Genomic DNA, 500,533 nt, shown 5'->3' with positions numbered 1-500,533 from the left:
GCGCGTTTGCAACTTCTGCCTTCCCGCCCTTCCCTCCTGCCACTCCACACCTGGATCCGCCGGCTTTCCGTAGCTTGCTCTTTCGAGTCTGCTCCGTAGGGGCGCTCGGAGCAACTAGATCTCGATCGCTCGATCTGAGTACCGGGGGCTGACCCAAAGCATTCTCCTCATATATAAGGATATCTTTGTACTTAACGAAGTATTTTCCAATTTGTTGGGTATTTTTTTTAGCATTTTTAAATTCAACAAATATTTATTGAGCGCCTACTGTGTGTCAGGAATGTTCCAGACATTGGACATACAGCAATTTTTTTTAATGCGAACAAAATCTCAACTCCCTGTCCTCGTGGAGCATACACGTGCCTCTCACGTGGACCAGAAGTTACTTTTGGGCTCTGGCTCTCTCACCAACCGTGAACTAGAAGAGAGCCCAGTCTTTTCTGGGTTTTAAAAATGTAACATAGCTTTCTGTTATCGACTCCAAGGAAGCCAAGGTGCAACTTTCCTTCATCCCGGTTCATCCCATACCAGGTGCCTGGGCCTCCCCGCCCAAGTTTGACCCCAACAAGATCAAAGTCCTGTACCTCAGGTGCACCGGTTGGAAAGTCAGTGCCACCTCTGCCATGACCCCCAAGATCTACTTTCTCGGTCTGTTTCCTAAAAAGGATGTGATGAAACTGACCATTCACAAAAGATAGGCTCAGATTGAGGTGGTACCTTCTACCTTCGCCCTGATCGTCAAAACCCTTAGGGAACCACCCAAAGACAGAAAGAAGCAGAAAAACATTAGCACAGTGGAAATAACAGTTTTGATGAGATTGTCAACATTGCCCAACAGATGTGGCACTGATCTTTAGCCAGAGAACTCTGGAACTATTAAAGAGATTCTTTTATGCAGATAAAATTATACTGACAGAACTGAAAAGAGAAATAGATACATCTACAATTATAGTTGGAGATTTCTCTTTCAGGAATTGACAGAAAAAGTTAACCCTCAGGCTTAGAGAGGCCCACACCATCAGCAAGGTGTCCAGAGGCAAGAGCAATCCAAGGAAGAAGGAGGTGCAGCCCTAGGAAGCAGGTTAGAGCCCAGTTGGACCAGGAATTCCAGGGTCCCAGGTACTTTGAATATGGTCTAGCAGGTGCTCAGTGGGATTTTTGGGCTTATTCCTTGGACTTGAGAGACTGAGTATTGAAAGACAGAGTATAGACAAATAGACAATGAGCAGAAAACTGACCCATTATCAGCAGTACTCAGACATAATATTTATCTTATTATTTTTGTTTGTTTGTTTGTTAAATGATTCTTTATTGAAATATTTTCCTTTGTGGTTCTTAACTAGCTGGGCATTCTACTGCACTACTGTTAATGTCACCTATGATGTCATGAGGGTGGTAGCCATCAACAGTGTAGCCCACAGACTGGGCAGTCCCATAATCTCTTTAATGGTTCCAGAGAGTTCTCTGGCTAAAGATCAGTGAGTGCCACATCTGTTGGGCAATGTTGGCAATCTCATCAAAATTGTTATTTCCACTGTGCTAATGTTTTTCTGCTTCTTTCTGTCTTTGGGTGGTTCCTTAAGGGGGTTGATGATCAGGACGAAAGTAGAAGGTACTGCCTCAGTCTGAGTCTGTCTTTTCTGAATGATCAGTTTCATCAGAATTCTTAGATCCTCCCAGTCACTGGTGACCTTAGGGATGTCATCACCAACGTTTTTAGGAGACAGACCCAGGAAGAAGCAGATCTTGGGGGTCAGGGCAAAGGTGGCACTGACTTCCAACCAACGCACCTCAGGTACCGGAGTTTGATCTTGTTAGATCCAACTTGGGCAGCGAGGCCCAGGCAGCTAATGTCAGATGAACCCAGATGTAGGACAACTGAAGAAAGTTGCACCTTGTCCCTCCAACCTGGAAGCCAAAAGAAGCTCTGCTTTTCTTTTAATTTCAACTTTTTATTGAAGTATAATATGCATATAGAAAAGTAAGGGTATTCTGGCTAAACTTTCACAAATTGAACCAACCTGTGAAGCTAGCACTTTGCTCAAGAAACTGAACATTACCAGCATCCAGAAGCATCTTATGTGCTCCCTTCCTCCCTCAGCAAATATACCACAATTTACATAACCTAATGCTTTAGTTTGGTAGGCTGCTGAAAGCAGATAACATAAAATGAGTTGGCTTTTAACAATGGGAATTTATTAGCTTACAAGCTTATAGTTTTGAGAGCATGAAAATGTCCAAATCAAGGCATCAGCAAGGTGATGCTTTCTTCCTGAAGACTGGATGCCAGTGATTGGATTCTTCTACCACGTAGCAAGGGAGATGGTGGTGTCTGCTAGCTTTTCCCTTCTCTTCTGGGTTTCATTGCTTTCAGCTTCTTGATTCCATGGGTTTCTCTCTTTGTATTCATCCCATTTATAAAGGACTCCAGTAAGAGGATTAAGACTCACCATGGACCATGCCTTAACTCAAGTAACCTCATCAAAAAGTTCTACTTACAATAGATTTATACCCACAGGAATGGATTAGCTTTAAGAACATGCTTTTCTGTGGTACTACAGTTCCAAACCATCACACCTAATATATATATTTTTAATATTTTTATTATAAACAATGAACAAGCATACAGACATTCTTGACATACGAACATTCTCGTCATGGTTACAATGAATGGCTCACAATATCATCACATAGGTGTGTATTCATCACCATGATCATTTGTTTTGAACATTTGCATCTCTTCAGCAAAAGAAAGAAAAAAGGAAAAACTCATACACGCCATACTCCTTACCACTTCCTTTCATTGACAGGCATTTGAGTTTAAAAAAAAAAGACAAAAAAATAAAACAAAACTGCAATCTGTTTCTCCCTTTCATGTTCCTGTTTTTCTAGGGTCTGCTCCCTACCTACATTGATATCAACCTGAGCTCAGGAGGGTAAATGCCCTGTCCTACCTTCTCTGGTTGCTTGTGTAGCTGAAAAATGGTCTTTTCTCTTTTTCTCTCAATGGCTAAATCTTTGCTAATGTTTTTTTCTGTAGGAACTGCTGGACCTAATCCCTGATCCCCATTCTTCTTCCCACCTCCCCGCAATCAATAGCCCCAGGAATCCTTACTTACCCTTGACACATATTCACAGCAATGGCTCTCAGACATCCAAACTTCTCTGGAGCAAAAGCTGTGGAGGCTATGCTTTCTGAGACAGGGTAGCCTACTTCTCTGAGAACCGGATTCTTTCAGAGTCCCTTTGACATTGGAATGAGAAGGATCCAGAGATTTCTGTGTGAGTATGGCCGCAGGTTGCAGGAGGAATGCACAGAGCATGACTAGAGGCCGGTGGACAGAGACTCATGGGGATTGGGCATCTTAGCAGAAGCAATGTGAATAAAACCACTGATAAGTAGCTGCTCTACTTTCTCAAGGACAAAAACTGAAATCCCTACAAGAAAGAAGGGAAGGAGGAAGGGATGACTCCTGAAGTCCAAGGAGGCTAAGTTTTAAGCTGGAAATGGCTGAGGTTACCATGAATTGGCAAATTTAAGTTTCATGTCATCAGAAAAATGGAAGCTTGTGATCCAAGTAAAATATGAGGTTACTCATAATAATAATATACTAGCCAACATTCATTGAGTGTTTGCTAGATAAAATAATGGCTTGTTGTGGAAGGAGGGGAAGAGGAAAGAAAGAAAGAAGAAAATAATAAAAGAAGGGAATGAAAAAAAGGCAAGAGAGAAAGAAAAAGAAAGGACTCCAGATTGGGAGTAAAGGGAACCAGGTGGGAGTCCTGACTCTATAACAGCCCTGTAACTTGAGGCAAATTTCATAATCCCTCTGAGCTTCCGTTGGCTTGCACATGTTTGGGAGGACGAATAAGTTATTTGTAAACTACAACATGCTCTGAAATCATAAGAGATTAAAGGACCTGATGATAGATGGATTTATAGATAGGTATCCATAAACCAAGGTGTGAGTGCCTGAAAGACACAACTAGGTATCACTCACTTCTGTATCTCCAGCACCTAGCCCCATGCCCAGCACATAGAATATTACCAATAAATGTTTGTTGAGTGAAAGAACCAATGAAAGAATCAAATTTGACTAATGAATGAAGGATTGCATGTGAAAGACAGGGAAGTGTCAGGTGACAAGTTACTACATGTCAGTAGACATGACACAGCTAAGGACTGAACTTAACAATGTTTAATTCCTTATCTGTTAAATGCAACACTTCTTGTTAGCAAGGAAGAATACTTTGCATGTATGTATATTTATGATTACACAATCATTTATTCATTCATTCAATAAGTGTCTATTGAGTGCCAGGCACTCATAAGTGCCAGACACTTATGCCTAAGTCCTAGACATACAGTGATGTCCATTTAAACTGTTTATTTCACAAAGGCCTCCTAATGTATGCCAATATTTATAGCAACATTATTTACAATAGCCCAAAGGCATAAACAACCCATGTCCATCAACAGATGAATGGATAAATAAAATGTGCTATATACGTACAAAGGAATATTATTCAGCTGTAAAAGGAATAGGAAATTCTGATACATGCTGTCATTCTTCCAAACACACCGATGATGTCACTGGGGAAAGGAGAGTCAGTTGGAACTCGCTATCTGACAGTTATGGGAGGAGCTGTGGCTGGGAAGAAGGTACCCAGGAGCCACCTTGGGGCCCTTACCCTAACACAGTCAACATCATGTCCAGTCCTGTGTGCCAGAGACCTGGGACATCTTTATGACTGACCGAGTGATCGGAGATGGAGGACAACATTCCACAGTTGATGACCCCCATGTCCGTGAAAGCCATCATCTCAAGGATTGAGGCTGCCCAGCTAACTCGGGCTCAGAAGGTAGCCACTGAAATGAGGGAGGCACCTTTGCTTTGGGGTCTGATGTAAGGGGCTGGGGAATGAACCTGGATTTGGGCAAGATTCCAGTTCTGGGTCCTCAGGGATCCTGGGATGCTCGGCTCCCTGGGTTTGCAGATAGATTAATATGAAATATCCACCTCTTAGTCTTGGCTTCTCCAGACTGAGCTGGAATCAAACTGCCACCACCCCAGCTCTTCCATGAAGCAGGGCTGGGACCCAGAAGTGAGTAGACCACAGAGAAGGGGCAAGGATTCAGGGAAGGAAGCAGGAAGCTCCAGGATAATTCTGAGACATGTAGCAGTTGTTCTTAAGAGGAAAGGAGGAAGGGCCCTTAGTTCTTGGTTTGGGAAATGCTCTTGACAACCTGTCTGGAATCCCCAGGGTTAGCCCTGGAAGCTCACAGGGCCCAGAGGAATGATCAGAGGCTCCAATCATCTTGTACATGAGCCTCTACTGCATTTTTTATTTGAGCCTCTGATCATGAGGGTTTCTCAGAGCTTCATTTTTCTAATCTTCTGTTGCCTTTGGATCTTTGTAAAGAGAGATGTCCAGAAGTGCTCAGTAAGCCCTGAAATTCTGAATACATGTTTGCTGCAGATTTTTTTTGTATCTCTCCCTTCCTAACCTGATTTAATAATAAAAATGATAATATTAGCTAGCATTCGTGCTGTGTGCCAGGCCTTGTTCTAAGCATTTTACAAATACTAATTTATCTCATCCTTACAAAACCCTGTGATGTAGGCACTATAATGAGCTCCACTTAACAAGTAAGAAATGACTTTCTAAGGTCACACCACTAGCACTCTGGATCCAGAGTTCAGACCCCTAAACACTACAATCTGCTACCTCCCATATAGGATATTTCTACCCAGCTGTCCGACATCTTGGACAATGTCAATTGTGTCATCAACCATTTCCAGGAAGAATTAGGATATGACTTAAAAGAAAAGGCAAAATCTCACCAGACAGAGCAGAAGAACAAGAAGAGGTTCATCTTGCTGGAGAAAATTGCCTCCTTCTCCAAAGATGTTAAGACTAAAGAGAAGCAGCTGTATGAAATTCTCCACTGGCTGGGTGACTGGGGTGAGTTTGCAGACTGGGTGCAGTCTTGAGGGTGGGTGCCTTCCTCCCCAAATGCTGGTCTCAGCTTGCCTAGTCTCCTTCCTCCCCAAATGCTGGTCTCAGCTTGCCTAGTCTCTTCAGCATTCACTAAGAGGGGAATTTGGGGTGCAGGAAGCATGGGACACACCACAACGTCTCTCTGCCAGGGAAACATTCCACCACATGTTTCACAAGATATCATCTCCACTCCTCAGAGGAAGCATACATATTGTCCAAAATAATACATAGTGACACTGGCCACATAAATGATGAAGTCTAAGTTATGGGTCTGTTAAGACATTTTATTTTCTTTAGCAAGATAAAAACTAAATTTAAAACCACAATAGCTTATCTCAGGAATACATGGGTTGTTCAACATAAAATCATCAATGTAATATACCATATTACTAGAACAAAGGGAAAAAGAACATAATTATCTCAATTGACGAAATGGCATTTGACAAAATCCAGCACCCTTTCTCAATAAAGAACACTCAGAAAACTAGGAATACATGGGAACTTCCTCAATATGTTAAAGGGCATGTAAGAAAACTCACAAAACTCACATACTCAAGAGTAATAACTCTTCCCCAAAACCAGTGTTCTAGTTTGCTAGCTGCCGGAATGCAATATACCAGAATCAGAATGGCCTTTTAAAGGGGGAATTTAATAAGTTGCTAGTTAACAGTTCTAAGGCTGAGAAAATGTCCAATTAAAACAAGTCTATAGAAATGTCCAGTCAAAGGCATCCAGGGAAAGATACCTTGGTTCAAGAAGGCCGATGAAGTTCAGGGTTTCTCTCTCAAGTGAGAAGGCACATGGCAAACACAGTCAGGGCTTCTCTCTCGGCTGGAAGGGCACGTGGCGAACATGGTGTCATGTGCTAGCTTTCTCTCCTGGCTTCCAGTTTCATGCAGCTCCCCGGGAGGCATTTTCCTTCTTCATCTCCAAAGGTCGCTGGCTTGTGGACTCTGCTTCGTGGTGCTGCAGCATTCTCTGCTCTCTCTGAATCTCCCATTCTCCAAAAATGTTTCCTGTTTTATAGGACTCCAATAAACCAATCAAGACCCACCCAAATGGGTGGAGACATGTCATCACCTAATCCAGTTTAACAACCACTCTTGACTAAATCACATCATCCAGGGAGATGATCTGATTACAGTTTCAAACATACAGTATTGAATAGGGATTATTCTACCTTTATGAAATGGGATTTTGATTAAAACATGGCTTTTCTAGGGGGCATACCTCCTTTTAAACCAGCATAACCAGGAACAAGATACGGATGCCCACTTTTACCATTGCTATTCAACACTGTACTGGAAGTTCTAGCCAAAGTAATTAGGCAAAAACAGAAAAGAAATACAGGCAACCAAATAGGAAAGGAAGAAGTAAAACTATCTCTATTTGCAGATTCATGATCCTATATATAGAAAATACCAAAGAATCCACAAGAAAGCTAATAAATTCAGAATGTGGCAGGGTACGAGATCAACACATAAACTCAGTTGTGTTTCTGTATACCAGCAATGAACAATGTGAAAAAGAAATCAAGAAAATGATTCCATTTACAACAGCATCTAAAAGAATAAAATATCCAGGAATAAATCTAACCAAGGATGTAAAAGACTTGTACCCTGAAAACTATAAAACATTGCTGAAAGAAATTAGAGAAAGCCTAAATAAATATCCATATTCATGGATTGGAAGACTTAATATTGTTAAGATAGCTTATTGATTTTTGACAAGGCTGCTAAGTCCACTCAAAGGAACTTTCGAACAGTCTCTTCAACAAATGGTGCTGGGAAAACTGGATACCTAAACACAAAAGGATGAAATTGAACTCCTATGTCATACCATATATAAAACTTAACTAAAAATGAATCAATGACCTAAAAAATAAAAACTAAAACCATCAAAATCCTGGAAGAAAACATAGGGAAACAACTTCAGGACTTGTATTAGGCAATGGATCCTGAGACTTTATACCAAAAGCATAGCAACAAAAGGAAAAATATACAAATTGGACTTAATCAAAATTTAAAACTTTGGGGCATCAAAGACATTATTAAGAAAGTGAAAAGACTGCACACAAAATGGGAGGAAATATTTGGAAACCACATAACAGGCATATATTGTTTTTACTGCACTTTGCTTTATTGTGTTTTGCAAACATTGTACTTTTTACAAATTGAAGGTTTGTGGCAACCCTGAATCTAGCAAGTCTATTGGCACCATTTTTCCAAAAGCATGTGCTGTGCTCACTTCCTGTTTCTGTCACATTTTGGTAAGTTTTGCAATATTTCATCCTTTTTCATTATTATTATATCCTTTACGGTGATCTATGATCTGTCTGTTTGGACTACAAACTGTACCCTTACAAGACAGTGAAGTTAATTGATAAATGTTATGTGTGTTTTGACTGCTCCACCGACCAGCTGTCCCCAATCTCGCTTTCTCTTCTTGGGCCTTCTAATTTCCTAAGATACAACAATATTGAAATTAGGGCAATTAATAACCCTACAGTGGCCCAAGTGTTCAAGAGAAAGGAAGAGTCCTACATCTCTACATGAAATCAAAAGCTGGATACAATTAAGCTTAGTGAGGAAGGCATGCTGAAAGCCGATATAGGCTGAAGGCGAGGCCCCTTGTGCTGGTTAGCCAAGTTAGCTTATCTGTAATCTGTTATTTTTCTCTTTGGAGCAATGAAAGTTGTCTAAAATTGAGAGTGATGGTGATTATACAACTGTTTAACAAACAATGCAATATACCAGAATGCGATATACCAGAAATGGAACAGCTTTCGAAAAGGGAATTTATTAAATTGCAAGTTTACAGTTCTAAGGAAGTGAAAGTGTCCAAATTAAGGCATCCAGACAAAGATACCTTAATTCCAAAGAATGGGCCAATGAAGTTTGGGATTTCTCTCTCAGCTGGAAAGGCAATGGCGACATCTGCTGGCTTTCTCTCCTCATTTTATTAGCCTTCCCCAAGGGTGTTTTTCCTTCTGCATTTCTAATGATCTCTGGTTGGGTGGACTCTGTTGGCATTGTTGGCTCTGTTGGCGCAAAACTTTTTCCAGTAAGCAGCCCCACCTTGAACATAGCTAATGTTCAACATCATTAGCTGTCAAGGAAATGCAAACAAAACCATGATCCCACCCAGCAATACTGAATGAGGATTCAAAGCATGGCTTTTCTGGTGTACATACTAGCTTCAAACCAGCACAACAACTAAATGATGATATTGTGCTATCCGAATATATTTCAACAAAATGTGCAGATTCAAAATAAATAATAAATTAATTTTAAAAAGAATGGTCATGATTCATGGGTGAAATCAAAATATCAACATGAACATGAGTGTGAAAAACTGTTTATTCCAGCCCTCGTGTATGACTTTGACGGGTTCAAGACTTCAGTGGAGGAAATAACTATAGATGGGTTGTAAATAGCAAAGAAACTAGGATTAGAAGTGGAGCCTGAAGATGTGACTGAACTGATGCAATCTCATAATAAAACTTTAATCAATGAGATACTGCTTCTTATGAATGAGCAAAGAAAGTGGTTTCTTGAGATGGAATCTACTCCCGATGAACATACAATGATTACTGTTGAGATAACAACAAAGAATTTAGAATATTAGTTGACAGAGCAGCAGCAAGGTTTGAGAGGATTGACTCCAATTTTGAAAAAAGTTGTATTGTGGGTGAAACACTATCAAACAGCATCACATGCTACAGAGAAATCTTTCAATGAAAGGAAGAGTCAATCAATGTTGCAAACTTCATTGTATCTTATTTTGAGAAACTGCCACAGCCACTCCAACTTTCCTTCAGCAGCCATGACCCTGATTGACATCGGGGCAAAACCCTGTACAAGCAAAAAGAGTCTCTGAAGGCTCAGATGACGGTTAGTTATTTTTAGCAATACAGTATTTTTATTTTTAAATTAAGGAATGTACTTTTTTTAGACATAATACTATTGCACTATGTGCAATATACAGACTTAATAGACTGCATAATGTTTATTTGCACTTGGGAAACCAAAAAATTTGTTTGACTTGCTTTATTGTGATGGTCTGGAACTGAGTCCACAATATCTCTGAGGTATGCCAGTATCTGATAATGGTTTAATATCCAGAATATGTAAAGAGCTCCTACAACAAAAAGATAAAGAACCTAATTAAAAAGTAGGAAAGGACTTGAATAGACATTTCTCCAAAGAAGATATACAAATGGCCCTCAAGCACATGAAAAGATGTTCAAAATCATTAGCTCTCAGGGAAACGCAAACAAAACCATGATGAGATACCACTCCAAATCCACTAGGATGGCTATTATAAAAAAGGGGGGGTTACAGTGTTGAGGGGGCTTCAGAGAAACAGGAACACATAAGTGCGAATGTAAAATGGTACAGCTGCTCCTCAAAAAGTTAAAAATATAATTACCATATGACCCAGCAATCCCACTTCTAGAACTTAGAAAGCAGAGATATTTGTATACCGATATTCATAGAAGTATTGTTTACAATAGCCAAAAGGTGGAAACAACCCAAGTGTCCATGACCAGATGAATGGATAAACAAAATGTGGTATATTCACTCAATGGAATATTATTCAGCTGTAAAAAGGAATGAAAGTTGATGAACTGTGAAGACATCACATGAAGTGAAAGAAGCCAATACAAAACAAAAATATTGCATTATTCCACTTGCATGAAATATCTAGAATAAGAAAATTCATAGAATCAGAAAGTAGATTACCAGGAGCTAGGAAGGATGTGAGGAAATGGGGGAATTAGTGCATAATAGGTACAGAGTTTCTATTTGATGAAAAAGTTTTGGTAATAGACAGTGGTGTGGGTAGCATAGCATTGTTAATACTATTAATGTCAATGGATTGTATGCTTGGGAGTGGTAGGGATGGTAAGTTTTATGTTGTATATATGTTACGACAATTAAAAGAGAGGGAGAAACTGAAAATGTAGAGCTGGAGTTCCAGTAGCAATGTTTCTTGAAGATGAATGCATAATGATATAGCTTTCACAATGCAACTGTGTGATTGTGAAAACCTTGTGTCTGATGCTCCTTTTATCTACCTTATCAACAAACGAGTAAACATATGGAATAAAAATAAATAATAGGGGAAACAAATGTTAAAATAAATTTAGTAGAGTGAAATGCTAGTGATCAATGAAAGGGAGGGGTAAGGGGTATAGTATGTATGAATTTTTTTGTTTTTTTCTTTCTTTTTCTGAATTGATCCAAATGTTCTAAGAAATGATCATGATGATGAATATGCAACTATGTGATGATATTGTGAATTACTGATTACATATGTAGAACAGAATGATATGTTAAGAATGTTTGTGTTGTTATATTTTTAAAAAATTAAAAAATTAATTTAAAAATCTGATGATAAAAATAAAGAGAGGGAGAGAGAGAGACTAAAGAGACAATGACATCTAAATGTAATACATGATCCTGGACTAGATCTAATAATGGAGGAAAAAGCCCAAAAGGACATTATTCAGAAAAATGAAAAAAATTGGAATATAAACTGTAAGCTTTTTTATCAATATAGTTCTTTTTAAAAAATATTTTAATTGAGAAATCTTCACACCATACAGTCCATCCATAGTATAAAATCAATGGCTCACAATATCATCACATAGTTGTATATTCATCACCATGGTCATTTTTAAAACATTTACATGACTCCAGAAAAAGAAAAAAGAAAAAATTCATACATCTCATACCCCTTACTCCTTTCTCTCATTGACCACTAGTATTTCCATCTACCCCAATTTTTTTTTACCCCATATCTCCTCTATTATTTATTTCTTTTTTTATCCTTATTTTTTTACTCATCTGTCCATACCCTGGATAAAAGATTCATCAGATACAAGTTTTCATAATCACAGTCACATTGTAAAAGCTATATAGTCATACAATCATCTTCAAGAATCAAGACTACTGGAATACAGTTCAACAACCTCAGGTACTTCCTTCTAGCCACTCCAATACACCATAAACTAAAAGGGGATATCTCTATAATGCATAAGAATAACCTCCAGGATAACCTCTTGACTCTGTTTGAAATCTCTCAGCCACTGACACTTTATTTTGTCTCATTTCTCTCTCGCCTGTTGGTCAAGAAGGCTTTCTCAAGACCATGATGCTGGGTTCTAGCTCATCCTGGAAGTCCTGTCCCATGCTGTCAGGGAGATTTACACCCCTTGGAGTAATGACCCACATAGCAGTGAGGGCAGTGAGTTCACCTGCAGAGGTGGCTTAGAGAGAAGGGCCACATCTGAGCAACAGAAAAGATTCTCTGGGGATGATTCTTAGGAATAATATAAGTAGGTTTCGCTTCTTCTTTGCAAGAACCCCAAGACTGAGGGTTCAGCCTAATGAGTTGGTTGTCCCCACTGCTTGCGAGAGTATCAGGAATTCCCCAGATGGAGAAGTTTGCTATTTCCTCCCATCTCCCCAGTCCCCCAAGGGGACTTTGCAAAACTTTTTTTATTCTCTGACCAAATTACTCCAGGATATATCGGTGTATCACATTAACCTGTACAAACCGACATCAATATAGTTGTAAAACTTGGTAACTATGTTTAATGTGGTTGCATTAGTGAAATGTACAATGGAAATATTAAGTGTTAAAGAAGCACAATATACAACCTACTCTCAAATGTTAGTATAGATGGATGGATGGTGGATAGATAGATAGATAGATTGATTGATTGATAGATAGCTATAGAAAGAATGATGGAACAAATGTGGCAAAATGTAAAAAGTTGGTAAATCTGGGTATCTGTGTATGGAGTATTTGGAGTTCTCTGTACTTTTTATGTATTATTTTTTGCAACTTTCCTGTAAATTTGAAATTACCTCGAAATAAAAAGTTAAAAGTTTTGGTAATGGATGGTAGTTCAATATTGTGAACGTAATATCACTGAATTTTACACATGAAAGTGGCTAAAATGGGAAATTTTTTGTTGTATATGTTACCAGAATAAATTAAAAAAAAAAACTAGCTATTTCAACATGACAAGCAAACTCACCGTCCCCCTCTCTATATGGGACCTGACTCCCAGGGGTGTGGACCTTCCTGGCAACGTGGGACAGAAATCCTAGAATGAGCTGGGACTCAGCACCAAGGGATTAAGAAAACCTTCTCGACCAGAAGGGGGAAGAGAGAAATGAGGCAAAATAAAGTGTCATTGGCTGAGAGATTCCAAACAGAGTTGACAGGTTATCCTGGAGGTTATTCTTATACATTAAATAGATATCACCTTTTCAGTTAAGGCATAACAGAGAGGCTGGAGGGAAGTGCCTGAAATGTAGAGCTGTGTTCCAGTAGCCATGTTTCTTGAAGATGATTGTATAATGATATAGCTTTCACAGTGTGACTGTGTGATTGTGAAAACCTTGTGTCTAATGCTTCTTTTATCTACCTTATGAACAGATAAGTAAAACATATGGATTAAAAATAAATAAATAATGGGGGAACAAATGTTAAAATAAATCTAGTAGATTGAAATACTAGTGATCAATGAAAGGGAGGGGTAAGGGGTATGGTATGTATTGATTTTTTTCTGTTTTCTTTTTATTTGTTTTTCTGAATTGATGCAAATGTTCCAAGAAATGATCATGATAATGAATATACAACTATGTGATAAAAAAGAATGTTCATAGTGTATGTTGATTGGTTTTATTAATAAAAATTTACAAATAAAACCAGCTATTTTACAGAGGAATCTAAGGGTAATATATCAAAGCACTGAATGTCCATTACTGCCTGGGTCCTGGGCCAAACTGAACTGATGCCAGCTGTGATCAACTGGACACTCATATAGGTATGGACCAACAGCATACAGCCCTGGAGCCATATGGTACCTTCCACCTGATATATCAGCATCATTCCATCACTGGGCTTCAGCAGCTGTGATATGTGGAGGGTGCTGCAATATTGGAGGAATATGGTATAGGCTGTGCCCCTACAACTCTCCCACTCTCACTGCACTGTCCCTGGGGACCTCACAGTTTAGTGGTCCCTTGGAGGCCCCAGGAACCAAGCAGGGCTATTTACTCCAGTTAATTCATTTAATTGTCCAGATTTATCCTAGGCAACGGGGATAGAGCAACAAGACAGACATGTCTCTGCCCTTATAGGATAACAATATTATTTAATGTCTAGTGTGTATTTTCTACCCGGTAGGCCTCACTTTAATCATTTCAAATACATTTTCAAATGTATTATCTCATTTACTCTTCGCCCAACCCTTTTACAGGCAAGGAAATTGAGGCTCAGGGGAATAGACGTCTTGCCCAACATCACACAGCGAGTAAGAGGTGAAACCAATCCGATCTCAAAGTCTGCTGGGGTAACTCCTGTGCTATAGGGCTGCTTGGGACTCCCTAAAGGACAGATTATTCTCAGCCTGCGCCCCCAACTCCTTCTCCAGGTGACAGTCTGAACTTTGAGATCAAGAACAGGAAGAGTGAGAAGGAAGAGGAAGCTCTAGATGAATGGATCGAGGTGATGGAGAAAGTGCTGCCTCTCTCCCTCATTGCCACCAAGGGAGGTATCGAGTCTCTCATTTCCCTTTGCTCCACTCTCATTGAAGAACAAAAGAAAAGGGCACTAAGTAGGTTCCAAGAGCTTCTGGGAGGGGGCTATGTGGGTGGATGGATGCTATTCTCAGGGGAAGAAGTCACACACTGATATTTATGGGGGTCTTTCAGACCCTATTCCACTACAAAAGCTTTATCTGAGAAGGATGAGCAGTGGTGAAGGGGTGGGGTATTGAAACCAAGCTGAGCAGTGAGCAGCTCTGTGCTCTCCTTTAGAGTTGGAGGTTGGAGTCATGTACTAGAATTTATAGCTAGAACCTGAAGAATATTCTTTCCTCACTTTAAAACCTAGCCACAGCACTAAAGTCTGGCAACGCTCAGCTGGATGCCCTTCTAGAGCCTTTCCAGATTTGGTTGCTCCAGAGTTGGTCAGTCAACAACAAGGCTCAATCTTGGAACTTTACTCCTATTAGCCCTAGAAGGCATCTAAGATTATCTAACTCCTACATTTTGCAGAGGAGAAAGTTGAAGCTCAAAGAAGAGGAAGGACTACAAAGAAAGCTATGACAAGGCCAAGCTCTGTGGTTTTCTAGCTTCTTAATCTTTTTCGTGCTACTCAAGAGCATGGGCTTCACCCTTAGACAGACCCAGGTTTGATTACCATCTCTGTCAATTTTTGGTTGTGTGACTTTGGGCAAGTTACTTCATCTTTCTGAGCCTCAGTTTCCTCATATATAAAATAAGGAAGATACTGCCACTCTTTGACACAAACACCATGCCTAGAACATGTTTAGGGCTCATAAACAGTAGCTAATAGCAGCATTTTATCACTCTGATTCTCACTGGCCAGATTTATTAGCAGTTAAGCAAGGTCAAGTGGGAGAGGGAGAGGGAGAGGGGGAGAGGCAGGGAAAGGTGGATGAGGAGACAATTTCTCCTACAATCCTTACCACAGTATGTCATGAAATATAGTTATTTGTATCCTTGACTTATTTCCTTGCTAGATTACAAACTCCTGGAGAGCAAAGGCTGCGTCTTGTTCATTTATTTTAGGGGCATGTATTGAGCACCTACTAGGTACCTGGTACTGTGATTGATTTAATTAAGTCCTATACAGTAGATGCTATGATTATCCCCATTTTTTTGTATGAAGAAACTGAGACACTTAAAGATCAGGAAACCCGTCAAAGACAAATGGAAAGGAAGGGATTCAAACCCAAGTTATCTGACTTCCAAGTCCAAGCTCTTAATTAACTGCTAAGCCCTGTGACCTCTCTGACAATACTAGCTAGATACTAGTTTGTCTTCAATGCCACTTAATTTCCTTATTTCATTTATCCACTCATTCAAAGTTAGCCACTCTTTTTTTTCTTCCAGTGATGTTCATTGAATGGGAAAATGGATGGATGCTCTGAGATAAGCACTCCACCAGCTTACTATATACACATAATAGGTCCACAGGGGTACAAATATGACCAAGATCCAGAGCTAAAATCTATGAATGGTTGTGAATACAGCATGCACATTCCATGTTTATATCCATTTTCCTGGGGAGAGAGTTCACTGCTTTTATCAGATTAACAAAGGAACTCATAACCCTCCAAAATGGAAAAGCATAACAAAAAAAAAAACTTATTTTTTAAAAACACATGAACAGTTATAGGGCCACACAATAAGTTATCTACACACATAATGGAAAGGGAAAGGGAAGTTTCCCAAGGGATTGGAATCTGTCAGGTGGGCTTCTGGAGTTTCGACAGTTGGCAATAGGGAGCCAAACATAAATGTTGAGGTTGGGAGGAGGCATGATCAGAAAAACAATATACTCCAGAATAGAAGGATCAGGAGTATGCTGAAATAAATTGAACTAGATTGACTAGTCCCAGTCCCCTCCAGGCCCTGCTAGTGCCGCGGAGCTGGCAGAGTCTGAGCGTTAGGCTTTGGACTCGCTCTGGGCCTGGCAGATATCGCTCCTGATCACCTTCCCCGGCCTCACATACAGCTCCTGCTCCTCATTCTTACCAAATCTCTAAGAGGGTTGGATGGGAATTTGGGCCAAGCAGGGTCTGGAGAATCCATATAATCCTTGAGACCCATGAAAGCTTGTTGCCTGTGTTCTTTCTACTTCACCCAGCGTCCAAGCGCACATTCTGGCAAGGCTGGCAGGAAAAGAGCCCACAAAAATCTCCACCCTACCCTCAGCCATTGAGCCCAGAGGAGATGCTCCAGGACAAGAATACCACCTGCACGAGGGTTTCCGAGGTGAAGTCCATGCTTCAGGAGCTCCTGGACTCCACCATGTTCAACCAGGGAGAGATCAGAGCCATCAGATACATGTCTGCTGTGTTGGAGAACCTCAATGAAGCCTTGATCCTCCAGCACAAGGAGAACAGGATCCTTGAGACCAAATACAGGTACATGAAAATAGAGATGACTAAAGAGCTCAGCAACCAGAGGTTGTACTTCCAGAAGTCCCTCCAAGCCCTCGAGAGCAAAAGAGATGCGCTCTCAAAGCAGGTAGAAATTCTAGGAAGAAAGTACCATGAACTTCTCCTTATAAAGCATGCCTTAGAGTTCCAGCTGAAAAAGGCTCAGAGTGCTAGAGGTCAAGCCAAAACTTCTGTTGACTACTCAGGCCCCCCTGAGAAAGAGGAGAAAGAGATGCTTTCAAAGAAAGAAACAGTCATGGAGGAAACACAACAGGAGCCCAAGAGGGAGAAGTTGTTTTCACCACATTCCCCAAGTCCCAGGACCACAGCCTGGGACAGCAGCGATACATCTTCAGCATATCAGTCACTTTCCACTATGGCCACACATTCGAGGATCGCAGATGTATACAGAAGCAAGGATGTTGAAAGTCTTAAACCTGTGTTGCCACCCTCGGGGGATTACAGGTTTCCTAAGAAATGGGAAAAAGCTGTGACAGAAAGTCCAGGCCACAAAGATGCAGAACAGGAGTACTTCTTCCAGGAAGAAGCCCAGGAGAAGGAAGGATTCCAAATTAATTTAAGGAAACAGCCAATGACAGAGAGCCCCAGTAAGGTATCCTTGGAGGGTAGGGTGGATCACTGGGAGGAAGAACTCAGCTGGCAAAAGCGGAAAGAGCAGTGGCTGGGAGAGGAGGAGATGTGGCTACAGCGGCAGAAGCAGTGGGCCCTACTGGAGCAGGAGCACCTGGAGAAGCTGCAGCAGTGGGAGATGGAGGAGGAGTGGAGGGAGCAGAAACAGAGACATGTCCAGCCAGAAAAGGAGCAAGGGAGCTCAAGGGGGGAGGCGGAGCCGTCAAGCAAGGATATAGAGAGGATGATCTTCATGACCACCAGACGATGGAGGGATTCGGAGAAATCAGAGCCATTGTTGGTGCCTCCTCCAAGCCGGGTCCAGTCTGCCCGCCAAGTCAGGAGGTCATACTTGCCCAGGTCCCCTAGTATCCAGCAGCCCACCCCAGTAAGCCAGAGGACCATGAGTGCTGCCGAGTCTACTATGAAAACTCGGACCCTCCGAGTTCCCACAAAGCCCAAGAAATCAGCTTCCTTTCCTGTCACTGGAATATCCATCCAAAGGATGACCTGGCCCTGTCTGCAGACATCCCAAGTGGCTCGTAAGGAGAAGGTATACCAGATGGACCTGGAGGCCCAGAGGAAGAATCTGCAGCTCCTGAGTGAGAAAGCTGAACTGGGGCTACCCCACTACCTGCACAGTAAGGCTTTGGAGCTCACTACCACCACCATGGAGCTGAGCACACTCAGGCTGCAGTACCTATGCCATAAGTACATCACCTATAGACGCTTCCAGAGCCTACGGTAAGGTTAGCACCCACCTGGCACCCACCCATACCAACCGCAATATTTGGACAGACTGAAACCCAATGGAAGAGTAGCAAGGGGCAAGGGGGGATTAGGACAATCACCCCCAGTCTTGGACAAGGGTATCCTGAGGGAGGGGTCAAGAAAAGATGCCTGGCCTCTAAGCCTTGAGCAACACTTGGGGGTGTGGGTGGTAGGGCACATATGTATTGACCTCCTTATGGTGGGCTTTTCTACTAAGCTTACTTCCCTATTTCTTCTCCTCTTCCTATCACCCTGTCCATAACCCCACCTAACATACTCCCTCCATTTTGCTTTACTTTCTCTTCCTGTTCCCAGCCCAGCCCCAAGCCTCTCACCTAATACTGCCTCCCACTTCTCTGCTTCCTATTTTCCCCAGCTCTCATCAACCTCCATTTCTCTTATTGCTCCTAGGAATTACAGAAAACACAGTTATCCCTCCTCTCCCCAAGTTAACAGACTTAGGCAGAGGAGAAGGCCTCTTCACCTACTAAATCACTTCTCTCTTCCTAGACAAGAAGTGATCAACCACATACAAATCATGCAAGAAACTAGGGCTATTTACAAGGCCCAGAAATTGTATATCTTCTTGGAAAACATTGATGGCCAACAGAAGAACAGTCTGCAGGCCTGGACCAATAAGCAGAAGGACCTGGAGGAGAAGCGCCGGGAGTGCCTAAGCAGCATGGTGACCATGTTCCCTAAGGTGAGCCTCCCTACCTGCCACTTCCTTGAGGTGTCAGCAAAAAAAGCACAGTCAGTCTGGATGGGGCCAGGAAATGATCCTCCAGGATATGGGATGTGATGGAGGGCCAGAGGCAGGGAAGAGAAGAGGGGGAAGCCTCTAAACCACAAGTGAAGGCAGGAGATGACCTGTGTATAAAGAAAGGCAATTCCACAATCTATATATATGGGGAGAGCCTGAGAGAAGGACACTTCAAAAAGAGCTATGGAAGAAAAGGTCCTCTGGAGGTATGGGAGGTAGTAGGCTCCTGTAGTCCTGAATTTGTCCAGGGATTCCTCCTTCCTGTACTTATGTGTACCCTGTTCCTATCAGTTCTGATTGCTTTCCAGGTTTAGTGGACAGCTGCCATCTTGGGACTGACCTTCACCCTCATGCTGGGAACTTGCTTTGTTTCTTTCCTGAGTCAGCTTCCCTGTTTTCTGGATTTTAGGTCTTTCTTGATTTACTTCCTTGGTTTGGTGGAACATCTCCTCTAGTTAATTCCTGATAAAGGGTGCATGAGAAGTAAAATCACTGGCCCAGGTTGCCTGAAAATTTTATTTAATAGCTACCCTCACTGTTTTATAAAAAATTTTATTGTGGTAACATATATACAACATAAAATTTCCCATTTAAACCACTTTCAAGTAAACAATTCAGTGATGTTAACTACATTCACAACATCATGCCATCGTCATTGCCGTCCATTACCAAAACTTTTTCATCACTCCAAACAGAAACTGTACCCATTAAGCATTAAATCTCCACTCCCCTTCCCCACACCCTAGCAACCTGTAATCTACTTTCATGACTCTATGAATTTGAATATTGCAGTATTTCATATAAGTTAAGTTATACAATATTTTTCCTTTTGTTTCTGCCTTATTTTACTCAACATGATGTCTTCAAGGTTCATTCATATAGTGGCATTAGGCTGCCAGAAGGACTTTAGCCAGAATGTTTCTCCCAACACAATTTTATATCACATTATACAAGTCCTGATAATTTGAAGATATCTTGACTTTTTGAATTGGTTCTGAGGTGAGAGGAACAATATGATAATTATTTAAAGTGGCTGTGAGGGGTACCCTAGCTTCTTGCCCATAGCCAGGGCTGGGCTGGATGAAAGGATACACAGAACACTCCAGGCACAACCTGGTGTCATGCCAGCAACCAGGAGAATGCTCTCATGGGTTCTTCCCAGGATCCCTGGGTTTCTCATTGGAAGGATTCCCTGGACTTTACCCTCTCTGCTTAGCCATGAGCCAGGCATGGATAGCAACAGTCAGGCGATGCCTCCTCCTGCCCTAGAGAGGGGATAACCTGCTGTCTCTCTGATGCCACTCTGCTTGTCCCTTTAGCTCCGACTGGAGTGGAATGTCCATCTGCACACCCCTGTGGTCACCTCCCCAAAGCCAAGGAAAAGGAAGTCACCCCCAGCTTTACTCCGGTGCATCCACTCCAGAGGCCCTTCTGGCAAGCAACCCATGGAGCATTTTGCATCCAAGCATCGGGAACATGTGTCCCCGTGGATGGCCCGGTAGGTGTGGGGAAGTCAAGAGAACAGCTAGTTGGAGGGGTGAGCTGTCAGAGGGCAGGGGACAGTAGTGGCCAGACTGGGGAGGCTAGCAGCTCATGGAGGGCACAGACACACAAAGCTTGCAAGGCACCTGTTTTCTCAGCTGCCCTGCCCAGCTCTGGCCCACTTACCCAGAGGATAATGTAGTGTGTGTGTGGTGGAACTTGGGTTTCAGGGGCTAGCCCAGCCAGGTAGGTTGCAAACGATGCAACTGAAAGACTCTGTGGACCCACAGCTGAGAATTTACAACCATTTCTACCCTGAACATCCATCTGACATCTGCCATTGGTCCATCCATATAAACAAGCCTGATCTTTCCCATTATGTGACCCTCAAGTTTAAAAAGAGATGTGAGCCTTTGGGCAGCCGAGGAGACTCAAGTCTGAACCCACTCTATTGTGGCATGGATGTGCCTACAAGCCCAGGAGCTGGCCTGGCTGCCTCTCCCAGCAGCTTCTCAGCCAGAGGAGTCCTAGAGGAGTGAGACTTAAAGTTGAAGGGAGAAAAAAAGGAAGGCAGTGATAAAATATCTTTGAGAAGGGAAGATATTTGGGCCTTGCGATTCTGGAGAGCCTGTTGCTTCTCATTCTTTCTTTCTTGTTTAACTCTTTTGTCTCTTTTACCGCTCTTCCCATCCTTCAGCCAACAGGGAAACCAGATGGAGGTCATCTGGAAGACAGACGTGGCCTCTTCCAGTCACCCAATAGAAAAGAAGACCCCCACTAGCCTTCCCTGGGACCAGCAAGGGGTGTACCCAGATGTCCCCCGGCTGTTGGCGTTGGATGTACATTCCTCCTACCACAAAAGCTTGAAATCCCTCAAGGCCCGGTAAGGTGCAAGGCTGGATGGCTGGATAGATAATCTGGATTTGGGGTACCTTCCCATGAAGGACAGGGGCTGGAGTATACACTGTCCCTGTTCAAGGCCCAAGAGATCTCTTTCCAAATGTTAATAATGACCTTATTTATTGTACCCCATCAACAGAGAGATGCTTATATGTGTCATCCAATCATTGGACGTCAGTTTGGGTCACCATGCCTGCACCTTGTTTGTTCTCCCAAAGGACTTTACAATCTCTGAAGATCACTATAGAAGCTGCTCCTTCACGCTTATTCCTTGGGCTGCATGTGAATTGCTAAAGAGTTGTGACTTGCCCTAAACCTGTGGGTTGCTCTTGGGGAGAGCTAGGTGTAGGAATAGAGAGAATGGGACCATGAATGGATGATCAATTCCAGGCTTGGGTCTGGGCTATATTTGGAGGTTTCCTTTCCTTTCTGCCTTCAAGAACTGCCCCTGAGAAGAGTAGCTCAGGAGACAGAGGCAGGATTTACTGGGCCAAGTTTTTCTTGATAGAAAAGGCTCAGCTCTCCTTTGCCTTTTTTGGCTTGAAGATGTCACTACTGAACACAGAAGTCTCTTTCACAGAATCTTTCGAAATCACCAATCCCATCTTCCTCTTGTGGCCCTGGCCCTACTCCAGTCAAATTCTCTGACACCAAGAGGACACTGATGCCTGCCAGGCTAGACCAACAAGAACCAAGGGCTTTCAGATGCTGGTGCTGCCTCCATCCTCCAGATGACACTTCTGTAAGCAGCAGCATCGAAGAAAGCCAGTCCCTGGCTGGGCCTCTGCTATGAAATGGGCTGAGAGTCACAGCTGGGCATTAGCATTATAGCCTACTTGATGCCTAGATACCTGGTTTTCAATTCCTGAAGCGTTTCCAAGGTGGGGTGTGTATGTGTATGTTTTGCTAGTAGGCTCATTTGTTTTTAACTGGGGAAATTGGATACAGCAAACAGAATTGAAAATAGTCAAAACAACTTTGGATGAGGCTAAATCTGCTCAAGATCCTCCCCACAGCATTGGCTCTCCTCTCCAGCCACTTCTGCCTCATTTTTCCACATCCTTGCCAGTGCCTGGGTACTGCCAGCATCTGTCTGAATCTGAGATCTTTCCCCTTTGTTCTCCTCACACACATGTATCTGTGCTTTTGCCTGTGTACACACACCTCTTGACCCAAAGTACTATATAAGTTTAATAACCTTTTGAAAATTTAAGGGGATTCTGTAGAAAAGGATTCACATCAAACTGCTCCGAACAGCAGCTCCCTTCTTCCCTTCTCTCTTCCCCTCCCTCTCTGGTGTATGATGCAAAATTCTAAAATTCCTTCATATCTCAAGCAGAGCTGTTCCACCTACACCCAGGCCTCCACTGGGATCTCAGCTTTTAGCCTAAGCACTTATCAAAATATTGTTCCCGACAAAGACAGCTTCCCCTTTCTAAGGGAATTTAGGTGAATACAATTTTCTTCCTCGTTTTCCAACTCTATACAAATTTATTCATTTTACCACATTACCAGGTGTAGAGGCAAATCCTTGCTTCCACCATCTTTCTCTGTATTCCAGGGTGGCACTACCTATCTAGGCATCAGATTGGCCCTTGCCATTTCTGCATTGTCTTGGGATCCCATGGTTAATGCGCAACAATTTGTCATTCTTGAACAAAAGTTGTCTGATGCTGCTGGGGCCACTGTTGCCTTGGGGTGACGATGATGCTGCCTTCTTTGTGAGCATACTGTGCTTGTGTCCCTCTGGAGATACTCCTTCTTCCACTCCCCAAATCGCATCTTCTCTTTGGCCACCTGTCCTGATCCCCTTAAAGCCTCATGTACGCTTGCTTTGTGGCTCCGGCACACTCACCTCTCTGTGATCCTGCCAATCTTGCTGACCACCCTGATCATTCTGTCCAGTTCACAGCACGGTCTAGATTCACTCCTAGGCCTGACCTCACACTGACCGCCCCATCTTCCTGGTCCGACCAGCACTGACAGCCGACCTCAGTAACAGGCCTGCTGGGGTGTCTGCTTGGCATGTGGGAAATGGCTATTCATCTTCCTTCTGTGGTTTGGGACACCAAGATGGCTATGTCCCTCAAAATCCAGCAGATCCCCTTCTCCAAAATCTTTTTCTGCATTGTCTTATAAGCATCACCCCTGGGCTTTCTGTCTGTAGGTAAGATGGCTGTGTGTGTGTGCACACATGCCAAAAACTCCCTGCAGCTGGAGAAAGATTTTAAACTCTTAACTGCCTGGACCCCTTTCCAGGGACTATTCCTGCACAGGTAAAGTGTACATGGTATGCACGTGTACCCCGAGATCACACAAGCACAGATGTGCACAGATGTCCAGCATTCTAGAGAAAGACAAAAGGGCTTATAACTTGTTAATTGGGAGATTAGATGAAAGGGGAGAAGAAGAAACATGGGTGGGTAGGAAGGAGGGGGGAAGAGGGAGGGGAGGGAAGAACTATTTCGTGAAGTAAGACCAGAGGCCCGATACACAAGAAGAGAAGCAGAGCCCCTGGAATTTGGTAGCAATGTTGCATTGAGCAGGTCCACATCCAGGTGAAGTCTGAGCTCGGCTCTGGGCTTGTCTCCCAGAGATAGGGGAGTTCTTGGATGGGCTGGAATGCTTCATATTTCCAAGGGCTGGGGTTCAGTTGCACCTCCACCTGTAACTATATTTACTCTTTCAGTGCCTTGACGACCCAAAGAAAGGAAAGCCAGAAATCCACAGAGGAGTCGACTGATTCTGTTTGCAAAAAGTCAAGCGAGCTTCCCCCCGGAACCCTAAAAAGCCAGAAGGATAGAAATAATCTCAGCTCCAACTCCATCCCTTAGCCAGTATTTCTCAAACTTCAGAGTGATTAAAAATCTCATGAGAACTTGTTACAAATGCAGGGTGCTTTTAAACAAACACTTTGGGTGCTACTGAGTGGTCCTAGAACTTTGAGAAACACTACTTTCTTTCTTTAGTCACCAAACCATATGTTTTTAATAAAATAGAGGTTTGCTTGCGTTTTTTTAAATTTTTTTTGTCTCATTTCTGAAACCTATACCTCCTCGACTAATTTTTGGATCCAGGCCCATGACCCTCTGGACACTGAACTGGGCACCAATCAGAGATGATTTCCCAAGTGTTATCTCTGTCTCTTGGGGGCCAACAAGCTGGGACAGCCATGATTTTTGTGCCTGGCACAAAGCAGCTGTCGGTAACTTCATTTAATCAGACACGGGGACAAATAAATAACTGACATACAGACGATGAGCATGAAACCTCAGAAGATAACAAAAGGAGATCAAATGGGTGGGAGGCAAATGTGAGTGTGTCTCTGGGGAGTGAGGGCAAAGGTGGAAGGAATGTAGCCACAGAGGTTCCACATCTAGATGGTGTGGGCTGAGGAAGCCATCTCTGGCAATAATAATAAGAAATTAAATAAGAACTGACCCCTGACCTCAGAAAACCCATAATCCAGTGATTGTTCCTCAGGAATGGCATTCACCCTTGCTTAAGACTCTGAAAGGATGAGGAGGACGTGGGATGTGAAGAGCTGGTTCTGTGGATGATGTCAGGAGCAGGGTTTGACTTCTAGGCCATGGCTTAAACTATCACAGGCTGCCTGGTGGGGAGAGGAAGGGGAGGAGCATTCCTGCTTCAGGTCACACACCTGCCACAGAGGACCTGACCCTATGGGAATAAAGCACCATTTCTAGTCATCCAAGTCCCTCTTCTTTGGAGGCCTTTCCCCAATTGTAGCTAATATATTTAAATGCCCTCATATTAAATGTCTTGCTTTAAAAAACTTGAAACGATTTTTATAACTTTGCTTCGGAGATTACTGGGCTATGAGTAAGTCATTTACTGTGTACTTGGCTGTGTCTTCTCAGCCATCATCATGCATAGAGACAAAATCTAACAAGTTTTATAAATGTAATGAGAATATTTTGAATATTAAATTTGACAGTGAATGAAACTGACAATATTATGCTTTATAAACATTTAACTATTTTTATTTTTTACATTTTTTGTTATGTTGGCACTATAACATTTCTAAAGGTTTTACATTTTTCATAGACTCTTAGCACATTGCTTAACGGCCTAGCGGCTAAACCTAATCTTGGTGATGAGGACTTTGACTCTCTGGAAGTCTCTGTAAGGCCCTTAGCAAGCAAGCAGAGTGTCTAACAGACTTTTTTTTCTGGCTTTGCCAACAATTTTATCTCCTTGAAGGCAAAGAAGGCCTGGATGGGCCAAGATGTGAAGCCAAGAGGGATGAAAACCAAGAAGATAAATACATATTATTTTCTTTCTTATGATGAAGTCTGTGATACAATACACAAACTCCATTTTTTTTTCAGAGAAAAGGTGATAGATCTGATCAAACAAGATATTGCCTCCTCCGCTCAAAAAGACTCAGGGAAGCCAAGCCACAGGAAGGCATATATCTTGGAGTATTTTTCTAAGCCAGATTTGGGAGTTGGCCACAGCTCTACTTGCTTCAGGAGCCTCCAAGACGAGAAACCAACATTAAAGTGGATGGAACATGAGGGAAGAGTCTACTTTAGACTTCAAAGAGGTGCTGGTGAGGTGGAAGAGACAAAACCTTTTGAAAACAACCCAATCAGAGTCAGGGAGGGTAAAACCATGCAGGGCTCATGTGTCCACTGTCTTGAAGGAGACCAACTTGGAAAAAGTCAGACAAAAGATGAGCATGACTTTATGATCTGAGAGTCATCTTTCTCAAAAAGAGATGTGTGTGTCTAAGATGAAACTATTAACTAAAGACTTGGAAATAGCTATACTGAATATGTTAAATTATATAGTCTAATGGAAAAGGTGGACAACATGCATGAATAGATGGAGAATTTTAGCAGAGGGTAGAAAATTATTTTTTTAAAGAATACAATGGAAACGTTAGAATTAAAAATTTTAATATCAGGAATGAAGAGGTCTTTCAGGTATATCAGCAACCTGAACAAAATCAGAGAAAAGAATCAATGAATTTAAAGATATGTCAATAGAAATTAAGTGAAGTGCAACATAAGAGAATAAAAACAAACAAGAAAACACAAAACTGAACACCCAAGAGGTATGGGACAGTATCAAATAGTTTAATATATGTAACTGTAGTCCCAAAATGAGAAAGGTGACAGAACAGGGCAGAAGAAATGGTTGAAGAGATAATCACTGAGAAGTATCCACAAGAAAAACATACTTAAGTACATCATAGTGAAACTGCTGAAACCCAAGGAGAAAATATTTGAACACAGCCAGAAAGAAAAAAATAGTTACATAGAGAGATAGGTAAGAAATAAAGCAGTCTTCTCATCAGACACTTTGCCAGCTGGACACTGAAGCCCAGCTGAATTTCTGCTTTACGGGTCCACAAAAGAGCTTGTAGCATTCCAATACATTTCTACATTTGGGGGCTGATATTAGCTTAGGAAGGTTTCTGTTACCTTCCAAAACAACAATTAGCTGGAATTGAATAGTGGCTCAGCTGAGGAGAATCCATCCTTTCAACAGGGCATGAGCTCTAGTTCTCCACAGCTCCCAGCACCCTCCCCTCTGCATTTACTTTCTGGCCCTGAACTGGCTGGTGGCTTCAACGTTCCTCAATACTACTGATTTTCAGTTAGGAGGAGGCAGTATAGGGGGAGACTGGGCACACTAGTCACTGGCTTGGCCACCTCTCAAAGCAGACCTGGGATCTGATTGTTGCCCTGAATTCATTCTCCAGAACTGAGCTGCCTGGAACCACCCAAGCCTCAGTCCAGCTGGCATAGATATCAGGACTCTGCCTAGGGGATGGCTATTTCCATTGACTGCAGTGTCTGCGTGTGCATGTGTGTTGGAAACGTTGGGGGGGGGGGGCAGTTGTCAGTATTTCAGGATCATCATAGGATCAAGATGACTCAGGTTTACGCTCCATCCTTCCAATATAACCCCCCTCTAAAAGTAAAGTCCTTGTTGCCTCACTTTCAAGAAGAAAAGTCTTTTATCACAGGAACCACAAGGAGGCAGCAAAGTGCCTATTTAAGGGAACTCAGCTGGCCTGGGAAACAAGGGAGGCTTCAAGAGTTTAAAGTACAGGACCTGCTAAAATGATGAACACAACTGAAGCTGAGATAGGGTGCGTCTGAGAAGATGCTCAGCTAAGGGTGGAGAGCAAGTATGTCAAAGGTGGGGGAAAGAGAAAAGAGACTCCTGAACCATCCTTTGGAAATCTGGATCCTGCAGATTTTCTGGATCCTTCTTTCCCAGAGCAGAGGGCCACTTCCTCTTCACTTGACCACCCACCCCCAGCAGGTTCTCAGTTCTGCAGTCAGTGATCTGCCCTTGCGAATAATTCTTCGGCCAACCAATTCTTAGGAAGTCTGCCAAGAGGCCCTTCTTGCAGCCTTCCCCCAAACATATACCACGTTCTCATTCATTCATTCATTCATTCTTTCAGGAAATAAAACTGGGCACCCAATATTAGGCACTCTTCTAGGTGTTAGGAATACAATAATGAATAAAATAGATTTTATTTTTGAAAAGTGCTTTCATGGAACTTACATTCTATTGGGAGGAGCCAGACAATAAGCAAGAATTAGTAAAATATACAGTGTCTCAGATGGTAAAAGGTGTTATAAGAGAAAAACACATTGCAGAAGAGGGATATGGTGCCAAAATGTAGGGGTTATACTTTAAAATAGGGAGGTCACAGAAGGGCTCACTGGGAAAGTGACATTTGAGTTAAGACTTACAGGAGGAAAGGAAGTGAGCCTTGGTGATATCTGGGGGATAGGGCGCAAGCGTGCCAGGCAAGGGAGAGTGAGGCAGAGCACACCCGGAAGATTAAAGGAATAGCAAAATAGCTGGCAGGGGTGAGCGGGTAGGAGAATAGAAGGAATGAGGCTGATAGGCCACTGTTTTAGTTTCCTAGGGTTGCAATAACAAATTACTACAACAGAAAGTATTACCTCACAGTTCTGGAGGTGAAGAATCTTTCCTTGCCTCTTCCTAGCTTCTGGTGTCCTCAGGAATTCCATGGGTTGTGGCAGAGTAACCCCAACCTCTCTATCTTCCCATATCTGTCTTTCTTCTTCTTCTTCTTCTTTTTTTGGCATGGGTAGGCTCCGGGAATCGAATCCGGGATTCAACATGGCAGGTGAGAATTCTGCCACTGAGCCACCATTGCCCACCCTCTTCTCCTCTTCTTATAAAGATACCTGCCATATTGGATTAAGGGTCCACCCTACTCGAGTATGCCCCAGCCTAATTTCACTAATTACATCTGTCAGATCTCCACTTCCAAATAAGATCATATTCTGAAGTCCTGGGGATTAGGACTTCAAAATATCTTTTTGGGGGACACAATTCAACTCATACCAGCCTCTGTAAGGACTTTGATTTTTATCTTAACTGAAATGGGGTGTCATTGCAACATCTTAAGCAGAGAAGTGACATAATTTGATACTTCAAGAACATTACTCTGGCCACCACAGTGATGAGAACAGGCTGAAGGCTGGGATGGCGAAGTAGGGAGATTAGAATATGGAAACTATTGCAACATGTCCCATCCCACTCAGGAAAGCTTAGTAAATGAGCCGCACCACCACCACCATAAAGCCTCAACTAATCCCCCCAAGAGTTTCCACCCTACTCGGGATTTTCCCCACCCTTTATTCATACCTCTCTTTCAGCACTGGTCAATCACATCTTGGTTCTGGGATTATAGGTGGGCCTCTCCTCACTCCCAAAGATCCTAAGCTCTTTAGGGGCAGGTGCCCAGTGTTTTCACAGTTGTAGCTGCCCCACACAGAGGACTGTACATGGAGTAGGAACCATTTAGGTAAATATGATCCCATCTCTCCTTAGCTGAGTTGCCTTGCTCTTGCCTCTGAGGCTTCTTTCGGGCGGTTTCTGCCAGGGGAGCCACATTTCACTGTGTTTAATGCTTACAAACCATGACAGCCATAATGTTGTCTGTTGGCCATACTTCACATTCCCTCAGTACAGCCATGTTTACGTGGCTTGTCACAGGCCTGCAAAGACAGCTTTTCAGAGCTGGCAGGAAACACACACAGCACATTTTTGCAACACTACTGGCCTCCCTGAGAGCAAATTAATTGGGTAATAATTTATTTATTCATTTATTTGTTGAGGACCTACTATGGTACCATGCTCTATAGAGGGCAGTGGGGGTACAAAAGTGAATAAAATAGGCACACCAGGGTTATGCACCCCACCCCCACGACTGGTGCACCTGCACAGCTACATCCTTCCTGGCCGCTGGGCACCAATGTTCACAAGCATCAGCATAACATTTCCAACCTGCACCCATACCTGCCCTGAAACAAATTACCATAGTGAGTGCTCCACCCCGTGCCCTACTCCCTGCTGTACAACCACAAACACAAGGCCTTAGACTACTGAAAGATATCAACTCCCAAAGTAAATCAATCAAGATATTTAAATGCAATGAAGACAGCAGATCACTAAGCATATCACAACGCAGACATATGTAACCATGCCTAATGACCAAATTAAAACACCAGGGGAGACACAGACATTGGAACAACTAATCAAAGACATTCATACAACTCTACTTAATAAAAGAAGCGGGATAGCAAATGACATAAAGGAGATCAAGAAGACAGTAGAAGAGCACAAAGAGAAATCTGAAAGAATAAATAGAAAAATAGCAGAAATCACAGAGATTAAAAACTCCCTTGACCAAATAAAAAACATACTAGAGGCACACAACACCAGATTTGAAGAGTCAGAAGAAAGAATAATATAGAGGACAGGATAATTGACTTTGAAGACTCAAAACAGCAAATGGCAAAAAGATGGAAAAAACTGAATATGTGTCCCAGAAGGAGAAGAGAGGAGTAAAGGGTTAGGCAGTATAGATGAGGATATAATGGAGGAAAACTTCCCAACCCTTATAAAGGACATAAATATAAAGTCAAAGAAGCCCAAAGAACTCCAAACAGAATAAATCCAAATAGGCCTTCCCTAAGGCACATACTAATCAGTCTGTCAAATGTTGAGGAGAAGCAGAAAATCCTGAAAGAGGCAAGAGAAAAACAATTACTACATACAAGGAAAATCAAATAAGATTGAATTCAGACGACTCAACTAGCACCCTGGAGGTGAGAAGGCAGTGGTGTGATATATTCAAGATCCTGAAAGAGAAAGACTTCCAACCAAGAATTTTGTAACCAGCCAAACTGTCCTTCAAAATTGAGGGAAAGATTAAAGTTTTCAGAGACAAAATCCTGAAAGAATTTGTCAACAGGAGACCGGCTCTGCAAGAAATACTAAAAGGAAAACAGGGTAAGATAATGGGTAGTTGGAGCTGAAGGGATACAGACTGTGCAACAGGACTAGATAAAAAAACTCAAAAATGGACAGCACAATAATACCTAATTGTAAAGTAATCATGTTAAAACACTGAATGAAGCTGCATCTGAGCTACAGGGTTTTTTTTTTTGTTATTGTTGTTGTTGTTTTTTGTTTGTTTTTTGTTTTTGTTTTGTTTTTGTCTGTCTGGTTGTTTGTTTGTCTTTTTTTTTACTATTATTATTACTTTTATTTTTTTCTCTATATTAACATTCTATATCTTTTTCTGTTGTATTGCTAGTTCTTCTAAACCGATGCAAATGTACTAAGAAACGATGATCATGCATCTATGTGATGATGTTAAGAATTACTGATTGCATATGTAGAATGGTATGATTTCTAAATGTTGGGTTAATTTCTTTTTTTCCGTTAAATAATAATAAAAAAAAAAGATGTAATGGAGACGCTGGAGGAAACTGCCTGAAAATGTGGAGCTGTGTTCCAGTAGCCAAGTTTCTTGAAGATGATTGAATAATGATACAGCTTTCACAATGTGACTGTGTGATTGTGAAAACTTTGTGTCTGATGCTCCTTTTATCTACCTTGTCAACAAATGAGTAGAACACATGGAATAAAAATAAATAATACGGGGAACAAATGTTAAAATAAATTTAGTTTGAAATGCTAGTGATCAGTGAAAGCGAGGGGTATGGGGTATGGGGTATGGGGTATGGTAAGTATAATCTTTTTTTTTTCTGTTTTTGTTTTATTTCTTTTTCTATTGTCTTTTTATTTCTTTTCCTGAATGGATGCAAATGTTCTAAGAAATGATGAATATGCAACTAAGTGATGATATTGTGAATTACTGATTATCTATGTTAATGTTTTATTTCATTTGTTAAATTTTTTAAATTAATAAATAAATTAAAAAAATATATATATATATATAAAAAGAAATACTAAAAGGAGTTCTGCTGGCTGAAAAAAAAAAAAGACAGGAGAGGGAGGTCTGGAGGAGAGCACAGAATTGAAAAGCACCATTAAGGGTAATTTAAAGAATACAAAGAGAAAGAGCAAAAAGAATATGTAGGGCCACAGTGGCTCAGCAGGCATAGTTCTCACCTGCCATGCTGGAGACCCGGGTTCAATCACCGTTACCTGTCCATGCAAAAAAAAAAAAAAAAAAAAAGAATATATAGATCTGACAAATAAAATTAAAAATATAAGAAGGTGGAATCAAGACACACATTTTCAGTAATAACTTTGAATATTAATGGACTAAACTTACCAATTAAAACATACAGATTGGGAGAAGGGGGCCAACATGGCGGCTTAGCGAGGTGTGGGATTTAGTTTGTCCTCCAGAGCAGCTAATAAATAGCCAGGAACAGTACAGAACAACTGCTGGGGCCACGTCAGTGACTGGACACACAGCGTATGCCAGGCTGGACCAGCTGGACCGGCTGCAAGCCTGCCCAGAACTGTGAGTTCCCCAAGCCATGGTGGCTGGCGTCCCTCCCCCACAGGCTGCTTCCCAGAGGGGAAAGGAAAGAGAGTTTACCAGCAGCAGGGGCTGAGCGCAACCAAACTCCAATTGTGGAATTAATTAACAAATTTAACTACTAAAAATAGGCCCCTAGCTCAGCTGAACCTTGAGTAAAAGCGGAGGTCACTGGTTTTTGCCTGGCTGATGGGAAAAAAAAAAACCCAGAGGTGTTTTAGGATTTGAAAAGGTCTGGGCTCTGAAGGATAGGAGGGGACACATAAGACCTGGAGATACACAAACAAAGCAACGTACCAACTTAAGCTCTTGACTGGCAAATGCGAGGAATGGGGATCCTGCTCTAAAAAGGATTTTTCTCTTTCATTTTGGTGGCTGTTTCTACAGCCTGGCTGCTCTTTGGATACAGCTGCAAGGCTTTTCAGGCTCTACTGCCCCAGGCATAGGCAGAATTAAGTTTCTCTGAGTGTGTGTCTGGAGCCTGTGCCTACCCCAGGAGAGGGGTGGGGCCCAGCTCAGGTGAAATCCCTCCCTCAAGGAGTTAAGACCCCAGGGTCTGGAAAAGTGAAGTAATTAAAACCTGAACGACCTCTCTGTTGTCTCCACCATGCCCCCAGCAGGGAGAGTCTGCTGAAGTTAAGGTATTGCATAACCTTATTTATGCTGGTGGGACCTGCAGGCAGACAAGCACCACATACTGGGCAGGATAGGAAAAATAGAGAGCCCAGAGGCTTCATAGGAAAACCTTTCAATCTGCTGGGTCTCACCCTCAGGGAAAACTGATGCAGGTGACTCTTTCCTCCTGACAGGAGGCCAGTTTAGTCTGGGAAAATCTGGCTGGGGTCTATATTACCTAAGTAGACCCTCCTAAGGGGGGGAAAAGGGCACCATAAAGGCAGGCCAAGAAATAAGAAAACAAGAACTGAAAAATCCTGATCTGTTAAACAAAACCTAAGCTAGAGGTCCAGAATAAGCTGAACTGAATGTCAAAGAACAGATAGACAACAAAGTCATCCAGCAAGAAAATCCTAGATAAAAAAAGTGAAAACAATCTCCAGAATAAACTAATTAAGGTAATTAAATGCCTAGAAGCCAGCAAAAAATAACAAATCATACTAGGAAAATTGAAGATATGGCCCAGTCAAAGGAACAAACCAACAATTCAAATGAGATACAGGAGTTGAAACAATTAATTCATAATGTTTGAACAGATGTGGAAAACCATATCAAAAATCAAATTAGTGAATTTAGGGAGGATATAAAGAAGGCAAGGAATGAACAAAAAGATGAAACTGAAAGTCTGAAAAAACAAATCACAGAACTTATGGGAATGAAAGGCACAGTAGAAGAGATGAAGAAAAGAACGGAAACCTACAATGTCAGATTTCAAGAGGCAGAAGATAGGATCAGTGAACTGGAGGACAGGGCATCTGAAATCCAAAAAGCAAAAGAAAATATAGGGGAAAGAATGGAAAAAATATGAGCAGGACTTACAGAACTGAATGACAACATGAAGCACATGAATATATGTGTTGTGGATGTCCCAGAAGGAGAAGAGAAGGGAAAAGGAGGAGAAAAACTAATGAAGGAAATTATCACTGAAAATTTCCCAACTCTTATGAAAGACTTAAAATTACAGATCCAAGAAGTACAGCATACCCCAAACAGACTTGATCAAATAGATGTACTCCAAGACACTTACTAATCAGAATGTCAGATGTCAAAAAGAAAGAGAGAATCTTGAAAGCAGCAAGAGAAAAGCAATCCATCACATACAAGGGAAGTCCAATAAGACTATGCATAAATTTCTCAGCAGAAACCATGGAGGTGAGAAGATAGTGGGATGATATATTTAAATTACTAAAAGAGAAAAATTACCAAGAATTCTATATCCAGCAAAATTATCCTACAAAAATAATTTAGTTTGAAATGCTAGTGATCAATGAAAGTGAGGGGTAAGGGGTATGGTAGGTATAATCTTTTTTTTTTCTTTCCTGTGTTCGTTTTATTTCTTTTTCTGAATTAATGCAAATGTTCTAAGAAATGATGAATATGCAACTAAGTGATGATATCGTGAATTACTGATTATATTTGTTGATGTTTTATTTGGTTTCTTAATTTTTTAATTAATAAATATTTTTAAAAATTGTTCTTCAAAACTGAGGGGGAAATTAAAACATTTTCAGACAAAAAATCACTGAGAGAATTTGTGACTAAGAGACTGATTCTGCAAAAAATACTAAAGGGAACACTAGAGACAAATAAGAAAAGACAGGAGAGAGAAGTGTGGAGAAGAGTGTAGAAATGAAGAGTATCAGTAAAGATAAAAAGAAGGAAAATTAGATATGACATATAAAATCCAAAAGGCAAAATGGTAGAAGAAATACTGCCCGTACAATAATAACACTAAATTTTAATGGATTAAACTCCCCAATCAAAAGACATAGACTGGCAGAATGGATTAAAAAACAGGACCCACCTATATGCTGTCTACAGGAAACACATCTTAGAACCAACGATAAACATAGGTTGAAAGTGAAAGGTTGGGAAAAGATATTTCATGCAAACAACCACCAGAAAAGAGCAGGAGTAGCTATACTAATATCCAACAAATCAGACTTCAAAAGAAGGACACTATGTTTTAAGAAAAGGAAGAATTCAACAAGAAAACATAACGATCATAAATATTTATACACCAAGTCAGAATGCTCCAAAATATGTGATGGAAATGCTGAAAAGAGAAATAGACACATCTACCATAATAGTTGGAGACTCCAGTTCCCCACCCTTATCAATGGACAGACCGTCTAGACAGAAGATCAATAAAGAAACAGAGAATTTGAATAATACAATAAATGAACTAGACTTAACAGACATTTATAGAACATTATACTCCACAACTGCAAGATATACCTTTTTCTCAAGTGCTCATGGATCATTCTCAAGAATAGACTATATGCTGAGTCACAAAGCAAGTCTCAATAAATTTTAAAAGACTGAAATCATACAAAACACCTTCTCAGATCAAAAAGGAATGAAATTGGAAATCAATAACAGGCAGAGCGCCAGAAAATTCACAAATATGTGGAGGCTCAACAACACACTCTTAAACAACCAGTGGGTCAAGGAAGAAATTACAGGAGAAATCAATAAATATCTCGAGGCAAATGAAAATGAAAACACAACATATCAAAACTTATGGGACGCAGCAAAGGCAGTGCTAAGAGGGAAATTTATTGCCCTAAATGCCTATATCAAAAAAGAAGACAGGGCAAAAATTCAGGAATTAACTGTCCATTTGGAAGAACAAGAGAAAGAACAGCAAACTAATCCCAAAGCAACCAAAAGGAAAGAAATAATGAAGATTAGAACAGAGATAAATGAAATTGAAAACATGAAAGCAATCAAGAAAATCAACAAAACCACAAGTTGATTTTATGAGAAAATTGAAAAGATTGATGGACAAAAAGGTTGACAAAAAGAAGAAGAGAGAGGATGCAAATAAATAAAATCAGAAATGGAAGAGGAGACATAACCACTGACCCCAAAGAAATAAAGGAAGTAATGAGAGGATACTATGAACAACTTTATGCTAAAAAACTCAACAATGTAGATGAAATGCACAACTTCCTAGAAAGGCATGAACACCCAACATTGACTTGAGAAGAAATAGATGATGTTAACAAACCAATCATGGGTAAAGAAATTGAATCAGTTATTAAGAAGCTCCAAAAAAGAAAAGTCCAGGACCAGATGGCTTCACATGTGAATTCTACCAGACAATCAAGAAAGCATAGTACCAATCCTGCTCAAACTCTTCAAAAAAATTGAAGAGGAGGGAAAGCTACCTAACTCATTCTATGAAGCCAACATCACCCTCATAACAAAGCCAGAAAAAGATATTACAAAAAAAGAAAACTACAGACCAATCTCTCTTATGAATATAGATGCAAAAATCCTCAACAAAATTGTTGCAAATCGAATCCAGCAGCATATTAACAGAATTATACACCATGACCAAGTAGGATTCATCCCAGTCATCCAAGGATAGTTCAACATAAGAAAATCAATTAATATCATAACCATATTAACAAATCAAAGCAGAAAAACCACATGATCATCTTGATTGATGCAGAAAAGGCATTTGACAAAATTCAACATATTTTCCTCTTGAAAACACTTCAAAGGCTAGGAATAGAAGGGAACTTCCTCAACAGCATGGTATGTCATAAAGACAGATATACTGACCAATGGAATCGAATAGAGTGTTCAGATATAGACCCTCTCATCAACGGACAATTGATCTTTGATAAGGCAGTCAAGCCAACTCACCTGGCAGTCATGCTGTTTTGACCACTGTAGCTTCATAATATGCCTTAAAGTCAGGTAGCATGAGACCTCCAAATTCATTTTTCTTTCTCAAGATATATTTAGCTATTTGGGACACCCTGGCCTTTAAGATAAATTTGCTTATTGGTTTTTCTATTTCTGAAAAGTAAGTTTTTGGGATTTTAATTGGTATTGAATTGAATCTGTAAATCAATTTAGGTAGAATTGACACCTTAACTATATTTAGTCTTCCAATTCATGAACACTGTATGCCCTTCCATTTATTTAGGTCTTCTGTGATTTCCTTTAACAACTTCTTATAGTTTCTCTGTATAGGTCTTTTGTCTCTTCAGTTAAATTTATTCCTAAATATTTTATTCTCTTGGTCTCATCAATAAATGGTGACTAGAGAACTGGATATCCACATGCAAAAGAATGAAAGAGGATCCAAATCTCACACCCTATACAAAAATTAACTCAAAGTGGATCAAAGACCTAAACATTAGATCTAAAACCATAAAAATTTTAAAAGAAACTATAGGGAAATATCTTATAAATCTTATAATAGGAGGCGGTTTCCTAGACCTTACACCCAAAGCAGAAGCATTGACGAAAGAAAGAAAGAAACAGGAACTCCTCAAAATTAAACACTTTTGTGCATCAAAGAACTTCATTAAGAAAGTAAAAAGATAGCCTACACAATGGGAGACAATATTTGGAAACGATACATCAGATAAAGATATTCTAGTATCCAGAATATATAAAGAAATTGTTCAACTGAACAACAAAAAGACAGATAAACCAATTACAAAATGGGCAAAAGACTTGAATAGACACTTCTCAGAAGAGGAAATACGAATGGCCAAAAGGCACATGAAAAGATGCTTAACTTCCTATTAGGGAAATGCAAATCAAAACTACAATGAGATATCATCTCACACCCACCAGAATGGCCATTGTCAATAAAACAGAAAACGCCAAGTGCTGGAGAGGATGTGGAGAAAGAGGCACACTTGTCCACTGTTGGTGGGAATGTCAATGGTACAACTGCTGGGGAATGCAGTTTGGAGGTTCCTCCGGAAGCTACGTATAGAATTGCCATATGACCCGGCAATACCATTGCTAGGTACCTACTCAGAGGACATGAGGGCAAAGACACAAATGGAGGTTTGCACACCAATGTTTATAGCAGCATTATTTACAGTTGCCAAGAGATGGAAACAGCCCAAATGTCTGTCAACAGACAAGTGACTAAACAATCTGTGGTATATACATATGATGTATATAGCTGTAAGACAAAATAAAGTTATGAAGTATGTAAAAATATGGACGGACCTTAAGGACATTATGCTGAGTGAGGTTAGCCAGAAACAAAAGGACAAATACTGTACGGGCTCACTGATACGAACTAACATTAGTGAATGGACTTGGAGAATTTCAGTTAAGAACAGAGGTCATCAGGAGATAGAGATAGGGTAGATATTGGGTAACTGGAATTGAAGGGATACAGATTGTACAAAGGAACTGACTGTAAAAATTCAGAAATGGAGAGCACAATACTACCTAACTGCAATACAATAATGTTAGAACACTGAATGAAGCTGAATGTGAAAATGATAGAGGGAGGAATCCTGGGGGCACAAATGAAATCAGAAGGAAAGATATACGATAAAGACAGACAGTATAATCTAGGAATGCCTAGAGTGTATAATCATAGTGACTAAATGTACAAATTTAAAAATGTTTTGTATGAGGAACAAAGGAATGTCAATAATGCAGGGTGTTGAAAATAGACAGTAATTAATATTTTAAAATTTTAACTTAAAGAAAAAGTATGTATTTGGTACAAAATTTATATTTTGATTAGTGCATTTCATAATATAACTTATGTGGACAGCTCAATTGAACACCATAAGTACATGGAACCTTGAGTAGGGCATAAGATTTTGTAGGTTTGCCCAGAGTGATGCCTCGATAAATCCCAGAATGATTTGAACAGTGAATAAAAATGTATTTGCAAAGGCCCTCTCTACGTGGGACATGATTCCCAGGGGTGTGGAACTTCTTGGCAATGTGGGACAGAAATTCTAGAATGAGCTGAGACTCAGCATCAAGGGATGGAGAAAACCTTCTCAACCAAAAGGAAGAAGAGTGAAAGGAGACAAAATAAAGTGTCAATGGCTGAGAGATTCCAAACAGAGTCAAGAGGTTATCCTGGAGGTTATTCTTATGCATTAAGTAGATATCACCTTGTTAGTCAAGATGTATTGGAGAGGCTGGAGGGAACTGCCTGAAAATGTAGAGCTGTGTTCCAGTAGCCATGTTTCTTGAAGATGATCATATAATGATACAGCTTTTACAATGTGACTGTGATTGAGAAAATGTTGTGTCTGATGCTTCTTTTATCTGCCTTCTTCTTTTATCTGATGCTTACTTTATGGACAGATGAGTAAAACATATGGATTAAAAATAAATAAATAATAGGGGGAACAAATGTTAAAATAAATTTAGTAGATTGATATGCTAGTCATCAATTAAAGGAAGGGATAAAGGGTATGGTATGTATGAATTTTTTTTCTGTTTTCTTTTTATTTCTTTTTCTGAATTGATGCAAATGTTCTAAGAAATGATCATGATGATGAATATACAACTATGTGAAGGAAAAAAAGGAATGTTCATATTGTATGTTGATTGGTTTAATTAATAAAAATTTTAAAAAAAGAATCATCTAAAAAAAAAGATATAGATTGGCAGAATAGATTAAGAAACACAATCCAGCTATATGCTGCTTACAAGAGACTCATCTTAGATACAAGGATACAAATAGATTGAAAGTGAAAGGATGGAAAAAGATTTCCCACGCAAGTTGTAACCAAAAGAAAGCAGCAGTAGCTATACTAATATCGAACAAAACAAACTTTAAATGTAAAGACATCATAAGATACAAAGAAGGACACTATATACTAATTAAAGAGCCAACTCACCAAGAAGATAAAACAATCATAAATGTTTATGCTCACAATCAAGGAGCTCCAAAGTAGATGAGATAGACACTGGCAAAACTGAAAGGAACAATAGATGTTTCAACAATAATAGTAGGAAACTTCAGTACACCACTCTCCTCTTTAGATAGAACAACCAGCCAGAAGATCAACAAGGAAATAGAGCAGTTAAATAACCTGATAAATGAATTAGATCTAACAGACATATATAGGTCATTGCACCCCAAAGCACAAGGTAATGTATTTTTCTATAGTGCTCATGGAACACTCTCCAGGATAGATCATATGCTGGGGGCACAAAACAAAACAGGTCTTTATAAATTTAAAAGCATTGAAACAATTCAAAGCACTTTCTCTGATCACAATGGGATGAAGCTGGATCTCAATAACCACCAAAGAACCAGAACATTCACAAATATATGGAGATTAAATAACACACTCTTAAACAGCCAGTCAGTCAAAGAAGAAATTGCTGGAGAAATCAGTACCTATCTGGAGGTGAATGAAAATGAGAATACTACTTATTAGAACTTATGGGATGTGGCAAAGGCTGTGCTGAGAGGGAAATTTATTGCCTTAAATAAATGCCTATATTAAAAAACAAGAAAGAGCAAAAATTGAGCACTTAACAGTAAACCTAGAGGAACTTGAGAAAGAACAGCAAAGCAAACAGAAGAGAAATAACAAGGATTAATGCAAAGATAAATAAATGGGAGAACAAAAGAACAACAGAAAGAATGAATAAAACCAAAAGTTGGTTCTTTGAGAAAATCAATAAAACTGATAGGCCACTAGCAAGACTGACAAGGAAAAAAAGAGAAAGGATACAGATAAACAAAATCAGAAATGAGAAGGTGTGTGTTACCACAGACCCTAGTGAAATATAAGAAATCTTAAGAGAATACTATGAACAACTATATGCAACAAATTAGACAACTTAGATGAAATAGATAAATTATGTCTACACCTCACTTGCATACACATACATAGTAAAAAAAACTGAATAAAACAAACTTTAAAGGAACTCATTGCAAATATATATTGAGTACCTACTATATGCAATGCCTGGTGTGGCTACAAAAATAAATAGAGCTGAAGCCAAGTGACCCCCCACCTGAGTGAGTCATCCACAAGAAGGATGAAGCCAACTGATCCACCCAATACACGATTTACTACCAGGCACTGCCCTGGAGAGAAGGGAGAGTAGAAGAAAAATCCCTGAACAAGGAAAGGGGAGAAGGAATAAGTAAAGCTAATCTATAAAAGCAAGTGGCCCACATTGCCTATTGCCTCTTGCCCTCCATCTTTCTTTACTTACGAGAGTGCCTTACACGCTTGTGTACCAAATAAATTTCCTACCTACTTGCTCTAAAATAAGTCAGTAAGTAAATAAATAAAACTGGGTTCTTATATTTCAAGGACTCACAATCCATCTATTGATCCATCCATCTACTCATTCAATACCTATTTACTCAGTGTATATGTTAAGTGCTGGATGTGTAATGATGACAGTGAGACACAATCATTCTCACATTCCAGTGTGGGAGAAAGAGAAGTGATAGTGGGACCTGGCAGATATACCAACACAACACAGAGTGTTGTAATAGAGGTAAAAGTGAAATAGAGAACAGGGGAAGGAGATGTTCATGGCAGTGAGGGTCCAGGAAGGGCTTTAGGACTAAGTAAGATTGTAATAGAATATTGAAGGATGGGTAGAATTCCCACAGGCAGCAGGAGTGGAGGAATCTAAGGTCATAGAACACTATTAAGTATGGCGTTTATGGAAAAGAAAGTGGTCGGTGAGACTGTAGTTCAAAGGGCAGCAGCCAGTAGTAGGTGGTAAATTGGTTTGGGATTGGATTTGGGATGAGCTTGAAGATTAACCAGAGGATTTTCCTCTGTAAGCAGTGGAGAATCACTGATGATTTTTGAGAAAGGGAGTGGTAGTACCAGATCAGTGTATGAGAAAGACAGCAGTGGCAATGTGGAGTATCTAGAGAATAGATACAAGGAGACCAAGTAGAGGAGTAATGATGAAAGTTTGAACTAAAATATTGTAAAAACCAGCTATTATTGGATGATCTTATTTGTGTGCAAAACCTTGAGCTGATTAAAGGTAGGGGAGGGGGAGACAGGAAAAAAATAAAGAAAAAATCCAGTTTATATCCTCAAGGATATTACAGTCAAGTGAGTGACAGACCAGCAAACTCTACCACACTCTTCCCTTGACTTCTGATGTGATTCTCTTGGTTTCCCTCCTAATTCCCCCATATACCTGTCTTCTGTAGGAACTCATTATCTTCTGCCTGTGTTCCTAGGAGTTGCTCCAATGCCTGGAATTTCTTCTCTTCTCTCAAGCCACAGAATATTCCAAGCTGATTTCACCCTCTCCCATGGCTTCAAACATCAGCTATGTGATTACCAAATCTATATCCAATTCTAATCTCTCTCCTGAGTCATACACAGAGCTGTATATCCAAACGCCCAACTGAGCACCTCAATTGGCTGCTCCCACTGGCGCTTCCAACTTTATTCATCCAAATTTAATCTCATCATCTTTCTCTCCCACTTCCGAAACCTGCTTCTCTACTTGTACCCCCTACCTTGGTGCATAATCATCACTCTCCATCCATTGCCCAAGCCAGAAAACAGGGTATCCGTGCCTCCTCTCTTGTACCCCTACATCTAATCTATCACCAAGGCCTATCCAATCTACATCTTATCTGTCTCTACCTCCTCAGTGACAACCGAGGTGATTAGGTATTGGCCCACCCTAATTTAAGCCACCAACTCTTTCAATCTGTGCTCTAAACTAGATCCGAGAGATCTTTCTAAAATGCAGATCTCATGTATACCCCACCTTTAAAATCCTTTAATTAATTCTTCATTACTCTTAAGATAAGGATTAATCATAGGCTTCATTACAAAGCCTTGCATAACAAGTTTCCAGCTGATGTTCCATTATATAGATGTAATGTAATTTTTTAAACTAGTCCTCTAATGACAGATATTTATCTTCAAACTTCTTCTACTATAAACAATGCTATAGTTGATAATTTTGCATATATTTTGCATGTGTACAAGTATATCTGGTCAAAAAGTATATGGATTTGTAATTTTGATAAGTATTGACAATTTACAGTTCTACCAGCAATGTATAAAAACACTCATTTCTCCACAACTAAACCAAGAGTAAATTGTCAAACATTTGGATTTTTTGCCAAAATATAGCTAAAAGTTTTAATTTTCTTGTGAGTGAGGTTGAACATTTTTTCATATGCTTAAGAGCCATTTATATTTTCCCTTTGTTATTCCATTTTCTCATTGGATTTTTGTTCTTATATTGATTTGTAGGGGTTTTATTTATATGAAGCAAAGTAGTCCCTTTGTCTAGGATATAAAGCTGCAGATATTTCCCTGTTTATCATTTGTCTTTGCTTAAAGAGTTTTCTGCTCTGCAGAAACTATAGATTTTTATGTTGACAGATTTCAGTCTTTTTTTTTATGGCTTTGGGAAATTTTGTCATTCTGAAAAATATGTCGTCCTCTATAACATTATAAATTTATAGTTTTATTCTTTCATATTTATTTAAACACAATTAATTCATGTGGAAATTTTTTAGAGTGAGGACTAAAGTAGAGATGTCACACTGATTATTTCCAATTGTCTTGACAGCATTCATCTTTTCCCTACTGATAAAACAATGCCACGTTTATCATATACTAAATTCTTAAGTAGTTTGGGTCTATACCTGGACTCTGTTTTGTTCTTTTGATCAAATTGCCTCTACATGTGCTAATTTCCCCCTGGATTTTACTATTTTAATTATTGTAGCTTTAAAATTAAAATGACCTTAGCTTTTTATGTTTTAATATCTGGTAGAGCTATTCCACTCTCATTAACTTTCTTTTTCTGAGTACTCATCATTATTTTTGATGTACAGTTTTCCATGTGAACTTTAGATGCAGTTTATGTAGTCCATTGGTATTTTTATTAGATTGTGTTAAATTTATAGGTAATTTATGGAGAGTTGACATCTTTATGATATTGAGTCTTTCTCCCCCAAATAGGGTATGCCTTTCCATTTATTTAAGCCTGCTTTTGTGTCCTTCAATAACAATTTAGTTTTTGGCACCTAGGTCTAGCATATTTGTTAAGAAGGTTCTTGGTTAGTTTATCTTGTTATTGCTATTGTAAATGATACATTTTATTCTATTATACCTTCTAATTGACTGTTCATTGGTTTTTCTGTATTAATTTGTTCCCATTTTGCTCAAATTCTCTTATTGTTTCTATTAGTTTTTCAATTGATGTTCTTGAATTTTACAGGTAGGCAATCATAAATAGTGATAATTTAATCTCTTCTTCCCCAGTTTTTATATCTCAGTTCTTTACCTTCTGTAATTATGTAGGCCAGTACCTCCAAAGCAACGTTAAATAATAGCCACAGGGGCCATCCTTGTCATATACCTAACTTTAATGGGAACAATCTGGGATTTCGTCATTAAGCATGATTCTGGCTTTGGATTGAGATATGCAAATTTTGTCATATTAAAGAAGTTGGCTATTTCTTCAGATTGTGCTTGACTCTGTAATCTGGGGACTGATAGATTGTGCTTGATTCTGTAATCTGGGGACTGATATTTCAGTGGGTTTCAATCTATGTATGGGAATCTTCCCTTGCAGACGGTTTCTCTTGGAGAAAAAACAGTGTGCAGATAGCCAGCATATGTTGACTTAAAATGCATTGTGGTTCCAAAAATGATTCTGCACTGGCCAACAATTTTATTAAACCTGATTCCGTAGGAAGATAAAGCAGTCAAACCAACAGCAGAAAGATTCTGTGTCCTCTTACTAGGTCCCCAGAGGTAAACAGCCTTAGTTGAGAGAGAAACTGGCCCTGCTCTATTGGACCGGAGTGGGGAGGGGCTATGCTGTTAATGCCGGGGTTCTAGACTTGACCACCTGGCAGAAGACACTGAGACCCAAACCCTAATAATAGTAACAACAGCTAACATTTTTGAATACTTGCTATATACCACCTACTTAAGTAGTAAGTGACTTATTCCTCAAAACCATCCTATGAAGTAGGTACTATTATTTTCCCATGGATGACCAAACTGAGGCACAGAAACAGAACTTGCTCAGAGTCACAAACTAGTAGTTGATAGAACAGAAATTTAAAACCAGGAGAATTGACTCCAGAGCCTGTGTTCTTAACCACCATATTCTAATCCCCCAGAAAAGGAGCTGGGGGCCCAGAACAGCTGAATGAAGAGCCAGGAGGAAGCATAAATGTGGCCTCCATTATAAGGCTGCTTATAATCTATCCTGAAGAAAGAATGCCAGGACTGCAAAAGATTTCTACTTAAGAAGAGGAATAGTTAATTGGAGGAAGGATGACTTGTTAGCTTTTCTTTTTTTATCCATACTCCTCTCTTTTGGCTCTTTGCTGTCTCCTCTTCTACCTTACTTTAAATGCTGGAGTGCCCCAGGCATTGGTCTGGGGCATTCTTCATTTTCTATCTACTCTCTCTCTCCTTAAGCAATTGCTTCTAGATCTTCATGACAATAACTCCCTAATGTACATCTCCAGTCCAGGCCTCTTCCCTCACCTCCAGACTAGAGTGTCCACCTCTCAACTCAATACTGTCACTTGGATATTTCACAGGCATCTTAAACTTAACATGTCTAAAAGGGAACTCTTTATGTCTGTCCTGATAAAAACTTGCTTTACCCATAGATGTCTCTTTTTCAGTAAAGTATTTAACAAATTTAGTCAATATTTTATTAAGCATCTAATACATCAGTAAACAAAATAGATGAAAATCCCTCCCTCACAGACCTTATATTCTCCTGTTGGGAAACAAACAAGAAACAGAAAAAATAAGTAAATTACATTGTATGATAGAAGGTATTAAGTGCTAAGAAGAAAAACAAAGCAGGGAAGGAGCAATGAGTGCCTAGAATGGGACTGAAATTTTAAAAAGGGTGGTGGAGTGGGCAAAGTAAGAGGAGCAGTACATGAAATCAGACATAAGGGGCAGAGGGTTTAGATCATGAATTTTTATCTTCAGAAAGATAGGTAGCCACTGGAGGATTCTGAAAAGAGGCATGGCATGAGCAGCTTTCCATACGAATAGAAATACTGTGGCTGCTATGGAGACATTGGTGGTGGTGGTGGGGTAGAGCAGTAAGGATGAAAGCAGGGAGACTGGTTAGGAAGCTAACCAGGTGAGATATGATGGATAAAGGGAACATGCTCCAGGAGACAATGGAGGAGCTGGTGAAATAGGATCAGATTCTGGATATATTCTTAAGGGGGTCCACCATCTACCCAGTTTGTCAGGCCTAAAATTTAGATCTCATCCTTGATTCTTCCCTTTCCCTCATATTCCACATCCAACCATCAGCAGGTTCTTATGGTTCTACCTACAAAATATACCTCAAAATGACTACATCCCTCTGCCCTCACAACGCAGCTAAAACACCATTACCCCTTGTTTGGATTGCTAAAATAGCCTTATATTTGCTCTTCCTGCTTCCTCTTTTTTTTTTTTTTTTAACTTTTTATTTTGAAGTACTTTCAAACTTTTACAGGACAGTGACAAAAACAGTACAAATCCCCCACAAAGAGAATGCCAACATACCACTACCCCACGCCAGATACCCAGATCCACCAATTTTAATATTTTGCCACATTTATTGTATCTATCTACTATCCATTTTCATAATACTTGAGTTCTAGGTATACATCATATATACTTATTACTGCCATGTACATTTCCTAAGAACAAGGATATCCACTTATGTACTCATCTTAAATGCAATTATCAAGTTCAAGAAATTTAACATAGATATACATTCTATATCCAATTCTTTCACGTGTTCATATAATGTCCCTTTGAGCCTTTTCTCCTCCTTTGCTAGTTTCTATCCAGGATCTCATTCATTACATTTAATTGTCATTGTCTCTTTACTTGCTCTTTTCTTTCCTCTTTTTTTAAATTGTGGAAACATATACAACATAAACTTTCCCAACTCAACCACTCCCAAGCATATCATTCAATGGGGTTAATCACATTGACACTACTACAGCGCCCTCATTACCTTCTGTCATGGTCAGGTTCATGTGTCAACATGGCCAGGTGGTGGTGCAAGGTTGTCTAGTCAGGCAAGCGCTGGTCTGTCTGTTGCTATGAGGACATTTCATGAACTTAAATCAAAATTACATTGGCTGTATCCACAGCTGATTTCATTTGTAATCAGCTAAGGGGACTGTTCCCTGCAATGAGTGAGGCTTAATCTAATCAGAGGAAGGCTTTTAAGGAGGATTCAGAAGAGACAATCACTCTTCTTGCTTCAGCTGGTGAGACTCTCCTGTGGAATTTGCTCAGACCCTTTGTTGGGGTCGCCAGCTTCACAGCCTGCCCTATGGATTTGGACTCTTTCATCCCCACAGTTGCCCAGCCAGCCTCTCCTGAGAGTTTGTTGAGGAACTTCATTGGATTACCAGCTTGTGGCCTGCCCTACAGACCTTGGACTCTACATTCCCACGGTTACATGAGACACATTTATAAGTTTTATATCTATGGATATCTCCTGCTGATTCTGTTTCTCCAGAGAACCATAGCTAATACACCTTCCATTACTAAAACTTTCCCACCTCCCCAACCAGAAAACTCTCCATTTCCCCTGCCCAACCACCACCCCTGGCAATCTGTATTCTAATTTCTGTGTGTATGAGGTTGCTTATTCTCTGATATTTTCTTTGTAGTTACCAGGGGGCTTAAACTTAACATCCTACATCTATAAAAATCTCATTTGCTTTAGTACCAAATTAACTTCAACAGTGTATACAAACAATGTTCCTATATCCTTCCGTCCCCCACCTCTATGTAGTTATTATCACAAATTACATGTTAATACATTATGAGTCCAAAACCACTGATTTATCATTACATATTATGCATTTGCCTTTTAGATCCTGTCAGACCTACATCATTCTGTAGGAGAGCTCAGTGAGCTGTCTTCTATATGCAGAGCAAAGGCAACTTCTGGGACAATGGTGAGTCCCTCAGGCCAACACCAGACAGAATGGGCTAGACATACATATCCCCAGCACATGCACAAGCATTACTATACTTCCTCTGGAAGCCTCACTGGGAGCACCCAGTCAGTGAGGGGTGGGGTAAGCCAGGGTGCCACACTATTCTATTGGCTTTGTTTGTTTTTGCATGGGCAGGCACAGGGAATCGAACCTGGGTCTCCAGCATGGCAGGCAAGAACTCAGCCTGCTGAGCCATTGTGGCCTGCCCTATCCTACTGTTTTTAAGTAGACTTTTTCTTGATTCAGTGATCAACCTGCTACTGTAGTCTTTTAACCGTTTTTTGGGAGCTTTGAAAAAGAAGTTCTGCCAGTTCTTGCTGATTGTTCAAAGTTTGGGGTGGGGGTGGGAGGGGAGGAACCCTGAAGTGTCCCACTCTGTCATCTTGATCAGGGTGGGTGGGGGTCTATCCTCTCTGTTTCCTCTTTTGCCACCAAAGCCCATTCTCCAGTAATAGCCAAAGGGACCATTTTAAAAATTAAATCATCTTAGGGCTTGTAATTCTGTATAGCTTAATGTAATACCCAGATACATCTCAGATTATGTTGGGCAATTAATTAAAAAGTATTGGCAAAGTCCCTTTAGGGACAGGAGAAAAAATATGGAACTATTAAAGCTTTACCACCAGGGAAACACCTGATACTATTTCAAATACTAAGGACTCCCAAGTCAATAGGCCAAGCCCTTGATATTGAGGGTTGCTTTTGTGAAGCTTATTTCTGTAGCAGAGAACCTAAGCCTATCTATAGTTATGCCTAAAAGTTACTTCCAGAAAACCTCTTTTGCTGCTCAGATGTGGTCTCTCCATAAGTCCAATTCTGAAAGGAAAATAATTATTCTCCCCCTTGACACATGACATCCAGGTGTGAAAGTCTCCCTGGCAATGTAGGACATGACTCCTAGAGATGATCTGGTCCTGGCACTGTGGGATTGATAATGACTTCCTGACCAAAAGGGGGAAGAGATATGAAATAAAATAAGGTATCAGTGGCTGTGAGAGTTCAAATAGAGTTGAGAGGCTATTCTTACGCATACTTCAGCCTGACATTGCTAATTACCACGGTTTGTCAAACCCCAACCAAAACTATTTCTATTAACCGTAAAGAACACTTACGGCTCTAACTGAAATTCCACAAAAGTTTCATGCACTAAGATTACTTTCCAGAAAACTACAATCTCCAGATGGATTCCTAGGCCACATAAATCCTGAAATCCAGAAAGGCCAGCCTCTCCAAGAACATCAACTTGTTCCATCCTCCTATTCCATATTATCAACAACCCTTTCCAACAAGAAAAAGTTAGAATGGGTATAGCCCAACTACCCCTAAAGATTGGGAGAAGGATCAAAGGAGAAGGAGGAGTTATAACAGAGAAGATAGGATTTAACAAATGAGTATGACTGTTAAATCATTATATTGATATTTCTTTTAGTCTCCAGTGTCTTAGAGCAGCTAGAAGGAAAAACCTAAAATTGTGGAACTCTGAAATCTGTTCTACAACAAGTAGTTACGTTGAGATTTACTGCTTTTTTTTTTTTGTATATATGTTACACTTCACAATACAAAATACTTTAAAAAATTAAATAATCTCAAAAATGCTGCCTTGCTTGGAATTCTTTCAGAGCCTTTCAGGGCACTAAGAATAAAGACCAAGATCCATAGCATGAACTACAAGGGCTGATGTGATCTGCCCCCATGACCAATCTGTTCTCATCTCCTTCCCTAAGGTCACCCTGCTCCAGCCATACTGGGCTCCTTTCTGTTTACAGAGCTCTGTTCCTGAAACTCACCAAACTCTCTCCAGCCTCTGAGCAATGCTGTCCCCTCTGCCTCAGTCATTTTATCCCAGTTCTCTGCATGGCTGCTCCCTTATTAACTGTGAAATCTCAGCTCAATTTTCAACTTCTCAGAAAAAATTTCCCTGATCGCTCTTATCTGGTATAAGTCATCCAGTCCACTACACTGTGTCTCAGAAAGCTCATCGTATATCATGGGAGATGAAATAGGTACATACATGTTAAGCAAGAGCACAGGGCAATAAATGAAGTGGGGACTCTTGAAGCAGAAGGGTATCCTACCACTGTTAAAGCCAAAAGAACCAGTCTCCCATGTCACACTTGAATCCCCTGACAATGTCCAGGTGACGTGTGCTTGAAGGAACCCACCCTAGATGCTGGGCAGCTTTGGGATTGGATCTTCCTTCTTCTGAGATGAAATATGTTTTTCTGTTGCTGCTACACTTCTGTGCCCCTCCAGCGCAACATAAACAAACAAACAAAAAAACCCTCTTTTACAGTCTTTCTGGTTTTCCAGGGCACCTCTCAGCCCCAGCCCCCCAACTTTTCCTGTAGGCATCTTCTCCCAGCCCAAAGTTCCCTCCAGGACACTCTTCTCTGAAGTCTCTTCCATTGGTCCTCTCTCTGATCTCCCAGTGCACATAATGCACCCCCCACCCCCCACGTAGCCACCACCAGAAGTCCAGGTGGGATTGCGTTGATGGGGCCACGTAGCCACCGGCTCTTTCTTCTTCCCAGGGCCCCCATCCATTCCTTAGGCAGCGACCTCCCTGCCCTCTGGATACCCCGCATCTCCCCGGCTAGAGCGAGCTTCTCAACATTAAATCCCCATCTTGTTCTTAGCTCAGGGCCGGACAGAAACTAATTCCTCTAAAACCACTGAAAGAATCAAAATCAAACAATGTATAATTGGTCAGAGAAACTGTTAAAGGCTACCGTACCTAACCGGAGTTCAGAATCCGAAATCGAGTCCGAAGCCCCGCCCCGCTCCTCGTCCTGCCCCCTGGTCCCGCCTCTCCGTCAGTCCAGCCCCACCGGGCTCGCCTCAGCTTGCCCGCCCTTTCCCTTTAATCAATCCCGGTCCATGTAACCTTTCTGGTGCCTAAAATTCGAGGCGTTTCCCTATTAACCTATACTTTCGACTTTTAGAAAACCGCTGACCCTCTCACTATCATGGCCACACCTCCTCCACTCACGTTCCCGATACAAACCGGAAGAGATTGTCCAGCGCCTAGGTCGTAGACCTGGAAGTAGACGTATCTCACGGAAGCTGGCTTTGGCCCTGCGGCTGCTGCCGTCGTCACGGAGAGGTTGTCGGAGCTGGCAGCTTAGGAATGGTGAGATGTCGCGCTTCACGTCGGAGGGTTCTGAACGGAGTTGGGGGTGAAAGGGAGTTTCCCAGAGTGCCGCCGAGGACCACCCCCACCCCCCGGAAGGTTTGGGGCCCCGCCCCGGTGGGGCCCCCGAAAAGCTGCGCATGCGTGGGCCGAAGCAGGCCAGAAGCTAGTCGGAGTTGGTACGCTTGCGCAAACTGGCGTGCTGGAGGTGGGGTGAGGATGTACCTTGAGTCGCCAGACTCCCCTTCCCACCAGCTGGTGGGTCTTAAGCCGAGGCTATGCCCGCATCGGGGTTTCACTCGGTGTGCTTACTCTCAGTTGCAGCGCTAACTTCATCACCACTCCTGTCTCGAGCTTCTGAGACACAGATATTGACAGATCGTTCGCTTTCCGCCTTGGGTGTGGGAGAACGAAGACGGGGCTGGGAGGGGACTTAGACTCACACTCAGTTTGTCCGCCGGATCGGATCTCTTCGCCCTCTCCCAGGTGTCAAGATTCCCAGACATTTCCTATGGAGCGGCATGACCAACTCACCTAGGGGCAGGGCCGGAACGTTGCACTAAGAGTCGCCCTTGTCAGATAGGGTGGAACCCACTAGCGCAGTGTTCCAGAGAGTACTGTAACTGAGCTCTCTGAGGGTTAGGAGTGGGGACCCCAGAAAGGTTGATGTTCGCACAGTTCCAAAACCGCATTTTTTAGCTTCCACAAGGTTCCACCCACAAAATCTTCAACCAAACCTACGAATGAAAAAAGAAGAGAATGATGGACTAGTTGGAGTCCGGTCTCCCTTTATTTCTCCCTACTTTGGCCTGGGATTGGAAAGGGTGGGCTGCTGTCCTTGGTGAGCAGCTGAGGGAAAGAAAAAGTCAACCAAAAATCCCTTGTTTCTTAAGTAGCTTATAGTTAAGATCCTTAACCTAGAGGTTGTGGGTAGCATAGAGGGGTCAGTGAAGCCCCTGAAATATAGTATGTGGTTGCATGTTTTTCTAGAGCCCATAGCATTTATCGTATTCTTGAAGGTGTCAGTGACCGTCAGAGGGCTACTGGTTTATAAGGGCTATGTTGGTAGAATACCTTCTTGTGCCTCTTCCTCTCCCTGTATCTCCTATAGCTTAAGAAACCCTGGTGGGTGGGAGGTGGGGTGGGGTGGGTGGGAGGTGGGGTGGGGTGGGTGGGAGGTGGGGTGTGGTGGGCAGAGTCAGGCAGTTAGGCTGGCCGGTTGGAAACCTGAGCTTCAGGGAGTTAAATTTCTCCTTTTCAGAATCTCCTCTCAGCCTCTAAGTTTACGTGGTCAGAATCCTTGGATGTACCTGTGGGACCCTTCCTCCTAGCCCTGTGGTTTGGAACCAGTGGCTTTGGGACTGTAAGAGGATGGACAAAGGTAGTATGAGGCCTGGCCAGCTCCCCAAATGCTCAGGCGCCAAGCATCTGCTGATTCCACCCTGTGCCTGGCATGTGTCTTTCGGTCCTGGCTGGGCATTGCCATCTCCCCCTGGGCCAGCACCACCCACCTACCTCTCGGCAGAGGCCACAATTGACTGACTTGCTGTTGAGCTGCCGCTCTTTGGCATGGCTGCATTTTGATGGCAGAGGGAGCAGTTATGCCCAGAGCCCGGTGTGTCGGCATCACCAGTCTGACCTGAGCACCATGTGCTGCACGACATGACACGTGGCACCGGGAGAACTGCCCAGCGTGGAAGGTCTGGGCCAGGTCTGAGCCCAGATGGGATCTGGATGGCCAAGGAACCCCCAGCTTGAGACCTCAAGTGTCAAGGAGGCTGGGGAGGGGCCAAAAGGGCTGGCAGGGGAAGGGGGCTGAGCAGGGGTCCTATGTGCCAAAGTTCAAGGTCTGTTAGGCTCTTAGGAGGCCTGAATTCACCATTTCTCTTGTTCTAGATTCTCAGGGGCTGCTAGATTCATCCCTGATGGCATCGGGTGCTGCCAGCCGCTCAGAGGATGAGGAGTCACTGGCAGGGCAGAAGCGGGCCTCCTCTCAGGCCTTGGGCACCATCCCTAAACGGAGAAGCTCTTCCAGGTAGTAAGGGTTTAGAGGGCTGGGAACTAGGAAGAGGAAGAAGATCCATGGCATTAGGTGCTGCATACATTTTCCCTCTTAGGCAGGACGACCTGAGTCCCTCTGGGGCCTGAACATTGGCAGAGCTTTATGTTTTTCCTGTCCTTACCAAATTCCTTCCTGTGGGACCAAAGACAGGGAGGGAGATTTTAGGCCCTTGTCTTGAAATCTTTGTGGCACAATACCATGCCATCTCAGAGGGATGGAATGTAGCAGTTCATGCCTCACCTTCTGAGCCTGGTACTGTTATAAAGTGAAAGTGGACCCAGAACCAGGAACCTATTCTAAATAGGAGGTGTAGTGTGTGAGAGCGGGTTCTGGGGAGTGCTCACTGGGCAGGACCCTCTCTAGGTTCATCAAGAGGAAGAAGTTTGATGACGAGCTAGTGGAGAGCAGCCTGGCTAAGTCCTCTACACGGGTGAAGGGGGCCAGCGGGGTGGAACCAGGCCGCTGTTCAGGGAGTGAGCCGTCCTCCAGTGAGAAGAAGAAGGTGAGAGATTGGGAAATGTGAGGGATTAGGGGAAGATTCTGTGGCAATCTGCCAGCTGGCAAGAGTCCTGCAGAGGAGGATTGTGAGAGGACCAAGCTGCCCTAGCCCCAGCCTCAGAAGCCTCCATCATGGGAGCCTATTTCTTCCTATCCTCCCTTTCTTGCTGCTCCCCCGCCCTGCCAATGCATCCTGTATCACATTCCGTGTGGGAGGCATGGAGCGTGCATCTATTTTGGGAGCAGGCAGGCTGTTCCCAGCATTGCTGAGTGTAAAAATAACCCCCAGGTGGCATTGCTCTGGCCCCAGACGCTATACCAGCAAGAGTATTTTCCTGATATCTATACCCACCCCCACCTCTGGGGTTGGGGGTGCCATCAGAGAGAGAGAGGAGACCCTATGCAATCAAGGACTATTTAGAAGTAATTTGAGGGAGTTGTAAAAGGGGAAATGCTGAGCCTCTTGCCTGTGCTTCCTGTTGTTGAGTGCCACCAAGTACATAAAGTCATAGGCCCAAAGCCCCAGCCATCCTGATGCCAGCTTTGAGCTCTCTCTTTTCCAATCTCTGCTCAGGTATCGAAGACCCCCAGCACTCCTGTGCCTCCCAGCCCCGCACCTGCTCCCGGACTCACCAAGCGGGTAAAAAAGAGCAAGCAGCCACTTCAGGTGACCAAGGATCTGGGTCGCTGGAAGCCTGCAGATGACCTCCTGCTCATCAATGCTGTATTGCAGGTAGGGATTCCCACCACGGCTTTCCACCTCCTCCCTAGCCTCCAGTTCTCAGACCCCATACTACACCAGCAGTACCACTGGGTGGCAGGAGAAGGGTTCTTCCTAGCCTCAGAGCTGGAGCCCTCCTCTCTGGGGCCTTACAGACCAATGACCTGACATCTGTCCACCTGGGCGTAAAGTTCAGCTGCCGCTTCACTCTTCGGGAAGTCCAGGAACGCTGGTATGCCCTGCTCTACGATCCAGTCATCTCCAAGTGAGTACCGCTGGCTCCAGCACTGGGGAGGTACTGGGAATACCAGAATTCAGCTCCTGGGACAGAATTATACAACAGCCCAAGAATGGACCTAGGAGCCAAGGTTTTTAGGACTTTGCCAGTCTTTTGAAGGAAACTTCTTCATGCCTCCATCCCTGCTTGTCCTGGATAATGCCATAATCTAGAATAATCTGAAAAGCAGAGGAAGTAGCATGGGAGAAAACTTGCCAACACAAATGCCCGAGAGTGTATGCAGTGTCACTTGGGGCAGGTTACCTCCCAGTCTTTCCACTCTGACCTCCCGCAGTTTCTTCCTCCATAAGGTACAAATGTTGGACCTGAAGAATACAAAGACCCCTTCCAACTCCAGAAGCCAGGGTTCCAAATGAACCTACACACACACACACACACACACACACAACATACTCTTCCTCCTCCTCAGTTTCTTTGTTTAATGTCTGTAGAGTTGGTTGCATCCTCAGTACCCTCCTCCTCACACACACACACACACACACAACATACTCTTCCTCCTCCTCAGTTTCTTCGTTTAATGTCTGTAGAGTTGGTTGCATCCTCAGTACCCTCCTCCTCTTCCTCCATAGACCATGGCACCGTTTACCCTGTTTTACCAGGAAATGGTCACATCTTTGCTTGGGAGAGCAGGAGATGATAGACATTGGCTGGTGGGTGGCAGCTTTGGCCAACTGAGGAGTAAGGTCTTGGGAAGGGAGCTACAGTTAGTCTCAGGCTCTGTCCCAGGACTGGGCCTCCAGAGTATTGTGCCTTTGAATCTCCTTTACTGAGCTGAACACAGGAGCCTCAGTTTCCTGAGTTGCCTGCTAATCTTCCTGTCTGAATTCTGGATCTTCAAGGCCTACAAGTCTTGAGGAAGTAAGGAAACCCATATTGCTTTGACACTCTCCGCTTACCCCTGCCATGATCTCTGTCTCTCTCCCTGTACAGGCTGGCCTGTCAGGCCATGAGGCAGCTGCACCCAGAGGCCATTGCAGCCATTCAGAGCAAGGCCCTATTTAGCAAGACTGAGGAGCAGCTGCTGAGCAAAGTAGGATCGGTAAGGCCGAGGGCTAATAAGATTAAGGACCAGGCCAGTTTGGGGGGTTGGGCCACCTGGAAAACTACTCTTTGGGTAGACAGGGGTGTGGTGTTCAGATGCACATACATCTTCAGGGACCTTTGTGGACAGGGTTCTTGAGAGGAGCCCAACCTGGCTCCCTGAGCAACTGTTTCTATACCTTCTTCCAGCACCAACCAGTAAGGTCTGGTTCTGAAGGTAGAGTGAGGGGGTGATGGTGGCGTGGGGAAGGAACAGAGGCAAGTGTAAGAAAATCCAAATGTCTAGAGAGTGTTTCTTGCCCTCCAGACCAGCCAGCCCACCTTGGAGACCTTCCAGGACCTGTTGCATAGACACCCTGATGCCTTCTACCTTGCGCGCACTGCCAAGGCTCTGCAGGCCCACTGGCAGCTCATGAAGCAGTACTACCTTCTGGAGGACCAGACAGGTAAGCACCTCAGGAGCTGGCAGCATGCTGGACAGGTAGGTGAAGCGGTCAAGATGCAGCCCTCAGGTGCCCTGTAACAAATCCCACAGGGGCCATGTCTTGTTTACCTCCCTTTTCAAGAAACACTACTTTCTTCTAGAGGAAGGGAATCAGGTTGGAATGATCCTCAACATCATGGTAAGGGTAGCCAAAATTGCTTGGAATCCTAGGCAAAAGTCTAAATAACTGACTTGTCTGCCACTCCTGGGTTTTTTGTTGGTTTTTTCCTGATGTATTTTATCATTACATAAATAATACGCTAATATATTCCCCATGGATCACATTCAAACATCAGTAAAATGAGAAAGTCCCCTTTACTGGTCACTCTCCCTTTTGTTTCCTTCCCTAAAGATAATAACCATTTTTTCTAGTCTTCCCTGCCCCTTCCTGTCTCTCAGCAGTACTTCTTGCTGCTTTTCTCCTCCCACCAGGCAGCCAGGGCTGTCAGGCTGCCATCAGGACATTGAAAAGCGACTCCGCACCCAATCCGTCTGTCTCTCTTCTTCCCCAGAGCCAGAATGCCCTCTGCTTCCCCTCTTCCCTCACCAACAAAACACTCGCTCTCCTAGTGACAAATATTAGGAAGGCAGTCTGATTAAACCACAGGAAACTCTTCAGTGGGATTCGTGGTTCAGGCTCCTATTTTACCAGGGCAGGTCTTCTCTACCTGTGCTTTCTAAATGTTATTGTATATTGCCACCGATGTTGTTTTTCATATGGTTCTGAAAACCAGACTTTGTGCCCTCGTACTTTAGCTTTTGCCCTTCACCTTTCTACCAGCTTCTGGTTACTAAAAGACGTTATTACAGGAGGATTTTTAAAAAACTGTTTATCAGAGGGAGGCCCTGTTTTTCCTTCCTAAGGACTCCCGAATGCAGCGCCCAGGGAACAGTCCTCTCTCCTCCTGCAGCTTCCAAGTCTCTGTTTCTTCCCAGGGCTCAGATCTCACTAAATTCCCACAGAGAGAATAGAGGCTGAATTAAGTTTATTTTGCTGCTTTAATAAATAATATTATTTATTAATAATAAATATCAGCTCTCTCTTTTGTCACTATTTTAGAAACTTCTTCCTAATTTGAAAGATGTCTCGTGTAAATTTATTTGTTAACTAAAAGCTTTAACTTAAAGGTTTAACTTTTCCCTTCAGGAGCCATCTTTTGTGAGAATTTGATTTCTCCTTTATTATTTAGAGCTTGGATTCCCTAGGTTCAAGGAATACACATGCATAGCTGCCAAGTCGGTTGAATATTTGAGTGGCAAGATTTCAGGCAGCTCTGGGGCTTTGGAGAGGTGATGCCCACAATCTCTTGTCTTCCCATGCAGTCTCATCTAAGGAGTGAGAGGGAGAGTTGCATTTGTGGCTCCTCCGCAGCCTTCCTCCCTTGCTACCCTGGCAGACAGTGATGACACCTAAGATGTTGTCAAATTCTGTAGCTAGTGGGAGCTGTTACAGAGCAGATGCTGAAGTCCTGAGAACAACTGGCCTTAAGGCAAAGGTTCTCCGATTTTTTTTGGCCCCTAAACCTTTTACATTTTCATCAGGAAAAAAAAACCCTGGAACACTTACATGAAATGGTATTTATCCTGAATTTACAGTGTGATGAACTTGATATTAACTATCCTATTCCATTTTGTTTTATGAAAGAAAGGAATTAATTTCATGACCCATTAACAGGCCATGACTCACAGTTTGAAAAACACTGGCTTAAGGCAGGGTGGCTTCCAAGGCCACACACTTTGCTAAGTGGGACAAGAAAGGCATATATCCCTCAGCCCCTCATTTTTTAAACATTTTTATTGAGATATCCTTACACAAATAGATTCTATCCAAAGAATACAATCAGTGGCTCACAGTATTATCAAATAGTTATGTATTCATCACCATGATTATTTTTAGAACATTTGCATCACTCCACAAAAAGAAATAAAAAGAAAACTCATATGTCCCATACCCCTTACCCCTCCCTCTCATTGACCACTAGTATTTCAATATGCTCAATTTATTTTAACCTTTGTTCCCTATTATTTATTTTTATCCATATTTTTTTACTCATCTGTCCATACTGTAGATAAAAGGAGCATCAGACACAAGGTTTTCACAATCACACAGTCACATTGTAAAAGCTATATCATTATACAATCATCTTTGAGAGACATGGCTACTGGAATACAGCTCTACAATTCCAGGTACTTCCTCTAGCCATTCTAATACTAAAAGGCGGGTATCTATAAGAATAACTTCCAGGATAACCTTTCAACTCTGCTTGAAACCTCTCAGCCACTGAAACTCAGCCTCTCACTGAATGTGGCAAAAGGTGTTGGGAAGCATGTGTTATGGTGGAAGGAGCATTTTGGATTTGGAACTGGAAAAGCAGGATTTGAATCCTGGCTCTGTCACAACTAGGGTCAAATAGTTTAACCCTCCTGAATCTGTCTTCATCTGTAAAGTTGAGCTAATATTGTGTAGTTTAAGAGTATGTAAATAAGAGCCCTCACATACAAAATGTCAGTTTTCTTTTCTTTCCCTTTCTAGAGCCACCTCTGCCCTCAGCTCACCCCAGGAATGCTTTATGTCAAATTAGAGTGCAGTTTGGTGTGGTATGCACTCTGTTACCTACACCACATCAGCTCTTCACTGATTTCAGCACTACCCACATGATCACTCTACAGCTTGTGCCCATTTAGTTGAGTTATCTGATCAGCAGTTTAAGTTGAATAGGTGAGTCGGTGCTGACCCTTCCTCTGTTCTTTGTTCAGTGCAGCCGCTGCCCAAGGGGGACCAAGTGCTGAACTTCTCTGATGCAGAGGACCTGATTGATGACAGTAAGCTCAAGTGAGTCGTGGGGCCACTGGCAGCGGGGAGAAAAGCCGAGCCTCTCCTGTTAAGTAAAGCTTCCGGGACCGCCCAGCCCTACCACTCCTGCCTCGGTGCTGCTGGGTACTGAGCCCAGTTGCTGACTCTGCATCAGGCCCTGGTTGTAGCTTTTGGTGCTTGGTATCCCTAATAACCCCCCTCCTCTCCCATTGGGGCCTTCTAGACTCATTTGTCTTACCTGTATCCCTATCTCAAGCTCTGGGAAGAAGGCTAGGCCAAGAGGAATAGCCTTCTAGGCACTTGGCCTAAGGGGTCCAGGGATACCCTCATGAGCCACGTAGTGTCCAAATGGTGATGGCAGGGGAACTAGAGGTGGAGCCTAATTCGTCTCCCTCTGACTATTTTTCACCCCTCAGGGACATGCGAGATGAGGTCCTGGAACATGGTGAGTGTGCCCTGATGGGGACTGTTGCAGGGGTGGAAGTTCCTGCTAGAGTGCAGAAGATCAGTACAGGGTACTGGAGACCTCAGAGTATCCCTCCTTACCATCCCATCTCACCTCAGAGCTGACAGTGGCTGACCGGCGCCAGAAGCGAGAGATTCGGCAGCTAGAACAAGAACTGCACAAGTGGCAGGTGCTGGTAGATAGCATCACAGGTGAGAAGACCAAAAGGGTTGTCCTTTAACAGCGAGCCCCACCCAGAGCCCCTGTCATTGCCTGCTAGCTGGGTACACTCCCCTTCCCAGGCCTACTTTCAGTAGACCTTGCCTAATTGCTATGGCCTGAAGGGGTGAGCTCTTCCCTAATCTGTTCCTCCCCCAGGCATGAGCTCTCCAGACTTCGACAACCAGACCCTGGCTGTGCTGCGGGGCCGCATGGTGCGCTACCTGATGCGCTCCCGCGAGGTGAGGCCGGCCCTGACCCCACCCTTCTTGCTCTGCCCTCCTCCCTCAGCTCTCCTCCTTCACCCCCTTTCTCTGTCTTGTCCTTGTTTTCTTGTCTTTCCTTGGTCTGCATGAACCCCCTTACCCCACTCCTTAGGTCCCAGCCTTCACCTGCCCCATTTCCCCAGATCACCTTGGGCAGAGCAACCAAGGATAACCAGATTGACGTGGACCTGTCTCTGGAGGGTCCAGCCTGGAAGATCTCCCGGAAGCAAGGTACCCCCCACCCACCCCTGTCCCAGGTAGGAGACAGTGTGAGGTGTCCCTCCCAGCCTCTCACTGCCCTCTCCAGCCCTGGGGCTTGGTCTCTCTGGGAGCCTTCACAGACCATCTGAGATGGACTGAGGAGCTGGCATTTCAAGATCTCTCTAACCTGGAAGTCTGAGATGCCTTCCAGCTCTCAAATCCAGGAAGCTGCCCCAGAGGCCCAGGTAGTTTTTAGAGGCTTCTGGCTCTCTTTTGGCTTTCCCCCTGATCCAGCCCCTTCTCTGCCCTCTACTTCCATAGGTGTCATCAAGCTGAAGAACAATGGTGATTTCTTCATTGCCAATGAGGGTCGGCGGCCCATCTACATTGATGGACGACCTGTGCTGTGTGGCTCCAAATGGCGCCTCAGCAATAATTCTGTGGTAGAGGTGAGCTAGGTGGAGGGAGGTAGAAAAGCCAGGATGAGACTTGGGGTGTGGTATCCCAGTACGCAGGCCTGGTCCTGAGTCCCACTCTGAGCCAACCTTCTTGCACCCACAGATTGCCAGCCTTCGATTTGTCTTCCTCATCAACCAGGACCTCATTGCCCTGATCCGGGCTGAGGCTGCCAAGATCACACCACAGTGAGGGAGGGGTGGGAGCAGGGCTGCTGGGTGCTCTCTGGCCTTGATTCCCCTGTCATTCCAACCCCCTTGAGCTGTGAAATCAAACTCCTGGAAAACCCTTCTCCAAGAGTGGGCAGCAGGAGGCCCAACTGCCAGCCCATTGACTTGAGCCTTTGCGGGAGGGTGGGGCTGGCCATATGGATGCCAGGTTAGAGGCTGGGACCCTTCGGCTTCCCTAGAGCCAGAGCCCTCCCCTCTGCTCCCTCCCTCTTGTAGACCATTCTCCCGTCTACCATCTGGATATCCACCTTCACTCCTGTCTCCAGCTGATTAGCTTTAGACTTTTCCTTTACTGTTTTTTCTTTGTAAATAAAAAGCACTGAGTTCCAAAGGTAGTGTCTTTTATTATTTTTTTTTAATATAAAAAATATGGGGACAGGTGAAAGTAGGGGCACATGCAGGGGATGGCAGAACCCCCCTCCTTGGCCTCAGACCTCTTCCCCTCAGCCTGCCGAGGGGAGGGGAGGAGGTCAGAGGGACCCATGGATTCCTAACCCTGGGGCTTGCCCCTGAGCTCCAGCCCATCCTCTGCTCAGGGTCCTGAACCAGGCCTTCACTCTCAGGCTCACTGCCCTGAGCCAGCGGGCAGCACAGAGTCTGGGGGTGACTGCCCCTTCCTCCACCCTGAGGTTGGGTAGAGTGGCAGATGACAGGATGTCTGCCAACACTGAGTTCTTGGGCTGGCAGTCAAACCCCTGTGCCTTCTTCCTGTGTCCACTGGACTGTACCAGAGCCGTGGCAGCCAATAAGCACCATCTCTAGGCTGTGGGGGTCCCACGGTAAGGCCAGGCCCCCTGACCCTGGTGGGGGTTCTCCAGTGCTGGTAGCCTCAGCCTGGCTCACAGGCTCTGAGGGCCCGGTCCTAGCCCCTTCTTCTGAAGGAGGTGAGGCAGGGGTGCTGGGTTCAGGGCAGCGTTCTCCTGAGCCAGGGGGCTCTGAGTCTGAGGTGGAGGTCCAGAATGCTGTGGCTCGAGGCCAGGGGGAGCTCTGAGAGGCTGGAGGGCCCCAGGGCCAGGGTACCATGAGGGGAGAGGGCCCTGGGCGAGGGTGAGGCCAGGTCCCACTCAAGACGGAACCAGCCGGGGGCTGTAGGCAGTAGGAGGATGCCCCAGTGTCCACACACAGAGGCTGCAGGAGCCCAGAGGCACTGGTGGGGCACGCCCCCTCCCCATGGGGCGTTAGGACAAGCTGCACAGCCTGCCGAAGTGACTGCAGGCCCTCCCGCATCTGCAGCACCTGCTCCGACAGCTCCATCACCTGTGGGAGAGTGTGGGGATGAGGTCAGAGTGGAATCAGGGACCTCACAACAGCAGTGTTCACTCACTCCCCACTCCTGCTTCCACTTGCCCCTCACCTACCGCCTGCCGAAGCTTGTCCAGTGTGTCCGTGTTCCTTGCCTCGCTGGGCCCGAGGGGGACAGTGAGCAGGCCATTCTCTGTGGAAAGAGGATGGAGTATTCAGCAGGAGCTGGTAGAAGGAGTCTTGGGCCCCTGCCTAGTTAAGACAGACCACCTTGACCTGGCAGAACCTGACTCCATTCCCAACTAACAGCTTCTGGCCTTGCCCAAATTGCTGAATTTTGCCCTAACTGCCAGGGGCAGAGAAAACACCCCCACCAGCCCTTTGTCACCCTGCTCAATACGCCCTGCCCCTCAAGAAGTTACTCTTTGAACCTGTCTCTTGCACTGCCACCCAGGAAAATGGACATTCCTAGGAGCTCATTGCTTTGTCCATTTTCAAGGCAATTTTCAAGGCAATTGCCTGGGACCAGTTTCATTTCTGGTTCCCAAGCCCTCTATCCCCTGTCCCCTGCCCCACTCAGTGAGCCTTGCTGAGTGTTTTAGCTACACCTTCCTTAACTGCATTAACTTATTTAACATTCACAATAGCCGTTTTATAGACAGGAAGCTGGACTCAGAGAAGTCAAGGTCACACTGTCAAGAAAACCAACGGGCAAGTCTCCAATCCCAGCCCCAGGGAGGTCTAACCACCAACCCCCCTGCCCAACTGTGCAGAGGTGGGTGAGGGGAAGACAGCTTCAAGGGAAACTTTGTACCTGCTGGTTTTGCTAACACTGATGATTCAGAAGTCCACCAGCCCTGAGGCTCACAAGGCAAAGAGGCTACCTCCCTGACCTGTCCCATTCCCCAAGTCCCCAGTACCTGGTCCAGGGGAGGGGCTGCTGCTACATTCTGGGCCAGACTGCCCCACACGGAAAGAGAACTTGGGCTGGTCGGAGCCACAGCCATCCTCGATGCCATCTACTACCCTGTGGACCCAGGCACCAGGACAGCAAATCAATCGACAGGCAGCCACTGTGGTGTTACATATGACAGGATGAGCCTAGGTTCACACAGAGGCTGCAAGAACCTAGAGCTGCACCAGGGGGGCTTGGACCCCCAAAACGAAGTGGTCCCCTTCCCCAGGAGATTGCAGTTTAGCTGAGAAGCCAAGCTTGAGCAACAAAGCAGCCAGAGAGTTCAGAGAAGTGAATAGCCATGCACTGGATAGGAGGGCTGATGACAGAAGGGAGGATGGAAGAGTCAAGGAAGGCTTCCTGGAGGAGGCTAGCTTGGACTGGAGAGGCTAGAAGGGGTTAGGCTGGAAGGATGTGCATCCAGGGCAGGGTGTCCCTAGTTGGAACCCTAGCCTTATCACTACCATCTCTGCATTGAGGGCCCAGGGAAGGCTTGCTCACCTGGGACTCAGATCCGGGGGCATATTCCATGGCATGGGGGGCAGCCGCAGCCCCTCTAGGCTCCGTGGATGAGCAGAAGGCCCTGCCTCAGCCAGCGATGTCCCGGCCCTGCCTGGCCGCCCTCTGCCACCTAGCCGGGGCCTGGGTGCGGCTTGGCGTGGGGATAGCAGCTTGGCAGCTGAGGATGAGGAGGTGCAGCCGGGGGACAGAAGGGGGCTGGAGGGCTCATCAGCTGGAGCTGGTGAGGTCCCAGGCCCCGGCTCCCCATCCGTCTCCTTCTCCTCCAGTGTGGACATAAGGGTGTTGTCACCACTTAGGGAACTGGTGTCTGCCTGGGGACAGTTGGTGACAGGGAATTGGCACAGGTGGCCACTGCCCTGCTCTGCTCACTTCCCGAGCCAGATTTCATCTCCCCAAAACACCTGGGATCTGCCACCCTGCAGAAGGGGCCGAGTCAGGAGGTATGACAACAAAGCCGCCAAGCTCTGGGGTGCTTGCTGCCTCTCAAAACGCTAGCAAGTGTGGACAAACTGCACCTCTCCTTGTTCCCCTAAGATCACTCAATTTTCTAAGAGAAAACAGTACTAAAAACTGGTTTGCAATTAGTTACATAATTCAGGAAAAATCCAGACCTCCTCTTGGAGCTCTCTTTGGGGACCGGCTGGAGGGCAAGCACCCTGTCCCTGCCCTGCCCAGCTCCCTCCTCCTGTGTCCAGGAGGCTCCTCTTTGCTGCCAGTGGACTCTACTTCCCTTGGGGTCAGGCTGGCCCACAGGAGCCAAGGAGAGTAGGAGAGGGGGTGGGGGTGGGTGATAGTGGCTGAGCAGGGTAGGTCTGGGGTCCTAAAAGATAAGTGCACAAGTGTGAAGGGTTGGGAGAGTGTAGACCCTTCCCGGGTGGGCTGGGGCATTCCCTCTTACACACAGCCCCTCTACAGACCCTGACCTCTACCCTTCACCAGGTTCCCTGGCACCCCCAACCCCTTCTATGCACATACCCAGTGCTCTCACCTCCGCAGGGCCGCCCCCAGCACCCAGGTTGTAGCTGAGCTCCCCTCGGAGGCCACGGCTGAAGCACGGGGCGAACTCGGGGTACAGAGCGAGGCTCTCATGCAGCCCGGCCAGCTGCAGACACTGCAGGGCGCAGTATGTCAGCCCCTTCACGTCTGCGTTGGCCTTCACTATCTGCTCCCGCCGGGGTAGCTCACAGCCGATCAGATCGCCCTTCCCTGCAGGGAAGGAGGCAGAAGTCAGTGAACCCCAACCCTCAGCAGCTAGAAGAGGCCAGGTGAGCAGAGGGTTGGAGAACCCTCACTGGGGTACAGCTGGGCCTTTTTGGCTGGACCCCACTGTGGGATCTTAGAGCCAGGACAAACAGGAATAGAGAGGCCCAGGCCTTGGGCTGACCCCTGCTGCCTGCCTCACTGGGTCTTCACACAGGCTTGGGGTGAAAAGCACTGAGCCACAGATTCCCAAACATATGCAAGATCAAAACTATTGTGCTGAAATACATCAGAACCTTAGCTCTGAGAGACTGAACAGTTCCCACAAAAGCCACAGATTGGAGTAATCTGGGAAAGTTAGAACAATCAGATTCCCAGGCTCTAAATGTCCCTCCAGATCTGAATTATCGGCAAAGACCCCATCATCTGATTTGTTTAGTTGCTGTGGCATAGATTGTCCAGGGACCAGTGTGTGGAACCAGGAATTTGGTGCGACATGTGGCACTTCGTAGCTACCTGGTCATGGTTAATTTACTTCATCTTCCAGAATCCTGGCTGCCTTGTCGATAAAATAGATTCTGTATTTAACTGAGTCTGTAACGCTTTTTTGATCTTACCAGAAGGTGTCAACAGTGGGTTTTCCTGCCACAGGCTGAGACTGCCACCTGGCTGACAATGATTGTAAAACACCATCGATTATCATCTGCATCCCAACCTCAGAGATGTTAAATCGTGGGAAAAAGAGTATGTGTCTTAAGAATCAATGAAATAGAGTCTCTCACGTCCTGCAGGGATAAGAGCATGCAACCTGGTCTTGGGCAGAGCCCTCAGGACCCTCACAAGGCAACTGAGCTCAGTGCCAGACAGTTCACATGATTAGAAAATATTTCCTTATCTGTAAGAAAAACCTGGATGGCTGCCACACCCTCCTGTGCTCCACATCACCCAATGAGCTGTCACGCCTTTTGCTCAAACCTAAGTGCAGAATGCATTGCTGTTAAATTTTATTTTCTTGGTTTCAGGCCATCCTTCTGGTTCCTTCTGAGAGCTGTTTGGATCTCAATGTGATCATCTGATGAATGAGCTCTCTCCTCATTTGTGTTATCTGGAATAGGATGAGCAAGTATTTCTTGTCTTTATCCAAGAGGTGAGATAAAAATGAGAAATGGGATGGGAGCAAGGACAGAGCCCCATGCCACTGTGGTCTTTAGGGCCAGAGACTGTCCCCGATGTGGCATCTCAGCCACAGCCTCCAGGCTCAATTGGTCAAACTTCAGAAAGCTCCTCGTGGATCCAGCATCCAGCCCAGCACTCTCCATCTTGCTTCCTTCCTCCCTCACAACTGACTTTGCTTGTGCTTAGCCCAAGTCTGTTTACATGGAGATAGGAGCAGAATCAACGTTGGTGCGGTGAAAAGTGAGCCTTAGGCTATCAGAGGCAGGGCAGGATACATTTGGATGTTGCAGCTAAGGAAGGAGAAGAGGGGAGTAGGGAGATGAAGGCAAAGCAGGAAACCAGGTCATGATTGGGGTTGGAGAACCAGGCATTCATTGGAGTATCCAGAGCCTCCAGGTCAAGAGGAGAAATGGTTTATTCAGAACATGTGGGCGGGTTCAAAGTGGATTAAAAGTGTCATAAGTCACAGTGCCGGGGACATTCTGGAAGCAAAGGCCCAGGACACAGGCAGTGACCTTTCTTGTGGTTCTGTCTTAACACTGAGCAATGAACGTGGCTTTTCTGAGACTTGGCTTCTGGTATCAGAGAAGAGATGTTCTCCAAGAACCCATGCCAGCTTCCAGCCGCTGCTTCCTCTTCTCCAAGCCTGAAAGCCATCTGTTTAATAACCCAATTTACAATCTTGCTTTGGAATGACCTGTCTGCAATTGTTAAAATCTGTCTCTGCCCTCCTAAATCTCTCCAGTTCTCCAGAATTTTCCAAGGATTGACAGCCTGTTTCTCCCTAGGTGGGCTGGCATGGCCCCTCTCTGGGTTTTTTGCACACTGGGGCCATGGCCCACTTCCTCCCAGGTGTCCCTTGCCCCTTCTCCCACCCCCACAAACCTAGGATGGCGAGCACAGTGCCGCCCTTGAGCACCTCCATGGAGCCAGAGCAGACAAAGTAGAGGGCCTGGAGGGCGTCGCCTTGGTGGATGAGGTACTCGCCGGGCGTGCAGAAGGCAGGCCGCAGGGCCAGGGACAGCGCCCGCAGGCAGCCACGGCTGGCCGCCTCGAACAGCGGCAGCTGCAGGACCTCCTTGTGCAAGTGCATGGCAATGTCCGCGCGAAGCTCATCGGGGAGGCTCTGCAGCAGCTGCGGGCAGGCAGGTAGAAGGGGCTGGGGGAGGCTGCCCCTCCCCACCCTGGTAGACCTCAGGAGCAAGAGGCTTTGTGGGAGGAAACTTGGAGCCTCCCCTTCCAGCATTACCCACCGCAAGGGAGGCCATCAGCCCAAGGCAGCTGTCTCTGTCTCCCTGTCAATTACTCTAGCCCCCACCACGAGTAACTTTCCTCCTTTAGGCCTCAGTCTTGGGATGTCAGTGGGCCCAAAGCCCCCAGCCCTAATAAGGGCTGGGTGGGGCCTCTGAGCCTTCTTGGCTGCCCTCTGTCCCCTGCTGGTGCCCCCTCCACCCCCCCCACCCCCCCAGAGCTGCCGCAGGGAGGCAGAAATTCTGCGTTCCTCACCACCCCGCCCACACACCTGGTCAATTTAGGCCAAGTCTAACGCCCTGAAGGGGCAAAGGCTAGAAGGGCCAGCCACGGAGGCCACTGCCGCACCTCAGTGGTGTCGATGCCGTTGTTCACGGCCCAGGTGGCCTGGAAGTACTCGAGCATGCGCTGCTTCAGGGGCTTGGGGATGCGATGGATGCGGATGTAGTCTCGCAGGTCACGGGTGCGGCTGTGGTACAGAAAGCGGCGGGCGTACATGCGCTGGATGATGGCCGTCACGTTCCCAAACACCACCGCGTGCATCAGGGCTGGGGGAAGGTGGCGAGAGGGGTCACCTAAGGGACCTGGCCTGGCCAGCCAGACCCCATGCTGCACACACCTGTCCTCTGCCCGCTCATGGCAGTTTTCCTAGGCAAGGCCCACGGGCTGCAGCCCATTGAGAATCTCCCAGCACCCCCGGCCTTGCCTCCGCAGATCCCCTAAAGCAGGACCTCGGGCTGTGGCGCCCAGCAGGATGTGGGAAGGGAGGAGCTAGGAGGTGGGGGTGGCCGGGAGGCAGGAGGGGGGGTGGCTGGGGGGCAGCGCAGGCTGGGCCTCACCGCCAATGAGCATGGTGCAGATGGAGAAGATCTTCTCGGTGTCTGTGTTGGCGGACACGTTGCCGAAGCCCACGCTGGTGAGGCTGCTGAGTGCGAAGTAGAGGGAGGTGATGTAGGCGCTTCGGAGGGAAGGACCACCCAGGAGCTCCAGCCCCGTCCCGTTGGCCTTGTTTCTGCCGCTGCTGCTGCTACAGTTGTCACTCTGGCCAGAGCTATTCGCTGCATCCGGGCTCTGGCCCACCAGGTAGTAGGGTGTCTCCAGTCGGCGGGCCAGCTCCTGCAGCCAGCCTGGGGAGGGAGTGAGGGAAGAGCCTGAGCAGGAAGTACCCTGCTGGACTTTGGGTGTAGGGGTGCTGGCCAGTGCCCCTGGGGGTAGGGACCATGTAGATGCAGATCCACCTCCCCAGGGCTTCCCACTCCTCTGCCAGCCCAGCACACCTCTATCCACCCCCTCAATTCACTTCCTCATGTTCTAGCAAGACAAGCACATGAAGAAGAGGTTGTCATCTCCCCAGCCGGCTCCTATTGGTGCTGAGGAGGGAGCAGGGAGTATGACGCTACTGAGGCTGGCACTAAGCCTGGGTAATGGGACCAGATGGAGGGGCACCAGCTGGAGGGGACAGAGGAACTGATGGAGGCTCGCTGCAATCAGCCACAGCCTCATCACTGTGGCTGGATGGGAGACCAACTCCTCTGCCCTTTCTGCCCAGAATCCGCTATTTCCTTTGAGCCCACCTGCTCAAGGAAGTCTCCCTCCCCGCTCCATTCAGCCTCATCCCACCCCACAATCACACAAACCAGTCAGTCCCACACATTCTCCAGCACCCCTATAGGAAGTTGTTCATACACACTGTCAAGGCTACATACGTGCCCTCCTTAGTCAAGACATCAAGGACACACACATGCATGCAGTATTGCAAGCATTTCCACAAGTGCCCAGCCACAGCCATTCACACGCAAAACACCTGTACACACCTGGGAGAGAGACAAGGGCACACAGGTGCCTACATCCTGATGCACAGAAAGGGTGGGACACACGCAAGTACGAGGGGCAAGATACACACACGCAGAGGCCACAGTCAGGCAGGCACCTGCAAACGCACACAGATGAGGCACACGCAGGCACACAGAGGACCTGAGCACATGCAGGGACAGGCCAGGCTGGGCCACTTGGTGGTGGCTGAAGATTGTACCCATCTTCCTCTGCTAAACCCTTGTCCCAACCCCACATTCTCTGGCCTGGGCCTTGGCCAGGTGGGGATGCATACTGGGGTCTCGCATAGAGCTCATGGGGACCAGCAGTTACTAGCTGAAGGATTGTGGGAGTTTGAGGGTGTAGGATAAGGGTTCCCAGGCACCCAGAAATTTCAGGGGTCCTGTCAGAGCTGGTAGCCATGGGGAATTATGGAGAAAGGGCAGATTGGTCAGTCTAGAGTAGAGACACAGAGGGTAGCACAGGCCATGTGGTGTGGGTTCCTGGGTAGCAGTGCCCCTCACTCCACCTCTCCATGCTGCTCTGCCCTCAATGTATACCAAGCCCCCTCCTCACCACCCTCCCCAACACCTTATGCACACTGGCCCTGTGCTCTGCACATCCTCCTCTATCTGTGCATCCCTTTAGCAACTTCACAAACTTTGTGCCGACACCGAGGGGATTCCCCAGGGATTTCGGGCAGGTTCGAGTTCAGAAACAGTAGATAAAATAGGGTAGCAGCTATATCTCAGAGGTGCACAAGTTCCAGGTGCCACACCAGGGCGTGCAAACCAGGGCTGGGAGCTAAGGCTGGAAAGCTTCCTGAAAGGTGACACTCATGCTTGACCTCAAAAGATGGGTGGGTTTTTGTGGCATAGAAAATCAGAGGGGGTCACTCCTGATGGAGAGGAAGTATAAGCCAAATCTGGAGGTCAAGGTTTTAAGATAAGTACAGGCAAGTAGCTCAGTTTGGGAGAATGTGGGGTTCACATTGTGGGGCATCAAAGTCCAGACTAAGGAATTTGGGGATATGTATTAAGGTCTGAACCAATTAAGGATTTGCCCTTGTGTTACTTGAGGCGTGCTGTGAGAATGCATTGGCATGTACAAAACTTTTCAGTCATCATTTAATTGGACCTCTGAGGGTGAATCCAGCTGCTGGGGTGTGAGGTGTGAGAAGAGCGAAGGGAGGGTGGCACAGGGGCCTCTCCTCAGTCTTGCTGTGGGGCAGTAGTAGCTCCTGGGGCTAGTGTCAGGATTGTGCCTCCAGGTGCTGTGGGGAGGCTCAGGCCAGCAGAGGCTATTCTCAGGGCTGGGGACTAAATGCCCAGAGTTTACCTCCTCAGAATTTAGCAAAATCTGGGCTAATGGGAATCTGGGGAAGGAGTTTTGTGTCCACACCATGGCCGGGGGCAGGGGAACCAAGGTGAGGAAGCCATGGAGATGACAACTCCCACCACTCAGGGCTGGGCCGGCAGGAGAGTGGTTCACCCACGAAGGGGGCCTCCTCCCCGGGCTGGGCCTTGGGAGGTCTGGGTTGGCTCTAACAAGGTGGTGGTGGAGGACAGTTTCCCTGGAGAAAGAGGGTGGAGATGGTGAGGAGCATTGGATACTTCCCAGATGGGGTCCTGTAGCAGTCTCAAACAGCACGAAGCCCTGCTGGGGCTTCAGGAGAAGGGATTACATGCTCTATCTATCTGTAATAGTCAGCTATTACTGACTATTACACATCCCCCACATCCTCCAGACCCACCTAAGTGGGTCCAGAAACCCTAGCCCCACCCCTGGGAGCCAAATGTGCTCTCAATGCCAGCTCAGCAGCCCCTGTGAGGTGTTTGGAACAAAGAGCCAGACGGACTCAAGGCCAAGGGTGTCTTGGGTTCTGTTATGGGGTGGGTGAGGCTGACCCAGGCATGTGAGCATCTCCGTCCACTATGGGTGGGGGAGAGAGACACGGCCGGGGTGTTGTTATACCATTATCCATCTCTCGCCCCAGACCTGGCATTCACAAGGTGACCGTCTGACCCCCAAGCAGCTTCACACAGACTCCCTCCAGGCAGGGCAGGTGCCAAGGAGTGTTCCAAGTCCGTGTGCTCAGCAACTAGGGCTCAGGGTAAGTCCCCTGGTGGCCCCGTGGGGCGTACACCAGTCTCAGATGAGCTTGGTGAGGGAGAGAGGATTCGCAGGGGCCTGGCAGTCCCAGGAACTGAGGGCACCAGGTTTCTAAGGCCACCCCTGGATGCCTGGGGACCTCCCCTCCCCCAGGAGCAGAGGGTCACAAAAGCTGGCCTCCTCCTCTGATGGGAAACAAGTGAGAAAAGGGTTACCAGGAAGTTGACAGAGAGCTGGAGGGTTTGGGAAGAAGAAAGTAAGTTTGGTTTTAGACCTCCAGGTTACTGGAAGTGTGAAATAGTTAGGAATGAGATTTGGAGTTTAAAAAGGATAGGGGTTAATGTTCTTATAGTAGTGCCAGCGGCATCACCAAGGGGGATGGAGGTGAGTGGGGAGGAGAGATCTGAGGAAAGTCCCCCTGGAGATGGCAGAAACTTGAGTCTGGAGAAGGGGAAGGCCCAACTCCCAAGGGCCGCACTGCACAAGGCAAGGAGCTAGGACGTCTCAAAAGATGTGGTTCACAGAGTCGGGTGCTACAGGGACTTCAAGGAAGATGAGGGTTTGGCCCCAGAAGGTCATGGTGACCTTCTGGGTGACATATTTGGTGGCAAGGTGGGGGCGGAAGCCCTCCTGGCAGGAGTTCAGATGTGAGTGGGAGGTAAGCAGAAGGAGGCAGCTGTGAAAGTGGAGGTGAAATGAAGGAGAATAAAGACACTGGTGGGATGCAGAAAAGGCTGGTTTTCAAGCTGAGAGAAATGAGGACTGGAGGTGAGAGGAGGGACCAGAATGGGGCAGGGGCCCAGGGAGCCAAGGGGAGCTTCAGAGAAGGTGAGAGAAAGCACCAGGTGTCAGAGGCAACCTGGAAGACATGGTGCCCTGCATGGCCTTCTGCTGGGAGGGGTGGCAGGGGCTGATGGGATGTGACCAAGGTTTGGCCACCAGGGGAGTGGGGGAGCAGCTGGGCTAAGGGCACTGTCTAAGAGGAGCTGAGTGTTAGGCCTCCCCCAGGCAGCTCACCAGGCTTTTTCCACAAGCCTGGCTGCTGGAAAACAGGCCTGCCATGTGGTGGATCCATCACACTTACCTGCACACACTCATCTCTCTCTTTCTCACACATACTGGCCCCACTTCTTCTCATAAACACACACCTACTTGCACAGATGTTCCTCTGACACATGCATACTATGGCATACTCATGCATGCCCACTTGCACACAAACTCCTGACCCCTCCTATCAGCACATAAACACACCCCTGAAAGGCTAGCATTTCTCTGACACCTCCACATCTGAGTAGACGTGGTCCTCTGACACAAATGTCCCCCGACCCCATCCCCCTCCCCAAGGAAGCCTCCAGTACCAATCTCGGGCAGCTCGGATTCACTGCTCTCGATCTCCTGCTGACCAATGTAGAACCAGACACAGGCCACCCAATGGGCGAGGAGGGCAAACACGGCCATGAGCAGGGTCAGCACCACGGCACTGTACTGCGAGTACCGGTCCAGCCGCGGGAGCAGGCGCAGCAGGCGCAGCAGCCGGACGGTCTTCAGCAGGTGAGCCCCGAAGTACTGAGGTGCGGGAGGGGGTGGTCACCACTGGGCCTGCTGGCCCCACCCTAAAGCCGCCCACCCGGCCCAGCCAGACTGACCACGTTGACCTTGAAGGCGTGGAGCAGGTCGAAGGGCAGCGCCGCAATGACATCCAGCAGGAACCAGGTGGTGACGTAGTGGAGGCAAATGGACTTTGGGGCAAACACGACCTGTCCTGACTTAGACACGAACGTGGTGCGGAAATTCAGCACAATGTCTGTGGGGAAGCAGGTGGGAGTCAGCACAGGGTTGGGGCTGGGCGGTCACTTTTTATTTGGGGCCTGCTGGGTACTTGACACTGCCCAGGGCTCTTAATATCCACCGTCTTAGTTCTCACAGGAACTCTAAAGGCAGACACCAATGGGACTATTTTAGGGAGGGAAAAATGGGGGCTTGGGGAGGCTTTGGGTCTGGCTCAGGACCATGTAACTCATTAGTGATAGAGACACATTTGTAGCCTAGGTCTGATTTCAAAGCACACAGGTCACAGACGGGTGGGTATGTGTGTGTCCCTGGGGAGGGCAAGGAGGACATTTATGAGTTCCTGGATGCCATGCAGACTTTGGCTGTCAAAACCCGAGAGGCAGCCTGGTCTGCAGGGGCCTGGTCCCAGCATGGGGTGGGGTGGGAGGTGCAGGAGGCTCTTACCGAGAATGAAGAGGACCTCTACGGCAAGGTCACAGACGCTGGGGGGCCCGCGGGCAGCACTGGGCTCCCGGGCTGTGCTCACACACACGCTGTAGGGCACGGTGACGGCCACGTAGAGTGTGGCAAGCAGGATGAAGCCGTCCCAGGTGGCCCTCAGCGCCCCGCAGTGCAGCAGGATGAAGGGTGACTTCCGGATGGCTGCTACTTTGTACTCCGGCAGGTTTGGTTTCTCCCCAAATACTCCCTGGTGACGTGGGGTAGGTCCAGGCAGGGAGGAAAGGAGATCAACTCAGGCTGAGTTTGGATAGAGTCCAGAATGGCCACTCACCTCCTTTCTCTCCCTGCATTCTTAAAGCAACCTCTGATGGGGGCATTAAGTACCCATTTTATAGATCAGAAAACTGAGGAACAGGGAGGTCAATTGACATGGCCGAGGTTACACAGCTACTTAGGGGAGGAGCCTGGATTGTACTGATGACCATCCGACTCCAAGGCCTAGCTGCAGCTCTACATCTCTTTGTGGAACAGCCATGTGTCATTCCCTCCATCAGTCTCTGATCTCAGCCCCAGTGGGGCCCTGGACATTTCTCTCGGATCCAGTTCCCCTCTCTGATCTCCTCAAGGCTACGCATGGCTGCGCGCACACACACACACACACGCACAACAGTGCACAGTCACCTTGTTGAGTTTGTGCTTGCCCTTGGGCTGCTTCTGCAGGTGCCCCGACAGGTGGTAGAGCACAGCCCGGCTCCGCCGCCGGTTGGCATTGAAGCCTTTGGCTCCTGCCCGGCCATATCGGCGCCGACCACCACCTGCAAAAGAGGGACCCATGTAGATGCTGGGGGGAGTGCCCCACACCCAAATACAGAATCTTGGTGTAGGATACCAGTTGCGGCCCCATAGACTGTCTGTTCAGAGTTGGGGGCTCAGGCATTCCTCTTTCCTGGTCACTTGCCAAGCCCAGCAGTGGGCAGTCCCATGGGTGCTCACAGGGCCTATTGCCAGGAGGAGGTTTGGACCAGTGTGGAGAGGCTCTCCATGGTAAAAGGCCCAGGAGAGGGAGAGGAGGTGGGTCACAAGGGTGAGGGGGACGGCAGAGCTGGCAGAAGGCCCTCAGACAGAGGTGTGGAAGCTCAGAGGAAGAGCCCAGGGTCCAGAGAGACACAGAGGGTGATACTAAAGACTTATACCCAGGAGAGGCAGACCCAGGCTGGGGGTGTGGAAGTGGGACTGGAGAGTGCCCTCAGTATCCTCAAGCAGCAAAGAGGCCTTGGAGCAGCTTCCAATGACAGCTTTGTGACCTCTCCAAAGTCCTGCCCCAGCCCATGGGAGAAACAAGGAGGGAAAGAACCTAAGAACTTAAAAGAGGGCTTGGCCAGGGTTCCCCAGTCAGGTTTGCTGTAAGGGGAAGGAATGGAGCCTGCAGACCCTCAGCCAGGTGGGTCTGTGCTCAGACTCACTAACTGCTTAGAAAGTAGGACTTCACAGGTATTAGTGGAATTTGTTTGCTTTCAGTTTCTTAGTAAAGTTGACTTTTAAAAACTCCAACTTTGCTTAGCCAGTCTACTGGTAAAAAGGTTTTCACACCTGGGCATATAGAGGTGAGAGTGTCACAGGCTTCTCAGCCGACCCAAGTGGAAGTCAATGAGTCCAAGAGGGGTGGAGTGGACCCAGCACACACTGAGCCCAGACCCAAGACACCCAACACTCCAGGCACAGCAGTCAAATCAATGGCCCCACAGGCACCTACCTGTCTCCTTCCAGCTGTCAGGGCCCCCTCGATTCTTGGTATCACTGATGTCCTTGTGAGAGACCAGGAAGAGAGCCACTTCCCCTTTCTCATTCTTTATGGGTATCACATCCAAGAGACACCAGAATGGAAGCCCTAGGCACAAAGAAAGATTTAGTCCACGTCCCCTTTCCTGGCCCCTGCGATGGAAGCCTTGACTCCACTGGCAGCCCTGGTCAAGCCATGAATGGGCTCCTGGGCCACTCCTGGGAAGGGAGTGGCAGCCTGATTTCACTGGGGACAGGGCCTGATGGGATCGGGTGGAGGGAAGGCAAGGGAGAGCATAAACAACTGTCAGACATGTGCTATAACTTTGTCTTGCAGAGAAAGGGGGAAATTATTCTGCTTGTGATAGGAAATCCAAGATTGTAAATTGGTAGAGGTTGAAGCTGGGGTGAGAGGATGGAAGACAGGAGGGACCAGGGACAAGAGATGAGGTAAAGGAAGAACGGATGGAAAGGTGGATGGGTGGCTGGGAAGATGGGGAAATGGAGAAGATGGGGATGGGAAGAAGAAGGGGGACAGGGGATGATGTGGTACCAAGCTGGATAGGATGGCAAAGTGGAGGTGGGCCGGCCAGGTGATCCTCACCGCTCTTCCGATACAGGATAAGCTCAGCCTTGAATTCCTTGTGCTCATCGAGGGCCTTGCGGATCTGTTGGCGGACGAGCTCACTGGTGTCTGGTCCATAGAGGAAGGAGCAGGCGCAGCCCCGCTGCATGACCTCGGCCCGGGAAAAACCCGTGAGGTCGCAGAAGCCATCAGAGCAGTAGACCACGGGGAAGACCCCCGCCACCTGGGCATTGCCCAGCACAAAGTTACTGTCTGCAAGAGAGCACCTCTTAGAAGGGGCATGGGGTGAAGCGGTGAGAGGATCTACCTCCCCTTCTTTCCAAAACTCCAGGGATCCTAAGTGTGTAAGGGGTGAACCAGAAGTTCATGAGCATGAATCAGTGTGTCACCTGCATGTTAGTGCCCTCTAAGGGTTCACTCCAAGCAGCATGTGTACAAGTCAGCATATGTGAACACTGAAGTTTGTGAATGCAGTTTTGTATGGCTGATGTGCCTCCAAGTGTGTCCTGAGCCGCAGGGGGTAAGGTGTGGGTGGAGTTGCCCAAAGGAGGATTGAACTACCAGTTCTATGCCAACCTCAGCGCCACCTTTACCTCTACCAGGCTCACCCACCTGCCAGGTACAGGCTGGCTGATTGGCTCCTTCTACTGGGACCTACCTGGACTGGGAGGCAGCCCTGGCCACCACCCAGCCTATCCTCTCTGTTAGATCCCCAGCTACCTGACCTGGCTGAGGAATAAGAAATGCAATCAAGAATGGGGGCGTAAGAACGGTGGCTGAACACCGGAGCCTGGAGCCAGGAATGTATTGAGGAGTGGGGTGCGCTGAATCAGCAAACTGCAGGAACCAAGCACAAGGGAAAGCAGATGGAGGAGCCTGGGGGGAAAAGGGGGGGCTCGGTGATGAGCCCATGGAGGAGACCATGGAGGAACTAAGTAGGGAGCTGGGAAGCCCCACCGGGGATGAGTGTGAGGGAGGGAGGGGGGGTGGGGCTTTTACGACTCCCCTGAGCTCAGAATCCCGACCGGATATCAGGATCCAGAAGCTCAGGTCGACTTCTTCAAACTCCCCCAGTTCGTTTGCAAATCTCTTTCCTAAATCTGATTTCTGAGCCATCCCAAATTGTCTCTGAAAGCTGACTCCCCTTCCCCCGCCAAGTCTGAGGGTAGTCCTTGGGATCGCGCCTAACACAGGGATGGGATGGGTTAGTTTGACTAGGGTCGAATTCGTGCCTCCAGCGATCTGAGTCCTGGGCCCCAAACCCGGGGTAGGTTCCTCTTTCTGATCGTTTTGTCTGGAGCAGTGTTGACCCTGAAACCTCCAGGGAAACAGAGTCTGGAAGGAGATAGTGGTACCAGTTTCAAGCCGGGAAGGGGGCTGGTGAGAACAAGCAGGGCGCCAAGCCGAGATACCCGGGTGCAGAACAGGTTAGGAGGCCTGACCGGGGACGGCTCGTCGGAGTGAGCGAGTGGGGCGAGGGTCGGACTCACGCGTGCCGTCGAAGCGTGTGGCGATGGTGTCCAAGAAGGTGTTCTGCGGCGCCAGGAGCCCCCGCATGGCCGGCATCTTAGGCGGCCGCGGCCGCCCGCCCCATCCCTCCGGGGCGCGGGGGCTCAGCGCCTGGGGAGGGTGCCCAGCTTGGCCGCCCCCCGCCGGGCCCCGCGCCCCCTAGCGCAGCCGTCGGGGGGCAATGCCCAGTCCAAACTCGCAGGCCCGGCCGGCCGCCCGCGCGCGAGGGGGCGTCCGCGCCGTCGGGTCCCGGAGCATGGCGCACTGCCCCTCGCGCCCTCGCCGCCCACGAGCCCTGGGCTTCGCGAGCAGAGCCCGCAGTGCTCGCGGTACCACCCGCCCGCGGCGGCACCAGCTCGCGTTTCGCCTGCGGGTCGGCTCCCGCTTGGGCTCCGCTCGGCGCCGAGTCCCCGCAGTCCCTCCGTCTGTTAGGGAGAAGCGGCAGTCTCCCTCCCTACCTCCCGCGCCTGCCGCCAGCCCCGGGGTTACCATGGAGACGGGGCACACCCAGTCAGGGCCGCCTCCTTAAAGGGACAGGCCTCCCGCCGAGGATACCCCTCCCCACGGGACCTCAGTGGGGGCAGGGGACGCGACGACCTTCTCTTCCCCAGGTGCGCGAGCTGCCCGGGCGGACCCAGCCGCCCCGCCTGCCCCTCGCAGCACGATGAGCGAGCGCCTGGTCCTCTCCGGCTGACTCAGCGGCAGCGGCAAGATATCTTTCTTTGCGGCTCAGAGGTTCTCAAAGGGCCTTCTGGCAGCCTGTCCTCCCCGGGAGGGACCGGAGGAGGGTTCGGGGCGGGAGGTGTACACTGTAGAGGAAGATTTCCCAGAGGAAAAATGTAATGGGAAAGGGAGATTGGGCAACTAACTTGGTGGAAGTGGTTGGCCGGGTAATTGGCGAAGGTTGGGGATTACACCTTCCTCCCCTGGAGGGGCTCCACCTGCATCGCAAAAGGAGATGGAGGAGGGGGGCTCTAAAGACAGATTCTGGGTATTTAAGTCTTTCTTAGCTTCAACTTGCCCCACTAGAAAATGGATCGATCTGTTACTAGGAGATGCCGCGGCAGGCAGTAGCTGTCAGGGAATTGGCGGGTGGGTAGGTCCGGGAAATAAGATTCAGATACCCTCTGTGTGTGCCCCGGAGACGGAAAAGGGGGAGAGTATAAGAGCCCTGGGCCCTCCCCTCGCACTTTTATTTTTCTCAGGTATTTGTCAGCTTTCGCCTTTCCCAGGCCGCGTTTGAGAGTTGGGTTGCAAATACTGGTGACAAATACAGCTCAGACGCTGACAGGAACTTCCTAACCTTGTGCATTTGGGTCTTTGAAAGCGGGGAGGGAGAAAGATCAAGCCCTTCTCCCCGCCCCCACCCAATCCTGGTGAACTGGGTTCTGTGTTGGAAGAGGGCTGCTCAGGGATGGCTGCAGGAACCTTCCTCCCTCTCCCCGCAGCGAGGGAGTTGGGGGTGGGTGACGGGCAGGGAGGAGTAGGAGCCGGGCCGGGGTCTGCCATCTCTGACTCGTCTCCAGCTCGGGATCTGTCCCCCAGCCCGGCGCTGCCAGCGCCGCTCCTCCTCCCTCCCACGATTTGCCAGCGAGCGCCGGGGCCGCCCGCGCCCAGCAGAGCCACCCGGGCCAAAGCAGCAATTTGTTTCCAAGCGGGTGAAGCAGGAGGCTCAGCACCCTTGAGAAGACACACCCACAGTCACCAGCATCGGAAAGACAGGAGTGTCGCCCGATCCACCCACCCCTCATCAGCGACGAGGGCCAATGGCCCAGACACCTGTATTTAAATAAGCTGGTGCTTTGTTGAGAAAGGAAAGGAGCGCCCCCTCTCCCAATCATCTGGATCCTGGAATCCGGCTCGCAGGATCGGGAATGACTCTGAGGAGTCTGCAGATCACAGACCAATACCCCAACCCTGAATGGGTCCTGGATTGCAGAGCACCCCCCTCCTGCAGTACCATTCCTGTATTCCCTTCCAGGCAACGTTCTAGCCTCCTTTATACAGGAGAGGGTGCAGCTTAGTCAGCTCAGTTTAAGAAATGGAATGGCTTGTGGTTGAAAGAACCCATCCACTTGGGGACCAGGCTACCTAGGTTTGGAAACAACTCTGCCCATTAATGTTTGTGTGATTTTTAAAGGCAAGTTATTACACTTCTCTGGTGACTCAGTTTTCTCATCTGTGATTGGGGGTGAGAATACTGTCTCAAAGTGTTGCTAAGAGGATTAAATGAGTGACCATGTAATGGACAGAACATGTAATGGACCTAGAATTGTGCCTGACACTAGCAGCATGTAAATGTTCACTCATATCTGATTTTGAGTCTCATAAGAGTTCCATGAAATAGTCGATAGGTACTACTTCTATATTCCATTCTACAAATGAGGAAACTGAGGCAGAGAGAGAGAAATGTGACTTGCTCAAGGAAATAAGTTCCAACCCCAACAATCTCCCAAGCCCAGGTCCAGAGTTTGTCTCACCCCAGCATAGCTGTCTCCTGGTAGCAGGGCCCAGAAGGAACCTCAGGCTAGCTGTGTAAATATACAGAGGACTGGTCATCTGGGGTCCTGAATCAGGTTCAGGACGTCCCGAAGTAACTCTTGTAAGCCCCAAAGCTTCCAGCTTACCTTCCTGGGCTGGTTTGGGGCATTAAACTAAACCAGATCCTTTGGGTTAGGGTGAGCAGGAGGGAGGATGGATTGGTCGGGGAGGGGGCAGTGCCCCAAGGAATTACAATGGCTTATATTATTGAGCATTAACTTTGTGCCAGGCACTGTGGAAAAGTCCAAGAGCTTTCCTTGGATTATCCCATTACCCCCTCATGATAAATCTGTGAGATACTGTTATAACTGCCAATTTACATATGAGAAAATCGAGGTTAGGTACCTGATCTAAGATGCACTGCTTCCTGCTGCAGCTCCAGACACAAGGTCTGGATCATGTTTTGGTGCCCTGGTCTCCACTTCCGGGAAAAGCAAAATACATGAACGTTTATTGAATATTATGATCACTCTTCTCACCCGAGTTAAACAGCAGTCTGTTTGGCCCTTAAACTCCATCCCTGGTTGCCCTTCATAGGACTGTGCGTACGGTGTGTATGGTATGGGGGTGCAGACACCCTTTCCTCTACAGCCTGAGGCAAGGAGTCCTTTCCATTTAGGTGAGTTCAGGGGTAGACTCCCAGCCCACCCCTCCTTCAGCTTTACCTAATCCCTCAGAAATTCCTGCCAGTCCTGACTTTGGTTTGTATAGGTTCCTTTAGCTCTTAGGGATTAATTTCTTGTCTTCTTCACCAACTTCCACCCCCGCAACAATATATACACAAGGAGTGGGCGCCCAGGATTAGGAGACACTAAAATGAGATACTGGGAAGTTGGGGACCATTGGCTTCCTCTGCTATCTCCTTTTCCTCTTCCCTCTCCCCAACACTTGACTCATTCAGGCCACGGTGGGGAGTCACAGGGAGAGGAAGGTTGAGGGGGAGCCCTGTTCAGAGACAGCTCAAAGCCTTTGTCAACAAGAAGAAACTCAGGAGGCTGCATTTTGGAGCTACCGTGGGAGGCCTGTGGGAGTATTATCTACAAAAAGGAACAAGGAGGGAGAGAAGAGCAAAGCAGGAGGAAAAAAACCCTCAAGACACAAAAGATGGAAAAAGCCCCTCCCTCCCCCCAGAGCACAGTGCGGGGGTGGAGTCAGACGCTCTGCAGGGGGTGAGAACAGGTGGCTGTCGAGGAACAGAGCCCAGGTGCCCCTCCCCTCTTCCTACTCCTCCACCACCTTCCTAGAGGTGCCCAGGCCTGCTTTGCCTGCCTGTTCTACCTCTGGCCAGGCTGTTCTTCTAAAGCTGTGCTGTGTGGTGAAAAATCATGGGTTTTTAAGTCAGAATTAAAATTTGTGGGTTCAAATTTTAGCTCTGCCATGGACCAGCTGAGTGACCTTGGGCAGGGGTGACTTAATCTCTTAAGAGTATCCCTCGTTTACAAAGGACTGTTGAGAGAACGAGATAATGCTGATAATTGGAGCGTAGTAAGTGGTAGCAATGATTAAAGTCCTGTCCATCCCCATCCCCCAAGCACTAACCCTAGCCCTGGGTGCTGGGACCACTGGAAACAATCATAGAATGAGGCGTCAGTGAATGTTTCCCATTGAAACAAAACAGAACTTTTGGGAATACTTTTGAGGCCTCCAGTACTGGGCCATCCCTTGGCTGTCTCATTTTAGGCTAGTTCCTTTTCTTTTAATGGAGGATCCTTGATAGAGTATGAGTAGTCCACAATAAACTTTCACACAAGGGAATCCCAAAACATACATGGTTTTATTTACAGATGAAGAAACTGGAACTGAGAGAACTTTTATATTCCATGGCCAGTAAATGGAAGAATCAGGCATTGAACTAGGTCTGAACCAAGACCAGACTAGGTTGACAGCAGTTCAATGCTGTGCCACACTGCCAGGGATAACAGCCTGATCAGAGGGAGCAGCATGGTCATTTTGATGGGTGGTCAGACACTGTCTAGAATGAGCACCCAATATGAACAGCAACCTGGACTTCACTCCATGGGAGATATTGCAGGCGACTCCAGCACCCACAGTGAAGAGCAGGCCCCACCTCCCAGGAGGTCAGGGCAAAGAGTGCCTGACCTCCAAAGAAATCTTCCCATTCTCTCAATCTGAGTGTATTAGCAGCACCAGAAAAGAAGTTTGTTTGAAATCAAGTTACAGAGAAAGCCTAGCTGGGTTAAGTTGAAGAGAGACTTAAAAAGGAGACCTGAGTTTTCCCTGAGGAATCAGAGTGGGTGGTATCTGTTCCTTCTGTTTTGACCGCAGCGAAGGGACAGGTCAGGGAGGTGGGGTGGGTAGTTGGGGGCGTTAGGGGGGAGCAGAACAGTTGTGCTGGTGGTGGTGATGGTAGGGGAGTTTCCTTACCTTCAAAAATCTTCTTCAGATAGTGTTTCCTCCTTCTTGGTAAGGAGCATCAAAGCTGGTAAACTCCCTCATCACCTGTATGGAAATAATGTTCCCCGGTTTTCCCCTGGGTAGGCCTGGCCCCAGCTTCACTCCTGCATGCTGCTGCTGTGGTGACTATGTTTACTGAGGTCAGCTCCATCAGCATCAGGCCTGCCCTACCCAGATGGCTCTGAAACTGGGTATGGGGGAGCACTCTTCCCACAGGCCTAGTAGAGAGAAGGGGGGCATGGAGCTCACCAGGCTGGAATGCTATGTACTTAGAGGAGAAAGGCTACAGGAAAATTAGAATGACTAAAGTTTTACGTTTTTTTTTTTTTTTTGGGGGGGGGGACGTTAATAAAATCTGTATGGCAGGAGATATTGGAAGTCTTCTTTCACAGACTGTTAAAGGGAAATAGACAGAAAAGCAAGGTGTTATGGTGAGAGAATGCTCAACTTGTTAAGTATTAACTTAGACACCTAGAGTATTGTCCTGCAGCATCTGGTTAGATACCTCCTCATGCCCCTCCATTTTACAGCTCAGGAAGAGGTTCAAAGATGTTATTTGCCCCAGGTCAGTTGGTCACACAGCTACCAAGGTCGTGAAGTTGGAATTCAAGTCTGTCTCAAAAGTCCGGAGTCCTTCCACTCTACCATACTGCTTAATCACCAGGCAGGGCTTCTTAAGGTTTAAGGAAGACCTCGTTGAAGAAAGAGCTAGAACAGGCTCCCATTTTAATTTGCCTCAGAATTTAGCAGAGTGTCTAGCAGACAGTAGGTGCCTCAATAAATGTCTCAGCAACAGCAACAAAAGTGTCCACAAGGTTAAAACAACCAACAGTCAAGCTTCATTGATTTTAATGTATGCTGTTCTGGTTAGCAGCATTATTGGACCAGTGCTCTGAGCTCACTGGGTAAAATAGTAATCAGTTGGTGATTATTATTAGAAACTTGTCATTTTGGATGCCTGTCTCTTCCTTTTCATGAAATCAACTGTCATAGAGATACCAATCTTCAGCAGGTAGGACAAGAGAGTGGGATGTAAACCAATTATAAACCCCTATAAACCAGGCAAGGCAGACCCTCATTTTGTGAAGTCAAATGGCAGAATTTCTAGGGATTACCTATGACCCTCTCTCAAGAATATAGGTTGGTGTGTAGATTGACAAGCATGCATCCTAGGTTTCGCAGACCACTCCCAGCCTAAAATAGTTTACCCTGTGTTCTAAGATACATACATTCATACTTGCCAGATTGTACCCTGGTTTGGGATTCTGAAATTATGAGATAACCTTATCTATAAACCACTGAACAAATGTCTGACCAAAGGACCCTGCCCTTAAAGTGGTGCTTCTTTTACTTTACTCACAAGAGACTGCCTGGCTCTTTCATGCAATGGTGTTAACTTGCATTACTTTTTCCTTTATGTCTTAATCTCTCAAGAGTATCGGTTCCCTTGAAGTCAGCAACTGTGTTTTAGTTATCTTTCTCTCTCTCCTAAACTTCCAGCTCAGTGACGGTACAAAGCACTCCCAAACACTATCGGTGAGAGGGTAAATCCATGCAGCTTTAAGATAATTTTATCAATATTTATATGACCTAACAGTTTCACATTTACTCAGCAATTCCACTACTAGGAATTGATCTAAATGATACACCCTCACAAATGTGGAACGATATACATATTCTAGAATGCTCATTGCAACACTAATTATAACTAGCAAAACGCTAAAAATGGTTATTAGAAACTTGTTAAATTATGATAAATCTATACATAGAATAACATGCAACTATAGAAAGAGTAAGGTATATTTATATTTACCTACATAGAAAGAGGTGCAAGCAGTATGAATTCTCACGTATACTTGTACTAGGACAGAAAATCTCTAGAAAAAACTTAGTGGTTGCTTCTGGGGAGAAGGCAAATGATCCAGAATGGGATGGAGAATTACTTTTCATCATATATTCTTTTGAGCTATTTGGACTTTTTACCATTTGCATATACTGATTTTTCTTAAAAACAAACAAGACCCCAGCTAGTTTTACAAAAAGAAGTGAAAAAAGCAAGCTGTATAAACGTATGCTCAGTTTATGTAAAAGATTTCCATTTATGTAAAAGAAAGAAAAACTGTATTTGCTTGTTTGGGTTTAGAAAATTTCTGGAAAGACACAAGAAACTTATCAATGATTTGTGGGGGGGAATGGAACAATGTAAAGGAGGGATTTTTTTACTTTCTACCATGTAGCCGTTTATATGAAAACAAACAAACCCAACTTACCCTGTATTACTTTTTCTAAAAAGTGAGATTTAAAAATTGTCACAAATTAGGGGTCTAGGAAATATATGATTTTCATACAAAGCCATACCAATTTAAATTTTACCTCTCAAGTGACAAATAACTAATTGACAGAGCTAAACAACCAAAGTTCTAGTCCTGTCTCTACACTAGGGAAGGGCAAGACATTTGTCTGTAAAGGGAAATGGAAAAGGAAAGGGAGAATGACGGTTGGATAGGACTTCTTTGGGCTTTCAAAAACCCAGAGATATTATGGGGAGGAAGGAATGTGTTGCAAAATTCAAACTCAGGCAAACCTAACTTCTAACTTTCTATTCACTGAAGAAAGGTCAAATTGGCAAATGTAGGAGAATATCTGCATGAGATCTTAAATGAATCAGGACTTGAACATATTAAATTAAAAAAAATTATAGAATGCATATAGCATGAAATAAAACAATATTTTTTAAAAAATCCATGTACATATGCACATATATGCTTTTAAAAAGGTATAGTATACATGCCAAATTATTAACAGTGGTTACCTTTGAGGAGTGGAATGGGAAAGTAGAAAATTTTTCCTTTCTGTTTTCACATTTCTGTATTATATTTTAAACACTATGCTTGTAAAAAAAAAAAAGTTCAGAATTTTCAAACACTTTATAGCCATAGCAAAAAATCTTCAAATATTTTTCTATAAGGGGATTTTAATTCCAACTTCAAGGAGGTTTAGATAAACATGTCTTGCCTGGTTATAGAGAGAGACCACATCCTTTAAGGTCATTTCTATCTCTGGATTTCCTACAAAGTATAGGTAAAGCTGTTCCCTGGCACCCAGCAGACAGATGGTGGTATTGGGCAAATTCCCCAAAATGAGGTTATCAGCCCCTTGGAAAATGGCTTCCTAGTATTCCTTAACTAGTGTTTTCTTTACTGCAAGTCACACATGTGCACACACACACTCAATCTGTTCAGTCAACCTGAACCTGGCAGCTCAGCTTCAAAGAGCCAGGGGAAGCCCCGAGGCAGCTAAGTTCTGCACGGCTGCCACTTACAGTCTGGGCTTCAGACTTAGGAAAACACATGATGGAGAAAGAAAAAGCTCTGCTGTTATTAAATCATAGATGCTGGAGGCGGGTGTGGGGTGGAAGGGTCTGGCACCAGTGCCACCTGCTACATATAGATGCTCAATTATACTGTTACATTCACCATTCCTGTCAAGGGACAGGGAGTAGGGGAAAGGAGTGTCCATATAACCTTTGGTTGCCTGGGAGAGCTGCTGGCAGCTGTGGTTTTTCTAAATTGGTAAGCTCTCCTTTGGAAAGTCACCATTCCCTATCCTACAAATCCTTCCTCACAAGGAACAGTGAGCTGCATTTGCTCATCTTTGTCTTTCACATTTTAATTTGGTTTTGACACTAACCAGTGGACAAATGACTTGGGAATCAGACACCCTCATTTAAGCCCAGAAATAAGCTGTCCAAGTGACTTCTACCATGAGACCCAAAGAAAAACAGATAATGACATGAAATCACTTGCTGCCATGAAACAAATGTGGGAATATTTATGTAGTGTTTTTATTTATTCAACTATAAAGACTGACTGCAGCAATTTTTCGATGGGTAATGCCTTAGAATAACACTAATTATACTGCTATAAATTTAGTTCAGGATAAGAACAGGATTCAGGGAAGAGGGAAGAGAAAAAAAACTCCCAATATTGAAACAGAAAAATCTCTCTTGTTTTTCCCCTTTAACTAAATGCTACCTTCCATAGACTTCTCTGGTTTGCAGTCTAAGGTTGTAGGAAACAAGGCTTTGGGCATTTTGAAGAAACTGCAGGTTAAGTTATGGTGCCAAGCAGGAGACTGAAACCCTGATTTGAGTGTCAAATCTTAGGCACATTTTGGGAGTAGAGGCAGATTCTCAAATGTTTCGAGTTCTCTCTTTCTCACCAATTACAATTTCCCTTCTCTGGCCAATCGAGAGCATAGTCCCCTTACTGCTTTTCCTAATTACACTGTTTGGAGTGAACCTGGCAGGCATTTGTGGTTTCTGCCTAGACAGAAAAGGCAAAAGGGTAGCTCTGACCCACCTCCTCCTGAGAGAGCCTAAATTGTGGGCGGTTGCTCAGTAAGGCCTCTTTGGGTAACTGAAAGGCCTGATGCACTGGAAAGAGCATTGTTTATTCTTGGGAAACCTGGCAACAGTTATCTCTGATTCCTGGTGGAAATGGCCAATCAGAATCAATCCATATCATTGGGAAAGGTCAGAGAAAAGACAGCTTTCCCTTTAAAAGGGGTAAGGAAGAAATGAGGAGAGAAGACCAAAAATATTTAGAATGGCACAAAAAGTGATATGCATAAACTTCTTTTTGTTATTAAATCTAACTATGAGTTTCCTAAAGTCCAGTTATTAAGTTGAATTGTGTGGGATAGAAGAGAGGAGCCAACTGGAATTTTCCTCAAGAGTTCACAGCTTCAGGCTGAACGGTCCTGGGTTTGCGCTGGGGGAGCCCCTTTTTGAATGAAGGCTTGGCCTGGCTAGGCTCCATGCTGGCTCCAGTTCCAGTGGTCCCTGCAGGGTGAGCCTGGCCCTGTTCACTTGTGTTTCCTGGTGCCTGGAGTGGAGCACTCTGATACCTGGAACTAGATGAATACCATGAACTATTTCTGTAATGACCCCCACTGTCATGTCGCCCTTGGTTCATGGGGTCGTTGGACTTTTGAACTTGTGGCTTGTAGCCTTGTCCTCCTCGTCTGTTCCCCAGCAATACCTAAGGATAAAAGAATATAATGTTCAGAGCACTCTGGCATCATGGTACCCTGTTTGTTATAGGTCGGCTTAACAGAGTATTCTGAAAACATTATTGTTGTATCCCATGCTTGGGACTTAGTCATCTGTCAAGACTCACAGATAGAATTCTGCCAACCAGTTTAACCTACCCACTATATCAAAATTAATAGATCTTTCACTAATCTTTTCCCAACTTTGCCCCTAGGCTTGCCTCCACTGAAGAGGAGTGCACCTTTTTAATTTTTTTTAAGACTGGGTACAGGAAAGCAAATGAGGAAGAAAGAACAAAGAAAACATACATTCAAGCCCTCAATTGGGGTAAGTGTCTGAACTTTGCAGATCATAAGCCATTTGTAATAATAAAATTCACATTTGGAATAATAAAATAAACACCATTATGATCTGCTTTGCTATATATCATAAGCCTTAGATTAAATCATGCTATTTAGTACACCTTTCACATTACAACCCAGAAAGCTTATGATAAGGGATTCTACATTTGTTCCCCAATTCCAATGTTAAACCAGGTCTGCAGAGTTCTGCAGAGTTCCTAACAGCATTGCCATGAAAAACTATAGTGTCTTCTTCAAAACAGAGACAATGGATTAGTCTTCAACTTTCTAGTGTTTGCCAGCCACCCCCACTAGGTTCACTCTTTCTCCTTCTCTCTTCCTGATATATTCCACCCGGTGCTTTTAGGGAGTTGCTGCTTTTGGATGCACTCTGGTGAACCTGCCACTTGTGCTTGTCTACCTTGAGATGGGTGCATGACTCCCAGTGTGACTAATTACCAAGCAAAACTACCTAAAACAGCTAGGATCACTGCCAACATAAGAAAGCCAGCAGCTCTTGGCAACAGGAAACCTGAACTGGCTGGTGGTTTGGAACATATATACCAAATGCTTTTTCAAGAACTAACTGAAGCTGGAGGGATTCAAAATAGGTGTGGAAAGGAAGCAAAGAAAGGCAGGTAATATGCTGGACTATCAGCATTTAAATTTTGACAATCTGGTGGCTTTTCTTTCTAACTTGCTCAGTGTGGAAGTAGGTTACCTCCCGATGAGGCTGATAGGGCCGGCCACTGGAGTTGGCTATGGCTGCAGGAGTCTCCCCTGGGGCAGAGTTTTTCTTAGTAGTACTTATAAGGCTGGGAGCAGAGGCACAGATGGAAGAGGAAGCAGCAGAGGCATCACTTGGGCTATTCAAGGATGTCGCTGTAACTGAGCTACAACGGGATCTCGTTGAATAGCTGTTCTTTGGATGGGACACTGAAAAAGAAATTTGAGGAATATGTGGTCAAATGATTGAAGAACATAATGGGTAAGGCTTTTCCTCTTTCTCCATTTCACAATGAGCAATTTAAGATAAAGAATTGTCTGCTACAGCTGTCATAAAGAAAAGCCTAAAAGAGAAGCAACAGGAAGGAAAACTTCCCTTTGCCTTCCTCCTCCTCTCCCTCCAAATCCTCACTGCTTTGTAAAGGAATTCTAAGAACAGGAAAACAGTTTTGAGATAAAAGCTACCTATCTCTCTAACTGACTAATGACATCTTGGCATCTCCTACTATCTAAACTTCTGACTACAGCTCTTGCAGCTGACTAAGCCTGGGAACAATAGTATGGGCCATATGTTCAGTTTCCCATGCAAGGAAAATTCTAAAGTGAAGATTTTGCAAAGAAAGAAAAAGGTAAATAAATGAACACTACTCTAAATCATTTTTTTTTAAATCTGCAAGACTGCAAGGAATAATCAAGTTTAGTTAAGTATATACAAAAGTGGTCTTTAAAGCAAATGCATATCTTTGCAAGTTTCTTTCTGCCAAAAAAAAATCTCAAATTCAAAATGTCAATCTAATGGGAAAATATTAGTATTTGCAATTAAAATTTCATCATAATTTAGTGGTTTAAAACTATCCCCCAGATTTTTTCTCTTGGCTTTAAGTCTGGACTAATGATGAGCTCACAATAACTGCCTTAGGCTCCATATTTAACTTATATATTGAGAGAGGATGATCAAAGGAGCTGAGTGAGCTCAGGGCTTGGCTGCTGTGTCACTACAAACTATCAGTTTAGAGGTACCCCCTCACCCAGCCTGTAATGGTACTATTTAAGTGCCTTTTATGTGCCAGGCAAAGCAGGTATTGTTATTTCTATTTTGGAGAGAAATAAAATGAGATTCTAAGAGGTTAAGTGCAGAGTCAAGGATTCAAACTTGGTCTGACTCCAGAGCCCCATGCTCTGTACACTATAAATTATTACCTCTCAACTCAGCAGAAAATAACAAAAAAGTAATATTTCATTTTTAGGCCCCTGGAAAAAATCTCATCCTCAGAGCTCAAAGCATCTATAGTCACTGACCTCCGAAGCATCCCAGGGCTACTGTTCATAAAAACAAATGAACAAAACATAAGAGGCACTGAAGAAGAATCAGTGGAGAAGCCAATCAGCACTTCAGCCTCTAATTAGTAGAGGATGGTCTTCTCATCACCATCTTCCAGTACACAGACTCTCCCACCACCTCACCTTGTCCAAAAGCATCAATGCTCTTCTTTAGAGTCTCTACATCACAGGTGAAGCGGGCTACTCGTCCCAGATCCTCATCATATTTACGTTCACTAACAAAGTGCTGGAGAAAGGGCAAAGAAAATCCCCAGGTTAGGTAAACATTATACATGGAATCTAAAGCTTGCTCTATACAGATTAAACCAATGATTTTCAATAGTCTTCTTTTTATTGCTTCAAAATTCACTAAATGGCCATTGTGTTACCAATGCTGAGAAATCCATCAAATTACTCATTTTCTTAAGAGCTCTAAGATGGGTCTATTTGGGAGCTTTATGAAATGCTGCATGAAGGTTGCAACCCATAAGGTATTATCAAGAGAAACGGCAGAGAATGGAAAAGAAAGAAAAAATTATAGTAGAGGGCCATCTTTCTACTGTTCACTATTCTCTACATTGTCTCATTTTAGAGGGAAGCAGAGGCAGCAAAAACTCTAAGTAGGTAAACAGTCAGTTACAATGACAGTCTCATTTAGATCTAGAGGGTTGATGTTCTTGAATAGAAACTTCCTTAGGAAATTCACTTCATCTCCTTACAAACTAGGTTTTGTTAGTGCCTGTAATAGGAACGATTTTTTAAAATGGAAAATCATCCATGTGAAAAGTCAACTTTGCAAATGAGAAGAGTTTATGCTACAAGTAATTTTAATCCTATTAAGCAGCCTGAGCTGAGAAGCAACCAATCTCTTGGGTCAAAATTAGCTACACTATAGAAATTGTGGGACCAGAAACACATCAGGAAAAAGTACTTCTGGGGGTCTATTTCACCAGACAACGTCTAAGAAAGCCTGGAATTTTTTCAGATAAAGAAGAGTTGACAAAAAAACACTAAAGGCTAGATATAATTTAGAAGAAATTAACTCCTCAAGCAGTCTTCTTAACTGGGAGTAGTCTAATTTCACTTTGGACTTTCAAGGAGCAGTATCAAATACAGCAGAATCCTTAGGATGCATCTTGAAGCAGTGAAAGGGAAAGGAGAGATAAAAATTACCTTTGAGCCTTCAAGCTCTAAAGATTTAGAGTATACTGTAGCTTAAGAAACCATATGAACCCCTTGTAACAAAGCCCTGAGACATGTATTATCAGTCTGAGATGAATTCTGAAACAAATTCTAAGATTTGTTGAGCCAAATACACAACAGGAATGACAGAAATAAAATGATCTGGAAATAAGACATTTAAATTGCACAGCACCCGCTTCAGTATACTGAAAATGTGGAAACAGATCCTTAGTCAGCCTGCAGAAATATTTCTAGCAGCTTTTCAGCCACGTGGGAAGAGAACAGATGAAGCCTATGAGAAACAGAATCTGATTCCAAAGGGGTTTCCGACTTCTCCCCAATAGTTGAATGAGATGGACTGGTGTCAATGTGTGGAAGACTTCCCATAAAATTTATTAATATAGTTTTAGCTAATCAGAAAATGGCAACTTAAAATTTGCATTGTTGGGCTATTTCATTCCAACTTCATAGTCTAAGAGGAAGGAGTGAGAGAATAGTAATACTACATAGGTTTGTGCAAAAGACTGGGTCAGAATGATAACAAGGATACTTGTAGGTCCTAGATGACCTCCCACGTATGATTTTATTTTACAAATTTTTATTGTATAGCCGCTGCCCACAAGTATTCCTCTCAAATATGGCAATAAATCTTACATAGTCAGAAAGAGCAGTGGTTAAAGGCTCAAAGGTACAGAAGGTCAGTTCCCCCTTTTATTCAGAATGCCAGTGTCCACAACTATCCATGAATACCCCAACCTCTCTTGGGTTTCCATGCTTAGTCTTAGTAACACCCCTCTCTATATAAGAATTTAAAAGCATGAGTGTTGTATCCAAGTAATCTTTATAAATATTTAAAATATAACCAACATCTCAAATTGCTAACTTTTCTTTAGGAAATCAGAATTGACCAACCATTATTTAATGAACACCTGGTATACTGTGCCAAGTCATTCTGCTATACTGTGGATATAGCAGTTCTTGCCATTGTAAAGTTCACAATCTAGTGGTTCAGACAGAGATAGGTCAAATAATCAAACACACAAATTATAACTATGCTGTGAAAGCACAGAATGGGGGATATGATAGGGAAGTCAGGAAGGAATGAGTTGGTCATGGGTGACTAGGTATGCTGGGGGGAGGAGGGAGGGTAGAGTTTCTGGACAGAAGGAAAAACATGTGCAGTGGCTTTCCATCAACAGGGAACAGAATCTCTCTGTGGAAAAGAAAAGCCAGTATGGCTGGAGAACAGAGAACAAGGGGGGCATGGTATGAAATACGGACTGTGGTTATTTAGGGTCAGACCATGCAGAGCCCTACAAGTCATGTTAAGGATTATAATCTTTATCCTAAAAGCAACAGGAAGTTTTAGGCAGGTCAATGTAGTGTGACAAACAGATATGGAGGAGTGCAGAGGGTGGGGCAGTGGCAAAGAGGATGGATAGAATCACTTAAGAAGCTATCACAGAAGTTCAAGTAAGAGATTACAGTAGATTGACCATGATGGAGGTGGTGGAGATGAATAGAAAAGGTGAGATCTGAGATTTATTAGGAAATCAAATGGACAGGGTCTGCTGATACATTTAAGGTGGAAAAAGGAGAAATTTCCTAAGATTTCCAGCTTGGACAACTAGATAGATGACAGCGCCATTTATAGAGAAAGGGAATTTGGAAGAGGGCCAGGTTTTCAAGGGAAGATAATGAGTTCAATACATTAGACATGGCCATGAATTATGGAGATCTGTTACTTTAGTCTGCCAGAGAAAGAAGAAAAGCAGAAAAGGAGAAGGAAGTTTTACTTTGATATCGGCTCTGAGCTCAACCAATTGCTCCTCTGACATTCGAACAGCCACATCAGTCATCTTCTTCAGAAGTTCAGCTTTCTTTTGTCGGCTAAGCAAAATTTCCACTGTAGAGGAAAAAGGAATATGAATCTTATGCTGCTGCTAAACAGGATAAAGAAGAACCAGTAGTCTTGCAGTATATATTTGGATAGCCAAAGGTTTAACTTTCCACCCACTGGAAAACGAAAATACCAAAGGTCCTATTTCCATCTTCTGGAGGGTCTCTGAAAGGCACTTAAATGGTAAACATTTCTTATGAATCATAAATCATTTGACATTTTTTCTTCCTCCTCTTCCTAGTAAAAAAACTATCAAGAAGCATATAAATTAAAACAGAAATATGCACACATGATAAAAAAAAATTCATCTACAATAAATGGGTATAAAGTGAAAAATATCCCTCCTACCTCTGATTTTGTGGTCCCCTCCCCAAATCATCATTCAGTTTCTAATATATACTTCCAAATATTTTCTATGCATATGTAACACACACATACATATCCTTTTTCTTTTTTTTTTTTTACCTTCCTTACACATTCGCCTTCCATTAACTCATCCTTTTTCACTTATATCTTGAAGTTCATTCCATAGTAATACATCTGGATCTCCCTCATTCTGTTTAACAGCTATTAGCAATCCGCTATATGGATATACCACATTTACCAAGTTCCCTAATGTTGAATATTTAGATTGTTCACAGCCTTTTAAGGAGCACCTTCTTTGCTAATCTCCTTGATGTATAATCAGGCATGGCCAGGATGAAAAAAGATCATCAGGAATCCCTCAAAGGAGAGGGCCAGAGGCCACAAAGGACAATGGATAAGGGAAATTCTCCCAGAAAGCAGAGAAAGGGCATGGATTCACCCAATTTTGCCCAGCAAAATTTTATTAGCCCTGGACCCCAGTGCTTCCCAATTTTCTAAAGCGAATTTTTTACTATAATGATCCTCTTCTTTCTCTAAGTAATTAACAGAAGTGGGGACATTTAACTTTTTTAGTTTATGGGGCCCCAGACCACAACATGCTATATCCAGATCTGGATGATCTGAAATCGTCCCTAAATCCTAACTTTCTGCTGAATACATTAACTAGATGAGATTTCTGGCATCTTCTGGCTAGCTGGCAACCTTTGGGGCTCCTTGGCTTTTCTGTCACATGACACTGCACATGGTAATGTCATTGTCTTTCTATTCTGGGTTCCACTGACTTCAGGCTTCTGGCTGCCCCCTGTGGTTTCTCTCTGGGCCTAAATTCCTTTGGCTGTAAGAACGTCAGTTATACTGGATTAAGGCCTACCTTTACTCAGTTTGGGCACATCTTAACTAATAACATCTTCAAAGGTCCTATTTTACAAATGGGTTCACACCCACATCAGCGGTTGGTGTTTTAAAAACCTGAACATGTTTTTATGGGGGGGACATGATCCGATCCCCAACAGTCTACCCTTTAGATCCCCAAAAGACATTTTCTTCCACATGCAAAAGACTGTCATTCCATCACAACATCCTAAAAGCCTTAACTCATTTCTGTAACAATTCTAAATAAAAAGTCTCATCAAAATCAGTTACAGGTGTGGCCCACCATGCTGGGGTAAAATTCCTCTGTTTGATGGACGCCTGAAAACTAGAAAACAAGTTATCTGCTTCTAAAACACAATGGTGGAGTATGTGTGCGTTTTAGTTCGTCCTCCAGAACAACTACTAAATAACCAGAAACAGTACAGAACAGCTCCCAAAGCCATGTCAGTGACCAGACACACAGCATACCCCAGTCTGGACCAGCTGGACCGGTTGCAAGCCTCCCCAAAACCGTGAGTTTCCCAAGCCACGGCGGCTGGCACCCGATGCCCCTTCCCCACAGGCGACTTCCCAGAGGGAAAGGAAAGAGACTCTAAACCTGGTCAAGGCGGAGTTCGCTCATTGGGCTCACATAAAAAGAGGAAAGGGGAGGAAGCGGAGGTTTTAGTGGCTGTGTTTCTACGGAAACTTGGCAGCCTCTGGATTCAGCGGCCAGACTTCTCGGGCTGCAACTGCCCCAGACATAGGCAGAAACAGGCTGCTTTCAGGGCTGTCTCCCGAAGCCCATCTCTGGTGGAATCCGTCTCTCAAGGAATTCAGACTCCAGGGTTTGGCAATTTGAAGCTATTAAAACCAGCCTACAAACTCTCCTCCATCTCCACCATGCCCCCAGCAGGGAGAGTCTTCCAAAGTTAAAAGTGCCCCAACATCTTTTGCTGGTGCGACCCACAGGCATAAAATACAATGGTGGGGGGGAGGTAAAAGGCACCTTACAAGCAGGGCAAGAAACAAGAAAACAAGAACTGAAAAATTATCCTCTGTTAAACAAAACCTAAGCTAGAGGCCCAGAAAAAGCTGAACTGAAGGTCAAAAAACAGATAGACAACAAACTCATCTAGCAAGAAAACCCTAGGTAAGATAAGCGAAAGCAATCTCCAGAATAAACTAATTAAGGTAATTAAATGTTTAGACGTCAGCAAAAAATAACAAATCACAACAGGAAGATTGAAGATACGGCCCAGTCAAAGGAACAAACCAATAGTTCAAATGAGATATAGGAGCTGAAACATTAATTCAGAATATACAGACAGACATGGAAAACCTCATCAAAAACCAAATCAATGAATTGAGGGAGGATATGAAGAAGGCAAGGAATGAACAAAAAGAGGAAATGGAAAGTTTGAAAAAACAAATCACAGAACTTATGGGAATGAAAGAAGGTACAGTAGAAGAGATGAAAAAAAAACAACAGAAACCTACAAGGGTAGATTTTAAGAGAGGTTAGGATTAGTGAATTGGAGGATGGAACATCTGAAATCTGACGAGAAACAGAAACTATAGGGAAAAAAATGGAAAAATATGAGCAGGGACTCAGGGAATTGAATGATAATATGAAGCGCACAAACATACATGTTGTGGGGGTCCCAGAAGGAGAAGAGAAGGGAAAAGGAGGAGAAAAACTAATGGAAGAAATTATCACTGAAAAATTCCCAACTCTTATGAAAGACCTAAAATTACAGATGCAAGAAGTGCAATGCACCCCAAAGAGAATAGATCCAAATAGACGTTTTCGAAGACACTTACTAGTCACAATGTCAGCGGTCAAAGAGAAAGAAAGGATCTTGAAAGCAGCAAGAGAAAAGCAATCCATCACATACAAGGGAAACCCAATAAGACTATGTGTAGATTTCTCAGCAGAAACCATGGAGGCGAGAAGACAGTGGGATGATATATTTAAATTACTAAAAGCAAAAAACTGCCAACCAAGAATTCTATATCCAGGAAAATTGTCCTTCAAAACTGAGGGAGAAATTAAAACATTTTCAGACAAAAAATCATTGAGAGAATTTGTGACCAAAAGACCAGCTCTGCAAGAAATACTAAAGGGAACACTAGAGACAGATACGAAAAGACAGAAGAGAGAGATGTGGAGACGAGTGTAGAACGAAGGAAAATTAGATATGACATATAAAATCCAGAAGGCAAAATGGTAGAAGAAAGGACTACCCATATAGTAATAACACTAAATGTTAATGGATTGAACTCCCCAATCAAAAGACACAGACTGGCAGAATGGATTAAAAAACAGGATCCTTCTATATGCTGTCTACAGGAAACACATCTTAGACTCAAAGATAAACATAGGTTGAAAGTGAAAGGTTGGGAAAAGATATTCCATGCAAATAACAACCAGAAAAGAGCAGGAGTAGCTATACTAATATCCAACAAATTAGACTTCAAATGTAAAACAGTTAAAAGAGACAAAGAAGGATACTATGTACTAATAAAAGGAACAATTCAACAAGAAGACACAACAATCATAAATATTTATGCACCGAATCAGAATGCCCCAAAATACATAAGGCAAACACTGCAAACACTGAAAAGGGAAATAGACACATCTACCAGTTGGAGACTTCAATTCCCCACTCTCATCAATGGACAGAACATCTAGACAGAGGATCAATAAAGAAACAGAGAATTTGAATATTACAATAATGAGCTAGACTTAATAGACATTTATAGGACATTACACTCCACAACAGCAGGATACAGCTTTTTCTCAAGTGCTCATGGATCATTCTCAAAGACAGACCATATGCTACGTCACAAAGCAAGTCTCAACAAATTTAAAAACATTGAAATCATACACAACACTTTCTTAGATCATAAAGGAATGAAGTTGGAAATCAATAATAGGCAAAGCACCAGAAAATTCACAAATACGTGGAGGCTCAACAACACACTCTTAAACAACCAGTGGGTCAAGGAAGAAATTACAAGAGAAATCAGTAAATATCTCGAGGTGAATGAATAAAAATGAATATGAAGTTTTCATGAATATGAAAACTTATGGGATGCAGCAAAGGCAGTGCTAAGAGGGAAATTTATTGCTCTAAATGCCTATATCAAAAAAGAAGGGCAAAAATTTGGGAATTAACTGTCCACTTGGAAGAACTGGAGAAAGAATAGCAAACTAACCCCAAAGCAAGCAAAAGGAAAGAAATAACAAAGATTAGAGCACAAATAAATGAAATTGAGAACATGAAAACAATTGAGAAAAATCAATAAAACCAGAAGTTGGTTCTATGAGAAAATCAGTAAGATTGATGGGCCCTTAGCAAGATTGACAAAAAGAAGAAGAGAGAGGACGCAAATAAATAACATCAGAAATCGAAGAGGAGACATAACCACTGACCCCACAGAAATAAAGGAGGTAATAACAGGATACTATGAACAACTTTATGCTAATAAATACAACAATGTAGATGAAATGGACAACTTCCTAGAAAGGCATGAACAACCAACTTTGACTCAAGAAGAAATAGATGACCTCAACAAACCAATCACAAGTAAAGAAATTCAATCAGTCATTAAAAAGCTTCCCAAGGCTTCCGGGTTAAGATGGCGGCTTAACAACGTGCGCATTTTAGTTCGTCCTCCAGAACAACTACTAGATGACTGGAAACAGTACAGAACAGCTCCCGGAGCCACGACAGTGACCAGACACACAGCGTACACCAGTCTGGACCAGCTGGACCGGCTGCTAGCACCCCCCAGAACCGTGAGTTCCCAAAGCTGCAGGGGCCAGCGTCCCTCCCCAACAGGCTGCTTCCCAGAGGGGAAAGGAAAGGACTTTACCAGCAGCAGGGACTGGGCACCATCAAACGCCAACTGTGGAACTAATTAACAAATTCTGACTACTAAAAATAGGCCCCCAGCTTAGGTGAACCTGATCAAAGTGGAGGTTGCTCATTTTTGCCCTGGTGCCAAGGGGGCAGGACTGACAGAAAAAGGGGGGAAAAAAACAAAGGAAACGGAGGGTTTTGTGGCTGTGTATCTACAAAGGACTGACTGCCTCTAGATACAGCGGCAGGACTTTTCAGGCTGCAACTGCCCCAGGTATAGGCAGAAGTGAGCTCTTTTGGGGGCTTATCTGGAGCTTGTGCCTTCCCCAGGGGAGGGGTGAAGCCCCACCCAGGTGGAATCCCTCCATCAAGGAATTCAGACACCAGGGCTTGGTAATTTGAAGCCATTAAAACCAGCCTACAACCTTTCCTCTGTCTCCACCACGCCCCCAGCAGGGAGAGTCTGCCAAAGTTAAAGGTACCGCATCATCTTATGCTGGTGGGACCTGCAGTCAGACAAGCGCCACATACTGGGCAGGATAAGAAAAACAGAGTCCAGAGACTTCACAGGGAAGTCTTTCAACCTGCTGGGTCTCACCCTCAGGGAAAACCGACGCAGGTGACACTTTCTTCCTGATAGGAGGCCAGTTCGGTCTGGGAAAATCTGGCTGGGGTCTATAATATCTAAGTAGACACTCCTAAGTGTGTGTGGGGAAAGGCACCACACAAGCAGGGCAAGAAACAAGAAAACAAGAACTGAAAAATTCTCCTCTGTTAAACAAAACTTAAGCTAAACAGAATGTTAAAGAACAGATAGACAACAAATTCATCCACAAGAAAATCCTAGATAAAAGAAGTGAAAGTAATCTCCAGAATAAACTAATTAAGGTAATTAAATGCCTAGATGCCAGCAAAAAATAACAAATCACACCAGAAAAATTGAAGATATGGCCCAGTCAAAGGAACAAACCAACAATTCAAATGACATACAGGAGCTGAAACAATTAATTCAGAATGTACGAACAGACATGGAAAACCTCATCAAAAACCAAATCAATGAATTGAGGGAGGATATAAAGAAGGCAAGGAAAGAACAAAAAAGAAGAAACTGAAAGTCTGAAAAAACAAATCACAGAACTTATGGGAATGAAAGACACAGTAGAAGAGATGAAAAAAACAATGGAAACCTACAATGGTAGATTTCGAGAGACAGAACATAGGATTTCTGAACTGGAGGACAACATCTGAAATCCGACAAGAAACAGAAACTATAGGAAAAAAATGGAAAAATATGAGCAGGGACTCAATTGAAAGACAATATGAAGCGCATGAATATATGTGTTGTGGGTGTCCCAGAAGAAGAGAAGGGAAAAGGAGGAGAAAAACTAATGGAGGAAATTATCACTGAAAATTTTCCAACTCTTATGAAAGACTTAAAATTACAGATCCAAGAAGTGTAGCGTACCCCAAAGAGAATAGATCCAAATAGACATAATCCAAGACATTTAATAATCAGAATGTCAGAGGTCAAAGAGAAAGAGAGGATCTTGAAAACAGCAAGAGAAAAGCAATCCATCACATACAAGGGAAGCCCAATAAGACTATGCGCAGATCTCTCAGCAGAAACCATGGAGGCAAGAAGACAGTAGGATAATATATTTAAGTCATTAAAAGAGAAAAACTGCCAAGCAAGAATTCTATATCCAGCAAAATTGTCCTTCAAAAATGAGGGAAAAATTAAAACATTTTCAGACAAAAAATCACTGAGAGAATTTGTGACCAAGAGACCAGCTCTGCAAGAAATACTAAAGGGAGCACTAGAGACAGATACGAAGACAGAAGAGAGAGGTGTGGAGAAGAGTGTAGAAAGGAAGACTATGAGTAAAGGTAAAAAGAAGGAAAATTAGATATGACATATAAAATCCAGAAGGCAAAATAGTAGAAGAAAGTACTACTCATGCAGTAATAACACTGAATGTTAATGGATTAAACTCTCCAATCAAAAGACATAGTCTGGCAGAATGGATTAAAAAACAGGACCCATCTATATGCTGTCTCTACTCAAAGGACACGAGGCCAAAGACACAAATGGACATTTACACACCAATGTTTATAGCAGCATTATTAACAATTACCAAGAGATGGAAACAGCCAAAATGTCCATCAACAGACAGTTGACTAAACAAACTGTGACATTTACATAAGTTGGAATATTATGGAGCTGTAAGACAGAATAAAGCTATGAAGTATGTAACAACATGAATGGACCTTAAGGACATTATGCTGAGTATGATTAGCCAGAAACAAAAGGACAAATACTGTATGGTCTCACTGATATGAACTGACATTAGTGAATAAACTTGTAATATTTCCTTGGTAAGAGACCATCAGGAGATAGAAATAGGGTAAAATATTGGGTAATTGGAGCTGAAGGGATACAGATTGTGCAACAGGACTGAATATAAAAACTCAGAAATGGATAGCACAATATTACCTAACTGTAATACAATTATGTTAAAACATAGAATGATAGAGGGAGGAGGGCTGGGGCATAAATGAAATCACAAAGAAAGATAGACAATAAAGATTGAGATGGTGTAATCTAGGAATGCCTAGAGTATATAATGATATTGACTAGATGTACAAATTTAAAAAATGCTTTTGCATGAGGAAGAACAAAAGAATGTCATTACTGCAGTGTGCTGAAGATAGATGGTACTTAATATTTTAAAATTTCACTAACGTGTGAGACTAAAGCAAAAAATGTTTATTTGGTACAAATCTATACTTTGACTAGTGCATCTCCTAATATAACTTATGTAGATAGTTGGTTGAACACCTTAAGTACATGGAACTTTGTATAGGACATGAGATTTTGTTGGTTTGTCCAGGTGATGCCCTGATGAATCCCAGAGTGATTTGATCAGTGAGTGGAAAAGTATTTGCAAAGTCCCCTTCGGGGAATGGTGAGAACGAGGGAAAACTCAACTTTCCCAATTGAATTCTTGATATTCTCACAAGCAGTGTGGACAACCAAAGCTGTAGGCTGAGCCCCCAGTTTTGGGGTTTGTTCATATGAAACTTAACCCCACAGGAGATAGGTCAAGCCTACTTAAAATTAAGCCTAAGAGTCACCCCCAAGAGAACCTCTTTTGTTGCTCAGATGTGGCCTCTCTCTCCAGCCAACACAGCAAGCAGACTCACCACCCTCCCCCTGTCTACGTGGGACATGACTACCAGGGGTGTGGATCTTCCTGGCAGCGTGGGACAGAAATCCCAGAATGAGCTGAGATTCAGCATCAAGGGATTGAGAAAAACTCTAGAATGAGCTGAGACCCAGCATCAAGGGATTGAGAAAACCTTCTCCACCAAAAGAGGGAAGAGTGAAATGAGAGAAAGTGTCAATGGCTGAGAGATTCCAAACAGAGTCGAGAGGTTATCCTGGAGGTTATTCTTATGCATTAAGTAGATATCACCTTGTTATCCAAGATGTAATGGAGAGGCTGGAGGGAATTGACTGAAAATGTAGAGCTGTGTTCCAGTAGCCATGTTTCTTGGTGATGATTGTATAATGATATAGCTTTCACAATGTGACTGTGTGATTGTGAAAACCTTGTGTCTGATGCTCCTTTTATCTACCTTGTTAACAGATGAGAGGAACATATGGAATAAAAATAAATAATAGGGGGAACAAATGTTAAAATAGATTTAGTTTGAAATGCTAGTGATTGATGAAAGGGAACAGTAAGGGGTATGACCTGTAAAATTTTTTTTTTCTGTTTGTTATATTTTTCTGTTGTCTTTCTATTTCTTTTCCTGAATTGATGCTAATGTTCTGGGAAGTGATCATGATGATGAATATGCAACTATGTGATGATATTGTGAATTGCTGAGTGTATGTGTTGGGAATGTTTGTTTCTTGCAATTTTTTTTAATTAATAAAATTAAAAAAAAAAAAAAAAAAAGCTTCCCAAAAAGAAAAGTCCAGGACCAGATGGCTTCACATGTGAATTCTACCAAACGTTCCAGAAAGAATTAGTACCAACCCTGCTCAAACTCTTCAAAAAAACTGAAGTGGAGGGAAAGTTACCTAATTCATTCTATGAAGCCAACATCACCCTCATACCAAAACCAGGCAAAGATATTACAAAAAAAGAAAACTACGGAGCAATCTCTCTAATGAATATAGATGCAAAAATCCTCAAGAAAATTCTAGCAAATCAAATCCAGCAACACATTAAAAGAATTATACATCATGACCAAGTAGGATTCATCCCAGGTATGCAAGGATGGTTCAACATAAGAAAATTAATTTAAAAAAATACAATGGTGGGACAGGCATAGGATAAGTATTCCCATTCCAGAAGGGAGAAACTGGAAGGAATATAGGAATCATGGATCCCAAACAAATTTGAAACTCAGCAGGTCTGAGAGCTATCTGTAGCTTGATTCTTCATCCTCCAGGCCTGATAGAAAGGCAGTTCCACCCCTTCCAAGCACTTACACAGCAGGCGGTCTCTCCCCAAACACTAGGGTATAGCCCCCACCCTTTCCGAGAATTGGGATAGTGGCCAGACTCTCTGTGAACATTTGGGGTCAGGCCCCATTATTTCCAAGCATTGGGGTTGCAGACTCTCCTGAACAATGGGGCACAAGGCCCACCCCCTCAAGCACAGGGGCAGATGGGCTTTTCCCTCCAAGCAGAGTGGTGGAACCTGCCTTTCCTTTATACATGGATGAACCTGCTCTCTTGGTCTGAGTAGATCTCTTCAGTCCAGACCTTGGCTTTCATGGTTCTGCTCTTTCATTTCATCCCTTTTTGTCCCTTTCAGTCCAGACTAGCAGTGGTTCTGCTCATACAAATTTTGCAAAAACCTTGTCAGCTTTGTGTGTAATTCAAGCAGGTCCAAACCATCAAACAGCAGAACTTTCCACAGATCCTTCCTGGATTACTGTATTTCCAATCTTGACTTCCACTGAAACAGCTGACTGAATCATGTTCAGACATACCCTCTCTAGCAAATGGTTGTTCAGTTAAACCCTCACATGGAGCCTAATCCACTGGGGAGTTACTCCCCCAAAGCTCAGGAAGGTCCCTGACAGAGCTGCTTCTGGCCTTAGTCTCAGAGCACACTATCTGGCTAGGCTGAGAATTTTCAAATTCATCAACCACTGTTTCCTTTGTGCTTATGAATTTAATTTTCAGCTTATCCCTTTCCTCTTGCATTTTATTATACACTGCAAGGAGAAATCAGGTGGTACCTTCCACACTTAGCTTGGAAATTTCCTCAGCTAAATATCCAAGTTCATCATTTTCAAGTTCTGCCTTCTACCCAACATCAGAACACAATTATGTCAAGTTCTCTCCTTTATAACATGGATCACCTTTCCTCAAGATCCCAATAACATATCCATCATTTCCTTCTAAGGCCTCATGGGAGGTACCATTAGCATCCATATTTCTAACAACTCTCTTCAAAGCAATTTAGGTTTCATTTATCAAGTGACTCAAAATTCTTCCAGCTTGTGTTCCAGTAGCCATGTTTCTTGAAGATGATTGTATGATGATATAGCTTTCACAAAGTGACTTTGTGATTGTGAAAACCTTGTGTCTGATGCTTCTTTTATCTACCTTATCAACAGACAAGTAAAACATATGGAATAAAAATAAATAATAGGGGGAACAAATGTTAAAATAAATTTAGATTGAAATGCTAGTGGTCAATGAAAGGGAGGGGTAAGGGGTACAGTATGTATGACTTTTTTCTGTTGTCTTTTTATTTCTTTTTCTGAATTGATGCAAATGTTCTAAAAAATGATCATGATGAATATGCAACTATGTGATGATATTGTTAATTACTGATTATATATGTAGAACGGAATGATCATAGGTTAAGAATGTGTTTGTTGTTATATTCAAAAAAAATTTTTTTAATTAATAAAAAAGAAAAAAAAATTCTTCCAGCTTTACTCTTATGCCAGCTTCAGCTAGATATTGCTAATTACCAGAGTTTGCCAACCCTCAACTAAAACCATTCCCATCAACCCTAAAGAACACGTAGGGCTTTATTTGAGATTTTACTAAAGTTTCACACGCTAAGATTACTTTCCAAAAAACTACAACCTCCAGATAGGTTCCTAGGCCAGATAAGCCTTGAAACCCAGAGGGGCCAGCCTCTCCAAGAACAACAACTAGTTCCATCCCCTTATCCCACAGTACTGACATCCATTTCCAACATGATAAAGTTAGAATGGGCATAGCCCAAATACCCATAAAGATTGGGAGAAGGATCAAAGGAGAAGGAGAAGTTATAGCAGAGAAGACTGAAATTAACAATTGAGTATGACTATTGAATCGTTATACTGATATTTCTTTCAGTCTCCAGTGTCTTGGAGCAGCTAGAAGGAAAAACCTAAAATGGTGGAACTGTAACTCATATCAAACTCTGGAATCTGTTCTATAACTACTTGTCATATTGTACTTTGAAATATATTGCTTTTTTGCATATTTTATATTTCACAATAAAAAATGTTTAAAAATAGGATACAAAATCTATTATCATAGTATGATAAGACCGAAAAAGTAAAATATCAAATATATATTTACTTGCTGTATTTATAGCCATAGGAGGGAAAAACTGGAAGGGAATACAAACATTATTAGTGGTTATGCCTCCACTTAAGTTTTAGGGTGAATTTTAAATTTCTCCTTTACATTTTCAAAATATTCTTACTTCCTATGACTCTTGGAATAAAACCCAGTGATTTTACCATGGCTGAAAAAAAAAAGTTCTTCCAACCTCTATACATTATCCAATTTCAAAGTAGTTTCCACATTTTGAGGTATTTGTCATAGCAACAACCCACTTCTGGTTTTAGATTTCCTAGCAGCTAAAATTTCTGTTTTAGTTTTCCTAGCAGCTAAAACAAATACTTTACAATGCATTGGCTTAACAACAGGAATTTATTGGCTCACAGTTTCAGAGGCTAGAAGGCCTGCTTCCTCCTGGGGTTGGTATCTTCTGGTTGGCCAGCAATCTCTGAGGTTACTTGGCTTTTCTGTCACATTGCAATACACATAGCAATGTCTTCTCCTTTTTCCTCCAGCCAGCCAGCTTCTGGCTGCTCCCTGTGGCTTCTCTCTGTGTCTAATTTCCTCTTTCAGTTTGGGCACACTTTAACTAATAACATCTTCAAAGGTCTTATTTACAAATAGGCTCACACCCATACCAGGAATTGGTCCTTAACATGCCTTTCCTGGGGGCTAGAAGTCAATCCCCAACAGTTATCAATGTGTTTAGGTAAAAAATGTACACGTCCTGGCTTTGCTACAGATGAGATGGTCATGTGTTAGAGCGTGGCCCTTGAAATATAAGCAGAACTCATGGGGTACAATCTACAGGAAAGCTCTTTAAAGGTGTTTACTCAGTGAGCATGTACCATTCTGCCTCCTCAACTGGAGCCTTAGGAACTAACTTAGTATCGTGAGCATACTCTAAGTAATGCTGAAGGATAGAGGAGCCTGGGTCCCTAATACCATCTTGAAGAGGCCCTTTCAGCCCTGGAATGCTTAACTCTGAATATTTATTTCATGACAGAAAAATAAACTCAAAGATTTATTTAGGCTACTCTGTTAGAAGGAGTCAAACTTAATCCCCAATTGAAAGACATAGAATCCCTTAACCTATTGAGAAATTAGTCAAATTTATGCTAGAAAAATAGAACTTTCAAAGAGCTACCTCAGGTATTACAGAAAGTTGAATGCCTTTAGCAAGTTTACTTAGCCTGACTGCTGCACAGTCCCTTGGGTTGCCCATACCTATATCAAGCATACTTACTCAATCAGGGCTATTTCCCAATAAGTTAGAAATATGCCTACATAAGTTTCTCAACTCCAAGGCCCAAACATTTACAAATGATCTATAGGTTTGATTCCCAAAATAAAACCTATCTGCTATTTGTATCAACTTCAGCTTCTCTCAGTTCTAGAATATGAGGATTCTAAGACAAAATTATAGACTTCAAAATGGAGAATATGTGTGAAGTAAAGATTTCTACAAATGTCAAGTAAGTGACAGGATTTAATTATGTAACCTAATTCCCTGATACTGGACAACTTACCTTATTTTCAAATGACCAGTTTCTTCAATGATAAAATGAAAAAAAAATTAAAACCTACCTATCTCTGGGGAACATCATATATGAATGAATGTGAAAAAGATTTGAACTGTAAAGTACTATGAATAGCAAAGTACTTAGGAAACTTATGATGTGTAAAAAGAAAAAAGAAGCACCTTCTTGACAGTACTGGTATGTGAGTAATCATTAGTGTCATAGAAAACCAGGATTTTCAGCATGGAAGAAATGAGACAAAGATATAAAATTGATGAAATTAAGTAAAACTCTAGCTCTGAATTTGCTAAAATAAGATTGTCCATTAGGCTGATAATTGGCTAAAACTGGGTAATGAGAATTCATTGTGTTAACCTCTTTATTTTAAATATATTTGAGAATTTCTATAAAGGATGTATATTTAAAAGGGCCTCTGGAAACATTAGGCCTATATCTTCTTACTAATTTTATTTTATATGAAACTTTACCTTCAAAAAACAAGATATACAAGTATAAGAACAGGTTGACCTGATAAATCCCAGAGAATAGAGAAGTATTTGCAAAGCCCCTTTGGGGGAATGGGTGAAAGGGAAAAATATTCAACTTCCTATTTGGAGAACTTCTGATATGCTAGCAAGCAGCAGGGACAACCAAATCAATAGGTTGAGTCCTCTATCCTGGGAGTTGCCCCTATGAAATTTATTCCTGCAAAAGACAGGCTAAGCCTACTTAAAATTAGGCCTAAGAGTCACCCCCAGAGAACCTCTTTTTTTGCTCTCTCTAAGCCCACACGGCAAGTGAACTCACTGCCCTCCCCCTCTGCATGGGACATGACTCTCAGGGGTGTAAATCTCCCTGGCAATGTAGGACAGAAATCCTGGGATGAGACAGGACTCAGCATCAAGGGATTGAGAAAACCTTCTAAACCCAAAAGGGGGAAGAGAGAACTGAGACAAAACAAAGTGTCAGTAGCTGACAGATTTCAAACAGAGTCAATAAGTTATCTTGGAGGTTATTCTTATGCATTATATAGATATCCCCTTTTAGTTTATAGTGTATTGGAGTGGCTGGAGTGCAGTATTTGAACTGCAGAGCTTTGTTCCGATAGCCTTGTTTCTTGAAGATGATTGTATAATTTTATACTTTTACAATGTGACTGTGTGATTGTGAAAACCTTGTGTCTGATGCTCTTTTTAACTAGGGTATGGACAGATCAGTAAAAATATGGATAAAAATAAACAAATAATAGGGGGAACAAAGGTTAAAATAAATTGGGTAGGTGGAAATACTACTGGTCAATGAGAGGAGGTGAAGCGTATGGTATGAATGGCTTTTTCGTTTTTCTTTCTTTTTCTGGAGTGATGCAAATGCTCAAAAAATTGATCATGGTGATGAATACACAACTATGTGATATTGTGAATCACTGTACACCATGTATGGAATGTTTGTATGTTAAGAATGTTTGTGTGTATGTTGTTTTATTAGCAAAAATGTATTTTTAAAAAAGAATGGGCTGAGACTGTTAAATTAAGAAATTTCAGGATATATCACTTAATACAAATGAAATCTCCCCTCTGAAGAACAGTAGATAGCATTTTGCTGTATATGTTGACATTTCAAGTTAAAGTGGATCAAATCCTGCATTCGGCTTAGTGCTTCAAAGCTACTTCCTCTGATCCATGACCACAGACACAAATATAATTGTGACTCATCATCTCGATCTGACCCAGCATTTTTATTCCTAACAGTTGGAGGGTAATTTAAAAGAAACGATCTTCCTAATTATAAAGTAGGCATTCAAAGCATGAAGGAAAATTGCTGCTGAAAAGCCCCAATTTAATGCATTGTCCAAGTTGCAGTTAGCATCACCTTTTTTTCTTGTAACTGTATGTCTTTAACCAACACTTAACAGAAACGACCAAAACAGACAATCTGGTTCTGTATAAAGTCCTACAAATTAACAAAGTTTGAAGACTCAATTCATGCAGAACCAATCTTAATAAGTTTTCAAGGAACCCTGGGTCATGGTATCCTGATCCCTCAATATACTGACTTTTCCCTTGATCACTGATAACAAACAGTGAATGAAGGCTGTTCTACTAACCAAGGAAACAAGGAAAATTCCGATGGGTGTGATAGAAATGTATGCATGCAATTGTAGGCAACCAGATGGAAGTCACCTATGATTATAGCCAGAGAATTTTTTCCCCCAAATAAAAAAAAGCCAATGGAACTGTTTAATCACTGGAGGAAAAAAAATAAAATTAAATACAGATAACCACAGAGGTTTATTTTTCTAAGACTGATGCTGTGGTTTCCAGAGTATATAGTGGCAGATACTGTGATGCAATCTCTTTTTTTTTTTTTTTTACATGGGCAGGCACCAGGAATCGAACCCGGGTCCTCTGGCATGGCAGGCAAGCATTCTTGCCTGCTGAGCCACCGTGGCCTGCCCGCGATGCAATCTCTTAAACACTGAATTCCACGTTTAAAATAGTAAAATTGGGACATATTTTAAAGATAGCCTCCTGTAAACTATTGCTTGAAAGGATTCATAATTCAGTGCAGTACAGCCTCTCAAGCTTGTTTAAATATATAAACTCCCATCGTGGGATTTATATTGAGCTTCTCTTATGGGGCATGGGAGACAAGTATCTACTATCTGGTAATAGTTTTGGAAGTTTTAATTAAAGATCAATCTTACTTGCTTCAGCTTTCACTTTGTCCATTTCAGCAAGCAATGCCACTTCCCGGTCCATTAAACTAGGGAAAGACAGCAAAGGAAAAAGATGTTTGATCAGAAACTCAAAACATCGTTAATAGTGGAAAAAGACGTACGCGTTTATCCATTAAAAGCGCACTACAAAGTAAACACTGTATATATACATGAAAATTCTGATATGTCACTCTCAACACAGAACACTTGAAGGATTTTCAACAAATTAAACAGACTTAATTCCCTTTTATTTCTACTGCAGTAGACCAGTAATTAGAAGTTCAAGAATTGAGAACCAGTAGATGGCAGTAGCAAGTTACAAAACACTTTTTTCCCCCAACTTTCAGCACCTTTTATTTTTCCTGGAATCTAGATACAATACTCATTTACTCAATTATTGATATACACATAACTACACAAAAATATTGTATATCCAACACATGGACTTTATTACAGAAGTTGGCCTAAGGAAGCTTATAAATATTACAAATTACCCTCTGCTTTTCCATACTAACCAAGGTTGCAACCAACAAACCACTGTATTTTAGTAAATGCTTAACACAGTTTAAGTCACATCATGATCCCTCCCCCTTAGAGGTGAAAAAAAAACCCTTAATTTTCGTCCTAACAAAACTTTACCCTGAACTATCAAATTTCAGCAGATGGAACACCAAAAATAGGTTAAGAGTCTTTTGACTAAGCAATTTAAAGCTGATCTTTCAAAAGAAGACACAGTTTTCTCATTAAACTCTGTTTTAATGGGCCTCAAAATTCTGCGACAGATTTTTGGTCATTGTTTCCATTTAAAAAGTAATGATTTTAAAAATAACTTAAAACTGCATATAAAACAAATGGTCCACAAAACGTTCCTTTCCTTCTGAAGGTTTTTATGGTGCATTGTTATCATTAACCAGTCTTTTACTATTAAACTTAAATGGCCAATTGAGACAAACAGTTCTGAGGCCGTTCTTCCACCACTGATTAAGACTGGGGTGGCAGGTATTTTGGGTAATATTAATTTAGCTTTCTGAGCCTTCTAGGCAGACTTGGTGACCTTGCCAACTCCAGCAGCCTTCTTGTCCATTGCTTTGATAACACCCACAGCAACTGTCTGTCTCATATCATGAACAGCAAAACGACCCAGAGGAGGATAGTCAGAGAAACTCTCACACATGGGCTTGCCGAGAATCAGTTCAATGATGGCAGCATCACCAGACTTCAGAAATTTGGGGCCATTTTCCAACTTCTCACCAGAACGGCGATCAATCCTTTCCTTCAGCTTGGCAAACTTGCAAGCAACGTGAGTTGTGCGATAATCCAGCACAGCTGCAAAGCCAGCACTGATTTGGCCTAGATGGTTCAGGATAATCACCTAAGTAGTGAAGCCAGCTGCTTCCATTGGTGGGTCATTTTTGCTGTCACCAGACTCACTGCCATGAAGAACATCTTTTACAGACACGTTCCTGACATTGAAGCCCACACTGTTCCCAGGAAGAGCTTCACTCAAAGTTTCATGGTGCATTTCAACAGACTTGATATCAGTTGTAATATTTAGTGGAGCAAAGGTGACCACCATGCCTGGTTTGAGAACACCAGTCTGCATTCGGCCCATAGGCACAGTCAGTACCAAAACCACCAATCTTGTAGACATCCCGAAGAGGCAGACACAAGGGCTTGTCAGTTGGATGAGTAGGTGGCAGGATGCAACCCAGAGCTTCAAGCAGCGTGGTTCCACTGGCACTGCCATCGTAATGAGTGACTTTTCATCCCTTGAACCAAGGCATCTTAACACTTGGCTCCAGCATGCTGTCACCATTCCAACCAAAAATTGGCACAAATGCTACTGTGTCAGGGTTGTAGCCAATTTTCTTAATGTAGGTGCTGACTTCCTTAGTGATTTCCTCATATCTCTTCTGTCTATAGGTGGTTCAGTGGAATCCATTTTAACACCAACTATTAGTTGTTTCACACCCAGTGTGTAAGCCAGAAGTGCATGCTCTTGGGTCTGCCCATTCTTAGATATACCAGCTTCAAATTCACCAACACCAGCAGCTACAATCAGGACAGCACAGTCAGCTTGAGATGTGCCTGTAATCATGTTTTTAGTAAAGTCTCTGTGTCCTGGGGCATCAATTATGGTCACATAATACTTGCTGGTCTCAAATTCCCACAAGGAGATATCAATGGTGATACCACGTTCACATTCAGCTTTTATTTCATCCAAGACCCAGGCATACTTGAAGGACCCCTTTCCCATCTCAGCAGCCTCCTTCTCAAATTTTTCAATGGTTCTTTTGTCAATTGCACCACATTTGTAGATCACGTGGTCATTTGTGGTGGACTTGCCTGAATCTGCGTGTCCAATAATGACAATGTTGATATGCGTCTTCTCCTTTCCCATTTTGGCTTAAGATATAGTGATGGTTTTCATGACACCTGTGTTCTGGCGGCAAACCCATTGCAAAAAAGCACAATACACACTTTTTTTTTTTTTTTTAATTGTGCTAAAGAAAAAGTCCTTGAGGAAATTAGCATGTGCCTCACATATTTTTAATTTTATATTTTGGTCTAGAAAATCTGATAGCTTTGCTTCTAATGAATTTTCACCAGGCAATATACTGTTGAATTTATCCATGATTAGGATCAATGTTTTACCACAATTGCACCAAACTGACTCATTAGTTGTTGGAATGTAGAATCAAAACAACCAAACACACACAACTTGACTTGAAAGGATTCGTAATTCAGTGCAGTACAGCCTCTCAAGCTAGTGGTAGTTTCTGACAAACATTCAATTCAGAGAGATGGAATCAAAGGTTTCTAGTAGGCTTTTTAAGTAAAAAGGACATTAAATGGGAAATTGGCATTTTCTCCACTATCAATGCAAATGGTCTGTAGGCACATAAGGATTTTCCATGTCTTATCAGGAACCTATTCCCTCGATGTATAAGGAGATAGTAAGTTACCCTAATTTTCCACCTTTGGATGTAAATAATTTTCCTTACCTTATCACTTTAGCTTGGTGGTAGCAAAATCGAAACCAAAACCAGACCAAAACAAAAGGCTAAAAATTTCAATACCTGCTCAAACATGAAATGTGCCAACTCTCTTCAAATTTGGAGTTCAATCTAAGTTCTCTTTTTGAATGGGAATATAGTAACAGGATTAATTAAAATTCCACTCTTATTTCTAGTTATAAAAACAATCAAGTATGTGTGTATGTGTATATACACTCACAAACACATAATAATAATTCAAATTAGCTCAGTATGTAGTTGTGTTAGTACAAAGTAGTTAGTTTGGAGATTACAGTGTGATATAAAAAAATATATAAGGCAGGATCATTTTCTCAGAGTAAAATCCTTCATAGGGAAGTGTCAGAGAACACAGGTTTCATAATCATCTCTGAGGTTAATAAACACACTTGTAACTAAACTAATTTGTTTGGCATATTAATCCAAAAGCACCAGACTGAAGAGAAGATACAATTGTTTTGAGGTAGCAATACTTTCCTAAGAAAGCCTTTCCCAAATTGGAAGAATAATGGCTCCAAGAACTCTCTAGCAGCATTTTGGAATACCTAAAAGGCAAAATTAATACACATTGTGACAGAAGCTGCTGGGCCTACAGCCTGACATTATCTCTCTTCTGTTGCTGAATCACCTTAAGATGCAGATACTGTGTCTACCAGATGACAAATTCTTTGTCTCTGACAAAGTTTCTACAACATTTATTAAAAGACTTCAGAAGACAGTAAGCTTTTTACAGCCTACAATATTTATGAAAAGTAGACTATCACATGACACTCTTTAGCTAGGGAAAAAAATGTCACATGATCATAATCAGATTTTTGGGCTGATATGATCTAGTACATTGAACGGTACTATTTTTTTCTTATGAGAATGATTAGTATTCATTTAAATTACATGTGTTTCTTGATGACTCATTTGGTGATCACAAATAATTCATATGGCAGTACATGAACAACCACACAACCCCTCCATTAAAAAAATTATACATTTTCATGCCAAAAAACGAGAAGTAAGCACTTCTATTTCTTTTTGTTTGCTATTCATGTTGTCACTTATAAACAATATCTACTGCAAGGACCTCTATTACCAGCCCAGCATTAGATAAATCTATTGGTTAACTAAAGCTTTGGGGATATTTTCTGAGAGAAAATATTTTCTTAGAGGAAAAACATGAACATTTACAACTTAATATTAAATTTGCAAAAGCCTCTAACATACGAAAATGAATAAATGCTAAAATGTAATAATTTTCTTATTAGAAGTATAACATAACTACATTATGGTTGTATAAAAAATTATCATTTTTAGGGCTTTACTGATTACACATTTAGGGATGACATGTCATGATGTTTGCAACTTTCAATTGGTTCGCTCAAAACACACATACACATACAGTGATCACTGTACTGTCCTCTCAAATTTTCTGTATTTTTGAAAGTTTTCATAATAAAAAGTTCAGAAAATAAGTACACCACCAAATAGAGAAGGTGGGAAGCATTCAGAAGTGGAAATTAGGCCAGGCATAAGAATAAACAGCAGAAATATTTTTAAAGTTAAAAATAACATTTACTGTAATACAACTTCCTAATAAGCTTAAAGTTTTTCGTTTATTCCTGAGATAAACAGTGGTCCCACTATAGATCTGTTGCCAAGAGACTCAAAAGTATCTGTGGTTTGAGATAATGGATTTTAGATGCCATAACTGCAAGCAATGAGTACTCTCAGAAAGCAATAAAAGGCTCATTCAGATTATCAGCCTTTCTGTTACCCTGCTAACCCCAATACCTGAGGTTACCAAGCTTGCAACTATACTCTCAAAAGTTTTTCTAAATGGAAATAAGTCATAATAAGCATCTGGTACACTGGATTCCAAAAGTGTATATCTAATGAAATCCAGCTAAATATTATTGGACCTTGTTAAGAAAGACACTAGTGGGCCACAGTGGCTCAGCAGGTAAGAATGCTTGCCTGCAATGCCTGAGGACCCAGGTTCATTTCCCGGTGCCTGTCCATGTAAAAAAAAAAAAAGAAATACACTAGGCATGCCAAGCTTGGCCCTTATATACTGTAAAGAATTTCTATATTCTTTCTTCAATCATGAAAGATGTTTTGGATGACTGGTCATTGTTATTAAGGGAAAAGACTGCAATTGTCTGGATGTTCTCTCCAAGAACTTGTAACAACCTTAACATTTGCTCAACTTTTTCTGTAGCATTTGTGTAATTTAGTTGCTCAGAATAACAGTTCATGCAGTATTACTGCTCATATCTCTATGACATATCATGTGTGCAGTATTTGAAACAAGCTCTTTATATATTTAGCATATAACTTATTGATTTTAGCATTTCAGTAACTCTTTAGTAATTCACTAAAATATTTTTAATGATCATTTATTCATGGTTCTTACATTAGGAAAAAATATTTTATTGGAAACACAACTCTGGTAACCCCAGAGCCAATTATTTCAAGGAATAATATTTTAAATGACTCAATAATGTTTTTAGAAAACATATGCACTTGATTTTATGTGCTGAAAACCTAACACCTATTTATTCTAATTCCACTAGCCAGTCAAAACTGAGGTCCAAGTGAAGTCAACATAAGCACTCTTTTCTTTCCTTTCAGAACACCTTCCTTTTCCCATATAATACAACCAAGAAAGAAAATTGCAAAAAAATTTTAAACATTTTTTATTGTGAAATATAACATATATACAAAAAATAAAGAAAAAGCAATAATTTTAAAAATACACTTCAACAAGAAGTTACAGAACAGATTTCAGAGTCTGTTATGCATTACCATTCTATTTCAGATTTTTCCTTCTAGCTGCTCCAAAATACCAGAGGCTAAAAGAAATATCAATATAGTGATTCAAAAAATCATACTTACTTGTTAAATCCTATTTTCTCTGTTATAAATCCTTTGATCCCTCTTCCAATCTATAGGGATCTTTGGGCAGTGCCCATTCTGATTTTTTCCTGTTGCGCAGGGGTGTCCACACTAAAAGATTAGTTGATATTAATTAGCTGATAATCTTGGAGAGGCTGGTCGCTCTGGGTTTCAGGACTTATCTGGCCTAGAAACCCTCTGGAAATTATAGGTTCCAGGAAAGCAAACTCAGTGCATGAAACTTAGAGAGTCTCAGTTTGAGCCCTAGGTGTTCTTAAGAGTTAACAGGAGTGATGTTAGTTAGGGTTTGGCAAACCGTGGCAGTTAAACGCTATCAACTGAAGCTTGCATAAGAGCAGCCTCCAGAATAGCCTCTTGACTCTTATCTGATCTCTCTTAGACACTGATGCCTTATTTAATTATACTTCTTTCCCCACTTTTGATCAAAGGTTTTGTTGATCCCATGGTGCCGGGGCTAGACTCATCCCTGGGAGTCATGTTCCACCTTGTCAGGGAGACTTTGACCTCTGAATGGCACCTCACAGAAGAAAGGGTACTGATTTTCCTTGCAGAATTGGGCTTAGAGAGAGAGAGACTGTGAAACTTTTTTTTTTTTTATTAATTAACAGAAAAAAAGAAATTAACCCAACATTTAGAAATCATAATATTCTACATATGCAATCAGTAATTCTTAACATCATCACATAGATGCATGATCATCGTTTCTTAGTACATTTGCATCGGTTTAGAAGAACTAGCAACACAACCGAAAAAGATATAGAATGTTAATATAGAGAAAAAAATAAAAGTAATAATAGTAAAAACAAAACAAAACAAAACAAAAACCTATAGCTCGGATGCAGCTTCATTTAGTGTTTTAACATGATTATTTTACAATTAGGTATTATTGAGCTGTCCATTTTTGAGTTTTTGTATCTAGTCCTGTTGCACAGTCTGTATCCCATCAGCTCCAATTACCCATTATCTGACCCTGTTTCTAACTCCTGCTGGTCTCTGTTACCAATGACATATTCCAAGTTTATTCTCGAATGTCGATTCACATCATTGGGACCATACAGTATTTGTCTTTTAGTTTTTGGCTAGACTCACTCAGCATAATGTTCTCTAGGTTCATCCATGTTATTACATGCTTCATAAGTTTATCCTGTCTTAAAGCTGCATAATATTCCATTGTATGTATATACCACAGTTTGTTTAGCCACTCGTCTGTTGATGGACATTTTGGCTGTTTCCATCTCTTTGCAATTGTAAATAACACTGCTATAAACATTGGTGTGCAAATGTCCGTTTGAGTTTTTGCCCTTAATTCCTTTGAGTAGATTCCCAGCAATGGTATTGCTGGGTCGTATGGCAATTCTATATTCAGCTTTTTGAGGAACTGCCAAACTGCCTTCCACAGTGGTTGCACCATTTGACATTCCCACCAACAGTGGATAAGTGTGCCTCTTTCACCGCATCCTCTCCAACACTTGTCATTTTCTGTTTTGTTGATAATGGCCACTCTGGTGGGTGTGAGATGATATCTTATTGTGGTTTTGATTTGCATTTCTCTAATGGCCAGGGACATTGAGCATCTCTTCATGTGCCTTTTGGCCATTTGTATTTCCTCCTCTGAGAGGTGTCTATTCAAGTCTTTTTCCCATTTTGTAATTGGGTTGGCTGTCTTTTTGTTGTTGAGTTGGACAATCCCTTTATAAATTCTGGATACTAGACCTTTATCTGATATGTCATTTCCAAATATTGTTTCCCATTGTGAAGGCTGTCTTTCTACTTTCTTGATGAAGTTCTTTGATGCACAAAAGTGTTTAATTTTGAGGAGTTCCCATTTATTTATTTCCTTCTTCAGTGCTCTTGCTTTAGGTTTAAGGTCCATAAAACTGCCTCCAATTGTAAGATTCATAAGATATCTCCCTACATTTTCCTCTAACTGTTTTATGGTCTTAGACCTAATGTTTAGATCTTTGATCCATTTTGAGTTAACTTTTGTGTAGGGTGTGAGATATGGGTCTTCTTTCATTCTTTTGCATATGGATATCCAGTTCTCTAGGCACCATTTATTGAAGAGACTGTTCTGTCCCAGGTGAGTTGGCTTGACTGTCTTATCAAAGATCAAAAGTCCATAGATGAGAGGGTCTATATCTGAGCACTTTATTCGATTCCATTGGTCGATATATCTATCTTTATGCCAATACCATGCTGTTTTGACCACTGTGGCTTCATAATATGCCTTAAAGTCAGGCAGTGCAAGACCTCCAGCTTCGTTTTTTTTCCTCAAGATGTTTTTAGCAATTCGGGGCACCCTGCCATTCCAGATAAATTTGCTTATTGGTTTTTCTATTTCTGAAAAATAAGTTGTTGGGATTTTGATTGGTATTGCATTGAATCTGTAGATCAGTTTAGGTAGGATTGACATCTTAATTATATTTAGTCTTCCAATCCATGAACACGGTATGCCCTTCCATCTATTTAGGTCTTCTGTGATTTCTTTTAGCAGTTTTTTGTAGTTTTCTTTATATAGGTTTTTGTCTCTTTAGTTAAATTTATTCCTAGGTATTTTATTCTTTTAGTTGCAATTGTAAATGGGATTCGTTTCTTGATTTCCCCCTCCGCTTGTTCATTGCTAGTGTATAGAAATGCTACAGATTTTTGAATGTTGATCTTGTAACCTGCTACTTTGCTGTACTCATTTATTAGCTCTAGTAGTTTTGTGGTGGATTTTTCCGGGTTTTCGACGTATAGTATCATATCATCTGCAAACAGTGATAGTTTTACTTCTTCCTTTCCAATTTTGATGCCTTGTATTTCTTTTTCTTGTCTAATTGCTTTGGCTAGAACTTCCAACACAATGTTGAATAATAGTGGTGATAGTGGACATCCTTGTCTTGTTCCTGATCTTAGGGGGAAAGTTTTCAATTTTTCCCCATTGAGGATGATATTAGCTGTGGGTTTTTCATATATTCCCTCTATCATTTTAAGGAAGTTCCCTTGTATTCCTATCTTTTGAAGTGTTTTCAACAGGAAAGGATGTTAAATCTTGTCAAATGCCTTCTCTGCATCAATTGAGATGATCATGTGATTTCTCTGCTTTGATTTGTTGATATGGTGTATTACATTAATTGATTTTCTTATGTTGAACCATCCTTGCATACCTGGGATGAATCCTACTTGGTCATGATGTATAATTCTTTTAATGTGTTGTTGGATACGATTTGCTAGAATTTTATTGAGGATTTTTGCATCTATATTCATTAGAGAGATTGGTCTGTAGTTTTCTTTTTTTGTAATATCTTTGCCTGGTTTTGGTATGAGGGTGATGTTGGCTTCATAGAATGAATTGGTAGTTTTCCCTCTGCTTCGATTTTTTTGAAGAGTTTGAGAAGAGTTGGTACTAATTCTTTCTGGAATGTTAGATAGAATTCACATGTGAAGCCGTCTGGTCCTGGACTTTTCTTTTTAGGAAGCTTTTGAATGACTGATTCAATTTCTTTACTTGTGATTAGTTTGTTGAGGTCATCTATGTCTTCTTGAGTCAAAGTTGGTTGTTCATGTCTTTCCAGGAACCCGTCCATTTCATCTAAATTGTTGTATTTATTAGCGTAAAGTTGTTCATAGTATCCTGTTATTACCTCCTTTATTTCTGTGAGGTCAGTAGTTATGTCTCCTCTTCCATTTGTGATCTTATTTATTTGCATCCTCTCTCCTCTTCTTTTTGTCAATCTTGCTAAGGGCCCATCAATCCTATTGATTTTCTCATAGAACCAACTTCTGGTCTTACTGATTTTCTCTATTGTTTTCATGTTTTCAATTTCATTTATTTGTGCTCTAATCTTTGTTATTTCTTTCCTTTTGCTTGGTTTGGGATTAGTTTGCTGTTCTTTCTCCAGTTCTTCCAAGTGGACAGTTAATTCCTGCATTTTTGCCTTTTCTTCTTTTCTGATAAAGGCATTTAGGGCAATAAATTTCCCTCTTAGCATTGCCTTTGCTGCGCTCCATAAGTTTTGATATGTTGTGTCTTCATTTTCATTTGCCTCTAAGTATTTACTAATTTCTCTTGCAATTTCTTCTTTGACCCACTTGTTGTTTAAGAGTGTGTTGTTGAGCCTCCATGTATTTATGAATTTTCTGGCACTCCGCCTATTATTGATTTCCAACTTCATTCCTTTATGATCCGAGAAAGTGTTGTGTATGATTTCAATCTTTTTAAATTTGTTAAGACTTGCTTTGTGACCCAGCATATGGTCTATCTTTGAGAATGATCCATGAGCACTTGAGAAAAAGGTGTATCCTGCTGTTGTGGGATGTAATGTCCTATAAATGTCTGTTAAGTCTAGCTCATTTATAGTAATATTCAGATTCTCTATTTCTTTATTGATCCTCTGTCTAGATGTTCTGTCCATTGATGAGAGTGGGGAATTGAAGTCTCCAACTATTATGGTATTTGTGTCTATTTCCCTTTTCAGTGTTTGCAGTGTATTCCTCACGTATTTTGGGGCATTCTGGTTCGGTGCGTAAATGTTTATGATTATTATGTCTTCTTGTTTAATTGTTCCTTTTATTAGTATATAGTGTCCTTCTTTGTCTCTTTTAACTGTTTTACATTTGAAGTCTAATTTGTTGGATATTAGTATAGCCACTCCTGCTCTTTTCTGGTTGTTATTTGCATGAAATATCTTTTCCCAACCTTTCACTTTCAACCTATGTTTATCTTTGGGTCTAAGATGTGTTTCCTGTAGACAGCATATAGAAGGATCCTGTTTTTTAATCCATTCTGCCAATCTATGTCTTTTGATTGGGGAATTCAGTCTATTAACATTTAGTGTTATTACTGTTTGGATAATATTTTCCTCTACCATTTTGCCTTTTGTATTATATATATCATATCTGATTTTCCTTCTTTCTACACTTTACTCCATACCTCTCTCTTCTGTCTTTTTGTATCTGACTCTAGTGCTCCCTTTAGTATTTCTTGCAGAGCTGGTCTCTTGGTCACAAATTCTCTCAGTGACTTTTTGTCTGAGAATGTTTTAATTTCTCCCTCATTTTTGAAGGATAATTTTGCTGGATATAGGAGTCTTGGTTGGCAGTTTTTCTCTTTTAGTAATTTAAATATATCATCCCACTGTCTTCTAGCTTCCATGGTTTCTGCTGAGAAATCTACACATAGTGTTATTGGGTTTCCCTTGTATGTGATGGATTGTTTTTCTCTTGCTGCTTTCGAGATCCTCTCTTTCTCTTTGACCTCTGACATTCTAACTAGTAAGTGCCTTGGAGAACGCCTATTTGGGTCTAATCTCTTTGGGGTGCGCTGCACTTCTTGGATCTGTAATTTTAGGTCTTTCATAAGAGTTGGGAAATTTTCAGTGATAATTTCTTCCATTAGTTTTTCTCCTCCTTTTCCCTTCTCTTTTCCTTCTGGGACACCCACAACACGTATATTTGTGCATTTCATATTGTCCTTGAGTTCCCTGATACCCTGCTCAAATTTTTCCATTCTTTTCCCGATAGTTTCTGGTTCTTTTGGAATTCAGATGTTCCATCCTCCAAATCGCTCATTCTATCTTCTGTCTCTTTAAATCTATCATTGTAGGTATCCATTGTTTTTTCCATCTTTTCTACTTTATCCTTCACTTCCATAAGTTCTGTGATTTGTTTTTTCAGTTTTTCTATTTCTTCTTTTTGTTCAGCCCATGTCTTCTTCATGTCCTCCCTCAATTTATCGATTTCATTTTTGAAGAGGTTTTCCATTTCTGTTCGTATATTCAGCATTAGTTGTCTCAGCTCTTGTATCTCATTTGAACTATTGGTTTGTTCCTTTGACTGGGCCATATTCTCAATCTTCTGAGCGTGGACCGTTATCTTCTGCTGCTGGCGTCTGGGCATTTAGTCAGATTTCCCTGGGTGTCGGACCCAACAAGGTTGTAAGATTTTTCTGTGAAATCTCTGGGTTCTGTTTTTCTTATCCTGCCCAGTAGGTGGCGCTCGTGGCACACGTTTGTCTCACGTGTTTGGAAGGGCTCCCCCCGGTCATCGATCTCCGCGGCCTGGGGATTTCCAATCCAATTCTCTCAGTTGGTTCGGGGGGCCGCGCGTGGTGGGGGCGTCAGCCATCATGGCTTGAGGGGACCCTGTGGCTCCTTTATTAATTCCTCTATTGGTGTTTGGTTGGACCCAGTCCCTGCCACTGTCAGAAATTCCCTCCTCTCCCTGGAGAGGTGTTAGTCGCTGGCCGCAGCGCGCCCGGGGAATTCGCCACCGGACCAGGAAGTCGCCCGTGGGGGAGGGGGGGCATCGATCGCTGGCCACCGCGGCCTGGGTAGCCCTCTGATCCGAGACTCGTAGCCGGTCCAGGAAGCCGTCCGCAAAAGAGGGGCGCCGACCACCACGGCTTGGGAAACTTGCCTCTCCGAGACTCTGAGCCGGCCCGGGAAGGAGGGAGGGAGGAGCTCCGGCCGCCACAGCTGCCGCTGCTCGGGAAATCGCGCACCGCTCGGGGATCTCACCGCAGCCGAGTCTCGCAGTCAGACTAGCCAGTCCAGACTGGGGTACGCTTTGTGTCCATTCCCTGCCATGGCCCCGGGAGCTGTTCTGCACTGTTTCTGTTCACCTAGTAGTTGCTCTGGAGGAGGAACTAAGACACACGTACCTTACTAAGCCGCCATCTTGGCCCCGCCTCTGTGAAACATTTTTATTGGCATAGAATTAATGATGCTTTATGTATTCTGTACATCTATATGCTCCCAGCAGTTGCCTTGCTAGAGTAGGGAACACCCATCTAGGCTCAAAACAAAAACAAAATACACCCACTCATTAGCCAGATCCACATGTTGCAGTAAACCACTGGACAAATTGAAATGAAAGAGTCAGACTGTTAAATCAAGTTTGGATTCTATGAAAATTTTGACAGGTCCCTCTTTGTAAGAAGTCCTTTCTTTGCAAAGCATGTTGACATACGACTTCATGTGTTATGAGTCTGCATTAGCATTTAAGAAGTTAGAAAATAAACAGTAGACATGGCTCTATAGGACAAAGTAATGCATGAGAATAACCTCCAGGATAACCTCTTGACTCTGTTTGGAATCTCTCAGTCATTGACACTTCATTTTGTCTCATTTCGCTCTTCCCCCTTTTGGTCGAGAAGGTTTTCTCAATCCCTTAATGTTGAGTCTCAGCTCATTCTAGGCTTTCTGTCCCATGTTGCCAGGAAGGTCCAGACCCCTGGGAGTCATGTCCCATTTAGAGAGGGGAAAGGCAGTGAGTTTGTTTGCTGTGTTGGCTGGAGAGAGAGGCCACATCTGAGCAACAAAAGATGTTCTTCTAGGGATAACTCTTAGGCCTAATTTTAAGTAGGCTTGACCTATCCTTTATGGGGTTAAGTTTCATATGAACAAACCCCAAGATTGGGGGGGGCTCAGCCTATTGCTTTGGTTGTCCCCACTACTTGTGAGAATCTCAAGAATTTAACTTTGAGAAGTTGAATTTTCCCCCGTCTCACCATTCCCCGAAGGGGACTTTGCAAATACTTTTTTATTCACTGTTCAAATCACTCTGCTCTCCCTCATTTTTGAAAGACAATTTTGATGGATATAGAATTCTTCGTTGGCAGGTTTTCTCGTTTAGTAATTTAAATGTATCATCCCACTGTCTTCTCAACTCCACAGTTTCTGCTGAGAAATCTACACATAGTCTTACTGGGCTTCCCTTGTATGTGATGGATTGCTTTTCGCTGCTTTCAAGATTCTCTTTTTCTTTGACATCTGACATTCTGATTAGTAAGTGTCTTTGAGTACGTCTATCTGCATCAATTCTGTTTGGGGTACACTGCACTTCTTGGATCTGTAATTTAAAATCTTTCATAAAAGTTGGGAAATTTTCAGTGATAATTTCCTCCATTAGTTTTTCTCCTCCTTTTCCCTTCTCTTCTCCCACAACATGTATATTTGTGCACTTCATGTTGTCATTCAATTCCCTGAGTCCCTGCTCATATTTTTCCATTCTTTTCCCTATATTTTCTTTTGTTTGTTGGATTTCAGATGTCCTGTCCTCCATTTCACTAATCCTGTCTTCTGCCTCTTGAAAACTGACATTGTAGGTTTCCATTGTTTTTTCATTTCTTGTACTGTGCCTTTCATTCCCATAAATTCTGTGATTCATTTTTTTTGGAAAATTTCTTTTTGCTCATTCCTTGCCTTCTTTATATCCTCCCCCAATTCACTGATTTGATTTTTTATGTGGTTCTCCACATCTGTTCAAACATTATGAATTAATTGTTTCAACTCCTGTATCTCATTTGAATTGTTGGTTTGTTCCTTTGAGTGGGCCATATCTTCAATTTTCCTAGTATGATTTGTTATTTTTTGCTGGCATCTAGGCACTTAATTTCCTTAATTAGTTTATTCTGGAGACTGTTTTCAGTTTTTTTTTTAACCTAGGCTTTTCTTGCTGGATGACTTTGTTGTCTATCTCTTCTTTGACATTCAGTTCAGCTTATTCTAGACTTCTAGCTTAGGGTTTGTTTGACAGATCAGAATTTTTCAGTTCTTGTTTTCTTGTTTCTTGCCCTGCCTGGATGGTGCCTTTTTTCCCCCTTAGGAGGGTCTACTTAGATATTATAGACCCCAGCCAGATTTTCTGAGGTCAAACTGGCCTCCTGTCAGGAGGAAAGAGTCACCTGCATCAGTTTTCCCTGAGGGTGAGACCCAGCAGATTGATAGGCTTTCCTATGAAGCTTATGGGCTCTCCGTTTTTCCTATCCTGCCCAGTATGTGGTGCTTGTCTGCCTGTAGGTCCCACTAGCATAAGGTTATGTGGCACGTTTAACTTCAGCAGACTCTCCCTGCTGGGGGCATGGTGGAGACAGAGAGGTTGTAGTCAGGTTTTAATAGCTTCACTTTTCCAGATCCTGGTGTCTGAACTCCTTGAGGAAGAGATTCCACGTGAGCTGGGCCCCACCCTACTCCTGGGGTAGGCACAGGCTCCAGACAAACACTCAAAGAAGCTTAATTCTGCCTATGCCTGGGGCACTGGAGCCCAAAAAGCCTTGCAGCTGTATCCAAAGAGGAATCAAGCTGTAGAAACACAGCCTCCAAAACGAAAGAGAAAAATCCTTTTCAGAGCAGGACCCCCGTTCCTTGGGTTTGCCAATCAAGGGCTTAAGTTGGTACATTGCTCTGTGTCTCCTGGTCCTATGTGCCCCCTCCTTTCCTTCAGGGCCCAGACCTTTTCAAATCCACAAAATCTGTTTTTTTCCCCCCTTTCTTTCTCTGTCAGCCCTGTCCCCTCTGTGCCAGGGCAAAAACCGGTGACCTCCGCTTTTACTCGAGGTTCAGCTGGGCTGGAGACCTATTTTTAGTAGTCAGAATTTGTTATTTAATTCCACAATTGGAGCTTTGTTGAACTCAGCCCCTGCTGCTGGTACGGCTTCTTTCATTTTCCCTCTGGGAAGCAGCCTGTGAGGAAGGGGCACCGGCCGCCGCAGCTTGGGGAACTTACGGTTCTGGGTGGGCTCTCAGCTAGTCCAGACTGGGGTACGCTATGTGTCCGGTCACTGACGTGGCCCCAGCAGTTGTTCTATACTGTTCCTGTCTATTTATTAGCTGCTCTGGAGGATGAACTAAATCCCACACCTTGCTAAGCTGCCATCTTGGCCAAGCTCCCAACAAAGAGATTCATGGCCACCAATATCCCACATTAGGAAATGTATATATATATATATATTTTTTAAATATTTTTATTGCCAAATCTACACACACATACAGTGATATATATAATCCATGGTTCACAATATCATCATAATTGTATATTCATCACCATGATCATTTTTAGAACATTTGTATCATCCCAGAAAAAGAAATAAAAAGAAAAAACTCATACATCCCATACCCCTTATTCTTCCCTCACTGACCACTAGTATTTCAATCTACCCAAATTATTTTACCTCTTATTCCCCGTATTATAAATTTATTTTTTATACATATTTTTAACTCATGCCCTGGAAAAAAGGAGATCAGACAGAAGGTGGAAATGTATATTACTAATGACTACCTCTTCTACAATACTTCCTATTATTTAAAGGGATGTATGTACATCTCATTCATAGAAAACTGGTAAAGGATAATAGTTTTCCCTGTATTATCCAGCCCAACAATGATAACTTTGTGCTCCCGTGATTGAAAAGTCTCCATATACTGGTGAAGAGAATTCCCATTCTCAGGCAGTGGCCCCACTCAAGCCACACAGGTCACCTGGCCTCCTCAAGCTCAGGCTGAGGGAGAGAAGAGAGCTAAGCCAGAGCCTCCATCTCTGCTGGAGGGAGGTGGAAACCCAGGCTGCCCTGCTGCCATGGAGGCCCCACTGCTAAGACAGTGGCACTTGCCCACCTTCATCCTTTTACATATGGATATCTGACAGTTTTCCCAGCACCTTATGTTCTTTCCCAACTGAGGGGACATAGCACTTTACAAAAAAATCACCTGGTCAAAGATGTGAGGGTCTGCTTCTGAACTCTCAATTCCATTCCATTGGTCTATGTATTGTTCTTGCACCAAAATCATTCTGTTTGATCACTGAAGACTTATAATAAATGTTAAAATTATGAGGCAGACCTAGACATATAATGGTCAAACATTCAAGTGCCAAAGACAATGAGAGTTCTGAAAGCTGTAAAACAAAAGCAAAGTGTTATGCCTAAGGGAATCCCAATAAGATTAAATGCTGATTTCTCATCAGAAACCATGGAGGAAAGAAGAGAGTGGTACAAAATATTGAAAGTACTGAAACAACACAATTGCCAACAAGAATTGCCTCATCAAGCCCACCTCTTTGGGTTTCACTGAGCTTCCTGAATGTGCACAATCATGTCTTTCATTAAACTTGGGGAGTTTTCTGGCATTATTTCTTTGAATATCCTTTCTACCTCTTTCCCTCTTCCTTCTCCTGGGATTTCCATAATATATATATATTGGTGTGCCTCATGGTGTCCCACAAGTCTCTTAGGCTGTGTGCTTAAAAAAAAAAAGTTTTTTATTGTTTCTCCTCCTCAGCCTGAAGCATTTCAATTATCCAGTCTTTGAGTTCATTAAAAGTTTCTTCTGCCACTTCCAATCTCCTCTTGAAACTCTCTAGGGGACTTTTCATTTCAGTAATTGTAGTCTTCGACTCCAGTATTTCTGTTTGGTTTCTCTTCTATCCCTTGATGGAGATTCTCATATTATCCACCTATTATTTTCCTGATATCCTCTAGGTGTTTGCATATTTTTCTCTAATTCCTTGAGGATACTGAAAATCATTTTTATAAAAAAGTCTGTGTTCAGTATAGTATGTCCAAAGTCTGGTCTTCTAGCTTTTGAATTTTTTTTATCTTGTTCTTTTGGCTCGGGTCATTGTTTCTTGTGTGTTTGTCCTCTAATCTTCTGTTGCACACTGAACATTTTAATATTTTAGAGTTTTAACTTTGGAGTTTAAACCCTGACCTGTCTATTCCTTAAGTTTATATCCAGACAGTGATATGACAGAGATTTCCTTGAGTGCCAGGCACTAACAAAAGCAACTGAACAATACAAAAACACTTTTCAGTTTTTACTAATTCGCTGTGTGTTGGTCAGTGGCTCTCTTTTAGAGTTTAGTCCTTCTACCAAGAAAATCAGCCCAAGGTAAATGCAAAGTGCAGGGTTCTCACCGTCTTTTCAGAGCCTGATCCTAAGCCTTGTCCTGGGCTTGTGTTTCCTAGTTGCCTGAAGAAGTCTTCTTGTTTCTAGGAATTTAAATTCCCCCTCTACTGCCTATGAAACAGATCATCTTCCTTCCAGGGTGCTCTATTGTATAATGTAGAGCAGGTTAGCATTTGCCCCAGGCCTCTGTGACATAATGTTTCTTACACTGTTTTCGCTGTTTTCTTTTTTAAAAACATTTTAAAATTATGAAATATATATACATATACGATATATATACAAAAAAGCAGCAAACTTCAAAATCCATTGTAAGAATGGACAAGTAGTTATAGAACAGATTTCTGAGTTTTGTATGGTTTACTGGTTACACAATTTTAGGCTTTTCCTTCTAGCTGCACCAAGACACTGTAGACTAAAAGAATATTAATATGATTCAGTAATCATATTCATTTGTTGAATCCTATCTTCTCTGTTAAAACTCCTCCTTCTCCTTTGATCCTCCTCCCAATTTTTAAGGGTATTTGGCCTATGTTTTTTCTAACTTTTTTTATATGGGAAGGGGGTGTCGAAAATGGAACCAGTTGATGTTCTTAGAGAGGCTGGCCTTTCTCAGTGTCAGGAATTATCTGGCCTAGTAACCCAGAGGTTGTAGGTTTCTGGAAAGTAATCTTAGTACACGAAACTTTTGGAGACTCTCAGAAAGAGCCCTAAGTGTTCTTTATGGTTAACAGAAATGATTTTGGTTGGGGGTTGGTTGGCAAATCGTGGTAATTAGTAGTATCCAGCTAAAGTTTGAGTTAAGAATAGCCTCCAAAATAGCCTCTTGACTATATTTGAACTCTCTTAGTCACTGATACCTTATTTTGTTACATTTCTTTTCCCACTTTTGGTCAGGAAGGTGTTGTTGATCCCATAGTGCCTGGGCCAGGCTCTTACCTGGGAGTCATGTCCCATGTTGTCAGGAAGACTTTCACGCCTGAATGTCATGTCCCATGTATGTGTGTGTGGGGGCGGGGGGAGATAATTATTTTCCTTGCAGAGTTGGGCTTAGAGAGAGGCCACATTTGAGCAACAAAAGAGGTTTTTCAGAAGTAACTTTTAGGCATAAACTATAGGTAGGCTCAGGTTCTCCACTACAAAATGAAGCTTCACAAAAGCAACCCTCAATATCAACGGCTTGGCCTATTGACTTGGGAGTCCCTAATATTTGAGATAGTATTAGGGGTTTCCCTGGTGGTAAAGCTTAACAGTTCTATACTTTTTCTCCCATTCCTAAAGGCACTTTGCTGACACTTTTTTTTTCTTTTTTCTTTTTTCTTAACATGAGCAGGCACTGGGAATTGAACCCGGGTCTCCGGCACAGCAGGTGAGAACTCTGCCTGCTGAGCCACCATGGTCCACCCACCCAACACTTTTTAACTAATTGCCCAACAAACTCTGGGATATATATGGATATTACCTTAAGCTATACAGAACTAGAAACCCTCATTCCTATTCAGGGCTCCATGTGTATGGGTTGTTTAAATGAACTATTCAGACAGGTTGAGTTAGATTATGGTTTTGGGCAAAATAAACCTCTCTTCCTTTGGGCTCATCAGTAAGTGAAATTCTAAGGTATAGACAATGTCACTCTTACCCCTATATTCTGATTCACCTTAGTCCAACCATATTGGCTTCATTCTTTTTTTTTTTTTAACTTTATTAATTAAAAAAAATTAACAAACAAAACATTAAGATATCATTCCATTCTACATATACAATCAGTAATTCTTAATATCATCACATAGTTGCATATTCATCATTTCTTAGAACATTTGCATTGATTTAGAAAAAGAAATAAAAAGACAACAGAAAAAGAAATAAAACGGTAATAGAGAAAAAAAAAGATTATACATACCATACCCCTTACCCCTCGCTTTCATTTACCACTAGCATTTCAAACTAAATTTATTTTAGCATTTGTTCCCCCCTATTATTTATTTTTATTCCATATGTTCTACTCTTCTGTTGATATAGTAGCTAAAAGGAGCATCAGACACAAGGTTTTCACATTCACAGAGTCTCATTGTGAAAGCTATATCATTGTTCAATCATCATCAAGAAACATGGCTACTGGAACACAGCTCTACATTTTCAGGCAGTTCCCTCCAGCCTCTTCACTACATCTTGAACAACAAGGTGATATCCACTTAATGTGTAAGAATAACCTCCAGGATAACCTCTCGACTCTGTTTGGAATCTCTCAGCCATTGACACTTAGTCTCATTTCACTCTTCCCCCTTTGGTCAAGAAGGTTCTCTCAATCCCTTGATGTTTGGCTTCATTCTTATCTCTCATTGAAGACTGATCATTTTTTTGGTTTCTTTAACAATTGTTGTATGCAGCAATGCTGACTTTCAGAGCTGCAGAACTCAAACTCTGAGTCTTAGGTGTTACACAGGCAGCCAAAGTTTCAGGGAGACACTAGGTTATACATATATATAGCACAGCATCTCAAAATCTAGAAATAACATTAACAGCTCTGGACTAAATGTGACTGCTGTAAGAACTTACAATCTAGGCCCCAATTTCCTTATAGGTATTTTCTAAAAGAGACCATGCAATTTTTTTTTGTTTCTGGCTTATTTTGCACCACGTAATGTCTCCAAGGTTCATTCATCTCATTGCATACCTCATGACTTTGTTCCTTTCTGTAGCTGCCCAATATTCCATCATTTGTATACACCTCAGTTTACCATTCTACTTCTCAGTCAATGTATCCTGAAGCCACCTCGATTCACTGGGCATCTTGCATAATGGTAAATGTCTCATATTATCCTTATATAGTTGTACAATCATCAACACTCTCATTTTTAGATAATTTTTATTGCTCCAAAGAGAAAAATAACCGATAAACACATCCTCACCAAACAGAAAGCCCTAACTTCCCCTTAACTCTTGCTTCCGCCCCCCCCCCCCCCCCCAGTTATTTATTCCTGGTATTGCTGTGGTATGTTGATGTCTTCCTGTGAAATATAGACCATAGTACACAATAGAAATTTCCCCTATAGTGTGCTATCATTGACTCTGTACAAGATTCATACTTTTGAAGTAGTTCATACAAAAATTTATTTATATTTGCAGTGTTATTTATATTTGTAGTGTTAATACATGGCTCTATACAACCTCTTTCAATAATGTTCACTTTCAATATGGTAATATTACTTATAAACCCACTAATGAACTGCCTTCACTTCTGTCCATTTCCTTACATTTAAGTTCAACCTCATAAGGGCTTTAGCCATTTGCAAGATGCTTCTGCCATCATTTCCTAGTTCAGTCTTTCAGGATGTTGCCTGATTGATTGGCACCGCATATCTAGTATGTGGATAGTGGTTGCTGTGCTTCTGCAGGAAGAAGGCCGGGAAGCCACAATGGGAGTACAGGCTGGATCATACCGTGACAGGGAGAGGTAGAAAAAGAGTCATCAAGGGCACCAAGAACTTTTCCTACCACTTTTTTTTTGGCATGTGCAGAGGCTCCAGGAATTGAACCCAGGGTCTCCTGCATCACAAGTGAGAATTCTATCACTGAGCTACCCTTGCATTGCCCTTTTCCTACCACTTTTAAAGCTGTGTTTTCTTGATTAGGCATTTGCCCAATTACTGCAACCCTTAACTGTTTTCTAAGTTCTGAGGGAGATGGGTTTGCTAGTTTATGCTAGCTGTTCAAAGATTCTGTTGGGGAATGGAACAGCACCTTGGAACATCTTATGCTGTCATCCTGGTTAATTCTTTTCCTATGACTTTTTTTTTTTAATTCTCTGTCTGGAATAATTATGATACCAATGTCTAATGCTCCATAATCAAGGGAGACATAATATGACTAGGAATCTAAAGATCAAGAATGAAGGAAAATAATATTCTGGAGCAGCTAGAAGGAAAAATCTGAAATGACAGCATGGTAACCCATCACAAACTCTAGGCTCTCGCCTGCAATGACTTGTTGAAGAGTGCTTAGAAACTACTGCTTTTTCTTTTTTGCTTTGTATATGTTATATTATACAATTTAAAAAGTTTAAAAAATTAATAAAAAAATAAAATGCTGGGTTTTTTGTTATATTAATTGATAACATTATTACATAATTACATTAACAATTGTTAATATACTATTACATTAACCCATTCCTTTATTTTGAGGCTTTGCAGATATTTTATTTTTGAAGGTGCTTTGGCTCATAAAATGATTCCTAAGTTTTCAGCTTCTCTATATGGCCTTTAATATAAGGATTTACGAAAATTTGAAAAACTATTGGCAACTTGATTTAAGTGAAACTCAAAAAATAACTTCTCTAAGGATGATGAGGAAGCAGCTAGCAAAAACGTCAAAATCTTAACCACAGTCTTACATGACTTTATGTGTTGTATAATCCAAAATTTCCTGATAGTCTTTTCCTCTTACCCGTTTACTCCTTTTGATAAGTTATCTTTTGACTTTCAATAAAACAGAAACTTTTTAAAAACGGAAGCTAAATTATGCATTCTGTCAGCATTTTTCACCAACTCAGTATATGACAACTTCTAAAGTAGTTCATATCCTCCAGCATCACATTCTGCTCCATATCATGTTCCTTAATGGCCATAACCTTAAGTCGACTATCAGTTACACAATTTAAGCCAGACAAATTTCATTAATTAAAAAAAAAAAAAAAAAGGTAACTTGTGAATAGAGATGATTATTACTGAATTGCCATCAAGAACAGATTTTAAGCTTTATATATTGGAAAGGTTCTGATTTTACCTTCCCACAGCTATGTGCCAGCTTTCATCTGGCATCAAAGTGAAAGCAGTTATCTGTATAATTCTCCTAGTGCACTGTCAGGGGTAATGTAATCTTACTGTTACAAATCTGTTAGAACCCTCTGCTTTTTGCTTATACTATAACCAACATAAAAATAGCTTCTAAGTGACATTAACTCCAAGCTCTGGTTTGGTGCCAAACAGAATTAGCCCACCTGTCAATTACGTCTAGAAGTAGGAACTACAAGAGATAGTGAAATAAGGAAGTTTAAAAACCCAATCAGCCATAGAGAAGGGCTCAGGTAATCTCTTTCCTAAAGTTAAATTGACCTTGTTGTATGCTGCTAATCAATCCTAAATACACAGTTCCTAGGCAGGAAGCCATTTCATTTGTCATTTATTAAAGGAGGCTCCCCTTGGCTGGGTTCCAAGTCAGCAGGAACTCACAAATCTCTCTCACGGAACTATGTTTCCTGGTTCTGCCCAGTTCTAAGTGAAATCAGACCCCGTGGCTAAGTAATCAGTAAGCTGAGCAATCATGGAGACCAGAGGCTTATCAAAGCAAAGTTGTTCTGACCTACACTTAGATCTTTATCTTTATCCCAATGAGCCAACAGTATTTGATACGATAATAATCTGGGCCAAAAGGCATGCCATGGTGCTTTCTCCCAGAGGTTCAAACAGTACAGAAATCAGTTACCTAAAAAAATTTCCTAAGTTAGGTCAGTTTTGGAGAATTGATTGGATTTAGATAAGTACAGAGGCATAGGAGAGTATATCATGCTGGGACATGGCATTACAAATATATGGAAGAGAAAATGTGTATGTTAAGTTTTGAGATAGTGAGTAATCTAGCTAGAGCAAAACTGTGTGTTCAAAAAAAGAGAAGATGCGATGTTAAGTTTCTGGCTATAAAACCTGAAAGGTAGAATTTGGGATGCTGGATGAGCCATGGGTAGACTACTAGAATAATTATTTACCCTAAAAGTATTTTATGGTTATGATGATTTAAGAGACCCATCTATGCTTTGCAGATAATGAAAACAGGGGACAGGCTACCAGGGATGGGGAAGGAGTAGGGAATAGGGATTTAATTCTTACAATGAACAGAGTTTTTGTTTGGGATAATGGGGTCAGCAACTTTTCTTCATTAATTTACTCCCTCTTGAATTTCACAGAACGGGGGACTGAGGCTACTCATACTCTCCTCTATCTTTTGTCTGCTGTGGCAGGAAATGACTAGACTAAGTTTATGGACACATACACGGTTGGGCATGGCCTAAAACAGTCCATAGATAGGCAAGAAAATGGATGGGTGGCTGGGAGGAAGAATGGTGTAGGTTTTCTCTACTTACGAATTCTTCCTCTCATATTTCAGATCCAGGCAGGTGTTAAAAAAAAACAGTGTGGACAATCCTACATCCCAAACATCAATTTTGCTGTTTGCCTTCCCACCATTTTCACTAATTCAGTTTTTAAGGTTATTCCACTTTAAAAAAAAATCTCTAATAAAATGCAAATATTTCCCAGAAAAGAGTTATGGTTTAAATATCAATCACTATTTTAATATGTATTATTTAAAACAACTTTAGTGTTCTAGGAAATATCAGAATATATTCATTCCCCAGAAAGAGCCCACAGACGAGTATACTTGAGTATTGGTATAACATAGCTTCCTCTTGGAGAATCACAATGCCCAGAGGGATTGAAAAGACGCTGAGAAGACCTGTAGTAAAATTTTAAGCAGTATTTTTAAATTTCTTTAACTACAAAACCCTTGTTTTCTTCACAGAATATTAATATATTTTAAGAAATAAGTACTCTATAGAACACAGTTTGATAAACAAAAAGTTAAAACAATTTAATGTTTAATAATAGTGCACAGAAGAGACAACTGGGGTACAGTGCACTAGGAAAGATGAAAGGAGATAGGAAAGCAAAGACAGGTCTTTTCTATTTTATAATTTTGTTCACATCATGTCATTGTTATAGGATCCTGGTTTACCATCTAACAATGGTCCATGATCTTTTCTAAAATTATTTGCCCCTTTTCCAAACAATATTAATCTCAGGACCACTGCTACAGTAATTTGAGTTCTCTGTACCATTCATTCCTACACTGAGGCCAAAAGAAGTAGAGCAAAACAGAAAGCTAAACATATCAGAGGATTTTTAAGTCTCTCCCCAGTAGTAGTTAGGAGCTGGGAATTAAAGAACTTGTTGAATGCCTGACCATTATTATAATTGATCATTTTTGGGCTACTGATAGCAAATGCAACCTAACTTACCAGCTCTGAAGTTCAGCAAAAGCTTGTTTCATTTTCTTAATGGAAGAATCCATCTCCTCTTTAACTACAACTCGATATCGTGCAAGAGACACTGTGCAGCGCTGGAGGTCTTTTACAGATTTTTCTATATTGGAACCTGGGGAAAAAAACAAACATTAATAGAGAAAAAGGTGGTAAGTAACTTGAAAATTGGATCTAAATAGCTAAGGACAAGAGCCATGTGGGCTAAGAATGTTTCCTAAATGGCCACCCCCACCCCACCCACACACATATCAAAAGCCTGATGCTTTCATAGATTTTTTTTTTAATTTAAGTATCTTGGCTATGATAGAGTAACAGGAATCAGATTTTTCATCTTGCTTTAAACAGCTAAAAATTAAAAATAAATATATGCAAATATAAATACATATACCACAGTGGTTTTCAGACAATTGACAAGAGGTATGTTTTTTTCCCAAAGAAAATGGCAGCAAATGACAGTAAGTTCTAAGATCGCGCCAACTTACTGTCTGCAGAGAGTTGCCCAGGCTACAGTAAAGAAAGGAGACATCCCAAACTGAATCTGGTGATCTCTCAGAGTTCAGGGGTCAGAACCAAGAAAGCAGGGAGGGCAACGTGGCTAGAATTCTCCAGGCAGAATACAGGAGAACTGGAGAGAAGAATTGCCCCCTACCCCACCCCTATGTCCCACATAGAGTAATATATGCCAGAGATCTACAGATGATTCTGGATATTGATCAACGCATGCAAGAGAGGAAACTACCCAAGACAGGAAAAGGAACTGCCTGAAAGGTACAGGTAGAACAATATCAGAAGTCACCCAGAGTGGAAAACCTTGCAATACATGGGGCATCAGGTAGAATACTTGGAAGTATATCGCTTCAGTAATGAGGATAATTAGCTCCAGACTAAAGCCTTCTTTAGTCCAACCTAAAAAATCTTAAAAAGCATCCAAAAGTTTCCAAGTAACTTCACTGAGTCCCCGAACAAAGTACAAGAATATTTAATGAAATACAAAAACATCTAGCAACCAACAAAGCAAAATTCACAATGGCTGGCATCCACTAAAAAATTTACCAGGCATAAATGAAGCAGAAAAACATGACCCATAATGAAGAGAAAAATCAATCAGCAGAAACAGACTTAGAAATGACATATGATAAAATAAATAAAAATATTGAAAAAATATATCCAGAAGCCATATGTTCAAAAAGGTAGAGGAAAGCATGAGCATGTTAAGAGACTTTGAAGATACTTTAGAAACTGGCCAAAATGAAATGAAACACAGAGAGGAAAAAGACTAAAAACAAACAAAAAACCTATTTGAGTAGCTATTAAGTGTTCAAAACTCCCTAAATTATAAGGTTTAATGGAATATAATATTCATGTATAATTATAAAATTGATAAAGTTCTCTACGCTACAATTTGAAGCATTATTATGTAAGGAAACAGCTTTAGAGATAAAGATGAAATACATATACTTTCCCAACATATTTTAACCAGTTTCCAAGAGTTCTATCAACCTTTCTATATTCACCAATGTCAAAACTATATATACAACTGATAAAGGTATGATGGGGTCTACAAAAAATTTCTAACTGTCCCAAGAAACAGATTTTCAATTTTTTATTTAAATTCTTCCTCATCTCAACTTGTTCTCTTTTAGTATCTACCTAGAATCTTTTTTTGTTGTTTTTTTTTGTATCTACCAAAAATCTTTTAAGCCTTGTGTCTATACATCCTCCTTTTTTTTTTTTGTCTGAATATTCTCATGTAACAAAGTAGATATAACATAGTCTCTCCCATTATTGTGCTTCTAATAATGCTAAGAAAATTTCATTAAGCAGTGTAGGCTTGTTGCTCTGGAGCAAGCTGAGGCTTATGTTAGAAAGATAAAAAGGAGAGCTGTGCTAATTGAAGAACAATTAACTTGTGGAATATATGATTCAATGAAGAGCCACAGGTTAGAAGTGTCCTTCACATTTCTATATCTCATTTATTCAGTGGAGTGGACCACCACGCTTAAATATGTATGGATACTCAGAGGGACTGTTACCTCTATCTATTTACTTATTGGCTGTTTATTTAAGTGACTATTACAGCTAATTAAAAAAAAAGCAAAAAAAAAAGCAAAGTGTTACGATCAGTCAAGTAAGACTGATATATAGTGAAGTAAGAGCACTATATACTTACTTCACAGAAGAGGATCTTGTTTAAAGTTAGAATCTGTCAGGTATCAATAAGAACATGAAATTGTGAAGAAGAGTGAAATATTTATTTAAAATGTCATGTCAGAGATGGTAGGGCTCTTTACCATTAAGTCAAACAGGAGAAACATAACATAAAAGCACTGCAGTGAAACAAATAAAGGAAACAGGTTAATGTTAGCAGAAAAGTCACCTGGCAGTAGAGTCTGACTTTAATTCACAAAAAGGATCCTTGTCATTGTAACAAGGCTGCACAGTATCTAAATTGAGGTCAGATGCCAACAGTGTACACAGAGATAAGGAAAGGCTGGGCAGTCACTGCCCAGAAAACAAAAAAAGTATTACCAACTGCCCATCTGAAACCTTACGTATGGGATCAAAGCAATAATTTTCCTTATTTGGCTAAAAATACAGATTTTTAGTTTTCTCTCAGGGGTAGGTACCTCTGATTTACCTAGCTTTTTGTTAGTGGAGGTAAGTGGAACATCATCTATCCCCAGACTGGAAAACTGAAGTCCTGTGGTCGATCTTGAGAGAGATTTGGTAGCATTCCTGTATTGTTGAGAATTCTGAGATGAGTGCATAGTCTTGGACTCAAAATCAGAGACACCATTCTCCAAAGTGGATCCTGTCAAATAAAGGAGATAATATTTTAATACACAATTTAGAGGTAAGTCAATCAAGCAATTTTAAGTACACACAAAGAAAAAGGTAAAAATGTTTTGGGCAAAACCTGTCTCAAATGGTTGTGAACAAAATCATCTGACAGAATAAAGACCAGAATAAAATGAATGAGGCTAACAGTAGCTTCTGGCTTAGACAGCCCTATGAAACCCTGAAAGAAGAAAGGAAGATAAATCTTTGTTAACCTATCTCTAGATAGGCTACTTCTTTCTCCTCTGGCCATAGGAAGTGAAGAACATCAACCTCACCAATCTGTTACCTTCCATGAGTTACCTTAAAGAAAACAGAATTTTATACTGTCCAGGAAAAGAAGAGTTTTAAAAAAGCTTTAGGGAGTAAAAAGGGTAAAGAGTAAGGAGATGAGAAGAAAGCTAGTTCAGGGGAAATAAAAAAGGAAGCCACTGGCTATCACTGGTTTGTTTGAGGTCAGTGAGGTGCAATATTTTTCTCTAAGTCTTTTTTTATGAATGGATTTTGTGGTAGTTAGGTTCAGGTTTTAACTTAGCCAGGTGAATGTGCCAAGTTCTATTGCTATGGACATGAGCCAATGGCATGTGAAGCTCATCTGCTGCTGATTACATCTGTAGTCGGCTAGAAGGTGTGCCTGCTACAATGAATGAGGTTTGATTTAATTGGCTGGTGCTTAAATGAAAGAGCTCAACATAGCACAGCACAGCCCAAGCAGCTCAGAATACCTCATCTCAGCACTCACAGCTCAGCCCAGGCCTTTGGCGATGCAGAAAGGAATCACCCCCGGGGAAAGTTGTTAGTACCCAGAGACCTGGAGAGAAGGCCAGGAGAGATCACCCTGTGCCTTCCCACATAAAAAAAGGAATCACCCCCGGGGAAAGCTGTTACAACCCAGAGGCCTGGAGAGAAGGCCAGGAGAGATCACCCTGTGCCTTCCCACATAAAAAGAACCTCAGTTGAAAGTTAGCTGCCTTTCCTCTGAAGAACTAACAAAATAAATCCCTTTTTATTAAAAGCCAATCCATCTCTGGTGTGTTGCAAACTAGAACAGGATCTATAAAAGAACCTCTAAAAATGACAGAATAATTAAATAGGCATTAATTTATAAAGTCAGCAGCAGAAGGGTAAGGGGAACTGGACTGACAAATAGTAGTTAAGAAAAACAATTTCAAAACAGAGATATTCCAGTATCTTTCTAGCCCTCAAGGAAATGGTTAATAAAAGAAAAAACAAAAAATGTAAAAGACACTTGGATTTAGAACTAACACTAATTCTAACTCTTTACTAGAAAACAAACATGGTACTATAAAAACCAACAGTTTAGTTCTCATGAAAACTGTGGATTATAGTTATTATTATATATTCTGCACTGCACTGGGTTGCAGAATAATAACATCTATTATGTCTCCCTAATTAAGTTTACAATTTTTTTTAACATCTTAATTTTCCTTTCTGCAGTTTCTTAATACTAGGGTACTAAGGTACTTCTCTGTTACTAAGTCAAATGTGTTTCATTAGATCAATTTAGAGTCAAAATATGAAAACAATGGTACAAGAGTTATATTTTTCTAGGCCTTTGATAATTACGAAATGTGACTTTCATGCAAGAAGTAACAAAAATTAAAAGGCAAAAGACCAACTAGATTTACTTTATTGATTCCTTTGTCACCTAGGAGGGCCCTGTATTTTTCAACTGAATGCAACTTTTAAAAAACGTGTTAATAAACTCACCTGTTCTATCCAGTATATCTGGTGTGGCAGGCTCAGGATCTTCCAATTCTCTGGCATCTATTGAAAGTGTCTCCAAACCTTCACTGAGCGAGTCCATAGATTCAGTGTCATTGATGGCACCATTCACATGGTAACCATTAATACCACCTTTCTCTGAGGACGGCACAGAAGGCTCCTCTTGAATGGAAACTGATTTACTGGAATCTGGGACAGTGTTACTTGCTTCTGTTGTACGTTTTGGTTTACTTTTCTTCTTTTTGTTCTAAGAGTTATTAAAGATTTTAAAATAAGAAAAAAAGACCTCCAGAATCCAGAGTGGTAAACTCGAGCCACCCAGAGGCAGTTAATCTTATCAATTTCTTGTATGGTCTTCCACTAATTTAACACATTTTTGTAAATGGTAAAAGACTACCTGAAATAGCTATGTGCAAAATCCTATACTTCGGATAAATTTAAACACATAAATATAAAAAATGTCTGCACAGCAAAAATCACTATAAGCAAATTCAAAAGATAAGTGATAACATATGAAAACTATGTGCTACTTAAATTCAAACAATTAGAGAGCTGTAACAGAAAATAAACAAAATAAAACGATAACTCAATAAAGAAATGGTACAGGATATAAATATATGGAATGAAGTATAGAATCAGCCTAACAAGACAAATATAAAATAAAACTGTATTACATTATTATTTTTCATCTATGAAATTAGCAAAGGTCAAAAAGTTTGATAACACACCAGGATTAAGAGTGTAGGGAAACTTGGCATTCTCACATATTGCTGGTGGAATACTGGTACTATCTATGGCAGTCTAGTAACATTTATCAAGATTACAAATATATATATATTCTTTGACCAGTAATTCCACTGCTAGGATTTTATCCTACAGCAACAGATATTAACTGTGCAAAATGTAAACGCACAAGGTTATTCACTGCAATATTGTTACTAAGAGCAAAGGATTGGAAACAACTCAAATTTTCAACAATAGGGAACTGGTTAAATAAGTTATGGTACATATAAACAGTAGGATGACTATGCATAAAAAACAAGTAAGCTCTTTATATACTGACATGGAACAAGCTTCAAGACACATTAAATGAAAAAAAGAGCAGACAAAAAGGAGTGTATATATTCATATTTGCTTATATATGCATAAAATATCCTGGATGATACATAAGAAATTGATAATACTATTTGCTTCTGGGATGGGGAACAAATGGCTGGGAAATAGAGGTGGGATAAAGATGTTTCAGAGTATTAACATATTTAAGTTTTGTACCTTTAGAATTTTGAGCCACATGAATGTATTCCCTAAGCAAATAGAAAAATTGAAACAAAAAAGCCCTTTACCTTTATTTTGCCATCCAACAGCTCCACTGGTAATAACTTAATTCTATCCCTAAGCCTAGACTGATAAGACATATCATTTTTCCTCTAGGCCTATTTCCAGTGCTTGCTTTAGTAGAACTACTATATTCTCTTGAAACTCTGGATTTAATTTTCCCCTCATTATGGTTCTCATCTTTCTCTTAAATGATTTCTCCTGTGTGAAACAGATAAATTTCCATATCAGTAAGTCATGTATATACTAACTATCCCAGTAACTGCAAATGGTCACATCCTGTTGGACTAATCCCAACTGTCAATTAGACTGGATTTGGGCATTTGGAACTGCCAAACTGAAGCCATTTTTCTTTCTCTGAATGTTAAATTTGTGTGTCTCAGGCACACATACTTTTCCAGTTTCATACACATCTTAGACCACTAATAACCGATAATACTACAAATTAAGAAATGGTGTTCTCGGGAGCTCACACAGCTATCTATGATAGGGTGAAAGCAGAGAAGAAGTTAAGCAAATATTCAAAACACGGGTATGGGGAATCTGAAGTAGTATTAGGCCCCCTTTGGAAAAAATTTCCAAGGGTTAATGAGACCAAGCCAGGTTTGGTCAAGATGTGACAGAAATCATATTAAGTGATGTAGAGTCATTAAGAAAGCATTCTATGGACTGATTTTTGACAAGTGTGCCAAGTACATTAAGAAGGGAAAGAATAGTCTTTTCAACAAAAGTTGCCAGGAAAACTGGGTGTACACATGCATACCATATACAAAAATCACACCATAAACAAAAATCAACTCAAAATCAATCAATCACCTAAATATAGGAGCTAAAACCAGATGGAAACCTTTTAACTTGGATTTGGAGTCTTAAACTTTACACCAAAAGCATGAGTAACAAAAGAAAAAAACAGATAAATTGGACTTCTCAAAATTAAAAACTTTTGTGCATAAAAGGACATTATCAAGAAAGAAAATACAACTTAGTAACAGAAAATAGTTGTGCATCATATATCTGAAAAGGGTTTACTATCCAGAATGTATAAAGAACTACTACTATTCAAGGAGTAGAACAAAAAGACAAACAACCCAATATAAAAATAGGCAAAGGTGGAAGGTAGCCCATTTTGAACATAATTAATATCAGTGAATTGTATACTTGAAAGTAAAGTGAGACGTTTTATCTTGTATATATGCTACCACAATAAAAAAAAAAAAGAGCAAAGGACTTCAATAGACAGCTCTCCAAAGAAAATACACAAATGGCCAATAAACATATGATCAGGTGTGCAACATCATTAGTCATTAAGTAAATGCAAATCAAACCATAATAATTTATACTTCACATCTACAAGGATACCTATTATTTTAAAAAAAGGAAAACAACAAGTGTTGACAAGGATGTGGAAAATCAGAACCCTGGTACACTGTTGGTGGGAATGTAAAATGATGCAGCTGCTGTGGGAAATAGCTTAATTAAAAAAAATTGAACGCAGAATTACCATATAATCTGGCAATTCCATTTCCAGATATATATAAAAAAAAATTGGAAACAGGGATTCAAATAGGTACACAAATTTCCTAACAGCCAAAATGTAGAAACAACCCAAGCACCCATCAACAGATGAGAGATAAATAAAATGTGATATATACACTCAATGGAATATTATTCAGACATAAAAAGAACTGATAAATGTGACAACATAGATGAATCTTGAAGACATTATGCTAAACGAAAGAAGCCAGCCACAAAAGGAAAAATATTGTTATGATCTTACTTACACAAAATAGCTAGAATGGGTAAATTCATAGAAATGGAAAGATTAGAGGTTGAAGGGGTTGAAGGAAGGGGAATGGGAGTTACTGCCTAATGAGCACTGAGTTTCTATTTGGGGAGATGAAAATTCTAAATGCAATTAAGGTCACTGCACTATACACTTAAAAATGGTTAAAATGGAATATTTTGTGGTACGTATGTAGCACAATAAAAATTCTTCTGAAATTTTTTAAGGAAAGAAAGCATTCCATACTTCAGTACTGACCTAATATAGGAAAAGGACACCCAGAATCGATGCACATTGTAATAACTTTCAAAGAGATAATTAAAATCCATATGTCCAGCACTTCCCAAAGGAGCTATATTTAATGAACAGAGCTGTGGGAAGCATTCTGAGCCTAACTAGTAAATATTAGGGAAAACATTCTGGTTGTTTGTTTGTTTCTTTTTATTTTATTTATTTATTTATTTTCACACTTTGGTTTTAAGTGGATAAGGAGAAGGCAATGAGAACTAATATGTTAGGTACTGGTATGAGATACTTGGATTCGCTACGATTATTTTCTTATTTTAGAGATGAGTAAGAGGCATAGTAAGGTTAAAAAACACTATCAGGTCACAAAACCAGTAAGCAATGGAATAGGGTATAAATCCCATTCTGATTCACTCCACAGCCTAAGTGCCTTTTGCCTCCCTAAAATGAAATATCCAACCTCTTTGCAAGGCACCTAATTAGTTATAGTAGCGAAATTCCATTTTAGGCTCATTAATATTAGGGGCTACAACACAGTGAATGAAGAGTAGAAAACAGCCGTCAGGCCTAAAAATCTGAACTGTTTTAAACTCATTTATGATACGAATGATGTTGAAAACCACTGACTAGATCACTTTCTCTAAAGGAGCTTAGCTTCCCTTGATATGCTCTCGTTTCATTCCATCGAATATTAATATCTCTTCAGCAACTGCACCATGCCTAAGACACTGTTCCCTGCCTTATATCACCAGTAGAGCTGTGTCATTCAGGTAGACACAGCTGTGTTTCAATGACATTTTTAACCAGGTAAACTGAAGATGTAAACCATTTTTTTCAAATATTTTGGCAGAGCCTGAAATTTTATAATACAAATATCAACATCATACTTTTAAATTTAATTCATTTTTACCTTTTTCTTGCCTGTTACTGTCCATTCTTTGAGTACTTCACTGGCACTACCTGTAAAAGAAACCAAGTATAGATTTTCTCTCCTACTACATACATAGTAAAGCAGAAATTGGTGTCTCTGTGTTTCGTAATTGCTGGGCAATTTCCAAAGCTCTTCACAGAAAAAATCTTGGGTCCAGGCTCTGATGATTTTATCATGCTTACCCTTCTGAATACCTCCCTATTCAGATCTCCTTCTCCACATAATTTACTCAGCAAGTTCTTCCAAGACCATACCAATGTAGTGTAGCCATTTGAAAATTTTTTTATTTGTATATCATAGACTGAATACAAAAAATGTCTGGTTTTGGCATGCGTAAGCCATATCCCACTTTTCCAAAAGTTTATCTACCACTATGACTGTTGTTTGGAGAAAGCTACAAATCTTACACTGCCTTAGAGCCAAATATTAGTATTATAAAGAAAACAGATGAAGAAAAGAACCTAACAGGATCTGCTTATCCTTGTGTAGTAAAGAATTAACCTTACCCAGAGAGAGATCTGATTTGCCCTTGTCTCCTTAGAAGTGATATCTAGGAATAGTGTCTTTACTTACCTAGGGAAATTGGCCAATGAACAGTCTAAAAATGTGATTAATGATGGAGGTTTTGGACCATGCAGTATCTGCTCTACCGCCAGAGGTCCAGGAGACTAAAGGTAAGTCACATGGGCAGTCAACCATGGAGCCTGAATAAAAGCTCTAAACACCCAAACTCAGGTGAGGTTCCCTGGTTGGCAACACTCTGCAATACTGTCACACATTGATGCTGTGTGTACTCTTCTAGACTCTGTCCTGTGTACTTCCTTTCCTTGGCTGATTTTAACCTGTATCCTTTCACTGTAATAACTGTGAATGTAACAGCTTTCAGTGAGTTCTGAGAGTCCTTCTAGCAAATTACTGAACCGGAGTGTGGTCTTGGGAATTAATGAATTTGCAAATGGTGTTGGAAGTGAGGGCAGTCCTGTGTGAACTGTTCTCTTTCAAATTCAACTATGCAATCCCATATTAACAAATTCTGGAAAACAGAAACAGGGAGACCTAATCTAATGTCATTGTTCAATATACAATGGCTTCAAGCAATTTTTTCTTAAACAAGTTATGTGGAAAGAAGTTCATACAATATTCTTAAACTCTATATATGTCAAGACTTTGTTCTGGCTGCCATTCCTCTGTCTGTCAGATAAGGAAACTCATACCTGCACATTTCAGTCATTTCCCAGGGTCAAACTACATGGTATTAGAGCCTGGAAGAGAATGTTGAATCCTGGCATTTATCATCTATTGCTGAGCCACTGAATCAGTGCTTTGCAATTAAGAGTCTCTAAAATTCTTATTCAATCCAATTCTAATCAAATTCCTACCACTGGCTGCAAGATTTCATTAGAGAAAATTCTGAGTGAAATAACAGCCTTTTTTTTTGGCTTGTCTCTTATTTCAGATATCATATACCTTATGCATGAATTACTTTAGGAGTTGAAAGAGGTATGTTACATAAGAAAAATGCCATGATACGTTATGTTATCATAGAGTTTGCTAGGTCCTATGTAAAACATTGGCTTGCTAAATGAATATTATAAAAGGTGGAACCATCTTTTCTTTGAACAAATACAAACTTATAAAAAAATTGATCTAGGATTACCTTCCATGAATGCTTGTACTGTTTTGTCCACACAATTATCAAAGTGTTGCAAAACCAGGATAATTTCATTGTTGCTCTTATTGGGAACTATTGCACGCACTGCATTTATCTGGAAAAGATGATGGATGATTTAATTCTAACATTAGTAGGGCATCTGGCAATCGAGACCTATTAGTAATAATGAAAATTGTGACATTTCATTCTTAACCATATGTATCACTTGTTAGTGTCTATAAGAGTACATACAACCATTTCACTGGGAATGATCAATAGACACATGATAACAGTGCATGAAAAAATAAATTTCAATACTTATAAAACCAGAAGATTTCTAAAAGTAGAATACACATGCTAGATTTTATTTCAAGAAAGGGTTGTTTATTTAATTTAGGTGTTATGTATAAATTTAGATCAAGCTTTCCTCATTTTTAGCATACTCTACAGGAAGAAGGTAGAAACTTTAACAAAAAACAACTTAGATTTTGGTAAAGCATTTTGAAAATATTTATACTTTCTATCATTTAATTTACAGTAAACATATAGAGATAATTTAAATTAGCCTAACTTATTTCAGGTACATAAAACATTTAGAAAATAATATAATGAACACCTACTACGTGATAACCCAATTTATAACATAAAAGAGATGCAACTGAATCTCCCATGAACCTCTCACACCTCCCCCCATTTCCCTCCTTCTCTCCCCAGAATTTTTATTCTAAAATGGTGTTAACATTTCCATACATTTTTGCACAATTAGGATGTATGTATCCATCCATACATAATATATGATAACGTTTTACATTACATAATATAATATCATATATATCTATGAACAGCTTGCTTTTTTCATGTTCGTTTCATGTATGTTGTTTCGAATTTTGGGCTATATGAACAACGCAGTAATGAATATTCTTATGGCTATTTGCTGCTGAATCCCCAGTGCCTAAAACAATGCTTAGCAAACAATAAGCAATTTTTAAAATCTGGTAAATAGATGTCTTCTCTGAACAGTAAATGTCTCTACTGTATATAACCACCAGTAGAATTCCCAAATAATAGAACATCTACAATTTCATCAGATCAGGTCAAACTGCTACTCAAAGTAGACATGCCAATTTTATTAGGTATATCCCTTAAGGTATTTTTATATATTTTTATGATTAAAAAATGCAATTTATAATAATTGCATATTTTGTTTTCATTTTGACAGTTTTACATCTAGCAACCTTGATGAATTATTATTAGTTCTAATAATTTATTGTTCTCTTGGATTTTCTACGTAGATAATTGTATTATCCATAAATAATGGCAGTTTAAAAAACTTCTTTCCAATCCTTGTAATTTTTTTTCTTTCTTTTTTTTTATTAGAGAAGTCGTGACTTTACAAACAATCATGCATAAAACAAAGGATTCTTGTACACAACCCCACCTCCAAGATCTTGCAGTGGTGTGGAAGATTTCTTACTATTAATGACAGCATACTCTATTTAAATAATTGTATTCTTTTATTTTTTTTTTAAATAATTGTATTCTTATTTTTTCTAACAGTATTTACCTTTGTTACAACTGATGTAAGATTATTAAAACAGTTCCATTGTCCATTATTCACATTAGATATATGTGCTGGTTTGAAAGGATGTATGAACCCTAGAAAAGCTATGTTTTAATCAAAATCCCATTTCATAAAATGGCAGAATAACCCCTATTCAATACTGTATGTTTGAAACTGTAATCAGATCATCTCCCCGGAGATGTGATTTAATCAAGAGTGGTTGTTAAACTGGATTAGGTAATGACATTTCTCCACCCATTTGGGTGGGTCTTGAGAAGTTTCTGGAGTCCTGTAAAAGAAACATTTTGGAGAATGAGAGATTCAGAAAGGGCAGAGCAGAACGACATAGCCACAAGAAGCAGAGTCCACCAGTCAGCAACCTTTGAAGATGAATAAAGAAAATGCCTCCTGTGGTGCTTCATGAAACAGGAAGCCAGGAGAAGCAGTCAGCAGATGACACCGTGTTTGCCATGTGCCCTTCCAGATGAGAGAGGAACCCTGACTGTGTCCACCATGTGACTTTCCAGATGAGAGAGAAACTCTGCCTTTGCTTGAAAGAGCTGAACTTCATTGGCCTTCTTGAATCAAGGTATCTTTTCCTGGGTGCCTTAGATTGGACATTTCTATACACTTGCTTTAACTGGGGCATTTTCTCAGCCTTAGAACTGTAAACTAGCATCTGATTAAATTTCCCTTTTTAAAAGCCGTTCTGTTTCTGGTATATTGCATTCTGGCAGTTAGCAAACTAGAACAGTATATTTTTTCCCATACCACTCTATTATTACCACCTTGCCATACAATCTGTTATACCCCATGAAAGAACATTCTTTTATTTGTACTGTTAACTATAGTCCATTATCTACAATAGAACTCACTGTGCTGTACAGTCCTATGATATATCTTTTAACTTTTATTCTAGTAACATACATTCTAAAGTTTCCTCTTTTAACCACATTCACCTGTATAGTTCAGTGCTGCTGATTACACTCACAATAATATGCTACCATCACCATCATCCATTTCTAAACCTCTACCATCAGCCTAAATAAAAATTCTGGACAAGTCAAGCACAACTCCCCATTCTCTAATCTCAATCTCTCAACTGGTAACCTATACTCTAGATTCTAATTCTATGAGCTTGCTTACTGTAATTGTTTCATAACACTGAGATCATATAATATTTGACCTTTTGCATCTGGCTTATTTCACTCAACATACTATCCTTAAGGTTCATCCATGCTATTGCATACATCAGGACTTCATTCCTTCTAACAGCTAAACGATATTCCATCATATGTATATATCACTTTTTAAAATGCAAATTTTATTGAGATATATTCACATACCATATAAACTATCCAAAGTATACAATCACAGGCTCACAGTATTATCACATAGTTATGCATATAACCCCATGATCAATTTTAGAACATTTTCATTACTCCAGAAAAGAAATAAAAATTAAAAAGAAGATATTTGCTCGGTAGAAAATAGCAAAATATTAAACAACTCAATGAATATTTAAAATACAATCCATTTTTATGTTGGAGGTTATCTGTAAAGTGGTTTCTCTACAGTTATACATAAGATCCTTTTACTATAAAATTGAATTAATGTATAAAAACTGCTCTATGACATAATAAAACTACTAGTACTAAAAAAAAAAAACACAAATCACCCCACACCCATTACCCCCTGCCCCATTACTGAACCATAGTATTGATGTGTACATCTGTTAGTGTTGATGAAAGAATATTAAAAGATGACTATTAACTACTGTTCATAGTTTGTGATAGATACATTTTCCCCATATATCCCCTCTATTATTAACTCTTTGTAATAGTGTTGTACATTTGCTCTACTTCATGAAAGAACTTTTTTTTATATTTGTACAGTTAATCACAGACATTGTCTACCACAAGATTCACTGTGTTATACATTCCAAGTTTTAACCTCCAACTTTCCTTCTAGTGACATACATGACTCTAAGCTTCCCCTTTCTACCACGTTCACATACCATTCTGCACTGTTAATTATTCTTACAATAATATACTGCTACCACCTTTATCCATTTCCAAATGTTTAAGTTTGACCTAGTTAAACATTCTGCACATATTAGGCATCTGCTCCCATTCCTGACCCTCATTCTATATCCTGGTGACCTATATTCTGTATATTATATCTGTGAATTTACATATTACAATTAGTTAACATCTGTGAGATCATATGATATTTCTCCTTTTGTGTCTGACTCATTTCACTCAATATAATGTCCTCAAGGTTCATCCATGTTGTTGCATGTTTTATGACGTCATTCCTTCTTACTGCTAAATAGTTCCCATCATATGTATATACTACATTTTCTTTATCAATTCGTTTGCTGATTGATACTTGGGCTGCGTCCATTTTTGGCAATTGTGAATAAGGCCACCATGAACATCGGTGTACAAATGACTGTTTGCATCCCTGCTTCCTGCTTTCAGATCTTCTGGGTATATGCTAAACAGCAGGGTTGCCAGGTTGCAAGGTAACTCTAGACTTAGCTTCCTGAGGAACTGCTAAACCATCCTCCACAGTGGCTACAGCATTTTACATTTCCACCAACAGTGAACAAGTATTCCAATTTCTCCACATCCTTCCCAACACGTGGAGTTTCCTGTTCGTTTAATAGTGGCCATTCCCGTAGGTATGATGGTACCTCACTGCAGTTCTGATTTGCATTTCCCTACTAGAGAGTGAAGCTGAGCATCTTTTCATGTACTTTTCAGCCATCTGTATTTCCACTTTGGAAAAATGTCTATTCACATCTTCCCCCATTTTCAAAATTGGGTTGTTGGCCTTTTTATTGTTGAGTTGTAGGATTTCTTTTAACATTCTGGATTTTGAACCGTCGTTGAGATGTGGTTTCCAGATATTTTCTCCCATTGAGCTGGCTGCATTTTCACTTTCCTGATTAAATCCTTTGAGCTATAAAAGTTATTAATTCTGAGGAGGTCCCATTTATATATTTCTTCTTTCATTATTTGTGCTTTAGGTATAAAGTCTAAGAAACCATTGCCTGCAAGATTTTGAAGATGCTTCCCTACATTTTCCTCTGGATAGTTTATGGTTCTTATATATAGTTCTTTGATCCATTCTGAGTTAAATTTTGTATAATGTGTGCAGCAAGGGTCCTGTTTCGTTCTTCTATATATGGATATCTAATTCTCCCAGCACCATTTGTTGAAAAGATTATTCTGTTCCAGTTGTATGGATTCGCCAGCCTTGTCAAATATCAATTGTTCATAGATGTGAGGGTCTATTTCTCAATTTAATTAGATTATTGGTCTATATATCTACCTTTATGCCAGTACCATGCTATTTTCATACTGAAGTTCTGCTTTATGCTTTTTTTCTTGCCTCAGAGGGGGTTTTATTAGCAAAGCAAAACTTTTATATAGACTTTACAAAACAGGAAAATCTCCAGCCATAGATGCCTAGTCTCACAGCAGCATTTTCAAGAAACTATTAGAAAAGGCTTGAATCATTTGGAAACCTAGACACCTCATCATCAGGCAGGTGGCCAATCTCCCTCCAGCTGCCCCACAGTTCTTCCTGCTGAGCAGATTAAATTGCAGCTGACATAGTGTCTGCAGCTTTCTCCTTTCCTAAAGTCACATTTCTAGTCATGGATCAGTCACTGTAGAAGCAGTTTCTTCTTCGTGCCCAGTGAATTCTTCAGGGAATCATGAGGGTATATGCAAATTTCTACAGGCACATATTGGTATTACTGATAGCACATGAGAGTAGTCCTTCTAGTCAGCAATTACTTATTTTTAATGCGATTTTATTGAGATATATTCACATATTATATGTACTGGTTTGAAAGGATTATATACCCTAGAAAAGTCATGTTTTAATCCTAATCCATCTTGTGGAAGCAGCTGCTCTTTTAATTCCTATTCCCCACGTTAAGTTGGAAGCTTGATGAGATTATTTCCATGGAGCTGTGGCTCACCCAATTCTGGGTATTAACCTTTGATTAGAGGGAGATGTGACCTCCACCCATTCCAGGTGCGTCTTGATTAGTTTACAGGAATCCTTTAAAAGAGGAAGCATTTTGGATAGAGAGCCATGAGAACCCTGAGAGCCCATGCAGCCAGAGACCTTTGGAGATGAAGAAAGAAAACGCCCCTGAGGGAGTTTCATGAAACAAGAAGCCTGAAGAGAAAGCTAGCAGATGTTGCCATGTTCACCATGTACCTTCCCAGTTGAGAGAGAAACCCTGAACATCATTGGCCTTCTTGAACCAAGGTATCTTTCCCTGGATGCCTTAGATTGGCTGTTTCTACAGTCTTGCTTTAATTTGGGACATTTTCACAGCTTTAGAATTGTAAACTTATAAATTAATAAATTCCCCTTTTAAAAGACGTTCCATTTCTGTTATGCTTTCTTGTTGATTTCACCCATTTGTAAGTATATAGTGACCTTCTTTATCCCTCACAACATTTTTTGACCTAACATCTATTTTATCTGGTATTAGTATAGTGACTCCAGCTCTCTTTAGGTTACTATTTGGATGATATTACTTTTCTATCCTTTCATTTTCAACCTACTTGTACCTTTAAATTTAAGGCAAATTTCTTGTAAACAGCATATAGTTAGGCCATGCTTTTTAATACATTCTGTCAATCTCTACTTTTTGACTGGAGAATTTAATCCATTTATAGTTAATGATAATTCACTACTTCCATCTACCATTTTGCTATTTGGTTTTTGTAAGTCTTATAACTTTTTTATCCCCCAATTCTTCCACAAATGCCTACTTTCATATTTACTTGATTTTTTATACTGTACCAAATCGAGTCCCTTTTCATTTCTTTTTGTATCTATTTTCCTTATATTTTCTTTGGGATTGCCAGGGGGCTAAAATCTAACATTCTAAGTATAAAACAATCATATTTGAATAAATACCTAATAAACTTAATAGCATAACATACACTGTTTGGCCCTCTGCCCCCTTCCTTCTTGTCATATTTGTATAAAGATATATACACTGTGAGCCCAAAACCATAGATTTATCATTACTTTTTATGCATTTGCATTGTACAACCTATAGAAAGTAAAAAGGTAGATATAAATAAAAAATACAATTCAATAACACTGGCATTTATAATAACCCATATGGTTACCTTTACTGGAGCTGTTATTTCATTATGCTGCTTCTATCCACTGTATAGTGTTCATTCCTTAAGTCTAGAGAACTCCCAATAGCATTTAATGCAGGGCAGGTCTAGTGGTGACTCAGCTTTCATCTAGAAATATCTTAACTTCTCCTTCTTCTTTTTTACTTTTTATTTCTGCATGGGCAGGCACCAGGAACTGAACCTCGGTCTCTGGCACGACAGGCAAGAACTCTGCCACTGAGCCCTCCTTTATTTTTGAAAGACTGTCTAGCAATATAAAATTCTCGGTTACAACTGTGTTTGTTCAGTATTTTGAATATATCTCACTGCATTCTTGCCTCCATGGTTTCTGATGAGAAATCAGTACTTAATCTTATTGGGACTCCCTTGTTCATAAAATATACTTTTCTCTTGCAGCATTCAGAACGCTCTCCTTGTCTTTGACATTGAGAGCTTGGCTACTATGTGTCTGAATGTGGTTCTCTTTGAGTTTATTCTGCTTGGAGTTCCTTGTCTTCTTCAATGTACATATTCATATTTTCTTTTAAATTTAGGAAGTTTTCTGCCACTATTTTTTTTGAATATTCCTTAAGTTCTTTTCTCTCTTTCTGGGACTCCATAATGTGTATGTTGATATGCATTAATAGTGTACCCTACTCAGCTGTGAACATGAGCAGAGAGGTGGGGCAAAGGAGAGAGCAGTATTGCACTGCCAGATGTTCTTCCCTCACCCCTGAGGCCATGGCTGTGCATAAGCCTGGTCTGCTGATCAGCAAAACACAGTACAATCTTGATCCAGCTGTAGGCTGGTGAAATTAAATCATTCAGCCCCACAGCCAAGGTCTCTCCTCACTGTAATCTGGAAACCACCAAATTAAAAGTATACTGGAGACACAAAACAGCAGATTTAAAGAGACAGAAGAAAGAATTCATGAACTAGAGGGCAGAGCAAACAAATTTGAATCCACAAAAGAACAGATGGAGGAAAAAAATGGAAAAATTTAGATTAGATCTCAGGGAAATGATTGATAACATGAAGTGCACAAATATAAGAATCACAGGGGACCCAGACAGAGAAAAGTAAATGGCCAGGAAGATTATCTGAGATAATTGCAGAAAATTCCCCAATCCTTATAAAATAAATATGCAAACCAAAGATGCCCAGCATACTCCACACAAAATAAATCCAACAGACATACTCTAAGACACAAACTAATCAGACTATTAGACGTTGATGAGAATATCTTGAAAGAAGCAAGAGAAAAGCAATTGACCACATACAAGGGAAGTCCCATAAGACTAAATATGAACTACTCATAAGGCACCATGGAGGCAGGAAGGCAGTGGTATGATATATCTAAGATTCTGAAAGAGAAAAATTGCCAGCCAAGAATACTCTATCCAGCAAAGCTGTCCTTCAAAAGTGAGGGAGACATTCACAGATACATGCTTAGAGAATTTATTAACAAGAAGCCTGCACTGAAAATAATACTAAAGAGAGTTCTGATGACTGAAAGAAAAAAACAGGAGAGGTGAATAGAGTATAGAAACAATGAATATCAATAACAGTAACTAAAAGGGTAAAAATAAAGAAAAATACTGAATCTGAAAAATAAAAGCCAAGGGCAACAATGGTTGAAGGACAGACCATTTTACTTTTACAGTACTAACAGTACAGTACTAACTGTAAAAGGCAGAAGGTTTTTACAGTAATAACATTGAATGTTAATGGATTATACTCCCCAGTCAAAAGACAGATTGGCAGAATAGAGAAGAAAAATATGATCCATCTATATGCTGTTTCCAAGAGACTCATTTTAGACCCAAAGATACAAATAGGTTAAAAGTGAAAGGATAGAAAAATATGTTCCATACAATCAATAACTGTTCTAGTTTGCTAGCTGCCGGAATGCAACACACCAGAGATGGATTGGCTTTTAATAAAAGGGGATTTATTTAGTTAAAAATATATAGTTCTTCAGAGGAAGGGCAGCTAACTTCCAAATGAAGTTCTTTCTTACACGGGAAGACACAGGGCATCTCTGCTGGTCTTCTTTCCAGGCCTCTGGAAACTTTCCCTGGGGTGATTCCTTTCTGCATCTCCAAAGGCCTGGGCTGAGCTGCTACAGTGAGTTCTCTCATTTAAGCATCCAGCTAATTAAATCAAACATCATTCATTGCAGCAGGCATGCCTCCTAACTGACTGCAGATGTAAGCAACAACAGATAAGCTTCACATGCCACTGGCTCATGGCCACAGCAACAAAACTAGGCACCATTCCCTGGCCAAGTTGACACCTGAACCTAACTACCACAATAACCAAAAAAAGTTGGAGTAGCTATACTAATATCAGATAGAATAGACTTTAAAAGCAAATATGGTGTAAGAGGGACACTATATATTAATGAAAAGGGCAATTTACCAAGAAGAAATAATCAAATATTTATGCACCTATTCAAGGTGCTCCAAAATACTCAAGGCAAACACTGGCAAAACTTAAGGTTTTTAAGTTTTAAGACAACAATAATATTGGGAGATTTGAACATACCACTCTCTATAAAAGATAGACTATCCAGACAGAGGATCATTAAAGAAATAGATTACCTAAATAATGTGATAAAATGAATTAGATCTGGCTCTCTGTTCCTCCCTGCTAGACAGTCTCATCTTTTCGTGCAGTGACAGCTGCATCTCGCACAACAGTGGTCAGAATAAACGGATTTGGTTACATGGGTGCCTGGTCACCAGCAGTGCTGTAAACTCGGGCAAAGTGCAAGTTGCTGCTATCAATGACCTCTTTGCTGACCTCAACTACATGGTCTACATGTTTCAGTATAACTACTCATGGAAAGTTCAAAGGCACCGTCACAGTTGAGAAGGGGAAGCTTTGTCATCAATGGGAATCCCATTACTATCTTCCAGGATCAAGATCCCACCAACATCAAAAGGGGTGATGCTGGTGCCAAATATGTTGTGGAGTCCACTGGTGTCTTCACAACCACGGAGAAGGTTGGTGTCAAAACACTTTACCCACAGGCTCCCCCAAACGTCAGCCTCCACCTCACCATTTGACGCCAGCAGTTCTTGTATCAGTTTTCATAGAAATAACCTATTTTGAAATCCTATAAACTCTGCCTCTTTGGCTGATGCCCCCAGGTTTCTGATGGGCACAAACCATGAAGAGTCTGACATCTCTCTCAAGACTGTCAGTAATGCTTCCTGCACCATCAACTGCCTGGACCCTGGTCAAGGTCATCCATGACAACTGTGGCATCGTGGAGGAACTCATGACCACCATCCATGTCATCACTGCCACCCAGAAGACTGTGGATGGCCCCTCTAGGAAAATGTGGCGTGACGGCCATGGCGCTGCCAAGAATATCATCCCTACATCTACCGGCGCTGCCAAGGCAGTGGACAAGGTCATCATGGAGCTGAGTGGCAAGCTCACTGACATGGCCTTCTGTGTCCCGACCCTCAATGTGTCCATCATGGATCTGACCTGCTGAATGCAGAAAGCAGCCAAGTATGATGACATCGAGAACGTGGTGAAGCAGGTATCAGAGGACCCTCTAAAGGCCATCCTGGGCTACAATGAGGACCAGGTTATCTCTTGCAACTTTCACAGAGACATCCACTCTTCCACTTTTGATGCTGGGGCTGGCATTGCCCTCAATGACCACTTCATTAAGGTCATTTCCTGGTATGACAATGAATTTGGCTACAGCAAGAGGGTGGTAGACCTTATGGTCTACACAGAATCCAAGGAGTAAGAGCCCCTGGACCACCAGCCCCAGTGACAACATGAGAAGAAGAGAAAGGCTGTCAGCTGCTGGGGAGTCCTGGCTCCAACTAGATCCCCAAGTACTGAGAATTGCTCATCCTCCACAGGTCCCATCCCAGACCACATAAAGAAGGGGAGGGGCTGAGAGCCCTACTTTGTCACGTACCATTAATTAGTATACTCAGACAAAAAAAAAAGAATTAGACCTAACAGACATATATAGATCATCGCACCCCAAAATAGTAGGATATACGTCCTTCTCAAGTGCTCATGGAACATTCTCTAGGAAGGACCATATACTGGTATACAAAACAGGTCTTAATAAATGTTAAAAGACTGAAATTAGTCAAAGCACTTTCTCTGATCATAATGGAATGAAACTGGAAATCAATAACCACCAGAGAACTGGAACCTTTACATATATATGGAAGTTAAAAACACACTCTTACCCGGGGAGTTTCATGAAACCAGAAGCCAGAAGAGAAAGCTAACAGATGACGCCGTATTCGCCATGTGCCCTTCCAGCCGAGAGAGAAGCCCTGACTGTGTTCGCCATGTGCCTTCTCACTTGACAGAGAAACCCTGAACTTCATCGGCCTTCTTGAACCAAGATATTTTTCCCTGGATGCCTTTGATTGGACATTTCTATAGACTTGTTTTACTTGGGACATTTTCTCGGCCTTAGAACTGTAAACTAGCAACTCATAAAATTCCCCTTGTTAAAATCCATTCCGTTTCTGGTATATTGCATTCTGGCAGCTAGCAAACTAGAATAATAGATAAACATATTGTGACAGGTTTATACAAATGAGCTATGAAAGTGAGCCAGCCAAAGTTATGATTAGAAGGAATGCAACAATTAGAAGTAATCTCACAAATAAAATGTTCCGCAAAAGAAAAAACAACAACAACAACAACAAAAAAACACTCTTAAACAATCAGTGGGTTAAAGAATAACTAGCAAGAGAAATTAGGAAGCATCTTGAGATGAATGAAAACAAGACAACAACATATCAAAATTTATGGGATGTAATGAAGGCAGTGTTGAGAGGGATATTTATAGCCCTAAATGCCAACATTAAAAAGGAGGAAAGAATTAAACCAAAAACCTAAATGAACAAGAAACTAGAGAAAGAAACAAAGTAAGTAACATCAAAGTAAGCAGAAGAAAAGAAATAGCAAAGATTAAAACAGAAATCAATGAAATAGAGTACAAAAACAATAAAACCAAAAGTTGGTTCTTTGAGAGGATCAATAAGATCAACAAATCCTTAGGTAGCCCAACAAAATAAAAAAGAGAGAAGATGCAAACAAATAAAATCAGAAATAAGAAGGGGGTCATTATCATGGACCCCGAAGAAAACCAAAAAAAATTATAAGAGGATAATGAACAACTGTATGCCAACAAATTAGACAAATGAGATGAAATGGAAAATTTCTTAGAAACACATGAATAATCTATACTGACTCAAGAAGAAACAGAAGACCTCAACAAATCAATCACAAGTAAAGAGATTAAATCAGTCATCAAAACCTCCAAGGAAAGAAAATCTCAGGAGCAGGTGGCTTCACAGGTGACTTACCAAGCATTCCAAGAAGAATTAATACCGATCCAGCTCAAACGCTTCCAAAAAAAACTGAAGAAAGAATACTACCTCTTTCCATGAAGCCATTAATACCAAAGCCGCTAAAGTCACAAGAAAAGAAAATTACAGAGCAATCTCTTGAATGAATATAGCTGAGCAAAATTAGGAAGAGAAATGAAATAAAAGTTTCAGTGGCTGAGGGATTTCAAATAGTGTTGAGAGGTCATTCTGGAGGTTAATCTTATGCATTATATTGGTATCCCATTTTAGTTTTTAGTGTCTTAGAATAGCTAGAAGGAAATACCTAAAATTGTTGAATGATAATCCAGTAGCCTTGATTCTAGAAGATGACTGTAACTATTTAGCTTTTAAGGTGTAACTGTGTGATTATGAAAATTTTGTGACTGACCTCCTTTATCCAACATATGGACATATGAGTAAGAAAATAAAGACAATAAATAAATAAATAATTGGGAGAGATACGGGGTATGGGATGTTTTGGGAGTTCTTTTCTATTTTTATTCTTTTTTTTTAAGTAATGAAAATGTTCAAAAATTGATTGTGGTGAGGAATGCACAACTATATGATGATACTGTGAACCACTGATTGTATACTTCGGATGTTTATATGGTATGTGAATATATTTCAATAAAATTTCATTAAAAAAATAAACAGCATGGTATTGGCACAAGAACAGATACATAGACCAATGCAATTGAATTGAGAATTCAGAAATACACTCTCCCATCTACGGCCAACTGCTTTTTTATGAGGATACCAAGGCCACCCAACGAGGAAAGACTAGTCTCTTCAACAAATGGTGCTGAGAAGACTGGATATCCATTTGCAAAAGAATATAGATGCCATACTGTGTTAAATAAACCAAACACCAAAGGGCAAATATTGTATGATCTCACTTATATGAAATAACTAAAATAGTAAATTCATAAAGACAAAAATTAGGGGCCAGGATTCGGATGGAGAATGGGGAGTTATTGCTTAATTAGTACACAGTTTCTGGCTGCGGTGATACAAAAGTTTTCATAATGGATGGTGGTGATGGTAGCACAACATTGTAAACATAATTAATACCAATGAATTGTATACTCGAAAGTGATTTTAAAAATAGGAAATGTTATGTTATATATATATATATATATATATATATGGTACCCATAAAAATTTAAAAAGAAAACCAGTCAGTGATAAGATTTATTGTAGTTCACCTTCTCCTGCACTGAAATATTTTTAGGATCCCAATCTTATGTAAGGCCTCAATTCCAATTTCTTACTTACCAAGGACAAGCCCATGCTTTCATGGCCCTGTGTGGTAAAACCCATTTGTTAGAAGAGTGGCAAAACAACCCAGGGTTACCTAGCTCAGGCTTCAGCACTCTTTTTTTTTTTTTTAACTACTCTGATTTTTAGTTTCCTCTATATTTTTGATCTGAGGTGATTTCCCTTACCTTCTTGCATTCAGCTATGTATTTAAAATGATGTATTTTTCATTCTGTATATGAGGAATGTTTTTACATTATATAGTGTGTCAAACTACTCCAAAACGATGTCCTATAGATCAAGAAACCACCTTAGAAAGGTAACCAGCTCAGTCTCACTGATAATCAGGGCATATATATATTAGAATCTAAGACATTTTCCAGTACTCTTGCTTTCATATCACTCATATCAAGCCATAGAAAACTAACTTCTAATATATATTTTTGAGATGAGTAAAAAAGTCTGATCACTAAAAAATGGACTTTAGATAAGCTTACAGAGTCAAAATTAAAGATTCAGAGCAAAAAAATGCCAAATGAAGCAATTTATGTCTAGGACTTCATAATCAACGATACACTTTTTTAATAGGACAGAGAAAGGATATAAAGGTTTTATTTTATGTTTTTCTATAAAATACACACCAATGCACTCCCCCCACCAAAAAAAACTCAACAAATGGGGTTGTAGTAATGGGATACTCACATGGAAAAAGATAAAAATGTGACCCACAATATACAGCATACAAAACAAACAAAAAACACCAGATTTTCTTCCAAAAGAATGTTACGTGAAAAATCTATTTTTCTTGTTTTGAAGTCTCCTGAACATAAGACTCCTCTTTCATGTTCCATAAAGAATATTGTTAAATGAGCTATACACTCAGCCAGCTCTAAAAAATAAATGTCAATATGCTTTCAAGAAAATTTAGAATAGAAATATGCAAAATGAAAATCAGACTTACACCTACTAGGCTCTGATTTCATAAAACCTCATGGTACTTACTCTGTGACATATAGTGGCATTTTCTGCTTTTTGCTTAAAATTTGACTTTCTTAATGAATTTGTGATAACCCCCTGATTAAATTAGCACCTAATTCTCTACTTACATTCAATTTTATATCCACAGCAACCAGTCTTACCTTCTCTTTCATATTCTCAAAAGTTCCTCCCTGAGCCAGCACAGTATTGGACTGCAAATCAAATATGAATCCTGAGATATCTGAAAAAATGAGAAAGAAAACTAAATTCAACTCAAACCGACCCAACATAATTCATCCTCAAAACAAAGGGACCAAGATAAGCTGTTTTTTTCTTACAAAAAAACAGTACACAACAACTCAGCTGTTATTTGGTAAAATTTAGTAAAGAAAGAGCTGATAATTATCTTTCAAATTTAACTTATAAAATAAAATTTGATTTTAAGAGAAATCGTACAGCTTGAGGAAAACATTAAACACTTCAATTACTGAAGACTGTCCAGTGGTCCTTGTTATCTTTTTTATAATATCTTTTAAAATTACCTTACTTTAATTAAAACAGCCCTCTACACAGCCCCTCCAGAGGGGCTGATGGTTCCACAGGAGACTAGAGGTAGGGTTGCCAAATGATCCTGCAAACCTGTTGCTAGGTATGTAACTGGAGGAACTGAGAATGGGGACACAATAGACATTTGCACACTGGTGTTTATGGTAGCAGTGTTCTCACCATGCATGGAAGGTGGCCTAAGGGTACAATGACTGAGGAATGGAAGGGGGTTCTGTGATATATACATACAACAGATTACTAAGTGGCTGCAGGAAAGAATGATATTGAGACTACAACTAGGTGAATGAACCTTGAGGACAGTATATTGAATGAAATGTCAGAAACAAAAAGATAAATATTCTTGTGTCTCATTTACATGGGCTAAGTATAATATACAGACTTGGAGAATTGAAGTTGAGAGCATGGGTTATCAGGTCAGGGCCTAATGTAAAGGATCCTAGATTGTAAGCTCTTACAGCAGTTACATCTATTCTGGAGTTATAACTGTTATTTCTAAATTCTGAGATACTGAGTTATTTGTGTATAACTTCGTTATTTACTGAAACTTCAGGTATTTATATGACACCTGGGACTCAGAGTTTGAGCTCCAAAGCTATGAAAGTCAGCATTATGCCAAATGGCAACTATTAAAGAAGTTGAAAAAGTCTGACTATTCTAGTCAGACTTTGACTAGAAATAGGAACGAAACTGATTTGGACAGGACTAAAGTAAATCAGAATACAGGGTAAAGGATGATATGTTCCATATTTTAAAACTTCAACTTCTCTTTTAGATCAATGGGAGAGGTGTGTATTTGGTACAAAGTTTGTATTTTGAGTAGTGCATTATCTAATTTAACTTGCCTGGTCAGTTTATTTGAATACTATAATAACATGGCATCTTGAATAGGGTATGAGATCTTATTGGTTTGTACAGGTTAGTGTGATGCCCCAATATATCCGAGAGGAATTTTCAGCAAAGAATAAAAAAGTATTTCCAAAGCCCCCTTGGGGGACTGGGGAGAAAGGAGGAAATAAATTCCCCCATCTGGGGAATTGCTGACATTCTCACAAGCAGTGAGGACAACCACTTCATAAGCTGAGCCCTCAATCATCAGGTTTGTACCTATGAAACTTATTTGTGCAAAGAAGAAGCTATGCCTACATATAATTATGCCTGAAAGTCACCCCCAGAGAAACTCTTTTGTTGTTCAGATGCGGCCTATCTCTCTAAGTCAACTCAGCAAGTGAATTAACTACCCTCCCCCACTATGTGGGACATGACACCATGAGCAAAGACATCCTGAGCTTCTCCCATGCCTTGTTTTTTTTTAAACTTTTTATTGTACAGTGTAACATATATACAAAGCAAAGAAATAAAAAAGCAATAGTTTTCAAAGTACTCTTCAACAAATGATCACAGGACCCCATGCCTTTTTGAAGCTCAGTTTTCTTGATTTGACACTTGCCTAGTTAATGCAGTGCTTTGCCTATTTTTTAGACTTTTGATGAAGAGTATTGTCTTGTTTTTTCCTCTTTTAGCTTTTTTATTGTATAATATATATATACAAAGCAAAGAAAGAAAAAAACAATAGCTTTCAAAGCACTCTTCAACAAGTAGTTACAGGACAGATTCTAGAGTTTGTCATAGGCTACCATACCATTATCTCAGATTTTTCTTTCTAGCTGCTTCAGAATATAGGAGGCTAGAAGGAATAAATAATTTTTTTATCATCACCATCGACCATTTTTTTTTGTGAAAAAACCACATGAAATTTATTGCTATTTTGTATATATGTTATTTTATACAATAAAAAAGTTAAAAGAGGAAAAAAAAACACATTTCAAAGCGTAGCACAACAACTAGTTATAGAACAGATTTCAGAGTTTGGTGTGAGTTACAATTCCACAATTTTGATTTTTTACTTCTAGCTGCTCTAAGATACCGGAGACTAAAAGAAATATCAATATAATGATTTAGCAATCATATTCGTTTGTTAAACCCTACCTTCTCTGTATAACTCCACCATCTTCTAGGTTTTAGAGGTTGTAGGTTTCTGAAAAGTTACCCTAGTGCATGGAACCTTTGTAGAATCTTATATATTACCCTGGGTGTTCTTTAGGATGGGCTGGAATGGTTTTGGTTAGGGTTTGGTAAATTATGATAGGCAGCAATGTCTAACTGAAGCTTCCGTTAACACTGACCTCCAGGATAGCCTCTCAACTCTATTTGAAATCTCTCAGCTACTGATACCTTATTAGTTATACTTCTTTTCCCCCTTTCGGTCAGGATGTTATTGTTGATCCCACAGGGTCAGGGCAGGACTCATTCCTGCGGATTATCTCCCACGCTGCCAGGGAGACCTTCAGCCCTGGATGTCAAATCCCACATAGAGGGAAGGGCAAAGATTTCACTTGGAGAGTTGGGCTTAGACAGAGTGAGGCCACATCTCGGCAACAAAACAGGTCCTCCAGAGGTAACTCTTAGGCATGGCTTGAGATTTGTACAAGCAGGTGATGAAAACACTGTGACCTGTGCACCATATCTGGGAGTAGCTAGAAGTTAGAATTTCAACAAAAGCAAGTGAAAGGGGAAATTTTGACAAAAAGGTATAAATAATACAGCAATATTCTAATATATCTTTCCAAATTCTTCTGCTACTACAGATGTGTTTTAAATGAAGCTCTTTTTCTCAGTCTCTCTCTCTTGTTGTCTCGCTGGTGGCTGGTTAGCTGATGGCTGGGGGTAAGCGGCCGTACTGAGTCAGTTACACAGACACAGACACACAGCACACGACCCAGGAGACAACCCTCAAAGGAAAATGGAAGGCGTCTGCTTTATTCAGGAAGTGCACAGGCTTATATAGGCTGGGAAGCATGCAGGGACACGTGCCCGGCTGGGATTGGTGGTCGTTGTTGCTAGGGCAGAGGGCAGATTTCTGGGATTGGTCACCGTTGTTGCTAAGACAGAGGGCAGATTTCGGGTCAGCCATTTTGTGTTGCCTTGCATCAGCCGCGGCAGCCATGTTAGCAATATTTTATGGCTTCTCCAACACTCTCTCTCTTATTTTTTGTTTTTTAACTTAGGGAAGTTGTAGGTTTACAAAAACGTAAAGTCCCTTTTACAGTTTAATCTTTAACTTGTGTTTTCAAATAGTTCCTTGTTGCTATGGAAGACCAATCATTTCCAAGTTAGAATCATGACAACATTTTGGTACTAAAAGTAGAAGAGGACATGAATAGACTCTATGTGTATTTTCAAGAGAAATTATGCTTGCCAACTGCCAATAAACTACAAATCAATTTAGATTTAAATTATGTAGTACTGGCAGTTTCCAGATTTTTACTCAAATGAAAAATCAGATTGCACTTGATCAAAATCAGTATTTGAGTCTGTCTCCCAAATGACTAAAATAATATGGTTTTATCTCTCTCTAATAGTCCTTATTAACTGAAAAGAAACAGTATATAAAGATAAAAATCCTAGTTAAAATGATGCTAGGTTTCAAACTCTTTATCTAGATACCTTCTCAGAATTACTATAGATTAGTCAAATGGTATTAACTTCACTATTCAATTGTACCCTCCCAAAAAGGTATTAATGAGCAGTGAGATGATTCAAACGACATCAATAATCTTCCTGAAGAATCAAACCACTGATCTCTTTTAAGGGAAAAGTGGGGACACAAAGGAAAACATTTTTTGCTCTACATTTAAATGAACTATTCCCAGGAGGAAATGAATGTCACTCATTTCGGGATATCTGTGGAGAGTTTAATAAAGGGACTATTTTCAATGTTGTTAGCAGGCATTAGAGAAACCATAAACTATAATGAAGCCTTGGCTAAGAACAGCTATGTGCATCGTCAACCTAAAGTTTGAAAAAAGTGTGAGAAGGGAGCAATTACTAAAACCCAAGGACAGAGAGAATGCTTTCATATTTTTTAGAGAAGTTGTAAATTTACAGAAAAATCATGCATAAAGTACAGAGTTCCCATAAACCACCATAATATTAACACCTTGCATTACAAATTTCATCAATTTCTTACAATTCATGATATCACATTTTTATAATTATATTATAAATTATAGTCCATGGTATAACTTAGGATTCACTGTTTTTACATTGTGCAGTTTCAAGGACTTTTAAAAAATTTTTATTCTAGTAACATTTATATCCTAAAATTTCCCTTTTTAACTATACTCAAATATATAATTCAGCATTGTTAAACATGTTCAAAATGTGGTACCATCTATATACATATGATCAAACACTGAGCTGCTACAAAAAAGAACAAAGTTGTTAGGTATGCAACAATGTGAATGAACATGTGGAACATTTGGTGAGGCAAAATAAGCCAGAAACAAAAGAGCAACTATTTTACGATCTCATTTAGAAAATAATTCTAAGAAAACTCGGGCCTAGACTGTAAACTCTTATAGGAGTCAGAAAAAAAAAAAGAGCATGGTACCATCACCACCTATTCACAGTCAAAACTTTTTCATCATCCCAAATAGAAACTCTACATTTTAAGCCTTAATTCCCTGTTCCCTACTCCCACTTCAGTCCCTGGTGATCTATATTCTAGATTCTGATGCCATGAGTTTGCTTATTCTAATTACTTCTTATCAGTGAGATCATACAAAATTTGTCTTTTTGTGTCCAGCTTATTTCACTCAACATGATGTCTTCAAGGTTCATTCATATTGTTGCATGCATTATCAGAACTTCATCCCTTTTTAGGGTTGAATAATACTCCATTGTGTAATATATACCATATTTTGTTTAGCCATTCACTTGTTGATATATACTTGGGGTGCTTCCATATTTTGGCAATTGTGAATAATGCAGCTATGAACATCAATGCGCAAATGTCTGTTCAAGTCCCTGCTTTCAACTTTTTGGGTATATACCTAGAAATAGGATTGCCAAATCATACGGTAATTCTATATTTAACTTTCTAAGGAACTGCCAAACTTCTCCAAAGCGGCTACACCACTTTCCGAACAGCAATGAATAAGAATTCCTTTTTCTCCACATCCTCTCCTACACTTGCAATTTTTGTTTTTCTAATAGTGACCATATTAGTAGGTGTGAAATGGTATCTCATTGTGGATTTGATTTGCATTTCTCTGATAGCTAATGATGTTGAACATCTTTTCATTTGCTTTTTGGCAATTCGCATATCTTCTTTGGTGAAATGTCTATTCAAATGTTTTGCCCACTTTTTAAGTGGTTTGTCTGCCTTTTTGTTGCTGGGTTGTAATGTTTCTTTACAGATACTGGATAGTAAACCTTTATCAGATATGTGGTTTTGAAATATTTTCTATTGAGTAGGCTGTCATTTTACTTTAACAAAAATGTCTCTTGAGGCATAAAAATTTTTATTTTTATTTATTTTTCTTTGTATGCTGTATATAGGGGTCACATTTCGTTCTTTTTCCATGTTGAGTATCCCTTCACTGCAGCACCATTTGTTGAATTTTTGTTTGGTTTGGTTTTTCATTTGTTTGTTTGCTTGTTTGTTTGGGAAGTGCATGGTCCAGGAATCAAACCCAGGTCTCCTGCATGCCAAGCGAGAATGAACTACCCTCGCATTCTCTAAGAGTTTTTATTTTTTATGAAATTCCATATATCTATTTTTTTTCTTCTACTGTTGCTTGGGCTCTGGGTGTAAAGTCTAACAAACCATTGCTTAAGACAAGGTCCTGAAGATGCTTTCTTAAGGTTTATTCCAGGAGTTTTATAGTCTGGCTCTCATATTTAGGTCTTTGTTCCATTTTAAGTTGATTTTTATATATGGGCTGAGGTACAGGTCCACCATTATTTAAAAATGGAAATCCAGTTTTCCCAGCATCATTTGTTGGGGGAAATGAAACTATTCTTCCCCAACTGAGTGGACTTTGCCCCTTTGACAAAAATCAATTTTGCATAAATATAAGGGTTGATTTCTGAGTTACCAATTTGATTCCATTGGTCTATATGTCTACCCTTGGGCCAGTATCATGCTATTTTGATTACTGCATCTTTGTAACACATTTTAAGATCAGGAAGATGAGCCCTCCAACTTCATTCTTCTTTTTCAAGATGGCTTTGGCTATTCAGGGCCTCTTACCCATCCATATAAATTTGATGATTAGCTTTTACATTTCCACAAAGAAGGTTGTTGGAATTTGGATTGGGACTACATTGAATGTATAAATCAATTTGGGAAGAACTGACATATTAATGATATTTAGTTTTTCAATTCATGAACACAGAATGTCCTTCCATTTATTTAGGTCTTCTTTGATTACTTTTAGCAATGTTTTGTAGTTTTTTGTGCACAAGTCCTTTGCAATGTTGATTAGATTTAACTCCGAAATATGTGATTCTTTTCGCTGCTAATGTAAATAGAATTTTTTCTTGACATCTTCCAATTGTTTGCTAGTGTATATAAGCACAAATGATTTTTGGGTGTTGATCACCACTTTGCTGAATTCATTTATTAGCTCTACTAGCTTTGCTGTGGATGTTTCAAGTTTTTCTATGTATAGGATCACACCCTTTGCAAATATGCAGTTTTACTTTGTCTTTTCCAATTTGGATGCCTTTATTTCTTCTTCTTATCTACTGCTCTGGCTAAAGCTTCCAGGCCCAGACAGCTCCAAACAGCTCTTAGGAGAAGCTTTGGAAGGGAAGGGCACCAGGAGCTTTTCCCAGAGCTCCCCAGTGCATTTTCCTGACTCAATCCCTACTCAGCCAATGCAGCCCTTCAACTGTCATCCACAACTCCAAGGAAGCATTCTGTCTTTAAGTTTCTTCTCTCACCTTTTTTTCTGAGGCAAGTTAAAACATGATTGCCCTCAGAGCCCTGAGCCCCCAGTGACCCAAAGTAGCAAATCAAAATCTATAATCAGAGATCAGTTTTCCCCCCTTCCTCAGAGGTTGGGGAAGTGAAATTTTATATGTCTTTCTGGCTCAAGAAAGCTACACCAGGGGCTGGACCCTACTGCTGCCTGCCATACAGAAATCACCACATGGAGAGAGCAATTTACTGGTATTTATCATAATTTACCAGCTTCTTTCTCCAGCTCTTCCCTGGAGACTGTAGAGTGTTCTACTGGTTCCAGAGTTTTTAAATAGTTGATTCAAACAGTTCCTATCTGTTTAATAGTCATTCTGGTAGAGGGACTGATTCCTGAAGCTTCCTTCTCTGCCATCTTCCCACAATTCAAGGGCTTTTTCACTTTTGCTTCATCTGATGTGGAGACCACGGAACAAAAGCTGTGATCTTTAGTCAAAAGACATAGTCACCTAACAAAAGACACAGCCCCTCTAGAAAATAAAGAGGGAGTAAATATCACTACCTTACTTCATTCCTATCTCTGATCTCCTAATAGTTTTGCCCAATGGCCAAAATCAAGCAGAAGCCAGAGGGCAAAGGAGCCACTGAGGTACTCCATACAGATCAGCATCCCAGGGCAAAATACCAATTTTATATTTATCCTAAATCATGACTTCACCAAAGAGAGAAAAGCAATAACCTAACACCTTAATTTGTTTATTTACAACCTAATGTTGCCTCTTTTAACTTAAATCAACAACTCAGAATGATTACTGAATTCAAAAGCTTGGTTCAATGAGCTGAAGCAAAACTGCTCCCGAGCATCATAAAGTCATTTTAAATTCCCACCAATAATATTTGGTGATTTAAAAATTCTCATACTAAACACTGAATGAAGCTGAATGTGAAAATGATAGAAGGAGGAGGGCTGGGGGTTCTTATGAAACCAAAAGGAAAGATAGACAATAAAGACTGAGATGGTATAATCTTAGGAATGCCTGGAGTGTACAATAATAGTGACTAAATGTAAAAGAAAAAAAAATTCTCATCCTTCATCCTGCAGAGAAAGCCTAAGACTTATATAATTTTATTGGTAGGAAATAAGGCAGGATATCATCCTTTTATTTAGCTATGATAGAAGAACAGGTACATTCTATCAGAAATAGATTTTTAAATATCATTCTCAGGCAATGATTTGTAAAGCTTGAGCTTTCCTATTATTTATTTCACTCTATCAATAGAAATCATTTTATAATTTTCTCGGAATTATTTCAAATAGCACACATTTAGGAACATATGGGGAAAAGTATGTTATTTCGAGTACCACTGACATATTTGTACATACTGCAGGTTTTGTTGTTATTGTTTCTGCTGGATTAAAAAAACAGACAAAAGTTGTTTTAGGCACTGTGGATGACAGAAACGTTTGAGTCTGATCATATCATGTATTAAACCAGCCTTGAATAAGTAACTTGGCAAACTTTGAAAAATATTCTAAATCTGTTGTTAAATTATAATTTAACCTAACAGTGACATTGTACCAAATGTTTTATAATTATATTTGGTTAAAAGTTCTGATTATGAAGGATGTCCGGAAAGGAAAATAGAGCTGATGTAAAATTTAAAATGTAAGTATCCTTTAATGAAACTCCTGCAATCAACATTTGGTAAGTAGCTACCAATTGCCAAGCACTGGTAAGGATATAATGGTGAGCAAAACATCTAAAGTTTCATAGGAATGTCATTACTGCAGGGTGTTGAAAATTGATAGTAATTAATATTTTAAAATTTTAACTAATGTGTGAGACTAAAGCAAAAAATGCTTATTTGGTACAAAATTTATATTTTGACTAGTGCATTTCCTAATATAACTTATGTAGACAGCTTAATTGAACATCATAAGTACATGGAACCTTGAGTAGGGCATGAGATTTTGTTGGTTTGTCCAAAGTGATGCCCTGATGAATCCCAGAGTGATTTGATCAGCGAGTGGAAAAGTATTTGCAAAGTCCCCCTCGGGGAATGGTGAGAACAGGGAAAAATTCAACCTCCCCAAGTTGAATTCTTGATATTCTCACAAGCAGTGTGAACAACCAAAGCTATAGGCTGAGCCCCCAGTCTTGGGGTTTGTTCATATGAAACTTAACCCCACAAAGGAGAGGTCAAGCCTACTTAAAATTAGGCCTAAGAGTCACCCCCAAGAGAGCCTCTTTTGTTGCTCAGATGTGGCCTCTCTCTCCAGCCAACACAACAAGCAAACTCATGACTCCCAGGGGTCTGGACCTTCCTGTCAACGTGGGACAGAAATCCTAGAATGAGCTGAGACTCAGCATCAAGGGATTGAGAAAACCTTCTCGACCAAAAGGGGGAAGAATGAAATGAGACAAAGTGTCAATGGCCGAGAGATTCCAAACAGATTTAAGAGATTATCTTGGAGGTTATTCTTGCGCATTAAATAGATATCACCGTGCTAGTTAAAACGTAATGGAGAGGCTGGAGGAAACTGCCTGAAAATGTAGAGCTGTGTTCCAGTAGCCATATTTCTTGAGGATGATTGTATAATGATATAGCTTTCACAATGTGACCGGGTGATTGCTAAAACCTTGTGTCTGATGCTCCTTTTATCTACCTTGTCAACAGACAAGTAGAACATATGGAATAAAAATAAATAATAGGGGGAACAAATGCTAAAATAACTTTAGTTTGAAATGCTAGTGATCAATGAAACGGAGGGCTAAGGGGTATGGTATGTATAATTTTTTTCCCTCTGTTTTCGTTTTACTTCCTTTTCTGTTGTCTTTTTATTTCTTGTTCTGAATTGAAGCAAATGTTCTAAGAAATGATCATGATGATGAATATGCAACTATGTGATATTGTGAATTACTGATTATATATGTAGAATGGAATGATATGTTGAAAAAAAGAATCGAAAATATAAATAAATATATCAAAAAAATTTAGTAGCTTGAAAAGCTAGTAATGAATGAAAGGGAGAGGTAAGGGGTACGGTATGTATGAATTTTTTTCTGTTTTCATTTCTTTTTTCTGAATTGATGCAAATATTCTACAAAATGATCATGATGATGAACATACAACTATGTGATGGGGGGATAAAAAAGCCATTCCATTTCTGGTATATGGCATCTCTGGAAGCATTAGCAAACTGAAAGATTATTCACTTTAAATTCATGCCATGGACATAAGTTCTCAAATATTTCCCTTGGGTTCCACTCAAAGGTTCTTTTCTTTCATGATTTTCTTAATCTGGATGCTCAACAAGCAGCACACATATCCATGTGTTGGCCACTTAGGGTCTAAAGACCTATCCACTGTTGACACTACTTAATTCAGTGCTCCTCAAACTCTCTATTGTAAAGAATCAATTATCGTTTTGTTGTTTTAATTTCTAATTCTCTGAGGAGTGAGGCTTTGATTAAAACGATAAACCTGAGCTTGGATGCTAGGGTGGCATGAAGATGGTGGCAAGTCCTCCCTTAAAAATGCAAGTATAGGGTGGGTCATAGTGGCTCAGCAGGCAGAGTTCTCGCCTGCCATGCTGGAGACCCAAACTCGATTCACAGTACCTGCCCATGTTAAAAAAATAAGCAAGTATAATAGTGAACAAAATCGTCAAAAGCAACCATTCCATGGCTCTTAAAATCAGCAAAAGCTGACGATTAAACTATTGAAAAACTGCCAGAAGTCTACCCTTCTTGCCTGAAGCTGAGATCACACCTCTCCACCCCATTTTCTCCAGTTCCCTTGAGAACTGTAATGTTAACAAGGCAGGGCTGGCGAGGAAGAGCAGCAACTTTAAAGCCAAAGACAACCAACTCAATGTAGGGAGGACGGTGAAAGACAACAGCTCCATCAGCTAAAGTCGAGAATGTGGTAGGAAATGAACAGAAAATCCTGCAGCTTTGCTAGCACAAAGGTGGGGTCTTGATTGAGATGAGTAGTAAACAAGTCAGAAATTTAAGAGGGAAATCCTGGAAATGAGAGAGTCATGAAAGGCTAGATAAGCTTTCCTCACATCATTGCTAAACAGTAAATTATGTACATGCACAAGGGAACCCAAAAGAGAGTCTAGTAGAAAGTAAAAGTCTAAGCAGACTTGAGAACTATCTGAACTTTGAACATGCTCCTCAGATCATATATAGTGACTGGAAAGGACAGAAGCCTTACATTACAGGCTTGAGATATCTGAACACAACCGCTGTCAAAATCTTTGTTTTGGACAATTGACCACTAAGCATTATACTCAGTGGTTGACCACTAAACATTACACGTATGGGGACAACCCTAAGAAGCCAGGCCAAAAATTAAAATTAGAAAAATAATGGGTAACGATATTACTAATGCATACGACAGGGAAGATAGACTCCTCAGTTAAAGTAAAGATTATTTTACAGCACATACATCTGGCCCAATTTTTCTGGTGGTGACCTGAGGGACTCACCATCCCAGAATTAGCCCAGGGGGTAAGAAGACAGCTCGCTGAGCTCTCCTGCAGAATTATGGGAGAGCAGTCAAATGACAGCCAAGGAGTAAGAGATTGCTGGCTGCAGGACATACTGTGCAGTACCTGGGAACAGGAGGAAACTGTTTCCTAGGGAAAAGAAGACATTTGAAACCACACAAATGGGGAAATTCCTAGGGCCACGTGAATATAATGCAGACAAAATGCATGCTCAGAAAGAATCAGAGAAGCCTCTTCACTCTGGCCTGGAGCAATTCTCACATAACCCATTGCATGGATAAACCCTTAAGGATAGCACCTGCACAGATCAATCTGCAAAGACTGGGAAAAGTATTTTCTTTTTTCCCTATTTCTTTTGTTGTTGTTAGCTCCTGGCATTCAAGAAAAGCTCTGTCACTATACCAGCTGGATTCAAGCCTAAGGAACAGATGCCTCAGAGTCTACATTCCAGCAATAGTATGTTAAAATATCAAAATGTTCAGGTTTCAACAAAAGGTCACAAAACATACAAAAGTAAACAGGAAGCTATGGCCCAGGCAAAGGAGAAAATAAAATCATTAGAAACCATGAACAAGGAGGACCAGATGTAGAACATACCAGATCTAGACTTTCTAAAAATGGTCCTAAATATGTTCAAAGAGCTAAAGGAAAACTTGCACAAAGGACTAAAGGAAGTCAGGAAAACTACAGATGTACACAAACAGAATATCAACTGAGATATGGAAATAAGGAAAAGGGAACCAAACAGTGCTGAAGACCACAGATCCAGAAATTTAAAACTCCCTAGACTGGTTCAACAGCTGACTGGGGCTTAATTGAAAAACTGAAATTATCTACTCTGAGGAGCAGAGGGAAGAAAGAATGTAGTAAAGCGAACAGAGCCTCAGAGACCTTTTGTTAACACCACACAAGCTTATCAATGTGGGCATCGTGGGAGTACCAGAAGAAGAAAAAAGGGCAGAGAGAATATTCAAGGAAATAATGGCTGAAAAATTCCCAAATTTGATGGAAGACATGAATATATACATCCAAGACACTGAATGAACTCCAAATGGAAGAAATCCAGACATATAATATCCAAAGACATACTGCAACATATTTTAATCAAACTGTCTAAAATTGTCAAAGAGAGAATTCTGAAAGCTGCAAGAGAGACACATACAAGTTGAGCCTCAAAAAGATTAAATGCTGATTCTCATCAGAAACCATGGAGGCAAGGTAGTGGTAGAATGACATAAGGTGATGAAAGCAAAAAATTGTCCACCAAGAATTCTATATCCAGCAAAACTATTTTTCAAAAAATGATGGAGATATTAAGACATTCCCAGAAAACCAGAAAATGAAGTTCATCGCCACTAGACTGGCTATACAGGAAATGTTAAAGGGAGTTCTGCAGGTTGATAAAAAACAACAGTAGACAATAGTTTGATGGAATAAAGGTCTCCAGTAAAGGCAATAGCATGGGTAAATATATATATGTCAGTACTATTGTATTTTTTGTGTTTAACTCTACTTTTTACTTTCTACAGGATATAAAAGGCAAAAAAAACAAAACAAAACAAAACAAAAAAAACAGACTACTGATAAATCAATGGTTTTGGAAACATAATGTATAAATATGTAATTTGTGACAATAACTATATAAAGGTGGAGGACAGAGAAATATAGGAACAGTATAATGCATGCCATTACATAAGGAATATATAAGCATACTTCAAGAATGAAGGTATATGGGTGTAGGGTTTCTGTATGGGGAGATAGGAAAGCTCTGGTAATGAATGGTGGTGAGGGAAACACAACACTGTGAATGTGATTAATCCCACCGAATGGTATGTGTGGGAGTGGTTGATATGGAAAATTTTATATTCCATAAATGTTCGCACAATTAAAAAAAATTCTTAAAAAGAAAGAGCACCTAAAGAGGCAATGACAATTAAATGCAATATGTGAGCCTAGGTGAGATCTAATAATGGAGGAGAAAAGACTCAAAAGGACATTACTGTGACATATGAAAAGACGGAATATGGACTGTAAGCTTTATATAAATGTTAAAATTCTTAAACTTGCTAACCACACTTAACAAAGTTACATAAGTGAATAGGCTTGTTTTTCAGAAATGTACATGGAAGTATTAAGTGTTCAAAGAGCATGATATATGTAACCTACTCTCAAATGAAAATAGACAGACAGTAGATGGATGGATGGATAGACAGACAGACAGAATGATACAGCAAATGTAGAATGATCTAGATTTAAATTTTAGATCTAGATCTCAAATTGGTGGAGCTAGAAATCAGGCACACAGGAGTATCCTGGAGTTCTCTGCAAAGGCTTTTTTCCCCCAGATCCTATCCAGGAGCATGTATTAACCTCTAATAATCTTTGTCTCCTTCCTTGCTCCTTTTTTTCAAGTATGAGAAGACATACACACACAAAAAGACTTTCCCATCTCAGCCAATCCCTAGCATACCATTCAATGGGATGAATCACATTCAAAATATTGCAGTACCTTCACCATCTTTAATTACTAAAACTTTCCTATCTCCCCAAACAGAAACTCTACACCCGTTACGCATTAACTCTCCATTCCACCTTACCCCAGCCCCTAGTGATCTGACTCTTATTTCTGTCACTATGAGCTTGCATATTCTCCACATTATCACAGGGCTTAAATTTAACATTACATCTACAACAATCACCTTTGCTTTGATACCAACTTAACTTCACTAATATACCCAAACAATGTTTCTATACCTCTCTACCACCTCGCCTTTATGGTAGCTCTTCTCACAAATCACACCTTTATATATTATGAATCCAAAAACCAGCCTTGTTATTATTTTTGCAACTATCCTGCATATTTGAAATTATTTCAAAACAAAAAGTTAAAAAACAAGAAAAAGTTGCCCATCACACCTCCCCTCAGTATAGCTGCCTTCCTATTAAGTTTTATGTATATAATTACATATTTTCTATGAATTTATATGCTTCCAAGAGTTGAGTTTATTTTAACATAATGGAGACACACTATACACTGTTCTGCAGACAGCTTTTTCCATTAAATTATATATGATGGACTTCCGGAGAAGATGGCGGCTTAGTAAGACGCGCGGATCTTAGTTCCTCCTCCAGAACAGCTACTAGGGGAGTAGAAACGATACAGAACAGCTCCCGGAGCCACAAGAGAGATAAAAAATACAGCGTACCCCATCCTGGAACGGCTGGCTGGCTTAGAGAACCCACTCCGGTGAGATCGCCGAGGGGTGCGGGCTTCCCCAGGCAGGGCAGCAAGAGGCCGGAGTCCCTCCCTTCCTCCTTCCTGGGCCAGCTGGCAGAATTGGGCAGGCAGTCCCCTCAAGCAGCGGCGGCTGGCGCCCCCACCACGCGCGGCTCCCCGGACCAACTGAGAGAATTGGATCGGAAATCCCCAGGCCACAGAGAACGGTGACGGGGGGGGGCCCTCCAAACACGTGACTCCCCGGTTCGGCTGGGAACGGTGCATTCTCCCAGGCCGCAGCGGCTGGCACCCTCCCGCCAAGCTTGGCGCCCCAGGCCGACTAGGAAATTCGGACAGGTGCTCTCCCGGGCTGCGGCGGCCGACGACCCTCCCCGCGTTCGGACCCCTGGGCCGGCTGACACTCTTCCAAGTCGCTTCAGCTGGCGAACCTCCCCCACAGCGAGAGTTTTCCAAAGTTAAAGTACCCACAGCAACTTCTACTGGTGGGACCCACAGACAAACGTGTGCCACGAGCGCCACCTACTGGGCAGGATAAGAAAAACAGAACCCAAAGATTTCACAGAAAAATCTTTCAACCTGTTGGGTCCAACACCGAGGGAAATCTGACTAAATGCCCAGACGCCAGCAGAAGATAACGGATCATGCTCAGAAAGTTGAAAATATGGCCCAGTCAAAGGAACAAACCAATAGCTCAAATGGGATACACGAGCTGAGACAACTAATGCTGAATATACGAACAGAAATGGAAAACCTCTTCAAAAACCAAATCGATAAATTGAGGGAGGACATGAAGAAGACATGGGCTGAACAAAAAGAAGAAATAGAAAAACTGAAAAAACAAATCACAGAACTTATGGAAGTGAAGGATAAAGTAGAAAAGATGGAAAAAACAATGGATACCTACAATGACAGATTTAAAGAGACAGAAGATAGAATTAGTGATTTGGAGGATGGAACATCTGAAGTCGAAAAAGAAACAGAAACCATAGGGAGAAGAATGGAAAAATTTGAACAGGGTATCAGGGAACTCAAGGACAATATGAACCGCACAAATATACGTGTTGTGGGTGTCCCAGAAGGAGACGAGAAGGGAAAAGGAGGAGAAAAACTAATGGAAGAAATTATCACGGAAAATTTCCCAACTCTTATGAAACACCTAAAATTACAGATCCAAGAAGTGCAGCACACCCGAAAGAGATTAGACCCAAATAGGCGTTCTCCAAGACACTTACTAGTTAGAATGTCTGAGGTCAAAGAGAAAGAGAGGATCTTGAAAGCAGCAAGAGAAAAACAATCCATCACATACAAGGGAAACCCAAGAAGACTATGTGTAGATTTCTCAGCAGAAACCATGGAAGCTAGAAGACAGTGGGATGATATATTTAAATTACTAAAAGAGAAAAACTGCCAACCAAGACTCCTATATCCAGCAAAATTGTCCTTCAAAAATGAGGGAGAAATTAAAACATTCTCAGACAAAAAGTCACTGAGAGAATTTGTGACCAAGAGATCAGCTCTGAACAGTAGTCAGGAACCGGTGGGGCTCATTCCTGCCAGTACCTGCCGGCAGCCCGGAGAGACGGAGGCGGTTGGGGGGCGGTGGGTAAGTTCGAGCCCCCCAGCACCCTGGATTGTTGCGGGCTGCCGGCAGCTCACGGTCTCGGGCAGTTGGACTCGGTCCTGGTTTGGCAAACTTCCGTGCGGCTCCCGGGGCCTCGAGATCGAGGACGAGGAATCAGGTTCAGCCCGATGTGGTGAAACTTTGGCAGAAGTTAAGGAGGAAAATATCCCCGTTATCTTTGACATGGATACATGTTCAGTAGGAAGATTAGAATCAACTGAACAGAATCCTCTTTTATTAGAGAGTACAACTATGGCACCTAGTCTCATGAATGTAGGGAATACATTTGGTAATCCAACTAGTCCTTTAGTTAATAGATCTAGAAACTCTTCAGTGGAAGATGACGATGATGATGATGTTGTATTTATTGAATCTATACAACCTCTTTCAATTTCTGCACCAGTGGTTGCTGAGCAAAGAAATGTTAAATTTACGTCATCAAAAAATACAAAGCTGCAGGGAAATTATTCTGTAATTCTTCCTTCTTCAAGGGATTTCATTTCTGAGAAGGGAAATAAAAGCGAGACAATTGTCATTGATGATGAAGAAGACATAGAAACTAATCAAAGGAAGGAGACAAATTTTTCCAGTTTTAATGAATGGGGACTTCCTGGAACTAAAATCAGAACCAAAGATTTGGATTTCTCCACTTCCAGTCTTTCAAGAAGTAAGACCAAGACTGGAGTAGGACCTTTTAATCCTGGTAGAATGAATGTGGCAGGAGATGTATTTCAGAATGGAGGATTTGCAACTCAACATAATCCTGATTCTTGGATCTCCCAGTCAGCATCATTTCCCCGTAATCAGAAACAGCAAAGGGTGGATTCATTATCACCAGTGGCCTCACTTCCTAAACACATTTTCCAGCCTTCTATCCAACAGGAATCTACTAAACCAGTAAAAATTACTTGTGCAAACTGCAAAAAACCTTTGCAGAAGGGACAGACAGCTTATCAACGAAAAGAATCAGCTCAGCTCTTTTGTTCTACCACCTGCCTTTCTTCCTTCTCTCATAAGCGTACTCCAAAGAAACGCAACGTAATGTGTAAAAAAGATATCCCTACCAAGAATACTACTGTTGTTGCTCAAATGGATTCAAGCAAATCCTTCCCAGAATTTTGTAGTGCATCTGGTTCGTCTCCCTATGAAGACAGACAGAATACTAGGAAAGGACTTATGAATAAATCAAGATGTACAATCTGTAGTAAGCTAACAGAGATACGTCATGAAGTCAGCGTTAATAATATAACTCATAAACTGTGCAGTAATGATTGCTTTAATAAGTACAGAGTGGCCAATGGTCTAATAATGAATTGCTGTGAACAGTGTGGCGAATACATGCCTAGAAAAAGTGCTGGAAGCAATGTCCTCATTGAAGGTCAACAGAAAAGATTTTGCTGCCAAGATTGTGTTAGTGAATATAAACAGATAATGGAAACAAAATCAAGAAAATTAGGATCAGAAAACAGAGAAAGGAATGCTGTTAGAAAAGAAAATGAAAGAAAAGTATATGGACCATTGAATACATTTTCAGAAAAAGTAGATGGAATGCCAGAAAAAGAGACTTCAGAGCTACAGTTTTCAGCAGAATGTAGCACACATCCAGCACTGATCAAACAGGGTGTGAATTTATGTCCTTTCTACATGTCAACCATAGGTGATAAATTTCAAGAGCAACTGGAAGACAAAATATCAGAAGACTGTTATACCAATTGTGCTTTCTGCAGATCCAGGTACATGGCCCCAAATTTTGAGTATTAAACAACAGGACACCCTTGTGGAAAATGATCCACCTCAAGTAAGAAATTTTAACTTTCCAAAAGAAAATACAGGGAGGAAGTTTTCAGAAACTTATTGTACACGAATCCTTCCAAATGGTGAAAAAACTACGAGATCCTGGTTACTTTATTCAATCTCAAAAGATTCTGTGTTTTGTCTATATTGCAGACTCTTTGGGGAAGGGAAAAATCAACTGAAGAATGAAAATGGGTGCAAAGATTGGCAGCATTTATCACATATTCTTAGTAAACATGAAGAAAGTGAAATACACATCAACAATAGTGTTAAGTATTCAAAATTAAAATCTGATTTGGAAAAAAACAAAACTATTGAAGATGCAGAACATATATTAGTCCAAGATGAGGAAAGCAATGGTGTGCTGTTACTATACACATAATATACCTGACTTGGTTTTGACCTGACAATGTATTCCATTTACTCAAAAAAGACCTGCACCTTAACATTCAGTATCATTTGTGTTGTGAGGCTATTCTTATATGGAGTAACTTGCAATAATTCATTAGCAATAAGTATAATAAATAAATAAAGAATGTTTCTGTTCATGAAACATTATTGTATTCAGTAGTCATTAATGCAGATTTCAAAAATTCTATCAAGAATTCATCTGTTCTTAATGTTATCACTTTATACCTTTAAAATTGACATTTGAGGACATTTGACAGGTTTGGTAATTTTGTGTGATGATTACACTGAAAGAGAGAAGAAAAGGCTTGAATTTATCAATACCAGTTTGAACCAGTTAACTTAGGTGAAAAAGTGTTCTTTTATGAAAACTAAAAAAAAACTCAGAAGCAATTTAAGTACAGAAGAGGTTTTGAAACTACAGCTATGGCTATTAAACCAAATATTTGTAACTTATTTCTTTTCAACAAAACATTCTTTTATTTGAGCAAAAACTACACCATTTGTTGCAAAATTAAGTTGACTTATTTGAATTTTACTGGTTTTCTATTTTTGTTTTAATTTAATTTGTAAATATTTTATCTTTTGTGTGAGAAATGTAAGCTTGAAGAGTGTATACCTCTTTTTATGTTGAGAAAATATAAGAAATGTTAAAATAAAAATATATTAACCTTCAAAAAAAAAAAAGAGATAAGCTCTGCAAGAAACACTAAAGGGAGCACTAGAGTCAGATACAAAAAGACAGAAGAGAGAGGTATGGAGAAGAGTGTAGAAAGAAGGAAAGTCAGATATGATATATATAATACAAAAGGCAAAATGGTAGAGGAAAATATTATCCAAACAGTAATAACACTAAATGTTAATGGACTGAATTCCCCAATCAAAAGACATAGATTGGCAGAATGGATTAAAAAACAGGATCCTTCTATATGCTGTCTACAGGAAACACATCTTAGACCCAAAGATAAACACAGGTTGAAAGTGAAAGGTTGGGTAAAGATATTTCGTGCAAATAACAACCAGAAAAGAGCAGGAGTGGCTATACTAATATCCAACAAATTAGACTTCAAATGTAAAACAGTTAAAAGAGACAAAGAAGGACACTATCTACTAATAAAAGGAACAATTAAACAAGAAGACATAACAATCATAAATATTTACGTACCGAACCAGAATGCCCCAAAATACGTGAGGAATACACTGCAAACACTGAAAAGGGAAATAGACACATATACCATAATAGTTGGGAGACTTCAATTCACCACTCTCATCAATGGACAGAACATCTAGACAGAGAATCAATAAAGAAATAGAGAATCTGAATATTACTATAAATGAGCTAGACTTAACAGACATCTATAGGACATTACATCCCACAACAGCAGGATACACCTTTTTATCAAGTGCTCATGGATCATTCTCAAAGATAGACCATATGCTGGGTCACAAAGCAAGTCTTAACAAATTTAAAAAGATTGAAATCATACACAACACTTTCTCGGATCATAAAGGAATGAAGTTGGAAATCAATAATAGGCGGAGTGCCAGAAAATTCACAAATACATGGAGGCTCAACAACACACTCTTAAACAACCAGTGGGTCAAAGAAGAAATTGCAAGAGAAATTAGTAAATACCTAGAGGCAAATGAAAACGAAAACACAACATATCAAAACTTATGGGACAAAGCAAAGGCAGTGCTAAGATGGAAATTTATTGCCCTAAATGCCTATATCAGAAAAGAAGAAAAGGCAAAAATGCAGGAATTAACTATCCATTTGGAAGAACAGGAGAAAGAACAGCAAACTAATCCCAAAGCAAGCAAAAGGAAAGAAATAACAAAGATTAGAGCACAAATAAATGAAATTGAAAACATGAAAACAATAGAGAAAATCAATAAGACCAGAAGTTGGTTCTATGAGAAAATTAATAAGATTGATGGGCCCTTAGCAAGATTGACAAAAAGAAGACGAGAGAGGATGCAAATAAATAAGATCACAAATGGAAGAGGAGACATAACTACTGACCTCACAGAAATAAAGGAGGTAATAACAGGATACTATGAACAACATTACGCTAATAAATACAACAATTTAGATGAAATGGACGGGTTCCTGGAAAGACATGAACAACCAACTTTGACTCAAGAAGACATAGATGACCTCAACAAACCAATCACAAGTAAAGAAATTGAATTAGTCATTCAAAAGCTTCCTAAAAAGACAAGTCCAGGACCAGACGGCTTCACATGTGAATTCTATCAAATAGTCCAGAAAGAATTAGTACCAACTCTCCTCAAACTCTTCAAAAAAATCAAAGTGGAGGGAAAACTACCTAATTCATTCTATGAAGGAAACATCACCCTCATACCAAAACCAGGCAAAGATTTTACAAAAAAAGAAAACTACAGGCCAATCTCTCTAATGAATATAGATGCAAAAATCCTCAATAAAATTCTAGCAAATCATATCCAACAGCACATTAAAAGAATTATACATCATGACCAAGTAGGATTCATCCCAGGTATGCAAGGATGGTTCAACATAAGAAAATCAATTAATGTAATACACCATATCAACAAATCAAAGCAGAAAAATCACATGATCATCTCAATTGATGCAGAGAAGGCATTTGACAAGATTCAACATCCTTTCCTGTTGAAAACACTTCAAAAGATAGGAATACAAGGGAACTTCCTTAAAATGATAGAGGGAATATATGAAAAACCCACAGCTAATATCATCCTCAATGGGGAAAAATTGAAAACATTCCCCCTAAGATCAGGAACAAGACAAGGATGTCCACTATCACCACTATTATTCAACATCGTGTTGGAGGTTCTAACCAGAGCATTCAGACAAGAAAAAGAAATACAAGGCATCAAAATTGGAAAGGAAGAAGTAAAACTATCACTGTTTGCAGACGATATGATACTATACATCGAAAACCCGGAAAAATCCACAACAAAACTACTAGAGCTAATAAATGAGGACAGCAAAGTAGCAGGTTACAAGATTAACATTCAAAAATCTGTAGCATTTCTATACATTAGTAATGAACAAGCTGAGGGGGAAATCAAGAAGCAAATCACATTTACAATTGAAACTAAAAGAATAAAATACCTAGGAAAAATTTAACTAAAGAGACAAAAAACCTATATAAAGAAAACTACAAAAAACTGTTAAAAGAAATCACAGAAGACCTAAATAGATGGAAGGGCATACGTGTTCATGGATTGGAAGACTAAATATAGTTAAGATGTCAATCCTACCTAAATTGATTTACAGATTCAATGCAATACCAATCAAAATTCCAACAACTTATTTTTCGGAAATAGAAAAACCAATAAGCAAATTTATCTGGAAGGGCAGGGTGCCCCAAATTGCTAAAAACATCTTGTGGAAAAAAAACGAAGCTGGAGGTCTCGCGCTGCCTGACTTTAAGGCATATTATGAAGCCACAGTGGTCAAAACAGCATGGTATTGGCATAAGGATAGATATATCAACCAATGGAATCGAATAGAGTGCTCAGATATAGACCCTCTCATCTATGGACATTTGATCTTTGATAAGGCAGTCAAGCCAACTCACCTTGGACAGAACAGTCTCTTCAATAAATGGGGCCTAGAGAACTGGATATCCATATGCAAAAGAATGAAAGAGGACCTGTATCTCACACCCTATACAAAAGTTAACTCAAACTGGATCAAAGATCTAAACATTAGGTCTAAGACCATAAAACACTTAGAGGAAAATGTAGGGAGATATCTTATGAAACTTACAATTGGAGGCGGTTTTATGCACCTTAAACCTAAAGCAAGACCACTGAAGAAGGAAATAAATAAATGGGAGCTCCTCAAAATTAAACACTTGTGCATCAAAGAACTTCATCAAGAAAGTAGAAAGACAGCCTACACAATGGGAGACAATATTTGGAAACGACATATCAGATAAAGGTCTAGTATCCAGAATTTATAAAGAGATTGTCCAACTCAACAACAAAAAGACAGCCAACCCAATTACAAAATGGGAAAAAGACTTGAACAGACACCTATCAGAAGAGGAAATACAAATGGCCAAAAGGCACATGAAGAGATGCTCAATGTCCCTGGCCATTAGAGAAATGCAAATCAAAACCACAATGAGATATCATCTCACAACCACCAGAATGGCCATTATCAACAAAACAGAAAATGACAAGTGCTGGAGAGGATGCGGAGAAAGAGGCACACTTATCCACTGTTGGTGGGAATGTCAAATGGTGCAACCACTGTGGAAGGCAGTTTGGCGGTTCCTCAACAAACTGAATATAGAATTGCCATACGACCCAGCAATACCATTGCTGGGTATCTACTCAAAGGACTTAAGGGCAAAGACACAAACAGACATTTGCACACCAATGTTTATAGCAGCATTATTTACAATTGCAAAGAGATGGAAACAGCCAAAATGTCCATCAACAGACGAGTGGCTAAACAAACTGTGGTATATACATACAATGGAATATTATGCAGCTTTAAGACAGGATAAACTTATGAAGCATGTAATAACATGGATGAACCTAGAGAACATTATGCTGAGTGAGTCTAGCCAAAAACTAAAGGACAAATACTGTATGGTCCCACTGATGTGAACCGACATTCGAGAATAAACTTGGAATATGTCATTGGTAACAGAGTCCAGCAGGAGTTAGAAACAGGGTAAGATAATGGGTAATTGGAGTGAAGGGATACAGACTGTGCAACAGGACTAGATAAAAAAACTCAAAAATGGACAGCACAATAATACCTAATTGTAAAGTAATCATGTTAAAACACTGAATGAAGCTGCATCTGAGCTATAGGTTTTTTGTTGTTGTTTTTTGTTTTGTTTTTGTTTTTGTCTGTCTGGTTGTTTGTCTTTTTTTTTTTACTATTATTATTACTTTTAATTTTTTTTCTCTATATTAACATTCTATATCTTTTTCTGTTGTGTTGCTAGTTCTTCTAAACCGATGCAAGTGTTCTTAGTGCAAGATCACTAAGAAACGATGATCATGCATCTATGTGATGATGTTAAGAATTACTGATTGCATATGTAGAATGGTATGATTTCTAAATGTTAGGTTAATTTCTTTTTTTCCATTAATTAATTAAAAAAAAAAAGGTCATTGCCCAGATATCCTTGACGACTGAGAGAAAGATCTAATGAGAGGAAGAGGTATAATGAGGAAATTAGGTTCTAACAAATGATCATGAGTACTGACTCATCACACAGAAATTCCTTTGTAATTTCTAGTGTATTAGAATAGTTAGAAGGAAATACCTGAAATTAGTTGAACTGTAATCTAGTAGCCTTGATCTTTGATAATGTTTGCATAACTATATAGCTTTTACCATGTCACCACGTGATTGCAAAAATCTTGTGCCTGATGCTCCCTTTATCCAGTGTATGTGTAGATGAGTAATAAAGACAAAAAAATAATGTAGGGGAATAAGGAATATGGAAAAAAAATGATATATGATTTATGGTTGTCCATGTGCCTATATAGTAAGCTACCTTAATTTTTAAACTGATGCATAGTATATAGTATCTGTAGTACAGTATACTAGTACAGGATGTACCATAATTACATTAGTCGTTCCCATATTGACTGGCACTTACATTTTTCTAGATTTTGTTAACAAAACACTTTTGTACACTCTTAATATGCATGTTTTTCTACATATGTACAAATTTTTCTGAAGGCCAGACTCCAGAAGTAGAATCATTAGGTCAAAGTATATCTAACAGATACTTTCAAATCGCCCTCCCAAAAGACTGTTAGCAGTTTATAGTATTCTCTCCAACAGAATAAGAGTATCCATTTGCCTGTTTCAGCAACAACTTGTATTAAATTTGAATCTGACAATATAGTAAGCAAAAATGAAATAACTGTGTATCTTTTTCTTCCAGAGCTGTAGGAGCTCAATATTTAATGCATATTTACCTTTTTTATGCATTGTTGCAAATATTTTTTACCAATCTTTCACTTTTTCTTTTAATTGTGTTTTTTATTTCCCCATACAAAGGCTTTGTTTTTATGCATTTTGTTTTCATTTTAAGTAGTCAAATCTGTCAATTTTTCATTTATAGCTTTTGGGTCTTCCAAAAAAGGGCCTTCTTCACGCTAATATTATAAAGATAGTGCATTAATTTCTAGTAGTTCCCCTAATATATTTTTAAAATGTTTAGATTGGGATATGCAAACCTTTTCTCTAAAGAATCAGATAATAAATAGTTTAGGCTTTGTTGGCTTTATGGTCCCTACCACAACTACTCAACTCTGGCATCACAACAGGAAAGCAATCATAAATAAAATGTACATTAATGTGGTTCACTGACCCCTGGTTTTGAACAATAAGCATTTAGAGTTTATTTTTATGGGGATAAATATGAAATAGGTACCTAATTTTATTATATTCCAAAAGGATAGTTAATTATCCCAACTACATAGGCTGCATCCTTTCTCATACTGTTTCAATACACACTTTATAGTGTATTTTAATATAGGTACAAAAAATGTAGTTTCAAATTTTTCTTAAGTGTTCTTGCTTATTTATTTTCCTAGATTAACTTTAAAGTCAGACTGTCAAGATCCACAAAAAAATTCCAACAACATTCTGATTGGGATTGCATTTATGAGATAGATAAATATGGGGATACTGATTGTTTCAGAGATCTCTCCAGAAGTGATCTACTTAATTTGATCTACTTAAAGTGCATGTTCTCTTTTTCATGCACTTTAGCTGTTAACATGCATTAACACCCAACTCGTAAAGCTTTTTTGAGTTTCCATAGTAACAATTTGAATTCTTATTCTTCCTTATTCTCATCAGCAGAGAAGTTCACAATAAAATTTCTAGAAAGACTTAACTACATTCATTGTCTCTACTTTCTCACTTTTCACTCACTCCTCAACCTGTTATATTCTGGCTTCCATTCTCATCTCCCCACTAAAATTGACCTCAATAAGATCTCCAACTTTGTTGTGAAATACAGTGAATTCTTTCTCTTATATGACTCATCTGCAGTATTTGCCACTAGGATCACTCCCTCTTTATTCTAAGTCTCTAAGATTATTCTCCTGACATTCTTCCAGCCTCTCTGGCTGCTGCTTTGCAGACTTCTCAAGAGGTTGCTAGGGCTCAATCTTAACGTTCTTCTTTTCTGCAAAAACTCTGTGTGTAATCTTATGCTTTAAATGACCATTTATATGATGTATACTGACAAATCTGTGTTTCCAGTCAAACATTTCTCCTAAGCTCCAAACTCACAGATCCAACTCTAAGTGAATTTCTCCATTTGAATGTCCTACATTCATTCTGTGAGACACTGCACCTGCAAGATAGGCTCAAGTCCAAAATTTAATACATCATCTCCCACTCCACAGAAACCTACTCCTAAATTCTCAGTTTTAGAGAACAGCCCACCAATGGTCATACCAGAAATCTGAAATACTTTTTCTTTCTTTCTTCAATATGCAATCAATCTTCAAGCCTATGCTGGTTTGAAAGGATGTATGTCCCCTAGGAAAGCCATGTTTTAATCTAAATCCCATTTCGTAAAGGCAGAATAATCCCTATTCAATACTGTATGCTTGAAACTGTAATCAGATCATCTCCCTGGAGATGTGATTTAATCAAGAGTGGTTGTTAAACTGGATTAGGTGATGACACATCTCCAACCATTTGGGTGGGTCTTGATAAGTTTTTGAAGCCCTATAAAAGAGGAAACATTTTGGAAAATGAAGGAGATTCGGAGAGAGCAGAGAATGCTGCAGCACCACAAAGCAGAGAGTCCATGAGCCAGCAAGCTTTAGAGATGAAGAAGGAAAACACCGGGGAGCTTCATGAAACCAGAAGCCAGGAGAGAAAGTTAGCAGATGACGCCATGTTCGCCATGTGCCCTTCCAGCTAAGAGAGAAGCCCTGACTGTGTTCGCCATGTGCCTTCTCACTTGAGAGAGAGATCTTAAACTTCTTCAACCTTCTTGAATCAAAGTGTCTTTTCCTGCATGCCTGTGATTGGACATTTCTATAGACTTGTTTAATTGGGACATTTTCTTGGCCTTAGAACTGTAAACTAGCAACTCATTAAATTCCCCTTTTTAAAAGCCATTCTGTTTCTGGTACATTGCATTCCAGGAGCTAGCAAACTAGAACAAAGCCCAACTTTTTAAATCCTGTTTATTAAATATCACCTCAGAGACGGTTGGGTTTAACAAATGAGTATGAGTGCTAAATCAGTGTACTGGTATTTCTTTTAGTCTCCAAAACCTTAGAGCACCTAGAAATAAAAACTTTAAACTGTGGGACTGTAACCCATACCAAACTCTAAAATCTGTTCTACAACTAACTGTTGCAATGTACTTTGAAAGTGATTGCTTTTTTGTATATATGTTATTTTTCACAAAAAAAGAAAAAAAAAGAGGAGGAAGAGTATAATAGAGAAGATAGGATTTAACAAATAAATATGACTGCTGAACCAATATGTCAATATTTCTTTTGGTCTCAGTGTCTTGGAGCAGCTAGAAGAAAAAAATGAAAAACTGTAGAACTATAACCCATACCAACTTTAAAATCTGTTGTGTAATTACTTGTTAAAATGTTATAAATAAATAAATAAATAAATATCACCTCAACCTATCTTACTACCACTGCTAGTACCCTAGACAACTTCTCATCATCTCAGTTTAATAGTTCTATTCCTTGGTTTCAACAGTCCTTCAAAACCATCCACACTGTAGCTAGAGTCGCCTTAAAAAAAAACGAAAACAAAAAAAAAATACCTGATCATATCTCTCAATAACTTCATAATAGGCCTAAGAAAAATGTTAAATTCTTAACATGGTTTAAGAGGTTCTATAGCATGATCTGGATTCTATTTACTTCATCAGCAATATCTTTCTTTTGGTCTCTAATAAGCACAACTCTAGGTTCTTTTATTATGTTATTCCTTCTGTATGGAACATTCTTCCCTTACCACCCTGCCTTTTCTTGTTTAATTATCTGTTTCACCATCTAAATGAAAAGTTTTGAAACACAGTGGCCATATCTATCTTATTACTGATATATTCTTTGTTCTATGGATACAACCATGAACAAGTAGGATGAGATTCCAGGCTCTCACAGAACTTTTGTTCCAGTTGAGAAGGCCAATAATAAGTAAGATAATTCTAGATAGTGACACATTCAAGGAGGCAAAAGCAGGTTATATGAAAAGGCTCTGTGCTAGTCTGAAACTGTTGTGTACCCCAGGAAAGCCATGTTGTTTAATCCTCATTCAATATTGTTGGGTAGGATCTTTTTGATTAAGTTGTTTCCATGGCGTTGTGATCCACCCAACTGTAGGTGGGACCTTTTGATTGGGTGCTTTCCATGGAAATGTGTCGCCATTATTCAAGGTGGGGTTGCTTACTGGAATCCTTTAAAAGGGAACCATTTTGGAAAAAGCTTCAGAGCTGACACTGAGAGAGATCTTTGGAGATGAACAAAGAAAATGCCCTCCAGGGAAGCCTTGTGAAATGAGAGAGAGAAAGCTAACAGACATCGCTATGTGCCTCCCTAGCTGACAGAGTAACCCTGAACCCATCAGCCTTTCTTGAGTCAAGATATCTTTCTCTGGATGCCTTAGTTTGAACATTCTGATGGCCTTAGAATTGTAAACTTGCAACTTAATAAATTACCTTTTTAAAAGTCATTCCATTTCTAGCATATTACATTCCAACAGCTTTAACAAACCAAAATAGGCTGCATGGCTTTGTGTATGAGAGGAAAGGGTGGCATAGTTTAACCAGGGTGGTTAGGGATGTTCTAAGGAGATTACATTTAAGGGGATAGTTGAATAATACCTAACCCAGGGCCTAGCATAGCACCTGAAATACCTCCCACAGCATATGTCAAATTAAAACAAAAGAACATAAAAAATAAGTAAGTGAAAACAATTGTACAAGGCAAAAGTAGCCCAAATTAGAATAAACAGTAACATGAATCCATAAAAAGATTCCCTATGCTGTGATCCATTTCTTCTACTTGTACACTTACTTGTCACTCAAAGTATAGCAGGCTGGGATCTATGCAAAAGAATTTTCTGCAATTATGTAAATGTTCTATATTTCTGTTGTCCAATACCATAGCTCCTAGCTACATGGGTTATCTGAGCACTTGAAATTTGGCTAATACGACTGAAGAACTGAATTTTTTAATTTTATTTAACTCTAATTCAAGTAGTCACATATGACAAGTGTCTACCATACAGGACAGTGCAGCTCTAGAGATAAAAAGTTATAATTATAAGAGCTATGGAAATACATGAAGGAGCAGAACAATTCAGGGTACTACTCTACTTGTGGCATGAAGGGTAGTTCCCCCAGTCCCAAATTAATTCAATTTAAATTTTTCAGTGGAGAACATTAAATAATTTACTAATGAAAAATATACATGAAAGGTACTAGAGTGAGCATCTGTTCTTTTTATTTGTCCAACATCCTCTACTTCATGTTTTTCTAGTAGCAGAAAATACCTCTTTTTATCATGGGAAAACAATTTCATTTGCTTCAGGTAAAGCTCACCTTACCAAATGAATATGGTTGTTGAATTATTAAACTGATACTTCTTTTAGTCTCCAGTATCTTAGAGCAGCTAGAAGTAAAAACCTAAACTTGTGGAATTGTAACCCATATCAAACTCTGAAATCTGCTTTACCACTAATTGTTGTGCTATGCTTTGAAATTTATTGCTTTTTGGTATATATGTTATTTTTCACAAAAAATACAAGTTGATTGTGATGATAAAAAAAATATTTATTCCTTCTAGTCTCCAATATTCTGGAGTAGTTAGAAGGAAAAATCTGAGATGATGGTATGATAGTCTATGACAAACTCTGGGGTCTGTCCTATAACTACTTGTTGAAGAGTGCTTTGAAAACTGTTGCTTTTTCTTTCTTTGCTTTGTATATGTTATATTATATAATTTAAAAAGTTAAAAAAAAAATAGCAGCCAAAAGAATCAGCTATCTAGGAACAAGCCTAACCAGGGATGTCAAAGACATGTACACAGAAAATTACAAAATACTACTAAAAGAAATTTAAAATGACATTAACAGATGGAAAGACATTCCATGCTCATGGATAGGAAGACTGAATGTCAATAAGATGTCAATTCTATCCAAACTGATCTAAAGATTAAATGCAATACCAATCAAAATCCAAACAACCTACTTTGAAGACTTGGAAGAGCTTGTTATCAAATTTATTTGGAAGGGAAAGAGACCTCGAATAACTAAATATATCCTAAAACAGAAGAGCAAAGTGCTAGTGCTAGGTATCTATTCAGAGGACATAAGGGCAAGGACACAAACGGACATCCGCACACCAGTGTTTATAGCAGCATTATTTACAATGGCCACAGCATTATTTACAATGGCCAAGAGATGAAAACAGCCCAGATGTCCATGAACAGAGGAGTGGCTAAACAAGCTGTGGTATATACATACAATGGCATATTACACAGTTGTAAGACAGAATAAAGTCATGAAGCATGTAACAATGTGGATGGACCTTGAGGATATTATGCTGAGTGAAATTAAGCAGAAGAAAAAGGACAAATACTGTATGGTCTCACTGATATGAACTAACATTAATGAGTGAACTTGGAGAATTCCAGCTAAGAACACAGGCTATCAGGAGTTTCAAATAGGGTAGAGAATGGGTAATTGGTGCTGATGGGATACAGATTGTGCAACAGGACTGACTATAAAAATTCAGAAATGATAGCACAATACTATCTGATTGTAGCACAATAATTTAAGTACAATGAATGAAGCTAAATGTGAGGATGATAGAAGGAGGAGGACTGGGGGAACCAGAATGGAACCAGAAAGATAGACAATAAAGATTGAGATGGTATAATCTAGGAATGCCTAGAGTGTATGATAGTGACTAAATGTACAAATTTAAAAATGTTTTTTCATGAGGAAGAAAAAAGGAATGTCAATATTGCAGGGTGCTGAAAATAGGTGGTAATTCATATTTTAAAACTTTAACTTTTGTGTGAGACTAAAGCAAAAAATGTTTATTTGGTACAAAATTTATATTTTGACTGGTACATTTCTTAATATAACTTATATGGGCAGTTTAATTGGACACCATAAGTACATGGAACCTTGAATAGGGCATGAGACTTTGTAGGTTTGTCCAGAAGGATGCCCCGATAAATCCCAGAGTGATTTGAACAGTGAATAAAAATGTATTTGCAAAGTCCCCTTGAGGGAATGGTGAGAAATGGGGAAAATTCAACTTCCCCATTTAGGGAACTACTGATATTCTCGCAAGCAGTGGGGACAACCAAATCAATAGGCTGAGCCCTCCATCTTGGGGTTTGTTCATATGAAACTTATCCCTGCAAAGGATAGACTAAGCCTACTTAAAATTAGGCATAAGAGTCACCCCCAGAGGACCTCTTTTGTTGCTCAGGTGTGGCCTGTCTCTCTCTCTCAGCCAACACCGTAAGCTAACTCACTGCCCTCTCCCCCTTTCTATGTAGGACATGACTTGCAGGGATGTAAACCTCCCCAGCAACGTGGGACTGGGACAGTAATCCTACAATGAGCTGGGACTCAGCATCAAGGGATTGAGAAAGCCTTCTCGACTGAAAGGGGGAAGAGAGAAATGAAACAAAATAAAGCATCAGTGGCTGACAGATTTCAAACAAAGTCGAGAGGTTATCCTGGAGGTTATTCTTATGCATTATATAGATATCCCCTTTTTAATTTAAGGTGTGTTAGAGAGGCTAGAGGGAAGTGCCTGAAACTGTAGAAGTGTGTTCCAGTAGCCATGCTTCTTGAAGATGATTGCATAATGATAGTTTTCACAATGTGACTGTGTGATTGTGAAAACCTTGTGTCTAACGCTCCTTTTATCTATGGTATAGACAGATGAATAAAACATATGGATTAAAAATAAATAAATAATAGGGGGAACAAATGTTAAAATTAAAAATATATATGTATTAGATAGATGGAAATACTAGTGGTCAATGAGAGGGAGGGGTAAGGGGTATGGTATGTATGAATTTTTTCTTTTTATTTTTCTGGAGTGATGCAAATGTTCTAAAAAATGATCATGCTGATGAATATACAACTATGTGATGATATTGGGAGCCACTGTTTATACACCATGTATGGAATGTTTGTATGCTTATAATATATGTTCTTGTACGTTGCTGAATCAATAAAAATGAAAAAAGAAAAAACCTTCCTGACTTTAAATCTTATAAAAAGCCACAGTGGTCAAAACACCATGGAACTGGAACAAAAATAGAAGTATTGACCAAAAGAAAAGAGTCCAGAGAAAAAGAAGACAAATGAACTCTTTAAGATCAAGAGTGTCTGTGCCTCACACAGAGGCTATCAGGCATCTGTGTAAGCAGAAGGTGCCAGGCTAGGAGATGGAAACCACATGTGCCGACAGTTTCTGAGAGCCTGACCCAGAACCCAGAGAGAACCATCCTCCACTCTTGGCCTTGCTTTCTGGTTTCCAAAGTCAGAACCCCCTAAGGACCCTATACTGAGTAGAAAGAGCAATTCAAACTTTAAAAGGTCCAGGGCGAATATATACATATATTCTAATTATAAAAAAATGGAAGCATTTCAAAATCTCCTTTGACCCATCTCCCTCAATCCTACCTGCCAAACTCCCACCCCATTATTTCTGCTTTTAGTTTGATGAACATCCTTTAAATCTTTCTCTCTGAAATTATATGAGCGTTATGGCAAATCCTAATTTATATAGTCCATGTGTCTATGTATATACAAAAATACTAAACTTTGCTTTACATTCTCGTATTTAACAAAAATGGGATTTTATTGTATATGTTGTTTTTCATTTATTTCACTGATGAAAAATTTTCCATGCTAGAACAGAGATCTACCTTCAACTCCCAAATGGGAACCGCTAGTATTGTAATCTACCCAATTATTTTTATCCCAGCCTCCCCCCAAACACACACACATTTTAAAATTCTAACAATGGAATGCTTACATTTGTTATAGCTTTTATGTCAGAAGGGCAGACAGCGACTTTCCCCTAGATTACCAAGAGTGTCCTTTCTACACTACCCCCAACCCCCATGGTTAAAAAGCTGTCCTCTCTCTCTCTCTCCAACTCTTTTTTTAAATTTTATTTATTAAACAAACGCAAATATTCTTACCATATGATCATTCCATTCTACATATATAATCAGTAACCCACAATATCATCACATAGTTGTATATTCATCATCATGATCATTTCTTAGAACATTTGCATCAATTCAGAAAAAGAAATAAAAAGAAAACAGAAAAAAATTCATACATACCATACCCCTTACCCCTCCCTTTCATTGGTCACTAGCATTTCAATCTACTAAATGTATTTTAACATTTGTTCCCCCTATTATTTATTTATTTTTAATCCATATGTTTTACTCGTCTGTCAATAATGTAGATAAAAGGTCTGTCCAACTCTTAACTGGGGTTTCTGAACCTCAGCACTACTGACATTTAAGGGAAAGCAATTGGGGTGAGAGAAGGGGCTTTTGGGGACTGAATCACTGCCCTTCCTGTTAGGGAGTGGGGAGAGCTTCTCAACGGACTTTGTCAAAAAGGTGAAAAGGCAGCCAAATCAATGGGAGAAAATACTTGGAAACCACATGTAGGATATCCTGTATACAGAAAGAAATTATACAGCTCAACAACTAAAGGATAAAGAACAAACAACCCAATTATAAAATGGGCAGGCAATATGAATAGACACTTTTCTGAAGAGCAAATACAGATGGCTAGAAAGCACATGAAGAGATGCTCATTTTCGTTAGTTATAACAGAAATGCAAATCAGGATGATAATGAAAATATTACCTCATACCTATAAGAATGGCTACTATCAAACAAAGAGATAACTATATATGTTGGCAAGGATGTGGGGAAATTAGAATACTTATTCACTGTTGGTGAGAATGTATAATGGTGCATCTGCTGTGGAAAACAGAATGGCGATTTCTCAGAAAACTAAATACTGAGTTGTCCTATGATCCAGCAATATTAATACTCGGTTTATATCCAGAAGGGCTGAAAATAGTGACACAAACAGACATTTGCACACCAATGTGCATAGTAGCACTATCTACAATTGCCAAAAGAGAGAAACAATCCAAGTGCCCATCAACAGATAAGTAGATTAACAATATGTGGTATATACATATGATGTACTTTTATAGCAGTAAGACAAAATGAGTCCCCAAAGCATATGACAACACGGATGAACCTTGAGCACATAATGCCTACTGAAATAAGTCAAACACGAAAGGACAGATACTATTATGACTCTGGTAATAGTAATCTCAGAGGTTATACTGTAGAACACAGCAGACCTAGTGGTACACAAAAGATAGAGATGGACAGGCTACCCAATGAGGGTGAATCTAAATGCAAGGGACAGGACAGAAGAAATGGTAACTAATTAGCAGGGTTATAAGTAACATTACAATATGGAAGGTGAATATGATTCAAAGGGGATATATAGTCTCATGTATCCCACTGATTAAATCTACAATTATAAATAAGTTCTCGTATGTACTGTTTCAAAGGTTCAATAATGGACAAAGAGTTAATAAGTAGTGGGGTACAGGGGCAAAACTAAAAATGCATGCTATGGCCAATAGTTAATAGGAAGATATTAACAGTACCACAGCAATACCAGGGGCAACTAACTGGGGAGGAGAGGAGGGACATGTGATAAGTGGTCGTTTTGATTTGATCATCGGTGATGCTGTGTTTCTACGTTCTTTGTCACATGGACTAATACAAATTGTCTAAAACCGAGAATGCTGCTGATTGTACAACCAAGTGGGGATACTATAAGACATGGTTTGTTTATTTTGGACATTATCCATAATGCCCAAAAGATTGAGGGAGCTGAAAGGTACAATGACTGAAAAGCAGAATGGCGTACTGTGATACATTTATATGATGGAATATGGAGTGGTACAAAAAAAAGGACATCAAGAAGCATATAATGAACTGAATAAACCTTGGGGACAATGTGTTGCGCAAAATAAGTCAGAAACAAAAGAAAAGATATGCTAAGGTCTCTTTCAGAAAATACAAGAAAACTGGAGCCTAGATAATAAGCCCTTATAGCAACCACATTTAGTCTGAAGTTGTAAATGTATTTCTAGATTCTGGGATACTGAGCTATATGTGTATCAGCTTGTATTTCCCTGGAACTTTGAATAGCTCTGTGACACCTAAGACCCAGAAATGGAGTGCTGTAGCCCTGAAAGTTTGTGTTTTGGTTGAAGTATCAAGCATGTAAATCAATTATATGTACAGATTTGTTTCAGAGAAAGTCTTAAAAACACATAAGTTTAAAATTGTTGCCAATTAAGTATAAATCCTGGCTAAGATCAACCAAAATTTGATGGTACTTAATGCTTAGATATGATGTAAGATTTAAATTCATTTTATAGTAATTACATACCAATTGCAAAAAGCAAGGATATATATTGATAGCTCTGGAAAAATAAACATATGAAATGAAAAAAGCCTCTCTAATTTTAAAAAGGCCAAAGTAATCCACTAAAATTGACTTTTTAGGAGAAATTAAATGCTAAACCTTTTAGATGAAATTATTTTATTTTCAAGGCCAGAATTCTATTTTTATCATAGCATCTCTTGTTTGCAGGAGGAAAATGGATGCTCAATGATTCAAGCATGACAGAAAAAAAAAACTAATTTATTATGACAAAGAAGAAACAATTTTGGATTAAAATAACTCATAAATTGATAAATCATTACACAGAACAGTTCAGATTCTTTAGTAACCTAATCATTCTGTAGAGTTCAGATTTTCTTTATATAGATTTACTATAATATGAAACTACAGCTTTCAAAATCAAAACACCAAAGTCTGATATATCATTTTCTAATTACAGTGAGCCTTTTAAACTGCCAAATCAAATTTAATTAAAACCTTTATTTCATATTCAATATGTGATATGTGGATCTATAAAACCTTTATTTCATATTCAATATGTGATATGTGGATCTATAACTCTCTTTTTAGTTAAACAACATTAACTTTAAAGATAGAATGAGGGGGAAAAAAGCCATGAAGATAATTGTAGTCATTCTATTAATAGATACATTCTAATTATATGTAATAGTTTTGGCACTACTATTGAAATTTGTTTCTTCATATTTTTGTAGCTATTCTAGCAAAGTTAAAAGAGTTCTCGCCTGCCATGCCACAGACCTGGGTTCAGTTATCAGTGCCTGCCCATGCAAAAAAAAAAGAGGATTTCTTTTAAATAGAGTTTTACAGATTTTTTTATTGTCTTTCTCTTCCTTGTAACTATTCTTGTATTTCCTCTCTGTATCTTATATTTTACTTTAGACCAGAAGCTAGATTAACAATCCTGGAAAGAAAGCCAAAGAAGGTAACAAAAACTGGAAGCACTTACTCTTGCTCTATTTCCTATCTCTAAGGAAACATCAACCCACAGGACATAGAATATACTGCAGTAGGATCTCTTCTACCACATCCCTCTAACATAAATTCTCTCACAAAAAAGAGCATTTTCAAGATGCATTCAGCTTTCCTGCAAGTACATTACAATTTGATGAGTTTACAAGAAAAGCAATTGTTATATTAATTTTGAGCATTCTATTACACAATCATTTCTGCATTTTATAACTACTCTAATCAATAATTCCCAGACTGGTAATATACAAAGTTGGAATCTAATATCCATGAAGAATGGTTAGAAAGTTAAAAACAACAATGGATAAAAATTGTGAATGGCATTGTACTTCTAAATTAACTGCATTTGTGACAATAAGATAAGTTATACTTATCAGTACTAATGGACTAGACAAGGTAAAGTACAATCATTCAAAAAACATTAAAACGACAGTTTTTAAAAATATAGATATAAATAGGCATCAGTGCTCCACAACCATTTTTTTAACAATTTATGCCCACATATATCTTACCCTTTTGATTTTGTTTCCTAGACATTGCAGGTTCTTTGATCTCAAAAAACACAGAAGAAAAGACTCTTTTTTCCTTGTCTTAGTTCTGAGTGTTGATATTATCTCTGATATTAAAAGTGAGGAGCAGAAGTCTGTGGCTGGAAGGGACAAATGCAAAATCCCGGTTGTTCAAAATTTTGCTCACTAGCTGTTATCTCTGTTCTCTTGTATCACCTTCTTGTCAGGAAAAATTGTTGCACACATTCATGTCTCTTTTGTCAAGAGAGATTCTGGAGGGAAAAACATAAATACATTCATTGTTACAGAAATGGCTATTTGTACAAAATTTCTATGACACACCCACAAATTTTAAATTTGCAGTTTTATAAAGAAAACTAGCTATTAAAAAAAAGGACTCTAGAATGTTAAAATTAGTCGTACCCTCTTTAAGCAACTTTAAAATTAGAATCAGACCATGTTCTTAATTCAGAAAGCATGTTTTCTTAGTCTTCCTACCTTTTGCATTTATCTCAAATGTCTTATCCCCACCTCTGCTTCACAATTAAAATATCAATAATAGCTTTCTTCTATCCTAAAGTTATTCTTCCCATTCGTTATTTATCATTCCCTAAGACCTTTCTTACCATCTGCTCTTCCTATCCAAATCAAAAATCTTTTCTCTTCCTCCCCAAATTACTCTAATACTTAACTTCTTATAACTTCAGGTTTTTTAGTTTAACAACAGTTGTAAGAAACTTGATGGGCAAGAGTGGAGAGCAAAAAGCAATTTTAATGAGGAAAACTGAAACATCACAGTTTGGATTAAGTGACATTGCAGAAGGCTTCCATAAATTACAAAGATGCAAATGTTATTTTTCCAAATAAATAAACATTTTAAATATACATATCCAAGATTTCTAAAAAAAAGAAAGCACAATGAGGAAAGCACAACTCTCGTCCCCTAAACACCTAAGAGGAAAAAATTTTAGAAAATACAACCCAAGAAGGAAAGAGGGCAAACTTAACATGAGATACTTTCCAATGTATAGAAAGGAGAATGAAGTGATAAACAGGTAATCCTGGAAAACTAAGGAACACTCCATCAAGAATAGGAGGTCCTACCCATACAAACCAGTACAGGACCACAGGAAAGGGCTCTAGAACTTACCATCTTCCAAGGCATTCCATTCAGCCACATGAGCAGAACGAGCCAAAGCCTTTGGAATAGCTAGAATATACTACCAGACAGACAGAGTAGGCACTGACAGAGGAAATTTAATGAGATTTCAGAGGAACACAATTCAGATCTACCAAAAAGGGTTCACCTCTTCCCTGTTAAGCTCTTCTATACCCTTATGCCCTCAGCCTAAGGAAAGAGGACAAAAGAAATAACCACACCTTAACTACAACTGCTGAGCAGAAGATAAGTAGAGCTAGATCCCAGCTAAGATGGTAAACATATCAAGGATATTTCATCTTTACTCTGTAACTACAAACAAAAGGTATGAACAGAGGTGTTTACAAAGATAAAGAAAAACAATCCAGAGATTATCAAACCTCCTGTACCGAAAATGAGACAGAAGTAATTAAAATGCCACAGATGAAAAACTAATCTAGAAGACAATACATTCCCAAAAAATGAAAGCAAATTTCTCTTTGAATACTTTTGTGAATATTTCAAATGAGAATGTGGATTCAATAAAAGCTGGAAAATAAATTACAAAAACAGAATGAAAAGAAAGCAGATCTCAAAGCTAGAGAAAAACTGAAAAACAAAAGAGCCAATAAAAAGTAAAAAACAGCAAGAAAGAGAGCAGTCAGATGAAAATAGAATGAATGGAATGGAGGAAAATCTTCAGAAGGAAAATACAGAGAGTAAACCAATTAGAAGATATTATTAAAGAGAAAAATTATCCAAACTGAGAATTAAATAAGGCATTGGTGGGGAACTTCCGGGGAAGATAACAGAATAGGGAGCTCCAGAACTCACTCCTTCTAGCGAAACAGCTTTTAAACAGGCAGAAACTGTCTAAAACAACTGTTCTTGGGCTCCAGAAGCAGGAAAAGCATCGTATACCATACAGAAATGGACATTCACATCTATGGCCCAATTGACTTGGCAAGACTACCAAATCCACTCAATTGGGAAAGAATATTTTCTTCAACAAATGATTCTGTGAGAACTGCACAGCAGTATATGCAAAGAATGAAAAAGTACCCTATCTCACATTATATACAAACGGTAACTCAAGAATACCTGGGAAGATGGCGAAACAAGATAGGCTGAGTTCACCCCTGCTCCAAGGAATAGCTATGGAAGTGACAGAAAAACGAAAAACTAAACACAAAGCAAATAGAAAAAGAGAAATAACAAAGATTAAAACAGAGTTAACTGATTGGGAGAACAAAAGAACAACAGAAAGAATCAATAAAACCAAATGTTGTTCTTTGAGAAAATCAATAAAATCAATGGACCCTTTTACAAGGCTGACAAAGAAAAAAGGAGAGAGGATGCAAATAAACAAAATCAGAAATGAGAGTGGGAGGCAGACCCTGAAGAAATTAAAAACACCAACCCAGTTCAAACTTTTTTTAAAAATTGAAGAAAAAAAGAGAACTACCTAACTCATTTTACAAAGCTAACACTCTAATACCAAAACTGGGTAAAGAAGCCATAAGAAGGTAAAACTAGATCAATGTCCCTAATGAATATTGACACAAAAATTCTCAAAATACTATAGCAAGTAGAATCCAATGAATTACACACTATGACCAAGTAGAGTTTATACCAGGAATTCAAGGGTGATTCAACACAAGAAAATCAATCAATGTAATACAGCACATTAACAAATCAAAGAAAAAAGTCATGTGGGAGACCCAGGTTCGAGTCCCAGGCCGTGTGCCACCACCCCCTAAAAAAGGAAAAAATCACAGGATCATCTCGATTGCTACTGAAAAAGCATTCAATATCCTGGAAGAACAGGCCAGCCTTTCAGCAATAGCAATACAAGACAGAAGCCACCATAGGCTCAAGAGTAAAAGTCCCTCTCAATTTCCAACCATTAGAAAAACTCGAAGAAGGCCAGAAAGAAATAGGAGATGGCACAGTTAGGTGGACAGGAATGATAACTGGGCCGCCAAGAACAATTCAGGAAAACCAAATACACAGCCTCAAAACAGAATGTGGATCTAAACAACCAGAAGCACCCCCCTTTGTAAGATTTGTAAAAAAAAACTCATATGAATGGCGTTCATAGTTCTAATGGAGTGGTGAACCCAAGTGCGGTATCAGTACTAGCAAAATGGCAAAATTTATACAGCCTCAAAGTTGTCCTGCAAGAGCTTTGGTGACTAATGATCTCTAAAGAACATACGAAACTCCCTCAGCCGCCTGAAAAACAGTGTTACAGCAATTAATCAAAAAGAAAGACCAGAGATGGGGCCAAGATGGCGGCTTAGCGAAGTATGGGATTTAGTTTGTCCTCCAGAGCAGGTAATAAACAGCCAGGAACAGTACAGAACAACTACTGGGGCCACATCAGTGACCAGAGACACAGTGTACACCAGTCTGGACCAGCTGGAGCGGCTGCGAGCCCCACCGAGAACCATGAGTTCCCCAAGCCATGGGGCTGGCGTCCCTCCCCCACAGGTTGCTTCCCAGAGGGGAAAGGAAAGAGAGTTTACCAGCAGCAGGGGCTGAGGGCAACCAAACTCCAATACTGGAAATAATTAACAAATTCTGACTACTAAAAATAGGCCCCCAGCTCAACGAATCTTGAGTAAAAGCGGAGGTCGCTGGGTTTTGCACTGGTCCAGAGGGGACAGGCTGATGGAAAAAGAAAAAAAAACCAACAAAAAAAGAGGATTTTTTGGATTTGAAAAGTTCTGGGCCCTGAAGGAAAGCAGGGGGCACATAGGACCTGGAGATACACAGAGCTACGTACCACCTTAAGCTCTTGATTGGCAAACCCGAGGAACGGGAATCCTGCTCTGAAAAGGATTCTTCTCTTTCATTTTGGTGGCTGTGTTTCTATGGCTTGACTGCTCTTTGGAAACAGCTGCAATGCTTCTGAGGCTCCAGTGCCCCAGGCATAGGCAGAATTAAGCTTCTTTGAGTGTTTGTCTGGAGCCTGTGCCTTCCCCAGGAGAGGGGTGGGGCCCAGCTCAGGTGGAATCCCTCCCTCAAGGAGTTAAGACCCCAGGGTCTGGAAAAGTGAAGTAATTAAAACCTGAACAACCTCTCTGTTGTCTCCACCACGCCCCCAGCAGGGAGAGTCTGCTGAAGTTAAGGTATTGCGTAACCTTATTTATGCTAGTGGGACCTGCAGGCAGACAAGCACCACATACTGGGCAGGATAGGAAAAACGGAGAGCCCAAAGGCTTCATGGGAAAGCCTTTCAATCCGCTGGGTCTCACCCTCAGGGAAAACTGATGCAGGTGACTCTTTCCTCCTGACAGGAGGCCAGTTTAGTCTGGGAAAATCTGGCTGGGTCTATATTACCTAAGTAGACCCTCCTAAGGGGGGAAAAACGGCACCATAAAGGCAGGACAAGAAACAAGAAAACAAGAACTGAAAAATCCTGATCTGTTAAACAAAACCTAAGCTAGAGGTCCAGAATAAGCTGAACTGAATGTCAAAGAACAGAGAGACAACAAAGTCATCCAGCAAGAAAATCCTAGGTAAAAAAAGTGAAAACAATCTCCAGAATAAACTAATTAAGGTAATTAAATGCCTAGATGCCAGCAAAAAATAACAAATCATACCAGGAAAATTGAAGATGTTGCCCAGTCAAAGGAACAAATCAACAATTCAAATGAGATACAGAGGTTGAAATAATTAACTCAGAATGTTAGAAGAGACATGGAAAACCTCATCAAAAATCAAATGAGTGAACAGAGGGAGGATATAAACAAGGCAAGGAATGAACAAAAAGAAGAAGTTGAAAGTCTGAAGAAACAAATCGCAGAACTTACGGGAATGAAAGGCACAGCAGAAGAGATGAAAATAACAATGGAAACCTACAATGTCAGATTTCAAGAGGCAGAAGATAGGATCAGTGAACTGGAGGATGGAACATCTGAAATCCAAGAAGCAAAAAAAAATAAAGGGAAAAGAATGGAAAAATAGGAGCAGGGACTCAGGAAATTGAATGACAGCATGAAGCGCACAAATATACACACCGTGGATGTCCAGAAGGAGAAGAAAAACAAATGGAGGAAATTATCGCTGAAAATTTCCCAACTCTTATGAAAGACTTAAAAATTACAGATCCAAGAAGTGCAGTGCACCCCCAAACAAAATAGGTCCAAATACACGTACTCCAAGACACTTACTAATCAGGATGTCAGGTGTTAAAGAGAAAAGAGAGAATCTTGAAAGCAGCAAGAGAAAAGCAATCCATCACATTCAGGGGAAGCCCAATAAGACTATGCATAGAGTTCACAGCAGAAATCACGGAGGCGAGAAGACATGGGATGATATATTTAAATTACTAAAGGAGAAAAATTCCCAATCAACAATTCTATATCCAGCAAAACTGTTCTTCAAAAATGAGGACAAAATTAAAACATTTTCAGTCAAAAAATCACTGAGAGAATCTGTGACCAAGAGACCACTCTGCAAGGAATACTAAAGAGAGCACTAGAGATAGATACGAAAAGGTGTGGAGAAGAGTGTAGAAATGAGGACTATCAGTAAAGGTAAAAAGAAGGAAAATTAGATATGACATATAAAATTCAAAAGGCAAAAAGTTAGAAGAAACTACTGCCCGTACAGTAATAACACTAAATGTTAATGGATTAAACTCCCTAATCAAAAGACACAGACTGGCAGAATGGATTTAAAAACAGGACCCATTTTTATGCTGTCTACAGGAGACGCATCTTAGACCCAAAGATAAACTTAGGTTGAAAGTGAAAGGTTGGGAAAAGATATTTCATGAAACTATCAATAAAAAAAGAGCAGGAGTAGCTATACTAATATCCAACAAATTAGACCTCAAATGTAAAACAGTTAAAAGAGACAAAGAAAGACCCTATGTATTAATAAAAGGAACAATTCAACAAGAACACATAACAATCATAAATATTTTTGCACCAAGCCAGAATGCTCCAAAATACATGAGGCAAACACTGAAAAGAGAAATAGACACGTCTACCATAATAGTTGGAGATTGCAATTCCCCACTCTCATCAATGGACAGAACATCTAGACAGAGGATCAATAAAGAAACAGAGAATTTGAAAAATACATGAGCTAGACTTAACAGACATTTATAGAACATTACACCCCACAACAGCAGGATATACCTTTTTCTCAAGTGTTCATGGATCATTTTGAAGGACAGACCATATGCTGGGTCACAAAGCAAGACTCAATAAATTTTGCAAGACTGAAATCATACAAAATACTTTCTCTCAAAACAAAACAAACAAACAAAAAAACACATTCTCAGATCATAAAGGAATAAAGTTGGAAATAAAAAGGTATGAATAACCAACATTGACTCAAGAAAAAAACAGATGACCTCAACAAACCAATAACAAGAAAAGAAACTGAATCAGTCATTAAGAAGCTCTGTGTGCTACTTTGAAAGGATGTATGTCCCCTAGAAAAGCCATATTTTAATCTAAACCCCATTTCATAAAGGCAGAATAATCCCTATTCAATACTATATGTTTGGAACTGTAGTCAGCTCATTTCCCTAGAGATGTGATTTAATCAAGAGTGGTTGTTAAGCTGGGTTAGGTGAGGACATGTCTCCACCCATTTGGGTGGGTTACCAAAAGAGGTAACATTCTGGAGAATATGTTTGAAACTGTAATCAGCTCATTTCCCTAGAGATGTGATTTAATCAAGAGTGGTTGTTAAGCTGGGTTAGGTAAGGACATGTCTCCACCCATTTGGGTGGGTTACCAGAAGAGGTAACATTCTGGAGAATAAGAGATTCAGAGAGAGCAGAGTAGAACAACACAGCCATGAGAAGCAGAGTTCGCCAGCCAATGACCTTTGGAGATGAAGAAGAAAAACGCCTCCCAGGGAGCTTCATGAAGCAGGAACCCTGGAAGCTAGCAGATGACGCTATGTTTGCCATGTGACTTTCCACATGAGAGAGAAACTCTGTGTTCACCATGTGCCCTTCCACTTGAGAGAGAAACCCTGAACTTCACTGGCTTTCTTGAACAAAGGTATCTTTCCCTGGATATCTTTGATTGGACATTTTTATAGACTTGCTTTGATTGGGACATTATCTCGGCCTTAGAACTGTAAACTAGCAACTTACTAAATTCCCCTTTTGAAAAGCCATTCCATTTCTGGTATAGTGCATTCTAGCAGCTAGCAAACTAGAACACTCCCCAAAAAGAAAAGTCTAGGACCAGATAGATGGCTTCACATGAATTCTACTAAACATTCAAGAAAGAATTACTAACAATCCTGCTCAGTCTTTAAAAAACTTGAAGAGGAGGGAAAGCTACCTAACTCATTCTATGAAGCCAACATCACCCTCATATCAAAGCCAGACAAAGATATTACAAAAAAAGAAAACTAAAGACCAATCTCTCTTATGAATAGAGATGCAAAAATCCTCAACAAAATTCTTGCAAATTGAATCCAGCAGCATATTAAAAGAATTATATACCATGACCAAGTAGATTCGTCCCAGACATAAAGGATAGTTCAACATAAGAAAATCAATTAATGTAATATACCATATTAACAAATCAAAGCTGAAAAACCACATGATCATCCTTTCCTGTTGGAAACACTTCAAAGGATAGGAATAGAAGGGAACTTCCTCAACATTATAAGGGGAATATATGAAAACCCCATAGCTAACATTATCCTCTATGGGGAAAAACTGAAAACTTTCCCCCTAAGATCAGGAACAAAACAAGGATGTCCAATATCACCACTGTTATTCAACATTGTGTTGGAAGTTCTAGCAAGGGCAATTAGACAAGAAAAAGAAATACAAGGCATCAAAATTGGAAAGGAAGAAGTAAAACTCTCAATGTTTGCAGATGATATGATACTATATGTTGAAAACACCAAAAAATCCACAGCAAAACTACTAGAGCTAATAAATGGGTAGAACGAAGTGGCAGGTTACAAGATCAACACTCAAAAATCTGTAGTGTTTCCATACACCAGTAATGAACAATCTAAGGGGGGAAATCATGAAAAAAAAAATTCATTTACAATCGCAACCAAAAGAATAAAATATTTAGGAATAAGTTTAACGAAACAAACAAAAGACCTATACAGAGAAAACTATAAGAAATTGTTAAAAGAAATCACAGAGGACCTAAATAAATGGAAGGGCATACTGTTGTCATGGACTGGAAGACTAAATATAGTCTAGATGTCAATTCTACCTAAACTGATTTACAGAGTCAATGCAATACCAACTAAAATCCCAAAAACTTACTTTTCAGAAATAGAAAAACCAATAACCAAATTTATCTGGAAGGGCAGGGTGCCCCCAAATAGCTAAAAGTATCCTGAGAAAGAAAAATGAAGTGGGAGGTCTCATGCTACCTGACATTATAAGGCTACATAGTACTACAAAGCTACAGTGGTCAAAACAGCATGGTACTGACATAAAGACAGAAATACTGACCAATGGAATTGAATGGAGTGTTCAGATATAGACCCTCTCATCAATGGACAATTGATCTTTGATAAGGCAGTCAAGCCAACTCACCTGGGACAGAACAGTCTCTTCAATAAATGGTGCCTAAAGAACTGTATATCCACATGCAAAAGAATGAAAAAGGATCCATATCTCACACCCTATACAAAAATTAACTCAAAATGGATCAAAGACCTAAACATTAGATCTAATACTATAAAACTGTTAGAAGAAAATGTAGGGAAATATCTCATAAATCTTATAATAGGAGGCAGTTTCCTAGACCTTACACCAAAGCACGAGCACTGAAGAAAGAAAGAAAGAAATCGGAACTCCTCAAAATTAAACACTTTTGTGCATCAAAGAACTTCTTCAAAAAAGTAAAAAGACAACCTACACAATTGGAGACAATAGTTGGGAATTATACTTCAGATACAGGTCTAGTATCCAGAACATATAAAGAGACTGTTCAACTCAACAACGAAAAGACAGACAACCCAATTACAAAATGGGCAAAAGACTTGAATAGACACTTCTCACAAAAGGAAATACAAATGGCCAAAAGGCACATGAAGAGATGTTTAACTTCCCTGGCTATTGGGGAAATGCAAATCAAAACCAAAATGAGATATCATCTCACACCCACCAGAATGGCCATTATCAATAAAACAGAAAACGACAAGTGCTGGAGAGGATGTAGAGAAAGAGGCACACTTATCCACTATTGGTGGATTGGAAATGTTAAATGGTACAACCGCTGTGGAAGACAGTTTGGTGGTTCCTCAGGAACCTAAGTATAGAATGGGCATATCACCCGGCAATAACACTGCTAGGTATCTACTCAAAGGACATGAGGGGCAAAGTCACAAATGGGCATGTGGACATTTGCACACCAATGCAACACACCTGTTCTGTCCCAGGTGAGTTGGCTTGACTGCCTTATCAAAGATCAATTGTCCACTGATGAGAGGGTCTATATCTGAACACTCCATTCAATTCCATTGGTCGGCATTAAATTGTAAATAGCAGTATTATTTACAATTGCCAAGAGATGGAAACAGCCCAAATGTCCATCAACAGAACAAGCTGTGCTACATATATACGATGGAATATTATACAGCTGTAAGACAGAATAAAGTTATGAAGTATGTAAAAACATGGATGGACCTTAAGGACATTATGCTGAGTGAAATTAGCCAGAAACAAAAGGACAAAAACTGTATGGTCTCTCTGATGTGGACTAACATTAATGCATGAACTTGGATAATTTCAGTTAAGAAAAGAGGTCATCAGGAGATAGAAATAGGGTAGATATTGGGTAATTGGAACTGAAGGGATGCAGACTGTGCAACAGGACTGATTGTAGAAATTCAGAAATGGACAGTACAATACTACCTAACTGTAATAAATTAATGTTAGTACACTGAATGAAGTTGAATGTGAAAATGATAGAGGGAGGAGGCCTGGGAGCACAAATGAAATCAGAAGGAAAGATAGATGATAAAAACTGAGAGATGCTATCTAGGAATGCCTAGAGTGTATGATGATAGTGACTAAATGTACATATTTAAAAATGTTTTGCATGAGGAAGAACAAAAGGCTGTCAATAATGCAGTGTTGAATATAGATGGTAATTAATATTTTAAAACTTTAACTTATGTGTGAGACTAAAACAAAAAATATTTATTTGGTACAAAATTTATATTTTGACTAGTGCATTTCCTAATATAACTTATGTAGACAGCTTAAATGAACACCATAAGTACATGGAACCTTGAGTAGGGCATGAGATGTTGTAGGTTTGTCCAGAGTAATGCCCTGATAAATCCCAGAAGGATTTGAATGGTGAATAAAAAAGTCTTTGCAAAGCCCTGGGGGGCATGGTGAGAAGGAGGGAAAATTCAACTTTCCCAAGTGGAGAATTTTTTGTATTCTCACAAGCAGTGGCAGACAACCAAAACAATAGGCTGAGCCCCCAATCTTGGGGTTTGTTCATATGAACCTTAACCCCACAAAGGATAGGCTAAGCCTACTTAAAATTAGGCCTAAGAGTCACACACACACCCCCCCTCCAAGAGAACCTCTTTTGTTGCTCAAATATGGCCTCCCTCTCTCAGCCAACATGGCAAGCAAACTCACTGCCCTCACCCTCTCTATGTGGGACATGACTCCCAGGGGGTTGGACCTTCTTGGCAACATGGGGCATAAATCCTAGAATGTTCTGGGACTCAGTACCAAGGGATTGAGAAAACCTTCTCGACAGAAAGGGGGAAGAGATATATGAGACAAAATAAAGTGTCAATGGCTGAGAGGCTCCAAACAGAGTTGAGAGGTTATCCTAGAGGTTATTCTTACGCATTAAACAGATATCACCTTTTTAGTTAAAGCGTAACAGAGAGACTGGAGGGAACTGCCTGAAAATGTAGAGCTGTGTTCCAGTAGCCACGTTTCTTGAAGATGATTGTATGATATAGTTTTTGTAATGTGACTGCGTGATTGTGAAAACCTCGTATCTAATGCTTCTTTTATCTACCTTCTTTTATGATGCTTACTTTATAGAGAGATGAGTAAAACATATGGATTAAAAATAAATAAATAATAGGGGGAACAAATGTTAAAATAAATTTAGTAGATTGAAATGCTAGTGACCGATGAAAGGGAGGGGTAAGAGGTATGGTATGTAGGAATTTTTTTTCTGTTTTATTTCTTTTTTGGAATTGATGCAAGTGTTCTAAGAAATGATCATGATGATGAATATACAACTATGTGATGAAAAAAGTTCATATTTTATGTTGATTGGTTTTATTAATAAAAATTAAAAGAAAAAGAAAGAAAGACCACAGGCCCTCTCCCTACCCCCATTCAATTTAAGCAAGCTTCATTTTCCCCAGTAGTAAATTTTCTAGATACGTCTTGTATACCTCAATATCCTGGAAAGGAAGCTCCCATTCAAAGGTACTTTCTTAAGATACTGTAAATAAGATTAATTCTTTGCCCATTTGAAAAATATAAGCTGTGCTATAACAAATCATATAGTCAAGTGTAACCACTGTCCACGTAGTTGAACTTCTGGGATCAAGAAAGCATATTTTAATGGTTCCCATCATAACCGGTGGGGCACACCTAACTCAACTGTGAAAAGACACATCAATCACCTTGTTGCTGATTACAAGGCCTGGCATCTCTGCCTTCTCCCTCTTCCTTCTCTCCCTACAACAGTCCTGCATATTGGGGTGGTTTATGAGAACAGACATGAAGGGGTGGTTTATGAGAACAGACTGCTGGGTATGTGTGGGTGATTCTGTACCCCCACCCCCGGTTTCTTTTCTTAAGCCTTAAATGACTACCCCATTCCAAGCTATCATCCTTTACCCATTCTTCACTATCACCCTTGGCCAAAGAGTAGATTGAAATCCCCCCCACTCCTAACTCTGCTTCCCTCTGAATTTGGCCTTTAGTGAGGAATTCTTTCAGGGCTTTCCTCATATTCATCCCCTACCCCCACCCCTTTTATCAAGGGATGCTTTCTCCTTCCTCCTCCTGACATCCCTTCCTTCACCACCCAAAGCTTTCCATGACAAACTTCCTTGCTTTGGCCAGAAGCCATCAAGTAAGGTTGGAAAGAATTTCTGATCTCCCTCATTTAGTTTTGGAACCATCTTTCTTTACTCTTCATCAGACTGGGAAATGAAAATTGGGCCATCAGCCCTGCCACCCTGTGCTGTCATCATCAGCTAATGCATTTTTTTAGCTCACATTTTGATATGGTGAATAGAACCATCACCAGAGTTACTTAGACCGCCAGCTCTCAAAGTCCTTGGTGGTTAAACTTGGAGAAAGGGCACATGAAGACACTTGTAAGCATACACAATCCCTCTGAAGGAATTGTTTTCTTTTCTTGTAATGGCTTTTGCTTTTAAAAATTGAAGAAGTTTTAAACAGGGCTGTTATTTGGTTTTCCTTGCAATCCATTTGAGTCTTATTTGGAATCTGACAACTGAAACAAAAAGAACCTTGAATTTGGTGCATACTTTAGGTTTTGGTACTGCTGCCCTTCACAATCCTCAGCAGGGATTAAGAAAGAATTTAATGTGCACAGCACATCCCTGAAATTGGCGGGCTTGAATTTCTGACAAATTGCTGTGTTCTCCTACTTTTCTGTTCAGGACCACTAAATACTAACATGTGGAGGTGTACCAAAATAAAGGCAATTCATTGTGAAAAAAAAATTCAACATCCTTTTCTGATAAAAAACACTTGAAAAGGTAGAAATGAAAGCTAACTTCCTCAATATGATAAAGAACATACATGAAAAACCCATAGCCAGCAAGGTACTCAATGGTGAAAGACTGAAAGACTTTCAGTACCAAAACCTAAAGTATGCACCAAATTCAAGGTTCTTTTTGTTCCAGTTGTCAGATTCCACATAAGACTCAAATGGATTGCAAGGAAAACCAAATAACAGCCCTGTTCCCTGAGACTGGGAACAAGACAAGGATGTCCTCTGTCACCACTGTTATTCAACATTGTACTAGAAGTTCTAGCTAGAGCAATCAGGCAGGAAAAAAATAAAAGGCATCCAAATTGGAAAGCAAGAAGTAAAACTTTCATTAATTGCAAATGGCATAATATTATACAAGGAAAATCCTGAGAAACCTATAACAAAGTTACTTGAGCTAATAAATTCATCAAGGTGGCAGGATATAAAATTAATGTACAAAAATCAGTACTATTTCCATACTCAAGTGTGCTGGTTTGAAAGGATGTTATGTCCTCTCGAAAAGCCATGCTTTAATCTAAATTCCATTTCGTAAAGGCAGAATAATCCTATTGAATACTGTATGTTTGAAACTGTAATCAGATCATCTCCCTGGAGATATGACTTAATCAAGAGTGGTTGTTAAACTGGATTAGGTGATGACAAGTCTCCACCCATTTGGGTGGGTCTTAATAAGTTTCTGGAGTCCTATAAAAGAGGAAACATTCTGGAGAATGAGATTCAGAGAGAGCAGAGCAGAACGACATAGCCACGAGAAGCAGAGTCCACCAGCCAGCGACCTTTGGAGATGAAGAAGGAAAATGCCTCCCGGGAGCTTCATGAAACAGGAAGCCAGGAGAAGAAGCTAGCAGATGACGCTGTTTGCCATGTTCTCTTCCAGATGAGAGAAGAACCCTGACCATGTTCACCATGCACCCTTCCACTTGAGAGTGAAACCCTGAACTTCATTAGCCTTCCTGAACCAAGGTATCTTTCCCTGGATGCCTATGATTGGACACTTCTATAGACTTGTTTTTGTTTGTCTGTTTGTTGTTGTTTTTAGTTTTTTTGTTTTAAATTCATTACATAGCTTTATTTATAGATATATTAAAAGGGCAATATTTAATAATATCTCACCTGTAAAATGAGTTCAGACCTAGAAATTTTGAAATGTGATACAGAAAGGCTCCCAAACTCTAATGCAATCACCCCTTGATTGTTCTCAGATTTTAAAGTCATGCGTGAACTTCAGTGCAAATCATAAGTAACAGTGGATGATAGCGTAAATGATTGAGAGGCATTTTTGTAGGTCTGAATTAGGTCATATGACATTTTAGAAGTAGATTTTTCTTGATAATAATCACAATTTATTTAGGTTCACATTAAAATTCAATGCATTTCCTCGTTGAAGGACTAGAACCTTGCTACTCAAAGTATGGTCCTCTGGCATGGTGCATTGGCTTCAGCTGGGAACTAGTCTGAGATGCAGAATTTCAGGTGCCACCTAAAACCTACGAAATTAGAATCTGAAGTTACCCAAAATCTCCACTGATTTTTAAGAACACTAATGTTTAAGAAGCACTGGGCTAGAGTGTCTTCTGGGATAATTCCAATCAAAACTGAAATCTGAAATAATATTCTTTCCCAAACACAGAAAGTCACAAGGGATAATCAAGTCAATGGATATTTCTTTTGTCTATCCACCTGTTTAAAATTTTCTCTACTCCTTCATCAAATGTGGAAATTAATATACATGTCATAAAAAAAGAGAATTGATGAAGAATATTCACCCTCTTTTTTTCCAAAATATCAAGATTTATCAAATATGAACTGTAATCATTTAAAATATAAATGTTAATATCTATCACAAATGGAGTTGTACTTTTATTTGTTATAGAAGAAACTATATTTTGCTTTAACCACTCTAAATTATATTTCATGGCCAACTCCAGCCAATATTTTTTTTCTATTATCGTTTTATTTCTTATTCTGTTGTCTTTTTATTTCTTTTTCTAAATCGATGCAAATGTACTAAGAAATGATGAATATGCAACTATGTGATGATATTAAGAATTACTGATTGTATATGTAGAATGGAATGATTTCTAAATGTTTTGTTAGTTAATTTTTTTAATTAATAAAAAAGGGTAAGATAAGGGGTAATTGGAGCTGAAGGGATACAGACTGTGCAACAGGACTAGATACAACAACTCAGAAATGGACAGCACAATACTACCTAATTGTAATGTAATTATGTTAAAACATTGAATGAAGCTGCATGTGAGGTATAGGTTTTTTTGTCTGTTTGTCTGTTTTCTATTATCATTTTATTTCTTATTCTGTTGTCTTTTTATTTCTTTTTCTAAATCAACTTGTTTTAATGGGACATTTTCTCAGCCTTAGAACTGTAAATTAGCAACTTATTAAATTCCCCTTTTTGAAAGCCATTCCATTTCTGGTATATTGCATTCTGGCAGCTAGCAAACTAGAACAGCAAGCAATGACCTAACTGAGGAGTCAGTTAAGAAAAAACTTCTGTTCAAAACAGCAACCAAAAAAAATCAAGTATCTAGGAATGAACGTAACTAGGGATGTAAAGGGCCTGTATACAGAAAACTACATAACATTGCTAAAAGAAATGAAAGATCTAAATAGATGGAAAGACATTCCCTGCTCATGGATAGGATAGTTAAATGTACTTAAGATGTCAATTCTACCCAAATTCAACACAGTACCAATAAAAATTCCAAAAATGTACTTTGAAGACTTGGAAAGGCAAATTACCAAATTCATTTGGAAGAGAAAGAGACCCCAAATAGCTAAAAATATCCTTAAAAAGAAGAGGGAGGATTACCCCTTCCTGATTTCAAGGCTTTTTATAAAGCCATAGTGGTCAAAACAGCATGTACAGTACACAGATAGAAATACTGACCAATGAAATTGAATCAAGAGTGCAGAAATAGACCACCATATCTATGGTAAATTGATCCTCAACAATATCCCTAAATCTACTGAATTGGGACAAACAGTCTTTTAATGATTGGGCATGGGAGAACTGGATATCAGTAGCCAAAAGAATGAAAGAGGACCCTTACCTTACACCCTATACAAAAATTAACTCAGAGTAGATTTAACACATAAATGTAAGAACTAGCACTATAAAATTCCTAAAAGAAAATGTAGGGAAATATCTTCAAGACCTAGTCATATGAGGTACCGTCCTAAATTTGACAACCAAAGCACAAGCAACAAGAGAAAAAACACATAAATGGGAACTTCTCAAAATCAAAAGCTTCGGGTGCCTCAAAGGACTTTGTCAAAAGGTAAAGAGGCAGCAAACTCAATGAAAGAAAATATTTGGAAACCACATATCAGATAAAGGTTTGAGATTCTGTACACATTTAAAAAATCATACAACATAACAACAAAAGAACAAATAACCCAATTATAAAATGGGCTAAAGATATGAAAAGGCATTTTTCCAAAGAACAAATACAGATGGCTAGCAAGCACATGAAGAGATGATCATTTTCATTAGCTATAAGGGAAATGTATATCAAGACTACAATGAACTTCCTGGAAGATGGCGGCTTAGTAAGACGCGCGGATCTTAGTTTCTTCTCCAGGACACCTACTAGGGGAGTAGAAATGATACAGAAAGCGCCCAAAGCCACAACAGAGATAAAAAAGACAGCGTACCCCATCCTGGAACGGCTGGCTGGCTGAGAGAAACAGCTCGGGTGAGATCGCCGAGGCGCGCGGGCCTTACCGGGCGGGGTGGCAAGCGGCCGGAGTTACTCCCTTCCCCCTTCCCGGGCCGGCTGGGAGAATTGGAGAGGTGGTCCCCTGAAACAAAGACGGCTGGCGCCCACACCACACGCAGCCCCCGGACCAACTGAGAGAATTGGATCGGAAACCCCCAGGCCGCGGAGAACGGTGACGGGTGGGGGAGGCCCCTTCCAAACCCGTGACTCCCAGGGAACGTGCACTCTCTCGGGCGGGCTGCTGCCGCTGGCGCCCTCCCGCCACGCTTGTTGCCCAGGGCCGACTAGGAAATTCGGACGGGCTCTTTCCCTGGCTGCGGCGACCAGCAACCCTCCCTGCGTTCGGACCCCGGGCCGGCTCAAGCCGTTTCGGCTAGCGAACCCCCAGGACGGCGAGAGTTTTCCAAAGTTTAAGGTCCCACAGCACCTTTTACTGGTGGGACCCGCAGACAAACGGGTGCCACGAGCGCCACCTACTGGGCAGGATAAGAAAAACAGAACCCAGAGATTTCACAGAAAAATATTACAACCTTGCTGGGTCCAACACCAAGAGAAATCTGAATAAATGCCCAGACGCCAGCAGCAGAAGATAACTGTCCACGCTCAAAAGATTGAGAATATGGCTCAGTCAAAGGAACAAACCAATAGCTCAAATGAGACACAAGAGCTGAGACAACTAATGCTGAATATATGAACAGAAATGGAAAACCTCTTCAAAAATGAAATCGATAAATTGAGGGAGGACATGAAGAGGACATGGGCTGAACATAAAGAAGAAATAGAAAAACTGAAAAAACAAATCGCAGAACTTATGGAAGTGAAGGATAAAGTAGCAAACATAGAAAAAATAATGGATAGCTACAATGATAGATTTAAAGAGACAGAAGATAGAATTAGTGATTTGGAGGATGGAACATCTGAATTCCAAAAAGAAACAGAAACTATAGGGAAAAGAATGGAAAAATTTGAACAGGGTATCAGGGAACTCAAGGACAATATGAACCGCACAAATATACGTGTTGTGGGTGTCCCAGAAGGAGAAGAGAAGGGAAAAGGAGGAGAAAAACTAATGGAAGAAATTATCACTGAAAATTTCCCAACTCTTACGAAAGACCTAAAATTACAGATACAAGAAGTGCAGCGCACCCCAAAGAGATTAGACCCAAATAGGCGTTCTCCAAGACACTTACTAGTTAGAATGTCAGAGGTCAAAGAGAAAGAGAAGATCTTGAAAGCAGCAAGAGAAAAACAATCCATTACATACAAGGGAAACCCAATAAGATTTTGTGTAGATTTCTCAGCAGAAACCATGGAAGCTAGAAGACAGTGGGATGATATATTTAAAATACTAAAAGAGAAAAACTGCCAACCAAGACTCCTATATCCAGCAAAATTATCCTTCAAAAATGAGGGAGAAATTAAAACATTCTCAGACAAAAAGTCACTGAAAGAATTTGTGACCAAGAGACCAGCTCTGCAAGAAATACTAAAGGGAGCACTAGAGTCAGATACAAAAAGACAGAAGAGAGAGATATGGAAAAGAGTGTAGAAAGAAGGAAAATCAGATATGATATATATAATACAAAAGGCAAAATGTTAGAGGAAAATATTATCCAAACAGTAATAACACTAAATGTCAATTGACTGAATTCCCCAATCAAAAGACATAGATTGGCAGAATGGATTAAAAAACAGGATCCTTCTATATGCTGTCTACAGGAAACACATCTTAGACCCAAAGATAAACATAGGTTGAAAGTGAAAGGTTGGGAAAAGATATTTCATGCAAATAACAACCAGAAAAGAGCAGGAGTGGCTATACTAATATCCAACAAATTAGACTTCAAATGTAAAACAGTTAAAAGAGACAAAGAAGGACACTATATACTAATAAAAGGAACAATTAAACAAGAAGACATAACAATCATAAATATTTACGCACCGAATCAGAATGCCCCAAAATACGTGAGGAATATACTGCAAACATTGAAAAGGGAAATAGACTCATATACCATAATAGTTGGAGACTTCAACTCACCACTCTCATCAAGGGACAGAACATCTAGACAGAGGATCAACAAAGAAATAGAGAATCTGAATATTACTATAAATGAACTAGACTTAATAGACATTTATAGGACATTACATCCCACAACAGCAGGATACACCTTTTTCTCAAGTGCTCATGGATCATTCTCAAAGATAGACCATATGCTGGGTCACAAAGCAAGTCTTAACAAATTTAAAAAGATTGAAATCTTACACAACACTTTCTCGGACCATAAAGGAATGATGTTGGAAATCAATAATAGGCAGAGTGCCAGAAAATTCACAAATACGTGGAGGCTCAACAACACACTCCTAAACAACGACTGGGTCAAAGAAGAAATTGCAAGGGAAATTAGCAAATACCTCGAGGCAAATGAAAATGAAAACACAACATATCAAAACTTATGGGACGCAGCAAAGGCAGTGCTAAGAGGGAAATTTATTGCTCTAAATGCCTATATCAGAAAAGAAGAAAAGGCAAAAATTCAGGAATTAACTATCCATTTGGAAGAACTGGAGAAAGAACAGCAAGCTAACCCCAAAGCAAGCAAAAGGAAAGAAATAACAAAGATTAGAGCACAAATAAATGAAATTGAAAACATGAAAACAATAGAGAATATCAATAAGGCCAGAAGTTGGTTCTATGAGAAAATCAATAAGATTGATGGGCCCTTAGCAAGATTGACAAAAAGAAGAGAGAGGATGCAAATAAATAAGATCAGAAATGGAAGAGGAGACATAACTACTGACCTCACAGAAATAAAGGAGGTAATAACAGGATACTATGAACAACTTTACGCTAATAAATACAACAATTTAGAGGAAATGGACGGGTTCCTGGAAAGACATGAACAACCAACTTTGACTCAAGAAGACATAGATGACCTCAACAAACCAATCACAAGTAAAGAAATTGAATTAGTCATTCAAAAGCTTCCTAAAAAGAAAAGTCCAGGACCAGATGGCTTCACATGTGAATTCTACCAAACGTTCCAGAAAGAATTAGTACCAATTCTCTTCAAACTCTTCAAAAAAATCGAAGTGGAGGGAAAACTACCTAATTCATTCTATGAAGCCAACATCACCCTCATACCAAAACCAGGCAAAGATATTACAAAAAAAGAAAACTACAGACCAATCTCTCTAATGAATACAGATGCAAAAATCCTCAATAAAATTCTAGCAAATCGTATCCAACAGCACATTAAAAGAATTATACATCATGACCAAGTAGGATTCATCCCAGGTATGCAAGGATGGTTCAACATAAGAAAATCAATTAATGTAATACACCATATCAACAAATCAAAGCAGAAAAATCACATGATCATCTCAATTGATGCAGAGAAGGCATTCGACAAGATTCAACATCCTTTCCTGTTGAAAACACTTCAAAAGATAGGAATACAAGGGAACTTCCTTAAAATGATAGAGGGAATATATGAAAAACCCACAGCTAATATCATCCTCAATGGGGAAAAATGGAAAACTTTCCCCCTAAGATCAGGAACAAGACAAGGATGTCCACTATCACCACTATTATTCAACATTGTGTTGGAGGTTCTAGCCAGAGCAATTAGACAAGAAAAAGAAATACAAGGCATCAAAATTGGAAAGGAAGAAGTAAAACTATCACTGTTTGCAGACGATATGATACTATACGTCGAAAACCCGGAAAAATCCACAACAAAACTACTAGAGCTAATAAATGTGTACAGCAAAGTAGCAGGTTACAAGATCAACATTCAAAAATCTGTAGCATTTCTATACACTAGTAATGAACAAGCTGAGGGGGAAATCAAGAAACGAATCCCATTTACAATTGCAACTAAAAGAATAAAATACCTAGGAATAAATTTAACTAAAGAGACAAAAAACCTATATAAAGAAAACTACAAAAAACTGCTAAAAGAAATCACAGAAGACCTAAATAGATGGAAGGGCATACCGTGTTCATGGATTGGAAGACTAAATATAGTTAAGATGTCAATCCTACCTAAATTGATTTACAGATTCAATGCAATACCAATCAAAATCCCAACAACTTATTTTTCAGAAATAGAAAAACCAATAAGCAAATTTATCTGGAAGGGCAGGGTGCCCCGAATTGCTAAAAACATCTTGAGGAAAAAAAACGAAGCTGGAGGTCTCGCGCTGCCTGACTTTAAGGCATATTATGAAGCCACAGTGGTCAAAACAGCATGGTATTGGCATAAAGATAGATATATCGACCAATGGAATCGAATAGAGTGCTCAGATATAGACCCTCTCATCTATGGACATTTGATCTTTGATAAGGCAGTCAAGCCAACTCACCTGGGACAGAGCAGTCTCTTCAATAAATGGTGCCTAGAGAACTGGATATCCATATGCAAAAGAATGAAAGAAGACCCATCTCTCACACCCTATACAAAAGTTAACTCAAAATGGATCAAAGATCTAAACATTAGGTCTAAGACCATAAAACAGTTAGAGGAAAATGTTGGGAGATATCTTATGGATCTTACAACTGGAGGCGGTTTTATGGACCTTAAACCTAAAGCAAGAGCACTGAAGAAGGAAATAAATAAATGGGAAATCCTCAAAATTAAACACTTTTGTGCATCAAAGAACTTCATCAAGAAAGTAGAAAGACAGCCTTCACAATGGGAGACAATATTTGGAAATGATATATCAGATAAAGGTCTAGTATCCAGAATTTATAAAGAGATTGTTCATCTCAACAACAAAAAGACAGCCAACCCAATTACAAAATGGGAAAAAGACTTGAACAGACACCTCTCAGAAGAGGAAATACGGATGGCCAAGAAGCACATGAAGAGATGCTCAATGTCACTGGCCATTAGAGAAATGCAAATCAAAACCACAATGAGATATCATCTCACACCCACCAGAATGGCCATTATCAACAAAACAGAAAATGACAAGTGCTGGAGAGGATGCGGAGAAAGAGGCACACTTATCCACTGTTGGTGGGAATGTCAAAGGGTGCAACCACTGTGGAAGGCAGTTTGGCGGTTCCTCAAAAAGCTGAATATAGAACTGCCATACGACCCAGCAATACCATTGCTAGGTACCTACTCAAAGGACTTAAGGGCAAAGACACAAACGAACATTTGCACACCAATGTTTATAGCAGCATTATTTACAATTGCAAAGAGATGGAAACAGCCAAAATCTCCATCAACAGAAGAGTGGCTAAACAAACTGTGGTATATACATACGATGGAATATTATGCAGCTTTAAGACAAGATAAACTTATGAACCATGTAATAACATGGATGGACCTAGAGAATATTATGCTGAGTGAATCCAGCCAAAAACTAAAGGACAAATACTGTATGGTCCCACTGATGTGAACGGACATTCGAGAATAAACTTGAAATATGTCATTGGTAACAGAGTTCAGCAGGAGTTAGAAACAGGGTAAGACAATGGGTAATTGGAGCTGAAGGGATACAGACTGTGCAACAGGACTAGATACAAAAACTCAAAAAATGGACAGCACAATAATACCTAATTGTAAAGTAATCATGTTAAAACACTGAATGAAGCTGCATCTGAGCTATAGGTTTTTGTTTTGTTTTGTGTTGTTTTGTTTTGATTTTACTATTATTACTTTTATTTTTTTCTCTATATTAACATTCTATATCTTTTTCGGTTATGTTGCTAGTTCTTCTAAACCAATGCAAATGTACTAAGAAATGATGATCATGCATCTATGTGATGATGTTAAGAATTAATGATTGCATGTGTAGAATGGTATGATCTCTAAATGTTGGGTTAATTTCTTTTTTTCCGTTAATTAAAAAAAAAAAAAGAGAAGGGATAATTGGAGATGAAGGGATACAGACTGTACAACGGGACTGGATATAAAAACTCAGAAATGGACAGCACAATACTACCCAATTGTAATGCAATTATGTTAAAACACTGAATGAAGCTGCATGTGAGGTATAGGTTTTTTGTTTTTGTTTTTTTGTTTTTTTTCTTTCTATTATTGTTTTAATTCTTATTCTGTTGTCTTTTTATTTCTTTTTCTAAATCGATGCAAATGTACTAAGAAATGATGAATATGCAACTATGTGATGTTATTAAGAATTACTGATTGTACATGTAGATTGGAATGATTTCTAATTGTTTTGTTAATTCTTTTTTAATTAATAAAAAAAAATACTTAGAAAAAAAAAAAAGACTACAATGAGATACCACCTAACATCTATAAAAATGGCTGTTATTAAACAAACAGAAAACTACAAATGTTGGAGGATGTGGAGAAATTGGGACACATAAACTGCTGGTGGGAATAATGGTACAGCTGCTATGGAAGACAGTCTGGCAATTCCTCAGAAAATTAAATATCAAGTTGTCCTATGACCCAGCAATACCACAACTCAGTGCATACCCAGAAGCAGCGATATGAACAGACATTCGCACACCGTTGTTCACAGCAACATTATTCACAATTGTCAAAAGATGGAAACATCCAAGTGCCCATCAACAGATGAGTGGATCAATGAAATGTGGTATATACATATGGAATATTATGCAGCAGTAAGATGAAATGACATCCTGAAGTACATGACAAGGTGGATGAGCCTTGAGGACATTATACTGAGTGAAGTAAGCCAAATACAGATAGAGACTGTATGATTCCACTTTTATGACCATGGTAAAGGTAAAATCAGAGGCTTATAATACAGAATATAGGGGCTTTAGAGATACAAGGAAGCTAGATATGGATGAACTGTTAGCTAATGAGGTTGGAGTTATATGTAAGGGAAAAGATAGAAGTGAATGCGATTCATTAGTGGGTTATAAGCAATATTGCCATATTGAAAGTGAAAGCAACTGAAAGGGGCTGTATAGACCCATGTGTCCAATCAATTTACACTGCAAATATAAATAAGTTCTTGCATGAACTAGTTCAAAGGTATGAATCTTGTATAAAGAGTGTATAATTTCAGGGTATAGGAAGAAAAGTGCTATTACATTTTAACAGAAAACATCCACAGTAACACAGCAATAGCAGGGGGTAAACAATGGGGGGAAAGAATAAGAATTAAGTGGAGGTTAGGATTTTCTATTTGGTGAGGGTGTGTTTATCGGTTATTTTTCTCTCGGGAACAGTGAAATTATCTAACATTGTCATGGTTAGGGACATGTGTCAACTCAGCCAAGTTGTTGTAGCTGTTTATCTAATTGGGCAAGTACTGGCCTGTCTGTTGCAATGAGGACATTTCATAGGATTAGGTCATGATCACCTCAGCTGCATCCACAGCTGATTCCATTTGTAATCAGCCAAAGGGGAGTGTCTTCTACAATTAGTGATGCTAAATCTAATCACAGGAAGCCTTTTCAAGAGGACTCAGAGGAGACGGGCCCCATTCCTGCTTCAGCTGGTGAGCCTCTCCTGCGGAGTTCATCCAGACCCTCCACCAGAGTCGTCGGCTTCACAGCCTGCCCTGTGGATTTGGACTCTGTGTTCCTGTGGTCACGTGAGACACTTTTATAAATTTTATATTTGCAAGTGTTCCCTGTTGATTCTGTTTATCTAGAGAACCTTAACTAATACAAACATTGAAAGTGTTGATGGACTGTTGACTTTGGACATTATACATGATGCCCAATGTATGGAGGTGGCTAAAGGAAACACTGACTGAGAAGTAGAATGGTAAATGGTTGTGTACGTATATGATCAAATATTGTGCAGCTACAGAAAGGAACTAAGTGGCGAGGAATACAATATTGTGAATGAAGCTGCAAGATGAGTATGATATATGAATACATATATCAATAAAATTACAGTAAAATTTTTAAAAAGTAACTCAAAACAGAACAAAGTTTCTAAATATATGAACCAGAACTCCAGGGCAGGCCATGGTGGCTCAGTGGCAGAGTTCTCACCTGCCATGCCGGAGACTGGGGTTCGATTCCCAGTGTCTGCCCATGTGGAAAAAAGAAAAAAGAATAGCGAAGAACCAGGACTATAAAATTACTTGAGGAAAATAGAAACACATCTTCAAGATCTTGTGGTAGACTATCGTTTCTTAGACTTTACACCCAAAGCATAAGCAATGAAAGGAAAAAATATATAAAAGGAATCTCCTCAAAACTAAAAATATTTGTACAAAGGAATTTGTCATGAAAGTGAAAACACAACATACTCAAATAGGAGAAGGCACTCAGAAACCACATATCTAATAAGGGTTTAATATACAGAAGATATAAAGAAATCCTAGAACTCCTAACAACAAAAAGATAAAAAACCCAATTTAAAACTGGACAAAAGTCTTGATTGACTAAACAATTCTCAAAAGAAGAAATACATATGGCTAAAACAGCACATGAAAAGAAGCTCAACATGCCTAGCAATTAGGGAAATGCAAATTAAAACCAGAATGAGATATTTCACATCCACCAGAATGGCCACTATTAGAACAGGAGTGACATCATCAATACGGCAATGTAAATAATTACCGAAAACCTCTCCCCAGAGACCCAGCAAAAAGAAAGGCCAATTCTCACTTGTTCCGAACTCTGGAGGATAACACAGACTGGAGGATTCCACAAATGCTGAATTGAAGAAAGAGAAAAATATCAGGTAGGAAACTTGTCCCAGACTGGCAGGTCCTCACCCCTCCCCCTCATTCAGTCCCATGCAGCTGGGTCCCAGAGACAGTAGCCAGGACTTCCCACCTCCCATTAAGGACACAGATAAATAATCTTTCACAACACTGAGACAGATTCCCATCTACATCTGTACACAGAGAACCAAGGCCACAGGGACCAGCAGCTAGATTTAAGCCCCTGGGAAGGGCAAAATATAAACAGACAACAAGGTGAGGTTCTAAAATTGAGGCTTAGGGAAAGAACAGCAGAAATTCTTCCTCAAAGCAGCAAGTAACCAGGCAGAAGCTGCCTGAATCAAATGTTTGGGGACCAAGGGACATGTCAAGGCCCAGTTCAGTGAGGGATGAAAAATCTGAGAAAAGGTGGACAGTGACTATAATTCCAGGTATGGGTCCTGGTGCTCATCACCCAACTTTGAAAGAAATAGCAGCCCACAGCCAGATCCTTGGCTGGGACATGGCTGCAGACTGAAGCAGCTGGGAAAACCCTCTGCAGAAAGTAAAATGGGGGACACAGCCCCACACTGAGGCAGAATTTGGCTGGTGAAATGAGGGCACAGGAACCCCACAATTTCAGCTCCAGGAGGGAAACAACTTCTGAGGATGATTAAGACACTGAACAGCACCCACCTGCTGAGCAGGCTGGACAGGAGAGGTAAAAGCTGCAGGGCTTTCCAGAGTCCCTCCAGAACCAATCGCAGACCCATCAGAGCTGGTTTACAATCCCCAAACAATTCGTATTGGCCCTCTTTTGGCCGAGAAATAGTAATAACCCAACTCTCAAAGCAGAGCCCTAAGACAAACCCTGGCAACAATTATATCTTAGACAAGAGAGAGAAACCAACCTTCAGAATAAGAATCATCGATATAATCAGATGACCAGATATCAGCAAAAAATCACAAGGTGTACTAAAAGTCAAGAAGAAATAGTTCAAAGGAACTAATAAAAAAGTTTCAGAAGGGAGTGCAAGGGTAGTTCAGTGGTAGAATTCTCACCTACCATGTGGGAGACCTGGGTTCAATTCCCAGTTCATGTACTTCCCCCTGCCGCCACCACCCCCAAAAAACAAACAAAATAAAAAATTCAACAAATGGTGCTACAATAACAGGATACTCACATGGAAATATAATGAAATGTGACCCTGCCATGCAGCATACAAAAAAAAAAAAAAAAAGGCACAGGAGACAGAATCTAGAAAAACTAATCAAAAATGTTCAAACAAATCTCCTTAAACAATTCAAAGAAACAAAGGAAAAGATGTATAAAGAGGTAAAGGATATAAAGAAGACACTGGAAGAGCTTAAAGAAGAATTTGAAAGACTACGCAGAAAAATAACAAATATTAAGGAAAGAAAAAACACTGTAAGTGAAATAAAAAATTTACTGGGGTCACATAACAGCAGATTTGAACAGGCAGAAGCAAGAATCCACAAGCTAAAGGACAGATTAACTGAATTCGAACAGACAAAAAACATGTAGAAAAAAAACGGAAAATTTTGAGCAGGGTATCAAGAAACTGATTGACAAGACAAGGCACACAAATACACATCATGAGTGTCCCAGAAGAAGAACAGAAGAGTCAGAAAGAATTTTCTAAGAAATAATGGCTGAAATTTTTTCCAACCCTTATAAGTAGCATAAACATGAAGATTCAAGAGGCCCAACGTACTCCAAACAAAATAGTCGTGATTCGACCCACTCTAAGACACATACTAATCAGACCATCAAATGCCAAAGAGGAGAAAACTCTGAAAGCAGCAAGAGAAAAGTGACTCACCACATACAAGTGAAGCAAAATAAGACTAAGTGCTGACTTCTTATCAAACATCACAGAGGTGAGAAGGCAGTGGTACAATATATTTAAGTTACTGTAAGAGAAAAATTGCCAACAAAGAATTATCTATCCAGCAAAGCTGTCCTTCAAAAGAGATGGAGATGGAGCTGAAGGGATACAGACTGTGCAACAGGACTGGACACAGAAACTCAGAAATGGACAGCACAATACTACCTAACTGTAGTGTAATTATGTTAAAACACTGAATGAAGCTGCATGTGAGAATGATAGAGGGAGGAGGGCTGGGGACATAAATGAATTCAGAAAGAAAGATAGATGTTAAAGATCGAAATGGTATAATCTAGGAATGCCTAGAGTGTATAATAACAGTGAAATGTACAATGTACAAATTTTAAAAATGTTTTGGCATGAGGAAGAACAAAAGAATGTCATTACTGCAGGGTGCTGAAAATAGATGATAATTAATACTTTAAAATGTCACCTTATGTGTGAGACTGAAGCAAAAAATGTTTCTTTGTTACAAAATTTAGATTTTGACTAGAGCATTTCCTAATATAACTCATGTAGATAGTTTTGACTGAATGTACTTGGAATCTCAGGTAGCACATGAGATTTTGTTGGTTTGTCCAGAGTGATCCCCCAATGAATCCCAGAATGATTTGATCAGTAACTGGAAAAGTATTTGCAAGCCCCCTTAGGGGAATGGTGAGAGTGGGGAGAAATTCAACTTCCCCAAGTTGAGTTCTTGATATTCTCACAAGCAGTGTGGACGACCAAAGCTATAGGCTGAGGCCCATCTTGGGGTTTGTTCACATGAAACTTGACCCCACAGGGGATGGGTCAAGTCTGCTTGAAGTTTGGGCCTGGGAGTCACCCCCAAGAGAGCCTCTTTGTTGCTCAGATGTGGCCTCTCTCTCCAGCCAATATAATGAGCAATCTCACCACCCTTTCCCTCTCTGCATGGGACATGATTCCCAGGGGTGTGGACCTTCCTGGCAACATGGGACAAAGATCCTGGAATGAGCTGAGACTCAGCATCAAAGGACTGAGAAAAACCCTAGAATGAGCTGAGACTCAGCATCAAGGGGTTGAGAAAACCTTCTCAACCAATAGGGGGAAGAGGGAAATGAGACAAAGTGTCAATGGCAGAGAGATTCCAAACAGAGTGGAGAGGTTATCCTGGAGGTTATTCTTACACATTAAGTAGATATCACCTTGTTGTTCAAGATGTAGTGAAGAGGCTGGAGGGAATTGCCTGAAAATGCAGTGCTGTGTTCCAGTAGCCATGTTTCTTGATGATGATTGAACAATGATATGGCTTTCACAATGAGTCTCTGTGAATGTGAAAACCTTATGTCTGATGCTTCTTTTAGCTACTATATCAACAGAACAGTAGAACATATGGAATAAAAATAAATAATATGGGGAACAAATGTTAAAATAAATTCAGTTTGAAATAGTGGTAAATGAAAGCGAAGGGTAAGTGGTATGGTACGTATAGTTTTTTTCCTCTATTATCATTTTATTTCTTTTTCTGTTGTCTTATTATTTGTTTTTCTAAATCCATGCAAATGTACTAAGAAATGATGAACATGCAACTACGTGATGATATTAAGAATTACTGATTGTATATGTAGAATGGAATGATATCTAAATGTTTTGTTAATTTTTTTAATTAATAAAAAGTTTTAAAAAGTGATGCAGAGTTAAAAATATTCACAGATAAACAGAAGCTATGAGTTCATTAACAAGAGACCTTCACTAGCAAGAAATACTAAAGGGACTTCTGCAATTTGAAAAGAAAAGAGAGACTTGGAGAACAGTACAGAAATGCAGATTACCAGTAAGGTTAACTAAAAGGGTAAAAAAGAGAGACAAAAAATAAAATCTGACATACAGAAAGCCAAGGGATAAAATGGTGGAAGTATTGCTTTTAGAGGAAGAACACTGAATTAATGGATTAAACTCCTTAATCAAAAGACACAAATTGGCTGAATGGCTAAAAAACTATGATTGGTTTATATGCTATCTACAAGAGACTCAATTTAGACCCAAATAGATTAAAGGTGAAATGATGGAAAAAGATATTCCATGCAACAGTAACCCAAAAAGAACAGAGGTCACCGTACTAATCTTGGACAAATAGACCTTAAATTCAATTCTAAGAGACAAAGAACACTATTTATTTAAAGTGCCAATCCACCGAGAAGAAGTAACAACCATAATATTTATGCACCTAACCATGGTACTTCAAAATATATGAGGGAAACTGAAAGGAGTAGTACTAGACGTCTCTAAAATAACAGAGACTTCATTACACCACTCTCACCGATAGGTAGAACATCTAGACAGAAAATCAATAAGGAAACAGGAAACTTGAATAATATGATAAATGAACTAGATCTAACACACATAAAGAACAATGGATCCCAAAACAGCAGGCTATACGTTCTTGTCAAGTGCTCATGGATCATCCTCAAGAACACACCACAAATTAGGTCACAGAACAGGTCTCAATAAATTTTATTTTGGGGGGAGAAGAAATCATGATTTCATTTACTTTCATAAGAGACAGGTTACAAGTGCATGACATAAAAGCTTAAAAAAAACCATCACCAAATTGTGCTAAGGATATTGCAACATTTTATGCAGGAAGAAATCTCTGCAAATTCATCTTTTCACCAGTAAAAGATGGTAGGTGAAAAAGAAATCTATTAGTCTTGCCTATATTCAGGCAAACCACACTTGAAAAAGTGAACAAGTGGACTTCCGGAGAAGATGGCGACTTAGTAAGGTGCACGGGTCTTAGTTCCTCCTCCAGAACAACTACTAAAGAACTAGAAACAGTAAAGAACAGCTCCCGAAGCCACAACAGAGACCAGACACACAGCGTACCCCATTCCGGAATGGCTGGACCGGCTAAGAAACTCCACTGCGGTGAGGTCCCCGAGAGGCGCGTGCTTCCCCGGGCCAAAGCGACTGGCGGCCGGAGACCCTCCCTCCCTCCTTCCTGGGCTGGCTGGGAACTTTGGATCGGGTTCCCCAAGCCGCGGCGACCGGAGGCCCTTCCACACACGCGGCTTCTCGGGCTGGCTGGGAACATTGGAACGACGATTCCCCAAGCCACAGCGGCTCTCCCACACGCGGCTTCCCGGGCCGGCTGGGAGCTTTGGAGCGACGGTTCCCCAAGCCGCGGCGGCCGGTGACTCTTCCCCACGCGCGGCTTCCCAGGCTGGCTGGTAGCCTCAGAACAGCGGTCCCCGAAGCCACAGTCTCCGGCGACCGCAGCCCCTTCCACACACGCGGCTTTCTGGGCCGGCTGGGAGCATCGGAACAGCGGTTCCACAAGCCGCAGCGGCCGGTGACCACAGCCCCTTCCACACACGTGGCTTCCTGGGCTGGCTGGGAGCATACGAACAGGGGTTCCCCAAGCCATGGTGGCCGGGGACCGCAGTCCCTTCCACACACTCGGCTTCCCAGGCCACCTGGGAGCATAGGAACAGCGGTTCCCCAAGCCGCGGCGGCTGGCGACCCTCCCCCACAGGTGACTTCCCGGAGGGAAAGGAAACAGTCTCCAACAGTAGTAGAGACTGAGCCCAACCTAACACCAAGAGTGGCATTAAGGAACAACTTCTGACTACCAAAAATAGGCCCTGCTCTTTCTCCACCGCGGTGCACCCGCCACCAGCCAGCCCTCCTCTCCCTCTTTCTCCGCCAGCGGCGCTCCCGCCGCCAGCCAGCCCTCCTCTCCCTCTTTCTCTGCCGGCGGCGCTCAGGCCGCCATCCAGCTTTCCTCTTCCCCCTTCTCCGCCGGCGGCGCTCCCGCCGCCATCCTGCCCTCCTCTTTCCCCTTCTGCTCCGGCGGCGCTCAATCCGTCATCTTATCCTTCCCTTTCTCCTCCTGCTCCGGCGGCTCTCCAACCACCACCGTGCCCTCTTGTGCCTTCACCGGCTCCTTCGCCACCGTCCTTGACAACCTTGCCACCCTCACCTTTCCTCCTCCAGAACAGCTACTGGGGGAGTGGAGACGATACAGAGCAGCTCCCGGAGCCATGACGGAGATCAAAGGGATGGCATACCCCATCCTGGAACAGCTGACTGTCAGGGAGAACCAGCTCCGGTGAGATCGCCGAGGGGCGCGGGCTTTCCCGGGCGGGACGGCAGGCGGCCGGAGTCCCTACCTTCCTCCTTCCCAGGCCAGCTGGCAGAATTGGGCAGGCGGTCCCCTCAGGCCACGGCGGCTGGCGCCCCCACCATGCGAGGCCCCCCGGACCAACTGAGAGAGTTGGGTCGGAAATCCCCAGACCACGGAGAACAGTGACCAGGGGGGTCCCTTCCAAGCACGTGACTCCCCGGTCCGGCTGGGAAGGGTGCACGCTCCTGGGCTGTGGCATCTGGCGCCCTCCCGCCATGCTTGGCGCCCCGGGCTGTCTAGGAAATTCGGTCGGGCGCTTTCCCGGTCTGCGGTGGCCAGCGACCCTCCCCGGGTTCGGACCCCAGGGTCGGCTGACACTCTTCCAAGACGGTTCGGCTGGCGAAACTCCCCCACGGCAAGAATTTTCCAAAGTTAAAGGACCCACAGCACCTTTTACTGATGGAACCCGCAGACAAACGTGTGCCACAGCAGACAAACGTGTGCCACGAGCGCCACCTACTGGGCAGGATAAGAAAAACAGAACACAGAGATTTCACAGAAAAATCTTTCAACCTGTTGGGTCCAACACCCAGGGAAATCTGACTAAATGCCCAGACGCCAGTAGAAGATAACGGATCATGCTCAGAAAATTGAAAATATGGCCCAGTCAAGGGAACAAACCAACAGTTCAAATGAGATACAGGAGCTGAAACAACTAATGCTGAATATACGAACAGAAATGGAAAACCTCTTCAAAAACGAAATCGATAAATTGAGGGAGGACATGAAGAAGACATGGGCTGAACAAAAAGAAGAAATAGAAAAACTGAAAAAACAAATCACAGAGCTTATGGAAGTGAACGATAAAGTAGAAAAGATGGAAAAAACAATGGATACCTACAATGATAGATTTAAAGAGACAGAAGATAGAATTAGCGATTTGGAGGATGGAACATCTGAATTCCAAAAAGAAACAGAAACTATCAGGAAAAGAATGGAAAAATTTGAACAGGGTATCAGGGAACTCAAGGACAATATGAACCGCACAAATATAAGTGTTGTGGGTGTCCCAGAAGGAGAAGAGAAGGGAAAAGGAGGAGAAAAACTAATGGAAGAAATTATCACGGAAAATTTCCCAACTCTTATGAAAGACCTAAAATTACAGATACAAGAAGTGCAGCGCACCCCAAAGAGAATAGACCCAAATGGGTGTTCCCCAAGACACTTACTAGTTAGAATGTCAGAAGTCAAAGAGAAAGAGAGGATCTTGAAAGCAGCAAGAGAAAAACAATCCATCACATTCAAGGGAAACCCAATAAGACTATGTGTAGATTTCTCAGCAGAAACCATGGAAGCTAGAAGACAGTGGGATGATATATTTAAATTACTAAAAGAGAAAAACTGCCAACCAAGACTCCTATATCCAGCAAAATTATCCTTCAAAAATGGGGGAGAAATTAAAACATTCTCAGACAAAAAGTCACTGAGAGAATTTGTGACCAAGAGACCAGCTCTGCAAGAAATACTAAAGGGAGCACTAGAGTCAGATACGAAAAGAGAGAAGAGAGAGGTATGGAGAAAAGTGTAGAAAGAAGGAAAGTCAGATATGATATATATAATACAAAAGGCAAAATGGTAGAGGAAAATATTATCCAAACACTAATAACACTAAATGTTAATGGACCAAATTCCCCAATCAAAAGACATAGATTGGCAGAATGGGTTAAAAAACAGGATCCTTCTACATGCTGTCTACAGGAAACACATCTTAGACCCAAAGATAAACATAGGTTGAAAGTGAAAGGTTGGGTAAAGATATTTCATGCAAATAACAACCAGAAAAGAGCAGGAGTGGCTATACTAATATCCTACAAATTAGACTTCAAATGTAAAACAGTTAAAAGAGACAAAGAAGGATACTATCTACTAATAAAAGGAACAATTAAACAAGAAGACATAACAACCATAAATATTTACGCACCGAACTAGAATGCCCCAAAATACGTGAGGAATACACTGCAAACACTGAAAAGGGAAATAGACACATATACCATAATATTTGGAGACTTCAATTCACCACTCTCATCAATGGACAGAACATCTAGACAGAGGATCAATAAAGAAATAGAGAATCTGAATATTACTATAAATGAGCTAGACTTAACAGACATTTATAGGACATTACATCCCACAACAGCAGGATACACCTTTTTCTCAAGTGCTCATGGATCATTCTCAAAGATAGACCATATGCTGGGTCACAAAGCAAGTCTTAACAAATTTAAAAAGATTGAAATCATACACAACACTTTCTCGGATCATAAAGGAATGAAGTTGGAAATCAATAATAGGCGGAGTGCCAGAAAATTCACAAATACGTGGAGGCTCAACAACACATTCTTAAACAACGAGTGGGTCAAAGAAGAAATTGATAGAGAAATTAGCAAATACCTCGAGACTAACGAAAATGAAAACACAACATATCAAAACTTATGGAACGCAGCAAAGGCAGTGCTAAGAGGGAAATTTATTGCTCTGAATGCCTATATCAGAAAAGAAGAAAAGGCAAAAATGCAGGAATTAACTGTCCACTTGGAAGAACTGGAGAAAGAACAGCAAACTAATCCCAAACCAAGCAAAAGGAAAGAAATAACAAAGATTAGAGCACAAATAAATGAAATTGAAAACATGAAAACAATAGAGAAAATCAATAAGACCAGAAGTTGGTTCTATGAGAAAATCAATAAGATTGATGGGCCCTTAGCAAGATTGACAAAAAGAAGACGAGAGAGGATGCAAATAAATAAGATCACAAATGGAAGAGGAGACATAACTACTGACCTCACAGAAATAAAGGAGGTAATAACAGGATACTATGAACAATTTACGCTAATAAATACAACAATTTAGATGAAATGGACGGGTTCCTGGAAAGACATGAACAACCAACTTTGACTCAAGAAGAAATAGATGACCTCAACAAACCAATCACAAGTAAAGAAATTGAATTAGTCATTCAAAAGCTTCCTAAAAAGAAAAGTCCAGGACCAGACGGCTTCACATGTGAATTCTATCAAACATTCCAGAAAGAATTAGTACCAACTCTCCTCAAACTCTTCAAAAAAATCGAAGTGGAGGGAAAATTACCTAATTCATTCTATGAAGCCAACATCACCCTCATACCAAAACCAGGCAAAGATTTTACAAAAAAAGAAAACTACAGACCAATCTCTCTAATGAATATAGATGCAAAAATTCTCAATAAAATTCTAGCAAATCGTATCCAACAACACATTAAAAGAATTATACATCATGACCAAGTAGGATTCATCCCAGGTATGCAAGGATAGTTCAACATAAGAAAATCAATTAATGTAATACACCATATCAATAAATCAAAGCAGAAAAATCACATGATCATCTCAATTGATGCAGAGAAGGCATTTGACAAGATTCAACATTCTTTCCTGTTGAAAACACTTCAAAGGATAGGAATACAAGGGAACTTCCTTAAAATGATAGAGGGAATATATGAAAAACCCACAGCTAATATCATCCTCAATGGGGAAAAATTGAAAACATTCCCCCTAAGATCAGGAACAAGACAAGGTTGTCCATTATCACCACTATTATTCAACATCGTGTTGGAGGTTCTAGCCAGAGCATTCAGACAAGAAAAAGAAATACAAGGCATCAAAATTGGAAAGGAAGAAGTAAAACTATCACTGTTTGCAGACGATATGATACTATACATCGAAAACCCGGAAAAATCCACAACAAAACTACTAGAGCTAATAAATGTGTACAGCAAAGTAGCAGGTTACAAGATCAACATTCAAAAATCTGTAGCATTTCTATACACTAGCAATGAACAAGCTGAGCGGGAAATCAAGGAACGAATTCCATTTACAACTGCAACTAAAAGAATAAAGTACTTAGGAATAAATTTAATTAAAGAGACAAAAGACCTATATAAAGAAAACTACAAAAAACTGTTAAAAGAAATCACAGAAGACCTAAATAGATGGAAGGGCATACCGTGTTCATGGATTGGAAGACTAAATATAGTTAAGATGTCAATCCTACCTAAATTGATTTACAGATTCAACGCAATACCAATCAAAATCCCAACAACTTATTTTTCAGAAATAGAAAAACCAATAAGCCAATTTATCTGGAAGGGCAGGGTGCTCCAAATTCCTAAAAGTATCTTGAGGAAAAAAAACGAAGCTGGAGGTCTTGCACTGCCTGACTTTAAGGCATATTATGAAGCCACAGTGGTCAAAACAGTATGGTGTTGGCATAAAGATAGATATATCGACCAATGGAATCGAATAGAGTGCTCAGATATAGACCCTCTCATCTATGGACATTTGATCTTTGATAAGGCAGTCAAGCCAACTCACCTGGGACAGAACAGTCTCTTCAATAAATGGTGCCTAGAGAACTGGATATCCATATGCAAAAGAATGAAAGAGGACCCATATCTCACACCCTATACAAAAGTTAACTCAAACTGGATCAAAGATCTAAACATTAGGTCTAAAACCATAAAACAGTTATAGCAAAATGTAGGGAGATATCTTATGAAACTTACAATTGGAGGCGGTTTTATGGACCTTAAACCTAAAGCAAGACCACTGAAGAAGGAAATAAATAAATGGGAGCTCCTCAAATTAAACACTTGTGCATCAAAGAACTTCATCAAGAAAGTAGAAAGACAGCCTACACAATGGGAGACAATATTTGGAAACGACATATCAGATAAAGGTCTAGTGTCCAGAATTTATAAAGAGATTGTTCAACTCAACAACAAAAAGACAGCCAACCCAATTACAAAATGGGAAAAAGACTTGAACAGACACCTATCAGAAGAGGAAATACAAATGGCCAAAAGGCACATGAAGAGATGCTCAATGTCCCTGGCCATTAGAGAAATGCAAATCAAAACCACAATGAGATATCATCTCACACCCACCAGAATGGCCATTATCAACAAAACAGAAAATGACAAGTGCTGGAGAGGATGCGGTGAAAGAGGCACACTTATCCACTGTTGGTAGGAATGTCAAATAGTGCAACCACTGTGGAAGGCAGTTTGGCGGTTCCTCACAAAACTGAATATAGAATTGCCATACGACCCAGCAATACCATTGCTGGGTATCTACACAAAGGACTTAAGGGCAAAGACACAAACGGACATTTGCACACCAATGTTTATAGCAGCGTTATTTACAATTGCAAAGAGATGGAAACAGCCAAAATGTCCATCAACAGAAGAGTGGCTAAACAAACTGTGGTATATACATACGATGGAATATTATGCAGCTTTAAGACAGGATAAACTTATGAAGCATGTAATAACATGGATGGACCTAGAGAACATTATGCTGAGTGAGTCTAGCCAAAAACTAAAGAACAAATACTGTATGGTCCCACTGATGTGAATCGACATTCGAGAATAAACTTGGAATATGTCATTGGTAACAGAGACCAGCAGGAGTTAGAAACAGGGTAAGATAATGGGTAATTGGAGTGAAGGGATACAGGCTGTGCAACAGGACTAGATACAAAAACTCAAAAATGGACAGCACAATACTACCTAATTGTAATGTAATTTTGTTAAAACACTGAATGAAGCTGCATCTGAGCTATAGTTTTTTTTGTTTATTTGTTTGTTTGTGTTTTTATATATATATACTTTTTATTATTATTTTCATTTTTTCTCTATATTATCATTCTATATCTTTTTCTGTTGTTTTGATAGTTCTTTTCCTAAATCGATGGAAATGTACTAAGAAATGATGATCATACATCTATGTGATGATATTAAGAATTACTGATTGCATATGTAGAATGGAATGATTTCTAAATGTGTTAATTTTAACTAATTAAAAAATAATAATAATAAATAAATAACAGGGGAACAAATGTTAAAAATAAATTTAGTTTGAAGTGCTAGTGGTAAATGAAAGGGAGGGGTAAGGGGTATGGCATGTATCATCTTTTTTTTTCTGTTATCGTTTTATTTCTTTTTCTGTTGTCTTTTTTATTTTTTTCTAAATCGATGCAAATGTTCTAGAAATGATGAATATGCAACCATGTGATGATATTAAGAATTACTGATTGTATATGTAGAATGGAATGATATCTTAATGTTTTGTCTGTTAATATTTTTAATTAATAAAAAAAATTTTTAAAAAATTAAAGCAGAGTTAAATGAATCGGAGAACAAAAGAACAATAGTAAAAATGAATAAAACCAAAAGTTGGTTCTTTGAGACAATCAATAAAATTGATGGGCCACTAGCAAGACTGACAAAGAAAATAAGAGAGAGGATGTAAATAAACAAAATCAGAAATGTGAAGGGGTGCATTACCACAGACCCTAAAGAAAAAAAAGAAATCATAAGCGGATACTATGAACAACTATACGCCAACAAACTAGACAACTTAGATGAAATGGACAAATACATGGAAACACACAAACAAGCTACACTGACTCAGAAAGAATAGAAGATCTCAACAAACCAATCACAAGTTAAGAGATCCAATCAGTCATCAAAAATCTTTCTACGAAGAAAAGCCAAGGGCCAGATGGCTTCACAGGGGAATTTTATCAAGCATTCCAAAAATAATTCCAATCCTGCTCAAACTTTTCCAAAAGATTAAGGAAAAAGGTACTCTACCTAACTCATTTTATGAAGCTAATATCATTTAAATACCAAAACCAGGTAGAGACACTGTAAGAAAGGAAAACTACAGGCCAATCTCCCTAATGAAAACAGACAGAAAAATTCTCAACAAAATACTAGCAAATCGAATCCAACAACACATTAAAAGAATTATACACCACGACCAAGTGGGGTTTATACAAGGAATACAAGAACGCTTCAACACAAGAAAATCAATTAATGTAATACAGCACATTAACAAGTCAAAAGGGAAAAAATCAGATGATCATCTCAATTGATGCTGAAAAAGCATTCGACAAAATTTAACATTCTTTTCTGATGAAAACACTTCAAAAGATAGGAATCAAAGGTAACTTCCTCAATATGATAAAGGGCATATATGAAAAACTGATAGCCAGCATCATACTCAGTGGATAGAGACTGAACGTTTTCCCTCTGAGACTAGGAACCAGACAAGGATGCCCAGTGTCACCATTGTTATTCAGAATTGTACTAGAAGTTCTAGCTAGAGCAATCAGATTGGACAAAGAAATAAAAGGCATACAAATTGGAAAGAAAGAAGTAAAAGTTTCATTATTTGCAGATGATATGATACTATACTTGGAAAATCCTGAGAAATCTACAACAAAGTTACTTGAGCTAATAAATTCAGCAAAGTTACTTGAGCTAACAGATTATAAAATTAATGTGCAAAAATCAGTAATATTTCTATACACAAGCAATGACCTAAGTGAGAAGTCAGTTAAGGAAAAAGTTCCATTCAAAATAGCAACTAAAAGATTCAAGTACTTAGGAAGAACTTAACTAGGGACATAAACGACCTGTACACAGAAAACTACATAACATTGCTAAAAGAAATCAAAGAAGATCTAATAGGTAGAAAGATATTCCTTGCTCATGGAAAGGAAGGTTAAACACAGTTAAGATGTCAGTATCAATCAAAATTCCAACAGCCTAATTTGCTATGAATTTCTCTCTCTTTCTCTCTATTTATTTATTTATTTATTTACCATTGCACCACCATCCAACAACCTACTTTGAGGACTTGGAAAAACTAGTTACCAAATTCATCTGGAAGGGAAAGAGATCCCAAATAGCTAAAAGCAATCTAAAAAAGATGAATGAAATGGGAGGATTAACACTTCCTGACTTTAATACTTATTATAAAGCCACAGTGGTCAAAACACCATGGTACTAGCACAAAGACAGAAGCATTGACCAATGGAATCGAAAAGAGAGTGCAGAAATACACCACCATATCTATGGTAAACTGATTTTTGACAAGGCCCCCAATTCACTGAACTGAGACAAAATAGTCTTTTCAATAAATGAGCATGGGAGAACTGGATATTAATAGCCAAAAGAATGAAAGAGGACTCTTACCTTATAACCTACAAAAAAAAATAATTCAAAGTGAATCAAGCACCTAAATATAAGAACTAGCACCATAAAACTCCTAGAAGAAAATGCAGGGAAACATCTTCAAGATCTAGTAACAGGAGGTAGCTTCCTAAACTTTACATCCAAAGCACAAGCAACAAAAGAAAAAAAAATCGATAAATGGGAACTCCTCAAAATCAAAAGCTTTTACCCCTTAAAAGATTTTGTCCAAAGGTAAAGACGCAGCCAACTCAATGGGAGAAAAAATTTGGAAACCACACATCAGACAAAGGTTTGATAACCTGTATATATAATATAAAGAAATTATACAACTCAACCACAAAAGAACAAACAAACCAATTATAAAATGGGTTAAAGGTATGAACAGACATTTTTCTGAAGAGCAAATACAGATGGCTAAAAAGCACATGAGTAGACATTCACTTTCATTAGCTATAAGAGAAATATATATATCAATACTACAATGAGATACCGCCTCACACCTATAAGAATGGCTACTACTAAACAAACAGGAAACTACAAATGTTGGAGAGGATGTGCAGAAACTGGGACACACAAACTGCTGGTAGGAATGTATAAATGGTACAGCCACTATGGAAGACAGTTTGGCAGTTCCTTAGGAAACTAAGTATCAAGTTGCCCTATGACCCAACAATACCTCAACTGGGTATAAACCCAGAAGAGCTGAAAGCAGTGACACAAACAGATATTTGCACTCCAATGTTCATAGCAGCAGTATTCACAATTGCCAAAAGATGGAAACAATCCAAGTGCCTATAAAGAGAGTGGATTAACAAAATGTGGTATATGCATATGATGGAATATTATGCAGCAGTAAAAGAAATGACATCCTGAAGCACATGACAAGATAGATGAGACTTGAGGATATAATGCTGAGTGAAATAAGCCAGACACAAAAGGATAGATGCTGTATGATTTCACTTTTATGTCCACAGTAAAGGTGGCTGAAGGATGCACTGACTGAGAAGTAGATTGGTGAATGATGGTATATACGTATGATTGAATACTGTGCTGCTACAACAAAGAACAAAGTTGTGAGGCATGGCAACATTGTGAACGAACCTGTGGGACATTTGGTGAGGCAAAATAAGCTAGAAACAAAAGAGTAATTATTGAACGGTCTCATTTAGAAAATGCTTATAATAAGACAGGGGCCTAGATTGTAAGCTGTCGTAGCAATCACATTTTCTCCAGAGTGGTAATTATTTAATTCTGGAAAAAAAATATGTAGGGAAGCATCTTGAAGATCTTTTGGTAGCCAGTGGTTTCTTAGATTTTATACCCAAAGCATTTGCAACAAAAGAAAAATGGATAAATGGAATTTCCTCAAAATTGAAGGCTTCCATGCTTCAAAGGACTTTGTCAAACAGGTGAAAAGGCACTCGTACATGTACTGGGGGGATGCCTGGCCCAATTTTGTCTGGTACTGGCATGAGGGACTCATTGTCCCAGAACTTGTATTGCAGGGAAAAGAGAGCTCAAGAAGCTCTCCTATAGAATGTCATGAGAGAACAGTCAAGTGAATACCTGCTGCAGTGTCCAGGCCCATGAGAAAACCATTTCCTAGGGAAGAGGGGATATTCGTATCCATGTAAAAGAGGGAACTCCCATGACCACAAGTGCATTTGCGAGACCAGACACTTGTGCAGAAAGGATCAGAATGCCCCTACACTTTGGTCTCAAGATATTCTCGAAACTCACTGTATGGATAAGCCCTGAAGCACTTGCACAGGTCAATCAGATAAGACCAGGAAAGGTGTTTTATTTTTCTCCTGCTTTTATTCCTTTTTTTTTTTTTTTTTTGTTAGCTCCTGGCATTGAAGGAAAGCTCCGTCATAACTCTAGTTGGATACAAGTTTAAGGAACAGACACCTTAGACTCTAAATTCCAGGAATAACACGTTAAAAATATCAAAATGTCCAGGCTTAAGAAACCCTAAGGATTGCCAGCAGCCAGAACCAGAATGTTACAGACTTTCGGGAGAAAGCATCGCCTTGCTGACACCTCTATTTTGGACTTCTCCTAGCCTCAAAGCCAAGAGGCAACAAATTCACATTATTAAGCAAGGAAAAAAACTGTTCAGCCTTCAACAAAAGATTACAAAACATACAAAGAAACAAAAACCACAGCAGCAGGCAAAGGAAAAAATAAAAGCATTAGAAACCATCAATTAGGTGGAACTGACCTGGTACATATCAGAAAAAGACTAAATGAAAATTTTTCTAAATGTGCTCAAAGAGCTAAAGGAAAACATGTACAAAGAACTAAAGGAATCAGTAAAACAATGGGTGAATACAAATATATAGAAAAGAGAAATGGAAATTATGAAAAGAAACTAAACAGAGCTGAAGACCATAGTAACAGATATGTAAAATCCTCTATAGGGATTCAACAGACTGGAGCTGGTAGAAGAAAGAATGAGAGAACCCAAAGATAAGACAATTCAAATTATCCATTCTAAGGAGCAGAAAGAATGAAAAAAAAAAGTGAGCAGAACCTGAAGAACCTGTGGGAAAAAATCAAGCATACCAATATACACAAGAAGGGGCAGAGAGACTATTCAAAGACATAATGGCTGAAAACTTCCCAAATTTAATGAAATATAGGAACATACATATGCAAGACACTCAATGAACTCCAAACAGTATTAACCCAAATAGACACATGCTGTGGTGTATAATCAAACCGTTCAACGTTAAAGAAAAAAGAGAATCCTGATAGCCACAATAGGGAAGCAACAAGTCATGTACAAGGGACATTCAATAAGATTAACTGCCAATTTTTCATCAGAAATCATAGAAGCAAAAAAACGACGTAAAGTGCTAAAAGTAAAAAACTGCCAACCAAGAATTCTATATCCAGCAAAACCGTCTTTCAATAATTAGGGAGAGATCATCGCATTCCCAGATAAACAAAAGCTGAGGTAGTTCATCACCAGTAGACAGGAGATGCTAGAGAGAGTTCTTAAGGTTAAAACCAAGACTGAAGCCCAAGAAATAAGGATCTCTAGTAAAGGTTAACAACATGGGTAAATATAAATGCCAATACTATTGAAATTTTAGTTTGCAACTCCATTTTTTACTTCCTATAAACTCTAAAAGGCAAATACATAAAATGTAATGATAAAAAAAAGTAATGATAAATAGGTGGTTTGGGACTAATATTGTATAAAGATATAACTTGTGACAAGAACTACATAAAGGTGGGGAGACAGAGTGGTACAGGGAACATAGTTTATGTATACCATTGAAATTTAGTTGGCATCTAAGCAAACTAGAGTGTTACAGATTTGGGATGTTAAAGTTAAGCTCCATGGTAACTACAAAGAAAATATCACAGGATATGCAAACTCATAGAGACAGAAATTAAGAGTAGAGGTTGTAAGCATGAGGAAAAGGGTGAATGGGGAGTTACTACATAATGAGTGTAGGGATTCTGTTTGGTGAGATGGGAAAGTTTTAATAATGGAAAGAGATCAGGGTACTATAATAGTGTAAAAATGAGTAATCCCACTGAATGGTATAATTGGAAGTTGCTGAAATGAGAAAGTTTATGTTTTACATACGTTCCAACAATTAAAAAAAAAATGGATGAGTAACTAAAGAGACAAGGACATTTAAATGCAATACAAGATCCTGTGCAGGATCTAATCATGGAAAAGACAAGACACAAAAGGACATTTGTAGGACATATGAAAAACATGGACATAGGCTGTAAGTTTTATATCAATGTCAAATTTATTGAATGAGATAACTGTTCTTAAGGTGGTCACATAAGTAAATATCCTTGTTCTTAGGAAATGCACATTTGTAATAAACATTCAAGTAAAATGATGTATACAACTTACAATCAAGTGTTCAGAAAAAATAGATTGATAAGTAGACACATGGATAGTAAGATGGATGGACTGACAGACTAATAGAGTGATACGGCAAATGTGGCAAAATATTTAAATTGGTCAATCTGGGTATCTGGGGGCATAGGAATATGTTGGAATTCTCTGTATGAGGTGTGTATTATTTTTCCAACTGTCCTGTTAAGTTTGAAAATAAAAAGCTTTTTTTAAAAATACAAGGTAAATTGCAACTGAGCTACAGAATTAGGAAAATTACCCTTTGGTATATAATTTAAATGAGTTAATATCTGTAATGCATTTCGAACAGTACTTGGTAAAGAGTAAGCACAATACAAGTATTTCTTAAATAAGTTTTAAAAAAACAAAACCTTTCTTTGACAAAGGGAAAAATAACAACTTTATATAGGAAAATCCTGGCAGAAACCACCTTAACCAAGAGATGAAAGTTAGCATCACCAGGAGTGAGAGAAAACCAACATCATGTAGCTCCTGAATTGATTTACTGAGAAAGACATACCTTGCTTACAGATAACATTCCTGCCAAAAATGCATGATCTGAACTTAAGCATAAGAAAACAAAAAAAAAAAAAAAAAAAAAACAGGGACAATCTACAAAATAACTTGCAAAATAAATAACATCATGAAAATGAAAAAAGCTGCAAAACTGCCCCAAATAGAAGACTAAAAAGACATAACTAAGTATAATGCATGATCTTGGATTAGATGTTAGACTGGGAGAAAAGAAACTGTTACTATGGGCATGACTAGAACAACTGGTAAGATGGAAATAAGGTCTTTAGGTCAAAAATAGTATTATAACAATGTTTTATTTCCAAATTTTGAGAAGTGTTAGGAAATTATATAAGAGAATGCCCTTGTTATCCTCTTATGCAGATGGTGCTGCGTTATTTAGCAACAAAGGGGCATTAAGTTTACAGTTAACTCTCAAATAGCTTAGAAAATAACATGTATATAGAGAGAAAGAATGACAAAGTAAATGTGGCAAAATATTAACAGTTGGTGATGAAAGGCACTTGGGATAGTTCTTACAACCTTTCAGGAAGTCTGAAATAAGCTCAAAAAGTTAAAAACCTATCTTTGTGTAAACATATTCTGCATTTTAACTTGGGATATTAGGAACATAGCTTATCCAGATGAAACTTCTGCAACAGAAATGGAAACTCTTATTTACTCCTGGGGAAAGGAAATGAGATTGGAATCTCAGGAATCTAATGTCAGCAGAATGATACAAGGAAAGGCAAAGAAGCCAGGTGTTCCCAGCAGTAGTGAGGAAGAGGGAAAAGAAAAAAAAAAACAGTAGACATTCCAAGTATCAGTAGGATCCCTGATCAAGAATGCTGACTGCTAAAGTGGGAAAGAGTTTCCACTGAATGTCTCCAAACCTGATCTTCTGATTTTATCCATTACCACAATACTAATACTTCCCCAAATCTTTACCTTTTCAGTATATACTATCATTCACTCAACTGCTCAGGCCAGGAGCCTTACAATCATCCTTGATTCCCATTTTTCGTCATATCCCATAACCAAACTGATACCAAACAAAACTGGTGTTCTCTGCTCAATGTGCTAACAGCCAATCTATGACACTAGGGTTTCAAAGAGAGAGTTTATTGCTATGCACAAAACAGGAATTCAGACAGCCTCTCAGCCTAAAAAGCTGTCTCCCCAAGTTTAAGGAGTTAAGGGTTTTTATGGATTCAAACAAGGGGAGATGGAATTTTTACCACTACAATACCAAGTATAAACAGGGTTGAGACTAGCCTAGAATAACCATCACAACAGTAAACATAAACGGGGCTAAAACTAGTTAAGCAAATTGCAGTAATTTCAAGCATTAACATCTGGCTACTATACCATATACTAGAAGGAACAAAACATCTATATAATGATTCAGTAACCATAAAATTATTTGTTAATTCTTAACTTCTCAGTTACAAAATGATTAGCAAATACTATGTTCCAAATCTAACCACTTTTCACCACTCCATTATTACCACATGAACCAAACCATCACGATTTCTATAGCTTGGACTACAGGGATAGCTTCCTAACTGATCCCCTTCTTTCTACTCATCCCCTTTTGATGCAATCTATTTTTCACACAGAAGCCAGCTGTTGAAGAAAAACAACTCCTCTGTTCAAAACACACTCAAGAATAAAATTCAAATTCTTTATCATGATTTACAACCCCTACATGATCTGGCCCTTGAATACTATTGACTTCCTCTCCTATCATCCTCCTTTTTCAATGTACTCCCATTATAATGTCCCTTTTGCTGTATCTCAAGCAAGTCACCCATGCTACCACTTCAACACCAAGGTTGATCTTCTAGATTTGCATGAACCATTCCCTCCCTTTGTTAGAGGCTCTATTCAAATGTTACCTCCTCATAATCTTTCCCTGACCATCCCAACTAAATCAGTAGTCCCTGATACTTTCTATTCCCTTATCATGTTCTTTTTTCTATGACACTCACCACTTAGTAGCATTATGTTATGTATTTATTAATTGTCCACCTCTCCCAAAATAATGTAAACTTAAGGAGAACAGGAAATTTGATCCCATGAGTAAAGGGCCTATAACTATCTTGATCATTCTCGTATCTCTGGACCTAGAACTATACCTGGCACACAGGAGATAAGCAATAAATTTGCTCACTAACTGAATGAATGAATGGAGTATCACTGATCATGGAGGTTACATGGGCATGTTCACTTTGTAATATTTAACTAAGTAAGCTGTATACTTACAATGTGTGCATTTCCTATATGTGTTACAAGTTATATTAAGAAGTTTATATTGAAAAGTAACTCAATATTATTACTCATAAGTATAAAATTAAAATTATATACACATACCCGAATGGCTAAAAATAAAAAATAAGTTTAATGAGGATGTGGATCAACCAGAATTCTCATATACTTATGACTGGAATATAAAATAATACAATTACTTTGGAAAACTGTCTGGAATTTTCTATCAAATTTAAACATGTGCTGATTCTATGACCCAGTAATTTTACTCCTAGGCATATATCTAAAACACAAGTGCATATGTCTACAAACAAGAATGCTAACAGCAGCATTATTCATAATAGCACCAATATGGTAATATGAGAATGCATAGGCAAATTATGCAATATCACATAATGGAATTACTACCCAGGAAAAAAAAAAAAAAAGAATGAGCTAATGCTATGCATAACAACATAAATAACTCTCACAGGCATTATCCTAAGCAAACAAGCCAGACTCAAAGAGTACATACTGCATGATTCCATTTATATGAACTATAAAAACAGGCAAAAATAATCTCAGGGGTAAAAGTCACTAATAACAGTTATTGCAGGATAGGAGTGTGTGATAACTGAAAAGAAAAATGAGGGAACTTTGGGGGGAGGGTGTTCTCTATCTTGACCTGGGTGGCACTCACAGGGATAAAAACTCTAACAAAACAGTGCCTAACATAAGGTCCTGAAGATGCTCCCCTATGTTTTCTTCTAGGAGCACAATATTTCTCGTTCTAATATTTAGATCTCTGATCCAATGCGAGTTGATTTTTGTATATATTGTGAAGATGTCCACCTTCATTCTTTTATGTATGGACATCCAGTTTTCCCAGTACCATTTATTGAAGAGACTATCCTTTCCCACTTGAGTGGACGTTGCATCCTTGTCAAAACTGTTGGCCATAAATTTTGATTTTTGAACTCTCAATTTGATTCCTTTGGTTATATGTCTGTTCTTGTGCCACTACAATGCTATTTGACCGCTGTGGCTTTTTATTAAGTTTACCACTGAACCACCCGTGCACCCCCTGTATTAAGTTTTAAGATCTGAAAGTGTGAGTCCTCCAACCTTATTATTATTTTTCAAGATGGCACTGGTTATTCAGGGAATCTTACTCTTCATATAAATTTAGTGAATAGCTTTTCTATTTCTGAAAAGAAGGCTGTTGCAATTTTTATTGCATTGCGCAGAATCTGTAAATTGCATTGGGTAGAACTGACATCTTAACAATATTTACTCTTCTAATCCATGAACATGCAAAGTCCTTCCATTTACTTAGGTCTTCTTTGATTTCTTTGAGCACTGGTTGGTAGCTTTCTGAGTACAAGTCTTTCCATTCTTGGTTAGATTTACTTCTGAATATTTGATTTTTTCAGTTGCTATTATCAACTAAATTCAAGGGAATTTGGGGTTGTTTGTGCCTGTTTGAATCTGTTATAAGCTCCAAAAAAGCCAAGTTCTTTCATCCTCATTCAATATTGCTGGGTAGGAGCTTTTTTATTGTTTCCATGGAGATGTGATGTGGCGACTTTTGATCAGATGGTTTCCATGGAGATGTGTCTCCACCCATGCGAGGTAGGGTTGCTTATGGCAGCCCTCTAACAGGCAGCCATTTCGGAAAGAGTCACCAGAGCCCATTCAGCCAGAGACCTTTGGAGATGAAGAAGGAAAACACCTCCAAGGAAGCTTCATGAAACAAGCCTGAAGAGAAAGCTAACAGACATCGCCATGTTCACCATGCGCCTTTCCAGTTGAGAGAGAAACTCCTGAATGATATCAGCCTTCCCGAGCCAAGATATCTTTCCCTGGATAGAGTCTTAATTTTAACATTTCATGGCCTTAGAACAATGAACTAGGAACTTAATAAATTCCCCTTTTTAAAAGCCATTCCTTTTCTGGTATACCACATTCCAGCAGCTTTGTGAAGTATAACAATGTCGATATTGTACATGCCACTTTGTCTGCCTCAAGATATTTCCTAATTCCCATGTGATTTCTCCTTTGACCCATTTGCTGCTTAAGAGCACATTGTTTAATTTCCACATATTTGCAAATTATCCATTTCTCCCTGTTACTGATTTCTAGTTTCATTCAATTATGATTGGAGAAGATACATTCTATGATTTCAATATTTTTAAATTTTTTGAGACTTGTACTGTGACCTAACATGTGCTTAATCTTGGAAAAGATCCATTGTACACAATCATTTGGGTAAAATTTTGGGTGTCTATTAGGACTAGTTGGTTTACACAATCATTTAAGTTTTTTATTTCCTCACTGATCCTCTCTCTACATAGTCTATCCATTATTGAAAGTGGTATACTGAAATCTCCTACTACTAAGATAGAACTACTTCTTTCAAATTTATCAATATTTTCTTCATATAGTGGCGGGGCTCTGCTGTTAAGTGTATATGCTTTTTTTTTTTTTTTGCATGGGCAGGCACGGGAAATCGAACCCAGGTCTCTGGCACAGCAGGCGAGAACTTTGCCTGGCCCGCCCTGTTAAGTGTATCTGTATTAATGACTGTTTAGTTTTCTTGTCAAATTGATCAGTATATAATGATTTTCTTTGTCCTTTGTAACAGTTATTTATTTAAAGTCTATTTTATCTGGTATTAGTATAGCTTCCCCAGCTATCTTTTGGTTATAACTTACATGATATTTTTTCTCCAGTGTTTCCCTTTCAACCTACTTATTTATGTATTTGAGTTTAAAGTAAGTCTCCTATAAACAGCATATAGTTGAAGGAAGTTTTTTTATCCATTCTGTCAACCTCTGCCTTTTGACTGGAGAGTTTACTCCATTTACATTTAAAGCCACTATTGACAATCTACAACTTATTTCTACCATTTTGCTATTTGCCTTTGTAAGTATTATACCTTTTTGACCCTTAATTCTTCCGTTAATGTATGTTTTCATATTTATTTGATTTCTTATATTGCACCATACTCAGTCCCTTCTCATTTCTCTCTGGATATATTTTTCATATATTTTCTCTGTAGTTACCATGGAGTTAAAACTTAACACCATAAATAAATAGAAATCATGTTTAATTTGATAACAACATAATTCAATAGCATACACATATATTGTTCCCATACTCCTCCATCCCACTTTTTTTTTTACTTGCTACAAAACATCTTTGAAAACTTTATGTCCAAAACCATAAATTTATCATTACTTTTTATGCATTTGCATTTTAGTGCGTCTAAGAAGTAGAGTTACATGCCTAAAAATACAACATCATTGGCAATTATAGTTACCTATATGGTAACCTTTAACAGAGGTTTTCATTTCCTTTGTCTTTGAGCCGATATTCAGTGTCTTCTCCTTTCAATCTGAGAAACTCCCTTTGGCATTGCTTGTAGGGTGGGTAATGAACTCCTTCAACTTTAGCTTATTTGGGAATGTTTTAATCTCTCTCGCCTTTCTGAACAATAATCTGGCTAGATATAAAATTCTTCGTTGGCAATTATTTTCTCTCATTCCACTGCCTTCTTGGCCTCCATGACTCTGATGAGAAATCATTACTTAATCTAATTGGCATCCCCTTATACATAACATGTTGCTTTTCTTTTGTAACTTTCAGAGATCTTTCCTTGTCCTTTGCATTTGACAGTTTGTCTACTATGTGTATGGGCATATGTCATGGTCAGGTTCATGTGTCAACTTGGCAGGTGGTGGTACCTGTTTGTTTGCTGGGCAAGTGCTGGCCTGTTGCTATGAGGACATTTCATAGAATTAAATCATGATCATGTCGGCTGCATCCACAGCTGATTCCATTTGTAATCAGCCAAGGGGAGTATCATCTGCAGTGAGTGACATTTAATCTAATCAATGGAAGGCTTTTAAGGAGGATTCATTAGAGACAGTCTCTCTTCTCTTCCTGCTTCAGCCAGCAAGCATCTCCTGTGGAGTTCATCCAGATCCTGCATTGCAGTCCTCAGCTTCACAGCCTGTCCTACAGATTTTGAATTCTACATTCCCACAGTTACATGAGACACTTTTATAAATTTTATATTTATGGATACTTCCTGTTGATTCTGTTTCTCTCGAGAACCCTAACTAATATACCATACTTCTCTTCAGTTTATCCTTTTTGGTGTTTACTGGGCTTCTTGGATCTCTATGTTCACGTCTTTTGCTAGGTTTGGCAAGTTTTCTGTCACTATTTCCTTGAATATTCCTTTTGCCCCTTTTCCTCTTTCTTCTTCTTCTAGAACTCCCCAATTACACATCTTGACACACCTGACGGTGTCCCACAGGGATTTTTGGCTATTCTTGCTTTTTCTAAGTCTTTTTCCTTTCTGTTCCTCAGCTTCATTTCAGTTTTCTTCAAGTTCATTGATTCTTTCTTTGGCCAGCTCCAATCTGCTGCTGAAACCCCCCCTAGGAATTTTTCATTTCAGTTTCACTTCCGAACTCTAGTAGTTCTGCTGGGTTTCTTTCTGAGTTTTCTATCTCTTTGTTGAGATTGTCATATCATTCATTCACTGTTTGCCTGACATCCTTTCTCCATATTTTCCTTCATTTCCTAATGCGTAGTGATGATCATTTTTTTAAAAATCCTTGCTAGTTATGTCCACAGTCTGGTCTTCTTCACTAGTGTTTGCTGAATTTTTATTCTCAACCTTTGGATAGGCCATCATTTCCTGTTTCTTTATCTTGTAATCTTTTGTTGAACACTGTACATTTTAGTATTTTAAAATGTTAATTGTCCCTGCCCTCCCCCCCATAGGAGACATGACTCCCAGGGGTATAGATCTCTCTGGCAATGTAGGACAGAAATCCCAGGATGAAACAGGACCTGGCATCAAGGGATTGAAAAAAACCTCTTGACCACAGGGTATAAGAGAGAAATGAGAAAAAATAAAGTGTCAGTGGCTGAGAGATTTCAGAGTTGAGACATTATCCTGGAGGTTATTCTTATGCATATAGATATCCATTTTTAGTTTATGGTGTACTGGAGTGGCTAGAGGGAAGTACCTGAAACTGTTGAGCTGTGTTCCAGTAGCCTTGTTTCTTGAAGACAACTGTATATAGCTTTTACAATGTGACTGTGTGATTGTGAAAACCTTGTGTCTGATGCTCCTTTTATCTAGGGTATGGACAGATGAGTAAAATATATGGATGAAAAATAAACAATACGGGGGACAAATGTTAAAATAAATTGGTTAGATGGAAATACTAGTGGTCAATCGGAAGGAGGGGCAAGGAATCTGGTATGTATGAGTTTTTTCTTTCTTTTTCTGGAGTGATGCAAATATTCTAAAAAGTGATCATGGTAATAAATACACAACTATGTGATGATATTATAGAATATATGTGTATGATGATTTCTCAATAAAAAAATAAAAATAAAAAGGTACTTCCTCAGGTCAAAAACTTGAATGTAATAATACCTTTCCATAAGTTTGCTTTCTCAACAAATGTTTTTGTTCATTGCAACTAATATTCTACTCTACTATGCCACTTGAACCTAAAAGCTTTCCCATAGTTATAAGATGTGGTTACCTTAAATTTTATGTTGGAAAATGAAAGTTTTATTTAGAAAAATCAATAAATTCTATTTTTAAATAAAAACCCCAAATTGGGACAACAAAATTTTTTTGAAATTTAAAATACATTCTAAGTGGAAAATCAGACACCATATGATATCACAACTCCTCTTTGCTACTATTAAAAGACACAGGGCCCTTCAATTGCTTAATATTAGCCATCAGTGGCAGCTGTAAGTGTGGGTATAGAGGGGGTTTAAAAGAAGCTGAGCAGGAATACAAATCTGTTTGTCTCCTCCTATTTAACTTCTAGCTGGGGAAGTTATAGCTCTGTGTACCCTCCTCCTTATGCAGATGGCTGTAACTCAACCCAACCAAATCAAACCATCCACAGCTATATAATTCTCTTCAGTTATGGTTTTAAATAATACTGATCACTTCATTCTCACCTCACACACAAATATAGACTCCATCCCTTCCATTTCCCCAGAGAAGAGATAAGCAAGCAGCTCAAGGGAATCTAGGCAGTTATTAGGCAAACAAAGCATCACAATTAAGAACAACTTTATTCACTGATTCTAATCCACAAAGGGAGATTCCACATACACAGAAAAAGCAATTTCTAATACCCTTGATGACATTAAAAAATTATTAACTTTGCTCTCCCCAGCAAAAAAAAAAAAAAATTATTAACTGATCAACTAGTAAGTATTTAATATGACTCTACCCTACACCAGGACTTGTGATAAAAAGTAAAGAAATAAAAAATTGATTTCTACTGAGAAAGTTCTAGAAATATGATGGAAAAAAGGCACAAAATACTAATATAAATTTTTTTAAATAATCAGTATAGATCTTAGAGATATTAAAAATATAAGAAAAAATTATAAGCAACCTTATCACCATACATCTGAAAATGTAGATAACAAATCCCTTGAAAAGCACATTAACAAACAGATACAGACAAAAATAGAAAATCTTAATACCACCATCTCTAAAAGCAACTGAAGTCATACTTTCAAATTTTCCCATCATGAAAAAGATCTCTGATCTGTTGCTGGTAGCAGTGTAAACTAGTACAACCTCTTTGAATACAGGTATTACTTTGTAAAGTAGGATATTTATTAATCTTGTGACCCAGAAAGTATACTCCTAAGTGCAAAAAAAATTCTTATTAAGGAGAATTTATGCACTACTAATAAAAGCAAGAAAATAAAAACAACCCAAATGTGCAAATATATGCACTACTACTAACAGCAAGAAAATAAAAACCCAAATGTTTATCAAAAGAAAAATGAATGAACAGTGTTTATCACTAAATGAACTAACATACAGCAGAATAAATAATTCCCTTACACCCTTATACAACAATATGAATGAATCTTCAAAACAAGTTAAAAAAATCAATTCCCAGATTAAATAAAGCATGATACCCATTTTATAAAATTCCAATACAACTAAAACTGGATAATGTAACATTTATACACACACATATCTTATAAAACTAATTTTTTAAAGGGAAAGGTAAAATAAAAATTTAGAGTCGTGTTTATCTTGAAAGCAAGGGGACTGGTAAGTTATTGTAAATACTTATTATCAAACTTCTTGGGTTAGATGGTGGGCTCATGGATATTCTGTATAATGTTTTTTTAAAAATAAATTTACAACTTAAAGTGACAAAAAACAAATCAAAATAAAGATATTTTAAAGGTTATGGGGGTGTGGAATAACTCTCATATATTGCTAATGAGAGTATAAGAAACTGTTTAGCAAAATCACTAAAGCTGAACACATGCTAAGACCCAGGATGCCACTGTAAGTATATACTCAACAGAAATGCATGTATATATACACCAAAAGACATGTACAAGAATGTTTATTTGTTAAGAGCCCAAAACTAGAAACAAAACTAAGTATCTATCAATGGTAGAATATATAAATTACAGTTAATTCACAGAACTGAGTACTTTACAGCAGTGAAAAAGAAAGGGCTACTGGTACAACATGGATGAATCTCAACAGGAATGCTAAGCAAAAATTGTCAAACATAAAGGAGTACATGCTTGGATTAGTATGATGCATAAATAAAACTGTTTAAAAATGAACAAAGAGACATAAGTGCTAGAGAAGTAGTCACTGCTGTAGGGAAGTAGACCGGTGCAACCCATCCGCAGGGCAGTGTGGTAGCTCCACAGGAAGCTGGTGGAAGCCATGCCATATTGTGACTGAAAAATCAGTATTTAAGGGATGATTTTGATTACTGACTCATATAAATGTTCCTTTTGCTTTTGGGATTTTGGAGTGAACAAGCGAGGGTACCTGGAAGCCCTGAACTGTAATTAAGCTGTTCGGACAGCTTAAAGTATTGTAAAAGCCCTTATCTCTTGTCTGGTGCCTTTGTGACTATAAGCTGTTATGCTTTATCTGGTCATTTTCTTAGTAGGCTCTAATGGAAAGGAAAACAGTCATTAACTAACCTCAGCCCCTTACATTTATAAATCATCTGCTAAACTCTGCCACTGAAAAAGATAGCTCTGCCTCCCTTCTTTTCAATTTATGTTAACTTACGTTAACAATGCTTAACAATGTTTTCTTTTCTGTTTTGAACTTCTGCCTTGAATTTACTATTTGAAATTACCTCATCTCCCCTTCTTAGAATCCTTAAAAACTTCTCATCTCCTTTGTTGGGGGGGGGGGACAGATTTTGGGCCATTAGGCTGCCTGCTCTCCTGCTATACATATAGTAATAAACTCTCTTTGAAATCCCAGTGTCTCAGGAATTGGTTATTGAGTGCTTTGGGTTAGAAGACTCCATGGACTTTGTCCAGTAATAATATGATTCTGTAACCCCATAGTTAGGTGTATACTTGGAGGAACTGAGAGGGGGACAGAGATGGACATTTGCACAGAAGTGTTGATAGCAGCATTGTTCCCCATTTGCAATGGATGGAGGTGTCCTGAGGAATGGAAAGGGAAACTGTGGTATGTACATAAAATGGACTAGTGAACAGTTGCAAGAAGGAATGAAGTGGTGGGGCATGCCTTGAGGACAGTGAGTGGAATGAGCCAGAAACACCTCACTGATATGGACTAATTATAATGAACAAACTGAGAATCAAATTCAAGAGCACAGATTATACTGACTGTATTTTTTTTTCTGTTTTTAAAGCAATTTTTTATTCAGAGTTGTGCATTCATGACCACACTCAATTTTAGAACATTCTCATTACTCCAAAATGAAAAACCCCATACCCCTTAGAGTCATCTCTCAATCCCTCTATCCTCCACCAGCCCTACATAACCACTAATCCATTTCTGTCCCTATAGATTTATTTCTCTTTACATCTTATATAAATGGAATCATTCAATATGTAGTACTTGTGTCTGGCTTCTTTCACTTTGCATAATTTTTAAAAAATATTTTTATTGAGATATCTTCACACACCATGCACTCCACCCAAAGTATACAATCAGTGGCTCACAATATCATCACATGGTTGCGTATTCATCATTATGATCATTTTTAGAACATTTGCATCATTCCAGCAAAAGAAATAAAAGAAAAAACATACATCCCATACCACTTATCCCTCTGTCTCACTGACCACTAGTACTGTAATCTACCCATTTTTTTTACCCCTTATTCTTACTATAATTTACTTATTTGTGTCATTTTTTTTTCTCCTCTGTCCATACCCTGGATAAAGGGAGCATCAGACACGTTTTCACAATCACACGGTCACACTGTAAAAGCTATATAAAACCGTCTTCAAGAATCAAACCTACTGGAATACAGTTCAACAGTTTCAGGTACTTTCCCTTTAACCACTCCCAATGCACTATAAACTTAAAAAGATCTATATAACACATAGGAATAACCTCTAGGATAATCTCTCAACTCTGTTTGAAATCTCTCAGGCACTGAAACTTTATTTTGTCTCATTTCTCTCTTCCCCCTTTTGGTCAAGAAGGCTTTCTTAATCCCATGTTGCCAGGTCCACGATCATCCCTGGGAGTCATGTCCCACCATGCCAGGGAGTTTATACCCTTGGGCTGACTGTATTTTAAAACTTCAACTTCTGTGTGAGACCAAAGGAAGAGATGCTGATTTGCTGCAAAATTTATATTTCAGGTAGCACACTATCTAATTTAACTTGTATCATGAGCTTATTCGAACACCATAATTCCACAGAACCTTGAATAGGGAAGGAGATCTTGTTGGTTTGTACAGGTTGGTGTGATGCCCTGATACATCCCAGAGCAACCTGGGCAGAAGATTAAAAAGTATTGGCAAAATCCCCTTGAGGGGCTAGGTAAAAAGGTGGAAATATTAACCTAGCCCACCTGGAGATCTGATATCCTCACAAGCATTGGGAAGTGCCAATTTGAGGGTCAGAACCTCAATCTTGGGATTTGCCCTCATGAAACTTTTTCCTACAGAGGAGAAGCGAAGCCTACTTATGATTATACCTAAAAATCATGCCCAGAGAACCTCTTTTGTTGCTCAGATGTGATCTCTCTCTCTAACCCAACTCTGCAGGTGAACTCACTATCTCCCCCCGCCGCCACTACCATGAGGGACATGTCTTTCAGAAGTGTAACTCTCCCTGGCAATGTGAGACATGACTCCCGGAGACAAGCCTGGCTCTGGCACATGAGGCCATGATGCCCAGTGGATGGAGGTCCCTGAAAGATCACTACTGAAATGTAGATTGGTGAACATGGTGTACACATATGATCAAACATTGTGCTGCTATAAAAAGGAACAAAGTTGTGAGGCATGCAACAATGTGAATGAACCTATGGGACATTTGGTGAGACAAAATAAGCCAGAAACAAAAGAGTAAATATTGTATGATCTCATTTAGAAAATACTTATAAGATAACAGGGGCCTAGACTGTAAGCCCTTATAGCAGTCACATTTAGTCCAGAATGGTAATTGTTATTTCTGAATTTTGAGAGGCTGTTTTATAAATGTATAGCCTGGTATTTAGAGTAAGAACGAAGCTGACCAGCTTAGGATTAAGGTAATTCAGAATACAGGGGTAAGGAAGACGTTGTATTTTAGACCTTCACCTACTCTTTGAGACCAAAGGAAGAAAGGTTTATTTTGTCCAGAACTCAAATTTTCTGTAGCACTTATTCTAATTCAATCTGTCTGGATAGATAATTTAAACAATCCAACATAGGGAGCCCAGAATAAGAATGAGAGCCTTTAATCCTGTATATTATGCTTAATGTAATACCTGGATACATCCCAGAGTATATTAAGCAGATAATCAAAAAGTATTGGCAGGACTTCCAGAGAAGATGGTGGCTTAGTAAGACGCGCGGGTCTTAGTTCCTCCTCCAGAACAGCAACTAAAGAAACAGAAACGATACAAAACAGCTCCAGGAGCCACGACAGAGGCCAAAAAGACAGCGCACCCCATTCTGGAATGGCTGAACGGGCAGGGAGAATCTGCTGCGGTGAGATCACCGAGGGGTGCACGCTTCCCCGGGCCGGCTGGCGACCGGGGTCCCTTCCACACACGTGGCTTCCCGGTCCGACTGGGAACGTTGGATAGCAGGGCCCTCCCGCCATGCTTGGAGTCTCGGGCCGACTGGGCAATTTGGACCGGCACTCCCCCAAGCCGCGGTGGCCGGCGCCCCCCGCTCCACGCGCGGTTTCCCGGGCCGACTGCGAGGCTCGGATTGGCATGCCCCAAGCCGCTTTGGCTGGCGACCCGCCCCCACAGCGAGTTTTCCAAAGTTAAAGGAGCCACAGCAGCCTTTACTGGTGGGACCTGCAGACAGACGAGTGCCACGAGAGCCACCTACTGGGCAGGATAAGAAAAACAGAGCCCAGAGATTTGACAGAAAAATCTTTCAACCAGCTGTGTCCCACACCCAGGGAAATCTTATTAAACACCCAGACACCAGCAGAAAATAACGGATCACGCTCGGAAAACTGAAGATATGGCCCAGTCAAAAGAACAAACCAATAGGTCAAATGAGATACAGGAGCTGAAACAACTAATGCTGAATATACGAACAGAAATGGAAAAACTCTTCAAAACCCAAATCAATAAATTGAGGGAGGACATGAAGAAGACATGGGCTGAACAAAAAGAAGAAACAGAAAATCTGAAAAAACAAATCACAGAACTTATGGGAGTGAAGGACAAAGCAGAAAAGATGGAAAAAACAATGGATACCTACAATGGTAGATTTAAAGAGACAGAAGCTACAATTAGTGAACTGGAGGATGGAACATCTGAATTCCAAAAAGAAACAGAAACTATAGGGAAAAGAATGGAAAAACTTGAGCAGGGGATCAGGGAACTAAATGACAATATGAAGCGCACAAATATACGTGTTGTGGGTGTCCCAGGAGGAGAAGAGAAGGGAAAAGGAGGAGAAAAACTAATGGAAGAAATTATCACGGAAAATTTCCCAACTCTTATGAAAGACCTAAAATTACAGATACAAGAAGTGCAGCGCACCCCAAAGAGAATAGACACAAATAGGCGTTCTCCAAGACACCTACAAGTTAGAATGTCAGAGGTCAAAGAGAAAGAGAGGATCTTGAAAGCAGCAAGAGAAAAACAATCCATCACATACAAGGGAAACCCAATAAGACTATGTGTAGATTTCTCAGCAGAAACCATAGAAGCTACAAGACAGTGGGATGATATATTTAAATTACTAAAAGAGAAAAACTGCCAACCAAGACTTCTATATCCAGCAAAATTGTCCTTCAAAAATGAAGGAGAAATTAAAACATTTACAGACAAAAAGTCACTGAGAGAATTTGTGACCAAGAGACCAGCTCTGCAAGAAATACTAAAGGGAGCACTAGAGTCACATACGAAAAGACAGAAGAGAGAGGTATGGAGAAAAGTGTAGAAAGAAGGAAAACCAGATATGATATATATAATACAAAAGGCAAAATGGTAGAGGAAAATATTATCCAAAGAGTAATAACACTAAAAGTTAATGGACTGAATTCCCCAATCAAAAGACATAGACTGGCAGAATGGATTACAACCCAGCAATACCACTGCTAGGTATCTACTCAAAGGACTTAAGGGCAAAGACACAAACGGACATTTGCACACCAATGTTTATAGCAGCGTTATTTACAATTGCAAAGAGATGGAAACAGCCAAAATGTCCATCAACAGACGAGTGGTTAAACAAACTGTGGTATATACATACAATGGAATATTATGCAGCTTTAAGACAGAATAAACTTATGAAGCATGTAATAACATGGATGGACCTAGAGAACATTATGCTGAGCGAGTCTAGCCAAAAACTAAAGGACAAATATTGTATGGTCCCACTGATGTGAACCGCCATTCGAGAATCAACTTGGAATATATCATTGGTAACAGAGACCAGCAGGAGTTAGAAACAGGGTAAGATAATGGGTAATTGGAGCTGAAGGGATACAGACTGTGCAACAAGATTGGATACAAAAACTCAGAAATGGACAGCACAATACTACCTAATTGTAATGTAACTATGTTAAAACACTGAATGAAGCTGCATCTGAACTATAGTTTTTTGTTGTTGTTTGTTTGTTTGTTTGTATCTTGTTTTTGTTTTTTTCTTTTTCCTTTATATATATATATTTTATTATTATTATTGTACTTTTCTTCTCTATATTAACATTCTATATCTTTTTCTGCTGTTTTGCTAGTTCTTTTCCTAAATCGATGCAAATGTACTAAGAAAGGATGATCATACATCTATGTGATGATATTAAGAATTACTGAGTGCATATGTAGAATGGAATGATTTCTAAATGTTGTGTTAATTTCTTTTCTTTTTTTTTAATTAATAAAAAAAAAAGTATTGGCAAAGCTCCTTAAGGGATGGCAGAAAAAAATATCGAACTATTAAACTTTACTACCAGGGGAACCCCTGATACTGTGTCAAACATTAGGGACACCCAAATAAATAAGCCAAACCCTTGATCTCAAGGCTTGCTCTCATGAACCTTATGTATGTAGCAGAGAGGGTTAGCCTCTCTGGTTATGTCCAGGAGTCACATCTGCAGGACCTCTTTCATTGCTCAGATGTAGCCTCTCTTTCTCTAAGCCTAACTCTGCAAAAGTGAAACCATTGCGTGCCCTCCTACATGGGACATGACATCCAGGGCTGAAAATCTCTCTGGTGGCATGGGAGATGACTTCCAGGGATAAGCATGGTCCTGGCACCATGGGATCAACAATGCCATCTTGACCAAAAGGGGAAAAAGAAGTGTAACAAATAAGGTATCAGTGGCTGACAAAGTTCAAATAGAGTCAAGAAGCTACCCTGGAGGTCACGCTTATGTAAGCTTCAGTTAGACATTGCTACCTATAATAACTTGCCAAACCCCAACCAAAACCACTCCTGGTAATCCTAAAGAATACCTAGGACATTACATAAGATTCTACAAAGGTTCCATGTACTAGGGTAACTTTCCAGAAACCAACAATCTCCACATAGGCTCCTTGGCCAGATAAATCCTGAAACAGAGAGAGGCCAGCCTCTCCAGAACATTAGCTAGTTCCATCCCCCACCAGAACATCAACTAGTTCCATCTCCCTGTTCCCTATTATCGACAGCCCCTTCCAATCAACAGCCCCTTCCAACATGAAAAAGTTAGAATGGCCACAGCCCAAATACCCCTAAAGAGTGAGAAAGATCAAAGGTGATGGTGGAGTTATACAGAGAAACAGGGGTTAACAAATGAGTATGATTGCTGAATCATTATACTGATATTTCTTTTAGTCTCCAGTATCTTAGAGCAGCTATAAGTAAAAACCTAAAATTGTGGAATTGTAACCCATACCAAACTCTAAAATCTGTTCTGTAACTAACTATTGCAATGTGCTTTCAAATTTATTGCTTTTTTGTATACATGTTATTTTTTATAGAAAAAGAAAAAGAAAGTCAATTGTGATGATAAAAAAATATTTATTACTTCTAGCTTCCAATATTCTAGAGAAGCTAGAAGGAAAAATCTGAGATGATGGTATGGGTAGCCTGTGACAAACTCTGGGATCTGTCCTGTAACTACTTGTCGAAGAAAATTACTAGCCTAGTATGTAGCCCATCAGACTAGATTATTTCTTCTCTATTTCAATATCTGGAGTCTTAAACATAAAGAAACTTACTTTACTCACAACATTATTAATATTACCAAGAGCACCTGAAAGGAAATTGGTTTCTAGGCAAAACGCAATTTTAGAGATTTGCATATGACTTCTCTCAGTGGAGATGTGAACAAATGCAGGAGTCTGGTATAATATGATCAGACTGCTCTGTTTAATCAAAAGTGTTGCACTATGGAAGTACCATGGAACCAGGAGTCTTGGGTGGAAGTGATGGATCAGATGTCATGTTGTCATTTTAAGGGTCATTTACAAATCTTCCATATTGGTGTGATTGAGATGGCTACTCATATATTTTTCAAAATTTGTGTTTGCAAACTCAAAGAAAAAAGTTTGAAAAAAAAAAGAACATGACAATACTGGATAACTTTCACCACTTCTATTTCCATATTTTCAACATCTAAAACCAATACTCATACTCATTTAGCAAAAACTCCCCTTCTCCCACGCCCAAAAACCATTATTCTGTTTTTTGTGTCTGTGAATTTGCTTATTATAAATATTTCATACAAGATAAATCATACAGTATCTGTCCTTTTGTGTCTGGTTTACTTCATTCAACACAATGTCGTCAAGCTTCATTCATGTTGTAGCATGCACCTGCATTTCGATTCTTATTATGGCTGGAAAATACTCCATTGCATGGATATAAGACATTTTGTTTATCCATTCATCTGTTGATGGATATGTGGGTTATATATCCACCTTTTAGCTATTGTGAATAATGCTGTATTGAACAATGGTGTACAATATCTGTCTGAGTCCCTGTTTTCAGTTCTTCTGTGTATATACCTAGGAACAGAATTAGCAGATCATATGGTAATTCTGTTTACCTTTCTGAGAAACCACCAAATAATTTTCCACAGTAACTGCACTATTTTACATTCCTGCCAACAATGTATAAGAGTTCTATTTCTCTACATCTTCATCAACGCTTATCTTTAGTTACCATCGTAGTGGATCTGAATTGGTATCTCATTTTATTTTTCATTTGCATTTCTCTAATGGCTCATGATGTTGAGCACTTTTTATATACTTACCTGTCATCTGAATATCTTTAGAAAAATGCCTATTCAAATCTTTTGCCCATTTTAGCAATAAAAATACAAACAGCCCAATTTTTTAATTGGGCTGTTTGTATTTTTATTGCTAAGTTGTAGATGTACTTTATATATTCTGGGTATTGAACTCTTCTCAGATATGATTTCCAAATTTTTCTCCCATTCTGTAGCTTGTCTTTTCCCTTTCTTGATAATGTCCTTTGATTATGATAACATCCAATTTATCCATGTTTTCTTTTGTTGTTCATGCTTTTGGTATAATATCTAAAAATCTATTGCCTACTACAAGGATCCCTGTTTTAGTTTGCTAAGGCTGCCAGAATACAACACACCAGAAATGGATTGGCTTTTATAAAGAGGATTTATTTAGTTGCAAATGTACAGTTCTCTGGAGGAAAGGAAGCTGACTTTCCTCTGGCTTTCTGCTGGCCTTCCCTTCTCCCTTCTGGGTTCAAACAGCTTTCCCCAGGGCGATTCCTTTCTGTATCTCCAAACGTCTGGATCTGACCTGTTGAACTCTCTTCTGACCTCTCTCTTTCAGGCCTCCCACTAATTAAACACCACTCATTGCAGAAAGTATTTCTGTTAGCTGATCACAGACGTAATCAGCCATATATGACTTTCACATGCTGATGATTTAAGTCCACAGCCACAAAACAACTGGGTACCATCACTTGGCCAGGGTGACATCTGAACCTAACTACTACAGTCCTGGAGATACTTCCTGTTTTCCTGTAAGAATTTTATAGTACTAGCTCTTATATTTGGGTCTTCAACCTATTTATAATTAATTTTTTATATGGTGAGAGATAAGGATCCACATTCATTCTTTTGCATGTGGCTTTCCAGTTGATCCTGCACCATTTGCTAAAGAGACCATTATTTCTCCTACTCAATGGACTTGAAGTCCTTGTCAAAAATCAGTTGGCTAGGGTAGGCCATGGTGGTTCAGCAGGCAGAGTTCACACCTGCCATGCCAGAGACCTGGGTTCAATTCCCAGTGCCTGTCCATGCAAAAAAAGAAAAATCAGTTGGCCATACATGGGTGGATTTTTCTCTGAACTTTCAATCCTATTCCATTAGACTATAAATGAAACCTTATGCCAGTATCATACTGTTTTAATTACTGGAGATTCATAGTAATTTTTTAAATCAGGAAGTGAGTCTTCCAACTTTTACAAGGTTGTTTTAGTTTAGGACCACTGAAATTCCACATAAATTTGAGGATCAGTCTTTCCATTTCTCAAAAAAGAGCTGCTGGGATTTTGATAGGGATTGCACTGATTGGTAGATCACTTTAGGCAGACAGACTCTTTAACAATATTAAATCTTCTAATCCATGAACACAGGATATCTTTCCACTTATTTAGATCTTCTTTAATTTCTCCCAGCCATGTCTGTAATTTTCAGAGTACAAGTCTTTCACCTCCATGGTTAAACTTATTCCTAGGTATTCACTATTCTTCTAGTAAATGGGATTGTTTCTTGATTTCATTACTGGTGCATAGAAATGCAACTGACATCTGCATGTTTATCTTGCATCTTGCAACTTTGTTGAATTTGTGTATTATTAGTTCTAGTAACTCTCTTGTAGATTCTTTGGTATTTTCTACATGTAGAATCATGTTGTCTACAAAAAGGGACAAAGCGACTTCTTCCTTTCCAGTACGGATGCCTTTTATTTATTTTTTGCCTGTTGCTCAGGTAGAACTTCCGGGACAATGTTGAATAGCTGAGAACAGCAGGTGCCCTTATCTTGTTCCTGATCTTAGGAGGAAAGCTTTCAGTCAGTGACCACTGAGTATGATGCTTGCTGTGGGTTTTTCATAAGTGCCGTTTTTCATACTGACAAAGTTCCCTTCTATTCCCAGTTTCATGAGTATTTTTATCATGAAAGGGTGTTAAGGGTGTTGGCTTTTGTCAAATGCTTTTTCTGCACCAAAATGATCATCCCCCCCATTTTTTTAATGTGATGTATTATGTTGATTTTTTTTATGACTAATCACCTTTGCATCCTTGAAATAAGTCCCACTTTGTCATGGTATATAGTCCTTTTAATATCTTGTTAGGTTCAGTTTGCCAATATTTTGTTGAAGATCACTGTATCTATATTCATGAGGAATACTGATATGAAATTTTCTTTACTTCTGTTGTCTTTATCTGGCTTTGGTATCAGTATAAAGCTGGCCTTATTGAATGAGTTAGGAAATAATACCACCGCACCATAATTTTTTGGAAGAGTTTGAGAAGGACTGGTACTAAATCATCTTTAAATGTTTGGTAGAGCTCTGCAGCGAAACTATCCAATTCCGGACTTTCCTTGTTGAGAGGTTTTTAATTACTGATTCAATCTCTTTACTTCTTATAGGTCAGTTGAAATTTTCTCTTTCTTCTTGCATCAGATTAAATAATTTGTATGTTTCAAGAAATTTGTCCATTGTAACATGCAACATGTCCATCAAACATATTACGAAGAAGAGTAATAACTGTGGCAGCAGAAAATAATTTAAGGGAGGAACAAGATAGAAAGGTAACCAAAGATAAAAGTAACCTTACAATCAGATCCAATTAATCTTTATTTACCACCTAATACGTTTCAAGAAATGGACTAAGCAATTTCACAAACAATTATCTAATTTAATTTCCACAACAACCCAGTGAGGTAAAAGAAATGCACTCAGTAACAAAAAAGACAAGAAAAATACAGGCACAGCCAAGAGGGAAGATGAAGGAAGTCAGGCCAGTGACTCCAAATGTTTCAGTAATAGAAACAGTAAGAGAGAAAGCAGGAAGAGGTAAGAAAACTAACATATACTGTTTGCCATGTTCCAGGCACTTTTACATCCTTTATATAGATATTTCATATAATAATAAAAAATAGTCATTTTAATGGAAGAGCTTGAGGGTGAAAAAATTCCCCAAATCAAACAGCAGGTAAGTGAGGAGATGCTAATTCAAACTCACGTATATTAAACTACAAATTCATTTCTTTCTACTATACACCTGCCTCTTCAACATCAGGAATGTGCTAGAAAATAAATGAGATCAATAAAAATCGTCAAGCAGCAATGATCTAGTTAAAATTACACAGCATGTATTTAGAGCAGATAATGCCAATATCATGTCCTTCTCCCTGGTTCAATCACCAGGGTTAAAAATCTTCTCACCCTGAAAAGTTGCTTAAGTTAGTACGTACATTTAAGGACTAAATTAGAGCATGGCAAGTTTCAATTCCCTTCAACTTACTATTATTACTCTTCTTTAAATAATGGAATGTCTACAAAATATTGCAAAATCTACAAAACATATGATTACTGGAGATAAGGGGGAAAAAATAACTGAAAAAATGTATTAAATGCACCTCCTGAAAGTAGGTATTAACTTTTCCAAACTGCAACTGAAATTAAAGAACTACAGTAAGAAATTTCCTAGAGCTGTCATACATAATAAAGTATCTTAAACTGGGTGGCTTAAAAACTGAAACTTATTCTCTCACAGTTCTAGAGGCTAGAAGACTGAAAAGAGTCCTTCCAAAGCCTCTAGGGGAGGATCCTTCCTCGCCTCTTTCAGTTTTTGGTAGCCGTAGGTGTTACTTTGCTTGTGGGAAAGTATAACTCCAGTCTCTACCTACACTTTCACCTGGCCCATTTCCCTCTGTGTCCAAATTTCCATCTTTTTATAAAGACACCAATCATATTGGATTTAGGACACACTCAAGTCTAATATGCCTCATCTTAACTCTAATTAAATCTGAAAAACTCTTTTGTAAATAAGGTCAAAGTCCGAGATTCTGGGTGGACATGAATTTTAGGGGAACGCTATTCAACCATATTCAGAAGTTCAAGGTAGGTATGTATTGTCATACTGGATAGTCATACAGGACTTACTACCTAACAACCTGATGCTACAGTTTAGGTATCTGCCAGTAGTCCATTAATTCAACACTAATCTTAGGAAGTATCTAATATTGATCAAGATACCAGATAAAAGGGACGCGTCAGGGCCTTCGGCGGCGGCTATGGGAGCGGTGGGCGTGGGCCTGGTGGACTGTCACTGCCACGTCTCCACCCTAGAGTTTGACCAGAGCAGTAAATTGTCTAACCCCATAGGACTTTTTTTTTTTTTTTTTTTTTTTTTTTAAAGGAAAGACAGAGAGAAGGAAGGAAGGATAGAAGGAAGGAAGGAAGGAAGAAAGGGAAACATCTTTTTTAAACATTTTCTTGTTTTATTGTATTCTGTTTCTCCGTTTTTGGTACATGGGCTGGGGCCGGGAATCGAACCGAGGTCCTCCGGCATAGCAGGCAAGCACTTTGCCCGCTGAGCCACCGCGGCCCGCCCCCCCCCCATAGGACTTTTGATTGCTATTCTCCGCTCCTGGTGTCCTCCCTCCCCTTACTTCTCCGTGGCCTGGCTGTTTATCCCACTTTCCCTCGGAAGCCATCCTCGAGACCCCGGCTTGCTGCTCACACACTGCAGTGCCTTCGCCAGTTCTAATGGGAGAGAGGAGCCAACAGAAAAAGCATAATACACAGAGCATCAGAATTACGAAGTGCTTTACCTGTTACATTAGAAATTAGAGGCTGATAATTGAGGAGGAAGGGCTCGGTGTTTTAGGGGGGAAATCAGGAGGGAGTTGACGCTCAAGTTGAGGTCAAGGAGCCAGCCAGGTAAGGGGTTGGTAGTATAATGGTATGGTAATGTGATCCAGGCAGCTTGCAGGATCTCAGAAAGGACAGAATTTGGCACTATCGGAGCTGCCAAAAGGCTGGAGCCTGAAGCAGAAAGGGAAAGAGAGAGGCATGAAACGAGACTGGAGAGGTTTGCCAGGGTATATGTGATGGTTTAAGAAGGAGTACCATACACATCTGTTATTAAAGGGTTGCTTTAAAAAAAAGTGGTACTTCCGGAGAAGATGGCGACTTAGTAAGATGCACGGGTCTTAGTTCCTCCTCCAGAACAGCAACTAAAGAAACAGAAACAATACGAAACAGCTCCCAGAGCCACGACAGAGACCAAAAAGACAGCGTACCCCATTCTGGAACGGCTGAACGGGCAGGAAAAATCCGCTGCAGTGAGATACCCGAGGGGTGCGCGCTTCCCCAGGCCGGGGCGGCTGGCGACTGGGGTCCCTTCCACACACGTGGCTTCCTGGTCCGACTGGGAACGTTGGATAGCGGGGCCCTCCCACCACGCTTGGCGTCTCGGGCCAGCTGGGCAATTTGGTCGGGCAATCCCCCAAGGCGTAGTGGCCGGCGATCCCTCCTCCACGCGCGGTTTTCCGGGCCAACTGCAAGATTAGGATTGGCAAGTTAAAGGAGCCACAGCATCTTTTACTGGTGGGACCCGCAGACAGACGAGCGCCACGAGCGCCACCTACTGGGCAGGAAAAGAGAAACAGAGCCCAGAGATTTCACAGAAAAACCTTTCAACCAGCCGGGTACCACACCCAGGGAAATCTGATCAAATGCCCAGATGCCAGCAGAAAATAACGGATCACGCTCGGAAAATCGAAGATATGGTCCAGTCAAAAGAACAAACCAATAGTTCAAATGAGATACAGGAGCTGAGACAACTAATGTTGAGTATACAAACGGAAATGGAAAACCTCTTCAAAACCCAAATCAATAAATTGAGGGAGGACATGAAGAAGACATGGGCTGAACAAAAAGAAGAAATAGAAAATCTGAAAAAACAAATCACAGAACTTATGGGAGTGAAGGATAAAGCAGAAAAGATGGAAAAAACAATGGATACCTACAATGGTAGATTTAAAGAGACAGAAGCTACAATTAGTGAACTGGAGGATGGAACATCTGAATTCCAAAAAGAAACAGAAACTATAGGGAAAAGAATGGAAAAACTTGAGCAGGGGATCAGGGAACTAAATGACAATATGAAGCGCACAAATATACGTGTTGTGGGTGTCCCAGGAGGAGAAGAGAAGGGAAAAGGAGGAGAAAAACTAATGGAAGAAATTATCACGGAAAATTTCCCAACTCTTATGAAAGACCTAAAATTACAGATACAAGAAGTGCAGCGCACCCCAAAGAGAATAGACACAAATAGGCGTTCTCCAAGACACCTACAAGTTAGAATGTCAGAGGTCAAAGAGAAAGAGAGGATCTTGAAAGCAGCAAGAGAAAAACAATCCATCACATACAAGGGAAACCCAATAAGACTATGTGTAGATTTCTCAGCAGAAACCATAGAAGCTACAAGACAGTGGGATGATATATTTAAATTACTAAAAGAGAAAAACTGCCAACCAAAACCTCTATATCCAGCAAAATTGTCCTTCAAAAATGAAGGAGAAATTAAAACATTTATAGACAAAAAGTCACTGAGAGAATTTGTGACCAAGAGACCAGCTCTGCAAAAACTACTAAAGGGAGCACTAGAGTCAGATACGAAAAGACAGAAGAGAGAGGTATGGAGTAAAGTGTAGAAAGAAGGAAAACCAGATATGATATATATAATACAAAAGGCAAAATGGTGGAGGAAAATATTATCCAAACAGTAATAACACTAAAAGTTAATGGACTGAATTCCCCAATCAAAAGACATAGACTGGCAGAATGGATTACGACCCAGTGGTACCACTGCTGGGTATCTACTCAAAGGACTTAAGGGCAGAGACACAGACGGACATTTGCACACCAATGTTTATAGCAGCATTATTTACAATTGCAAAGAGATGGAAACAGCCAAAATGTCCATCAACAGACGAGTGGCTAAACAAACTGTGGTGTATACCTACGATGGAATATTATGCAGCTTTAAGACAGACTAAACTTATGAAGCATGTAACAACATAGATGGACCTAGAGAACATTATGCTGACTGAGTCTAGCCAAAAACTAAAGGACAAATACTGTATGGTCCCACTGATGTGAACCGACATTCGAGAATCAACTTGGAATATATCATTGGTAACAGAGACCAGCAGGAGTTAGAAACAGGGTAAGATAATGGGTAATTGGAGCTGAAGGGATACAGACTGTGCAACAGGACTAGATACAAAAACTCAAAAATGGACAGCACAATAATACCTAATTGTAAAGTAATCATGTTAAAACACTGAATGAAGCTGCATCTGAGCTATAGGTTTTTGTTTTGTTTTGTTTTGATTTTACTATTATTACTTTTATTTTTTTCTCTATATTAACATTCTATATCTTTTTCGGTTATGTTGCTAGTTCTTCTAAACCAATGCAAATGTACTAAGAAATGATGATCATGCATCTATGTGATGATGTTAAGAATTAATGATTGCATGTGTAGAATGGTATGATCTCTAAATGTTGGGTTAATTTCTTTTTTTCCGTTAATTAAAAAAAAAAAAAAAAAGAGAAGGGATAATTGGAGATGAAGGGATACAGACTGTACAACGGGACTGGATATAAAAACTCAGAAATGGACAGCACAATACTACCCAATTGTAATGCAATTATGTTAAAACACTGAATGAAGCTGCATGTGAGGTATAGGTTTTTGTTTTTGTTTTTTTTTTGTTTTTTTTTCTTTCTATTATTGTTTTAATTCTTATTCTGTTGTCTTTTGTTTCTTTTTCTGAATCGATGCAAATGTACTAAGAAATGATGAATATGCAACTATGTGATGTTATTAAGAATTGCTGATTGTACATGTAGATTGGAATGATTTCTAATTGTTTTGTTAATTCTTTTGTTAATTAATAAAAAAAAAATTGGGAAAAAAAAAAAATGGACAGAACAATAATACCTAATTGTAATGTAACTATGTTAAAACACTGAATGAAGCTGCACCTGAACTATAGTTTTTTGTTTGTTTGTTTGCTTGTATCTTTTGTTTTTGTTTTTCTTTTTCCTTTTTTACATATATATATATTTTTATTATCATTATTATTTTAATTTTCTTCTCTATATTAACATTCTATATCTTTTTCTGCTGTTTTGCTAGCTCTTTTCCTAAATCGATGCAAATGTACTAAGAAATGATGATCATACATCTATGTGATGATACTAAGAATTACTGAGTGCATATGTAGAATGGAAGATACCAGATAAGTATCCACAGAATAACATGTTAATTTTTGTTTGGTTTACAAAATTGATTTGATTTACAAAGAACAATAGACCCTAAGACTATATTAAACATCGGAATGTCGTCAAAAATCAAAATACATACAAGGCATCAAAATTGGAAAGGAAGAAGTAAAACTATCACTGTTTGCAGACAATATGATACTATACGTCGAAAACCCAGAAAAATCCACAACAAAATTATTAGAGCTAATAAATGAGTACAGCAAAGTAGCAGGCTACAAGATCAACATTCACAAATCTGTAGCTTTTCTATACACTAGTAATGAACAAGCTGAGGCGGAAATCAAGAAACGAATCGCATTTACAATTGCAACTAAAAGAATAAAACACCTAGGAATAAATTTAAGCAAAGAGACAAAAAACCTATATAAAGAAAACTACAAAAAACTGCTAAAAGAAATCACAGAAGACCTAAATAGATGGAAGGGCATACCGTGTTCATGGATTGGAAGACTAAATATAATTAAGATGTCAATCCTACCTAAACTGATCTACAGATTCAATGCAATACCAATCAAAATCCCAACAACTTATTTTTCAGAATTAGAAAAACCAATAAGCAAATTTATCTGGAAGGGCAGGTTGCCCCGAATTGCTAAAAACATCTTGAGGAAAAAAAACGAAGCTGGAGGTCTAGCGATGCCGGACTTTAAGGCATATTATGAAGCCACAGTGGTCAAAACAGCATGGTATTGGCATAAAGATAGATATATCGACAAATGGAATCGAATAGAGTGCTCAGATATAGACCCTCTCATCTATGGACATTTGATCTTTGATAAGGCAGTCAAGCCAACTCACCTGGGACAGAACAGTCTCTTCAATAAATGGTGCCTAGAGAACTGGATATCCATATGCAAAAGAATGAATGAAAGAAGACCCGTATCTCACACCCTATACAAAAGTTAACTCAAAATGGATCAAAGATCTAAACATTAGGTCTAAGACCATAAAACAGTTAGAGGAAAATGTTGGGAGATATCTTATGAAACTTACAATTGGAGGCGGTTTTATGGACCTTAAACCTAAATCAAGAGCACTGAAGAAGGAAATAAATAAATGGGAGCTCCTCAAAATTAAACACTTTTGTGCATCAAAGAACTTCATTAAGAAAGCAGAAAGACAGCCTACACAATGGGAGACAATATTTGGAAACGACATATCAGATAAAGGTCTAGTATCCAGAATTTATAAAGAGATTGTCCAACTCAACAACAAAAAGACAGCCAACCCAATTACAAAATGGGAAAAAGACTTGAACAGACACCTATCAGAAGAGGAAATACAAATGGCCAAAAGGCACATATAAAGATGCTCAATGTCCCTGGCCATTAGAGAAATGCAAATCAAAACCACAATGAGATATCATCTCACAACCACCAGAATGGCCATTATCAACAAAACAGAAAATGACAAGTGCTGGAGAGGATGCGGTGAAAGAGGCACACTTATCCACTGTTGGTGGGAATGTCAATTGGTGCAACCACTGTGGAAGGCAGTTTGGCGGTTCCTCACAAAACTGAATATAGAATTGCCATACGACCCAGCAATACCATTGCTGGGTATCTACTCAAAGGACTTAAGGGCAAAGACACAAACGGACATTTGCACACCAATGTTTATAGCAGCGTTATTTACAATTGCAAAGAGATGGAAACAGCCAAAATGTCCATCAACAGAAGAGTGGCTAAACAAACTGTGGTATATACATACAATGGAATATTATGCAGCTTTAAGACAGAATAAACTTATGAAGCATGTAATAACATGGATGGACCTAGAGAACATTATGCTGAGTGAGTCTAGCCAAAAACTAAAGGACAAATACTGTATGGTCCCACTGATGTGAACCGACATTCGAGAATAAACTTGGAATATGTCATTGGTAACAGAGACCAGCAGGAGTTAGAAACAGGGTAAGATAATGGGTAATTGGAGCTGAAGGGATACAGACTGTGCAACAGGACTAGATACAAAAACTCAAAAATGGACAGCACAATAATACCTAAATGTAAAGTAATCATGTTAAAACACTGAATGAAGCTGCATCTGAGCTATAGGGTTTTTTGTTTGTCTGTTTGTTTGTGCCTTTTTTTACTATTATTATTATTTTTATTTTTTTCTCTATATTAACATTCTATATCTTTTTCTGCTGTTTTGCTAGTTCTTTTCCTAAATCGATGCAAATGTACTAAGAAATGATGATCATGCATCTATGTGATGATGTTAAGAATTACTGATTGCATATGTAGAATGGAATGATTTCTAAGTGTTGTGTTAATTTCTTTTTTTCTTTAATTAATAAACAAAAATATTACCCATTCTACTATACCGTAATTCTTAAAAAGAATGCATAATGCATGCAGTATATTATGCATTACATATCCTAAAAGATAAGTCTTCAATTAGCTGAAATTAGTTAAGTAATACTAGCAAATTTCAAAACATGGACTGTTAACTCTCCCTTTCCTCTGCCTCTATTTCCTCTAACCACTCAGAAATCTTTCAGGCAGAAAGGTGTATCAACTAGAGGTAAAGGGGATGCAGATAAACAATGACACTGAAAACAGTATAGAATGCTTACCCCAAAAGGAGATATTAACTCTTTCAATATACAATCAATGCTAAAAAAAAGTGTAGTAAGAAATCTTCATAGTCCGTAGCTCAAGACAAGTATGTATCGCCCCCCTTCCTGGGACTATAACTCATCAAAACTTTCTTTTCTGACTCTTCTCACAATTCTTATACCACCATCTCATAGGGATAGAGAGATGTGTCAGGCATGTTGACTGCTCTAGTCTCCCTCATATAGAGTGAGTGAGGAATCACAAAGGGCCCAGCTACTATCTGACTACATCCTCAGGAGAAGCCCTGAGAAAGTACTGCCTAGCTGAGCCCAGTCAAATATCAGAACTACGAAATTGAATTATGAGTGTTGTTTGTCACAGAGAAACAGAAAACCAAAACAGATTCTGGTATAAAGAATGGAATGCTGCCATAACAAAAAATCAAAATGTTTGGCTTTGGGACTGGGTAGTAGGAGAAAGCAAGAATGATCTTGAGAGCATGAGAGTCTAAAGGGTCTTAAGGAAATGTACCAGAAGTCTTAAGGAGGCTCTAAATGAAGAGTTAAAACTGGAGTCAGCAAACTACAGCCTGCAAGCAAAATTCAGCCTGCTGCATTTTCTGTATATAAAGTTTTATATACAAAACTGTAAGGGTTTTAGAATTATGCCCATTCTTTTATGTATTGTCTTTTGGCTGCTTTCTCACTACAACAGCAGAGGTGAGCAAGTGTGCCATAAATCTATGGCCCAAAAAGTCAAAAATACTTACTATTTGGCTCTTCACAGAAAAAGTTTCCGAACCCTGGATTATAAGAAAGTGTGGAAAACCAAAATTAACCAAAAAAAAGTATGGAAAGCTTTATTGGAAGCTGAGGGAAAGGAGAATCTATTTATCATTAGGTAATGGTGGAAAGTTTAGCAAAGCTACCACCTCTAGTAATATGGAAAATAGAAAATACAGCTAACCAGGTTAACTGATGATTTTGATTACAGAGATTTCCACTCAAAATGCCAAAAGGGTCAACTTATTTCTTTTAGCTGATTATCATAAGGTACAGACACAGAAGGAAGAGCTAAAGAAAGAATATCACATAGAGGAAATACAAAGAACAAAGGCTTCCTAGGTTCAAAAATAAAACTTCATTTCCTGGTGCCTGCCTATGCAAAAAAATAATAATAATAATAAAATTAAATAAATAAATAAAACTCCTCATTCAGCAAACCTCACCATATAGCAAACATTTCTCAAATAAATAAATGCCTTCTGGGCAAACATCAAATCCAAAGCACTGCCAGAAAACATGACCTAAAGATAACACTTTTTTTTAGACCAAGAGCCAGCAAACCTTTTCTGCAAAGGGTCAGATAGTAAATATTTTAGGCTTTGAGAGCCACATATGATCTCTCTTGTATATTCTCTTTATTAGACCTTTAAAAATGTAAAACCAAATCTGAATTCATGGCCACAGTCTGCTGAGCCCTGATTTAGACTTCAAATATATCTAAGATTGTATCTCAGAGATCCTTTCAAACAAAAAGCCTTTTAAGAATCTTAAATGTATTGTCCCACAAAAGCCTTACAGGGAGCCTAACGTAGAGAACCGCTTTTGTCTAAGAGAGTGAATCCCCAAGAAGATTCAGAGGAAATCCAGAGTTTTTAAGAGACTTTTACTTTCAGAAATAGTGTTATCTTAGACTAAACGAGACAGAGGCTGTACAAAATGAAAAGATACTTTTGGTCACCCAAACTTCTATGGGCAGGAGACAGTCTGAGAAAATTACTCAGACGCAGAGAATGCATTTTAAGGAAAAGAAAGGATATTTCAGAGGACAGAACCTACAGCTGTGGAAAATCATTCCCAGGTAGTAGAACTGAGCCCTAATCACAGAACTGGTAATACGTACCTAGTGACTACTGGGTTCCTCCCATGTTCCATTCTTTAAAAAAATTTTTTTTAATTTTTTGTTCTTTCGCATGGGCAAGCACCGGGAATTAAACCCGGGTCTCTGGCACAGCAGGCGAGAATTCTGCCTACTGAGCCACTGTGGCCTGCCCTCATGTTCCTTTCTTTTAGAACAGTACTGTCTGCTGTTGTAAACAGAAGACAACGTTTATAACAGTGTGCTATGCCTTTCCCACTGTTGTACTGAGTGGGCTGGAAGGGGGAGAAGTTAACTTGTCTCTTTAGGCTGAAAGCCTGTCTTCAGGCTGAAAGCCACAGTACTCAAGGAGCTGTACCCAAAGAACCCCATCCAAGTAGCCTCATCTGCATTTGGACCTGATTTAAGCAATAAGATCCTGGACCTCGAGCCTGAGCCTGATACTGTACTAGATGAGATTTGGGGGCGGCATGTATTTTGACAGGGGTGCATGTATTTTGCATGTGGGAGGAACGTAAATAATTTTTAGCCAATATAAAAACCAGAGTGGCTCTGAAACAGGTCTGTATATTCTATGATACTCCTCCCAGCAAGAGGTGGAATCTAACTGGAATTGGACACTCTCCTGGAATACGGGCTAACCTTAGTAACTTGCATCTAATGCATAAAATAAAATGGAAATTACATAAAAGTCAATGCAGATTCCTCCTGGCTCTTTCTCAAAACAACTGCCTTTGGAGTCCTAAGCCTCCATGTAAGAAGTCTGGCTAGCAGGAAGCCCCTATGCTGGAGAGACTTACATAAAAATAAACTATACAAAAAACGAGAGTTCCAAGGAGTTCCACCCGTTCCAGCTCCTAGCTACTGGGCTTCCTGTTCCTGTGTCAGATATGTGAGGAAGAAAGTCTCCAAGATAACACTAGGCCACCACCTGACTGGAACTACACGAGAAAACTTGAGAAAGAATCACCTAGCTGAGCCCAGTCATTCCACAAAAACATGGGAATTTTATGCCACTAAGTCTGGAATGATTTTATTACTCAGCAATAGACAATTGCAACCACATGTCAGGAGAGCACAGCATAAGACATCATCAGGAGGTCAAATTTAGCCTGCCTTGTTACATCACGAACCAAGTAACAGCAAACAATGCTTGATTTGACCACAGTAAGAGGTATTTTTATAATTGGTTTACTATTTACCCACTTACAAACAACGTGAAATCACTACAAGTTTCAGATTACATGCCTGTAGTGGGCTGAACTGCGTCCCCCTAAAAGGTGTGTTCAAGTCCTAATCCCTAGTACCTATAAAAGTGACATTATTTGGAAATATAGTCTTTACAGATACAATCAAAGTTAAGATGAGGTCTTTCAGGCTCTAAATCCAATGACTGGTATCTCTATAAAGGAAAGGAGATGGCGATTTGGACACAGAAACAGAGCGACATCGCCACTTGAAGACAAAAACAGGGACTGGAGTGATGCATCTACAAGTAAAGGAACATGAAAGATGCCACCAACCACCTGAAGCTAGGAGACGGACATGGAACAGATTCCCCTCAGAGCCTCCAAAAAGAACCAACCCTATGGACACCTTGTTATCTGACTTCTAAAATCCAGAACTATGAAAATAAATTTCTATTGTTTTAGAAACAATAAATAAAATGGACTTCATCAAAATTTAAAACTTACGGATCAATGGACGTTGTCAAGGAAATGAAAAGACAACCTACAGGATGGGAGAAAATATTTGGAAACCATATATCTGATAAGGGTTTAATATCCAGAATAAACAGCAAATACCTACAACACAACAACAAACACAATATAAAACAGGCCAAGGATCTGAATAGACATGTTGCCAAAGAAGATAAATGAACAGCTAATAGGTATATGAAAAGACAGTAAATATCATTAGCCTTTAAAGAAGTGCAAATTAAAACTACATGAGAAAGAACAGCTAGAAAAGGGACAGAAAAAAGGCCAGGAGAGCAACTCCAGAGTGTAAGTGACATGGAAGGGTCTTCTACACTACATAGGGAAGCCCTGGCTGAAAAATTGGAAGAACTGAGATGCAGAGAACCAGAGACCAGCCAGCTACTGCAAACAGCTTAGCGCATCCATTTCCGACAGAGGTCTGAAGCCATAAGGAGCACACGGAGAGGGAGACGGGGTCTAGGAAATATTTACATGCCATGAAAACAACAGAAGATCACTAATCATATGAAGATGCAAACAGATACAGTCCAGTTTGATGACCAACTTAAAACACCGGAGGAGACACAGACTTTGGAACAACTAATCAAAGATGTTCACATAACTTTATAAATAAAATCAGTAGGATGGCTAATGCATTAAGGAGAACAAGAAGACACCAGAAGAGCATAAAGAGGAATCTGAAAGAATAAATAGAAAAATAGCAGACATCACAGATATTAAAGATGGTGTGCTGGTTTGAAATGATATATGTACCCTAGAAAAGTCATGTTTTAATTCTAATCACATTTTGTAAAGGCAGCCATTTCTTCCAATCCCTATTCAGCATTGTATGTTTGAAACTGTAATCAGATCATATCCCTGGAGATGTGATTTAATCAACACTGGTTGTTAAACTGGATTAAGTGGAGGCGTGTCTCCACCCATTTGGGTGGATCTTGATTAGTTTACTGGAATCCTATAAAAGAGAAAACATTTTGGAGAAAGCAGGAGATTCCGAGAGAGCAGAATGACATAGCCACGAGAAGGAGAGAGCCCACCAGCCAGCGACCTCTGGAAATGAAGAAGGAAAACACCTCCCAGGGAGCATCATGAAAGGAAGCCTGGTGAGAAAGCTAGCAGATGACACCAGGTTCGCCACATGCCTTTCCAGATGAGAGAGAAACTCTGACCCTGTTCACTTCGTGCCTTCTCACTCGAGAGAGAGACCCTGAACTTCAACTGCCTTCTTGAACCAAGACATCTTTCCATGGATGCCTCTGATTGACAGACTTGCTTTAATTGGGACATAACAGCCTTAGAACTGTAAACTAGCAACTTGATAAATTACCCTTTTTAAAAGCTGTTCTGTTTCTAGTATATTGCATTTCAGCAGCTAGCAAACTAGAACAGATAGTGTAGACCAAACAGAAAATATACTTGAGACATACAACAGATTTGAAGAGGCAGAAGAAAGAATAAGTGAACTAGAGGACAGTACAACTGATTTTGAACATTCAAAACAGCAAATGACAAAAAAAGAGAAAAATGTGAAGTGGACCTCAGGGAAATGATGGACAAAACAAAGTGTACAAATAAGAATCATTGGTGTCCCAGAAGGAGAAGAGAAGAGTAAAGTGCTAGGAGGATTACTTGAGGATATAATGGAAGGAAAGTTCCCTTTATAAAAGACATAAATATGCAAATGAAAGAAACCCAACGAACTACAAATAGGCCTTCCCCAAGATACACACTAACCAGTCTGTCAAACTTGAAGAGAAGCAGAAAATTCTGAAAGTGGCAAGAGAAAAACAATCTACCACATAAAAGGGAAACCACATATGACTGAGTTCAGACTACTCAACTGGCACCATGGAGGCAAGAAGGCAGGGGTATGATATATTTAAGATCCTGGAAGAGAAAGGCTTCCAGCCAAGAATTCTGTACAAAGCCAAATTGTTCTTCAAAACTGAGGGAGAGATTAAAATTTTCACAGACAAACAAAAGCTGACAGAATATGTCAACAAGAGACCAGCTTTATAAGAAATACTAAAGAGAGCTCCTCTGGCTGAAAAAAAAAGGGAGGGGGGGGGCAGGAGAGGGAGGTCCGAAGGAAGGCACAGAACTGAAGAGTACCAGTTAAGAGTAACCTAAAGGATAAGAAGAAAAAGAGAGAAAAGAACATACAGATCTGACAAGTAAAATCCAAAGGATAAGATGGTAGATTCAAGAAATGCCTTTACATAACAACTTTGAATGTTAATGGACTAAATGTACCAATTAAAAAACACAGATTGGCAGATTAAGAAATATAATCCATCTATATGCTGCTTACAAGAGACTCATCTTAGACAAAAGCACACAGATTGAAAAGTGAAAGGACAAAAAAATGTTCCATGTAAGCTGTAACCAAAATAAAGCAGGAGTAGCTAGACTAATAACAGACTAAATAGACCTTAAATGCAAAGGCATCATAAGAGACAACGAAAGTCACGATATATTAGTAAAAGGGATAATTCACCAAGAAGAAATAACAATCATAAATGTTTATGCTCCCCCAATCAAGGAGCTCCAGAGTATATGAGACGGACATTGGCAAAACTAAAGGGAGTGGTAGACGTTTCAACAATAATAGCAGAAGACTTCAATACACCATTCTCCTCTATAGACAGAATAATGAGACAGAGGATCAACAACTAAATAGAGAACTTAAACAATGTGATAAATGAATTAGACCTAACAGACACATATAGGTCATTACACCCCCAAACACCAGGATATATATTCTTTTCTAGTGCTCACAGGTCATTCTCCAGGATAAATCATATGCTGGGACACAAAATAGGTTTTTATAAATTTAAAAACACTGAAATTATTCAAAGCACTTTCCCTGAGCCCAATGGAGTGAAACTGGAAATCAATAACCACCAAAGAACAAGAACTTTCACAAATATATGGAGATTAAATAACACACTCTTGAACAATGAGTGGGTCAAAGAAGAAATTATTAGAGAAATCAGTAGCTAACTGGAGACAAATGAAAACAAGAATAGAACATATCAGAACTTACAGGATGCAGCAAAGGCTGTGCTGAGAGTGAAATTTATTGCCCTAAATGCCTTTAATAAAAAAGAAGAAAGAGCAAAAACTGAGCACTTAACTGTTCACTTGGAGGAACTTAAGAAAGGAGAGCAAATTAATCCCAAAGCAAATAGAAGTAGAGAAATAACAAAGGTTAAAGCAGAGTTAAATGAATGGGAGAACAAAAGAACAATAGAAAGTATCAATAAAATAAAACCAGAATTTGGTTCTTTGAAAAAATCAATAAAACCGATGGAACAATAGAAAAACAAGAGAGTTTGCAGATAAACAAAATCAGAAACAAGAGGGGGGTCATTACCACAGACCCTGAAGATAAAAAAATCATAAGTGGATACTATGAACAACTATACACCAACAAACATACCCCTAGACAACTTATATGAAATGGACAAATTCCTGGTAACACACAAACAAGCTACACCGATTCAAGAAGAAATAGAAGATCTCAACAAACCAATCACAAAGAGATTCAAACAAGCATCAAACATCTTCCTACTAGGAAAAGCCAGATGGCTTCACAGGGAAATTTTATCAAACAGTCCAAAAAGAACTAACACCAATCCTGCTCAAACTTTTCCAAAAACTAGGGGGAAAAGGAACAACACAACCCAACTCATTTAATGAAGCTAGCATCACTTTAATACCAAAACTGGGTAAAGATGCTACAAGAAAGGAAAAATACAGACCAATCTCCCTAACAAACATAGATGCAAAAATTCTCAACAAAATATTAGCAAATGGAATGCAACAGCACATTAAAAGAATTATACACCATGACCAAGTGTAGTTTATAAAAGGAATGCAAGGATGATTCAACACAAGAAAAGCTGTTAATGTTAGTACAGCACATTAACAAATCAAAAGGGAAAGATCATATAATCATCTCGATTGATGCTGAAAAAGCATTTGACAAAATTCAACATCCTTAAAGAAAAAAAACTTCAACATCTTTTTCTGATGAAAATACTTCAAAAGGCAGGAACCGAAAGTAACCTCCTTAACATGATATAAGGCATATATAAAAAAACCCCAGCCAGCATTGTATTCAATGGTGAGAGGCTGAAAACTTCCCCCCTAAGATCGGGAATGACACAAGGATGCCCACTGTCACCATTATTATTCAAAATTGTAGTAGAAGTTCTAGCTAGAGCAATCAGATAGGACAAAGAAATAAAAAGGCAACCAAACTTCAAAGGAAGAAGTAAAGCTTTCATGATTTGCAGATGACATGATACTATACTTGGAAAATCCTGAGAAATCTACAACAAAGCTATTTGAGCTAATAAACAAATTCAGCAAGGTGGCAGGTTATAAAATTAATGTGCAAAAATCAGTTATGTTTCTATACATAAGCAACCTAACCAAGGAATCAATTAAGGAAAAAATTCTATTCAAAATAACAACTAAACAAACAAGTATTTAGAAATGACCTTAACTAGTGACATAAAGGACTTGCACACAAAGAACTATGTAACATTATTCAAGGAAATCAAAGAAGATCTAAATAGGTGGAAGGACATTCCATGCTTATGGATAGGAAGGTTAAATGTAGTTAAAATGTCAATTCTACCCAAATTATCTACAGATTCAATACAGTACCAGTCAAAATTCCACCAACCTACTTTGAAGACTTGGAAAAGCTAGTTACCAAATTCAACTGGAAGGGAAAGAGACCCCAAACAGCTAAAAGCATCCTAAAAAAGAAGAAAGAAGTGGGAGGATTAACACTCCCCAATTTTAAAACTTTATAAAGCCACAGTGGTCAAAACAGCATGGTACTGGCACAAAGATAGAAGTATTGACCAATGGAATCGAATTGAGAGCACAGAAATAGACCACCAAATCTATGGTAAACAGGTCTTCAAAAAGGTCCCCAAATCCACTGAACTGGGACAAAATAGTCTTTTCAATAAATGAGAATGGGAGAACTGGATATAAAGACAGAAAATAAAAGAGGACCCTTACCTTAAACCCTATACAAAAATTAACTCAAAGTGGATCAAACACCTAAACCTAGAACCAGTACCATAAAGCTCCTAGAAGAAAATGTAGGGAAACATCTTCAGGACCTAGTAACAGGAGGTAGCTTTCTAAACTTTACACCCAAAGCACATGCAAAAAGAGAAAAAATAGATAAATGGGAACTCCTCAAAATCAAATGCTTTTGTGCTTCAAAAGACTTTGTCAAAGAGGAGAAAAGGCAGCCAACTCAATGTGAGAAAAAATTTGGAAATTACACATTGGATAAAGGTTGGATATCTTGTATACATAAAGAAATCATACAACTCAACAAGAAAAGACAAGCAACCCAATTATAAAGTGGCTAAAGATATGACTGAAGAGCCAATCTCATCCGTATTTGAGATGAAATACAGATGGCTAAAAAGCACATGAAGAGATGCTCATTCTCACTAGTTATAAGGGAAATGCAGATCAAGAGTACAATGAAATACCACGTCACACCAGTAAGAATGGCTGCTATTAAACAAACAGGAAAGTACAAATGCTGGAGAGGATGTGGAGAAATTGGGACACTTATGCATTGCTGGTGGGAATATACAATGGTACAGTCGCTGAGGAAGACGGTCTGGCTGTTCCTCAGAAAACTAAATATCGAGTTGCCCTAGGACCCGGCAATACCACTATTTGGTACATACCCAGAAGAGCTGAAAGCAGTGAAAGCATGAACTGCAAAGGTTAAAAAAAAAAAAAAAACTACATGAGATATCACTTCATACCCATTACAATGGCTACTATTTTAAAAAATGGAAAACAAGAGTGTTGGTGAGAATGGAGAGACACTGGAACCCTTGTACATTGCTGACAGGAGTGTAAAATGGTACAGCCATTGTGGAAAACAGTTTGGTAGTTCCTCAAAAAAATTAAACATGAAATTATCATATAACCAAGTATTTCCATTCCTACAGATACCCAAAAGAAGTGAAAACTGTTATTCAACCAAATACTTGCACAAAAATGTTCATAGTAGCACTATTCATAATAGGCAAAAAGTGGAAATAAATGTCCATCAAGAGAAAAATAGACAAATTGTGATGTATCCATATACTGAAATATTATTCAGCCATAAAAAAGGATAAAAAAAACTGATATATGCTACAATATGGTTGAATCTCGAAAACGCTAGGCTTAACTAAAGAAACCAGATACAAAAGATCCCATATTGTATGATTCCATTTATATGAAATGTCCAGGTAACTCCATAGAGAGAGAAAACAAACTGGTAGTTGCCAGGGCTGAGAGACGGAGGAAATGGGGGTGTCTGCTTAATGAATACAGGGTCTCCTTTGGGAGTGATGAAGAAGTTCTGAAACAGACAGGTGACTGCTGCAGAACTTTGTGAATATAATAATATATTTGGGGCTATTTCATAATGGAAATGATTAGTCAATAATTTTACAGTGGAAATGATGAATACCAATGAATTGTATATTTGAAAATGGCCAATTTTATGTTAATTTCACCACACAAAAAAATTCAACCATCACAACAACTTTGTGGGAGAGGCTACTACTGCACTCATTTTTCAGACACAGAAACACAGGCTCAGAAAAATTAAATGACTTGACCAAGTCAACAGAGCTAACAGGTAGAGGAATAAAGATTCAAAGCCAGATTTGTATATCCAATGGCTTGTACTCTTAACCAACCAAGACATTATACGGCTTCCCTATTTACCAGGGGTGGGACTGGGGAGTTAATACTTAGTGAGTAGTTTCTGTCTCAGGTGATGGAAAAGTTTTGGTAATGGATGGTGGTAGTGGTGGCCCAACCTTGTGAATGTAATTCATACGACTGAATTACATTTTTGAAAATGGCTAAAATGGAAAATTTTATGTTGTTTATGTTACCACAAAAAGAAAAAGAAAAAATTGCTGACAAAAATGTAAAGTAAAAGATACTGATAATTTTTATTCACAATACATCGTTTATAACTAGAGGCATATATAATAAAGGAAAAAGAACTGTTCAGCTGCCAAAGAAGCTAAAGAATTATATTTGGGGCCATTTCATAATGGAAATGATTAAACAGTAAAGTATAAAAAGATCATGTGTCCTCAGTTTCATTGTCCAATCAAAAATGTAATGTACAAAATTGACTAGAATTCTACTTAATTTCACTGAAATGTAAGATTTCAGTAACAACAAGTAATCAGGATGAGAGTACCAAATATCCCTCCTTTTTTAGAAGCTTTCTTTATTTCATCAGGTTGGACACCCAAACACACACATTTATGTAATCACTATTGCTATGGTGTTTCCTGAGCTCCCAAATTCAATAACATCACATAACAATATACTTCAGCCTAACTTAGAGGATCATCATAACACTATGTGCTGACAGACTGACAACAAATGTCAAACATCAACTTTTTAAAAGCTCACACAAAATACAACCTTTGAGAAGTAACAGAGGTGAAAAAGATTACCCAACTAAGCCTTGTTACAGCATTGCCAACTTAACATCTCGAGAAACCTACTGTGTACTGACTAGTAAGATATAACAAGAGATCAAGTTTTGGATCTAAGTTAATTGGCTGACATAGTTCTGTACCACCCACCATTCAGGTACCATACCTTAGCTACCTAGTTAGTTTCAGGTGAATTTCACTGTGTTCATCAAATGTGAATGAGCCTCTTATGATGAGATCCTTGTACCGAGGGTTCATGCAGGATAGGCAGATAGGCTACCAAGGTAATTCACTACAGAGATTTAAGAGAATTAGCCAAAGTAAGCAAAAGAAGAATCACTTCCACTACACACTATAATGTGTATTCTGAATCAATGTAACAGTAGAAGACCGCCAGGAAGAGCCAGGCATAGGCTGACCACAATATCATGTTGCAATCAGAGACCAAATGGATAATTTAAGGAAAAGTACTGCTCTACTACTGAGGGAGGCCTTAAAACAACAGCAAGTCATTTACTACTTGGCACACCACATGTACTCAAGATAGAAAAGATTGGAGATTTTACAAATTGATCTTTTTGGTTCTATCCAGATCAAAAGAAAGTAATATCACTGGAAGTATCTTCAAGTACAAAACACAAATTCACTTATCTATCCTGATTTATCTAAAATCATATATGGCCTATCACAAAACTCTTTCTTCTCAAGTCCCGAATATCCTTCAGCCAATTCTAAAGAAAATACACACACACAACACATACACAAATCACAACTAGTAATCACATCAATTTCTCAGTGTAAAAATGTCCTTATCAGAAATCCAAGGCTGTAATCTAGGATTTGGGCGGGTAAGAAGCCCTACGCAATCCCTGGCAATCCCCCAAAACCTTCAATCAACTTGTTCCTAACCACAAATTAGTCCTAGGGCAATGACTGCAGAAGTTACCTTTAAATTAATGGCTATATCTTAAGGCCCTGCAGAATGCTTTAAAGGCCTGGGGCTGCTGCAGATTCTGGGTAGAAAATTATGTATATCTCAAGAACCCATTCCACAGGGTGCCGTGGTGGATATGAACATGGAAAGTGAGTGAAAACCCCTAGCCTATCCCTAATATCCACCCACCTAAAGATAAGGTGTTTACAAACTTAGAAATATTTCCAGAATCAATTCAACTGACAGGAAGTTGGCCTGGGTTTCAGACAGACCACCTTCAAGTTAAGTGTGGGCTCACCAGATCTCTGAGGCCCTCAGAGAATTGTACATGAGCCTGAAGGCTCTTTGAAGCTCAATAATCTCAAGCAGCAAGTTGCAGGTATAATTAACCTCTGTGACATTCAGAAAAAAATGAAATGGGAGGGTTAGAACTATCTTAAGGGACTGTCGCAGTTATTTCAACCTTTTCATATTTGATACTATGTGACAACTCATATATATATGAAAGGGAGAGAAAGAGGGACAGAGGGAAGGAGAGAGGGAGGACAGAAGAGAATGAAATCAAATGACTTCAGCCAATTTTACTTTCTATTCTGTCCAAATATTACAGCTACCTGACTGAAATATTTAAAGCATATAGCAGGCACTCAAACTTTTTTTTCAAGGAGGTAAGTAGTGAGCAGCTCATATATGTAAAACATTTTTAAACGAAAACAGACCCTGAATTTCAATCAAAAGCAGCAAAGTGAGCTGAAACCTCTGCACCACTGACACATTTTTCAAATACATACAGATATATAATGCTCTCAGGATGATCATCCAGGCGCGACTGGAGATATTTGTATATAATAAATAGTTGCTTCCATATTGGACACATTTCATACTCAAACAGAAACTCCAGCTGAATTATCCACAAGATTTTCAAAAGTACATTTATTTCTAAGCTGAAATGCATTTTAATGTGCTGGCCAGATGTCATAGTACATAAATATAAGGAGGCAGAAGCTAAGAGAAAGCCATGGAAACTGGGTAAAAATTTCTTTCTTAATAATTTCCAGCACAAGTGTCCTGTGGACAGTACAGGAAAAGTCAGTAGAGGAAGTAGCATACCTCGTACACAAGGCCAAGTGCTCTCTTCAGGTGAGCACATAATAAAACCATCACTTAAAAGTAACCAAATGGTTTTAAAGCTGCAATTCTCTGTTTCACATGCTGGATCCTCCCTTGCTTACAGCAGCCCCAGAGACAGAAGTGTAGAACTCAATCGAGACTGCTGAATGAAAAGATTGATTTCCTAGCTAGGAAGCTTCAAGATCCCCCCTCTTCAAAGAAACTTCCCCTTCTTATGCCACCCAAAGTTACATGGCTCCCACTCTGGCTCTTACTCAACAGAGTTCAGTATCCCATGCTACACAGATAAGGATGGCAATATTTGGACTTCAATTATAATACTATTCAAAGGCAATTTCTAACATATCAACACTTTTTATTAAAAGCAATCTTGATGCTTTCTGGTTAGATTCTAAGTCCTTCACACATAATACTTACGAAAACTAGGCCCAGCAAATGTTACCCACAGGCTTTCAAATTCACTCAAAATTTAATGATTTATTTTCAGAGAGAAGATAACATATGAGATCTCAAATGCCAGATTTAGGATTGTACCCAGTAGGGCCATGGAGATCCCAGGGAAGTTTTTATCTTTTTTAAATTTTAGTGTAGCAAAATATATATAACAAAATTTGTCATTTTAACCATTTCTAAGTGTAAAGCTCAGTGATATTAATTATTTTCATAATGTTTTGCTACCATCCCTATCTGTACTATTTCCCAAAACTTTTTCATCAACACAAACACAAATTCTGTACCAATTAAGCACACCTGTGCTGGTGTGAAAGGATGTATGTCCCCTAGAAAAGCCATGTTTTAATCTATATCCCATTTCACAAAGGCAGAATAATCCCTATTCAATACTGTATGTTTGAAACTGTAATCAGATCATCTCCCTGGAGATGTGATTTAATCAAGAGTGGTTGTTAAACTGGATTAGGTGACGACATGTCTCCACCCACTTGGGTGGGTCTTAATAAGTTTCTGGAGTCCTATAAAAGAGGAAACATTTTGGAGAATGAAAGAGATTCAGAAAGAGCAGAGCAGAACGACATAGCCTTGAGAAGCAGAGTCCACCAGCCACCAACCTTTGGATGATGAAGGAAAACGCCTCCCAGGGAGCTTCATGAAACAGGAAGCCAGAAGAGAAAGCTAGCAGATGATGCTGTACTTGCCATGTGCCCTTCCCACTGAGGGAGAAACCCTGACTGTGTTCACCATGTGCCTTCTCAGATGAGAGAGAAACCCTGAACTTCATCAGCCTTCTTGAACCAAGGTATCTTTCCCTGGATGCCTTTGATTGGACGTTTCTACAGACTTCTTTTAATCAAGACATTTTCTCAGCCTTAGAACTGTAAAGCAGCAACTCATTAAATTCCTCTTTTTAAAAGCCATTCGTTTCTGGTATATTGCATTCCGGCAGCTAGCAAACTAGAACATTACCTAGTTCTCCTTCCCTAGCCTGATAATCTCTGAATTTCCTCTGAATTTTCCTATTCTAGTTATTTCACATAAGTGGAATCATACAATATTTGTCCTTTTGTGTGTGATTTCTGTCACTGATTATGTAGCATGTATCAGAACAGCATTTCTTTTTATGGCTGAATAATATTTCACTGTTATGCATATACCACATTTTGTTAATCTATCCATCTGCCAATGGACATTTGAGTTGTTTTCACCTTTTAGCTACTGTGAATATTGCTGCTATGAACAGTGGTGTGCAAGTATCTGAGTGCCTGTTTTCAATTCTTGCTGCTTTCAAGATCCTTTCGTTCTCTTTGACCTCTGACATTCTGACTAGTAAGTGTTTTGGAGAATGTCCATTTGGATCTATTCTCTTTGGGGTATGCTGCACTTCTTGGATCTGTAATTTTAAGTCTTTCATAAGAGTTGGGAAATTTTCAGTGATAATTTCTTCCATTAGTTTTTCTCCTTCTTTTCCCTTCTCTTCTCCTTCCGGGGCACCCACAACACGTATATTTGTGCGCTTCATATTATCATTCAATTCCCTGAGTCCCTGCTCATATTTTTCCATTTTTTTCACTATAGTTTCTGTTTCTTGTCAGATTTCAGATGTTCCGTCCTCCAGTTCACTAATCCTAATCTCTGTCTCTTGAAATCTACCATTGTAGGTTTTCATTGTTTTTTTCATCTCTTCTACTATACCTTTCATTCCCATAAGTTCTGTGATTTGTTTTTTCAGACTTTCCATTTCTTCTTTTTGTTCTTTCCTTGCCTTCTTCATATCCTCCCTCATTCATTGATTTGGTTTTTGATGAGGTTTTCCATGTCTGTTCTTATATTCTGAATTAATTGTTTCAGCTCTTGTATCTCATTTGAACTACTGGCTTGTTCCTTTGACTGGGCCATATCTTCAATTTTCCTGGTGTGATTTGTTATTTTTTGCTGGCATCTAGACATTTAATTACCTTAATTAGTTTATTCTGGAGATTGTTTTCACTTCTCTTACCTAGGGTTTTCTTGCTAGATGAATTTGTTGTCTATGTGTTCTTTGACCTTCAGTTCAGCTTTTTCTGGACCTCTAGCTTAGGTTTAGCTTAACAGAGGATAATTTTTCAGTTCTTGTTTTCCTGTATCTTGCCCTGCTTGTATGGTGCCTTTTCCCTCCCCACCCTTAGGAGGGTCTATGTAGGTATTATATACTCCAGCCGGGTTTTCCCAGACTAAACTGGCCTCCTATCAGGGGGAAGGAGTCACCTGCATCAGCTTTTCCTGAGAGTGAGACCCAGGAGGTTAAAAGACTCTCCGGTGAAGTCTCTGGGCTCTGTTTTTCTTATCCTGCCCAGTATGTGGTGCTTGTCTGCCTGCGGGTCCCACCAGCAAAAGATGTCGCAGCACCTTTAAGTTTGGTAGATTCTCCCTGCTGGGGGCGTGGTGGAGATGGAGGAGAGGTTGTAGGCTGCTTTTAATGGCTTCAAGTTGCCAAGCCCTGGGGTCTGAACTCCTTGAGGGAGGGATTCCACCTGAGTTGGGCTTCACCCCTCCCCTGGGGAAGGCACAGGCGGGAGACAGCCCTGAAAGCAGTCTGTTTCTGCCTATGCCTGGGGCAGTTGCAGCCCGAGAAGTCCCGCCACTGAATCAACAGGCAGCCAAGTCTCCGTAGAAACACAGCCACTAAAACCTCTGTTTCCTCCCCTTTCCTCTTTTTCCATGAGCCCAATGAGAGATTTCTGCCTTGACCAGGTTTAGAGTCTCTTTCCTTTCCTCTGGGAAGCTGCCTGTGGGGGAGGGGTGCCAGAAGCCAGCCGCCGCAGCTTGGGGAACTCACGGTTCTGGGGAGGCTCACAGCCAGTTCAGCTGGTCCAGACGGGTACGCTGTGTGTTCGGTCACTGACGTGGCTCCAGGAGCTGTTCTGTACTGTTTCTGGTTATTTAGCAGTTGTTCTGGAGGACGAACTAAAACACGCACATTGCTAAGCCGCCATCTTGGCCCCTCCTCTGTTTTCAATTCTTCATGAAGGGTGTGAATATAGCTGGGAGTATAAGTACTGGGTCATACGGTAATTCTATGTTTAACTTTTTGAGGAACGGCCAAATCCTGAAAACTTTTAAAGCATTAATTTACTGTCATCCCCTTATTATTCAACTAATGTTTACTAAGCCTTCTGTGTACCAATTTGTGAAACTAATCTGAGTTAAGTCTCTGCAAACTTTCTCAGAGTCACTGTTTGCCTCACTCTGATGAGGTAAGCAACCAGGGATAAGAAATGAGGCTCTTACCCCAATCTTGGGGTCTGTTCATATGAAATTTAACCCCACAAAGGATAGGTCAAGCCTACTTAAAATTAGGCCTAAGAGTCACCCCCAAGAGAACCTCTTTTGTTGCTCAGATGTAGCCTCTCTCTCCAGCCAACACAACAAGCAAACTTACCACCATCCCCCGTCTACATGGGATATGACTCCCAGGGATGTGGACCTTCCTGGCATCGTGGGACTGAAATCCTAGAATGAGGTGAGACTCAGCATCAAGGGATTAAGAAAACGTTCTTGACCAAAAGGGGGAAGGGTGAAATGAGACAAAATAAAGTGTCAATGGCTGAGAGATTCCAAACAGAGTCAAGAGGTTATCCTGGAGGTTATTCTTACACATTAAATAGATATCACCTTGTTGGTCAAGATGTAACGGAGAGGCTGGAGGGCACTGCCTGAAAATGTAGAGCTATGTTCCAGTAGCCATGTTTCTTGAAGATGATTGTATAATGATATAGCTTTCACAATGTGACTGTGTGATTGTGTAAACCTTGTGTCTGATGCTCCTTTTATCTACCTTGTCAACAGACGGAGTAAAACATATGGAATAAAAATAAATAATAGGGGGAACAAAATGTTAAAATAAATTTACATTGAAATGCTAGTGATCAATGAAAGGGAGAGGTAAGGGGTATGTTATGCATGAATTTTTTTCTGTTTTCTTTTTATTTCTTTTTCTGAATAGATGCAAATGTTCCAAGAAGTGATCATGATGATGAATATGCAACTATGTGATGATATTGTGAATTAGTGATTATATATGTAGAACAGAATGATCAAAAGTTAAGAATGTTTGCGTTTGGTGTTTTTTGGTATTTAAAAAAAATTTTTTTAATTAATTAAAAATAAAGAAAGTAATGAGGCTCTTCTTTTGTTTCTGTGTGAAAGACAGATAGTGAAAAACCCTGGAGAGTTCAGATGAGGAAATTCAGCTTCTCACTAGTAAGTATAACACTCTGTATTAAACAGGGATAGTCATGGGAACATTAAACGCCACATAAGAAACATACATTTTCTCAGATTAGCTTAAATTAAGGGAGGACTTAAAAACTTGACCAATTTGGTGAAAAATTACATCACATTATTTCATTTTGAATTTTTTCATTTGATAATAATAACTAACACACGCAGAATACATAACCAGGCACTAAGTGCTTTTCCTAAGTTAACTCATTTAATCATCACAATTGTATGAATGCTATCGTTATTGCTTTTATACCTGAGGATTTGCTTTAAAAAGAAAAAAGCATCTGGTTATTTTTAAAACACATAGTTGTAATCATAACATAATATAAGTTTTTTACTTATATAAATGTTTTTCATAAGTTAGAGACTAATTACCTTTTTAATAAATTGTCCGTTTTAATTATTAGAAGTAAAAAAAAGTAAGCAAGAATAATGATCAAATCTTTGTGGCCACTCTAAGAGCCATGTTTCACTGTCATTCTGTCAAACTGTCCACTGTCATACATGGCTCTGAAATATTTCAAGATTTAAAAATAGGAAATAGCCTATACTACTAATCTGAAGGGTAAGGAGCTCATAAAAGGAGGGATGGACATGCCATTTTCCTGTTGCTGCAGATATGCACTAAGAAAACAAAGAAGCTGAATTGTATTCTACAGGAGATCATCTGCGAATATAATGAACAGGCTCCCCTTTCCAAGGGTTAATCTGAAAAATACAAGCTTTTCCTTCAAGTTTCCAATGAAAGCAGCAAGACTGAAAAAATCAGTTTTACTTCTAACAGAGAGGCAAAGTGGAGCCTAAAGAATGAGTTTTAGTTTCCAGCTTCACCATGGTGGCTCTGCAGTGGGAAACTGCAAGTTACATATTGGAAAAAAAAAAAGTGTATACAAGTTTCCTTCACTGGCATTAATGCATGGCCTGGTACAGGTTGCTTAAACTTTCTGAGCCTCATCTGAAAAATAAGGATAATACTTACAACTACTTTATAAGGATTATTTGGAAATCTCATAAGATTATAAAGCGCACTGAGTTTAGTGCCTAGTTTTCATTTTCAACAAATAAAAATTCCCTTCAGTCATTCACTAGCATCTGTAGGCCTTGGCTGCTCCTGGATCAGCCTCCAGGGCCTAATGCTGATGTTTTGGCCAGAAACTTATGACGTCTCCCTCACACCCCAGCTGTTTCAGTTCTAGTTGTTTCACTTCTAGTTTCTAAGAGGACCCCATTTATATTTAGAGGTAATGCCAGTAACAACTGTCAACTCAACAGGTGCTTGGAGGGTACTTAAGTACTCAGCAGTTTTCGAATGTTTTCTAGAGTTAATTGGTTTTGGCTCCACAATTGGCTGTTAAGACTTTTACAAGAAAGAGTGCCACGTAAGCACAGTACTTCAGCAGTACACTAAACTAAACAGAAAATTAAGTGTGCTTACAGGATAAACTCAGAGCAATACAATGTATCTAGCCTTATTACTAGGACCCCAAGAGCAATGAACCTTCAATAAACCTTACAGATGATGTCCACTAACCCAAAATCCATCCAAAGTATTATTATATTAGACCCAAGATCAACCAATTCTTGGCACTTGTACTACAACCGAGATGGGGGGGGGTGGAATGCAGGAAGAATTACGAGACAGGGAAGATTTAAAGAACTCATCCAACAGCTGGGTCTGAATTCAGCTTTGTAATTTACTAGCTCTGTAACCTTAGAAAACTATTTAATCTCATTATATAGTAACAGATATAATTTATTATAATCTTAAATTGATAACTTCATAATCTTAAAAATATAAACGGGATCTATTTTATAGATATTGTGAGGATTAAAAGAGATAATGCATGCAAAAAAATCTTAGTACATCGCCTAGTCCACTGTAAGAGATCCATAAAGAGCCACATCATCAATAGTAAAGATACCACACTCACTTCTTGCTTTGTTCAGTTTTTACAACATAAGAAAAGTGACAATTTAGAACATTACTTTTGAACCTTTGTAAAGTAGCCTAATGCTGCCATCTGACAAGCTGAGAAGCATAAACTGATGAATTCCCAGAAGTCTTGGATGAGTAAGCAAAATTTAATTACCAACAAATAAAACCTTAGCATAGATTAATTACGAACACATAATAGTAATTACAATTTCAAAATGAGCAATCTTCTATCCAGTACCATTCTAAATTTGGGCTGGAAATCTAAGTAAAAGTATCAAGGAAATGCAAAGTTCATAATTCTGTAAGTACTTCACCACAATTTTCTTAAATCACCTTACTTCAAACCGGAAGGTATGAGGCAGCCTGATAATTTGAAATCCACATCAAGAAACAATACGTTGTAGCAGAATCCAAGCTCTCTCCCATTAGCATGAAAATTTCTCAGTGAGAAACTGCCATTCTAACAAAGTACTGATAACTTAAGATTCATCAAGGCTATTTATCACCTTTTGATTCAACTAGGAAAAAAACCTCTTGGTTTTCCCCCAAACACCCTGAACTTCACGGTATACCACTGACCTAACTCAGAGCACTATGACTATTTTTGTTGCTCTATCCTCTCCTGCTTCATTAACCGCAGGTAAATCACTGTACAGTAACCCGCTGGAAAGAGAAGAAATATTATAAGCATACTTTACCAATGAAATAGACTATAAATGGTAACCAAGTCATTAAAAGTGGCTTCTACTCTTTAACAGAGGGACAAGCCTGGGAAAGATCCACCTTCTAAAAGAACCCAATCATCCTGGATGTATTCGGAGAAAGATGTCACGACAATCCACCTACCCTCCATTCTCTGATTGTATCTACCCTTCTGCTTTAATTCAAGCCCAAACAGCATCTATCGTATTTCTGTCCCTCTCTGCTCATTTTTCATTCCGTCTGTCCCCCTCCCACCCGCCTTAATTCCAAGAAAGTCCTTCCATCCTTTATTTTCAAATCCCATATTGCCCCCAAATTCTAAGGACCTCCAACAACCACGCAGATGACCTGACGCATCCCCACTGCATTTTCAATTCACTATAGTTCTCATCTCAAATGACCTTTTCATTCTTTCCGATCTTTCTTGTTTATTAACATCCAATATCCCACACACGTTTACACCAAGAGTCCCTCCCCTTATCACATTGTTTTCCCGGCCTATACCTTTTTTTCAAACCCAGACTGTGACCCGTGTGCAACGACCCCCATTCGACCCCAGAAACCTTTCACCCTCTGGATTCTCCTAGTCCCAAAGGGCTCGTGTACCCCTCCCTTCCGTACCCCCACCCCCAACAACTGCCCTCTTCCCCTTTGTCCTCCCCACCCCCCAAATCCGCTCTCTGCATCTCTGTGACCCCCTTCAGTACCCGCCAACCCCTTCGCCCCGCACCCCCAGCCTCACCTAGACTCCGCAGTCGCCGCGTCCCCCCAGTTCCGGGCTCTGCGTCCGGGACGCTCCCGGGTCTGAGAAGAGGAAAGGATATCCTCCTCCTTCTCCTTCTATTTTAGAGCCGCCGCAGCCGCCGAGCTCCTCCCCAAGCTCCTCCAGAACAGGACGCCGCCCCGCCCCCACAGCCGTCTTTCCTCGCTTCCCTACTCGGCCCGGCGGCCGGTTGGAAATCACAGCCGCGGCTAGGGGCCGGAGTGCCTGCGGATCCACACCGACCCTCGCCGGGGCTCGAGCCGTTCGCCCCGCCCCGGCGCCCGCTTAGGCGCGTGCGCGCCAGCCAGCCAGCCAGCCAGCCAGCGCGCAGGGCGCGTGCTCGCGCCGGCGCGAACCCGACGCGCCAAGCTCGAGGCCGTTGGAGCCAACCGGCGCGCGAGTGAGGGGTGAGAGTGAGATGGTACGCGCGCTGGACACTTTCGAGTGGAGAGGCGCCGGGCGGGAACGGACATCAATAGTCGTGTTATCGAGGTCGCGCCTCTAGAGACCTGGTCCCTCTAGCCTCACAGTCCCCGCCCAGTCGCGCGCCCTAGTTGAGGGAGTTCGAGCGAGCCTGGAGATTGGGAATTACCGAGGAGGGTACACGGGCTCGCGAGAGTCGTAACAGCCCTTACCCAGACAAAGCGGGGGCGTGGGGAGGTGGGGGTTTACTCGTGTCGGGGGAATTGAGGGCCTGAGCTGGAACTGACGGAAAGAGCCGAAACTCCTCCGGAGGTTGCCGAAGCCGGGCGCCTCAAGGGGTACTTCGCGAGCGGTTTCTCTCACTGGGCGCTGGCGAGGAGAAGGTCTTTCTGATCTCCCTCGTCTGCACCACTCACAACTTAGCCGCGAAGATCTTCCAAAAATTTACCCTCTCGCCTCCTTCTCGACCCAAGTTTTACTCCAAAAGGCCATTTCAGGGCCGCCGCCGGCGGGAAGCGATAAAGCCTCCACGCCACGCGGCCGCTTAGCCTTCTGGGAGCTCCTGGACTCCGGGGCTGGAGGGGCTGACCAGATCCAGGATAATCCCAGGGGTAAACGGGATTCTCCACCTTGGTGACCACCACTACCGGACACGGTGCTCAAATCAGCTTCTGAGTCAGATTTCTGGTATACGGTTGTGGTCAGTCACAGTGCCCATCGAATCAAAAGTTGAATACTTCTTTTATCTTCCAGCCTCCCCAGGGCCGGAGCCATCCATAATATTTATCTTTCAAACAAGTGTCCTGCATGTGTGAGGCACTCACCCCACTGTCAGTTGATCAGTGGTCATTCTGTTAGGAGCAGCTACATGCTGAGAATTAAACAATCAACATTGAAAAAAATTGATCAGAATCTAACCCCGTATTTTTTTTTAATTGAGGCCAAGCATAAAGGGCCCCGAACAGGCACAAAGAACAACCCCGAAAAGTGTGTATAGCTAGACAACCGCAGGCACAGTAGTTTTGTGTTCCACACGATTTTTATTACAGTCACAGTACATGTAATGAAGTAGCAGATCTCTATGAAGTAATTTGATCCTTGTATTTATTTTGCATGGGTAGAGGCAGTGTCAAAAATCCTCTGGAGCTCACTGACCCGGGTTAATAATGATTAATTAACCCACCTATATCATTTAACAGTTCTAAAGAAACTAAGGATAGAGATATGCCCAAAATCATCCTAATTAGGGTACTATACGATGTATTGCTTACTATTGAATCTTCTTTCAAAGATTCAAATAGAGGACACCATCCAAATATCTGCTGTCTTTTCATACACTAAATTAACCTATGTACTCAGTGAGCCACAGGCATTGATCTAGGCATTGGGTCAGGAAGAAGAATGAAACGAGATCGTTACCCTCAGGTAGAGTATCCAATTGTAAAGGAGGATAAAAGCTATTAAATAATTAACTATAATAGCATGTGATAGGTGCTGAAACCGAAAAGTGCAAAGTGTAGAAATAGAGGAATGATTGACCAATTCCATCATGATTTCCCTTCCCAAGCAGAGTGAGAAGAGGATAATATGACCTGAGCCTTGAATACAATTCCATGGTGACTGATTTCACACCACCAAAAGGCAGTCATCAAATGCCTTCTTTCTGGGGTCCTTTGTGACAAAATCAATACATATTCTTTTTGGAGGAAAATAAAGACCCCACTCTTGGAAATCTTATAGTCCTGAGAGAGCCCCTGGTCTAATGGCAGACACTTTATATGTGGATAGCTCGCAAAGAAGGAAGTGAATTAAGGAGCACACCTAGCCCCTCAGTCTGTGAGAGCTGTTCAGACATCACTGGAAAGTTCACCACATGGAGACTGTTGTATTTAACAGATCTACTCTAAGGGAGAGTTCTGAATGGGGGTGGGGGGAACACTAGCTAAGGCCCTGGGGTGGGGGTGGGAGTAAGCTCTTCAAAAAAGTGAGTACCCATAGAGTGAGGTTTGCAAGAGGGGCTCTACCATTCACAGCCCACCTTCACCCTTTCTCCAGGCAATGCTCAACCTCTCCTCTAAAAGTACATTAAATGAATGTTTAAAAATATATTTTTGACCTGGGTTACAAATATTTTATTATTGTTCTTTATACTACATATACATTTTCCATTATGTATACTGTTCTTCACAATAAAACAAATTGATAATTGCCTACCTTTAAATAATCACAAGCTTAAGTACCCAATGAGCGGCAGGCATTGATCTAGGCACTGTATCAGTCTGTCTATAAACAATATTGTAGAGAAAATGTTGTAATAAATGCAATATATATATGTTTGTCATTTATTCTGAAGAAAACACAAAAAGAGCCAAATTTCTAAAATGATGAGAGTAGCTGCTAAGTATTAAAACTTAAGATCATTTTGAAATAGCATCCGTATGTCACAGTGCAGCTAAAGAATTAATTTAGAGCAGGCCACGGTGACTCAGCAGGCAAGCCATGCCAGAGGACCCGGGTTCGATGCCTGCCCATGTGAAAAAAAAAAAAAAAAAAGAATTAATTTATCCCAAGTTCTCTAATAATCAAGTGGCAGAACTAGAACTAAAGATAAATCATGACATAATCTTCATCTTGGCAGATATTTTCTACAGGTCTTAACCTGACCAAATGTGATAGATTTTCAAATGGAACCTTGAGATCAGAACTTTTCTTATGTTTTGTTTTATTTCTACTTGAGTTGATATTTTGTATCTCAAGTGACTGTCAGATTTCATATTTTTATTAAGAAGAAAAAGAGATGAAAGTTAAACTACACTCAGAGTTACAGAAATTGAACTAATTATCTTGGAAACTTGTAATTAAGAAACCTTTTTTTTAAGTCTCTGTTCACTGAAGCTAGAAGCCACAGCAGGCACAAAGACCAGCAGAGAACATCTCATAAAGCGGTACTTTTTCCCTTTGCTCTCACCACCTCCAGGACCTAAGAATATTCAAGCTGGCAGTCCAAAGAGTGTTACTCAGAAAATTTGTTTCATAGGATGAAAAATAAAGGTTATCTGAGAAAACTATTCCATGTCCAAATAAGTTCAGGAAATACGGGTTAAAATCAAGTTAACAAATGTGGCAAAATGTTAAAACTGTTGAATCTGGGTATGGGTAGGGAGGAGGTGTATAATTATGTTGAAGTTCTTTGTATGGGGTTTGTATTATTTTTTGTAGCTGTCCTGTAAGTTCAAAAGTATTTCAAAATAAAAAAAATTAATCAAGTTAAACTGATTTCTTTACTTCCCAGAGCATTTAATATGATAATGTGCTTTGTTAATACTGGGGGGAAATCACTAAATAGTATACAACTTTCTCCAAGGAACCTTCTTTCCCCACAGAGACTTCTGGCAGGATTAATGTTTTTTTGGATGTTCATTCTATAAACTTATTTTAAAGGAATTTGTTTATGTCAGCATTTCCCATTTCACAGATAACAAAACTGAGGTTCAAAGATATTGGTAACATACTCTTTTCATTTGTGAGTCATATATTTAGAGCTGGAAAAGGTCTTAAATTATCAAAATGAGCTTGAAGTTACATTACATCACAAATTTCATGGCAATGCCAGAAACAAAATTCAGATCTGAAACATTCAATTCAGTATGAGTGCCTTGTAGTCTCATTTAAAACTTGAATTTGAGCTTTAATGAATTGTTTCTAGGTGTGACATATAATTAATACTGCCATAATAAGGTCATTAAGGAATCTCAGCATGCTATTCCGTGTATACATTCTGCCACCATTTTTAAAGAAGTTAACAATGCTTAACCTCTGTAAAATGTTTCTTGCTTCATAATATTTTCTTGCTCTCAAAACATTGTCTCACTTGATTGTCTCAACATCCCTCTAATGCAGGCATCATAATTCCCATTTACTAGTTATAACACTGAGTCTTAAAATTGTTAAATAACTTAGCCAAGATCACACATTTAGTAAATGTCCTGTTTTTTTGCATTGGGAGAAGATACAACTCCTGCCCTCAAGGGGCTTTGGTATAATTAAGGAGACAAGATTTGCAAACATGAGATAGAGAAAATTATATGGCAAAATATAGGAAAATATTTGGTAGAGTGGTACAAACAAGAATGCTGAAAGAATTCTAGGGGAAAGATTATTGGAGATGAGATGCCTCAGTGAAGACATCATTTAGGGATAAACTTTAAGCTGGATCGGAAAGACATAGAGATTTGGATTAGCAGAGAGGAAAAAGAATTATAGGAAAGAAGAATGACATCAGCAAAGGGAGGAACATTAGAACAAGAAACATTGATGGAGGAGAATTAGAGCTTGATGGGACATATGTCTGAAAGGATCAGTCCCCTTACCTCTGCAAGAACAATCAACTGCTTAGAAGTCGTGAATTTCCAGTCACTGAGTATAAAATAATCTGGACACCACTTGTCCAGATTGAGCAGTTATTTGCTTTCTAACCAAATTGCATAGGAAAACAGTAAACTTAGGCTTTCTACTGTGGACCCCAGGAGTGAAAGGAAGAAAAAAGAAAGAAACCCACCAAACTGGTAGGTATGGATATGGAAGGATCCTCACTGGACCTCAGGTCTGTGATTGAGAAACATCTGAATAGGAAACATTTTATATTTTCCCCTATCTCCTCCCATTCCTTTCCTGGTACTAATTCATCTGAAAGGAAACTGACCTTCTGATGCTAGGGGAAATTCCCTTTTTGGTGATGCTTGCAGAGCTCAGACTCATATCCTCTGCTGGGTAGAGACTGCTCCCCACAACCTTTCTCAGCCTAGAAATGGGATTGAGCTCTGGCACAAAATGGATTAAAATTATTCCTTTCAAACTTCCCCAACTTCCCCACACAGGGCACTGCTTTATTCTGTTGAAACTTGTCTGTGAGGTTTAAACTTTAAGTCCAAGGCCCTTGCTTAAAGTTATAATAGTTTATACATAAGCAGGTGAACCATGGAAAGGGTGGATGAGAGGTAGAGAGAAAGAAGAGAATTGGAAAGAAAAAGAGAAGCAAATAATTGAAATGAAAGCCTATTGAAATGATAACTCAACTGGAACCCTATGTCAATTTTCTGCTTTGTTGTTGTTGTTGTCAAAAGTCACCTTAAGGGGGGGAAAAAAGCCCAGTTATCTGAACAAATTTCAGTTCCCAACAGTGACTATAAGAGATGGCTGGGAACATGAAGAGAAACAAGAATCATCTTCATCTCAGGGTGTGAACTTCAAAGGTTAAACCAGTGCAGGAAAATGTGTGTTCAAGCAAAACCTGGACATGAAAGAGACTTCCCTAGAGTCCCCTAGGGTATCAAATGGCAACTGGAAAACATGCTTCAATTGGAGCTTGCCCTGATTAGCACTGCAAATCCAACTTCGCAGTTCTCTCTACTCAATAAAAAGGGAAACTTAACTCTGGTAAAGAGCCAAGAAGCCACCACCCGAACCTTTAAAAAGTGAAGGGCCATATTTTACCCTTGTGACAGACTTATGGCGCCATCTACAGGTTGTAGCTAGGGCTGCAATAAGCTCATACCTCCTGCTAACTTGTTAGGCCCACCCACAGTTAAAGAACACAAAGGAAAATTGTGTGTGTGTGTGTACGCGTGTGAGAGAGAGAGAGACTGTGGTGGTTGAAAAAGGAAGTTTAGAGTCATGTGTGTTACTAGAAGGAAAGATAGAAGATAAAACATGAGACTGTATGACATCGTGAACCCTAAACCCTGTTGTGGGTGATGACTGTGGTTAACTGTACAAATATAAGAATTGTACAGAACAAATGTACGTCACTATTACAAGGTGTTAATAATAGGGGGTATATGGGAACAATACACTAACACATGCAAACAATGGACTACAATTAACATTAATATTGTAATATTCTTTCATCAGTTGTAACAAAAGTACTATACCAATGCTAAGGGTCAATAACGGGGACAAAAGCGGTATGGGAGTCTTTTTTTTGCAGCAATGAAAATATTCTCAAATTGATTGTGGTGAAGAATACACAGTTCTGTGATTATACCAAGAGCCATTGATTGTACACTTTATATGGATTGTATGGTTTGTGAATAAAACTGCTTTTTTTAAGAAAAAAAAAAGAACTAACAAATTCAAGCCAGAGAGTTCTCATAAACCTCCTGGGTCCTAGAGTTAATTCAAACATAGCTTTGAGACACAGTGCCTAGGAAAAGATCTAAGGGTCTTAGTTGGCTATTAGCTCAATGAGTCACACTTACATGGCAACCAAACAAAGCTAATAAATCCTTAGGCTGTTTGACTTAAAGGGTGATACATTGTCCAGACCTTGAGAGTTTAATAGCCCCCAGTACCCCATTCTGTCTGGACATATCTGAGAATTGCATTTAGTTCTGGCACCACAATTTAAGAGCAATATTGACAAGAGTCATAAAAATGTTCATAGCCTTTGACCCAGTAACCCCACCCATGGGAATTTATTCTAAATTCTAAGGAAATAAAATTCTAAGGAAATCATCCAAGACAATAAATGAATTAGCAGCATGAATCAATGTAGCACTGTTTATAACAGCAATAATACATATAAATAACCAAAATGTCTTCTGAAAAGGGAATTTTTTAAAATTTTTTATTGTAAAACCTTAACAAACATATAAACATTCTATACATGTTGTACAATTAATGGCTCACAATATCATCACATAGTTGTGTATTCATCACTATGATCATTTTTCTGAACATTCGCCTCACTCCAGCAAAAGAAATAAAGAAGAGAGAGAGATTCAGAGAGATTTGGAGAGAGCAGAGAATGCTGCAGCACCACGAAGCGGAGAGTCCACTGGAGATGAAGAAGGAAAATGCCTCCCGGGGAGCTTCATGAAACCAGAAGCCAGGAGAGAAAGCTAGCAGAGGACACTGTATTCACCATGTGCCCTTCCAGCTGAGAGAGAGAAGCCCTAACTGTGTTCACCATGTGCCTTCTCACTTGAGAGAAAAACCCTGAACTCCATCGGCCTTCTTGAACCAAGGTATCTTTCCCTGGATGCCTTTGATTGGACATTTCTAATTGGGACATTTTCTCGGCCTTAGAACTGTAAACTAGCAACTCATTAAATTCCCCTTTTTAAAAACCATTCCCTTTCCTGTATATTGCATTCCGACGGCTAGCAAACTAAAACAGATTTTGGTACCGGAGAGTGGGGTGTTGCTGCTGCAGTTTGCAAATACCAAACATGTTGAAACGGCTTTTTAAATGGATAAGGGGAAGATTTTGGAAGAGTTGTGAGAAGCTCGATAGAGAAGGCCTAGAATGCTTTGGAGAGACTGTTGGTAGAAATGTGGACTCTAAAGATACCTCTGATGAGGCCTTAGAAAGAAATGAGGCACGTGTTATTGCAAACTGGAAGGAAGGCGATCCTTGTTTTAAAATGGCAGATAATCTGGCAAAGTTGACTAATGCTATTGGCTGGAAGGCAGATTTTAAAAGCCATGAACTTGGATATTTAGCAGAGGAGATCTCCAAATTAAATGTCGAAAGCGCAGCTTGGTTTCTCCTAACAGCTTATAGTGAAATGCGACAGGAAAGAGATAAACTGAAAACTGAACTCTTGAGTAAAAAGAAACCAGAAATTGAGGTCCCGGAAAATTCTGGGCCTACAGAAAGGGAGACTACAGAATATAGTGTGGATTTAACCAAATGTGGAACCAGCCAGCCATTTCAGAGAAAGCCAGGATCGGACATGGAGTTATCCAGGAAAGATTTGTGGAAACTCCTTATGTCTGATGGGCATGATCCAGGGCTACTGCATAGAAAGCCAACGAGAGTGCTGTGGGACCTGTATGAACAGAGCCGCTGCCAGTCTGGACTGAGGGGTTCATAGAAGGGACACATTGGAGGAAAAATAACTTCAGAGGCAAAACCATGGAGGCTGAGGTCTGAAGTCAAGAAGCCTCGGGCCAGGAGAGTGGACCCACCCAAGCCCGTGGAGAGGAGACTCTTGGAAAACAGCCTATGAAGAGTTCTTGATGGAGCTCGAATACTCATTGATCTTCAACATGCTCTTTTTTTTTTTAAAGGAAGACTTCCCTCTTAAATGTTTTCTGCCACTCTTGTGGGAGTTAGGGTTAAGCCAAAGGTCATCGAAGTTCTTCTTGTCCTTTGAAATTTAAAGAAACTTGCTTGAACCCTCATTCTAAGTCTTGTGGGAAGTCTAATGCACTCTTCTGAGATTTTGGGAACTTCTTGGAATGCATGATTATTTCTCACTTGAATGCTTTATTTATACTGAATTCATGATTTCATGAATGCTTTGCATCTTGCTCCCGGTGTGGGAGTTCTTTATTGAGTCTTCATGATAATGATGCATCTTGGGGAGAAGTACATGATCTGCATAACCACACAGTGTCATGAAAATGAAATAACTGAAAACAATCAAGTTGACATTTAGCTCTTTAAAATGGATGAATAAAGAAAGGAAGCAAATATCCATATTTTAAAAATTTAGTAGCGATATTAATTATCTGATTTCTAATTTTGGGGAGAGCCCACACCTGAGAGACTGTTAAGTTTCCAGAGTGTACGTCTTAAATATCCTTGAGAAAATGTGAGATCTAGCTGTGACTTCTTATCTAAGTCATATTTTTCACCATCTTTGTATTAACACTCTAGTGAATAGCAATTGTTTATCATTATTGGATTGTTCAAAATCCTAATCTGTACAGCTTGAGGTATTTATGGAGTCATTCCTTTTACTGACATCTTGCAGCTATTTCATAGGGAGCATGTTATTTCAGTTTACCCCTTATTACTAAGCAGTTTACCCATTCCCAGTTTGTGTGTGTGTGTATGTGTGTGATCAAATAGTTTAACTGCTAATGGATTTTATAAATATGAATTCTGCTGTTATGTTATTCACTGTGAGAGTATATGTGGGAAGAAAAAAAATACTTTCAAAGATGACTGCAGAAATAAAGGACAGTCTTTATTTACGGAAAAAAAAAAGAAATAAAGAAGAAAAAATTCATACATATCATACCCCTTACCCCTCCCTCTCATTGACCACTAGTATCTCAATCTACTCAACTTATTTTAACCTTTGTTCCCCCTATTATTTGTTTATTTTTATCCATATTTTTTACTTATCTATCCATACCCTAGATAAAAGGAGCATCAGATACAAGGTTTTCACAATCACACAGTCACATTGTAAAAGCCATGTCATTATGCAATCATCATCAAGAAACATGGCTACTGGAACACAGCTCTGCAGTTTCAGGTACTTCCCTCTAGTCACTCCAATACACCATAAACTAAAAAGGGGATATCTATATAATGCATAAGAAGAACCTCCAGGAAAACATTTCAACTCTGAAATTTCTCAGCCACTGACACTTTATTTTGTCTCACTTCTCTCTTTTCCTTTTGGTCAAGAAAGTTTTCTCAATCCCTTGTTGCTGGGTCCCAGCTCATTCCAGGAGAAAAAAGAAAAAAGGGACTATTACACAGCATTAAATATAACAATGACACATGCTACAACATGAATGAACCTTGAAAATGTTATGCTAAGTGAAAGAAGCCAGATATGTTTGCATGCATTAGTGTATTGTTCCCATATACCCCCTATTATTAACACCTTGTAATAGTGACATACATTTGTTCTGTACAATTCTTATATTTGTACAGTTAACCACAGACATCACCCATAACAGGGTTTAGGGTTCACAATGTTGTATGATTACATTTATATGAAATCCCCAGAAGAGGTAAATCTATAGAGAGAAAAAGTAGATTAGTGGTTCCAGGGGCTGGGGCGGGGGGAATGGAATGGAACATGATTGCTTATGGGTATGGAATTTCCTTTTGAGGTGGTGAAAATGTGCTGGAATTAGATAGTGGTGATGGTTGTACAACCTTGTGAATATGCTAAAAAAAACCACTGAATTGTGTACTTTAAAAGATTAGTTTTATGGAATGTGAATTATATCTCAGTTGAATATATTTATAATTATAAAAGTCTTTATGTATTTTTACATATATTACTATATATAAAAATGTTTATGATTCAATGAGGGGGAAAAAGTACAAATTGTATCCCTGATATGATTCAACCATGTAAAAATGATGTACATGTATGGTTGAGAACTAGAAGAGAACATGAATAAATGAAATAGTGATAATGGAATGCAGGTGAATTTTTTTTGGGGGGGTGAGGGGGAGGAGAGTAGCCATTATACTGTTCTTTGAGCATTGAGATGTTTTATTATTTTCCCAAGACAATGTCCACAAGAGGGCAGACAGAAGATGAAAACCAAGCCATGTAACACAAGCATAGGCTCAAAAACTGAATTCAACGAATTCAGTGTTGAAAGTAATCTTAGCAGTCATCTAAGTCCAGCTCCCTCACATTACAAGAAAACAACTGAGGCCCAGAGTAGTGAAGCAACTCCAAAGTCACCAGGCTGGTCAAAGCAAGAGGCAGAAATGAAACCCCAACTCCTCACTTCTCTATCAGTTCTCTTTCTACCAGACTGTGTCTTCCTAAACAAGACGATGTTTAATCTGGAAAAGTGAAAATTTGCAAGGATGTAAGTTAAGGAGCAAACTCTCATAAAGAACAGGTTTTTTGCTTGTTTTTGTTCTTTGTAGCAAGAGATGGTGGGTCTAGGAAGAAATTACAGGGAAGCAAATTTCAATCTAATAAAATAACTTCTCAACCAAATAAGGATGTCCAAAAGGTGGGACAGGTAGGGGATTTCTGATTCAAGCCAAAAAACAAAACGTTCTCTAATACAAGCTATTCCCAAGATTCTTCACCGGATCCGTGTTTGGGCTAGAGGTCTTCTCAATTCCCTTCCAACTCTTTAAAAGGTCCATGAATTTTTTGTTTGCAGTAGTAGGAGAATATAAAATTGCTGGATTTTGTTAAACCAACTCAGGTAGAGAGAGAGAAAGGATTCCTCACTTGCTAACGCCTCATTTTTTTATTATTACTGTTTTACTGAATTTCACCTCTGAGCTGATTTCATTATGTTAGTTCCTTTAGGAAGCACATCCCCAGAGATGCTAATGTCCCATCATAAGCCAACAATGTAGACGGCAAAGCAAGGCAGCATTCCCTTCCAGAAGTTCTAAATTCATACGATTTTGTGCCACTTCCTTCCTTTCAAATAACAGCGAGGCTACACCACTGACCATTAGATATGTGGCCAGATGCCCTCTGGGGAAGGTGGTAATTTAATTCTGGAAAGGATTCAATTTCAGTACCTGCACAGGCCAGGACAAGAAAGAAGAGGAAATGCAAGGATGATTTAATCAGTCTTTTCTGCTAGGAGGTAAACATTCTTTAACCTCTTTCTTATATCTCACCTAGTGCCCAGGTATCCACAAAACTCTCTACTGTGGAAAACTTAATGCCGATCCATATTAAGATGGCCAGTGGGTACAGAGTTGGAGGACAGACCATTTTCATGCCCCTCGCTGTAGCACCTGATAAACTATAAATACGGCTCTGCTTTTCTGCATAAGACTGAGATTCCAGATGTGAGAGAATAACAGGCCCTGAACTGAAACTAATCTTCCAGTTTAGGAAGAACAGAGGATTTTGCAAGGAGAATCTTCAGGCTGGAATTTTCTTTTCTTAAGTATAAAATAAGGAAGTCTAGACGAGTCGGGGCCAAGGAGGGATCACTTGTAACCATATCTCCATAATAAGACGATGATCAGGCAAGTCACTGAAGAGGAAATACAAATGCCCAATAAGCATTTGAAAAGATGCTAAACTTAATCAGGAGTCAGGTAAATGCAAATTAAAGTAATTAGATACTATTTCTCACCTACAATCTTGGCAAAAATTTAAGAATAATAACATTACAAACCACTTACCAAAAAAAGGGTCCCTTTCATACACTGCTGGGTAAAGAGTGAACTGTTACAACCTTTTCCAGAAATTATGTGATGATATCAATCAAAATATAAAATATATGTCTGTTTGACTTATTGGAGTCTATTCTCAAAAAAAAAAGCAGCAGTACATATATTCAAAAATATTGATTGTAGCATTGCTCATGTTGCAAACAATAGAAACTGCTCGGTAGGGGAACGTTTATGAATAAATTCAAGTATATCCATACTTTCATAACAAAAACTCAGTAAAATTTGAGAATAGTAAAATAATTTTCCAAATCAAATAAAGTTCCTAATCACTCCTTTCTTTTTTTCTTATAGGCTATTTTTAATATATTTACATCTGTAGGTATAGTGCTATATATCATGTTAATAAGTTATTAATTAATGACCTTTGAAATGCCCCATCAAAATTCTATGTGGTAGTTTGACAAATCGAGTGTTTCAAAGAAAATATATATCAATTTTTGGCAACTTTAAAAAGGTGTGAATATTAATTTGGTCTTGAAATCATGGCGTATCAGTAAACTCATTGGCAAAAAAATCTTAAGTGTTTATCTTTTCATATGAATGCAAAGAAAAAACATCTCTATATTTTGTTTCTCTCAACTGATCTGACCATTTTCTTAATATGTAGAGAATACTAGCCAACATAATTTTACATTTTAAAATATATGTATACTACTCAGAGGTAACTTCCATAAAAAGAAGAGGGATGCACAGAAAAAGGAGCAGAAAGAAAGGTGGAGTAAAAATACATAATTTTAACATCATGTTCCTGGTCTCCAGTCTCACTCAGCAAGTTGAGGCATCCTATGCTCTTTCTTCCATACCTGCCTAGTTATCTGAGAATTAAATAAGGCCCACTTGAGATGCTTAACCTGCTGGTTCCCCCAAAGTCTCCAGAAGTACAATGGGATATAAAACCATGAATCTTAAAGGACTTAAGGGCAAAGACACAAACGGACATTTGCACACCAATGTTTATAGCAACATTATTTACAATTGCAAAGAGATGGAAACAGCCAAAATCTCCATCAACAGAAGAGTGGCTAAACAAACTGTGGTATATACATACGATGGAATATTATGCAGCTTTAAGACAAGATAAACTTATGAACCATGTAATAACATGGATGGACCTAGAGAATATTATGCTGAGTGAATCCAGCCAAAAACTAAAGGACAAATACTGTATGGTCCCACTGATGTGAACGGACATTCGAGAATAAACTTGAAATATGTCATTGGTAACAGAGTTCAGCAGGAGTTAGAAACAGGGTAAGACAATGGGTAATTGAAGCTGAAGGGATACAGACTGTGCAACAGGACTAGATACAAAAACTCAAAAATGGACAGCACAATAATACCTAATTGTAAAGTTATCATGTTAAAACACTGAATGAAGCTGCATCTGAGCTATAGGTTTTTGTTTTGTTTTGTTTTGTTTTGTTTTGATTTTACTATTATTACTTTTATTTTTTTCTCTATATTAACATTCTATATCTTTTTCGGTTATGTTGCTAGTTCTTCTAAACCAATGCAAATGTACTAAGAAATGATGATCATGCATCTATGTGATGATGTTAAGAATTAATGATTGCATGTGTAGAATGGTATGATCTCTAAATGTTGGGTTAATTTCTTTTTTTCCGTTAATTAAAAAAAAAAAAAAAAGAGAAGGGATAATTGGAGATGAAGGGATACAGACTGTACAACGGGACTGGATATAAAAACTCAGAAATGGACAGCACAATACTACCCAATTGTAATGCAATTATGTTAAAACACTGAATGAAGCAGCATGTGAGGTATAGGTTTTTTGTTTTTGTTTTTTTTTCTTTCTATTATTGTTTTAATTCTTATTCTGTTGTCTTTTTATTTCTTTTTCTAAATTGATGCAAATGTACTAAGAAATGATGAATATGCAACTATGTGATGTTATTAAGAATTACTGATTGTACATGTAGATTGGAATGATTTCTAATTGTTTTGTTAATTCTTTTTTTAATTAATAAAAAAAAAAAAAAACCATGAATCTTTCCATGAGTCTCTATAAGGTAATGTTATCTGTCCCTCCTTCAATGCCCCAATACAATCTATTTACACCTCTCATGCCAGTTAAAAACAATGAACAAGGTAGACTGTGATATCTCTGCACCTGCGTTATTATCCCCCACCAGATGGTAGGGGCCTCGGCAGCTGGGTGTGTAGCTCAGAATCAGATCTCAAGTTCTGGGAAGACTGGAGCATTCTGCCAGCCCAAACTCCCATGTGAAGTCTCAGGGCTCTCTACAAAACTCCCCCAAGCAAGGTAGCCTGTGACGGAGGAACTTCTCCCTCACCCTCAACCTTCAGACAGTTGTTCCTTCTTGGGGAAAGTGTGGCTGCTAGAAAGTTCTTCCAGGAATGGAATTAAAATCTCTTCCTGAAATTTCGAGATTTAATCCCAGTCTAACCTCTTAGCAACCTCCAAAACAGATCAAATCTCTTTTTATTAGAACCTTAATATTTTTCCTAGCCCACATTTAAAAAGAAGAATCATTATTAAATAAGCTTTGCACATTAAAAAAAATAATTATTATTAAATAACCTTCCTCCCTCACACATCAATATACAAGGGGTGGAATAAGGTAGTCTATTGTCTAACATATTTTATTGATTTTATAATGTGCTTTTCAACTTTCTGGTTTAAAAAAAACAGTCAAGAATATAACAGTCAAGAATTTGGAAATTCAGAACACAAATATGTTCTTCTCACTCCTTTGGATTTTCTCATCTCCACTGCAAGCACACAGTTTCTTGAATGCTGTTGGGATAACTAGCGTGGGCATATCTATATTGCGACAAGCTACCCAGCTCTGCTAGGAAGAGTCCATCCTAGGAAGGAAATATCTTCTCACTTAAGGGGCTGGGCTTCCTGGGCCGGCTCAGGACTTCATATGCAGCCTAGATCTCCAGGAAGTGCCTCTGTGTCTGTTTGATGCCGGTTATGGTCAGGGTGCCAGGTCTTCACTAGCTCCAGGTAACTCCGATGTATTTCTTCATTTGCTACCCCCTCAGAGAGGCCCAAAGCCTTAAGAAAACAGAAGCTGACAAATTAGAATTCTACAAGTTTTCAGGGCACCTAGGCCCCTCCCTGCTCTCTTGCTAATAAGTTATGGCATCTCTGGAATTGTCTTCTACTTGCCTGTGGGAAAGGCCCAGAGTCTCTGATTAGAGTTCCAGCTTTTGAAACATGAATAAGTTCTGGATCTCCTGGGAAGAGCCAGGAATGATATTTAATCATAGCTGCAAATTTTCCTACCTGGAACTTCATATCCCTGACAATCAAAGTCTCCTTCCCACAAGAGAAAGTGGGGCATATGTACACCAAAAGACCTGTACAAGAACATTCATAGCAGCTTTATTCATAATAACCCCAAACTGGAAACAATATAAATATCTATCAACAACAGAATAGATAAATTGTGATATGGTCATGTGATAGGACACTATAGAGCAATGAAAACATTTTTCAATTATGTGTAACAGTGTGAATGAATCTCACAAACATAATGTTGAGTGAAAGAAGCCAAATACAAAAGTGTACATACTAGATAATTCCACTTATATGAAGTTCAAGAAAGGGCAAGATTAATCTATGGTGATAAAAGTCAGAATAGAGGTTACTTTTGCAGGTAGGGAAAGAGCATGTGGGAAACTTCTTAGCGCTAGAATGTTCTGAATGGTGGTTACATAATCGTGTCCATAAAATTAGTATACTTTATACATGTTATACTTCAATAAAAAGTAAGTGATATACATTTATATCTCTTCCTGCTTATTATTAGAGCCTCTGCATCTTTGCCCATTGCACACAGAACCCCAAAGAAGCAAGGATATGCTTCTGGGGTCTGGCCTGGCAGACATGAGAACAGTACTTCCACAGAAAGGGCACCAGCTCCAGTAAGCCTTAGCCTAACCCCTGGAGCCATCCCAGATGAGAAAGGGAGGGCAGAAAGTCTTACCTGGCACGCCAGCTGCTGCCTTTCATCCTGAAAATTGCGAAATAAATTCATAGAGCTTCTCCCACTCCTGGAAATAGCCACTGCTGAAGCCAGAATCTTTCACCAGCAGCCTCCAGGTCGAGTAAAGCAGAAGGAGGCCAGACTCCATGAGGTGACCAAGGAAAGGGAAGAAGCTAAACCAACCCAAGAAGAAACCAAGGGTTTCTGCTATGTAGCTGAGGGTAGCAGCTGTGTTGTAGAAGGTGCTATATGCTAGCGGACCCATGAAAGCAAGATAAGCTAATCCCAGCCGGTAGAGACGCACACTGAGTGTCTCTGACCCCACTGAAACTTTGTAGCAGCGATGCTTCTGGGCTGTAATGCTGGCAGCCAAGCTGATGGGCAGGATGGCTATGGGGCGACCATAGAAGATAGGAGAAGTAAGAAATGCCACCCCCAGAGTGGTCTTAAAGTCTGAGGTCTGGTCACCAACAGCAGCCACCAGCAGGACCCCTAGGCCAACTGCCAATGGGAGGCCTACAATGTGAAAGTTGGGCATGGAAGAAAGGCTAATCAGGGACACAAGGCCAAAATAGATACCCACTATCATCTGGGCGACAAAACGAATGGAACTTAGAGGGGGTATTTCCCCTCCTGGACTCTGCTTCTGCCCCTGGGCTTTGTTGACCTGAGCTACAAGGCTTGGGAGCTTCCAGAATTCCCAGAGCCAGCCCAGCCCACCACCCCCTAAGGTAAGCATCCAAAGCAAGGCATGGCTGTCCCGCCCCAGGTACAGGTGGTGGAGCCCAGCAAGGCCGCCTACAGCCCAGAGGGCATAGGTCACAAGGAGCCCCTTGGCCATTGCCTAGGGCAAGGACGTCAAGACAAGTCCAGTGACACCTGACATTGCTTGAGGTGCAGAAATCTCAGGGTTCTTGGTGAGAATCATAACCCCAGAGCCATCCTTAGTCCTAAGGAGTAGAAAAAAGAAACAAAAACAGAGTGAATAGAGGATATACAGGCCCCATTATAAAAACCATTTCTCCTTCCACTAGAAATCAAGTCCAGATCTCCCTGAGTAACCTAAAATGCTAGTTCGCCCATACAATGTTGGTCTAGTATCTCCGTTCTGTTCTTTACAAACAGGACGACTCTAAATTTAGGGGAGAATGGGATTTAAAATGACTTCAGTGGAATAACTGAGAACTCGGCACACAGATTAAAAAAAAGTATAAGCTTAAATTTCATACCTCACATATGACCATGAACCTGGCAAATGACCCATGACGGTGCATGGAGACAGGATGCCCTTTGAAAGTTCCCACCCACTTTGAGAGCCCTCAGTTCCACCCCACACTTAATTCCTGTTGCTGCCTCAGACACCTGGCCAGGTTTTCCATCTCTCCTGGCCATGAAACCCTGATACAAGTCAAACTTGAAGGGGGTAGGGCAAGGTTCAAGGCTTTAACAAAATACATGGTCCTCAATTCCCTCCACTTAAACAGTTTGGATAACTACTTTTTGACCTAGATCCTGGCAATTCACAATTCAACCACCTCCTTCCGAGGCAGTCTTGGAAAGCACCCCCCCCCCCAAAACCAGCAGGAGGAATCCCCCAAAAGTCAAACCAGATGCCAAAGCGTGCCTGCCAGTGTCCAGGGCCTCCCCTCTACGTAGAGTTAGCCGCACAGATCACCACCAGTCAGCACCAGCGCGTAGATCACGGGCGGATCCAGCGGCTGCACCTGAGTGCCCCGGCTCCCAGACCCAGTCAGGCCAAGTCGTTTCCCTTGCCCACGGAGTCAAAATGGCCCCTCTCACTCCGCTCCCATTCCATCCAAATGAACTTTGCCTTTCTCTGTCTGCTGGGTAAAAGTCACAGAGGCTGGGCTGTTCAGGGCCAGGCCCCTCCCCAAGGCCCTTCCTGGCTTCTCGGGATTACCTTTCCTCTTTGGGCTTCTCTAGCCCGACCTCTCCAGTTAACTAGGTTTAAGGTGTTGTAGGCGCTTCCCGCCTCCCCTAGTTTCAAGGAGCTGGCTCAGCGCCTCAGCCCGGACCCAGCACGCCTGCACTGTCGCTTCACCGCTGCCAGGTGGCGCTGCCACTTCCTTAAGGGCGCGTCCGGGCGGGTCCCCAGCTTCACCTTGGCAGGCGGCTGGGGCAAAGCAGCCCTGGGTGGCCCCTGAGGAGAGGCTGCCTGGCAGGAACGAGGAAGAGGTCCCACCAACAAACTTAAAAAAGACAGGCTCATATTTATGCAAAAATAGGCCCTCATCTCTTTCCTCCCCACAAATGGGAGGGTGACGCCTCCTCCCTCCATATTCCCGTTGCCCTTCAAAACACCCGGGACGCCTCCACTTTCAACTCCTCTAACGCAGAAACATCCACGGACAGGCAGGCAGCAGGGAGAGAGATCTCGTGAGTTTGCCTCCCCGCCGGGTTTCCAGGGCTGTCAGGCAGAGACTCACTGCATCCAGGCCAGAGCCTGAGACCTGAGGAGCTTCCCAACCCAGCTCAGTCCTGCGGGCTATGGGAGAGAGGGAAAAACAAGTGCACAAAGGGCTAGGGAATGAGACGTGTGACGCCAGGAGAGGAAAGACGCAGTCCTGGACTCAGCAGGCCGAGGAATCTGCCTTTCTCCCGCCTCCAATGCTGGAATGCAGCTGAGATGCAAGACATCTTCATTTCAATGTCCTCGGCCTGCATTTCGGTTCTGCTACGTGACCTTGCCTAAGTCACGCCGCTCCTTGGGCCTCAGTTTTCTCCTCTGTAAAGGAGGGGCTTGGATCCCCAAAGTCCCCAGGCTTGAAGGGATTGGGTTGGGCGGGCATGTCCTCACTCGTGTCGCCTCCCGGTAGAAGAGTATGTCTGTTCCCTTCATACCCGCAATCCCCTCAGTCCCTATCCCAATCTGGGGAGGGAGTGCGTCTCCCTGTTTTGTCCTTTAACTACGAGCGCACCCAGCGGCCGGGGCTGGGAGGGCGGGGGCGAGCCGGGGAGCTGAATAATGAATGAGACTTAATTGGGCGGGCACTGAGCCGCCGCGCTGTAAGCTCAGCAAACAGCGCGGGCCGAGGTGGCGGCTGCTGGACAAACAAACTAGTTCCCTGTGCAGGGTGCAGGCTGGGATGACAGCGACAGAAGGAGTGGGCGGAGAGGGCAGCACACTCGGGACCCTTGGGCCGCCGCGCACCGTTAGCTCTGCGGAGGGGAGGAACCCAGGAGTTCCAGGCTGCGCTGGCTTCTCGGACAGAACGGTCAAAAAGGGGACTTAGGGCTCGATCTGCGAAGCTAAGACCCGAGAGGGAAAAGGGGGGATTGTGCGGGGACAGCCAGGGTCCCAACGGTGAGGGGAATGCTAGAGAAAGATGAAGAAACGAGTGGAGGGCGGTGGAGAGAGGGAGAAGTGAGCGAGGAAAAAGCATGCACGGGGGGAAGGGCGGCTGGGGTGGGAGGTGGGAGAAAAGCTGTTAGCCCGAGGAAGGGGAAGAGAGATGGAAGAACAAGTGAAGGGAGGCTGAGGGGCCGGGAGAAAAGAGGAATCGGAGAAGAAGAGTCAAGGAGAGGGATGGGAGGTGACCGGAATGAAAACGAGGGGGCGGTGGGGCGGGCGAGAGGCTCCCCTGCCTCCGCCTCGCCCCGCCACTCTCCCCGCCTCCCGCTCTCTCCAGTCTCCCGCACTCACTTTGTCACAATTACGGGGCCGTCACTCGGCCCGGATTGTTTTCCCCAAATTGTTGTTCGTAAACAGGAGCGGGGTGGGGGCCTGGAGGGGAGAACCTAATAAGCTGGAGGGGAGGGTCTGCCTTGCAGTGGGTCAGCATGATGGTGTATTTTCCCGCTAGAGGTCTCAAGGTCCGCGAGCGAATGCTGAGACCCATGCAGGAATTCTGGTTGCTAGCCTATCCTTGTCGCTGGTCACTCTTTTAACCTTTCTGACCCTTTTCAGCTTCGCTGCCTTGGTTTCCCCAGCAGAGCTCAGCAGAGATTCGATGCTGGGGGTGGCCCCGGCGGTTATAGATGGGGGTGGCCGCGGCGGTTATAGATGGGGTCCAAACTTTCCTTCCCTCACCATTCCTTCTAGCTTTTTACTACCCGGCGGGGTGGGGCTGTCTATCCCTGTGCAGGGGCCCCAAGGCCTCCCTGGAGAGCTGGCCGTGCAGGTCTGGGCTGCCCCCTGCCCTGCCCGCCTTCTCCAGCCCAGACTCCATGCCGCTCAGTGCTCCGGGCCACCTTGCTGTCCCTTAATTCCGCAAACATCTGTTGCGTGCCCTCAGTGCGCCGGAGAGCAGCGTTGGCCTCCCTCCGCCCCTGGGGCGCTTCTCCACCTTCACCCCCCCATCCCCCCTTCCAGGCTGGCCCGGCCTGTCGGCTCCGTGACAGCCGCCGCAGAAGCCTGGGCCCCGCGGGAGCGGCCGGAGAAGAGCAGCCGCATGGCTGGCTCCAACACCGGCCTCCGCGGCGGCTCCAGGGGCAACGGAGGGTAGCGGCTGCTGAAGCGAAACCGGAGCGGGCCCCGGGAGTTGGCAGGGCTGGACCAGGGCGGGGGAGGGGGAGGGGGACCGCCCTGGGCGAGCTTCTCTATGGGTCTCTAAGGCCTGTGGGTCTCCTCATTCCGTCACCTTCGGATCCCGCTGGGGCCAGACCCTGACAGGCTCCGCGCGCGGGGACCGAGGTGAACTCCCAGTGCCCCCTCCCCCAGCCCGAGTGATTTACACGCGGGCTGGGCGCAGCGGCCGCTTCCCAATCAGGAATATCGACCCCGGGCGGGGCCCCTGGGCAGCATCGATCCCTCTAAGGCTCGGGATTTAAAAATGTCAAATTTGCCTTTTCCATGCAGGCGGAGGGGGGGGGGCCTGTAGGAGGGGGCTTGGAGGGGCTGGGCGCGGACAGCGGAGCATCGACCTGGTGCCTGTGCCTGGAATAGAGAAGCGACCGGGCCATACCAAGACTTTGGTGCCGAGTAGCTCTCCTTGGGTTCGCAATCGCCTCTGGATCGTGGCAAGAAGGAAGCCCTGATCCATTCTCCATCCCCATGGTCCGAGCTGAGTTATCCCCAGAGGGAGGAGACCCAGGGGAACAAAAAGACACTCAAAATGTAGAGAGTACAGAGAGACAATCTGGAAAAGATCCTTAAATTGAAGATGTGCAGACACAAAGAGGGGTTCAGAGGCAAAGCTATAGAGGCTTCAGAAGATACCCCAAGCCTTGAGGAAGAGCAAGACAAACAGAAGGTTGCTGAAAGCTACACTGAACAAAATAGAGAGCCAGAGACTCAGTCATTCTAACTGTTCTGTGGACCCATGAGTTTCAGCAATGGCTGGGGGCTCTGCTCAAACCTCACAAACCTTGGTATGTTTGTGAAGGGGAGGGGAGTGGAAACAAGGCAGAATGAAGAGTTATTAGGAAGAGTAATTAGAGTATAATTACTGTAATCCTCTCAAGGTGTCAACCAGTACCTGGACCTGTTCCCAGGGGCAGCTAGGTCAGGCCCCAAAGAGGTAGACTCTCCTGGAGGTCTGATGATCTGCCCCTTCTCCTTAGCATCATACAGGTATCTACTCATCATCCACCTCCTTCTCTCTGACCACTAGCCTGGGGAGGTCAGATGGGTTGGAGATCAAGTCTCACACTGGAGGCTATTTATACATGTGTTTGTGTAGGGGTGTGGGCTACAGAGGACTCTGGAGTAACCAGTCCAGAGATCAGCAACTGGATCTCCAAACTTTGGAGGAAAACATCCACCACTTCCAAGAGGCTCAGGAAAGGGATATTGTTTGGGGCAGTGGTGGAGGAGGGGTGCAGTTATCCAGACTAGCACTGTCACAGTTAACATCTACCCCCCACCTCCACACGCACACCCTCAGCACACCTCAGCTGTCACCGTGCACACTGCCATTTCTTCCAGAACTGGAGACAGTAAACTGACAGACAGCAAGGGGTGTGAGGGCAAGGATACCATGAAGAGGCAGGGCCTCATCCTCAGACACGGGCAATGCACACCTCCACTGACAAAATCAGGCCGACACATCCCTGACAATCCCACTGACACACACAGTCACTGTTCCCTACATGTGATCCACACCCATCAATCCCTGTCACACAGATCTCTGCTTGCACAGACAGGCACAATTCCTCCCAAGTCAGGCAGATCGCAGGGCATAGTTTGAAGGCTTTTCTGTACCCTTTTTTTTTTTGACACCTGAGAGCTTAAATTGCCTAAGGGGAAGGGAGGGCGTAAGTCCCGACCACGTCTCAAATTCTGCAACCAGAGCCAGCCCCCAGAACTGGAAGGCCCAGACCAAGGAAGTCTGGGATTAGGGTTGAGGGGAAGGATGGGAAGCAGATGGGGCAGTGGGGCTGGAAAGACGGGCCTCCCTTACTCCCCCTCCTGCCACTGGCCTCTCTCCTGGCACGTCCACTGGCGGCCCATCCAGCCTGTCGCCTTTCTGTCAGTCCAATAATGAATGCGCTCTCGGGCCCCGCACCCTCCCGCGGAGTCGTTCATCACTGCCAGCACCGCCCACCTCTCTGCCTGCCCGCCGGGAGGGCCAAGAGACCCCAGCGCGAGAGCCCCTCTCCCCCCTACCTCGACCACTAATTGTCAGATTGAGATGTTGATTTGTCAGCCAGGAGCTGGCGCCAAAGAATCCGCAGTAAAATGTGGATTCCCCGAACTTCCTTTTGGCCCCACTTGGGTTGACCCTGCCATGGAGCTTTTCTTGATTTGATGTGAGTAGGTTGGATTTCACTTAAGAGACTCAGGAACCAGAAGCTCAGTGTCATTCTATTCCTGTAAGAGTTTCTCTAAGGGGGGGCCGCCCCGGGCGCAGTTGCGCTCGTACAGACCGGAGACCCTAGGGCTTAGTCCACCAGTCTCCCAACAGGGTGCGCCCTGGGCCACGTTCCTCTTCACTCCGGCAACCGAGTCCCGGCTCCCCACAGGAAGCCTGCAGGCCACATTTTCCCAACACTCTTCAGGGGACGCCGGGAGACCCAATTCCGCTCATTCCCTTTTCCAGGGGCCTCCGGCTGTAGCTCCGCTCTCCGGCAGGAGGCGCCCCTGCTGCAAGCCCGCCCTCGTCCAGCCCCAGGCTTCTAGGCTGCAGTCCCACCCCCCACCCTCTCCCCGGCCCAGGCCAGGGAGCAACCCCGGCGGCCCGCTGAGTGACGGGCGGCCGGTGATTATGCGGAGGGGGGAGCGGGGTACGCCGCGGGCGGCAGAGCTGACCCTTCACATTTCCGATCCGCCGGGACCCTCATCCATCCGAAGCTGCTCTTTGTCTGGCCGCCTAATTGCCGGCGGACAGGATGGATGGCGGGACCGACAGCCGCGGAATCCCTAATAAAGGCCGCGGCCGCCGGGGAGGAAGGGAGAGAGGGAGGGGGAGTAAGAGGGAAAGGATGAAGGGGGGTGGGAGGAAGCACCGGGCTGCCAGCTCTGAGCCGCCCCAGCGCAAAGCGCACGGGAGGGGGGCCCATCCCGGTTGCCGGACCCGGAGTCTCGGGTCCACGGGGGTCGGGGTGCGGTGGGTGTGCTATTTGCGGGATAAGGGGAAGGAGCTCCTGGCCGGGTCAAAAGAGCAACCTAGGTAGGGCCGACCCCGGTGCCCGGGAGATCTCGCTCAGCCGGGCCTTCAAGGCTTCGAGTTTGGTGCTGCCTCTAGGGCTACCGGCTCTCACCAGCCAGTACCCCTCCCTCGGTTCCCCCCTCCCCTCCCCTCCCCCCTACCCCCTTCCCCCACGAACGGACGAATGGGCTCACCTGCCGATCTCCCAGCGCGAGATCCTATATCCCCGCCGAGAAATGAGGGGTCTGACAGCTGTCTGTGCGGCCGCTCACCACATTTCATTAACTGGAGGCTGGAGCAGGTGGGTGGGCGGTTATGGGTGGGGAATGAGGGGGACGCAGAGAGCTGGAAAGGGAGGCTAGGGCGAGGAGCCTCACCTGGCCAAGGGTCGAGGCCTACGGAAGTAAGTCAGGAGTGCTCTCAGGTCTGACACCCCTGGCGCAATCTCTGCCGGCGCTCAGCCCTGAGGCGCTAGCGCAGCCCTTTGAACCCAAAGCGACACAGAGCTGTGATGCCAAGGACAAAGGCTGAAGAGAGGAAGCCCTGGGCCAGGCGGCACATTCTCCCGCTAGCCCCACAGCTGAGGAACGTTGACCTCCTCACAAGGAAGCAAAGTACCCGTAGACTCTTGGGCCGCCGCTGTTCCCCAGCCCCCGCCCCTGCAGCAGGAGGGGAACTGTGCTCAGCCCTCGGCTCCAGTTTTCCTCTGTTTCATCTCTTGAACAATTTTTCCTTTTCCTAAGTGGCTCGCTTCGCTTCCCTTTCCCTTCTCTCTGCCCTCTCCTACTCATTATGAACGCCTCTTCCCCACCAGGAATTTACACCATCCGTTACTGCCTGTTGGGTGTCAAGCTCGACGACGTTGGTGGAGGCAAATGAAGGACGTGATGAGCCCCCTGTCCCCATTGGCTGCACACACATAGGTCTCCCCCGATATCGTTCAATAGCACTCCCTGCTCCTGCCCTGCTTTTCTTGTCCCTCCACTGCCTCTGATGCCATTTGCTCTCTTCTCCAGGCCACTGAGAAGGAAGCCAGGAGATCAGAACTCTAATTCGAAGACTGCCCCTTACAGGGTGATACTGGACAAGCCATTTCCTCTTTCTAAGACCCAGCTTTCTCATCTGTAAAATGGAAACAATATACCCACCTCTCAGGGGTGCTATGAGAATGCGATGAGAACTTGCAAGCAAAAGTCCTTAAATATAGTAAGCACTCTACAGAGTATTTCCCTTCCCTAGTCATCACCTGTCCTCTCAGGTGGGACAAGTTCTGTCCCATTATTACATGGTGTCATGCAACCTAGGCTGCTCCCAATTCTGTGTGATCTTCAATGTGGGAGCTGGGAGCCACACCGAAGGGTAGGTGGGTGTCCAGACCATGACTGGCCCTGCTTCAAACCTCCAGGAGAAAGTGCAAGGAAGAAAGGGTGTGTGGGGGTGGGGTGGGGGAGGTGCTTCCTTAAATCTGAATGGAACATCAACTAGCTGGTTCTTCTCCTCTCTCAGAAGAGGAAACTGAGGCTTGTGGGGGTTAGACTACAAAATGAAGCAGCTGAGGGCAGATCACCCAGCTAGGGTCTTCCCTTCCATCTATTACTCACCACCCCCCACATTTTCTTCCCTTGAGGGGTTCTGGATCAGTGGCAAGTAGTGTGGGAAAAGGAACAAAAAGAGAGAACCTTCAAGGAGCCAGGACCTTTCCGCTAGACTTCATAAAATTTTAACATGAAAACTTCCGCAGAGTAGAAGGCACATATTACATGCAAATCATATGCTAATCACATGCTAATCCAAAGTCTGGTCTTCAGAACTATGACACACACCTGTCTGTCGCCCTGGGGAAAGTTCTGGGGAGACCCCAGGTCAGGACAGGAGGGGATAAATTCCATTTAGGGTCAGGTGACAGAGTTAGAGTTCATTTTAGGATTGGAGAGGGATTAAGTGTCTAATTTAGGATTAGGGTGAGGGTTAGTGCAGTGATGGGTGGAGGTTAAGGCAGGATTCAGACTGAGCTGGGCTCTGTAGTGGGAAGTCTAGAGTCTCATTAAGGGCTTCTCTTCTTCCTTTCCCACTCTAGCCCCGCCACGCCCCCTACACTGACCATTCTGTGTATGCCCTGCAGCACATCATTCTCTGCCAGTCTCCCGTTTCCAACCACACCACCTCCCCAGTACCTCCCAGCTTGGCTGCTGGAAGAGATCTGGGTAGATCTCCCCAGATCCCAGCTTTGGCCCCAGCATCCCTTCTTGAGTCCAGACATTTGGCTTCTGGTCCCAACAGCACTGGCTGGCCTTGGCCCTACCCAGGTCCCTCCTCGGCCGAATGTGACAGCTGCAGGGGAAGCAATAAGGACCTGGTGAGCTGGCAGCTTCATTCCAGAGCGTGGGGAAAGAGCAACAGAACATGAATAAATTCATGGAGCTGGCCCCTCGGCTCCCTGCGAGCCAAGCCTGCTTCCCCCACCACACACACCCACTGCCGTCTGCAGCCCTGCTGGTCACCGCAGCTCACAGCCTGGGCTGGGGATGGGAGGAGAGGAGAAGCTTCAAAGAAAAGAGGGCTAGGGCTGAAAGGGGCTGAGATGAAGGGAGCCTGGGTAGGTAGGATGAGTGGGCTGTGTAGAGAGGGCTTCTGCTGAGGGGAGAAGGGAGAGGGAGAGGGGTGGCAGGACCTACAGTGGATGGAGTCTAAGGATGAGGCAGGGGAGGCTGGTGTGAGACAGGGCCAGCTCTCTCCTCACTCCTCTCTGATCCATCCATCATCCAGCCTGGGGGAGTAGATCCAGAATTAGACATGCACCGGGCTGAGCGGCCCTCAGCCCCCCGAGGAAGACAAATGGTGACAAAGACCTTGAATAAAATTTGTATTTATGGTTGGAGGAGGAGGCCCCTTCCCCCATGACTGCCAATCTTTTCTCTTTCAAACCTTGCAGGCTTGTAGGGGCCTCCCATCACCACGACCCTGACCTAACCTCAGCAACCCCTTTCTTTCCCCATCACTAGGGGAGGATGTAGGGGAAGGGGTAGAGGAAACAATAGATCAGGCAACTACCTTCTCCCCTGCAGGAATGCCTCAGTGTGCCCTGTATCTTCCATCTTACACACATATCCTCAGACATCACAGTCCTGGGTTATCTTAGTCTCTAGGAGTTCCTTTGCAGCTGTCCATTACCAGGGGTCTCCAAACATCTCCACTTTCCCCAGTCCTAGGGTCCCTTTACCAAGCCTCTGTCCCTGGGGTCCCTGGAAGCACAAAATTTCCCCCAAAGGGGCCAGGCTCCAGGGAAGGAGAGAGCCATTGCTTTTTGTACCACCCAGACTCTGATCCCTCACCAAGAAGGATCTAGCAAGGCATCTTCCCTCTTGGCCACCAGAAAGGAGACAGACACTATCACCTCTCACAGAAGGGTGCCTCGCATTTCCTCTGCATTTCAGTCTCAATTAATTTGCATAACCATCCTCACATTTCCTCCCCAAAGGCCCATAAGTGGAATCCAACTTCTCTGGGTTTCCATCTAACAGTAGACTCTTGAGGAAGGGGAGGGGACAGAGACTGCCTGCTCCACAAAGTCTGGGACTAGAGCAGGGGTGAAGCTGGGCTGGGCTGGGCAAGCCAAATGGGACTAGTGCTGCCTTTTGACTCATTCTCCCCAGTGGACTCCCGACTCTTAAATCTTGAGTAGGAGAAATGGCACTCATGGGACCCCAGATTTAGGTGCTAAGAAGAAGACAAATACAAATACCTCCCTTCAAACCCTTCATGCATAAGACCCTCACACGAAGACGACACAATCCCACTCACCCAGGGACATACAAGGCCAGCGTCCCATGGCCACATCGACACTTGCGGGTACACTGTCACTATGCACAGGCCCAGAGCCTACCGCTCCAGCTTGCAGAACCGCCCCGCCCCCGCGTCTTCCCCACAGTTGATATGTCACATTGGAGTCCGAACACGGACCTGGGTGTCTCTCTGCAGCGCGCCATTTACATTTCTCTCTCGATCTGTCAACCTGTCTCAGCTCCCGTCTCTCTCTCTCCGTCTCTGTCTCTGCCTCTCCCCCTCTGGAGATGTCAATTAGTCTCTTTTGGAAGCTTTGTCTCTGTCTCTGCGTCTCTATTTGGTTTTCCGTCTCTTTGATTTCTCAGTCGCTCCTTCTCTGCTTTCCTGTTGGTTTCCTGCTCGCTCCCCGAGGCTGGGCTGCTTTCTCGCTCGTTCTCTACGCCCTGAGCACTGGGGGTCGGGGTGGAAGAGGCTGGAGATTTGCCTTTTCCAGTTCAGTCCAACAAGTACCCGTTGAATCCTTTACCATATGTTAGGTGACCAGCACTGAAAGGCACGGGTTGGTGAATTTCTATCTTTTTGCACACATCCTCCCTCCCCCTTTTTTTGGACCTTTAGCTCTGAAATCTACCTCTGTTTTCTTCTCTGTGTGCATATCGACCCCCTCTTTATCCCATCATTGGCTTTATCCCATTTCTGGTCTCCTCTGGGCTCTGGGAATGTCAAACGGGGGCCGAGGGAGGGTGAAGGTAAAGATACGGTGGGGGCCCGTATCCCTGCAGAATCAGCTCAGGGCGGGGAAGGAACCGCGAAGCCCGGGGGGCGGGGGTAGGGGCCGCTGCCCGCCCCGCCCCCGCGCTTCCAGCTCTGGGCGCCAGGGGTCGCTCCGCCTTCGGCCGCTTATAGCGGCTCCCGGCGCGAGGAGGCTCACACCTCCCGCACTGCCGCCCTGGGAGGGAGGGGAGGGAGGTTAGGGACGGAGAGGCGGGCAGCGCTCACAGGAGAGAGACGCGGGACCAGGGCTCTAGGAGGGGCCGGGTCGCGGCTGGGATAGGAAGGTGAGTCTGTGCTCTCCAACAGCCAGAGCGCAAAACCTAATCAGGAGGTCGAGTCCTGTGGGCGCCGCTGGCAACGCAGAGCCCGGGACGTCCCGAACGCGGGGAACAGTACCCGTTCCCACTGGGAGCGATCCGTCTGTATAGCCGGAGACTCAAGCCGCCGCCATCCGTGAGAAAGCAGCCGGAGAGTCCGGAGAGCAGGTGACTCCGGCATCCTAAATCCGTAAGAAACCAGCCGTCTGAGAAGCCACGATTCCAGGCATCCCGGATCCTTAGTACTGAACAGGGGCGGGTGATAGGGGACCCCCCCAGTTCAGGGCCAGGAGCTGCCACCGGCCTTACCCGCCGCGAGACCTCCGCCCTGACGGACGGGTAGGGGAACCGCACCGCTGCAGAGGGAGTCCGCTGGGGCTGGAAAGCCAGGCGCAGCCGTCTGGGGGACCCAGGCCTGAGCCCGGCCACCGCCTCCGGGGCCTGCGGAGAGCCCCGGGCCAACGCCGCCATTGCGCCCAAGAGTGAGGAGGATCTGCTGGCCCTGGCCGCGTCGCGGCTGAGCCGGCGCAAGCGGGTGGCGGGTGCGGCCGTCGGGGTGGCCATGGTGCTGCTGCTGCTGGTGGCCATTCCGCTGCTGGTGCACAGCTCCCGCGGGCCCGCGCACTACGAGATGCTGGGTCGCTGCCGCATGGTGTGCGACCCGCACGGGCCTCGAGGTCCGGGCCCCGACGGTGCGCCAGCCTCCGTGGCTCCCTTCCCGCCGGGCGCCAAGGGAGAAGTGGGCAGGCGCGGGAAGGCAGGCCTAAGGGGGCCCCCGGGACCTCCAGGTCCCAGAGGGCCCCCTGGAGAGCCCGGCAGGCCAGGGCCCCCGGGCCCTCCTGGGCCAGGCCCTGGCGGAGCGGCGCCCCCTGCAGGTTACATGCCTCGCATTGCCTTCTACGCCGGCCTGCGACGGCCTCACGAGGGTTACGAGGTGCTGCGCTTCGACGACGTGGTGACCAACGTGGGCAACGCTTACGAGGCGGCCAGCGGCAAGTTCACCTGCCCCATGCCCGGCGTCTACTTTTTCGCGTACCACGTGCTTATGCGCGGCGGCGACGGCACCAGCATGTGGGCCGACCTGATGAAGAACGGACAGGTGAGCCTCCCCTCCTCACTCAGCCCCGGATGTGACAGCTGTACCTTTCTGCCTCCCTGCACACCAGCCACATCCGAAGCCCCTTCCCAGAAACAGTGTCACTGAATCCAAGCTTTCCAGGCTGCCAAGAACTTATAGAGCACTCCATTTAGCCAAAGAGGAACTCAGGCCTAGAGGAAGGAAACAACCTACCTGGGAATTCATGGAGCCTTAGGAACAGTGTCAGGGTAGAACCCAGGGCTCAATGCTCAATGTCATTGCAGACCTGCCCTCATCCCCCAGTTATAGGCAATGATGTATTTGGTGACGTGCCTCTGCCAATTTCCTCCTCTTCTAATCCTGTCTCTGTCTACCCTGTCTTCTGGGGCAGCCCTCCTGTCCTTTGTCTTTCCCAGACTTGCCTTTGGCGAGCTATCTGGGCCTGGCTGCTTGGTATTAGAATGGAATTTTGGCTGGCAGTGGGCAGTGGGGAGTCATTCATGTGGGAGTCATTCACCTAGGATTTTCCAGGAAAAGGCTGTTAAAAAAAAAAAAAAGGAAGAAAGAAAACACTCATTGGCTTGCTAGACAGCTGCTCTATTCCTTGCTCAAGGACCAAGGACCAAGCCTAGAAAGGGCCTGGCTCTCAGCTAATACTGAGTCTGTAGGCAGAGGTGGGAAATGGTGTGACAGTTTAGGAGCTAGCCAAGTGGTTAGAAGGAGCGGATTTGGAGAAGAAAGAAGGCAGGGACAGGCAGACCGCATCCTCTCACCCAGTCCTGGAGCTTCAGGCCACACACCCTCTCCAAACACTAGGCCTCCAGGTCCCACTGCACCTTACCCCTGTGCAAGTAGTGGATCACAGCTGCATTGGTTGGGGGGAATAGCCCCCAAGGACTCAGCCTGAGGACGTGGCACGCTTAGTGGCTTAGCCAGAGTGAGAGGCCGCAGGCAATGGGGAGGGGAGGGGGCGCCTGGACTGCTCAGGCTGAGGGGGAGGTTGGAGCTGAGCGGTGACCTCCGAATAGCCCCACAGAGGGGGTGGTGGTGATGCGGACACACCAGGCCTTCTTGTTGGGGCTCTGTCCCAATCCCGGCACCTACCACCTACGCAGTGCCCTCCTCACTCCCAGATCCGCTGGTTTTGGTTTGGGGTTCCCTCCTGGTCGCCCCAGGAACCTGGTGAAAGGGAGTGAGGGTGTATGTGTGTCTGTATGGAGGTGGGATGGTGTATGTTTGTAAGGGAGTGTGAGTACGTGTGTGCATGATGCAAGTGTGTCTCGGGGTGCAGGTGCAAAGATGGAAGTATAGAGCAGTGAGTATCTGCATTTGGCACTGAGTAGGTGTGCGTGGTCTATGCGGGTATTGTGAGGGGGTTGGATGGGGCACTGTGTATCTAGAGTCGGTTTCAGAGGGGGCGGGGACTCCGCGGCTCCCACTCTGTATTCCACAGAGCGGGCGCTGCGGCCCTGGGGACGGTAAATAGTGATTAGAATAATGATAAATAATTAATGAGTTAATAACCAGCCCCTGCGGGACGGGAAGCAGGGGGGCTGGGGAGGGGGCTGGCGGCCCGAGGCGACGGCAGCAAGGCCAGAGGGGAGGAAGGGCTCCCTGCTGGACGGGTAGGCGATACCCATGTCCTGGCATAAGCGGGTGCGGTGAGTGGAAATGAGCTCCCCAGAGGCTTGAACGCATCAGTGCACCTTCCCATGGCCCGCACCTCTGCCCGGTCATCAGGGAAGACAATTCACAGAGCTCAGAGCCTGAGGGAATCTTAGAAATAATGCTCCGCACTCATTTTATTTTAAAACTGAGAATACGCGCAAGCCCTGTAAATAGGGTTTCTGTGTGCAAGGCATTGTTCTAAACACACTTCATTCATTTAACTTAGCAAACCTAAGATATAGGTTCTATTGTTACTTCCTGTTTTATAGATCAGACTGTGGCCTATGAAACTTGCCTAAGTCCCAGGGCCAGTGAATGGCAGAGCCAGGAAAGCTTGGCACTCTCCTGGGCCTCACTGACCCCCGGCTTCTTCCCTCACCTCCCCAGCCCTTGCAGACTGCTGCCTTAGGGTTGCCTTCGCGTTCCCAGCTGCACCGACTCAGCCCAACCCCTCTCGTCACTCCAGCTCCACAGAGAAAGTGAGTGGTCTGTTCTGTTCTCTTTTCTCTTTAGGTTCGGGCCAGTGCCATTGCCCAGGATGCAGACCAGAACTACGACTATGCCAGCAACAGCGTCATCCTGCATCTGGATGTGGGCGACGAGGTTTTCATCAAGCTGGACGGTGGGAAGGTGCACGGCGGCAACACCAACAAGTACAGCACCTTCTCTGGCTTCATCATCTACCCGGACTGAACTGAGCTCCAACCCCCTTGCCCCCTGCTGGCCCCTCCGACTCAGCTCCCCTCCCCATCCACCTTTAGCTGTCCTGCCCAAGGCGCCACCCCATCCTTTGAGAGCCTGGTGATGGGGTGGACTCTTCCCTCTCTGGCAGACAGCCTAATTGGGCAGACTCTTGGTGCTCTGTGGAGTAAGTGGTCAAGGAGAAGGGGCGTTGGGGCCTGAGGAGGAGCAGGGTGGCAGGGAGAGAGATCACCAGCATCCATGTGTCGCAGGAGTTGTAAACCTTATCTAGGAGAGACTGGGAAGTCATGACTCTCTCTTCTGCCCTGAGCTGGGAGGCAGTTCCACTAGTAGGGGATCCAAGGCCCAGAACCAGAAGGGAAGCCTCAGTGGCTTAGGAAGGGGAGAACAGAAACAGAAAGAGCCCACCTAGATGGGGTATGCACTGGTCTTCTGTCCTGACAATTTTCTCTTGCCGTCCCCTCCTCCCCTCAACTCGATTTCCAGACTCCAGGCTCCAGCCTCGGCAGCCCTCCTCTGAACTGGAGGAACCAGTGAGTTCTTTCTTGGCATTTAAAACTCATTCTGTACAGTCCCCATTCCACCCAGACCAGGGCTAGGCCCTGGGGCTACAGTTGCTGTTGCCTCTTCCAATAAAGTGAAGTTGGGAGATGCTTGTGACTGCTTGACTTGGTATACAGAGCAGAAGAAAAGTGGCTGACCCTCTCTCACTCTTCTCAGGGACCCTCACCTGCTTGTCACTCCCCCAGAAACAAAGATTTAGTTATTCCTGGAAAATCTCTTCTCTGAAAGAGCAGGGGAGAAGCTTAGAGCTTCCACTCTGATATGGGAAGGAAGGGGAGTATCAGTCTATAGGAGAGCTTTGGGATCTCACATGGTAGGCTGAGGGAGACAACAGCCAAAGTGACACTATTAAGTGAAGAGTCCATAGGTATGGGTCTGGTGCCTCCAATCTTCTGCTTATTGGAAGAAGCAAGTTCACAAAGAGTTTTCCAGGGGATAAAGCAGCAACTGATGGCTCCTGGGAGAGAGGACTAACCTCAAAGGAGTAGGGAGAAGAGCAGGTCGCCAAAGGCCCACAATTGCCTCCCCTACGCCCTCAGAGCTTGCTAAGGCAGTGGGTGGGGCAGGAGTAGGATGACTGCCTCCCTTCAGGACAGTTCCTAGGTAAGAGAGCCTAGGGAGCCCGAGAGCTCAGGGCTGGCCTCTAAACTGGGGGACACTGCCACCAAGTGGGCAATCAGGGAACAACACCAATAGGAGGCCTAGGTCTGACCAAGAGGAAACAGACTCTTGGATATTTTAGACACTTTATTGAAAGGCAAAGGGTGTCAGCTCCCAGACTCATGGGGAGTGAATTGACAATAAATAAGGGCTAAAGGAAGGATCCAGATAAGGCAGGAGTAGGTGGAAGTGGGTGCTTTCATGATGGAAAGATGTGCGAGGCAGCAGAGCCAACTGGAATAAAACACTGGAGAGAAAGAGAAGACCTTGTCATAGCTCAGCTATCCCTGAACTGTAGCCAACCCTTCCCATTGACTTTCTCTGAAAAGGAGCAGGCAGCCTCTACCCCACGCTTCCCAGGAGGCTCGTTTTGCAGGCATGGCTTGGCTGTGGATTGGAGGCTCACCAGGGCATCCTGCCATTCCAGTAATTTGGCCACAGGGTTGGTGCAGACCCGGGGGGGACCTGAGGGAGGTGTTCGGCTGGTGTAGAAGGCACACTCATCATCCAGGCGGGCCTCATGGAAACAGTGGATGGCGGTCAGACATGCTTTGAGGCGCTGCCTCAGGGCCCGGGTTCGAGGGGCCAGACTGCTGGGGCCTGAGGGCCAAAGGTCAGTGTGCAGAAGTCCCTGTGCTCCCATCACATACCATCCTTCCCATCTTCCTCTCCGCTACTGCTTCCACCCTCCATTCCCCATGACCCAAGGCCAAGCTAATTAGGAGCACAGGGATAGGGGTGCAGCCCTCCCCTACTTCCTCAGGGAGAACCACACTGGGGCAGGACAGATGGTAGAGGAAGGAGTCACTTGGTACAGGGCACTGGATCTAGCTCCCAGTAAGAGGTAATGACCTTCTTTGTTCTATCTTTTCTCAACCAACTCCTTACCTGATTGGTCTGTTGGGGGTCTCAGAGACTGGAGTAAGTGGATAGGAGGGCTAGCACAAAGTGGGCGTTGGGAAGAAAAGATCAGGCTGGTGGTTGTTGGAGGCCACTGACTGCAGCAGGGCTGCTGGCTGGACTCTGGCCTTCTAGTTTCCAGGGGGCAGGCCTCTGATGTCCTGGGCTCTACCCTAGGGCAGGGCTCTGGGGATCCAGTCTTTCCCTGGGGGCTGTGCTGAAGGGGTCCAGGCTCTGCTGGAGGGCAGGGCTCTGGTATCTCAGGCTGTTCCTGGGGTGAGGGCTCTGGTATCTCAGATTTCTTCCTATGGCAGAGCCCTGGGGACCCTGGCTGTATTGGAGGGCAAGGCTGTGCCACTTCAGGCACCATCTCAGGGCAGGGCTGTGATTCTCCATGCTCCTCTGGAAGGCAGGGCCTTGGCAGCCCAGAGGGCTGCAACAGTCCACGAAGGTGAGAAGTCCCAAAATTATGCTCTGGGACATTTTGAGTTCTTGAAATCTCAGCCAGCAGGGGCTGAAGCTTAACCATATCCAGAGAGGAGCCTTGATTAGGGGGGACATACTTGCCCTCTGTCAGCCCCTCTACCTCCTGTCGCAACAGCTGCTGCAGGATACTGATGCGCTGTAGGTGGGAGAGAATACCCCAATGTGATATCAAGATGTGGGTTCAAGTACTCTACTCACACTGTCCTATCACCATATCCCCATCTCCCTGAGGCCTGTCAATGCTGATCAGGCATCAAAGCTGTTGCCTCACAGACCCACCTGCATCTTCAGCTCCTGGAAATTGGGATGAGATCCATTAGGAGTTGTCACAGGTGGTTTCCCAGGCCCCTCCTGCAGCCCTACACAACTATCCTGATCAAACAGTTGTACTGCAATCTGCTCCTGCCAGATAGGAGGAAAGGGGCACATGGGGAAGCAAGACTGGGATACTAAGACCAATCTAAGTACTACCCACATGAAGAAGGCATCAAAATTCCTAATTGAGAGGATCTAGACTTAGATTAGGAGATGCAGCAGAGAAGGATGGAGAGTTGGAGAATTAGGTAGGTTTTCAGTGGGCCCACCTGCCTCAAACTGCTGGGCCTCCAGGCCAACAGGACAGTGAGAAGGGTCTTAGCATGGGAAGGCTTCTGAGACTTACCCAGGGCAGGACAGGCTCTTCAGGGCAGGATTGAGGGGAGAGACCACTCACCCACTGGGCCTGGGACCAGAAGAGGGATGTCAGCAAGACCCAGCACTCCCAAATGGGGCCCAGTCTCCCCTTGCCCCTGTCTTAAGTCTCCCTGTGCTCATACATCACCCTACCCAAGGCTTGGCCTGTGCCAGGCACCTCTATGTCTCCTCTTACCTGCTGAATTCTGGGGGCCGATGGGATGGGTGTGAACTGGGTTTTGGGGCAAAAGGCCAGACGCCGCAACACTGAATATGAAGTCTAGGGAGAATTGGAGGTGGCTGAGCAAGAGTAAGATTTAGCAGGGATCCCTAGCCAGATTCTTGGGCCCTTGCTCAGCCACCAAGAGCTGTGGGTACAAACCAGAGCTGTGGGGTGGGGAGAAGGTACACGCTGAGCCCATCCAAAGGGTGAATGGCGGGTGTCAGTTGATGTTACCACACGGCCAGGCATGGGTTGGGCCACAGGGGCAGGGGAGGGCATCAGGTAGGACTCACGGCTGTCCTGTGGAGAGAAAAAGGTGGAGAGAATGATCCCTTCCCCATCTGCCTTCGACATCTTGTTCTCACCACAGCAGCCACTGTGATTCTTTTAAGACAAACGCAAATCATATCATTCCCTCTTCTGGCCCTATGGTTTCTAATCTCATTCTAAGTAAAAGCCAAAGTCCATACATTGGTTTATAAGTCCCTATTCAACCTGATTCAGTTATCACTCTAGCCTCATGTCCTACCAGTATTTTTACTCTAAGTATCGCTGGCCTCTCCTTTTCTGAGCTGAAAAAACACTAGGTATATTCACTGCTCAGAGTCTCTGCATATGCAATTCTTGGTCTGAAACTCTTCTCCCAGAGATTGTCATGATTCATTCCCTCAATTCCTTTGGCCTTCACTTAAATGCTGTCTTTTCAATGAGATTCCCCTGACCAATCTTTTGCAATTTAAAATTGCAATACCAACTCTCCACTCTCAATTCCCCTTTAGTATCTTATTTATGTAGTTTTTACAGAGAACTTAATACAATCTGACGTGCTATATATTTTATATATTTGTTTTTGTTTGTCTCTTCCTTCCAGAATGTGAATATTTTTATGCCCAGAGCCTAGAACAGTACACACAGTAGATGCTCAATAAATATTTGTGGAGTGAATGGACGAATGCTTTTGACAGACAAGCATCAGTTTTGTCTTGCTCTCAGCATTGATCTGATGATGATGCAAACATATACCAGTGTGTGACCTCTCAGCTGAGTCCCAGACACCTTGTAAAGAGAAGTCAGTTGCATTCTGGAGATGGCCTGGGCCCATCTGGGGTAAACTCAGCCCTAATAATAATGTTCCTGAGGGCCAGTACTGCTGACTCAACCCATAATCCTCAGTGCCAGCTCCTGCTGGGGAGTTCCCCCAAGCACCTCCCACCTCCCCTCCACAGGAGGGTCCCATCTTACCTTGGTGCTTGTTATCCCACCGATTTCTCTTAATGGTACCCGCTGGGCCAGACCGAGGGGGCCCCCTCCTCCTTCATCTGAGTGAGTCACAATCTCACGTTTACCTTCAGGAAGAGAGGAATCTAAGAAGAGACAGGAAATTTGTTGAAGTTTCTGGAACACTCACAAAATTCTGAAATGGGCCTTGCAACCTCTGAAGAGGGGTATGCCAGTTTGACAGCCTCTGCTGCACCATCAGGAACAGGAATTCATCCCAGCAAGCTCTATCCTAAGCCCTGTACTATCTCACTAAATACCTATGAATCTGAACACCATGAGTAGACTGCAGATGTGGTGATGGTTCTTAGGGGCTGGGAATAGAACAGTGAGTGGAAGGTAAATCTTTCAGGGAGAGGGTAGAAATGGGGACCACCTCCCGTTTGAGACATGTGCAACTGGTTACCAACCTCTGTTTTAGGCCCACTTCACCCCACCAGGCCTTCTGAGCTTTCTCTTGTCTTATTCCCTGCTGCAGACTAAGCTCCTGCCCCTGTTCTCTCCCCAGGGCCAGACACACTTACTAGGCTGGGCTGCGTTCTTCAGGGGCAATCCTGAGGCCTGGTTCACTGAAGTTCTGATGACAAATAACAGCAGTGAGCAGTCACTGAGTACCAAGTATGAGCTAAGTGCTTTATAAACATCATCTCATTTAATTCTCACGATAACCTCTAATGATAGTACAAACATTATCCTCATTTGACAGATAAAGAAGCTACGAGAGTTTAAATAAGTTCACACAACTAAGTGGCAAGTCAGGAATCAAACTCAAATCCCATTTATTGCTATTAGTCTGTGCTCTAACCACTACACACAAGCAATAACACCTCTCATTCTTGTCCCTCCCCTTTGGCTCATGATCTGAGGAGACTGATGCCACACTGAGGCCTGGCTATGAAGGTCTGAACTCTGTTCCAAGGACTCACCTCTAGGAAGGTTACCCCTTCCCCTCCTGGGTTGGTAGGAAGTCCTAAAGCTACAGGAGGCCCCAGGTCTGGGGGAACCCTGCATAAGACACTGGGTCAATCTTTTCCAAATGATACTTTCCCACACCCTCTTCTTCTCACCGGCTCCTGCCACCTGTCTCTCTTCTTAACTCCTGGAAACTGGGGCGAGTAGAGGGGTGAAAGGAAGGTCCTGAAGGTGGAATCTGATCCAGAGAAGCAAGAAATGAGAGCAGAGTCACAGCGTGGACCCCAAATCTTCTCCAACCCCATCTTCCCCACAGAACCCTCTGCGGCTCCTCATGAGGTACTATTTGTCCCAGGGCCCAGCCTGTCCTGTAAGCAGATGCTCCCTGAAGCACTGACAGCCAGCCCCTCAAGGGCACTCACCAGAGCCTCTAGCCTCTGGGGACCCAAGGTCTGGCCACGGGGTCCTGGTCCCTCCAGCCTCGAGAAGCAGGAAGCCCTGGCAGGATCCAGACGGTGGACGGGAGTTCTGGGGGCTGAATAAGCTGAGGCCCGGGCACCCTGGGACCCCAACAGAGGCTATCAGCACAGGTTCAGGATCCCCTCCCCATCCCATGCAGTCTGATTACTTTACATCATTACCTGGCCCCTCCGGATGGTGCTTCCTTGGCTCTCTCGAACCAATACTCTCTGAGCCAGACTGAGTTGACGCCCCAGGCAACAGCTCTTTACCCCCTCACCTGACAGGATGGTGGCCAGGGCTGCAGGATCAGCCACAAATTCTGTGGCCCCTGGAGCCTCTGCAAGAAAAGAGGAGAAGGTGAGAAATAATAGGAAGGGTGACGACTAAGGGATCAGGGGCCCTGGTGTAGTCACCTTGTGGTGCAAGGGTGAAAAAAGAAACTCTCATTCAATTGAACTCAGCTCATCAAATGTTCACAGAACTCTACTGTTCTCTAAGTAAGACACTATTCTGGGCATTGGGACCCGGAGATGATTAAGACAAAGCCTGTATCCTCAAGAAGCTATCATCAAACTATAGAGAATAGACTCAAATTTAAAAAAAGACATATCATATAAATGAAGAATTAAGCATCTGATTGTGACTGAGGGAGCAGGAAAAGGTTTCAAAAGAGATGACATTTTGCTGAAGGAAGAGTAGGGAGGGTGGGGCTTCTAATAACAAAGAGCTTCCCAGGAGCAGGGACCAGGGAACCCACAGGCAAGTACAAAGCCCTGAAACCCCACTGTGTCCGTCACACTCCCCCACCCAACCAAAGACGCTGTAGTCTCCAGGCCTCCAACAGGTACCTGTCTGGGGAAGAGGACCAGGTCTCACATTCGGACCCCCAGGACTACTCCTGAGCTCCTTCAGGGGGTTCCGGAGCTGAGTGCTCCCCATCAATCTCTCTGATTTCTCGGTTTGGTGCATGGCTTTCGGCCTGGAGCCTGCTAGGCCAACAAGGGGTCCTTTAATACTAAGCGGTGGATTCTGCACTGATTCCTGGGAGGAAAAGACAACAAAAAGCTGGGACGCTGCGTTGGGCTGCATTACTGGTGTATGCAGCCTCCTTGTAACTGCTACCTTTATCCACTAAGCCCCTCTTACGCTTGGATCTTGGTTCTCCTGGTCCAGGGCGGAGAGTTTGTCCCTGGGGAGAGGTAGGCGTCTCTGAGTAAGTACGGGAATCTTGCTAGGGGTGGGGGATACACCCCGGAGGAGCGGATCCTTCGTGGCTTGGAGTGAGGTCATGATGGCTACAACTGAGACGGGGAAGGAAGCAGAACCGGAAAGCAAAGGTCAGCCATTTCGGGACACTGGTTCTTCCAATCCTGAGGCTCTTACCTATGCCTAAACTGAAGAGCCCCGAACCCCCCGGCTCCTGCAAGGCCTTACTTTGGATGCCACCTCCAGACACTCCGAGTCTATTCTTTCGCCCCAGCACCCCAAGCTGCTTCTCCTCCCCGTGAGCTCCCGTACCCCTCATTCCCTCCAAGATTCTCGTGTCTCACCTTCTCCGGAACCCCTTAGGGCCACCCTCACTTTCTTCGCTTTTTCTTGGACTCTATGCGTCCCCAGAAGCTGCTTTCACAGTTTGTAAAATACTTCAAGCTCCTGATTGGCTCGTCCGCGCTCCCGCGGGGCGCACGACAGCTGACACAGCCGTCCAATCCACAGGCTCCGGGGGCGGGGCCAAAGAGGGACGGGATGTCTAACCTCCTTCTGGCCAGGAAAAAACTGATCCAGTCCAGTCAGCCAATCCGTGAGCGGAGCGCAGGGTAAAAGGAGGGGAAAAAAGGAAGGAAGACGCCGTTTTGAGGACAGAGAAGGTGACGACAGCTAGGGCTGGATGATAACTATGCAATCTTAATCTCGCGAGATCTCGGGACTGATGAGGGACGGCCCCTTGGCGAGAAAAAGCAGTAGCATTGTGGGAAGGGTTGGTCCTCCTAATAGCGGTTTAAGGTATTGGAGGCTGTTCCCAGCTCCTGAGTGAACTCTGGTCACTTTCGCAGCGCCTCGCATCGGCGAAGCCATTCCAGTCACTAATAGGAAGCATCTGCACGTTTGTTCCCAGGACAAGGAACTGCGTCCCAACGAAGCGAGAGGACCGAAGGGAATTTAACTGAGTCTGAAAGAACTGAGCTGAGCCTGATAATAACGGATAAAACAACCGTTTTCTCACTCGACCCTCACAACCCCATGAAATGTGGTCTCCATTTCAAAAATAGGAAACAAGACTCAGGTAGTGACATTGGAATTCAGTTGATACAACTTTAGAATTGAGTAGCTGCTTAGCTGAGGATTTCCCCACTTCCAGGCTGCCTCTCTTTTTTTTTTTTAATTTTTTTTTATTAATTAAAGAAAAAAAAGAAATTAACACAACATTTAGATATCATTCCATTCTACATATGCAATCAGTAATTCTTAACATCATCACATAGATGCATGATCATCATTTCTTAGTACATTTGCATCGAATTAGGAAAAGAACTAGCAAAAAAACAGAAAAAGATATAGAATGTTAATATAGAGAAAAAAATAAAAATAATAATAATAGTAAAAAAAAGGCACAAACAAACAGACAAACAAAAAACCCTATAGCTCAGATGCAGCTTCATTCAGTGTTTTAACATGATTACTTTACATTTAGGTATTATTGTGCTGTCCATTTTTGAGTTTTTATATCTAGTCCTGTTGCACAGTCTATATCCCTTCAGCTCCAATTACCCATTATCTTACCCTGTTTCTAACTCCTGCTGGTCTCTGTTACCAATGACATATTCCAAGTTTATTCTCGAATGTCGGTTCACATCAGTGGGACCATACAGTATTTGTCCTTTAGTTTTTGGCTAGACTCACTCAGCATAATGTTCTCTAGGTCCATCCATGTTACTACATGCTTCATAAGTTTATTCTGTCTTAAAGCTGCATAATATTCCATCGTATGTATATACCACAGTTTGTTTAGCCACTCTTCTGTTGATGGACATTTTGGCTGTTTCCATCTCTTTGCAATTGTAAATAACGCTGCTATAAACATTGGTGTGCAAATGTCCGTTTGTGTCTTTGCCCGTAAGTCCTTTGAGTAGATACCCAGCAATGGTATTGCTGGGTCGTATGGCAATTCTATATTCAGTTTTGTGAGGAACCGCCAAACTGCCTTCCACAGTGGTTGCACCAATTGACATTCCCACCAACAGTGGATAAGTGTGCCTCTTTCTCCGCATCCTCTCCAGCACTTGTCATTTTCTGTTTTGTTGATAATGGCCATTCTGGTGGGTGTGAGATGATATCTCATTGTGGTTTTGATTTGCATTTCTCTAATGGCCAGGGACATTGAGCATCTCTTCATGTGCCTTTTGGCCATTTGTATTTCCTCTTCTGAGAGGTGTCTGTTCAAGTCTTTTTCCCATTTTGTAATTGGGTTGGCTGTCTTTTTGTTGTTGAGTTGGACAATCTCTTTATAAATTCTGGATACTAGACCTTTATCTGATATGTCATTTCCAAATATTGTCTCCCATTGTGTAGGCTGTCTTTCTACTTTCTTGATGAAGTTCTTTGATGCACAAAAGTGTTTAATTTTGAGGAGCTCCCATTTATTTATTTCCTTCTTCAGTGCTCTTGATTTATGTTTAAGGTCCATAAAACCGCCTCCAATTGTAAGTTTCATAAGATATCTCCCTACATTTTCCTCTAACTGTTTTATGGTCTTAGACCTAATGTTTAGATCTTTGATCCATTTTGAGTTAACTTTTGTATAGGGTGTGAGATACGGGTCTTCTTTCATTCTTTTGCATATGGATATCCAGTTCTCTAGGCCCCATTTATTGAAGAGACTGTTCTGTCCCAGGTGAGTTGACTTGACTGCCTTATCAAAGATCAAATGTCCATAGATGAGAGGGTCTATATCTGAACACTCTATTCGATTCCATTGGTCGATATATCTATCTTTATGCCAATATCATGCTGTTTTGACCACTGTGGCTTCATAATATGCCTTAAAGTCTGTCAGCGTGAGACCTCCAGCTTCGTTTTTTTCCTCAAGATACTTTTAGCAATTCGGGGCACCCTGCCCTTCCAGATAAATTTGCTTATTGGTTTTTCTATTTCTGAAAAATAAGTTGTTGGGATTTTGATTGGTATTGCATTGAATCTGTAAATCAATTTAGGTAGGATTGACATCTTAACTATATTTAGTCTTCCAATCCATGAGCACGGTATGCCCTTCCATCTATTTAGGTCTTCTGTGATTTCTTTTAACAGTTTTTTGTAGTTTTATTTGTATAGGTTTTTTGTCTCTTTAGTTTAATTTATTCCTAGGTATTTTATTCTTTTAGTTGCGATTGTAAATGGGATTTGTTTCTTGATTTCCCCCTCAGCTTGTTCATTACTAGTGTATAGAAATGCTACAGATTTTTGAATGTTGATCTTGTAACCTGCTACTTTGCTGTACTCATTTATTAGCTCTAGTAGTTTTGTTGTGGATTTTTCTGGGTTTTCGACGTATAGTATCATATCGTCTGCAAACAGTGATAATTTTACTTCTTCCTTTCCAATTTTGATGCCTTGTATTTCTTTTTCTTGTCTAATTGCTCTGGCTAGAACCTCCAACACGATGTTGAATGATAGTGGTGATAGTGGACATCCTTGTCTTGTTCCTGATCTTAGGGGGAAAGTTTTCAATTTTTCCCCGTTGAGGATGATATTAGCTGTGGGTTTTTCATATATTCCCTCTATCATTTTAAGGAAGTTCCCTTGTATTCCTATCTTTTGAAGTGTTTTCAACAGGAAAGGATGTTGAATCTTGTCAAATGCCTTCTCTGCATCAATTGAGATGATCATGTGATTTTTCTGCTTAGATTTGTTGATGTGGTGTATTACATTAATTGATTTTCTTATGTGGAACCATCCTTGCATACCTGGGATGAATCCTACTTGGTCATGATGTATAATTCTTTTGATATGTTGTTGGATACGATTTGCTAGAATTTTATTGAGGATTTTTGCATCTATATTCATTAGAGAGATTGGTCTGTAGTTTTCTTTTCTTGTAATATCTTTGCCTGGTTTTGGTATGAGGGTGATGTTGGCTTCATAGAATGAATTAGTTAGCTTTCCCTCCACTTCGATTTTTTGAAGAGTTTGAGGAGATTTGGTACTATTTCTTTCTGGAATGTTTGATAGAATTCACATGTGAAGCCGTCTGGTCCTGGACTTTTCTTTTTAGGAAGCTTTTGAATGACTAATTCAATTTCTTTACTTGTGATTGGTTTGTTGAGGCCATCCATTTCTTCTTGAGTCAAAGTTGGTTGTTCATGTCTTTCCAGGAACCCGTCCATTTCATCTAAACTGTTGTATTTATTAGCGTAAAGTTGTTCATAGTATCCTGTTATTACCTCCTTTATTTCTGTGAGGTCAGTGGTTATGTCTCCTCTTCCATTTCTGATCTTATTTATTTGCATCCTCTCTCTTCTTCTTTTTGTCAATCTTGCTAAGGGCCCATCAATCTTATTGATTTTCTCATAGAACCAACTTCTGGTCTTATTGATTTTCTCTATTGTTTTCATGTTTTCAATTTCATTTATTTCTGCTCTAATCTTTGTTATTTCTTTCCTTTTGCTTGCTTTGGGATTAGTTTGCTGTTCTTTCTCCAGTTTTTCCAAGTGGACAGTTAATTCCTGCATTTTTGCCTTTTCTTCTTTTGTGATATAGGCATTTAGGGCAATAAATTTCCCTCTTAGCACTGCCTTTGCTGCGTCCCATAGGTTTTGATATGTTGTGTTTTCATTTTCATTCGCCTCGAGGTATTTACTAATTTCTCTTGCAATTTATTCTTTGACCCACTCGTTGTTAAAGAGTGTGTTGTTGAGCCTCCACGTATTTGTGAATTTTCTGGCACTCCGCCTATTATTGATTTCCAACTTCATTCCTTTATGATCCGAGAAAGTGTTGTGTATGATTTCAATCTTTTTAAATTTGTTAAGACTTGCTTTGTGACCCAGCATATGGTCTATCTTTGAGAATGATCCATGAGCACTTGAGAAAAAGGTGTATCCTGCTGTTGTGGGATGTAATGTCCTATAAATGTCTGTTAAGTCTAGCTCATTTATAGTAATATTCAGATTCTCTATTTCTTTATTGATCCTCTGTCTAGATGTTCTGTCCATTGATGAGAGTGGTGAATTGAAGTCTCCAACTATTATGGTATATGTGTCTATTTCCCTTTTCAGTGTTTGCAGTGTATTCCTCACGTATTTTGGGGCATTCTGGTTCGGTCCGTAAATATTTATGATTGTTATGTCTTCTTGTTTAATTGTTCCTTTTATTAGTAGATAGTGTCCTTCTTTGTCTCTTTTAACTGTTTTACATTTGAAGTCTAATTTGTTGGATATTAGTATAGCCACTCCTGCTCTTTTCTGGTTGTTATTTGCATGAAGTATCTTTACCCAACCTTTCACTTTCAACCTATGTTTATCTTTGGGTCTAAGATGTGTTTCCTGTAGACAGCATATAGAAGGATCCTGTTTTTTAATCCATTCTGCCAGTCTATGTCTTTTGATTGGGGAATTCAGTCCATTAACTTTTAGTGTTATTACTGTTTGGATAATATTTTCCTCTACCATTTTGCCTTTTGTATTATATATATCATATCTGACTTTCCTTCTTTCTACACTCTTCTCCATACCTCTCTCTTCTGTCTTTTCGTATCTGACTCTAGTGCTCCCTTTAGTATTTCTTGCAGAGTTGGTCTCTTGGTCACAAATTCTCTCAGTGACTTTTTGTCTGAGAATGTTTTAATTTCTCCCTCATTTTTGAAGGACAATTTTGCTGGATATAGGAGTCTTGGTTGGCAGTTTTTCTCTTTTAGTAATTTAAATATATCATCCCACTGTCTTCTAACTTCCATGGTTTCTGCTGAGAAATCTACACATAGTCTTCTTGGGTTTCCCTTGTATGTGATGGATTGTTTTTCTCTTGCTGCTTTCAAGATCCTCTCTTTCTCTTTGACCTCTGACATTCTAACTAGCAAGTGTCTTGGAGAACGCCTATTTGGGTCTAATCTCTTTGGGGTGAGCTGCACTTCTTGGATCTGTAATTTTAGGTCTTTCATAAGAGTTGGGAAATTTTCCGTGATAATTTCTTCCATTAGTTTTTCTCCTCCTTTTCCCTTCTCTTCTTCTTCTGGGACACCCACAACACATATATTTGTGCGCTTCATATTGTCATTCAGTTCCCTGATCCCTTGTTCAAATTTTTCCATTCTTTTCCCTATAGTTTCTGTTTCTTTTTGGAATTCAGATGTTCCATCCTCCAATTCACTAATTCTATCTTCTGTCTCTTTAAATCTACCATTGTAGGTATCCATTGTTTTTCCATCTTTTCTACTTTGTCCTTCACTCCCATAAGTTCTGTGATTTACTTTTTTCAGTTTTTCTATTTCTTCTTTTTGTTCAGCCCATGTCTTCTTCATGTCCTCCCTCAATTTATCGATTTGGTTTTTGAAGAGGTTTTCCATTTCTGTTTGTATATTCAGCATTAGTTGTCTCAGCTCCTGTATCTCATTTGAACTGTTGGTTTGTTCCTTTGACTGGGCCATATTTTCAATTTTCTGAGTGTGATCCGTTATCTTCTACTGGCATCTGGGCATTTAATCAGATTTCCCTGGGTGTAAGACCCCGCAGGTTGAAATATTTTTCTGTGAAATCTCTGGGCTCTGTTTTTCTTATCCTGCCCAGTAGGTGGCGCTCGTGGTGCTCATCTGTCTGTGGGTCCCACCAGTAAAAGATGCTGTGGCTCCTTTAACTTCGCTCTAGGGCGGGGTCGCCAGCCGAAGCGGCTTGGGGTAGTGCAATCCCAATCTCCCAGCCAGCCTGGGGATCCACGCACGGGGAGGGTCGCCGGCCTCTGCGGCTTGGGGGAACGCCTGTCCAAATTTCCCAGCTGGCCCGGGGCGCCAATCGTGGCGGGCGGGAGCCAGCCGCCGCGGTTTGGGGAAGTGTCTATCCACCGTTCCCAGCCGGACCGGGAAGCCACGTGTTTGGAAGGGACCCCGGTCGCCATTCTCCACAGCTCGGGGATCTCCGATCCAATTCTCCCAGCTGGTCCGGGGGGCCGGGCGTGGGGTGGGGGGGTCGCCAGGGCTTGAGGGGAGCGCCTGTCAAATTCTCCCAGGCGGCCCGGGAAGGAGGGAGGGAGGGACTCCGGCCGCCTGCCGCCCCGGCCCGGGGAATCCCGCGCCCCTCGGCGATCTCACCGGAGTGGGTTCTCCCAGCCAGTTAGCCGTTCCAGAATGGGGTACGCTGTCTTCTTGGTCTCTGTCGTGGCTCCGGGAGCTGTTCTGTATCGTTTCTACTTCTCTAGTAGCTGTTCTGCAGGAGGAACTAAGACCCGCGCGTCTTACTAAGCCACCATCTTCTCCGGAAGTCCCCCAGGCTGCCTCTCTTGCTGACCTGGAGGGTTCTTGACAGATAAGAGTGAGAGGCTCCAGGAACCTCGAATATTCGGCAGATAGGAGTGTGAGGCTGCAGGGATATTATTCTAGTTAGGCCCTAATGGAGGATGAGAAATGGGCCACGGTCCCAAGTTTACAGGACTTTTGGTAGATTTTCCCCTGACCACAGCAGATCCAATTACACAAGCGTGGAACTTAGGAGGTGTTCTTTAAGCTCTTCCATATCCAATTCCTCTTTCAGTCTCACTAATTTACCCTTTTAGATATCTTTGAAATTCATCTCCTCATCTTATTGCCAGCACCCTAATATGTATTATTTCATGTCTCACTTAGAAAGGATTGCAAGGTGGTTTATACACACAAACACACACACACACACACACACACATACATATACCCATTCTCTCTTGCTCCCACACTAATCCGTTCTCCATGTAGCTGCTAAAGTAATCTTTCCAAAATGCAAAACTTCATATTATTACCTCTGTGCCTTGATCTCTTCCCCACCCAAACACCCTTTATCTTATACCACCCTCCCCCTTGTTCTCTGCCTTCCGGGTCTGTGATCTCTTTTGTTTCCCCAAATATGTCATTCTCTTTCTCCTCGCTCTGTCTGGAATGCTTTTTGTGCTGCATCTTTGATTGCTCATGCCTCCAAATTGATATCCATTATTACTTCTCTAGAGAGGTCTTCCTTGAACCCTTCTGACCCAGAACTCAGCTCAATCTAGAAAAGATTCCTTGATTACATTCTCTCAAAGAACAGTGTTGGTTTCCTTCAAAGCAGGAATGCCAGTTGGTAATTATATATTCATTAAGGTGAACATAATATATTCATTATATTTATTAAGCTCTGTCTTCCCCACTTGATTTCCATGAGGATGATGTGAGTGGTGACTCTCCTGTTTTTGCTTACTGTCATATTTTCGGCACCTTGCATTGTGCTGGATCAATATTTGTTGAATAAGTTAATGGATGGGTGAACAGTTGAGTGAATGAATGGGGAGACAGGGAAGACCTCCAAGAAAATGTAATATTTGAACTTCCTCTTTGAAAAGAGCAAATGCATTCTTTTTTAATCATTGGAAAGAGTAGTGCAAAGGCAGGGAAACATGGAAAAATATAGAGGGTTTAGAGAATAGTGAGTCCTTGTGGGTAGATGAAATATAGGGAGTGGTAGGAAATAAGACTAGAAACATGATCTGAGTTAAGGGAAAGGAAGGGTCACCTCATTCTACTAACAGGTTTGTGAAAGTGCTAAATCCTAAACACTAGACTAAAAGGGACTAACAAACATTATGCACCTACCAGGTGTAAGGCCCTATATTAGTTTTCTAGGATCCATTACATTACCATTAACTTGGTGGCTTAAACAACAGAAATTTATACCCTCACAGTTCTGGAGGCCAAGTCTGAAAGCAAGGTGGGTTGTCAGGGCCATGCGCCCACTGAAGTTCTAAGACTTCTTCCTTGCCTTTTCCTAGCTTCTGGTGGTTGCTGGTAATCCTTGACATTCTTTGTCTTGTAGATACATCACTCCAATTCCTGCCTCCATTGTCACATGGTTTCTCCTTGTCTGTTTCTGTGTCCAAATTTCCTTCTTATAAGAACAGAGGTCTTTTTGGGGGGTCCAGAGGGTGGAATGTTCTGGATTGAAATATTATATACTCCAGAAAAGCCATGCTCTAAGCCTAATCCAATCGTATAGGGGCAGCCCTTTCTCTTAATTCTGATTAACATTGCACGTTTAAATTTAGGTGGGTCTTGATTAGTTTACTGGGATCCTTTAAAAGAGGAAACATGTTGGAGAGAGTCAGAAATGACAGCTGACAGAGAGAGAGCCAGAAAAGAGAGCAGAGACATGGATGTTTGGAGATGCTTGGAACCCAACAGATGTTACCGTGTGCCTTTGTATAAGTAAGCAAGCCAGAACCTGGAGAGAGCCAAGGGAAGCCAAGAGATGAAAGCAAGCCCCAGAGAAGCAATGTGAGGAACCCCTCCAGCAACAGAGGGTAAAAGCAACAGAGCCCAGGAGCAAGGAACCAGTAGATGTGATCCACGTGACTTCCCAGCTGACAGAGCTATTCCAGACCCATTGGCCTTTCTTGAGTGAAGGTAACCTCTTGTTGGTGCCTTAATTTGGATACTTTCACTTGCTTAGAATTTTAAACTTGTAAGTTATTAAAATCCCCTTTTTAAAAGCCAAAAAAAAAGGAAAAGAACAGATGTCATATCGGATTGGAATATGACATCATCTTAATTAATTACATCTGCAAAGACCTTATTCCAAATAGGATTGCATCCATGGGTACTAGGGGTTAGAACTTGACATATGTTTTGGGGGGAGACAATTCAACCCACAACAAGCTCTTTACTGGACATTTGTAATACAGAGATGAATAAGATTAAAGGCACCAGGATGGAGGTTGACCATACGTGGCTTTCTGTGATTTAAGATAGATAGCCAGCACAGTTCAGGTCTGGTCCACAGACCAGAAACTTGAGTGTGTCAGACCACCCAGAGTAGCTCTTGGACTGACTCACGCTAATCAAATTTATAAGATAAGTTAAGTGATTTACCATGTGTGGTGGTTTGGAGTTGTATGTACCCCAGAAAACATCTACTAAAACTTAATACATTTCTGTAATTGTGACCCCATTGTACATAGGACCTTTTGATGAGGTTATTTCAGCCACAGGTCCGCCTCAATCAGGATGGGGCTTAGTTCTGTTTCTGGAGTCCTTTATAAGCAGAATGAAATTCAGACAGAGGGAAGAAAAGCCGTGGGAAGCAAAAAGCTGAAGTTCGGTAGAACTCAGAAAAGAACAGAGAAGCCAGGAGAGATCTCCATGTCTTTTGCCGTGTGATGGAGGAACCAAGGACAAAGGATTACAAGTAGCCAGCCACAGAACTCCAGACTTTGGGAAGGTGAGATTGTCTTGATAACGACTTGATCTGCACTTTCTTTTAGCCTCAAAATCATGAGCTAATAAATTCCCATTGCTTAAACAAACTCATTGCATGGTATTTGCTTGAGCAGCCCAGGAAACTAAAACACCGTGAGTGACACACATTTGAATGACCAAAATATTTATGCCTGCTCTTCAGGTCTCTCCTTCACAGAATCAACGTACGAGAGAGACTGATTTAATATCGGAAAAACTTTAAAAGATCCAATGCTCAGACCACATGCCATGCCTATCAGACCATCCAATCTGTTTTTCACATAGCAGTGAGAGTGACCTGTTTCTGTTCATCTTTGCTGAACTTGGGATGTGGGTTCCTGAGTTAATCCTCCTCTTCAAGTTATAACATACTCACACCATCTCATTTTATCTCCTGCTCCTTCATTCCCTATCTAGTCTCCTATTCTCGTCCGCCATAAACATCCACTCTTAAAGTGCTTGATATCTGCTGAGCCATGCATGTGTTCTTGTAAAATATGTAGCATTATGTATTTAGTGTCCTATTTCTGCTGCAGTATGTTACACAAACTTAGTGGCTTAAAACAACAAATATTTATTCTCTTATTGGCTTGGAGTTCAGAAGTCTAAAATCAAGGTGTTGACAGGGCTGTGTTTATTCTGGAAGCTTCAGAGGAGAATCCATATCCTTGCCTTTTCCAGCTTCTAGGGATTGTCTATGGTCCTTGGCCTCTTCCTCTATAATTCCAACCTCTTGCTTCCATCACATTTCTTAGTACTCACTCTGATCTCCTGCCTCATTTTTGTGAAACCTTTGTGATCACATTGGGCTACCTGGATAATCTAGGAAAATACTCTATTGCAATATCATTAATTTAATCACATCTGCAAAGTCTTCTGCCATATCAAAGTAACAGTCTAGGGGACTAGAATATGTACGTCTTTGGAGAGTCATTATTCAGCCTATCATAGCTGGTTTAGGGTACATGTGTTTTTAGTATATATAAGTGGTGTCGCTGAGTAGATCTGGTTCTGGTTTTACTTTTTTGCAGTTAGTTTTGTTTCTCGGATCCATCTTTATTGTTATATATAATCTAGTTTGTTGCTTATGGCTAGTGCATCCAATTCCATAGTAAGCATCCATGGTACTTTATATATTATCTATTTCCCACATCCACAAACACAGCTGGAGAATTCATCTCCTTACAGGTCCTTTGTGAGCCCATTCAACAGTTTTTCTGGGACATAAATCCAGGTGTAATTTCTGTTATAAAGCGTATTCATACTAAATGGAACTAAGTACTGCCAGATTATTTTGCAGACTGTGTGAAGCTATTTACACTGTCACCAGTATCACTTGAACATACTTATCATCCCACATTCTCTCCAACACTTGATATTATACAACCTTCTAATTTTTACAATTCTGATGGGTTTTAAATGGACCATAACTTAACTGCATGTCTCCGATTACTAGTGAGTTGGAAGATTATTTCTTATTTTTGCTAGCCAATAAAGCTTCATCCTCTCTGAAATGCCCTTATATCCTTTGCACATTTTTACTGGCTTTCCTGTCTTTTTTCTTGTTGATTTATAAAATTTCATTGTGTATTCTGCATATTAATCCCAGGTCCACTTTAGATGTTGCAAGTATTTCCTGTAAGTCTGTGGAAAATATAACTTAATGTCTGTCCCCAGCAATCTTAATGAACTGTCTCTTGGTTCTGTTAGTTTCTCTATTGATTCTGTTGGGTTTTCTTTGTAGATAATTATGTCTTTTACAAATAAAAACAGTTTTATCTATTCCCTTTCAATATGTATTTTTTGTTTCTCTGTTAGTTTATTTTTTTTTCCCTTTCAATATTTACACCTTGTTGGGGTTTTTTGTTGTTATTCTTGTTTTGTTTTTTTCTTCCCTCATTATACAGGGTTTCCACGAAAGTCAAGGATGCCCTTGGTAAGCCATTTAAAGATTCTTCAAAGAGAAACTTATACCCATTTTCAAAAAACAGTCTCAACTAAAATTAGCATAAATAGTACAAAGACCTTTTCTTTCCTCAGTCATTTGTGAGTAGATTGTCAATATGTTGTCCCATCTCTACCAAATACTTTAGTGTGTATTACCTGCAAGAAAGGACATTGTCCTACGTAAACACAATACAACCACCAAAATCAGGAAAATAGCATTGATACATTCCTACCATCCAACTTTCATTTCCCATTCAAGTTTCACCAACTTTCTCAGTGATATCCTCTGTAGAAAAAGAATCCAGGTAGACTCACATGTTGTTTTGTTTAGTTGTTATGTTTCTTTGGTTTCCTTCAATTGGAACAGTTGTTCATGACGTTCATGATCTTAACACTTTTAAGAATCATAGGCCAGTTATTTTGTACAATATACCTCCTCTGGACTTGGTCTCATGTTTCCTCATGATTACACTCAGGGTGTGCGTCTTCTGCAGGACCATAGGAGAAGCAGTGCTCTTTATCCTACTGCATCCTATCATGTGGTGCCCACTTTGATTCATTCTTAACTGGTGGTGTTACTTTGGTTACTTGGTTAAAGTGCTATCTCCCGCATTTCTCCGCGTAAATTACTTTTCTTCCCTTTTGTAATAGTGTATTTTTCTTCCTTTTATAATTAATAAGTATTTTGGGAGGGGTGTATTTTGAGATTATGTAAAATACCATTCTTCATCACACTTTCTATTTACTTATTCCTATCATGTGGGCTCATAGATGTCTATTTTATTCAGTGGATTATTAATTATTTCTTTTGATATTCAAATTGTCCCTGATTTGGTCAGTGGAAACACTTGCAAGCTGATGTTTGTATCCTTTTAACAGGACATCATCTTTTTGTTTTTCAACTTTCCTTTCTGGTATAATAACATGTTTCAGGCTCATTTACAACTTCTGCATCAGTTCTGAAATCAGCATTTATCCGAGGAGTTCTAGTTCCTCTTAGTGAAGAATGTTATTTAGAAACCAAGTTATGGACATGTTTTGTGGACATGAAATGTGCTTGTTCATTGCTGTGTTAGGGCATTGCTCCCCTAGTCTCTCTTGGAGAACAGAGTTGGAGATCTATTCTACACACACACACACACACACACACACACACACACACACACACACACACACACACACGTATATTACATTTACATCTATATTTCTATATCTATGTTGAAAGCCATGAGTTTGAGATGGATCTTCTAAAACCATGTTATTTAATTGCTTTTAAATACTTCAAATACTTTCTTTTGCACTTTCCAAATATTTTAGGACTTTGCTGAGATAAGGATAAACTCTTATCTCTTTGCCTGACCCTAATTAATTAATTGAGATTTTAAAAAAAGACAACTCACAACCAGAAGAGACAGAGATCAACCAAAAAGGTTTTTTTAAACTTTTTTTATTAATTAAAAAAATTAACAAACAAAACATTTAGATATCATTCCATTCTACATATACAATCAGTAATTCTTAATATCATCATATAGTTGCATATTCATCATTTCTTAGTACATTTGCATCGATTTAGAAAAAGAAATAAAGACAACAGAAAAAGAAATAAAATGATAATAGAGGAAAAAAAAAACTATGTGTACAATACCCCTTACCCCTCGCTTTCATTTACCACTATTTCAAACTGAATTTATTTTAACATTTGTTCCCCCTATTATTTATTTTTATTCCATATGTTCTATTCTTCTGTTGATATAGTAACTAAAAGGAGCATCAGACATAAGGTTTTCACATTCACAGAGTCTCATTGTGAAAGCTGTATCATTGTTCAATCATCATCAAGAAACATGGCTACTGGAACACAGCTCTACATTTTCAGGCAGTTCCCTTCAGCCTCTCCACTACATCTTGAACAACAAGGTGATATCTACTTAATGTGTAAGAATAACCTCCAGGATAACCTCTCCACTCTGTTTGGAATCTCTCAGCCATTGACACTGTCTCATTTTACTCTTCCCCCAAAATTTTTTTTAGTTATCTTATTTTAAATTTAATGTACTCAAATGTTACATAATAATCAGATACAGCCTACAGTGATTTCTCAACCCTTTGCTAGAGAGGTTTATTTTTACATTTCAAATACTTGAAGCACCCTTTTCTTAAAAGCAGTAGAAAAGTGAGATTCACTTATGGTCACGTTCTATGGACATAACCTGGTAATTTTTTCCTAGGGAAAGTGTCATCATCCCCCTATTATAATATTTACTAGTCCAGAAATGACTAATAGTGATGACAAGTAATTGTAACTTTTCCTTTCTAATTTGAGGTATTAAGAAGAAAGTATATTCTGTTCTCTAATAGAAACCTTTATAAGTAGCAAGCACCTTGATCTGGTAAAAAAAGATGTAAGAATTTCCTTGTATGTTGCAAAATGCCTAAAGTCTCTTGGGATAGACAGACCTTGTATTAGATAGATAGAGGAACTTGCTGGGCCTTGATCCAGTAACAACAGTGATAATTTCTCAATTTCATCTTCCCTAGAAAAGGAAATATTGTAATATGGCCTGTTCTAAGAATCCCTTGAAATTGCAGTCAAGATCAACCAAAGTTTTTCCAGAGCAGTATAGCTTGTAAAGGCCCCATGTGATTCTGCCCCATGCCTCCTGTCCAACCTCATCTCAGACCTCTCTCCTTTCTCACTGTGATCCAGCCACACTGGCTGGAACTGTTAGGATAAACCCTATCTAAATGTGGCTTAGGGTCGTTGGCTCCATGGCAGAATTCTCATCTGCCATGCCGGAGACCCGGGCTCATTTCCCGGTGCCTTCCCATGCAAAATAAATAAATAAATGTGTCTTAAATGAGATAGACCTTTATAGTTTGTTTTTTTAATGTTTCACATAAAAATCTGAAAGTATGCAGTCTGGTTTGACAGATCTCCACAAAACCAAGCTTCTTCCAGCTCACCCCTCATCATCCCAGGGGTATGGCCCTCATCCTTATACTCAGGGTAGCAGCATCTGGGCAACAGGTAACAGCTTGGAGAAAGGAATAAAGAAGAGGGGAAAAGGGCTCTTTCCAATTATCCATTAAGGAAACCTCCTGCAGGGTGCCTTGTGATCGTGATGCTTATACCCCTGAATTTAGTCTGGGACGTAAGTCTTGTGACCAGAACTTAGTCTACCTGGCCATACTGAACTCTCTGGGAGGCTGGGAAATGTGGCCTTTATTCTGGCCAGCAGTTAATATTTTATTACTCTGATGAAAGGGTAAACTGATATTACATGACACGTAAGAGTATCTGCCACCATTGGCCTTCCTTTAGTTCCTCAAACATTGCAAGCTCTTACTGGACATTTAGGACCTTTTCTCAAGCTGACTATTCTGACTCCTTCTCAAGCTTAGCGCAGTGCCCAGCCTTCAAAGCCAGACCACCAGGGTTTGAATCCATCTCCTTACTAGCCATGCAATCTTAGGCAAGTTGCTCCACCTATCAATTGCCTCATCTATAAAATGAGGATAATAATTATAGCCAGTTCGTGGGTTGTTATGAGGACGAAATGGGTTTATTCTTGAAAATTTAGTGCCCACTACCTAATAAGCACCCAATAAATGTTAGCTATTAATATTTTTTTATTAATTAATGGAAAAAAAGAAATTAACCCAACATTTAGAAATCATACCATTCTACATATGCAATCAGTAATTCTTAACATCATCACATAAATGCATGATCATCATTTCTTAGTACATTTGCATTGGTTTAGAAGAACTAGCAACACAACAGAAAAAGATATAGAATGTTAATATAGAGAAAAAAATAAAAATAATAATAATAGTAAAAAAAAAAAAAAACCTATAGCTCAGATGCAGCTTCATTCAGTGTTTTAACATGATTACTTTACATTTAGGTATTATTGTGCTGTCCATTTTTGAGTTTTTGTATCTAGCCCTGTTGCACAGTCTGCATCCCTTCAGCTCCAATTACCCATTATCTTACCCTGTTTCTAACTCCTGCTGGACTCTGTTACCAATGACATATTCCAAGTTTATTCTCGAATGTCGGTTCACATCAGTGGGACCATACAGTATTTGTCCTTCAGTTTTTGGCTAGACTCACTCAGCATAACGTTCTCTAGGTCCATCCATGTTATTACATGCTTCATAAGTTTATCCTGTCTTAAAGCTGCATAATATTCCATCGTATGTATATACCACAGTTTGTTTAGCCACTCTTCTGTTGATGGACATTTTGGCTGTTTCCATCTCTTTGCAATTGTAAATAACGCTGCTATAAACATTGGTGTGCAAATGTCCGTTTGTGTCTTTGCCCGTAAGTCCTTTGAGTAGATACCCAGCAATGGTATTGCTGGGTCGTATGGCAATTCTATATTCAGCTTTTTGAGGAACCGCCAAACTGCCTTCCACAGTGGTTGCACCATTTGACATTCCCACCAACAGTGGATAAGTGTGCCTCTTTCTCCGCATCCTCTCCAGCACTTGTCATTTTCTGTTTTGTTGATAATGGCCATTCTGGTGGGTGTGAGATGATATCTCATTGTGGTTTTGATTTGCATTTCTCTAATGGCCAGGGACATTGAGCATCTCTTCATGTGCCTTTTGGCCATTTGTATTTCCTCTTCTGAGAGGTGTCTGTTCCAGTCTTTTTCCCATTTTGTAATTGGGTTGGCTGTCTTTTTGTTGTTGAGTTGAACAATCTCTTTATAAATTCTGGATACTAGACCTTTATCTGATATGTCGTTTCCAAATATTGTCTCCCATTGTGTAGGCTGTCTTTCTACTTTCTTGATGAAGTTCTTTGATGCACAAAAGTGTTTAATTTTGAGGAGCTCCCATTTATTTATTTCCTTCTTCAGTGCTCTTGCTTTAGGTTTAAGGTGCATAAAACCGCCTCCAATTGTAGGTTTCATAAGATATCTCCCTACATTTTCCTCTAACTGTTCTATGGTCTTAGACCTAATGTTTAGATCTTTGATCCATTTTGAGTTAACTTTTGTATAAGGTGTGAGATACGGGTCTTCTTTCATTCTTTTGCATATGGATATCCAGTTCTCTAGGCCCCATTTATTGAAGAGACTGTTCTGTCCCAGGTGAGTTGGCTTGACTGCCTTATCAAAGATCAAATGTCCATAGATGAGAGGGTCTATATCTGAACACTCTATTCGATTCCATTGGTCGATATATCTATCTTTATGCCAATATCATGCTGTTTTGACCACTGTGGCTTCATAATATGCCTTAAAGTCTGTCAGCGTGAGACCTCCAGCTTCGTTTTTTTTCCTCAAGATACTTTTAGCAATTCGGGGCACCCTGCCCTTCCAGATAAATTTGCTTATTGGTTTTTCTATTTCTGAAAAATAAGTTGTTGGGATTTTGATTGGTATTGCATTGAATCTGTAAATCAATTTAGGTAGGATTGACATCTTAACTATATTTAGTCTTCCAATCCATGAGCACGGTATGCCCTTCCATCTATTTAGGTCTTCTGTGATTTCTTTTAACAGTTTTTTGTAGTTTTATTTGTATAGGTTTTTTGTCTCTTTAGTTTAATTTATTCCTAGGTATTTTATTCTTTTAGTTGCGATTGTAAATGGGATTTGTTTCTTGATTTCCCCCTCAGCTTGTTCATTACTAGTGTATAGAAATGCTTCAGTTTTTTGAATGTTGATCTTGTAACCTGCTACTTTGCTGTACTCATTTATTAGCTCTAGTAGTTTTGTTGTGGATTTTTCTGGGTTTTCGACGAATAGTATCATATCGTCTGCAAACAGTGATAGTTTTACTTCTTCCTTTCCAATTTTGATGCTTTGTATTTCTTTTTCTTGTCTAATTGCTCTGGCTAGAACCTCCAACACGATGTTGAATAATAGTGGTGATAGTGGACATCCTTGTCTTGTTCCTGATCTTAGGGGGAAAGTTTTCAATTTTTCCCCGTTGAGGATGATATTAGCTGTGGGTTTTTCATATATTCCCTCTATCATTTTAAGTGTTTTCAACAGGAAAGGATGTTGAATCTTGTCAAATGCCTTCTCTGCATCAGTTGAGATGATCATGTGATTTTTCTGCTTAGATTTGTTGATGTGGTGTATTACATTAATTGATTTTCTTATGTGGAACCATCCTTGCATACCTGGGATGAATCCTACTTGGTCATGATGTATAATTCTTTTGATATGTTGTTGGATACGATTTGCTAGAATTTTATTGAGGATTTTTGCATCTATATTCATTAGAGAGATTGGTCTGTAGTTTTCTTTTTTTGTAATATCTTTGCCTGGTTTTGGTATGAGGGTGATGTTGGCTTCATAGAATGAATTAGTTAGCTTTCCCTCCACTTCGATTTTTTTGAAGAGTTTGAGGAGATTTGGTACTATTTCTTTCTGGAATGTTTGATAGAATTCACATGTGAAGCCGTCTGGTCCTGGACTTTTCTTTTTAGGAAGCTTTTGAATGACTAATTCAATTTCTTTACTTGTGATTGGTTTGTTGAGGTCATCTATTTCTTCTTGAGTCAAAGTTGGTTGTTCATGTCTTTCCAGGAACCCGTCCATTTAATCTAAATTGTTGTATTTATTAGTGTAAAGTTGTTCATAGTATCCTGTTATTATCTCCTTTACTTCTGTGAGGTCAGTAGTTATGTCTCCTCTTCCATTTGTGATCTTATTTATTTGCATCCTCTCTCTTCTTCTTTTTGTCAATCTTGCTAAGGGCCCATCAATCTTATTGATTTTCTCATAGAACCAACTTCTGGTCTTATTGATTTTCTCTATTGTTTTCATGTTTTCAATTTCATTTATTTCTGCTCTAATCTTTGTTATTTCTTTCCTTTTGCTTGCTTTGGGGTTAGTTTGCTGTTCTTTCTCCAGTTTTTCCAAGTGGACAGTTAATTCCTGCATTTTTGCCTTTTCTTCTTTTGTGATATAGGCATTTAGGGCAATAAATTTCCCTCTTAGCACTGCCTTTGCTGCGTCCCATAGGTTTTGATATGTTGTGTTTTCGTTTTCATTCGCCTCGAAGTATTTACTAATTTTTCTTACAATTTCTTCTTTGACCCACTCGTTGTTAAAGAGTGTGTTGTTGAGCCTCCACGTATTTGTGAATTATCTGGCACTCCGCTTATTATTAATTTCCAACTTCATTGCTTTGTGATCCGAGAAAGTGTTGTGTATGATTTCAATCTTTTTAAATTTGTTAAGACTTGCTTTGTGACCCAGCATATGGTCTATCTTTGAGAATGATCCATGAGCACTTGAGAAAAAGGTATATCCTGCTGTTGTGGGATGTAATGTCCTATAAATGTCTGTTAAGTCTAGCTCATTTATAGTAATATTCAGATTCTCTATTTCTTTATTGATCCTCTGTCTAGATGTTCTGTCCATTGATGAGAGTGGTGAATTGAAGTCTCCAACTATTATGGTATATGTGTCTATTTCCCTTTTCAGTGTTTGCAGTGTATTCCTCACGTATTTTGGGGTATTCTGGTTCGGTACGTAAATATTTATGATTGTTATGTCTTCTTGTTTAATTGTTCCTTTTATTAGTAGATAGTGTCCTTCTTTGTCTCTTTTAACTGTTTTACATTTGAAGTCTAATTTGTTGGATATTAGTATAGCCACTCCTGCTCTTTTCTGGTTGTTATTTGCATGAAATATCTTTTCCCAACCTTTCACTTTCAACCTATGTTTATCTTTGGGTCTAAAATGTGTTTCCTGTAGACAGCATATAGAAGGATCCTGTTTTTTAATCCATTCTGCCAGTCTATGTCTTTTGATTGGGGAATTCAGTCCATTAACTTTTAGTGTTATTACTGTTTGGATAATATTTTCCTCTACCATTTTGCCTTTTGTATTATATATATCATATCTGACTTTCCTTCTTTCTACACTCTTCTCCATACCTCTCTCTTCTGTCTTTTCGTATCTGACTCTAGTGCTCCCTTTAGTATTTCTTGCAGAGTTGGTCTCTTGGTCACAAATTCTCTCAGTGACTTTTTGTCTGAGAATGTTTTAATTTCTCCCTCATTTTTGAAGGACAATTTTGCTGGATATAGGAGTCTTGGTTGGCAGTTTTTCTCTTTTAGTAATTTAAATATATCATCCCACTGTCTTCTAACTTCCATGGTTTCTGCTGAGAAATCTACACATAGTCTTCTTGGGTTTCCCTTGTATGTGATGGATTGTTTTTCTCTTGCTGCTTTCAAGATCCTCTCTTTCTCTTTGACCTCTGACATTCTAACTAGCAAGTGTCTTGGAGAACGCCTATTTGGGTCTAATCTCTTTGGGGTGCGCTGCACTTCTTGGATCTGTAATTTTAGGTCTTTCATAAGAGTTGGGAAATTTTCCGTGATAATTTCTTCCATTAGTTTTTCTCCTCCTTTTCCCTTCTCTTCTTCTTCTGGGACACCCACAACACATATATTTGTGCGCTTCATATTGTCATTCAGTTCCCTGATCCCCTGTTCAAATTTTTCCATTCTTTTCCCTATAGTTTCTGTTTCTTTTTGGAATTCAGATGTTCCATCCTCCAAATCACTAATTCTATCTTCTGTCTCTTTAAATCTATCATTGTAGGTATCCATTGTTTTTTCCATCTTTTCTACTTTATCCTTCACTTCCATAAGTTCTGTGATTTGTTTTTTCAGTTTTTCTATTTCTTCTTTATGTTCAGCCCATGTCTTCTTCATGTCCTCCCTCAATTTATCGATTTGGTTTTTGAAGAGGTTTTCCATTTCTGTTCGTATATTCAGCATTAGTTGTCTCAGCTCCTGTATCTCATTTGAACTGTTGGTTTGTTCCTTTGACTGGGCCATATTTTCAATTTTCTGAGCATGATCCGTTATCTTCTGCTGGCGTCTGGGCATTTAGTCAGATTTCCCTGGGTGTTGGACCCAACAAGTTGAAATATTTTTCTGTGAAATCTCTGGGTTCTGTTTTTCTTATCCTGCTCAGTAGGTGGCGCTCGTGGCACACGTTTGTCTGCAGGTCCCACCAGTAAAAGGTGCTGTGGGTCATTTAACTTTGGAAAACTCTTGCCGTGGGGGAGGTTCGCCAACCGAAGCGGCTTGGAAGAGTGCCAGCCGGCCTGTGAGTCTGCACGCGGGGAGGGTCGCCGGCCGCCGCAGCCCGGGAGAGTGCCCATCCGAATTTCCTATTCGGCCCGGGGCGCCAAGCGTGGCAGGAGGGCACCAGCCGCCGCGGCCCGGGAGAGTGCACCGTTCCCAGCCGGACCAGGGAGTCACATGTTTGGAAGGGACCCCTCCGGTCACTGTTCTCCGTGGCCTGGGGATTTCTGATCCAATTCTCTCAGTTGTTCCGGGGGGGCCGCGTGTGGTGGGCACGCCAGCCACCGCGGCTTGAGGGGACTGCCTGCCCAATTCTGCCAGCTGGCCCGGGAAGGAGGAGGGGAGGGACTCTGGCCGCTTGCCGCCCCGCCTGGGGAAGCCCGTGCCCCTCGGCGATCTCACCGGAGCGGGTTCTCCCAGCCAGTCAGCCATTCCAGGATGGGGTACGCTGTCTTTTTTATCTCCGTCATGGCTCCGGGAGCTGTTCTGTATCGTTTCTACTCCGCTAGTAGCTGTTCTGGAGGAGGAAAGGTGAGGATGGCAAGGCTGTCGAGGACGGTGGCGGAGGAGCCGGTGAAGGCGGAAGAGGGCACGGTGGTGGTTGGAGAGCCGCAGAGCTATGACCACGGTCCCCATCTTCAGTCCATCGCGGCCACCTCGCGAAATGCCCGACACTCCTCTTTCTAGCTATTAATATTTTAATCTATTGAGATTTCATTTTCCCTGTCACTTCCTCAGAAGTATCTTCCCTATTATTCCTTTTCCTGTTTTTCTCCCTCACACTGCCTTTTTCTTTTCCTTCATGGCAGCCTCCCATTTTGAATTATATATTTAATTGTATTTGTTTACTTATTTTATTATTTTTTCCATGTGCACTGTAACCTCCACTAGTGAAAGCCGTGTTTGTTTTGTTCATTTTCTTATAGGAGAACCAACCCAGAACCATTCTTTGGCACATGGCCTCACACCGATTAGGTGCTCAGTGGATATTTGTGGGCTAAATGAATGCATAGAAAGAGGGGACAGGCAAGGCATTTCTAGGTGTTTCCATGAAATGGCACTCATGGCTTTGTTTTTATTGCAATCTTGAAAATATATGTATTTTTACAATCGGTATTTATTTAAATACTAATTTAATCATTAACATTATGTTAATAATCATTAACATTATTTAATTAAACTTTTGATTTTGAGATAATTGTAGATTCACATATAGATATAAGAAATAATACAAAGATATCTGATGTAACCTTTACCCACTTTTCCCCAATTATAACATCTTGCAAAACTATAGTACAATATCACAACCAGAATATTGACATTGTTACAGTCAAGACACAGAACATTTCTTTCACCTTGGGGGGGGAGGGATTCTCATGTAGTCTCTTGTTGCTTTTTAGGTGAAATTCACATAGCATACAATGAACATACAATTCAGTGATATTTGGTGTATTCACAATGTTGTGCAATACCACCTCTCTATACAGTAGTTTCAAAACTTTTTCATCACTCCATAGAATACTTTTGTGTAGGTTTGAAAGTGTTATGTACCCCAGAAAAAACATGTTTTAATCCTAATTTAATCTTGTGGGGGCAGCCATCTCTTTTTATCTTGACCCAATACTGTAGGTTGGATTCTTTTGACTAGATTATCTCAATAGAGTTGTGACACACCCAATTGTGGGTGAGACTTTTCATTGGATGGAGATGTGACTCCACCCATTCCAAGTGGGCCTGACTAGTGTACTGGAATCCTTTAAAAGAGGAAACATTCTGGAGAGAGACAGAAATGACAGAATCCTCAGAGTCGATAGAAAGAGCCAATGTAGACACTTGGAGAACAATTGCTTCAGAGAACAGACACACAGATGTTTGGAGATGCTTGGAGCCCAGCACACATCGCTGTGAGATGCTAAGCAAGCTGGAACCTGGTGAGAGCCAAGGAAAGCCAAGAGATGAAAGCCAGCCCTAGAGAAGCAAAGTGAAGAACCCCCATAGGAACAGAGGCTGAAAGCAACACAGCCCAGGAGCAAGGGACCAACAGATGCCAGCCATGTGACTTCCCAGCTGACCAACGTTTTATAGAGCCATCAGCCTTCCTTGAATTAAAGTATCTTTTCCTGGATGCCTTAGTCTGGACATTATGTAGGCTTAGATCTGTAAACTTGTAATTTATTAAATTCCCCTTTATAAAAGCCGTTCCATTTCTGGTGTATCACATTCTGGCAGCTTGCAAACTAGGATAACCCTGTTTCCATTAAGTAATCTCTTCCCACTCTCCCTTTCGTCATCCCCTGGTAACTTCTAATCTGCTTTCTGTTTCTGTAGATATTTCATATAAAATGAACCAAACCATATGTGACCTTTGTGTCTGGTTTATTTCACATAACATGTTTTCAAGGTTCATTCAAGTTGGACCATGAATTAGTAATTCCTTCTTTTTTATGGCTGAATAATAGTCCATTGTAGGTATATAATACATTTTGTTTATCTGTTCACCCTTTGATAAACATTTGGGTTTTCCCTTTTGGCTACTAGCATTATTTGGCTAATAATGCTGCTGTAAACATTCCTGTACAAGTCTCTGTGTAGACATATGTTCTCACTTCTCTTGGGTATGTACCTAGGAGTGGAATTGCTAGATCATGTGATAATTCTATGTTTAATTTTTTGAGGAACTGCAAAACTGTTTTCCACAATGGCTGTGCCATTTTGCATTCCCATGAGCAAAACATGAAGTTTCCAATTTCTCCTCATCCTTACCAACACATCTCCCATTTTAAAATACTGGCCATCCTAGTAGGTGTGAACTGGTGTCTCATTGGGGTTTTGATTTGCATTTCCGTAATGACTAATGAGATCGAGCATGTTTTCATGTGCTTGTTGGCCATTTGTATATCTTCTTTTGAGAAATGTCTTGTGGTGTCCTGGTGCCCGTGTCCTCTTCTAAAAGTCCATAACAGACCTGTTTTATCCAAGGACAAAGGTCAGGAAAGTAAACAATCTCCCCAGAGGGGGAAGAATGAATTCTGGATGTAAAAAACAGTTGAGTGTTTTTTTTTCCTTTTGCATGGGCAGGCACCAGGAATCAAACCCAGGTCTCCGGCATGACAGGTGAGAACTCTGCCTGCTGAGCCACTGTGGCCTGCCTGGTTGTTTCTTAACCTTAAACACCAACCTTAGTAAACATCAGGTCTTAGTCCCCTTTAATGATTATATTAGAACTCATGTCCTCATGATGTCCTCATACTATAGGGAATGTCTTTGTTCTGAAATCGTATTTTGCTTTGTGCATTATTGTTCCCTTTGCAGAATGCAAATTGTCCAGGTGGCTAACACCGGAAAGATCTCTTGTTCGTAAGTCCCAATAAACCAGTGTCCACTACTGTGGGCCCGGTGTGTTTTTCAGTCTAGCATCTGCCCCCTCCCGTACTCTGCAGGAGCTAGGTCTGCACCCAAACTTATCTATTTAAGTTCTTTGCCCATTTTTAAATTGGGCTATCTGTCTTTTTGTTGAGATGTAAGAGTTCTTTATATATTCTAGATATAGACCCTTATCAAATATGTGATTTGCAACTGTTTTCTGCCATTCTGTAAGTGGTCTTTTCACTTTGCTGGTAATGCCTTTTGATGGCATAAAGGCTTTAATTTATTAATTTTTGAACACCCAATTTTTATTTGGTGCTACAATAAAGAAGGTACAATATATCAGAGGTGTTTGACACCTTTTTTTTCCTAAATGAAAACCTTCACTAAAAGACATTTAAAATTTAAGGCAAGTTCTTTCTCCAAAATGAGTGAATAACATTAGTTCTAATTCTTATGGAGATTACTAAATCAGTCATTGGGTACCTCGGTCCTTGGTTCACTTCTTTCCTGTAGCTATGCTCACCTAGGAGAGACCTTGAGTCAGAAACACCTAGTTAAGCTGTGCCCAGATTCCTGACCCATAGGAGCTGAGAGATAATAAATTGTTTTATAATGTTAAGTTTTGGGGGTAACTTGTTAGGCAGCAGTAGATAGCAAATGCAATTCATTTTAAGAATTATGTTCATTTCTGGTCAACTGAGAATGATTCTTCCAATTTTAGAATGTGGCTAAATATTTGTTAATTTGTTGATAAGTATTTTCTGTCATTTCTAGGTATTTGGCATGTGTGATGGTCAGTTTTATGACTCAGTTTGGCAAGCTACAGTTCCCAGTTATTCAATCAAAACTAAAGTAGAAAAATAAATAAAAATAAAATAGGTGTTGTGTGAAGGTATTTTGTAGATGTAATTAATGTCCATTATCAGTTCACTTTAATAAGAGAGATTGTCCTAGATAATCTGAGTAGGCCTGACTCAGTCAGTTGAAAGGCCTTATGGGCAGAGCCCAGGCAAGAAGAAGAAATTCTGCCTTCGGACTGCAGCATCTGTCTATGCCTCAGAGTTCTAGCCTGCCCTTCCTATCGATTTCAGACTTGCCTAGTCAGCCCCTTCAATTATGTAAACCAATTTCTAGCCATAAATCTCTTAATATATATCTCCTACTAGTTCTGCTTCTCTGGGTGAACCCTGATTGATACAGATTTTAGTACCTGGAAGTGAGATGCTCTTGTAAGAAATATCTAAATATGTGGAATTAGGTAATCAGGAACATGATTCCACATTTGGAATTAGGTAATAAGGAACATGATATAAAAAGTCTGAATAGCTTTGAATGGACTATGATTAGAAATATGAATGTTGATTCAGAAGGGAGTAAGGAGCCTGTAGAGAATACCTATGTCATCTGAGAGTATGCCTACGTCACTATAAACAGGCTGTTAGTGGAAATATGGAAGTTGAAAGTGCTCCTGATAAATATTGTATGGTCTCTTTTAGAAAATAATTATAAGAAAACTGGGCCTAGATTTTAAATTCTTATATCGTTCACATTTAGTTTGGAGCTGTAATTGTTACTTCTATATGTATAAAATCCATATATGCGTAACTGGGTATTTCCCTGTAACTTTGGGTACCTGCATGACACCTAAAACTCAGAATAGGAGTTCTGCAGGTCTGAAAGTCATAATTGCCACATACAACAACTATTAAAGAAAGTGAAAAAAAGATCAGGCTTCAGTTGGAGATAAGAATAAAGCTGATCAGGTCGGGACTAGGTAAATCAAAATACAGGATTAAGGAGGACATTGTCTGTATTTTAGAACTTTACGTATCCAATAAGACCAAAGGAAGAGAGGTTTATTTTATCCAAAACCTAATATTTCTATAGCACATAATCTAACTCATCCTGTCTGGATTAATCATTTCAATAACCCAAACACATGGAGCCCAGAATGGAAATCCGGGCTTATAATTCTGTATAGCTTAATGTAATGCCCAGATACATTCCAGAGTATGCTGAGCAGATAATTTAAAAGTATTGGCAGAGCCCCTTGAGGGGTGAGAGAAAAAATAGAAACTATTAAGCTTTACCACCAGGGAAACCTCTGATACTGTCCTTATTAGCTAGGGTTCTCTAGGGAAACAGAATCAGCAGGAGATATCTGTAAATTAAAATCTATAGAAGTGTCTCACACAACTGTGAGGATGTAAGAGTCCACGATCTGTAGGGCAGACTTGGCATCTCCAATGAAGTTCCTCCACAAGCTCTCAGGAGAGACTGGCTGACTGAAGCAGAAAGAGTGATTGTCTCTTCTGAATCCTCCTTAAAAGCCTTCCAGTGATTAGATTAAGCATCACTCATTGCAGAAGACACTCTCCTTAACTGATTGCAAATGCTGTAGATGCGACCAATGTGGTCATGATTTAAGTTCATGCAATGTCCTCACAGCAACAGACAAGCCAGCACATGCCCAACCAGACAACCGGGCACCACCACCTGTCCAAGCTGACACATGAACCAACTCACAGAGCCGTGTAAGCAGAAACCAGGAATAGAGATGGCTATCCAGGAAAGATTTGTGGAGGACCCTCTTGTCTAATGGAATGAATCCCTGAGATGTACATGGGAGACCAATGAGATTCTTCAGAATGTCATTTCAGCAAAACACTTCCAGTCTGTACTGAAACGGACAGAGAGAGGCAGAATGAAAGGAGACTGTCAGACTCAAAATTCTACGGTTGGGAAACAAAGGCTACAGATATTTGCCACCCTTCATGGAAAAGGAAGGATGACTTTCAGGGCAGAGCTCCGAGGAGAGAGGGTAGGGCCAAAAAGCACAGAGGATTATTCTCAGACCTTGAAAGCTAATATTTGCCCAGCTAGATTTTCAAATTACTTGGGGATTGTTACTCCTTTTTTCTTTTTGAATTAGAATGCCTTTAACTGTTATCCTATGCTTGTCCTACCGTTATATTTTGGTAACAGGTGGCTTGTTTTCTAGTTTCACAGGTCCACAGATGGAGAGGAAATTTTTCCCCAGTTGAATAATACCCAGAACCTCCCCTGCATCTAATTTAGGTGACTTAAATTATGAGGTTTGGGACTCGTTGGATGAGAGCCGATGGATTTGGGAGGGATTTGGGGCTTGAATTGATGCTGTAATGGTTGAGACTTTTGGAAACTGTTTTGCTTTGTAAAGCTGCTGGAATGCAATATACCAGAATTGGGTTGGCTTTCACGATGAGGATTTATTACCTTACCAATTTACAGCTCAAAGACCATGAAAATGACCAAATTAAGGCATCAAGATAAAGAAACCTTCTCTGAGGAAAGGCTGCTGGTGTCCAGGGTGTTACATGGGAAAGCATATGGTGGCTGCTGGTCCCTCTCTCCTGGGATCCGATTTCGGTGGTTCTCCCTCTGACCTTCTGTGGTGTTTTTGCTTGTTTCTCTCAGAGCATTTCTCTCTAAGGTCTCTGGGAGAGTTTAGCGATGGCAGAAGTAGAGTCAGAATGATGCTGCTTTTTATCCTCTCATAAAGGACTCCAGCAAAGGATTAAGACCCACCTTGAATGAGTGGGATCATATCACAATTGAAATAGCCTAATCAGTAAGGTGGTTTGAGATTTCAAGGTCAGATAGGTCTGCCCCCACAAGAATGGACTAAAAGAACATGGTCTTTTCAGGGATACAAAGCAGATTGAAACCAGCACAGGGACCTCGCATGTGGAATGAGCATGAATTTGAGGGTGGAATGGGGCTAGAGGGTGGACTATGGTGGGTATAATAATCCCTCTTCTATGAAGTCTCCCTCCTAATCCCCAGAATCTGCAAATATATTATTTTATGTGAGTATAGGAATTTTGATGGTGTGATTAAGGTGAGGATTTCAAGATGGGATGGGTGATTATCTCAAGGTCCTTTATAAGAGGGAAGCAGGAGGTCAGAGTCAGAGAAGAAGACGTGATGACTGAAGCATAATCAGAATTGTGCAATTGCTGGCCATCATAATGGAAAAGGATTGTGAGTCAAGGAATGTAGGCAGCCTCTAGAAGCAGGGAAAGTCAAGGAAACAGATTTTCCCTAGAGCATCCTGAAGGAACCTAACTCTGTCTGTTGTGGCTCAAAAGTGAGTCCTTACCTGATGTGCATGGAGTCAATCAGTGGACACTGGGATTTTGAGAAGTAAAAATTTATTTAACAAAGGCTAGCCTCAGGAAGACAGGAGGGCAGTCCTCAAATCTGTCTCCCCAAACTGGTGAAACTTTCAGTGTTTTATAGCATTCACAAGCAGACAGGCAGGCTTAGGAAAATCTTCAAGGTGGTTTGAGATGACAAGGTCAGAGATAGTCTGATCACTAAGTATGTATACAGTAATTACAATTTTAGGCTTCTGTACTGTGCACCTAACCTTGATTACATTCAAGGCTAGGTGTGCTAACCTTGATTAGAAATGGCTTGGTTCAGCAAGATAATTTAGGAGCTTGGGGTGTTTAGTTCTGGGCTGACTAATATTATTCAATAAGGTGCTACGTGTAAGGGCACCTGACTTCAGGGGGTCTATGTGCAAGGGCGCTCGACTTCAGGGTTGTGAAACAAGATAAGGGGATACAGTCAGGGCCAGCCACAAGTTGTCCGTTGTTGACCAGATACAGCGTGCAATTCAAAACATAGCACCAGCAAAACAAGGCTACAGTTCAGTGAGTGTGATTTTTGCTGTTATAATTAGGCAAAGTTTTATCCTAGGTTAATCTTCTTTTTAAGTATTCATATCTTGGCAGGTAAGACCAATTAAGTCTAGCTGGAGCGTTAAAAACAAGAATTTATCTATGAGGCGTGTAGGTGGGGATTTCAGAGATCAGAGAAAAGAGAAATGAAAACTTTTACAACCTAGTCAGGGAGGGAGGGAGCTGCTTCAGAAGGTGGCCAGCCTGCAGGGGTGGGGGTAGGGGTGGCTATGAAAAATGAGTCAGAATCTGCTATATTCCACCCATTTTAGACTCCTGACCTCCAGAATTGTAAGCTAATAAATTTGTTGTTTTAAGCCATTGAGTTTGGGATAATTTGTTACCACAGCAATAAGAAACTAATACAGTATGGGAGAAGGCTGCAGTCCATACTTTCAAACATAGACTCAAACTGTACTCTTTAAAATTGAAAACTATCTGTTGATGTTTACTCTATTGAATAACAAATAGAACTGTGATCCTTGGTTTATAATTTATGAGGTCCATTTCTTGAATTTTTATGTTCCTTATGCTTACTAAATAGTAAGTATCACCTCCTTTAACTTTAATAGCAGCCCTATGAGGTAGTTACTAATGTTGTCCCTATTTTACAGGGAAATGAGGCAACTGAGGCAAAGAGAGGAGAAGTACCTTCCCCAAAGTCAGGCATCCATAAGTAGAAGAGACAGGATTCAAATACAGGCATTCTTTTTTTAAAAACAGTTTTATTCATACCCCATATAATCCATCTTAAGTGTGCAATCACTGGCTCCTGTTGTAATCACATAGTTATGAATACAGGCATTCTTACTCCAGACAGTCTTAACTACCATGTACCGTCTTTTTTTTTTTTAATTGTGTTTTTCAAAACCTTTAACAAGAAACATTTACTTGAACTTGAACATGATTATGTAACAAGTATAAGTGGCACAAAATAGGTTTAGGAACAAACACAACCAATATGTATTAAGTATTTAACACCATTTGTTAACTTGGTGGATGAGAGCCAAAGGACACAAGGAAATAGACAGCCTACCGGCCCCAAGAGTTCAGTATGTTTGGGTATTAGTTTGTTTGCCCAATAGGGGGAATGGGGACAGTCTGGTAAGGCTGGTGAAGTGGGCATCTTCTGTGGTAGGAAGATGAACCAAAGAAAGCCCAAGAAGTCAGTATGCAGTTGCTACTAACCCATGGAAGCCATGGGGCAATCGAAGCCACGAGCAAGAAGAAACCCTGAGAAAGCTGAAGACATGAAGTCGATAAAGACCCCCAGAGGAGTGGGTAGGAGGAGCAATAGCAGAACCCTGTTACTCAGGGGCTTCCGGTCACGTCCCAGCCTCTAAGACCCAACTAGAATGCCAAGCTCATTCCTCCTGTGAGGCCAAGTTGTTCAGGTGTTTCTGGGTTCCTGGGAAGCAACTCCCCCCATCCCCCCACCCTCCACTCCTCAGCAGCTGGAATTCTTATTCTCCTTATTTCCATGTATAACCCTCCCCCTGTCTGAGGCATTTGATTAGATTCTGTGTGTTGCAACCCAGAGATCAGAACTCCCTTATCCACCCTGGCAGGCAGCCCCTGATGAATTATCCTTGCCACAATAGCAGGCCCATCCATGGGTTCATGAGATTACTGGGCTCATGACACAAGTGCTTCCCATGGTCCACTTCTCTAGGAATAGTACTAAATAATGTCACTTCCCTACTTTCGAAACAATCTTTTTATAGATGTCATGAAAACTATCTCCCTTCAGTTAACCTTCTTCCAACAAGCAGAGTACAATAAAATTGATGTAGTCTAAGCTTTCTTAGTTACAATCAAATCCCAGCCCTGTCTTCTGGAGGTTAACATCAGATCACACTGATTAGAATTGGATTTTGAATTTTCCTAAAACTCTTCAATCACAGACAAGTCTGAGGTTGTGTCATTTCCATAGATGGCTGGGCTCACCCATGACAAATTGGTTCTTTCAAATTCTTCCCAGCATTTAAACATGACCAAGGCTGGTCTTTAAAAAAAATTTTTTTTTTTTACCACAATCCAAGATTAAAAAATCAGTTTCACATGGCAGCTGAGCACACTCGTACATAAATATATCCAAAACAAAAGTTTTATAACTCCCTAAAATTTTCAATTCTAGTCTGTTCTTTAAAAAAAAAAAATGCTGGTCTTGACCCAATCATTTATATTATGAAGTTTCATAGCCTAAAGTTCAAAAAAGACAGGTCTAGTCTATCCTTTCTTCCAAACTTCCTTCCTTTAACAAGGTCCTTCTTGGCTCCTGTCTTTCTCTTCTTGTAACTGTTAAGCATCTTGAGAGTAACCTACTTTCTAATTCCTCATCTCTCATTCACTCAATTCACCACGTTTTGTCTTCTGATCCCATTCTACCCTGAAACTGGAAACTGGCCTCACTGTGGTCTCAAACTTCTTTCTTGATAAACCCAAAAGAAAACTTTCAATAATTTTCTAATCTGGGCTCACAGCATCCATTGACACTGCTAGTCATTCTCTCCTTAAAACTCTCTCCTATTTTCCCTCCGACATCTCTGACTGTTAATTCTCAAGTTTCTCTTCTAGTGCCTGCTCTTTAAGATTCTCCCCTAGAACCTCATCTTTTCTCACTTTTTACACTGTCTTCTGGTGATTTCATTCCTTCTCATCTCCCAGACCTTGATCTTCAGCTCAAATCCCTCTTTCTTGTATCCTGTACAAGTCAGAGACCACAAACTCTGATGTAAAAGTTTCCAGGCTTGAAATTCTTCTCACCTATGACCTACCCATTTGTTTTTGTTTTTGCCTTTTCCTCTTTTTATTTTTGTTTTATGTGACCTACCCCTTTGAAACTCCAATGCTTTCACCTGCTTTCCTGCAGTATTTCTCTTCTGAGGTAATAAGTGCCACTGAATGAAAGGGAGGGAGGGCCAGGGGTACAAAGAATGTGTGGATATGCATTCTGATGTGTGTGTCTGGGTGGGGGTGTGTGGCTAGGTGAGGAATTTGAGTTAATATCTGCAGTGGTCATTGTGGTTGATTCCCAACATCCATTCCATACCAGATGATAAGCTCAAGCTAGTCAGTGGCTTTCTGCTGACAATTGTTATTGGTTCAGGAGTGTACACACCATCTATATTAGCCAAACAGCCTAAAAGAAAGGACATATATCTCATACTTGGAATGAGATTTCTCACTCTTGTCCACTGGATATGGACAGGGATGCATCACCCAGTAGGTGTGGGTAGCCATCTTGGGATCATGAGGAGAACCATTCTGAAGGCAAAGCTCCCCTCCATGGAGGAAGACTAAGCAGAGTCATGAACAGAACTTGGATCCTTAATGACATCATTGAGCTGCTGAATCAACCAACCTCAGAGTCCACTCTACCTTTGGGCTTCTTGTTCCATGAGATGGTAGAAATATTTTGTTTATTTTTTAATTGGGTATCTGTTACTTGTGGCAGAAAGCATACTAATAGATTCAGTATCTTAAAATATCATCCCACCACACCTGAAGTCCAGACCTGTGGCTCCAACTGCCTACCAATCTTTCCTCTTGTATGTGCCACAGCACCTCACTCTCAACAGTCCTAAAATCAACTCTGTTGTCCTGAAGCCCAGGGTAGTATGGAGTTGGGGTGGCGGACAGCATAGACATTTTGACATTTTTCAAGCAGGAGTTGAGTGGTGGCAACAGAACCTGATTTGCTGACTAAGTGCATTGGATAAATTTGGATCGGTAGCAAGACCAGACCAGGAAAGGGAACAAGTGAAGCTGATGATGTAATCCAGCAAGAACAGATAGTGGCTTGGATTAGGGTGGTGGCAGTGGCGATCAAGAGAACAAACAGACTTAAGAATTTAGAGGTAAAACTAACAGAATAGGGGGAGTGAATAGGTTGAAGGAAAGGGGTATAAGATCACATGAGTTCTAATTTGAGCAACAGGCATCATAGTGGTGTCTTTGGAGTGTGTGTGTGGAGATCTAGAAAACGTAGTTGCAGATGGTAGAAAGGGAGGCAAGGGGCTCTGTTTTGGACATGTTGATTTTGAGGGGCCTATGGGACACTCAGCAGGCAGCTGGACATTCAGGGTTGCACGTGGGGAACAGCAGCTGAGAAGGGATGAAAAGAGAGACAGAAGAAAAACCAAAAGGGAATATAACAGTCATAGAAGCCAAATGAGTAGGATCCAGAAAAGAAATGGCCAGAGGAAGGTGAAAATACTGCTGAGTCTCCTCCCCATAGTCACACCCCACTACCCACAGAAACAAATGCACTGCAGAAGTTTCTCTTGACAGCACTTTTATTTGATTCAAAAGTAAAACTCAGACCCTGACCCACCCATTGATCATGGGATTATTGGCATGGGTGACTTGTCCTAGGGGATCATCAGCCATTTACTAGGACTCAAAAAAGGAGAATATATGGGTCACATTTATGGAAAGGTCCAGCTACTACTGGCTGGGTAGGGCTTGGCAATGGGCCAGGGAAGGGATGACTGAGCCATACCCCAAACACATGCAGAGGAAGGGGAGGCTAATTAAGGATTGGTGTTAAGGTTTGGTTTTAGTGTTGGCCTAGGGCAATCACTGGATTGGGGAGCTCTGGCCCAAGGGCTTCAGTAGCTGTGAGTAGAAGACTTGTCCAGTTCACTGCGCTGCTCCTTCTGGGACTCTGTCACCACCTGCTGGGGGCAAGGCATGTGAAGGACACAAACCCTTCAATACTTTCAGCTCCTTTTGGTCACGGTGTCCCCCTCCCTGGCATAGGAAGCTGATTCATCTACCTCTATTTGTTTCCCTGTCCCATCTACCCCCCACTCCACCCCCATCCCGCCTCCCTAGAACCACTCATTCACCACACCCTAAAACCAGGTACAGACAGACTGGGGCTCAGAAATAGAAGGGGAAATGACTGGTCCTGGGATTGAGGGACCTGTCTCACCTCCCCGTCCCGGGTCTCTATAGTCTTAATCAGAACCATCTTCCGGCTGTGGCTGTCCTGGGGAGGCTCCACTTCAGGCACTGAAGAAAGCGGGATAAGGAGTGTTTCGGGGAAGGCTTAGGATTTCTCTCTTTTTATGCCCTTATTTCTGTCTGTGGGCAAGTACGGACCAGGACCCCTAGGCCAGCCATAGCAAGAAGTTCATCAGGACAGAAGTGGACAAGGGGGAGGTACAGGTTGGAAGCCAGGCGCGGGGAACTCACCAGTTGTCCTTATATTTAAGGCGGCAAAGGAATGCACGGGCACGGAGATCCTAGAGGGAAGTGAGTGGCCAGTTAGTCCATGCGTCTGCCTTCCCTTGACTCCCACCCCCAGGAACCCCGCCCACCGGCTCTCCTCGCCCTCCAGCAGTTTCCGGTAGGTGGCGATCTCGATGTCTAGGGCCATCTTGACGTTGAGAAGCTCCTGGTACTCGCGTAGGTGCCGCGCCATCTCCTCCTTGAGCTGCCGCAGCTCCTCCTCGAGCCGCGCAGCGCCCGCTTGGTAGCCGCCCGCCTCCAGGGCGAACTGCTCCTCCAGCTCCCGCAGCTGTCTGAGCAGCGCCTCGTTCTGTGCGGGGAAGGAGTCAGTAGAGGAACAGCCTCGGGTGCCCGCCCCGCGGGTGCCGGCGCGCCGCCGCGTACTCACCGTGCCGCGCAGCCCGTCTACCTCGCACGTCAGGGTCTGGATCTGGCGTCGGGACTCGTTCATCTCCTGCTTGGCCAGGCGCAGGGCCTCGTGGTTCCGGTTGGCGGCGTCGGACAGGTCTGCGTACTGGAAAAGTGGAGGTCACCCGGGGCATGAGCGGGCCGGAACGTATGCCTACCCTAGCGCCCTTCTCCCAGGCCCTCGCGGGCTTTCGCACCTTGGACTTGTACCACTCCTCGGCCTCCTGCAAATTCTTCGCGGCGATGCTCTCGTACTGCGCGCGGATGTCTCTCAGCGCCGCCGTCAGCTCCGGCTTCACGGTCGCCTCCACCTCCACCTGCTGCAGCTGCTGGCTCTCCACACTCACTTGCAGGTCTCGCAGTTCCTGCGGCCCAGGGCAGGCAGACGCCAAGTCCGCGGCGCAGATCCCAAGCGGGTCGCGCAGTCCGCAAGCAGAAAAGAGATGAAACACGCGAACTAACAGAAGGGGGCGCCAGCGAGTACAGCGCGCAAAGAACTGCGCGGCCTGCTCCCTAGCTGGAGCTACGCTGCCATATTACAGGGGATGCAGTGCCGTTTCTCGCCACCAGAGGCACAGGGGTGGGACTCAAACTACCAGTAGAAGGAGGTTGAGGGACTGCGGGTATCCAGCAATTTCACTTTACATCCTCCAGACGATTCATCTGCTCCACCCTCCAGCCTCCTCCTGATCTTTGCCTCCACTAATCCCCTCCCCCAGCCTCCCCTGACACCCGGCTCCGCCCAGCGCTGCCCACCTCTTCGTGGAGTTTCTTAAGGAACTCAATCTCATCCATCAGGGACTCAATCTTGCGCTCCAGCTCCAAGCGGGACAGGGTGGCATCATCCACGTCCTTCGAGGGGTGTTCGAAGAGGTTAAAGAGAAGAAAGGGGCTGTTCAGGTTGAGGACTGTCCAGGACCTCCCTGTCTGTCTCGGGAGGATTCTGGTCGCCTCCTCCTGCTTACAGATGCCACCCTGTCCCACCTGATACACGGGCCAGGGGTAGGGCTAAGGAAGCAGAGCTCGACTGGGGGCCCGGGCTCACCTTGCGGAAAAAAACGAGGTTGTGTTCAGCATCCTCCCTCTTGCGCGTCTCCTCCTCCAACCTGCAGAGAATATTGAGCAGAGGCTAAGGGGCGCGGGACCACCCAGCTTTCGCCCCAGACCATGTCCTCCAGGATCCAGTTTGGCAGCGGCTGCTCAGATTTCTAAGCAAGAGGCTTCAGGTTGCCTGGTGGAATTGCCCCCATTTTCTAGTAGTCTGGGAGCTGAGAAGCTGTCCCTTTCTCATGAAATATCTCCGCACCCGCCACCCCGTCCCCCGCAAATCCCCCCAGAAACTCAAAATGTGTGTGTGTGTGTTTGGTTGTGGGGCGGGGGGTGGGGGTGGGGAGATGGGGCCCGCAGGGGATCATGCACATACCCAGGTTGGAAGGGGGAGCCACACCTTAGGCTGTGGATAGGGGAGGGGAAAGGGGAACAGCCGCCCCGACGGCCGCCGCCCAGCTCTGGCCGTGCCTCTGACCTTTGCTTGAGCGCCGCCAGGTCCTCTGCTAGCCCATCGCGCTCCACCTGCACACGGTCGCGCTCGCGGCCCAGCAACTCCAGCTCCCGCCGCAGCTCGCGCAGCTCCTGCTGGCACAGCTGGTCGGCGCGCGCCGGCTCCTGGCCCCGGGCCTGGCTCAGCTCCCCGCGCAGGGCCGCGTTCTGCTGCTCCAGAAAGCGCACCTTCTCAATGAAGTTGGCGAAGCGGTCGTTGAGCTCCTGCAGCTCCTGCTTCTCATTGCTACGTGTGGCCAGGAACTCCTGGTTGAGGGCCTCGGCCACGGAGAAGTCTAGGCGCTCCGAGGGCAGGCGCAGGAGGGCTCCAGCGCCCGCCCGGGGGCCGCGGAAGCTCCCCAGGCGCAAGGAGGAGCCCGGGGACGCCGAGCCCAGCAGGCGGCTGCTGGAGAAGCGGGAGCCGGAGGAGTAGGAGAAGGCCCCGGGAGATAGCGAGGGCGGTGGCCCGAAGGTGCGGCGGTACGAAGTGGAGCTGACGCTGGCTCGAAGGCCCGACGGGTGGCTCATGGCGGCGAGGATAGGCAGCCACCGCTTGCAAATTAGGCCGGGGGTTGGGAGGGAGCCGAATACCGCTGCGAGGTGGCTTTATAGCCCAGCGGGCTCGTGGGTGGGGGGGGGCACGGGCGGCTCCTCCCACTGGCCTGATGGCCCGCGGGGGCTGTGTGGGGAGGGGGACGCCCCATCCCTGCAGAGCAGCAAGAGCTCCCCACCCTCCCTTCCCTGGACGCTGGCGCCAGGCCTACTGGATTGCCCCCTTTTGCTAGAGGGGAAGGAAGCAGGGATGGCGACCACAGGCGGGCCTCGGGAAGGGGTCAGCGCCTTCTAGCAAGCAGCCAGGACTAGAACCTAAGGTGGGAGGGCCTGACTTGATCTCTGGTCCCTGGGGGAATGAGCTGGTAAAACTTGGGGGATCGGAGGAACTGAGGTTATAAGGGCAGGCTCCTGGCCCATGAGTAGAGAGGAGGCAGCTTAGGTGGAGGGAGAAGTGGCCTGGCTCTCAGGTCCCTCAGTTGTCCCCTAAAGGTCAGGCTCTGTTTTCACCTGTTGTCAGCCACCCCCTCCTTCACCACACCCAGGGAGAAATGGGGGACAGGCAGACAGATGCAGTTGGGGGGGGGTTGGGGAAGGGCTGGCCTCCCTAATCCCCAGGGCCCTGTGAAGGGCTGGTGCCTGGCGCCAGCTCTGCAGCTAATGGACTGGCCACCTCCCCTCCCCCTCCAGTGGACACTGGTGTGGGCTGGAGGGGACTGATGTCTCAGCCTTAAAGACACAGCCCCCAGATGTGAACCTGCTCTGGGTCCAACAGGGTGGGCACATCAGAGGGGTTAAGGGTGGCTGGATCCAGCTCTAGATCCCATTTGGGAAGGGCTGCTGTGCCCTGCCATAGGCCAGGGGGAGTGGAGTGGTTGCATACCGTCTGGCTTTCCGGATTCTCCCTCCCTCCCCACCCCCACCACTGCAGCTCAGTCACGGGCCTTACGGGAAGGATTCCTGAGGTAGGAAGGGGAGGGGGCGTATGGGCAGCAGCTGCTGCCAAGCCTGAGATGGATAGAGAGGCAGGAACCCGTTTCTGGTATTGAGGAGTTGCAGGTATCCGAGGATGATGGAGCTATGGGAAGAGATGGGGAAAGAAAAGGTGCCTCCCTCTCCTCCCCCACAAAGGTCCAGAGACTGAAAGAGGAAAGAGAGAGACGGCCTCAGAAGAGATCCACAAACCTGTGCAAACAGATGCGTGTGCATAACCTGTAGTATGTGGGCACACATTACACACACAACACACACAGCCACACATCTCTTCCTACCCTCCCCTATCCAGGAGTTAGTGGGCAGGCTGATGTCTGGCCTTTGCGTGTCAAATGGCTTCCAGAATGCAGTCTTGGGCTGCCCAGAGGTGGGCAGAGGTAGCTCAGATGATCTGCAGGAGTCCGGGTGCCGAGGCCTATGGGTTTGCCAGGAGCTGTGGGGCTGCTGTGCTGGGATCGTTCCACCCTGAATTGCCCTGAGGATGAGAGCTGGGTTTCTGGGAAGACAGGTTCAGAGTTCTAGGCTGGTCTCTGGCTGAGGAGTTGAGGAGGGCGGCTCCCTGGCCCACCAGCTCCGCAGCATTGCAGAGCAGAGGAGTCCCACCTCCCCGGCTTTGTGTGTCCTCTGAGATGGACCAACGCCCCGCTCTGATCACATCCCTACCGCCTTCCTCTCCCCTCCAGGCCCCTCCTTCCTTCCGGGCCATTAGTCTCTCCCTGCACAGCTGCCAGGTCCTTCTCCTTGATGGGTCTGGTTTGGTTGCCAGGGGAATGGGAAGAGGGAGGATGGGAGGGTTAGGATGGGATGAATAAGCCAGGGCCTATCACTCCCAATTCCTGGGAGTAGGGAGGAGTAGGGTCATGCTTGGGCTGGGGGGTGAGGAGCTCGGCAGGCGTGGGGAGGGTGCTGGGGATGCCTTGGAGTTTTCTGCAGCAGCCCTGGTCTTTGGGCCCTCGCTGCCATTGGCCTGGAGTCCCATCCACCTCAGACTTGGCCCTGCCCTGCCTCTGTGACTGTCCTTAGGAAGCAAACTAGGAATCTGAGAGAGACTGCCTGGGGAGGGGCAGGCAAGGCTTGGACTCCTTAGGCATCTGAGAAGGACCGGTTTAGGCTCTGTCTTTATCAGGCGCTGGCACTAGGCCTGGGCCTTTGCACTAGAGGCAGTGGGTGCTGGGCCTGGGTATTTCGGATGGCATTCCCATACCTCCCTCACTTCTGCAGCAGCTCACCGCCCAGGTGCCTCCGCAGGGACCGGGCTGCACGGCCCCTCAGCAGGGCTCAGGGCACTGTGCAGTGAGGAAGGCAAGGGGGGGTGGTCTGGGTGGGGAAGCAGATCTGCTGGCAGGGCAGGGGCGGCACCTCTTCCCAGGGCAGAAGGAGCCAGGCCTGGGAGAGACTTGGGACCTGAAGAAAAGTGGGAAAAGGGTCATCCTGAAGAGCTAGGGCTTTGGCATCCAGCTGCCAATTTCTGCATCCAATCCCACCACTCCGTTGTGTGAATTTTAGGCTCATTACACCACCTCCACATCCTTCAGTAAAATGTCATTTCCTCCTCTGAATGTTGTTGTGAGGAATAAGTAATAAATTCATGCCAAGTGCTTACAACATGCATAGTAAGCTAGTTTTATTATTGTTGTTATTATTATTATTCAATCTCCTGAGTGATGTTGTCAGCTCTCCCCCCACTAGTTGGTGAGAGCAGTGCCGGACCAGTGCAGAAGGAGCTGAGAGCTTCCTGGAGGGGAAGCTGGTCTCATCCTTCCTCGGTGGGTTGAACAAAGAGTACACTGACTCAGAGGTGGACTCTGCACTGATGGCCTGGGTTTGGTCCTGGCTCTTCAATTTAATTAGCCTTGTGCTTTGGATTTGAACAAGAGATTTAACCTCTGTTCACTTCATTTTCTTTATCCATAAATGGGGATGATAATAATAATAGCTCTTTCATAGCATTGGGAGGATTAAATGGGTTACAATATGTAAAGCACTTAATGCTTGGCATACAGTACATGCTATTTAAGTATTCGCCAATATTGTTACCCCCCTTCCTTCTGCCTCCCTTGTCCATTCGGGTAAAAGCTTGGAGAGAAATGACAGTTGGATGCATCAGAGGTTTGCAGGGAAGGTGAACAATGAAGGTTAGCTTGCAGGCAAGGGTGCTACCAAACAACAGGCCACGAACTCAAAGCTGGTTGAGGAGGGGTGTGTAGGGAGCAGAGGGTGAGAGATTGGGAGAAGAGATAACCATAGCTGTACTCCCAGGCAAGGCCAAGGTCTGTAGTACAGGAATGGAAGGAACGAGCTGGTAGGATGGACGTTGTTTTCAGAGAGTAGGATGCATGAGTGTGTGATTCTGGAGCTGGGGTATTTATGGATGATAAAGTTCCCAGGGTATTACCAAGAGAGTGGGCAGTTCAGGCTGTGTGACCTTGGGCAAGTTACTTACCCTCTCTGAGCTTTTCTTCATCTTTGTAAAGCAGGGATGATGCTAGCTTCCTCTCTTGTTGTGAAATCTAAATGCGGTATCTTATACAAAGCAATTAGCATGTTTCAAGGCTCATAGTAGGTGTTCAACAATCTAGTAGATGTTCAACAATGTTGATTGCCTTCTTCCGCTGCCCTGGGCAGAGGGGACGCTGATCCGAGGTACTAGTGTCAGCTGTGCTGCCCCTGCTCCTTGAGGTCTAGGATTGGCGCAAACCTCCACTCTACATCTTAGGGAAAGTCCAGTGTCTCCTCAAGATTTTTTTTTGTATTTCCAAGTGTTTTCTCTTTACTTCCCTGGCTCCGAGTTCCTGCCGGCCCTGAATAGGCTGTCTTTACAGGTGACTTTCCGCAGAGCCTCAGATGTAGCACTTGGCACTGTCTCTTGGTTCCTGTGGTCCTCTTTTCCCATCACTGAGCCTCAGAGGGACAAAGTCACTTGTCTGAAGTTGTACAGTGAGCTTGTGGAGCTTCCTTTCGGCGAATACACATCCTGGCTGTCAGGTCCTGGTCAGCCCCGCTGGTTCTCTGCTCTGGGCCTGAAAGAGGCAGGAAAGCCTCAGCCAGCAAGGGTCCAGCATTGCACTTCTCCAGACAGATGGTCCCAGTGTGGCCCAAGGAGCTGCAGCGTCCCCACTGACAGAGTGATTCCTCCAGAGTGGAATTCTTTCTCCATTATCTCCATTTGGGGGGCTCTACCCCTCCCATCTAGAAGGCACTCTAGGCACCTTTCCACCTCATTATTTCTCTCATCGAATCATATAGTAATCACTAGCACTTTCAGAGTGCCAGGTACCGGGCTAAGCATTTTACATGTGTTGTCACTTTTGATTCTCACAATAACCCTACAACATAGCAATTATTCCCATTTTACAGGTGAAGAAACTGAGGCACAAAGAGAGTAAGCACTTTATCTAAGGTCACACAACTAGTAAGCTAACAAACTGTTTATGTCTGACTCCCCCTCTCTGACAATATGATCTTTGTGTCCCTGGAGACTAGCACAGATGTAAGTCAAATAAATGTTGATTAGACTGAACTGATCTCTGAGGCACCTGAAAAAAAAATCTCTCCCAGACCAAGCAGTCAGGAATGTAGAAAGGTCTGTTGCTGCCACCTTCTGGTCAGAAGCCAGAATGACATGTCTGCCCTCTGAAGACATCCCTTTTTTACTGAGGGTTAAGACTCCCGGGTCCCGGAACTTAAAATTCCATGGGTCCTTCAAAATTATCTATTGGTATCCACTTTTTACAGCTGAAGAGACTTGTCTAAAGGGGGGTGTAAAATAGAATCAGAGCAACATGGTATTAGGAGTTCAGATCCCTGATTCCATTCTTTCCCCAGGCCTGGATTCCTCCTCTGTCCCCAGAAGCCAAAGGCCAGGGAAGGAGGGCAAAATCTGTCCCCAACCCCTCCCATGTCCCCCACTACGTCCACCATCTCCAGGCCTGCCCTCACTGCAAACCCACATTCCCATCTGCCTGCCTGACCTTTCCAACCCGCTACCCGGCAACTAGAGAACAGGAGAGCAGCGTCAGTCTGAGGAAGGAATGACCTCAGAAGCATCTGCGGTCCCATTGATTCAGATTCTAAGGCCCCACCCAGGTCTTCTGCATCCCTAGAATCTGCATTTTGATAAACTTCCCAGGTGATTTTTAATGCACATGAAAATTCAAGTATTCCTGGATTAAGATTTTTTCTTTAAATTGTCCTTCTTTCCCCTACTTTATTTGAAAATTTTTAATCCCAGGGAAAAGTTTAAAGAACGCTGCAATGAATACCAATATACCCTTCTCCTAGATTTATACCAGTCGTTAATATTTTGCCACTATTCCTTTGAAAGTGAGTTTCCGACATCATGATATTTTACCCCTAAGTCCCTCAGCATTCTCCTAAGAGCAAGGACATTTCCTACATGACCACAAGTCCTGTTACCCCACTCAAGAAACTTAACATTGATACAATCCACTATTCAGTCCATGTTCAAATTCCCCCAAAGCTCCAGTAATGCTCTGCAAACACATCCTCCCAATCCGGGATTCACAGATCATGAGCTGTCTGGTTGTCACCTGGACAGGGAAGAGCCAGCACAGAGGCGAAGGCTGTGATGAACTTGGCATGCTTGAGGAATTGTGGAAAGGATAGTAAAGCTGGAGAGAGACGGGTGAGGGCAGGGAGTGGTAAATAGCGCAGTTCGAGGATGGGGTAAGGTCTTTGTCAATCATAATAAAGACGTAATGGTTTAAGTGCACTGAGGAGCTATTGGAGGGTTTTAAGCAGAGGAATGGTTTGATCTGATTTATAACTTTAAAAGGTCAATCTGAAGACAGTTGCAGGATTGAGATATTCTTTAAGACAAGTATTCTATATTCTTTAAAAAGTCATTGTTGAGACTCTGTGAATGTGAAAACCTTATGTCTGATGCTCCTTTTAGCTACTATATCAACAGAAGAGTAGAACATATGGAATAAAAATAAATAATGGGGGAACAAATGTTAAAATAAATTCAGTTTGAAATAGTGGTAAATGCAAGCGAGGAGTAAGGGGTATGGTACGTATGGGTTTTTTTTTTCTCTATTATCATTTTATTTCTTTTTCTGTTGTCTTTTTATTTCTTTTTCTAAATCGATGCAAATGTACTAAGAAATGATGAATATGCAACTATGAGATGATATTAAGAATTACTGATTGTATATGTAGAACGGAATGATTTCTAAATGTTTTGTTTGATAATTTTTTTATTTAATAAAAAAAAGTTAAAAAAAAAGTCATTGTTAATCTTTCTAGACAAGGCTGTTGAGGAGGAGGGAGCCCTGGGAGGGGGGCTGGCCTGGCATGCATACCACACCTCGGAAATGTTATTGCACGTGGAATGGCTGCTTTTGGAAAATTATTGCCCAGAAAAAAAGATGTTTGGTTTTCGCAAACCAAAGATGTACCCGAGTATAGAGGGCTGCGGTATTTGCAGGGCTAAATCCTCCAGTTCTCAATTCACTGACAGTAAATGCTATGAAAAGGACTTCCAGAGCTGTTCTGGGTTGCATGAGACTCGTTCAAGAGATATCTGCAATGCCTGTGTCTTGCTTGTGAAAAGATGGAAGAAGCTACCAGCAGGATTAAAATCAAACAAACAAAAAAACTGGAATCATGTGGTAGATGCAAGAGCAGGACCCAGTCTAAAGACTACATGGAAACCAAAGAGAGTGAAAACTCTGTCTGGAAGCAGGATAAAAAGCAACCAGATCAATAAACTGCAGAATTTAAACGTCACAATTCTGATGCCTCCAATAACACCTCAAGCGCCTTCCCAGCCCAATCTCCTTGTTACAGTGACCGGTCAGCTGACAGCTCAGATACTGAGATGGCGTCTGGCACTAATGGAGCACCGGTCTCTTCCTTTTTAAATCTCACATACTGGAAAAGACAGAAAATATGTTGTGGGATTATCTATGAAGGCCATTTTGGGCAAGTCCTCACTCACACACACCAATTCAAAACTTACTGCAGCAATAAGGAAACAGCTGCTGAGAAACCGGAGGAGCAGGGGCCAGAGCCTCTACCCAGCTCCACTCAGGAGTGGTGACTGACGTTTATGTAGAAGGGGAACAAAAAAAATTTTTTTTGAAAGATAACAAAGCAACAAAGTGACCCTCCCATTTTCAACTTGGATACTTGCGATTCTGCCAAAAGATAATTTCTAGAATGATTTTGAATGGGTTATTTTTTCCCCCAGTTCCATAAACTCTGAAGCCAGGGTCTACCTTACTAAAAGGAAAAGAGAAGTGTATATAATATTTAAGATGCTGAGTATTTCATAGGAAAGCTGAATGCTACTGTAAAGTGCTCTTTAAATCATTTTTAAAATCCCATTTTCATGAATGAAATGAGGGGAATTTCAGGAGACGGAGATGGATTCGCTGTATGATAAACCATATGTAGTTTTAATCTTTTCTGTATTGAGAAGTAGTGGTTGGGGCATTTTTTAAGCTGGCTGCTCTAGTTTGCTGGCTGCTGGAATGCGATATACCAGAAACAGAATGGCTTCTTAAAAAGGGGAATTTATTAAGTTGCAAGGTTACAGTTATAAAGCAGTGGAAATGTCCAAATTAAAACCAGCCTATAAAAATGTCCAAATTAAGGCACCAGCAAGAGGTTACCTTCACTCAAGAAAGGCCGATGAAGTTAAGGATTTCTCTCAGCTGGAAAAGCACATGGTGACATCTGCTAGCTTTCTCTCCAAGCTTCTTGTTTCATGAAGCATTTTCCTTTTTCATCTCCAAAGGTCTCTGGCTGCGCGGGCTCTCATGGGTCTCTAAAAAAAAAAAGGGACTCTCTCCAAAGTATTTCCTCTTTTAAAAGATTGCAGGAAACTAAACAAGACCCACCTGGAATGGGTGGAGTCACAACTCCATGGAAACCATCTAATCAAAAGTTACCACTCACAGTTGGGCGGGTCACATCTTTATGGGAATGATCAAAATGCTCCAAGCGAGCAATATTGAATGAGGATTAAAGGATATGGTTTTTCCGGGGTCCGCCACACATTCAAACCGGCACAGCTGGCTGCACTTGTTTTTCCCTCATGATAGTAAGTTTGTCATAATTCAATAATATGGACTTATCCCTAGAGGTATTTGTTAATAATTTTGAAATATTAAGACCTTTCCAAGGTTCTGATTATCAAACCTGTACTACTGAATATTATTAAGTAGGACAAAGTAAGCTTTCTGGTGCAAATACCTTGAAAGAGAAAATAATCACTAAACATACAGAGAGGTAATTTGACTGTAGATGTTGCATTCTGTGTCAACTCCTGTTCTAGTTTGCTAGCTGCTGGAATAGGATATACCAAAACCAGAATGGCTTTTAAAAAGGAAAAGTTATTAAGTTGCAAGTTTACAGTTATAATGCCATGAAAATGTCCAAATTAAGACACCACAAGTGGTTACCTTCACTCAAGAAAGGCCGATGAAGTTCAGGATTTCTCTCAGCCGGAAGGGCACATGGTGACATCTGCTAACTTTCTCTCCAGGCTTCTTGTTTCATGATGCTCCCCAGGGGACACTTTCCTTGTTCATCTCCAAAGGTCTCTGGTTGTGTGGGCGCTCATGGTTCTGAAGGTTTTTCCAAAATATTTCCTCTTTTAAAGGATTCCAGCAATTTAATGAGGACTCACCTGGAATGGGTGGAGTCACATCTTCCACCTAGCAAAGATTAATTCCCACAACTGGGTGTGTCTCATCTCCATAGAGATCCAATTAAGTTTCCAACCTACGGTGCTGAACAGGGATTAAAAGAAACCGCTGACTCCACAAGATGGGTCAGGATTAAAATCTGGCTTTGCTAGAGCACACAATCCTTTCAAACCGGCACACCTCCATATTAATATTTGATAAAGATTTTAATTTATATGAGACTTCTAAGGCAGAATCGTAGCTCCTCTTTGGGGAATGGCCAGGCTTCAGGATAAGTGATCCTATACGACTGGTACCAAAGCATTGCCACATCGTAGAGAACATACTATTGAAAATATCTGAAAAAGAAAGTGTGCAAGTCTTCAGGATGGCACAAAACAAAGGTTAATGCTTCTTGGGGCCTATTTCTCAGAGGGCTTGCCTAGTGTGTATATAATTGGCTTTTGTTTGTCTTATATGACTGTTTGGTGACTACATTAAAATCTACACAATTCAATTTTAGCCCTGGATTACTTCAGTTGACCTTTGTAAAGGTTTTATCCGTATAGAGTGGGTGTTTGACTTGTTTTAACCTATTAGGTTTTTTTTCTTTTCAATATTCAAAATAAAATTCTACTAGAAGAAAAAGTCATTGTTACATTTTTAAAGGTAGGTGCACTAGTTTGGCGGCTGGAGGCGGGGGGTAGGCTGCCATAACAAATCAACACAAACTGGGTGGCTTAAAACAATAGAAATGTTTTCTTTCATAGTTCTGGAAGCCAGGAGTCCAAAATCAAGGTGCTCGCCAAGCTGCATTCACTCTGAAGGCTCTAGGGGAGAATCCTTCTTTGCCTCTTCAAGCAGCTGATGGTTCCAAGCATTCCTTCGCTTATAGAAACACTTGTCATTGGATTCAGGGCCCACCTAAAGAGACAAAGAGCAATCTGGGGTGATCTTATCCAAAGATCCTTGACTTCATTACATCTTCAAAGACCACTTTTCCAAATAAAGTCACAGTCACAGGTTTTGGGATGTGAACATATGTTTTTTAAGGGGGTCACCATTCAACCCATCTTTCCTCTGGCTCCCCCCCCGCAAATTCACATCTGTCCCATTGCAACAATATATTCACTCCATCCCAACATCTGCAAAAGTCTTATTTCAATATCAGTTCTAAACCCATTAAGTCTAAGTCACCTAAATATCAGCTCAAAAGTGAAATTTCATCATCTAAGTCAGGTATGGGTGAATTGCTGAGTGTGATCCATCCTGGGGTGAAATTCCTCTCCATCTTTGGACTCATGAAACTAGAAAGCAAATTATCTTCTTCCAAAATACAGTGGTGGGTGGCAAGTGAACTCACTGCCCTCCCCTTCTCCATGTGGGACATGGCTGTAAACCTCCCTGGCAACGTGGGACAGAAATCCTAGAATGAGCTGGGACTCAGCATCAAGGGACCTTCTTGACTGGACAGGGGAAGAGAGAAATGAGATGAAAGTGTCAGTGGCTGAGAGATTTCAGAGTCAAGAGGTTATCCTGGAGGTTATTCTTACACATTATATACATATCCCCTTTTTAGTTTATGGTGTATTGGAGAGGCTGGAGGGAACTGCCTAAAATTGTTGAGCTGTGTTCCAATAACCATGTTTCTTGAACATGACTGTATAATAGCTTTCACAATGTGACTGTGATTGTGAAATGTTTTGTCTGACGCTCCTTTTATCTATGGTATGGATAGATGAGTAAAAAATATGGATAAAAAATAAATAGTAGGGGGAAGAAAGCTAAAAAAAATTGAGTAGGTTGAAATATTGAATTATTCTGAGGATAATCCTCGTTGGCTTGGTGCTCCACCCGCTGGGTCGGTGCTCCACCCGCTGGGTCTGCAGCAGCTCTGGCCACCTCTGCAGCACCCATGGTTGCTCAGGAGGCTTCTGCCTCTGTGCCTATGGCTCTGCCCTCAGACTCATTCTTCTTTCTTCTGGACGGGCAGCAGAAGTTGGCGGCCAAGGAACCCTTTCAGCCCATTTCCTACCTGTAGAATTTTGGAAGTCTGGCAGCCTTTTCTCGCTTCATCCTCTATCTGTCCCTTTCAGTCCAAGCTGGCAGTGCTTCTGCTGACTATAATATTCTCAAAAACATTGTGGGTCTCCTATGCAAGTCATGGGGAGAGGGGCCCACACCATTCCACACCATAGCCCTGGGGGCCAGAAATCCAAAATCAAGATGTTGGCACGGCCATGCTCTCTCCAAAGACTCTAGAAGAGAATCCTTCCCTGTCCTTTCCAGCAGCTGGTGGTTCCAGGCATACCTTGGCTTGTGGCTGCATTGTGCGTGTGCAGTGCTGGGGCTGGAGATGCAGATTTGGATGATATTTCAAGCCAGGGATCATTCAGGGAGAGCGTATCTCTGGAGTGGAGAAGGGGGTCCAGCATCCTAATCAGATCAAAAAACTTCAGAAAAGGGGGGAGAGGAGTTAAGGCTGACTGAGACTTGTTTGCTTGGAGAGTAGCGATGTCATGTCATGAGAGGCACGTCAAGGAGAGGAGGAAGCTTGGAGAGGGAAAGGGTAAGTTCAGTTTGAGACAAAACAAGTGGGAGGTGAGCTGAGGGACACCCATAGAACAGGTGTTAGAAGGCAGGTGCTGGGGTTTAGAAGAGAGCCTGCTGCTGGAGAAAGGGGTGTCGGTGATGGGGTAATCATCAACCCTCCGGGGAAGGACTTGCTGTCCTCAGTGTCCAGTCCAGGCACAAAGTGAGGTGAATGAGTGAGGACCTGGGCGAGGAGAAGAGGGGAGACCACCGGGCCTTAGCAGTGCCTCCTAGAAGGCGAGAGAAAGCCTTGCAGGGCTGCCTCATCGCCCCTTTCCAGGACACTGCTCCCGTTGCCTTCTGTCATTGTGGTGCAGATGCAGAATAAGAAGGGATTCCAAGTGGGTGGAGTGAGAGGGCTTTAGAGGGCAGAAATCTCCAGGGAGTGTGGTCCCCATGAGCCCAGAGGGAGAGGAGCTAAGGGCAGAGGGCAGCTTCCTTACTGTGGCTCCAGGAGGCTGTGGTTAAACTCCCTGAGGAGTGGTGGGGCACAATCCAGATCACACAACATCTGGAAGTAGTGTGTGTGTCGAAGTGGAGCCTTCAAGAAGTTAAGCAGTAAAAGAAAGGAGAGAGGCTGGTAACTGCAGGGTGTGGCATGACTTTTAGGATAGGAGACAATTGTAGGCAGATGATGACATGGAGCTGGTGACAGGAAGAACCAGGAGGCGTGATGGGGAAGGGAGTGGTGGGCGAACCATCAGCATAAAAGGTTAATGAAGGAAAAGGGGTTCCAGATTCTAGAACCACAGAATCTTACTGCTGGAATAGTCTCCACCCAGTCACTGAATTTTACTGACGGGGAGAAAAAAGGCCCCTAGAGGGAGTTTTAGCCACGGTTTCACGGCTTATCAGAAAAGAGCCTGTGCTTTTCATCCCCATCTCCATTTAATTCTCTTAGAAGAGATGGTATCTGTGACATCCAGAGGTGAAGATCTCTGGCAGCGTGGGGACATGACCCCCAGCGATGAACCTGGCCTTGGCACTGTGGGATCAACAATGCCATCCTGACCAAAAGGGGGCAAAGAATTATGGCAAAATGAGGTACCAGTGACTGAGAGAGTTACTTTATTTAGTTACTCTAAAGAAAGTTGAGAGGTTACTCTGGAGGCTACTCTTTTGCAAGCTTCAGCTAGATACTGTTATTTACTGTGGTCTGCCAAACCCCAACCAAGACCATTCCTGCCAACCTTAAGGAACAATTGGGGCTCTAGCTGAGATTCTACAAAGGTTCCATGCACTATGATTACTTTCCAGAAACCTACAATCTCCAGACAGGTCCCTGGACCAGATAAGTCCTGAAACCCAGAGGGGCCAGCCTCTCCAGAACATCAGCAAGTTCCATTCCCCTATCCCGTATTATTGACAGCTCTTTCCAATGTGAAAAAATTAGAATGGGCATAGCCCAACTACTTCTAAAGATTGGGAGAAAGACCAAAGGAGAACGTGGAGTTATAACAGAGAAGATAGAATGTAACAAGTGAGTATGACTGCTGACTCATTATATTGATATTTCTTTCACTCTCCAGAGTCTTGGAGCAGCTAGAAGGAAAAACCTAAAACTGTGGCACTGTAACCCATACCAAACTCTGAAATCTGTTCTATAACTGCTTGTTAAAATGTACTTTGAACTTGATTATTCTTTGTATATATGTTATTTTTCACAATAAAAATAATTATAGGGTGCAAGGGTAGTCCAGTGGTAGAATTAGCACCTGCCATGCGGAAGACCCGGGTTGAATCCTGGCCTATGCATTTCAAAAAAAAAAAAAAAAAAATTCAACAGACAGTGCTGCAATAACAGTACAGGCAAGTAGAAAAAGAATGAAATGTGACCCCTACCATACAGCATAAAAAATATATAAATGTAAATAAATAAAAATTAGTTAATTAAAACAAAAAGAAGAGATGGTGTTTGATGATACCTTTTCCCCTAGCCTGAGCCCAAGGATACACCCAGTCCTGCCTTCGGATATTGAGACCCTGGAGCCAGAGATGAGCCTCGCACCACTCCCGACCTTCAGCCCTGTGTTCTCCATGTGGAGCAGACCTTGCACATCCAGGGGGCTCCGGGATCAACCTCATGGCCTAGCGGACTCTGTGTCCTTCAGGTCTCCACCTGGTGGGGAGGCAGGGCCAGCCTGTGTGAAGTGCTGATGGAGGGACATAGTAGGCGGTTCTCCCCTCGGCCAGTCACTACTGGACCCTGTAGTCTTGAGCAAGTCCATCCTTTCAGGCCCAAGGGTGCCACCAGTCAGAACACTGTATGCCGAATTGGTTATTGGGTCTGGATGGCTAAACTCCAAGGGACATCGTAGATGACAGCCTGACTAGGGCTGAAGAGGCTGGCCAGGGAGCTGCGGGAATCTCAAACAGGTAGGACTGGCTGTGAGGGCAGAAAGTCAGGCAAAGGAGTTTAGACTTGAGATGTCTCATGTTGTGAGGAAACAGCACCCAACCACAAGCCAAGAAACCTGGTCCCAAGTCTGGGCAAGTCATGAAGCCTTGCATTCCTCAATAGTGTGATCTCTTCAGCCTGCAATCCCAGGTTAGTGCAGTTGGGAAACTGGGATTACTCAGGCATTCACATCCCCACATTCTCTTGATGAAGACGAGATGGAAGGCAGTACTTGAGATTATATGGGCTGTGAAGAGATTTCGTCTTGGCCTGTGGCCCCTGCCGGAAGACCCTGGCCAACCCCTTCCCATGCAAGCAAGGCTCAAGCACCTGGATATGCACCTCACGTGGAGCCTGAGAGGAAACGGGACTGCGGTTCTTGGCGATCAAGGCTCTTCTGCAATCTTGACACTGCCATTCATCTCACCCCACCTGCAGGGACAGGCCAGGTGATAGTTGAACAGACAAGCTCAAAGGGTCTGATGTCCTACACATCATCTTGTCTGCACTCCATGCGCAGGGCCACACAGGCTCTCATGTGACAGCTGAAGTCTGGCCAGAGCTTCCATAGCCCATGCATCTCCCAGCGGGAGGGGTCTGACTGTCAGCGTCCATTAGAAAGTTCTCTCATTATCTAGAGGAATTCACTCCACACGCAGCCTGGACTGCTGTGCTGGCACCTGGCTGGTGAAGAAGGAGTTGACAGGGGGAATGGAGATGGGAAAAGAGATCAGTGGGAGAGAGAGGAAAGGGGAAAATGGAGGTTGAGGGAGGAGAGAAGGGGAAAAAAGAAGGGAGATGAGGTAGATAAAAAGGGGCTTAAATTCAGCCAAGATTTTTGAGATGACAGGAAGGAAGAAGCAGATCAGTTTGGTTGACCAATCAACAAATGAAGAAAGGAAGTGGAGAAATGGAATCTTTACTCTCCTAGGGCAATGTTTGCCCTGGAAAAAGTGAGTAAAGCAAATTTAAAAGGGTCTTAATATTTTTATTTTTAATCATTTAACTAAAAATTTGTATGAACTATTGCTTTTAGGTCTTTCATATTAGGATTGCTTTGGCAGGGAGCAATTGCAGCCCCAACTCAAAACAGTCAGAACAATAAGATAATGTATAATCTTACTTATCAAAAAAATCTAGAGGTGCATAAGAATTATAAATACATATACACCTAATGGCAGAGCCCCAAAATATCTGAAGCAAATATTGACAGATTTAAAGGAAGAAAAAAGACAGCTCCACATTAATACTAGGAAACTTCAATACACCACTTTCAGTAATGGATAGACCATCTAGACAGAAGATCAATAATGAAATAGAAGACTTAATGCTATAAACCAACAATACCTAACTGACATATATAGAAATTTACACCCAACAGCAGCAGAATATAGTTTCTTCTCAAGTGTGCATGACTCATTCTCTGGGATAGATCTTTTGTCAGGTCACAAAACAAGTCTCAATAAATTTAGAAATATTGAAGTCACACAATGTAACTTCTCTGACCACAGTGGAATGAAGTTGTAAAGCAATAACAAGGAGAACTGGAAAATACAGAAATATGTGGAAATTAAACAACATACTCTTAACCAATGGGTCAAAGAAATAATCATAAGTGAAATTAGGTAATATTTGGGATGAATGAAAACAAAAATACAACGTACCAGAATTTGTGGGATACTGAAAAGGCAGTGATGAGAGGGAAATTAGTAGTTCTAAATGCTTACATTAAAAAGGAAGAAGATCTCAAATCAGAAACTTTACCTTAGAACTTCAGAATCTAGAAAAAGAGCAAACTAGAACCAAAGAAAACAGAGGGAAAGAAATAACAAAGATTAAAGCAGAGATGAATGAAACCGAGAATTTTTAAAAAACAATAGAGTCAACAAAACTAAAAGATCAATAAAATTGACAAACCTTTAGCTAGATTGACAAAGAAAAAAAGACAGAGCCCGCAAATAATTAAAATCAGAAATGAAAGGGGGGACACTACTACCAACTCCAAAGAAGTAAAAAAGATTATAAGACAATACTATGGACAACTGAACACCAACAAATTAGATAACTTAGATGAAATGGACAAATTTCTGGAAACACAAACTACCTATACTGACTCAAGAAGAAATAGAAGATCTCAACCAGACAAATAAGACATAAAGAGACTGAATAAAAAACCTCCCAAAGAACGAAAATGGACTCCTACCTCACACTATACACAAAACTTAACCCAAAATGGATCAAGGACCTAAATACAAGAACCCAAACCATAAAATTCCTGGAAGAAAACATAGGGAAGCATCTTCAGGAGTTCGACAATGGTTTCTTAGGCTTTATACCAAAAGCATGAGCAAACAAAGAAAAAAAAAGATAAATGAGACTTCATCAAAATAAGCATTTTTGTGCATCAAAATACTTCATCATACAAGTAAAAAGACACCTAAAGAACAGGAAAAAATATTTGCAAACCACATGTCCAAAAAGGGCTTAATATCCAGAATACATAGAGAAATCCTACAACTCAACAACAAAAAGACAAACAACCCAAATAAAAAATGGGCAAACGATTTGAATAGACATGTCTCCAAAGAAGATATAAAAATGGCCACTAAACATATGAAAAGATACTCAATTTCATTAGTCATAAGGGAAATGCATATCAAAACCACAATGAGACACCATTTCAGACTAGAATGGCTACTATTAAAAAATGGAAAATAAGTTTGTAGGATGTGGAGAAATAGGAACACTTATTCATTGTTGGAGGGAATGTAAAATGGTATAACCACTGAAGATAATAATTTGGTAATTCCTCAGAAAGTTAAGAATAAAATTACTACATGGCCCAGCAATCCCACTTCTAGGGATAGATCCAGAAGAACTGAAAGCAGGGACTTGAACAGATAGTTGCACCTATGTTCATAGCAGCATTATTCACAATTGCCAAAAGATGGAAGCAACCCATGTGTCTCAACTGATGGATGGATAAGCAAAATGTGGTATGTACAGACAATGGAATATTATTCAGTCGTAGAAAGGAATGAATTTCTGATACATACTACAACATGGATGAAACTTCAAGATATCATGTTGAGTGAAATAAGCCAGACATAAAAGGACAGAAATTGTATCATCTCACTGATATGAAATAATTAGAATAGGCAAATTTGCAGACCCAGATACTAGAATGCAGGTTATCAGGGGCTGAGATGGGGGTAGCGAATGGGAAGTTAATGTTTACTTGGTACAGAGTTTCTTTTGGGGGTGATAGAAGTTTTGGTAATGAAGGGTGGTTATTTTAGCACAACATTGTGAATGTAATTACCACCACTGAAATATATATATTTGAATTTTGGTTAAAAGGGGAAATTTAGGTTGTATATATGTTATTAGAATTAAAAATAAAAAAAAAACATAGGCCTGTACAACACAGTGAGCCCTAATGTTAACTAAGGACTACAATTAATAGTATAGTTATAATAATATTGTTTCATCAGTTGTAACAAAGATAACACACTAATACAAAATGTTAATAATCAGGAAAACTGCATGTGTGAGTGAAGTATACGGGATCTCCATTTTCTACATGATTTTTCTGTAAACCAGTAACTTCTCTAATAAAAAATAAATTAAAAAATTTCAGGATACTACCATAACTTGCCAAACCCCAACCAAAACCATTCCTGCCAATCTGAAAGAACACCTAGGTCATTGTATAAGATTCTACAAAGGTTCTATGTGCTAGGGTAACTTTTCAGAAGCCTATAACCTCCAGATTGGTCCTTGGACCCAGTAAGTCCTGAAATGGGGTGGGGGGGGGGCAGTCAGCCTCTCCAGAACATCAGCTAGTTCCATCCTCCATCCCATATTATTGACAGTCCCTTCCAACATGAAAAAGAATGGGCATAATCCAAATACCCCTAAAGAGTGGGAGAAAGATCAAAGGATATGGTGGTTATACAGAGAAGGTAGGGTTTAAAAAATGAGTTTGAGTCGTGCTGAATCAGTATATTGATATTCTTTTAAGTCTCCAGTATCTTAGAGCAGCTAGAAGTAAGAACCTAAAATTGTGGAACTGTAACCCATAACAAATTCTGAAATATGTTCTACAACTGATGGTTGCAATGTGCTTTGACATTTTTTTTTGTATGCTGTATCACAGGAGTCACATTTCATTCTTTTCCCATGTGAGTACCCCGTTATTGCAGCACTATTGGTTGAATTTTTGTTTGTTTTGTTTTGTTTGTTTGTTTTTAGGAAATGCATGGGCTGGGAATCGAACCCGGGTCTCCCACATGGCGGGCAAGAATTCTACCACTGAACTACTCTTGCACCCCTTCTTTGAAAAGCATTGCTTTTTTTGTATTTTTATTATTTTTCACACAATAAAAAAAAATATTTCTTCTAGCCTCCAGTGTTTTGGAGCAGTTGGAAGGAAAAATCTGAAATAGTGGAATGGTAACCCATAACAAACTCTGAAATCTGTTCAGTAACTACTTGTTGAAAGTGTACTTTGAAAATCATTGCTTTTTCTTTCTTTTCTTTGTGTATATGTTATATTTAACAATAAAAAACATTAACAAAACAAAACAACTAAGTGCTGGTTAATTCAGAGTCATAAGACCCTATCCATGCAGGTTCTTCTCACTTATCTATTCTGCTAACCTTGGCATGTTAGATTTTGTCCTCATGTCTGTCCGCTACTGGTCACAGATGGCTGCGGCAGCGTCAAGCATCATGCCCTCACACAACAATGTCCAAAGGTTGCAAAAAAGAAAAGCCTTTCTTTGTATTCCTTTTTAAGAGCAAGGACATTTTTTCCCACGGATGTCTCCCCCGCCCCCCAGCAGACATTACCTCACCTCTCATTTCCTCCATTGTATCACCTGCTGGTTCCTTAACCAATCACTGGCAAGAGAAATAGATACCTTGATTAGCTTAGACTAAAATTCCCCCTGGTGATGAGAGGCCCAGCCCCCAATGCACATAGACCCCCAATACCTGCACAGAATAGGAGGTGCCGGCAGCCAAAACAATGAACTGAAAATGGCTGCGGGGTAGATACGCAACAGTGGTTGCCACACAGGACAACCTCTTCTGTGATAAGTGGCAAATTTTGCCTTGAATTTGGATTGCACAGGTGTGATCTCTCTCCGCAATCTAAAGGGGACCAAAAATTAAGGATATTTCCCTTAGTGAATAGTACCAAAGAGGTGCTCCAAAAATAATTAATGAATTAAGCTTTAAAACTGGAAATGACTTCTATAATAGTATAACTGCACATGGTGGCCTGTGCCAGGGGCATTTCTACTAGTAGGCTAGATATCTCCTGAGAGCCGAATGATATTTGGTGAGATTGCAGGGGAGGAGGTAAAGGGTGGCAGCAGTGAGATGGAATATACACCCACTTCCCAAAAAATTTAATTAAACTGTTTTGCGAATGTAGGTGAAATTTTTGTGGAATTAGGAAATCTGTAATACATCCTGTCTTCACTTTAAAAAAAAGAGAAAAAAATCTGGTGGTAAGACAAGTATTTAAAAGCATTTCCTGTATATGACTAGTCGACAGGTCTTTAGTTCTATAAGAGTCATTGATTCTGAGTATTTCTCTCCTGCTGCAGACTTGGAGGGAGTGTTAAAAGAGGAAGGAAGAACTGTTTTCCCAAAACCTGTTCAGGGCTGACAAATTCAGGGACATGGGGCAATGACAGGCTAATGAGATGTCGGCAAAGGTTTTTCTCTGTGAGGCTGAAAGCCAGCTCCTGCCCCCCACCACCCCTACACACAAGGGAACTATGTTCCCTTCACCCTATGCTGCCCCCCCATCAGATGGCCATCCTAACACTGGTCCCCAGGAGCATCTGCCTGGGTCATCTCTGCCAGCTTCACCTGGTGGCACTGGCTGACAGGAGCTGACTGTCTCAGCCCCAGTGCTTACGGGAGCCAGGGAGGAGCTGTCCTATCTGCACATTGGTTGGTGTCTTGTCAGCAGGAGTCCAAGCAGGTGGCAGCATCTATCCTGCAAGGACACCATCTCTTCCCATGATCTGAGAATTGATTCATTAAGTTCAGAGGGAAAAATGGAGACAAATGGCCCTTCACCAGGGAAGCTGCGGCCTGGGGAGTGGGGACCAGCTGAGTTTGCCCCGCTGGAGCAGCATATAGGTGATCTGGGTGGGAGGTGTTCTGACAATCGATGACGTAATGAGATCTCCCTGCCACGGTGGCTCCGCCCAGCACCCCAAGTGGGGCCGCTGCGACATGGCCCCTCCCCGCTGAACCGGAGCGGCCGCTGGGGGCGGGCGAAGATGCCTTTGCCTGGCACCGCTGAGAAGCTGCGGCGCGGTGGAGGGAGCGCCCACTTTGGATTCAGTTTCTGGGGTCAAATTTCAGTTTTACTTGCTCTGTAGCCTAAGGCTAGATAGTTCATCTCTTTGAGCTTTACTTTCCTCTGAAACTCCAAGATGTGAAAGCCCTGGTCCCCTTCCTCTCACTCTCAGCCCTGACTGGCCTCCTTTCCCTCCCACAGACCATGCAGGACCGCCACACAGCCTTCCAGAGTCAGGGGCCTGAACAGAGGGCTCTCTCCAAGGTGGATTTTGAAATTTTCTAAGTCCTCTGGTGTCCTCTGACCTGGCAGTAGGCTGACTGCCAGAGCAGAAGGATTTGTTAGCTGCTTTCTAAGTCAGGTAGGACAGGCAGGCCGATGGACCCTCGGAGCCATTCTCTTTCTCCTCAGCCTGCTTCAGCTCAGAGCAGCTCTGCCTGGGTCCACTCAGACCCTCAGTAGCTGGTGGCCTCTGTCTTGCCGGGTGGAAGAAGATCATTCTCTGGTCAGGGCAGGTGAGGGCTAATAAGCCCTTCTGTCCAGACCACCAGAACCCGGGGCCATGGCCAATCTCAGAAGTGTACACCCTCTTCTGCCTTATGTCCATTTATCCCCGTCAAGCCTCCGCGCTGGTGGCAGTGGCTGCAGACTTTTCATTAGCACTCAAGGACAGATCAGATGACAGTCAGCCACAAAGCACTGACTTGGACCTTGGGGTATATTTGTTCTCTCTCATGCCAACACAGGAGGGGAAAAAAATCATTATAAGGACAGATGCCTCCTGAGCCACTAGCGCTTAGCTCTTCCAAAGCCCCAGGCTCTATTCTGCTGGAATACATATTTTTTTTCTCAGCTGAACTCTTCTCTCACCTCCTTTCACCCTACACTGTAGCTGCTGCTTAAAGCTTTCCAGTCTTTTCGCATCCTGAAAATAATTCTATTTCTAAGGCTCACTGAGGTAAACAGAGGGGCTGTCCCCAGCCAGGAGCTTCCTGCTGAGATCCTCCAGGCTGTTCTGAAGACTGAGCACCACACTTCTGGGCACCCCCACATCCCATTCTCGGGCACCCTGCTTGGGAATCACTGGCTTGGAGAATGGACCTCTCAGATACCATGGAGTGTAACTTTTTAGCTGATCCTGGATGATCTTTCTGCTCCTTCTCATATATGGATATCCTATTTCCTCCAGACTTTGCGCTGTGGCCATCAGTAGATTTCCTGTGTTCGAGGATGGGGCTGGGCTGGACCTGCCTCATCCTAAAGGGGTTAAAACCATGGTTGCTCTCAAGAATGCTGCAGAACCATTGGAGTGCTAACTTGAAGCTTCAGGCTGCAGCTGAAGCCGTGTCCCGTGCTGTGCTTGCAGATATGTGCATTTTTTAGCTGCCCTGTGAAGAGCAGGGGGTACAGCTCTGCCCCGGCTCCCCTCCTCTCGGCTGCCCCGCCCCGCGGCGCTCCCGACCTTCCTTGAGTCGCCCGGGCTCGGGGCTCTCGACTGCGAGGCCCTGGGTGCGCGCGGCGGGCGCCGGCGTCTTCCTTGCGTCCCCGGCCTCGCACTGGCGCCCCTGCGGCTCTCCGGTGAGCGCGGGCGAGGGGCGGGAGCCGCCTGGACCACCCGGGAGCGCCGGTGCGACCGGAACCCGCGCCTGGCGAGCCTGTTTCAATGCTGAGGAGTCTGTGGGTGCTCCACCGCCCTTCCTCCTGGTTTTCTCTTCTTTCCCCGCCCACTGCACTCCCCCAAATTGGCAGACTCCCCAGTTAGTGGGTTTGGTCTTTGGACATAAAAGCCCATTTCCTGGGAGTCGTTGCCGGCCAACAAACCTCTGCCAAGACATGCTAAAAAGAGCTTTTTTAAAAAAAAAACCTTTAGGGTAAACTGAATCGTCTTTTGATTTTATTTAAGGTTTTAAAGAACTTTGCTCTTCCTGTTTCCTGGAGAACTAAAAACACTCTTTATCGGCGGGATGTGGGTTGGCCTAAGTATTCGAAATACTTTACTGGAGCAACATTTTGTGTGGCAGTTGACTCCCTCAGTGGATCCGTTTACGTAGGGCAAAGAGGGGTTAGCACCCCAAAGGTGCTGGTGTTCTCAGAGGACGGATACTTCCTGCGAACCTGGAATTACACAGTTGACAAGCTCATGGCATGTTTGCAGCCAGCACCTTCCATGAGCAAGCTGTCTGGGTCATGGATGTAGGAAGTGGACTCTATGGCCATACTGTTAAAAAATATAATTCCTTTTATATAATCATAAAAAAATATAATTTTTTTTTACCTGGTACCCCAGGTAAAAAAAAAAAAAAAAAGAAAACAAGCCCTGGTTTAAATCCCCTGCAGTTTGATAACCCTGCAGAATTATATGTAGTGGACACAGGAGACATATACATTGCAGATGGAGATAGAGGATTGAATAACAGATTGCTCAAACTGTCCCAAGATTTTGCAATGCTTTGGCTGCATGGAGGGAATGGGACAGGGCCAGCCCAGTTCAACACACATCACAGTGTTACAATTGATTCAGTTGGTCGGGTATGGGTTGCCGAGGAAATGACGGAGGAAATGAAAGAATGCAAGTTTTTGATAAAGACACTGGGGAATGGTCAGGAGCCTGGACTAACTGTTTCACAGAAGAGGGACCTTCTTCAGTCTGATTCACTCCCGATGGGAAGTACGCAGTTTCAGCCCAGCTGAATCTGGACAGGCTCTTGTTCGTGTCTGTACCCGGGTGAGACTCCTTGGTGACTGTTCCGTGGTCAGTCCAGTCCAGCTCGCAGACCAGGCTTCGCCTCGTCTCTTAGATGTGGACAGGAGCACTGGCGTAGAAATCTAGGTGGCAGAAATAGGAGCAAAACAAGTACAAAAAAAATACATCCCTTTAAATAGCTATTTTCCTTCACTGGATTCATGAGCTTTCTTTTCCTGGAGATCTTTCAAGGGGAAGCTCAGAGTTTCAGATGTGTCATTAGGTTCTTAAACTGATCTTTAAGTGCAAGAATATGTTTATTTAATTTTTACCTAATCTATTATCACAAGGATTTGTTTTTATATCATTAAGAATTTTATTTGGTCGCCTTTCTTGGGACTTAGTTTTACTTGTAAAAGTTTTCCTTGCAAATGCCTAAAAATATTTCAATGAGATAAATGTAATTTAGAAAAAAATGAGGTTGGAAAGAGAGACTTACCTAGTTAATTAACCTGGAAGACTAATCTTCCTGGTGAAAATAGGAACAAAAATAGGTTTAGAGGATATTTGATTGAATTTTATATGAAGAACTGCAAACTTCAGTGTTTTCACCTTAGATAAAATGAACTGCTTCTATCATAACCTGCCAACCACAACCAGGATCAGCAAGCCAATCCTAAAGAACACCTAGGGCAATATATAAGATTCCACAAGGGTTCCAGGCACTAGAGTAACTTTCCAGAAACCGACAACCTCCAGATGGGTCCCGGGTCCAGATAAGTCCTGAAACCTAGCCCAGCCTCTCCAGAACATCAGATAGTTCCATCTCCCCACCACATATTAGTGACAGATCCTTCCAACATGAAAAAGTTAGAATGGCCATAGCCCAAATGCCCCCTAAAGAGAGGAACAGAAAGATCCAAGGTGATGGTGGAGTTATACAGAGAAGATGGGATTTAACAAATGAATATGAATGCTGAATCATTAAGTTGATATCTCTTTTAGTCTCCAGTATCTTAGAGCAGCTAGAAGTAAAAATCTAAAATTGTGGAAGTGTAACCCATGCCAAACTCTGAAATATGTTCTACAACTAATTGTGGTGCTGGGCTTTAAATTTATTGCTTTTTTGTGTTTATGTTATTTTTCACAAAAAAAAAAAAGAAGGAAAAAAAGTCAATTGTGGTGATAAAGTATTTATACCTTCTAGCCGCCTATATTCTGGAGCAGCTAGGAGGAAAAATCTGAGATGATGGTATGGTAGCCCATGACAAACTCTGGGATCTGTGCTGTAACTATTTGTGGAAGAGTGCTTCGAAAACTATTGCTTTTTTCTTTCTTTGCTTTGTATAAAAATTATACAATAAAAGTTAAAAGCAAAAAAACAAACTTTTTTTTGTTTGTTTACAATCTGATGGGAGACAAGCATGCAGCCAGAGCCGATGCCATGCCAGGCTGGTGCAAGGACGGTGCAGGAGAGGGGGGTTGAGCCAGGACTTGAAGTCTTGCTGAGGGGAGCTTGCAGGGATGGATGAGGGAAACGGCCTGGTGCAGATGTGATAAAATGTTTTAAACTTGCTGTTAACTTCCGTAGTTTTTTTATAAAACCCTAACTTGGCTTTGGTCCTTTAGCAAAAGATACTTAATATCAACCTTTAAATGTAGGGATGAAATGGTATCTGAGCACTTTATTGAAAGGGATGCTTCCAGATAATCCAAATGGTTTTATAGTAGCATTACAAATAGGGACTCACCTCAGTATTTCCTTATTTTTTTAAACATGAACTCAATTCATTCCTACCTCAAGGAAGTATCAAGAGAATTATATATATTTTTGAAAATGTGTGCCAAACACTTGGAGATAGAGATGAATAATTTCCCATACATTTCTATACGTCTTTTTCCTCCCTTGGTCTGAATATTGGCTTTCCAATAAAGACCGTTTATTACCTTTATTCCAGTTTATGCTAGGTTTTGGTGGAACCTTGCCATGTTATGGTCTTTTGAATCTTTTGATATTATGATTTTTTAAATGTTATGATCCCTTTCCTAGCATCTCTCTCCCAGTTCATACTGTAAACTGCGTAACATAATCAGTCTGGAGTTGTTTCATGGCTGGAGTCTGCCTTCCAGACTTCAAGTAACTCACATTTGTTTTAATGCCTGGATCCTAAGTGCGGTTAAGAAGATAAACCTGCCAACAGGAATCTCTGTCCTCTATCCCAATGCCATTCATAAATGTGTTTGTGCCACTGATCAAGCTCTGTAGTCTTGAATGAGCCACTCCTGTGCCTTAATTTTCTCTTTAGTTAAATCATAATCTCATTCTTTTTTCACCTTTGCAAATGCTGTAAGGATTTGCCTTAATTTTGCATTTGCTTTTTTACCAAAACATACCCGCATTGACTTTATGAAGTTTAGCTAATACAGTATATTTACTTGGATTAAAGAGAGTAATTTGAGGTTTTACTTGTTCTATTTTTAAGCCAGGGTAAGGAGTGCAAACGAAGGAACACAAGATAGATGAACTGATACCGCCATTTCTGAAATGCTTCATTTATCTTTGTTTCATACCAGATTCTTTTAAAAGTTGCTGAAAGTATCATTTTGTATGTGCGTATCCTCCCAAAAGAGTTTCTTTTATCAACATGCTTGTAATCAAAGTATGTCACTTTTTCCCTTTGGGTTACCTGTCTAAATGAGAAATGCGTTCACCCCTTGACCACAGCCTTGGTCGCCTGGTAGTCTTTGTCCTTTCCCATTGCTCAGTCCCACATTGCAGGCCACAGCACCGGTACAGGGACATCAGTCGCCAAGCTCTCTAGCCATCCAAAACAGTTCATGCCCTTCATTCCCTCTGCCCCCATCTGCTCACAGTTCCCTCCCAAACCACACTGCTTGGAAGAGGTTCCAAATAAAGGAATTCACCCCTCCGCAATCTTCCCTAGAAATACATCATTCTTCAATTTTCCTTATTCCACTACTCAAAGAACGTCAAACATTCTACATGACATATACTGGGTCAAATACCAATACCATAGCAATCTATGTGACTATTCTGGTCTCAGCCAGCTCTGCTCTCTCAGTAACTCATTAAGTACAATCTTATTTGCCACTGTAGACTTTGACTAAATGTGGAATTGGCATGATCTTAAGTCGTTCCCAGGTTACTGATTATTATTTTATGAAATACAGCAGTAGCTCTGGCAGTGTGGCTAATGAGCTGAATTCGGGCCCCACCATTTCCTGCTACCTAAGCTCTTGTTACTCCATGTGTGGTCACAGATCAAGACCATCAGCTTCACCTGGGAGCTTCCAGCAGCTGAAGTCCCACCTCAGACCTAGACTATTAATCTACGAACATCTACAGGTGATTCACATGCATAAGGAAGTTTGAGCAGCATTAACCCAATCTATATGAGTCTGTTATTACTTATGATCTGACTTCATTACCACTCCCCTCTTCAAGTCCAGCTGAGACAACATAACACAAACCACAGCATAGTACATGGCACATGGCACACTGCAGACATCTGCAATGTGGAAGAAACCATCAGCTGGGTCCCTTGCCCACTTCTACCCTCACTGGTCTTGAATGAGTGGGTCAAATGTCTACTGTGATATGGAAGCCAGTTTGACATTAAAATGAAAATATCACCTTTATTGACACATGTATAAATTCCACAGAACGGAAATAAGACAGACCCAAAACAATACAGCGTGTAAAGCCTGCAGCACACAGGTTAATATTCTTCACCCTCATCTTCTCCCTCACCACTATCTGCTCCAACCTCCTCGTAATCCTTCTCAAGGGCAGCCATGTCCTCACGGGCCTCAGAAAACTCTCCTTCCTCCATCCCCTCACCCACGTACCAGTGAACAAAGGCACGCTTGGCATACATCAGGTCAAACTTGTGGTCCAGGCGAGCCCAGGCCTCAGCAATGGCTGTGGTGTTGCTCAGCATGCACACAGCTCGCTGGACCTTGGCCAGGTCACCACCAGGTACCACAGTGGGAGGCTGGTAATTAATGCCAACCTTGAAGCCAGTGGGACACCAATCCACAAACTGGATGGTGCGCTTGGTCTTGATGGTGGCAATGGCAGCATTGACGTCTTTGGGAACCACGTCACCACGGTACAGCAGGCAGCAAGCCATGTATTTACCGTGGCGAGGGTCACATTTCACCATCTGGTTGGCTGGCTCAAAGCAAGCATTGGTAATCTCTGCTACAGTAAGCTGTTCATGGTAGGCTTTCTCAGCAGAGATGACGGGGGCATATGTGGCCAGAGGAAAGTGGATGCGGGGATAGGGAACCAGGTTGGTCTGGAATTCTGTCAGATCCACATTCAGGGCACCATCAAACCTGAGGGAAGCAGTGATGGAGGACACGATCTGGCTAATAAGGCGATTAAGATTGGTGTAGGTTGGGCGCTCGATATCAAGGTTCCTACGACAGATGTCATAGATGGCCTCATTGTCTACCATGAAGGCACAATCTGAGTGCTCTAGGGTGGTGTGGGTGGTGAGGATGGAGTTGTAGGGCTCAACTACAGCCGTGGAGACCTGGGGGGCTGGGTAAATGGAGAACTCCAATTTGGACTTCTTGCCGTAATCGACAGAGAGACGTTCCATCAGCAGGGAGGTGAACCCAGAACCGGTTCCCCCACCAAAGCTGTGGAAAACCAAGAAGCCCTGAAGACCTGTGCACTGGTCAGCCTGCAAAAGAAAAAGTTTTAATTTAGCATTGAGACATCTGATGAAAGTCACAGTGGCTTCTTTGAACCCATGATTACATTACATCGACTGAGATTTAAAAAATCTTCCTAACAATTGCTAAAAAAGCAGTCATAAAAGAGCAAAGTGTTTAGTGATTCAGAGAAGTTTTCCACACTCAACTCCTGGGGGGAAAGGATCTGCTAAAAAGGCTATTTAAAAATGAACTATTTTCATTTCCTGACAGAGGAACCATGAGTATGGAATGGAATCAGGTCCCAGATTTGGGTGACTAAGAGGGCAATCCCTGGTGCCCTTGCTGTGACCACAGAATAAAGGCAGCATCTTATCATTTGGAGAGCTATCATGGCAGACCTGAACCACCAGCCTGGTACAACAGATGTCTTACAAAGATCTGGCAAGCTGCTTTCTGAGCTGGTATACACAGAAGAGCCAAATTCCAGTGCCCTGGCACTAGAGTCAGACTTGGTCTGGATCTGGCTCTACTGGTTCCTCGCTGTGTGACCTTGACCAAATTCATTTCTTTTTTTCTCACATATTAAATGGGGATAACAGGAATCTACTTCAGATTGAGAATTACATAAGTACCTGGAATAATGCTTGTCACAGCAGCACTCGGTAAATGGTACCAGTTACCTGATAACCTATTCATCATGGGAAAGGCAACTTACTATCACAGTTCTATGAGAGCTCATACCATCAGGGTTTTTCACCAATAACCGGGCCATTCAGAGTGGCTAAAAGCTGCAACTCTGTGAAAGGATAATTTTAACCTTTAAACAAAGTGTTCTATTGTCAACACTCACTTCTCAAAAGATGCTCAGAGACTTGCGGACCTTCCCTACCCACTCCTCGGTTCATGTATCTTTGGGTGCATACTCTGAAAAAACCACTTAAGATCAACAGAAAAGGCAGAACCTAGTATAGCAATTACATCCATTAAGGTTCACACAGGCATGGCAATAACACCAAGGACAAACAATTGTTTTGGTAGTTAATGAACTCCACTCCAGAACCCAAAATAGCTTTTACTAGGTTTATTTGTCCCTAAAGGCAGGTCCTGATTTCCAAGTCAGTGCTTGTAGCTGCAGCTTGATAAGCAAACATAGGAACCATTAACCCAATTTTGCTAAAAAACTATGATAAACATCTCAGCAGAGGTGAACCCATAAATAGAAGGCCACTTTTTATAGAATAGACCAGTCATGTCTGGGCTTAGTATAATGTGATTTTCAAGACCAGGTACTTGACCTGAGTCTTCATGCTTGATTCTTGGTTAATTACTTACAAGCTGCCCTCATGCCTAAGGAGCAAAGGACCAGCTGACTGCTGGGCTCTTCATAATGTTGCCTGAGAATTTTTAGCCACTGCCCTGAACTCTAATAGAAAAGCAAGGGCACTGCTTTTTCCTGATTATATATAAATACCCTTAAAGTTTCAATAACTGATACTTGCTTGTGTCCTAAGGAAGCATCCTTGACTCCACTTTTAGCTTTGCTGGAAAGGTTTCCAATATCAGTATTTCCAATCATTATACTGGCTTCTTCTGCTCAAGTCTCTGAAGTTTAACAATAAGCCAAAAGCCCTGACTTTTTTTTTTTTTTAAATAGGTTTGATCAATTAGTTACCTGTTAAGAGTCAGCCACCTACTCACTCAGTATAAGATGATCTAAAAAAGGGATATCCTGATTTAAGGCAAGTTCGCCTATTAATATGAGCACAGATGTTTAATGACCTTACTTTTTGTCAGTAAAACTGCTGCTAAGGCCCTTCAGTTTTATTTTGACTATAGGTACCACCCTCACTGAATAAGCACAATTGCCCAGATGTGCTTTGTAAGACACACAGATATATACATATAGGCATAAAACTACTTACTCCTGCCCCAAATATTTGTCCCATGACCCAAGACCATCTGGTTTAGAGGTCAAGCTCATTTAGTAGGAGGTCTAAGTCTCACTTTAGTGTGCAAGGAATGTATGCTATAGTTTGGCTTCTCCATGAAACTTGCAACAGAACCCTCCTATCCCATTTAAAAAATATATATATTTACATATGGTATTTACCAGCTTACGAATTCTGTCCAGAACCAGGTCAATGATCTCCTTGCCAATGGTGTAGTGCCCACGGGCATAGTTATTGGCAGCATCTTCCTTGCCTGTGATGAGCTGCTCAGGGTGGAAGAGCTGGCGGTAGGTGCCAGTGCGGACTTCATCTGGAAAAGGAAAGCAAAGCGCAACCCATCATTAACAACCTGCACAAGCCTACTTAACCCTGGGGCATAAATGGAGCGTCCAGGACAGACCTGTCCCAGACCCCTGCAATCTCACTCAGGTTACTGACTTCCACTCACCAATGACCGTGGGTTCCAGATCTACAAACACTGCCCTGGGCACATGCTTGCCGGCGCCTGTCTCACTGAAGAAGGTGTTGAAGGAGTCATCTCCTCCGCCAATGGTCTTGTCACTTGGCATCTGGCCATCGGGCTGGATGCCGTGTTCCAGGCAGTAGAGCTCCCAGCAGGCATTGCCAATCTGGACACCAGCCTGGCCGACATGGATGGAGATGCACTCACGCTGTGCAAAGGAAGATAAAAAAAATGTCAGAATATGGCACATCAGATGGCACACTGGGAAATGATTCACCCAGATGACTAATTAGTCACCTAAATGACTAATTAGCCTTCAGGACAGACTGCCACTTTTCTAGAGGCCACGCCAGAACATGGACTATGTTACAAGCATCAGTTTTTGTTGAAGATCTAATTAAAAAAAAAAAACGCTTTGAAAACCAAAGCTATGTTAATGAACCAGGGAAGGCAAGACCCTTGTTTTCTAGTCACATTAGATATTCAAAGTCAGGTTTCTACCATTTTGGAATGACATAAACTGCTCCACAGCAATATATTCCCCGTAGCTCTTGGGAAATATGCTTGCTGTTTCCTTAAATAAAATTCCCCCTTTCAGGTCTGATTCATTCTCTATGTGATTGTGCAACTTCTGAGCTCATTCTGGTCCTTCTTGAATCCTATTCTTTAAGAGGCAAGACCTCTTTCTCTCTCCCCTTTAAAATCAGTTTAACCCAGCAAACTACAGCCATATGACTCACGGAGAAAGTGCTAGATAAGCAACAGTTAGCTGTATTTTAAAAGCTGTGGTGAGATGCAGTTTTTTAAACCTGTGGAATAATTTAATTTTTAAGAACATTTTTCCTTCACATCAACAAATCATGGAGGGGGTAAAGCACATTGTTAATAAAGACTAGAAGTGTTGCCAAGACTTCATTGCTATTTAAAAATATTTACTGTTTCGTAGGAAAATGTACACATCCCTGGTACTATGGTTAAAAAAAAAGCCTATGATTAAAGAATTTGAGATTTTGGAGAAATGTTTGTTTTGCTTTAATTGCTCAACATGGTCATTTAGAAGTTACCAAACTCTTTTCTGCTTAGTAAAATAAGGTAATGAACATAGAATCAGTACTCACAGACTTAACAGAAAAACAAAAAAAAGGATATTTATTGTATTTTCTCATAAATCAGATTAGCTAATCTGGAGATTAGCAGAGAACTTTCAAAATACCCACACAGTAAATCTCTCATTACTTTTCCCCCTAAGTAGTAGGGTTTCAAGTTTTTAAAAACTGCTAATAGGAAATTAGTTAACGAAAATTAAGTATCAGTTAAGTTCTCAAAGAGTCTAATTTCATAACTTGAGCAATAAAACCCTGAATCATCAACCTTTGACTTACGATCACTCCTTCCCATCTGCTTCCCATAAAATAATCACAGTCTCCTTCCCACCTGCTTCCCATAAAATAATCACAGTCTCCTGACCACATCAGCAAGCTCAGAACTACCTGTGTCTACTTGCCCAGCTCTAGGGCTGTGGGAGTAAAAGCTGTTTGTTCTAATGAATCCATGACTGTTTACCACTGCATCATGTTTACCTTTAACTGGACTTTGGAAATTCCACAGCCCCTGAAAGCTGGAGAGAACCACAGATCCATCCACGATGGTACCCAGGCCCAAGGAGATAAAAGCGGCCAAGAGTTTCTCATTCTAAAGAAGCTGTTCTTCTACTGAAAATTTCTGAGTCCAAAAACTTTCCTTTCTTAAAGTGTAGCAGGCAAAGTTAGTGGCCACTACTTGCCCTCCACTGTCCCCTGGCCACTTGGGAGGTGTGAGACACAGGTGACAGATTCACTTAGTGTAATTTTAACTGGATAAGCAACCACTGTCTCATAAAATCCATTAATTCAGCCAGGGTTGCCTAAAAAGATCTGTTGTTGTTGCTCTCCTGACCTTTAGTACAAATTCCACTACTTTTTGAATCAGACTTTCACCAGTTTTTGCTCTTGATAAAAGGCACTGAAGCAAGTTGTTACAGTAATTCATACTTTTAATAGTACTTCAGTGGTAGTCTCTGAAAAGGTTATTTGCTGTATCCCCACCCCACTTTTAAAGATACTGTACTCCCCGTTTAAAGATACTTTTTAAACATCTGATACACCAATCCTTGTTTAAAACGTGGCTTATTCTTATTTAGGCCTCCAATAGAATAAGATAGCTGGTCCCAATACCTCTGGAAGGTAGATGGAAAATTCTCAAATTGTATATAATCTTATGTTTCCTGAAAACTGAAATAAGAATACATCATCAGCGATTTTTCTCTGGGTTTTTTTTTTTTTTTAAATCATTCCTGTGGACTTTTAAAATCTCCCTTAAGTAGAAAGTTTCAGTTCCTCATATCCCATGGAGTTAGCATTAGAAATGGGGATTAGACAATAAGACAGTTAATTATTCCCTTCAAAGGACGGGCCCGCCTCCATCCCTCAGGTGGGAATGCTGCAACTGGAAGTTCTGCCCAGGGCCAGGCCACAGGTGACTCAGCAGCGAGTCACAGGACGCTGGAAAAGGGGCGCCAGGGAGTGTCTGAGCCTTCCATGAAGGAGCACACAAGGCCTGGCGATCATCAGCCCGTTCACCCTCCAGGGACCAGCGTATAAGGTAGGTGAGGTCATGTGGGGAAATTGGGGGAAGGGTGTTTTAAATTCTCTCTAATTTGGGGGGCCAACAAGAGGATTCTCTCGCTCTCCTTGGGCGGTGACAGACCCTGTGGGGCTACCTCTCACTAGGATCAAGAGGACTTCCTACTTCCCCCGAGGGCTGGGTCCCGGCCGCCCCTTCCGGCTTTCCCAGTCCCGGCTCCCTTAGCCAGACTCCCGGGGTCTCCGGGAGACTCCCCGGGCGCGGCCCCACGTGTAGCTCCTTCCGCCTACGCACTCTTCCCCCAGAGTCCGCACAGGCGAGGCTCCTGCCGCACCTTTGGGAGGCCCCGGGACCCCACTCACCATGACAGGGACTTGTAGGGCCAAGCGACGCTGAAGAGGCGGGAGGATGGCGACAAGAATCTCCCGCTATGAGACTACCAAGGAGTCCGGGGGAGAAGTAGTGAGAGGACGGCCGGCTCGCAGGGGCCTTTTATAGCCCTTCCTGGGCCACGTGTCGCGAGGGCGGGCACTGGACTCCGCCCCGGGCCCCCGCCGTCCCGCCGTCCCGCCGTCCCGCCTCCCTGCTACGCGGCCCTGGGCTGGTCGGCCCCCCGACAGCCCGCGGGGAGGGGAGGGGCGCGCGGTGCTGATTGGTGGGTTTAAAAGTTCAAACCCAAATATTCGGAAGGAGCCAGGAGCACTAGGAGGGGAGGAGAAATCCTGCAAAAGAATGGGTTGGGTGGGGTAGAGAAGGGGCAGGAGACGGTGACTGAAAGGAGGTGAAGCGTCTACACGGTCCTCACTGGGTGTGGGAAGCGTCAGGTAGGCAAAGGCTAGGAGAGGTGAAAAGTCGGATAAAGAGAGCGGCGGAGGAGCGGGCCACCGTGGCTCAGCGGCGGAGCTCTTGCCTGCCATGCGGTACACCGGGGTTCGATTCCCGGTGCTTGTACAGGCAAAAAAAAGGAAGCCGCGGCCGGAGACCCGGGAGGGGAGACCCCTCACACGCCCCCGCGGGCTCGGGACCCCTTGGAGGGCGCTCCGCGTGGCTCCCAATTAGGCACCGCCGCACAACTCCGTATAAGGCCAGGCTGCGCGCCGGCGCTCACCGCGAGGCTGCTGGATCCTCCCGGGTGAGACTGGGTGCTGCCCGGCCGCCGCCGGCGCTGGCCCCCCTCGCCTTGAGGGATCTCTGAAAAAGAAGGCCTTGTTCCCCGTTGCAGGGTCTTAATTAGCCATGAGAGGGCTTTATGCTCACTTACCTTTTTGGTTACTTTTCTTTACTCGTTTTTCTATCTCCTCTTTAAATGAGATGGAAACAAAAGAGGGAGTAACAACTTGTTCACAGAAGGTACAAAAACAAGTTTTTTAAGTTCATTATAAGAATAATTTCCATTTATTGATTGCCTGCTCTGCACTGACTTAACTACTTTTGGCTCTCATATTACATCATCACATTTCCTCTATAACACAACTCCTGTTAGTTAATCGCACTTTACAGATGCGGGCTCAGAAGAGTTAAACTAGTTGAAAATCACAGTGGACTGTGTGTGTGTGTGTGGGGGGGGGCTGAAGTTAGAACCCAAGTCTGTGTAACTACCCTTAAACCCTACTTTTTAAAAAAATTTTATTTATTAATTAAAAAAATTAAACAAACTAAATCATTAATATGTGATCATTCCATTCTACATATATAATCAGTAATTCACAATATCATCCCTTAGTTGCATATGCATCATTTCTTAGAACATTTGCATCAATTCAGAAAAAGAAATAAAACGAAAACAGAAATAACAAAAAAAAAGATTATACATACCACACCCCTTACCCCTCGCCTTCACTGATCACTAGCATTTCAAACTAAATTTATTTTAACATTTGTTCCCCCTATTATTTATTTTTATTTCATATTTCTATTTGTCTGTTGACAAGGTAGATAAAAGGACCTTAAACCCTAGTTTTTAGTGCCTCATGCCAGATAAATCCTCTGGCCATTCAGCCAGAGGTTTATTTTTCAGAAGCATCTTTTACTTTGTTTTAGTTGTTTTTCTTTCTCTGCAACTTCATCATGTTAAGGTGGCTCTTAGTAGAATTCCTTAACCATCTCTGAGCCATGGAGCTAATGGAAACATTCAGGGAACAAAACTGACTGTTATACAGAATAAAAGTGTACAGGGCTTTGGAAAAGGCAAAATGAAAGCAAAAATGGGTTTTGGATACAGAATAAACAGAACTCAAGATACACTCCAACTCATAGCACAACGCATACACTGGAAATATGGGCCAAGATTCCTTTTCAAATTACCAGTACATAGTTCCTTCATTCATCAAATGCTTATTGAGCATCTATTATATGCAAGAATATTCCAAAATTAGTCTCTTGCTAAATATTTCAGTTTTAATTAGTAGTGTTCAATTTTTGACCATTCCACAAATATGTATTTAGCAGTTTCTAGGTGCTTGGTGATAACATATGAACAGAACTGACAGATCTCTGCATCATGGAGCTTATATGTAGAGCAAGATAGGGACAGATGACAAAGCATGAGCATAATAAATGGGTAAACTGTATAATTTGTTAGAAGGCAAAGAGTGCTATTGAAAAATGTATAACAAGGGGTGTGTGGAGTGGAGGAAGTTGCAATATAAATAAGATGGTCTAAATGAGAAGGTGAGATTTGAACTTGAAGGTCATAAGGAGTTGGCTAAGTGGCTCCCTGGGAGAAGAATGGTCCTATCTGAGCAACTCCAGCAAAGGCCCCTGCCCCTAGGCATGAACCAGTCTAATGTTCTTGGAAGGAAGAGCAAAAGGCCAGTTTGGATGGAAAAGATAAATAGAAGAGGTCAGAGAGGAAATGTGGAGCCAGATCCTCTAGTTCCTTATAAGACACTTAAGTCTGGTGGCTTTTACTCTGACATGGGGAGCCATTGTAGGGTTCAGAACAGAAAAGTGACAAGATCTGACTAACTTTTTTAAAAGATTATTTTGTATAACCTGATATTTAGAGATGAGAATGAAGCCACATAAATCGGATTAAGGTAATTCAGAACACGGGGGTAAGGAAGACGTATTTTAGAACCACACCTACCCTTTGAGACCAAAGGAAGAAAGGTTTATTTTGTCTGGAACCTAAATTTTCTGTAGTACATAATCTAATCCAACCTGTCTGGATAGCTCATTTGAACAACTGAAACACAGGGAGCATAGAATAAGAATGAGGGCCTTTAATCCTATATAGCTTAATGTAATGCCTGGATACATCCTACAGTATATTAAGCAGATAATTAAAAAGTTGTGGCAAAGTCCCTTGAGGGATGGAAGAAACAATAAGGAACTATTAAACTTTACCATCAGGGAATCACCTGATACTGTGTCAAATTTTAGGGACATCCAAATGAAAAGGCCAGGCCCTTGATCTTGAGGCTCACTCTTGTGAAGCTTATGTAGGCAGCAGAGAAACTTAACCTACTTATAGGTATGCCTAAGAGTTACTTCTGCAGGACCTTTTTGTTGCTTAGATGTGGCCTCACTCTCTCTAAGCCCAACTCTGCAAGTGAAATCACTGCCCACCACTCTACATGGGACACGACTTCCAAGGGTGAGAGTCTCCTGGCAGCGTGGGAGATGACTCCCAAAGATGAATCCAGCCCTGGCACCATGGGATCAACAATTCCATCCTGACTAGTAGAGGGAAAAAGAAGTGTAACTAATAAATTATCAGTGGCAGAGAGAGTTCAAATAGAGTCGAGAGGCTACTTTCGAAGTTGCTCTTACATGAGCTTCAGTTAGACCTTGCTACCTATCATAACCTGTGAAACCCCAACCAGGACCATTCCAGCCAATCCTAAAGAACACCTAGGGCAATATATAAGATTCTACAAGGATTCCATGCACTAGAGTAACTTTCCAGATACCTACAACCTCCAGATGGGTCCCTGGTCCAGAAAAATTCTGAAACCTAGCCCAGCCTCTCCCGAACATCAGATAGTTCCATCTCTCTACCCCATATTAGTGACAGACCCTTCCAACATGAAAAAGTTAGAATGGCTATAGCCTAAAGATCCTTAAAGAGTGGTGTAGAAAGATCAAAGATGATGGTGGAGTTATACAGAGAAGGTAGGGTTTAACAAATGTATATGATTGCTGAATCATTAAATTGGTATTTCTTTTAGTCTCTGGAATCTTAGAGCAGCTAGAAGTAAAACCCTAAAATTGTGAAATTATAATCCATACCAAACTCTGAAATCTGTTCTACAATTAATTGTTGTGCTGTGCTTTCGAATTTATTGCTTTTCTGTATTTATGTTATTTTTCACAAAAAAAGAAAAAGTCGATTGTGATGATAAAAAATATTTATTCCTGCTAGCCTCCTATATTCTGGAGCAGCTAAAAGGAAAAATCGGAGATGATGGTATGGTAGCCCATGACGAACTCTGGGATCTACCCTGTAACTTGTTGAAGAGTGCTCTGAAAACTATTGCTTTTTTCTTCTTTGCTTTGTCTATATGCTATACAATAAAAAAAGTTTTTAAAAAAAGATCATTCTGTATTGTGAGCCATTGATGGTATACTTTGAATGGGCTTAATGGTGCATGAAGATATCTCAATACAAATATATTTTTTAAAAGATCATTCTGATACTTGTGTTGAGGATAAATCTTTAGAAGCACAAAGGGAGAAGCAGGGAGATACCTAAAGATGATGTTGACTGCAGTAATCCATTTGAGAGAGATGTAAGGATTCAGACTGGCATGGTGGCAGAGGAGATGGTGAAAATGGTTGGAGTTGGCTACATTCTGAAGATAGGGCCAAAACAATTTCCCAAAGGTTTACATTACATATGGGTTGTGAGGAAAAAAGAAGTCAAGGATTACTCAACGGTTTTTAGCCTGAGTGCATGAGAGATGGATGTGCCATCAATGGATATAAAACACTGTGAATGGGGCAAGTTTGGAAATTAGAATATACTTGTACAAGGACATAGTGTAAGACAATAATAAAGAAGGAATAAAATTTTTTGGAGAAATTTTTAAAGCAGACAGGTAAAGAATGACCTAAGAAGACCTCATAGAAGAGATGACACTTAGACCTCTAACTAAGAGAGTAGTATTTAAATGAATAGAGCTCTGAACTAGTTTTTTAGAAACCATAATTTGATTTTGTGAACGAACACATTCCTGTTTTTATTAGGCAGTTGGGAATAATGTGGAGAAAAATTTGAGTTTTTTTCTGGATATAAATCCTTTAGATATTAAAAAGCTGATTATGTTTCAAACTTAGAGATTTTCTGACTTTTGAAAGTAGTGCTGAATTGGACTGAGAGATTTTAAGCATATTGTAAAGTAATTAATTATTTGTGTGTTCTGTGTATAAAGTATATAGAAGCTGGGGTGGGTTCTAAACCCAAGCATAAATTTCTTCCTTCTTCCATTATTTTGTAGTATCTCTGTTTCTTCTTTCCTTCAAGAATACTGTTATTAGAAGGAAGTATGCAGAGCCAAAAACTTTGTGAATTTATTATCATATATTAAAAAAAAAAAAAGAAGGCTTTGTGTCAAGCCAGGTATTCATACAAAACCAAAGTTTAGTTTTATCTCTGTTTTAATAACGTGGATTGTTAATCTGCTCTTAAATGTAAAGTTTTTTTAAAAGTTTTTCTTCATCATCTGTGGTAGTTAGATTCAGTTGTCTACTTGGCCAGGTAAGCATACCTAGTTTTGTTGCTGTGGACATGAGCCAATGGTACGTGACCCTCACCTGTTGCTGATTTACATCTGCAGTCAGCTAGGAGGCGGGCCTGCTGCAATGAAGGACGTTTGACTTAATTGGCTGGTGCTTAAATGAGAGACTCAACATAGCACAGCCTGAGCAGCTCTGCATTTCTCATCTCGGCACTGGCAGCTCAGCCCAGGCCTTTGGCGATGCAGAAAGAAGTCACCCCGGGGAAAGTTGTTGGAACCCAGGGGCCTGGAGAGAAGGCCAGCAGAGACCATCCTGTGCCTTCCCACATAAGAAAGAACCTCAGTGGAAAGTTAGCTGCCTTTCCTCTGAAGAACTCACAAAATAAATCCCCTTTTATTAAAAGCCAATCTGTCTCTGGTGTGTTGCATTCTAGCAGCTAGCAAACTAGAACATCATCTGAGTACTCTATCTACAAAACAAAGATCTTACATCAGAATAATATCCTTCTTAAGGATGACAAGGTCAAGGATATTTATTTCAGAAGACAAATCTCCTAAGTATCAAGGGAAAAACTATTACAAATAATTTGTTCTTTCACATTGTGTAAGTAAGGTGCTGAAATAGTTTAACCTATTGCATAGGAGGTGTTGGAGAAGAATTACAGTGGTTAAAAGATTTTCTATCCTGTCGCTGGTTAAAATTGTATAGGTAAAATATAATTCATATATGTAGAGACTGAATAAAATTCATAAAAATTTGAAAATGTTCTCACTGTACATGTTATATCTGATACTAATCAGTATGATAAGCAATGGTACCGTGTTGTGAGTCATGGTTTTAGCTATTCTTAAAAGGCTACAGATAAAAAGAAAAAAAAGGCTACAGAACATAGCAACAGCCAAATTGTCACTTGCACTGCTTTGCTCTAATACTTCTCAAAGTATATGTGGTCAGCTATAGGTCAGAGTTCCATCTGTAACAATGAAAAACTTTACAAGAAAGGCAAGACAAATACATCTATTGTATTTTATCCGTTAATTAACATAATTCTGGTAAAAGTGAAGCAGAACAAAACCTCTGTTATGGTTTCTTTTTTTTTTTTTTAATTTTTTATTAATTAAAAAAAATTACAAGAAACACAAACATTCCCAACACATATACTCAGCAATTGACAATATCATCATAGTTGCATATTCATCATCATGATCATTTCCCAGAACATTAGCATCAATTCAGAAAAAGAAATAAAAAGACAACAGAAAAATATAACAAACAGAAAAAAAAAAAATTTTACAGGCCCTACCCCTTACTGATCCCTTTCATTGATCACTAGCATTTCAAACTAAATTCATTTTAACATTTGTTCCCCCTATTATTTATTTTTATTCCATATATTCCTCTCATCTGTTGACAAGGTAGATAAAAGGAGCATCAGACACAGGTTTTCACAATCACACAGTCACATTGTGAAAGCTATATCATTATACAATCATCATCTGCTATGGTTTCTTAATATAAAACATGTTGTTTTGATTTCGGAAAGCAACTTCATTTAAAAATGCTTATAAAAATTAAAGCTCAGACTGTAAGTGTTCACTGCTATCTTTAAATTCTGAAATGCTTTGCTCTTTATATAACCTAATAGTTTCCTGAAACTTTAAGTATCTGTGTGACACCTGAGACTAAGATTTAGTTCTCCAGCCCTGAAAGTCAGCATAAGTCCATACAGCAACTGTTAAAAAACAACCAAACAAAAAAACTGAAAATGATCAGACTCTGATTAATGATGTGATGAAGCTGATCTGGTTAAAACTAAATTTATATATAAGGTAAAGAATAATATGTCTGTATTTTAAAGCTTTAGCTTTTGTGTGAGATAAAAAGAAAAATGTTTATTTTGTCCAAAATCTACACTATCTAATTTAATCTGTCTAGACATTTAAAAGAATCTAATTCAGCTTTTAATATGATTATTTCCTGGAATAAGGAACAAAATCTTAATGTTCTGGACAAGTTAATGTTATGCAATAATGCACTTCAGAATATTTTGGGCAGAAAATGAAATGTGTTTGCAAAGTCCCTTGAGGGACTGGGAAAAATACAGCTATTAAGCTTCCCCATCTGGGGAATTCCTGACATTTTCTTAAGCAAGAGGGACTTCCAATTTAATAAGCCAAGGTCTCAATTTTAAGGCTTGCTCTTATGAAACTTATTTCTGTAAAAGTAAACTGTACCTACTTAGGATTAGTGCCTAAGAGCCATCTCCAGAGAATCTCTGCTGTTGCTCAAATGTGGTCTTTTTCTAAGCCAAACTCTGAGCTTCCCCCCTAAGTGGACATAATTTCCAAGGGTGTAAGCCTGGTACTGGAAGCATGAAATATAACTGGCCCTGGCACCACAGGACACTGGCCTTGGCATCATGAGACATAAATTTTAAGGATAAGCATGGCCCTGGCATCATGGATGAACTGAACAAATACAGTTTCAATGGCTAAGAGATTTCAAATAGAGCTGAAAGGTCATTCTGGAGGTTACTCTTATGCAAGCTTCAACCAGATATTACAAACTGCCACAATATGGCAAACCCCAACCAACAGTGTTCCTGGAAACTTGAAAGATATCCTGTACTCTATAAAATTTTACTTATTATTTTTCAGAGACTTGAAACCTCCAGATTGTTCCAGTACCAGAGAAGCTCTAAGACCCAGAGATACTGGACTCTCCAAGAATAACCAGTTTCATTGTTTCATCCCTTTGGCCCTTAATAACTAACCCCTCTTTCAGCCTTGAAGCAGTTAGAGAGTATCGCCCAGATATCCCCCAAGATTGAGAGATAATTATCAAATGAGAGGGAGGGATTTAACTGAGAAATTAGGATTTAAGGAATGATTTTGATCATATTCCTTTTTGCTTTCTGGTATATTGGAGTAGACAGAGGGAAATTCCTGAAATCTCTAAATTATAATCCAGCTGCCTTGATCTCTGATGATGATTGTATAGCCCTTACCTTCAACTACCTCTGTGATTGTAAAAACCTTGTGACTAAACTTCATTTGTACCCAGTTATCCAGTTTTTCAATTTTGGAGTCTTGTATTCGCTAAAGACAGCCCCTAATATTTATTAATTAATTGGGTCAGCCCAGAACTAACCCACCCCAAATATAAAGTTAACTTATCAAACTTTAACCTACAAGTCACCTTTACTTCATTCTGCCATTTTCTTGCACACATTCTGTGACTAAGCATGTAATCAATCTGCATATACTCAATAATTAAATCACCTCTAATTACATCATCTGGGGCCACTGTGCCCATCGTTTCTCTAATAAAACTACCTGAATTATTGCAGTTCAAGGAAACAGATTTTGGGCCACTAGGCCATCTGCTCTTCTACTACGTGCCTAGATAACAAATTCTCTCTTTGAAACCCTGGTGTCTCAAGAATTGGTTATTGAACATGTCGGGCAAAATAATCCATGGCCTTTGTCTGGTAACATTATCAGGGGTTTGTTTTTAGCCATACTAAGTTGAGGTACCTGCTTCCATGTGAAGGTGGAGATGTCTTCGATAGGGTTGGCTATGCAAGTTTGCATTTCAAGGGAAAGCCGTCTGGGCTAGGGATAACACATTTAAATCTCATCCTAAAAGTCATGACACTGGGTGAGATCACCGAAGAAATGAGTATAGCTACAGAGAAGAAATGAACCAGGAACTGACCTCTAAGAGAAGAGGCAGAACCAGAAAAGGATACTGAGAAGGAAAAGCCAGTGAGTTAGGAGGAAAGCCAAGAGTATGAGCTGAAAACCAAGTGAAGGAGTGATCAGCAGCATCAAAGGCACTGGTAGGTCAAGATGAGGACTGAAATTTGACTATTGGATTTAGCTATGTAGAGGTCCCCCACTGACTGTGATAAGAACAGTCCAGTGCAGCAATTTTTAAAAATAATGGAGGGATTTTATTTATATTTTATATTTTGGTATGATTCATTAACAAAGTGTCTTTATTTTTCCTCTTCGTACTCCCTACCACCTTATATTCAAGCAGACAGTCCCTGAGGGACCACAAGATATTTGAGGCTTTGCAGTTCTAAAGACCTGAGTTTGGATTCTGCTTTTTTGTTTGTTTGTTTACTATCCATGGGCTCCTTGGGCAAATTTCAAGTATTCTCTAGTTTTTTCCTTTATAAAATGGGAGCAATATATAACTCATAGGTGGATACTTTTTATGAGTATTAAATGAGATAAATAAATAATTCACAGTTACATACACTGTGCCTGGCACGTAGAAAAGCCCTAAATAAAACTGATAGCTGGTAGTTATTGTTGGAGATGGAGTTGATGGATACAATTAAAGATGAAGATATATGCTCTCATTTAAAAAGCCATTTTAAGCATTGGGAGCTATATTTAAGTTTGCTGCCCCCTGTTGGAATTTTCTGGGGGGAGGAAATCTCTTTTCTCCCTGGGAAGGGGTAGACAATTACAAATTTAACCATAATGTAAATAGGGTTTATGGGTCTAAAAAGTACTAAGCGAGGAGAGGCAGAGACTGATCATACTTTCAAGATGAAATTTTACATAATTTACCAAAACCATGTTGGGGTGGGAGAGAGAGAAGACCTAGTCCAGTGCTCTGCCATTAGCTGGCTATACAACTCTGGACAGGTATTTTTCTTCTTTGGGTCTCAGGTTCCTAGTGTACAATATGGGGTGGGGGGTTGGACTGAATCATCTCTGAGGCCTCTTCCACCCTAACACGCTGTGACTCAAGGCTTCTGCCACACATGTGAGGCATACAGAAATCAGCAAAGTTAGAACATACTTCATTTAGTCAGGGTCTTCTAGGAATCACCGGTGTATTCAATAAATATAGACAGATGGGACAACTGCTGGAGACTTATGCTTTAGGGAAAGAGATATTGCACACCTACTCTGGCTCAGGTGAACTCTGAGTTTGGACTGCTATCATAATAGCATGTCTAGAAAACATTAAGTAAAGAAAAAAGAATTCAAATAAAATCAAGCTTGAAGCTAATCTTTTGTTTATTTTCCATCTAACTCCAGTTTTCTCTGTTGAGATACTAGTGATATTGAAACATTTTCAAAGAAACATGTTCAGTGACAAATGACGTTAAAAATAATAATAGTATAGGATATTTTGTGCTCACCAGGCAATTTATAACAAAATATTTTTTACTCCAAAAATAAATAAATAATAGGGGGAAATTTTAGTAGAGTGAAATGCTAGTGATCAATGAAAGGGAGCAGTAAGGGGTGTAGAAAAAAATAGGGGAAACAAAGGCTGTAGTATATTGGGTAGATGGAAATACTAGCAGTCAATGAGAGGGAGGGGTAAGGGGCATGGTGTGTATGAGTTTTTTTCTTTTTTCTTTTTATTTCTTTTTCTGAATTGATGCAAATGTTCTAAGAAATGATCATGGTGATGAATATCCAACTATGTGATTATATTGAGAGTTATCGATTATATACCAAGAATGGAATGGTCATATGGTAAGAATGTTCGTTTGATCTCCGCGTCGCGACGTGTACGGTCTGAGGCGCTGTCGCCCACAGAGGGCGACCCCAGAGTCACTGTTTTCCTAGGGGCGGTTTTCTTCTTCGAGACCCGCTCCACCTCTCCTTTCCCCCTCTTCTCGAGGTTATCGAAGCCCCCAGGTCTGGGAGGGGTGGCGAGGCCAAGCTCCTGGACCCGGAAGAAGAGCTGTCTCCTGCCTCTGCCATGAAGCCCACCGTGCTGTCCCTCACCGAGGAGGACCTGACTGAAGGGAAGAAGGACGCTTTAGAAAATTTGCGTGTGTACCTGTGTGAAAAAATTATAGCTGAGAGACATTTTGATCATCTGCGTGCAAAAAAAATACTCAGTAGAGAAGACACTGAAGAAATTTCTTGCTGAACCTCAAGCAGAAAAAGGGCTGGAAAGTTGTCAGACTATTTACAAGAAAACCCCAAAGGACTAGATACACTGGTTGAGTCTATTCAGCGAGAAAAAACACAGAACTTTCTGATTCAGAAGATTACAGATGAAGTACTTAAACTTAGAAATATAAAACTAGAACATCTGAAAGGACTGAAATGTAGCAGCTGTGATCCTTTTCCAGATGGAGCCACAAGCAACCTCTCTAGATCAAATTCAAACAGGAGTAATTTCTCTGAAAAACTCAGAGCATCAGACTGTCATGTACCATCCAGAAGGAGAATCCAGCACGGCCCCCTTTTTTTCTACTGATTCATCTCTGAATTTACCTGTTCTGGAAGTAGGCAGAACTGAAAATACCATCTTTTCGTCAACTACACTTCCTAGACCTGGGGACCCTGGGGCTCCTCCTTTGCCACCAGAGCTGCAATTAGAAGAAGGAACTTGTGGAAACTCTAGTGAGATATTTCTTCCCTTAAGATCACATGCTGTTTTGCAACAGTAACAGTTTATTTTGCTTTTTAATTCTTTGTTTTAAATAACAGCAAAAAATGTTTTACAGGATATGAATCTTTTCATAAAATCTCTGTAATGACTTCTTAACATTTGACACATGTATTTTAAAACATATTAGCATACTTTGTAAATAGAATTTTGTAGAATTAAAGAAGCACACTTAAATAGCTAAATGTAAATCATATTGATCACATACTTTTCAATATTTTCTACTTTTTGTTTTTGGTGTTTTCATTTTAGTGTTTTCAGTGTATATTTTAAATTTTTTATGTTTTAAGACTAATTTTAATAGGGAACATTTCTCTATTTGAGTATAAATTCTTAGGCTGAAATAATATTTCCTCTCAGTGCATTTGTGCTAGAAATGTTCAGGGCCTAACAGTCCTTTCCAACCACCGAGCAGTCAGGTTTCAGAATTAAGCTGTTGTTCCTCTTCAGTAAGAAAACCAGTAACCAGTCACTGACTGGAAAACTGTCTATATACAGAAAAGAATACGTTTCCCACTTCATAAGATTTACAGGCACTCACAGAGTTCCCTTCTTACGCTGGAAGAACACCTACCTGGTGGAGTCGAGTCTACCTAAGGTCTCAGTTTGCCAAAATGTATTTCTTATTAACTTCACTAAATCATACTACTTTCTTGTGATTTTCAAAATCTTAGCTTTTATCATTTTCATTCCTGAAGAAAAAATAATCTTGCTACCTCTTATTTGATGAGATTTTTAAAAATATTTTTTCTCTACTTTTCATTGTCTTTTAATTGGGGACCATATGCAATTGAAATAACTAGAACAAACTGAGTGTTTTTTTGGATGACCGTTCTGTTTTTAATACTGTTTGGAACAAGCAGGCCATTACTTTGAATTTGTCTTTCTTGTTATATAACAGAATTTAACTAATTTTATGAATGTATAAATCTTACGCTTTCCTTTTCATTTAAATTATAATTTTGTTTCCTAATAATAGTCGCATATATATTTCTCTTTATAATTGCAAAAAGCTGACATAGAAATTTGTCAATGAAAATGAAATAAAATTTGCCAATAAAAAGTTAAAAAAAAAAAGAATGTTCATGTTTGTATGTTGTCATGTTTAAAAAAATTTTTTTTAATAAAAAAAATATCTTTCACTCCAATAGCACCTTGGGGAAGTAGTCAAAAAGAAGTTTTTAACAAAGGTATTCATGATGGAACTGTGAGAGAACTAACTCCTGAAACTTGAGATAATTTACCTTAAATCAAAAGCGGCAGACCCCAGAACAAATGCCCAAAGGCCAAGTTCCTCTTTTATCCCTCTGCCCTTCCTCAGCCAGTTCCTGGCCCTGGTTCTTAGGGAAAGAAAGTTGTGAGAAATCATTTATTGAATCTGTTGCCTTTAGGCAAGGCTACAACTAATCTAACAAGAAAAACGAGAATTTGTCCTGCTTCAAAATCTCAAGAAGACAGTTAGGACTCTTGCAATTAAGCTCAACCACCCTCTATAACACACATTTTTAAAATCTGTGTATTTCAAGGCTATCTGCTTTGTCTTTCTACCCCTTGTAAATACAAAATAGTAAGACATTATCTTCTAAATAATATATTATTTTCGTTTCTAGGAAAAATAATCCTTAGATCCTTTAACATTTACTTACTGCTCCTTTTTATCCCCAAAATATTTGCAACCTTTGTAACTTTCTTGCAAATTCTTTTCAAAGCCTTCCTTCTCCCTGAGTTAAACAGTGTTTTGGACCACATCCCTTTCATCAGGGCTTTGTATGTGAAAAGTTAGCTACGTTTGGGGAGATTACCAGAGAAGTCTGCCTTTCATCTCTGAGATTTCACATTTTCTTTTCACTTACATGTCATCTGGTTGGTTCTGATCTGCTTTAAATATCCTAAAAATTTACAGTGCTTCTGAATCGTTTCCTCACTGTGACCAACTGAAACAGCTGAGTAGCTTGTGTCATTGCATCACCACAGCCAGGCCTTCTTATCCCAAGTTTTTTCCTGTCTTCCCTGTAATCTTCAGCTATTCTCTAGTCCTCCCTTCCCTGTCTCATTAGCATACTCAGGTAAAATTCTCTTGCAGAAAATTAAAAAGAACTACCCACATTCTTATTTTTCCAATAAGTGGACAATATTTTGGAGTCTGGAAATCTTTTCTGTTTATAAAAATGTTTAGTTAATAATTTTATTTATTCATATAACTAAAAAGTACTTAGGAGGCCCAAAGTGGGAGGCCTCTGAGGGTTTTTTTTTCCTGTTACTATAGCTTCTTGCCACCAGACCAGGCAACAAAGGACTCACTTATTGACTGTGAATCTCAGGGTAGTTTCCTCTCTTTCAATTTTCTGGCTATTTCTCTATCTGCCCCTTCTAGGACACAGCGCCAGTCATTTTTAAGTTCACTAAGTATTGATTTTTTTTTCCTATGTAATTAGGACAACAATACTTCAATACAATTATCAACCACTTCAAGACAATTTCAGTGCATAAATTATAGCCAATTAGAAAACTCGGAAGTCAAATGATTCCATGTTACTCAAATTTGGCTGAAAGCATTTGGACTCTTTCAGTTTCTCTCGTTTCTTCCCAGTTTGTCAATGGGCTTCTCCTCTAATCTGAAGCCTCTTAGGATTTTTTTGTGCTAGTCCCTCTATTCACTGGTGTGCTAGCATCTGCTAGAGCCAATGTTATATTTACAGGACTTTTGTGAGCTGGTAGCATCACATTAATAGCTTGAAATCAGGAGCATATTTACATCATGGAAACTGGTGAAAAAATTAGGGACAATCTCCACCGACTTCAACATTCAGCAGTACACTAGTGGCTTACTCCACAAAAGTCCTAAATCAGGGCATTTCTTTTCGTTCTTTTGATTCTTGCATAAAAAGGACTTTATTGTCTCCGAGGCTGGTTCATTCCCTGGCTTCAGGTTGAACCCTCTTCTCCCAGTCAACCAAAGCCCAAAAGTCCAGCCTGGCTTCTCTGAATTCAGCCCTCTGGCCAGTGGTCATTTCCCAGCAACCCCCCCACCCCTCCACACACAATCTCTATCAGTTCACTTGTGGTTCTTTTCTAGCCCTTTCATCTCTTGGGTCCTAAAAGCCCCCAACTTCTTTTCTGCCCCACTGCCCTCACCCCCAGCACCTCCACTATTAGCACCAGTATCACCATGTTGGGCTTTCACCTCTGGACTGGGCATTTAAATCCTTTAACTTATTTTTTACAGTAACCCTGTGGGACAGAAACTATGGAGTCTTTTACCTTCATTTTATAGAAGGGAAAATTACTGCTCAGGGGATTAAGTAGCTCCTCTAATAAAGTCACACATGAGGCTCATGCTTCTTTCAGTCCTGCCTTCCTCCCTGCCCTCCCACCCCCACCCTATTCCCCACTTCCTTCAGGATATTGGCTCTGAGGCCCTCATTTCTGGATCCTATCTTCTCTCTGTAAACATTAATATGGAACTACTTTTACATCTACAATTTTACATGTTTTTTTCCCAAATTTATCCAAACCTGAAATAGTTCCCAAACCCCTCAGTACTGAAACCCAGTGAAGGGAGAAAGCTGGTACATAGTTCTTACAGATGTGGGTCTGGACCAACAGGCCTCTATTTTTATAGCACTTTGCTATTTTGATCCCCTAGTTCTTGTGTTTTTTTCCCCCTCAACCCTCCAGTATATTTCATTCCAACAGACTCAGAAATATAAGTCATGAAAAGTCTTTGCATGTTTCTGATAGAACAAGATTTCCTCATTTTAAATTACATAGTTCTGTGTTTTAGTGTGCTGTGGTCCCCAGTGTCCTTGTAAATGGAACAGCCTCTAACTACAAAAATCAACATGCTTACTCTGCCCCTCAGCAGCTCCATTTATTTGTACTGAAGCCAAGGGAGGGAGATCAGTTCACAGGCTGTGGGAAAAGAAAAAGAGATGGAAGGAATTCTTTGTATTTAAAACAAAGAAACAAATTTTAAATTAGGCTGCTTTCCCCCTTTACACTGCCTGAAATAACTGATATTAAACTAAAGTTGTTTCAGAGGAAATAAAATTAACCTGGAATTTAGGTCACCTAACAAGCTTTGAAACCTGTTTTTTTGATACTGTTTTGCACAGTGGGATCTGGGGTGTGGGGTGGGGGTGGGGATAGGGTTCATGGGGGTGGGGATAGGGTTCATGGCCTCTTATCAGGGCCCTTACAACTACCCCAAGCACATTGGTCTGGAAGCCTAACAACCTGAAGTCCACCCATCTTGTAAAGAAGTGGTTACTTACTTAGCAAGCAAGAGAATCATTCTTACCTCTAGAGACAAGGACAGAGCAAAACAAGAAGGGAAAGAATAGGGGGTAGGAAAAGTAAAGATTAAGATAGCAAAATAGTAAAGTTAGGATTTTATTGAACCCTCAGTGACAAGAGTGTAAACTCACAGAGCAATTATAACTACTAGGAACTGGGAATTCTGGTTTCTGTTGTGATTAAATAGAGTGACTACTGCCAAAGTCCTTACCTTAATTGCCTCTGAGTTTCCCCATCTATAGTGGGAGGATGATTCCTATTCTAAAATAGCCTGGTAAATAGACGGGGACCTGGGAGATCTGGTTATACCACAATTGACTGAATGGACCTTAGCTTCATCATTTATAAAATAAAACATGACCTCTACATTTCCTTATGCAATTCATTCATTGTATATAGTACCCCCCCAAATGTAAACATTTTCTAGAAGTACAAAATTATATTATTCTTTTTTATTTCAATGCTGTTCTAGCTGAGGAACAAAGCAAAGCCTCTACAGGTGTTCATGTTCCATTTGAGATGAGACATTATCTATAAAGACACTACGTATAAAACACAGTGTTCTGAGCAAACGTATGACAAAATTAGACTTCTGTTCTAACAGGGTCACTGTGGCCTATGTGCTTAGAAGAGACTGTAGGGAGGCGTGCATGAAAGCAGGCAACCAGCTAAGAGCTACTGCAATAATGTGGGCAGGAGACCAGAGGGCTAGCAGTGGAGGTGGTAAGAAGGGCCAAATTCTAGAAAGGATTTTCTGAGATTGAATGTGGTTTATGAGAAAAAGAAGAATCAAAAATGACTTCAAGCGTTTTGGGTTGAGCAACTGGAAAAAAATGGAGTTGATATTTACTAAGATGAGGCAGATTGGGAGAAGAACAAATTGGTGGTAAAGATTGGGGATATCGGGTTTTGGCTTTGGACATGTTAAATCTAAGATGCCTATTAGACATCCAAGTAAAGATTTGGAGTAGGAAGTGAATCAATATGTATATGCATCCAAGGGCAGGAAGGGACTAGAATTTCCAGCCTGGACCCTTAAGTTCTTATATTAATGGGCAAGCAGCAGTAGCTCAGTGGCAGAGTTCTTGCCTGCCATGCCGGAGACCTGGGTTCGGTTCATGGCATCTGCCTAACTAGGGAACCTTGACTATAGTAAAGACACTAAGACTCAAATAAAATTATTTTGAGGAAAGGAGGGGTCTAGGCTGGTGACACATTTTAAGACAATGATCCAAGTATTCATGTGGTACCACAAATCATGTTCCAGCACAAACGAACTGGAGACTGGAAGCCCATCAGAACCTAGCCATCTGAGTATGTGTGCACTTGCACCTTGAAAAGCCAGTTTCTTCTTTGTTTGGGGTTGAAACATGACCAATTTGCCTCACTCCCCCACTACCCCATTTAGAATGTATAAACCTCCTAAGATTTTGGACACTTTGTGGGCAATCCTATGGAGAGGAGGGACAAGCCTCAAGAGGTATTCACAATGTAGAAATAAGTACAAATTGGGTATGAAGAGCAAGGGGCATGAAAAGATTCTGAATTGTCTATTTTGGGAGGCTGGGCTGGTAATGATGATAGGAAATATTAGAGGAGGAGGGAGATTTATTTGTATTCATTTATTTTTTAAATGTGAAGCTGAAGTTAGATTGCTTTGTTAGTCTTACAATAGAGTTTTGGATGCCTGCAGAATACAAAAGTGCAGAGGTCTAGCAAGGATAGAGATCTGGATCTGGACCTTAAGAAGACCTTAGAGCACTTTAGCTATCTGCGCCATCCCAGGCATGCGTGGCCAGTGGGCTGGAGGAGGTGTGAGGCACAGGGAGAGTTGGGGGGATGCCCTGCACACGCAGTACTAACCAAAGGTCCACACCATGGGGCTGGGAGTGCCTGGGCACTTTGTGGGTAGGAAGCAAGGCCCCTGAGAAGAAGGAATGGACTTGGTCTTCCTGCAGTCTGATTTACACATAAAGAATGCAGCCAGCTGACGGCTTGTGGTCTTGCCCCAAAGCTTGAAACTGAGGAAAGACCAGGAATCTTTGTAGAGAGGTGCTCCTAAGCAACACTCACAACACATTCTGATGGCATTTCATGACAATGGATGGTGACAGTTCTACAACACATGTGTCTCAACTATGAATTTCTGCAGAATGTATTGGAGGAAGTCACTATGTTATACAGCCTCATGATGATACTGTGGATAGCCTGATCATGAAGCTTCATGAAACTTTGTAAAGAAAGCTTCAGAGAATAAGATATGTATCTTCCAAGTATAAGTGTGGCAAGAATAATGAAAAATGCCATATCTCAAACAAAAAAGATGCCAAAGAAAATGTTCAAGAATGTGTGAGTTCATCAACTTTAGAACATCTGAAGCAAGTGAAAAATGTCATCAAGAGAAATGGAAGACAGTCAATGGAGAGGATATTCTCTTTGCCATGTCTGCCTTAGGCTTTGACAGTTACATGGAGCCTCTGAAATTACACCTCAGAAATTCAAGAGGCTATGAAAGGAGAGAAAGGAATTGGTGGGATGGTCACAGGTACAGAAGGACTAAGCGAAGAGTTTACAGAGGAGGCATTTACTACCCAGTTAGCAGCTGGCTTAATAACTGCAGATGGTCAACCACAAAATGTAATGATTTATACAACATCGTGTCAACAGATTTCTGGTATTCAACAAATTGAGTTTTCATGATCTGAAGAAATGACAGCATACAGAGTGTGGAGATGCAGAAAAGGCTATACAATTCCAGAACTGAGACGTTAGAAGAAAATGACTGGTTGGAAAGATGTCTTTTTGTACATTGTTTTAGTTTGTAAAGCTGCTGGAATGCAATATACCAGAAGCAGAGTGGCTTTTAGAAAGGAAATTTATTAAGTTGCAAGTTTACAGTTCTAAGATCATGAAAATGTCCAAATAAAGAAACCAACAGGTTACCTTCACTCAAGAAAGGCTAATGCCATTTGGAACACCTTTGTTAGCTGCGGCTGTATGTGGCTGGCATCTGCTGGGGTCTTTGGCTTCTGGACATCTGTCAGCTGGGAAGGCACATGGTAATGTCTGCTAGCTTTGTCTCCTGGCTTCTCGTTTCATAAGCATTCCCTAAGGGTGTTTTCTTTTGCATCTCCAAAGGTCTCTGGCTGTGTGGGCTCTGAAACTTTTTCCAAAATGGTTCCCTCTTAAAGGACTCTGGTAAGCAACCCCACTTTGAATGTGTGGAGACACATCTCCTGGAAACCACCTGATCAAAAGGTCCCACCCACAACTGGGTGGGTCATATCTCCATGGAAACAACGTAATCAAAAGATCCCACCGGGCAATACTGAATCATGGTTAAAGAACATGTTTAAAGATCTAGGGTACACAACATTTTCAAACCAGCACATATATTAAATAGTGTAATGTACCTTCCCGATGCTTGACTAATTGAAGTATTAATTCTGACTTGAGAATCTTTTTTTTAAAATTTTTTTTTATTAATCAAAAAAAAGAAAAGAAATTAACACAACATTTAGAAATCATTCCATTCTACACATGCACTCAGTAATTCTTAGTATCATCACATAGATGTATGATCATCATTTCTTAGTACATTTGCATCGATTTAGGAAAAGAACTAGCAAAACAGCAGAAAAAGATACAGAATGTTAATATAGAGAAGAGAATTAAAATAATAATACTAATAAAATATATATATATATAAAAAAAGGAAAAGGAAAAAACAAAAACAAAAGATACAAACAAACAAACAAACAAACAAAAAACTATATTTCAGGTGCAGTTTCATTCAGTGTTCCAACATAGTTACATTACACTTAGGTATTATTGTGCTGTCCATTTTTGAGTTTTTGTATTTAGTCCTGTTGCACAGTCTGTATCCCTTCAGCTCCAATTACCCATTATCTTACCCTGTTTCTAACTCCTGCTGGTCTCTGTTACCAATGATATATTCCAAGCTGATTCTCGAATGTCGGTTCACATCAGTGGGACCATACAGTATTTGTCCTTTAGTTTTTGGCTAGACTCACTCAGCATAATGTTCTCTAGGTCCATCCATGTTATTACATGCTTCTATAAGTTTAGTCTGTCTTAAAGCTGCATAATATTCCATCGTAGGTATACGCCACAGTTTGTTTAGCCACTCGTCTGTTGATGGACATTTTGGCTGTTTCCATCTCTTTGCAATTGTAGATAATGCTGCTATAAACACTGGTGTGCAAATGTCCATATGTGTCTTTGCCCTTAAGTCCTTTGAGTAGATACCTAGCAGTGCTATTGCTGGGTCGTAATCCATTCTGCCAGTCTATGTCTTTTGATTGGGAAATTCAGTCCATTAACTTTTAGTGATATTACTGTTTGGATAGTATTTTCCTCTACCATTTTGGCTTTTGTATTATATATATCCTATCTGATTTTCCTTCTTTCTACACTCTTCTCCATACCTCTCTCTTCTGTCTTTTCGTATCTGACTCTAGTGCTCCCTTTAGTATTTCTTGCAGAGCTGGTCTCTTGGTCACAAATTCTCTCAGTGACTTTTTGTCTATAAATGTTTTAATTTCTCCTTCATTTTTGAAGGACAATTTTGCTGGATATAGGAGTCTTGGTTGGCAGTTTTTCTCTTTTAGTAATTTAAATATATCATCCCACTGTCTTCTAGCTTCCATGGTTTCTGCTGAGAAATCTACACATAGTCTTATTGGGTTTCCATTGTATGTGACGGATTGTTTTTCTCTTGCTGCTTTCAAGATCCTCTCTTTCTCTTTGACCTCTGACATTCTAACTAGTAAGTGTCTTGGAGAACGCCTATTTGGGTCTATTCTCTTTGGGGTGCGCTGCACTTCTTGGATCTGTAAATTTAGGTCTTTCATAAGAGTTGGGAAATTTTCAGTGATAATTTCTTCCATTAGTTTTTCTCCTCCTTTTCCCTTCTCTTCTCCTTCTGGGACACCCACAACACGTATATTTGTGTGCTTCATATTGTCATTCAGTTCCCTGATCCCCTGCTCAAGTTTTTCCATTCTTTTCCCTATAGTTTCTGTTTCTTTTTGGAAATCAGATGTTCCATCCTCCAGTTCACTAATTGTAGCTTCTGTCTCTTTAGATCTACCATTGTAGGTATCCATTGTTTTTTCCATTTTTTTTCTTTGTCCTTCACTCCCATAAGTTCTGTGATTTGTTTTTTCAGATTTTCTATTTCTTCTTTTTGTTCAGCCTATGTCTTCTTCATGTCCTCCCTCAATTTATTGATTTGGTTTTTGAAGAGTTTTTCCATTTCTGTTCGTATATTCAGCATTAGTTGTCTCAGCTCCTGTATCTCATTTGAACTATTGGTTTGTTCCTTTGACTGGGCCATATCTTCAATTTTCCGAGCGTCATCCATTATTTTCTGCTGGTGTCTGGGCATTTGATCAGATTTCCCTGGGTGTGGGACCCGGCTGGTTGCAAGGTTTTTCTGTGAAATCTCTGGGCTCTGTTTTTCTTTTCCTGTCCAGTAGGTGGCGCTCGTGGCGCTCGTCTGTCTGCGGGTCCCACCAGTAAAAGATGCTGTGGCTCCTTTAACTTGCCAATCCGAATCTCGTAGTCGGCCCGGGAAACCGCGCGTGGAGGGGGGGTTGCCGGCCGCCGCGGCTTGGGGGAGTGCCGGTCCAAATTGCCCAGCTGGCCCAAGACGCCAAGCGTGGAGGGAGGGCCCCGCTATCCAACGTTCCCAGTCAGACCGGGGAGCCACGTGCGTGGAGGGGACCCCAGTCGCCAGCCACCCTGGCCGGGAAAACGCGCGCCCCTCGGGTATCTCACCGCAGCGGATTCTCCCTGCCCGTTCAGCCGTTCCAGAATGGGGTACGCTGTCTTTTTGGTCTCTGTCTTGGCTCCGGGAGCTGTTTCGTATTGTTTCTGTTTCTTTAGTTGCTGTTCTGGAGGAGGAACTAAGACCCGCGCATCTTACTCAGCCGCCATCTTCTCCGGAAGCCCTTGAGAATCTTTTTAAAAAAATGATTTTAAAGAAAAAATTGGATTTTAAAGGTATTAAAATGTTTGTGTTTTGTATGAGGGTTTGTGGCTCTGTATGACTCCTGTATGCATTACATATTGTGATTTATTACTGTCAGAGATTTTGTAGACTGTTTCTTATTTTCCTATTGAACCATGTTATTTTTGTAATTCAAGTTAACAACTGTGTTAATTCGTGATGATTGCCTTTTAAAAAAATATAAGGGTAGAGTCCATTTTGAATGCAAGTTGCCTTTATTATGAATTTTAGCTTGTCTTGGTTATATAATACCTTGCATGAACACCTAGTTAGAGTTTTACCTTTTGATAGATGTATAAAATTTTTAAAAATTGGTAAAATATTCCTAGCTTAAGCAGCACCATTAAAAAAATGTAATTGAAAAAAAGAAAAGAGGAATTTAGAGATACCATTCTTTTAGTGCTTATTATTATGGAAAACACCAGTAAAATGTCCATGAGATCATCTTGTGACGACTTGAACCTTATAGACTAACCCATATAAGTACTCACTGTATTTTCCCTATTTGCAGAGAGCTATAGGAAGTTAAGATAATCTCCCACCTTCCTCAGACTTCAGCTTCTCACATTCTCCACCACTCTATATGATTCTTTTACCCAGCTTTACTCCTTGTCACCCAACACATAGCAACAGCTCCCAATCTTTTCTGTATCTTTCAAGCTCCTCAACTACACCTTTCTCTAGATTCCTAATTTAGTGATTGGATTAAGGGATCTAACCTGAGTTCTATCAGCTTTGATCTTATCAACAAATGTCTGTGTCCATTCCTGATTTTATCCCTCCCTCTTATCTTATTAGGGACTACCAGCTCTTCCCCACCTTATTATTAATATTAATCCCATCCATCTGTGCCCTAGTTTTTATTCCCATTTACAGCCTCTGGGATCCTGCTTCATAAACTAACCCCTTTCTTGACCCTTCACTCTCTTTGTCTAAACAAGTTACGATTAAACAACTCTAGTTGTTATGTATCCACTTAATTTACTTAATATCCTTCTTTCTTCCCTTTGTCCACAACTTGTGGCTTATTTCCACTCTCCCATTCACTTATTAGTGATAATAAGCATCTCCTTCTGTGCTGGTTTGAAAGGAAGTATGCCCCCTAAGAAAAGCCATGTTTTGATATAAATCCCATTTCTTAAAGGTAAAATACTCCCTATTCAATACTGTATATTTGAAACTGTAATAAGATCATCTCCCTAGGTGATGTGATTTAGTCAAAAATGGTTGTTTAACTGGATTAGGGAATGACATGTCTCCACCCATTTGAGTGGGTCTTGACTGGTTTATTGGAGTCCTATAAAAGAGAAAACATTTTGGAGAGAGAGACTCAGAGAGGGCAGAGAATGCTGCAGCACCACGAAGCAGAGTCCACCAGCCAGTGACCTTTGGAGATGAAGAAGGAACACGCCTCCCCGGGAGCTTCATGAAATAGGAAGCCAGGAGAGAAAGCTAGCAGATGACGCCGTATTTGCCATGTGCCCTTCCAGCTGAGAGAAGCCCTGACTGTGTTTGCCATGTGCCATCTCACTTGAGAGAGAAACCCTGAACTTCATCGGCCTTCTGGAACCAAGGTATCTTTCCCTGGATGCCTTTGATTGGACATTACTATAGACTTGTTGTAATTGGGACATTTTCTCGGCCTTAGAACTGTAAACTAGCAACTCATTAAATCACCCCTTTTAAAAGCCATTCCGTTTCTGGTATATTGCATTCCGGCAGCTAGCAAACTAGAACACCTTCCTCCATGATTTCAATTTTGGGCATCCTACTATATAACCACTATCTCCTACCTTTCTAGCTCCAGAAAACCAATCCCAACAATACTTCTTTCTAACTAGGATCGATAACCCTTGATCCTACAACCTTTTCACTGTCCTTTACCCCCTTATGTCTTCATGTCTCTTCCTCCATAGTCCATCACTATTATTTTGCTCTTTTCTTATAGTCTCAACTCCTGAATTCCATTTTCTCTGTTGTGTTCATTTAAAAAACTTCAAACCCGAGTAAACCTAACACCCTCTATCTCATAGCTACAGGTATGACTATGGCATGCTGATAGGTTCATTTAAAATTCAAACCATGGTTGGATCTTTATCTCATACCACATACAAAAAATTAACTCAAAATGAATCAATGACTCAAATATAAGAGCTAACACCATAAGACTCTTAGAAAGCATAAGGGAAAAATCATCATGACCTTAGATTTGTCAATGGATTCTTAGCTTTGACACCAAGAGCAAGAGTAACAAAATTAAAAAAGGGATAAATTGGATTTCACTAAAACAAAAAAAATTTGTGGTTCAAAGGACCTTATCAACAAAGTGAAAAGAAAACCTACAGAATGGGAGAAAATAGTAGCATATCATATATCCGATAAGGGTTCAATAAGCAGAATATATAAAGAGCTCCTGCAAATCAACAATATTGAAAAATGGGCAAAAGCACTTGAACAGTTATTAAAAAATGGGCAAATGATTTGGACAGATACTTCTTCAAAGAAGATATACAAATGGCCTATAGGCACATGAAAAGATGTTCAATATCATTAGTCATTACGGAAATACAAATTGAACTGCAAAGAAATACCACTTTACACCCATTAGGATGGCTTTTATTTTTAAAAAAATGGAAAATTAATACTAAAAATTTTTTAACAATAAAAAGTGTTGGAGAGGATGTGGAGAAATTGAAACCCTCATACATGGCTGGAGGGATGTAAAATGGTACAGTCATTGTGCAAAACAGTTTGGTGGTTCCTCAGAGAGTTAAACATAGAATTATCATATGACCCAGTTTAGGAGACAGGGTTCTACAGAGAAGCAGAATCAACAGGATATTGAGATTTTATTTTAAGGAATTGGCTCACATAATTGTGGGGACTAAGAAGTCCGAAATTCATAGGGTATTATATCTCAACTACTTTTGCTTATTCAAGGAAGTTACTCCAATGATTCTCTGCCTCCTGCATCATCAATTTTTCCCTCTCTGTTTTAGTTTGCTAGGCTGCTGACTGAAAAATGGGTTAGCTTTTAATAATGAGAAGTTATTAGTTTACAAGCTTATGGTTTCGAGGCCTTGAAAATGTCCACAACTGGCATAACCAAGATGATGTTTTCTTCCTGAAGACCAGGCTGCTGGCAATCCTATACTTCTGTCACACAATAAGGCACATGGCAGTACACACTGGTCTCTTCCTTCTCTTCCAGACTTGCTTGCTTTCAGCTTCTTGCTTCCATGCTTTCTCTCTCTTTGTCTCTGTCTTCCTCACTTAAGGCCCACCCTGGGGATGCCTTAACTGAAGTAACCTCATTGAAAGGTCCTACTTACAAAAGGTTTACACCATATGTTCTAGTTTGCTAGCTGCTGGAATGCAATATACCAGAAACGGAATGGCTTTTAACAAGGGGAATTTAATGAGTTGCTAGTTTACAGTTCTAAGGCCGAGAATTAAAACAAGTCTATAGAAAAGTCCAATCAAAGGCATCCAGGGAAAGATACCTTGGTTCAAGAAGGCCGATGAAGTTCAGGGTTTCTCTCTCATCTGGAAAGGCACATGGCGAACGCAGTCAGGGCTTCTCTCTCGGCTGGAAGGGCACATGGCAGACACGGCGTCATCTGCTAGCTTACTCTCCTGGCTTCTGGTTTCATAAAGCTCCCCGGGAGGCATTTCCCTTCTTCATCTCCAAAGGTCGCTGGCTGGTGGACTCTCTGCTTCGTGGTGCTGCAGCATTCTCTGCTCTCTCCGAGTCTCTCTCCGTGTCCAAAATATTTCCTCTTTTATAGGACTCCAGTAAACCAATCAAGACCCACTCAAATGGGTGGAGACATGTCATCCCCTAATCCAGTTTAACAACCGTTCTTAACTAAATCACATCAACTAGGGAGATGATCTCATTACAGTTTCAAATATACAGTACTGAGTAGGGATTATTCTACCTTTAAGTAATGAGATTTATATTAAAACATGGCTTTCTTAGGGGGCATATATCCTTTCAAACCAGCACACCATAGGAATAGATTCGCTTTTAGAACATGATTTTCTGGGGTACATACCACCATGCTCTCTATTTGATCTTTTCTTTTAGGATAAAGACATGCTCACTCTCCTATCTCTAAAACAAAAGAACCTCCCATGATTTCACTTCTGCCTCTAGCTACTATCCCACTTCTCTCCTTTGGAGAAAAACTTCTGGATAGGGTTATCTATACTCACTACCTCTAATCTGTCTCCCCCCATTCCTTGAACCCACTGGAATCAGGCTTTAATGCTTACCAGTTCTCCCAAACTGTTCTTGTCAGTGTCATCCATGACCTCCACAATACTAAGTCCAATTGTCAGTTCTATGTTCTCATCTTATTTAATCTATCAGCATTATTGGACACTGTTGTTTCCATTAATGTGAAAAACAGGTCACCTGTCACTCTGGCCAAGTATCAGATCTGGCTGAGGAGAGTTCCAGGCAGAATGTTGAAAATTCCAACCATTTTCTAGCTGTCTGTGAGAAGAGAGAGGGGAACTAAAGAAGGAACTTCTGATTTTATGCAGAATGTAGAAGAAATATAGAAGATCCAGGACTTACATGTTTCAATAAGTCTGTTTTTCACCTTTAATTCTACTGGCTAAAGATTCTCAAAGTGAGACGTAGTCCCAAGGTAACTATGAAATCCGTATCCCCATGCACCCAGTATTCAATGGTGATGATAACACCAATAGACACTCTCATTCAAAGAGGGGCGGGGGGGATGAAAGGGTCATAGTACTCACTGGTCTATAGCAATTCTAAAATCTAGCCAGGAGTATATTACTCATTCATTCCTTGGTTAGGGCCCAGTTTTCTTTTATTAATCTAGATTAAAAATTGCTAAAGCGTGTTAATCTTTTCTAAGAAATGACTTTTGGTTTATTGATTTTCTTTATTATTTTTCTGCTTTCTATTTTTAAAAATTTTTTTCTCTAATCTTTCTTTCTTTTCTTCCCACTTACATTGGTTTTAGTTTGCTCTTCTATCTTTCTTGAAAATTAGGATTTTTAAAACTTTTTTATTGTATAGTATAACATATATACAAAGCAAAGAAATGAAAAAGCAATAGTTTTCAAAGCACACTTCAACAAGTGGTTACAGGACAATTCCCAGAGTTTGTCATGGGCTACAATATGATCCTCTCATATTTTTCCTTCTAGCTGCTCCAGAATTTAGGAGGCTAGAGGGCTTAAATACTTTTTTATCATCATAATTGACCTTTTTTTCCTTTTTTTGTGACCAATAACATATATACAAAAAAGCTATAAATTTCAAAGCACAGCACCAAAATTAGTTGTAGAACATATTTCAGACTTTGACATGGGTTATAATTTCACAATTTTAGGTTTTTACTTCTGGCTGCTCTAAAATACTGGAGACTAAAAGAGATAACAATTTAATGATTCAGCATTCTTATTCATTTATTACGTCCTATCTTCTATGTATAATTCCATGATCACCTTTGATCTTTCCATACCTCTCTTTAGGGTTGTTTGAGCTATGGCAATTCTAAATTTTGATATTGGAAGGGTCTGTCACTAATATGGGGTAGGGAGATGGAACTATCTGATGTTCTGGAGAGGATGGGCTAGGTTTCAGGACTTATTTGGACCAGGGACTCATCTGGAGGTGGTAGGTTTCTGGAAAATTACTCTAGTGCCTGGAACCCTTGTGGAATCTTATATATTGTCCTAGGTGTTCTTTAGGATTGGCTGGAATGGTCCTGGTTGGGGGTTGGCAGGTTATGACAGGTAGCAAGGTCTACCTGAAGCTTGCATAAGAGCAACCAACAGAGTAGTCTCTCGACTCTATCTGAACTCTCTCTGCCACTGATACATGATTAATTACACTTCTTTCCCCTCTTTTGGTCAGGATGGAATTGTTGATCCCACGGTGCCAGGTCTGGATTCATTCCTGGGAGTCATCTCCCATGTCGCCAGGGAGACTTTCACCCCGGATGTCATGTCCCAAGTATGGGGGGGGGGCAATGATTTCACTTGCAGAGTTGAGCTTAGAGAGACTGAGGCCACATCTGATCAACAACAGAGGTCCTCCAGAAGTAACTCTTAGGCATGCCTATAGTAAGTCTAAGCTTCTATGCCACCTACATAAATTTCACAAGAGTAAGTCTCATGATCGCGGGCATGGCCTATTGGTTTGGGTATCCCTAAGGTTTGACACAGTATCAGCAGATTCCCTGCTGGTAAGATTTAATAGTTCCATAGTCTTTTCTCCCCTCCCTCAGGGGACTTTGCCAATACTTTTTGATTATCTGCTTAATATACTCTAGGATGTTTCCAGGCATTACAATAATCTATACAGGATTAAAGGACCTCTTTCTTATACTGTGTTTCAGTTGTTCAAATGAGTTATACAGATAGGTTGAATTAGATAATGCACTACAGAAAATTTGAGTTCCAGATCAAATAAAACTTTATTCCATTGGTTTCAAAGAGTATGTGTGGTTCCAAAAATAAAGACACTATCTTCCTTACCCCTATGTTCTGAATTACTTTAACCCCAACCTATTCAGCTTCATTCTTATCTTTAAATATCAGGTTATATATATAACAGCCTTTCAAAATCCAGAAATAATAATCACCACTCTGGACTTAACGTGTCTGCTCTAAAAGCTTGCAATCTAGGCCCTGGTTTTCTTATAAGCATTTTCTAAAGGTGACCATACTATTGTTGTTTTTTTATTTCTGGCTCATTTTGTCTCACCAAATGTCTCACATGTTCATTCACATCACTGTATGCCTCAGGACATTATTCCTTTTTCTGGCAGCACAACCTTCATTCATAAGTATACACCATCGTTTGCCAATCTACTCTGTCAGTGCATCCTTCAGCCACCTGCATTCATTAGGCATCACGGAGAGGGCCCAAAGTCCACAGTCCATCAACATTCTCAATTTTAGATAATTTCATCGTTCCCAAGAGAAAAAATACCAGTAAACACACCCTCACCAAATACGAAATCTAAACCTCCTCTTAATTCTTGTTCCTCATCCCATTATTTACTTCTGCTGTTGCTGTGGTAGTGCTGATGGTTTCCCTTTGAAAATAGCTCATAGCATGCAATAGCAGTTTTCTCCCTGTACCCTGGACTAAAACACTCTTTACACAAGAATCCTATCTTTGAAGTAATTCTCATAAGAACTCATTCATGTTTCTAGTGTGAGACAGTGGGACACGTAGCTCTGTAGAACCCTTTTCAATCTTGTTCATCTTCAACATGGTAATATTACTTCTAGACCCACTAGAGAATCACCTTCACTCCTATCTATTTCCTTACATTGGAGTTCAAGCTCATTAGCTAATAGTTCACCCATCTCTAGCTTCTATGTATCTCTAAGCCCCTATATTCTGTATTATAAGTCTCTGATTATATCTTTATGCTAGTCATAAAAGTGGAATCATGCAGTATATATCCTTTTGTGTCTGGCTAATTTCGCTCAGCATTTTGTCTTCAAGGCTCATCCATCTTGTCATGTGCTTCAGGATGTCATTTTGTCTTACTGCTGCATAATATTCCATTGTATGTATATACCACATTTGTTGATCCACTCATCTGTTGATTGGCATTTGGTTGGTTTCCATCTTTTGGCAAGTGTGAATAATGCTGCTATGAACATAGGTGTGCAAATGTCTGTTTGTGTCATTGCTTTCAGCTCTTCTAGGTATATACGAAATAGTGCTATTGCTGGGCCACAGGGCAACTCGATATCTAGTTTCCTAAGCAACCGCCTTAGACAGTCTTCCATAGTGGCTGCACCATTATACATTCCCACCAGCAGTGCATAAGTGTCCCAGTTTCTCCACATCCTCTCCAACATTTATAGTTTCCTGTTTATTTAATAGCAGCCATTCTTATAGGTGTGAGGTGGTATCTCATTGTAGTCTTGATGTGCCTTTCCCTTATAGCCAGTGAAAATGAGCATATCTTCATGTGCTTTTGCGCCATCTGTATTTGCTCTTTAGAAAAATGCCTATTCATATCATCTTTAGCCCATTTTATAACTGGATTGTTTATTCTTTTGTTGTTGAGTTGTATGATTTCTTTGTATATACAGGAAATCAAATCTTTGTCTGATATGTGATTTTCAAATGTTTTTTCCCATTGAGTTGGCTGCCTCTTCACCATTTTGACAAAGTCTTTTGAGGTCCAGAAACATTTGATTTTGAGGAGTTCCCACTTATCTAATTTTTTGTTATTGTTCCTAAGTATTTGATTCCTTTAGTTGCTATTTTGAATGGAATTGTTTCCTTAACTGACTCCTCAGCTAGATCATTGCTTGTGTATAGAATAATGCTACTGATTTTTGCACATTAATTTTATATCCCACCACCTTGCTGAATTCGTTTAACTCAAGTAACTTTGCTGTAGATTTCTCAGGATCTTCCAAGTGTAGTATCATGTCATCTGCAAATAATGAAAGTTTTACTTCTTCCTTTCCAACTTGGATGCCTTTTATTTCTTTGTCCTACCTGATTGCTCTAGCTAGAACTTCTAGCATAATGTTGAATAATAGTGGTGACAGTGGGCCTTGTCTTGTACTTGATCTTAGGGGAAAAGCTTTCAGTTTCTTTCTGATGAGTATGATGCTGTCTATGTTACCTTTGATTCCTATCTTTTGGAGTGTTTTTATTAGAAAAGAATGCTGAATTTTGTCGAATGCTTTTTCAGCATCAATCGAGATGATCATGTGATTTTTCCCTTTTGATTTGTTAATGTGCTGTGTTACATTAATTGATTTTCTTGGTTCACCATCCTTGCGTTCCTCATATAAATCCCACTTGGTCATGGTGTATAATTCTTTTAATGTGCTGTTGGATTCAATTTGCTAATATTTTATTGAGAATTTTTGCATCTATGTTCATTAGGGTAATTGGCCTGTAATTTTCCTTTCCTATAGCATCTTTACCTGGTTTGGTATTAAAATGATATTAGCGTCATAAAATGACTTAGGTAGAGTTCCTTTTTCCTCAATTTTTTGGAAAAGTTCAAAAAGGATTGGTGTTATCAAACTGGAATGTTTGATAAAATTCCCCCGTGAAGCCATATGGCCCTGGGCTTTTCTTTGTAGGGAGATTTTTGATGACTGATTGAATCTCTTTACTTGTGACTGGTTTGTTGAGATCATCTATTTCTTCCTGGGTCAGTGTAGCTTGTTTGTGTGTCTCCAGGAATTTTTCCATTTTATCTAAGTTATCTAGTTTGTTGGCATATAGTTGTTCATGGTATCCTCTTATGATTTATTTCTTCAGGATCTGTGGTTAGGCACCCCTTCTCATTTCTGATTTTGTTTATTTGCATCCTCTCTCTTTTTTCCTTTTTCAGTCTTGCTAGTGGCCCATTAATTTTAGTGATTTTCTCAAAGAACCAACTTTTGGTTTTATTGATTCTTTCTATTGTTCTTTTGTTCACCCATTCATTTATCTCTGCTGTAATCTTTGTTATTTCTCTTCTCCTATTTGCTTTGGGATGGTTATACAGCAGGGAGCAGGGCACGGGGTGGAATACTCAGTATGGTGATTTGTTTCAGGGCAGGTATGGGCATAGGTTGGGGATATTATGCTGATGCTTGTGATTGTGGGCGCCCAGTGACCAGGGAGGATGTAGCTGTGTGGGTACACTGGTTTGGGGGGGCGTAACCCTGGTATGCGCTGGTCTAAGGCACAAGGCTCTTTGTGCATGCGTAGAGCTGTGGAAGCAGGTCGGTGTTATGCCTTCGTGGAGTGGGGGCAGATGTGACCTGGCTGTGCAGGTCAACACTTTCTCAGAGCTGGGAAGTGAGGCTGAGGGCTGTGTATATGCATGGTTCTAGGACTGCTGTAAAGTCTGGTTCCCAGGGCTGAATGACGTGATTGGGGGCCGTGCACATGCATGGGCCTGGAAGTGCCATAAAAGGATGTGCTGAGCTCAGGGAGGGCAGGGTGAGGCTGTGTGACACTGTGGGCAGGGAGCAGGGATAGCCTAGATATAGAGGTTACTGCCTGCAACCTTTATGTGCTGGCAACAGCCTGCAGGGAACAGGAAGGGGGAGGTGGTGCTTGGGGGGGTGGAGCTGTGGGTTGGGCTGCACTCGAGGTGGGGGTGGAGGGCAGGTACATGCACTGGGGGCTGTGGGGGTGGGGATACCTGGAGCATGGGGAATGGGAGTGGGTGACAGGGTTCAGGTGTGTGGGGTGTAGGTGCGTCACCAGTCACGGAACTGTACTGGTGAGGATAGCACACTCAAGGAAAGCAGCCTGGCTTACTTCCTAGTCCTGGGCTCCCCTCTGCACACTCCAGCTCTGTGTCAGGCTCCAACTTTCTGCCTCTCAGTTCCTCGGCCTCTGTAACCAGGGTTGCCGCATGTGGTGCAGAAGGCTCTCCCAGGTCAGCTGCACTCCCGAATTGCGAGCTCAGTCACCCTCCTGTCCCTTCTCTAACTTTTCCATGGAGCAGGGCTAATCTCAAGCTACTCTAGTTGGCCACCTTCCCGGAAGTCCCTAAATTAGCTTTTAAGGTGGAAGCTTAGGTTGTTGATTTGAGACCTTTCCTCTTTTCTGATACTGGTGTTCCCATCTAAGCACTTCTTAGCTGCATCCCATACATTTTGATATGTTGTGTTTCCATTTTTATTAAGTTCAAAGTATTTTCTAATTTTTCTTGTGGTTTCTTCTTTGACCCATGGTTATTTAGAAACCTGTTCAATTTCCAAACACTTGGAGATTTCCCAGATATCTTTCTGTTGTTGATTTCAAATTTAATTCCATTGTGGCCAAAGAATGTAGTTTGCATGATTTCAATTCTTTTAAATTTATTAAACACTTGTTTTATGGCCTAACATATGATCTATCATAGAGAATGTTCTATGTACAATTGAAAAGAGTATGCTTCCTGCAGTTGTTGGGTGCTCCGTACATGTCAGTCAGGTCAAGTTGGTTGTTAGTTTTGTTCTCTATAGTCCCCTCTATAGTCTTACTGACTTTCTCTCTAGCTGGTCTATCTATCATCAAAGTGTACAACAATGATTCCTGAATTGTCTTTTTCTACCTTCAATTCTGTCAGCTTTTGTTTCATGTATTTTGGGTTCTGTTAGGTACATACTTGTTTGTAATTGTTATATTTCTTGATAAATTGACCTCTTAATCATTTTTAAATGTCTCACTTTGTCTGTTGCAGCATTTTTTTTCTTAAAGTCTATTTTGTCTGATATTAAAATAGTGACCCCAGTTCTCTGATGGTTACTATTTCCATGAATATCTTTCCCACCTTTTACTTTCAGTCTATTTGTGTCATTGAATCTAAGGTATGCTCTTGTAGACATCTTTTAGTTGGATCTTGCTTCTATATACAGTTTGGTAATTTCTGCCTTTTGATTGGGATGTTTAACCACTCACAATTAATGTAAGTATCAGTGTGATTGGGTTTATTTGCTTTCAATATATCCTGTCTTTTTTGTTTCTTGGCTCCTCCTTTACTGCCTTCTTTTGTGTTACATAAACATTCTTTACTATGCCATGTATTTCTTATATTGATTTTTTTACCATATTTTTGTAGTTATTTTCTTAATGGTTGCTCTAAGGAGTCTAATATACATCTTATCATTATTTACTTCAGATTAATACTAACTTAGTTTCAGTAAAATACTGAAACTTTGCTTCATATAGCTCCATTCGTCCCTCCTCCTTTGAGCTGTGATTGTCACAAGTATATATGTTATACAACCGAAACAGTTAAAATTATTGGTTTATACAATTTCATATATTTTAAGGAAGTTAAGATTAGAAGAAATAAGAAAACTACATGTATAGAGTCTTTTATATTAGTCTACATCTTTATTATTTGCAGTGCTCTTCATTTCTTCTTTGGCTACAAGTTACCAAGTGTCATATCTTTTCAGCCTGATTAACTTACTTTCTCATTTTTTTGTAAGGCAGGTCTGCTAGCAACAAATTCTCTCAGTCTTTGTTTATCTGGGCACATTTTTGGCCACTATTTCTTCAAATATTTTTTCTGTCTCTTTTTCTCCTCTCCCATTATAAATATATTGGTATGCTTGATGTTGTCTCACAAATCTCTAAGGCTTTGCTCATTATTCTCCAATAATTATTCTCTATACTTTTCAGTGGATAAATATTATTGATCTCTTTTCAAGTTCACTGATTCCTCTTTCATCTTGATTCTGCTGTTGAATCCCTCTAGTGAATTTTTTCATTTATTTAATTTACTTTTCAACTCCAGAAATTATATTTGTTGCTTTCTTTAAATAATTATTGATTCTCAAGGGGGAGGAGAAGAGCCAAGATAGTGGCTTAGCGAAGTGTGGGATTTAATTCATCCTCCAGAGCAGCTAGTAAATAGCCAGGAACAGTAAAGAACGGCTGCTAGGGCCACGTCTGTGACTGGACACACAGCGTGCCCCAGTCTGGACCAGCTGGACCGGCTGCAAGCCCACCCAGAACCATGAGTCCCCCAAGCCGTGGCAGCTGGCACCCCTCCCCCACAGGCTGCTTCCCAGAGGGGAAAGGAAAGAGACTTTACTGGCAGCAGGGCTGAGCTCAACCAGGCTCCAATTGTGGAATTAATTAACAAATTCTGACTACTAAAAATAGGCCCCCAGCTCAGCTGAACCCGGAGTAAAAGCTGAGGTTGTTGCATTTTGTCCCAACACAGAGGGAGCAGGGTTGACAGAAAAAGAAAAAAAAACAAAAACAGAGGTTTTTTGATCAGACATCACAAAATACTTGAAAGGGTCTGGGGCCCTGAAGGAAAGGAGGGGGCACATAGGACCTGGAGATACACAGAGCAATGTACCAACTTAAGCTGTTGATTAGAAAACCCGAGGAACGGGGGTTCCAATCTGTAAAGGATTTTTTTTTCTTTTCTTTTTTGTGGCTGTGTTTCTACAGCTTGAATGCTCTTTGGATACAACTGCAAGGCTTCTCAGGCTCCAACTACCCCAAGCAAGGGGGGAATTAAGCTTGCCTGAGAGCCTGTCTGTAGACTGCACCTTTACTAGGAGAGGGGTGGGGCCCAACTCAGGTGGAACCCCTCCCTAAAGGAATTCAGACCCAGGGTCTGGAAAACTGAAGCTATTAAAACCAGCCTACGACCTCTCCTCTGTCTGCACCACGCTCCCAGCAGGGAGAGCCTGCTGAAGCTAAAGATACCACACTATTTTATGCTGGTGGGACCTGCAGGTAGAAAAGTGCCACATACCAGGCATGATAGGAAAAATGCAGAGTCCAAAGGCTTCATAGGAAAGCCTTTCAATCTGCTGGGTCCCACCCTCAGGGAAAACTGACGCAGGTGACTCCTTCTGAGAGGAGGCCAATTTGGTCTGGGAAAATCTGACTGGGGTCTATAATACCTAAGTAGACCCTCCTAATGGGGAAAAAAAGGCACCATACAGGCAGGGCAAGAAACATTTCTTGAAATGTTTGAATGAAACTGAAAACTTCTGATTGTTAAACAAAACCTAAGCTAGAGGTCTAGCATAAGCTGAACTGAACGTCAAAGAACAGATAAACAACAAAGTCATCCAGTAAGAAAATCCTAGGTAAAAAAAGTGAAAATAATCTCCAGAATAAATTAATTAAGGAAATTAAATGCATAGACACCAGCAAAAAATAATAAATCATACTAGGAAAATTGAAGATATGGCCCAGTTAAAGGAACAAACCAACAATTCAAATAAGATACAAGAGTTGAAACAATTAATTCAGAAGGTTCAAACAAACAAGGAAAACATCATCAAATATCAAATCAATGAATTGAGGGAGGATATAAAGAAGGCAAGGAACGAACAAAAAGAAGAACTCAAAAGTCTGAATAACAAATCACAGAACTTATGGGAATTAAAGGCACAGTAGAAGAGATGAGAAAAAAACAATGGAAACCTACAATGTTAGATTTCAAGAGGCAGAAGATAGGACTAGTGAACTGGAAGGCGGAACATATGAAATCCAACAAACAAAAGAAAATATAGGGAAGGGCGGGCCACGGTGGCTCAGAAGGCAGAGTTCTTGCCTGCCATGCCAGAGACCCAGGTATGATTCCCGGTGCCTGCCCAAGCAAAAAGAAAATATAGGGAAAAGAATGGAAAAATATGAGCAGGAACTCAGGGAACTGAATGAGAACTCGAAGCACACCAATATACATGTTGTGGGTATCCCAGAGAAGAAGAGAAGGGAAAAGGAGGAGAAAAACTAATGGAGGAAATTATCACTGGAAATTTCCCAACTCTTATGAAAGACTTAAAATTACACATCCAAGAAGTGCAGCATACCCCAAGCAGAACAGATCCAAATAGACATAATCCAAGACATTTACTCATCAGAATGTTAGATGTCAAAGAGAAAGAGAGAATCTTGAAAGCAGCGAGAGAAAAGCAACGCATCACATACAAGGGAAGCCCAATAAGACTATGCGTAGTTTTCTCAGCAGAAACCATGGAGGCAAGAAGACAGTGGTATGATATATTTAAGATACTAAAAGAGAAAAAGTGCCAACCAAGAATTCTATATTCAGCAAAACTATCCTTCAAAAATGGGGGAAATTTAAAACATTTTCAGACAAAAAAAATCACTGAGACGATTTGTGACCAAGAGGCCAGCTCTGCAAGAAATACTGAAGGGAGCACTAGAGGCAGATAGGAAAAGACAGGAGAGAAAGGTGTGGAGAAGAGTGCAGAAATGAAGACGATCAGTAAAGGTAAAAAGAAGAAAAATTAGATATGACATATAAACACCAAAAGGCAAAACGGTAGAAGAAAGTACTGTCCATACAGTAATAACACTGAATGTTAATGGATTAAACTCCCCAATCAAAAGACATAGACTGACAGAATGGATTAAAAAACAGGATCCATCTATATGCTGTCTACAGGAGATGCATCTTAGACCCAAGGATAAACATAGGTTGAAAGTGAAAGGTTGGGAAAAGATATTTCATGCAAACATCAGAAAAGAGCAGGAGTAGCTATACTAATATCCAACAAATTAAACTTCAAATGTAAAACAGTTAAAAGAGACAAAAAAGGACACTATATATTAATAAAAGGAAGAATTCAACAAGACATAACAATCATAAATATTTATGCACCAAGCCAGAGTGCTCCAAAATACATGAGGCAAACACTGAAAAGAGAAATAGACACATCTACCATAATAGTTGGAGACTTCAATTCACCACTCTCATCAATGGACAGAACATCTAGACAGAGGATCAACAAAGAGAGAATTTAAATAGTACAATAAATGAGCTAGACTTAGACATTTATAGAACATTACACCCCACAACAGCAGAATATACCTTTTTCTCAAGTGCTTATGGATCATTCTCAAGGATAGACCATACGCTAGGTCACAAAGCAAGTCTCAACAAATTTAAAAAGATTGAAATCATACAAAACACTTTCTCAGATCATAAAGGAATGAAGTTGGAAATCAATAATAGGCAGAGTGCCAGAAAATGCATAAATATGTGGAGGCTCAACAACACACTCTTAAACAACCAGTGGGTCAAGGAACAAATTACAAGAGAAATCAGTAAATATCTCAAGGCAAATGAAAATGAAAACACAACATACCAAAACTTATGGGACACAGCAAAGGCAGTGCTAAGAGGGAAATTTATTGCCCTAAATGCTTATATCAAAAAAGAAGATAGAGCAAAAAATCGAGGAATAAACTGTCCACTTGGAAGAAGTAGAGAAAGAACAACAAACTGACCCCAAAGCAAGCAAAAGGAAAGAAATAACGAAGTTTAGAGCAGAAATAAAAGAAATTGAGGACATGAAAACAACTGAGAAAATCAACAAAACCAGAAGTTGGTACTGTGAGAAAATCAGTAAGATTGATGGACCCTTAGCAACGTTGACAAAAAGAAGAAGAGAGACTGCAAATAAATAAAATCAGAAATGGAAGAGGAGACATAAACACTGAACCCTCAGAAATAAAGGAGGTAATGAGAGGATACTATGAACAACTTTATGCTAATAAACTAGACAATGTAGATGAAATGGACAACTTCCTAGAAAGGCATGAATAACCAATATCGACTCGAGAAGAAATAGACGACCTCAACAAATCAATCACAAGTAAAGAAATTGAATTAGAAGCTTCCCAAAAAGAAAAATCCAGGACGAGATGGCTTAACATGTGAATTCTACCAAACATTCAAGAAAGGATTAGTACCAATCTTGCTCAAACTATTCAAAAAAATTGAAGAGGGAAGACTACCAAACTCATTCTATGAGACCAACATCACTCTCAGACCAAAGCCAGACAAAGCTATTACAAGAAAAGAAAATTGCAGGCCAATCTCTCTAATGAATATAAATGCAAAAATCCTCAACAAAATTCTTGCAAATTGAATCCAGCAGCACACTGAAAGAATTATACCTCATGCCCAAGTAGGATTCATCCCAGGTATGAAAGGATGGTTCAACATAAGAAAACCAGTTAATGTAATACACCATATCAACAAATCAAAGCAGAAAAACCACATGATCATCTTGATTGATGCAGAAAAGGCATTTAACAAAATTCAACATCCTTTCTTGTTGAAAACACTTCAAAGGATAGGAATAGAAGGGAACTTTCATATATTTCATGATAAATATATGAAAAACCCACAGCTAACATCATCCTCAATGGGGAAAAACTGAAAACTTTCCCCCTAAGATCAGTAACAAGACAAGGATAGCCACTATCACCACTGTTATTCAACACTGTGTTGGAAGTTTTAGCCAGAGCAATTAGACAAAGAAAAAGAAATACAAAGCATCAAATTTGGAAAAGAAGAAGCAAAACTCTCACTGTTTGCAGATGATATGATACTATATGTCAAAAATTCACAGCAAAACTACTAGAGCTAATAAATGAGTACAGCAAAATGCCAGGTTACAAAATCAACGTTCAGAAATCTGTAGTATTTCTATAGACTAGTAATGAACAATCTGAGGGGGAAATTAAGAAAAAAAATCCAGTTACAATTGCAATCAAAAGAATGAAAATATTTAGGGATAAATTTAACTAGAGATACAAAAGACCTATACAAAAAAAAAAAAAAAAAACCTACAAGAAATTACTAAAAGAAATCACAGAAGACCTAAATAAATGGAAGAGCCACTGTGTTCCTGGATTAGAAGACTAAATATAGTTAATACGTCAATTCTACCTAAACTGATTTATAAATTTAATGCAATACCAATCAAAATCCCAAAAAATTACTTTTCAGAAATAGGAAAACCAACAACCAAATTTATCTGGAAGGGCAGGTTGCCCCGAATGGCTAAAAATATCCTGAGAAAGAAAAATGAAGTCGGAGGTCTCACACTACCTGACTTTAAAGTGTATTATGAAGCTACAGTGGTCAAAACAGCATGGTACTGGCATAAAGATAGATACACTGACCAATGGAATCGAATAGAGTGTTCAGATACAGACTCTCTCATCTTTGGACAACTGATCTTTTTTTTTTTTTTGGCATATTCATAATTTCTTAGAACATTTGCATCAGTTCAGAAAAAGAATAAAAAGACAACAGAAAAAGAAATAAAACGATAAGAGGAAAAAAAGAGACGATTATACATACCATATCCCTTACGCCTCACTTTCATTTCTCACTAGCATTTCAAACTAAATTTATTTTAACATTTGTTCCCCCTATTATTTATTTTTATTCTATATGTTCTACTCATCTGTTGACAAGGTAGATAAAAGGAACATCAGACACAAGGTTTTCACAATCACACCATCACATTGTGAAAGCTATATCATTATTCAATCATCATCAAGAAATATGGCTACTGGAACACAGCTCTACATTTTCAGGCAGTTCCCTCCAGCCTCTCCACTACATCTTGAATAACAAGGTGATATATATTTAATGTGTAAGAATAACCTCCAGGATAACCTCTTGACTCTGTTTGGAATCTCTCAGCCATTGACATTTTGTCTCATTTCACTCTTCCCCCTTTTGGTCGAGAAGGTTTTCTCAATCCCTTGATGCTGAGTCTCAGCTCATTCTAGGGTTTTTCTCAATCCCTTGATGCTGAGTCTCAGCTCAAGGACAAGTGATCTTCGATAAGGCAGTCAAGCCAACACACCTGGGTCAGAACAGTCTCTTCAAGAAATGGTGCCTAGAGAACTGAATATCCACATGCAAAAGAATGAAAGAGGATCCATATCTCACACCCTATACAAAAATTAACTCAAAATGGATCAAAGACCTAAACATCAGATCTAAGACCATAAAACTTTTAGAAGAAAATGTGGGGAAATGTCTTATGAATTTTCTAATAGGAGGCAGTTTCCTAGATCTTATACCCAAAGCACGAGCATTGAAGAAAGAAAGAAAGAAATGAGAACTCCTCAAAATTAAACACTTTTGTGCATCAAAGAACTTTGCCAAGAACATAAAAAGACAGCCTACACAATGGGAGATAATATTTGGAAATGATATATCAGATAAAGGTCTAGTATCCAGAATACATGAAGAGATTGTTCAACTCAACAACAAAAAGACAAACAACCCAATTACAAAATGGGCAAAAGACATGAACAGACACTTCTCAGAAGAGGAAATACAAATGACCAAAAGGCACATGAAAAAATGCTCAACTTCCCTGGCTATTAGGGAAATGCAAATCAAAACCACAATGAGATATCATCTCACACCCACCAGAAAGGCCATTATCAATAAAACAGAAAATGACAAGTGCTGGAGAGGATGTGGAGAAAGAGGCACATTTATCCACTGTTGGTGGGAATGTAAAATGGTACAACCACTGTGGAAGGTAGTTTGGCAGTTCCTCAGGTAGCTAAGTATAGAACTGAAATATGATCTGGCAATACCATTGCTGGGTATCTACTCAAGAGGACATGAGGGTAAGGACACAAATGGACATTTGCACATCAATGTTTATAGCAGCATTATTTACAATTGCCAAGAGATGGAAACAACAAATATATCCATCAACAGACGAGTGGCTAAACAAGCTGTGGTATATACATAAGATGGAATATTATGCAGCTGTAAGACAGAATAAAGTTATGAAGTATGTAACAACATGGATGGACCTTGAGGACATTATGCTGAGTGAGATTAGCCAGAAACAAAAGGACAAATACTGTATGGTCTTGCTGATATGAACTGACATTAGTGAATGGACTTGGAGAATTTCAGTTAAGAACAGAGACCATCAGGAGATAGAAAAAGGGTAGATATTGGGTAATTGGAGCTGAAGGGATAAAGATTGTGCAACAGGACTGATTGTAAAAATTCAGAAATGGATAGCACAATACTACTTAACTGCAATACAATTATGTCAGTACATTGAATGAAACCGAATGTGAGAATGCTAGGGGGAGGAAGACTGGGGGCACAAATGAAATGAGAAGGAAAGACAGACGATAAAGGCTGAGATGGTATAATCTAGGAATGCCTAGAGTGTATAATAATAGTGACTAAATGTACAAATTTAAAAATGTTTTTGCATGAGGAAAAACAAAGTAATGTCAATACTGCAGGGTGCTGAAAATAGTAATTCATATTTTAAAAGTTTAACTTATGTGTGAGTACAAAATTTATATTTTGACTCATGTATTTCCTAATATAACTTATGTGGACAGTTTAATTGAACACTGTAAGTACATGGAACCTTGAGTAGAGCATGAGATTTTGTAGGTTTGTCCAGAGTGATGTCCTGATAAATCCCAGAGTGATTTGAACAGTGAATAAAAAAAGTATTTGCAAAGTCCCCTCAGGGGAATGGTAAGAAAGGGGGAAAATTCAACTTCCCCACGTGGAGAATTCCTGACACTCTCACAAGCAGTGGGAACAACCAAAGCAATAGGCTGAGTCCTCAATCTTAGGGTTTGTTCATATGAAACTTATCCCCACAAAGGACAGGCTAAGCCTACTTAAAATTAGGCCTAAGAGTCATCCCCAAGAGAACCTCTTTTGTTGCTTAGATGTGGCCTCTCTCAGCCAACATGACAAGCAAATTCAATGCCCTTCCCCTCTCTACGTGGGACATGACTTCCCTGGGTGTAAACCTTCCTGGCAATGTGGGACAGAAATCCTAAAATGAGCTGGGCTCAGCACCAAGGGATTGAGAAAACCTTCTCGACCAAAAGGGGGAAGAGAAAAATGAGACAAAATAAAGTGTCAATGGCTAAGAGATTCCAAACAGAGTTGAGAGGTATTCCGGTGATTATTCTTATGCATTAAATAGATATCACCTTTTTAGTTAAGGTATAATGGAGAGGCTGGAGGGAACTGCCTGAAAATTAGAGCTGTATTCCTGTAGCCATATTTCTTGAAGATGATTGTATAATGATATAGCTTTCACAATGTGACTGTCTGATTGTGAAAACCTTGTGTCTGATGCTCCTTTTATCTACAGTATGGACAGATGAGTACAACATATGGATGAAAAATAAATAAATAATAGGGAGAACAAATGTTAAAATAAATTTAGTAGATTGAAATGCTATGATCAATGAAAGGGAGTGGTAAGGCGTATGGGGAAACAAAGGCTAAAAAATATTGGGTAGATGGAAATACTAACAGTCATTGAGAGGGAGGGGTAAGGGGTATGGTATGTATAATTTTTTTTTCTTTTTCTGAATTGATGCAAACGTCCTAAGAAATGATCATGGTGATGATACTGTGAGTTTTTATTATATACCAAGAATGGAATGATCATATGGTAAGAATGTTTGCGTTTGCATGTTGTTATGTTTAAAAGAATTGTTTTTTAAACTATTGATTCTTTAAGCACGGTTCCTTTTAGTTATTTGAACATTTTGTAATAGTTTCTTTGACAGCTTTGTCTGCTAAATCCAACTTCTGTGGACACTCAAAGACAGTTTTATTTCTCCTCAGAATGGGCCATACTTTCCTCTCTCTGTGCAAACTGGACATTTTAGATAATATATTGTAGCAACTGTAGTTTCTGATTTCCTTCCTTAGGCTTTTATTGGTTTATATGCTTATTCAGTAACTTGCCTGGGTTAAATTCATGAAATTTGTTTCCTTTGTGGAGTGTGAATTGCTGATATCTCTGCTCAGTTTTTCTTTCTTCTTTTTTTTTTGACATGGGTTGGCACTGGGAATCAAACCCAGGTCTCTGGCATGGCAGGTGAGAACTCTGCCACTGAGCCACTATTGCCCACCCTCCGTTTCTTTTTTCTTGTTTTTATTTTAAGTCTAACTTCCAAGGGGTCACCTTGTTTCTGATAGCCTAATGGTCAGTCAATGATTAAATAGAGGTATGCTCAAGTACTTCGAGTTGGTAAGGCTTTTTTGTCCTTTGATAATGGATCTGTGTGTGGGCTGGAGAGCACATTCAAAGTCCTGGCTGTTTTCAAGTCTGTCTGGCCTTTTACTTTCTTTTGGCTCCTTCACATCTCTTCTATGCAAGTTTGCAGACTCAGGGTTAGCCGGGGGTATGTGGCTGCCTTAGGCTCTCTCTGGTCTCTGCTGTGCACCTACCTGCACATTCTCAGCCAGGAACACACCTGCCCCAACCACAACTTCAGCCTCAGGTTAGTAGAACTGTTGGCCCTTCCTTGGTCCAAATCAAATGAACTCCTTCAACGGTGGCAGCAAAGCTGCTGGCCCTCACAGCATCCCCCACCCTGGCAAAATCTCCATGGTTATCTGAGCTGGAGGTCAGACTGGGAATGGGAGGACCCTGAGGCGGGGATGCCACAGATGCCACAGATTCCTACTGTTATCACCCAAAATTCAGCAGTTGTTTTAGCAGGAATGCTTCCCAGACTGTTATATGACTTTAGTTGATTTTCAGGGTGCTTAAAATGTTTGCTTTTGTCTATTTTCCCCAGCTTTGGAGTTGCTTTTTGGGGGAGGATTTACCTACCTCTCCACTCTGCCATAGCTGGAAGTTCTACCCTGCTTAACATATAGTTGATGAATAAACCTCAGATAATCTGTCTTTTGCCTCTACCACTCTACTGAAACTGTCCTCTCAAAAATTACGTCATCTTCCAGGCACAAATCAACCACCTTTTTTTCGGTCCTTTCCCTCCTTGATGTCGGAAAGAATTGAACAGGTTCGGAGTAAGCAAACCTGGTTGGATTCCAGCTCTACCACTTAGTAACTGTGTACTTGGCAAGTGTGCTTATCTTCTTCAAAATCTTGGGTTTTTTTCTTCAGCAAAATGGCTAAAATACTACCTCTGGGGTTACTACAAGGAGGGTGGGTCTGAGTAAGCATCTGGGTGAACCCTTCAGGGTTCTTTTCCAACATAGTTTTTGACAGGAAGCCTGAGCTCCAGTCCAGATTGTGTGTTTTGTATACTGTATGACCATTTTTATCACCCTTACACACAAAGGAGACAGAACTGGTGGGAATGCAGGGATAAATTCATGAAAATCCCTTAGATTAGATCTACTATGCACAACTATAAGACATTATTGTACCTTATTATGATGTTATTTGGGAAATTTTAAAATCCTTCTCTATTGGAGATTTTAGTCAAAGTAGAATTTCTTAAAAATAGGGGCACTAGTACAATTACTTCCCCAACTTTCTTTTTTCCTGGATGTTTTCTTTCCCCTGGATGTTTTAACCATTGTAATGTTGACATCTTCTGAAAGACCAGGATTACAGATATAAATCCTCCTTAATTGTAAATGCTCATATTTTTAGGTATTTATTCTAAGAACTGAAGGCCAAGGTCCCTAAAGTCAGACGCTGAACATCAATTTTGTGGTTACCAATGGAGAAGAAAGAACATGACCAAGCAGAATGCTTGGAATTTGAAATGAAAATAGTACAGTAAAACCATCACCATTTAGGGCCTTGCTGAAAATTTAGCTGTTTCTGCAGGGAATGTACATTTAAAAACAGAATAAAAAACAATCGCTCTTTCCACATTCTCTTAAATTTCTTCCTCATGGTCTTACCTCTAATTAGCCATGCACTATTTATCATTCACTACAGTTACTTAATTGTTCATATTCAACCAGATGGCAAGCTCTTTGAAGGCAGTCATGTAATCTCCTCTGGGTATCCTCTTCCCTGCTTAGCAATGTAGCTGGCTATCACTGGCAGTCAATAATTATGCTAATTTTCAATCCTTTACTCAGAAACCTTCAAAGACCCATCATTGTCCCTGAAAGCAATCCCTAAATTTTCTGATTGCATGTATTTATCAGTAAAGTCTTTGCACATCCTTCACATTCCTTCCCTGCTTTAGTCCTTCCCCATATCTATGTATATATGTGTATAATTTTAAAAAAATTGTTTATATGCTATTGTACTTTGGTTTTATATCTATGTTATAAACATCTACCACAATAGAAAGTTTAAAAGGATGATGTAAAAAAAAGTATGAGTAGAACTTGTAATATTTTTATTCTTCACCTCTTGCCTATCTTACTCTGGAGATTGGTAATCTGTGGAATAAAATCCAGGTTCTTTAAAACCATAGTCATTAAACTGAGGTCTGCGTACCTGTGGGGTACATGGCATGGATATTAAGGGGCTCAATTTTCAGATCCTTAACTACCAAATGTCCTCTTTCCTAAAAGTGACCTGTCTGAGAACAGTCTGCATTCAACTGATTTCTCTTTTCCTGCTTCCCCTTTCCCGTTGCTCTAAGTCTTCACAAAAGACAGGCATCCCTCAGCAACCTGAACTGGACTATGTGTTTTGGCCCCAAATCAAGGCATGATTTAAGAAAGCATCACTCCTGAAAAACACTGACAGGGCAGTGCTTTATTTTATACACTTGACAAATTCATGGCAGGACTCTATTTCTATGCCTTGGACTACAGGCTATCTTAGAATTACAAGTCAGAAATGAGATGGTGGAAGGACTTGTAGTAGCATAGTTTGTTTTTTAAAATTGAAATGAAAGTAAACTTTTTCTGACATAAGTATATTTTACTGACTGGTTTGGTCATGGGGACTGGTTTTGCCAACTAAATGATATTATCTCCAAATTGAATGAGCAAGATTTATAGGTCCAAGTTTTTGATGAAAATACATGTAAAGCACTTATCCACTACACACCAGAAATGTCATCATTTGCAACTATTTAAACTTTTGATGATCACTGCCTTAAACGAACACTCAAGATATTCATAATTATGCCAAACTCTTTCCTTCTTATCTCCTTCAATCTTCCTCAGGCTTCAGCCAAACTGCACTCATGCTCCTTAGCACTCCTCCGGGTCTATACCTGTGTGCATGTTATTGCCAGTTCACTGGCAAACAACTTTCTCTCCCATCTCGCTATGTGCTGAAATCCCATCTAATGTCTACTTTGTCTGAGGCACTAATTTAGCACTGGGAATGCAAAATGAACAAAAAAAGCCTTGGCCCCATTCTCATAGAACATAAGAGTCTAGTATAGGAGACAGATCAGCAGTGACAATATGATATTATAAGAGCTATAAAGGGAACCATGAGATGCTAAACCAGCAAAAATGGCCAGAAAGCTAAGAACCAATGATGAGCCAGAGTTAGCCAGGCATTTTGGAAAGAAGGGAAAGAAGAGGATTGAGCTATACTGAGAGAACAAAAGTGATTTGAATGGATGTCGGTGAGGCAATTCCTCTGTGAAGTCAGGATTACGACCATGAGAAGCACACTTACCTAATTCTAGAGTCCTGATAGGAATTTCTACCAAGTTCTGTCTATTTCAAGTTTTTGAGGGAATGGTCACATTCTCTCAGAAGCCCAATTATAGAACAGACTGAAAGTCAAGGGAGAGGTCACCTCTAGAAAAATTTTCCCTTGCTTTTTGCCAAATGCAAAATATGTGAACACCAAGCTCAATTGCTGGGGGATGGGTGGCCTTTTTATATCAGGTTCACCAGAAATAGTTCACCCAATAGAATGCTCTTGGGATGTCTGTTAGGAAAGTAATAGGTAGTTTGTGTATATGGCTCTGTTCTGAGGGTGGAAGCACCCTCTATGCAAACAAGTTAACGAAATAAGGAGAACCACAAAGGAAAACAGTTTGAAGGGACTGCATTATGCTACGTGAGAGGAAGAGACAGTGAGGGCCCAAGGTATCTGGCTCCCACTTCTAGTTTTAGTTTCCTGGGATGCTCAAGAAAATACTGTGAAGTGAGTCAGGTTCAACAACAGGAATTTATTTGCTTACCATTTTGAGGCTAAAAGAGAGTCCAAGTCAAGGCAATGCTTTCTCTCCAAAGACCGTGGTGTTCTGGGGTTGGGTGCCAGCCATCTTGGTTTTGGCTTGTCACATGGCAAGGTACATGGCAGCATCTCCTGGTCTGTCCCTTCTCTTATGGTTCTTTGTGGTTCAGCTTCTCGCTACTCCCTCTGTGAATTTTTACTCTATGCTTGGATTTCATTCTGCTTAAAAAGGACTCTAGTCTACTGACCCATCCTGATTAGGGTGGGCCACACCTTAACTGAAGTAACCTCATCAAGAAGTCACACCCACAGGAATAGATTAGATTTAAGAACATGTTTTTCTGGGGCACATACAGTTTCAAACCACTACAACCTATATTCCCAACACTGTCCCAAGCCAGAGGTTCTGAATGCACCTTCGCAGAGAGCTGCCTGATTCCCCACTTAATGCCACCACTCATAAAGTGCTGATTTGTTTTAAAGCTATTTATTTCCATGAAAGACTCTTCTCTACAAACACAGTAGTGGGGTATGATAGATATGACATTAACCATAAAATACTTCTTCTACTGTCACAATTTGGTAGTCAGTAACTCTTTGTTCATTCAAAATAGAAAATATACCCAATCTTCTAGTTCTCTGATACAATCAACCATGCATCATCAAATGGATTTTTTTATTTTATTTCTCATTCTGTTATCTTAGTATTAGAATTTCTTCAACTACCTATATGGTAGGTAGAGCAGGGGGCAGTTAGTATTTTCTCAAGACAATTCACTATGATGGCAGAATCAGGAAGGCTTCACCAATGAGGGCTATTTACTGAAGATGTCCTTAATATATCGAAGTCAAAAGACATGGACCCCAAGGTTACACAATCGGTGAGGCTCCATTAAGCTATTCTGTTGGCAAAGCAACGTCATCTCTTTCAGGAAAACCATCATAAGCTCATCCCCAAATATATATACCCATTTTTTTTTAAAGAAAGTAAAAATCAAGCTCTGGAGGATCAGAATTATATTTGATAACATTTTTCCATTACAAATGTTCCTATCAGTGATACCGTTTTTTTTTTTCCAGATGGGTGGGCCAATTGTTATTCTGCTCTAAAAATTCTGCTTTCTTTCAGCTCTCTAACCTTTTTTCTGATTATGGGCTTTAACAAAGTTTGCAACAATGGTGAAAGCAGTATTATGTTGTGGCATGTATATAAATGTGTTTACAAATGGGTTTAGACTTTTCTGTGGAAAGGCCTGAAGTCTCCTAAACAGAAAAATCTTCAAGTGAATCAGAATTGACTTAAGAGTTTGGGAAATGGTAGCAAGGGTTAGCAATCTAATGTCAAACCACTGCCAAGACCATATTTTAACATCTCTCCAATCCCAGATTCATTTTATTTGTGTCCACCCTTCACCTCTGAAATTATATTCTGCAAAATCAGCCCCGTTGAGAACAAGTACACTGTGAATTCTCTCCCTGATAATTCCTTGTGTGCAGTGATGGAAAACCCAGGTTTAGATTTTAGACCCGCACCTGAGAAATATGCGGGTGTAATAAAATGAATTACCCTCCTTTCCTCCTGAGGTTTTCCTAAGACCTTCCCCTCCCACTCATAAAATAAATGTCAGTTCATTTAGGTCCCAGAGATCCTCAAAATGGAGACCATTTTCCTGTAGAGGCCCAGTTTAGTCCCTTTTTTCAACTGAAGGACTGCATGTAAGTGCTACCTTAATGCCAGAGCTTTTCTTGGGTAAAAGGCCAGGTCTTTACCGGCAACCCCGACCTCTCCATCCCAGACAAAGCCTTGCTATATGGCGGCTCGTCCAGCAGATGGCGCCGCAGCTGAATTTTCGCGAGGTGTTCTCCCCGCCTGTAGAAGAGTCTGGAATAAACAGGAAGGAGGAAAAAAAAATTTTTAAGCATTTTAATTTTCGATAATATAGCGCCTTCTTTGTCGTGACAGAGGCGTGTTTTTATTTAAGTGCATTTTGAGAGGTTTGAAAAAATAATTGATTTACGCAATCCCAAATACAGTTTTTTTGTTTTCAGGATTTTCACTCTCTACAAGTACCCAAGAAACAGTATTTCAAAGTGTAAGTTGTCACTTAAACTTTTCTTCAAAAACGTTTGCCGACGGCACAGGGAGAACTAAGGCTGTGTCAAAAAATACCAGCAATGTTTGGCGGAACGAGCCCGGAGCAGGGTGAGAGGGGCGGGGCTGCGGCACCTCCCCCCCCCCCCCCCCGACCCGCCCGGACGGCGCCGCCTGCTGGTAGAAAGAGCTTGGGTCTCGCCAGAAGCTGCGGCGTTACTCCCGGGAAGAGGTGAGACCGAACTGATATTGCAAACGGTCCGTCACACTCAGGACGCTGCATTTTATGCCCCCTTAACCAACGACCCTGGAAGTAATAGACCCAATCAAGTAAGACCTTTTTGTCAAGAAGAGAAACCTAGAGACCCGTTATGGTTTTGGTATGCAACATTTCAAAGTGCTCGACTGTTTTTAATGTTTCCTAAAAAGAGGAATTTGATTTTAAGGGTATAATTGTTTTTAAAGACAATCCCAGCGCGGGCAACAGTGGCTCACTGGCAGAGAACTCTCCTGCCAAGCTGGAGACCCGGGTCGCTTTCCCGGTGCCTGCCCATGCAAAAAAACAAAAAGAGAGAGAAAGACAATCCCAAAGGAGAGTGAAAAATAAGAGCCTGATAAGAGTCCTCTTTCATTTATTCTATCTTGCTTTAATGGTATTTACATAAAATTATGTGATTATTCAAAAACGAAATATTAAAAGAGAGTATCAGTGGCAAATTGTAAAAACGGAAAGGGGGTGAATTTCAAGGTGGTTGCCGGTATAATTTCCCACTATGGCCCGCATTTTAATTCCAGGATTGTTGCAGTGCCATTTCCAGAGTCTCCTCCTCCTCTCCCCACTTCCTTTTCTGCTTCACTCATTTGACAGGGGCCTCTGCAATCATCTGCTTAGAACACGTCATCTTCATCCACTGGAAGAGAATTGTGGTACCACCTTTCTCCCCCTATAGCTGAAGCTCACAAAAAGGTGACGGATTGCGCTTCTGTTCTTGAGCCAGGGCGGTTGCCGGGAACTCTAACCCACAAGATAATGCGAAAATGCAGCTTTTCTCATTTTATATTGAATAGAGTTTTATGTTGTCCTTCATTAAGCCAATGCTCTCTCTTACAGACTCCTGTTCTTCACATTGCCCAAATGATGTAGTAATAATCTCATCCCTTCCACTTGTACAGTTCATTACTTTAAGGGTGAGAATAATACATTTCCTTCTAGTTAAGGCGTGAAGATACACAGATGGACAATTTCATTCGGTGTTGAAGTCATGCTGTTTATCCAGTTCCCTGTTCCAAGCCATGAAGATTTACATCTCCCATCAGAGCATAAATGTAGGCATAAATTATAGGCTCTAGTTCACAACAGGGCTCTCCTTTTTGTACCCCATAACTAGGAAACCGATTGGAACAGAAGGCTTCTGAGAGAGGGAGCTGGAGAAAAAGCGTTAGACCCCAAATTCCTCTAGTGACCACTTACACTGAAGCCCTTGTAGTCTGGATTCAACCAGATAAGCATCCAAGAGCTCAGGATTTGAAGGATAAAAAGGAGTAGTGGATAAATAGTAACTTAGTGAACCAGGGACCGGATTCAGGATGAGCCCTGACAATGTTTTATCTGCAGAGAAACAGAAATAAAGGAGGGGAATGGCTTCCTAAGAATTACTGTGTTATAAAAGTGTCCTTCAAGAAGAGGATACACGAACAGGGCAGCCGATAACATGAATGCTGTGCAGGCACACACCTCCCCACCTCTCTGGGACTGCTGAACGAAGGTTACAAACCTCAGGCAGGAACACATCTCTGGGGCCTCCCCTGCAGCACTCCTCCAAGGGAGCCAGCTCAGACAAAGCAAAGCTGCTTCTCAAGGCAGGGGGGGAGGGGAGCTCACTTACTCTTTGTTCTTCCTTGGAAAATGGACTCTCATATCAGCTGCTTGCAGGAGGTGCAAAATACATTAACCACCAATTTTTATTTGGACAGCATATTTTTGTACCCCTGAACTCTGGCTGTTTAATGCAGGACAGACTCTTTTTAGAAGTCTAAAGTGAGTGCTGTAAGTTTTTATTCTGAGTTTCAAGACAAAAATTTCAGAAAGGTGCCCCTTTTTTATCCAATACAAGTAAAAAATCTCCTTCAGAAGGGAATGGTCATACAGGGTGTTTTGAATCATATTTCCCTGCCATACACCTTAAACTTATCTCTTCTTGAAGGAGGTGTGATTTAGCAATTTTCTTTGTCTGCTAAGAAATCCCTTCAGGAATAAGAATAACATAGTTCATATTTTAAGTATTTTTTTTCTCTTAAGAATGATTTAACATAGCCCATTAGAAATTTTTCAGAATTTCCTATCCCTGATTTGTGAAGCGTAGAATTAAGACAAAGAGTCTTTGGCTCCTCTTTAGAAATAGGCGTGCCACTCTCAAAGCACTCAAAGTATCTGCTGCTTGAATTCTCAAGCCAATATTCACACATGGCTTCTGCTCTTGACAGCTGAGGTGGCCTTTTATGTTCAATTGGAATTTCAGTTTGGGCCAGTTGGAATGGCTTCACCCACAGAACAGATAATGGGCTCAGTGGGTCAGAGAAAACCAACTGGGCTGGAAAGGATACGAAAAACTAGTGGTTTATTATTTTCTGTGAATTTTCTGGGAACTTAACAAAAATATGGTAATTTCAGTCCCTTCACATGGCATTCTCAGGCTCTTTTTTGGATTTCATCTGCCTGCTAAAATATCAGCTCACATTGTGTTCAGAACAACTCAGCCTTATGACAACTCAGTGGGTCACTGTCTTATTCTTTCCCCCACTCCCAGGAGGAAGTGAGAGCAACTCTCCAGCCAGGAAACCTGACCCATATTATTAACATTTGGAGTGGAGATGGTCCAATGGCTCAAGTTCTGTGTTTGAGTCACGTGCAAGCTTCTAAAATAATTCTGAAGCTAGATCAGGAACAAATAAGCAGGTGTAAAAGAACTATAATATATACCTTTGCAGTTTACAGAAAATTTTGATAAAATAGCCACTGGGTATATGTATTCACAAACTATTCTGTGGTTATGTTATCTGTTATTCAGAGAGTGTATTTACAGAATAGCTTTCATCTAACAGGTTCAAAGTTCTTTTCAGTGTTAACCTGATACATTAAGGAACTTCCATTTTTTTAATTTTGTTATAAAATAATATGCATTGCTTATTTGATTTACAAAAAATATACAAATTGGCTCATAATCCCAACATTAACATGATTAGAAAATTAAAATAGTACAAAAAGGTTCAATGGGAAAATGAAAGCTTCTTTCTTCCCATATCCCCAAATCCCTATCTTTAAATGTAACTGTTAACAGTTTCTTGATTCCTTTTAAAAAAACTGTATGTGTATACTAGTATACACATCTCTATATGTGAATAATTATATTTTATTACAGCAAAGGCTCACATTGTTTTATACCATGCTTTCTTTTACCAAAGTTAAAATATAGAAAGTATACAGAAAAGTACATTAAATGTAAATGTCCAGTTTAAGCAATTATGGTAAAACAAACACCTATTTAATTGGCTAGCCAGGTCAAAAAATAGGACATTGCCAAGAGGGCCAGTTTCATGGGATGAAATCAACTCATAGGGCCCAAAGCACTTAATAATTTCATAAACTGTAAGCTTTTGAGTGCAAAAGACCTGTCTTGCCTCCCTTTATATTTCACAGTACCCATTAGGTATACGGTAGGTGCTCACAGAATATTTGCTTTTTTTTCTTGTTAAAAAAAATTATGGACTAAAAGAATAATTAATGGCTGTGCTCTAACCCTGAGATTAGGCCTGTCTTTATGTCACCCATCCTGAGGAAACCAGTTAGTGATAATTTATAGATAGAAAACAGAAGTCAGGATGTTGCAACTTCTCTGAATGATAATGTCTACAGCAGCTAACACTTATTTAGTGATAACAGAAGCTGCACTATGTACTTTACATGTATTAGCTCATTTAAACTTCACAACAACCCTACAAGCTAAGTATTGCTATTATTACTACCCTTATTTTACATATGATAAAAACACTGCCCAAGTCACAAAACTAATCAATAGCCACATCAGGTCTTGAATCCAGAGATCAGCCAGTCTTAAAATTCATTAGGCATAGTTCTACACTAGAATATTTAATAACAACATCATAGTTCAATGTATTAACTACCCTTCCTTGAGGAATTGCCCTACAATATAATACCTGAAGTGTGAGGGAGAGAGAGGGAAGAGAGTAAGCACAAACGTAATAATTTATAAGTCCCAATGTGTGCAATTTTGATACTCTTTCCTGGGCATTATCTCATCTCACTAATCTTTATGGCATCATGTGACATATGTTACTGTTATCTCCTATATATAAGGAATATATCTCTGTAGAAAAGCTGAGTTTAAAAGAAGTAAATATAACAATATACAGAGTCAGCGAGATGACAAACCCACTGATGACACTGGGCCTGCCCTGAGCTGCTCAGTTCAACTCACAGTGAACTTGCATACTTCCTACCTTTTCTTCCTTCCTTTCCTGATGTTATCAACACTCCAATCAGCCAGAAAGCTTGTGCCTGTCTCCTCAGCCCCATAAATACAAATATGGTTAAATGTTGACTTGCTGTGCATTAAGCAATTTCAAAAGCATAGGTGAAGTAGAGAGGAAACAGTAAAAAGTGACGATGCATGGAACATTATGAAATAGTTTAAAAAGGATGAATTACATTTAAGGGAACTGATGAAGAAAGATCTCCAAAGCATAGTAAGTTTGAAAAAGAAAAAGCAAGTTGCAGAACAAAAAAGTACAGCACAGCACCATTTATGTTTTAAAAGGGGACACAAACAATATGATACATACACATGCATGTAAACACAAGTAGGGAATAATTGGTTATACCCAAAGTGATTACAGTGGTTTCTCTGGGGAGGGGACTGGATTTGGGGTGATGTGGGAGTAGTGGCGGATTTTTATCTTTTTACAAGATAATTTATTCATATAATATGTACATAAAAGAAAAAAGAAATAAAGGACAGAAAAGAAACAAGTGTTGCTATTAGAAAATGAAAGGTTAATAACAAGCATGTAAAATGAGGTAAATGATACAAATATATCAAGTTAAAATCCACCCCCAAGTTCACGTCCATAAAAGACCGATCAATTTGAAGAGAGTTCTCATGCTGACATTGCTATTAGGAATTTAGTGATTGCTAAAATTTAATATATTTTCTTTCTCCCAGAAATATAGTTGTGAAAAGTACCCTAGACTTGGAGCCAGAAGACCTGGGTTCAAGACTTCTCCTGCATTTACTCTGTAACCTTGGGCTTGTTTCTCAGGCCTTTCCTGATAGTAAAATATTTTACAGGGTGCCTATGAGGAATAAATGAGATAATGCATAGGAAAGAGCCTCAAAACCATGCACACTGAGATTGTAAATTATTAATTGTGCTTGTACTTACTCTCTTTCCTCTCTTCTTCCCAATTCAGGTGATAATTTTTTCTCATACCTTAAAGATCCTACACTGAGGCAGAGTTAAATTAACCAACCTTTATTTGCTGATAACAGGCCTCCATTATTTGAGACTTTAGATTATGTAGGTGCAAGTTTTTAAGCTTCAGTAACTCATTCATGTATTTATTTTAACAAATACATTTATTTGATTCAATGATTTAAAAATGTACCTATTTCCTGTGAAACACACTTTTGATCCAAGAACTAAAGTATTCAAGTCAGAGAAACCATTTAAAGTATAAGCCAAAAATATAATTTAAAAAATTATTTTTGCTTTTTAAAATGTATTTTTTTGAGATTCTAATAAAATTTCAGGCTATGCTGAAATTTTACAACTCTAACAATAAGCTTTATAATAAAAAAAATTGGAAAAATAATGAGAAACACCAAAACCACCAATATAATTAGACGCAAAAGAGAAACATGAACACATTAATGTGTCAGCTGCATGCATACAGCACCATGTCCAAACCATGCATGATGTACTTATTTTTGATTTACAGCCTCACCTCTGAAACAGAAAGAGATTCTCCTCTGATTTTGTTGGATGTGCATGCGTTCAAATGCAGAGGGACCTGAAGATTTCAAATGAAGTAAATAAGAATCCAGTTTTAGATGTTTTGCAGTTGGAGTTCAGAAAGGATTCATTTGAAGGAGCCAATTCCAAGCACACAAAGCATACGTTCCTCCCAAACTCCTCCACCCATTAAACTGGGCTGTCACTTTAAAGCTGGACACCCATTGTTCACTTTCTTCTACTCTAATTGGATTTGACAGATTGTGCTTTCTGGCTAGGCTGGCTGTTGCCAAGAATGGAGAGAAGAGATGAGGCTGACCTTGTCATTATGCTCCTGGGATCAGTGTCACCTCCTCCTCCCTCTCCCATCCTATCCTAGTCCACTCATAACCCAAATGCATCCCTAGCAGCTCTAAATCTGTCCCCCTTCTCTTCTAGCCCCGTGGCAGTCTTAGCACAACTGGCTTTTCTTACTTTCAATAATGTGAGATTCAAAGCCTTAATAGGCTGAGGGAGTGGGATAAGAAGTGTTCTAATATTTTGCATAATAATACTTTGACCTTCGTTTTATTTCAGGTTGCCTGGGGGAAACAAAAGACCAGCTTTTCTAAAGAGAAAGATGCCGCAGTCCACCCTGGAAGGAGGAAACTCTCTTAATGAAACTGACCAGGGGCATGTTCAGTCTGTGGGTCTACTTCCATGTTTCTAAAGCAAATCACTCTCCCTGATGCCCTTGGTTTCTGTATCTATAAAATGCCATCAATATATTTGGTGCAAAATTTATATTTTGGGTAGTGCATTTCATAATTTCACTTGTACAGTCAGTTTAGTTGAATACCATAAGTACATGAAATCTTGAATAGGGGGTGAGATTTTATTGGTTTGTCCAGGTTAGTGTGATGCTGTGATATATACCAGAATAATTTGGGCAGTGAATAAAATATTTGCAAAGTCCCCTTGGGGGACTGGGGAGAAAGGAGGAAATATTCAACTTCCCCATTTGGAGAATTTCTGGTATTCTTGCAAGCAGTGGGGACAATCAAATCAATAGGCCAGCCCTCAATCTTGGGGTTTGCCCCTATGAAACTTACTCCTGCAAAGGATAGGCTAAGCCTGCTTAAAATTAGGTCTGAGTCACCTCCAGAGAACCTCTTTTGTTGCTCAGTTATGTCCTCTCTCTCTAAGCCAACGCCACAAGTGAACTCACTACCTCCCCCACTACATGGGACATGACTCCCAGGGGTGTAAATCTCCCTGGCAACATGGGTCAGAAATTCCAGGATGAGATGGGACCTGGCATCAAGGAACTCAGAAAACCTTCTTGACCAAAAGGGGGAAGAGAGAAATGAGACAAAATAAAGTGCAAATGGCTGAGAGATTTCAAACAGAGTTGAGACATTATCCTGAAGGTTATTCTTACACATTATATAGAAATCCCCTTTTTAGTTTATGGTGTGTTGGAGTGGCTGGAGGGAAGTATCTGAAACTGTAGAACTGTTCCATTAGCCTCATTTCTTGAAGATGACTGTATAATGATAAAGCTTTTACAGTGTGACTGTGTGATTGTGAAAACGCTGTGTCTGATGCTCCTTTTATCTAGGGTATGGACAGATCAATCAGAGGGAGGGGTAAGGGGTATGGTATGTATGAGTTTTTTCTTTCTTTTTTATTTCTTTTTCTGGAGTGATGCAAATTATCATGGTGATGAATATACAACTATGTGATGACATTGTGAGCCATTGACTGTATACCATATATGGAATGTCTGTATGTTAGTTATGTTTCTATGTTAAGATCTATCAATAAAAATATTTTTTTAAATGCCAACAAGGGAAGGAGCTTGTATTTTATCTTGGTAGCTCATGGAAACCACCGAAGAGTTTCAAGAAGGGAAGGAACATGATCCAAACTACATTTCAGATAGATGCTCTGATGGCAGCATGGAAGATGGCGTAGAGAAAGGATGGGAAGGAGCAAGAAGCAAGCAAACACACTTTGGGAGACAAATGAAAAAATTTAGGTGAGATAAGACAAATGATCCAATCTCTTTAGCAAATCAATGACAGGATAAAAAGACTTCAAACAACATTCAAAGAGATGCACAACATATGCAACATGTGAACTTTGTTTGGATCCTGATGTAAACAGTCCAAATTGTTTTTCTATAGTGAACCATTTAGAGTTCCTTATTTCCTTCTTTACTATATCTCAGATATTTTCTTTATAGTTAAATTTAACATTCTATAGCTACAAAAATCTCATTTGATTGAATGTCAACTTAACTTCAGTAGCATACACAAACTATATATGCTTCTCCATCCTCCCACCTTTATGTTGTTGCCATAAATTACATCTTTATACACTGTGTGTCCAAAACCATAGATTTATAGTTACTTTTTATGCATTTGTGTTACAGATCCCATAAAAAGAGAAAAGCAGAGTTAGGAGTCAAAAATACAATAGTACAGGCATTTATAATTAGCCATATAGTTACCTTTACCATATACCTTTATTTCTTTATGCAACTTCAATCTATTGTGTAGTGTCTTTTCCTTTCCATCTAAAGAATACTGCTTAGCATGCTTTATGGGGCAAGCCTAGTGGTGACTAACTGCTTCAGCTTTTTTTTATCCGGGATAGTCTTAATCATTCTCTCATTTTTTTTTTTGTATGCTGTTTGGTGGGGATCACATTTCATTCTTTTTCCATGTGAGTATCCCCTTATTGTAGCTCTCCCTCATTTTTTTTTTTTGGGGGGGGGGCGGGAGAGTGCATGGTCTGGGAATTGAACCCGGGTTTCCTGCATGAAAGACAAGCATTCCACCACTGAACCACCCATGCATCCTGCTCTCCCTCATTTTTGAAACAGTTTTGTCAGATATAGAATTCTTGATTGACATTTTTTTTTGTTTTCAGCACTTTGAATATGTTGTCCCACTGTCTTCTTGCCTCCATGATTTCTGAAGCAAAATTGGCATTTAATCTTATTGAAGCTCCCTTGTATATGATGCATTTCTTCTCCCTTGCAGCTTTCAGGATTCTCTCTGTCTTTGGCATTCAACAGTCTGTGTATAATGTGATATTTTTAGAGTCTATTTGGGTTTATCCTGTTTGGAGTTCCTTTAACTTCTTGGATATATATATTCAGGTCTTTCGTTAAATTTTGGAAGTTTCAGCCATTATTTTTTCAAATATTCTTTCTGCCCCTTTCTCTCTTTCTTTACCTAATGGAACTCTCATAATGCCTAAATTGGTATACTTGATAGTGTCTCATAGATCTTTTGGACTCTGATCATTTTTCTTTATTCTTTTTTTCTTTCTGCTCCTCAGACTGAATAATTTCAATTGTTTTACCTTAAAGTTTACTGATTCTTTCCTCTGACAGCTCCAATCTGTTGTTGAACCCCTCTAGGGAATTTATTTTTGTTATTGTTGTCTTTAATGCCAGTATTTCTGTTTGATTCCTTTTTATTTCCATCTCTTTATTGAAATTCTCATTTTGTTCATATATCATTTAATTATTTGTCCATGTTTTCCTTTATCTCTTTAATCATATTTAAGATTGTTCTAGTTTGCTAGCTGCTGGAATGCAATATACCAGAAATGGAATGGTTTTTAAAAGGGAGAATTTAATGAGTTGCAAGTTTACAGTTCTACGGCCGAGAAAATGTCCCAATTACAACAAGTCTATAGAAATGTCCAGTCACAGGCATCCAGGGAAAGATACCTTGATTCAAGAAGGCCGATGAAGTTCAGGGTTTCTCTCTCAAGTGAGACAGCATGTGGCGAACACAGTCAAGGCTTCTCTCTCAGTTGGAAGGGCATGTGGCAAGCAAGGCATCATCTGCTACTTTCTCTCCTAGCTTCCTGTTTCATGAAGCTTCCCAGGAGGCATTTTCCTCCTTCATCTCCAAAGGTCGCTGGCTGGTGGACTCTGCTTCTCATGGTTATGTCAGTCTGCTGTCTCTGAATCTCTTTCTCCAAAATGTTTCCTCTTTTACAGGACTCAAATAAACCAATCAAGACCCACCCAAATGGTGGGGAGGCATGTCATCCATGTCATCCCTTAATCCAGTTTAACAACCACTCTTGACCAAATCACATCATCCAGGGAGATGATCTCATTACAGTTTCAAACATACACTATTGAGTAGAGATTATTCTGCCTTTATGAAATGGGATTTATATTAAAACATGGCTTTTCTTAGGGGGCATACTTCCTTTCAAACCAGCACAAAGATCATTTTTAAAAAGTCCTTGTTTGGTATGTCCAGAGTCTGGTTTTCTTCGCTGATGGTTTCTGACACTTAGTTTTGCTTTTTTTTGGATGGGCCATCCTTTCCTGTTTCTTTGTATGCCTTGTAATCTTTTGTTATTGCACATTTTAATATTTTAATGTGTTAACTCTGGAGTTTGGATCCTGAGGTGTCTGTTCCTTAAGCTTGTACCCAATAGTAGTATGCCAGACATTTCCCCAGGAGCTAACAAAAACCAACCAACCAACCAACAAAAACACCTTTCACAGTCTTTGCAGATTAGCTTTGCGTTGGCTTCAAAACTTAACCCTCCTAACAATGAACCTAAAGAACAGCCTGAAGTGTGCTCTCTAGTCTTTCCCAAGCATACATCTTGTCCTGGGCATGTACTAATGGCCTTAGGAATTCCCTTGTTCACATGGATCTGAATGTCTCCTCTTCTTCCTATGAAAAAGTCTTTCTTTCTGGTCCTAGGCCCTCTACTGTAAGTCTTAAAATTGGTAAATCCTTTCCCCCAGGCCACTATGATTTGATTGTTTCTTACACTGATTTAGCTGCCTGCAGGCTGCTTTTGCATGTAGGGCAAGTTCTGGGATGGTAAACCACAGAGGAGTGTCCTGCTTCAGTTCTTTTTCTTATCACCAGATAGACTGGTACAGGCATATATGTACCTCAGTGCATGCACAGGGGTTACTCTGCTCCCTCTGAATCCAGGACTAGGTATCTACATAGAGACCACTGGCTGGTTCCACTAAGCTGGGAAGTGGTGGGGGAAGAGCTAACAATGGCACCACAAGGATTTTATACCATTTTTAAGTTGCCTTTTTCTTGACTCAGCATTGCCCCATTATTGCACCACTTTAATTGTGTTCTGGAGGGCTAAGAAAAGTGTTTTTTCTCAGGTTGTGCTAGTTGTTTAAAGATTCTGTGTGGGGACAGAACTCTAGAGAGTCTCACTTCGCCATCTTGGTAACATCACCTCCAGATCAACCACAAAGAAAAAATTGGGGGAACAGAATATTAGATGATACCAAGGAATTATTCATTTTATTTGATGTGATAGTGTAATTAAACAGCATATGGAAGTGTTTATGGGTGAGATGGCATGATGTCTGGATTTGCTCTAAAACACTTTAGAAAAAACTAAATGAGGTAACTGTGGCAAAATCCATTGGATTTAGCATTCAAGTGACTTGGTCAAAGAAGTTTCAGGAGAGTGTTTGCAATGTACTGAAAAGTGAATGAAGAGTGAGCAAGTAAAGCTTGGAAGATGAAGGAAGGACGGCATGATCCTTATGAAGAAAGGGAATAGTATGGAGGTGGCAAGAAATGGTTTGAAAAAGGCAAACCCTAGATCCAGTGGGATGGTCAGTAACCTCTGCTCAAGGAGGTTCAGGAGAAGTGGATTCCTGAGAGAAAAAAACAAGTTTTAGTAGAAAGTTACATTCTGTGCAGAGATTAAGATCCTAAGGAAGTTTGTTTACAATGAAACAATAGTTGCAGAGGGTGCTGTGGACATAGTTTATGAGAAGGTCAGCAGTATATGAAATTGGGAGGCAGATGGGGATTCTTATGGTCTTTGGCAGGCCTATCTCAGCAACCTCACCACTGGTCACCCAAATACAATTCCCTCCACTTCATATCATTTTTCAGGTATCAAATCTGGAACATTTTTATAAATATTATAAATTATAAATTTTTATAAATGTTTGATCACATCAAACCCTTGTCCTCAAACTTTCATTAACTCGCAATTCCTACTGAATTAGATATAGAATAGGTATTCAAGGTTCTTCCATGATCTGATCCCAACCTGCCTTTTTCAGTCCTATCCTACCTTCAAGATTTTTAAGTTTGCTTATTTCTCATCTGTTTGTTTTGTTTTCCTTTTCAGGACCTTCTTTCCAACAACATCAGCTAATTAGCATTCTCTGTTACATATTAAATATATGAAATATTATAAAGGACTTAGACAACTGACAACATAAAGTAGCATTCAAAGGATGCTTGTTTTCAGATACTGAACTATTTCTAATTCTTCTTCGACCATTTCATACCATTCTTTTCTCCCTAATGTCCCTTTCTACCCTTTTTCCTGTCATCTGGCAAGAGTCAACTCAGCTGTCAACTATTCTTGGAAGACTTTCCTGAATTCTCAGGCTGGGCTGGGTCCTTTTCTGGACTTCTGCAGCATCCATACCTCGTTCAACATAGCCTATTACAGATCTGTTTGTGTCTTTTTCTCCCATCAGAGTATAAGTTCTCAAAGGCTAAGGTTATATTTTCTATGTGTTTAAAGTATCCACCTCTAACACAGTACATGGCACTGTTTATTCTTTTTAAAAAAATGTGTATTGAACAGAATTTTGCTCCTTCCTTCTTTCTTTAAGTGCATTTTTATATGATATGGTAAATTTATATGATATATGATGGTTTCTTATATGATATCCTGCCTCTGCTCCACCTGAATTGCAATGGGAAGTGTTTCTCAGCACCTCAGTGTTCCTGTTCTTCTGGCAACATGCCCAATTTTCTTTGGGAATCCTCTGTTTTTGGTCTTTGTGATCTGGGTGATGTGCCACACCTTCCCTGGTTCCACAGATGGAGGACAAGACAGAGGGTCAACCTATCAGTCCATCCGATTCCTTTGGCCCCACTAATGGTTTGGGACAAACAGCAGTCCTAAGCCTGTCCAATCAGGACTTTCTCCATAGTTACTAGGAAAAATGTACTCTCTCTCTCTTTCTGTTGGACATGGAGTTATTAGGCAAGGCTCTGGTAGCCATTTTGATACTACAAGGGATAAGCCTGTTTGAGAAGGAAGCCAGTACTTGGAGGAGAACACAACCAAGCAGAAAGATGAGAGAAACAGAGCTCCTGAACCCAGTCATGCTCGAAAGGAAAAGCATCTACTACTTGTATGTTTGTGTTAGGTTTTCTGTCATTTGTGATAAAATCATCTTAAATTTTATAATAGCTGTGGGTATCTAGTACGTTGCTTGACACATTTGACTATTCAGTAAATGTGTTTAATAGATGAGCATGTTGTTGTAAGGGACAACAGTTATTTATTTCTATAGGGCAAATTTGGCAATATGTATCTAAAGCCTTAAAAAAATCATCCTTAGACCAGAAATAAAGACTTATAATCTCCTTAAAACTTGTAAACACAGAAGCAGGAAAGCTTGGTGCACAATAATACTAGTAATAGTTCTCTATTTTTAGGAATTTATCCTAACAAAATAATGACATAAGTATACAAGGGATATTATCTGAGCATGGTTTATAATATAATATAAACAGGGGGATGACTAATAAAATAATGATATATTCAAACAAGGGAATATTATGTAGTCATTAAAATGATAAAACAGATGTTTATATGCCACTTCTTAGGAACATATATATCAGAGTATTGGAAGCATAATAAATACAAAATAGTTTTACAAAAATACGGCAAGACTTCTTACAAGGATTCTAAGTTGAAGTCGAAGGATTAGAAGGAAGAATATCATTCGGTAACTGGTAGGAGGTGAAATGCTCACTCAGAATGAACCTACCATATTTAATTGAATTTCAGAAAGCATTGGTTATAGATATTTCCTGATTTCAGAGAGGTTAAAATACAAAAAAAAAGTACATTATAATTGACAAAATATAGTTGAGGGGCAGAAAATTGTGCATGAGGATAAGTGAAATGGGACATGAATAAGCTTTAGATAAAGTAAACACAAGAAGAAAATAGTTTTAAAGTTTATAGAACAAAATTATACCTAGTGGAAGGAACTAGTAAAAGGCCATGCAAACATGCACTGAAGATTAATTTTGTAATTAAACTAAAGGAAACAAGTAACTCTCATTGCTAATTTGTGTACTGTATATTTGGTGACAGTGAGTGTTAATTCACTTATGTTTGTAAGATTTCTTTCCCTACTTTTTCTTAAGTGGAGACCAGGCTTATATTTTTAGTGCCCAACCCCCTGTTGTTTTAAGCAGATGAGTGGCAGCTAAAGAGAGATAAAAAGGTATAGGAACAATGGATTATTAATGTTCAAGGAAAAGGATCAAAATGTCTGCATTTTCCATGTAAACAGAAAATAGGGAACTCACATTTTTTCTTAAAGGATGTTCTGTTTCTCTCTCCATTTGGCTCAAAGCTTTCAGTAAGCTTTAACTGTTACAAACCTTAACTACCATCCAAATAGTCTCACAAGTTAGGAATTTGACCAGCTGTCCGCAGGGAAGTGGGCTAAAAAATGACAAGCATTCTCTCTCTCTCACACACACACACAGACATGATCAGATGCCAGTGTTTAGCAATATAGCGCATATACTCTATTTACCCATATAGCTTGTTGCATAATTTCAGTTATTTTTATCATTCGTGAAGTGGGAAGCATTCAGGAGGGCAAATAGCTCTTGGTTATTACTATGACTCAGAGTGAGTTTCAGTCAGGCCCAGGACCTCTGCAACCAGCAACTACCGTAACCAGAGGCATCATCATGAGGTCTTTCTTTTTCAGTAATTACTAACTACAGACAGAGGGACTTCACAGACCCATATGAGAGGCTCTAGAGAAAATGCATTGGTAAATTTACTTCATAGGATGCCAACTCTAGAAGGAAACCTAAAGAAAGTCTTCTAAGCCCCCAAATCCCTAACATAGCATAAATGACAAGCTTGCCTTAGGAGCTTTTAAAACATCTCTGTGGTTGGGGATCAGAGTTGTATATTTTTCAAAAAATTTCACAGGAGATTCTGCTGTACATTAAAGGCTGAGAAAAACTGTTCTAATCCAATTTCTCTCTCTCTTTTATTTTTTTTTACAGACGGTAACCTGGTCCCAGAAAGGTTGTTTGCTTGCCCATCACATGCCCAGTTAAAAGCAGAATCAGGATTACAACTCAATCTTCCTAACTCCTGGCCCCAGTTCTTTTGCATCTTGCCTCACTGACTGTTTTCCAAATATTTCTATTATTCCTTTTTAATATATATGAAAATGAATAGACTATTGGTTTTTTTATAACAAGATCATGAAGTTACAAAATCTAGCATTTACCAAAGAAGCCAGTCACAAAAAAATCATTTATTGTATGAATCCATTTACAGGAAAGGTCCAGAATAGGCAAATCCATAGAGATAGAAAGTAGATTAATGGTTACAGGCGTTGTGACAGGTGGTGCCGGTGGAAATGGGTATGGGGTTTCTTTTGGGGATGAACAAAATGTTATAAAATTTATTATGGTGTTCGTTGCCCAACTTGGTGAATACACTAAAGACCACTGAATTGTACACTTAAAAAGAATGAGTTGTATGTTATATGAATTACATTTCCATAATGCTATTTTAAAAATCTAGCATTCATGTCTTACTGGATTCTGAAACACAATTAAAAATTTTTAGTCTTCCTTCAACATTTCTCTAAAATAAGTAGTCCAGTCTCCAAATGGGTCTCCTCAAACTCAGTTTCTCCCTACTTTGGCCCAATTCTCTGCTCCCTGCATCCCCAGATGAATCTTCCCAGAGCTCAGTCTGACATCCAGGATCCTTCTCCCCTGCATCCCCAGGCTCTGTGCCTTTGCCAAGATTGCTCCCTCCATCAAGAAGACCAATTTGTGTTTTCAAGGCCTAGCTCATGTGTCACTTCTTCAAGGGCCTTTCCTTTCTTTGCTTTTTTTTTTTTTTTTTACATGTGCAGCCACCGGGAATCAAACCCAGGTCCTCTAGCCACCGTGGCCCACCCAAGGGCCTTTCCTTTCCATCTCACTGGAGATGGTCCGCCTTGTGGGGTTTTGATACCACATAACAGATCTCTGGGGCCATACTGCCCACCAGTGACCCCTTTCACCAAGTTAATTCCTAATTTAAAAGCTGTTATTAAAGCACCCTAGGTCTAGTACCAAATTCTGCATCCATTATTTTTGTTTATTTGTTTTTGCTTTTTGCTTTCTTCTGACCATTATGCTATCATTCCCCTCCTTTTTTTCCCCACCTGTTCACTCCTACTCCCTTCCTATACCTGCTAGATATTCAGGACTCTGAAAAACTGTCATTTCTTCCAGGAAGCCTTCTCCCAATCCCAGGATGGTGACTGAACTAAAGTAATGGCAATGGGGATGCAGAAAAATAAATTAATTTGAAAAATATTATAGAGGCAGAATTGATGGGACTTATTCATGTATGATAAATGTAAAAATAAACCATAAACACTGAATAAACCATGATTCTGAGAATAAGATGCAATAATTTAGAATAATTTTAAGTACGTTTCCTAGCTTTATGTCACCTGCAATTTTAATAAGATGGATTCCACATATCTTGCTAAACAGACCTTTCTTAAACAACCATCTTATAATACTGCTTTCTTGATCCATGATCTTTAATGACCCTTACTTTGCTAATGTACCAAGCAGGAATTCCACTGTCTTGTGCTGCAGTCCTTCACAGCTGACCCAATCCTCCTATTTAGCTCCTCTCAGCTGTGGTCAGACTGGCTGCTTCATCCTCCAGGACAAGATCTTGCTCACTCCTGCTTTCAGCACTTACGCCACTCTCTTGCCTGCAGCAATCCTTTCCCTGTGCACAGGTCAATGACTATTCACGGCTTGGCTTCAAAGTTATTCCTCCATGAAATCCTACCTGCCTGGTCCATTCATCCCTGGACCCTGTGGACTCCTGAAGCATTTATAGTTGGTAGCATCCAAAATTTAGTACTTAATTATATATATACTCATTTTACATAATTTACTGTTGTTTTAATGTGTTAGTCATGTTTCCCACAACAAGATTATAAATATATTAAGGATTATAAAAATATTGATGATAGGAACTATGATTTATATTTCTTCAAGATCACAAATTCTGGAATCAGAATATATGCAAATCCTGGCTCTCCCACTTGCTAGCTATGTGACACTGGGCAAATGACTTAACTTTATGTTTATGCCTTAGTTCCTAAGATGGACAATGGGGTTAAATAAAAGTACCTCTCTCATAGTGGTGATTGTAAGGACTAAATGAGGCAACTCACGTACAGGGTTTTTACAGATGCCTGGCACGTTGTCAGAGCTTGATAAACATTAGCTATTATTATTATCCCCTACATTACTTAGCATGTCATTGAACACTGAATAAGATGCCTAAAAGTTAATTTTTGCTGATTTAATCGGTTTCATAAAAATCTCTTTTAGATGGTAATAACATTTTTCTAGTTTTGAATATACCTCAAAGAAACAAACATAAATCATTTTTTCAGCCTATTGGTAATTGAGGCGACAGGAAGTCTAGTAGCGTGCCAGACCACAAAAAAGTGAGAAGATAATTAAAGGCCCAAGGCTGAGCTCTAGACATACACTATTATTATATTTTATATTATACCAATTACCATGCATGCTCCTCCCCTCAGTATTCTACAAACTAAAGGGCTTCAACCTGCACTGAGTTCCCATGCGGTTCCTGGACGAAATTCTGGTAGTCTCTGGGATTCAGGTTACTATGGAGAAAACAAAAAAAGAGCTTCTTTAGTATGTATTCTCCCTTCCTTTCTCCCAACCTTCTTAGCACACATACCCTGCCCCCTCTCCCTCTGACTTTCAGTTCAGAATTTGAACAATATTCCCAAACCTAAAAAAGATTAGTTACAAAGATATGCTCCTTAAATTTTTTCCTGGAGGCATCTGGGAGACATTTGCAGAAAGCTTAAATATTAGCTTGTAGTTTCAAATGGGCAGGAAGGATAATACTGAATGTCTGGCCATGTGGGGCAGTTTCCCTAAACAAACTGAACAGTAATTTCACACAAATCTAATGAATATACTGCTTGTTTATTTCTCTTCAAATGGTCCCTTAGAATTAGGATCTCTCTAAAGTCTCCCTAATTGTTCTAAACCACGTTGGGTCTTTCAATGCAGTCTTCTGATATAATTTCCAAGCAAGCAGTCAGCATAAAAAAGGACTAGGTCAGCTCTCCTGTGTGACAGCGTTTGGAAGCACAGCTCCTCTGGGATATGTCTCTTGGCATTTACCCAGCCTAGCTATCAACAATAAAAGCTTCTCTTTGTGCTTCCAGTAACTCATAAATAAATCTTTTCACTCCTACCTGTTTTCTGAGAAGAGCTTCAACCAATTTTTAAAAATCACTTGAATTAAAAAACAAAAAAAGACAAGATTGCTGCTTTAGGAAAATAGTTTTTAAATTTCTACTAGGCAATTGTTCCTTTTCATTGTTCCCTATTCCCAACATTTAAATGTGTAATTTGAGTTACAATTCCTTTAGTTGCCAGGTTTTGAGAATGGACTGATTTCCCTCTTTATGCTAATTGCCTTTTTCAAACCGCTCAGCCTGAAGTAATCCTCCTGTGTATAGAAAGTGTTAGATGAGGAAGGAAGGGCTCATTGAGCAGCAGGGAAGGCATACCCAGCTAACACTGAGGCAAAACCACACCAGAGGCAGGGGCAGTGATCTGCCTAGCTAAGACTTCAGGAATTCTAATAACCATCCCCCCAAATCAGAGGACCAGGACTGACGGTCTCTGGGTGAGTGCCAGGCACCAGCCTGGTACTAAAAGAGCCAAAGAGAGTTACTGTTGTACCAAACAAGAAAATAGTTAACCTCAGTTGCCACCCAGATAAATTGGATTTCTTCAAAACCTCTCATCATGACCCTCCTCTGAAACATTGTTTCATATTACTGTTCTGAGGTAACTATTAATCCTCTTTCCCAAGTAAACTGTAGATTGAGGTTAAAAACATTTTTTCTACAGCAGTCAATGTTAGAATTAAAGAAATCTGGTATATCCATTCTCAAAACAACAAATGAGTCATTTCAGCTGACACACTGTTGAGTTCATATGGGAAACATGCCTCCTGGGGCCTTAAAAGTAGAAGCAAGGATTCTTCCCTCTTTTACATTCCACTGGCCCTGAAAAAAGCTGGGGACAACCAGAGCAAATATTACAAAAGAAAGTCTCCTATCTGTACTTTGGTAGCTACAGACGGAAATAGATTCCTATGTTTGCCTACACTTCCCCTCTCTGTGATGCCAAATTCTGCCAGAGAACTTTGTACTATGTTCTCACAATTCAGACAGGTTTTGTAATGTATGGCTTTAAAAAAAAATTGTAAAATAGGTTATTGTGTTGATTTGAAACTGTTATGTACACTAGAACAGCCATGTTCTTTTAATCCAATCTTGTCAGGGAGACCTATTGTTAGGCAGGACCTTTTGATTAGGTTGTTTCCATGGAGATGTGACCCCGCCCATTCAAGGTAGGTCTTAATCCTTTTACTGGAGTCCTCTATGAGGAAAATAAAAGAAAAGAGAGAAAGAGCACAGAGCCAATGCAAATTGCAGAGAGATGACAGATGCTTGGAGACAGAAAATGCCCCAGGAGATGCTAAGAGAAGAAATCCAGAGTTTGCCCCAGAGAAGCTAAGAGAGGATCCACAGAAGATTAGAGAGAGAAAATGCTCAAGAAGAGGTCAGAAGGACCCACAGGAGCTGAAAGATCCATTTTGGAAACCAACTCAGGAGAGAAAGGCTAGCAGACTTTACCATGTGCCTTCCCACGTGACAGAGAAACTCCAGACGCGATCCGACCTTCTTGAGTGAAGGTATCCTCTTGTTGATGCCTTAATTTAGACATTTTCATGGTCTTACAACCATAAATTTGTAACTTAATAAATCCCTTTTGTAAAAGCCAATCCAACCATGCATCCCCCCACCAAAATAAAAGCCAATCCAATTCTGTACATTGCATTCCAGCAGCATTATCAAATCAAAACAGTTATATAAACATAAGAATATTAGTAATATAAACATATGTTTTAAAGCATCATAATAAAACCAATGAACCCCTCAGCCATCTTAAGAAGTAGAACACCACAAACTGATGCAGCTCCCTGTGGTTCCTCCCATACAGCATTCCCTGACGCCTCCACAGAAGAACACGTTCATCATTCCCTTATTTTTCTTCATTTTTTTGCTATATAGATATACATCCTGAACTAAAGAATGTTTAATTTTCCTTGCTGTCACAAGTAGGGTTCCCAGAGCAGCAGACTCTGCAAGGGAATTTAGCACGAAAGATGTTTTTTAAGGTATGTCCTTGGGATTAACATCTGAAGGACAGAGAGAAAGGAAGAAGGAATAGGTAGAGGGATAATTCGGGTTATGACACAGAATCAACAACTGTCTTGGCTCACAGGGAACTCTGGGGATACAATAGTCTTTCAGAGTTGTCCTAAATTGGCCAAGATGGTCAAACCTTTAAACTGCCACACAATCAGCCATTGGATTCGGCCACCTCCGGAAGAGGCATGACCTTTGGTGAGACAGCTCTCTGCAGCTAAGACAGTTTCTGACTGGCTGACAGCTGAAGGCAGCTGCCAACAGCACTCTCAGCAGCTGGAGCAATGGCTCCTTCAGTTAGCATGGATGTGAGCATCACAGTGTTCACCACATTGGCCGTTAATTCTATAAAAATGCAATATGCTTTTTGTGTTCTGCAGCTTGCTTTTCAAAAAATGTTATTAATATTTCAAACATATTCAAAAATAGAACAATATGACCCTTATCTATCCATCACCCACAGTCATCAATTAGCAAGATTTTGCCACATTTGCTTCATTTATCCCTTTCTCTCTCTTTCTGATTCATTATTTAAAAGGAGACTTCATGTCATTTCACCTCTACAAACTTCAGTATCCATCTCTAAAAATCATGGATATTTTCTTATATAACCTCTTAATACCTAATAAATTAACAGCAATTCCTTGGTTCATATTCAAAGTTCCCTGATAACCTCAAAAATTATTTTTATAGTTGGTTTGTTTGAATTATGAGCCAAAAAAGGGAAACATATTTTGCACATGTCTATTGTCTCTTTTATTCTAAAGCCATTCTTCTTCTCTTCAGCAAAAGATTAACACCTTTTCCCCATACCCTCTTCAGTGAAGTTGTTTCATACATTTGTATATAGTTAAATTCTTTTATCACATTCCTTTCTTGGATCCCCTGACTTCCTGAATAATATGTTAACAGTTATTAAAGCTCACAATATTGGTGCTAAGGGAATTTTTTGCTAATGGGATATCATATTTTCTAGGTCTTTTTGGTGGACAGAATAAGGAAATCTATTTTCTTCATGGCTATAATCATGTTTTCTTCTCCTTTTTTTAAAAATAGCTTTCTTGAGATATAACTCACCTACTATATAATTCACCTATTTAAAGGGTATGTAGGGTACATTACATTATTTAATATATGTGCCGGTTTGAAGCTGTTATGTGCCCCAGAATAGCCATGTTCTTTGAATCCTGATCCAATCTTGTTGGGCCAGACCTACTGTTTAGGATGGAGCCTTTGATTAGATTGTTTCCATGGAGACTGACCTACTCAACTGTGGGCATGACATTTTGATTAGATTACATTCATAGAGATGTGACACACCCAACTGTAGGTGTGACCTTTTTGACCAGAAGGAGATGTGACTCCACCCGTTCAAGGTGGGTCTTGATTAGTTTACTGGTGTCTTTTAAAAGGGGAGACATTTTGGAGAAAGCACAGTTGCTGCAGAGCTGACAGAGACACAGATGTTTGGAGGTAGAGGCAAAAATAGCCTGAATGCCAAGCAAGAACTCACAGAAATAGACAGAACCTGACAAGAAGAAATCTCTGGGCCTTGGATATGCTAAGATAAGAGATGAAACCCTGAGTTTTGCCCCGGAGCACCTAAGTGTGGGCCCTCAGATGCTTAGAAAGGAAGCCACTGGAATCAGAAGCTGGATGCAACGGAACAGGGTACAAGGACCAGCAGACACCAGACACATGCCTTCCCATGTAACAGATATCAGCTTTCTTTGGAGTCAAAGTATCTTTCTCTGGATGCCTTAGTTTGGAGTTTTTAAAGCCTTAAAACTGTAATACTGTAACGTAATAAACTCCTTTTTATAAAAGCCATTCCGTTTCTGGTATATTACATTCCCATAACTTTAACAAACTAAAACAGTACAATTCAATGATCTTTAGTATATTCACAGAGTTATGCAACCATCACCACAATCTAAAGTTAGATTTTTATTTTTTTTTATTATTATCCCACAGAGAAACTTTGCACCCCTTAACAGTAATTTCCCATTTCCCCCAAAGTCTACTCTCCCTACCAGCCTAAGGCAACCATTAATCTACTTTCTGTCTCTATGGATTTGCCTATTCTGAACACTCCATATAAATGGAATCATACAATATGTGGTCTTTTGTATCTGGCTTCTTTCACTTAACATCATGCTTTAAAGATTCATGCATGTTGGGCGGGTCATGGTGGCTCAGCAGGCAAGGACGCTTGCCTGCCATGCCAGAGGACCCGGGTTCGATTCCCGGTCCCTGCCCATGTTAAAAAAAAAAAAAAATTCATGCATGTTGTAGCTGTATCAGTACTTCATTCCTTTCTATTTCTGAATAGAATTCCATTGTGTAAATATACTATATTTTATTTATTCATTCCTCAATCGGTGGACATTTGAGTTGTTTCCATTCTGTGGGCATTATGAATAATGCTGCTATGAACATCTGTGTACAAGCGCTTGTTTGAATGTATGTCTTCATTTCTCTTAGATAGAGACTAAGAATTGGAATTGCTAGATCATATGGTGACTCTAGGTTTAAATTTTTGAGGAATTGCCAAACTATTTTCTAAAGTGGCTGCACCATTTTACAATCCCACCAGTAATATGAGAGTTCCTATTTCTCCACATCCTCTCCAACACGTATTATCTTTCCATTATAGCCATTCTAGTAGGTGGGAAGTGGTATCAGATTTTTTTTTTAATAAAGAAATCTTGCATCTCTGCTCTGCCCTCAAAACATCTTCTAGGGTAGGAAACCTTATTAGGTAAATTTCATTTAATGAACAGAGCTATTTACTGAAACAGTGGAAAGAGAATGAAACTTAAATTTAGATATACCCAAGCTTGAGATCTGCTTTAGTGTTTTTGTGATCTTGAGCAGGACATATCTTATATGAGTTCCTGCCTTACATGTATAAAATGAAGATAGTATGAGTATCTACTTCACATGGTTGTTGTGTGAATTAAATGAGGTAATAGATGTGAGGCTGTCTCTAAACTGTAAAGTATTATACATATATTATTATTACTAGCTATGTGGTATGGTGGAAAAATAAAAGCTTTTCCTTAGTGATTCTCTTCCATATGATGTGGCCCTGAAGGGTAAGCTCCTAAAGGAGTGAAGATTTAGCTAATTAATCTTTGGGTCTCAATAGTGTGTAGCATATGCTTGTCTCCACCAACCTCTCCTTTACTTACCCGTAAACTCTCAAGGAGCACCCAGACCCAAGGAGAAGGAATCTTGACTTGTCTTTCTGGTTTAAAGAATTCCTAAGAGTCACCTTTTTACTGTCTGCTCAGATCATTTAAATTTCTGCATATAGGAAATTTTCCAATTTGCTTGCTTCTCATTTTGTCTTCCTGTCTTGTTTCACCCATTGGGATTTAGCAATTCAGCTTTAGAACATGGTAACCTTTGTGAAAACATTGAACTAGTGTGAAAACACTGAACTAGTGGTATCCCATATGTTCTGTTTTAACAAACCATTGTAAATGGCTTAAACATAAATCTTGTCAAGTATTTAGTACAAACAAAAACATCAGAATGCCTATTATACTGAAAACTCAGACTACTTAGGTTTGAATCCTGATTGTATGTGGCAACTCTGGACGAATTACTTATCCTTTTTGTGTCTCAGTCTCCTCATCTTTAAAATGAGGATAATTATAGTACATATCTCTGATAGTTATAATGAGGAATAAATGAGTTGAAACAAATAAAGTGTCTATAAGATAGACTGACACAGTAATAATGTACCAAATGTTAGCCATTGTTATAGATATTCTCAAACCATTTAGCAAAAGAATGCAGAATTTTTAAATCCCATTTTTCAAAAAATCATCATTCCAAATCAGGTCATAATGCTATTCACTTGTAGAGACTAGGCCAATCATCTACTATAGATATCAATAAATGCTCTTTGGGTGATCAGATTCTAAAATGATCTAAAATGATTGTCTTCTCTCTTAGATACTTCTATATATACCCAATGTTCTGAGAAGACATGGATTACACCATAGCCTGCCCTGTATCAAATGGTGAACACAATTTCTATAAATGGTGAATAAAATATTGTGGTTGAGGGCACATACTGCATGCCTTCATTTAACAAAACTTGGATTTGCATGCATCCCCCAAGCAAATGACTTCCTTCATTTACGCAATATGAGAAATCCAGTCACATGATGTCCAGTGAACAAGGATAGTCTGTTTAATTGAAATTACACTGCTAATACACTGCTATTTGAGAGCTCCCGTCCCCACCCCCAGTGGTTTTCTGGTAAATGTTTAACAACTGGCCCTCACACAGAGAAAAAAAGCCCCAATTTGTAAGTTAGTTAATTTCCATGTTGTAAATACTCCCACAATGGCCAATTTCAAGCTACCAATGTGATGTCTCTGAACGTGGGGTTGGGAAGAGGTGCACAACATCAGTTCTTTTTCCTGAACCCTTATGAGCAGACTCCAGCACACCACTTGCATGTCACTATTTCATGTTTTCTGCCAAGTGTATATATAAGAAGGATAGTTTTTTCTATTTAAAATAACATTTTTTAGCAAATGTTTCTCTGTTCTGAGAACGCCAACCCAATGGACTTCTACAAAATACTTATTTACATACACTCCACATCCATCAAACATCCACCAATGGATTTGCAGAAAGAAATAATGGATTTGAATATGCAAAGAGAAAGCAAACATTTTATTCTGAAATGAAGATTCGGAGACAATGTGGCTCCAGTGTGATGAACCAAGCTCTGGATAATGTAAAATGTTGTAGCTCTCGAGCTTGTTCTTTTAAAAAAAAGTGTCCTTTTCTAAATAAGAATTTAGAACACACTGTCTCTAAAAATGATCTCATGTTCATGGAATTTAGGGAAATGAGGAGTAGGAATCAGATGAATACAGGAAGGCTCTAGGGCAAGTCTTGCCTCACACGGAGAGAGGACTACAAAGTTGTGTGGACTCAGATTGCAGAGCCTATTCTGAACTGTCCATCTAAAGACCCCACTAGATGCTATTCCAGATCGAATAGCCTAGATTTGGGGAAAGGTAGGATGGGGAATAGCTGAGCTCTGAAGGCCTGGTAGGGCTTTTTTGGCAGGGCCGACTTCCGTTGGAGCAGACAGTCTGAGATTCAGAGGGACTACAGAGCCTGTCTCTTCACCTTGACACAATTCTGTACTACACAATTTATTCTCATATAGAAAGCATACTTTATTAAACACAAAGCATAGAGTAGTAGGTTCACAGTCAAACACTGGAGTCAAAGAGGCCCAAGTTTTCATTTTCATTTTTTCACTTATTAGCTATGAGACCTTGGAGATATTACTTAACTTCTAAAAGTTTCAGTTTCTTCAGCTATAAAATAGTGAATATAAATGCACTTACCTCATAGAGTTATTTTGATGATTAAATGAGATAATTCATATAAAGCACTTAGATCATTAGTTGCTCAAAAATTAGTAATAATCACAATAACAAATATCTCTTCAGACCCAGTATTGGAGTCTAGCTGTCTGATGTAAGTGGATATTTATGTCATCTCAGTATCAATCTTTCCCAAATCTCAGGCCAGACTTGCAACTGTTTACTGGCAAATTCAGAGCTATTAACTGTCTATCCCTGAGTAGGACATACACAAAAAACAAAATTTAAAGCTCATATTTGTACAGGGTGGATTATCTGGATTGTTTAAGTGGTTTGTATTGATTTGTAAGCTTCATCTAGGAGTGAATTGTAAATTTAGAGAGACACTCTCAGTTATTTCTTGGGATGTTACTGATGTGGATATTTAATCAGTCTCTTCTGGACTCCTATTAGAAATAGTACCATCATTTTTACCATAGCTTCATTGGACATTTATTTCAACTGTCAGCAAATGAAAATGGGACCATTTTAGCTCTGAATTGGAGTCGCCCAAATCTGATGAAATCTTTGTCTGTATTCCTTGTTTCAGCCTCTTTAATATGCAGTTTAGTTAAAGCTGGTGACATCAGAATAGAAACCTTATTTGAATTAAACCATTCCCCCATGTCGTCTCAGTGCTCTGTACTAAGAGAATATATTTACAAAGAGGAAGCTATGGATGAACTTTTTGTGTGAAGCCTCCATTTTACACTGATTTTCCCTGAGCCCAGAAAGGACTGTTTGTATTAGGACCACTGGGGATAATGGATGTGAGGCTTTTTGCAATGATTTTTACCTCTCGTGTTTCTGGCACAGATTAAGGTTTCAGGAAAACAGAGGCACTGAGGGCCTAGCAACAATCACTAGGGAGCTTCCTGGTTGCTAGCAACAGTAGATACCACTGAGACCAAAAGACTCAACTTTTTCACACACACACAATGAAACCTGGAGCCTGGTTTCTTATTTCAGATAAAAGAGAGTCCTCTAGATACAGCACTGCAGGTTCTTCTTTCCCCTTTTTATACTAAACGGAAAAAAAAAAAAGTGCAGAAGCACATACTACAAAGGAGCCTGTACGTCCATCTTGCTTCTAAATTTGTCCAAGAACACTGACATTCTAACCTCCCTCTCAGGACTGTCATGGCATTCAGTCGTATATTTTGAGGGAGAAATAGAAGCAAGTAGTGGTCAATATTTAACTTAAAAATTTTAAACAATATGTGACTCATTTAACTTGTTCTTAATTGCCTGTCTTCTGTAAGAATTACAATTGATTTCTACCCTTCTGGGAATATTCAGGCATGCTATCTGAAAGATCTTCTCTAAGTTTATTTTCTAATTTGTTTTTAGAAAAGGTCAAAGTACACAGAATGTGAAATACAGCAATGGCAATTTAAGGGTTTCCCATGACTCATTCAAGGAAATTGCATAACGACTTTCCTTTGCCAACCTCACACACTCTTCTTCTCAAATACCTGCTATTTTCCTAATTCTATTCCCTCATTACTCTACCCAGGTCTCTTTTTCCATTCTTTTGATGTGCCATTAAACTTTTTCTTTTTTCTCTAAGGCTGTAAAATTCTCTACGGTATAATCATGTGATATGCAAGGTGATAACAGAAAATCGAAGTACCCTCAATCCTGCTAGTCTGTCTCTTAGCAACCATAAGATACGTTGCTTAGCAACATGGGGTGAGAATGAAGTCTCTCTTACATATCTAAGAATACCAAAATCATACAAATATTAGCAATGGGCTTACCTATTAAAATACACTATATTCTGAGACAATCTTGCCACCACAGGGGGTTGGGGAAGTAGGGTAGGGAACATGATCTCTTGAGTAAACCTTTATATCTCACAATTTGTATACTAGAACAACTGATTTCTTTTTTATATATAGACGAAGGGGAAAAGGGCAGCCTTTTAAAAAAACTCTTTCTCTTCTATACATGTATAATCAATGTTTAAGTCTAAAGGGGCATGGAGAAATATTTCCTAAATGCTCTTTTAGGTTGGGCAAATGAAAATTGCAGCCTTTTCTAATCCCTTCTCTTATGCACATGTATAATCGAATTTTCAACCTAAAAGAAATGGAGAAATGCTTCCTAAAATGCTTTCTTAGCTGGGCTTCATTGGAAATTATCTTTTAGGGTTACAATCACCTTAGGTGTGATTTTTGGTCAACTTACCCAGGAGTTGCCAGAATTTAGAAATAGCTGAACTATATCATCCAAATTCACTGATACTTACTGTTTAGTTCCAAAATGGTTCGCTATTAATTCTAAGAGGATACTATTTACTATTCATCTATTGAATCCCAGTTCTCCAGTAGGGGAACTGGGAATCCATGTTTTTAACTAGCATCACCGTTGCATCAGCACATTTAGGAAACACTGCTGTGCAGGATCATTCCAACATGTTACAAACAAGATATCTTCTATTTTGGCTCTTGGATTTATACATATTATGCTTAAAGAGGAAGCCTCAGAGATCTGGTTCCAAATATCCTCCCCTTGAATTAGGTCCTTTTTTTTTAATTTATTTTTTATTTTTTATTTTTTTTTTACATGGGCAGGCACCGGAAATCGAACCCGGGTCCTCGGGCATGGCAGGCAAGCATTCTTGCCTGCTGAGCCACCGTGGCCCGCCCGAATTAGGTCCTTTGACTAATAAAATTGGTCAAGCTTTATAAGACTAATCATTTGTTCATTTGCAAATATATTAAGACAGTATTGAAACAGAATTTGACAGAATTTAGTGATCAGTGGAACTATGAGAGGAAGCAATCAGGTGAAGATGATTTAAAGTTTCTAGCATAAATGAGTTAATAAACATACACCAAGTACTTAGAATAGTGCCTGGCACATAGTGTCATATGAGGGTATCATTTTTTAAATTAAGTTTTAAATTAAAAATATATACAACAACAAACACAAACATTCTTAACTCATGATCATTCCGTTCTACATATATAATCAATAATTCAAAATATCATCACATAGTTGCATATTTATCATCATGATCATTTCTTAGAACATTTGCATCAATTCAGAAAAAGAAATAAAAAGACAACAGAAAAAAATTCATACACACCATACCCCTTACCCTCCCTTTCACTGATCACTAGCATTTCAATCTAAATTTACTTTAATATTTGTTCCCCCTATTATTTATTTATTTTTAATCCATATGTTTTACTCGTCTGTTGATACGGTAGATAAAAGGAGCATCAGACTCAAGGTTGTCACAATCACGCAGCCACATTGTGAAAGCTGTATCATTATACAATCATCTTCAAGAAACATGGCTACTGGAACACAGCTCTACATTTTCAGGCAGTTCCCTCCAGCCTCTCTGTTATGCCTTAACTAAAAAGGTGATATCTATTTAATGCGTAAGAATAAATCTCCAGGATAATCTCTCGACTCTGTTTGAAATCTCTCAGCCATTGACACTTTATTTTGTCTCATTTCGCAATTTCCCCTTTTGGTCGAGAGGTTATCATTTTAATCTAGCCTGGTAGACTAGAAAAATGGTGAAAATGAACTGTTACTGAAAATATGGAGAATACAGAACCTAATGAGAAGAGTAATGGAGAAAAAGAACTAAATCCATTTAGATATATTAAATTTGAGATGCCTGCAGGTTACTCATTAAAGCCAGTAAGAAATCTATCTTGAAGTTGGGGACATGTTTCACAGACATTTGAAAATGAATTCTGGGGCGATGCAATGATGACTCAGTGGCAGAATTCTCGCCTGCTATGTCAGAGATCCAGGTTCGGTTCCCAGTGCCTGCCCATGTTAAAAAAGGAAAAAGGAATTCTGGCTTTTTGTGTGGCCTCTAACAAGATCAGTTAATCTAGAAACACTTTTGGAGGCATTTCACTTTTTGGTTCATTAGTAAAGCATTCTCACTCTGGTTTATCTATAATATGGAATTAAGACATGGATTTGAGAGAAAAGAGAGATATGCACATTTGGATGGTTGGGGGAGGGGATTCTAGCGCTTCTTTTGATTACTAGTAAATCCCTGCAGCCAGTGCACCATGGCAACCTTCCCAGTCTACCACTTCATTTCCATCAGCTGTGAGGGGAGGAAGAGGGTGGGATAGAGGAGGTTTAGTGTGCATTCTTGTGAGTGTGTGTAATATGGGTCAGTGAAATGCAACTGGATTATAAATTGTGTTTCATAGAAAATTGAGATTATTTTGTCTTCTCCATTTCCTTCTTTTCTCAGGATGCCTGTGAACCTTTTCAAGTTTTGTCTCCTTTTTCTAGATGTCATATCTCATCAGTAAGTAGGCTTGGGTAAACCACTACCCCCAATGTACGAGAGCAAAATTACAAATTAAAATATGTATCGCCAGAAGAGAAATATTTTTAAGAGTTAAAAAGAGTGATTCAGTAAGTGACTAAAAAAATCAGTGAATGCATTATATACCAACACCAGAGATATATTTTTAATATTACAGAGCACAAGTATTTATTATGTTACTGTATAAGTCTTATGTCTGGAATAGAAATACATTAATACTTATCTCCACTATACACACAAAAGCCCTTCCCAAAATAGATGAAACTCAGTCATCACAGACAATTCTTGTTATAGTTGTACTGGAAAACTATTATTTAATAATATTGCATTGTGTCAACCAGAGTTTGGGAAAGAGAATGTTAAACTTTAAGTAAAATTCTAATTTCTAGATATGTGTTTACATTCTTTCCTAAATTATTAGCATCAGCATTTGGCCAAGGTAACTGCAGTAGGAAGTCTTTAAAGGCCATAAACAGTGAGCCAATTCACTCAATATGATTGAATAATACTGAACCCTAACATGAAGATAAATGAAGTTCAGTGTGTCAGCAAAATACTTTCATATTCTTGCTTAAATTTAGAATTGAAGGTACATTTTGCTAGTGAATTTAAGGGAAATTTAGCTGCTTGAATGTATCCATTTGCACTCAAACCTACATGAGGAAGGCAGCCTGAGGTGGACAGGTATGGTCATTTCACAAAGGGTGCCAAGGCAGTGAGTAGTGTGACACAGTGGACACCACAGTGATATGAAGTTGGGAAATGTGAACTAACAACACATTAAATACTGGATAAAAAGCTTCTGCTTTGGGTGGGCTATGGTGGCTCAGCAGGCAGAGTTCTCGCCTGCCATGATGGAGACCTGGGTTCGATTCTCGGTGCCTGCCCATGCAAAAAACAAACCGAAACAAACAAAACTTCTGCTTTGTGTTTGGCAGCCTCCTGGGACTGACCTCTATCTCACAGTACTTTATACTATACTGTAACAGCAGGTTTCCATCATTAGACCTTGAACTCTTGTAGGGCAGGGGAAAAGTCTGTCTTTTGTAATAGTCCTTGCTTATACACTTATTTCCTTGTCACTAAATCCAACGAACACTCTTTGGTCCTTATTTAACAACCCCTCTTTGCAGTATTTGACATTATTCAGCACCCTTTCTTGACACTTTTCTTCCTTTGTTTCGATAACATCAATGTCTCCTGCGTCTCCTCCTCCAGCTCTGACTGCTCCTTCTTTTCTGACACTTCTTCCTTTTACAGTCCTTTATAGTTCTTATTTATCAAATCTGTTGCCAAAACTGGTAAATCAACCTCCTAAATATCTCCCAAGTTCACGTCTTCCTTCCATCCCCATGGCTTTAGCCTTAATCAGAGCCTCATAATAAGGTCTGTATTGGAAGACAACTGCAATAGTCTTCTACTCAGTCTCTTTGCCTCCGACTCAGATGTGTCCAATCTATTCTTTAAAACCAGAGTGATCTTCCTAATCTGGTCTAGTTGTAACAGGAAGGATAATTGAACCAAGATCAGACTGAGCCACTCCAGATATCAGGAGCTCCTCTAGATTCAACTTTCCCTTGAAAAGTTGAAGTATTTGGGGAATACTTTTGCCATGTATTCCCCAAATACATCTACTTCTCTTCATTGCCACTACCACTTCCTTAATTCAGTGTTATCATCACATAGCCAGTAATCTTCTAACCAGTCTCTCTGCCTTACGTTTCCTCATTGCCAATTCTGTTCTATTTATTCCCTCTGCACACAGCAGTCAGAAGGTTTCTGAAATGCAAAATTCATTATGTCTCTTTCTTTTGATGTCTCTTTTTGGTTTGGAAAGTGGTCCAACCTTCTAACCATGGTTTGCAAGGTCTTTCATAATCTATTCTCTGCAAAATCCCCCATTCTCATCCTATGGGTCACCCTCCCTATTTCCTTTATTCACTTTATGTTACAGCCATTCCAAACCACTCTGGTTTCTGAAACTCACCCAGCTGTCCATATATTTGTATTGTACTCTCTTGTCCATTTACATCTGTTACTCCTATTTATTTTCAAGACAATCTCAACTATCACCTCCAGGAAGCCTTCCTCCCCTCTCTAACACTCCCCCATCCCCTACCAAAGCCTGGGTGGTATAGGTACTATATATTTCCTTGTATAAGATCATGTCCATGCCACTTTCAGAGGACTTACCACACTGCATTATATCCTATTAAATCTTAGCCAAACACTTACTTACCCTAAACTTGCCCAATATATGGACCTTAATAGTCAATTAAAATGTGTTTTCAAAAAGGAACAAATGAATAAATGTTTGAAATATATAAATAAGGTTTATCATCCATACATATTAATTACTTGGGTTTTAAAAGATTATGCTAATCTAGTAAATAACAAAGTTGAAATATGTATGGGCTAGAAAGAGCAGAGGGTTCCAATACATATATGATCACTTGATTTATGACAGAGATGTTACTGCAGTGCAATGGAGAAAAGATGGTCTTCTAAATAAATAGTACTGGATCAACTGGATATCTATACAGGGAAAAATAAATCTTAATCCCTTTCTCAAAACAGACACACACAAAAATATCAATTTCCAAATGTGTATTGAAGAAATAAATGTAAAATGTTAAATAATAAATCCTATAGCAGAAACAAATCCTTTAGGAGATTTTGTTCAAGACCTTGTGGGTAGGCAAAGATTTCTTAAATGTGACCCAAAAAGTGCTAAACATAAAAATGATAAACTGAAGTACATTAAGAATTTCTGTTCCTGCAATGACACTATTAAGAAATATGAAAAATGAAAAGATTTTTGCAAAATCTTTCCCAACAAATCCAACAAAGGACTCTTATTCACAATATATAATGAACTTCTACCAATTACTAAGATAAAAAACAGACATTCCAACAGAAAGAAGAAAAAGATATGAGCAGGCATACACCAAAGAGGACATCCAAATGAGCAATAAACAAAAAGGGGCCAATTTCACAAATTAACAAATTAAAACCACAATGTAATAGATTTTTACTATAAACTCACATGAATGGCTAAGTGAAGGAGGATGAGAAATAACTGAAGCTCTCCTACACTGCAGGTGAGTGTGTACATTGGTACAACCACCCTGGAAAAAATCTGTGTTTTTTCTACTAAAGCTGAACATATTCATTCCTTATAATCTACACTTCCACTCCTAGGTGTATATCCAGCAGCAATTCATAAATTTGTTCACCTGAACATATGTACAAGAATGTTTATAGTAGTGCCATTCATAAAGCACCAAACTGGGAACAACTCAAATTTGTCAATTAACATTGGGTAAATGGATAACTAAACTGTGGTGTATTCATTCAATGAGATACTATGTAGCAATGAGAACAATTTACAATTGTATGCAACAGTATGAATAAATTCCACAAACATACTGAACAAAAGAGGCCAATATAAAAGCATATATTCTGTTTGTAGAAAGTTCAAAAACAGGCAGAACCAATCTTTTGTTGCTAGGATTATCTTTGAGTTATCTTTGGGAGGAGATAGTGATGATACATAGGCACCAGGGGGATGTCTCTCAGATAGTGATAATGTTCTGTTTCTTGATTTTTGTGCTGGTTACACTAGTCATAACATAAAAATTCACCAAGCTGTACATTTGTAATTAGTGAAAATTTGTGTATGTATGTTTTTCTTCAATAAAAAGTTTTAAAAATAGAGAAGGAAAAAAAACGAAAGGCTTTTCACTTGATGAATATAACTGCACCTGAATTGTGTTTCCCACTAAGGTATCACCTGAAAGTCTACGTTATCCTTGGAGAATTCTATTCTTTACACATCATATATACATCCCCACCTCTCTAGCCCTGAACTTATCTAAACAGTGCCCCTACCCCACGCACTTAGAATAATTTTATGAAAACACTGTTTTCTTCAGAAATTGGTCACTCTTTTCTATAAGAAATAAATGCTCTACACTATCTATGGACTTAAACACAAGCTTCTTCTTCAGACTGGAGTTCAAAATGTTTTCTTAACCAGCTCCACCCTCTCCATACAGCACATTATGGACGATGCCCTATTTAAGTCAATTTCTTTACCCTTCCTTACACAGGCTCTAGATCATCATTATACTATGTCTTTGCTAATGTTATTTTCACTATTTAAAGTACTCACTCACTCACATCACACTCTAAGAGCCACCATTCCTAATGAAGGCTTCATGAGAATCCATAGGTCATAATACAAGCATTTTTTACTTTCTTTGAATTTCTATAGCTCTCTAGTCAAGGTAGCTTGGAACAAATTGTGAAACAGGTAAAATTTGTTTTCAGCACCCATAATCTCCTCTTTTTATACCCTTTAAAATGTATTAAGGTAGGGTGCACAGGTGGTTCAGTGGTAGAATGCTTGCCTTCATGTGGGAGACCTGGGTTCGATTCCTGGACCATGCACCCCCCCAAAAAAATGTATTAAGGTGCTGGGAAAACTGGCTATTCACATAAAAAAGAATGAAAGTAGATTTCTTCCTTACAACATATGCAAAAATTAACTCAAAATGGATCAGTGATCTAAATATAAGAACTAAAAGTATGATACTTCTAGAAAAATACATAGGGAGCCATCTTTAGGACCGTGGCTTCTTAGACACGACACCAAAAGCATGAGTAATAAAAGAAAAATAGATAAGTGGGGCCTTATCAAAATTAAAAACTTTTATGCATCAAAAGACATTATCAACAAAGTGAAATGACAATCTATAGGATAAGTGAAATTATTTTGAAACCATATGTCTGATAAGGGTTTAATAACCAAAACATGTAAAGAACTCTACAACTTAACAACAAAAAAAAACCCAATTAAAAAATGAGCAAAGGACTTGAATAGATACTCTCTAAAGAAGATTTAGATACATACAAATGGCCAACAAGCACAAGAAAAGATGTTCAACATCATTAGCCATTAAGGAAATTCAAATCAAAACCACAATGAGATAGCATTTTATACCCACTAGTATGGCTACTATTTAAGAAACAGAAAAAAGGAAGAAAAGAAAAGAACACAGATAAATAGGAACACTCTTCATACATTGCTAGTGGCAATGTAAAATGGTGCAATCACTGCGGAAAACAGTTTGACAGTTCCGCAGAAAGTTAAATATAAAACTATCATATGACCTGACAATCCTACTTCTAGGTATATACCCAAAAGAATGAAAAGCAGGGGCTCAAACGGATATTTGCACACTGATGTTCAAAGCAGCATTACTAAAAAATGCTAAAAGATGGAAGCAACCCAAATGTCCATTAATGGAAGAATGCATAAACAAAATGTGGTATATACATACAATGAAGTATAATTCATCTGTAAAAAGGAATGAAATTACAATATGGATGAACCTTGAAGACATCACATTGACTGAAATAAACCAGACACAAAGGGACTGAAATAACTGGAATAGTCAAATTCACAGAGTCAAAAATTAGAATACAGACTACTAGGGGAAAGAGTCAAGGTGGAGAATGGAAGTTAATATTTAATTGGTCCAGATTTTCTGTTTGTAATGATGGAAAAGGCTTGGTAATGGATGGTGACAGTAACACAACATTGTGAGTATTTAACACCAATGAATCGGTACAATTGAAAGTAGCTAAAATGACTCATTTTAGGTTGTATATATGTTATCAGAATAGAATTGTGCAACATAAGGAGTGAAGCCCAATGTAGACTATGGACTAGAATTAATATAATAACCATCATCATCATCAATTGTAACAAAGGTACCATACCAATGCAAATTGTTAATAGAGAAAATGGTGTGTGTTGGGGGTTAGTATGTGGGAATTCTGTACTTTCTGCATGGTTTTCTTAATAAAAAAAGCAAAATTTAAAAATATATTAAAATTTTTGCTTTACTTACCATCTTTTCCTCTTTTTCTTTTTCTTAAGTATTTTACAAGAAATCCCAAACTTCATTTCATTTTATCCCAGCATACTTCTCAGATATCTCTAAAAATTATGGAAATTTTCTTATATAACCATACTACCATTATCATACTTAATTTCTTGGAATCATCTAATAACCAGTCCATATTCAAATTTCCCTAGTTATCTCCAAAATGTTTTACATTTGATTTGTTTGAATCAGGATCCAAACAACATCCATTATTACATCTATCAGTTCCCAAAATTTCTTCTAATCTGAGTAATTCCCTTTATCACCTTATCCCACCAGTGCCTTGTTGCAGAAACCATATCATTTGTCCTGCAGAATGTTTCATACCCTGTAATTGTTGGATGACTTTGCAATGTTACCTAGCCCTGTATTTCCTGTAAATGGAAGCTGGAAGCCTCCTGTAAAAGGCTTGCAGATCACTTTATAGGTAATACTTTGTTCTTCCTTTTGCAACATGTCATAAGTTCACAAGGTCTGTTTGTCCCACTTTCAGTGATGCTGAAATTGATCAGTGAGTTCAGGTGGTAACAGCCTAAACACTCAACTTAAAAATTCCCCACCAGACACCCAAATCAATAGGCCAAGCCCTTGATCTTGAAGCTTACTCTTGTGAAGCTTATGTAGGTAGCCAAGAGGCTTAGCCTACCTATACATATGCCTAAGAGTTACTTCTGGAGGACCTCTTTTGTTGCTCAGATGGGCCTCACTCTCTCAAAGCCCAACTCTGTAAGTGAAATCATTGCCCTCCCCCCTAAATGAACATGACATTCAGGGGTGAAAGTCTCCCTGGCAGCATGAGAGATGACTCTCAGGGATGAGTCCTTCCCTGGCACTGTGGGAACAACAATTCCATCCTGACCAAAAGAAGTGTAACTAATAAAGCATCAGTGGCTGAGAAAGTTCAAATAGAGTTGAGAGGCTACTCTGGAGGTCACTCTTACACAAGCTTCAGTTAGACATTGCCACCTATCATAACCTGCCAAACTCCAACCAAAACCATTACTGCCAATCCTTAGGAACACCAAGGGCAATATACAAGATTCTACAAAGGTTCCACACACTAGGATAACTTTCTAGAAACCTACAACCTCTAGATAGGTCCCTGGACCAGATAAGTCCTGAAACTAGAAGGCCCAGCCTCTCCAGATCATCAGCTAATTCCATCTCCCTACCCCACATTACTGACAGCCCCCTCCAACATGAAAAACTTAGAATGGCCATAGTCCAAATACCTCTAAAGAGTGAGGCAGAAAGGTCAAAGGTTATGGTGGAGTTATACAGAGAAGGTAGAGTTTAACAAACAAATATGATTGCTGAATCATTAAATTGATATTTCTTTTATAGTCTCCACTATCTTAGAGCAGCTAGAAGTAAAAAACAAAAATTGTAGAATTATAACCCATACCAAACTCTGAAATCTGTTCTACAGCTTTTTTGTTTTGTTTTGTTTTTTTTGCATGGGCAGGCACTGGGTATTGAACCTGGGTCTCTGGCATAGCAGTCAAGAACTCTGCCTGCTAAGCCACCGTTGCCCACTGTTCTACAACTAATTGTTGTGCTGTGCTTTGAAATGTATTGCTTTTTTGTATGTATGTTATTTTTCATAAAAAAGAAAAGAAAGTCAATTGGGATGATAAAAAAAATATTTATTCCTTCTAGCTCCCCATATTCTGGAGCAGCTAGAAGGAAAATCTGAGAGGATGGTATGGCAACCCATAACAAACTCTGGAATCTGTCCGGTAATTACCGGTCGAAGTGTGCTTTGAAAACTATTGCTTTTTTCTTTCTTTGCTTTGTATATATATTATACAATTAAAAAAAGTAAATACTATTAAAAAAAACCTTAAACTATAAAAAAAAATCCCCCACCAATCTTTTCTCTGAGTTTTTATCCACTGATAACCTTTGCCTGAATAAACTCTTTCATTAGGGAATATAAAGGGTGATTTTTCTAAGTACTATTTCTTCCATATTTACTAATTGACATTATTATATAAAGAATAAATGTCTTCCTTTAAAGGAGTTTTAGAAGTAGGAAAGGCAGTTATGGAAGAAGAGATTGTCCCTTTGTCACATTACAAAGTGCTACTTCAATTTCCTGGAATGCTTCTATGAATTAATTCAATCCACAAATATTGACTGAGGACCTATGATGTGTCAGATTCTGTGTAAGGAGCTAGGAAATTAACAATTGATAAAACAAATACAACCCCTGCTCTCATGAGGAGACAGGCATTGAATAAATAATTATCTAATTATGATGATGATAAGTGCAATGATGAAGAAATAAAGGATTCTGCTAGTGTGGAATAAGGGGTATAATACAGTTTTGAGGATCAGAGAGGGCTTCCATTTGGATGTGGTGATTTTGCTGAGATGTGAAGGATGAATAAACATTGATCATATATTAGGATTACACAAGTGGATGCATTTTGTCAAAATTTATGAAATGGTACACATAAGAGTTGTACATTTCAATGTACATAAATTTTATATAAAAAACTACAAACAAAAATTGAATTGTATTTAATAATGTGCATGCTGAAGTTTTTATGGGTGACATATAATGATGTCTGTAGCTCACCTTAAAATGTGTCAAAAAATAAGATGAATCAGTGGATGGACATATGGATAGAAACATGATAACGTGAACACCGCAAAATGGTTAACAACAGTAAAACCTAGGTGGTAGGTATATGGGAGTTATACATAAAATTCTTTCCATTTTTCTTTAAATTTGAAATTTTTTGCAATAAGTTGTTGGGAATAAAAGTTAACTAAAGGAAGCTGGGAGTGGGGATGGATTGGATAAGGCTAGACAGTGTTGAGCCCTGTAAGCCAGCCATATTAAGGATTTGGAATTATACTAATAAAACTAATCCACGATGTAAAGATATCATAAAAAATACAAAGAAGGACACTATATATAAATTAAAGGGTCAATTCACCAAGATGATATAACAATCATAAATGTTTATGCTTCTAATCAAGGGCTCCAAAGTACATGAGACAGACACTGCAAAACTGAAGGGAGAGATAGATATTTCAACATTAACAGTAGGAGACTACAATACACCACTCTATTCTATAGATAGAACAACCAGACAGAAGATCAAAAAGAAATTAGAAAAGTTAAATAACTTGATAAATGAATTAGACCTAACAAACATACATAGGTCATTGCACCCCAAACACAAGGTTATAACATTCTTCTCTAGTGCTCACAGAGCATTCTCCAGGATAGATCATATTCTGGGGCACAAAGCAGGTCTTTATAAATTTAAAAATATTGAAATTATTCAAAGCACTTTCTCTGATAACAATGGGATGAAACTGGATCTCAAAAACCACAAAAGAATGAGAACATTCACAAATATATGGCGATTAAATAACACACTCTTAAATAACCAGTGGGTCAAAGAAGAAATTGCTAATCTAAATAGGTGGAAAGACATTCCCTGCTCATGGATAGGAAGGCTAAATATAGTTAAGATATCAATTCTCCCCAAATTTTCCCCATACAGTATTTATGAATCACAACCTGGCACCGTGGGATTAACAATTCCATCCTGACCAAAAGGGGGGAAAGAAGTGTAATTAATCAAGTACCAGTGGCAGAGAGTTCAAATAGAGTCGAGAGACTACTCTGTAGGTTGCTCTTATGCAAACTTCAGGTAGACCTTGCCACCTGTCATAATCTGCCAACCCCCAACCAGGACCATTCCAGCCAATCCTAAAGAACACCTAGGGCAATATATAAGATTCCACAAGGGTTCCAGGCATTAGAGTAACTTGCTAGAAACCTACAAACTCCAGATGTCAACGTCTGAAATATGTTCTACAACTAATTGTGCTGTTGTGCCTGGAAATTTATAGCTTTTTTGTATATATGTTATTGTTCACAAAAAAAGAAGGAAAAAAAATGTCGATTGTGATGATAAAAAAGTATTTAAGCCCGCTAGCCTCCTATATTCTGGAGCAGCTAGAAGGAAAAATATGAGAGTATCATATGGTAGCCCATGACAGACTCTGGGATCAATCCTGTAACCACTTTTTTGAAGAGTGCTTTGAAAACTATTGCTGTTTTATTTCTTTGCTTTGTGTATATGTTATATACTATACAATAAAAAAAGTTAAAAAAAAAAAAAAAACTAACTAATCCACAGCCATTGCACTGCTTTAAGCAGTGAAGTGACATGATCAAATATGTACTTTAATAAGATCACTGTGGCTGCTGGTGGGTGGGGGGTCTAGAAGTGAGAGGTGAATGTGCAGAAAATCTTCTAGGAGGTTACTGAAGTGACATGATCAAATATGTACTTTAATAAGATCACTGTGGCTGCTGGTGGGTGGGGGGTCTAGAAGTGAGAGGTGAATGTGCAGAAAATCTTCTAGGAGTTTACTGAGGTTATCCAGGCAAGAAAGGATGCACTAAATGGAAGCAATAAAGGCAGAGAGAAAAGAATACAATTTGAGAGTTATTTAATAGATAGACTTGACAGGGCTTAATGACAGATTCTGTGGTATTCATAAAAAGAGATGGAGGGGTCAAGAATAATTCTCAGGTTTCTATTTTTGAGAGATGGGGTGTATGCTGCTCCATTTACTGAGCAAGAGAACCTTGTAAGAAGTGCCTGTTTGGGAAGAAGACCACTAGTTTAGTTTAAGATATCTGTGAAATATCAAGCTAGAGGTTGGAAGTTTACTATATGATCTGGAGCTAAGAAGAGATGCTGAGAAATCATCAACATAAAAAAAGCATTTGATACCTTGAGAGTGAATGTGTTTATTCTAGGAATGTATGGGATCATCTATGGAACATGGAATAAAATGAAGAAAAGGCTAGAGTTGAACATTTAGAAATGTCAACATTTAAAGTTTAGAAAAAGGAGGTGGTACCAGTAAAGACAGCCAAAGATGTAGGAGGGAAACCAGGAAAACGCAGATGAAAGGAAGAAAATGTCTCAAGAAAGAGAAAATAGTTAATAGAAGCAAAGTTTATCAGAAGTCAACAAGAACAAAAATTTGTGCAGCGGATTTAACAACAAAAGTGGAGGACATTTGGTTTCAAGGGGAAATTGGAGCAGAATTCAGGTGGGAATGGATTTAGGTATGAACAGGAGGTGAAGAAATAGAAGAAAATGTGTTAGACAACTCTCTTGTTTCCTACATAAGTTATGATATATGGGACCTTGCAATGGAGTCTACAAATGTTCCATCACCCTACACATACAAAAGCATGTCAGTCTCAAGCCAATACACATGTACATGTCTTACTTCTTCAACTCGACTGGAAAATTTTTTTCCATTTTTCTAGGGAAAAATGTCTATGCAACTACTTCTGAATTCCCCACACTGGTGCTCACTGTAGATTCTCATAAATAGGTGTTGAATATAAAATGTAACATACTCTATTAAGACCTTTAAATTATTCACCACGATAATAGTAAATGAAATATGCACAGAGAGAAGCTGTCCATTTAATTATTTAATTCAAAGAATATGTAATTAATGTCTACTTATGCTAGACACTTTCCTAGGGACTAGGACTCACATTTTAATGGAGGAAAGGTACAGACATGCAAATAAATAAAACAAAATTCCACAAATACCTCAAAAGAGCAATATTTTATACTAATCTTACTATGTACAGGAACAAATCTATAACAGATTACTTTTACACGTAAACTGATGTCAGGAACTGGCAGTAAAAATAAGACGTGAACTAATAAAAAACATACTTTTTGCGTGCTATTAAGTCAGATAATGAGGAACAAAAAGAACAAATTAATTACTTCCCCATGCTGTTGCATTTTTATATTTAATAGATTACCAGTTGTCAAATAGTGTATTTCTGACCTATATCTTATTGTTACTTATGCCCAAGAGAAAAAAAAACACCTCATTTACATAAGACACAGAATGGCTCTGAGATAGAATTACAAAGAATCAGCTGCAGGAACCTCCTCTCTTTTATTCAATCTTCCGTAAACCGTATAAAGAACTGAGACTAATGCAGAAATGATATATTTCTTAACCTTTTCTATTGTAAAGAAAATAAAATTCAAGGCTGTGCCTCTCATTCCAAAAGGAAACTTATTCATTTTACCATAGTCTCGCCCTGTCTTATATCTTTCATCATTTAGATTTTGAAAGAAATGCGTAACTTATAAGTCTTTATGCTCCCCTCTACCATTTAATTCTTATTTTTGGTGGTTAAATGTAATTCTGGGTTCAGAAAGAAGCATATGGGATTCAAGCCATCCTTAATCCTTTCTCTTTATTGAAATATACTTTTATTTGCTAACGGGATAGAGATAAAATTATGTTGAGCAACATTTTCCTATGAAATATGTAAAAAGTAGATAAAATGACTTGTGTGCTGGGTTTTTTTGTTTTTGTTTTTGTTTTTAAGAGACGACTAGAACAAGTAAAACAGAGCTGTAGATGGTAGGTTGGGAAAATTCATGGCCGCCACTGACACACCACAACCTGCAGCAGCTGTCTCCTCTAGGCCCTCCCTCCTATAACCTGCTCTGCCTACCAGACAGGCAGGAATGAATGTGTTCTGCACAGCACTGTAAATGATGCTGCAGACCTTGAAAATCTGTTACCTAAAGGAAACATTATCTGCCTAAATACAGTTTTCCAACTTTAGTGGCAAAAAATAACCTCTTAAATTATGAAATTTCATCAGCCAAGTCAGGTTGGTACTCAGGCCAGAGACTTACTCTGCACTGCCCATCCTTGTTGATAATGGAAACTTTCTAAATAGCAAAAGAATGTTACTGTAATCCATTTCGTGGGGGGCGAATGCAAAGCCTTTTTTGTCCCCAGTGGGCAACTGAGCAACAACCAGAGCTTCTGGTTGAATAGCAACCGTGTGAGACTGATTGCAATTCCCACAGTTAGAAGCCAAATGCAGAAGAGGGTATTTATTGAACTCACATAAGAACTACATAAAAAAGAAATGCAGTTGTTGAGCTGACATTACAAAACAGTGAATGGAGGTAACACTTCAAGATGGTCTTCTCTTTACGTTACATATCTCCTCTTTTTAATTTGGTGTCTCAGTTATTATTTTTGCTTATTACGTTCCAAAAAAGAGAACAATGCAGAAATATAACCACACACACAGGTAGTTTAGCTTCTGAACTCAATTCTTTCTCCTTGTATTTTTTCAATTCTATATCAGGACAATGATTCATTTCTAGGGACAATATGCCACACAAAAAACATTACATAGATTTCTGGTAAAAGACTATTTCCAGTAGATTATTTCACTATTTATGTTAAATTCCAAATACTGCCAAGTTAACACTATTGTGCGCTGCCTTGTTAGTATGGTCATTCTTTCCTCCTTCATTTTTGTTCAGCTATGGGGGAAGGGGTGGAAACGAAGGTTTGAAAATAAAATACTTTCACCCAAGAAACCATTTGGAATGGCTCTATTACTGAATATTTTTAAAATGAAAAAAAAAAAACCCAGTTTACTGAAGCCATTTTAAGCATCACTCCCATCCTCTCTCCTACTTAATTTTTTTAAAAAAAACAAAAACAAAAACTTTGATTAGGGAACTTGTAGGTTTACCAAAAAAATCATGCACAAAAACACTGTATTCCCATATTCTCCTCCTTCCTTTTAAAAGCAATTAGGGATATTGAATCTTCGTTGAATATAGTCGATCTTAGTATACTATCAAGGAGAGATTGGGATTAATTTTCCATTAAATATTTCATCTCACATTCTGTGATTAAGTGTAGGAAAAAAAAAACCTCTATATGGTTGATTTTAACTGTAGCTTGACTGTGAAATATAAAATCATTCAACCCCACTCCTCTTTCCTCCCATTTCCCCCCGACCCCACCCCATCATGGATACACGGTTGACTCCTTTTCCTTGGTCTCTTTGTCTGAAGGATGCAAACAGTCTATGGATGCTGGGGGGAAACGGGTGGGGGAGAGATTACCTCATCCCATGTCGCTTGCACCAATCACCACTCTCTTGTTGTGGCTTCTCTGGGCAGACTGAGGGGTCTGGACCAACAGGAAAAGGCCCCGGTCCATTCCCATGGTGACCGAGTTGTATATAGGGAGCCGCATTCGCCCATGTGCCGTAGGTTCTCTTACATCGACCGCCTAAGAGTCGCGCTGTAAGAAGCAACAACCTCTCCTCCTCGTCTCCGCCATCTGTTCTGCAGCCGCCAAGGAGTAACCATGGTAAGTATCTATTTTCTCCGGCCCTCTGCGGCAGTTTGGTAAGATCAGATCTCCATTCTACTCGGAAAACCTTAAACTATTTTCCTTCGCAATCTCTTTGCTTTGTTTAAGAGGTTTAGCTCTAAGGCTGGCTGTCGCAGTGCCGGTGGGGGAGCCAAGCAAGAACTGCGCCCACAGCGCAGAGAAGGATGGGGGGGGGGGGGGAACAAAGGCGACGGGGAGGGAGCTTTTGTCACCCGAGCCCTACAGTACCGCAAACGGGCGAAATGCCGAGGCCTTCTGTCGAAGATGAAAAGGTCTGGGGCCGGAAAAAGGCGATCGTGGCGTCGCCTGCTTGTATGTCGGTGAATGTGCTCTTTTCTTTGTCGCTTCGTATTCCAGGAACAGGGAGGGGAGTTGTCTGAAAAGCAAAATTTTCAATTAATGCAAAAAGGTCTCTCGCGGATTCGTTGGTATACTAGGCAGACCCCCGAATAGTAACGGGATAAAATTGTTAGTTTCTGTTGGATCCCACCGCCGGCGGCGTAAGCGTGGCGCAGGGGCGGAGTTGTTTGTTTCTTGCTTCTCTAGCGTTGCAGCCACTGGGCGGGGTTCGCCCTCGTAAAAGGAGAAGACTTCTAACAAAAACTTTTAATCATTGCGAAACTGTAGGCGTTAAAAGGTTTTTCATTCACTGTTAAAACTTAGATGAAATATATTTTTCTTAAAAAGCAAAATCACAGTTCACTTTTGACAAGACCTTAAGTGTCTGGTCTGGGGATGCCGACGTGTGTGTGTCTGTGTGTCTGCGTGCGTCCGTCCTTCTGGGCTACGTTCACCGAGGGAGAAAGGCACTTTGTGAGCCAGGGCACTATAAGGCCAGAACTCAGGGAAACGCCCTTCCCCACCCCCACCCCCATACTAGACAATGAATAGACAATGAAAGTTGTCTTAAAGACATAGAGAAGAAAATCTACGGAATGTGATGAGTATGAAATATTCTGTAGTGGGTAGAGAATCTCAGAATTAAAATATTTTGTTGTTTTAAATAAATATTTCATTATCGTCTCACTGGGTTTTTATCCTTTGTTTGGTAGCTTCTCTTGTGTTACTTGTTTCCAATTTAGGAACTGCTGTTTTAAACATAATTTTTCAGGTTTTTTAAACTGGAGAAGATTCTGGAAAAAGCATTTTTTTAAGTAACTAAATTTCTGCAGACAAAGAAGACTGGATTATACTCTGAATCCAGATGTCTTTTGTTCTAGTGCCTTTTCATTAATTCATTTCAATTCGGGCACATTGGTCCCAGGCTGGGTCAGAGAAGGAAAACTGGCAAAACAGCACAATGAGATCATGTAGGCGGTTGCTGAAAATAGAGCTTGCTCTGTTAAATAATGTAGCAGACAGTACAAGTTAGCACCAGCACAGCAAATGCAGCAATGCAGCAATGCCAGGAGACTTTGTTTAGCTTCTCATCTCCTAGTATCCATGAATTCTGCAGATAGACTGCAGATGGGTGTGGCAGTTAGCCCCAGCTGCAGTGCAGATGTCAATGTTAGACATCAAGTCTCATTTAGGCAAAACCCTAATCTTTATTAGAAGGGGAAGGAAGCAGTGAATTCCAGTTAATTTAGCATTTAATTTAATTTACTTCATTTTACTAAGTCTATACTTCGTGTATTTTTAAATAAGAAAAATCTTTACTCAAGCATGACTGTGGGAACAATGGGTTTGTACCATGTGCTAAACAGGCACATTATCATTTGGACCACACCCATCTGCCGCAGTTGTAGCAGGTGCTTTTTCTTACTTATTTCTGTTATGTTAGGGATAAGACCTCAAAACTTTTTGAAGAATACCTGTATACTGAAAATTCAAAATGCTAATACAGCTTAACTTCACATTTTTTTCTTTTTCCCTTTGCACAGCGTGAGTGCATCTCCATCCATGTCGGCCAGGCTGGTGTCCAGATTGGCAATGCCTGCTGGGAGCTCTACTGCCTGGAACACGGCATCCAGCCCGATGGCCAGATGCCAAGTGACAAGACCATTGGCGGAGGAGATGACTCCTTCAACACCTTCTTCAGTGAGACAGGCGCCGGCAAGCATGTGCCCAGGGCAGTGTTTGTAGATCTGGAACCCACAGTCATTGGTGAGTGGAAGTCAGTAACCTGAGTGAGATTGCAGGGGTCTGGGACAGGTCTGTCCTGGACGCTCCATTTATGCCCCAGGGTTAAGTAGGCTTGTGCAGGTTGTTAATGATGGGTTGCGCTTTGCTTTCCTTTTCCAGATGAAGTCCGCACTGGCACCTACCGCCAGCTCTTCCACCCTGAGCAGCTCATCACAGGCAAGGAAGATGCTGCCAATAACTATGCCCGCGGGCACTACACCATTGGCAAGGAGATCATTGACCTGGTTCTGGACAGAATTCGCAAACTGGTATGTGTTTCTTCTCAAGAATACAGTAAAGTAATGAACCTAAGGAAGACATCTGAAATAAATGTTTTTTTCAAACACAACATTGAAATATAATAAAGAGATGAATTATTCCTTTAGGTTTTTTAAAAAACCCAGTTAAAACATGAATGATATGGTATCATTTTAAAAATATTAATGAAGATTTTTTAAATTAATAAATCCTGAGTAATTTCCTGAGTAATTTTAATTTCTACATTTAAAAAATGTTTATTGTCAAAGTAATATCTATATACTTGGAGATGTATGAAGAATGAAAATACATTTACTGTGCGTGTATCACAAAGAACAATAACTATCTTTTCCCTATTCTTCTCTTTTCTAACAGGCTGACCAGTGCACAGGTCTTCAGGGCTTCTTGGTTTTCCATAGCTTTGGTGGGGGAACCGGTTCTGGGTTCACCTCCCTGCTGATGGAACGTCTCTCTGTTGATTACGGCAAGAAGTCCAAATTGGAGTTCTCCATTTACCCAGCCCCCCAGGTCTCCACGGCTGTAGTTGAGCCCTACAACTCCATCCTCACCACCCACACCACCCTAGAGCACTCAGATTGTGCCTTCATGGTAGACAATGAGGCCATCTATGACATCTGTCGTAGGAACCTTGATATTGAGCGCCCAACCTACACTAACCTGAATAGATTGATAGGTCAGATTGTGTCCTCCATCACTGCTTCCCTCAGGTTTGATGGTGCCCTGAATGTGGATCTGACAGAATTTCAGACCAACCTGGTTCCCTATCCCCGTATCCATTTTCCTCTGGCCACATATGCCCCCGTCATCTCTGCTGAGAAAGCCTACCATGAACAGCTTTCTGTAGCAGAGATTACCAATGCTTGCTTTGAGCCAGCCAACCAGATGGTGAAATGTGACCCTCGCCACGGTAAATACATGGCTTGCTGCCTGCTGTACCGTGGTGACGTGGTTCCCAAAGACGTCAATGCTGCCATTGCCACCATCAAGACCAAGCGCACCATCCAGTTTGTGGATTGGTGTCCCACTGGCTTCAAGGTTGGCATTAATTACCAGCCTCCCACTGTGGTACCTGGTGGTGACCTGGCCAAGGTCCAGCGAGCTGTGTGCATGCTGAGCAACACCACAGCCATTGCTGAGGCCTGGGCTCGCCTGGACCACAAGTTTGACCTGATGTATGCCAAGCGTGCCTTTGTTCACTGGTACGTGGGTGAGGGGATGGAGGAAGGAGAGTTTTCTGAGGCCCGTGAGGACATGGCTGCCCTTGAAAAGGATTATGAGGAGGTTGGTGTGGATTCTGTTGAAGGGGAGGGTGAGGAAGAAGGAGAAGAATATTAAAGTTAAAATATAAAGGTGCTGCTTTTACAGGGAAGCTATTCTGTTTTAATCATTGAAAAGTTGTGGTCTGAATCAGTTAATTTGTATGCAGCAGTGTATACTCTCATATACAATTACTGACCTATGCTTCAAAATATGAATGCTTTGTTACAGACCTAAACTCCATTTCTAATGAGTTTTGAATAAAGTATTCCCTGTCTTAAGTGAGTTCAGTCTTGTGTTTTCTATTTTCAGTGACTAAACATTTTCATGCATTTGGTACAATGAGAAGAAAGAATAACTTGCTGTTTATACATATAACTCTGAAGTGACTTAATTAAAAAAAAATTTTTGTTTTTGCATGGGCAGGCACCGGGAATTGAACCCAGGTCTCCGGCATGGCAGGTGAGAACTCTACCTGCTGAGCCACCCTGGCCCACCCTAAAAAAATTTTTTATTAGAGAAATTGTGGGTTTATAGAACAAACATGCCTAAAATACAGAATTATCACAATATTGTTAACATTTTCCATCGGTGTGGTATATTTGTTAAATTGATGAAACTTTATTTTATTTTAAATTATCTTAACACATTCTTAAGCATTTATTTATAGAATATAAAATATATCTTTACAGCTTCACATGCTACTCTTAAGCTTTGACTCCATTATAATAAAGTTATTTCAATGCTAGTACTCTTGAGAGCTGAAAGTTGTTAATGCACAGTCTAAGGTCTTCTGGTTGCTGCTGAGCATCAACTAACAGATAAAATGGTGCATATGGGCGGGCCGCGGTGGCTCAGCGGGCAAAGTGCTTGCCTGCTATGCCGGAGGACCTCGGTTCGATTCCCGGCCCCAGCCCATGTAACAAAAAACGGAAAAACAAAATACAATAAAACAAGAAAATGTTTAAAGATGTTTCCCTTTCTTCCTTCCTTCCTTCCTTCTATCCTTCCTTCCTTCTCTCTCTGTCTTTCCTTTAAAAAAAAAAAAAAAAAAAAAAAAAAAAAATGGTGCATATTCTAAATGCATCCTCAGGTCTTCCAAGCTCCTTTTCAAGACCCCATGCCTCCTTGGCACAGTTCTAGTGCCACTATACTTGCTTTGCCCAGAGATCCCAAAAGAAGTCTGTCCCCTGCATGCTAGACCTAGTTTTTTTACCCTCTTCTTTTTTTTAAAAATTTTTTATTAATTAAAAAAAAATTACAAGAAAGAAACCAAATATTCCCAACACATACACTCAGGAATTCACAATATCATCACATAGTTGTATATTCATCATCATGATCATTTTCCAGAACATTTGCATCAATTCAGAAAAAGAAATAAAACCTTGAGAAAGGTTTTCTCAATCCCTTGATGCTGGGACTCAGCTCATTCTGGGATTTCTGACCCACGTTGCCAAGAAGATCCACACCCCTGGTAGTCATGTCCCACGTAGACAGGGGGAGGGTGGTGAGTTTGCTTGTTGTGTTGGCTGGAGAGAGGCCACATCTGAGCAACAAAAGAAGTTCTCTTGGGGGTGAATCTTAGGCCTAATTTTAAGTAGGCTTGACCTATCCCCTGTGGGGTTAAGTTTCATATGAACAAACCCCAAGACTGGGGGCTCAGCCTATAGCTTTGGTTGTCCAGACTGCTTGTGAGAATATCAAGAATTCAACTTGGGGAAGTTGAGGTTTCTCTTGTTCTCATCATTCCCCGAAGGGGGCTTTGCAAATACTTTTCCACTCACTGATCAAATCACTCTGGGATTCATCAGGACATCACCTGGACAAACCAACAAAATCTCATGTCCTACCTGAGATTCCAAGTACTTAAGGTGTTCAACCAACTGTCTACATAAGTTATATTAGGAGATGCACTAGTCAAAATATAAATTTATACCAAATAAACATTTTTTTGCTTTAGTCTCACACATAAGTTGAAATTTAAAAAAATTAATTACCATCTGTTTTCAGCAACCTGCAGTAATGACATTCTTTTGTTCTTCCTCATGCAAAAACATTTTTAAAATTTGTACGTTTAGTCACTATCATTATACACTCTAGACATTCCTAGATTATACCATCTCAATCTTTATTGTCTATCTTTCTTTGTGATTTCATTTATGCCCCAGGCCTCCTCCCTCTATCATTCTCACATGTAGCTTCATTCAGTGTTTTAACATAATTGTATTACAGTTAGGTAATATTGTGCTATCCATTTCTGAGTTTTTATATTCAGTCCTGTTGCACAATCTGTATCCCTTCAGCTACAATCACCCAATATCTTACCCTATTTCTATCTCCTGATGGTCTTTGTTACCAATGAAATTCTCCAAGTTTATTCGCTAATGTCAGTTCATATCAGTGAGACCATACAGTATTTGTCCTTTTGTTTCTGGCTAATCACACTCAGCATAATGTCCTTAAGGTCCATTCATGTTGTTACATACTTCATAACTTTATTCTGTCTTACAGCGGCATAATATACCATCTTATGTATATGCCACAGTTTGTTTAGCCAACTGTCTGTTGATGGACATTTTGGCTGCTTCCATCTCTTGGTAATTGTAAATAATGCTGCTATAAACATTGATGTGCAAATGTCGGTTTGTGTCCTTGCCCTCATGTCCTGAGAGACAGCATATAGATGGGTCCTGTGTTTAAATCCATTCTGCCAGACTATCTCTTTTGATTGGGGAGTTTAATCTGTTAACATACAGTGTAATTACTGCCTGGGTAGTACTTTCTTCTACTATTTTGCCTTCTGGATTTTATATGTCATATCTAATTTTCCTTCTTTTTACATTTACTCATAGTCTTCCTTTCTACACTCTTCTCCACACCTCTCTCTTCTGTCTTTACCTAACTGTCTCTAGTGCTCCCTTTAGTATTTCTTGCAGAGCTGGTCTCTTGGTCACAAATTCTCTCAGTGATTTTTTGTCTGAAAATGTTTTAATTTCTCCCTCATTTTTGAAGGATAATTTTGCTGGATATAGAACTCCTGATTGGCAGTTTTTCTCTTTTAATAATTTAAATATATTATCCCACTGTCTTCTTGCCTCCATGGTTTCTGCTGAGATATCTACGCATCACCATTCCCCGAGAATAGGTTTCCATTGTTTTTTCTCATCGCTTCTACCTTGCCTTTCATTCCCATAAGTTCTGTGATTTGTTTTTTCAGACTTTCAATTTCTTCTTTTTGTTCATTCCTTGCCTTCTTTATATCCTCCCTCAATTCATTGATTTGGTTTTTGATGAGATTTTCCATGTCTGTTTGTATATTCTGAATTAATTGTTTCAGCTCCTGTATGTCATTTGAATTGTTGGTTTGTTCTTTTGACTGGGCCATATCGTCAATATTTCTAGTGTGATTTGTTATTTTTTGCTGGCGTCTTAGGCATTTAATTACCTTAATTAGTTTATTCTGGAGATTGTTTTCACTTCTTTTACCTAGGGTTTTCTTGCTGGATGAATTTGTTGTCTATCTGTTCTTTGACATTCAGTTCAGCTTTATCTGGACCTCTAGCTTAACTTTTGTCTAACAGAGGAGAATTTTTCAGTTCTTGTTTTCTTGTTTCTTGCCCTGCTTATATGGTGCCTTTTCCCCCTACCTTTAGGAGAGTCTATTTAGATATTATACACCCCAGCCAGATTTTCCCAGACCAAACTGGCCACCTGTTAGGAGGAAAGAGTCACCTGTGTCGGTTTTCCCTGAGGGTGAGACCCAGCAGGTTGAAAGACTTTCCTGTGAAATCTCTGTACTCTGTTTTTCTTATCCTGCCCAGTAGGTGGCACTTATCTGCCTGCAGGTCCTACCAGCCTAAGATGATGCAGTACCTTTAACTTTGGCAGACTCTCCCTGTTGGGGGCGTGGTGGAGGAAAGGTTATAGGCTGGTTTTAATGGCTTCAAATTACCAAGCCCTGGTGTCTGAATTCCTTAAGGGAGGGATTCCACCTGAGTTGGGCTTCACCCCTCCCCTGGGGAAGGCATAGGCTCCAAACAAGCCCCCAAACGAGCTCGCTTCTGCCTATGCCTTGGGCAGTTGCAGCCTGAGAAGTTCTGCCACTATATCCAAAGGCAGTCAAGCCTTTGTACAAACACTTCCACAAAAACCTCTGTTTCCTTTTTTTTTTTTTTTTTTTCCCTTTTTCAGTCAGCCCTGCCCCCTTAGCACCGGGGCCAAAATGAGCAATCTCCACTTTGACTAGGTTCACCTAAGCTGGGGGCCTATTTTTAGTAGTAGAATTTGTTAATTAATTCCACAATTGGCATTTGATTGTGCTCAGTCCCTGCTGCTGGTGAAGTCTCTTTCCTTTCCCCTCTGGGAAGCAGCCTGTGAGGGAGGGGCGCCTGCCGCCACAGCTTTGGGAACTTACGGTTCTGGGGGGGCTCGCAGCCAGTCCAGCTGGTCCAGACTGGGGTACGCTGTGTGTCCGGTCACTGTTGTGGCCCCAGGAGCTGTTCTGTACTGTTTCTGGGTTTAGTAGTTGTTCTGGAGGATGAACTAAAATGCGCACATTGTTAAGCCGCCATCTTGACCCGGAAAACTACCCTCTTCTCTAAAGCCTATTTTCAGCTGATGTCATGCTGGAAAAAGCCTGGTAAATTTCTTTGCACTAATGTGTTATTACTTATCTTGAATGTTAAGACTCCAAGGATATTCTTCTTTTAATATGTGCTGATAATTTCAAAGAACAAAACTGCATTAGTGTAATTTCAGACATCAGCACCAGCACAGTGAGAAAAAGTTTTGGACCAAGAGCTTCTTGAACAATAAAGCTCAGCTGCCAGTCCAACTAGCCAAAAGGCTATCTCTTCCCAAGGACAGCAAGTTGTCTTCCTGTCCCCCATGATCACATTATCTTATTCAGGGATAATACCTAGTGGTGATAAAATTATTTTTTGGTATGCATTGCCCATTTATATTTCACTCGTTACTGCCACCTAAAGGGTGTTATTGTAATTCCTGGAATCTGAGTTTAATGAGGGGGGTTTGTTTGTAAGCTACCAGAATGCAATATACCAGAAATGGGCAGGCTTTTAAAAGGAAATTTATTAAGTTGCAAGTTAAC

General features: G+C 40.7%; 10 protein-coding genes and 7 pseudogenes across 23 annotated transcripts; 10 read left to right on the top strand and 7 right to left on the bottom strand.

The window, feature by feature from the left end:
- Positions 1-4,608: 4,608 nt before the first annotated feature.
- Positions 4,609-24,558, top strand: FAM186B (family with sequence similarity 186 member B). 6 transcript variants are annotated; one of them, XM_077170812.1, is made up of 9 exons: positions 4,609-4,863; positions 5,742-5,967; positions 14,285-14,338; positions 14,459-14,578; positions 16,702-18,370; positions 18,908-19,100; positions 20,480-20,658; positions 21,340-21,525; positions 24,232-24,558. In XM_077170812.1, the coding sequence occupies exons 1-9, from the start codon at positions 4,771-4,773 to the stop codon at positions 24,374-24,376; spliced, it is 2,865 nt and encodes a 954-aa protein (XP_077026927.1). In that variant the 5' UTR covers positions 4,609-4,770; the 3' UTR covers positions 24,377-24,558. The 6 variants fall into 6 exon arrangements, with proteins under 6 accessions (XP_077026927.1, XP_077026926.1, XP_077026925.1 ...); XM_077170811.1 differs by having other exon boundaries at positions 14,459-14,641; XM_077170810.1 differs by lacking the exon at positions 14,285-14,338 and having other exon boundaries at positions 14,459-14,641.
- Positions 24,559-50,665: 26,107 nt separating this feature from the next.
- On the top strand, positions 50,666-61,009 carry MCRS1 (microspherule protein 1). 2 transcript variants are annotated; one of them, XM_077170817.1, is made up of 15 exons: positions 50,666-50,942; positions 52,204-52,323; positions 52,839-52,977; positions 53,368-53,506; positions 54,077-54,235; positions 54,379-54,488; positions 55,452-55,560; positions 55,870-56,008; positions 58,804-58,879; positions 59,278-59,306; positions 59,426-59,518; positions 59,685-59,767; positions 59,935-60,022; positions 60,314-60,441; positions 60,554-61,009. In XM_077170817.1, the coding sequence occupies exons 2-15, from the start codon at positions 52,314-52,316 to the stop codon at positions 60,638-60,640; spliced, it is 1,389 nt and encodes a 462-aa protein (XP_077026932.1). In that variant the 5' UTR covers positions 50,666-50,942; positions 52,204-52,313; the 3' UTR covers positions 60,641-61,009. The 2 variants fall into 2 exon arrangements, with proteins under 2 accessions (XP_077026932.1, XP_077026931.1); XM_077170816.1 differs by lacking the exons at positions 50,666-50,942; positions 52,204-52,323 and adding an exon at positions 52,330-52,653.
- Positions 61,009-77,139, bottom strand: KCNH3 (potassium voltage-gated channel subfamily H member 3). 2 transcript variants are annotated; one of them, XM_077170807.1, is made up of 15 exons: positions 77,036-77,139; positions 75,564-75,797; positions 74,934-75,068; positions 73,862-73,995; positions 73,184-73,427; positions 72,595-72,752; positions 72,307-72,514; positions 67,864-68,151; positions 67,373-67,572; positions 66,659-66,908; positions 64,386-64,603; positions 63,377-63,708; positions 62,841-62,947; positions 62,037-62,113; positions 61,009-61,935 (listed from the first exon to the last, which is right to left on the bottom strand). In XM_077170807.1, the coding sequence occupies exons 1-15, from the start codon at positions 77,109-77,111 to the stop codon at positions 61,366-61,368; spliced, it is 3,231 nt and encodes a 1,076-aa protein (XP_077026922.1). In that variant the 5' UTR covers positions 77,112-77,139; the 3' UTR covers positions 61,009-61,365. The 2 variants fall into 2 exon arrangements, with proteins under 2 accessions (XP_077026922.1, XP_077026924.1); XM_077170809.1 differs by lacking the exon at positions 61,009-61,935 and having other exon boundaries at positions 62,035-62,113; positions 62,841-62,993.
- A 6,665-nt stretch (positions 77,140-83,804) lies between these two features.
- SPATS2 (spermatogenesis associated serine rich 2) lies at positions 83,805-289,626 on the bottom strand. 3 transcript variants are annotated; one of them, XM_077170805.1, is made up of 14 exons: positions 288,658-288,983; positions 261,762-262,019; positions 194,989-195,257; positions 158,189-158,268; positions 143,682-143,790; positions 142,004-142,053; positions 137,715-137,976; positions 135,784-135,957; positions 133,122-133,257; positions 108,436-108,494; positions 92,429-92,538; positions 89,595-89,697; positions 88,126-88,340; positions 83,805-87,052 (listed from the first exon to the last, which is right to left on the bottom strand). In XM_077170805.1, exons 3-14 carry the CDS (start codon positions 195,011-195,013, stop codon positions 86,741-86,743), a joined length of 1,635 nt encoding a protein of 544 aa, XP_077026920.1. In that variant the 5' UTR covers positions 195,014-195,257; positions 261,762-262,019; positions 288,658-288,983; the 3' UTR covers positions 83,805-86,740. The 3 variants fall into 3 exon arrangements, with proteins under 3 accessions (XP_077026920.1, XP_077026921.1, XP_077026919.1); XM_077170806.1 differs by lacking the exons at positions 261,762-262,019; positions 288,658-288,983 and adding an exon at positions 289,550-289,626; XM_077170804.1 differs by lacking the exon at positions 261,762-262,019.
- On the bottom strand, positions 109,083-116,352 carry LOC143690168 (elongation factor 1-alpha 1 pseudogene; annotated as a pseudogene).
- Positions 174,642-177,045, top strand: LOC143691783 (zinc finger MYM-type protein 5 pseudogene; annotated as a pseudogene).
- On the top strand, positions 197,054-198,384 carry LOC143690576 (ubiquitin-conjugating enzyme E2 variant 1 pseudogene; annotated as a pseudogene).
- Positions 289,627-302,880: 13,254 nt separating the features above from the next.
- Positions 302,881-312,980, bottom strand: DNAJC22 (DnaJ heat shock protein family (Hsp40) member C22). The gene is given in 5 exon segments (XM_077170803.1): positions 302,881-303,974; positions 303,976-304,076; positions 305,011-305,049; positions 305,051-305,960; positions 312,755-312,980. Coding segments are annotated over 4 exon segments (1,035 nt in total). The 5' UTR covers positions 305,852-305,960; positions 312,755-312,980; the 3' UTR covers positions 302,881-303,880.
- A 5,016-nt stretch (positions 312,981-317,996) lies between these two features.
- On the top strand, positions 317,997-321,494 carry C1QL4 (complement C1q like 4). The gene is made up of 2 exons (XM_077167977.1): positions 317,997-318,533; positions 320,694-321,494. The coding sequence occupies exons 1-2, from the start codon at positions 317,997-317,999 to the stop codon at positions 320,871-320,873; spliced, it is 717 nt and encodes a 238-aa protein (XP_077024092.1). The 3' UTR covers positions 320,874-321,494.
- Positions 321,495-322,192: 698 nt separating this feature from the next.
- TROAP (trophinin associated protein) lies at positions 322,193-328,935 on the bottom strand. Its single transcript, XM_077170802.1, has 15 exons — positions 328,590-328,935; positions 328,186-328,340; positions 327,888-328,080; positions 327,219-327,376; positions 327,000-327,137; positions 326,733-326,815; positions 326,190-326,242; positions 325,630-325,751; positions 324,547-324,687; positions 324,361-324,444; positions 324,154-324,213; positions 323,772-323,894; positions 322,995-323,628; positions 322,513-322,706; positions 322,193-322,353 (listed from the first exon to the last, which is right to left on the bottom strand). Exons 2-15 carry the CDS (start codon positions 328,327-328,329, stop codon positions 322,306-322,308), a joined length of 2,175 nt encoding a protein of 724 aa, XP_077026917.1. The 5' UTR covers positions 328,330-328,340; positions 328,590-328,935; the 3' UTR covers positions 322,193-322,305.
- Positions 328,936-361,890: 32,955 nt separating this feature from the next.
- On the bottom strand, positions 361,891-365,353 carry PRPH (peripherin). 2 transcript variants are annotated; one of them, XM_077167975.1, is made up of 9 exons: positions 364,776-365,353; positions 364,296-364,356; positions 364,007-364,102; positions 363,448-363,615; positions 363,231-363,356; positions 362,932-363,152; positions 362,807-362,856; positions 362,544-362,623; positions 361,891-362,286 (listed from the first exon to the last, which is right to left on the bottom strand). In XM_077167975.1, the coding sequence occupies exons 1-9, from the start codon at positions 365,315-365,317 to the stop codon at positions 362,218-362,220; spliced, it is 1,413 nt and encodes a 470-aa protein (XP_077024090.1). In that variant the 5' UTR covers positions 365,318-365,353; the 3' UTR covers positions 361,891-362,217. The 2 variants fall into 2 exon arrangements, with proteins under 2 accessions (XP_077024090.1, XP_077024091.1); XM_077167976.1 differs by having other exon boundaries at positions 361,891-362,283.
- Positions 365,354-371,724: 6,371 nt separating this feature from the next.
- On the top strand, positions 371,725-372,398 carry LOC143689949 (SIN3-HDAC complex-associated factor pseudogene; annotated as a pseudogene).
- Positions 372,399-378,489: 6,091 nt separating this feature from the next.
- On the top strand, positions 378,490-388,212 carry LOC143690575 (NHL repeat-containing protein 3-like; annotated as a pseudogene).
- A 3,405-nt stretch (positions 388,213-391,617) lies between these two features.
- On the bottom strand, positions 391,618-491,906 carry LOC143691779 (tubulin alpha-1C chain). Of its 4 annotated transcripts, none has more exons than XM_077170799.1 (6): positions 491,487-491,906; positions 465,094-465,201; positions 447,058-447,212; positions 395,074-395,296; positions 394,787-394,935; positions 391,618-392,702 (listed from the first exon to the last, which is right to left on the bottom strand). In XM_077170799.1, exons 4-6 carry the CDS (start codon positions 395,192-395,194, stop codon positions 391,728-391,730), a joined length of 1,245 nt encoding a protein of 414 aa, XP_077026914.1. In that variant the 5' UTR covers positions 395,195-395,296; positions 447,058-447,212; positions 465,094-465,201; positions 491,487-491,906; the 3' UTR covers positions 391,618-391,727. The 4 variants fall into 4 exon arrangements, with proteins under 4 accessions (XP_077026914.1, XP_077026913.1, XP_077026915.1 ...); XM_077170798.1 differs by having other exon boundaries at positions 465,141-465,201; XM_077170800.1 differs by lacking the exon at positions 465,094-465,201.
- LOC143691780 (B-cell lymphoma/leukemia 10 pseudogene) lies at positions 409,082-409,831 on the top strand (annotated as a pseudogene).
- On the top strand, positions 416,221-416,826 carry LOC143689947 (nuclear transcription factor Y subunit beta pseudogene; annotated as a pseudogene).
- Positions 491,589-495,701, top strand: TUBA1A (tubulin alpha 1a). The gene is made up of 4 exons (XM_077170796.1): positions 491,589-491,736; positions 493,644-493,866; positions 494,005-494,153; positions 494,518-495,701. The coding sequence occupies exons 1-4, from the start codon at positions 491,734-491,736 to the stop codon at positions 495,496-495,498; spliced, it is 1,356 nt and encodes a 451-aa protein (XP_077026911.1). The 5' UTR covers positions 491,589-491,733; the 3' UTR covers positions 495,499-495,701.
- The last annotated feature ends 4,832 nt before the right edge of the window (positions 495,702-500,533 follow it).

Source organism: Tamandua tetradactyla, chromosome 7 (genome assembly GCF_023851605.1).
Source record: "Tamandua tetradactyla isolate mTamTet1 chromosome 7, mTamTet1.pri, whole genome shotgun sequence".
NCBI lineage: Eukaryota > Metazoa > Chordata > Mammalia > Pilosa > Myrmecophagidae > Tamandua > Tamandua tetradactyla.
This window is presented reverse-complemented; position numbering and strand designations above follow the sequence as displayed.

Bases quoted from the DNA above. Each gene is read 5' to 3' on its own strand.
- FAM186B (XM_077170811.1), top strand. From the start codon at position 4,771: ATGGAGGACAACATTCCACAGTTGATGACCCCCATGTCCGTGAAAGCC. The intron at 14,339-14,458 runs GTAAGAGGTGAA...CTCCTTCTCCAG, and splicing joins TGCCCAACATCACACAGCGA to GTGACAGTCTGAACTTTGAG. The intron at 18,371-18,907 runs GTAAGGTTAGCA...CTCTCTTCCTAG, and splicing joins AGACGCTTCCAGAGCCTACG to ACAAGAAGTGATCAACCACA.
- MCRS1 (XM_077170816.1), top strand. From the start codon at position 52,605: ATGACACGTGGCACCGGGAGAACTGCCCAGCGTGGAAGGTCTGGGCCA. The intron at 53,507-54,076 runs GTGAGAGATTGG...ATCTCTGCTCAG, and splicing joins CCTCCAGTGAGAAGAAGAAG to GTATCGAAGACCCCCAGCAC. The intron at 59,307-59,425 runs GTGAGTGTGCCC...ATCTCACCTCAG, and splicing joins AGATGAGGTCCTGGAACATG to AGCTGACAGTGGCTGACCGG.
- KCNH3 (XM_077170807.1), bottom strand. From the start codon at position 77,111: ATGCCGGCCATGCGGGGGCTCCTGGCGCCGCAGAACACCTTCTTGGAC. The intron at 62,948-63,376 runs GTGAGCAAGCCT...CTGGGTCCACAG, and splicing joins CCCCCGGATCTGAGTCCCAG to GGTAGTAGATGGCATCGAGG. The intron at 62,114-62,840 runs GTACTGGGGACT...CTCTTTCCACAG, and splicing joins CAGCCCCTCCCCTGGACCAG to AGAATGGCCTGCTCACTGTC.
- SPATS2 (XM_077170806.1), bottom strand. From the start codon at position 195,013: ATGTCTAGGAAACAAAATCAAAAGG. The intron at 158,269-194,988 runs GTAAGATATATG...TCATTTTTTCAG, and splicing joins TAGGAAACAAAATCAAAAGG to ATATCTCAGGATTCATATTT. The intron at 88,341-89,594 runs GTGAGGTGGTGG...TTTCTTTTTCAG, and splicing joins CATTGATGCTTTTGGACAAG to TGTCCCATCCAAAGAACAGC.
- C1QL4 (XM_077167977.1), top strand. From the start codon at position 317,997: ATGGTGCTGCTGCTGCTGGTGGCCATTCCGCTGCTGGTGCACAGCTCC. The intron at 318,534-320,693 runs GTGAGCCTCCCC...TTTTCTCTTTAG, and splicing joins ACCTGATGAAGAACGGACAG to GTTCGGGCCAGTGCCATTGC.
- TROAP (XM_077170802.1), bottom strand. From the start codon at position 328,329: ATGACCTCACTCCAAGCCACGAAGGATCCGCTCCTCCGGGGTGTATCC. The intron at 326,816-326,999 runs GTGAGTGCCCTT...TCTCTGGATCAG, and splicing joins CCCAGAGGCTAGAGGCTCTG to ATTCCACCTTCAGGACCTTC. The intron at 324,214-324,360 runs GTAAGAGGAGAC...TTCTGGTCCCAG, and splicing joins CGGCCCCCAGAATTCAGCAG to GCCCAGTGGGTGAGTGGTCT.
- PRPH (XM_077167975.1), bottom strand. From the start codon at position 365,317: ATGAGCCACCCGTCGGGCCTTCGAGCCAGCGTCAGCTCCACTTCGTAC. The intron at 364,103-364,295 runs GTGAGCCCGGGC...CACCCCTCGAAG, and splicing joins ACCTCGTTTTTTTCCGCAAG to GACGTGGATGATGCCACCCT. The intron at 362,287-362,543 runs GTGAGACAGGTC...CCTTGCCCCCAG, and splicing joins TAGAGACCCGGGACGGGGAG to CAGGTGGTGACAGAGTCCCA.
- LOC143691779 (XM_077170797.1), bottom strand. The intron at 394,936-395,073 runs GTGAGTGGAAGT...TTCCTTTTCCAG, and splicing joins TCTGGAACCCACGGTCATTG to ATGAAGTCCGCACTGGCACC. The intron at 392,703-394,786 runs GTAAATACCATA...TTTCTTTTGCAG, and splicing joins TGGACAGAATTCGTAAGCTG to GCTGACCAGTGCACAGGTCT.
- TUBA1A (XM_077170796.1), top strand. The intron at 493,867-494,004 runs GTGAGTGGAAGT...TTCCTTTTCCAG, and splicing joins TCTGGAACCCACAGTCATTG to ATGAAGTCCGCACTGGCACC. The intron at 494,154-494,517 runs GTATGTGTTTCT...CTTTTCTAACAG, and splicing joins TGGACAGAATTCGCAAACTG to GCTGACCAGTGCACAGGTCT.